The sequence below is a fragment of the Giraffa tippelskirchi genome, chromosome 10, assembly GCF_054371585.1.
Source record: "Giraffa tippelskirchi isolate mGirTip1 chromosome 10, T2T-mGirTip1v1.2.pri, whole genome shotgun sequence".
In the NCBI taxonomy this organism is placed as follows: domain Eukaryota; kingdom Metazoa; phylum Chordata; class Mammalia; order Artiodactyla; family Giraffidae; genus Giraffa; species Giraffa tippelskirchi.
This window is the reverse complement of record NC_137284.1, coordinates 20066203-20629974: the sequence shown is the minus strand read 5'-3', so window position 1 is coordinate 20629974 and position 563772 is coordinate 20066203. Positions and strand designations below refer to the sequence as shown.

Genomic DNA, 563772 nt, shown 5'->3' with positions numbered 1-563772 from the left:
CCTCCTCCAGGGGATCTTCCCGACTCAGGGATCAAACCTGCATCTCTTGAGTCTCCTGCATTGGCGGGGGGGTTCTTTACCACCAGCAACACCTGATAAGCCCTGGAGAGGTGATATTTTAAACTTAAAAATCTTCTTCTTCTGTTTAATTCCTTTAGGGATTTTTATATCTTGGTGAGACCAAAGTTTACAACTCCTCCTCTTAGTTGTCTCTGACACTGGAACGCTGGTTGTAGTTTTGTAAGCGCAGAAGTTATCTTTCAAAGTATTCTTTTTACATACTAGAGAAAGCCTGTGTAAGCCAGGTTTCTATTTTTAAAAAATTTTTATTGGAGTATAGTTGCTTTACAATGTTGTGTTACTTTTTACTGTACATCAAAGAGAATCAGTGATATGTATATATATATATATATATATATATATATATATATATATCTCCTCTTTTTTGGATTTCCTTCCATCTAGGTCACTACAGGGCATTGAGTAGGGTTCCTTGTGCTATACAGTAGGTTTTCATTAGTTATATATTTCATACACAGTATCAAGTCAGGTTTCTAGAACTGAAGATTTAGTGCATGGTCCATCTGAGCCAAAGGATGGGGGAAAAGATGTGGACAGCATTGGTTTTGAAAATCACAGAGGAACTCCAGAAAATATTCTGAAATGCATAAATCAGATTTTTTTTCCTTTTGCATCTCTATGATTGCGACATCTTCCTAGACAGCTTATGGTACTTCTCTGCCTCTGGTAGAGTTAGTGGAGTTTCAGCAGGAATACAATGAAAAAGAGAAAGGCAATATTCAGCTTCTGACAATTAAAATAGTATTTTAGAATGAGTAGCTTGAAAGCCAGTCTTTGTAAGGAACTAAAGGATATTTTAATTTCTTTTATCTGCTCCTTTGATGTATCATGGAGAGCAGGCTGTGGACCGGATCACAGTGTTCTTCTATAGTGTAGAAATGGCCTCTTTTGCTTGTGATGATTAGACCTGGAGGCTTATTGTCTGAGGTAAAAGGATATGAGGGGCTCCCAGGTGGCTCAGTGGTAAAGAACTCTCCTGCCAATGCAGGAGACATAAGAGATGCAGGCTCCATCCCTGGGTTGAGAAGTTTCCCTGGAGGAAGGCATGGCAACTCACTCCGGTATTCTTGCCTGAAGAATCTCATGGACAAAGAAGCCTGGCAAACTACAGTTCTTGAGGTTGCAAACAGTCGGACACGATTGCAGCAACTTAGCACAAAAGGATATGATGTTCAGGAAACAGAAAGCCTGAAGTCTGCCGTTTTCACCCTGAAGGATTATGGAAAAAGAACTGTGACAGAAGACAGAAGCAGGAAATAAGTTCTCCCCCCAACCCCTACCCTAGGGATGAACCTCAGGCTCCTTACCCCCCACACAGAATACATGAGTGCCCCCAAATAGCCACACGCTTCCTGAGGGGACCCAGAGGTGCTGGAGAGAAAGAACCAGCAGGAGGCAGAACAGGGAGGGAAGGGGCTGCACTGGGTAGGTGAGGCCAGGCCACCAACTGCCCCTCAGACCAGGGAGCAACCGAGACTCGAGCAGAGACCAGTGGGAGTCCTGAAGGCCACACAGGCCCCCAGGCACCGTCTTCTCTGTTGTCACAAGGACTCCGAGGCCACACCAGCTGCTGTGGGAGACAGATGGGCTCCAGGGTAGACATTGCCAACTGGCCTTCTACTTGCATTTCACGGGGCACAAGGAAGTGGGCTTCAGGCTGGATACTTACAGCTCTTTAGCATTTCTTGAGACAAGAGATAGGTGGGCTCCAGTTCAGGTATTTACAGTCAGCCTCCTGTTTGCCCTCCAAAATGGAAGCAACAAAAGAAACAGAGTAAATAGCCAACGTTTGTCTCTTGTAAACATCTTAAGGTAATAGTCACAGCAATAGTCAAGGTAATAGTCATGGCAAGGACAAAGAGAGGCAAAGAAGACCACTGAAGACCTGTTTTAATAAATGATTAAGGGATCTCCGCATCCCCCTCTTTTGGGACAAGGGAGACACTACACATGCACTGATAAGGCTCCTTGTGGGTCAAAAGTCAAGGGACAATGCCAGGCCATAATGAGTCTTGCTTCTCCCAGAAGCCTTCACTTGGAGATCCATCTTGGCTGAGGGGAGTGTGCACACCCAGGGGAGTGTCCCAAGGTAGGTCAGCTGTAGAAAAAGAAGCCAGATAATTGGTCTGAAAGAAGACAAAGACCCAGAAGAACTGCCGGATATAAATGACTTAACCGCCTCTTTACTTCACTCCTCCTCACTAGCGGGGACGCCCCACACCCTTTCTCTCTGGGTGTGCATCTCTGTCTTGTTTCTGTCTTAACTAATCAAACCATTTCTCTGTGTGCTCTCCAACTTGTTGTTGCGCTGTGTCTCTAATAATAAACTTTGTACCTGCCTCTGTGATAAATACACTTTTCACTGCGGGCAAAGATCCAGGAAAAAATAGCTTCTAGCCTGTAGCCCTTGCTGGTCTGGTGGCTAGGATTCCTGGTTCTCATCCAGGCTACCTAGGTATAATTCCTGGGCAAGGAATTAAGATCTCACTTCACAAAACCACTCACTGCTGCTTCGCCAAGATCACAGCTACGCTCACCCTAAACCTTCTCAGAGAAGAGCTAGATTGGGGGTGGAAACTGAAAAGACTGATTGATCCAAGCAGAAGCTAAGCTACAGAGACACAGGTTCGATCACTGGGTCGGGAAGATACTTGGAGGAAAAAATGGCAACCCACTCCAGTATTCTTGCCTGGGAAATCCCATGGACAGAGGAGCCTGGCAGGCTACGGTCTATAGGGTCACAAAGAGCCACACATGACTGAACAACTGACACACACACACACACACACACACACACACACACACACACAGCCCTACAGAACCTCATATCATCTGCTTCTGGGCTCTTCTCTCCTCAAGAACAGAGAAGGACAGTGTCTTATTGGCCTCTGAAGACCTACTGTGTTATACAGGGCGGGGCACATAGTAGGCACTCAGCAGACAGTTGCTGAACACTGAATGGGAGAGAGCTTGTAGGAGTTCTCAAGCAGCTGGGTGGAGTAAGGGGGAGCTGTGTGTGTTGGGGCTGGACCAGAGGAATGACAGTGAGGAGGGCACAAAATAGCAACTGCAGAGAACAGAGCGGGGTGTGAACACACAGGAGGCATTCCTTGGTGAATTCCCAGAAATAACTGGAATGCACTTTGAGGGTGGCCACTGATCCACTAGGCAACTGGGACACAAAGACATAGGTAACAGCCTAGTCAACTTGGTCTCGCACGACACGTGATGGCGATCTCACCTGCCCTGCCTGACCCTGTTCTAACCTCCCGGGCCATCCACTGGGTTTTTCCCTGTGGGTGTGTCTGTTCCAGCTAATTATTGATGATTCAGGCTGAGGTTTTGTGTTTTATTGGTAGGGATATCCTGATTATAAATACTACGTGTCTTTAACTTTGAAAGTATATTTCTACTGGTCAATCAGCATGTCCCTCTTTGGGATCAGAAAATATGGTTACTGTGGCCATCTCTTCATTAGCCTGGGAGACTCTTCAGGGCCCGGGCTGTAGCTCTTCATTCTTACGGGTCTCCTTCTGGGACCCAGTTCTGAGAGCTGCATAATGTGGCTGTTAAACAACGGTGGAGACACACCTCTTGACCGATGGCAGCCAAGGCCCATGCCCCTTCCTCCTCTGAGTACTTGAGCAGATGCATTTCCATGGGTATCTTCCTCTTCTGAGCTGCTCAACCCAGTCCTCTGGCCGCGGTGGCTTCAGGCCACTCTCATTCGGCACCCACTCTGGGATCCTGACACCCCCCACCCCCCACCCCACACTCGTGGCGGCCCTGGCCTGCTGTTCTCAGGCCCTGTCCTGAGCAACCAGTGGTCCCGCAGCTTGGAATGGAAACCCTCCCCCAACACACGCGCGCACACACACACACACCTCTCCCTGCTGGCTTAAACTCAGAAGTGTTCCATTCTCCAGAATGGGAGGCACTGTTTTCGACTGAGTCACCACCTTATACAAACCTCTGTGAACTTCGGGGGAAAAAAATCAAGCTGACTGGGGAATTTATAAAATGATCTCTGTCCTTGAAGAACTGAAGGTCTAGTAGGAGTGGCAGAACAATCACAGAGTGACAGACTCACCACACTGCAAGAGACATTTAGGATGACCTTGTCTCACTTCTTCAATTCTCAGATGAGGAATTAAGGGACAGAGACGTTAAGGAATTTTCCCAGAGTTAAACTGCTATTTAACAACAGATCTGGGACTCCGAAAGTTACTTAACAGTACAGGCAAGAAGAGGTAAAACACACACACATACACACAAATCATGTGTAAATAAGTACCAATTTTAATAACCCTATCACTAGATTTAGGAATGTCCCCACCTACTTGGCCTGTTTTATTTTTTGTTTTTTTGTCGCCGGGCACCAGGAAGAATGCTCTGGCATTGTTACTGCTAGTGGGTTTGGTCCTCACTAATACCGTACCATCAGTGGTGATTTTATAGTTAGTGTCTTCCCCCTCCTTCCTTCATTCACCTCCTGCTATTAATTGAGTCATTTCTGTCTCCTCCACTAAATTGTAATTAATCTTTGGTAGCAGAATGAAAAAAAAAACTTTGACAAATGGCACCTAAATTCTTCTTGCAGAGAAGACACTTCTTCTTGTCTTTGGCAAGAAAAATATCTGGATATGCCACATGGAATGGAATGCAAGGTCTTAAGCCTAGGGAGTCAAGGCATAAAAAAGATAAACTGCTGTGTAACAGAAACAGACAGGAATTTGGGGAAAGAGCAGAGAGAGAGAATCAAGGAATGAGGTGGGGGGAGGGAGCAACAAGGGGTGGGAAGCTGAAGAAAATTGAAGAACAGTGTGGGGACTTTCCTGGTGGCCCTGTGGCTAAGATTTCATGCTCCTAATGAAAGGGGCCCATGTTCGATCTCTGGTCAGGGAACTAGATCCCACATGCTGCAACTACGAGTTTGCATGCTGCAACTAAATATCCTACATGAGACAACTAAGATCCAGCATAGCCAAATAAATTAATAAAATAACAAAATAAAATACATTTAAATAAGAGAAGCTTACATTGTTATACTATAAAACTCTTTCTCCTGTGTCTTCATCGAAACTCTCAGAAAATTTTACTATACACGATTGGAGTATGTGAGTGTGTGCTTCTAGCTAATAAATATGGCAAAGGTGATAGAATAGTCACTCCCTTGATTAGGTTATGTTATCTAAGACTCTGACTTAGCACATTAGAGACAGATGGTTCTGCTGACTTTGAAGAAGTCAACGTTCCTGTTGTGAAACAGCCTGATGGCAAGGGAATGCTAGGGGCCTCTAGGAGCCAAGAGCTACCCTCAGCTCATAGTTGGCAAGAAAATAGGAACCTCAGTCCCACAGCTGCAAGTAACCAAATTATTCCAATGACTACATGAGCTTGGGAGAGGACCTTGAGCTTCAGAAGGGAATGCAGACCAGCCAACATCTTAATCGAAGTCTCATGAAACCTTGAGCAGAAAACCCAGCTAAGCTGTACCTGACCCACAGAAACTAAAAAAATTAACGTATGTTATTTTAAGCTGCAAAATTTGTGGCAATTTGTTATGCAGCATAGAAAACTAATACAGGTGTGTGTGTGTGCTTATATACTGAGACCAAGGACTGAGTTCCTGGTCCGGATCACCACTGTGGGTAGGAAGGCGGCCCATTCAGAACAGTGAAATGATCTGTGAACTGATTAAATCAGCTGAAGCAGGAGTCCTGAGTCAGCGATGGTCCTGAGAACGTAGCCTTCAGAAATGTGGAGAAATATTGGTATCTTAGCCTCCTCCAGAGGCAAACACTGAGTCAAGAAGTTAAATTTCAAGGGCCTTCCTTGGTGGTCCAGTGGCTAAGACTCTGCACGCCCAATGCAAGGGGCCCAGATTTGATCTCTGGTCAGGGAACTAGATCCCACTTGCCACAACTAAGACCCAGCGCATCCAAGTTAATTTTTTTTTAAAGTTAAGTATGGATATTTTATTTGAAAATTGATCCCAGAAAACCAGGGAGGATGTTGGGGGAATGAGACAGGCAAAGTGAAGGAAGCCAGGGAAGGCTGTACATCAAGCAGATTACTCCTGCGGGCAGCTAGAGCTTAATCCTGTGGGAAATAATGAAGAACAAGCCCGAGTTATCACACCCAAGGGGCATTTATCCACTGTAATGTTTATCCACCAACTGCCATCAGATCTGGGCTGAGGGCTGCTTCTGATGGGTAAGGGGAAATTAATTCCCCAGACTTCTGGGTGACCCTCTCAAAGAGGCATGCTGTCCAAGCCTTCTCCCTTTCTCTAACTGTGTGTGCGAGTGTGTGTGTGTGTGTGTGTGTGTAGGCTACTCCTTCTGTCAGGCACTTTATATCTATTTGTTCACTTAATCCTCTCAGTATCTTCTTCTCAGTAGATATCATCACCCCATTTTACAGACAAGAAAGACTAAAACTTCAAGAAGTCAGCAACTTGCCAAGGTCATATAGTGGCAGTTGTCACTAAGTGGCAGTTGTTTTTAGTTGCTAAGTCCCTTTTGCCACCCCCCACCCTACCCGCCAACCCAGGCTCCTCTGTCCATGCGATTTCCCAGGCAAGAATACTGGAGTGGGTTGCCAATTCCTTAGGGTAGGACAAATTGAGAAAGTAGCATTGCCATATATACACTGTCATGTGTAAAATAGAAAGCTAGTGGGAAGCTGCTGTATAACACAGGGAACCTAGCCTGGCACTCTGTGATGACCTAGAAGGGTGGAATGTTGCTAGGAGGCTCAAGAGGAAGGAGATATGTATATAATTATGACTGATACATATTGATGTATGGCAGAGACCATAGCATTGTAAAGCAATAATCATCCAATTAAAAAAAAAAAAAACTTGGATTAGAAACGTAAGTTGGTCACCAACAAAGTTCAGGCTTCTGACCACCTCTCTGAGTCATCAGTCGGAAGTCCACCTCCTGGTCTAACCTTTGCTCCCAGGACCTACTCTCTGACTAAGCTCCAGGATGTAAGGTGGATCTCTCTGCCCACTCCTGGTGCCCTCTCTTGTGGCTGAAGCTCTTTTTGATTCTTGCTTCCATAAACCTGTATGTGAATGGTGCCAGGGTTGTCCCTACCATCAGTTCAATTTGCTAGAGTGGAGGGAGCGGGAGGACCGGAGAGTCTGTGGAGCCAAGGCACGTTGCCTGGGAAACAAAGAATTTGTGTGAGGCTTTGTGTGGGGAGGAGGCAGCGCCTCGCTGCTCCAGCAACCGCAGAACAAGAGACAGATTAGCTGGCCAGCTCTCTCTGGAACAAAACAAGCTTTCTGTGGGCCTGGACACTGAGGAATGGCCCTCCCCAAGGACATTTTTTTCTTCTCCTTTTTCTTTTTAAAACTCTCCAACTCTGGCTCGCTTCTGAGAAACATCAAAAAGGAATGGAGATGGGGTGGGTGGGTGTCAAAAAGCTCCCTTGCCCTTCCTGGGGCCTGCATCCTGCAGGTTGGTTTTGCTGCCTGTAGATGTCTATAACTGTGAGGATTAACCCGGAAGAAAAGCATCATGTAGAGATGTGTGTGTATGTGAGTCACTCAGTTGTGCTTGACTCTTTGTGACTCCATGGACTATAGCCCGCCAGGCTTCTCTGTCCACGGGATTCTCCAGGCAAGAATACTGGAGTGAGGGTTGCCATTTCTTTCTCCAGGGGATCTTCCCGACCCAGGGACTGAACCCAGTTCTCCCACATTGTGGCCAGATTCTTTACCGTCTGCGCCTCCAGGGGAGCCCTCTGTGGAGATGAGGTGTCTCAAAAACAGGTGGGGCTTATTAGGAGAAATGTGTGATTCTGGGAGAGCATGGGGTCCTGGGGTAGATTTCCATAAGGCTGGGAGGAGGAGCTCCCAGTTCCAAACTGGAATACTGAAAAGCATCCAAATGTTTTATGCTGACAGTCAATATCTGATTTCTGAATAGAATTCCTGCCCCCTCAGAAGCTGAGAGGAGCTCAGGCTTGTGTCCACAGCTGATGAACGTGCCCTATTCAGCAACTCTCCAGAGGAACAAAGAGGAGCAATTCACTGGCATTACAGCATGGAGAGATCCAGCTTTCGCTGACCTATTTAAGACGCGGCGAGGATGTTCTAGAAAACATCTCTGGATTTCTGTTCATGTAAAGCTTCAGGAAGAGCCCCTGGAGAAGAAAACGGCAATACACTCCAGCATTTTTGCCTAGGAAATCCCATGGACAGAGGAGCCTGGTGGGCTGCAGTCCACGGGGTCATAAGAGTCAGATATGACTGAGTGGACTAATCAACAACAACAAAGTTTCAGTGCTCAAACAAAAGGAGGCTGAAAAATCATGGGGAAGCCACAGATCACCCTCAATTCATCAAAGGCTTCATTGTGTCTCTTCTAGATGCTCAGATGGTGTCCACCCACCAATGGTATCCGGGAAAGTGTTTGCTCCCATCCTCCCTCCCCAGCCCTCCTCCCAAAGAGGGAGGCTCGGAAATGGAAGTCAACTGCCTACTGTGTGAAAGGCACTCCGTGTTCCCGACTTTAGTAAGAGGAGTGGGATGTGGGGCAGGTGACCCGTTCGAAAGTAACAGAAAACACAATCCTTGCGGAGGTATTTAACCCTACCTGGGAAAGCCGCATCTATTAATAAATCTACAATGCCGTTGCTAATATGGCTCTACTGCCCTTATAGTTTGTCTTTTATTATTTTTTTAAGGTTATTTTTGTTTACACGTTTGGAAAAAGGTATATTTTTTACATGGGTTACTTGCGCAAAATTAGAAGAGCGATAAAGGCACATAGATTGACGATGGGACAAAGGGACATTTGCAAGCCTTGTCCTGCACTGCTACTTAAATGTACTGTTTATCTGAAAGTATAAATATCCACAGGAAGATTGCAGTGACTTTAAGGTTCTTTACTACGGAAAGGGACGAAAAAACTGAAGCATGCAGCATAAACTGAGGATTTGAGGGGAAAATAGTTTGCCACAGATATGTTCCTTTCCTTGGGCTAATTACAACTTAAAAAAAAAAAAAAACCAAACAAAGGGGGATTACACATTTATCTAGCATAGCACTGCTTCTTTAAAAAGATTAAAGGATCCCCAACTTTCCCTAGCTTAAAAACTAATGATTGTTTCCATTCCTCTGCCAAATTGTCTTTTAGAATATTGTCTTATTCTAACAACTCTGTGTGGCAAGAATTTTTTTCCCAAGGAGGGACATGAAGCTCAGAGAAGTTAAGAAACCGGCTCAAAGTCACACAGGTTATGTCAACATAGTGTATACTCAGCCCATGCTTCTTGTTCTAGGGTTCACACCCTACACTCCTGAAAGAGGTCGCTTTCAGTCAGGCCCAGAAGTAAAAAGTGGTTAGAAAAGAGGATGTCTCTAAGACAAGGTATGAGACAAGGAAGAATAAAGGCAACCAACAGGAACTTAAAAAAAAAAAAAAAGATTTAGCAAGAGAATGATTGAGTCCCCAGTGGTGACTCTGGGGACACTAAGACAATGAATTTATGTTACATGGGATTCAATGTAGGGAGAGACGAGGTTTCTTTTCTTTGTGTGTGTTAGTTGCTTAGTCGTGTCCGACTCTTTGCAACCCCACAGACTGCAGCCCACCAGGCCCCTCCATCCATGGGATTCTCCAGGCAAGAATACTGGAGTGGGTTGCCATTTCCTTCTCCAAAAGGAGCTATAGAAAGAAAGAAAGTGAAGTCACTCAGTCGTGTCCGACTCATTGCGACCCCATGGACTGTATGTAGCCTACCAGGCTCCTCCATCCATGGAATTTTCCAGGCAAGAGTACTGGAGTGGGTTGCCATTTCCTTCTCCATTCTTTACATATGTATATTTATTTACTTGACTGTGCTTGATCTTAGTTGTGGCACTCAAGATCTTCGATCTCTGTTGCAGTATGCAGAATTTTTTAGTTTAGTTGTAGGATCTAGCTCCCTGACCAGGGATAGAACCCAGCCCCCCTGCATTGGAAGCTTGGCGTCTTAATCACTCGACAGCCAGGGAAGTTCCCTATAAAACATTCTTGAAATTCCTCTTTTGAAATTGTTTTTAGACCCTTCAATATACTTTTTAAAGTATCTTTTAAGACTGCAATTTTTGTATTTTGGTGCTAAGTCACTTCAGTCATGTCCGACTCTTTGCAACTCTGTGGGCTGTAGCCTGCCAGGCTCCTCTGTCCATGGGATTTTCCAGACAAGAATACTAGAGTGGATTGCCAAGCCCTCCTCCAGGGGATCTTCCCGACCTGGAGATCAAACCTGCATCTCTTATGTCTCCTGCATTGCCAGGTGGGTTCTTTACCACCAGTATTTAGGAGTACATTTTCTAAAAAAGTCAAAATATGATGAATAATATAGGCAACAATTTATTGACAGATAAAATCATTTTGGCCCAAACTGGCTTTGTGTTAAGGCAAAGTCTCTCATCTTAGTGAAGCTTCTTTGACTACAAAGAATAGCCATCCCAGGGAAGTTACCATCAGAGGTGAAACATGCCACATGGGTCTAGAATTGCAGTGCTGATACACTGGAACCAATTTTTGTAGGCAGCTCTGAAACTTTCTGCTTATCCACTCCATTCTCTTACCTTTACCAATAGCCTCCCTCTATTTTGCTCACCTAGGGGCTGTCTATGTTATAAACAACATAAAACCTAATGCAAATTGGCATTCATGATAAGGAACTTTACTGGCTCACATTCGCTCACAGTCTAGAGGTGGGGTATAAACTTGAGAGTTAGCTTAATCCACAGGCTCAAAAGTGACAACAGCGAAGAGGAAGGAATTTAAATTGTGGTTAGATCATCTCTTTGAAACGTTGCCAGTCTCTTTGATGAATAAGAAAAGAATAATGATGATGCTAGTGGTAAAGAACATGCCTGCTAATGCAGGAGGCATAAGAGATGGGGATTCAATCCCTGGGTTGGGAAGATCCCCTGGAGGAGGGCACGGCAACCCACTCTAGTATTCTAGCCTGGAGAATCCCATGGACAGAAGAGCCTGGCAGGGCTACAGTTCACAGGGTTGCAAAGAGTTGGACAAGACTGAAGCAAATTAGCACATACACAAGGACTATCTATGGATTTTACACTGGGAGTTACATGGCCTGAAAGCTGATCGTGCCTTGGTCCCTGAGGCGTAACAACACTCAGAGGGGGGTTGTAGTTGGGTTCTCCAGGAAGCAGACTCTGAAATGAAGTTTCAAGTTCAGGATTTTATCAGGGACTGTGCTGGAGATTGACACCTGTTGAAGGGAGGAGGAGGAAATAAGAGGCAGAGGGATCGATTGAGCTGTGATTCAGACTGGACAGCCTCAGCCAAGTCCATGGGGAGCTCTGAAGCTGAAATGATGGCTCATCAGAATTGCTCCAAGTTAGGCAGAAACACCCACGCCTTATATATCCGGAGAAAAACATGATCAAAAAGGATACATGTGCGCCAATATTCATTGCAGTAGTGTTTACAATAGCCAAGATGTGGAAGAAATCTCAATGTCCATCGACAGAGGAATGGATAAAGAAGACATGGTACAATGGCAGATTACTCAGCCTTAAAAAGAATGAAATTAATGCCATTTGCAGCAACATGGGTGGACCTGCTGCTGCTGCTGCTGCTGCTAAGTCGCTTCAGTCGTGTCCAACTCTGTGCGACCCCACAGATGGCAGCCCACCAGGCTCCCCCATCCCTGGGATTCTCCAGGCAAGAACACTGGAGTGGGTTGCCATTTTCCTTCTCCAGTGCATGAAAGTGAAAAGTGAAAGTGAAGTTGCTCAGTCGTGTCCGACTCTTAGCGACCCCATGGACCGCAGCCCACCAGGCTCCTCCATCCATGGGGTTTTCTAGGAAAGAGTACTGGAGTGGGATGCCATTGCCTTCTCCATGGATGGACCTAGAGATTGTCATACTGAGTGAAATAAGTCAGACAGAAGAGGAAAATATCTTATGACATAACTTGTATGTGAAATCAAAATAGAAATGATACAAATGAACTTACAAAACAAAAAGAGACTCACAGACTTAGAAAACAAATTTATGGTTGCTGTGGGGAAGGGATAGTTAGGAAGTCTGGGATGGACATGTACACACTGCTATATTTAAAATGGACAACCAATATGGACCTACTGTACAGCACAGGGAACTCTGCTCAATGTTATGTGGCAGCCTGGATGGGAGGCGAGTTTTGGGGAGAGTGTATACATGTATATGTATGGCTGAGTCCCTTCACTGTTCACCTGAAACCATCACAACATTGGTAATCAGCTATTTCTCAATACAAAATAAAACGTTAAAAACTAATAATAATAAACAAAAAACACCTTGTCTTTACATTCCCAGACCCATCAATCTTGGGATGAGGCTCCTCCTCAGAGAAAGAGCAAGGCTGCTCTCTGAAGCTGATGTCCCTTAAGGAGCCAACAGCTCAAGGGTCTACAATGCTCTCAGAAGCTGGGCCCTCAAGTCCTTCCTCAATTTGGGATCTGGGAAGTGCACCTCTATGTCCATGTGAGATGAGTATTTGGTAATATGAAGCACAATGAAATTCTTGTGTTAATATTTTTTTTAATTACCCACCGAGAGAAAGGGGAAAATGCTTCTTCATCTTTGATAAATTTAGAGAATTTTTTTGTAAAGATGAGTACAGCAGATGCTCTTGAGACAAGAGGGCTTAATTGGAACAATCTGTTATTGATGCCGTTTACAAGGAAATGCTGCTTGTAAAAAACTTGGTTGGCACAAACAAGCAGAAGGACCCTTGCCAATGATTTCAGTTAGAAAGGTTATTTTGAGACTGATACCAAGCAGGGCCCTGTGGGGCTCCGGGCACAGAGCCTTTCTGTGTCTCCCATTTCCTTGATCACAGGAAACAGCCTTCATTCAACCTTCACGACCTTCTCTGAGTTCCAACGGGCAGATTCAAACAGTTGTTAATTAGGGAAGGGAGGGGATTCAAGACCATGTAGAAACAGTCAAGAGCAGCCTTGGGGCAAGGTCCTGTTTCCCCATCAAAGGATATACACAACAATATCTTTGAGGTATTTTGTAGACACGGAAACCCCTTCCAGGTGGGAAAAGTTATGGTATGCTCCCCGTAAGCATGTCAACCCCAGACCAGTTGGAAGTGAAGGCTGATGATGTTGACACCTACTTACCTCCCCACCAACCCATCAGAAGAATGTCAGGAGCTGACATTTACTATTAAACTTGTCACTGTCTTCCCCAAGTGGGGACACACAGTTTTGAGGGCATTAGCCCACTGTGGCCCCCTTTACCTGGCAAAGCAATAAAGCTACTCTTTTCTGCTTCACCCAAAACTCTGTCCAAGATTTAATTTGGCACCAGTGTACAGAGGAGTTGAGTTTTCGGCATCAAGAGGTAGACAAAGAGGAGGAGGAACAGAGAAGACTTGGAGGAAACAGCCCACAACATTGGATGCTAACGCTGGGGAATCCTGCTTAAATGTGGGGAAGAGAGTGGAAGTGGGTGAAGACTCAGCAGTCCAGCATCCAGGTCCCTAGAGGGGGGAACAGGCCATTTTCCCACTTAAGGGAAGGTTCTCCTTAGGACAGACCCTTGGGATGAACAGGTGACCACGTTTTCCAGTGTGTTACAGGTGGGGGGAGGGTCAGTAAGCCACAAACAGATTAGTGATGACCAAGCAGCACATTTCGGAGTTCTGTGTGGGGTGCACCACTGCCAAGGACCCAGTGACTCAGGGCTCTGTGCGCTGATGGCTAGGGATCCCCCAGCCACACACATCAGAGAGCCTCCCCGCGAGGAGGAGTGATTGAAGCAGGGCCGCAAGACTCTGGTGCCAGCAACACCCATTCTTTTAAGTTTCTAAAGAAGACAGACACTTCTAAGCAAATATTTCCCTTGCCGAGAAACCAACTCTGGCCATGGAGCATGCTGCTGCTGCTGCTAAGTCGCTTCAGTTGTGTCCGACTCTGTGTGACCCCATAGATGGCAGCCCACCAGGCTCCGTCGTCCCTGGGATTCTCCAGGCAAGAAAACTGGAGTGGGTTGCCATTTCCTTCTCCAACACATGAAAGTGAGAAGTGAAAGTGAAGTCGCTCAGTCGTGTCTGACTCTTAGCGATCCCATGGACTACAGCCCACCAGGCTCCTCCGTCCATGGGATTTTCCGGGCAAGAGTACTGGAGTGGGGTGCCATCGCCTTCTCCGGCCATGGAACATAAGCCTTGTGAAAACGTCAGCAAATGGGAGCTGGGCTCAAGATGAGATCTCTCTGGAAATGCAAGAATATAGATTTATATGAAGCCACTGGCACAGCAGCTAGTGGGAGGCACAGACCTGAGTGAGCAGGTTAGAGGAGCTACCTGATAACACTTCTTCCTAGTGTTGGTGTGTGTGTGTGTGTGTGTGTGTGTGTGTGTGTGTGTGTGTGTGTGTGTGTGTGTGTGTGTGTGTGTGTGTGTGTGTGTGTGTGTGTGTGTGTGTGTGTGTGTGTGTGTGTGTGTGTGTGTGTGTGTGTGTGTGTGTGTGTGTGTGTGTGTGGGTGCACAAATCCATCTCCCTCTGGCCCTCTCCAGCAGTAGCTGTTTTCTGTTTCTCACCACTTTGGGTGGATGTGGGGTGGGTTTTCTTCTTTTTTCCCCTTACTTTCTCTTTTTAAAATTAATTATAAAAAAATTACACTACTTTTTAAAATTGGAGGATTATTGCCCTACAATGTTGGGTTTCCTTCTTGTTACTTGATTACTCAGTGCTATCTAGAAACCATTTGTTTTTTAATTCTATTTATTTATAAAAAGGGAGCTCCTTTTTCTCTGCTTCGCCCTTCGCTTTGACTCAATGTTAGGCTATGCCATGCACTACTTTGCCAGCTACCCTCATCCACCAACCTCCAGGTCTTTTCCTGGAATTCCTTGAACACTGTTGCTCCTGGCTCTCACCAACACTATTCTGGTCATGGATCTTGGTGATTTCAATAACCTCAGGAATAATCCATTCAGTGCTGTTACCTTCATTTCTATGACCACTTCTTCTGCAGCAATTTTGTTCTACCTCAGCACTCTCTCCCTTGGTCATACCATAGACTTTGACAGTACCAATATTGTGGTTTCAAGTATCTTGAGATCACCACCTATTTTAAAAAACAGGTATTTATTTATTCATTTGGCTGCATTAGGTCTTTGTTGTGGCATGTGAGATCTTTAGTTGAGACCCACGAACTCTTAGTTGTGGCATGTGGGACCTAGTTCCCTGACCAGGGTTGGAACCTGGGCCCCCTACACTGGGAGCTGGGAATCTTAGCCATTAGACCACCAGGGAAGTCCCTCAACTACCTCTTATTTTTTCAGTGCATCTCGCTCTAACAAACCTTAGACCCACCACTGGAACCTACAAGGTCTTGATCTCGCTAACTTTACCAGGTCCCTTATCTACTTAGTAACTTCCCTGGTGGCTCATATGGTAAAGAATCTGCCTGCAATGCAGGAGACCCGAGTTCAGTCCCTGGATTGGTAAATTCCCCTGGAGAAGGGAATGGCAATCCACTCCAGTATTCTCGCTGGGAGAATTCCATGGATAGAGGAGCCTGACGGGTTACATCCAATGGGATCTCAAAGAGTCGGACATGACTGAGAGACTAAGCACACAAAACAAATATGGGAAAGGGTGACAAGTAGGTAAGATGATTTTTAATCACTCAGTCATGTCCGACTCTTTGCGATCCCACGGACTGTAGCCTTCTAGGCTCCTCTGTCCATGGCGATTCTCAGACAAGAATACGGAAGCGGGTTGCCCTGCCCTTCTTCAGGGGATTTTCCCTACCCAGGGATCGATCCTACGTCTCCCACATTGCAAGCAGATTCTTTATCATCTGAGCCACCAGGCAAGTTTCAATTCCATGGTCAGTCATTTAATTACTCCCTTGCACTCATCTTTAACTCTCTTCCGCCTTTCTTGCTTGTGAGTAATAGTTTGGTAAAACCTCAACCCTGGTTAAAATTAAAACTTATGATTATGCCTGTAGCCACACAGCTGAAGGAAAACCCTCAAACATGTTGACTAGTCTCACTCTAAATTCATAATGATGAACCTCACATGGGTCCTTAAGGCCATCTGGCAACTTGACATGTTTCTGCTTCATACTTCTACTCTTCCGGACAACTATTTTATACCTTTTTCAAATGTCCAGCATCTCTTTTTTTCTATTTTATTCATTGATGAACTTGGTTTCTATTTGTAATAGTTATGTCTTTCTGTGTAACCAGTTACCTCAGAATCTAGCACCTTGAAAAAACAAATATTATCTCACAAAATTTCTGGCTGGATAGTCTGGCTCAGGGTCTCTTATGAGATTGCAGTCAAGTTGTTGGCCAAGACTCTAGTCTCTGAAGACTTGACTGGGGCTGGAGGATCCACTTCCAAGATCATTCACCAGGCTGTTGGCAAGAGCCTTCAGTTCACTGCCACGTGGTTCTTTTTATATAACTTCCCATGACATAAATGGCTTCCCCCAGAGAAAGTGTTGGGAAAGAGAGAATCACAGCAAGAGTGAGAGATGGAGAGAATGAGAGTACCTGGTGGAGAGAGAGAAACACAGCATTTTTTTATAACCTAATTTCTAGTGACATGTCATATACTATTGGTCACACACAACAATTCTACACCATGTGTACAGTGTGAAAGGGGACTACACAAGGTGTGAATACCAGGAGGTGGGGATCATTAGAGTCACCCTGCAGGCTAACAAAAATACTATTTTATAGAGAAAACAGAGCAATCAGAAAAGAACTTTCGCAAGTTCCCACTGCCATATTAGCCAATTACCAGTAAATATTCTACTTCACTGCTAGTGTTATAATGAACTCTCTCTCCTGCTATCTAAGGCCAATCCCTCCAACTGTTCACTAGATCCCATTCCCTCTTGTTCATTACATCCTGTTCCCTCTTACCCACTTAAGGACACAGATTCAAAAATTCCCCCATCTCTCCCCGGCATTGTCAGTTTTCTTTTGTTTACTGGATAGTTAGCATCAACAGAACACCTGGACTGCAATATTAAAGAATAGAATCCTATGATCCTATCTCTTTCAGATACACATTTTCTCTGTGTCACTTTACAATTCAATTCATTGAAAGAGTTGTCTAAAATGGCTGTCTCCAATTCTTCCTTCCTCTCTAGGTCTACCCAACCGCCTTTTGATCTCAAACTACCCCCAAAACACTGCACTTATAAAAGTTATCTATGACCTCCATATTGTTCAATCCAATAGTTAAATTTCAGTCATCATCTTATTTGACCTATCAGAACTTAACACAGGTTAAATTCCTCTTCAATAAAACATTTTCTTCAAGGTATTACACACTCCTGGTTTTCTTCCTAGGCTTACTGGCTGATCCTTGCAATCTCTTTGCATTCCCCTCTTCTTCCCAGCCTGTTTAATGCGAGGAAGCCCCAGGGCTCAGGTTCTCGCCAGGCAGGCACCCACTCTGGAGCCATTGTACTTGTTGTTCACTTTGCTTGGAACTTTTAGAAAGCTCTCCAGTGAAAATTAGCTTGTTCCACTATTCCATGGAAATTTGCATTGGAGTCTTTGCTCAAAATTACCTCAGTGAAGCCTTCTCTGGTCATCCTATCTAAAATTTCATCTTCCCTACCCTCCAACACACTTTTTATCCTCATCCTCAGCTTTTTATCTACAATGCTCAACTCCCAGACACATTTACTTATTCATGAGTCTATTTTGTTATTTCTCATCGTCACTTTCATGAACAAGGGATATTTATCTGTTTTGTTCACTACTATACATTTCCAGTGCCTAAAACAGTACTGGTATATAAAAATCTCTCAATTACAAGTTACACGAATGAACGAACAGGTATCTCACAGGCATAATGAAGTGTCCCTGGGTTATACTAAAGCTTGGAGCAGACAGGGAGACCACTCAGGAGGCTATCATATTTATGTATAAGAACATGTATGAAATAGCACTACTAATGTAAGGACGTGTACAAAGGATCAGCATGATTTACAAATGGCTTGAAAAGTATTAGTTGCTGAGTAGTGTCCAACTCTTTGGGACCCCAGGGACTGTAGGCCGCCAGGCTCCTCTGTCCATGGCACTTTCCAGGCAAGAATACTGGAGTGGGTGCCATTTCCTTCTCCAGGGGATCTTCCCGACCCAAGGATCGAACCTTGGTCTCTTGCACTATAGGCAGATTCTTTATGGTCTGAGCTGCTGGCTTAAGTTCGTTTTTGAAGGAAGCCCTGCCAGGCCCGCCTTTGCCCATCCTTTTCCTGTGCTTCCTTCAATTAGGCCCCTGGCCCGCTCAGTTATGGGCTTCTCTGATGGCTCGGTGGTAAAGAAGCCGCCTGCCAAGGAGGACATCCGGTCCGATCCCCTGGAGAAGGAAATATCAACTCACTCCAGTACTCTTGCCTAGGAAATCCCACGGACAGAGGAGCCTAGCGGACTACAGTCCATGGGATCGCAAAAGAGTCAGACACGACTTAGCAACAACAACCCGCTCAGTCAACCAGCTTTTCAGCCCAACGTATTCCTTTTCCTGAAGATGCCGGACGTCCCAGGCGCTGGGATATTCGAGGCACCGCCGGCAGACCCACATTTCTGCTGGCCGGTTTCCCAGCCGCCGGGTGGACCCACCCAGGCCGCTCCCATTCCACTAGCAGTCGCAAGTCCCGCCCCCTCAGCGAGACTAAGCGGAGGTGACGCACATCTTGAGCGTTAAGCTCCGCCCCTCACGCTTTCCCAGTCCCTGGGAGATGACGCAAGCCCGGTAGAGGCGGATACGAGGCCGCCGAGGGGCGGGGCGGGGCAGCGCGGAGCGGCTTTCCCCAAAGTGGCGGTTTACTGGCGGTAGTTACCTTAGTATCCATGTTAGCTTGAGTTGTGCCCAGCTGCGATCGATACTACAAGGCCGGTGCAGTCTCAGCCAGAGTGTGACCCCGAGGCCCGAGAAACAGGCTTTTCTCTGGTCCGGGCCTCCCCGGCGTTCAGCGCTGCCCCCATAACCGGATACCAATTATTTGAACTTTCGGCTTCAGACCCAGGTTCCCACCCCTCACCCTCCCAGTCCCATCGCCTTCCCGCTGCTACGCTTTTTCCTCCCTTTCCCATGTTGCTGTGCCATCAATGGCACAGTTTCCTTCTCTCAGTCAGATTCTTATTCTCCCCTGCTCTCCTCCGTGTTGCTTTTCGAGGGCAATCTTGAAACATTTCCTTCCTTTATAACACTTCCTTTGTATCTTCCCTCTTCCCTTCTTTTCCCCCTTCCTTCCTTCGCCAGAATCTTTGTCAGACTACTGCCTCCTGCAAGGCTTCACTCCTTTTCAGGAGTCTGTGGCACAGGTGTTAGGGAATTGAGTTTTTAAGGCGGTCGTTTGAAGATTTTGAGCTTTTCCTCTCTCCTAACCAGGAGTCATAGATGCCAAGAAGTATGGCCCCCCTCAAGAAGCCTCGAAATACCACCAAGTTGCCCCTGGCTTTAAACCCCTTGAAGAGCAAGGACGTGTTGGCAGTGCTGGCTGAGAGGAACCAGCCTATAGTACCCGTTGGGGCCTGGGTGGAGCCTGCCCCGCCAGATAGCTCAGAAGTCCCGGCAGCTGTGAGTGTCCGTTTGATGCCAATGTGGTGGGGTTTCTTCTCCCATCTTTCTTTTTATTAGCCTTGTCTAATTCCTTGTGCTCGGATAAGCAGTCTGGGGATGCTTTGTATTCCATCATAAATAGTTATGTTTTTGCTTTAGGGTTATTGAACAAATATGTGTTGTTAATTAAATTATCATACAAACATGTTTGGTTGTTTCGAAAATGTGGTACACTCTTATCTTTCGTTTACACTTGAGAGGCACAATTTGGAACCAGTCATGCACTTAAGGAAAGTGTTTGGTAATCTCAAGGTGAGGGCAAAAGAAGGCAGACAGACGATGGGAGTTAAGGAAAGAGGCGCCGGTGGCTTCAGTTTGTCTGGTCTTGAGTTAACTTGAGTCACTTGTCCAGACTTGATATATATATCTCTCATTTGGAATTGTGTCACCTAATTATTCATTGATACTTGTACATTCTACTCTCTGGTAGGTATGTTCTAGAATAGTTTATGGGACAGATTTCTTGGAACTCATAATTTTAATTGGAATTTAAATTCACTTGACTTTGAGAATTTAAAGACTGTGAAATAATTTGAGGCACCCCTCAGAATTAGAATTTGGTATCACTGTGTTAGAAGAAGGGATAGACAGGAGGTATGATGGGTTTATTTAATTTGGAGATTCCTTATGGAAGAGAGACATAGTCAAGAGAAAAGCAATACAGTATAGGGCATAAGTGTTGGAGTCAGAGAACGTTCTAGCGTTGCTACTTGCCAGCTGTAGGATCTTTGGCTGCTACTAAAGATGAATGTTTCTAGGCCGTTTCCTCATCTTTCATGTAAGAGATAAGAATACCTAGTATTGGAGCTGGTTTTGAGGATTCAGTGATAGAAGTTAAAGTGTTTATGCTAATAGATCTTTAATCATGGTAACTACTATTATTTTCATTCTTTGCTATTCAGAGCACTTAGAGGAAGTAAACAGTGATCAAGGACTCAAATGTAATCAAATGTTCCAGATTGTTTTGGAATTAAGCATTATATAAATATTGAGTACCTTTGTATTCTAGGCTCCATTACAGTAGGGGAAACAAAGGAGAATGAAATACATTTCTTGCCCTCAGTGGATTCATAATCTAATAGGAAGTTAAGAATTATTGTACTCAATGTTAGTAAGAATGAGAGGTGGTGGGTGGTGGTGGTGGTGTAGTCGCTAAGTCATGTGCAACTCTTGGGACCCCATGGACTGTAGCCTGCCAGGCTCCTCTGTCCATGGGATTTTCCAGGCAAGAATATTGGAGTGGGTTGCCATTTCCTTCTCCAAGAATGAGAGGTACCAGATGAGTATTAGATGTTCTTGAAGACTGAATAGGCCTTTTCTAGGTGGAGATGACAGGAAAGGCATGCTTGGTTAAAAATGCAGCATAATTCTCATTTTATAATAGCACATAGTGGGTGAGTGGTGAGCCATCTGATATGTTAGTGTTAGTTTCTCAGTTGTGCCAGACTCTTTGCGACCCCATGGACTGTTAGCCCACCAGGCTCCTCTGTCCATGGAATTCTCCAGGCAAGAATGTTGGAGTGGGTAGCCCCTCCCTTCTTCAGGGAATCTTCCCGATCCAGGGATCGAACCCAGGTCTCCTGCATTGCAGGCGGATTCTTTACCATCTGAGCCGCCAGGGAAGTCGAGCAATCTGGTGTATGTGGCCCGTTTTACTCACTTTAGAAACTGAAACATAAGGTAGGTTTGAATTGGTTCATTAAGAATTAATGAAGATACTTTTAGTTCTCAGTACATGAAAAATTAAGATTTGGTTTTTATGCTTACAGATTCAGAGTTTTAGTTTGTGATTTGGTTTAAGTTCTTGGTACTCACTTGAGGTTCCGTGGTGGCTCAGATGGTAAAGAATTCGCCTGCAATGCAGGAGACCTGGGTTCAATCCCTGGGTTGGGAAGATCCCCTGGAGGAGGGCATGGCAGCCCACTCCAGTGTTCTTGCCTGAAGAATCCCCATGGATAAGGGACCCTGGTGGGCTATCGTCCATGGGGTAGCAAAGAGTCAGACATGACATAGCGACTAAGCACAGCACAGCTATGTCTAGATTATCAGCTCTGAACTACTGTGACTTCGTTACTGTACGGGGAATTTTGGATTATAGAACTGAATTATTTTTTCGGGATTGTATCCTGACCACTTTGTGTTTACAGTAGGCAAAACTTGTGGGACATTAAATTTATTTTCTATCTTTCATCTTTAAAGACTTCAGCATATATAATTGAAGAAGAACTGAAGGAGCAGCTAAGAAAGAAACAAGAAGCTCTGAAGCGTTTTCAGAGACAAGTCAAAAGCCGAGTAAATCAGCAAATTAGGCTGAGAAAAAAGCAACAACTTCAGCGGTCTTATGAAGCTGTAAGTTCAAAAGTGAGCCTGAGTAAAGATTGGATGGAATATGTGTTTGTTATGGGACATGCTATTAGGCGATAGCAGAATCACCTTTTTTGATCCCAGGCTTTGTATAATCTGATTAACTAGTGAGGGCAGTAGATTTGTAGGCAGAGAAGCTGTTGTTTCTGTTTTCCTATGTTGTTCTGACTACCTCTTTTGCTTTCACCAAATAGTTATAAATAATGTCAGAGTTTGGGTTGGGGTTTGAATTCCGGCTTTGCTCCCTACTAGCTATGTGACCTTGGGCCAAGTGCTTAAATTCTCTCAGCTATGGTTTCTTTATCTGTGAAATGGGGATATAATACATGTCTCACAGTGTTGTTTTGAGAATTAGATAATGTAGATTATTAGCACCTAGTCAGTGCCTGGTAAATGTTAGTTTCTTTGCCAACTAAAATTTCCCATCCCTCTCCCCAACCCCAGTTTTAAGGCTTTTGGGCTGCTTGTAGATATTTGTTGATTATACTGGGCTGGGAGAAATCACTCTCACTAGAGGAATCTCACTCTTTCTTCCTTCGTGTAGGCAGAGAAAGAAGGCTCTCTAGCCATGCACTCTTCAGATACGGCACACTTAACTCCTAAAAGAACGAGTGTTTTTCCAAGCAATTTGAATGCTGCTATTGGAAGTGCCAGATTGCCTCCTCCCCAGGTGCTTGAGGGTGGGATAGAAGACAGAGAGAATCAGAATGAACTGTTCCAACAACAAGCCCAGGCTGTAAGTACACATTCATTTTATTTATGTCTCTGTTTTTTTTCTTTTTTTTAGATATATGACATACCTGGTCTTTGATGTAGAGATTAGGAGGTGTCACATCAACTTCGATTTTTATCACCTCCCCCCCTTTTTTACCTTTGTAAAGTGAAGATTAATGGGATGATGTTTGTTTTTAATATATATTTTAAATTTATATTTAAAATTATATGAGAGTCCCTTGGACGGCAAGGGGATCAAACCAGACAATGCTAAAGGAAATCAACCCTGAAAATTCAGTGGAAGGACTGATGCTGAAGCTGAAGCTCCTCTACTTTGGCCACCTGATGTGAAGAGCCAACTCATTGGAAAAGACCCTGATGGCTGGGAAAGGTTGAGGGCAGGAAGAGAAAGGGGAGACAAAGGATGAGATGATTGGATAGCATCACTGAGTCAATGGACATGAGTTTGAGCAAACTCCAGGAGCTGGTGAAGGACAGGGAAGCCTGTGTGCTGTAGTCCATGGGGTTGCAAAGAGCTGGACATGACTTAGTGACTGAACAACAGCAACAAAAATTTCTATTTATTGATTGGACACTTATGATACCAAAGTATTAGAATTCAAAACTTATGAGAAAGAGCTTTAAGTCAAAGAATGTAGATTTTCCAATTATACTTAAGTTGTTATGGGTAAGTGACTCTCAGTTTGTAGCACATGGACAAAAGTGATTCCTAACCTCTGTTGCACAAAGGTTCAATACATATATGGGACTTTCAATGATTGTTTTTGTTTCTTTTTTCTGTCCCTCAATCTGATTGTCACAATAACTTGATCTATAAGTCAAGTAATAATAAGTAAAATCTAAATTGACATACTCACAAGTTTTTAATATAACTTTTCAGTGATTCACTTTGTATACCTAATATTTAAAAATTAACCACCATGAGTAGCTCCATCCACTCAAGTCACTTGACGCCATCTAATCAGCACCCCCACCCTGCTTAGTGTACCTTGGCTTTTGTTCAGTTGATCACATTCTTCAACTTGGTTGTGGAAATAATCCTCCATCTTATCATTTAATTTAATTTTATTTTTTTTAGTTCTACCAGTTTATTGCTACCAACCCATCTCCCTCCACCCTCCTCATGCATACGTGCTCAGTCATGTAACCCCATAGACTGCAGCTTGCCAGACTCCTCTGTCCATGAACTTTTCCAGGCAAGAATACTGGAGTAGGTTGACATTTCTTTCTCCTATCTTATCCTTTTAAAATGTAATCCAAAGGGTTAGTAAGAGGAGGGAAAAAAAGTGGGAAATTATGATTATGTGAAAATAAAAGTTGTGTGATGCTAACATGCTTGGTCATAAATACGAAGCAAATCTTTTTGTGCTGTTAGGATAAATAGAGAAAGCTTTATAAGTACATGTTGTGTTGAAATACTTTTTAAAAAGATTTCTCTCTCTTTCCCAGACTATGACTTTTTCTTGTTAGTGTTTGACTTGTAGTGATCATTTTTTATTTTCTTTTAAATATTATGAACAATTTACCGACCCAGTATTTATTGAGCCAGGCACTGCATAAAGTACAAAGGATAAAACATTGACCGAGACAGACACAGCCCTTGCTTTCATGGTGCTTGTAGCTATAAATCCCATTGTAGTGAGGATTGTACTTCATCTGTATAATACTTAAATAGGACACATCAGTCCACAGATATTTGAATATACTGTATTTGTTAAGCATTGTAGGGATACTAATGATATGTGAAATAGGACCTTGCATGGGTTTACATTTCCAAGTAGAGATACAAAGCTAACAGACTCCTAATCTGTTGGTTAATAATATGAAAATATTTGCTGCATTTGGTGATAAATTTGTACAGTGGAAGTTCAAAAATGTTTTAATTCTAAAGAAATAGTTAGGGAAGAATTCTTGGAGGAGGTGGAATTGAGCTGTATATTTTGAACTGGTAAACTGAGTTGAATTAGTAAATTCAAAAGACTTTTAAGATAGGACAGTAAAAAGTCTAGAATATAAAAGTTTTTATACCCTTTTATTTTTCCTCCTTTGTGGGCTGGGGCTTGGGGCTTGGGGGATCTTCTTGTTCCCCGACCAGGGATCAAATCCATGCTGCTTGCTGTAGAAGCGAGGAGTCCTAACCATTAGACCACCAGGGAAGTCCTGACCCTGTTTTTTTCTTAAAAGAAGATGAGCTACTGAGGAATATCCAGTGACTTAAACTGCTCTAAGCCTATAAACTTTTGCTTATGCAATCCGTGACAATAGGAGCTTAATTTTTTTTTTTAATCTTACTGTTTGTGTTGCACTTTCTATCCACTAGATGTCACTACGATCTAGACAGTGAGACAGTGTCCAAAGCACTAACTCCTTTGGGACAGTTCCAGGCAAACTGGGACAGTTGTTCACCCTGTCTCTGCATGTGTTCTCTCTTCTTTACTTACTTTTCTACTACTAACTGATATTCTCATCATCATAGCTCCAAAACTTTGGCATACTTAAAACTCCTTTAGCCTCTTTATATGCCTGTTCATTTTACATAATTTGTAAAATGAACATTTAACAAATAGGGGGATTTGTAAGCCCCCAAACTTAGTGGCTTAAAATGACAAAAACTTTTTCTCTCACAGTTGTAGAGACCAGAAGTCCAAAATCAGTTTCACTGAGCCAAAATCAAGGTGACTGCAGGGATATGCTCCTTCCACAGATTCTAGGGAAAATTTGTTCTTTGACTCTTCAGGCTTTTGGTGTCTGCTGGCATTCCTTTGCTTGTGGCCACATCAATCTTTGGCTCCATCTTCATATCACCTTTTCTGTATATCTGGTTTTCCTCTGTTTTATAAAAACCACATGTGATGGCTTTTAGTGCTGGTCTAGATAATCCAAGATTATCTCATCTCAAGATCCTTAACTTAATCACATGTGCAAAGGCCCTTTCTCCTTATAAAGTAACAATTAAAAGTCTCAGGAATTAAGACCTGATACCTTTGTGTGCGTGCTAAGTCGCTTCAGTTGTGTCTGACTCTTTGGGACCCCATGGACTATAGCCTGCCAGGCTCCTCTGTCCGTGGGATTCTCCAGGCAAAAATACTGGGTGGGTTGCCGCGCTTTTCTCCAGGGGGTCTTCGTGATCCAGGAATTGAACCCACGTCTCTTGTACATCCTGCATTAGCAGGTGGTTCTTTACCATTGATGCCACCTGGGAAGCCCCTTGATATCTTTGGGTGACTGTTACTCAGCTTACTACATCCTCATAGCAGGTCATTGAAAGGGCTTTTGGGTTGATTTAATGACAGAGAAACTGAATGCTAGGTATAGTCCAGTTGCTGGACCAGTTGAAATATCCTGCTTAAGGGACTAAAATCAATCTGCGATTCTGATAGAGGTTGGACATGATGGAAAATGAAGAATACGTAACTCTTATTTTAAATCTGTCACACCAAGTATTTTGCATCCTTGGTCCCATTACACAGGGCAGTGATGTCTGCCACACCTGACAATGAGTTAAAGCAGGCATGTTCGTGGCTCTATATTTTTTCATAACTTCAACTGCAAATATACTGTGTCTTTTTGCATTGTGATTAACTCTATCTTGACCCCTTTAGCTACTCTACTAACTAAATTTAGCTACTCTACTCTAACTAAATTTAAAAGTCCTCCTTTTAATAGAATAAAGTATAATGCTTCAAGCTGGTTTCTCTGGCTAGAGGTAGAGACCTTCTTAGAAGCAAGGTCAAAACAGAGGTAATATGCTGTAAGGAAACTGGACTGGTAACAGGAGAGAATTTTAATTTCTAGTCACTAGGAGTAAATATCTATAAAATATTTGTTATTTATATCTGTAAACCATAATCATTATTTCCCTTTAAGGGAGAAATGATGTCATTAAACTTTTACTGGATGGGCTGAAATTGGTCCTGGCTTTGCCATAATTTCACTGAATAGTATAGGGATACGCTTTTCTGGGTTTTCCTCAAAGGAACATTCTGTGCAAATATGTGAAGTGTAAAATAGGCAGTGCTTCTCTGAAAAAGAAAGCAAAGTAGGTACTTACTGAAATTGCTAGGTAGAAATAAGAAATAAACACAAAATTAACATATTTAATATTAATATTTATCACTAATTGTTGTCTAGAGTACTTGAAACAGTTGGTTCTGTTGAGATGTTTGAATTTGTGTTCTAAATTAATGTAAGAAGACTTCCTGGAAGAAGAGACATTTGAGAAAAGACAAAGTATAGTCTTCAAATGTTACAGGTGAAGAAGTAGCACACATAAATAAGAAAAAACAATTTTAGGGGACTAGGAGTGATAAAAGTGATCAGGCATGCAAGGACCAGTTGAAGAAATAACTCTTTATTAAGAAGATAGATAGAAGGTAAAGAATATATATGCTGAATCATTTCCAAATTCAGATCTTTAGGTTCTAATATTTTTGTGTACTTACTTAATATAAAGCATACATTATTAAAAAATGATTTGAGTAACAGCACTTAAATCAAGTTATGAAATGCAGTCTCTTAGAATAATAAAAACAGTGTTGTAAAAGCTTATCAGCACATCAGAAAGTCTTTGCAGGTAATCCTCTGGTCTCAGGTCTGGCATTTTTTAATAATAGGGGCCTGTTTTCCTGTTGGAACACTTAGTGAATTTGGTATTAAGACTTTAGCCTGTTTTTGTTTTCTTTTTTCCTTTTTCCTTGGCAGCTTAGTCAAAGCATGAAACAAGCACGTCACCGGCTGGCATCATTTAAAACTGTGAATCAGAAAGATGCACCAGAGTTTCCAGATGATAGAAAGAAAAGCTTTCCCACCCAGGAGGTAAATTAAGTTCTCATGAGTTGTTTGTAAAAATACAGGTAAAAAATAGGATAAAGATTAATTTATACCTCAGCATTATTTAGAACTGAAAAGTAATTGGAAATGACCTTAATTTTCCAATAGTAGGGAGTGGTCTACAAACATGATATATCCGTATATAGCTGTTATCAAAAATATCATGCTTTCAAAGGATATTTGAAGCCTAGGGAAACTGTTTGTGATATAAAGGTAAGTGGAAAAAGTAGGATATAAAATTAGATATAGTATAAGCTCAATTTAAAAAATTCATTCAATAAATATTTATGGAAAATCTGTAGCTGCCAGGCATTGTTCTAGAAGCAGAACTTAACAGTGGTGAAAAGACCCCTCAAGGAGCTCCTGTGCTAGTAGGGAAGCATATTCTTAAACCAGCACATAAATACAGAATATTATTTCCAATGATAAATGTCATGAAAAAAATAAAGCAAAATATCAAGATGGGGAGAGAATGCTATGTGCATAGACAAAGGCCTGAAAAGAAATGGACCAAGAGGTTCATACTGATTATTTCTGGGTAGTGTTATTACAAGTGATTTTTTTTTTTAATCATAGAAATTTTCCATAATGTATATATTTTAAATTTTAATCAGGAAGAGGTCAATGGCATTTTTTAAAAAGAAAGAAATTCTCTTGGTTGTTTTGGATTTTTTTTTTTTTTCCCACCATACCAAACAGCATGAGGAACTTCCCTGACCAGAAATTGAACCTGTGTCCCCTGCAGTAGAAGCATGGAATCTTAACCACTAGACCACCAGGGAAGTCCAGAGAGAAATTCTTTTGTTTCAAAATATAGAATAACTTTCTGGATGTCCCTGGTATATATTTTTCCTGGTATATATTTTACCACAGTGAAAATAAAGACTGTGATTGCAGTGAGAAAAGCTATAGAATAAGGTTAGATCAAATTGGAACCTAAATATTAAGTTAGATTTAAAAGAATATTTAAAGCTATGATTGTAAAATTATATTGTTTTGGTGTCTCCCTATTTCCATGTTCACAAATTTGGATCCTAAACTCATATATTTCCCTGTGTTTACTTAATTTTGGCATTAGTTTCAAGTTTTGATAGGCAGCATCGATAAAATGGATCATTAATCAGTCTTTTTTTACTCTTTTTTTTGATACCTTTATCAGCTGTCTCTTGTTTAGTTCTCTCTCAGTTTTGCTACCTAATTGGTATTTTCTTTTTTACATTTTCCTAGATTACGTATATGTTTATATTTTATTTTTGTATTTTTCCTTAAGTATCTCAGTGCAACCAGCAACCATCAAAGACATGCCTCTATGTTTGTAGTTAGTAGAATACTTCCTCTACAGTAATAATTAATAAACTTATAGTTAAATATGGACATCCCTGTATCTCAGATGGTAAAGAATCTGCCTGCAGTGCAAGAGACCGAGATTTGATCCCTGGGTCAGGAAGATCCCTTGGAGAAGGAAATGGTAGTCCACTCCAGTATTCTTGCCTGGAGAATCCCATGGACAGAGGAGCCTGGCAGGCTACAGTCCATGTGGACACAAACAGTTGGACACAGCTAAGTGACTGACATACATAGTTAAATATAAAAAGCAAGTAGGCATGGGTGTGCCTAATATTGCGTTCCATCTTAGATGCATTAAGTGTGGTTACCTCTAGGATTGCATGTTGTAACTCAAGACAGAGTTTCTTTTGTAACTAAATTCTTGACTTGGTTTCTTGACAGTTTTCATACTTCTTCCACAGATTTGGCAGTAATGTAGTTTTGGTCCATAAGACTGACTTCTTGGTACTGCTAAAAGGAGATTGTTGGACCCAGTTTATTTAAACCAGAAAAAGAAGGAGGACCAGATCCTAGAGACTAATACTTTATATTGTGCAGAACATATTCAAACCTTTTAATTGATATTTTTCCAGAAAGAGTACTGTTCCTAGGTCTGACTGAAATAATTATCTAGTAGAAGGGAGGAGGTTAAGTCTGATATAACATCCTTGTATAAACCAGTTTTATACGTCAAAGGTGCCATTTAAGTGTAGTTCATTATGATAATGATGATGACTCTGGGCTAGCTGCTTGCTTTCAAAGAATGCATGTGCTATTTCAGGTAAATGCCATATAATTGACAGTGAAATTTTTCTTATCGAGTATGTAGTCTTTGCTTTAAATCTGAACAGTTTTCTGCCCACTCAGTTGTGAGCAGGAGGAATCTGCCAGTCAGAAAGGAGAACAACCTGTAACCCAGTTGAACTCAGGTTTCATTTGCTTGTTAGACTCATTTTTACTAACATTAGAATCTGTCTGGTTGTTACTGTTGTTCTAGATTTAGAGATACACGTAGAAGATAGGTTTGTTTGCCCACTGTTGGATCACCAAGACAAAATTATAAGCCTTCTGAAGTTGTTACTGGCTAGGATAGGGGCAGATTGTAAAGTAAGTTAAAATATTCTTCTACCATCTTATTTCACTCCTTATGTTTATTATGTAAATGATTTGTTTGTGTACTTGAAATAGAACTCACTATTCTGTATTAGACTACCATAAACTCAATTTAGTGTTATAAGCATATTGCTTTCTCTAGACCGTTTGTATTTCTATTAATTTTTCTTTTATGCAGAAAGAACTTTGTAGGAAGCCATCATTTACCAAGATAGATATAGGCGTAAGAGGAGAACTGCCATTGGAGGTCCATCAGGGTCTTTTAACTCCTGCAGATTACCAGAAATTTAAGGATGATCAGGTAGGTAAATATGAAGAGTAGAGGGGGAAAAAGATGCCTTGTTAGATCTAACCATAGCTAATTAAGGATGGGCTTAAGTATTGGGATTATAATATCCAATAATTTTTTTAATGGTTTTATTGAGCTCTAATTCACATACCACACAATTCAACCACTTTAACGTGTACCTTTCAGAGGTTTTTGGTATATTCACAGGATTGTGCAACCATCATGTGAAGTCGCTCAGTCATGTCTGACTCTTTGTGATCCCATGGACTGTAACCTACCAGGCTTCTCTGTCCATGGGATTTTACAGGCTAGAGTACTGGAGTGGGTTGCCATGTGCAACCATTACCACAATCTAATTTAGAAGATTCTCATTATCCCTAAAAGAAATACTGTGCCCATTAACTGTCACTCCCTAGTCCCTTCCTGTTTCTATCCCCAGTACTAAACAGCCACAAAACTACTTTCTGTTTCTGTAGATTTGCTTATTCTGGGCATTTCATGTAAATGTGTGTGTCATAAAATGGGGCTTTTGTGACTGGCTTCTGTTACTTTGCTGAATGTATTCAGAGTTCATCCACCTTGTAGCATGTATCAGTACATCAGTATATTACACTTGGTATATCCATTCATCAGTTAATAGACATTTGGATTGTTTCCACTTAGCTTTTATGCATAATTGTGCTATAAGCAGTTACATGTATTTGTATGAACATTCACTTTTCTAGTTATGGAATTTCTGGGTCACATGGTAACTCTATGCCTAATATTTTGAGGAACTTTCAAGCTGTTTTCCATTAGCAATATGTGAGGTTTCCAGTTTCTCCACATCCTCTTCAATCCTTGTTGTTGCCCATCTTTTTATAGCCTCCTAAGTAGGTTTGGAGTGGTATCTCACCATACTTTCAATTTGTGTTTTCCTGATGACTAATGATCTTGAGTATCTTTTCATGTGCTTATTGCCCATTTATTTATCTCCCGTGAAGAAAAATCTGTTCAAATGCAGTGCCATTTTTAAGTTGGGTTGTCTTTTTATTACCAAGTTGTAAGAATTCTTTGGGCTTCCCTGTGGCTCGGCAATAAGGGATCCACCTGCAGTGCTGGAGACATGGCTTTGGTCTCTGAGTTGGGAGGATCCCCTGGAGATCCCACTGCAGTATTCTTGCCTGGGAAATCCCATGGACAGAGGAGCCTGGCGGGCTACAGTCCAGGGGGTTGCAAAAAGAGTCGGACTCTAGTTAGTGAATAAACAATAACAAGAATTCTTTATATATTCTGAATGCAAATCCCTTATCAGTTACATGATTTACAAGTATTTCCTCCCATTCTCTGGGTTGTTATTTCATTTTTTTGTGTGTATGTGTGCGAGAAGCCTCTTTATTGGGGTTCTTTCCTTTATTGGTATTAGAACAAAAGTTCCAAATTAACCATGTCACTGCTTTATTCTCATAATAGATTTTTTCCTCCAATTCTTTTGAAATTTTAGACTCATTTGTAAATACATCTTTCTACATTAAAACTACTCCTCAACTCACAAAGACCCCATTTACCTTTGATTTCTATGCACACATTTTCTATTACTCATTTTATCCACTGTACAAAAATCCCACCTTTTTGTAAGCAGTTTAAAGGCCCTCAAATGACTCTCCACCAATTCGTCAAAAGAAAATTACCAAAATACAAATCTTTTTAAAACAATAAAAAATTTGTTTCCAAAACCGTATTTACAAGACTGAAATTTTATCAATGTAACAATGAAATTCCATCAACATTGCCATCAATGTAAATATTCATTTCACTTTCTTAATGCTATCATTTTTTAGCACAAAATTTTTAGTTTTGGTGTAGTCTAATTTATCTGTTTTTCTTTTGCTGCTTGTGCTATGGTGTAGTATCTATTAAACCATCGCTTAATTCTACGTGTTCTAAGAATTTTATAATTTTAGCTCTTATAATCCATTTGGAGTTATTTTTTATATATAGCGTGAGGAAGAATTCTAACTTAATTCTTTTACATGCATTCTTGTTTCTACCTGTAATAGATACATTTGTTTGTTTGTTTTTCCATTTTTGTTTGTATGCTCTTTAGGAACCTGAGGAATCTTCATCTGTTATGATAGATAAGAAAGGAAAAAAGCATTTGTCTTGCGGGGACCAGGAGGATCTCTTTGCTGAAGACAAAGATAGACCTTTCAGCAGAGTTCAGGTAAAGCAGAGGGAATGGAGATGGTATAATAGAAATGAAAGTAATTATGATTTGGACTTGAGCTGTTGGTATTCTTGTGCCTGGTTTGGGATTGTAGGTTCAGGTTCTGTTGAGCAAAGACTGTGATTTTGCATTTTATCATTGTAATTTGTTTGACTACCATATCCTTTTAAGATTATTTCAGGAATCTCACAGAAAACCCAAGTGTTACTGCAGCTTGGCATTCTATATTCCATGTTTCTGTTCACTTTTAGAAAGTACAGTTCAAAACCCCACTGTTTGCTGTGGTGGAAGAGGGAGAAGTAAAGCAGTTGCATCAGGATGTTTTGCCAGAAGCCCAGGATTATCTTCCAGAAGCCCAGGGGGATTTGACAAGTGTCCTCGATGTTGAGCGGGAAGCCCAGCGCTGTGAGCCGAGGCTCAGTACCCAGCATATTGAGCTGGAAGGCCACACTGTTGAGCCCAAAGCCCAGGCTGTTAAGACAAAAACTAAGAGTGTTATGCTGAAAGACCAGACTGTTGGACCAGAAGATGGGGATATTGTCTTGGAAGTGCAAGATTTTCCGCTCCGAAACCAGACTTTTCTACCCACCGATCAGCACATTCTCCCCAAAGACCAGAATGTTCTACCCAAATGTCAGGACCAGGATTTTCTACCCAAAGACCAAGATTTTCTACCCAAAGACCAGTGTGTTTTACGCAGAGACCAGCGTATTCTCCCCAAAGACCAGAATATTCAACCCAAATGTCAGGACCAGGATTTTCTACCCAGCGATCAGGTAAAATAAAGTGGAAAGAAGATACAACAAAAAGAAATAAGCATGTTAGGGCTTGTAGTGGGATTTGCAAGAACTATTGCAGCTGATTTAGAGAGTCATAGTTGGGAAAAAAATAACTTGCCTGATTGATTTCTCACATGTCCAGCATTCTTACTAAGTGTTAAAATTCTTAACAGCAGCATATTACCCCTGTCTGGACAGTTTACTTTTTAAAAAAACCTTCTTCATTAGGTAAAGTATTTCTCGCAGCTCTCGTCTGTTTTGAGAGCTGAAAGATGGGAAAAAAGAGTAGACCACAAGTGTCCAACAGTATTTTTAACCCAGGTCCCAAGGCCAGCCCTCCAGCAACGATTGATTAGACTAAGAGGAAAAGAAAGGGATCAACAGGAAGTAAATTACGTAGGGCTGTGGCTAGGCTTATGTGGCATAGAGTATAGTGTATTAACTTATTCTCTAAGATTATGGCCTTAGTTAACTTCTGAATTCTCACTGCAACCTAAAGTAGTATTGATTACCTTGTGTATCTTAACTGGACAACTGCTATTTTATATTTGTTCTTTTTTAGAAAGCAGGTTTGAAGCCAGCAGTATCAATGTTGATAGGTAGGAGTCAGGGAGAGGTGTTTCCTGTGGATATCTGTCAGGATCTTTTACACAGGCATGAAGATGAGGCCTTCATCAGTGGCAAGGTAGAGCAGAAAAAGGAGAGAACGTGAAGAATTGCACTGTCTGGGCTTAGTTTGGAACTTAACAAGATTGTTCTCAGATTTCAAGAAGTGTGGTTTGTGTTTTATTCCATATTGTTTCACATTATCTGGAGTTGAAAAAATTACTGTAAGGCTCCTAATAAAGCCTGGAATATTATTTCCGTTATGTTACTCCCATTGAACAATTGACAGTTTATGTTTTTTTTTTTTTGTCTTTTAGAAGGTATGCTTCAAGGAGACATATTGTGATATGATGAATGAGGAAGGAAGAAAAGACTTTTCTCTGGCAAGTTATCAGTATCTGCCTCCTAAGCTTCAGGACCAGGCCTCTATCAGAGATCAGGTAGAGCTCAGTCAAAAAGATACAGATGGGGGACTTCCCTGGCGGGAATCCCAGGGACGGGGGAGCCTGGTGGGCTGCCGTCTATGGGGTTGCACAGAGTCAGACACGACTGAAGTGACTTAGCAGCAGCAGCAGCAGCAACCAATGGGCTTCCCTTGTGGCTCAGACCGTAAAGAGTCTGCCTGCAATGTGAGAGATCTGGGTTCTTTCCCTGGGTTGGGAAGATCCCTTGGCGGAGGAAATAGCAACCCACTCCAGTATTCTTGCCTGGAGAAACCCATGGACAGAGGAGCCTGTCAGGCTACAGTCCATGAGGTCACAGAGTCGGACACGACTGAGTGACAACACTATTCCAGTGGTTAAGACTCTGCCCTTCCACTGCAGGGGGTGCAGTTCAGTCTTTGATTGGGGAACTAAGATCTCACATGCTCTGAGGTGTGCCCCTCCTACCCACTCTGCAAAAAAAAAGAGAGATGGAAAATAAAGTAACTGGATTTTATACATTTCCAACAACTGGTAACGTGAAATATAGAATCAGACCCTTGTTTAGTGAACTGTATCAAAGCAGTTCTGTCATTCTGAAGGCTGATAAATCACACTTGTATTCTTATTGTGGAATCAGACTATGTTAATTTACTAAGATTATGCTATAACTTTTGGTGAGGCATTGTTCCCACAGGTATACTGCTCTTACATGAACAATGTAGGGGAATTAGCAGATTCTAAATTACTTAAATTTTGAGGGGGTTGTCAGACTGTTCTGTGAATGTTTCGGGATTAAAAATTAAGATCGATAGAGTTGGGTTAAAAGGTTAACATCCCTGTTCAAACTAAAATGTATCAGAATACCCTCATGTACCATTTCCCTGGCTTTCTCACTGAAGCCCAGAGTGTTAAGGTTAGCATGTTGCCCTGGTTAGACAATTTGTTTTCTGTTTTTGTTGTTTCTTTTAAACGTATTTCTGAAGCAACTGTCATCTCTAATGCGAGAAGAAAGATGAATTGACTCTGGGGTGTCATCAGTATATTAAACCTAAAATGTAAGACCACCCCCCTCCCCCCGGTGCGCACGTAGAGCAGAAGACAGTGGGAACGCTGTCCACTTTCTAAAAAAGTAGCTGCAGATGGTGACTGCAGCCATGAAATTAAAAGACACTTGCTCCTTGGAAGCAAAGTTATGACCAACCTAGACAGCATATTAAAGAGCAGATATATTACTTTACCAACAAAGGTCCATCTAGTCAAAGCTATGGTTTTTCCAGTAGTCATGTATGGATGTGAGAGTTGGACTATAAAGAAAGCTGAGCACTGAAGAATTGATGCTTTTGAACTGGGTTGTTGGAGAAGGCTCTTGAGAGTCCCTTGGAGTGCAAGGAGATCCAACCAGTCCATCCTAAAGGAAATCAGTCCTGAATATTCATTGGAAGGACTACTGCTGAAGCTGAAACTCCAATACTTTGGCCACCTGATGCAAAGAACTGACTCATTGGAAAAGACTCTGATACTGGGCAAGATTGAAGGCAGGAGAAGGGGATGACAGAGGGTGAGATGGTGGGATGGCATCACCGACTCAATGGACATGAGTATGAGTAAACTCCAGGAGTTGGTGATGGACAGGGAGACCTGGTGTGCTGCAGTCCATGGGGTCGCAAAGAGTTGGACACGACTGAGCGACTGAACTGAACTGAACTGAGATTACTTAAGATTTGGGCTAGAGCTTGTCAAGCTAGCTTGTATGTAGGCTGCATAGAATTAAAGCTTCTGTCATTAGGCTGAGAGTATGATGCCTTCATTTATTTCAGAATGTGCAGATCTAAAGAGAGTCCAGGTGACAAAGCATATGTCTGTCATTTGGGCCAAATAAGAGATAAATTTTACTTATATAATTGATTGATTGTCAGTAAATAGTTCTTGGTAAACTCAAGTCCTTTAGTAAATTTGGCTTTGGACATTTAGTCTTCTGTACATTGAAGGAATTCTACTCTTGGGCAGCTGAAGCACTACACCAAAGCCAGACATTCAGTTTGCGGACCAGTGATGATGAAGAACAAAACAAGCTGTTTGCCACTCAAAACTTCCCAGACTTCACTACTTCTAGTGTTTGTGCATGGAATTACTAGGGACATTGAGTAGGCATCCTTAAGGGAGATGACACAAGCTTGTTTCCTGGCTTTACCTGAGAAAATGTTGGCAACTTTATAAGGATATTTTCTTGTTGCCTTATCTTATTCTAAACGTGTTGTTGAATAAAGAGTTACCCTATGCAAAAAAAGAAAAAGAAAAAACCAGAATAATCTAGGATTTGCTTTCAAATACTCTAGGAAAAATGTGGAAGAAAACATGTATGAAAAAACATGGTGTTGCTAATTGCTGACACTGGGTGATGGGTATCTTTGGATTCCTTATACTATTTTTTTTCTACTTTGATGTATGTTTGGAAATTTTATATTGAATACACACATACACACACCTGTTAAATTATCCTCCCCCAGTATCATTGTTTTGGCTTGTCACTGAAGTGTACAGTACTAACCTATTATTTTTGCTCAATTAGTTTTGTATTTTGTTGTTCCTTTAGAGCAAGTCTATTAAGCAACCCTCATGTTTCAAGAAATGGGAGCTTGGAAGAGGAATTGCTTCTGGAGTGTGGTTGGTATGTCTCACCCAGTGTTCAAGACCTAGCCTTTCCCAGAGAGTAAGTAGAACAGAATATAGTGGGGAGTAAGTGACAGTAGATTCCTTAGGTTTGAATTCCAGATTGGCAGGGCAAAGTCATAACTGCTTCAGGGATTTACTGTTAAGGTCAATAACAATGGGCAAAGGTATAATGTCCTCTTGTTCTGTGACTGTTCTGCCCTGTTGAGACTGGTTCTGGCCTCTTCATTAAGCTTTTGCTAGGGCCCTGGCCTGATTGCTACTTCTTGGACAGTTGTTCAAGGTTTCTATTCTTTTAGCACAGGAACTACGGGCAGGCCTCGCATAATATGACAGATGAGAGATAGAGAAAGGAGCTATTTCTGGAGCACTGTGAATGTGTCGTTCATGAAATCCAGGATCCAGTCTCTGCCAGAGAACAGGTAGAGCTTGGTATAGTGAAGAGTAAGGAGCAGAAAGCCAATTAGTGAGAGTTGATACGGGCTTGCCAGAGCTACGCTGCTAGCAAGCAATGATGATAGTGTTATCTCTTATTAATAGTATTAGTAATGTTTTTAGTATCATTATGAATAACAGCTTAAATTCATTAAACATTTACCATAGCCACAATGGTTCTAGAACTTTGTATCCATTGTCTCATTAAACTCTCAAAATAACCCTGGGAGATCGATGCCACTATTATCCTTGTTTTACCCATAGAGAAACGTAGGATTGCTTCACAGATACAGTTAAGATCCATAGTAGTGGCAAGAAGTGTAGAGTCTACTTTCATGCCCTAATGCATCAGACTCTTTTGACATGTTTAGATTACATCAAGGCTATCACTGCAGCCTAAAGTATTTTCACCACCATCATGTCACTGCTTATGCAATTTGGTGAACGCTTTTGTATCTTTTAGAGCTTATGCTCCGTGCAACAACCATCTGTTGGAACAGCTGAAAGATGGAAGGAAGATTTGCTTCTGGATGGCCGTCATCATCTTGCACCCAAGCAGCAGAGAGAGGCTTCCAGCAGAAGACAGGTAGAGCAGACTAGAGTGTGAGCAGTGGATTTAGATAGGGTCATACTGGGGTCATACTAGTAGGGTCATAGGTACCTGCTGAGCTGGGAACGGTAAGGCTGAGCAAAGAGCAGATTCTTAGTTTATTTTATGGTGTGTGAAACCTATCCTGACCTAAGATCGCTCCCTGAAGACTAGACTATTATCAGAAACACTTGTGGCCTATTGGAAAAATTGTATTTTTTATGTGTGTGTTCTCTTATAAAAGGTGTATTTTTGGTGTCTCTTCTTTTATGAGAAGGAAAGAAGGAGGTGGTTTCTGAAGGGTCGGGATCAGGAGGATCTTACACCCAACAGCCAGCACTAGATCCTCATCAGGAACTTGGTAGAGCATAAGGCAGGATCACTGGGACATTTAGGCTGGAACTTGTTAGGGTTATGTTTTCCAAGAAAATGTCATGGTACTCTGGCCTACTGAGATTTCCCTATAACTGAAGTCTAATTTATTCCCATCAGAATTTTACACTCTGTATAATTTCTAACTCCTGGTTTTTTGTTATTTTAGAAACAGAGCCTTCAAGCAACTAGCATTGTTAGAATATATGAAAGAGATAAAGAGAAATTTTCCCTTGGTCCTTTTAAGAGAGCAGAAAGAAAAGGAGGAAGAAAGGCAGAAAGAAGGACTTGGGCTGAGCTTTTCAGACTAAACTGCAGCTTCTTTGTTATTTTTGGTTTGGGTCTTTAAGGTTGGCCTAAGGGAAGGCTGTTGTGTTTTATTCTGCATCGCCATTTCTGTATTCTGCAAGCCCTTTCTGCTTCTGGTCCTTTGCATGTTTTTTTCCTCTTTTTGAGAGTCTTTTTTTCTTTGCGAAGCTTGTCCCTTCTCATCCTTTAGGTTTCAACTTCAACTTCTACTCTGATCATCTTATCAAGATTAGGCCTCCTCCCCTTTTGTGTTTTATCTCTGTCCCTGCATTCTGTTTGTTTCCTTCTGCATACACAAGACAGTTGGTAATTACTTATTTCCATGTTTTCCAGTAGTCTGTAAGCTTTATGAAGAGAGATAGCCCACCTGTTTTGTTTATTGGAGTGTGGACAGCCTTTAGCATGGTGCCTAGTACCTGCTTGTCTCTTGCTAAATTTGTTTAGAAAGAATTGGTCAGTCAGTCAAATGTTTATTGAGCACCAGTTTGGTGTTAGCCATTGTTTAGGTTTTAAATATTAAAGATATAGCTGTGAATAAGACTTAGCACTCAAATTTCAGATCGTCTGAAGAAGAGAGACTGACAAATAAGCAATAATTATGAAGCAGTGTAATTAGTGGTAGAGAATGGATAGGCCATTAACTGAGCAAGAAGAGGGTTACCTAATCCTGACTGTTTGATTCAGGATGCTGCTTTAATAGTCAGAACCTCTTCTTCTTGTCCTTCTGTCACACCAGCCCTGAAAATCCTAGATCAGTCCTTTCACCTTTCAGACTCATGAATAATCCAGGTTTATTGTAAAAAACAGCCCTTTAATGGTGTAGATTTATACACATTCATACTTAGGGTTTTACAGTCACAACTGGATCCCCAGTGCTGCTTGGTGTTTTTCTCAGTTGCCACTTGTAAGCTCCCTCACCCATGGCCCACACTGATAATTCCAAACCTTAAATATTCCATAAAGTTCTTTCTGCACCCCTATACTCTCTGATTTTCATTAAAAAAGAGGCCATCATTTAGTAACTCCCTTGACTGTTTACTCTTTTGCCATTCTTACCTGTTTCTACCAATCTCATAGGAAGAGTTGTCTTTTTTATTTTTTTTTATTTTTTTGACTGTGTGGCACACAAGATCTTAGTTCTCTGACCAGGTATCGAACCTAGGCCCCCTGCATTGGGAGTGGGGAGTCTTAACCACTGCACCACCAGGAATGTCCCATCCCAGAGTTGTCTTTCTTTGGATCCATATTCTGGATTCACTTTCCATGTTTTCTTCTGGGTCCAGTTTTGAAAATTATATTGTGAGACTGACTTCTAGTTAAAATTCTCTGAAGAATGTTACATTTTTTGTTCCAGCAGGTAGTTGACCTGGTTAAGTTCAGACTCCAAGTTCTCTCTCATCTTCTGTGAATAGCAGCTCCAATGTTAGTTCAGTTCTCAAAGCCTTCCTTATACTCCATTAAGTCCATCCCAGGCAGCACAGCTCAGGGGTGATTAAGGAATGCACTTTTCTAACTCACTCCTCTTTTTTTTAAATTAATTTTTATTGGATTATAGTTGATTTACAATGTTGTATTAGTTTCAGGTAAAGTGACTCAGTCATGCATATACATATCTGCATTCTCTTTTAGATTCTTTTTCCCATTGAGGTTATTACGGAGTATTGAGTAACGTTCCAAACTCACCCCTCTTCAGGGTACTCCACCCATCTACTCTCCAGATTCTTGGAGCCACATTTCCTACAATTTTTACTTAGAATCAGTGAGAGAGAGCTAGAGCCTCAGAATGGGCTTACTCCTTGGCCAGTGCTGGAAGTCTGATTTTTCTTACTTTAAAAAAATGTTTTTTCCTATATTTATTTATTTTTGGCCACACGGGTCTTCATTGCTGCATGCAGGCTCTCTGGAGCTGTGGTGTGCTGGCATCTCTTTGCGGTGGCTGCTCTTGTTGCGGCACACAGGCTCTAGGGCCATGGGCTTCAGTGGTTGAGACGCACGGGCTTGGCTGCTCCACAGCATGTGGAATCTTCTGGACCAGGGATCAAACCTGTGTCTCCTCCATTGGCAGGCAGATTCTTAACCACTGGACTACTGGGGCAGTCCTTTCTTACTTTTATGAAAGCAGAAAAAATAATTTCATTTTTATTACAGCAAAAAGGAAATACAAATAAAAAGGAAAAAAGACCCCAAATTACAGAGATAGCCACCATTAACCTTTTGCTACATATTGTTTTTAGATTTTATCTGTAACAAACAAACCTTATTGAGATATATAGTCAATTCTCTTTATTCATAATAGTTATGTTCTATAAACTTGCCATAAATACTGCAACTGAATTTTAGTCACTACTGAACCATTGTTTAACTGTTTTGTGTGAATTTCTATTTAGACACCTTATTAATATGTATTGTTGATTCATTAACATTGGACTCAGGGCCAACGGCACTATAGCTCATCCCTGAATGAAGCTTATCTAATAGATGTATTTTCTCCATAAGGCACATCACAACCTTCTTATGCTAAAAACACCAGGTAATACTTGAGCACTGTGCTTGAGGGGTGTTTTAAACAGCACAATCAACAAAAAAAGCACAAAAATGCAAAAAGCTTTGCACTCAATGTACATTTGAAAGGATACTTGTTTACAGTATGAAGGCTGAAACAAGAAGGCAGAGCTTCACCGTGTTTGACCTTAGCTGGCAACATGTCCATCTGATGACTCAGATTTTTCACAGTACTGTTCATGTCTGGAGGTGACCACAAGCACTGTGAGCATTAATTCTATGATAACAAATACATTTTGATGAATAGGCAAATTCACAAATAGTTCAGTTCAGTCGCTCAGTCGTGTCCGACTCTTTGCGACCCCATGAATCGCAGCACGCCAGGCCTCCCTGTCCATTACCAACTCCCGGAATTTACCCAAACCCATGTCCATCGAGTCGGTGATGCCATCCAACCATCTCATCCTCTGTCATCCCCTTCTCCTCCTGCCCCCAATCCTACCCAGCATTAGGGTCTTTTCCAATGAGTCAACTCTTCGCATGAGGTGGCCAAAGTATTGGAGTTTCAGCTTCAACATCAGTCCTTCCAGTGAACACTCAGGACTGATCTCCTTTAGGATGGACTGGTTGGATCTCCTTGCAGTCCAAGGGACTCTCAAGAGTCTTCTCCAACACCACAGTTCAAAAGCATCAATTCTTCGGCACTCATCTTTCTTCACCGTCCAACTCTCACATCTATACATGACCACTGGAAAAACCATAGCCTTGAATAGATGGACCTTTGTTGACAAAGTAGTGTCTCTGCTTTTTAATATGCTATCTAGGTTGGTCATAACCTTCTTTCCAAGGAATAAGCGTCTTTTAATTTCATGGCTGCAATCACCATCAGCAGTGATTTTGGAGCCCCAAAAAATAAAGTCTGACACTGTTTCCACTGTTTCCTCATCTATTTGCCATGAAATGATGGGACCAGATGCCATCATCTTAAGTTTTCTGAACGTTGAGCTTTAAGCCAACTTTTTCACTCTCCTCTTTCACTTTCATCAAGAGGCTCTAGTTCTTCTTCGCTTTCTGCCGTAAGGGTGGTGTCATCTGCATATCTGAGGTTATTGATATTTCTCCCAACAAACTTGATTCCAGCTTGTGTTTCTTCCAGCCCAGCGTTTCTCATGATGTGCTCTGCATATAAGTTAAATAAGCAGGGTGACAATATACAGCCTTGGCATACTCCTTTTCCTATTTGGAACCAGTCTGTTGTTCCATGTCCAGTTCTAACTGTTGCTTCCTGACCTGAATACAGGTTTCTTAAGAGACAGGTCAGATGGTCTGGTATTCCCATCTCTTTCAGAATTTTCCACAGTTTATTGTGATCCACACAGTCAAAGGCTTTGGCATAGTCAATAAAGCAGAAATAGATGTTTTTCTGGAACTCTCTTGCTTTTTCGATGATCCAGCGGATATTGGCAATTTGATCTCTAGTTCCTCTGCCTTTTCTAAAACCAGCTTGAACATCTGGAAGTTCACGGTTCACGTATTGCTGAAGCCTGGCTTGGAGAATTTTGAGCATTACTTTACTAGCATGTGAGATGAGTGCAATTGTGCAGTAGTTTGAGCATTCTTTGGCATTGCCTTTCTTTGGGATTGGAATGAAAACTGACCTTTTCCAGTCCTGTGGCCACTGCTGAGTTTTCCAGATTTGCTGGCATATTGAGTGCAGCACTTTCACAGCGTCATCTTTCAGAATTTGAAATAGCTCAACTGGAATTCCATCACCTCCACTAGCTTTGTTTGTAGTGATGCTTTCTAAGGCCCACTTGACTTCACATTCCAAGATGTCTGGCTCTAGGTGAGTGATCAAACCATCGTGATTATCTGGGTCGTGAAGGATCTTTTTTGTACAGTTCTTCTGTGTATTCTTGCCACCTCTTCTTAATATCTTCTGCTTCTGTTAGGTCCATACCATTTCTGTCCTTTATCGAGCCCATCTTTGCATGAAGTGTTCCCTTGGTATCTCTAATTTTCTTGAAGAGATCTCTAGTCTTTCCCATTCTGTTGTTTTCCTCTATTTCTTTGCATTGATCGCTGAGGAAGGCTTTCTTATCTCTCCTTGCTATTCTTTGGAACTCTGCATTCTGATGGGAATATCTTTACTTTTCTCTTTTGCTGTTAGCTTCTCTTCTTTCCCCAGCTATTTGTAAGACCTCCTCAGACAGCCATTTTGCTTTTTTGCCTTTCTTTTCCATGGTGATGGTCTTGATCCCTGTCTCCTGTACAATGTCATGAACCTCTGTCCATAGTTCCTCAGGCACTCTGTCTATCAGATCTAGTCCCTTAAATCTATTTGTCACTTCCACTGTATAATCATAAGGGATTTGATTTAGGTCATACCTGAATGGTCTAGTGGTTTTCCCTACTTTCTTCAATTTAAGTCTGAATTTGGCAATAAGGAGTTAATGATCTGAGCCACAGTCTGCTCCTGGTCTTGTTTTTGCTGACTGTATAGAGCTTCTCCCTCTTTGGCTGCAAAGAATGTAATCAGTTTGATTTTGGTGTTGACCATCTGGTGATGTCCATGTGTAGAGTCTTCTCTTGTGTTGTTGGAAGAGGGTGTTTGCTATGACCAGTGCGTTCTCTTGGCAAAACTCTATTAGCCTTTGCCCTTCTTCATTCTGTACTCCAAGGCCAAATTTACCTGTTACGCCAGGTGTTTCCTGACTTCCTACTTTTGCATTCCAGTCCCCTATAATGAAAAGGACATCTCTTTTGGGTGTTAGTTCTAAAATGTCTTAATAGAACCATTCAAGTTCAGCTTATTCAGCGTTACTGGTCGGGGCATAGAGTTGGATTACCATGATATTGAATGGTTTGCCTTGGAAACAAACAGAGATCATTCTGTCATTTTTGAGATTGCATCCAAGTACTGCATTTCGGACTCTTGTTGACCATGATGGCTACTCCATTACTTCTAAGGGATTCCTGCCCACAGTAGTAGATATAACGGTCATCTGAGTTAAATTCACCCATTCCAGTCCATCTTAATTCACTGATTCCTAGAATGTCGACATTCACTCTTGCCATCTCCTGTTTGACCACTTCCAATTTGCCTTGATTCATGGACCTAACATTCCAGGTTCCTATGCAATATTGCTCTTCACAGCATCGGACTTTGCTTCTATCACCAGTCACATCCACAGCTGGGTATTGTTTTTGCTTTGGCTCCATCCCATCATTCTTTCTGGAGTTATTTCTCCACTGATCTCCAGTAGTATATTGGGCACCTACCGACCTGGGGAGTTCATCTTTCAGTGTCCTATCTTTTTGCCTTTTCATACTATTCATGGGGTTCTCAAGGCAAGAATACTGAAGTGGTTTGCCATGCCCTTCTCCAGTGGACCACATTCTGTCAGACCTCTCCACCATGACCTATCCGTCTTTGGTGGCCCCACATGGCATGGCTTAGTTTCATTGAGATAGACAGGGCTGTGGTCCGTGTGATCAGATTAGCTAGTTTTCTGTGATTATAGTTTCAGTGTGTCTCCCTCTGATGCCCTCTCACAACACCTACCGTCTTACTTGGGTTTCTCTTACCTTGGACGTGGGGTATCTCTTCACGGCTGCTCCAGCAAAGTGCAGCTGTTGCTCCTTTCCTTGGACAAGGGGTATCTACTCACGACGGCGCCTATTGACCTTGAATGTGGAGTAACTCCTCTCAGCCCTCCTGTGCCCACGCAGCCGCCGCTCCTTGGACCTGGGGTAACTCTTCTCGGCCGCCCCTGGCCTCGAGCGTGGGCTAGCTCCTTTCGGCTGCCACCCCCGGCCTCTGGCCCGGGGTAGCTCCTTATTCATAAATAAGGAGTAGTCAAATAATGAAGAGTGGCTGCTTTGTATACCATACAGGTAACCCGCTGAAAATGTACAATTCAGTGTTTTTACTAAATTCAGAATGTTGCGCAAACTTTGCCATAGTCACTTCTAGAATATTTCATCACTACCCAGAAGTCACATACACTTTAGCAACCACTCAGTCCCTTTTGCCCCTTACCCCTAACCCCAGTCCTAGGCAACCACTAGTCTACTTTTTATCTCTCTAGATTTGCCTATTCTGGACATTTTATATAAATGGGATCATAGAATGGCCTTTTATCACTGAGTTCTTTCACTTAGCATAATGTTTTCCAAGTTCATAGACCTTGTGGCATGTAGCAATGCTTCATTCCTATTTGTTGGACAATATTCCCTTGTATACATGTAGCACATTTTTTTATCCATTCATCAGTTGGTAGGCATTTGGATTGTTTCTACTTCTTGACTATTAACAGTGAATAGTGCTGCTGTGAGCATTGTTTATAAGTGTTTCTGTGATACGTGTTTCCATTTTCCTTGGGTGTGTTAAGTAGGAGGGAAATTGCTGAGACTTATGGTATCCATATGCTTAACCTTTGGGGAGGAACTGCCAGACTGGTTTCCAAAGTGGCACAGTGCCGTTCCTTCTTACCAACAGTATTATGAGGTTTCTGTTTCTCCACATCCTCACCAACACTTGTTATTATCTTTTGTCTTTTTAATTATAGCTCTCTCAATGGGTGTGCAGTGATATCTCATTGTGGTTTTGGTTTACATTTTCTTGATGATTAATGATGAGCATCTTTTTCATGTGCTTATTGGCCATATGTGTATTTTCTTTAGAAAACTATTAAATCCTCTGCCCAATTTCTAATTGGATTATTTGTCTTTTGATTATTAAGTTGTGTGAGTTCTTAATATATTCTACACATAGTACCCTTATTTATTTTGTGATTTGCAAATTTTTTCTCCTATCCTGTGGGTTGTCTTTTCACTTTGTCACTGGTTTCTTTTGCAGCACAGAAATTTTTAATTTTGATGAAATCCATATTATTTACTTTTTTGTGGTTTGTGCTTTTGATGTCATGTCTAAGAAACCATTACCTAATCCAAGGTCATGAAGATTTACTCCTTTGTATTTCTCTAAGAATCTTACATCTCTTGCATTCAGATCTGTGATCCACTTTGCATTAATCTTCATATATGGTGTTGGATAGGGGTCCAGTTTCATTCTTTTCTGCATGTGGGTATCCAGGGTGACCCAACATCATTTGTTGAAAAGACTCTTCTTACCCACTGAATTCTCATCACTCTTGTCAAAAATCAGTTGATTGTAAATATGAGTTAACTTCTGAACTACCAGTTCCGTTCCACTGATCTGTGTGTCTGTCCTTATGCTAGAACCACACTGTGTTGATTAGTGTAGCTTTGTAATAAGTTTTGAATTGAAAAGAGTGAGTTCTCCAACTTTGTTCTCTGTTTCAAGATCATCTCAGCTATTCTGGGTCCCTCATATGAATTTAAGGATTTTACCTTGTCAACTTCTACAGAGAAGTAAACTGAATTTTTTTGTAAGATTTTTTTTAATGTGGACCATTTTTGAAGTCTTTATTGAGTTGTTTTTTTTTCAATATTGCTTCTGTCTTATGCTTTGGTTTTTGTGCTGCAAGGCCGTTGAGATCTTAGCTCCCTGAACAGGGGTCAAACGCCCGTCTCCTGCATTGGAAGGTGAGTCTTCAATGCTGCCGGAAGGCTTTGTCTAGCTGTGCTGTGCAGGCTTTTCATTGCCATGGCTTCTCGTGTTGAAGAGCCCAGGCTCGAGGGTGTGCAGGCTTCAGTAGTTGTGGCACACAGGCTCTAGAGCATGGGCTGAGTAGTTGTGGCGCATGGGCTTCGTTGCCTGCAGCATGTGGAATATTCCTAGACCAAGGATCAAACTCACATCCCCTGCATTGGCAGGTGGATTCTTAACCACTGGACCAGCAGGGAAGTCTAGAAGGTGAAATATTAACCATTGGACTGCCAGGGAAGTCCTGTCAGCTTAAATGTTGATGCAGACTGCATTAAATCTGTTGATTCATTTGCCATCTCAACAGTATTAAGTCTTCTGATTGATGAACGAGAGATGTCTTTCCACTCAATTAGATCTTTTATTTCTTTTAACATGGTTTTGTAGGTTTCAGTGTATACAATTTATATTTCCTTTGTTAAATTTATTCCTAAGGTCTGTTTTGATGTATATTATATGGATTTTACCTTTAATTTCATTTTCAAATTGTTCATTGCAAGTACATAAAAATGTAATTTATTTTTGCATACTGATCTTGTATCTTGCAACTTTGCTGACAGATAAACAACTTTTTTTTTGATAAATAACTTTTAAGCTAAAAAGATCAAAGTAATTTTAAACTTGTATTTCTAAAAGTTAGAGAACAAATTTGAGCCATATAATGTCAAAGTAAGTATACTAAGTTATGTCAACAGGCTTTCCTAGTACTTGGGGGAAAATAAGCTCTAGTTTCTTCCCTGCCATGACAGCTGATTGCTCTAATGTTTTCTTTCAAGGTTTTATTCTCTAAATTCACACCATCAAGAATGTGTACAAATTGAAAATTATTATAGATATGAGATATTAAGGGATCTAATTTTATATCCTAGTTTCGACCCCAAGCACACAGTCATAATAGAATGATTTCGAGTGACCATTTTAGAAGGCTTCTGAACATTTTGATTTGCCATGAATTCATCCATGTCTTTGACCTGAGTCTTTTGTTTTTGTTTGATTAATTCCTTTTATTTTTAAAAGGAATTTTATATACATATATATTTTTAAACTTTTTAAATCTAGTTGAGCACAAGATTGCAGGAGGAAAGAATTAGTAGATAAAATTATCAAAAGCATGCATAGGGCTAGCTTTCGGCAGTTTTGTCACTTTGTGTGACTGGACTTCCTAACAGGTTGGTGATGAGTATCAATCAAGATTGCACACTGAATTTCAAACTCCCCTGGCACTTCAGTCTGGAGTAAGTCAAGAGGAAGACAGGAAAGAGGTATGTAGTGGTAATGGCTTTTGGACATCAGTATATGTGAGATTGGAAGCAACTTGTTGTGTCCTAACACGTGAGCTAGTAGTATAAGGATATTTTCCTTTCCTGGAAAGTCTGAGAGCAGAGTCTTAAAAATTTTTACTTCTCTTCTTTAGCGTCAAAAGCAATACCTGAGGTATAGACGACTTTTCATGGATATTGAAAGAGAACAAGTGAAAGAACAACAAAGGCAAAAAGAACATAAGAAGAAAAGTGAAAAGTAAGTTCTTTGATCTTCATTGTGAGCTGTAAATTACCAGTTAAGATCATTTTGGAAGCTAGATTTTAGAAAGAGTCAGGCAGTGGTTTTGCCTTCTTATCCATAGTGGAAACAACTATTTTTGATCTGGGTTGCAATATTAAAAGATGGTTAAGATTTATATTTTTTTAATAGATTTAATTTTTTGAAATAGTTTTAGATTCATAGCACAATTAAACAGAAAGTCCAGAAAGTTCCTGTTTACTTCCTACCCCTACACATGGACTACTTCCTCCACTGTCACTATCCTTTACCATAGTGATAAATTTGTTACAACTTAAAAACCTATACTGACACATCATTATCCTATTTTACCCATGGACAGATAGTACTCTAATATCTGGATGTACCACAGTTTATTTGTCCATTCACTTCCTGAAGGATATCTTGGTTTTTTTCCAAGATTTGGCAGTTATAATAAAGCTGCTTTAAACATCCATGTGTAGGTTTTGTGTGGGCATAAATTTTCACCTCCTTCGGGTAAATAATGAGGAGTACATTTGCTAGATTATATGGTAAGAGGATGTTCATTTTTCTAAGAAACTACTGCACACCAGGATCAAGTGGAATTTATTCTAGAGATGCAAGGGTGGTTCAGATCCACAAATCAATCAACGTGATACACCATATTAACATAATGAATGATTAAGATCATGTGATTGTCTCAACAGACGCAGAAAAAGCACTTGGCAAAATTCAACATTCATTCATGATAAAAACTCTCAACAAAGCGAATATAGAGGACATGTACCTTGACATAATAAAGGCCATATGGGACAGGTCCATAGCTGACATCATACTCCATGGTGAAAAGCTGAAAGCTTTTCCTTTAGAATCAGAAACAAGACAAGAATGCCTATTCTTGCCATTTCTATTCAGCATAGTATAGGAAGTCCTAGCCTGAGCAGTTAGGCAAGAGAAATAAGTAAAAGACATTAAATTGGAAGGGAAGAATTAAAACTGTTACTTGAAAAGAAAGAAGGCATCATTTACCAATATTAGGAATGGAAAAGAAGCCATTACTACAGAGCCTAGAAACATTAAATGTTAACAAGAAGACATTAGAAAATTTGATCACTTTGATGAAATAGACTCTTAAAAAGAACAAAATGAATGCAAGAAGAAATAGAAATCTGACTAACCCCACACAAAAAAATCACTTATGGAATGTAAACAAATTAAATCACTTTTTGAAAAAAATCTTATCTAAAAGAAAAACTCAAGTTTAGATCCAGGCTCAGATATCTGCATTAGGGGATCCCAAATATTTAAGGGAAAAAATAACACCAGGGTTTATATAAGCTATTCTAGAGGATGGAAAATAGGGAATACTTCCCAAATAATTGTAGAGGCCAGCATAATCTTAGTACCAACCTGACAAGGACTTTATAAGAAAGCAACATTTATAGACTTAATTTCTCTCATGAACATAAATTTTACTTGAAATTAAAATCAGAAGACCTAGTGGCCTATTAGGGGCACTGCTTCACCTATTAGCCCCTGACCTTAGAGGGGCTAATAGGGGCTTCTCCCCAAGCCTCTGCCGTCTTCCCCAGGACAGCTTCTTAACTACCCCTGAACTTCTCCCAAGCCATGGACCCAACGGAAGCAAAGCTTTCTGCAAACACAGTGATGATGAACACAATGATTAAATGAAACGTTCCAAGATGTTTAAGAATTGTCTTTCACTGGGGGAAATAATTTTTTTCTATTCTTTCTGCATTTCAATTTTTTATTATTTAAATATTTGACCCTGGGAGCCTAAGCAGTAAGGGCCCCCTTGATTGATGTCTTGTTTTTTTTGCTATAAAGACTACAAAGACTTCTGAAATTTTTATGTGGCAGTCCACTGGTGAGAATGGTTTTCCTGTGAGGTGTTTAGTAGTTCCTTTGGTATGTTTTTATTCTCACATTTTCTTCCCCCTTTGAGACATGTTATAATACTGTTGTCCTAAAAGCGACTTGGCAAAAACTGCTGCAGTAAAAAAGTGTATGTGTATGTGTGTTTTGGATTGGGATTAGAAGAGAGAGGCTTGGAAAAATCCTTGTGAAGTTATCTAGGGTAGCCTTTAGGCAGAATTCTGTTTAAATAGTTCAAAGATCTTTTCTATTCTTAATGTTCTTTGGGACTGTAATTATATAATTCCCCGGATAATTGTTTCAGAATCTAAGGACATTGGCTCTCAGGAAGTCCATTCTTATATCTAGGTCAGATTTGTCATACTATAATTTACTCATTTTGCCATAATTATGATCTGATCTACATCAAAAAGAAAAAAGTCTGAATTCTGTGGTGCCTATATATAAGCATTTTTACAGACTCATCAGGCGAAACAGAATGGAAATTTTAGTTCATCTAATTGAAGCCAGGACATCTCTGCTGTGGATATTTTATGCCTATCTTAAATCTTCTTATGACATGCCTACCACATGGTGTAGTCAGTGGGGAATTCTTCTTCAGCTATTCTGCTGACCTTCTTTGAAAGCTTTTCTGCTTAAGGCTTTTGTTTTATTGCCATTTTCTCACTGGATAATCTTTTTCTTGTTGGATTTATACTCTTGACCCCAAAAGAAATATGAAGGTCTCTGTCTTACAGATGGTTTCAGAACATTAAATCTGTTGTCAATGACAGTTTGCAAATAATATAAAATTATTTTTTGCTCTTTACTTGTTGAAGAAATGAAATCATGTATGCCCTTCTTTTCATGGGGGTTATTTGTTTTAAAGACAAAAACCACTTTAGCAGCATTCTGAAATAAACATATACCTGCTTTCTACATAGAAATTGATAGTAACCACTTTACCTTACCCAGCTGTTACAAGAATCAAATGATATGTCTTAATTTATTCATTTAGCAGCTATTTATTGATAGACATGAAGCTAGATTTAAAGCATACAAAATATGGAAGATATGATCCCATGCTTCAAGGATCTTAGTAGGTAGATTCCACTGACTAATGGAGAGGCAAATAAATGAATAATTCTAGTACGATATGTTAAGTATTACAAGACAATATAGCATGTGATTAAGAACCTGGGGAGATATGTGTTCAAGTCCTAGCTCTGCTGTCCACCAGCTTTGTGACTTTGGGAAAGTTACTTTCTATTAGCCCTCTTCCCTATAAAACAGGTATAAGAGGAATATAAACCTCAGAAAGTTGCTGTGAGGATTAAATGAGGTAACATGGCAAATGAACTTAGTGTAGAATCTGGCATGTAGTACATGCTCAATAAATGTTAGTTGCCAAATATTTAAAGGAAAAAATAGCACTAAGTTTCATGTAAAATATTACAGAGAATGGAAAACAGGAATACTTCCCAAATAATTATAGAAGCCAGTATAACCTTAAAATCAACCGGTCTTGGATATTAAAGAAAGCAACGTTACAGACTAATTTCTTTGATCAACATAAATGTAAAAATATCAAGTAAAATATTAGTAAAATGAAATCTTTCTTCTAATGTCAATAGAAGGAAGAAATTACAAGAAGGTATGAGAGCACAGAGAATGTTTTGAACTCAAAATTGGGGTCCTGGTGTAGCAGTACAGGGAAGACTTCCTGGGCTGAGCCGCGAAGGGTCAGAAGTGTACGAGACACAACTGGAGCCGAGTGGGCCAAGAGTGGGTAGGAATTCCAGGCAGAAAGACTAGCACTGTAGAGGCAGTGACACGAGAGAATGTGACACTTCTGAGTTGGATGTGATTGGAGCTAATAGAATGGCAAGAGGTAAGCCTTATAAAAGGAGGAAAGATTATAAAGAACTTCGTATGTTATAAGAAGGAATTTGGATTTTATCCTGGAAACAGGAGCCACTTAAACACATTGTGAGGCATAGATAAAATGGCTAAGACTAGATGTTAGGAGATTATTATTCTTTTTATTTTACGGATGAGAAAATGAGCCCCAGAGAGGTTAAGTAAGTTGCCTAAGATAAAGATCATACTTAACAGTGGCAGAACTGGGATTCAATCCCAGATTTAGTCAATTCCATCACCTACCTGCTTTGAAGTCTGTAACTTCAATAAGTTATAAGCCAGGACCAGGGAGGCAGTGAGGAGGAGACAGTTCTAAGAGCAAAAGACATAGAATTGATAAGATACTGCTAGAGGAGAATTCATGGAGAAGGCAATGGCATCCCACTCTAGTACTCTTGCCTGGAAAATCCCATGGATGGAGGAGCCTGATAGGCTGCAGCCCGATAGGCTGCAGCCCATGGGGTCGCTAAGAGTCGGATACGACTGAGCGACTTCACTTTCACTTTTCCCTTTCATGCACTGGAGAAGGAAATGGCAACCCACTCCAGTGTTCTTGCCTGGAGAATCCCAGGGACGGCGAAGCCTGGTGGGCTGCCGTCTATGGGGTCGCACAGAGTCGGACACGACTGAAGCGACTTAGCAGCAGCAGCAGAGGAGAATTCAAAGATAAGTTCCAGGTTTATGGCTTAGGCCACCCTTAGCCCATTTACCTAATGAGCTGCTTTGAAACAGATTTTTCCAGCAAGGAGGTAGAGGTGGAGAAGAGAAGTTTAGTTTGGGGCAAATTGGATTTGAAGTGCCTAAAGGAAATGCAAGTAGAGCATCCAGTAGGAAATATTAAGTTATTTTTAGTAATAATTTCAGAAATTGCTAAGGAAGAATACTATCAGAATCAAAAAAGAGAGAAGGTTGAACAGGAAAACAGGATTAGCAGGCAGAGATTTAGACTGCTAGATTAGACCTTAATCCTGTTGTACCAAAGAGGAAGATTTCTTTCATCTCCTTAAGTTATTTTTCTAGCAGACACCTCTCTTAACCCCTGAAATAAAGCTACTTCTTATTCTTGAATGCAGAGTTCCCTTTATTTGACAGTGTTAGTGTTGGTAGATTTCTGTGATTGCTCAAGAAGTATGAATTCATAGAGCCAAAAAGTCTTCAATTTTAGTTCTAGATCTCTATCTATTACAAAGTTTAACTTTGTAAAGGATTAGTGGTGTGATCTTATATGAAAGATGACTAGCAAGAGTTTTTGAGTTGTTGTAATTATAAGAATGTATTTTTAGTGTACTTTGCCTATGATAACGCTTTCTCTTCAGGATTATTTTCAAAATGTAAATATTGCCATCTACTTGTTGTGCATACACTCAGTGTAGCAAGTTGACAAATCAATTTGCAGAGTTTTATATTCTTACTCTCTTTTACTGAAAGTCTGACTTTAGGTTTAGCATAACCCGAGAACCACTGTAATTGCATTCACGTCAGTGCCCTGGGAAAAACCCATTATGTCGACATCTTGATTTCCAACCTAATTAAGTTTCTGTTGTGTATCAACTAAAAGGTATATTTATGCAAGAAGCTTTAAAGACATTCGAGAGGTTTATAAAGTAATTGTTTTTATCAACTTTTTAGGTTGGTTTTGCCATTTTTTATTGTTATGATCCTTTCTGAAACTACTGTGTGGCAGTAGTTCTTAACTTGAGAATCTAACCAAAGCTGTGGATCCTTTTCCCAGATAAATACCTTTGAGACACTCAAGTGGAATGTCAAACTGGCAGGCAGTTAAATAGGTTTATATCTCAGAGGAATGGTCTATGCTGGAGCTGGAGCTTAATGAGTTACAGATGATAGAGGTGGTCACAGAAGCAGATGGTATGCAAAAAGTCACCTAGGGAGAAGGCATAGAATAAGAAACGGAGAATGCCTTCTTCTAGAGTAAGAAATAGACATGGTATATTTCTGCTTATGTACTATGACCTTTTTGAGGGCTACAAACTATTTTAACATCTAAGATATTTTGCTCCCTCGAATCAATTTTTGCTGCCTTGGGTATAATGTCACCCCTGTTGAGAATGTAAATGCTAGATGGATTAACCAGTAGGCCACCAATGACCTTAGAGAGAGTTGTTTTGTGGAGTGACTGATGGGTCTTAAAAGCCATATTCAAACAGGAGAGATCAGAGAGGAAAAGGCTAGACTCTTAAGATGTTTGACTATGAGGAGAGGGCTGACTAGTGGGGAGAAGGGGAAAGGGCTGATTCCATCACTGCTAGTAATTGTCCTGTTACCAACAATTTCGAGTAATCTTCCTGTTACCCACATTTGAGAAACAGTGCTGACATGTTTCCTGAGCTCTTACTTTATAGGTATAGAGAGTAAATGGTATAGAGAATTATGTGTGTGTGTGCTAAGTCACTTCAGTCGTGTCCAATTCTTTGTGACCCTATGGACTATAATCCTCCAGGCTCCTCTGTCCACGGGATTCTCCAGGCAAGAATGCTGGAGTGGGTTGCCATGCCCTCTTCCAGGGGATCTTCCTGACCCAGGGATCGAACCTGCGTCTCATGTCTCCTGCATTGGCAGGCAGATTCTTTACCACTACTGCCACCTGGGAAGCCTATAGAGAATTATACCAGTAACTAAACCATTCTGTTGTTATTCACCTGGCTCCATTTAAATTTCACTCTTGAAAACCTGAGGCTTCCCTCGTGGCTCAGTGCTAAAGAATTTGCCTGCCAATGCAGGAAACGAGGATTTGATCCCTGGGTGGGGAAGATGCCCTGGAGAAGGAGATGGCAACCCACTCCAGTATTCTTGCCTGAGAAATCTCATGGACAGAGGAACCTGGTGGGCTACAGTCCATGGGGTTGCAAAATAGTTGGACACAACTAAACAACAGCAACAACTGAAAACTTCGGTTCGATTCTCATCTTTAGAAAAATCTTTTCACATTTGCATTTTTCACCAGCTCAGGAGTTATTGAACTAATCAAATATGAATGTCCTCAAAACATTTACTTTTTTAAACTAGCTCTCTTTGAGAAAAGATCTTTATGTGAATAGATCCTTAGCGAAGGGCACCTATGATCCTAGGCTTATGTTTAAACTTTTATACTTTTTTAACCTCTTCCTTTTATTCTCTTACTTATATCATGCATTATATTTTAAAAAAGCAAATTGGTGTATATTTTGAAGTCAATTGTGGGGAATTCCCTGGTGGTCCAGTGGTTAGGACTTTGCACATCTACTGTAGTGAGCATGGGTTCAATCCCTGGTCAGGGAAGTAAGATCTTGCATGCTGTGCAGCATGGCCAAAAAAAGAAGATTCAGGTGTGAATAAGTATGTGTGCTGTGGCTCTTCTCCACATTACCTTTCTCGTGTTTCTGGTACACTGCCTGATATGCCCATATCTTGATTCTTACTAGGAATAAAACATCTCTCTGTACAAGTTGGAGTATTGAGATTTCTTCTGTCTTGTTCCAACTTTATATTGCATTTGAGTTTGATTGTGATCCCCTTCATGGATCACAGCCTTGTCATGGTGAAGGGGCTTATGTAACACAGTGAAGCTATGAGCCATGCTGTACAGGGCCACCCAAGACAGGTGGGTCATAGTGAAGAGTTCTGACAAAATGTGGTCCACTGGAGAGGGAATGTCAAATATTCTTGCCAATTCTCCTGTATTCTTGCTGCGAGAACCCCATGAACAATATGAAAAGACAAAAAGATATGACACTGGAAGATGAGCCCCCCAAGGCCAGAAGGTGTACATTATGCTACTGAAGAAGAGCCGAGGACAATTACTAATAACTTCGGAAAGAATGGAGCAACTGGGCCAAAGCAGAAACAATGCTCAGTTGCAGATGTGTTTGGTGGTGGCAGTAAAACCCAGTGTTGTAAAGAACAGTATTGCATAAGAACCTGGAATGTTAGGACCATGAATCAGGGTAAAGTGGACGTAGTCAAGCAGGAGATGGCAAGAGTAAACATCGACATCTTGGGAATCAGTTAACTAAAATGGAGAGGAAAGGGCAAATTTAGTTCATATGACCATTTTATCTACTACTGTGGGCAAGAATCCATTAGAAGAAATGGAGTAGCCCTCATAGTCAACAAAAGAGTACAACATGCAGGACTTGAGTGTAGTCTCAAAAACACCAGAATGATCTTGGTTCATTTACAAAGTAAACCATTCAGTATCACAGTAATCCAAGTCTATGCCCCAACCACTAATGCCAAAGAAGCTGAAGTTGACTGGTTCTGTGAAGACCTACAACACCTTCTAGAACTAACACCAAAAAAAGACATCCTTTTCATCATAGGAGATTGGAATGTGAAGGTAGGAAGTCAAGAGATACCTGGAGTAACAGGCAAGTTTGGAGTACAAAATGAAGCAGGACAAAGCCTAACAGAGTTTTGTCAAGAGAACACACAGGTTATAGCAAACACCCTTTTCCAACAACACGAGAGATGACTCTGCACATAGATATCACCAGATGGTCTCCGCGCATGCTCAGTTGTGTCTGACTCTGTGCGACCCCATGGACTGTATCCTGCCAGGCTCCTCTGTCCATGGAATTCTCCAGGCAAGAGTACTGGAGTGGGTTGCCATGCTCTTCTCCAGGGAATCTTCCCAACCTAGGAATTGTACCTGGGCCTCCTGCATTGTAGGCAGATTCTTTACCGTCTGAGCCACCAGGGGTTGCTATCCCAGATCATCAATATTAAAATCAAATTGATTATATTTTTTGCAGCCAAAGATGGAGATGCTCTATACAGTCAGCAAAAAGAAGCCCTGGGGCAGACTGTGGCTCAGATCATCAGTTTCTTATTGCAAAATTCAGGCTTAAATTGAAGAAAGTAGGAAAAACCACAAGGCCATTCAGGTTATGACCTAAACCAATCCCTTATGATTTTACAGTGGAGGGTCGAATAGATTCAAGGGATAAGATCTGGTAGACAGTGCCTGAAGAACTATGGATGGAGATTCATAACACTGTACAGGAGACAGTGACCAAAACCATTACCAAAAAGAAGAAATGCATGAAGACAAAGCAGTTGTCTGAAGAGGCTTTACAAATAGCTGGGGAAAGAAGAAACACAAAAGGCAAGGGAGGAAGGAAAAGATCTATCCACCTGAATGTAGAGTTCCAGAGAATAGCAAGGAGAGATAAGAAGTCCTTCTTAAACGAACAATGCAAAGAAATAGAAGAAAACAACAGAATGGGAAAAACTAGAGATCTCTTCAAGAAAATTGGAGGTATTAGGAGAAAACTTTATACAAAGATGGGTACGATAGCGAGGACAGAAGCAACCTAACAGAAGCAGAAGAAATTAAGAAGCAGTGGCAAGAATACACAGAAAAACTATACGAAAAAGGTCTTAATGACCTGGAAACCATGATGGTGTGGTCACTCACCTAGAGCCAGACATCCTGTAGTGTGAAGTCAAGTGGGCCTTAGGAAGCATTACTATGAACAAAGCTAGCAGAGGTGATAGAATTCCAGCTGAGCTATGTAAAATCCTAGAAGATGATGCTGTTAAAGTGCTGTACTCAATATGTCAGCAACTTTGGAAAACACAGCAGTGGCCACAGGACTGGAAGAGATCAGTTTTCATTCCAATCCCAAAGAAGGGCAGTACCAAAGAATGTTCAAATTACTGTACAGTTGTGCTTATGTTACATGCTAGCAAGGTTATGGTCAAAATCCTTCAAGCTAGGCTTCAGCGGTAGGTGAACTGAGAACTTCCAGAAGTATAAGCTGGATTTAGAAAAGGCAGAGGGACCAGAGATCAAATTGCCAACATTCGTTGGAGAAGGCAAGGGAATTCCAGAGAAATTTGTACTGTTGCTTCCCTGACTATGCTAAAGCCTTTAACTGTTTGGATCACAACATACTGTGGAAAATTCTTCAAGAGATGGGAATACCGGACCACCTTACCTGTCTCCTGAGAAACCTGTATGTGGGTCAAGAAGCAGCAGTTAGAACTGGACATGAAACAACTGACTGGTTCAAAACTGGGAAAGGAATACAACAAGATTATATATCATCACCCTGCTTATTTAACTTCTATGTGGAGTACATCATGTGAAATGCCAGGCTGGATGAATCACAAGCTGGAATCAAGATTGCCAGGAGAAATATCAACAATCAGATATGGAGATGATACCACTCTAATGGCAGAAAGTGAAGAGGAGCTAAAGAGCTTCTTGATGAGGGTGAAAGAGGAAAGTCAAAAAGCTGGCTTAACATGCAACATTGGAAAACCTAACATGACATTCGGTCCCATCACTTTATGGCAAATAGATGGGGAAAAAGTGAAAGCAGTGACAGATTTTATTTTCTTGGGCTCCAAAATCACTGTAGACAGTGACTGAAGCCATGAAATTAAAAGACACTTGCTCTTTGAAAAGGAGAAGGCAATGGCAACCCACTCCAGTACTCTTGCCTGGAAAATCCCATGGATGGAGGAGCCTGGTAGGCTGCAGTCCATGGGGTCGCAAAGAGTAGGACATGACTGAGCACCTTCACTTTCACTTTTCACTCTCATGCACTGGAAAAGGAAATGGCAACCCACTCCAGTATTCTTGCCTGGAGAATCCCAGGGACAGAGGAGCCTGGTGGGCTGCCGTCTATGGGGTCGCACAGAGTTGGACATGACTGAAGCGACTTAGCAGCAGCAGCAGCAGCAGCTCTTTGAAAGGAAAGCTATGACAAACCTAGGCAGTGCATTAAAAAGCAGAGATATCAACAAACCTAGGCAGTGCATTAAAAAGCAGAGATATCACGTTGCCAACAAAAGGCCCATATAGTCAAAACTGCTTTTTCTAGTAGTCATGTACAGATGTGAGAGTTGGACCATAAAGAAGGCTGAGCGCTGAAGACTTGATGCTTTTGAACTCGGGTGCTGGAGAAAACTCTTGAGTAGTGTCCATTGGACATGAAGGAGCTCAAACCAGTCCATCCTAAAGGAAATCAACCCTGAATATTCTTGGAAGGACTGATACTGAAGCTGAAGCTCCAAAACTTTGGCCACCTTATGCAAAAAGCTGACTCACTGGTAAAGACCCTGATGCTGGGAAATATTGAGGGCAGGAGGAGAAGGGGACGGCAGAGGATGAGGTGGTCAGATAGCATCACTGACTCAGTGGGAGACAGTGAAGGACAGGGGAGCCTGGCATGCTGCAGTTCATGGGGTCCCAAAGAGTCAGAATGACTTAGTAACTAAACAACAACAACATACGATAAAAGCTATTTTTACGTTCTAGACTGTTTGAGGAATACTCCTAGTAGACTTATAGCTCAAGAAAGAACGGCAAGTGTGCCGAACAGTTATAAGAAAATCCTTGTTTAGAGTGGACTTGTCACCTCTACTGGAGGTGACAGAATCTGGATGAACTTAGTCGCACATACAAGTTTCTTGTACTTTTCCAGTGCCTCATGTTTGGGCCTTTGTAGGACAACTTCCTGGTTTTTAAAATATACCTGTATTAATCTAACAAAGGAAGCCCAGAATTCCCCTGGAGTAAACGGGCTGCTACAAATGGATGGAAGCCCAGAATTTTCAGCCAACCATGCTTTAGTGAAGAGATGTGTGAATTGACCTCAGACTACTGTTCAGAAAATAGCAGCTCACTTGTTTCAAAGTCATTTTTAGCAACTGACATTATCAGCATACATCTGTAAGTTCTAGTCTTGAATTATATTGCTTTTTTAAAATATTTACTTATTTGGCTATGTCAGATCATAGTTGTGGCATGCAGGGTCTTTCGTCGAGGTGCATGGGTTCTCGTTGTGGCACAGGCTTAGTAGTTGCAGGGCACAGGCTCAGTTGCTTGGTGGCATGTGGGATCTTAGTTTGCCAACCAGGAGTTGAATCTGTGTTCCTTGCATTGCAAGGTGGATTCTTTACCACTGAACCATGAGGGAAGTCCCAAATTAGTTATATTTCTTAACAAAAGCTCTTAAATTAGGTTTTCTGACAATTTTCTCATTGTGCCACTAGAAGGTGGTTTTTGCTCTCTGCTAGAAGGTGTTTTTTTAAAATAAGTATAATTGATGTTCAGTAGAGTCGGACACGACTGAGCGACTGGACTGAACTGAACTGAACTGAAACTACATGTATAAAATTTCACACATATACAGACACACATATGAAATGACTATCATATTCAAGACAATGAACATATCTATCATCCTCAAAAGTTTCCTCGTGCCCTTGGTAGTACCTCTTACCTGCACAGCCCCCTCTTCCCCAGGCAACTACTTGTTTGCTTGGTGTCACTGTAGATTACTTTGCTCCTTTTTAAAAAAATTAATTAATTTTATTTTGCGGGGGTTGCGCTGGATCATCATTGCTGTGTGTGGGCTTTCTCTAGTTGCAGAGAGTGGGGACTACTCTCTAGTTGCAGTGTGCAGACTTCTCATTGTAGTGGCTTCTCTTGTTGTGGAGCACAGGCTGTTAGCACAAGGGCTTCAGTAGTTGCAGCACACGGGCTCAGTAGTTGCATCTCACCAGGCTCTAGATCGTAGGCTCAGTAGTTGTGGCTCATGGGTTTAGTTGCTCTGCTGCAGTTGGAATCTTCCTGGACCAGGGATTGAACCCCTGCCCCCTGCATTGGCAGTCAGACTCCTATCCACTGTACCACCAGGGAAGTCCTGGCCTAACTCCGTTTATTCAGAGTAATTATTTTGAAGATTTGTCTTTGTTGTGGTGGTATCAAGAGTTTATTCCTTTTTCTTATAGATTGTATTGCATTGTTTGGGTATACCACAATTTGTTTATACATTCAAAGGTTGATGGACATTTGGGTTGTTTCTAGTTTTGGGCTAATACAAATAAAGCTGCAGTGAACATTCATGTGCAAGTCTTTGGAAATATGTTACCTTTTCTCTTGGGTGAATACCTGAGAGTGAACTGGATCATCATGGTAGGTATATATTTCAGTTTTTAAAGAAACTGTCCAATGGTTTTCTAAAGTAGTTGTACCACTTTATGTTACCACCAGCAGTGTAAGACAGTTCAAGTTCCCTTACATCATTACCAACACTTAGTATGATCAGTCTTTTTGATTTTAGCCATTTGAATAGGTATGTAGTGATACCTCATTGTGGTTTTAGTTTACATTTCCTAAATGACTAAAGAGATTGTACTTTCGGTGTCATAGTTAAGAAATCATTGCCTAACCCAAGGTCACAAAAATTTGTTGTTGTTTTCTTCTAGAAAGATTATCATTGTAGGTTTTACATTTAAGTCTGTGATCCAGTTTGAGTTCATTTCACATGTAGTGTGAAGTGGCTTTTTTGTATATATCCTTTTGCTGAGGTTATTCTTTCTCCACTGCATACTTTAGTACATTTGTCAAAAATCAATTATCCAATGAACAGTAAAATAGAAGATTGATAAGTTGGACTTCATCAAAATTAAAAACTATAAAGAAGGTGAAAAAAACAACTAAAGATGGGAGAAATTATTTGCAAATCATTTATCTGATGAGAGACTTGTAGTCAGAATATATAAAAGGACTCTTACAACTCAATAATAAAAAGATAACCCAATTAAAAAGTGGACAAAGGATTTAAATAGACATTTCTCCTAAGGAAATAATATATAAATGGCTAATAAGCACTTGAAAATATACTCAACAGCATCAGTGCTTCCAGTGAATATTCAGGGTTGATTTCCTTTAGGATTGATTGATTTGATCTCCTTGCTGTCCAAGGGACTGTCAAGAGTCTTCTCTAGCACACAGTTCGAAGGCATCAGTTCTTCAGTGCTGAGCCTTTTTTATTGTCTAGCTCTTACATCCATACATGACTACTGGAAAAACCATAGTTTTGACTATATGGATCTTTGTAGGCAAAGTAATGTCTCTGCTTTTTAATAGACTGTCTAGGTTTGTCATTGCTTTTCTTACAAGGAGCAAGCATCTTTTAATTTCATGAGGATGTTGATCAAGTCTATAGCTTTGCCATGTTTATGCCTGGTTTTTCTATCAATAATTGAGAGAGGGTATTAAAAATTGCCTTAACTGTGGGTTTATTTTATCTCTTTGCAGTTCCATAAGCCTTTGCTTCATGTGTTTTGAAGCTCTTTTATTAGATACATAAATGTTTGGGATTGTTATATCTTCTCAGTTAATTGACTCTGTAATTATGAAATGACCTTTATCTCTGATAGTTTATTTGCTCTGAAATCTACATTGTCTGATATTAATACAGCTATTCCAACCTTCTTGTAACTAGTGCTAGACTCCAGTACTCTTGCCTGGAGAATCCCATGGACTGAGGAGCCTGGTAGGCTGCAGTCCATGGGGTTGCTACGAGTCGGACATGACTGAGCGATTTCACTTTCACGCATTGGAGAAGGAAATGGCAACCCACTCCAGTGTTCTTGCCTGGAGAATCCCAGGGATGGGGTAGCCTGGTGGGCTGCCATCTATGGGGTCACACAGAGTCGGACACGACTGAAGCGACTTAGCAGCAGCAGCAGCAGCATATATTTTGCATTTCTTGTGTTTTAAATCTGTTTCTTTGTATTTAAAGTGCATTTTTTGTCAGCAGTGTGTAGTTGGATCAAATCCTACAATTTTTATCAAATCTGACAATCTCTTCCTTTTAATTGGGTGTTTAGACTATTTACTTTTAACATGATTATTGGTAGGGTTTGATATATTATCTTGCTATTTGTCCCATTTCTTCTTAGTTCTCTTTTTTCTCTTTTTATACCTTTTTTGAATTACTTTTATATTTTTGTGATTCTATTGCATTTCCTTTGTTGGCCTGTAAGCTATGACATTTTTGTTATTTTATTGGTTGTTCTAGAATTTATAGGGCTTCCCATGTGGCTCAGTGGTAAAGAATCCACCTGCTAGTGCATGAGACTCAGATTTCCTACTCCCATGGAGTAGGAAATGGCAACTCACTCCAGTAGTCTTGCCTGGGAAATCCCATGGATGGAGGAACCTGGCAGGCTATAACCCATGGGGTTGCAAAGAGCAGGACACAAGTGAGAGATTGAGCATGCACACACTAGGGTTTATAATTGTGTATCTCTTAACTTTTCACACTCTACCTTTAAATGATATTATACCACTTCACATATAATATAAAAATTTTAATATAAGAATCTTAGAGTAGTGTACTTCCATTTCTCTCATCCAACCTTTATACTATTGTTATACATTTTACTTTTACATATAAAATACGTTGTTATTTTTGTTAAAGAAGTCTGTTATTATTTAAAAGAGATTTAACTAATGAGAATCTTATATGTATTACCTAAAGTATCATTTTGCTCTTGTCTGAAAGATAACCTTTAACATTTCCTGCAATTGTGGGTATACAGGCATACCTTGTTTTACTGTGCTACGCTTTATTGTACTTTGTAGATACTGCATTTTTTTTTTACAAATTGAAGGTGTGTGGCAACCTTGTGTTGAGCTCGTCTGCTGGTGCCAATTAGTTTTAAATTAAGGCATGTACATTGTGTTATTGCACACTTAAAAGACTACAGTGTAAACAGAATTTTATATGCACTGGGAAGCCAAAAACTTAATATGACTTGCTTTATCTCAATCTTCCCTTTATTACTGTGATCTAGAACCAAGCCTGTACTGTCTCTGGGTTATGCCCGTTCTGGGGATGAATTCTTTCAGGTTTTTTACGTCTAAAAACAAATTGATTTCATTTTTTTCCCTTCATTTATTCATTTATTTATGTGACGTGATTTTTCTATTTTGATGGTAAAAAAACATATAATGTATAATTTACCATTGTAACCATGTTTAAGTGTACAGTTCAGTAGTGTTAATAAACAAATAAACATATCTATATTGTGAATATAGTATGAAGTGATAATCTCATTGAGATTTTGATTTGCATTTGAATGAAGATTCATGATGTTGAGCAGCTTTTCTTATGTTTGTTGGTCATTTATAGATCATCTTTGAAGAAATATCTATTCCAGTCCTTTACCCATTTTCAATTGGATTCATTGCTTTTTTGTGTTCCTTTAAAATTTTTGGATTTTCTCCCTGTGGTTTATTTTGGATAATTTCTATCATTATGCTTTCAGATTTAGTTCTGCAATGTTTAACCTGCTAGTAATCGCACCCAGTGTATATTTTTTAATAAAGAATTTATTTTTGTAGAGCAGTTTAGGTTCATGGCAAAATTGAGAGGAAGATAGAGCAATTGTTCATATGTACTATCCCCTGACGTTCAGAGCCTCCTCCATTATCAACAGCCCCCACCAGTGTGGTACAACTGTTAACACGTGATAAGCCTGCATTGATACATCATTATCAACCAAAGTTTATAATTTACATTAGGGTTCACTCTTGATATTGCACATTTACGGGTTTGGGCAAATGTATTAATGACTTGTATCCATCATTAAGTATTATATAAAATAGTTTTACTACTCTAAAACTCCTTTATGCTCTGCCTGTTCACCTTCTTTCCTTCTCTCCAACCCCAGCTTCTGGAAACCACTGATCTTTCACTGTCTCCATTGTTTTACTCTTTCCAGAATTTCATTTGGTTGAAATCATACAGTATGTAGCCTTTTGAGACTGGCTTCTTTCACTTAGGAATAGGCATTTACGTTGAATGTCTCTTCATGGCTTGATAGCTCATTTCTTTTTAGTGCTGAATAAGATTTTGTTATTTGAAAGTACAACAGTTTATTTATCCATTCATCTACTGAAGGACATCTTGGTTTCTTCCAGCATTTGGCAAATAAGCTATTTCAAACATCCATGTGCAGGTTTTGTGTGGGTGTAAGTTGTGTAAATACCAATGGGCACTGCTGGATTGTGTGGTGTTTGATTTCGTCAAATGCTTTCTCTGTATCTTTTTATAGGATCGTGATTTTTCTTATTTAGCTTTTGATATGATCTATTACGTTAGTTGATTTTTTTCATGTTGAACCAGCCTTTCATTCTTGGCCTAAATTCCTTTTGATCGTGATATATGTGTGCATTGTTAGACTTGATTTGCTGATATTTTTGAGGATTTTTGCCTCTTGTTCATGAGAGATACTGGTAATACTTTCTAATATCTTTATCTGGTTTGTATTTTAGAGTAATTCTGACCTCATAGAATGAGTTAAGAAGCATGCTTTCTGTTTCTGTCCACTGAAAGAGATCGAAGAGATTTGGTGTAATTTCTTCCTTAATTGTTTGGTGAGCCCATCTGGGCCTGGTGCTTTCTGTTTTGGAAGATTACTAATTATTAATTCTATTTCTTTTAATATATAGACTTATTCTCCAATGTATTTTTTATTTCAGAAATTGTAGTTTTCATCTTGATAAGTTGATTTCAGTCTTCTTTATGTCTAAACTTTTGGAACATATAGGATATATTAATAGTTGTACTATCTTGTTTTAATGTCCTTCTATGCTAATTCTAATCACTGTCTACTCTAGGTTGATTTTGAGTGGTTGATTACTCTCTTCATTATGAATTGTATTTGCCTGCCTCTTTGCATGCCTGGTAATCTTTGATTAGACGTCCAACATTGAATTTACCTCATTGGTTACTGGGTATCTTTGTATTCTTATGAAATTTTTTTGACCTTTGTTTAGGGATGCAGAAGGAAATGGCAACCCACTTCCCAGGATTCTTGCCTGGAAAATTCCATGGACAGAATAGCTTTGTGGGCTATATATAGTCCTTGGGGTCGCAAAGAGTTGGATGCAACTGAACAACTAGCACTTTTATTTAAGTTATTTTGAGGCTTTGCTCTTACAGTGTTGGTTGTGTCTGGAACAATCGTTATTCCCCACTACTGAGGTAAAGTCTTCCTGAAAACTCTACCCAGTGCCTGTACATTATGAGTTTTTCAAGGCTTAAGTGGTGGGAACAGTCTCCATCCTGTGCTGTGGGAGCACAGGGCACTTCCCTGTTACTCTTTTGGATGACGCTGTCCTTGGTCTCAGAGCTTGTCCTCATGTGCATGCTCAGGGCTCTGCTGTGTATTAGAAGGAGACCCCCTAGATCTCTGGGGTTCTCTCTCTGAGCAGCTCTCTCCCCTGGGTTTTCTGTCTTAAATACTCTAGTTGCTTTTGTGTCCCTGTACTTTCAGCATCATCTCCCCAACTCAGAAAGTCTATCAGGCTCCACCTCAACTCTCCTGCCCCCTGCCGCTGCTGCCTGAAGGCAGTAAGCTTGGGCACTGGTAGGACTCACTTCATTTGTTTTCCACCTGTCAAGGATCACTGTCTTTCATTGCTGAATATCCAGTGTCTAGAAAACCATTGTTTTGTTTGTTTGTTTGTTTTTGGTCTGGTTGGTTTCTGGGTTGTTCTTCTATTTATTTGGTTGTTTAAGGTGGTAGGGCAAATCCAGTCCCTGTTAATCCATTTTAGCTAAAAGCAGAAGTCCTGTCTACTTGTAATTTTAACCTGAGAAAGTTCTTGTGTTAGAATTCTTACAGGAACACTTTTTTAGTAGTAACTGTTGGTCATTTCCATTCAAGAGACTATGTGTATACATGAGCAATGAGATAAACTCAAATCAGTCAGCAGGGAGTTTTGAGGTTTTTCTAGGGTTGTTAAACTGATTTCCTGACTCCCCTCTTTCTGGGAATTTCTTGAGGTATTTGGATCTAAAAGCTAATTCTAAATAATGACTTGAAAAAAAAATAATGACTTGATGAAATTCTTAACCATGTTATGATTTTATTTTTAGAATTAAGAAAAAGAAAGAGCAGCAACGTTATGCTGAAGAACAGAGGATATTAAGAATGAACTCCCATGAAGAGCCATGTTCAGGGGAGAAGATGAGTGAGATATTAGCCCAACTACAACTTGAGGAAATAAAAGGAGCCAGAGAAAAACAACAGCAGAGAGAAAAAGAATACCAAAGGTACTTTGGAAAGTTCTGCATGAAATTTTGGCCCTGGAGGAGACTTGTTAGGAAGTCGGTATTCTCATTTTCCTTAAAATGAATTGACTGTGTCTTCTTCTGCTTTAGGAGGTACAGAACTTCATCACATTTCTTTTTTGTTTTAAGGTTTTTTTTTTTTTGATGTGGACTGTTTTATAAAGTCATTATTGAATTTGTTACACTATTGTTTCTGTTTTATGTTCTTTGGCTGTTTTTGGCCATGAGGCATGAGGGATCCTAGCTCCCCAACCAGGGATCGAACCCTCACCCTGTGCACCAGAAGGTGAACAGATTTCTTGATTGCCTAATACCTTTCTGGAATAGCACATTTTTCCTTGTACTGCTTCCTAGTACACAAAGGAAGGGTTGAGGCACAGTGATATGAAATAGTTTAATAGTTCGAGCTAGGAGTAAAATAAGGACTCATGCTCATTCTCTTCCTAGTGGTTCGCTTTGCTTGGTCATACTGTATTTTTATAGATATGTAGAAGCTTTAAGAGCCCAGATCCAGGAGAAATTGCAGCTATATAATATTACTTTACCTCCACTCTGCTGCTGTGGTCCTGATTTTTGGGATGCTCATCCTGATACCTGTGCCAACAATTGTATTTTCTATAAAAACCACAAAGGTAAGTGTCTTCAAGGAATGGTTGGGACCTGGTGGCAGATAAAAAATAACAAGAGTAAAAATAGTGATTGTAGTAGAAATTTAGCATTTATTGACTAAGTGCTTACTATATATCAAAGACTGTTATACCCCCTTTACAAAATAACTCTGAGGCAATAAAAATAATTATAGTGAGTTATATTTCTCTTTGAGATATGTTATCTTCTTGTCTTCATTTATGCTGAGGAAATAGTTCTAGCTCATTGTACAGTAATGAGACTAGGGTTGCAGGTCCTCCTGTAAATGAAGAAGATTAGAGGTTTATAGCTATCTAAGTTAGGCCTCTGTCCAGTTGAATACCCTGTTATCCAAATTCTTGAATGTTATCTAACGTAGACTTATCATCTGTATATTATTTATAATGTGTGTATATCCACATTAGACTGCCAGTTCTGCTGGTCACTGAGAAACATGAGGACCAATGTAAACTCTGTTAGGAATACCAGCTAGAAGAAATGGAGTCATTTCCTGTTGTCACTAATATTTCTGTTTCCTGTCCATTCTTAAATGTATTGATTTACATAGTGTAGAGATTATAGAGGCTTCATACACACACCGAAAATGTTGGTGGTGTTTATATTCCTAATGTTCCATCTGCGATATGAGTTTCTTATCAGTCCTGTGAATTATGTTTTAAAAACACATATCTGATTGTGCCATTCCCCTATCATTAGATCTGTAGGACTTACCACTGAAGTACAAAATACAGTGCATAACCAGCATATTTTCTCTCTGGCTCCAGGCAACACTCCAGCCATATCAAACCTGCTATTATCAGTACACAGCACATTTTTTTTTAATATATCCTTGTACCCCCACACACTCATTTCTTTGCCTAGAAGGCCTTCTTTCCTTTACTTCTATTAATCCTTCAAGACCGTCTTAAATGTTACCAATTCTTTTTTTTGGAATGTTGCCACTTCTGGAAATCATTTTCATCCTCTCCCAGTTTCTTTTTCATTTTGAACTTCATGCTGTGAGGACATTTTATATATGCCTCTGGTTTGGAAATAGTACACTGCAATTTAAATTTTTGCGTCCATCCTCTCATGATCTTTTCTGTAATCATAGAGTACTTGGCATGTGGTAAATACTTGATACTTATTCAATGGATTGTTAAAGTTAATGCCTATGAGACTGGGCAGAGAAGCAGTACTAATAGGAAGAGGTTGGGAGAACTGTTTAGAATCCCACTTCATTCATCACTATGTTAATCTTTATTTGCAGCATATACCCGGGCACTACGTTCAGTCATCAATTCCTGTGACATCCCTGAGGGGAACTCAGATCTTCGAGTTGCCATTCATAATTTTGCTTCTGCACATAGACGGACTTTGAAAAACCTGTAATAAGAATCTGAAATCAACTGTTAGTATTTCAACTTTCACTTAAAATCTACCCCAAGAGATTATTTTAGGAAAAACTGTCAAAGTGTATAAGATGTGTAATCTGGAAAGAAAGACTGTCCCACACTATTGGTATCTTTTTAATCAGATCATGACCATTATTTCACTCTGTGCTTGGGACTAAGATTGAAAATTGGCTTCCAGACTTGTCTCATTACTGTAAACCATCTGGTACATATTGTTTTAAAAAGGATCACTCAGGCTGGTGAAGTTTCTCTCACTTGCTCTGCTCAGAAGAGATTATTAGAAATCTTTGAGATTATCTCATTTATTATCTTTACATAATTGTACTTTGAATCTTGACAGAATTGAAAATGTTTGGATGAAGGAGAAGAGAAGATGAAGAAATGAATTTCTGAGCACCAGTGGCCATCTGTATTGCTATTAGCTTTTCTAGTTGTGTACAGCAGTTAGAGATGAGAACAGTCTGAGTTTAATGTACGTTTTTTTCCTCAAAATTTTTTCTCTTATGTTTTTAAATTTATTACCTCTTTCCCCATTCAGTGACAATGAACACAGGACTTTTTAATTTTATAATCTTTATAGCAAAAAAGGCAAATAAACCCTCTGCCATTTGAGCATCTTTTATGCGAAATAATTGTGAGTGACATTTCAAAAAGTGAATCTGAAGTCAAAGAGAGTAAAGTTCTACTGTATTTTCCTATCTCTAAAAAATCTGGTGAATGCCATACCTACAGAGCAGGTGAAATAAAAATTGCTATAGTTAGTATGAATTTTTTATTTCTTTATGGTGTTTCTTGACACAAAATATGAAAAGTTTTAATATTGTGAATTAAGGAGAGGTACTGACATTTTCTTTTTCCTACTTCTAATGGTCAGTGTTGAAAAAGAACTTAAGTTATGTCTCAGAAAACACCTAAACATCTAGCCAGGTCATTGAAAATAAGTGTCAGAATTACTCGTGTGACAAGATTGACTGGTTGTTTAATCAGATTAGTTATCCAGTTCAGTCAAAATCCTTATGCAACTAAATCCTTGCTTTAGCCTTTCTGAGTTGTATTTTTTAACACCTTCGTTGAGATATAATTCATGTATCATTTGATTCACCGACTTGAAATGTACAATTCAGTGGTTTTTATTATACTCTATGGTTGTACAACCACTACCACTATCAAATTTTAGAACACTTGTCACTCTAAGGAGATGCCTGTGTGATCCAGCAATCCCACTGTGGGTATATATCCTAAATAATCAAAAGCAAAATCTTCAACAGATATGTTCATAGTGGCAAGAGGTGGAAGCAACCTAAATTTCCATCAACAGATGGGTAGATAAACAAAATGTGGTATACACATACAATGGAATACTATTCAGCCCTAAAAAGGAAAGAAATCCTGTCATGTAGTGTAACCTGTATTAGCCATTGTGCGAGGTGAAGTAAGCTAGGAACAAAAAGACAAATACTGTGTGATTCCACTCATACCAGGAACCTAAAGTAATCAAATTCATGTGGACAGAAAGTAGAGTGATGGAGACTTCCCTGGTGGTCCAGTGACTGGGAATCCACCTTCCAGTGCTTGAAACACGGCTTTGATCCCTGGTTGGGAAACTAAGATCCCACGTGCTGTCGGGCAGCTAAGCTCGTGGGCTACACCTACTGCTCCCTCACACTCCAGGGCCCGTGCTCCGCAACAAAGAGAGGTGTGCATGCCGCAACTAGAGAAAAAGCCCACGTGCTGCTATAAAGACCCAGCACGGCCAAAATTAAAAAAAAGGAAAGTAGAGTAATGGTTGCCAGGATCTGGGGTCAGGAGGAAATGGGAGGTTATTAATGAGTAGAGTTTCAGTTTTGCAAGATGAAGAAGTTCCAGAGGTCTCTTTCACAACAGTGTGAATATAAAGACACTTAAGATACACTACTGAAAAGTATACTTAAAATTGGTTGCAACTGTAAATTTTACAGTTTTTTTTTAACAATAATCAAATTTTTTTAGTATAGAAAAGAAAAATTCCATACCCACTACCAGTTGTTTCCCATTCTCTCAGCCAATCACCAGCCCGCTTTCTGTCTCTATATATCTGCCTATTTTGGACTTGCCATATAAATGGAGTCATGTAAAAAATAGTCTTTTGTGACTAAAGTCTTTCATTTAGTATCATGTTTTAAAGATTTCTCTGTGTTGTAGCTTGTATCAGTAATTCATTGCTTTTTATTGCTGAATAATATTCCACTCTGGATATACTCTATTTTATTTACCCAGTTGATGAACATTTGGGCTGTTTCTACTAATTAGCTACTGTGAATAATGCTGCTATGAACATTTGTTTACAAGTTTTGCTGTGTTTTTACTTCTCTTGGCTATATACCCAAGAGGGGATTTGCTGGGTCATATGGTAGCTTAATGTTGAACATTTTGAGGAACTGAAAACTTTTACAAAGTGACTGCATCATTTTACATTCACACCAATTGTGTATAAGGGTTCAGATTTTCTTCACATCCTCCAACTCTTATTCTTATCTATCTCTCTGATTATAGTCATCCTAAAGGGTATGAAGTGGTATCTCATTGTGATTTTGATTTTCCTGATGGCTACAATGGTGAGCATCTTTTTTTTCTGATGGCTAATGATGGTGAGCATCTTTTCACATGCTTATTAGCCCGTTGTATATCTTTTTTGGAGAACTGTCTCTTCAAATCCTTTGCCATTTTGTAATTGGGTTATTTATCTTTTGATTATTGAGTTCTGAGAGTTGTTAATATATTCTGCATAAGGTTCCTTATTAGACTTATGGTTTGCAAATATTTCCTGTTCTGAGGATTGTTTTTTCACTTTCTTGATAGTTTCCTTTGCAGGACAAAATGTTTTAATTTTGAGGAAGTCCAATTCATCTATTTTTTTCTCTTGTTGCTTTGGTCATTACCTAATCCAAGTTCAGGGCTTCCCCGGTAGCTCAGTGCGTAAAAAGCTGCCTGCAGTGCTGGAGATGCAGGAGATATGAATTCAATCCCTGGGCCGGGAAGATCTCCTGGAGGAGAGAATGGCAACCCCCTCCAGTATTCTTGCCTGGAGTATCCCATGGACAGGAGCCTGGCGAGCTACAGTCCATATGGCTGCAAAATTGGACACGAGGAAGTGACTGAGCACATGTGCACACAATACAAGTTCACAAAGATTTACTCCTGTGTGTTGTAGTTTTAGCTGTTACACTGAGGTCTGTGATCTGAGTTAATATTTATGTATAGCATTAGATAGGCATCCAACCTCATTCTTTTGTATGAGGATATCTAGTTGTCCCAGCATCGTTTGTTCAAAAAACTATTATTCACCCCACTGAATTGATATGACACTGTTGTCAAAAATCAATGGACCATTAATATTAGGGTTTATTTCTGAAATCTCATTTCTGTTCCATTAATCTATATTTATACTGAAACCAAAGTATTCTGTTTTGATTACTGTAGCAAGTTATGAAATTGAGAAGCATGAGGCTTCTATCTTTGTTCTTCTTTTTAAAGATTGTTTTGCTATACTGAGTCCCTTGCATTTTTATACGAAATTTTAAGATCACCTTCCTGCAAAAAAAGTTACTTGAGATTTTGATAAGGGTCGCATTGAATCTATAAATCAGTTTGGGAGTTGTCATCTGATTTCATGAACGTGGGATGTCTTTCCATTCATTTCTTCTAACAATGTTTTGTAATTTTTAGAGCATATAATGTGTACTTTTATGTTAAATTTATTTCAAAGTATTTTGTTCTTTTTGATACTATTTTAAATGGAATTATCTCCTTAATTTTATTTTCTGATTGTGCATCGTAAGTGTATAGAAATACAGTTGAATTTTGTATATTATGATAGCTCAGTTGGTAAAGAATCCACCTGCAGTGCAGGAGACACTGTTTTAATTCCTGGTCAGGAAGATCTGCTGGAGAAGGGATAGGCTACCCACTCCAGTATTCTTGGGCTTCCCTTGTGGCTCAGCTGGTAAAGAATCCGCCTGCAATGTCGAAGACCTGGGTTTGATCCCTGGGTTGGGAAGATCCCCTGGAGAAGGGAAAGGCTACCCACTCCAGTATTCTGGCCTAGAGAATTCCATGGACTCTATGGTTCATGTGGTCACAAAGAGTCAGACACGACTGAGAGACTTTCACTTTCATTTCTCGGTCTTGTATCTTGTAACCCTTCTGAACTAATTTTTAATGTCTGTTGTTTCTGTTCTCATCACATTATCTCTTGAATACATTGTAGTAAGACTTATCTGCCTTTACCTCTCCGGTGAAGAGGTTTTTCAAAGCCATCAGTGACTTCCACATAGCTAAATTTGATGGTCATTCTCAAACTATCTTGACCTGCCATCAGAATTAAACACAATTGATCACTCCATTTTTTATTGAAATATCTTACACCTGGCTTCCACAACCCCAAAGCTTTTAAGAGTATCCCAGGGCTCAGTCACTGGACACCTTTACTATCTACACTTGCTCTTCTGGTGATCTGTTTTAGTCTCATGGGTCTCTTATCTATATACTGATAACACCTACATTTATATATCTGGCATAGACCTCTCTCTGAAAATCCAAACTTTTAACCTTAACTGCCTACTTAACATTTCCTCATCATTGGTTCCCCTCAATTTGCTCTTCCTATAGTCTTCCCCATATTGGTTAATTAGCAATTCCATATGTCTAGTTATTGAGGCCAAGAACCTTGAAGAAATCATTGATTTTCCCCGCTCTGTCTCTTTCATCCTTCACTTCATCAGGAAATTGTGTCAGCTCTACCTGCAAAATACATTTCCAGTTCACCTTACTTCTGCTGTGAGATGCCTGGTCCCTACCACCATCGTCTCTCTCATAGATTATCTTAAAGAGTTCCTAAGTAATCTTTTCCCAGGTGGGTCAGTGGTAAAGAATCTGCCTACAATGAAAGAGATGCGGGTTCAGTCTCTGGCTGTTAAGACCCTCTGGAGAAGGAAATGGCAACCTACTCCAGTATACTTGCCTGAGAAATCCTATGGACAGAGGAGCCTGGTGGGTTATAGTCCAAAGGGTCACAAAAGAGTCAAACATGACTTAGCAACTAAACAACAAAATAATCTCTATTTGTACCTGTGTACTTTCTCAATGCAGCAGCCAAACTTAACACATCCAAAACCAGACCTCATGATCCCGACTCTCTACACGCAACACACACATGCGCGCGCGCACACACACACACACACACACACACACACACACACAATCTGGTCCCACTACTCAAACTTTATCTCCCACTGCTTTCTTCCTTGCTTGTTCTACTGAGCTTCCTTGCTTGTCCATTTGGATGGACATTCCAGGCACTCTTGCTTCAAGTCTTCTTTATTAGCTCTTTCTCTGTCTGGAGACACTTCTCCCTAAGATAATTTTGGATCACTTTATTACCTTATCAAGTATATCTTAATTAGCGGACATTTTGTGTGTGTGTGTGTGTGCTCAGTTGTGTCTGACTCTTGTGGCTCCATGGACTGTAGCCTGCCGAGCTCCTCTATCCATGGAATTTTCTAGGCAAGAATATTGGAGTGGGTTGTCATTTTCTTCTCCAGAGGATCATCCTGACCCAGGGATCAAACCTGTGTCTCTTGCATCTCCTGCATTGGCAGGCAGATTCTTTACCACAGTGCCACCTGAAAAGCCCCTGACCACCTATTTTAAAATGTGACCCTCCTATCCACCTGCTCCCCTTAGGTCCCCCCTCCCCTTCCCCTGCTTTATTTTTCTTCATGATATTTACAGCTGTATGGTTTAGTCACTAAGTTGTATCCAACTCTTGCGACCCCATGGACTGAAGCTAGCCAGGCTCCTCTGCCCATGTGATTCTCCAGGCAAGAATACTGGAGTGGGCTGCCATTTCCTTCTCCACAGCAGTGTGGCATACTGTATAGTTTACTTAATGTTTAGTTTCTGTACTAGATGGTATACTCCACGGACACAGGGATTTTTGTCTATTTTTGTTCAATGCTATATCTGGCATGTAACAAGCTCTCAGTAAATGTTAAATAAATACACAGACTTGAATTTTTAAAATTCCAAATGCTTCTACATGATTAGTAGTCTTACCTAATGTTTTTGATGTCCTTACAGACATCATTTAAGTTTGTTTTTCATTCTGTAATTATGACTGTAATTCAGGGCAAGTAATTTAATTTCTCTGAGCTACAGTTTTCTGTAAAGAGGGTTATACTAAGTGAACTTCAATCTCCCCTGTAGCTCTAACATTCTACAAATTCATTAATTATGTTTTACACCTTTGACCTCACTAATTCTCCATTTCATTTGCTCTTCATGACGAGTTGTGGACTCGTGATACATTTTACTTATAGATAGCACGATAGTGTTAAACAAGTTCATTCTCTTCAACTCTGACTCCAATATTAATCTTGTCAGAATAAATACATGTTCAGTAAGGTCATAGTGGACTAAGACAGGTGGGTGTAGGACACTATAGGTTGTATGTCCGGCAAGAGGGGTTCAGTACGCCAGAGCTCAGCTGTGCTGTTCCCCAGAGAGACCTTTATCAACTTAGAGAATTCAGGCCAAGAGACAGAATATGTATGTGATAGAGGCAATTCCAGGATTATGGTAGTTGCAAAGGATATTCATGTACTCGTTTTCATGCAATAATGATCAAAAAGCTGATGCGTGATATATTTTCCTAGGCAGTTCAACCTAAAACAGCTTCCTCAAATTGCTCTGATTTAATGAACTCGGTGTCCTCTCCCTGGCATTGCTCCAGCTTATTACTGGAAGTTGTCCAGTATCACTTACCCTTACTTTCTTAGCCCTTTTATGATGGGCAGGAATAAGATTGTCAACAACTTTATTGACTACCCACTCAGTGCAGAGGCTAGAAACTGCTGCTTTCTTTCATATCTTCCAACAATTTACGGTATGATAGGTAGCAAGAACGCCTTTTCTGTGTTTACTTACTTAGATTCTGGTTTCTGGAAGCAAAATATTTCCTTTAGTGTCCCTTTAAGTGTAGTGATCATAGTTTGCTATGTGTCCCATCTTGAGCATTCTCTCCTGCTTCTCAGGAAAGCACACGTGTGTGTGTGTGTGTGTGTGTGTGTGTGTGTGTGTGTGTGTGTGTGTGTGTGTGTGTGTGTGTGTGTGTGTGTGTGTGTTAGTCGCTCCATCAGGTCCGACTCTGCATGCCAGACTCCCCTGTCCATGGAATTCTCCAGGCAAGAGTACTGGAGTGGGTTGCCATTTCCTTCTCCAGGGGATCTTCACCACCCAGGGATCAAATCTGGGTCTTCTACATTGCAAGTGGATTCTTTACCGTCTGAGCCACCAGGGAAATACTGTGCTGAGCTTAGTCGCTCAGTCATGACCGACTCTTTGCAACCCCATAGACTGTAGCCCGCCAGGCTCCTCTGTCCATGGAATTCTCCAGGCAAGAATGCTGTAGTGGGTTGCCATGCCTTCCTCCAGGGGATCTCCCCGACACAGGGATAGAACCTAGTTCTCCCACATTGCAGGCAGATTCTTTACCATCTGAGCCACCAGGGAAGCCCAAGAATACCGGAGTGGTAGCCTATCGCTTCTCCAGGGGAACTTCCTGACCCAGGAATCGAACCAGGGTCTCCTGCACTGCAGGCAGATTCTTTACCAGCTGAGCTACCAGGGAAGCCCGGGAAATACTATAGAGGAAGATAAAAGCAAATGTTCTGCTGGGTAAAAGACTTTGAATATGTTGATTTTGATTTTTAAAGCTCTCTTAGGGTATAAATGAATGGTTTGTGTCTAGTCTTGCTCTCAGTATTACCACTATTAGAGGGGTGTGCTGATGGGGAGAAGTCAAATTGATTTCTTTTGATTAAGATTGATGAAGACAGTTTGGTGTTGTATGTGCTGCATGAGTCATCATCCTGTCCAGGCCCTAAGATGAGATCACCTTTGGTAAATGTTTCACTCAATTCTTGTCTTAGGTTCCTCCCCCTCCTCAAAATATCTATGGCAATCATTAGTAGATGAAACTATTAGTCGCTGTCATCATCTGAACCCATTAATTCATCTTCCTGTCACTAAAAGTGAGAATAGACATTGTACCTCCTGATAACCTGCAATATGAAGCATTCAGTGCCTTCAATGAAGTATTTCTGCCCCAAAAAAACCAAAGTTGAAACAATATAATCAAGACTTTAAACCTTTTGCATTTGGGTTCTGAAATTTAAGTTCTACTGCCCAAAGGAATCCACTATGTATAATAAATTAACTTCTCTTCATTCTGTCCATGGAATTCTCCAGGCAAGAAGACTGGAGTGGGCAGCCATTCCCTTCTCTAGGAAAAGTGAGATCGCTCAGTCGTGTCTGACTCTTTGCGACCCCATGGACTGTAGCCTACAAGGCTCCTCTGTCCATGGGATTCTCCAGGCAGGGATACTGGGGTGGGTTGCCATTTCCTTCTCCAGGGGAATCTTCCCAACCCAGGGATCGAACCCAGGTCTCCCACATTGCAGGCAGATGCTTTACTGTCTGAGCCACCAGTGTGGGTGTAAGTTGCTCAGTGGTGTCCAACTCTTTGTGACCCTATGGACTATACAGTCCATGGAATTCTCTAGGCTGGAATACTAGAGTGGGTAGCCTTTCCCTTCTCCAGGGGATCTTCCCAACCCAGGGATCGAACCCAGGTCTTCTGCACTGCAGACGGATTCTTTACCAGCTGAGCCACCAGGGAATCCTTCAATTGAAACAAAGTCCCCCTAAAACTGAGTTCTCTGGCCGAGTTTATGATTAACCTCTTTATCTAAAACCTTATTCCGTTTCTTGTCCTGCCTCTAGTCCCCTAGGAGAACTGGATACAACTGAAGAGAATCAAAGAAAAGGGGATTGAAACTGTGGATGGTGGGGCCCTCCCGGGCACAAAAGTCCCTCTGTGTCCCCCGTTTCTTGTAGAAAAAGGTTTTCATCTACTAAAACTTCCCTGAGTTCTAATGAGCAGACTCAACAGTTGCTAATTAGGGAAGTGAGGGAGTGCAGAAACAAAGAAAAAGCAGTCAACCAGGAGTTCGGCAATAAAACAAGAGTCCTAATTCCTCCTCCAGGAATGTACATTATATCCTGACATGTATTTTTGAGTTGTTCTGCTGGGGCTTAGAACCCCGCACCCACCCAGGTGAAGGATGGTAACTAAATACTAAACATGAGCACACAGACCCCAGACTGGTTGGAACCAGAAGATTGATGGTAAAGATTCCTGAAACATCACCCTGTTACCTCATCACCAACCAATCAGAAGAAAGTCCATGAGCTGATCACGCTCCCTGCAACCTCCGCCCCTAAGGTTGTCTTGAAAATCATTCCCTGAAATCCACTGGGGAGTTCAGGTCTTTTGAGCACCAGCTACCCTGCACTCCTTGCTTGGCATCTCACAAATAAATGCTGTCATTCCCTTCATGACATCTCGGTGTTAGTGAATGGGCTCCACTCCCCGGCAGGCAGATAAGACCCAAGTTCACTTTAGTTACACGCTTAGAATGGCACGAGCTGTGTACCCTCCTTGTGAGAATTGAGAAAACAGTCTCAAATCATTTTCTGTGTTTTCTAGTTTAGATGAATATGTAAAGAGGAAAACCATGAGAATTCCCTTTATAGGAGATAGGGAGAGAGAGGGAAATGGATTCTACCATGAGAAAGCAGATATCCAGAGGAGAGACCACTCCATAGGAAAAATGACCAAATTTCTTCAACAAGTTAATGGCTTGAATTTGAAAAATGGGAAGGTAGCTCTAGATTAAGACAGATTCATACAGATTACAACCCTCAAATATAATGTATGGACCTTGCTTAGATCCTGATGTAAAACAAAACAAAAGAGTCTGAAAAGGTGTGTGTGAAGCAATTTTGAATAATAAGTTATTCATTTTGTTAAGATAACAGTATTATAGTTATATAAGAAAATACCTATACAGGAATGGATACTGAAGTATACAGGGATGAAACAAAATTATGTTTGAAATTTGCTTTGAAATAATTCAGCAAAATGGGACAAAAGAGATAGATGAAGTGAAGCAAAAGTTTGATAATAGTGAATCTAAGGGACAGATATGTCAAGGTTTTATTATGCTATTCACTCTATTTTTGTATAATTTTTAAAAAGTAATTAAAAAAAAAAAACTTGGGACTAAAATAAACTTGTTGGCCTTATAAAATGTCCTTCCCTTTCCTCTTCCCCTTCGACTGCGCTGCCCAATGATCGGAAGTTTAGGTAGGGAGTTGCGTGACTTTTTAAAAATTAATTTTTACAGTTGTGTGACTTCTGACATGATGATTATTTTCAGGTAGTGATTAGAACCTAGAGGCTGCAGCATTTTGTGGTCTTTTTTTTTCTTAAAGATTTTTTGATATAGACCATTTTTAAGTCTTTATTGAATTTGTTACAATATTGCTTCTATTTTGTGTTTTGGTTTCTTGGCTGCAAGGCATGTGGGATCTTAGCTTCCTGACCAGGGATTGAACCCCCTGCATTGGAAGGCAAAGTCTTAACCACAGGACTGCCAAGGAATTCCCATTTTGTGGTCTTTCTATAAGAAAGACTGGGCACTCAGTCACTTGGTTTTATTATTTGGTAAATTCCCAGGCATAAAAAAGTTGGGAAAATCAGGGATGAAAGGCAGTGGAAAATAGAGTGGTTGTTGTTCAGTCAATAAGTCGTGTCTCACTCCTTGTGACTCTGTGGACTGTAGCACGCCAGGCTCCTCTGTCTTCCACCATCTCCCAGAATTTGCTCAAATTCATGTCTATTGAGTCGGTGATGCTATCTAACCATCTCATCCTCTGAGGCCCCCTTCTCTTCCTGCCCTCAATCTTTCCCCAGCATCAGTGTCTTTTTCCAGTGAGTCAGCTCTTCACATCAAGTGGCCAAAGTATTGGAGTTTCAGCTTCAGCATCAATTCTTCCAGTGAATATTCAGGACTGATTTCCTTTAGGATTGACTGGTTTGATCTCCTTGCAGTCCAAGTGACTCTCAAGAGTCTTCTCCAACACCACAGTTCAAAAGCATCAATTTTTCAGCGCTCAGTCTTCTTTATGGTCCAGCTGTCATGTCTGTACATGACTACTGGGAAAACCATGGCTTTGACTAGATGGACCTTTGTCAGCACAGTGAAAATAGGGTAGAAATTACAAAAATTACAAAAGGAAATAGGGTAGAAATTACAAAAAGAACAAAATGGTAATCTAGTAAAAAAAGATTTGAAATCTTAGGGTAAAATGGGACTAAGAATATTTATGTGCTGTAAATCAGAGATGGGAAAAGTCATTTGGATTTCTATCCTGCCTCTGAATAGGATCTGCTAGAGATTGTAACACCGTTTTTTGTTGTCAGATCTCTTTCTTGCTCTTTCTGGCTCAAAGGCCCTACTTCTATGGGAGAGTTTGGGCTGTGGTTAAGGTCACAGTCACAGGTTCAATTCTTGTTGTACCACATATCAGCTGTGTGACCTTAAGCAAGTTACTTGAGTTCTCTGGGCCTCCATTTCATCATCTGCAAAATGGGAATAATAATAGTACTTACTTCATAGAGTTGTGAGAATTCAATGAGACAGTTCAGACGTTTCATTTGACTTTTCATATTAATGCCTAAGGGAAAAAGTTTTGTAAGCCCCAGGATTATGATGACACTTACCTTTATTTGAAGTGAAGTGAAAGTCAGTCAGTCATGTCCAACTCTTGGCGACCCCATGGATATACAATCCATGGAATTCTCCAGGCCAGAATACTGCCATGGGCAGCTGTTCCCTTTTCCAAGGGATATTCCCACCCCAGGAACTGAACTCAAGTCTCCCGCATTGCAGGTGGATTCTTTGCCAGCTGAGCCACCAGGGAAGCTTTTGGGTATTTGACTGTATTCATTGTTCCATCCTCCTGTGAGCCTTCTTACCACTAAAGCCATTTTTTTTTTTTTTTTGAGGTGAAGAATCAAGGAAAAAAGAGTTTACCCAGTTGCCAAATGGATGGGTGTGCCATTTAAGTTGTAAATTTGCATGCCTTGTTTATTGCTCAATCCTAGGATGAGATGATGCCTACCTACCTTGAAATCCTTCCTAGCTTAGAACTGCAGGTACCCTCCTCTCACAGGATTTGGCCACCTTATCACACTGGCAAGACTGAGTTGCAGTTCACCTGGAGGAGGAACATGTCTTACCCTGTTTCCCTAGATGGACTGTGTGTTTTCTCTAAGGAGTTCAAAGAAATTGCCATTGAGCTGACCAACACATCTCTTCCTGTCACTATTGAGACTTTATAGCCTACACATAAAACCTGACTGTCACACAGCTCAGTCTTTAATAAGCATTCAGCCTCATGAGTCTTTTTTCACATAAGTTAACTCCTTGTTCTTCTCTTACCAGTAATTTTGGTCAGGGATGGTAGACAAGGGCCTTTCTGTCTGTGACCCCTGCTCTGTAAAAAGACAAAAAACATGGGAAGGGAGTTTGGGGGAGAATGGATACGTGTATATGTATGGCTGAGACCCTTTGCTGTCCACCTGAAACTATCACAACATTGTTAATCGGGTATACTCCAATATAAAATAAAAAAAAATTTTAAAGGAAGAAAACAAAGGCAATACAACTAGAAAAGTTTTCTAAAACAAAAGAAATTTAAAGGACAGATGTCCTCTATTTAGGGACTTCCCAGGTGGTGCTAGTGGTAAAGAACCCACCTGCTAATGCAAGAGACATTTGATCCCTGGATTGGGAAGATCTCTTGAAGGAGGAAATGGCAACCCAAACCAGTATTCTTGCCTGGAGAATCCCATGGACAGAGGAGCCTGGTGGGCTACAGGTCGTAGGGTCGCAAAGAGTTGGACACGACTAAAGCGATTTAGTATGCACACATGCAGACTGTATTTAAAATAGATAACCAACAAGGACTTACTGTATTTCACAATACAGTTTTACAGAACTCTGATCAATGTTCTGTAAAAACCTAAGTGGGAAAAGAATTAGAAAAAGAATAAATATATGTATATGTTTAACTGAATCACTTTTCTGTACACCTGAAAGTAACACAACATTGTAAATCAACTACATGCTTAGTCACTCAGTCGTATCCGACTCTTTGCTGTAGTCCAATATAAAATAAAAATTAATAAAAAATAATTTAAGAAACAACAACAGAAAAAACAACACCAACAAACAAACAGAGCTGAGACTGGGAAGGGGTACCACATAGACAGAAGGCAAGAAACAGGTTGGGACTGAGATAGGAGATGAAGGGGAAAGACAGTTTGGAGTAGAATGCAATTGGAGTTTGAGCCAACACAATTGAAAGTATGGTTTAGCTAGACAGGGGTTTCTGAAAACTGTGGAGGTATTTGTTGTTAGTCTAGGAGACTAATATAGTCTAAGTGGCTTATACTGTAGCATTTGCAGTAAGTAATGGTAAGTCTGTAGTAAGTCTAGACTTATAGTGACTCGCCTGAAAATCTATTTATGAAGAATACAGATAAACAATAATAGCTGGAGACTTAATGCTCTGCTAACCCTACCTTAAGTCCTATTACATTTTCTGAACTCCTCACCTACCTCTTCCTCTTTACCATTGTCAAAATGGAAGTGTATGGGTTAAAAGTCATTAATGAAACTAATTTGACTCCAGGAGTAACATGCAATTAGATCCATCCATACAACTACACCCCTGGCCTATAGAGGCAGCATGGTGTAGGGAATTTGTTAAGCTGTGGTGTAGTTCTGTCTGACATACAGAAAATAGGCTCTGATATTCAGTTCAAGACACACTGCTTTGAACTGATAAGCCACTTATCCTTGTTACATCATGCCTCACACTTCTCGTCTTGCCAGGAGTCTTTCATCAGCTGAGCAGTGAGACTGTAAGCCTTGCCAGGTCAGATATACAGGGAGATTCCCTGCTATTGTTTCCAAATTGGGTATTGCTCCTATGTGAATCTCACAGGATTGAGTCTGGCCTTTCCTTGGGACCCAAGGGTGCTGGGTGCTGACTCATAACATTTGAGTCAGGAGAGCCCTTTAGGATTACTAGGCATTTTGTTTATTCTTCCAGTTCTCAGTCTTAAAATTTTACTCACACTTAAAGCCAAGTATTACTACCATCAGTTCAGTTCAGTCGCTCAGTTGTGTCCGACTCTTTGCAACCCCATGAATTGCAGCACGCCAGGCCTCTCTGTCCATCACCAACTCCTGGAGTCTACCCAAACCTATGTCCATCGAGTCAGTGATGCCATTCAACCATCTCATCCTCTGTCGTCCCCTTCTCCTCCTGCCCCCAATCCTAGCCAGCATTAGGGTCTTTTCCAATGAATCAACTCTTCGCATGAGGTGGCCAAAGTATTGGAGTTTCAGCTTCAACATCAGTCCTTCCAATGAACACCCAGGATTGATCTCCTTTAGGATGGGTTGATTGGATCTCCTTGCAGTCCAAGGGACGGACTCTCAAGAGTCTTCTCCAACACCACAGTTCAAAAGCATCAATTCTGCGGTGCTCAGCTTTCTTCACCATCCAACTCTCACATCCATACATGACCACTGGAAAAACCATAGCCTTAACTAGACAGACTTTTGTTGGCAAAGTAACGTCTCTGCTTTTAAATATGCTATCTAGGTTGGCCATAACTTTCCTTCCAAGGAGTAAGCGTCTTTGAATTTCATGGCTGTAATCACCATCAGCAGTGATTTTGGAGCCCCCCAAAATAAAGTCTGACACTATTTCCACTGTTTCCCCATCTATTTGCCATGAAGTGATGGGACCAGATGCCATGATCTTAGTTTTCTGAACGTTGAGCTTTAAGCCAACTTTTTCACTCTCCTCTTTCACTTTCATCAAGAGGCTCTTTAGTTCTTCTTCACTTTCTGCCATAAGGGTGGTGTCATCTGCATATCTGAGGTTATTGATATTTCTCCCAGCAATCTTGATTCCAGCTTGTGTTTCTTCCAGCCCAGTGTTTCTCATGATGTACTCTGCATTTAAGTTAAATAAGCAGGGTGACAATATACAGCCTTGACGGACTCCTTTTCCTATCTGGAACCAGTCTGTTGTTCCATGTCCAGTTCTAACTGTTGCTTCCTGACCTGCATACAGGTCTCTCAAAAGACAGGTCAAATTGTCTGGTATTCCCATCTCTTTCAGAGTTTTCCACAGTTTATTTTGATCCACACAGTCAACGGCTTTGGCTGGGCGTGCTTAATTCCGTAAGACTTTTTGAGACCCGATGGACTATAGCCTGCCAGGCTCCTCTTTCCATGGGATAGTTCAGGTAAGAATACTGAAGTGGGTTGCCATTTCTTTCTCCAGGGGATCTTCCTGACCCAGAGATTGAACCCCTGTCTCCTGCATTGCCGGTGGATTCTTTACCACCTGCTCTATGAAAACGTATCTGTTTTCTCTCAGTTCAGTTCAGTTCAGTTCAGTCGCTCAGTTATGTCTGACTCTTTGCGACTCCATGGACTTCAGCACACCAGGCTTCCCTGGCCATCACCAACTCCTGGAGCTTGATCAAACTCATGTCCATTGAGTCAGTGATGCCATGCAACCATCTCATCCTCTGTCACCCCCTTCTCCTCCTGCCCTCAATCTTTCCCAGCATCAGGGTCTTTTCCAATGAGTCAGTTCTTTGCATCAGGTGGCCAAAGTATTGGAGCTTCAGCTTCAGCGTCAGTCCTTCCAATGAACACTCAGGATTGATTTCCTTTAGGATGGACTGGTTGACTCCTCTCAAGAGTCTTCTCCAACACCACAGTTCAAAAGCATCAATTCTTCAGTGCTCAGCTTTCTTTATAGCCCAACTCGCACATCCACACATGACTACTGGAAAAATCTTAGCTTTAACTAGATGGACCTTTGTTGGCAAAGTGATATCTCTACTTTTTAATACGCTGTCTAGGTTGGTCATAACTTTTCCTCCAAGGAGCAAGCGTCTTTTAATTTCATGCCTGCAGTCACCATCTTCAGTGATTTTGGAGCCCCCAAAAATAGTCTGTCACTGTTTCCATTGTTTTCCCATCTATTTGCCATGAAGTGATGGGACCAGATGCCATGATCTTAGTTTTCCGAATATTTAAGCCAACTTTTTCACTCTCCTCTTTCACTTTCATCAAGAGGCTCTTCAGTTCTTCTTCGCTTTCTCCCATAACGGTGGTGTCATCTGCATATCTGAGGTTATTGATATTTCTCCTGGAAATCTTGATTCCAGCTTGTGCTTCATCTAGTTCAGCATTTCTCGTGATATACTCTGCATGTAAGTTAAATAAGCAGGGTGACAATATACAGCTTTGACATACTCCTTTCCCGATTTGGAACCAGTCTGTTGTTCCATGTCTAGTTTTAACTGTTGCTTCTTGACCTGCATACAGATTTCTCAGGAGGCAGGTCAGGTGGTCTGGTATTCTCATCTCTTTAAGAATTTTCCACAGTTTATTGTGATCCACACAGTCAAAGGCTTTGGCATAGTCAATAAAGCAGAAGTAGATGTTTTTTTGGAACTCTCTCGCTTTTTTGATGATCCAGTGGATGTTGGCAATTAGATCTCTGGTTCCTCTGCCTTTTCTAAATCCAACTTGAACATCTGGAAGTTCACAGTCCACATACTGTTGAACCCTGGCTTGGAGAATTTTGAGCATTACTTTGCTAGTGTATCAGATAAGTGCAATTATGTGGTAGTTTGAGCATTCTTTGGCATTGCCTTTCTTAGGGATTGGAATGAAAACTGACCTTTTCCAGTCCCGTGGCCACTGCTAAGTTTTCCAAATTTGCTGGCATATTGAGTGCAGCACTTTCACAGCATCATCTTTTAGGATTTGAAATAGCTCAACTGGAATTTCCATCACCTCCACTAGCTTTGTTTGTAGTGATGCTTCCTAAGGCCCACTTGACTTCACTTTCCAGGATGTCTGGGTCTAGGTGAGTGATCATACCATCATGATTATCTGTGTCATGAAGATCTTTTTTGTATAGTTCTTCTGTATATTCTTGCCACTTCTTCTTAATATCTTCTGTTTCTGTTAGGTCCTTTATTTCTGTCCTTTATTGTGCCCATCGTTACATGAAATGTTCCCTTGGTGTCTCTAATTTTCTTGACGAGATCTCTAGTCTTTCCCATTCTATTGTTTTCCTCTATAATCAGAAACAAATATTCCTCTTGTCCAATTATGGATGTGTGCCTGCTAAGTCACTTCAGTCGTATCCTACTCTTTTTGACCCTATGGACTGTAGCCTTCCAGTCTCCTCTGTCCATGGGTTTCTCCAGGCAAGAATATTGGAGTGGGTTGCCATGCCCTCCTCCAGGGGATCTTCCCAACCCAGTGATTGAACCCACATCACTTATGTCCCCTGCATAGGAGGCGTGTTCTTAACCACTAGTACCACCTGGGAAGCCCAGTCATAGTATAGTACTTGTAATTTTATGTAGTACATATTGTTCTGCCTTACATGGTAATTGTTTATATACATTAATAGACAATTTTCAGGAAAAAGTAAACTTATACCTCTTATACAGATAATAAAATGAGCATGTTGATATTAAAATGAGCTTGTGTTAAAGACTGAAAATCCAAGGAAAATAAGCAGATATTATAGCTAGCTCCAAGAAAAAGTAAATGAAAAAAAAAATACTCATATTTATATGAATAAAAGAATGTTGCGAAATTTCAAATGGAGACAAAGCTGATTTCTAAATAGTTATTTAAAATTTGCAGAACTGTAAATTAACTATAGGCTAAAATCAGGTAACTTGGAAGGGAGTCCTCTAAACAATATATAATTTTCCACTGAAGCATAACATTTTTTTTCTACAGCCTCCTATGCTTTGATCAAAAATAGCCCTAAAGAAAGACTATTCTTGATGATAACCTAAAGCTGGTCTCATTAGATTGTGTCTAAGTATTTATATAGGTACAGTAAGAGTGTTAATTCATGATCCAGGTATCCTTAAGATTGCTTTGTTGGAAGTTTTTATAAGGACTTTCATATTTGACTTTTAAAATATTTGTTAATTAACCAGACTGAATATTCATTCATAGTTCATCTGTTTTCAACCTGATTGTATTTTTTAATTTTGAGGCTTGTGTGTCTGTGTGTCTTTTGGGCTTCCCTTGTGACACAGTGGTAAAGAACCCGCCTGCCGATGCAGGAGACTCAGGAGACTCGAATTCGATCCCTGGGTTGGGAAGATCCCCTGGAGGAAGACATGGCAACCCACTTCAGTATTCTTACCTGGGAAATCCTGTGGATAGAAGGAGTCTGTCAGGCTACAGTCCTTGGGGTTGCAAAGAGTTGGACATGACTGAGAAACTGAGCATTGCACGCACATTCGTGTGTCTTAAATTTCATTCTGTGCAATACATAGATGAAAGAATACTGGAATGGATACAGAATACTGGAGTAGGTAGCCTTTTCCTTCTTCAGGGGATCTTCCCAACCCAGGGATTGAACCCAGGTCTCCCACATTGCAGGCAGATTCTTTACCAGCTAAGCCACCAGAGAAGCCTAAGACTTGAAGGACTTGACAAGCTAACACAAAGACTTTGAAAGAAACTGATGAATTGTCTGTTTTACTTTTTTTTTCTTTTTCCCAGAGATGCCTGGGCATATCCGCCCTCCACAACCAGCTGAAGCTCTGTCATTCTAAACTAGAAAGACCTACACAAAGTCATTAGTAAGAAAGCAGGGGAAAAGGTTTAGAAACAGGGCTCAATCAATAGAAGTTGCTAGAGCACATTTTAGCATATAGTGAGCATTTAGATGATACTTGATTCTGAAGAGGGGAAGACTTGGGTTTAAAATAAGAGTTTCTCTGGGATTTCCCTGGTGGTCCAGTGCTTAAGACTTCGAGATTCCAGTACACGGGCTGTGGGTTCAAACCCTGGTTGGGGCAAAAAGATTCCACATGCCGCAAGGTGCAGCCAAAAGATGAAAATAACGTTAAGAGCTTCTCAGAAGCACTAGGATTAGGACTGTCCCAGGAATTTCAATCTCGAACACAATTCCTGCCTGTCCTTTACATATTTTACAAGGAATGCCAGCAGTATGCTAGGAACTAGGGATCTGACACCCGTAGGAAAGAATTTTGTGGGGAAACTGTAGGGTGAAGGTATTTCTGGGCCAAAGGATATATAAGAGAGTTTGTCCAGATGTGGAGCCTGCCTTTGCTGCCATGGGCATCTAAGGGTAGCAAGAACATCTCCAGTTTTTATTGTATGAGACTAGTTTGTTTATCCAGGCTTCCTTTAATCTTACTAGTAAACTTTTCCCTAAAAGACCTTCCAATTCTTGTCTGCAAAAAGCATCATAGTTCTTTGAAGTCACATGCTTCTGATTTCTAAATCCAACTTCCAATTTTCCTTTGTCCAACCTGTTCTCCCTGTTTCATTCCTCTTGTTTCACAATGGTGCAGTAAAACTGTATTCCCAAGTACAGATTTAAAAGAGCAGCGGTGGAAGGCAGGAAGGCATCCCACAGTCACCCCAGGGCTGAGAACGAAGGAATCTGATCTCCATATATTTGGAGTGGCCCTGGGGAACAGTTGATATCTTCTTTTTCCACCACCATCATTATGTGATTCAGTACATGCCTTTTTTTTCCTACAAGATTAAAATTTCTCATCTTTGGAATGGGGAGAAGTATAATCTCCTAGCTGTGAAGTGGTACAGACAAAAGTGTTAGATAAAAACAGAGCTGGAACCATTTGGAATCAAAGGAATAATGCTGAAATCGTGAATAAGGCAAGTTAGATGTTAACTTGAATTAGCATGGACAGCTGACCTTGACACTCCACAGCATATTCTCAAAAGAAAAGATTTATATTAAAAGGTAGATTCATGGGACTTCCCTGGTAGTCCAGAGGCTAAGACTCCATGCTCCCAGTGCAGGGAGCCCAGGTTCAACCCCTGCCCAGGGAACGGAGATCCCCCATGCTACAACTAAAGATCCTGTGTGCTCGCGACTAAGACCTAACATAGCCAAATAAATATATAAATATATATATAGTTTTTAAAAAAGGTAGTCATACCACCCCATTTCCAGAATTAGCAAACTGAGAACTACTAGAAAGAACTTAAAAGTTGACAGAGTTGCTTTTTTTTCATGTTTTACAAAACTTTCTATAAAGTAATTATATATGGACTTCCCTTGTGGTTCAGCTGGTAAAGAATCCACTTGCAGTACTGGAGACCTGGGTTCAATTCCTGGGTTGGGAAGATCCCCTGGACAAGGGAAAGGCTACCCACTCCAGTATTCTGGCCTGGAGAATTCCAAGGACTTTATTATAGTCCAAGGGGTCGCAAAGAGTCGGACACGACTAAGCAACTTTCACTTTCATGTATATACAGGAAATTGCAAAAATTGTTCAGAGAGGAAATTTACGCAGTTTCCCCCAGTGGTTCCTTTTAATATAACTATAGCTCAATATAAAAATCAGAAACCTGGCATTAGTACAGTATGTTGTGTAAGATGGTACAGATAAACCCAAACAAACTTTTGGGCCAATCCCGTATGTATGGTTCTATGTTGCTGTTTCCATGTGTGCTGATTCATGTAAACACTACCATCGTCAAGACACAAAACTCTTCCATCACCACAGAGACCTCCCTCTCATGTTACTCCTAGAGAGTCACCTTCCTACCCCCGCCCCCCACGATTCCTAACCCCTGGTCACTATTCATTTCCTCACCACCTCTATAATTTTGTCATTTTGAGAATGTTATTTAAATGGAACCATACAGTATGTGGGGGCTTTCCTGGTGGCTCAGACAGTAAAGAATCCACCTTTAATACAGGAGACCTGGGTTCAGTCTCTGGGTGGGGAAGTTCCCTTGGAGAAGGGAATGGCAACCCACTCCAGTATGCTTGCCCTGAGAATTTCATGGACAGAGGAGCCTGGTGGGCTACAGTCCATGGGGTCCTGAAGAATCAGACATGACTGAGCAACTACCACTTTCACTTGGTTGGCATAGGCCACCCTTTTCTTGATCCTTTACTTAAGTAGCCAGCTTTTCTTGGTGTTTTTTTTTTTCCTTTCCTTTTCTTTTCTGTCTGTGCTGTTGTGCTTCTGGACTGCAGGCTTCTCCAGTACCCAGTCCAGAATAAAAGGAAACCCGGACGAATCACTGCTCTGTCTTTTCCCAGATCTCGAGGTTCCTAGCTAATCTTCCTTCTTCTCTCTACTTTTTCAGAGTTTTCTTATGGTGCTGTGTGTTTAATGCCCAGGGTTTTTAGCACTTAGCAATAGGCATGGCTTCCTCCTGGTAGCTCAGTCGGTAAAGAATCTGCCTGCAGTGCAAGAGACACGAGTTTGATTCCTAGGTTGGGAAGATCCCCTGGAGAAGGAAATGGCAACCCACTCAAGTATTCTTGCCTGGAGAATCTCATGGACAGAGGAGCCTGGCAGGCTATAGTCCATGGGGTCGCAAGAATCGGACACGACTTAGTTACTAAACCACCACCACCACCAAGTATAATAGGGAGAAGTGGGTCTATTCTATCTGATCCCAAAATCAAATGTCCACCAGGCCTTTAAAATGGCCATTTCTCCTCTAAGAACATACATCTGATCACCTCTCAACCCTTTTTGAAAACCTTTTCTTTTCACCCATCTGTCCAAAGAACAAGATCCCAACCCCTTAACGCTGATGTTTAAGGTTATTTCACCACAAGAGACTGTGGTCGTATCTTCTGGAACACCTCACTGTGCAGGCGTGCTCTCCAGCTAACAGAATTGTTTACGCACCATTTCTTGAACAAACCACGTTTTTTCCTTCTTCGTCATTTTGCACACACTGGTGTCCAGGCACTCTGCAGGTCTCAGTTTTTTGTTCTTCTCCACTTGGCCCATACCAGCTATAGTTCACATCTGCTTCTCATATGATGTAGCTGGACAGGGAGGCCTGGCGTCCTGCAATTCACGGGGTCGCAAAGAGTCGAACACGACTGAGCGACTGAACTGAACTGAACTGAACGATCTCAGCTCTTCCAGAGTTATTTGATCCTTTGTCAGTGCCACCTTAGGAGTATGTTCATACTTAGGAGTATGAACATACCTGTAAAAGCTGTATTCCTTCTCCTAGAGCTTCCCTCATGGCTCAGTGGCAAGGAATCTGCCTGCCATCTCAGGAGACCTGGCTTCGATCCCTGGATGGGGCAGATTTCCTAGAGGAGGAAATGGCAACCCACTCTAGTATTCTTGCCTGGAGATTTCCATGAACAGAGGAACCTGGCAGGTCACAGTCCATGGGTCGCAAACAAGTTGGACATAACTTAGCAACTAAACAATAACAACTTCTCCTAGGATTCTTTGAGGTGGAATTATATCTGTACACATCTCTGTCCCATTCAACTGTGACTTCTTTGAGATTAGGGCCATGCATCTCTTGCTCATCAGTATATCCTCAGCACAGAGCTCCATGCCTGGCATAGCTGCCATTCAAAAAGTGGTGATTAAATGAATAAAGGAATGAATTGTTACTTTCAGATACTGGAGCAACCAAAAGTTGTCCTCAGCTTGTATGACCAGACTATCTGAGGCTGCCTTTTATATATTCCTTTTTTATTTTCTTCTTTGAACAAAGTGACTTTGGGAAACCATAATACTTTTTAAATTATTTATTTAGTTAGTTATTTTTTGCTGTGCCGGCTCTTCATTGCTGCACACAGGCTTTCTCTAGTTGCGTCAAACGGAAGCTACTTTTCGTCATGGTGCATGGGCTTCTCATTGTGTTGGATTCTCTCGTTGCAGAGCACAGGCTCCAGAGCATGGGCTTAGTAATCGTGGTACACAGGCTGAGTTGCCTCACAGCATGTGGAATCTTCCTGGACTAGGGATCAAACCCGTGTTCCCTGAGTTGGCAGGCAGATTCTTATCTACTGGACCACCAGGGAAGTCCTGGGAGACCGTAATAATTTAACCACTTCCCCAATCTGCTCCCTCCCTGCAGTCTGTCTCCTTATATATATCTGCTGCCACTGGTTGATGGTTTGAGAGCAGGGCTTCCCCCTTGTTTTACTGTTAGTGGTCTCAAAACCCCATTCTTAAGGCCATTGAGTCTTGAGTAGACTGAAGCCCCTCCCTTTGACCAGTCTTATCAATACTGGGGCTTTCTTTGCCAAGAGCTTCCAAACTATTGTCTTTTATTTGTTTATGTTTTGGATTTATTTCTTTTAAAATTTTTAATGTAAATTTATTTTTAATTAGAGAATAATTGCTTTACAATATTGCATTGGTTTCTGCCGTATATCAACATGAATCAGCCATAGGTATGCGTATGTCCCCTCCCTCTTGAACTTCCCTCCCATCCCTCTAGGTTGTCACAGAGCACCAGATTTGAGCTCCCTGTGTCATACAGCAAATTTCCACTGGCTGTCTAATTTTATATATGGTAATCTGTATGTTTCAGTGCTACTCTCTCAGTTTGTCTCACTTCCCCACCGTGTCTGCGAGTCTGTTCTCTATGTCTGTGTCTCCATTGCTGCCCTGCAGATAGTTTCATCCGTACCATCTTTCTAGATTCCACGTGTGCTAAGTCCACTTCATTCGTGTCTGACTCTTTGTGACCCTATGGACTCTAGCCCGCTAGGCTCCTCTGTCCCTGGGATTCTCCAGGCAAGAATATTGGAGTGGGTTGCCATGCCCTTCTCTAGGGGATCTTCCTGACCCAGGGATCAAACCTATCTCTTGCAATTGGCAGGCGGGTTCTTCACCACTAGTGCCACCTGGAAGCCCATGTATGCCTTAATATATGATATTTTTCTCTTTCTGACTTACTTCACCCTGTATGATAGGTTCTAGATTCATCTACCCCATTAGAACTGACTCAAATGTGTTCCTTTTTATGGCTGAGTAATATTCCATTGTGTATATGTACCACAGTTTCTTTATCCATTCATCTGTCAGTGGACATCTAGGTTGCTTCCATGTCCTAGCAATATAGTGCTTCAGTGAACATCGGGGTACATGTGTCTTTTTCAGTTGTGGTTTCCTCAGAGCATATACCCAGTAGTGGGACTGTTAGCTCATATGTTAGTTTTATTCCTAGGTTTTTTATTTTTTATTTTTTTAGGAATCTCCATAGTGTTATCCATAGTAGCTGTATCAGTTTGCATTCCCACCAACAGTGCAAGAAAGTTCCCAAAACATTGTCTTTTATTGAGAAACAAAATCTTTTTGGATATACAGCCACCTTGTTTCTCTATTTTTTGATTGTATTGGCTGGAATAAGTTTAAAAGCAACTCTTCTTAAGATTTCAGCACCTTTCATTTTCATGACACTTTACTCAACCCATAAATCCATTCTTGTTACCCCCCAATTATTCTACGTATGTTATCATAATGCTTACAATAACTCAGTGAGTGAAGTTGTATACACTCACAGAGATACGCACATACCTATCCATTCATACCTATACACACACACACACAGGATATTAAAGACTTTTCAGGTGAATCTATTCTGTTATATCCACCAACACTTTTTTTTCATTGGAGGCTAATTACTTTACAATATTGTGGTGTTTTTTGCCATACATTCACATGAATCAGCCATGGGTATACATGTGTTCCCCACCCAGACCCTCTCTCCCACCTCCCTCCCCGTCCCATCCCTCAGGGTCATCCCAGTGCACCAGCCCTGAGCACCCTGCCTCATGCATTGAACCTGGACTGGCGATCTATTTCACATATGGTAATATACATGTTTCAGTGCTATTCTCTCAAATCATCCCACCCTTGCCTTCTCCCACAGAGTCCAACAGTCTGTTCTTTACATCTGTGTCTCTTTTGCTGTCTCACATATAGGGTCATCGTTGCCATCTTTCTAAGTTTCATATATATGCATTAATATACTATATTGGTGTTTTTCTTTCTGACTTACTTCGCTCTGTATAATAGGCTCCAGTTTTATCTACCTCATTAGAACTGATTCAAATGCATTCTTTTTAATAGCGGAGTAATATTCCATTGTGTGTATGTACCACAGCTTTCTTATCCATTCGTCTGCCGATGGACATCTAGGTTGCTTCCACTTCCTGGCTATTGTAAACAGTGCTGTGATGAACATTGGGGTACATGTGTCTCTTTCAATTCTGGTTTCCTCAGTGTGTATGCCCAGCACTGGGATTGCTGGGTCATATAGCAGTTCTATTTCCAGTTTTTTAAGGAATCTCCACACTGTTCTCCATAGTGGCTGTACTGGTTTGCATTTCCACCAACAGTGTAAGAGGGTTCCTTTTTCTCTGCACCCTATCCAGCATTTATTGTTTGTAGACTTTTTGATAGCAGCTATTCTGACCGGTGTGAGATGGTACCTCATTTTCCACCAACACTTTTTAAGGACGCTGATCCTCTGGTGCCTGTATTTTTTCCACATGTATAATGGCCATTGGTTTCTATCAGTTGTAGTCAGTATCTGTTCCTAATGCTATATATAAGCTCATGCACATATAATAATTTTTCCACCAAACTTATTTAATATGGCCATACACTTTTTATATGCCTAATTTTAAATTCTTACAGCTCCCTTGCAATACAGATGTTATTATCCGCATTTTACAGAGGAGAGAACTGAGGTTCAGAGAAGCAGCTGAGACAGAGGTGGCCCTGCTGCAAAGCCCATGTTCTTTTCCCTACACTTGGCCTTTCAATAAAAATGCCTAAGTGGAATAGAATCTTTAGGGACTTCCCTTGTGGTCCATGGTTAAGAATATGTGTTTCCACTGCAGGGGGTGTGGGTTTGATCCCTGGTGGGGAAACCAAGATCCCACATGGGCATGGCCAAAGGAAAAAGAAAACGAATTTTTAAAATGTTGAATAATCTCTATTTCTCCTAATATCTCAACTCCTACCCCATTAATCAAGGGCCTGGGCTTTGATTCTATCACAAAAATTGTGCTATTCGCTGTTTAGTGAAACAGGAGTGGGAGGGGGAAAATGTATTTGAATAACGATGCCTGTGTGTGTTCAGGGAAACGTGAAGGTTCTGCCACCTGATGCTTTTCCTGATGGTATGTTCTCACAGACTTTCTCAAGAATTCAGGTCCCTGGGTCCCTCTGAAAGACCAGAAAGGACGCTCATTGCCCTACCTGGAAGGATCCAAACAAATAACTGACCACCCAAAAAACTCTGTGGATGGCCAAAGAAACTTGCTAGCAATAGGAACTGGTGATTGATGGACAAAAAGGCCATGAACTGCCAGCACCAGGGGAATGGCTACCCACTCCAGTATTCTTGCCTGGAGAATCCCATGGACAGAGGAGCCTGGTGGACTACAGTCCATGGGCTTGCAAAGAGACACAACTGAGCATCTTTCACTCACTCAATACTAAACTATAGTGAACATTTTTTAAAAAATTCTTATTTTGTATTGGGGTATAGCTGATTAACAATGTTGTGATAGTTTCAGGTGAACATCAAAGGGACTCAGCCATAACATATAGCTGTATTCATTCTCCCGCAAACTCCCTCCCATCCCAGGCTGCCACATAACATTGAGCAGAGTTCCCTGTGCTATATAGTAGGTCCTTGTTGGTTATCCATTTTAAATATAACAGAGTGTCATGGTGAGCATTTTTGACCAATTATAGGTCTATCCATGGGACCTCCTGATGTTCCAGTGGTTAAAACTCATGGTCCCACTGCAGGGGGCATGGGTTTGATCCCTGGTCAAGGGTCTAAGACCTCATATGCCAGAAATTAAAAAATAAGTAAATAAAAATTTTAAAAAATTATTTAAATTTTTAAATAATTTAATTTAATTTAATCACTACCCACAGTGAGAACTAAGGCTCTTTTCCTTTAGTGTGTGATTCTATAGCTCATCCCTTCTCTCCTGATTTCCTTTAGATACTACTATTCACATCCTGCCGGGTTTGAGCAGGTAGCGTGTGAGGGGGACCAGATAACAGGAAGGTGAACCAAGGGTAGGGAGCTTGTGTAGGTGAGTGAAAGGAATATCCTCTTTTATCATTCCCTAAGCAAGGTAGCAAGGAGATGACTGTCAGCTCCCCCACGTGAACACTGGTCGGAGTGTCCCCACTGCCATCCTGGCCCCTTGAACAGGGATCTAAGGTTGAATTCACAGGAAGGAACTAGGACAAGGCAAAGACTGTCTCAGGACTGGCCCTGACCCCCGACAGCTCGGGAACCATGCCACCGACAGGGGATAGTCTCTGTGCCTCTCGGAGGGTTCCAGCCACAGACGAATGTGATCTCCTGAGGGACAAAAACACATCTTCTCCAGAGGGGCATGTAAAATGAGTGGTAATGAGTCCTACTCCTTGGCTTCTCTCTGTCTGCAATGGAAAGCTAGCGATTCCACACTGCTGAGGTCTGGATAGCACCCCGGAGGCCTCTGTGTGTGCTAAGCCACTTCAGTCACATCTAACCCTTTGCGACACCACAGACTGTAGCCCGCCAAGGTCCTCTGTCCATGGGATTCTCCAGGCATGAATACTGGAATGGGTTGCCAAGCCCTCCTCCAGGGGATTTTCCCGACCCAGGGATTAAACCCGGGTCTCTAATGTCTCCTGCATTGGCAGGCAGTTTCTTTACCACTAGCGCCACCTGGGAAGCCCCCTGGAGGCCTGGTGGTCAACTCTTTCCTTCCTCCCGTGTAGCATCATGTGAGCTCAGCTGCTTCCTTGGCTCCTTTGTATCCAAATTTATCCTTTTCTCTAGTTCCTGGCACTCAAGCAGCTGTCTTCCTGGTGATATCAGCTCATTATTCCAGTTTCTTTTCTACCCTTAATCTGCCTTCTCTCAGGCCCAATGTCTTTTGGGTGTTACTGACCTCAGAGCTGTCCATTATGCATTCTGGGGCGGCAGGTGTCTCCTGGGGTTGTCCCAGGCAAACCAGCATATGTGGTCAGCCTTCCCAGATGGATCATGCCCGCCTTACACACTTGTAAGAATGAATGGAATGAATGTACATCTGGGCACCGTGTATGGTATAATTTAAGGGCTGAGTTAGCTGCTGGTAGCTGAGCTCTTCCTCAGGTGTCTCAGCTCCATACCTTACACACCCTAGCCGGCTCCTTCTTCCTGTTCGCTCTCTCCTTTCATTTCTAGTCCCCCACCTCCTGTGCTCTGCTTGTTGGCATCTCCATCTCTGCCGCTAGATCCCGGCTCCCAGACTTCCTGTTAAGGGAGGGTTTTACAACTCTGTTTACCTCTTTTTGCCTGATTCCGGGACTGCTAGGGGCCAAGCCCACTCTCCTGGGTCCGATCCTGTTTGGTATAGCCCTTACGGCAAGTCTCTGACCTTGAACTTCGGACCTGGGCACTCCTAAGAGTGAGGGGCAGGGTGGGGTTAGGGCTGAAATCTATTTGCACAGGGACGTTCCTAGTTTACGTCCTAATAACACTTTTATTCTCCAGGCCACGTTTCCCTCTCCACCCCGCTATAGTTCACCCTTGGGTTCACAGCCAACGATCTCACAATAACTCCTTTTTTATAGGTGGAAACATGCCCTGGACCTCTTCGGGCTAGAGGTGTGCAGAATTCTGTGCCTCCGAGGGGCCCTTCACTGTTGCATGGCTGCGGGCCTGCAGACGGGAGAGCAGGGGTGGCCGCGATCCTGTCCCCGTGGGGAGTAGGGTGGTGGCGGGGAGGATCGGAGGGTCCCGTCTGGCTCAGCGCACAGGCTGGAATCTGAATGGGACAGCAAGTTCCTGCTGGGACCTGGGAAGTATGTTTGGGGCCAGGGGGCGCTCGCACTCAGATCGCGGTCCTGTGCGGGGGGCCGCGGGATGTCAGTCCTGGCCCTCCAGCCGGCCTCAGTTTCCCCGGCCGTGTCGGGGTCACTAGTAACCAGGGTAGGAAGGCGCGGCAGGAGCCACTGCCGGCAGACGGAAGGTCGCTCAGAGCCGGCTGCATGTGTGATCGCAGCTTTCGGTTCCCCCAGGGAAGTGAGCCGGCAAGTTCGGGCTGAAGGAGGAGCCCACAGAGGCGCGGAGGGCCGCGGGTCCACGGCCCGAGGCGAAGCACGGGAAACTCGCGTGCGAGAGGACGGACCAGAGGATGGGCAGGCCGCGTGCGCTCTGCACAGCGCCAGCCGGCCCCGAGGGCGGTCAGGTGCAAGGGGGCGGGGGCTAAAGGCCACGGGTTGCGGGGTCGGGGCGGGCCGGCCGGCGGGGCATTTAAACCCCGGGGACTGTCAGCTCGGGACGCGTGCCCAGCTCCGCGTCCTCCTCCGCTCCGACTTCGCTTTGGGTACCGCCGTGCAAGATGCGGTCCTCTCTGGCGCCCGGCATCTGGTTCCTCCGCGCCTTCTCCAGGGACAGCAAGTGAGCGGGGCTGGGGGGTAGTGGCACGGGGAGCGCCAGGCCCGGCGGCCTCGCTACGAGACCCGACTCCGGGAGTCCCAGGGCGCTTGTGGGGTGAGGGTAGGGGATTTTGGTAGGATCTAGCCGGCGGTCGGCTGGGAGGTGAGGTGGCACGTGCTCACTCCGCCTCTCCCGAACCCCTCCCTGGAACGCTGCCCAGGAGCGTCTCCGCCTTGTCCTTTTGCATCCTCACCTCCGCGCACACACACTCCCCCCTGGGGAAGGCCCGATTCAGAGCGCCTCCTTCATCACCCGGGGGACCCCTGGTTTGTAGACTAGGGAACCGAGGTCAGGGCGTGGCAGCTGCTGCTGCGAGAAAGTGGCCATTGGAGTTGCCGAGTGTCCCATATGGTCTCTTTTAGCCCTCGGATAGCTCCAAGACCAGGACCTAGTAGTCCTGGGAGCTTGCCTTGAGCGGCTCCCGGCTCCGAGGGACACCCCCGGGGGAGGGCACACCTCTCAGATCAGGGGGCAGCTGCTCCTCAACTGGCTGGTCACCCCAGCAGCCGGCCAGCGACTTCCTCCTGAGCAAGGAGGCTTGAGGAAGCCACTGGACCATAGGGTGTGTGGTGGGCTGGAGAGTTTTCAACCCGCTCCTCATCAGCGGCGATACAATGGAACACTTTGCTTAGTCTGCAGCGTGTCTTGGTTTCATTTTGTTCACTTTGTGTTAGTTGCCACCACTTGCAAATGATAAAACTTAACCTTAATAGCCAGATTCCTCCTTCCTCTGATCTAGCAATATCAGGCCTAAATTCTCAGATTTTATCATTAAGAGTAGGAGCACCTCTCTTATATATTCAGAGCACTGAACGCTATAATGTCACTGACATTCCAAATGTCAGTGACAATCATCCTCATCAGTTCATTCAGTTCTAAGTGATTAATTCTTGTTCTGCTGAATCTTGGGTCAGCAACTTCATAAACCTGTCAGCTTCTTTACCTAAGTTTTGGAAATCCTGACTCAGTCCACAGGTATGTTCTTAACGATATCTGAATGATATCACCAGGAGTCTGTACCCACGAGTGTGTACCTGGTCCACTGATTTCGTGAGACAGTGCTTGGTTGTTAAAGATAAAACCTTTGGCTTAGAGATGATTGCAGAGCCTTTAGGGAGCATCCAGAATAGAACAGAAACTGTCTGTAAGGGTCAGAGATCTGAAAAGGTATGGATTAATTTATTAATGATAATTTTCAAAAGTGAGTGATTTGATGAGAAATCATGACAAGAAAAATGCAGCTAACAGTGAAGTCTGGTTGTTCTTGAGGTATGTGACACACACAAAGCCAATCCAGAAAATATTAGACAGTGTCTAAAAACACACTTAAGGTTAATTTCAAAGAAGATGGTGAACATAATATCCAATTTTTAAGAATGGATAATTTTTATAGGGGAAAACTATCTCAAGATTTTTTATATTTCAGTGTATATATTTTTATGTATTTAGAGATATATAGAAGTCCCAAGACATAATTTACATAATATACCAAGGGAATACCAAGAATGTCAACTTAGATTTAGTAAGTCCAGGTGACTCAGTGGTAAAGAATCTGCCTGCTAATGCAGGAGACATGGGTTTGATTCCTGGGTCGGGAAGATCCCCTGGAGGAGGAAATGGCAATGCACTCCAATATTCTTGCTTGGAGAATTCCATGTACAGAGAAGCCTGGCTGGCTACAGTCCATGTGGTTGCAAAGAGTCGGACACAACTGTGCATGAACATATACCAGCAAGTCCTAAACATCTATGTTTTAATAAAGCTCCGTAGGAAAGTCTGATGTACCTCCCCAGTTGAAAACCACTGACCTAGAAGATGCTAGACTCAAAATAAAGAAGTAAAGTTGCAGCTTGGTTAAGATTAGCTGAAGTCATGACCGGTAACAATACTGTCATCATCAGGCAAAGCACACCTGGATACTGATCCATAGAGACAGATCATGGACCAAGAGGGTGTTGAGAAGTCTCTAGAAATTTCTCATGCAGCAAACCGTTTCTGAGATTCTTATATAAATAATCATATTCTACTTATCTTTTTTCTCTTAATAAACAAAAATACATCTCATTACTGTGTATACAAAGTTGTACCTCTCTGCCACTTATTGTTCCTAGTAGAATCTTATTCATATATATTAACTATACCTTTTAACCAAAGGAGCTTGTATTTCAGAGAAAATGAAGGGGCACAGAGACTGGGTCATTGGAAGTAACCTGTCCCACACTAGCATTTTAGAAGAGCTCAGAAACACACATAACTTTCTACAGCTGCACATGTCATTGAGACACTTCTTAAAGTGTGAATCCAACCACATCTCCCAGGTTTAAGACAGATGTGGATTGAAATCCTCTCGCCACTGTGTGCTTTTGTATAGTTAACTTCTCTGAGCACCACTGCCCCCCCCCCGCCCCCACATCAGTAAAAGTCAGGTGGGTTCTTGGGGGCAAAAGTGATCCATGAACGTTCTTGACCTCTCGTGGCTGATGGAGAGCCCATGGCAAGTGTTCCTTCACTTCTTTCTTGATGTGTGTAGGTTCGGACTCCTAACAAACGTCACTGTAGTTCTTACTGTAGGCACATGATTGTTTTGAACTTTCAGGCTTACAAAGATGATTAAGACACAGTCCTACTTTCTCAGAATTAAGGATTAAGCTGGAGGGAGGGCGTGTCCTCTCATTATCAAACTGGCTGCTTCCACACGTTCCCAGGGAGGACTTTTAAACAGAAGAGAAGAAAGCAGGCATTCTGGAGTGGGACCCTGGCGGGTGGGATCCCCCCGAGCTTTGGCTTCACTGTCTGTACAGCAAGGATATTTGTAACACCCACCTCATTCCGTAGTTGTGAGGATTAAAGATTGTTGCAAGGTGAAGCAGGTAAAATACTTAGATGAGTGCCAGGCTCACACTAAGCACTGACTAAATATTAATTATTGACTATTATTCTACTTGCTCTTCCTACCACTCTGTACCAGGCATTGTGTTTGTGGTTCAGTGCATGATCTTTGTTTGTTTCCCAGCCTAAGCCCCCATTATAAGGATATAATGAGGCACAGAGAAGTTATGTAACTTGTTCAGTGCCACATAGCTAGTCAATGATTGAGCTGAATTTGAATCCAGGTTAGCTGGACTCCCAAGTCCCTGGTCTTTTCCTTCTGATTAGAGTGTGGGAGGGGAAAAGAAAACAGAGGCGTTTTGCTTGAGACAGATCACTAAATTTCTAAGGCTCCAGGTCCTCGTCTTTAAAATGGAAATGACAGTGTACCTCTAGCCCAGGGCTTTGGTGAAATTAAGTGAGAAGACATTGAAAGCACTTGGCCTGGTGTCTGGAGCACTCTTAGTACTTGGGAATGGCTTGGTGCTTGTCAGTTTCTGGAGGTGGGATTCATCTTCGTTAGAAAGGAAAGGTAGCATTTGACTTGCTGGATCTGGAGGTATTCTGAACAGAGGCCATGGAGTGGCAAAGTCAGGGCAGGGAGGTCACAACCTGTCCCTTCAGCACTGGTCACCTTCTGGCGGGAGCCTGGGGATCTGAAGGTGTGGCCCCCGGACAGGAAGCTGAGAGGCAGGTGGCATGAGCTGCGCCAGCAGAAGGCAGAGACTCTGAGGAGTTTCTGCCCAGGAAGATGGTACCTCTCCTCCTCCTCCAGTCAGACCCGTGCTGTGTCTGGCGGCCCCTCCAAGTCCTCCCCAGCACTGGGCCTGCCCTAGCCAGTGCCCTGCCCCTGTGCCAGCCTCTGAGTGGGCCTGTCTGGGGGCAGATGGCAATGTGGGCATCTTGCCAGAGAGATGACTATGGCTGCTGCACACGGGGCTGGGACCATTTTCCTGGGACCTGTGGTGGGGAGAGGAGCCCGTGGGAGGAGGAGCAGGAGCCGGATGAGCAGGAATGGGATGAGGCACCAGACGGGCAGGAAAGCAGGAGTCCTCCCCCACATCCTAGTCCTCCCGTGGGAGCTGGAAAGGTGAGGCAGATGGTGGTTGCAGCGGGGACCAGTGGATCTGTCTGCCAGAGTTTGCTGAGGGCCTGCTGCCAGGTCCATCACAGCTCCTAGTACTTATGGACATCTCCTGTGATGTTGTTATTCAGTCCCTCAGTCGTGTCCAGCTCTTTGCAAGCCCATGGACTGCAGCACGCCAGGCTTCCCTGTCCTTCACTATCTCCCCGGAGTTTGTTCAAACTCAAGTCCATTGAGTTGATGATGCCATCCAACCATCTTATTCTCTGCCGCACCCTCTCTGATAGGAATTAACTATCTTATTTATTTATTTGGCTGTGCCCAGTCTTAGTTGTGGCATGTGGGATCTTTAGCTGTGGCATGCGAACTCTTAGCCGTGGCCTGTAGGATTGAACCCGGGGCCCCTGCGTTGGGAACGCAGAGTCTTAGCCACTGGACCACCAGGAAGTCCCTTAGTATCTCATTTAAAGGAAGATCGAAGTGAGACTGAGAGGTGAGATGTTCTCTGCGTTAATCCCCAGGGCCACCTCGATGACAGTTTACTGTCTCGTTTAAAAGAAGCTCAAGCAGAGGCTGAGAGGTAAGACAGCTGGCCCAGGGTCGCAGTCACAGAACCAGAAGTTAAGACTCAGCCTCTGTTGGTCTAATGAACTTTTCCCTGTTCTGCTGTGGCTTCAGACCAGGGGTCCCAGATGCTGCCAAAGCAGCTTTTTCTAGTCTTATTTTCCTGGTACCTAGTAAAGATGAGCTGTGATGGTGAGAGGCAGCTCTGAGAAGGAATGAGAGATCCTGGTAGAGGACCTGGAGGGCTGAACCTGTCCCCTGTCCCCACCCCTGCACCCCCCACCCCCATCCTCAGGCTGATCCCCGGAGAGCATGTGACTCTGCATCGCTCCCCTCCCCCACCCACCCATGATTGCTGTCTTCTCCCCCAGCTGTTCTGCTTCCTCTTGCTCTCTGCTGTTTCCCCTTTACGGGGCAGACTGATGAGCACTTCCTTGGCTTTGGGTGAGGCAGTCTGCCCCAGGGACTGCCAGCTAATCTAGAAGGCAGCAAGGGTTTGGTCTGTATGGATGGCCAAGTCCTTATGTCTTCCAGTCCGGCAGTACCACCTGAGCACTGAAGTTGACATTGAGCAGTTCCCGAGTGACACCAAACTGGGGCCAGACACCAAGGGTGGAGTCGGTGAAGCCCACAACCCCCACCCCCTATCTCATTGTCTTCGAGTTGGTGTGTAGGGTAGAGGCGAGGTGGACAGCTTTGCTGCTCCCGTTTCGGCCTCTGGCTCATGCCTCACCCCCTGGACCCTTCATGCTGGGGAGAAGGCATAGAGGTGGGTGAGCCAGGGGCCAGGCCTCCAGAGACTCCCCAGAGGAGGGCCCTCATCCTGATGCCCTGGCAGGACCACAGCCCTGCCGCCATCAGTGCATTGCGCTGGTGCTGTTTGCACAGCCTCTCTGCAGAAGAGAGACCAGCTTCCTGCCCATTGCCCACTTCTCCCAAACCCTGCCGGCTCTCACACGCTCCCAGAGGTTTCCCAGGTACCCACACGACACCTCATGCTATAGCTGAAAGCCGGATCTTTTCATTCTGGCTGAACACTCGGGGTTCCCCTGCTTAGGTTCCTTCTCAAAACAAAGCAGTCTAGCAATCTAGCCTATAGTTTCCACTCTCCTAAAAAAGATGATGATGTACTCGTTCCTTCTAGAAAGTCCTGGGCTGCTTGTGCTACTAGCCAATGACTTCCTTCTCTGGAAAGACCTTGGGACCGAGCCCAGAGTCCCCTCGATCGCTCTGAGCAAGTGCCTGAGTCCCAGCTGGAGGAAAGGGCAGCACGTGGAGGATCTGTTGGTCAGGCTGTGCTCAGCTCCAGGAGGGCTTTGTTCCTCAGAGACTGTCACGGACCTGGCCTGTCACGTATGGCCTGTCTCCATCCCCTCCTATCAGTGGAAAGCCCAGCTCGGGGGCTCTGCCCTGTGCGGTCTGTTCCAGCCTGGCCTTTCCCTACCAGGCTGTGTCCCAGTGGTAGTGGAGGACTTGGCAGGAAGCGCAGTGATGGCATCGTCACCATTGCCCTGGTTCTTACCATCCCCAGTCCTCTCTCCCTTTCAGATCTACTGAGTCCCAGAACTGGCACATCCAAGGACAGGCCACCAAGTTCATTTCCTCAGGGCAAGTGCCAAGGTCACCAGCAGCCACAGCCAGCCCAGTGTCTCACGTGGCAAACCCAAATGGCCCTATACATCTGCTAGCTGCCCCAGGCTCCATTGAAGGGCTGGGCTGAGGCGGGAAGTGATAGGAGTGGGTCAATGAGGGAGCTTAAGTCCCCCTTGACCTGGAGCCTGAAATGGGAATGGGAACCATCCACAATGCAGTTGCAAAGCCAGGAGGGGGATACAAGGACCGGGGGATGACCTGGTAGACGCTGGACGAAAGGGACCTCCCGCCACTGTCTCCTAAGGTCCCTCTCCTGGGCTCTTTCTTATTTTCTATTGTTGCGCTGGTGGTGGTAGCAGGTCCTTGGGGTTTTGTATGTTATCGGTCACTGCTTTGGCAGACATTGTTCTTTGTCCCTACCTCAGAAGCATTTCTAGTGCAAAGTCTTAACGAGGTCCATAAAGCTATTAGCGTGCTCATTTGAGAGAGTAAGTTGGACTGTCAGCTAATAGTTAAGAGATAGCCAGTCCACCTCTCTATCTGACTTGGTTACTCAGTAACCAGTGCTGGGCAAGGGGAGGTGAGACTCTCGGAAGTGACGTTTCTCACTAACACAGACTTGGAGGGTCCTGGGGTAGGCACCCCGCCTGGAACAGTCTGTGGGCCTTACTGTGCAGGTTCCAGGGTCCCTGGCTGGCTTGTCCAGCCTGCCCAGCCCCTGGGCTGCCTTCCCTCCCCTCTGCAGCCGCCCTGGGGCCAGCTGGGTAAGGCCAGGCTCTGTGTATGTTTTCCCCCTGCCCCCTTTTCTGGGGCCCCTTGGTTCTGAAAGAAGGGCTCGTGAGAGCAGAAGTGAAACTTGCGGCTTCCACAGGCATCAGGAGCCCGTCAGTTATCTTCCAGTGAGCTACTGTGAGGTCGCTGGCCTCAGCCCAGCCCTTCACTCCACCCATGTCCCCAGTCCCCTTTGAACTATGGCACCTTGGCCTTTTTCTTGAAGAGATGTCAAAGTGGAATGGAGAGCAAACTGGACCAAGGAGAGGCCCAGCTCCAAGTACGCTCTGCCCAGCTAGCCGGGCCCCTCTGGGCTCCTCCTGCCATCGTGCTGGGGTCCAGGCAAGGAGTCCCAGAGGAGGCCAATGCCCAGCCTGGCATCACACAGCACTCTGAGGATCTTCTGCCCCACAGCCTCCCTCCCTCTGACTCTCCTGCTCTCTTGGCTGTCAGGTTTTCTACGGAGGGATGAGGGTCAGAGCTGGGAGAAAGGTCAGCCAGGCCTCTGGGCAGGGCTGGAATCTGGCCGATCAGCATGTCTATGGACCTCTGCTAAGCCTCCCCATCTACTCCCAAGGGAGCGCAAGGGCGGGCCCAGCAGACCAGCCTGTGCTCTGTCCCCTTGCAGGCTCCCCCGTGGGCACTAGTAGCCTCGGGCGTCTTTATGTTCCTCCAGCCCAGGTCTGCATACTGGGCCGGTGGGGAGGAATGGACTAGCCAGCCTCCAGACCCCTACCTTACAGGTACATCCAGGGCCTGGAGCCCCCACTACTCAGAGCAGCTTAGTGCCCACCCCACCCCCTCCCCGCTCACCTCCCTTAACAGAGCAGCACAAGCTGCCTCCGCCCACTCCAGTTTTCCTTCCTCAAAACCTGAAATCATCGTAGCTGTCATTTTTAAGTGTGGACTTTGTGTCAGAAACCTGTAAGAGGTATGTATGCATCATCTCATCAACCTATCAACAGCCTGTGAGAGAGGTGATAAACTCTACTTCCAGATGACACACAGGTGTAAGGAATGAAAGCAGGTTTCACCTGATTCCTGAGTCCAGGGCACCACCAAGGGTCTCCCCGGGGGTGGCTGTGTACCTGGGGAGTGGCTGGCAGGATGGACGAGGCAGAGGAAGCCGGCCCTGGCTTCTGCGAGGAGGCCCGTCTGGAGTTTTCCCAAGTCATCAGCAGGGCAGAGCCCTGGGTCCCCACCTGGCTGGTGCCCAGAACTCTGTGACCTAGAAAATCCCATCCCTCTTCAGTGACGTCCCGTCACCCCAAGAGACAATCCAATCTCGCCCAAGGCCCTCCGTGACCCGTCCCTTTCCTCCTTCCCAGCGCCCTCACCTGCCGTGCTTGGCTCAGCCCCACCTTCCAGACACCCTGAACTACACCCTGAACTACACAGAGTTCCCCAAACAGGTAGTGATATTCACGCCTCCACGCTTCTGCACACGTACTTCCCCTCTCCCTGGCCCTGCTCCCGCCCCAGCCCTGGTGGACCTGGCCGCCTCCTGCTAGTTTGTGAAGACTCTGCTGAGACCTCACCTCCAGGATTCTTTCTTTCTTTTTTTTAAAAAATTTTATTGGAGTATAGCTGCTTTACAATGTTGTATCAGTTTCTGCTGTATGACGAAGTGTATCAGCTACATATATATATATATCCTCTCTTTTTTGGCATTTCCTTTCCATTTAGGTCACCATAGAGCACTGAGTAGATTCCCCTGTGCTGTACACTAGGTTCTCTTTAGTTATCTATTTTATACTTTGGGCTTCCCAGGTAGTACTGGTGGTAAAGAACCCACTTGCCAGTGCAGGAGATGCAAGAGACCTGGGTTTGATCCCTGTGTCCGGAAGATCCCCTGGGGGAGGGCATGGCAACCCACTCCAGTATTCTTGCCTGGAGAATCCCCATGGACAGAGGAGCCTGGCGGGCTACAGTGCATAGGGTCACAAAAGAGTTGAACACGAGTGATGCGAATTAGCACACCCATCGATAGTGTATACACATCAATCCCAATCTCCCGATTCATCCCACCCTCCGCTTTATCCATACGTTTGCTCTCTAAGTCTGTGTCTCTTGCAAATACCCTTTTTCTAGGTTCTACATATACAGGTTAATATACGATGTTTGTTTTTCTCTTTCTGACTTCCTTTACCCTGTATGCCAGTCTCAGGTCCATTCACCGATTCCTCTCCTGACCCTGCCCCACCCCAGCCGGTCTCGGTGTCTCTGCTCCGGAGTCACGCAGGGCTGGCCGCCCTCTCTTGTAGTACTGTCTCACTGGTCCTGTTGTCCCCCTGCTGCCCCGGGAGCCCCGCCGGGCAGAGGTCTCTCTTACGGTTTCCCCAGGTCCCTAGCTCAGGGCCGGGCACTTGGTGGGATGCGTGTAGGGGTGGGGCAGTCCTGGCTCCATCTCAGGGAGACCAAGATGTCAGCAGCGGGGCCCGGATGTGCTTGCTGTTCTGTCACAGCTTCTCCCACCCGAGGGAGAGGACTCCAGGTGGGGGCAGATAAGGAAGAGCATCAGGGGCCACAGGCTGGAGAAAGTCCAGGGCGGTGCTCTGAGGTGCCTCCCAGGTGGGCGGGTGCTGGCCCCTGGGGCCGAAGCCGTGTGGTGGGGAGCGGAGGCGGGTAGGGGTGGGGAGGCGAAGGGTGGCTGCCTGCGGGGCTGTGCCTTTTGACCCCTCACTGACTCCAACCGGCTCCTGAGGGCTCAGCATGGCTGAGGAGCACCCTGGGCCTCACGGCCAGGCCTGTCAAGGGAGGACGTTCAGTGCCGGGGCCTCAGTGGGGCCCACGGGATCTTTGAGGCCCAGCGGGCGTGCTCACTCAGTCTTGTCTGACTCTTTATGACTCTATGGACTGTACCTGCCAGGCTCCTCTGTCCATGGGATTTCCCAGGCAAGAATACTGGAGCAGGTTGCCGTTTGCTTCCCTAGGGTGTCTTCCCAACCCGGGGATCAAACGTACATCTCCTGAGTCTCCGGCATTGTCAGGCAGATTCTTTACCATGGCACCATCTGGGAAGCCAAGGAGATCTGATTTGTCAGCAGGGTCATTGCATCCATGTAGCAGCAAAAAGAGACTTGGCTGAGCTCAGAGGTGGAAGTCTTAAGGGGAGCAGAGCAGTGGTTGGTGCTGTTCTCCATGTACATCTGATGAGGAAATCAGAGGCCAAAAGTTAAAGAAGTTGCATTTGGTTACACAATTAATTAGAGGCTTCCCAGGTGGCTCAGTGGTAAAGAATCCACCTGCCAGTACAAGAGACCCAGGAGACATGGGTTCGATCCCTGGGTTGGGAAGATCCCCTGGAGCAGGAAATGGCAACCCACTCCAGTATTCTTGCCTGGAAAATTCCATGGACAGAGGAGTCATGGGGTTGCAAAGAGTTGGACACGACTGAGCGCACACTCACACACACACACACAATCTTCAAAACTGGAAGCTTTTTTCCAGACAGGACACTGGTGACTGTTAATCTGCAGGGCTGTGGTTTTCTTCCATCCTTTGGTTTTTGAAGAAGCCCAGCTGGGCACAGTCTCCAAATCCTTCCCTGCTTACCCCCACCCACTGCCAGATTCTGAAAGTTCCTGATCCGGGAGTCATGAACCATTTACCAGTTGGAAAACATTGCTGCCGCCAAGCTTGTCTGTGTGGGTCACCGTGACAGTCCCTGGGAATAACCCCAGATTCCCTGGAGGATCCCTTGTGACTCCCTGCCCCCATGCTCCCTCAGGAAGTAGGAGCCAGACAGACTAGGCAGTAGAGGAGCCTGAAAGCCAGGCTAAAGAGTTGGAGCTTCATTCTTTTCTCCCCCCAAACTTAGAGCTTTTTATTTTGTACGGAGCCTTGTACTTAATGGAATGGAGAGCCACTGAGAAATGTTCAGCCTGGTGATGGCAGGGTACATGTACTTTCATTCTCTTCAGAAGATGAGGCAGTGGAGAGATGGAGTCAGACCAGGCATCCAGGGACAAAGTGAGAAGGGGTCTGGCAGCCCTGATTTCAGCCTCTGATGTAACACCCTTCATTTCACAAACCCAAGCCTTCATGACATGCTTGAGGGGAAGTGATTTGGGGTTTGGAGGCAGATTGCTAGAAAGGGCAGACCAAACTTCCAGTGTCCTGGCTCTTTGATTCGAGGAGCCCAGGGGTAGAAAGGGTTTCCAGGCGCCCCTCCCCTTCTTCTCCACCTTCTTCAAGGGATCTTTAAGAAACCAAGGCTCTGGCCTTTCTCCTGGGCTGGAGTCCACGCTGAGCTCTCTTTTCCATGTACTTCCTGGCTCCTGGATGCTGAGTCGGCTCAGCTGATGCTCTACTGGGGAAGCAGTGACTCAGAAGGACATGGGGCCCCTCCCCCAGATCCTCAGGAAAAGGGGGAGAGTGGAGCGGGCAGTGGAAACTTCGATGGTGCCTGGCTGACCTGTTCTTTCCACCCCAGATCAGTGCATGGGATGAGAAGCGGGGGTGGGAGAGGGCTGTGTGATGCATGAGCCACAATGGAAAGAGTGACCCTTCTGTCTGGAGGAATGGACTAGAATGGAGCCAGGCAGGGGACCTGGATCCTGTCAACCAGCTTTTCCTCTGCTGCCACATTCTCCTCTATGTTTTGGATTCTGCTCCTACTGGGCTGTAGCAGGTGCTATTTCTGCAGTGTTCTAGGCTTCTTTGGTGGCTCAAATGGTAAAAAATCTGCCTGCAATGCAAGGGACCTGAGTTCGGTCCCTGGGTGGGGAAGATCCCCTGGTGAAGGGAATGGCTGCCCATTCCAGTATTCATACCTGGAGAATCTCACAGACAGAAGAGCCTAGTGGGCTACGGTCCATGGGGTGGCAAAGAGTCAGACAAGACTGAGCAACCAACTAGGCTTACGAGGAGTAGTTGACCTCACTTTAAAGATAGACCCCTTCTGGAAGCTTGGAATCAACATGTGCACACTGATATATTTAAAATGGATGATGTATATGTATGGCTCAGTCCCTTCGCTGTTCGCCTGAAACTATCACAACATCGTTCATCAGCTCTACCGCAATACAAAACAGAAAGTTTTTTAAAAAAAAGAGACACTTGGCATGCATCATCCTCCTACCGGCTTCCACCATTTCCGGTATTTAAACACAGTTCTGTCTCCCTGCGCCCCCATCTCTCTCCACATACACACAGAGGCACCCTGATCTTAGGGAGGACAAGGAGAAGTAGAGGCGATGGGCAGTGGCAAGAGCCAGAGAGGGCACTTTGGTGTCGTCTAGGACGCCGCTACTGGCCCAGCTCTGTTGGGAGGCCTCTGCCCTCGGGACCAGGAACTCTGAGCACTCTGGGCTCTGGACACCTGTCCCTCCCCTCCCCTTGGCCTCTGCCCCGAGCAGCTTGTGTCTGGAGGGGAGCGTTGGCGGTGCTGCCAGAACGGGCACAGGTGGACTGCTTCCTGGACACAGTGGAGACGGTAGGCCTGGACTCCCTGCTAACCCAGATGCCCACCTTCCCCTGCAGGTACCGAGCCTTCATCCTGCTCATCACCTTCTTAATCTACACCTGCTATCACATGTCCAGGAAGCCCATCAGTGTCGTCAAGGTGAGTCTGGCCTGGGGGTAAGGAAGAATGCAGGACTGCTGGCCCCAGCAGAAATACGGAAATACTTGAGTAGAACAGCCCGGAGCTCAGTGAAACACCGTCCTTGTCCCTTATCTTGGTCACCAAGTCTGTCTCTTCCTCCCTGGCTGACTCCCACTTTTAGCAGTTCTTTTTCCCAGGAGAGTTTCCTGGGTTTCTTCACCAAGAGAGCAGCGTCGGGGAACTGGGGGTGGAACCAGAGAGCAGGAACCTTGGGTCCCCTGGGTGCTGCTCATAGGCACCCCTTGCCCTTCACCGAGGCTCTGCCGCAGCCCCTTGTCCCCAGAGCCAGTACCTGCCAGATCGGGTGTCAGAGGAAAATGCAGGGAGTCCAGTGGGGAGGGGCAGTGGGCTGGTGTGAGGGGGAAGAAGGTCACTGGCTCCCTTGTGGGCTGGGTTGACTCTGGGGCCACCAGCTAACCCCTGACCTGCACACCCATTGCCTCTCCAGAGCCGTCTGCACCACAATTGCTCAGAGGTGATCCAGCCCCTCAACAGCACCCACAGTCTCAACGACACCACGTGGTGCAACTGGGCCCCCTTTGGTAAGAGCGGGGCGAGCCACCCCTCCCCACGCCCTGCTTCCCATCCAGGCCCAAAAAGGGCTTCTTGCAGGGGGTATCCAGACAGCCAGCTTTCTGTCTCCCTCGTCTGCCTTCAGATAAGAGCAACTACAAGGAGTTACTGGGGGCCGTGGACAACGCCTTCCTCGTGGCCTATGCCATCGGCATGTTTATCAGGTAAGAGGCAGAGCCTGTGTTGTCCTGTAGGATGGTTCAGAGCTGCTGTCTCCTCTGGACCAACCTGGGGCAGCGGGGTCAAAGAGAGAAAGTTGATGGAAATGAGCAAGCCTTCAACACATCCCATCAGCCCATACCTGGCGTGTTGCCACTATCACCCAGCCTGCTCCTTCACCTGGCTGACTCCCTCTTTTAGTAACTCTCCTGCAAAGGTCTTCCTGGATCTTCTTTTGAGATGGAAGTGTCAGCGGTGTGGCTGGAATATAGTCTGTCCTGGACAGGGGTCCTTCGAGGATAACCTGAGAGCTGAAAGCCCAGCACGGCTTTTATGTAGCAAGCAAAATGTTTGTTCCCAGGAGTCCAGGATGACTGAGGCTGGGTACCACCTCTAGAGAGCTCACAGCCTAATGGAGTGACCGATACTTCAGCAGCTATGTTATAAAGCAGTGTGGTGGCTCTGAGACAGAGGTGGCTACATACAGAGCTCCGAGGAGTCACTTAGTCTGAACTAGGATTGGAGAAGAGGGATCAGGAAAGGCTTCTTGGAGGAGATGACATTTGGACTGATGAAGAGAAATTAGACTGGACTCATTTGAAAAGACCCTGATGCTGGGAAGGATTGAAGGCAGGAGGAAAAGGGGATGACAGAGGATGAGATGGTTGCATGATATCACCGACTCAATGGACATGAGTTTGAGTAAACTCCAGGAGTTGGTGATGGAGAGGGAGGCCTGGCATGTTGCAGTCCATGGGGTCGCAGAGAGTCGGACACAAGTGAGCGACTGAACTGAACTGAATAGAGACAGAGTCTTCCCCAGTGGCTCAGTGGGTAAAGAATCTGCCTGCAAGACAAGAGACACAGGAGACTCAGGTTTGATCCCTGGGTGGGGCAGATCTTCTCGAAGAGGAAATGGCAACCCTCTTCCATATTCTTATCTAAAAAATTCCTTGGACAGAGGAGCCTGGCGGGCCACAGTCCACAGGGTGGCAGAAAGTTAGACACGACTGAGCACACTCGCACAATGGAGGCATGGCTTGGTGAAATAAGGCAGGTGTAATTTAAAGCAGCATGACTGCACAGACGGCAGGGGGTGGACTGGGGGACTCATAACAGGTTTACCAACATGTAAAATGCAGGAGATGGGGCTGAAGAACGAGGTCATTGTGTACTAGGCTGTGGGCACAGGAGAGCCACTGAGTGGGTGGCTCAGTGGGTGTCATGTTCAGATTTACATGTCAGACAGATACCGAGAGGCTGATGGAGGTAGACTCGAGGGAGAGAAGGGCTGATCAGTTTCTTTGATAACTCAGGCGGTAAAGAATCTGCAGGCAATGCAGGAGACACAGGAGATGCGAGTTCAATCCCTGGGTTGGGAAGATCCCCTGGAGAAGTGAAGGGCAACCCACTCTAGTATTCTTGCCTGGAGAATCCCATGGACAGAGGAGCCCAACTGGCTATAGTCCATGGGGTCACAAAGAGCTGGACACGACTGAGTGACTAACACTTCACTTCAGGGCTGACTAGCAGGTCACACTAAGGAACAGATTTGATAGTAGCCCAGCTGCGCTTGGAGGAAAGCTTGAGTTAGAACAGTATTATTAATAATAGAGATGGAGAGAAATGACGTGCTGGAGAGAAATAAGAGGAACAGCGGGCAGGTCTTGGAGGTCGCTTATGGAGGGTGAGCTTCAGGGACAGGAGACTGAGGTAGCTCGTTTCTGGCTCAAGTGGCCAAACGTGGGGGTGCCGTCCAGTCCACTGAGGGGCGCAGACACGGGTCAGGGTCTGGGAGAGAGGCAGAGGAGTCCAGTCTTTGGAGTTATTGATTGGCAGCTGTTTGGGAGGCACTGCCGTCAGGATGTCCAGAAGGATGTGGATATGATCCTGGGAGAGAGTTCAGGGCTGTAGACACACAGTTGGGCTGTGTCCGTGTACATAGGTAGCAGGTAAAACCATAAAGGTGATGCAAGAGAAAATGCATGAGATGGACTGGTCGGCCAAGGGGGAAGAAGAGGGTCACAGGGATGTCACAGAGGCCGCATTGCCAGGCATGTCATGAGGTGCGTGGTCAAATAAAGCAGAGGAGCCTAGTGGCAACACAGAGGCCCCTGGTGGTCACCTTGGGGATGTTTCAGTAGCTGTGGGTGGGGCCCCGGGGAAGATAGGAGGCGGAGGGCAGGGGTGCGAGGTAGGGGAGATTAACCATGGATCCTTCTCTCTCTACAGTGGCATTTTTGGGGAGCGGCTCCCCCTCCGATACTACCTCACAGCCGGAATGCTGCTCAGCGGCCTTTTCACCTCGCTCTTTGGCCTGGGGTATTTCTGGAACATCCACGTGCTCTGGTACTTTGTGCTGGTGCAGGTACGAGCCTCCTCCGTCTTGCACTCGGGCCTCTGTTCCTGCATGGAAAGATCGTAGAGGCTGCGAGTCCTTCCCAGCCGCCCTAGATCACGGCAGATCCCACCCCAGGCTCCTTTATCACAGTGCAGGGTCCCCTGCCCACAGCCACGGTGGCCTCGCCAGCTCAGGGAGTCTGTGCTGAACATCAGCCTGAGGTCCCTCAAGGCACCTGTGAGGCCTGATTTCTGCCATGGGGACCCGGGGTCAGAGGGGCATCAGCTGGTGGGTGTGTGCACGCGTGTGAAGGAAGGGGGGCGCATAGCACGGGCTCTGGAGGGCCCCCGCTATCCCAGAGGCTGCACCGCTCAGTCCAGGGCCCTCTGTCCCCCTACTTGCCCTGCAGATCTTCAACGGACTTGTGCAGACCACGGGCTGGCCCGCCGTGGTGAGCTGCGTGGGCAACTGGTTCGGGAAGGGCAAGTGAGTGTGACCAGGGAGGAGGGCAGGCATTGCCCAGGGGTGCTGGGCTGGTGTGGGGGCGGGAGGTCCCTTGTGGCCTCTGATACGATTTCAGGATCAAAGATTAGAAACAAGCCTCTGTCCTGCTGACTTTCACAGGCTGGGATACAAACGTTCTAGTGACTAAAAGCAGCGATTTTTTTCATTGCTGAGGTTTTAATCCTTAAAACCTGCCATCTTCGTTATGCCTTTTCCTCATAATAGATGAATTTCCATTTTGCATGAAGACAAAAATGAAGCCTATAAAACTCTGTGTGTGTGTGTGTGTATATATATATATAATACACATACCCATATATTTTTTATGCATATATGTATATGTTTTATATATTTATTTATTTTTTCCTTGAAATGGCTTTTGTGCAAAAAAAAAAAAAAGTTTCTTTCGGGCAGAGTTTCTCAACCCTGGCACTGTTAACATTGTGGGCTACATTTGGGGCTGTGTAATTCTTTGTTGGGGGGCCGTCCTGCGCATTGTAGCATGTTCAACAGCCTCTACCTGCTAGACACCACCAGCACACTCTGGGCTGGATCACCAGAACTCTCCAGACAGTGTCCATGTCCCCTGGGGGCAGTCACCCTTAGCTGAGGCCTTCAGAGTCACAGCTTCAGGGCAAGAGAAGAAAGGGCTGGGCTTCGGCCTGGGACGGAGGGGAGGCAGGGCTTGCTCAGGGAGCTGGCTGGGAAGCAGGACACCCCAGGCCTGGCTGTCACTCACTCGATGCCAGCCAGCCCTGCCCCTCCTCCCTGACTGGGGTCTTTGGGCCTGGAGGCTGCAGGAAGCCAGCTTTTCGCACTTGGCCGGGGCAGTCTCCATGAGTCCCGGGCTTCTATTCTTACCTTTCCTGCTCTTGCCTCCCTGCCTCCCTCCAGGCGGGGGCTCATCATGGGCATCTGGAACTCCCACACATCTGTGGGCAACATCCTGGGCTCCCTGCTGGCTGGTGTGTGGGTGGATCAGCAGTGGGGCCTGTCCTTCGTGGTGCCCGGCGTCATCACTGCCATCATGGGCCTCATCACCTTCTTCTTCCTCATCGAATGTGAGTGGACCCCTCTCCCTGCCTCCCCACAGGGCGGGAGCAGAGCCTCCCAGTTAGGTTCCGGGAGAAGGAGGCTGGTCCCGTGGGGGTCACAGGATTGGAGGCCCAGACATGTGACTCAGGATGGACAACCTCTCTGAGCCTCAATTTCTCACGTGGGACACCTGCTTTCCTGGGCTGTGTAGAGTGTCTGTGAGACGTATGTCAGGATGCCCGGCAAAGGCTGGCTCCTCTGAGCCTGAGGCTGGAGAAATGGGTCGGACGGCACCCTTTCCCTGCTTGCTGCTTTTTTTCTGGCTCCCTGACAGATGGCCCCTGGAGTCATGGCCATGGTCACTTGTAAGCAAGAAAACAAAAGTCCACGAGGCTCCTGTGGTTAGCAGACCCAGGCCTCAAAGGTGGTCTCTGGAGCCCTGGCTCCCTCGTGCTGGAAAGTCCACGGGCCCCCTTGGGGGTGTGGGGGTCACATGCCGTGCAGGGGGAGGGCCTGGTCTGCTGGCAAGCTTCTTAGAAGGTTTTTCTTTCAGACCCAGAAGACGTGGACTGCTCCCCGCCTCAGCACCACGTGAGTGTGGCCCCCAGCCCCGCTTCACTGGGGGCTGGACCCAGAGAGGCCTGGGGAGTTGAGGAGGGGCCTGTGTGCCCAAAGTTGGGCCCGTGGGTGGCTCCCTGGCAGGTGGTGAGTCCGGTCCAGAAGGGGGGCGCAAAGCTCATGCAGCTCGTCTCACATGGGTTGTCCCCCCAGCTGGTGGGGGTGGTATGTGGATGTGACCCCAGTAAGGGCTCTTCTCTGCTCAGGGTAATCCGGAAGAGAGCCAAGACCACCCCGAGGATCCAGCGAACGGACCCCACTGTAACAAAGAGCACAGCCTGGAGTCAGCTGTCACCTGCTCCAAGGAAGCAAGCGCTCAGCCTACCGCCATCAGCTTCTTCGGGGCCCTGCGCATCCCGGTGAGTCGTCTGTGGACCGGAAGGAAGAGAGAGACTCTTTAGATTTTTCTGTTGGGTCTCAGGAGTTGGGGACACTCAGGGTGATCCACGGTTTGCGGAGTTTCTTTACCTGCAGTGCCTAGGGAGGGGGCCCTCTTGGGGAGGATAATGTGGCCGGACATTACACTGGCATTCAGGCAGCAGGCACATTGCTATACCTGAAACTGGAGGTGTTCTAGAGGCTGCTCCACGTGGTGGGCGCTGGAAAGTGCTGGCACAGGGCTCAGTGGCCGCAGGCCCCAAGCTGTCCTGCCCACCTTCCCAACCTGCCCTCTGCTGTGCTCCCAGGGCGTGGTCGAGTTCTCCTTGTGTCTGCTCTTCGCCAAGCTGGTCAGTTACACATTCCTCTACTGGCTGCCCCTGTACATTTCCAATGTGGGTGAGTACATGGGGAAGAAGAGGGGAGAGAGGAAGGGGGGGCCTCCAAGGAAGAAACCCACCACATGATGCTTATGACTCCACAAATAGGCAAGATTTCTGCTGAACCTCTCCTAGTGCAGAAGGAAATTTTTTTCTTTAATGGGAAGCTAAATTTTGCAGAAACCCTCCTAGTCCCCGATTCCAGCCACTTTTCCTCCCTTGGCACTCAGTCGGGGTTCAGAACTCAAATCCTCTCTAACTTCTACTCTGGCCTCAAGTGTAGGCGAAACCCGACTCCAGGCCCATTGGCTTATAGATGGGTGGGATTGGAGGGTCCTGGAGGAATGGTCTGCCTTCTGAATGCCTCTAGGAGTCTCTCAAGCCTCCCCCAGCCCAAGGAAGAGGGCCTGGCGAGCTGCCCCTGCTGCTGGTAGCCTGGTGCGAAACACCAATCTCTGCCAAGATACTTGGGTCACTGATGCCCAGTGCCCAGGTCTGCTGGGCTGCCCGCCTTGTGGACTTCCTGTCCCCTGCCTCTGTCCCTGCCCAAGGATGGACAGATGAGGAGAGGTCACTTCTGCGGTTAGAAAAGGATGTTTATGTCCTCCTGTCCCAGGTCTCTGGTTGTCCCCAGGTGGGGCTGCTCTGCCCCCAGAGCCCAGAACTCCAGAGCCCCGCCAGGGTCAAGGACCTCTCAGCAGGGCCACCAGGCTCCCTCCAGGGCCCTGGGGGGACAAGCTGCTGTCCACATGGTACACTTGGGTCACAGGATGCCGTTTGGATGAGTCAGGGCCAAATCTCAAGCTGTAACCTGCCCCCTCCTGCCCTCACCCTGTCTCCATCTGAGGGGCCTCCCCCAAAGACAGGGCTAGAGCCCAGGGCGGCCCTGCAGACACTGATTCTTTGTTCTGTGGCCTTGATGCTGGCTACAGAGCATGAGTCAACCTTGAGGGCTGGGCTGCCAGTCACGCTGCTGGGCGTCCCTCTTTCTAATCCCAGGGCAAGGTCAGAGGTCTGAGGTGCCCATTTTCCCTGTGAGCCACCTTCCTGGTGCTGTTTATCAGCAGGGACCTCAGAAGGAGGTGACAAGCTCCTGTGGGGGCGTGCTGCTCCGTCAGGGGCGAGCAGGCATGTGGCTGGACTGGCTGAGGCTCAGACAGCGACGGGGTGCCCCCTGGTGGGACAGGGTCCTTGGGGGCCAGATCCCAGTGCTCTCGGAGGTCAAGGCCATCCGACAGGGGAAGAAGGCAGTACAGGCCTGGGGGCCAGAAAGGGCGTCCCATCCCAAACTGCTGCACTCACCTGTGACCTTGGCCAGTCACTCCCCCCCGGCCCCCCACTCCCTCCTCTGAAGAAGCGAGCAGTGATCCCAGATCTGGTGTCTGCCGGGACGCTTCAGCAGTGGCCCTCCACAATGTCTGCCCTGAGTCCCCAGGTCTGAGCACGTGCTTCGTTTTCCACAGTTCACTTCACTGCCAAGGAGGCTGGGGACCTGTCCACGCTCTTCGATGTTGGTGGCATCATAGGTAAGGCCACGCCCTGCTGTGCCTCTCAGCTGCATCCACCTCTTCTCTTGTCGAGTTGCAGAGAGAAGGGACAGGTTCCAGCGGGACATGACCTAGGCAGGTGGCCTCAGAAGGAAAACGTGGCATCCTGCCCAGGTGGCCCTCCTGTGAGCCATGGGTACAGGGATAGTTGCAGAGGAAGACACTCTGCTGGCCCGGGGTGCCCCGGTCAGGCTCGTGCTGGGTGGACTGCTGGGGCAGTGCTCGGGGTCCCCGGTGCCTGGGGCGGCAGTGTGCACGTTGTGTTCCAGGTGGCATCTTGGCGGGGCTCGTCTCTGACTACATCAATGGCAGGGCCACCACCTGCTGTGTCATGCTGATCTTGGCTGCCCCTATGGTGCGTAGAACCTCAAGGTCGAGGGCCGGGAACTGTGTGCACTTCCAGGCATCACACACACACACCCGTCTCTTTGCGTGTGTGCAGCCCTGTGCACGGTCAGGGGAGGAGAAGCCAGGATCAGCACAGGGAAAGGGATCCAGACTGAGAATTTTGGAAAAGGACTAAAGGCTTTTTGACCTCAGTGAGAGTGGGGGAAGTTTAGGAGCTCCTAAACTTCCTGACCAAGAAAAGAATAAGTGGCTGAGGTTCGATAGGAGAGGAGACTTCTGGGGCGAAGGGAAACGATGGATTACTGCACGTTAGATCCTGCCTCCCTGGGACACTTGAGGACCAAGAGGCCAGGGTATGAAAGGGAAGAGGGGAAAGGGGGCTTTTGGGGTTTCCAGCTTTTTTCTGGGCTCCAGGCTAATGGAGGCAGCCTGTGGGGAAGCCAGCTTATGACCCTGCCTCCCTGCTTCTCCTCTCTCAGATGTTCCTGTACAACCACATTGGCCAGAGAGGAATCGGCATCTCCATAGGTGGGGAGCGGGCGCTGCCCTGGGGACCACATGAGGCTGGCTTGGGGGCACGGTGGGCGGCCTGGGGAAGTGGAGGTTCTCGGACTGGAGCCTGGGGGATTCACCCGCTTTGGCATGGGGGATGATGGTGACCTCTCCTCTCTAACTGGCTGTCTCCGTCACCACCTCAGTCATGCTTCTTATCTGTGGAGCCCTGGTCAACGGCCCTTATGCGCTCATCACCACCGCTGTCTCAGCTGACCTGGTAAGCAGGGCCACCTCGGGGACTGGTCAGGGCCTTCTGTCTCCAGGCTCATCTTCCCCACATCTTTGCCCTTCCCCCAGCATGCAGAGACGAGATCCTCAATGTCCTTCAGAATCTGCCGTGGGTCCCCATTTCTTCCCAACTCCAAGCCCTCATTGCTCCCTTTCCCAGAGCCAGCCCCTTTCCCAGTCCCGGTCCTGCTCTGGGCGCTGCCTCTTAGTTCAGCCCCCACCCCCACCCCAACTCTGCTGTCTCTCTCCAGGGGACGCACAAGAGCCTGAAGGGCAATGCCAAGGCGCTGTCCACTGTCACGGCCATCATCGACGGCACTGGATCCATAGGTCTGTAACTTTCACCCTGGGCTCTCCCAACAGATCCCTGAGCCTGGTCTTGGGCAGAGTTTCAGGATGGAGGGCAGGGCCCCTGCTCTGGGCCCTTCTCTGACACAGTGCTCCGCACAGGGGCGGCTCTGGGGCCTCTGTTGGCCGGGCTCATTTCCCCCACGGGCTGGAACAACGTCTTCTACATGCTCATCGCTGCCGATGTCCTGGCCTGCTTGGTAAAAGTTGGGGGGCACACAGATGGGTAGGGGGAGGGGTCCCATCCTGCAGGCCTAGAACCTGGGGATCTGAAGTGTCAGGATGATGAGGACCACTTCCTTTGTGCGAATCACTCTGCCTCCCATGGGTGACCCCCTGTGGAATGGCACTGTGAACAGCCAGCCCAGCAGTCACCTAGCACTGGGGACTGGCCACGTGCTACGTGCTCATGTCTCCCTCCCCTCCTCCCCCCAGCTTCTTTGCCGGCTGGTGTACAAGGAGATCCTGGCCTGGAAGTCATCCCTGGGCAAAGACAGAGGGTAAGTCCCGCGGAGGGAGCGCTGGAGCCCTGTCCACTGCCTCCCTCCTCCTGGAAGTGAAATCCGTCGCTCAGGGACTCTGCACAGAGTCTGAGCCCCGCTCCAGCCCAGACCTCAGGGACGCGGCCCGCGGACCGTGAACGTGCTCCGTGAGCCCCAGCCCGCCCCCAGCTCCACTAACCTGTCGTCTGTTGTCCCATGTGTCTCCATAGCTCTAATGTGGCCCTAACCCACGCGTGATAGTCTTTTCCTCAAGTCCCATGACTTTTGTGAGTATTTCCTTCAAGTCTGTGACTACTGTTCTCTTAAGAGTGCATGCAAAGCCTCTCTCTCCTCCAGAGTGATTTTTCTGATTTTCTTGACTTTTTTGACTTTCGCTTTTTCTTTGGGGGCCAATTCCAAAGATTTGGACTCTGGGCGGAATATGGTGCTTGGGAAGTATTTCCTCAGAGGCTGGAGCCGCTGGGAAGGTTGGCAGCCTCTCCTTACGGAAAGTGACAGGGTTTGGGATGGACCCCCACAGGACAGAGGAGGTAGCGTCTGGGGAAATAGTTTTCCCTCTGAACTCGGACACTGCACTGTCTGCACCTCCCAGAGTTCAGAAACCGAGGGTGTCTGGCCCGTCTGCCTGGGATGTGCAGAAAAAAGCAAGTGCCAAGCGAAGCCTCTGGAACAAAACCCCAAGCTGCCTGTCGGTCTGCCTGTCGGTCTGCCTGTTGCTCAGCGGTGGTGGGTGCGGAAGCGGCTCAGGCAGGCTCACGGCTGAGGCTGGGCGCTAGAGGCTGGGCCGTGCAGCTGGTGCGGAGGCTGGGAATGTTCTCTTGCGGCCTTTCTGGCTCTCCTTAGGAAGCTCTTGCTCATGAGAAGTGGCCCGAGTGATGGACCCAGTCTGGATGGTAAATGTGAGGAAGAACCCTCTGGGGGCTTGGGAACCAGCGCCATATCTGGGGAGGCACTTCCCTTTAAGGAAGGCGTCATCCCGGCTCAGGGAGAGCAACCCGCAGGGCAGGAGGGGTTAGTGGGGTCTCTGTCCTGCCCTGCCCTGGATGGAGAGCAGAGGATGGCACCTCAAGACAAGTTCTGCTTCCACCTGCTGCCCCCCGCCCCCCAGGCCAGGCTTCGGGGACCTGAGGAGGAGAGGGAGTGAGGCAGGAGAGGAGGAGAATGATGCATAGTGAGCGTCTAATCTGGGCGTTGACTTGAGTCTGTCTAGCTGTACTGGCATCCCTCTCAGCAGCCCTGAGAGGTAGCTGTTCTCACTTAGAGGCAAGAGAATGGAGGCTCGGAGCTCACAGGACTCACATCAGGTCTTTAGCTCATCCCAGCAGAGCCCGCCTTGGGACCTGGGTATGCAGGTTTGCTTCCATCTGCATCATCAGCGGGTCTTTCTCTGAGGAAGACCTGTGTCAGGGGCGCGGAGGCACCTGCTTGGGCACAGAGCTGGGGCTCGGCACCAGGAACCCTGGACAATCCTGCCTTCTCTGCTCGCCTGCTCTGTCAAACCCTGGCACCTTCTCTGAATGTCCGCGTCCTTGTGTGTCCAATGGGGGTGCTCATTCCTAAATACCTGATTGGATTGGTCTCAGGCAGAGACACGCTGGGATAAAATGTGACCTGGCTTTGCAAAGCCGTCAGACGTGGTACAGACACTGTAAAGTTTTTTGAAACATGATTCTGGCTTGGTGTTCCCTGCTGAAGAGGTGACGGGAAGCCCTAATGACAATGAACGGGATGAAAAGCAATTATTGGGTTGGCCAAAAAGTTCATTTGGGTTTTTCCGTATGATGTTATCAGTTCAGTTCAGTCACTCAGTCGTGTCCGACTCTTTGCGACCCCACGGACTGCAGCACGCCAAGCTTCCCTGTCCATCACCAACTCCCGGAGTTTGCTCCAGCTCATGTCCATTGAGTCGGTGATGCCATCCAATCATCTCATCCTCTGTTGTCCCCTCCTCCTCCTGCCTTCAATCTTTCCCAGCATCAGGGTCATTTCCAATGAGTCAGTTCTTTGCATCAGGTGGCCAAAGTATTGGAGCTTCAGCATCAGTCCTTCCAATGAATATTCAGGACTGATTTCCTTTAGGATTATTGACCAGTTTGATCTCCTTCATATGATGTTATGGGGAAACCTAAACGAACTTTTTGGCCAGGCCAGTATTAAGGGACCCAGTATTAAGGCAAGGGGACTTGCCTTCCCTGTTCCCACGGTTGGGGCGGGAGCCAACACTTGTTAACCAGCGTCTCACCTTCTCTTCCACTGCCTCTGTCCTCCTCATGCAGGTATAGAGAAATGTGAGGCCCCTGATGAGAGCAGAAACACAGAGGGACCTTGCTGGGTCCCAAAGTGCCCCCCCACACAGATGGCTGAGGCAAAAAGCCCCTTGACCCAGCACCAGCCAGCCCAGCCCACGAGGCTTCCAAGGGCTAGGAGATGCTCCACGGGAAGGGACCGCCAAGCTCGAGGACATAGAAGACTCAAGGGCCTTGTTGGAGAATGGAGGGAACGCAGAGTGCCCACCACACTGAGAAGGCATCTTGAGACCAAAACAAAACGCTCAGGAAGCTCCGCGCGATCAGTGGATCAGTTTATTACAGGGTCACTTACCAGGATGGGGTAGGGTGGACAGCAATCGGGGAGCACCCCCACGCTGCCCAGGGGCCATGGGGACAATTCTATGGCTATCCTGGGGGACGGGGAGGCAGGACATGCATTCCTAAGTGAAAATGTATGAACGCGTAACCAGTCTTGTGGGTGCTGGGAACACGTCAGAGGTTTCCATCATTGTTTGGGGACTAACAGAGCATAGAGGCTACCTGGTCCTAATGGTTATTAAACATTATCTATTAACTTCCACAGCCCTTGATAACAGGGCAATGATTCAGCATACCGCACAGTCCTGAGTAGGCCCAGCGGCAGGAGAGGAGAGACTGGGAGGACCCCTGATGGCATCAGTTCCGCTGACAGTGATCCAGGCCTGAACTCTGGAGACTGAAAGCCAGAGGGATTGGGGCTGAGGGCTGTCAGCATTTTGGTACAAGGAGGGGGTCTGCTCAGACTCTTTCTTGTTCAGATTCCAAGATGGATAGCTGAGGTTCAGTGAGGCCAAGGCCTGGAAAGAGTGTGTCTCTCCTTCTCATGTTAAACTTGAACCTCTGTAATCAGCCTCTACTTGAAAGTGTATTTCAGGATCACCAGACCTCTCTTTGTCCCTTATGTCCACAAGCCTTTCTCCATGTGTTTCCCCACGTTGGCACCCCTGCTTCTACCCTCCATTTGATCCTGTTTCTAACTCCTGACCCATTTTGATTAAAACACTGTTGCTGTATCCTCCAGGGCGGGACCAGGGAGAGGCAGGATGGGGTTGGGGGGGTGTCAATCCCAGGTATGGCCAGCCCCTGACTGTGAGGGCTCCTTGCCTCGCTCTTGTCCCAGCCCTCTGTGTCCCCAGGGCAGATGGCTTATCAGGGCAGTGCTGTGGGGGAAGTGTGTAGGGCAGTGGTGGGGGAGGGGCCATGACCCAAAGTCCCAGTATGTTATTAAATATTTTGATAATGAAATGCCAGTGGTTACTGAGTGTTCACTGATGGCCACCCTGAACCCTTGGATCTGCCAGGCAAGCTCTTGGCATCTCTGTCTGCCCTCTGACACTGCCCATTAGCCCCTGTGCTGATGTCTGGTGCCAGCTGCTCTTGTGCTCATTGAGGCTCACATGGGCTGTTGGAACAGCAACCCAGGACCTCGGGGTGGTGTGCTGGGTGCTCACAACTGGGGTGCTCATGGCAGGCGTGCTTAGAAGAAGCAGTTCAGTGAGTTCAGTTGCGCAGTCATGTCCGACTCTTTGCAACCGCGTGGACTGGAGCACACCAGGCTTCCCTGTCCATCACTAACTCCCAGAGCTTACTCAAACTCATGTCCATTGAGCCAGTGATGCCATCCAACTATCTCATCCTCTGTCATCCCCTTCTCTTCCCACCTTCAATCTTTTCCAGCATCAGTGTCTTTTCCAATGAGTCAGTTCTTCACATCAGTTGGTCATAGTATTGTAACTTCAACTTCAGCATCAGTCCCTCCATTGAATATTCAGGACTGATTTCCTTTAGGATGGACTGGTTTGATCTCCTTGCAGTCCAAGGGACTCTCAAGAGTCTTCTCCAACACCACAGGTCAAAAGCATCAATTCTTTGGCACTCAGTTTTCTTTATGGTCCAACTCTCACATCCATACATGATTACTGGAAAAACCATAGCTTTGACTAGATGGACCTTTGTCGGCAAAGTAATGTCTCTGCTTTTTAATATGCTGTCTAGGTTTCTCCAATACTTTGGCCACCTGATGCGAAGAGTAGACTCATTGGAAAATACCCTAATGCTGGGAAGGATTGGGGGTGGGAGGAGAAGGGGACGACAGAGGATGAGATGGTTGGATGGCATCACCGACTCGATGAACGTGGGTTTGGGTAAACTCCGGGAGTTGGTGATGGACAAGGAGTCCTGGCGTGCTGCAATTCATGGGGTCGCAAAGAGTCGGACATGACTGAGCGACTGAACTGAACTGAACTAGGTTTCTCACAGCTCTTCTTCCAAGGAGTAAGCGTCTTTTAATTTCATGACTGCAGTCACCGCCTGCAGTGATTTTGGACCCCAAGAAAATAAAGTCTCTCACTGTTTCCATATCTATTTGCCATGAAGTAATGGGACTGGATGCCATGATCTTAGTTTTTTGAATGTTAAGTTTCAAGCCATTTTTTTCACTCTCCTCTTTCACTTTCATCAAGAGGCTCTTTAATTCCTCTTTGCTTTCTGCCATAAGGGTGGTGTCATATGCATATCTGAGATTATTGATACTTCTCCCAACAATCTTGATTCCAGCTTGTGCTTCATCCAGCCTGGCATTTCGCATGATGTGCTCTGCAAGTAAGTTAAAAAAGCAGGGTGACAATATACAGCCTTCCTGTACTTCTTTCCCCACCAGTGAGAATACTGATGACCCAAGGGTATGCCTGGAGGCTAGTTCATTCTTTGGATACAAATCCCTCCACACTGAGACAGGTTGTACACACACCAGTAGTGACAAATAGTAAGTCTCAAACTACTAAGACTCACTCTGGCTTGAAAAGCAGGAGTCAGTTGAGATGCCTTTTCTTGGGGACGGTCTTGCTCCCTCAAGACCATCCCTAAGAAAAAGAAATGCAACAAAGCAAAATGGCTGTCTGAGGAGGCCTTACAAATAGCTGTGAAAAGAAGGGAAGCAAAAAGCAAAGGAGAAAAGGAAAGATATACCCATTTGAATGCAGTGTTCCAAAGAATAGCAAGGAAAGATAAGAAAGCCTTCCTCAGTGATCAGTGCAAAGAAATAGAGGAAAACAATAGAATGGGAAAGACTAGAGATCTCTTCAAGAAAACTAGAGATACTAAGGGAATATTTCATGCAAAGATGGGCTCAATAAAGGACAGAAATGGTATGGACCTAACAGAAGCAGAAGATGTTAAGAAGAGGTGGCAAGAATACACAGAAGAACTGTATAAAAAAGATCTTCATGACTCAGATAATCACGATGGTGTGATCACTCACCTAGACCCAGACATCCTGGAATGTGAAGTCAAGTGGGCCTTAGGAAGCATCACTACAAACAAAGCTAGTGGAGGTGATGGAATTCAAGTTGAACTATTTCAAATCCTGAAAGATGATGCTGTGAAAGTGCTGCACTCAGTATGCCAGCAAATTTGGAAAACTCAGCAGTGGCCACAGGACTGGAAAAGGTCAGTTTTCATTCCAATCCCTAAGAAAGGCAATGCCAAAGAATGCTCAAACTACCGCACAATTGCACTCATCTCACATGCTAGTAAAATAATGCTCAAAGTTCTCCAAGCCAGGCTTCAACAGTACGTGAACTGTGAACTTCCAGATGGTCAAGCTGGTTTTAGAAAAGGCAGAGGAACCAGAGATCAAATTGCCAACATCTGCTAGATCATCGAAAAAACAAAGAGTTTCAGAAAAACATCTACTTCTGCTTTATTGACTATGCCAAAGCCTTTGACTGTGTAGATCACAATAAACTGTGGAAAATTCTGAAACAGATGGGAATACCAGACCACCCGACCTGCCTCTTGAGATACCTGTATGCAGGTCAGGAAGCAACAGTTAGAACTGGACATGGAACAACAGACTGGTTCCAGATAGGAAAAGGAGTACGTCAAGGCTGTATATTGTCACCCTGCTTATTTAACTTACATGCAGAGTACATCATGAGAAACACTGGGCTGGAAGAAGCACAAGCTGGAATCAAGATTGCTGGGAAAAATATCAATAACCACAGATATGCAGATGATACCACCCTTATGGCAGAAAGTGAAGAAGAACTAAAGAGCCTCTTGATGAATGTGAAAGAGGAGAGTTGAAAAGTTGGCTTAAAGCTCAACATTCAGAAAAATAAGATCATGGCATCCGGTCCCATCACTTCATGGCAAATAGATGGAGAAACAGTGGAAACGGTGGCTGACTTTATTTTTTTGGGCTCCAAAAATCACTGCAGATGGTGATTACAGCCATGAAACAAAAAGACGCTTACTCCTTGGAAGGAAAGTTATGACCAACCTAGACAGCATATTAAAAAGCAGAGACATTACTTTTCCAACAAAGGTCCGTCTAGTCAAGGCTATGGTTTTTCCAGTAGTCGTGTATGGATGTGAGAGTAGGACTATAAAGAAAGCTGAGTGCCGAAGAACTGATGCTTTTGAACTGTGGTGTTGGAGAAGACTCTTGAGAGTCCCTAGGACTTCAAGGAGATCCAACCAGTCCATCTTAAAGGAGATCAGTCCTGGGTGTTGATTGGAAGGACTGATGTTGAAGCTGAAACTCCAATACTTTGGCTACCTGATGTGAAGAGCTGACTCATTTGAAAAGACCCTGATGCTGGGAAAGATTGAAGGCAGGAGAAGGGGACAACAGAGGATGAGATGGTTTGACGGCATTACTGACTCAATGGACATGAGTTTGGGTAAACTCCGGGAGTTGGTGATGGACAGGGAGGCCTAGTGTGCTGCAGTCCATGGGGTCACAAAGAGTAACTCGGAGACGACTGAGCGACTGAACTAAACTGAACTGAGTTGAGATGTCTTGATCCTCAGGCCCCCAGGGCGGAGCTGCAATTCAGGTTCTAGAAGGCATCTTTAAACACGAGGTTTAGGAACTTCCCTGGTGGCCCAGTGGTTAAGAACCCACCTTGCAGTGCTGCATGGAATCTGCAAGTTCGATTCCTGATCAGGGGACTAGGATCCCACATACAATGGAGCAACTAAGCCCTGTGTTGGAGCCCTGTGTGCCACAAGTAGAGAGTCGGTGTGCAGCAATGAAAATCTGATGTGGCACAACTAAGACCCAACACAGCCAAATAATAAAAAATAAAAATAAATAAACCGGCTTCCCCATCACTGTCTTTAAAAAAAAAACCACACACACAACAAAGCAGCAGCACTCAGGGAAGCCACTAGATGGCGCCTTCACTCCATGGTAGCCAGTGGCCAGCGCTCCCTTTAGGTTTCCAGAGGCTCCCTCATCTGCTTGCTTTTCCTCCAGAGGTCTCCTCTTTTCCAGCCTCACTGCTAAGGGCTTTGAACCTTCTCCTTATTAGAAAACTAATAACGTCACCTCCTTCAGAGGATCCCTGTGAGTGAAGGAGACAAGTTAGTGTTAAACACATGCCCTGCTCTCAGGGGATGAGACAGGAATAGGGAAATGTTTAAACAATGCAAGAAAAAAACACCAGGGTGGGTGACTCAAGGCTTTGCCAACCACCTATCCAGCCCTGAAGGGGTGGGGCCGGTGAGGGTGACCCCCGTGGCAGAGGACGAACAAATGTGCCCGTCCAGAAGGAAGAATGAACAGATCGGAAGTTAAAATGAACACGCATGAAGCCCCTAAGATGTGAGCACAGGGACTGGAAAACACACAGGACGCTCATTCGGGCCGTCATCGGCTCAGTGTGGTGCTGTGGAGATGCTAAGGGCGTGTGGGTGCTCGGGGCCAGACTCAGAAATGAGGGCTAGGGTGAAGGTGGGAGTTTGGGGCCCCCTCACCTTGAGATCTGCCCTGGCACACCTGGCTCCCTGGCCCAGGGTCCTTGCTCCCCCACAGCCCTGGGCACTGGTTGTCTGTCCCTGGAGGCCTGGGACCTACCTGGCTCCTCTCTGGGCCTCCGCACTCACTTGGGGCTAATGTGGGAGCATCACGTTAATTAGTTATTCATTTAATTTAACTTCACATTTGGTCTCAATTAAGCTTAAAGTGTTCTTCCTTATAGATGTTACAATAGCACTTGTAATTAAAAAGCAGTAACTCTTCGCATTCCTCCTTCGGAGATCCATGGGGAGGCTGGGCTAATGAGGGGGAGTGGGGATAAGGCCAAGAAAAGGAAAGCTGCTCTCGTGGACTTCCATGCTCTGAGGGGGCCCACCAAGAGTGAGGTCGGGGAAGGAATGGACACGTTGTGGGGTTGGTGGGCACCCTGAGAACTGGAGAGTGGACCTGGACCTAAGGGGCAGGCCTCGGCTATGCCGGCGTGGGGTATAAGGAGAATGGGGGAGGAATGGTAGAAGCAGGTGGTCCTTAGGGGTGGAGGATGGGGCTGTACATTCCAGGCGGGGAGTGAGGGTCGCAGAATAATGCCCCCTCCTCCAGAGAGGTCTGCATCCTGAATACCAGGATCAGTGAATGTTATCTTTCACAGTAAATGAGACTCTGCAGATGCAGTTAAGGACCATGAGGTGGGGAGACTTTTCTGGATTGAGGTGGGCCCAATGTAATCACAGCTGCTCCTGATAAATCGGAGAGGGAGGCAGGAGTGTCGGGTGTCAGATTAGATGACGCTGGCCTTTTTAAACATTTAATTAGTTACTTGATTTATTATTGGCGGCATTGGGCCTTACTTGCGGCACACAGGGTCTTTTCCTTGTGGCACGAGGGCTTCTCTCTCTAGTTGTGGTGTGCAGGCTCAGTTGTCCCGATGTGGGATCTTAGTTTTCTGACCAGGAATTGAACCCATTTCTTCTGTGTTGGAAGGCAGATTCCTAACCACTGGACCACCAGGGAAGTCTCTGATGCTGGCTTTTTAAACAATATTTTTAAAATTGTTAATTTTTGGCCTCCACCTTGCTACTTGCATGCAAGATCTTAGTTCCCTGACCGGGGATTGAACCTGCATCCTCAGCAGTGAAAGTGCCCAGTCCTAACCACTGGGTCACCAGGGAATTCCCAGAAGATGCTGGCTTTGAAGATGGAGGCAAGGCCAAGGAATATGGGCAGCCTCCAGAGGCTGGAAAAGGCAAGGAAACAGGATTCTTCTCTGGAGCCTCCAAAACCTTGATTTTAGCCTTGTGAATTCATTTCAGATATCTGACCTCAAAAGGACTATAAGTTAATAAATTGGTATTGTTCTAAATTACTAGTGAAAAAAAGTGAAAGTGTTAGTTGCTCAGTCGTGTCCGACTCTTTGCTGTTCCATGGACTGTAGCCCACCAGGATCCTCTGTCCATGGGATTCTCCAGGCAAGAATACTGGAGTGGGTTGCCATTTTCTTCTCCAGGGGATCTTCCCAACCGAGGATCACACCTGGGTTTTCTGCATTGCAGGAAGTTTCTTTACCGTCTGAGCCACCAAGGAAGCCCTCTTAACTACCAAGTTTGTAGTAATTTGTTACAGCAGCAGTAGGAAAGTATTACATGTCCCCAAGGTAAAAAGGGGCCAATATCAATCTGAAGATAGCAAAACCAGAGAAATTCTCAAAGATTAAAAAAAAAAAAGTGGAGAGGATGGCCATGGAGTATTTAAGTACCAAATAAATGCCATCAAATACCAAATAAACGTGTAAATACCCTGAGTTCCCCGAGAGCAGGACCTGGGCTAAATGCACATCTTTTACATCAGTGGTCCTCAACCTTTTCGGCTCCAGGGACCGGTTTTGTGGAAGACAATTTTTCCACGGACCAAGGGGCAGAGTGGATGGTTTCAGGATGATTCAAGTACATTACCTTTATTGTGCACTTTATTTCTTGGATTACTACATTAGCTCCACCTCAGATTGTCAGGCATTAGATCACAGAGGTCAGGGACCCCTGCTTTACAGTATCCAATGTGTGTGAGGAAAACTGGAAGATGAACTTTCTGTCTGTGGTGCTGGGCCCTGGTTTTGATCCCTGCTGTCATTTCTTAGGCCCCAGGAAACTGAGGCAGGAGGGTGTGTGTTGAGTCAGGGGGCCTTGGAAATATTTTCCTTGCATAAACAGCAAGTGATGTGACTTGCTAGAGACAGAGGTCGAGAAACGCAAGTACATTCTTGCCTTGCAGCTTTGGTTCTTCCATTGGCACCTCTGAAAACCAACCCAAGTATCCATCTTTCCAGGTAGGCAGTGCTGAAGACAGGTGGTCGTGTGTGTCCTTGACAGTCAATCCACCAGTGGCTCCATCAGTGAGGAGCTCTACTTGAGGGGGAAGCTGAAGTCTTATAGTGCAGGGCCCCCCAAACCAGAGCTGATCAGTGAAGCTGTCCCTGAGTCCACGTGGCTTCTAACTGCTTTGCCCTGGATTCCTGCAATTCCAGATTTTGCAGTAGACTCAACTGCATTTCCTGGCTACTTCCTGCCTCCCCCCTTTTCTTTTTTCACCTTACAGGGCAACGTGGTAAAAGACAGTGAAGAGCTCAGACTGCCTGACTTTGGTTTAACCCCTGTTTAACTCCTAGCTGAGTGACCTCAAGCAAACCACCTTGCCCCTCTGTTCCCTGTCTGTGAAATGGGGGTATTAAGAATATTTAAGAGTTGCTATAAAGATAACATTAGTTAATACTTATGGGGTGCTTAGAAAAGTGCCTCGTATGTGTTTGCTAAATACAATAAAAATTGTGACTTCAGCAATAAAGTAAAGAAGAGAATATTCCCAAGTATCTGGGCTGGAAATAGAGATGAAAGGTTGAACTCTGTGGGTGATAAAATCTCTTCCAATCCTGAGTTTTTATGCTCCTGTGAGGATAATCAGCTCTTCTTCAGATTCATACCCATGGCGGTTCCCATTCCCATGGCTGGAAAGTTGCTCCTATGTGGTAAGAACCAAATATTTAAAGCTTCATGCCAAGAAGTCCTGACAAAATGTTTTTTATTTGTACTATAAATGTTAACTGGTTGAGCTTCCCTGGCAGCTCAGATGGTAAAAAATCTGCCTGCAACGCAGGAGACCCAGGTTCGATCCCTGGGTCAGGAAGATCCCCTGGAGAAGGAAATGGCAATCCACTCCAGTATTCTTGCCTGGAGAATCCCATGGACAGAGGAGCCTGGCAGGCTACAGTCCACGGGTTGCACAGAGTCAGACACGACTGGGTGGCTAACACCTAAGTGTTAATTAGGAATTTTTTAATGAAACTTTTACCTGTTTTGGATATGGGTCAGGGGAATGGTGAATATAAGTAGTTCGGAAATAATATTAGCCAATGGAAAAATAAGGAGTTGCCTGAAAGCCAAAACTGATCATTAAACTGTTTGAGAAATGAGATACCAGGACCCCAGTGTTAAGCGGAAGCCTCGTTACTAACTACCTGTGCAACTTTTTACAATTCTCTTATCTCTCTGCTTGTCTCTCATCTGTGAAATAATTGCAGCAGGTTTCTTTTGTATTTTTATTTGTTTTTGGCTGTGCCGAGTCTTTGTTGCTGAGTGGGGGCTACTCTTTGTTGGGGTGCCAGGACTTCTCGTTGCAATGGCTTCAGTAGTGGCACACGGGCTCAGTGCTCCACGGCACGTGGGATCGTCCTGGATCAGGGATTGAACCTGTGTCCCCTGCATTGGCAGTCGGATTCTTTAACCACTGGACCACCAGGGACGTCCCCACACCACGTTTCTTGACCCATCGATGCAAATCAAGGCAAAACAAAATTGTTCAACTGCAGCAGCGACAGGACAGAGTTGATAGAAAAGTTTGTCTTAGAGAACAGAACAAGAAATGGCTTACTTTATGAGAGAATAAAAACATTTAGAAATGATTTGATGTCTTCATCCCAGGATGGAGTCAGGAAGGCAGCCAGGAAGCCTCAGAGCCTCATTCTCGAATAGATTTATTCCACAAGGACCATGCTTCACATCCTGTGGGCACACAATGAGCTGTGTGCAACATGGGTGAATGATAGTGTATTTCCTAGCAACTCAACAGCGTACAATAACTCTGATGAATTTTTAGATTAAATATCTGATACTATACATCAGTAAAGAATGTTAGCTTTACCTCTTTTATGAGACACAGAAAGAACTTGTCAAAAAATTACCTAGTGTGTTCTGCAGCTTGAGACAGCGCCACCGATAGATCAGACAGCTGGGTGGAGGGTAATGTCCTGATGTGGTCTTTGTCAGGATACAATTTTAAGAGGCTAGGCTGCAGTCCATGGGGTCACAAAGAGTCAGACATGACTGAGTGACTGAACTGAACTGAACTGAAATAACCTGTTTTCCTACATACAAGCCCGGACTTGCTCTCCTCCCACATCCCAAACAGTGGGATCACCAGTTTGCCACAGGATTCCTTCCGGGTAGCAAAACCTATGCTGAGGCCATTGATCAAAGAACAACGAATGGGGACTCTGAGATGATTTCTGTTTGTATTTAAGGCACCTTCTCTAAGCTCTGTCTCCAGGAAGGCTCTGAGCACAAGGGATGCCATATTAACCATCGATTATTGGGGGTCCCCCCCTTAGAACTTAGCGAAATTCATTTTGCGATTTTGTACCCTCTCAGCCTTCTATTTCTTATCCCAATCTTATGGGTTTGTTTTTTTTTTTTCGTTAAGGGTTGGACATGACTGCTTTGAGCATAAAGATATAAAGTGATTCATCATCACTTCACCGCTGCCGGTAGTTATGGGATCTACAGAAGGCAGGCCGAGTTAAAATACCCTTTGTACAAAAGTGTATTTTTGCCCTTAACACACAGGCTTGTCATTTACATTTGTGGAGGGGGAAAAAAAAAAGACTTGTGCACTGCTGGCATATAGCATGTACTCTATCAAAGTTCTTTTTCCAACTTGTTTTCTGGTTCTTAATTTTCAGCCAGAAGGTCCTTCAAATAGTTCTCGGGTGCCAGGTTGAGACTCCCTAAGTGGAAAGAGCCTAGAGCTGCTCACCCCCACATCCCATTTAATGACAGATTTCACTTGGTCTGGGAACTTAGGTATAAAGTTATATCTAAGCCTGGGGATAGACATTCCTCATCAGTTTTGGAGAAAGAGCTACAAAGATGAAAGAGATGACAATAACCCAACATAGACACTTACAGTAACTAAATAAAGGAACAAAGACCACCAAATACTGGAAGAAGAAGAATCTAAAGAGAGCCGCAGGACACACAACTGAGGTTTCCAAACTCTGCCTCTAATCCCCCCATGAACCTGAACTATAGAAATGCTAGATTCAGGAAGCTGTGCCCAGGAGATCGAGGTGAAAGTCAGTCCTCTGGCTGCTGTTTACTGCTTTCTCAAGGCAGCGGGAATTGACACCAGGGCCTTTGTGGAGCCCCATGGTGTGACATGCAGAGTGCTGCATAGCTGGCATCTGATATATGTCTCCAAGTCACCATATTAAAACAATCTTTTGAACTTTGAGGGTCTTTCTTTCCCAAATGATCTTGACCTTGAAATTTAGTATTTCACATATTATCAAAAAGGACCAAGTTCTTCCATCTGTTGGACAGCAGAAGCTAAAGTACCCCTTTTCTCAAAATTCACTTGCTGATGTCTTGATCGAAAACCTAAGCAGATCACTGTTACTATTTCCTTTTCAAAAGAGGTGGAAAACCTCAGGTACAGGTGCCGAGAAGACAGCAATATCCCCCTTAAGCTGGTGAGAATCTCTCCTCAGGGGCAATTCTGCAATCCTGTTTCTGGAAGCCAGGACTCAACGGATTTGTCTTCGTGATGAAGAGATGATCCTCTGATCTTAAGGCAGGAAGGCTGTCAACACAAAGCTCTGAACAGTACCTTGCTGCTCACCAGTGACATCAAAGCGAGGGGGAGAACAAGGTCTTGGTTTTCTCGAAGGCGGCTCAGTAAGACCGCAGTGGTTTGGCATAGATTGGCTCCAGGATGTGATGGATTAGAACCAAGAAAAGACTTCCAAGGAAGATGGCAGTGAGGAAAGCCAGCAGGACATAGCGGCCAATGAAAAAGGCATCTAAAATCTGGAGAAAGAAACATTAAAAGTGAAATTACTGTCACATCTGCACCTTGGCTGTGCTCAACTGGAATCTCTGATGAGTGGGCCCAGGGTGTGTCCATATTCATAACTTCCAGTAACATCCTGAAAATAGATAAGAAAGAACCTTTTTCTCAACATACTGAGCCAGAAATACAAGATAAAGAGAAGCTTAATGAAGAGGCTTAATAAAGTACAGGGAGCAAACATAGGCATGATGTAGGAGATTCATAAACACTCTGAAGGCAAGTTCTTTTCTGTTCTGAAATGAGTTATCTGAAAGAATGAATGAGAACCTTGCTTACTTGGTCTCAGAAAGGCTTATTTTATGGCTGTTAACTTTTCATTATGGAGAACTTGAAACATGTATAAAAATACAATAGTATAATAATCCCCCACATACTCAAGATTCAAACCCCCAAGCCATCAACCCATGGCCAACTCAGGAGGGGTCATTTTCAAAATGAAAAAGGGACTCTAAAACTTTCACCAGAGGAGTTCTGAACCCTAACATTCATAACCCAGCATTCCAAGGGCTGGGGATATGGCCACTTACCTGTGGTCCTGAAACACTAAGAGGAAAGAAAACTTGTCTCAGTTTGTACAGTTGGCTGCCTGGCAGCCAGTCGTACTTGAGACCCCAGGGCTGCTGGTCTTTGCTGACGGAAGCCTGTCATTTGTATTGGCTCTAGCCATTTGTCTATTGTTCACTGCCGGAACTCTGTTTTCCACAGATTCAAAGGGCGCTGCCTAAGTTTGGGCAGGAAAAAGCAGTTTAATCTACAGACTTAATAGAGCAGGAACACAAACCAAGTGACCAGGGACATTGCAACTTCCTGAAGCTTTCAGAACCTAGTACCTGAAGAGATCCCCAAATACCTGCAGGGTTGTGATTGATAGGATAATAGCTCTACAATGTCCACATCCTGATCTCCAGAAACTCTGAATGTGTTAAATTGCATGACAAAGGAGAATTAAGGTTGTAGATGGAATTACTGTTGCTAATCCATTGACCTTAAATAGGGAGACTGTCCATTCTGTATGTCCATATCTCTGTGCCTCTATTCCTGCTCTGCAAATAGGTTCATCTGTACCATTTTTCTAGATTTCACATGTACGCATTAATATACGATATTTGTTTTTCTCTTTCTGACTTAGTTCACTCTGTATGACAGACTCTAGGTCCATCCATGTCTCTACAAATGCCTCAACTTTGTTCCGTTTTAGGGGTAATAATATTCCATTGTATTTATGTTCTTGGGGGAAGTGGAGAGTAGGACAAATTGAGAGATTGGGATTGACATATATACACCACCATGTGTAAAACAGCTAGTGGGAAGCTGCTCCATAGCACAGGGAGTTCAGCTGGTGCTCTGTGATCACCTAGAGGGGTGGGATGGGAGGGAGGTCCAAGAGGGAGGGTCATGTGTACATATGGCTGCTTCACTTCATTGCAGAGCAGAATCTAACACATCATAAAGTAATTATACTCCAATAAAAAAATAAGGAGGGTGGCCTGAACTGTTTAATACAGGTGGCCCAGTGTAATCACAGGGCTCCTCAGAAGAGGTCGAGGGAGGCAGGAGAGAAGATCAGAGACACAGAGATGTGAGGATGGAGGCAGAGACAGAGAGATGCTATTTTGCTGTCTCTGAAGAGGGAGCAAGGGGGCCACAAGCCCAAGGGTGGCCCCAGGAAGCAGAAAAGGCAAGGAAATATTTCTCCCCAGATCCTCCAGAAAGGAAGACAGCCTCGCCAACCCCTTGATTTTAGCCCAAGGAGGCTAATTTTGGGATTCTAGCCTGTGGAACTATAAGATAGTAAATGTGTGTTGTAAGCCACTGATCTTGTGGTAATTTGTTACAGCAGCAGTGGGTAACTAATACAGCGGAGAAGCACAAAGCACCTGTCAAGTCCAAGCTCCGCTGTGATCACTGAGATCCAAGGACACCAGGGGAGAGGGCTGTTCTGGAGATTACCCCACCGGCCAGCTTACAACAAAGGTCAGTTGGAATAAACGACCCAATCAAAAAATGGGCCAAAGAACTAAACAGACATTTCTCCAAAGAAGACATACAGATGGCTAACAAACACATGAAAAGATGCTCAACATCACTCATTATTGAGAAATGCAAATCAAAACCACAATGAGGTACCATTTCACACCAGTCAGAATCGCTGCTATCCAAAAGTCTACAAGCAATAAATGCTGGAGAGGGTGTGGAGAAAAGGGAACCCTCTTACACTGTTGGTGGGAATGCAAACTAGTACAGCCACTATGGAGAACAGTGTGGAGATTCCTTAAAAAACTGGGAATAGAACTGCCATATGACCCAGCAATCCCACTGCTCAGCATACACACCGAGGAAACCAGAACTGAAAGAGACACGTGTACCCCAATGTTCATCGCAGCACTGTTTACAATAGCCAGGACATGGAAGCAACCTAGATGTCCATCAGCAGACGAATGGATAAGGAAGCTGTGGTACATATACAAAATGGAATATTACTCAGCCATTAAAAAAATACATTCGAATCGGTTCTATTGAGATGGATGAAACTGGAGCCCATTATACAGAGAGAAGTAAGCCAGAAAGAAAAACACCAATACAGTATACTAATGCATATATATGGAATTTGAAAAATGGTAACGATAACCCTATATGCGAGACAGAATAAGAGACACAGATGCATAGAACAGTCTTATGGACTCTGAGGGAGAAGGTGAGGGTGGGACGTTCTGGGACAATAGCACTGAAACACGTATATTATCATATGTGAAACAGAACACCATTCCATGTTCGATGCATGAGACAAATGCTCAGGGCTGGGGCAATGGGATGACCCAGAGGGATGAGATGGGGAGGGAGGTGGGAGGGGGGTTCAGGATGGGAAACACATGTAAACCCATGGCTGATTCATGTCAATGTATGGCAAAAACCACTACAATATTGTAAAGTAATTAGCCCCCAACTAAAATAAATTTATTAAAAAAAAAAAACCACAAAGGTCAGTTGGATGAAACGGCTCTGACATGACTTTGACCTTGGCTCCGGGACTGAACAAGTCTCTCGCGGGCTACATGTTTGCTTGTTCGACACGGTTCACTTTTTAATTAGCCAATTAGCAGGCCTTGGGTGCAGAAGGCCCAGGCCATGTATTATTGATACAGTATTGAGCTGGGCCACTACCGGGGCTGAGGCTCCAAACCTGAAAATGAGAACTCCGATCTCGGCTGGCCGCGCTGACAAACAGAATTTGCTCAAAAGCCCAATCTGCTCTCCTGGTCTGAAACTCACATGACAGAGGAAAGAGGGAAGTGGGAGTGATTTCAAGACAGGGTTTACTCTGTGCTCTTCTTCCAGTGTTCACATCCGCAGTGATTCAGAAATACCCAGACTTCATCGCTTTCCCCATTTAAGACAGGAAAACTGGTCACCGTCCTGCCATGGTCAGACTGGTTGTCAGATGCTGACCAAAAAACCCAGCATGTATGAAAATAATGCCTTAGTTTTGTGTGGTTAAGTATTATTTCCCTTGGAATTTTCAGAATGAATTTCCTCCCTTTTGCCACGGTCAGTCATGTATATAGTACTGGAAAGCGGTGCCGAGTCTAGTTCAGAAGTTATATAGTTTTGTGTACTGTTGTCTGGTGTCAAAACAGTTGCCTCTAAACTCTCGGTGATGACCCCTGATATTCTGTTGAGGCCCTAACATGAAGATTTTGAAGACAGACCTCAGCTTGAATCCTTGCTCGGCCTCTTCCTGTGTATGTGTGACCTTGGGTAAGTTATCCTAGTCCCTCCCAGCTTCAGCATCCTGACCTATGAAACGGGACACTAAGGTACCTGTGTCCTGCTACTTAGGGTTGTCCTGAGGTTTGAACGAGAGCATGTAAATAAATGCACACAGTGATCCCTTAAACAGTGTTAGCTGTTATCACCGTTACTTCTTTTTTGTTTAGTTTTTTTTCTTTTCGGTGATGTGGAGCGTTTTTAAAGTCTTCATTGAATTTGTTGCAACATTGTTTTGATTTTTTGGCCACGAGGCATGTGGGATCTTAGTTACCTGACCAGGGATTGGACACATATCTCTTGCATTGGAAGGTGAAGTCTTAACCATTGGACCTCCAAGGAAATGCCACCATTACATCTTAAAAAATTGAAATAGCAGAAAGAAGTTGCTAGAAAGAGTAATGGGCCACAGGATGTCAAGATTGTAGAGACTATCAAGACTGTAGAGATCTGAGACCAGCCATGCATGGTAAAGCCATAGCCCCAGTCAGGAGGGAACCAGGATGGGTGGGGTCTATGAGAGAGATGATAAAACTTCATTTAGACAGGTAGGTGCTGGGAGATCTGGTTCTGGAAACGAGGACGGAAGGAACTCCCCCAAGGCTGTTAGTGTGAAGTGCATCTACGGCTACATTGTCCACCCTCCCCAGCAGGTGTTCCTCCTTCCCCTCGGCTCTTCTCTATGGAGAATACTCCCTCCACACCACCAGTGGGAAAATCCAAACACGTGATGAAAAAGCGTGTCGATTAGCACCTGAGGGCACTGCCTAATGTCGCCTGGGATCCGAGTTTCCGAGTTGCTGAGCCAAGGCGACCAGGAGTGGGAGCCTGCCTGCTCGTCTCTGGCCCCACGGCGAGGTGGCTTCCTGACACACGCTCGCTCAGAAGCCAAATCCAGGCAAACAGCTGCCTTGAGGTGTTGCCGGTGGGCACTGGAAGACGCGGGAGGGAGTTTAAAACCCACCCTGAGTCGCCCCCACACCCCATCCTGGTTTCAACTTTGTAATTTTTTGAACACACTTCAGCCCTCCTCGCACTGGGGACCACGCGGGGCAGGGTGGAGGTCTAGACCAGGAGGAAGAGGACTGACAACTCAGGAGGCAAAACAAAACCCAGGTTTTTACCTTCATCTCTGCCTCGGGGGCTGGGACGTCACTGGCTCGAGGGAAGAGCAACAGAACGGCGGTGATGATCAGAGCGCCAAGGAACACGAAAACGACGGAGAACCTGTGGCCCAAAGACAGGGGGTTAAAAGCACGGTTTAGTGTTCTCTCCAGTCTGTTAGGCTGGGCCTGGCTTTTCCCTGGGGCCCATCTTCTGTCTCAGTCCATCAACAGGGTCCAGCGTGCTGCCCCAGCGCCACGGGAATTCAGAAACGTTTTCCCCTTCCTTCCCAAAGCCCTTCTTCCCAGACAGGTACCAGCGGGATGCGTTCCTGTTATTCCTGGGAATTCCAAGTTCCTAAGAATGGGAATTGGTGGGATTTTTAAAAATTATCTTTAATTGGAGGATAATTGCTTTACAATGCTGTGTTGGTTTCTAACCTACAACAACGTGAATCAACTATAGGTACACATATATCCCCTCCCTCTTGAGCCTCCCACCCACGCCCATCTCACCCCTGTAGGTCATCACAGAGCACCCAGCTGGGCTCCCTATGTTATACAGCAGGTTCCCACTAGTCAGTTTTACACATAGTAATGTATATATGTCAATCGTACTCTGTTAAGAATAGGTAGTTTTTATTTTGACATCTGTGTGGTCATAGGAAAACCCAAAGTGGCCCCTCCCTGATCCCCTACTGCTGTGTTTGAAACCAGAAAACTTTGGTAAATGATGTAACTTGTTTTGTACCTACACAATCTGGCCAGGGAGTATGACTCTACAGTGTCCCTAGAGTCAGTTTATGCCCTGATTCTTTAAGTCAACACCAGCCCAAGTCATCCACGACCCTTCAGCTTCCCGGGGCCCTGGTCTGGAGCCTCAGGGGCTGGATCCAGCACCTGCCATGAGTCTCAACAATTAAGAAACATGTACATGCGTGACCCCAAGAAACTCAAGCAGCAGCGAAAGCAGATTCTCTTTTCATCTCCTATGTCCTCATCTCCTGTATGCTGAGAGCTGACATGTACCCCCTCCCTTCTCCTCCCACCTCTGCTTCCAAGTATAAATAACACAGTCAGTGGTTATGATAAAGAGGTTAAAATGCAACTCCTTCCAACTGCCGGTAATGACAATGAGCTTCTGAATTCTAAATGTTTCATGAGCGTCAGCAATTTCACATCTAATTGCTTTTACCTTGGACTCCCGGCTGGAGGGAAAGCCTTACCTAGCTACCCCCGAGGCTCTGGACAGCAGGACACACAGCAGCAGCACCGACACCCACAGCAGAGCGAGGATGAACACGCCGGCCCCCACGCCGAGCACTGTGCCAGCCATGTGGGGGGTGCAGCGCAGCCCTGGGCACAGTGCGATGAGCTGGTCCTGGTGTGATGGGTACTGCTGGGCTTCTGGATGGTCCTGGGTTTCCTAGGGGGTCAGACACAGAAAGTCTGAATTCATTCTGGGAAACTTCTGATGATTGGTGTGGCAGGAGGATTCATCAATACAGATCTTAATAGGTCTCTCTCACGAACTGACAGATCAAGCAGCTAAGAACAAACCCTTGACAGAGGATATACAAATGGCCAATATATATGTTAAAAGTGCTCAACTTCATTAGTCATTCAGTTCAGTTCAGTTCAGTAGCTCAGTCGTGTCCGACTCTGCGACCCCATGAACTGCAGCACACCAGGCCTCCCTGTCCATCACCAACTCCCGGAGCCTACCCAAACTCATGTCCATTGAGTCAGTGATGCCATCCAACCATCTCATCCTCTGTCATCCCCTTCTCCTCCTGCCTTCAATCTTTCCCAGCATCAGGGTCTTTTGAGTAAGCTCCTGGCATCAGGTGACCAAAGTGTTGGAGTTTCAGCATCAGCAGCAGTCCTTCCAGTGAACACCCAGGACTGATCTCTTTTAGAATGGACTGGTTGGATCTCCTTGCAGTCCAAGGGACTCTCAAGAGTCTTCTCCAACATCACAGTTCAAAAGCATCAATTCTTCAGCACTCAGCTTTCTTCATAGTCCAACTCTCACATCCATACATGACTATTGGAAAAGCCATAGCCTTGACTAGATGGACCTTTGTTGGCAAAGTAATGTCTCTGCTTTTTAATATGCTGTCTAGGTTGGTCATAACTTTCCTTCCAAGGAGTAAGCGTCTTTTAATTTCATGGCTACAGTCACCATCTGCAGTCATTTTGGAGCCCAGAAAAATAAAGTCAGCTACCGTTTCCATCTATTTGCCATGAAGTGATGGGACCAGATGCCATGATCTTTGTTTTCTGAATGTTGAGCTTTAATCCAACTTTTTCACTCTCCTCTTTCACTTTCATCAAGAGGTTCTTTAGTTCTTTTCCACTTTCTGCCATAAGGGTGGTGTCATCTGCATATCTGAGATTATTGATATTTGTCCTGGCAATCTTGATTCCAGCTTGTGCTTCCTCCAGCCCAGCGTTTCTCATGATGTACTCTGCATGTAAGTTAAATAAGCAGGGTGACAAAATACAGCCTTGACGTACTCCTTTTCCTATTTGGAACCAATCTGTTGTTCCATGTCCAGTTCTAACTATTGCTTCCTGACTTGCATACAGGTTTCTCAAGAGGTAGGTCAGGTGGTCTGGTATTCCCATCTCCTTCATTAGGAAATTGCAAATAAAATACAGTACCTCTAGATACCTACCAGAATGGCTAAAATGAAAATGATGGACAACTCCAAGTGTTGACAAAAATGTGGAGTAACTGGAAGCCTTGTATTCTGCTGGTGAGAGTGTAAGTTGTTATTAGCACTTTGGAGACTCTTGGCTATATCTAAAAGTTCACTAAAAGATGCACAAAAGTTCAGGGCAGACCTATTAGAAATAGTTACAAACTGAAATGACCTAAATATACATCAATTGAATAGATAAGGTGAGCTTTCGCAGGTGGCACTAGTGTTAAAGAATCTTCCTGCTAATGCAGGAGATGCAGAAGACTCAGGTTCGATCCCTAGGTCAGGAAGATCCCCTGGAGGAGCAAATTGTAACCCACTCCAGTATTCTTGCCTGGAAAATTCCATGGACAGAGGAGACTTGTGGGCTACAGTCCATAGGGTTGCAAAGAGTTGGTATTATAGGTACAACTTATCCATTCATACAATGGAAGAGTAAAAAGTAGCAAGAATGAATAGACTACAACTATACCCAGCAATGTGGGTAAGTTTTGCAAATATTAAGTATAAAAAACTAGAGGCAAAAGAGTTCACACTGTGTAATAACATGTATACAATGTTCAGAAACAGTTCAAACTAATTTGGGGGTTAGAAGTCAGGAGTGTGGTTGCCTTGTAGAAAGAAGTGACTAAAGGGGCCTTTGGGGTGCTTATGAAATTTTGTTTCTTCAGCTGGGTGTGGGTTACACAGCTTTGTTAATTCTGTTAAACTGTATCTAGCTGTACACTTCTGATTTGCATATTTTTCACTATGTGTCTTATACTTTCATTTTTCAAAAAAAGTTCACTTCAAAGAAAGTCTGAAGAGACATACCAGACAAATGTAATATATGGGCCTTGTTTGGTTCCTGACTCAAACAAACCTGCTATACAAAACCTTTTATGAGATGACTGAGGAAATTTGAACAGTATCTGGGTATTTGACGATGTTAGGGAATCACTGTTTATTTTTTAAGTGAAAAATAATGTTTTTTCTTTTAATGTGATGATGTGGTTATATCACTAAAAGATTACTTCTAATATACAAATACACAAACACACACAACACAAATAACAGAAAATGATGTCGAGGAATTTTATAATCATCTAGGACAGAGGAGAAAGGGGTCAATATAAAACAAGGCTGGTCATGAATTCACTGTTGAAGCTGGAGTGGTGAATATATTAATTTTCCTATACTATTTTCTATACTTTTGAATATATTTGAAACTTTTGCAATAAAAGGGTTGTATGTATGAATAAGTATATATGGGCAAGTGGGAATAAATCCAACAAAAGATGTGAAGATTTTTATGGCAAAAAATATAAAACTTTATTCAAAGATATATATATTTTTTAAAGGCCTGAATAGAGAAATAACCCATGTTCCTGAATGGACGGGATGGTTTTCATATTCAAAGAACTCAATTTTCCTTAAATTATCAGCTCAATGCAATTCTAACCAAAATCTCAAAATAGTTTTTTGTGGAACTTGAAAATCAATCCTAAATTCACATGCAAGAGCAAAAGCCCAAGAATAGCGAAAACAATTTTGGAAACTAGGATGGAAAACTTGCCTTTCATGTTACCAACTGCTGCAAGACACATTACAGAACCACGGTAATTAAAACAGTGTGATAGTGGCATAAAGACACATGGGCCAGTGGAACAAAACAGAAAGCCCAGAAGCAGAGCCACGCATTTAGGAGAACTTTGCACAGGACAGAGTTGGCTTTATTATAGTCAATGGGTAGAGGATTTCACAGACAGTGTTGGGATAAGTGATTATCCAATCAGAAAATAATAAAACCAGATCTCTGCTTTATATCATATGCAGAAGCCAATTTTAAATGGAAAGTTATTCGTAATAAAACAGCATATGTTTAAATATACAAGCGTTCAGGCTGACTACACTAGAATACATAATGAAGGACCGCACTCAGATGCTCGCACCTAAACTTAGAATCGGCATGAACGCAAAAGCTACAAATGCAGGCTGATGCAGGTGTGTTTTACGGCAACTCAAATACCACGGGCTGGGCTGCCTTCAGTTGCGGGGTTTTCTATAGTGATGAACGACTCTGTTAAGAGTTCCAAACTACAAATAAGTATAATTTCCCCCTGATTTACATTAGAGTTGCATTCCTGGAAATTTTACTATGTTCAACTGTGCCAAAAGACACATTATGCTTATACAAAAAATGGAGTTAGATTCTGGGTTCATATTAGAAATGAGTATCCTGTGAGATACTTGGGATGTTGTACAGGATGAAGGACAATTCTTCATGGTGATGGGCTGTCCAGGGTATCACAGGACTTCCACCAGCCCCAGTCCTGCTCTGTAAACCCCAGGAATGCCTCCAAAATCACACTACTAACCAGAAGTGCCCTCATAAACTCCAAAATGACCAAAGGGGCAGCGCCACCCCCTTAAAGAACCATGTGAAGGTTTAGTTGCTAAGTCAAATTTGACTCTTGCAACCCCATGGACTGTAGCCTGCCAGGCTCCTCCGTCCATGGGATTCTCCAGGCAAGAACTGGAGTGGGTTGCCATTTCCTTCTTCAGGGGATCTTTTCGACCCAGGGATTGAACCCGAGTCTCCTGCATTGCAGGCAAAGTCTTTCCCAGCTGAGCTATGAGGGAAGTCCAAGCCTAGATAAATAAACTCTGGCATAAAGAGATGTGAACAAGGGTGTTCATGATAGCAAAACATCTGAGAAAATCTAAATGTCCATCAGTAAGGGGATTGGGTATTATATACTCATGACAACTTAAAATGAATGAACTTGAGCTAGTTGCACTGACATGAATGCATCTACTGGGTTGGCCAAAAAGTGTGTTTCAAAACATCTTACAGAAAAACCCAAATGATCTTTTTGGTCAACCCAATAAAAAACAATATTGAGTCTAAAAGCAAGTTGCAGAATGAAGCCCACAGTACTATACTATTTGTATCTTTAAAATTAAAAAAATACCTAAATCATTATATATTTATGAGATACACATATACAGTAAACATAAAACCATGGGCATAAATGGCACAAAACAATTTCAGGAGATTGTATGTCTCTCGGGAGGGAGGAAGGAAGGAGAATGGGCCAGGAAAGAGAACCAAGGGATCTGAACTAAATCTGTGATGGTTTATTTCTTGAAAATAAAAAACTTAAGCAGATGAGTGAAAAAACTTAATGTTTATTAATCTAGTTGTTTGTGCATAGGTCTTTGTTATAATTTCCAGGGCAATATTCACTATTTTTGAAAATTTTGAGATAAATATTAATTTTTAAAAAGGTAATTGGTAGCAGGGTACATATGAGCTGAGATCAGAGAACAGAGACTAGTGACCAGTTAGGAGACTATTGCAATTCTCCAGATAAGAGATGAGGCAGGTCTGTGCTTCATCTTAGCTATGGAAATGGGAAGGGGCTTAGGAAGGTGGCATTAGAGGTAACTCAGGTTTCCTGCTTGGTTGACTGAACTGATGGTACTGCCCTTAGCAAGATAACTAGTTAAGTGTAGTTGCTGCTGTTTTGGATATTACACAAATTACCTGTAAGACTTGTACCAACTCTAACACCTAGAATACAGGGCAAATGGCAGTTGAAGCTGGTATCATTAGAAATATTGCCCTTCACTCCTCCAGAGAAACATGAAAGTTCGTGAGACATTGGGTTCTGTTCATGGTACAGCTTTAAAGTATTGAGATGAATATCCCCAACCTCTTATAAGAATGAAGTTTGTTACGTTATAACCAAACCATACATTTTCTTACTAAGCATAGAAAGGAAAGGCTGGATAAAGTACAGAATGTTTTTGTGGGGAAAGAGTGAACATCTACTCATTTTATCTTGTTAACTGAGTGTGGCCATAACGCTTGTGATTATTTCCCTTATTGGAATTATTTCCCTTATTAGCTAAAGTATTGAGTAAAGCTTGATAAAAAAATATACATATAAAATGAATTCTCCAGGCAAGAATACTGGAGTGGGTTGCCATTTCCTTCTCCAAGGGATCTTCCCAACCCACTGATCGAACTGGTATCTCCTGTGTCTCCTGCATTGGCAGGTGGATTCTTTACCACTGTGACACCTAGGAAGCCTTTTATTTAATATACAAGGCTTTTTCAACCCTCTTTTGAGAACTGGGCTTCCCTGGTGGTTAGCCATCTTCCTCAGATGGTAAAAAATCTGCCTGCAATGCAGAAGACCCGGGTTCGATCCCTGGATCAGGAAGATCCCCTGGGGAAGGGAATGGCTACCCACTCCAGTGCCTGGAGAATTCCATGGACAGAGGAGCCTGAGAGCTACAGTCCATGAGGTCGCAAAGAGTTAGCTATGACTTAGTGACGGAACACGCAGGCACTATGGAAGACAGTATGGAGATTCCTCAAAAAATTAAGAATACAACTATCAAAAAACCTAGCTGTCCCACTTCTGGGCATTTATCCAAAGAACATGAAAACACCAATTTGAAAAGATATATGTAACTCTGTGTTCACCACAGCATTATTTATAATATCTAAAATGTGGAAACAACCTCAGTGCCCATCAACAGGTGAATGGATAAAGAAGTTGGGTGTGTGTGTGTATATATATATATATATATATATACACATATATATATGAAATTTCATCTATATATATATATATATATATATAGATGAAGCGAAAGTGTTAGTTGCTCAATCGTGTCTAACTCTTTGGGACCCTGTGTACTGTAGCCCTACAGGTTCTTCTGTCCATGGACTTCTCCAGGCAAGAATATTGGAGTGGGTAGCCATTCCTTTCTCCAGGGGATCTTCCCAACCCAGAGATCAAACCCAGGTCTCCCGCATTGCTGGCAGATTCTCTACCATTTGAGCCACCAATATATATACATATATAAAATGGAACATATATACATATATACATATATAAAATGGAACATATATACATATATACATATATAAAATGGAACATATATACATATATAAAATGGAACATATATACATATATAAAATGGAACCATTAAAAATGATGAAATCCTGCCATGCCAACATGGATAGCTCTTAAGGTTATTATGCTAAGTGAAGGAAGTGGAAAAAGATAAATAACACATAATTTCACTCATACTAGGAATAAACAAACAAAAATGAAGAAAGTAAACCAAAACAAGAAGGAGATCCAGAGAACAGAGCAGCGGTTATCAGAGGAGAATGTGGGGGAGGGTACAAAATGACTAAAGGGGATCAACCGTAGGGTGATTGATAGAAACTAAATTTTTGGTGGTGGGCACACTGTAGAGCATGTAGAGGTGGAAACACAATGTTGTACACATGAAACATTCAATGTTATAAACCAATGTTACCTCAATAAAAAGTAAGTCTTAAAGAAAAACGAAAAGAACGGGTTACAGGAGTGAACTGTTTTTCTGGAGGGTTCCTTTTCATTTACCTTTATAGCTGTTCCAAGTCTACAAAAATAATTGGGTGGGAGAGGGTGAATTTTCACACTTTTTTCTACTCTAAACGCTTCAATATGGTTTGACTTTTAAAATATTAGGATAATGCCTCTACTCTTGTAATGAAATCAAATGCAAGTCTGGGAAAAATCAACTGGCATACTACCAAAATGCCACCGATGTGGCATCATCTCTTCACGCGATGATAGAAAAGGAAGATCAGTGGATCCAGATTACATCTTTCCACCCTTTTTTCCTGGGTGCTGTTGCTATTTGAAAGTGCGCAACCACAGCCTGTCTGTCATCCACACCACCCGGGCCCCCCAGAAGGCAGCCCTACAGTACTGGAGAGGGAACACTTTCGCAGCCCAGTCGCTGATTCAAACTGGCAACAGGAAAACAGTGCCCCCCAGGTCTCATCTTCAGAATGTTCGCCCGGCCACTTCCCAGTAGTTGGGAGAGAAATTAAGGTTTTGATCACAGGGTGCAGATCAGCGGTGATGGTAGTCTGAGAGGTCCCTGCCCGGCATCGTCCCCAGCCTTTTTCCAGCCCCTCGTAAGCCACAATCCCTGCCATTCTCTGTCCTCTCTTCAGCCGCCCCTATTTTCCTCACCTCCACCCCGCTCACCTGGCTTCCCATCTCCCAGGTCCCATACTCACGCCTCTCAGCCCAGCCAGTTTCAGCCCACAGGGTCTTTGGTCTACTCATGACAAATCACAAGTGGGCTTTCATCTAGGAGATTCTGGATTGGCTAGTCAGCGCCACTCTTTTAACTCCCCAATTTCCGCTTATTTGCTTACGTCGCCGCGGCTCCAGGCAACACGGAGCGTGGTGGGTGGGCACGTCGCCCTCCGTTACGCACTCTGATTGGTCGATGCCTGCGTGTCCTGGGACAGGCCTCAAGTTCGATTGAATAGAAGCCTTCTGGCTCCAGGCGCTCGCCCCACCCCGTTGTCAATCACACCATCCCTTAGGTAACCCAAGGGACCATTGGTCAGTCTCGCCGGAGGGCGGGTTGTTGGGCGGAAGAGAGCTGCTTTTAACGCCTTCCGCGCTGTTACCATGGAGACAGCACAGCCGGTGTGAGGCCCAGAGTCCAGGCAACCCCTTGGCGCCTGTTTCGGAGTCTAGTGGGTATCACAGTTCAAGTCCTACTGGCTCCGTGGACCAAAGGACTTGGGATCAAGTCAAATTAGGCCTCAGAGAGTGGGTCAGACCCAGTCATTAAGGATCCCTGAGAACCATCTTGGAGAAAACCAAGTCCTTTAAGCACTGATTCTATAATAACGTCACGTTTTCATTTGTCCTCACCTCGCTTTATTATATTTGGCATTATTCTAATGTTAGCCTTAGGACTTACACTATGGCAAGGATCATCCTACTCACGGGGCAGACTGGGAAAGAGGAGTCCGGGTCAAATCAAGTAAATCTGTAGCTACGCCTCCGGGCATTTGGGAATGGAGATGGTCCATGCTTTAAGCAAACTGCTCTTGCCTAACTGCGAGCTAAACCTTTTCATGATTTTGTCCTGAGGTTATAGTCTGTAGGCTAAAAGATCCGTAAATCAGGCCAACCAAAGGAAAAAGACAAAGAATGCATGTTCCACTGCTGAATCAGGAAGGGTCAGTTCAGTTCAGTCCCTCAGTCGTGTCCGACTCTTTGCGACCCCATGAACTGCAGCACACCAGGCCTCCCTGTCCATCACCAACTCCCTGAGTCCACCCAAACCCATGTCCATCGAGTCACTGATGCCATCCAACCATCTCCCCTCTGTCGTCCCCTTCTCCTGCCCTCAATCTTTCCCAGCATCAGGGCCTTTTCCAATGAGTCAGCTCTTCGCATCAGATGGCCAAAGTATTGGAGTTTCAGCTTCAATATCAGTCCTTCCAATGAACACCCAGGATGGATCTCCTTTAGGATGGACTGGTTGGATCTCCTTGCAGTCCAAGGGACTCTCAAGAGTCTTCTCCAACACCACAGTTCAAAAGCATCAATTCTTCGGCGCTCAGCTTTCTTTATAGTCCTACTCTCACATCCATACATGACCACTGGAAAAACCATAGCCTTGACTAGACGGACCTTTGTTGGCAAAGTAATGTCTCTGCTTTTTAATATGCTGTCTAGGTTGGTCACAACTTTCCTTCCAAGGAGTAAGCATCTTTTAATTTCATGGCTACAGTCACCATCTGCAGTCATTTTGGAGCCCAGAAAAATAAAGTCAGCCACTGTTTCCACTGTTTCCCCATCTATCTGCCATGAAGTGATGGGACCGGATGCCATGATCTTAGTTTTCTGAATGTTGAGCTTTAAGCCAACTTTTTCACTCTCCTCTTGGTGGACAGACAAAAAAAACATACCAAATAGGACAGCTGCACTATTTGAACCTTTGACCTTACACAAAATTCTGAAGCATCTCGAAGCAAACTATTCAATCCTGGAACACTCGATCTCTGATTTAGGCGGTTGAGCTCCCCAACCACAATTTATGAGTAAAATAGAAGAAGATAGTTGAATTCCATTGAAAGTACATCTCACATTTATTCTGCTCTCAAGGTTTCATTTGCAGTCATGTGTATTGATTGATGATTTCTTTTGTGTTTAACAACTTATGTTTACTTGGCCCAGTGAAGAGTTCTGTGGTTAAGAAAGCCGTTACTTTGATAATTCATTTTGTTGGAATTGTTTGTTAACTGTAGCTAAGCACTGGTAGAGACTTTGAGGATACAAAATAAATACCATGAGTGACTCCTGCCTTAATAGCTTGTGGTTTGTTAATGTCAACTGTGTATGAAACAATTAGGCAACACTCTAAAGCAAGATATGAGAAAGTGCCAAACTTTATTTATAGTTAATTTCTCCAAAAGATAGTAATACTACTATGCTATTACATATCTGCAGGAGCTTTGCAGTTTTTAGAGCACTCCTTTGGTTGTTTCAGCGGTCCTCAACCTTTTTGGTACCAGGGACAGGTTTCGTGGAAGACAATATTTCCATGGACTGGGGAGGGCAGTGGCTGGGGATGGTTTCGAGATGATTCAAGCACATTACATTTATTGTGCGCTTTATTTCTATTACTATTGCATCAGCTCAACCTCAGATCATCAGGCATTAAATCCTGGAGGCTGTGGACTCCTGACTTATATTATTTGGGGGAAATATTGCTTTGGCTGGAGCTCGTGTGGGTCTTCACAGTACAGTTAGAACTAATGCTGGGCCCTGGCATATAGGTAGGAATGGGAAACACGGAACAAAGATGGAAGGGGATCCAAGGAGGGAAGATAGTTTCAACAAAGAGGCCAAGACAAGATTGAGGGCAGAGTATCCGGGAAATAAGGTAGAGACTGGCCTCAGCCAGAGTGGAGACAAATAATGGACAATAACATCGTGAAGACCAGCTGTTGAGGACAGGTCTGGGCTTTTAATATTTTGGGGGAAAGTGTTCAAAAGCTTGAGACTGGGAACGTTAACCTCCTTACACTTCTAGTGACCAACTGACTTTAGTTAAATTGTAAATTAAGAATAGGGCATGAGTGATGAGGCACTCCCAACTTCTTACATCTTCCCAGATGGAGATAACCTTTTAGGTTTTCTCTCTCATAAGAAGGGGCTCTCCCCCCAAACCCATCTCTATCTCCCGTCTTCGCTGGGAGCACGTAGTAGTTGTTTTATTAATTGTTCGTATCCTACCCTCTCACTGAAATTGAGAGAGGTGTTATCACCATAAGGTTCCATCTTTTGCCATCTCTTAATTGAAGTGCACTCTAAACAAGAATGATTACTTGACCATCAATCTTTCTCTTTTTAAAAATCGTCTTCTGTATATCAGGTGTTGTATAGTACTCCACAGCTCTGCTGTGTATCTGTCACTCACCTTGTACTTGTAGAGGATACATAGATGCCATATATGTATGCATATAATTTGTTTAATTACAATGTTCTTTTCTCTTGAACAAAAAAGTCCAAGCAAGAACAATAATCAGTGTCTAATTTCCTCTCTCTCAAATGTGTAAAATCACTCATTATGCTACCTGATAGAGAAATAGGGTAGCAAAAAGGGTTCTTTAGGGTTACTGAGTATAATGAATGATTTCAAGAGAAGACATAAAATTTTCTTATTCTTATTATGGTTATCAAAACTTTTACTGCCAGATAGCCTTAAATTTCTTGTATATATTTTCTCATGTGTTGTGATAATTTTAGCATTTCCATAGGTCTGAAAATGTACCCAAAACTTCAATAATTGTTGATTATTCACTGAGATTCAAAAGTTACCATTATTCTATTCTGCTAGTTGGGACACTGGGTTAGAAAAAAAAAAAAAAAGCTCTCCAGTACTACTGTCAGTAGTTGAACCTGAGTTACTGGCCTTATAATGTTACCCTGAATCACCAGTGTGATTTTTCAGATCATAATATTTACCTGTTGCCATAGATCAGGAGTCAGCAAACTATGGTCTGTAGGTCTAAACTTTCCTGCCATCTATTTCTTGTATGACCTGCAAGCTAAGAAAGATTTTTGCATTTTTAAATGTTTGGGAAAAAAATCAAAAGAACAAAAATGTGAAAATTTTTAGATTCAAATCTCAGTGTCTGTTAGTAAAGTATTATTGGAGCACAGACATGCTCTTACATTTACATGTTGTCCATAGCTGTTTTCATTTACAACAACGGAGTTGAGTAGTTAATGCAGAGGCTGTTAAGCCCACAAGACTAAAATATTTACTATTGGGCCCTAGGAAAAGTTTTGATTCTTACTATCTTAAAGATCTCTAATGAATCCCTTTCCATGGAATGTTGGAGCTGAAAGAAACTTTCAAAGTCTTACATTGATAAAGATAAGCTGCTTCTTCCTAAAAATGCACGGTCAGTGGACAGAACCAGTATTATTAATAGAACTGTGGTTTCATTGGTCTAAGTTTTTGTTTTTTTCATTTGTGTTGTGTCTTTTCTCATATGATACTTATCTTAGGATGGGAGTGATGTTCTATAATCTGGAGACAAGGAGCATTCAAAAACTTTCCTAATTTTGTTCTCTTGTCTCCTCAAAGAAATATAGTGCACCACAATCAATTTATGGATAACTGGACTTTCACTATTTCAGCCAATATGAGCTGTCTTCTGCCTTCCATGTTTCTCATTTCTCAAAAAGTGTATGGCCATCATGAAAAACTTTCTCACTTTTATGTTTAAAAAAAAGCACACTTTCTCTTTCAACAAGGGAATTCAGAGATGGCTGACTTTCTATTCCAGTCTAGGTTCTTAAGGGAGATGAAGACAGCTAGAAAGGCATAGGACACACTTTTTGCCCTGGAGTCCATGGATGGACCATATGTGTGGAGAGGGGCAGTGGGTGTCCACAAACCCATCAAAGGGTGAGGTTTCGTGTATATGTGCATATGTGGGCTTTTCTAGGGAGTACAATCCTTAGCTTTCATAAGATGTTAAGAGTTCGTAACCCCAAGAAGATTTGGAATTTTAGATATATATAAGGGGATGTGTTCTAGGAAGAAAGCTGCTCAGATGTGTGATTGGGGAGACTTGATCTAGGTTCTCAGGTTTGTAAGTCCTTAGATGGTATAAGGGAAGAGCTCTTTGTTCACTTACATCAGCCCACCCAAGTTTTGTGTGTGTGTGTGTGTGCACGTGTGTTTTATCTGTTCTGTCACTTATAAAGATGATAAAAGTTCATCAGATTCACATAACGGTTGAACTCAGAGGGTGATGAAATCCCAGTATAATTCTCTCCAAAGAGCATTCTTATTAATAGAAACTGCAGAGGAACTAATTTTATGAAAATAGCAAACGGGATTTTTTCAGCTGAAGCAAACCGGGAGAGCGGGTGCTGATGCCCAGCGGAAGATGCAAACAGCCCCATTGTGTGGAGCTGACAGCTCCAATCTGGCCATTTATTTATTAAATGTCTTTCCGCTGTAAATTATTAAGCCTGGATTCTGGGAGATGAGGGAGCTGACAGGATAAGACAATAGAACGGAAAGCAAACCTGGACGGCTTGCTTCAGAATTATTGCAGCATTGTGTCTTGTAAAAGCCCCTGTCTTCCTGGGTTTGGAGAAAGGGGAAGAAATCCTCTTTGATGGGACTCAGACATAGACGAGACAGGCAACGTGCTGTTGATTTCTGATTTTTTTTGCCAGTTCTTACAAGCCAGAATGTTCTTCAGAGAAATTTCAACCTGTTGGCTCAATACCTGGGAGTCAGGCATTTTGTCTATTCTCTGCAAGAAGCTGTTTCGCCCAAATAAGGAAGAACTTGGTCAGCTTTACCATTAAGTATCAAATGAAATGTTTTAGGATCCTCAACCGTGAGAAGACTGGATTCACTTGGCTTATTTGATAGTTGGAAAGATTTCCCATGCTGGGAAGATGTTCTAGGGTCTAATTCTGAAAAAGAAGAAAAGACTGGTGATATAGAGGGAATTGAACGTTGATTATGCTCATCATTGCTTGAAAAACTAGAGTTCTGGTCAATGAGGAGTGGCTGGTTTATGTGACCTTAGGCTTTATTTTTACACCTCTGTTTTCTGAATAGTGTAACAGAGGGTGTGTGTGCGTGCCTGCTAAGTCTCTTCAATCATGTCTGACTCTTTGTGACCCCACGGACTGTAGCTTGCCAGTCTCCTCTGTCAATGGGATTCTCTAGGCAAGAATATTAGAGTGGATTACCGTGCCCTCCTCCAGGGGATCTACCCAACCCAGGGATCAAACTTGCATCTCCTGCATTGGCAGGTGGATTCTTTACCACTGAGCCACCTGTGCATATGTGTGTGTGTGTGTGTGTGTGTGTGTGTGTGTGTATACTCTTTCATAAATCTCTTACAGGTATTTATCTGGTTCTCTGGTTTCTGCTTGAATATATTCAAGATCAAGAAGCTCTCAACCTCCCAAAGCTGCCCACTTCATTGGTGGATGGCTGTAAACCTGAGAAAGTTCTTAAATTGGGTCAAACTGCATCCTCATATTTCCTACTCATTCTGTTTAAGCTTTGCCGTTTGTAGCAACACATAAAAGGCCACTTGAAAAACATTTGAAGATACAATGAAACCTTCCTTCCCTTTTCAATTTTCCAAGTTAAGTACACACAGAGCTCCCTCATTCTTTGTTTATTTCATCGATTCTGTATTCCCTTATCCTCCCCATCACACCTATCTGGATGAACTGTGGTTTATTAAAGCACCTTTCAGAATCTAGCACTAGAATTGCTCATAATACTTCAAATAAACCCTAAAGGCGTGGAGTATGGATGGCAATGAGATTGCTGCTTCTTTTGATCTGGACGCACTGTGACCATCAGGGACTCTCGTGGCCTTAGTTTGTTACTGGCCACTGTTTGCTTTTAAAGCTTCTGATTAATAAAGCTTCTAACTCTTCTGCACCTTAATTACTGCCAAGTAAATTCTCCACCATACTTAGTATGTGTGATTTATTTCTGATATCTAAATATAGGACTTTACATTTATTTAAATGACTACTAGATTCCAGCCTATTGACTACTAGATTCCAGCCTGTTAGATTCATTTTTAAAATATGTTGTTTATTTATCACTGTGCGCAGGCTTTCTCTAGTTGCAGTGAATGGAGACTACTCTCTAGTTGCTGTGCGCAGGCTTCTCATTGCAGAGACCTCGCTTGTAGCAGAGCATGGGCTTCAGCGGGTTCGGCTTCAGTAGTTGTGGTACAGGGGCTTAGTTGCCCTGAGGCATGTGGGATCTTAGTTTCCAGACCAGGGATTGAACCTGTGCTTCCTGCATTGGCAGGCAGATTCTCGACCACAGGACCACCAGGAGAGTCCCTAGATTCATTTTTTAAGCCTTCGATTTTTTTTCCTATGATATTAGTTGGCCTCTCTGCACATTTGGTAAACATTTGTTATATGTTTTAATCCAGGTCACTAATAAAAATGCTGTCTAGGATAGAATTTAGTATCATTGGAGACCTCCTTCCAGTCTGGATCTGTGCTCAGACAGCTTCAGTTTTGCCCAGTGACCCATTTTACAACATTATTCTGTGATAACTTGATACATTGTTTTTGGCATTTCCTCCCATTCAAATCAATGAATTTTTATTGTTGACCTCCTATCTACTAGGTTCTGTGGTAGGAACTGAGAACACAAAAATGATCATGACATCATTCTTGTCTTAAAAAGCTCATAGAAGTTATGTTCATCCAAATCAATATGTGTATAATTAAACATTTGTTGTTTTTTAGTTGCTAAGTCATTTCCAACTCTTTTGCGACCCCATGAACTGTAGTCCACCAGGATCCTCTGTCCATGGGATTTCCCAGGCAAGAATACAAGAGTGGATCACCATTTCCTTCTCCAGGGAATCTTCCCGAACTAGGGATCGAACCTGTGTCTCCTGCTTGGCAGACAGACTCTTTACCACTGAGCCACTAGGGAAGCCCTGTAATTAAATATGTGTTACCTCAAATTTGTATTAGAGATATATATTTTTTATATTTTTTCTATAATATATAATATGCCATGTACATCATATGTGTGTGTGCTAAGTTGCCTCAGTCATATATGACTCTGTGACCCCATGGACTGTAGCTTGCCAGGCTCCTCTGTCCATGGAATTTCCCAGGCAAGAATACTAGAGTAGGTTGCCATTTCCTCCTCCAGGTGATCTTCCCGACCCAGGGATCGAACCCCAAGTCTCTTACATCTCCTGCATTGGCAGGCAGGTTCTTTATCACTGGTGCCACCTGGGAAGTCCCATGTACATCATATCATTTTATATATTAGCAGGATAAAATATATAGAGAACCCAGAGAAAAAGTAGACTACTTCTTCATAGAGGGAAAAGGAAAAAGATCTTCACACTAGAAATGACATTTTAACATAAGTGGAGAATGAATATGGAAAGATATTCCAGACTGGAGAAACAGAATATGGAAGAGTGAATGTCTTTGGTTCAGAAACAGCATACATTCTAATATAGGTGGCGTGCAGGTTCAGGGAAATAAGTGGCAGGAAATGAGACAGAGTGAAGGGTCTTGAATGCCATATTAAGGAATTCGGGGTTTATCTTGTAGGTGAAGAGTTTTCGCTAAAGCAGAATTCTCTGAGCAACATGATCTGATGTATCAAGGTCATTAACTTTACTGTATAGGAAATGAGTTCAGTTTGGCAACACTTATTCTTAGTGAACCCATGTTGGCTCTGGTATTAACCAATCATTAAGGATCTGTTTAATGAGCACCTCAAAATGTGTGTGTTTAATTTTAATTTTTTTATTGAAGTATAGTTGACTTACAATGGTATGCCGATCTCTGCTGTACAGCAAAGTGACTCGGTTATATACATATGTACATTCTTTTTAATTTTTTTTTCCATTACGGTCCATCACAGGCTTTTGAGAATAGTTTCTTGTGGCTCAGATGGTAAAGCATCTGCCTGCAGCGAAGGAGACCCAGGTTCCATCTCTGGATCGAGAAGATCTCCTGGAGAAGAGAATGGCTATTCACTCCAGTGTTCTTGCCTGGAAAATTCCATGGACAGAGGAGCCTGGCAAGGCTATAGTCCATGGATCCCAAAGATTTGGGCATGACTGAACAACTAACTACAGTAGGACCTTGTTGTTGATCCATTCGTAACAGTTTGTATCTACCAAGCCCAAACTCCCAGTCCATCCCCTCTCCCTTCCCTCCTTTTTGTGTGCATTTGCTCCTACTTCTTCAGCTTCTCCTCATTTCCTCATTGTTGCTTTGACCTTTGGGCCTCTTGCCCCCCGCTCCTGTTTTCCTTAGGCATTCGTGTTCTGCATTCTTCTGCTCTGTTTGTTCACACACAACTTACTCTGACCTTTACTGTTTCATGTATCCTCTGGCTCTGGTCTCTGAGCCACAGCAATTCCTTGACCCTCAGAACTGGCCCGGCCTCCACTCCCGTTGCTCACGTGCTTTCACTTCCCCAGAGCAGCCGTGACCTCTGCGTTTTCTGTTCTGCCTTGGTCTGACCTGGTCTCACCCTCTGCATTACCATCTTTGTCTCAGTTCTTCTTTTCTAGCTCCCTAACCTCGGACACGACTGAAGTGACTTAGCAGCAGCAGCAGCAGCAACCTGCAGGTTGGACCCATTTGTGCACTTTGGTTCCAATTCTGCCTGTAGAATGTGATCCTTCCTTTCTCGGCGCTGTCTGGTACAGTTGAAGTGACAAGAATGACACACCAGAAACTCTGTTAAGTTACAACTCAGTGACAACTGGATGTACTAACTAAAAATGTTCTGTGAGTTTAGAGACAAGGTTGGGGTGGAGAATACAAGAACCTTAGGAGGAATGGTCCTTTTGTTACCGAGTCCAAGCTCACTCTGCTCACCGCATGACAGGCCAAGGAATCCAAGAGATGAGGTGTTGAGGCAAGAAAAACGACTTTATTCACAAAGCAACTGACAGAGAAGACGGCAGGCTAGTGCCTCAAAGTAACCATCTTATGGGGTCTGGATACCAGATTCTTTTCTAGATCAGAGATGGTGGGAGGTGAGGAACCAAAGTAAAAAGGCCATTAATCTTGCAAACATCTCCAAGAATGGTAAGCCTTAGGCAGGGGATGTGTTAATTTCTTCCTTCCTGCCATCCATGGCGGAGAAGGCAATGGCACCCCACTCCAGTACTCTTGCCTGGAAAAGCCCATGGATGGAGGAGCCTGGTAGGCTGCAGTCCATGGGGTCGCGAAGAGTCGGACACGACTGAGCGACTTCACTTTCACTTTTCACTTTGGTGCATTGGAGAAGGAAATGGCAACCCACTCCAGTGTTCTTGCCTGGAGAATCCCAGGGACGGGGGAGCCTGGTGGGCTGCCGTCTATGGGGTCACACAGAGTCGGACACAACTGAAGCGACTTAGCAGCAGCAGCAGCCATCCATGGCAGGGACAGGGTTCTGAACAAAAGCATTTCAGTTTAACAGTCAGGCAGAGGGGCAGGATTCTCTGAGATAAGCTATTAGGTATGATTATAATAACAAAAGCAACGAAAAGCAAGTCAAAGGAACAGTTCCAACATGGAGTCAGAATTGGCTTCCTCCCTGCAACACTTTCTAGACAACTTCCTTTTTAAAAGTTTTGGCTATTTGAGACACAAACGTTTCTTGGGAAGGAGACATGTAGGGAGGAACTTCCTGTGGACTCCCCTGTGATTGGCTCCAATGCTGCCTGTCTTAGAGGAGCGACCTGGTCTGTGCCATCTAGCGGTTGTTGCCACCAGAAGCCTTACCCGCCTCAAGGAGAGAGCAATTTAACGCCATTTCCAACTTAAGCACCATATCTACAGGGCGTGAAATTAGTTCCAGCAAGCAGCAAATTTGCTGCTAATAAAAATATTTAGCGATTCACTTGTCTTTAAATCAGCAGCAGAATATTCTTTTACTTGCATCAATGCTCGTTTCTCCCAATTCTAATATTTGATAATCAAGCTGGTGTTGTTTAGCTAAAGCTGTGAAACAGCACGTTTTTCAGTTCTGCAAAAATTTGGGTTGCCTGAGAGGGAATTTTGGTCTCTTTCCTTTGGTCAAAAATAGGCCTAGATATCTGGATCATGAAGATGGAACACTTACGGTGGTTTGGAGGATCTTGGAAATAAGTTTTCATTCTCTTCCGTCTGCCAATGTTATCTCCCAAGTCGTTGCACGTGGAGAATCTGGGGCATTAAGAAAGGATGCGATTTCTATCTCATGTTTAGACACAGCTTTCCTCTGTCTCAGTGCCAAACTCTTTTTAATTTCTTTCCTCTTTTAACCTCTAGTCCAGTGTTTGTGTGTGTGCGCACGCGCTCAGTCCTGTCTGACTCACTGCAACTCTACGGACTGTAGCCCACCAGGCTCCTCCCTGTTCATGGTATTTCCCAGGCAAGAATACTAGAGTGGGTTGCCATTTCCTCCTCTAGGGGATCTTCCTGACCCAGGGATTGAACCTGTGTCTCTTGCTTCTCTTGCATTGGCAGGTGGATTCTTTACTACTAGGGCCACCTGGGAAGTCCAGAGTGAGGGTAATCTAAATACTGAAAAGGCACTGTAGGACATTAAAACTTCTTTTTCATTCATCCAACAAATATTTATTGGGCACCTCCCATGTGCATTCTTAGTTCCAGGTCCTTTGGATCAGAGTGTTCCAAGAAGCCTAGAGTGATAGTCGGGTGAGCAACTCACCTGGCAGATGACACCTCTTCTCCGGGTCATGGGAATAGTGGGTCACATAGACGCCTACTTCCTTTTCTTTTCCTTGTGGAGCTCATCAAAGAAACAAAGAGCTGCCGATACTCTCGTTCTCATTGCTTAATTGGTCCAAGGGTCTAAACAGATCACTCATTTCGAAGTCCATATAATTTAAAGAAGGAATGTAGAGGCACTCGGGAGACTGTCTTCCACCCTAGAGGAGCCCTGGCTGGATCACCTTTCTTCAGCTCCCAGTAGAAATCAGTTTTGATCATCCTGACAGGAAGTCAAGATACAAACTGCTTCTGACTTAGAAAATGAACTTATGGTTGTTGGGGTGGGGAAGGGATAGTTAGGGAGTTTGGGAAGGTCGTGTACACACTGCTATATTCAAAATGGATAACCAACAAGGACTTAACGTAGCACACAGGGAACTCTGCTCAGAGTTATGTGGCAGCCTGGATGGGAGGGGAGTTTGGGGAAGAATGGATACATGTATATGTATGGCTGAGTCCCTTCTCTGTGCAGCTGAAACTATCACAGCATTGTTAATCAGCTAAACCCAGCACAAGATAAAAAGTTAAAAGTTTGAAAAAGAAGATATAAGCTGCTAATGACACATACAACTCTATCCTTCTCAGAAATCAGCCAATACGAGATGCTGATGAAAGCAGGCCTCTTGGTTAAAAGAGAGCCCCTGGCAGGGCTGATGATTAGAATCAAAGACAAACGGAGTCACCTAACACTAAACCTCACTGCTGGAGATCCCAGGGGGAGTAGATTATAGACATGCCATCAAGAATGACATGGCCCAGGGGTCAGCGTGGAAGCTCAGGAAGGGGATGGCGAGCAGCACAGAGGATTGGGGGTCAGGGTTCTAGGCTCTGTGCTTGTCCTTTTCCCTCAGGTACACAACTCTGATGAAGTGCTGTCTCCCCCTTGATGTCAGGGTCCTCATCCATCAGAACAGATGGATGCTCCCTCCCTCTCCCAGATCTTCCCCCTGCAGCTTGAGAAGATCGGATGGTGGCTGTTTTGAAGGGCTGTGAGAGACTCCCCAGAGGGGTAGGTGCTGTGATGAAATTTCTCATGGGAAAGCAAGCACAACAACATGATACATTTCAGTTAGACAAAGCAAGGCTGTTCTAATTGTAAGGGACATAGGGCTGGATTCAGTGGAACAGCTGCACTGAAGGAGATACCCAACCCTCTCCCCCATGCTGTAATCTCCAAACCCCAAATATTTGTGGCTAGTGAGAGTCGACAGAAGTTCTTCATGTTTAGAACCTTGATTCTATCCTAGCTCTAGCATGATGGGAATCATCAGATGTGAATTGCTAGGGAGATATAAAAAGTGATTTGAAGAATGTGTGTGCATGCTTAGTCATGTCTGACTCTTTGCGAACCCATGGACTGCCACCTGCCAGGCTCCTCTGTCCATGGGGATTCTCCAGGCAAGAATACGGGAGTGGGTTGTCATGCCTTCCTCCAGGTGATCTTCCCAACCCAGGGATCGAACTCAGGTCTCCCGCACTATGGGCAGATTCTTTACTGTCTGAACCAGCAGGGAAGCCCAAGAATTCTGGAGTGGGTAACCTATCCCTTCTCCAGGGGATCTTCCCCGCCCAGGAATCGAACTGGGGTCTCCTGCATTGCAGACGGATTCTTTACCAGCTGAGCTACCAGGGAAGCCCCAATTTGAAGAACAAGCATTACCAATTAATACTTAAGCAAGAACCAGATTCAGGATCAAGAAAACAAAAACCTAAATAATTTAGTAATTAAATAGAAATAAAGACATTCTCCAATCTTCCTGGAGACTGGAGTCTTTCTTCTATGTCAGTATGTAATCAAGACTTTCTGGCAACAAGGAAAACATGTGACTTGGAGAATGTAGACTGAATGTTGCTGAGGGCAGCTGAGATAGGGCACAGCATAAGGCCACTGGGAGAGCAGGGGACAGAAGGAGACAGAGAAAGGAACCAGGAGAGGAACTGGAGGAGAAGGGAGGGAGCTGGACCATATGAGCCCCTGGACCCTAGAGGCAGAGCTGGCAGAGGCCGGGAGAGGAATGATGGAATTGGGGCAAGGATGCAGTTCTTCTCTGCCAGGTATCCTGGTCCCTTGGACCCTCCTAGCTGCTTCTCATCTCATTGTCCTTCAGGGAAGCTGTCTGCTTCTTTGTTTCCCATAGCAGCCTCCTTGCCTCTGTCAGCTCCCACCCAGGTGGGAGGGAGGGGGGTGTCTCATGCCAATGGCCCTCTTGCAATCAGGTGTCAGAGCTGGGTCAAAAGTTAAACAGGTTGAGGATGGGTTAATGATGCTTCAAAATGTCTAATCTCTTCAAATGCCCATCTGTTGCTTGGGCATTTCTCATAACAGCATTCATCATAAGCCTGTGATCAGGTTTCCCTGAGTTCTCCTCGAGCTAATGCAAATAGAAGGTAGAAACTTAGTACTACTTCCACAAAGCCCTCATAAACACAACCCTAGGAGGTTGATAATCCACACCTAGGCTGTACAGAGCTTATAATCAAGGACCAATAGTCAAAAAGGGCTTTGCAGATAGAAAGAATAATGCTCAGGGGTGTTAAGTCTCTCTGTAATCACAGAAAGAGGAGCATGGCTAACACATTGGTTCATAAAACAGACTGGCCTTTCGCAGAATTTCTAACGGGTTAGGTGGCTGATCTCATTTAAAGTTGTTATTCTCAGAGGTCATATATAAAATACTTGATTTCTTTCTGAGGAAAACGTATCCACTTTCCTAGCTCTTAGCATCAAGGATTTGGATTGTTGAAATCAAGACTGCATCCTGTGTATTTAGGAAAGAAGACACATTGGTGCAGAGCTGTCAAAAGAAATTCCTTGCTAGGACACCCACATCCCAGAATTGGGAGGTCATTCAAATAGAATGAGAAATGGAAACAATTAAAAAAAATTGAGGGGGAGGCATGCTGCATGGCATATGGGATTTTAGTTCCCCGATCAGGGATTAAACCTACATGCCCTGCCTTGGAAATGCAGAGTCTTAACCTCTGAATTGGCAGGGAAGTCTCTATTTACCGTCATTTTAGTTGGATTTTTTTGAGGCAGAATAGATAAACAAAGATGTCTAATTCACCAAGTTTAACCAGAGTCCTGATTGCTTTTGACTGAGCTGTTCCCTCAGCCTTATGCTCATGTTTTAGGGTTGTTTCTTCTTTGACCCAGTCTGTAGGTTTCTGCCAGATGAGGTTTTCTATAGCGCAGCTCTAATTATTTAACCCCTTCCTTGAACATTCTTAAAATGCCTCCCCATGTCACTATAGAATCTTAACACTAGAAAAGTCTCTATAGGTTTTTCATACCAGCTGTATGCTTGACGCTTGAGTCTTCTGTCTGCAGTCACGGGGCCTCTGCTGGAGTGAGCATCTCTGTGGCGAGGAACTTACTCCTCACTGGGCCATCCATTCCCTCACTGCACAGGTCTGCTTGTTAGAAAGTATTTTCCTACACAGAACTGAAATCTTGCTCCTGTAACCGTAATTTGGGTCCAGTTTTTGACCCAAATTTTGACCTCTGGATTCTCACATTAAAAGCCTGGTCTGTCTTCCACATGAGAGCACTTTATATAATTGAATTATTGCTGCCATGAGCCTCCTAAGATCTTCTCTTCTAGTTAAAAATCCCTAATTCCTTTTTCATACTGTTCATACTGTTCATGGGGTTCTCAAGGCAAGAATACTGAAGTGGTTTGCCATGCCCTTCTCCAGTGGACCACATTCTGTCAGACCTCTCCACCATGACCCATCCGTCTTGGGTGGCCCCACACGGCATGGCTTAGTTTCATTGAGATAGACAAGGCTGTGGTCCGTGTGATCAGATTAGCTAGTTTTCTGTAATTTTAGTTTCAGTGTGTCTGCCCTCTGATGCCCTCTCGCAACACCTACCATCTTACTTGGGTTTCTCTAACCTTGGATGTGGGGTATTTCTTCACGGCTGCTCCAGCAAAGTGCAGCCGTGGCTCCTTACCTTGGACAAGGGGTATCTACTCACGACGGCCCCTCCTGACCTTAAATGTGGAGTAACTCCTCTCGGCCCTCCTGTGCCCACGCATCCGCTGCTCCTTGGGCCTGGGGTAATTCCTCTCGCCGCTGCCCCCAGCGCCCGGCCCGGCCTAGCCCCTCTAGGCTGCCGCCCCCGGCCCCTGCGACAGCTCCGCGCAGAAGTGAGGCGATCAATGCAAACAAGCGATGCAATGCAAAGAAGCGATCAATGCAAAGAAACAGAGGAAAACAACAGATTGGGAAAGACTAGAGATCTCTTCAAGAAAACTAGAGATACCAAAGGAACATTTCATGCAAAGATAGGCTCAATAAAGGACAGAAATGGTATGGACCTAACAGAAGCAGAAGATATTAAGAAGAGGTGGCAAGAATACACAGAAGAACTGTACAAAAAGGATCTTCATGACCCAGATAATCACGATGGTGTGATCACTCACCTAGAGCCAGATATCCTGGAATGTGAAGTCAAGTGGGCCTTAGAAAGCATCACTACAAACAAAGCTAGTGGAGGTGATGGATTTCCAGTTGAGCTATTTCAAATCCTGAAAGATGATGCTGTGAAAGTGCTGCACTCAATATGCCAGCAAATTTGGAAAACTCAGCAGTGGCCACAGGACTGGAAAAGGTCAGTTTTCATTCCAATCCCAAAGAAAGGCAATGCCAAAGAATGCTCAAACTACCGCACAATTGCACTCATCTCACATGCTAGTAAAGTAATGCTCAAAATTCTCCAAGCCAGGCTTCAGCAATACGTGAACCGTGAACTTCCAGATGTTCAAGCTGGTTTTAGAAAAGGCAGAGGAAACAGAGATCAAATTGCCAATATCCGCTGGATCATCGAAAAAGCAAGAGAGTTCCAGAAAAACATCTATTTCTGCTTTATTGACTATGCCAAAGCCTTTGACTGTGTAGATCACAATAAACTGTGGAAAATTCTGAAAGAGATGGGAATACCAGACCATCTGACCTGTCTCTTGAGAAACCTGTATGCAGGTCAGGCAGGAAGCAACAGTTAGAACTGGACATGGAACAACAGACTGGTTCCAGATAGGAAAAGGAGTACGTCAAGGCTGTATATTGTCACCCTGCTTATTTAACTTATATGCAGAGTACATCATGAGAAACGCTGGGCTGGAAGAAACACAGGCTGGAATCAAGATTGCCAGGAGAAATATCAATAACCTCAAATATGCAGATGACACCACCCTTATGGCAGAAAGTGAAGAAGAACTAAAGAGCCTCTTGATGAAAGTGAGAGAGGAGAGTGAAAAAGTTGGCTTAGAGCTCAACGTTCAGAAAACTAAGATCATGGCATCTGGTCCCATCACTTCATGGGAAATAGATGGGGAAACAGTGGAAACAGTGTCAGATTTTATTTCTGGGGGCTCCAAAATCACTGCTGATGGTGATTGCAGCCATGAAATTAAAAGACGCTTACTCCTTGAAGGAAGGTTATGGCCAACCTGGATAGCATATTTAAAAGCAAAGACATTACTTTGCCAACAAAGGTCCGTCTAGTCAAGGCTATGGTTTTTCCATTGGTCATGTATGGATGTGAGAGTTGGACGGTGAAGAAAGCTGAGCACCGCAGAATTGATGCTTTTGAACTGTGGTGTTGGAGAAGACTCTTGAGAGTCCCTTGGACTGCAAGGAGATCCAACCAGTCCATCCTAAAGGAGATCAGTCCTGGGTGTTCATTGGAAGGACTGATGTTGAAGCTGAAACTCCAATACTTTGGCCACCTCATGCAAAGAGTTGACTCATTGGAAAAGACCCTAATGCTGGGTAGGATAGGGGGCAGGAGGAGAAGGGGACGACAGAGGATGAGATGGTTGGATGGCATCACTGACTCGATGGACATGGATTTGGGCAGACTCCAGGAGTTGGTGATGGACAGAGAGGCCTGGCGTGCTGCGATTCATGGGGTCACGAAGAGTCGGACACGACTGAGCGACTGAACTGAACTGAATTCCTTTTTACCATTTCTTATCTAACATTCCCTACTGAATAATGTCCAGAATTCCAAACAGGGGAAGCCAGTCTGTAGCAAGACTCCAGCTCCTCTCACCCGGTCCTCTCTCATCTTCTGCTTTTGCTGAGCACTCCAGGCACATGACTTGCCTTTTCTCTTACTCCCATTCTTTACCTGTGACACCCTTTTCCTAGTCTTTCTGTGAAAATCATTTCCACCTAAAGATGAGGGCTGATATACACCAAATTGTTAAAATAGTTAATCTGGGGCGATGGAATGGGGTGGATGAAAAGGGAATATTGATTTCTTACCCTCTATAATTCTTAAAAAACAAGTAGAATTGTTGTTGATCATCTTTTAAACAATGTATTCACGGGACTTCCATGGTGGTCCTGTGGCTAAGACTCCACGCTCCCAATGCAGGGGCCCCAGCTTCATTCCCTGGTCAGGGAACTAGATCCCACATGCTGCAGTTAAGGGTTTGCATACTGCAACTCAGAGTATGTTACCTCAGCTAAGACCCAGCACAGTCAAATAATAAATAAATTAAAAAATGTTATTTAATGTATTTTGCAAATGCATCTAAATTAATTTGAAAATTATTTTAACAACAAATTCTCTCCATCAATTGGAATTCATCTCAAAAAGTTATATGGCTCAGGAAACCTTGGCTTCTTGTTTCTAATGTGAGGTTCCCCACTCTGAACACTTGGAACATTTGGGGGTAACTTCCTCAGTGACCTTACCTCGTTGCACTTTACATCATAGATATTCATGGGCAAGCCTTACCTTTTAATCATATTGTAAGCTCCCAGACACAAAGGATGGTATCTTACTCCTTCAGGAAGCCCCTGCCTTCCAAACATATGCTATACGTACTGCAGGAGTGCAATGCATTTTATTAAAAGAGTGGGTTGGTGAATTCATATTATAATTTACTCATACTCCTTCTAACATGGTCTTCTGTTGTTGCTGTTGTTGTTTAATGAGGGGTGAGAACTCAGCCTCTGGTCAGCCACTGGGTGGCTTAACTAAACATCACCCTTTCCAAGGTGCAGACGGGTGCTTTGGCTTTTTCAAAGAGTTTTTCTCTCTCCTTAGCCTCATCTGTTTCCATGTCTGAGCGCATGAAGTTAACCCAGAGACCTTGAAGAGGGCAAAAGACTCTGGAGATCTAGCCGGGGCAGGGTGGGGGGAGATGGCAGGTGGAGAGGAGACTGGGTCAGAGCCCAAGGAAGTGAACTCGTTCTTGTCACAGAGAAGCATCAAGCAGGAGAGCCAGAGGAGGAGGGAGGCCAGCAGGAGGGGGAATAGAAAGCAGAGCAGGAGCCCAGTTAGTGTGGCACCTTCGCAGAGGCAGCCGGGGTCGCTCCCCCAGAGGTGAGGAGCGCCCCCCAACCCTCCCCACCTCACAAGTGCCATGAAGAGATCTTGCTCCATCTGGTGACGGAGTGAATGGAAAAAAACAGGCTCTTTATCTCTGTTGAATCTTGGGCTGTACCAGGCCCGAGGTGAAAACACAGTCTCTGACTCTCACGCAGGCACCACGCTGATTCCCACGTTCGCCTGTGGGCAGGATGCAGCTCTCTCATAGCTCCTTGCAGCAAGGATAGGCTTAGGCCAAGGTGAGGGTAGGGAGGCGGGGTGATCCCTGGCTTCCTCGTTCTCAAGGATGCCCCCAGTGACATGAATAAGAAAACATAAGACCTCGCTGAGTTACCTGCCTGGCTTTTTGAGTCCACTGGCCCACAGGCAGGTGTTCAGTTACAGAGAAAAGCGAACAGGGAAGGGGCAGCGTGTGAACTGCCCACAGGCAGATGGTTTTGATCTTGTGGGTTTTGCACCTGACGGCGTCGGTCACATTCTTGATTCCAAGTTCTGCCGTCAGTGCTGGTCCGCTGGGACGTCTCGTGGACTTCCCGGATCCTCACTGCCTCCTCTGTTCCCCTGTCTCCATGCCTGCTCTCTTCTCCACACCGAGGGCTCCCACTCTTGATTATTGAATGTGTTCCTTGATGAGGGCTTTCCAGAGAAAGTTCTGGGATGAGAGCTGTGCACAGGTTTGTTAAGGAGATACACATATGAGGGAGCAAGAACAGCTAGGTTAGGACTGCAGGCAAAGCTGATTCCTGTCATGGTTGAGGCTGAGGAGTCAACTGAGGCCACGCAAGCTCGAGAGCTGACGGGACCCTTGAGAGCGTTCCCAAGGGTCTTTTGTGAGCCCTGCCTCTGCCAACCACGGATCGCTTCCCTTAGAAGGGTCCTAACCTTGCTGAAGCAGTTCCCTTGCCAGGCGCAGCCTTAGTCTCAGCACTAACATCCCAGCAGCTGGGGGTGGGTGCACTGGCTCTGAAGAGGGGTATGGCCAGAGCACCCCAGTGTCCACCGTCATGTGTTATGTCCTTCTAATTCACCTTCCCGAAGTTTATTCACCCACACATGTATCCTTGAAACATAAGTAGGATTCCTCTGTGTCTTTTAAAAATTTATGTAAATGGTATTGTGCTATGAATCTAGCCTCTCCCCCACAAGACACCCCAACTCCAGTTTGGAAGCCTATCCCTGTTGCTTTGTCCTTTGCTAAGTTGGTTCAGTCGTGTTCGACTCTTTGCGACCCTGTGGACTGTAGCCGCCAGGCTCCTCTGTCCATGGGATTCTCCAGGCAAGAATACTGGAGTGGGTTGCCATTTCCTTCTCCAGGGGATCTTCCCAACCCAGGGATCGAATCCAGGTCTTCCGCATTGCAGGCAGACACTTCACCATCTGAGCCACCAGGGAAACCCTCATTTCAAGAAGTCCTACCAAACTGCCTTCTAAAACAGTTGTGCTACTTTTCACGTTCATCAGCTTTGTTGTTTCTCCACATTCTTGCCAGCACTTAGTATAATGAGACTTCAGAGTTTTTCCTAATTTATTAGTTGTATAGTAGTGGGCCCCAACCTTTTTACCACCAGGGACCTGTTTCATGGAAGACAATTTTTCCACAGGTGGGAGCAGGATGGTTTGGGGATGATTCAAGTGTGTTACATTTATTGTGCAATTTATTTCTATTATTATTACATCAGCCCCACCTCAGATTAGCAGGCATTAAATCCTGGAAGTTGGGGGCTCCTGCTGGAAAGTGAGACCTTATTTTTTTTCTGTGTTCTCCATTAGGATGTCCCTTACTATGAACTACCTATTTATAGACCTATTCTTTGCTCATTTTTCTGTTGTCTCCTTTTTTTTTCCTTACTAATTTTTTGGGATTCCCTGAACATTTGTTAGTGCAAATGTCTTCTTCTAGGCATTACTGATCTGCTAACTTGGTCAATGGTGTACTTCACTGAACAGCAATCTTTAATGGCAATGTAAAGTCCAGCCATTTTTCTCCTTATGATATCTCTTCCCACCTCAAGGTCACAGCATATTATCATATATTTTCTTCTGTTAGTTTATGTTTTCACCTTTCCCATTGAGGTGTTGACTCCATATAGAGTTCATTTTCTTATTCAGTAATGAAATAGATTCAAATTTTATTTTACCATATATGAAATAATTCTTTTTACCGTGATTCATGATGCCAGATTTATCATATGTCAAGTTTTCTGCTCATAAGCCTGTTTTTGGACTTGCTCTCCCATTGCACTGGCCTGTTTCACTCTTTCGAACAGGGGCACGTGCCAAGTCGCTTCAGTCGTGTCCGACTCTGCAACTGCATAGATTGTAGCCCGCCAGGCTACAATGGTATCTGTCCATGGGATTCTCCAGGCAATGGTATCTTATTATAAACTGAATTTGTTTTCACTTATAAAAAGGAATTGTGTTTTATTCTCTGTTGGCAAGACAATGCCTAATTCATGCTCTGGGGGTAAAAATACAGGGAAAAAAAAGCAATATTTGAGCAGCCTCTTCCCTTTTGGTGTCAAATAATGACCAAAAATGCTGCTGTAGTCTGGGAACTACTAATGTCTAAATTCTCTACTAAGATGTCACTAATTTTTGTTTGCTTCCATTTTCCAAAAATGTCGACACTGGGTAGGTGCTAACCCTCCCTTCCACCCCCCACCCCCCCCCCACTCCAGCCTTCTCTACTTCTGTTTTCTCTCCATCAGAGATTTCAGTGACTGGAATTTCCAACTGAACTGAGATTGGTGGGTCCAACGTGGTGTGCAGTACTGCTGATTGGAAAGTTGGGCGAGGGCCAGAGCAGGAAAAATTGACAAGTCTTCCTCAGACACCATTAAGTAATACCTCTTCTGTCTCATTTCCCAGACTGACTCAGAAGGGGGTCTTGGAAGGCAGGAGAAAGAAAGCAGAACTGGGAATGAAGAGGACAGCAGGGTCTACCAACCCCGTCCGTGAGCAAGGCTGGAGGGGCAGCCCTGCAGCGTCTCTGAGCTGAGCAAGGTAAACCAGCAGGCTCAGCTCACGCTCCCTCTTCTACATCCTTCCTTCTCTCCCCCGCAGTCTTCTTAGGTTAACCACAATAGAAGCAACACTTTCTTTTTTTTTAAATCTTTATTGAATATGTTACAATATTGCTTCTATTGTTTATGTTTGGTATGTTTGGCCACTAAGGATGTGGGACCAGGGAATGAACCTGCATCCCCTGCATTGCAAGGCAGAGTCTTAACCCCTGGACCACCAGGGAAGTTCCCCCAGAAGCAATACTCCTCATCTCACTGAGTTCATGCAGGCAAATCCAGGGACTATCCATCTCAAAATTAGACTGTTCACCTTTTATTACAATACCATGGAAAATACTTTTCACATGCTTTGAGCAACACTTTTAAAAATGTTTTCCCTTGTGGCTCAGCTGGTAAAGAATCTGTCTGCAATGCAGGAGACCTGGGTTCAATCCTTGGGTCGGGAAGATCCCCTGGAGGAGGGAAAGGCTACCCACTCCAGTATTCTGGCCTGGAGAATTCTATGGACTATATCCATGGGCTCGCAAAGAGTCGGACACCACTGAGCGACTTTTACTTTCACTTTTAAAATGGTTACTCCACATCCGTTATCTCATGTGGTCCTCATAGCACCCCCAAGCAAGTGAAAAGGCACAGACTCGTCCCTGAGTGTGTTCAGTCACTTTGGGCATATTCGACTCCATGACCCCATGGACTGTAGCCCACCAGGCTCCTCTGTCCATGGGATTCTCCAGGTAAGAATACTGGAGTGGGTTGCCATGCCCTCCTCCAGGGAATGTTCCTGACCCAGGGGTTGAAACCACATCTCATGTCTCCTGCTTGGGCAGGTGGGTTCTTTACCACTGAGCCACCAGAAAAGCCCTGACCTGCCCCTAATGCCCAGTGAATGATGTTAGACTCAGGCCCCAGGCCTAAGTCCTTCTACTCTACCATTGTTACTGGTATTTGATTAGTATTCAGAGTTTTCTTAAAGAGGACAAATGGTCTCTCAGACATCTAACACGGACCTGGGTTTTTTTGTATCATAATATGACTTAAAAGGTGCAGACAAAAGAATAGGTATGACTTCCCAACATTTGTAGCTTTTCACAGCTAAGAATTAGTTAAATGCTAACAAAATTTTAAAATAAAAAAAAAGTTAACAATGTTAGTCCAGTTTGAGCCATCATGTCGTTTTCCTGCAGCTGAATCACCCTGTGGAGGAGCATGTAGCCCTGACTGCTCAGCTGTGGGTTCTTTTCATGTGGCTCCCCTAGTGCGTGGGTCCCACTGTTCTCCCGGATTCAAATTTTCTAAGATTGTTGAAAGCACCATGGTACCACTGGGCCTTCCCTTGGCCCAGATGCATCCTTTAAATACTGGGTCTGCCTCTGTCTTATGCTTTTTCAAAGTCGATTCCTTCCTAAGGAAAGACAATTAGTGATTTGTATTAAACCCAGCTTCCCAGCATGAACCATAGTGAAATTAACTCTTTGCATGATGCAATTGGGTGATCCTCAGAGACAGAAGGAATCATTTCTAGATTTTGGATCTTTTAAAGAATGATCAGCTTTTCCTCTTTGGGGAGGAGGTATGAAGAAGAAAATAAACACTGGAGAATGCCATTTTGCTCTGTGGAAGGTCTCATCTCTGACAAGTAGTTCATCTCTTTGTTGAGACTGTGAGAGGCGAATCTCCAGCAGGGAGAAAATTAAAAAACGCTCAGCACCAGTTGCTACCCTGATGAATCCCATCCAGTTACTTAACAGGACACTGCTGTTATGTTCCTTTATTATTTTGGTTTTAATATTATTATATTCTCTATTGTTTGTCTTACTCTTGTGAAACTTTTGGGGATTAAAAATTGTTTTACTGAGTCCATCCTTTTTTGTTTGGCATCCATTGATTTCTTTTGCTTCTGTTTTCATAACTGAGTTCAAAATTCATGTAGGATTATTATTGATTCATGTATTTCTTTATTTACTTTCTTCTTGGAATGTAGCATCTAAGAGGTTAGATTCTGAAAACAAGAGCATCAGTTGCAGTAGGAGAGTTTTAGTGTAAAAAATAGCATAGAGTTGTGTCAACTTTTGCAAAAAGTGTGATTTACACTTCTCCTTTGCTGGCAGAGACCCCCTTTTCAACATGAAGCACTGAGGCAAGATGCTTTCAGTGAAGGAAATTCTTTCTTATCAGTTTGAACCTCATTAGCCTCTGGAATTCCAGCAGGTGCAAAAAGAGGTTTTTTTTTCTCCCCCCTTGGGGGTCTCATTTGTCTACTGCTTGAATTTTGGCTCCATCTCAGTCATTGACAGATAAAGGGCCATACTCTCCACACAGCCCAGGGCCTTTGAAAATAACGGGGTCTTTCATAATCCATCATAGTTGGAAGAATTGGCCTGACCCACTGACACTGTATGGTTAGGGCTCTCTGGCATGCTTTAGCTTTAGGAAGATTTTCTATCTCTTAGATCTATGAAGATACTCCTGTTCTCACCCAACTCGTGACACAGCCTCCTGGCCACCATTCCAACTCCTCCAGCCTCAGGGAGAGGGTGCCAGATAAAATACAGGACAGCCAGTCAAATTCCAACTGCAGATAAACAGTGAATGGGTTTGGTATGAGCGTGTACCAAACCTCACAGGAGATGCCCTTACAGCTCTCTTTTTCTCCACTGTCCTCTGCCACACATGCTCAGAGTTCAATTGTCCTTCCTCTGGCTCCTTTTTCTCTTTCAGCTTCTGACCTCTGACAGTCTTGGATTCCTGGCTTTTTTTCAATCTCCTCACCTCCATCTCTGCAGCCAGGTGTTCCCCCGCTCAGGGCAGCTGCTGACATTCTCGGGCCAAGGCGAGGGGGTGCAGGGAGGCCTACCCCCAGCGTCTCCCCTCCCCACCTTTCCCATCACCAGCACAGCTCTGGTCTGCGAGGAGCCTGGTGTCCCTTGATCCCTGTCCCAAGATGTGTCTGTATCATAACTCCCCACTCCCCCGCCAGTGCTCGCCCTGCAGCTGCCCGGTCCCTGGAACACGACCCAGAAAGGGGAGCTAGGTTTCTGCTCCCTGCCCCAGGGGAGGGATGCCCATATGAGAGGGGGCACGGGCCCTTCTAAAGTGTGGGGTCCGGCAGAGTCCCCGTGGTGGGTCTGAGGGTGGTACTGCCTGGGCACAAACTAGAAAGCAGAGTGATCAGCCTCTGGGCTTATGGGCTGTGCTAGCTGGACTTCTTCATCTTCCATCGGGAGGTTCTATGAAGAGTGAGGTATCTGGTTACCCTCATTTCCACCATCATCCTTTCCCCCTCCCCATCCCTTCCTGGCCTCACCCTCATCTTCCTTCTTCTGTCGCTGCCACAGGATTTAGGGCTTCCTTCCCTCACTTGTCTGGTGGCTTCCCTGGTAACTCAGATGGTAAAGCATCTGCCTACAGTGTGGGAGGCCCAGTTAGAGCCCTGAGTTGGGAAGATTCCCTGAAGAAGGGGTAGGCTACCCACTCAAGTATTCTTGGGCTTCCCTTGTAGCTCAGCTGGTAAAGAATCCGCCTGCCATGTGGGGGACCTGGATTTGATCCCTGGGTTAGGAAGATACCCTGAAGAAGGGAACGGCTACCCACTCCAGTATTCTTGCCTAGATAATTCCATGGACAGAGGAGCCTAGTGAATCCCAGTCCATGGGGTCGAAAAGAGTCAGACATGACTGAGCGACTAACACATTTTCTTTTCTTTGCCATACAGATCACTGGAGGACGGGTGGGAGGGAGTGTGTGTGTGTGGTGGGGAGGGTCAGCAAATTCAAGAAAATCCTGACAACTAACAGTTTTAATTTACTGTGTTCTTGAGGCCAGAGGAACAGGTAGAATGTCGAAGTGACAGTGGAAAAGGATTATTGTTTTGGGGAGAATTCAACCATTCAACTGGTGGTCTTTACCCTCCCCCACTCCCCTCCACCCCCTGCTTGGGGCTGAATTAGCTGGCTATTTTCCAACCCCGTGGTGTGTAGAGACACACCCACAGCAGCTTTCATCCCCTCCTTTCCTCCTAATAGACTAACTGCTGCCAAAGCTTCCAGCTTCTTTCTCCATGGTGACCAAGCCCCTCATTTCCATTTAATCTCAGCCTCCACCTCCCACAGCCGCCCTCCCCCTGTGAAGCCTGGCCCTTTCCTTCTCTGGTCCCCTTTGCACGCTTCTCACTTCTTGGCTTGTCTTCTGGCGATCTTCCCCCCACCAGCAAGGAACACACATCAACACGTCCTGTGTTCTTCCCTTCTTCCTTTATCTGCCCTCTTCCTTCTCTTTGTCCCTTTGCCTCAATGACTCTTTGTAGCTCCCTTCCCGGCCCAGCCTCTGCGAAAGGATGCAAACATGCAGAGAAAGGGCCCTTCCTCCTGCCCTGTGGCTGGCTCTGCCTGGACTCTGGGATTTCCCAGGGAAGATGAAGCTGTGGCCCCACCCTTCTGCCCAGTTCAGGCTGGGGGTCCAGGCCCCCAGAGTCCCCCAGAACAGTGCCCGGAGTCTGCTGCTGCTAGAAACCACACCAATGCCCCAGCTAGGCCTCTGCTCATATACAGGTTCTGTGTGCAGGTGAGCAGAAGGATCAAGTCCGAGAGCTGGCCTCTGCACCTGTCTGGACTGTGGAGCCCGACTCTCAGTCTCACAACAAGTTTGCAAAATTCCCTTCATACCTCCCCTCTGCCCCAGGCCTTCTCATTCTAATCAGTAATTCTTTCGTAATGGAGAAAATGGCCTGATCACTCAGAGACAGTTTCTGTTCCAGTCTTTTCCAACACACATGCATTCTTACCCAAGTTATCCTACTTGGGCCTTGTGACAATCATGTGATTCTGATTTTGCAGATAGAGAAACTGAGGCTCCATGAAACAGAACCATTACCCAACTTTGCAACAAACATCTGGAGGAGCTGGGGCTAGAACCTGGCTTGTCCTACTCCTGGTTCATTGCATCATCTTTCCTTTGGTGGTCTAAGAGGGAGCAGGGAGGGGAGAGGGCTGCCCCTTGGCACACAGACCAGGTGCCAGTGGGAGGGATGAGCTGCAGTTCCCCTGCTTCTGCCGCGTCCCCTCATGCCCAGTTTACATTGTTATACAATGCTTTGTGTGCATTTCATGTTCATATCTCTTTATAGACATTTTAGTTTTGTCTGCCCCATATGCAAGCCTGATTCTTCCCTGGACGCTGAGCTTCTTGTGGACACTTTCCACTGCACAACTCCACCTCCTCCCTCCCCCTGGGTCAGCACAGGCTTCAACCCATGGTCCCTGGGGTGTCTAACTTAAGGCCCTGCAAAGGGTGAGAGAAAACAGTACAGATACCATGTGCACCGGGGCAGGCAGCAACCCAGCCTAACTTTCTCCTTTTCCCTTCTTTCTATTACACATCAGCCAGGCTTCTCAGCCTCCTTGTTAGCCTCTGTGAGAAATTAAAGTCCCCATAATCAAATCAGCCCTTGTAAATTCTCTAGAAGCGGCTCCAGAGCACCACGAAGCCAGCAAACCCCAGACCCAAATCCATGTCAAATTTCATAGATATAATTTAAACAGGGATCAAAACCCACACCAACCCAGTAACTAAGGCTGCTCAAAATGCAGAGTTTATAGTCCATCTGCCTCTCTGCTTCAGGCAATCTGTATTAAATTTATTGCAAAGTAAAACAAACAAACCCAGGCAAAGGCAGGCTGGAAATCTGCATACTCTTGAGAGAATTAGCAGCCCTCTCGGGTTAGGAAGGCTGCCTCTCAATTTGCATCTCTAAGGAGTTGTGACCGGCCTGGGGGGTTGGGAGGTTCGGGCCGGGATGGAGACCGGCTGCAGGACTGCCCCCTGCTGGCAGATTGCTGAATGGCAACCCTTTGACCTTCCTGATGGACCACAGCGCAGAGGGTCACCGGTAGTAGCTGGGTTCCCTGGGAACAGTTGAAAAGAGAACCTGCAACTGAAGGTGGAATTGGAAGAGCAGAGAGAAGCGAGGGACCGAGAAAGAGATCCATACTTGGAAACCTAAGAAGGGGTGAAGTGCGGGGGGGGGAGGGGGAGTGGGGTGTGGAAGCCAGAAGCCTGGAACCTGGGAGGCCCTGGGGGAGCGGGAGGTCCAGAGCTGTCTCTTTAGGGAAGTGGAGGGCGGTGGAGACTTTCTTGACTCCTCCCCCTCTTCTGTCTCCCTTACCCTCCGCAACCGATGGATCCCAAGGCCCAGAACGCAGGTGCTGTCCTGTTGATTGTTGACGTCTGCCTGTGTGCTCCCCAAGGGAGCTGTGCTTGGGTTCTGGACTGGAACTAGGGCTGGGCTGACTCTCTGATGGGGCTGTGCCTGCAGGGCCAGACACAGGGCTGAAACGAGATGACCTCTGCGGTTCCTCTCACTGCTCATATGCTCTGATTCTATGCCTCTTATGTCCAGGGATTCAGGGATCTCTCATATAATCTCCAGGGAAGCTCCAAGGAGCCCAGCTACTCTCCTAGGATATTCGCATCATCCTTCACAACAGGCTTAAATGGCACCTTCCTCAAGGTGATACCTCCCCTGACCCCTTCAGGCAGAGATGGGCTGTCCTCCTTTCAATGCTTTATGGATAGAAAGACATATACTGATGGACATATATAATCACACTGTAATAATTTTTGCATTTATTCATATATCAACCCTCTCGTAGAATGTAAAGTCCTTGAGCTCCTGGATGAGGGCAAGGGGAAGGAGCAGATGAGTGTCATGGTCATTAGTATGTAGCTGATCCTCTTTTCTCAGCCCAGTGCCGAATCATAGTAGATTCTGGCTAAGTATTTGTCATTTGTTAAACAAATAAATGAATTAAGAAGGTGTCACAAGATGATGAAGGTTTGGCTGTGCGATTTACCAGAGACCTGGCTGTCACCCCAACCTCCTCTTTCTCTCTCCCCCTCTCCCTTATTTTTCAACTGTTTCATGATGGTTCTAATTAGTTTCCTTCCTGAGTGATTCCCAAAGCCGCCTACCTCTTCTCCATTACTTAAGAGATCAAGAGCATAAACTCTGGAGTAAGAAAGACTCTTGCACTTAAAACTAGCTATGGGAACCCGAGTCTCGAGTCTCGGTTTCTCTGTCCCTTTCCCCTCCAAAGACAATATGGACTTGTGGTTAGGAGTAAGGACACCCAAGCTAGACTGCAAGTTTTAATCCTGGCTGCTCCATTTTAGCTGAGTGGCCCAAGGCAAGCGTCTTAATCCCTCTGTGCTCAGCCTCCTCATCCATAAACTAGAGTTAATAGAATCTACTTTATGTGGTGGTTTTGAGGATTAAAAGAGCTAATACACATAAAGCTCTCAAAATAGTGTCTGGTACACAGTTAGCCTTAGCTGACTCAATTTTGTTGTTGTTTAGTTGCTAAATTATGTCTTACTCTTTGCCACCCCATGGATGCCGGGCTCCTCTGTCCATGGGGTTTCGCAGGCAAGAATACTGGAGTGGGTTGCCGTTTCCTACTCCAGAGGATCTTCCCGACCGGGGATTGAACTCGCATCTCCTGCATTGCAGGCAGATTCTTTATAGCTGAGCCACTGGGGGCTAATGTTAGCAATTATTAACAAAAAGCAAGGGAATTTTGCAGAATTGAAAGCAAGCACCTGAAGAGGGAACCATCCCAGCAGATGCTCTGAAAGGCTAGGGGGAAGCTTATAGACAGAAAAGCAAAGTATTTCCATGGGGAATGTATGCAGACATGCTGAAGGGAGATTCCACTGCATAGCGTGGCAAGGAAAGTCAACTACTTCTTTGTTCCTGCAGAACCCAAGCTGGCATTTTTTTTTTCCCCCAGCAGAATCAGAATCATCAATGGGTGGGTCCAAAGTTTTACAAGGTAGAGCAGTGTCTCGGTGTTCAAGATCTTCAAGGGTACGTTTATTCACGAGACCTCCGCCAGAGGACCCCCCCCCCCTCACTTCCTCAGCCTTGTTCTTCCCACTCCTCCTCTGACACTACAGGCTCCATCCACAGAGATGCCCTGCCCTGGTTTCTCTTCCCCTGCCAGTCCTTCTGGGAGCCTTCCCTTATCCTTAGAATTGGGCAAGGTGCACCTGATCTGGCCCCCTCCCATCCTGAAACATGTTAGGCTGCCCCAGCTGCTATAATAAAATGTCATTGAGTAGGTGGCCTAAACAACACAGCTTTATTTTGTCTTGGGTCTGGAGGCTGCCTGGCCCAGACAAGGTGGCAGCAGGGTTGGTTTCTGGTGAGGATTCTCCTTCTGGCCGCCAGATGGACCCTCCTCCCAGTGTTCTCACATGGCCTCTTCTCTGTGCGTACGTGGTGAGAGAGAAGGCTCTGACATCCCTTCCTCTTCTTATAGGGAAACCAGTCCTATTGGATCAGGGCCCCACTCTCATGACTTCCTTTAATCTTAATTACTTCCCTAAAGAGGGGCTTCCCAGGTGGCTCAGTGGCTCCGACCAATGCAGGAGACGTGGGAGATCCCCTGGAGAAGGAAATGGCAACCCACTCCAGTACTCTTGCCTGGAAAATCCCATGGACAGAGGAGCCTTGTGGGCTACAGTCCATAGGGTCATGAAGAGTCAGACGCCACTGAACATGTATGCACGCATTTCCCTCAAGACTCTGTCTCCAGACACAGCCACACTGGGGATTAAGGCTTCAGCATGTGAATTTAGGGAGGATACAGTCCAGTTCATAACGCTCCATCAGACCCTAAGTTCCATGAGAGCAGGGCCTTTTCTCCAGCTTATCTGCATGTCCTCCAGCTTGGTCCTTGGCCAACCTCCTTGTGAGTCTCTGTAATTTCTACAGTACCTGCTCATAGCAAGGGCTCAGTAAATATTTTTTGAATGAATGAATCACTTTATTAGTTACCTGTGTTGATAGCAGGAGCTTGAGACACACAGACATTCAGATAGGATCTGTTGAGGTTCCCAGTAGGAGGCTCCTTGCTAGCTCGTGACAGAATAAGGACTGGAAGTCAGGGCTCCATACTCCCTTCTGTGTGTGTGCTAAGTTGCTTCAGTCACGTCTGATTTTCTGCAACCCTATGGACTGTAGCCCACCAGGCTGCTCTGTCCATCAGATTCTTTAAGCGAGAAGACTGGAGAAGATTATTCTGAGTCTAATGGTCTTTTCAGAAACCTGGAATAAGAGTTGTCAAAGATCTGTGTACATTCTAGATTCTTTAAAAATCCTTGCCCGTGTTTCCTTGCACAGAAAGTCTCTGGTCTTTGAGGGGCCAGAAAAAATTCTTCCTCACTTTGTGTCTTCTGCGCACGGGCTGGTTTCCTCCCAGGCTGAGCATCGGGAAAGCACTTGAAATGCTTCTTTTTCTTCCCCTCTGTCTGCTTAGGGGCCACAGGACTGGGCTGGGGCGGGCACTCCCTCACCACAGGTTTGATTCCAAGCCCAGGTGTGTGGCTCATTGGATGCCTCCTTCTCTGCTAATAGATTTTGTTAACTGTTTGTCATTTGCTTATGCAAATCTACCACTTTCTGTATTAAAATGAACCCAATTATAAAGTGAAATTCCACAATTAAACCACTTAGTGAAGGACATTAAGCGACCAGAAGGAATTGATTTGTAAAAAATTCAGCGATAATTACCAAGTGTTTCTGAAATGTGACTAAGTTCTAGGTTTTCCTTTAAACCAACTGGGGTACGTGCACGTTTCCATATACGTACTACACACAGACACATGCGTGTTTTTTCACACACCTGGTTTCCATCTTCTCACCACGGGACTTGTTCTTGCTCCTTCTGAGGGTCTAAATTTTCCCCAAATAGAGGAAATTCCACCAGCCATCAGATCATGTCTGCAAAGTTCTTGGAAACCTTCCAAGAGAAATGGCCACTGGGCGGAGGAAGCTGGGGTGGGCAGGAAAACAGAGGAAGGTGTAATGGTTTTAATAAAGTTTCTCTGCCATCTTGGTGATTGATTGATATATTTTGGCATTTGCTTCCCAGCTCTGCTGTAATCAATAGCAGTTATAGAGCGAGGAGCAGGAAAGGGTGGGGACGTGGGGTGGAGCAGTATTGATTGGCCTTTACAGGAAGGAGCCTTGCCTCACGATTGCAGTGCTGTGGCCACAAGGAATGAGACCCTGCTGTCCCAGAGAGACAGCATCTTTCCTTACACTCATCCAGGCAAGAGGGCATAGAGTCTCGAGGCTTGGAGGTGGATGAGGATAGATGAGCATCCTCATCCTAAAAAAAAAGGACTTTTTCTGGCATCTGAGGGAGCCAGACGCACTCACTTTCCTCACAGTGCCCACAGTTTGAGGGTGGAAACCGCAGTCTCCTGGGCTGGGCAGGGTAGGTTTGTTGTTGCTGTTGTTTAATCGCTCAATCATGTCCTACTCTTTCGTGACCCCGTGGACTGTAGCCCACCAGGCTCCTCTGACAATGGGATTTCCCAGGCAGGAATACTGGAGTGAGTCGCCATTTCCTTCTCCAGGAGATCTTCCCAACCTAGTGATGGAACTCATGTCTCCTGCATTGGCAGATGGATTTTTTTTTACCACTGAGCCACCAGGGAAGCCTTATGGCAAGGGTCTTTAAAAGGGAGAGAGATTGTATGCTGATGGCTTCAGGCTACACCTATATCCAGGGATGGAACCAGCTCACTTGACAGCATGCCACATGCTCAGGCAGAATAAAGAAGAGCTGCCCTTAGTTCAGACTGGAACCTGAGTGCTCAGTTTTAAAACCCAGCCCTGCTTCTTAATGTGTGACCTCAGATGGGTTATTTAAACTTTCTGTACCTTGATTCCCCATCAGTAACATGGAGATGATAATAAGACCTATTTCCTAGAGCGGCTATGATCAGTATGAGAGTTCATATATGTAAAGAATCTGGAACAGTCCTGGTATATAGTAAATACCATGTACATGTTGTTTTTATGATCTGACAGTGGTGGATACCTGGGTTGGCACCCATGATTAATACACGGAAACTTAAGGGTACATATTTCTCTAATCAAACAGGGTCATCACAGCTTTCGCCTTCTGCTGAGGAGAACACAGGGTTCAGGACTCAGCCTCTGTTAAATAATTCTCTTAGTACATCAGCCCATTAGCTTCAGGATTTCTCAACCCTTTTTCATTTTTTTTTCTAAAAGCTTTAAAAAAAGACCAAGTAGAGATATACAGAAATAAGGATTGGGAATGATAGCTTCAGAGCCTAACAAATCAAACCTAGATGGGTATGTATTTATTCAACAAACAAAGAGTTTCTGCTATGTGTGAGACAGTTTTAACTGATGTGACAATTTCCATGTGTGAACCCGAACTCCATGTTGATCCATTCAGATGTGTAATCACCCCTCTGCAATGCCAGGCTAGCTTTCCTGTAACTGGAAATCTTGTGGCTTAGAACAATGTGCTCAAAACAGAAAATAGTTTATTAAAGAAAAACACAGTTGCCACAATATTTTTGTTGAAAATATATTCATTTTTGAAGTATAGTTTTGTTTTCTTTTACAGACGTGGGTGAATTTTCAGTTTTGGCACGTGAACTGATTTAGGGGTTTATTTTTATTTTCCAGTTTTAGGCCTGGACACATAACTAATAGAAGTTGGCAGATTGGCAAGTAGTTACTAAGGAACACATTACAAACTGTTTTAAAGGTTAGAATCGGAAGGGACCCTAGAGATCCTCTAGTTCATCTCCTTCAGTTAAAGATAAGCCCAGAAAGGTGTCTTTGCTTTTGGAGCTTAGCCTTTTGATTCCAAGCCCAGTGCTATTTCACATACCATGAGTTTGTACATCAGCCCTTCCCCTTTTTCAATTCTCCTTCTGTTCTCAGATTTGTATATTTGATAATTCAGTTCAAGTTGGTGAAAATGCACTGGAAGCCTACTTGGTACCAAACAATGTGTCAGGTCCCTGATGAAAAAATGAGCTGTGGACCCCACCAAGGAGACTGTAGTAGATGGTGTTATTGTATCCAGTTCTTTACTTCCTTTCACCGTGAGAGGATTGTACTTAACCTGGGTCACTGACGTCAGATGTGGTCATGTGAGTAGCTTTGACCAATGAGGCTTGGGCAGAAGTGATGTAAGTCACTTCTGAGCAGAGGCTTTTGGGGGCACTTTATGGTCCTGCCACATTTTCTCTTTTCTATCTGCCAGGAGAGTGGCATGTCCAGAAGAGGGCTGCACCTTTAGCTGGGTGCCACCTGGAGAGAAGACGTGGAGTAGATCCAGAGCCGCAGCTGCCATGTAACGTGATGAGAGATAAACCTTCGTGCAGTGAGTGCCTGAGACTCTGTGGTCGCTCATCCTGCAGCGTAACTAGCACAAGCTGATGACTGCGGAGAGGGTCGCAGGTTAGTTAGGGAGTAAGCTTATTACCAGCTGAAACATCGGGTGACGGATGCTTTGCTAGAGGGATACACAGAAGAGTCAGATGTAGGCCAAAAGAGGGAAAAAGAACTGTGGGGAAGAGGTATCAGGAAAGACTCTCTAAAAGATGCAGTAACTCTGAAGGGTTTTAAAGGTTGGAGAGAAATTCATCCTCTTAGGGGCTTGGGAGGTTTGTTTTTTGAGGCATTCTAATCAGAAAGATTATTGACTATGTCTGATGTTGAAGCTGAAACTCCAATACTTTGGCCACCTCATGCGAAGGGTTGACTCATTGGAAAAGACCCTAATGCTGGGTAGGATTGGGGGCGGAAGGAGAAGGGGACGACAGAGGATGAGATGGTTGGATGGCATAACCGACTTGATGGACATGGGTTTGGGTGGACTCCGGGAGTTGGTGATGGACAGAGAGGCCTGGCGTGCTGCAATTCATGGGGTCGCAGAGAGTTGGACACTACTAAGCGACTGAACTGAATTGAATCAGAAAGACCAGCACGCACAGACATGAAATAGCACGGTATGTTTGAGAATTGCCTGTAATGTCCACGACTGGGGGCCAGGATCAGATCTCTTCATCTTTGAAGCCTATTGGGTATATGCAGACACTCAGATAAAAAATGTATCATTTATTTTGTTTTAATTTTTATTTAATTTTGCATCATTTATTTTGATCAGAGCTTTGGCTAAAAATTTTCATCTGATCTCACACCCTGGGAATGTAAGCTGGACTATGTGTGAGCCGTAGAGGCCCTTTTTCAAATGTTTAATTTTTATTTTAATTGCATAATATGTATACATAGTTTGCCTTGCTTCTCTCCTTCACACTCCCATTCTCCAGAGCAGTCACTCTCAGTTTTAATAGCTCATTTCTCTTTTTTTATACGTGGCTGTGTTTTAAAATAATATCCTTTGTTGCTATGTCTTGATTTGCTAATTTTAGAACTTGTATATTGACTTTCTACCATGGTAGATGAGAACTTAGTTCTCCCACACAATTCTCCCTCAATTTCATTCCTATGCTTCTCCTTCTATCTTTCCAACGTAAACTTATTTTTTGTTAAATCGATATTTGTGTTTATATATTAATGAATGTGCAAATAATATTTCTTCCAGAGTCAAGTAGTGTACTGTGACCCTGTGTCCTCTTTTGTACAGTTCTTTGTTTCTTCCTAGAGTTAATAATTGCCTCCTTTTATATTGACCTGATATCCAAAGGTACTTATAATAAATTTTTTTCAGATGGTTTAACAATTCTGCTAATACCTGTCAATTTTTCCCACAGTTCCACTTTGTCCTACAGTTATTCCTCCCAGAACTTTCAGTTTTTCTGCTCCAATCTGGATTGGCTGCTCTTGGAATTGAAATGGTGGATAGTTGTCATCTTGAGACTTTCCTTTATCATCATTATGAATTATTTCCTTTACTGCCTTCCCACATTGGATCATCTATTTACTGAATCCCTCATCTCTTTAGTGGACTATCACTGAACCCCACTAAACTCCAACTTCTAATAACTTCTAAAGAATTCGTGCTTGGGAGGTAATTTTCTGGAGTCATTGGCTACCTGAAAATATTCTATACTATTCTGGCATGTGACTGATAATTTATTTAAGATAGAATTCTAGATTTAAAAATATTTTATTTCAGAATTTAGAAGGTATTTTTAACATCTGATGTTGTTTGATGTTTTCTTTTTCTTGTTTCTTTTACTTTTTTTTTCTCTTTAGAAGACTTTAGAAACTTTCATTTATTCCTCATGATTTAAAATGTCATAATGATTATGGTGGCAGGCATATATATATATATATATATGGTATATATCTTTTTCTCATTTTTTTTGTGCAGGGCTAATCAGGAGACTAATATCCTTTGTTTTTCTCCTGGTCTTCTCTTTTTCCTTTTGCATTTTCACTCTTTGGAAGATTTCTTCGGTTTTTTTCTTCTGAATCATGTGAGTTTTTGAAAATTTTTTTAATTATATTTTTAAGTTAAAAGAGGCTTCTTTCATTTAATTTTTTCCTTTTTCATTGTAGCCTCTTTTTGTTTTGTGAATACAATCTTTCCTTTTATCTTTGTGGACTGGTGTTATTGCTCTTTCTGAACTTTTGTTTCTTGCAAAATTTCTATCGTTAGATCCCGTTTTTTCCTGTTTACTTGCTCCTTTTTTCCTGTTTAAAGCTTTAAAAAAAAAACAACCCTGATGATTCTCAACTGTTTATTCACATATAAGAAAGAGGCACTAAATGTTGATTTTGGAGGCTTGATATGTAAGTGCCAGAATTTGCTGACCTATGGGCTTTATCAGGGTGATTGGGTGGAAAATAAATCTTTTTATTGAGGGAAATTCAGATATCAGTAACTGGAGTTCTCTCTGGGGCTCTTCAATTCTTCAGAGTAGAACGTTTTAATCTACTGGTTGGTGGTGTTTCAGAGTTGCTAGGTGGGTCAGAGAAAGGACTAAATTTCACCTCTCCTCCTTACTCTTCACCTTCCGCCATACTTGGTGTTCTCAAGTCTGATATTGTGCTTATTTAGTTTCTCCAAAGAAAAAATTTCTCATTTCCTGAAGGATAAAGGGCATGACTGACTGGCTGTGTTGGGAGAGGAGGGACCCCTTCCACAGACAGGCTTTCCACCCCTGCCCCCTGTCCAACCAGGCATCTGAGCCCAGTACCACAGTGCTTGGTGCCTCCAAAGGCTGAACTTCCCAGGGCTCTGTAGGGTGAGTCTGCCCGCTCCATAGATCCTTGGCTTGTGATTCCTCTCTCTGTTGACCCAGTTACCACTCTTCTTCCTTAATTCTCTTAAAAAAAATAAATGTGAAACTCTAATCCTCAGTTTTTCCCTCTCACATTCTTGTCCTTGGTTTGTGCCTTTGTAGTTTATTTCTAAAGGGTAGGCTGTTGACCCACAGGCTCACAGGCTTCCCTGGGGTGATGCCTGTGTCCTGGAGAAGAAGGGGACGGGTGACTGGATGTCCGTCTGGGTCTCACAGCTTCTGAATTCCTCTTGCTGTCTCCTCTTCTTTGTATTGTCCCTTGAATGTTGATGTTCCTCAGGCTTCTGCCTCACAAGGACTCTTGTGGGCCCTGTGCGTGCTAAGTCGCCTCAGTCGTGTCTGACTCTTTGTGACCCTATGGACTGTAGCCCACCAGGCTCCTCTGTCCATGGGATTCTCCAGGCAAGCATACTGGAGTGGATTGCCACTCCAGGGAAGACTCCAAGGAATCTTCCCGACCCAGGGATCGAATCTGCGTCTCTTATGTCTCCTGCATTGACAGGCAGGTTCTTTACTACTATCACCACCTGCTGAGCTAAAGACAAGGGGCCAGGACCACTCTCTGCTCTGCAGCCCCTTTCTCTCAGCTCACAGCCTGGTTATGGCTCCAGAACTGGAGAAAGAAGCAGAGAAGATGGAGGAGCAGGGCTGCTCTTTGCCAACTGCTCGAGGCCCCTGGCTCTCTCTTCCTTCGGTCTGACCTTGCTGCTTCTCTGGCCTTAAAATGGTTTTTCGTGATCCCAAACAGGAGGGGCTCCCAGACTGGCCCAATTATACTGGCCTCATGGGAAGGCAGGCTTGTAAGGAAAACCTCTTTTTTCCTGGTCCAGCTCTGTCACTCATTCCAAAATGAGTCAGGCACCACACTAGGTGTTAGAATTACACTTGGGAGAAAAGCACACTGGATCCTCCCTGGATCTTATCATCTGGTCCCAGGAAATTTACCAACAATAACAACAAAACGAAAGCCCGCCACTCCATAGTACAGGAGCCCCTTGTGTGTCACTGCCGAGCTCCTGTTTCTCGGGCCTGGGGTGGGAGGCGGGTGGGGGGACTCATGGGGAACAGGGAGGCTTTTGAGTAGGGGGCTGCTTCATGTCTCCCTGTCATTTGCACGTTGGCTTTCCTTCCCTTGTCATTTTGGCAAATTCCGTCTGTTCTTTAAAACTGTGCAGTAGGCTCTTCTGCAAAGTCCTCCCTGACCCGCTCCCCAGCCTTAACCACACTCCTCCTAACCCCTCCCTCCTGATATAATCAATAATGTCCTGGGTTAGGCACTGCTGCAGGGGCTGAGGGGCCTCATGAGGGGAGACCCTGAGCAGTGTGTGGGGACATGCCGTGTTGGGTTGAGTCCTAGTTAGGGGTCCCAGCTCTCCCACACACTGCTTTGGCTTCGGGCAAGTGAATTAACCTCTCTGAGCCTCAATCTTCTTATCTGTAAAATGAAGATAATAAAATCCACTGCAAAGCATTAGGGTGGAGATGGAATAACTATGGTACATAATGGAAACATATAACTGGCCCTCAGATATTGTCTCCCTCCCCTTTCTCCTTTGAAGGAGCTTCCAGTCTTCTGAGGGGAGAACGACAAGCAAATCAACAAATGTCAGAAGTGCTGTGATTAAGGACGATGATGTACATGCTGTTGATGGATGATTCTACTTCCTTGTCCCTCCACTTGACTGTGAGCTCCCATGCTAACAGGCTTTTCCCCAGCACAGAGCACAGTGCCTGGCACTCAGGGTTGCTCAGTAGACCTTTGAGTAAACAAAATGTGAAGGACTCCTGATCACAGTTTTATTGATTGATTTAATTTTTGGCTGTGCTGAGTCTTCATTGCTGCATGGGCTTTTCTCTAGTTGCGTCGAGCCGGGGCTCCTCTCTCTCTACTTGTGGTGTGCAAGCTTCTCAGTGCGGTGGCTTCTCTTGTTGTGGAGCACGGGCTCAGTACTTGTGGCACATGGGTACCGTTGCTCCACTGCCTGTGGGATCTTCCTGGACCAGGGATCGAACCTGTGAACCGTGTTTTGACAGGCAGATTCTTAACCATTGGACCCCCAGAGAAGTCCCTGATCACAGTTTGATAGAGCCATGGCCAGTGGTACCTTCTCCTCAACATTGCCCACCTCCCACCTCAAGTTGTTCCTACCTTAGAGAAGGGAAAAGTGTGGTTTATCAGCCATCTGGGTGAGACTCTCCCGTCCTCACTAGAGGCTAATTTTTCCAAACATTATCCAAGTTTGGGACACGAGTATCTCCCACCCCTCTAGGATGGTGGGAGTGAGTGGACACAGATGAGGGACGACTCATCTGAAGTCCTCCGGGTGGACCAGCGCCTCTCTGCCTCCTTCCCTCTGAGCATCCAGACGTGCAGATCTCCCTCTGTCAGCTTATCCATCCTCTTCAAATAAGTCTTGTCTCCCAAGAACCAAACATTTTCTCTCCCTGGCCCTGACTTGGAATGAAACGACTTAGCCCATCGACAGTTTTACGGTCCCTCGCCTTCCATTCCTCTTGTCGAGTCATCACGCTGGTGAGAGCCCAGCCCGGGCTGATTTATGCAGCTCTCCCCAGCCCTGGTGGATTCGGAGTCTGGAACAATGAGACAGGGCTATCCATCACCCCTCTGCTCAGATCTCCCTGGACTCATTGGGAAGGAAGGAGGGGTGGGTGGCAGAGAAGACAGCCTCAGGGGTTCTGCCCAGAGAGCATTTGTCACATTGATTGAAGGCACAGGGCGGGAGCGGGGGGCGCTTTTTAGCTCACTCCCAGCCTGCCCTGTGACAACAGAGATTGAGTGGAGGGGGACAAGGGTGAGAGAACACACGGGGAGGGCAGGAAGGGAATTAGAACTCAGAAGGCTGCCGGGAACCACCAGTGCTACCCTCATGTGCTCCAACTCAGAGTACAGCAGCCCCAGGTCCAGGCATGGTGGACTACCACCAGCTTTTCCATCCTATTGGTACCATCCTATAGCATCCTGTAGCACTGTGCCCGCTGCGTGGTAGGCATGCTGCAGAGACACGTATTTGATTGACCAAGCCTCCCTTCCTCCTTCCTCCCTTACCTGATCTCAGACTGAGAGACCATTCTGAGAAGTCCTGGCACACAGATGCATGCTGCCTCTGTGCTTCTGTGGATGTGTGGGTGTGGGTCCTACGTATTCATCTGTGATGAGTGTGTGTGCGCGCGCGCAGGTGCGTGTGTTCTGCACACACGTCCACACAAGCCCACACACGAGAAAGAACTTTCCGAGAGTCAAGCTTCTTACATTCTAGAGTGGACGACTCAAGGGAAACCATGGCGTTGCTTCTGTGAAGAATTTAATGATTGAAGCCTGGGGCTGGAGGGGGTGGGGTAGCCTCTAAATTAGCAGTCCCCAACCTTTTGGGGGCAATTTTTCCACGGACGGAAGTGGGATCATGGTTTTGGGTTGATTCAAGGGCTTCCCTGGTGGCTCAGACAGTAAAGATTCTGCCTGGAATGTGGGAGACCTGGGTTCAATTCCTGGGTTGGGAAAATCCCCTGGAGGAGGGCATGGCTACTCACTCCAGTATTCTTGCCTGGAGAATTCCATGGACAGAGGAGCCTGGCGGGCTACAGTCTATGGGGTTGCAAAGAGTCGGACACGACTGAACAACTAGCACAGCACACACATATTACATTTATTGTGCACTTTATATTTCTATTATTATTACATCAGCTCCACCTCAGGTCATCAGACATTAGATCCTGAAGGTTGGGGACCCCTGCTCTAAATGACTTCCTCTACTTTTGACCGCTGTTCAGCCAACACAGGAGGAGACTGTTATGTGGTTATCACCCACAAACAACTCGAAATCATAATTGCTCCCAAGAACCCCACCCTCTGGTCTTGGGGATCACTTCCCAGGAAACACACTGTGGCTGGAAAAGTGACAGCCCCCACTACTCCCCAAGCAGAGGGCTGGCTGCAGCGCCGAGCGTGCCACTTCTGGCCGTGAGCAGACTCTGGGGAGAGCATGTGGTTGTCAGGAAATTAGAGGCTTTGTTCAAAGCCAGGAAAAGAAAATCGAGGCCCAAATCTGGGAGCTGAAGAAAAGAGAATTCAAGAGCCGCGGGGCGGTTGCGGCTTTGTCGTGTCTTTTTTGTTTTAGTGCTGCTGAAGCAATAACACGTAATGGCCCGAACGTCACTGCCTCCCAGCGCCTGGGAAGTTGGCTGACCTGAGGAGAAGCCAAGGGTGGCTAATGAGTCATTAAGAGTCTTTATCAAATTAGGATTATAATCCATCTCAACATGCAGAGGAGAATGTTTCAAATTATCTGCTTTCTTAATTGCAACTCAAAGATTTGGCAGGAAATTATCATGAGAGATAACGTCTGGAAATTGACGGATTGTGCTGATGTGTGTCTAAGTTTCCGTAACCGTAATAGCTGGAGAATTCATCCACACACGTGCATCGTGCTGACACTGATCCTTGGATGCACAGACACCCCTGCTGTGCATACTGATTCAGCGTACCACCCAGACAGACAGAGAGACAGACAGACAGACACAAACACAGTAAGTCTGCCCACGGCACATCAAGCCATCGGCATTTATTAGGCAATTCAGATAGGCTGAGGTTGCTAACAAATGCTGAGAGACTGGGAAGGACAAGATACAAAAGAAACACTTCTTGGTTTTGAAAAGTTCAAAATCTGCTTGGAGATATAATGCATACTTGAAATTTTTTATTTTTACTTTAAAAAAATTTTTTTAGCCCATGCTGTTTGCTGTGTGGGAGCTTAGTTCCCCCACCAGGGACCAAACCCGAGTTCCTGGCATTGGAAGTGTGGAGTCTGGATTTCCACTGGACTGCCAGAAAAGTCTCCATACTTGAAATTATAGAACACGTTCAAAGCAGCCTTCCACAGCACACTGCTAGAGTGGAAATGTGAGCATAAGAATGCTGAAGGATCCAGGACACGGGTATCTGAATTAAGTAGAGTTTCTGGAGAGGCTGAGTTTTGATGTGAGTGTGGTCTTTCCCACTGCAAGTTGTAATAGAGGCCAGTGGGGAGGAAAGGAGAAGAAGCCAAGCCAAGTCTGTCCAGAGGTCCTGGAAAGGGTGGGGCTGGATGACAAACCCCGGTTTGGTTGGAGAATCCAAGCTGAGATTAAGCCAGGATAGCTTTAAGCTCACTCCTTCCTTGCCCCTCCGACCCGGCCTCACTTTCTCTGCCTGTAGAATGGGAGAGGGATCTGAAGGCAAACACCTGTAAGACCCCTGTGCATTCAGGGAGGGTGATCTGTTCATCCTTAGAGTCCAAGGGCTTAGGATGTGCCTGGTCAGCCGGGATGCTGAATGGGAACCAATACTCTCGCACGTTGCTTAGCGGCTCTCAGTTACACACATGCTGAAGGAGGATGAATGAGTGAATGAGGGAGTGAGGGAGTGGAAGTGTATGCTTTTGAGGAAGCAGTGCAGGACAGTGGCTTGGAGTGTGGGTTCTGGAGGCAAGCTGCCTGAGTACCCCCCTGGTGACAAGCTACTCTCCTTACCTAAGCTTTCACGGGAATGCTGTGGGGAGTTCATGAGACATGGCATGCTGAGCACTTTACATGGAGTCTGGCACTGAACAAATAAATCCATATGTATTGGCTATTATTATTGCTGGTGTCACTCAATTTTGTTCCTTTCTGCTAAGCAAGCTCTGTTCCCCGTGCTGCGTAAGTTGGATATCTTGCTTTCTCATTAGATCACTCTTCTTCACCCTCCTCCTATGAAGGGATAAGACATGACCAGCTTCTGCCGGGGTGTGGCCCTCTCTCCTTCCCAGAGTTGTTGCTTGGTTCTCAGAGCCCTGCTGTCAGGCTGCTGTAGGTCCCAGCCACCAGAATAAAGTTGGGCATCCAGCCGTGCGAAATCTTCAGCTCAGGAGGGCTTAGAGGGTGGCTGCAACATCAAGGGGAACAAATACAGATAGAGTTCATCCCTGGAGATGGGGAGGACATGGTCCATTGGATGGGTGGAAGGATGCAGGGCAGTTCTGTGAGAGGTGGTGATGATGACTGCTGCTGAGGATGGGGATGGAACTGAGGGAGAGAATGGTGAGAGTGGGTGACAGTTGTGATGCTGATAAGGTGGTTGAGAAGGATATGGGGGCTGGGTCCCTCAGTTCAGATAGGAGAAGAGGTCTTTGTTTTGGAGGGGGATGTTTCAAATACTCCATGTAACCCTGGGGGCAGAGGAGGGGGGATCTTAGCAACCTCTGCAGTCTGAGGGAGGAGGCACTGGATGTCCTGCTGGCCTCCCCTCATCCCATTACCCCTCGGCTGCCAGAGTGATGCATGATCAATGATAAAAGTTTCAGCATCCGTACACAGTTTATACCAGGGCAAAACTGAAGCCCAGACAAGAGGCTTTAATAAATATCGAATGCAAGTCACATAATAATTTTAAATTTTCCAATTACCACATTAAAAAGGTAAAAGAAACAGGTGAAAATAGTTTTAGTAACCTATTCTGTTTAATTCAATGTATTTAGAAGATTATCATCTCAGTATCTCATTGTTGTTTTTGTTTAGCTGCTAAGTCGTGTCCGACTCTTGTGACCCCATGGACTGTAGCCCACGGGGCTCCTCTGTTCATGGAATTTCCCAGGCAAGACTACTGGAGTGGGTTGCCATTTCCTTCTCCAGGGGATCCTCCCAACCCAGGGATGGAACCTGGGTCTCCGGCATTGGCAGGTGGATTCTTTACTGCTGAGCCACCAGGGAAGCCCGCATTACGTCATACATATGAGCTATTGATAAACACTCTGCACTCTTTTGTATACTGTCTTCTAAATCCATTATGGACATTATGCTTACAGCACATCCCAATTTGCACACCAGTGCTCAGCAGCTTCTGGTGGTCAGTGGCTGCCGGGTGGGACAGCACAGCTTTGCATTTTCCTTCCTCAAATTTTGGCGGCCAAATTCTTGGGATGCCATTTCCCACAGGTGATTCATTTTTTAATCCGTTAAATATTAATTTTTTAAATTGGAAGATACTTGCTTTACAATGTTGTGTTAGTTTCTGCTGTACAACCACATGAATCAGCCATATGTATACATATATCCCCTCCCACAAGTGGCTCTTTCTGGCAATCATCTTAGCATGTTATAGTCTCAATATCCCCTCTCCAAATAGTCCTCTTCCTCAGTTCTCTCAGACCGGCTGCGACACTGTCTCCTCCTTGCTAGCACCTGGAACAAAGTGCAGAATCACTCCAAACTCTTTCCTGTTTCCTGCAGAGTCCCTCATCTGGCGCTAAGGCCTGGCAGCTCCCTTGAGAGCTTATATATTCTTGTGTGTATGTGTGTGTGTGTGTGTGTGTGTGTGTGTGTTGGGAGTGGGGGTTGGCAGAAATAAGGCATGGGCGGGAGACAGTGCTTGAAGAATCCCCCCAGATGAATGTCGGCACCATAAGAAGGATGGGTTTTCTGAGAGGCTTTGGGGACCATATTGCTCCTCTATTAGAGAAGCCGGTTAGAGACATGACCCAATTAGCTGCTTGTCTGTGCCCAGAGGACAGGCTGCAGCCCCCATGCTTCAGAGGGCGGGAGTGGAACGGAATGGAATACCCAGAGAGGCTTTCTCAGGGCAAAAAAAAAAAAGAATCAGAGTACAAGGGGCTTCGACGTCCCCTCTTGCAGCTCAGAGCACAGTCCTGGAGCTCTGCCTTTCAGAGGATTTATAGAGTCTGAATTTTCACTGCTCTGGTCCCCAGCCCCAGTCTCCGAGGGAACGTGCCCTCAGGCATTTAATCAGGAGCAGAATCTTCTCACTTGGCCCTGACTGCGGGAGCACCACTGTCCCACCTGGTTCCAGCGTTAGGAAAGGGCCTTAGGTAAAGAGTAAGCACCATCTTCTGCTTTCCCTTGCTCCCATTATCTGTGTTTTCAGCCCTCAGAGCCTGTTGCAGCATTCTCAATAAACACTATCTCCCATCCTCAGGCCAATTAAAGAAGCTCTATAATAAAGGCGCAGGCAAGTGCCATGGAAACCCTGGGAAAGGGCCATTAAATCTAATGGCTCTGCTTATTAGGGAGCCTCCCATGTGCCAGGGACTGTGCTGAGCTCCTCGCCTTCAGTATGTCCTCTCATCTCCATGGGCTCACTAGTTGGATATTATCATCATCCTCATTTCATGAGCGGAGAAGGCAATGGCAACCCACTCCAGTACTGTTGCCAGGAAAATCCCATGGACAGAGACTTGGTAGGCTGCAGTCCATGGGGTCGCTACGAGTCGGACACGATTGAGCAACTTCACTTTCACTTTTCACTTTCACGCATTGGAGAAGGAAATGGCAACCCACTCCAGTGTTCTTGCCTGGAGAATCCCAGGGACAGTGGAGCCTGATGGGCTGCCGTCTATGGGGTCGCACAGAGTCGGACACGACTGAAGGGACTTAGCAGCAGCAGCAGCAGCATTTCACGAGGGCAGAAACGGAGACTTGGAGAGCATTAGGAGCCTCCCAGACACCTGGCTATTTAGTGACAGGAGGGAGATTTGAGTCAGGTCCCTGCGATTCCAAAGTGAGTGCTCTCTGCCGGAAGAACCAAGGAAGTTTTGAAAAGAGGTGATATTTCAGTGAAGTCCCAACAGCAGATAGAATTTTGGAAGGTAAACAAAGAACAAAAAGTCAAGGTTGAAGGCACAGCGTGAGCAAGTATGGAAAGTGTTGGGTGCACGCGGAGTGTTTTCACATCCTTGAGTGCCCAGGGTGGCTAGGATGGAAGTGCCCAAACCTCTCCATCACAGTGGCTTTTTAAGAAAGAAACTTTATATTTTAGAGCGGTTTGGGGTTCACAGCAAAATAGAACAGAAAGGATGGGGATTTCTCCCACAGTCTCTGCTTTCTGCCCCCACATGAACTGCTTGTCTCATTATCAACATCTCCCATCAGAGTGCAACATTTGTTGTAACTGATGAACCTACACTGCCACATCATCACTTGGAGTCTGTAGTCAGCAACAGGGTTCACTCTTGTCGCTGTACATTCTGTGGGTTTGGATAAATGTGTAATGGGCAAGCAGTCATCAGTCATCACTATCAGTTCAGTTCAGTCACTCAGTTGTGTCTGACTATTTGAGACCCCATGGACTATAGCACACCAGGCTTCCCTGTCCATCACCAACTCCTGGAGCTTTTTCAAACTCATGTCCATCAAGTTGGTGATGCCATCCAACCATCTTATCCTCTGTCATCCCCTTCTCCTCCTGCCTTCAATCTTTCCAAGCATCAGGGTTTTTTCCAATGACTCAGTTATTCACATCAGGTGGCCAAAATATTGGAGCTTCAGCTTCAGCATCAGTCCTTCCAATGAATATTCAGGACTGATTTCCTTTAGGATTGACTGGTTTGATCTCCTTTCAGTCCAGCAGACTCTCAAGAGTCTTCTCCAACACCACAGTTCAAAAGCATCAATTCTTTAGCACTCAGTTTTCTTTATGGTACAACTCTCACATCCATACATGACTACTGGAAAAACCCTAGCTTTGACTAGACAGACCTTTGTCGGCAGAGTAATGTCTCTGCATTTTAATATGCTGCCTAGGTTGGTCATAGCTTTTCTTCCAAGGAGCTGTTTCATTATAGTATTATACAAATAGGATCATATATCATACATATATCATCATTATAATACCATACAAAGTATTTGGCTGCCCTAAAAATCCTCTGTTCTCTACCTATTCATATCCCATCCCCCTCTCTAAGCCCTAGCAACCACTGATCCTTTTACTGTCTCCACAGTTTTGCCCTTTCCAGAAAATCATACAGTTGGAATCATTCAGTGTGTAAAATTTTCAGGTCAGTTTCTTTCATTTAGCAATATGCATTTAAGTTTCCTCCATGTTTTCTCAAGGCTTGAAGATTTATTTCTTTTCTAGTGCTGAATATTATTCCACTGTCTGGATGTACCACAGTTTATCTATTCACCTATTCACCTACTGAAAGACATCGTGGTTGTGTCTGAGGCTTGCTAACTATGAATAAACTGCTGTAAACAAACATCTGTGAGCAGATTTTTGTGGGAATGTAAGTTTTCAGTTCATTTGGGTAAACACCAAGGAGCGTAGTTGCTGGATCTTACAGTAAGATCCATGGGTAATTTTGTAAGAAACTATCAAACCATCTTCCAAAGTGCCTGCACCATTTTGCATCTTCATCAGCAATGAATGAGAGTTCTTGTTTCTCTGCATCCTCACCAGGATTTGATGTTGTCATGTTCCAGATTCCGGCCATTCTAATAACTATTCAGTGATACCTTGTTTTAATTTGCATGTGCCTGATAATATATGATGTTGAACATCTTTTCATATGCTTACTTGCTATCTGTGTATCTTCTTTAGTGAGGTGTCTGTTCGGGTCTTTTGCCATTTTCTAATCAGGTTGTTTGTTTTCTTAATGTTGAATTTTAAGAGTTTTTAATGTATTTTCGATAACAGTCCATTATCATGTCTTTGCAAATATTTTCTCTCAGAATGTGGCTTGTTTTAACAATGCGGTAGTTTTAACAATATGGATTCCCAGGCCCTTCTCCCAACCAGCTTTCTCCAGGGCTGAAACCAGGAACCCTGAATTATAAAGAGGTTTCCCAGGGGATTGTCATGCAGGAAGTCCAAGGGAAGCACTTGGAACCACTGAAGCTGGAGTTGGGAGGTATATGCAAGAATATAGATGAACTGAAAGGTGACAGGCCAGACGCCAGACGAGGAGGAGGAGGTAAGGAATATGGCACTGAAAGCCATCCTTTTTATTATGAGGCCCAATAAACATTTTAGGCTAAATATTATAAGCAGTGAAAAATGGTTGAGGATTTTGAGGGGAAGTCAACGTGCGAGCCAACCTTTGTTTTAGGAAGAACATTTTGGTGATAGTATATGGGAAGTATTGGGCATGTTGGAGGAATGAGACCAGTTAGAAAATCATCAAAATACTCGAGGTGACTGGTGATAAGTCCCTAAACTGGACTGGGGCAATGATGGAGAAGGAAATTCCATTCCATTCAATTCAACAAGTATTTCTACAATGTTTTTTTCTGGACTGAGCACCGTACCAGGTTCTAAGGATTCAAAGATGAAATAAGATACTGTCCCCATGCTCAAAGATCTCACAGTCTTTATGTTGAAAATAAAGGAAACAAGCTTGTGGACAGTTGTTCCTGACTGAATTGTGTCCCTCCTAAATCCATCTGTTGAAGCTCTAACTCCCACTGTAACTGTATTTGAAGATGGGCTTTAAGGTGATTAGAGTTAAATGAGGTCATAAGGGTGGGCCCCTGATCCAATACAACTGGTGCCCTTAGAAGAAGAGGAAGAGACACCAGAGGGCATTCTGCTCTCTGGTGCACACAAAGGAAAGGCCGTGAGAGGACACAGCAAGAAGGTGCCATCTTCTAGCCAGGAAGAGAGGTCTCATCAGGAACTAATCCTCGTTGGCACCTTAATCTTGGACTTCCAGTCTCCAGAACCGTGAGAAAATAATTGTCTGTTGTTTAGGCCTCTTAGTCTGTGGTATTTTGCTATGGTGCCCCAAGCAGACTAATACAGAGAAGTCTTTAATTTACAAGGTGATATAGACAGGAGAAGGCAATGGCACCCCACTCCAGTACTCTTGCCTGGGAAACCCCATGGACGGAGGAGCCTGGTAGGCTGCAGCCCATGGGGTCGCTAAGAGTCGGACACGACTGAGCGACTTCACTTTCACTTTTCACTTTCATGCATTGGAGAAGGAAATGGCAACCCACTCCAGTATTCTTGCCTGGAGAATACCAGAGACAGGGGAGCCTGGTGGGCTGCCATCTATGGGGTCACACAGAGTCCGACACGACTGACGCAACTTAGCATAGACAGGATTCAGTTAGGCCATTGATTAGACATGTCTAGGACTCAGAAGAGGGCTTCCCAGGTGGCTCAGTGGTAAAGAATCCGCCTGCCACTGCAGGAGACAGAGGTTTGATTCCTGGATTGGGAAGATGCCCTGGAGAAGGAAATGATAACCCACTCCAGGATTCTTGCCTGGGAAATCCCTTGGACAGAGGAACCTGGTGGGCTACAGTCCATGGGGTCGCAAAGAGTCGGACATGGCTGAAGCGACTTAGCATGAGCACAAGGGCTCAGAAGGGACGACTTAGGTTGCTGTTAGCTTCTGATACTAAAGACAAATCAAGTGTAGATACATTGAGAACATGGCCCAGAACCACGCCAGATGAACTCCAGCATTTAAGAGAGATGACAGAGTGGCAGGAACTCCTGTTGGTTCTAATGTTGATGTGTTGGTGACTTAAGTGACATATGTGCCCCTCTCCACCCTCTTCTTCATCCTCAGAAAGATGATGGGGGAGAGATGGTGGATATCTGAAATGAATTCTACAGACTTCATTTCTACTCTATTCATTCTCTACTCACTGACAAAGCCGACATTTAGAAATGGAGCTTATGGAATTTGACATATTGTCGATTCACTTGTTCATTAATTTTGGGTGAGCTGTGTCATCTTTTGGATTCTTGCATTATTATTTTTTAATGTTTTCTATGTTGGGGCTTTGCCTTCTTCAACAAGAATGGAAGCTTCTTGAGGACAGGAGCTGTTACTTGAATTTCTTTGCTTCTGCCCTCTATCCTTAGCTCTAGCACACAGCTGAGCTTGGGTACAGGACAAACATTTGCTTTAAATGATTATAAGAATGGTCACATTAAAAAAAATTTTTTTTTGGCTGTGCTGGGTCTTTGTTGCTGTGCATAGGCTTTCTCTACGTGCAGTCAGTGGGGGCTACTCTCTAGTTGCAGTGCACAGGCTTCTCATTGCATTGGCTTCTCTTGTTGTGAGCATGGGTGCATGGGCTTCAGTAGTTACGGCTCTCAGGCTCTAGAGCTTGGGCTCAATAGTTATGGCAAATGGGCTTACTTGCCCTATGGCATGTGGGATCCTAGTTCCTGGACCAGGGATCGAATCTGTGTCCCCTGCACTGGCAGGTGGATTCTTAACCACTGGACTGCCAGGGAAGTCCCAGAACAGTTACATTTAGATAATCATTTTAAAACTTCTGCAAATTACAAAAATAGTCAAAGTAAGATATCTTTATTTAAAATTACAATGTGCATTTTAAAGCCTCAAAAGGGTATTAGTGTAGAAATCACAGTATTTAAGTAGACTCCAAAATAGCTCATGGCAATGGATCTCCTGTACCAAGAGAGATGGGCAAGGAACTAGATTTCAGAAAATGAGGGGTGTGACAAGTGTGACTCAGTGATGCATGGCTGTTGCCTGCAGTACTATTTACGGCTCAGTGACACCTCTCTGATGGGGTTAAGTATTTACATGCAGCCTGATTCTTCCCTCTGACTCTGCAAGCTACAGCAGCTCACTGGGAGCCCTGGGAGAGAGAGAAAACCCTCCCTCCAGGGGTCCAGGGGCAAGTGGATCTTCCCTCCCCTTCCTGGATCTGAACTGGGCTTCCCTCTGAGAGTTTATGGCAGCCTGACCTCCAGCCTCTGAGTTGGGAGAATCTGGCTGCTTCTGTACTACATAAAAAGGGCAAGTGCGTTCATTATTATTATATTATTATCAGTGTATAATATATAATAGTGATTATACTGTCAGCAGCCAGAGTTTCTGACCACAGATCAAGCTGGGGTGAAGTCTTTGGAGGTTCTATGAGAAGGTGAGAGGATTCAGCTCCATCTGTGATGGGTGCTCCAGTGAAATTTCTTCCACAAGCGGCTTTGGAAGTGGAATGTGGTGGGAGGTGGGGGGGGGCAGGTGCTGAGAGGATCTGGATAAACAGTATTTGCTACATCTGGGCTGTGATGTAAAAATAAAAGATTCAATCGCCTCCTCTGAGCGGTAGCTAATGGCTCTCATTCTTGACCAGGAAGGAGGCAGACAAGGAATGACCCAGAGGCCTGGAAAGAGTGGAGGGGCAGCCTTCAGCTTCTTGGGTCAGATTCTTTACCCGAAAACCTGGGCTGCTTGGGTTTCACTTTCTGCTTTCCTCGCTTACATCCGTGCCTTTTGTCTAGGCTTTATCCAGGCCCCCTGCCTGGTCTGGGGTCAGAGGATCAATCGCTGCCTGACAGTGGCTGAAATGGCTCCTCTACAGAGAGCAAGGAGCAAATTTCCTAGGGGAAGTGGGGTTCTCTTGTCCCTCACTCAGAGAGCCATGAGCTAAGTTGTAGAAGCAAGCAAGCCTCATTTAGTAGGACTGTAATCTTGGTGGAATGAAAGAAGGCACATGTCTGACCATACATGCTTGTGTTGGTCCTCCTCCTGGTGAATTTCCTCCCAGAAGCAGAGGAAGTCACCCCAACAGTCTCAGGCTGCAACAGTCCAGCTGGCCTCTCCTTTTACACCACCCCACAGATCCCCAGAACTCTGCCACTTTTTAGAATGAAAATAGGAAGAGGTTTAAGTTTTAAAACAGGCCTGCCTGGTATTTGCAAAGAGGTGATTTACTGACAAAGCCCCCACACCTTTTCATCTCTCCCTCTGTCCCACGCTGTTAACAGTCTTCCCCTGGAAGAACCAACCGCCCCAGGAAGCCCAGAGCAGAAGGAGCTCTTGAGAACGGGAATAACTAACCAGAGTGTCATCAGAGCACCTTTTCTGGGGCCAGGGTAATGAGAATTATTCAAATGCAATCATAAAAATGAGGCCAGCCAGGCAGGAATGGGGTGGAGGTAGGAGAGGAGTGGGGGTAGGGGGGAGGATTTCTTGCCACTTTTAAGTTTCATAATTTCTGGGGAGTGCTCTCAGGGTCCACAGAAGAAAATTTCCCCGCATCTCCACCCCCTTGAACTCAAGATGTCTGGAAGCCCCGCCTCCGTTGTCTGCCGAGGGGGACTTAGCCTGGGTCGGGGTAGTGTTCCCCAATTCCTGGGCGGGGGTGGGGGGTCGGCTGCGTTCTTCCTTCGGAGGCCACCTCTCACTCTGAGGTTTTCTCCCCAGCAGCCGGAGCCGGCTTAGACGTCTTAGACAAGCCTCCAGCAGAGGGAGACACTCCGGCGGCTGCTCCGACTTGGAAGCGGCCGGGGCCGGGAGTGGGTGGGGGTGATGGGGGGGTGGGGAGAAAGGGGGAGTGGGGAGAGGGGAGGTGTGTGGAGGGGGGGGTGCTCCGGGGGGCGGGTCCCTGTGCCGCTGACGTCCCGAGCAGTGCTGGGAAGTATAGGCTGTGTTGTCACGCCGGTGTCAGTCTGATGAAGATTGGCATCAGGTAAGCTGTCATTCATTTCCATGTCAGAGACGCTTTTGCAGGCGGCGGCGGCGCGGCGGCGGCGGGTGCTGCTGCTGCGGGCGGCTGCCTCAGAGCGCGTGTGTTTTATTCCAGTCCCCAAGCCAGAGTATTATTCATTGCGACAGGGCAAGGAGGAGAGAGGGAGAGAGGGAGGCAGCAGGGAGGAGAGAGAGGGAGGCAGCAGGGAGGAGGGAAGCAGGGAGCAGCGAGGGACGGCGGGAGCGTGCAGAGGAGCTGGGGAAGCGCCGGGAGAGCGCGGAGCGAAGCAGCGCGAGCGGCGTTGAGGCCCGGGAAGGAGGCGGCCCGCCCGCGCCTGGGCCCGGCCAGCGCGCGCAGCCCCGCCGCCCCGCCGCCTCGCCCCGCTCGGGCCCGTGGCGGGGCGTGCATTGTCCACGGGTGCGAGGAGCGGGGCTGCGGACTCGGACCGCCGCGGGCCCAAGACACCGTAGCGGGCGGGCGGGAAGCTGCGCGCCGGGTGCGCCGGGGACCCGAGTAGGGACTCCCGCGCGGGCCGGCGGAGCCCCGGTGCCGGCAGCTCCGGGCTGGGCGCTCCGCGGGCGAGGCTGAGATCGGCGGGCCGGCTCAAGGTTCGCTTTCTTTCTCCCAGCTTCGGGCGCCCTTTGGGCCGGCGCTTGCTTGGCGCCAGCAGCTTGGAGCTGCCTTCGAGCGGCTGGAAGCCGGAGCAGCCCCAGACTCGGGCCGGGTGGCTGGAGTCTGGGAGCCGCGGCCGCGTCCTGCCCGGCCTGGGGAGCCGGGACGAGTGAGGATTTGCAGGCGGATCCATGGGGACAGCGGAGCACGAGCTGTGGATCAGGGAAGCTGGGATCGCAGGGGCCAGGCTCGGGGACCCTAACGCGGGAGGAGCCGTAATTTGTAGCGTTACTAGCTTTCCGAGGATTGTTGAGAGTCTTTGGCGAGGTGTGGGGAGGCGTAGGGGCCCTCGGCGAGGTTCGGGAATAGGGAGCCCTCCTGGCTCAAGAACTAGGGCACGAGTTCGTAACGGTGGGGGGTGGGGGGTCGGAAAGCGCTCAGAGAGAGAGCCGAGGGGTATGGGGCAGGGTCCCGAGTCTGCCTCGCAAAGTTTGCATTTCTTTTCGGGTGAGGCGCGCGGGGCTCTCCCGACTCCAGACCCAGAGGAAGAAACGAGCCACGCCGGCCGCCTTTTCCTGGGTCTCTCAGGGGAGAACCCGAGGTTCCGGCGCGGTGGGGAGGAGAGGGGTTAGGACTGGGAGTAGGGAGAGGGTGGGTGGTAGTTGTGCATCAGCCCTGAATTAGGGCTGGGCTTCGGGGCGAGGCTAGAGTTCGGGTTTTTAGGATCCAAGCTGTTTTCAGAAGCCGGATCGAAGGGCCGCCGATCGAATCTGCACCCTGGTCAAAGCAGGGAGACGGAAGGCTGGAGTTAGGGGCCTGGGCTTACATCTGAGGCTGGAATCGGAGGAACTGGTGGCGTCTTTTAGGATTTAGCTACGGGTTCACGGCTTTTCTTGTCGGGGGGTGGGGGTGGGGAGTTGAAACTATTGGAATTTGGGGAGGGTCGCGCCCGGGAGTCCCCACGCTCAGTGGGTTGAAAAACGATTAGATAGGTAGACGATGAAAGTAGTTGATGGGAGCCATGGCCGGCGAGCCCCACATTCCCGCCGCTTATCCCCGAAAGAGGATCTGGAGGAGAGGACTTGAGGCGCGCAGGACCGGGTCCTTGGAGAAAGATTACGGGAAGCGGACAAATCGAAGGGGTGTTCTGGGCGAAGCGGCACGGTAGCCTCGCAGGGCCGGGGATGGATAGGAACCCTGGCGGCTCGGTGGGCTCCGGAAGCCACTTGGGCTCTGCGGGTGCAGCGCGGCGGGGTGGGTGCGGTGGCCCGCAGGGGCCGCGGCCTGCGCTGGAGGCGCTAGCAGCGAGGCCTCGCTCCAGGCCCGGGGAGTCCGGGCTGCGGCGGAGGGCAGGGCAGGCTCGAACTCAAGGGCCCGGACCGGAGCCGCCAGCTGTTGACCCGCAGGTTCTGTCTGCACTTCCCCCCAGCCTCGCCCGGAAGCCCACACGCCGGGCCGCCCGTGTGACTATCCGCTTGAGAAAGGGGGAGAACTTGGGGTCCTCTGCCCTTACCCCTTTGCCCCAGGACTCCTCCAGCGTGTTGAAATGTTTTCCAACTAGTGGAAACCGAAAGCTTCGCATTTGAAGCAGATTTAGACTATCTCCTCCTCCCCAAATTTGAGAAAATGATGGTGTCCAAACACAAGCTCTATTACGCAGAGTCCTGGTCCCTAGCCCGCCCGCGTGCCTTGCATTCTGGCCTTCCTGAGGCTTCAGGACCTTGGTGGGGGGAAGGTAGGGAGGGTCTCCTGTCTCTGATCGCCCACTCAAGCTGCACCCAGCTTGGCTCTGGCCTAGCTTGGGGGGGCCGGGGAGGGGAAAAAGAAGTCCCGACTAGGGACGGAGATTACCCCTTGGGCCACTAGAGAAGCAGAGTTGGGGAGTGAACAGGAGGAATATTTGAAATTTCTCCTTTGCTATCTCAAACCCACTGTCCCAGCACTCTGCACCCCCCGCGCCCCTCGCCGGGGCAGCCGGAAGGCGCTTCCGGGACGCAGAAGGCGCGCGACCCACGAGTGGCCGCGGCGGCCCCGGGGCGCGGCGGCCGCCCGACAGCAGAGCTCTGAGGCAGTTGTTTTGCAGGCTTGGAATTCAGGCGCCCTCTCTCCCACCGAGAGCCAGAGGGCGGGAGGGAGCCGTGACCCCACGGAGACTCCCCGGTCACCGCCTCCCCCTTTGTGAGCGCGAAAAGCATGAAAGCCGAGAGAAAGGGATGCTGTTGAGAATAAGGGGCAGGGGGTTACCGGAGGGAGATGGGCCCGGCCACCGCTCACAGTAAAATGCCTCGTGCAAATTGCACTGAAGTGTACCCAACTTGAGACTGGCTGTTTTATGATCCTTTCTGCGAGTTTACAGCTCTCTGCTTTTAAGTCCATAGATTGCTTTAGGTTAATGAAAGTGCTGCTTTCAAAAAGGGCTTTTATTGTGCAGCCCTGGCAAGTCCAGCACCTCCCCTTTACTTTTCCAAACTGGGCCTGTTTAGAAAGAGGGAGCCTCCTGGAGTTTTCACATGGATGGAGCTTGGGGGGAGGACACCGTATGACAATGAGGATTAATAAAAATCAATGTCCAAGTCATTCGGAAAGAGGAGTTCACTTCTTTTCCAGGCCAGCGCCATCTGTACATTCCTGTCTTGCCTTTTGGACTTGCACTGAGTCTGACTTCAAATGTGGCGGGGTGCCTCCCCCTGACACCTCCCTCTCCGCATTGCTTTATGTAGGCCTGACCCGGTTCAATTAAACTCAAACTGGATTTCAGGATTTCAACTGGCTGCCCATTCATACTGCAACTAAAATATTTACTCGGGACTGGGGGAGGGGCTTTGCCTGGCATTTGAGGAGATAGATGTGTTAAAATGTCAGGGAGAAAGGCTGGGAACCTTGAGAAGATGCATGGAAGGCTGTTTTCCAGGGCTTTTCCTCTTTTCTCAATCTATTTGGCACAAAAGGTGAGATGACAAGGTTTTTGACTAGGTCCTAACACAGAAACTACAGTGGGGCTGGCCTGCGGCTTTGACCGCATGTCATAACCATTTAAACTGTGGTTAGTTGTTCAAAGCCCAAAGCTTCTCCAAGCTGGGTTTCATTAACTCTACACCAGTTGCCTGGAAGTTCGGTAGCAATAAATTGTATAAACACATTTGAAGTAAGTTAGTGATGAAATAAGGAGAATTACTGTCTTGTGAGTGGAGAATCCTGAATTCATGGTGTTCTAGCTTAACTGGAAACATACCTCCTCTTCCTTGGCCTTGATGTTTATGGGTGTACCAGAATGTGTGTTAAATTTCTTTCTGCTATGTCCATCTTCAACCTGGGGCTGTAACTCATTAGGGACCAAGACATGCCTAGAAAGCAAAAAAGCTGGGTTTTAAAGGGCTCTCTATTAGCCTGGTTTAGAAACCAAACCAAACCCATCAACCTGACTTCCTTACCCTGGGTGAATGCAACGTGCAACAGAAACAGCAGCAGAGCAGACCAAATTAGATTTTTAAATGTTAGCAGCTTAATAATACTGTGTTGTTAGCAATTGAATTTGTTTTTATTAAAGAAACAACCTATAAAATTTATAGGCTTCCAACATGTTGCAAGATTTCCTTGCTATTTATTTAGCCTCCTCCCCTCTCTTCTGAAATTCTATCTCCAATTTCAAACTTTTTGTTCCCGATTTATTTAATTCGGAGCACATTTTCTAAATTAGTTCAAGGAAGGTGAGAAATGCAGTTATAAGTTTTTCTTTTTCCTGTGCCATGCGGCACCAGGACAGAGATGCTGTAAGATATATATATAAATGTGTGATGCAATTGCCCGAGGTGCCGGCATGTGAAGCAGAGTGTCTGGATCAAACAAAATGCAGATCAGTGTAGGGAGAGGATGAAAATGATGCCACGGAGGAAGTTACGTGGGGAATGAAATCATCATGAGCCACCGTTAGCCTTGATTCTAGCCAACACACCATGCTTTGTATGACACTTCAGATGAGATCTGTGACTTACTGAAGATTGAATTAGGCTGAAAAGCCGAATTTTGGAGGAGGAGCTGCACTGGCTGGGCTCTGTCCAGGCTGCATGGCCAGGCTTGTTGCGATGAGGATCTGCTAATTTAATTAAATCTAACACCTGGTGGGACTTCCCTGGTGGCTCAGTGGAAAAGAACCTGTCTGCCAATGCAGGAGACGGGGGTTTGATCCCTGGGTCTGGAAGATCCCCTGGAAGAGGAAATGGCAACCCACTTCAGTATTCTTGCCTGGAAAATTCCATGGACAGAGGAGCCTGGCGGACTACAGTCCATGGGGTCGCAAGAGAGTTGGTCACAACTGTGCGACTGAACAGCACCAACAATACCTTGTGGGAAAGGGAGGAAGGAGATGATAGAGGCTGGCAGGTCAGTGTGCCGGGTGGTGTTTAGGCTGAAGTTTGGGGACCTGGCAGTTTTATACCCTGTGACTGTCTGGCTTCATGACTAAAGTGGGTCAGCTAGCTAAGCTTCCAGATCTTGGTTTCTTCATCTGCAAAGTGGAATGTCTCACACGAATTCCTCATTAGGCCCTGAGAATGACTGCTGCCTAATCCCGTACTCTAAATAATAAAGGAAATTGGAGGGAGGAGACTTCTGAGAAGTAAAGTTGCTTTCTTCATTGTGTTTTCTTGCCCTGCTGGGCCCCAGAGCCCGTCCCCACAACTCTCAGGAGTTCTTAGACTTGGGTGAAGGGACTGAACTCCTGCCTTTCTTATATCCTAGAATTTGAAATCCCTGCTGTGATTCCAAAATCCACCTGGACTTTTCCCGGAAAGGCAATTAACCCCGAACTGGGGGAACCAGGGTACTTATTCCCAACAGTGCCACCTGGAGTAGCTTTCACCCATCAGATGAACACAGAATCTGACTGATCAGAAATGTTGCTTTTTTTCTTTATGTCATTGGGATGAAGAGGCCAGAGCCTGGGCTGGTGTGTGACATCTGGTTGGGCTGGGGTTGGGGGTGGGAGTGTGGGGGTGGGGAGCGGGGTGGGTGCTGGTCTGGAGCTAACCGCAGCTTGAACCTCGCTCAGCAGCCTCCACGCTGGCAGATCAAAGCAGATTCTGGGCCAGAAAGCCTGAGAAGTTACACCCGGCCCTTATACAAAAGTGCATATGCACTTGGAACCTCCTTCCGTTCCGGCGCCTGATTTTTCAAAGCTAGCCAGTGATACTGGAGACAGGCTACAGTGGAATGCTTTGCCTTTAATTCTCCCTCATCCGGGGGTGAGGGGAGACTTCTTGGGGCGATTTTTTCCTCCACATATCCTTCTCCAGCGGTCACAGGCAGCATCTTAGTTTCCAGTCTGATGGGGGAAGAGTTGGGACACACCGAAAGAGGGTGGAGGGAGATGGAAGCCACTCCTTCTACCAGAGCTCCACATTTCCTCGGTCCAGATCCCCCAGGAGGGAGGAAGAACCAGGCCCCCGGGCAGCTGGGGAAGAGCTTGCTGCCAGAGTGTTGTCTTGAGGGAGATCTGCTGTTTGGCTTGGATGTCTCACCCCTTGGCCCTGCCCGCCTGGGTTTCTAATTACAAGAAGAACGGTTCTGCTAAGACCTATCTCACTAAAAACACATCCTAGTGTGTAATAAGAAACCCTAAACCAGGCAGGATATTTTAAAACTGAAGCAATGAAGATTAGATTAAGTTCTCCACCAAACAGCTCCGCTCTCATATTATTTTTGGCTGGAATGTGGAGAAAAGCCGCTAGCCCTAGGGCCCAGGGCAGACTCCAGAGGGATCGGATGGGGCTGGGGAGGGTGGCGTAACTGTTACTTTCTCCGTTCAGTAGGAACGTGGCCAGTTTCAGTACAGCTCAGGCCAGGCAGCGGGGTGCCTGGTGCGGGGAGGAGGGAGCCTGAGGACAGGGAGGAGACCCTACCCAAAGGGGCCAGAGAGTGGCCCTGAGTCAGCAGGTCACAGGGCACTGAGAACCTTTTAACTCCCTCACATCATCCAGTCTTTTGTGTTCAGCTTATGCTCCTACCCGCCCCCCACCGCCCCCCACCGCCCCCCACTGCCCCATCCCATGCCTAGTTAACCCAGCCATCTGCCACATGGCCTTTGCAGGATCCTTAGTTTGTACAGACTTTCCTGACTCAGAAGGTAAAGAATCTGCCTGCAATGCAGGAGACCTGGGTTTGATCACTGGATGGGGAAGATCCCCCAGAGAAGGGCATGGCAACCCACTCTAGTATTCTTGCCTGGAGAATTCCATGGACAGAGGAGCCTGGCGGGCTACAGTCCATGGGGTCCCAAAGAGTGGAACGTGACTTTCACTTTCACTTCAGTTTATTGGTTATTTTTCTGGGTGGAGAGAGGAACAAGCAGTTGTCCAGGCTTTCTGGAAATAGAGTAACCAGTAATGCGGCATAAGAAGCCCTTACTCTGTCCTGCTCAGGATGGGCAGCAGGGGGTCCATTCAATCCTTTGTTCCTTCGTTTAGCAAATACAAAGAGTGTCTCCTCTGTGCCTGGCACGGTCCACGGCACTGAGGACGCAGCAGCAAAAACAAATGGAACGAACACATGTAACCATCAGGTCCCTGCCTTTGAGTAGTTTGCCGCAACAAGTTCAGAGTATGGGTTAGCATTAGAAAAAACCACGTCAAAAGTCTAACTCTACTAGTTACTAATCGGGTGAATTTAGACAATTTGCGATGGGCTTACCCAGGTGGCACTAGTGGTAAAGAACCTGCCTGGCAATGCGGGAGACATAAGAGGGTTGGATCCCTGGGTCGGGAAGATCCCCTGGAGGAGGGCATGGCAACCCCCTCCAGTATTCTTTCCTGGAGAATCCCATGGACAGAGGAGCCTGGAGAGCTATAGTTCATAGGGTTGCAAAGAGTTGGACACAACTGAAGTGACTTAGCATGCACATGCAGACAAGTTGCTTAACATCTCTGATTCAGTTTCCCCATCTGTAAAGAAGGAAATAGAACGACATAGCTCATAGGACTGTGGAGGGAGGGTCTGTAAAGTGCGAGCACAGTGTCTGCCCCCCAGGATGGGCTCAGTTGGGTTTTTTGTCCAGCTTGTGGCTTATCCAGCCTTCCCTTTCCCTTGACTTTCCTTCCCCAGGACATGGCCTGGGCCTCCCACAGGTCACTGGCACAGCAACAAGTGTTGAAAAAACAGCTGTGTGCTCCCGTCTGCACACAGACTTCAGCAGGGGCTGTGGTAGAAATGGGGACACAGAGCATGTCCCCAGGGACTGTGCAGTTCCAGGAATGACAAAGTTGACCCACAAAGGACTGAGAGATGCGTGTGCATGCACTGAAGCAAAAAGAAAAAAAAAAAAAGGTAGAAATCAATTGTTAACAACAGAGGCAAGAGGAAGATGGGAGGCTGCCAAGTGATGGGGGCTGAGTGGAGGTGAGCTCTCAGTTGGTCTGGAGCTGGAGGGGCGAAACGTGCGACTGTCCAGGTCAAGGTGCTCCAGTACTGTCCTGGTGATGGCTGGCGGTGGGGACACAGCCTGTACTAGGTTGGAAAGTCCAGCCTCCTCTGACCATGGCCAGGGGGCCAGAAGAGGCCACCACTGCCTCAGGAGAGCCTCCCAGGCCTCCCTGTTGGGGAATAGGCTGCTTTCATGCCTTGAACTTTCAATGCATAGAACTTAGGCTTATGATTTAGTGCAGGGGGCCAACCAGCTAATTTCACTCCTGGCTGTGATTGACTCTCTTACCTAACATCCCCACACTCCCTAAGCCAGGCTAGTCTCACACCCGGCCCTCTCGGGGGCCATGAAGCTGCTGATGCCAGAGCAGCTGGGATGTGGAGAGCAAGGATTTTGCTCCAGACTGGCCACTGGCTTGCTGTTGACCTACAACACATGACTGACCTTTGGATGTCAGTTTCTTTGGCCATCTAACCAGGAGCTGGAACTTGCTCTCAGAGGCCCCCTTCAGCCCAGAGCTCTGTGATTCTGTGTTTCCTTCCACTGACTTGGTTCACACAGAGATGGTCATCGGAACCACTACTGAAACACCAAACCAGCAAGTAACATGATGCATAGCGGCCAAGGCACGGAGTGTGAGGGCTTGGCCCTGGGGTGTCCTTCTGTTGGAGGGTCTCCCAAGGCCATGGGGAGTTGGCTTTGACTTGATCAATGGCCTTCCCAGGGTGAATGGGCAAGTCTAGCCATAAGTGCGGGCTTCCCAGGTGGTGCAGTGGTAAAGAACCCACCGGCCAGTGCAGGAGACACAAGAGACATGGGTTCGATCCTAGGTTGGGAAGATCCCCTGAGGGAAAAAATAGCAACCCACTCCAGTATTCTTGCCTGGAAAATCCCATGGACAGAGGAGCCTGGCGGGTTACAGTCCATGGGTCGCAAGAGTTGGGCATGACTGAGCAGCTGAACACATAACACACACAAAACGGTAGGGACGGCTTATGAGGTTGCATTTTGTCTGAAGACTCACCTGCCTCTTTTTAAAAAGCGCCATTTGCTTCTTTTGTTGAGATGGGTGGTGTTGGGGAAAGGGTCACTGGCCTTGGAGTCATTCTGAGTTCTGACCCTGGATCTACTACATCTAAGCTGTGTGTCCTTTGGCACATCACTGAACCTCCCTGAACCTCAGTTTTCTTAGCTAGATAGGCAGGATAGTAATAATATGGAGCACACAGGAGTGTTGTGTGAAGAAGGGAATGGCAACCCAGTCCAGCATTCTTGCCTGGAAAATCCCATGGACAGAGGAGCCTGGAGGGCTGCAGGCTTTGGGGTCGCAAAGAGTCAGACAGGATTGAGTGACTAACACAACAGCAACAAGAGGAGTGTTGTGACTATTCTAGAAGAACGTATCCGTAAGCGTTCTCAGTGAATATTAGTTTTGGGTTTTTTTTTTTCCCAATGAACGAATTTTCTCATGCACTCTTTTGTTTGAGCCTCGCAACTTTGTGACGCTGTCTCACTTTACGAGGGAGAAGAACCGGGAGAAGAACCGGGGCTCAGAGAGTGGCTGAAGTGACAGGCCCAGGAAGGGACAGCAGATGCCTCCATCTGTCCAGGGGGACGCACGGTAATTAGGGTGGCCTGCGTCCACCCATGATGACGCCTTCCGGAGACAGAACAAGCGCCCGCTGAGCTCTGAGAGCCTCCGTGCCCTGAGCTCCACCTCGTCCTCTCCTGAGAGTCTCTTCACAGGAGCCACCTGAACCCAGCTCCCCGCTTCCCAAACCTTTGTTTGGCAAACGCTGCAGGGACCTCCTGGCTGTTATGGAAACCCAGACTATCTGGGTTGACAGATTTAAGGACCGCCGGGGAGGGCTTGGGACTGAGAACGAGCTCCTGTCACCCTGAGGCCCTGGGCTCACACCTGGAGTCTCTCTGGGCCGCTGTTTTTTCACTTGCACAAGGCCTTCAGCAGGGCTGGGGTGTCCAGCACGGAGAGGAGGAGGTGGATTTCGGGCAGGGAGGCAGGGTGGTGGCAGTGGCGGTGGGTGGCAGAGCTGCAATGCCGTCACCCTGCCTCCATCGGCCGCCCAGGCTGGGAGGTGGCTCAGAGTGAGTGGGCTGATGAGATGTCCTGGGGCTGCACCTGTGGTCCTCTGGCTCTCTGTCCTGACAGACACCGGGGACACTGAGGCTCTATGTGGCAGGGCCTCTGTCTAGGCTGAGTCCAGGGAGGTTAAGGGAGTCTAGATGGAGCAGAGGGAGTGAGCCCACCCCCAGAGGTCCCTCATGTGGTCCTCACTCCGCGGTCCCTTGTCTCTGAGTAGTCTCCATTCCCAGGCCTGTGCTGAGCCGGCGGTCCAGGGCCGACCCCACCCTTTCTCAGGTGAGGCCCTGCTCTGTGTGGGTTGTGAGTTCAACTCCAGGTCAGGGGCTGAGAGAAGCAACCCAGAGAGATTCCATGTGTGCGCCCATGGCCTCGTGGTGGCAGGAGCTCGTTCTCAGTCCAGAGCCCTCTCTGGTGGTCCTGAAATCCTCTTAGCTTCTCTGGATCTTAGCGTCCTCATTTTACACAAGGAGGAGGTTAGATAAGATTGTCTTCGAGGCCCCTTCTGGATCTGCTATTCTGTGACTCTGGGGGCTCTCCACGCTGGAGTGTGCTCCAGACGCCCAGGCGCCCTGGGTCCGGAGGAGGTGGTGGGCCCCAGGGGACATTCAGCCCAGTGGTGGTAGGACTGCCTGGCTCTGACTAAGTGAGGGTGGTGGGGAGAAGGAGATTTAAGGGCAGCCGGGTCACACTTATTTGGGTGCTGGGGCTGCCGAGCTCCCAACGAGGGGCCCTTTCTGAGTCCTCCAGGCTCCAGGAGGACCAGGGGGACATTCATCAAGCAGGAGAGACCAGCTGTTAGGGAGCTCAAGTCCGCTGCTCTCCTGTGGCCTGAGCCGAAGTGGTGGTTTTGCACTGTTGCCTTGATGGGAGGAGCTGGCTAGATGCACAGTGGGGCAGCAGTCCCCCGGGGGCTCCTCATTCGTTGTTAGTATGACCCAGAGGACGGCCAGAGAGCTTGGCGGGACTCCCCAGCCTTCCCTGGAGGCCGAAGGAAGGCATCCAGTTAGCGCCAACGAGATGGGGTGTACTACCTCCTGCAGACACCCAGATTGTTGGGAAAAGCCCTTCCCAAGCTGGACGTCTGGTCTCCTGGAATACTCTTCAGAGTCATTTCCACTGGCTTTGGAAGGGAGAGAAGATGGAACCCACTCGCGGGCTGTGCTCTGGGTGGTGCAGTTAGCTGCTGGCAGGGGACTAGAGGACTAGGGGAACATCCCCCGCTTTCTTTCTGCACAGAGTCCAGGTGCCGCCCGTCCACAGTGGGGCTGGATTCCGCCGGGAGGGAGGAGACCAGGTGCCATAGTGAGCATGCAGACCACAGGAAGAAAAGGGCTCTTCTGAGTCCTGTGATTTTTGAGTAGCTGCGCAAGTCCGCAGGAGAGTGGAGACCCTTTCACTATGCGCTGGAAGCACTAACTCTTTATTTTATCTGGCCATCATCATAGACCCAGGAAAGAAAGTGAGGCTCAGCGTGGGTAAGAGAATTTGCCCAAGGTTACCCATCTGGTTCGGTGTCCCTCTGGATCAGTGGTCTTTCCAGCCCAGCTTGCTGCCTGCTCTAGGGAGACACGTGTTTGGGGGAAAGTTGCTATGGATGGCTTGCTGCCTTTTTCCTCCTTCTCCCTCCCAGCCAAGACCCTGTGCTCCAGCTCATAGCAAGCTCAGTGTAAGATACAGGGCTGTGACTGGGTAGGTCACGGATGATGAGATTGGGGTGTGACAAGGAGCACGACTGAGGCAGACCAGTGCCACATGAGCCAGAGCCTTGGGTGTGAGCTGAGACTCAGCCATATGCTCACCGCGTGGCCTTAAAAGCTGGCCCCACCATCCTCCTCAGTAAAATGGTGGTGATAACGTCTACTGGCCAGGACCACATGAGCTAGCGGATTAGGATGTGTTGTGAACATTACATAAACATAAACAACAGTGCCTGCACTGTGCTTTGCACATAACACGTGGGGGAGAAAATCGGTTGGCACAGACTCTCTGTTTCTTAATAGTTTAGGAATGAGCACACATACACGCACACACACACATACCTACACACACCCCTCGTGCTCACTCAGAGAGTGATGACAACCTTGTTTAAGTGATTGAAAGCTGGCAGCGTGGCCTGTCACAATGGCCCCACAGCTGGGGTGTGAATGGGTTGGTTTTCTAGATTCCCGCACAGAGTCAGCAAACTGGAATTGCAAGCCTACTGTGTGCCAGTGGTTGTCGCCACTTAGGTTTTCTCATTTGGTCCAGTGAGGGGCTATCTCGGGCCTGGTATGGGGAGGGTTGGCCTCTGCTGGGTCCCGTCAGTCTGCACCAGGCCATAGGCTCCTCCCTGTAGGTAACATTCATTCTATAGATTTTTACTGAGCACCTTGTACATGTCAGACCTGGCGAAGGTGCTGGGGAAACCGTGAACTAGGCAGACAGGCATGCTGCCTATGGAACTCACAGTCTTCGGGGGAGATGAGCATCTGAGTTCTGTGAGTAATTAGTGAAACCACGGTAAGAGGCATGGAGGAGAAGTCCAGAAAGTGATGAGCACATAGCTGGGGGATGTGCGCTTCTCTGGGGGTCTGGAGGGCATCCTGGGGACATGAGGTTCAGGCTGAGGTTTTAGGGGACCCCGTGAGGATTCTAGTCACCTTGGGCTGGCTTTGCCTGACCTCATGGTCACTTGAGGCCCTTCCTGAAGAGAGTTGGCCAACCCCTTCATCCCAGGGGGCTCCTTTTCCATCCCAGGCAAGGGCAGATCAAGGTGAAAGCCAGTGAGCGCCAGAAACAGCCCACCAGGGATTTGCTCTCACCTGAGTTACCTGTCAGTGTGGATTCACAGAGCAGAGCTGATGCTGTTCCCACAGAAGCCCTCTCCCTAACCCATCCTTCCACACTCCTCCAGGGCACAGCCTCCAGGGGAGCCTTTAAGCAATGCAGGCCTCCGTTGCCCATTCTTTCCCAGCTGGGGCCCTGCTCGTATCCGGGGGTGCCTGGTGATGTTGCCTGGTGATGTTCACGTTCATGTCTCACCTGAGTCTGATTTCTGGAAAGCCCTCAAGGGCAGCAGCTGTGAGCTGGGGAGGAAGGCTCACCCTTCTTCCTTGGTACCATTGGGAGGACTGTATTCATCACAGATCTGGCCCTTCCCCCTAGACGGGATGAAGTCAACCTCTTGAGTTGTTTCCTTGGTGAAGTTGGAAACACTGGAAACAATAGATGAATATTTTGTAGTCTGGTCCTTTGGAGGGGGCAATGGAGAGGCAGGAGTGGGTAGCCAGTGAGAGACTGATGGGTTTAAGTCACTAGGGCTGTAAATGCAAAGTTAAACAGATGTTAAAAAAAAAAAAAAAAGGATGCTTGCTAGGGAATAGCTGGTGGTACAGAATGGACCTTTGCCCGAGGCTTCAGCATCCCCTGGGGTTGGCAAAGTGTATCTGCCTTGGGGTTGGAGAGGTAGGGCCCCACTAATGCCACAGGCTGGATGTGTGATCTTGGGCAATTTCCTACACCTTTCTGCCTGAGTTTCTTCTCTTTTGTGAAATGGGGAAAAGAAAGACTCTTTGCAGAGGTTCGATGAGCCTGGTCTAGTCCCTGGTTGGTTGCTTGCTTGCTTAGTTGCTTCAGTTGTGTCCAACTCTTTGAGACCCTATGGACCATAGCCCACCAGGCTCCTCTGTCCATGGGATTTTCCAGACAAGAAAGCTGGAGTGGGTTGCCATGCCCTCCTCCAAGGGATCTTCCCGACCCAGGTATCGAACTCAAGTCTCCTGCGTCTCCTGCATTGCAAGTGAATTCTTTACTAGGGAAGCCCCTAGTCCCTGGCACTGGGTACTAAAGATGTGTGGGCTCCTTTCCCGCATGTCCTTCTCTCTCTCCACAGTGCTGGGCACAAAGTTCCCTTCAGGAGTCAGGAAGGAGTGGGTACAGGGAGGTGTGGGCCTCTCTGGGGAGCCCAGCTGGAATGGCTTTCTGAGGACCGCAGGCTGGAGGCATGGATATCAGAGCTGGTGAGTCTTCCCCAAAGGCCGGGTGCAGTGTTCTGGGGCTCCTGCAATAATCAGGACAGCGTAAGTGGCCTTGGGAGGGCTGCAGAGCAGAGATTCTTTGAAACAGGGAATTGGGAGGCTAGGAGGGAGGAAATGAACACTTATGAAGAGTCTGCTCCGTGCTTGCCCTTGAGCTAGGTGCTTTAGCACCCATTGTGTGAGTGTATAAATTTAGAAGCATAGAACTTTAAAGTCATCTCAGAACTGGAAAGGACATAAAAACATCTATTTCAGCCTCTGTATTTTATATATGGAGAAATGAGGCTCAGAGAGGGCAGTAATTTGCCTAAGGTCACACAGGAAACTAGTGGCAGAGCTAGGTTAGAAACTGCCCAGGCCAGGACAGTTGGGGCAGAGCAGAAAGAGCACAGACTTTGGAATTAGTCTAAGTCTGATTACAAACTTGCTTACAGTATGACCTAGAGAAACTTACTTCCTGAGCCTCAGTTTGCTCAGCTGTAAGATGGGATAGCAATACTCGACTCAAGTGGTGGCCATGAAATAGAAATGAGATTACCTGGGTAAAGTGCCTGATATGATGATGGGGCTCTGTGGGCTTGAATCCTTTCCCCTCTCAGCCCTGCCCCCTCCCCACTTGGCTCAGGGCTCTGACCACACCCACAGGGACTCCAAAGAGCCCTGAGCTGGTCCAGCCTTGTGTCCCCCAGGGTGCCAATAAACAGGAGGCCTGGGGCACTCATTCATTTTCTCATTCAGTTATTCTTCAAGTGCTTACTAGGAATCTCGAGTGTGTGCTAGGCATTGTCTGGGTGCCTGGGCTTTGTTGTTGCCGTTGTTCAGTTGCGACGTTGTTCAGTTGCTAAGTCGCGTCCAACAATTTGTGACCCCATGGACTGCAGTGCACCAGGCTCCCCTGTCCTTCACTATCTCCCAGAATTTCCTCAGATTCATGTCCATTGAATCGGTGATGCCATCTAACCATCTTATCCTCTGCCGCTCCCTTCTCTTCCTGCCCTCCATCTTCCCCAGCATCAGGGTCTTTTCCAGTGAGTCAGCTCTTCACATCAAGTGGCTAAAGTATGGGAGCTTAAGCATCAGTCCTTCCAGTGAATGTTCAGGGTTGATTTCCTTTAGGATTGACTGGTTTGATCTGCTTGCCGTCCGAGGGCTAGAAAGGAGCAAAAACAGATGTAGCCTCTAGCCTGACAGAGTTTTCAGTTAGATGGAGAGGAGAAGCATTAATTAAAAAAAAAAAAAAATCATACAAATAAATTCAAAACAATACGTGTAATAGGAGCTTTGAAGGGAAAAATGTGGAACTATGAGAGCGTTTAAACAGGAGATTTTGTTTAGAGGAAGCAGGGAAGAGTCTCCAAGGAAGAGAAGTTTGAGCTGAGACCTGAAGGGAGAGTAGGACATAAGTGAATAAAGATAAAAGCAAAGAGTAGGTTTTAATCTCTTGGCTGGGAAGTTCCCCTGGAGGAGGGCATGGAAACCCACTGCAGTATTCTTGCCTGGAAAATCCTACGGACAGAGGAGCCTAGTGGGCTATGGTCCATGGTGTCCCGATGAGTCGGATACAACTGAAGCACCTGTGCACACATTCAAAGAGTATTCCAGGGTTTTGTGTGTGTGGGAAACAGTACGTGTGAAGGCCCTGGGGAGAGAGGAAGGGACTGATAGATGGCCAGGGGGCCTGGATGGAGGACCAGGTCAGGAGGGACAACTTGAGAGCTTGGAAGTACTCACAAGGAGTCTGATTTGGACCAGGCAGCACATTCGGATGAGGCAGGAAGACCAAGGCTGTGATTCTAAAGTGGAGACCAGGCTAAAGCTTGGCTAAAGGGACTTCCCTGCTGGTCCAGTGGTGAAGAATCCACCTGCCAATGCAGGGGATAGGAGCTAGATCCCTGGTCCAGGAAGATTCCACATGCACAGGGGCAGCTAAGCACATGCACTACAGCTACTGAAGCCTGCGTGCCTAGACCCTGTGCTCTGAAACAGGAGGAGCCACCACCCCGAGAAGCCGGCACACCACAACTAGAGAGTAGCCCCTGCTCGCCACAGCTAGAGAAAAGTCCAAGTGCAGCAAGCAACACCTCGCAAAGCCAGAAACAATAAATAAAGAAATAAAAAATTTTAAAAATGCTGGCTATAGGTCCAGAGAGAGAGACAGAAATGAAAGTAATAATAAAAATCATAAATAGATTGCTAGTCCTTGGTGGAGAGGAGGGAGGTAGAAGTGAAAAATGAGCAAATTCATCATATAAGTGAACAGTGTCAAATTCATTTATGTCAAAGCCTTAATGATTTGGATTCATCGTTGAATAAAAGCCAAAGCCCTCACACTGGCTGATTCCCCACCTCCCCAGTCCAGCTCCTCTCACTGTCTGCCTTTTTTACTGCTCCTCCAGCCAGCCAGACCATCCCCACCCAGATTTCCTTGTGGAACCCAGAGGGGTCAGGCGTGCTCCTCCTGTGGGGGTTTTTACACTGGCTGTTCTCTCTGCCTGGAGCCCTCTTTCCCTGACCTTTTTCTGACTTGATTCTTTGATCTAGGCAGAGCTGAGAGCGAGACCCTCAGGATTCAAGATTCTTAAATGTTTGGGGAACTTCTGAGAAGATCCTGTAAGTCAGGAGTCCCCAACCTCTGGGATCTAATGGCTGGTGATCTGAGCTGGAGCTGATGTAATAATAATAGAAAGAAAGTGCACCATAAATGTAATGAACTTAAATCATCCTGAAACCACCCCGTCCGACCCCTGGTTCGTGGAAAAATTGTTTTCCATGAAACTGATCCCTGGTGCCAAAAAGGTTGGGGACTGCTGCTCTAAATGGTCTATGAGGTTGTGGCTGTTCTGTGTGTGAAGTGGGCAAATAATCTCCCAGCGATTATGAGCATTTGTTTCTCAAGACCTGGGTCCAGTCAGCTTCAGGTATTGAGCACTCTGCTCTTCTGCCCGCACCCTCAAGCCCCAGCTCCACCCAGACTGGCCACTCTTGGTCTTAGGCTGGTGCCTGAGCCTTTGGGGGGGGAGGTGCAAGCCTTAAGCTGTCCTCCTACTCAGAGTGGGAGCCATCAGCGTTATCCTTCAGCTGTTGTTTGCATTCTGAAAATGCATTTGTTCTGTTTTGGAGCCACAGAGCACAGGAAAGCCTCAGTCACCGGGGGCGAACTATTTCAGTTTGCTGGGGACCATACTGGTTTAGTGCTTTGTTGCTGAAAGCCCCAGTTTCAGGTGGAGCCCTGGGTCCTGGGCGCTGGAGTGGTTGGTCACCCTGTGAGTCAGTTCAGACAGACTCATGCAGCCTCTAAAAGCTGTCCCCTTGTTCCCTCCATCCAGCTTCTGAATCTCTCAGCAATAACAGAAGTCCCTGGAGGGCTTAACAGAAAGATAAAAGCTTTTGGCTAGAGACAGTGGTTTAGTTGCTAAGTTATGTCCAACTCTTGAGACCCCATGGACAGAGGAGCCTGGCAGGACACAGTCCATGGGGTCACAAAGAGTCAGATACGACTAAGCACATGGCACATAGATCTTCACTGCAGCATATGGGATCTAGTTCTCTGACCTGGGATCGAACCCAGGCCCCCGGCACTGGGAGCACAGAGTCTTAACCACCAGACCACCAGGGAAGTCCCTACATTGCTTATTTCAATGGCCAAAATGAAACAAAGGAGATAAACACGATTTCCAAGACATTCTAAAAGTCACAAAAGAGAGGTGATTGTCTTCAGATCAACTCTTTTCCTGGATTTCCACTCTAGCATTGACTTTGATGAGCCGGGGGCATCATCAGATTGCACTCACTCGATGAACGGAGTATTCTTGAAGGGCTGGTCTGGGCAGGGGATGGACTCATGCAGAGGAGAGAAGACCAATGGGCTATTACTCAGAGCTGAACATGCTCTATTTCCTGTGAGGTTTTCCTCTGTTGCCTGTGGCCCCTCCATTTGGCTCAAATCCATTTTCAATTCGTTTAGCACCCACCGTGCGCCAGCCACCAGGGAGGAAAACAAAGATGATGAGCTTTGGCCTCTACGTGAAGGAGATTACAGTTTGAGTGGAACATGGAAAATTAAATTATTTTGGAGGAGTTACATAGCAATACACGAGGGTGGATCATCAGAAGAGACGTTCCAGGACAAAGAGGGTTCGTTACCGATCAAGAGACATAGAGAAGAGCATCCCAGAGGAAGGAGACATAGAGGGCTGCAGGACCCAGAGACCTGATGGAAGAGGGGAGTGGGGTGACAAACCCCTGATATGTATGATCTTGGAGCAGGCTTGGGATGCAGGTGTGACTGCCTCGATTTTTTGTTTATTTGTTTATTTTTTTCCAGTGTTTAAACTCTTTATTTTGTACTGGAGTATAGCTGATTAACAATGTTGTAATAGTTTCAGGTGCACAGCAAAGGAACCCAGCCATACATATACATGTAGCCGCTCTCCCCCAAACTCCCCTCCCATCCAGGCTGCCACATAACAATGAGCAGAGTTCCATGTGTTCTACAGTAGATCCCTGTTGGTTATCCATTTTAAATATAGTAGTGTGTACATGTCCATCCCAAATTCCCTAACTACCCCTTGCCTCTATTCATTCTCTAAGTCTGTGAGTGACTGATTCTATCTATACATATGGCAAAGGCCAAGATGCCCAGCTGATAACTTTGGTGCAGAACCCAGGCCTATCTTCATCTCAACTTTTTCCGAGAGCAAGGTCTCCCATGAGCTAGGCCCTGAAATTTGGGAAGGATTGACTAGTCAGGGAAAGGAGAGCCGTAAGCAAGGGTGTGAGTGAAGAAAGACCCTACTGCATGTTGGGGCATTAGCCAGCTGGCCTGGAGGGGGAAAAGCCAGCCTTCTCCTGGGCAGTAGCATCTCCAGTCTACCATGGGGTAGACACTTGAGCCTCCAGAATTTTGCACATGCTGACTGCTGTTCTCCTCAGAACCTCTCCTCCCCACACTCAGGAGCACCCAATGGCTTTCCCTTGGCCTTGAGTCAGAGGCTAGCATCCTCCAAGAAGACCCAGTAAATCCCTAGTGGTAACAGTAATGATAACAACACCATCTCACCTGTACAATGCGTTTCTATCTACACAGTCCTTTCATTTGAGACCTGAAACAAACCATGAAGAAACACATCCTGATGATTGAGCACAGGCCAGGGCTCCAGGCAGGTTACTCACTGTTTATTGCTGTGTATGCAGCACATAAGAGGTGCTAACAAACATTTATTGGGTCTCACTCCATTTGTGTGTACCAGATTCCAGCCCCTCTGTGTAAAGCAAGCAGCATTTCTGTCCTTCTCTCCTGGAGTTTGTTTGGTGTTCTCTGTGCCCAGTGGCCCCATGTCTCAGCGAAGCGGAAGCTGTTGCAAAGCCCATGTGCATTTATAACTATTGAGTTCCAGGTTGAAAGAAATCTGAGTTTTTCTCTATGCTTAGATTCTCTGTGTTCAACTTAGTTTCATGTGAGAAATTGAATAATGACACTTTATCCTTGTCCTTTTTTTTTTTTGAGTAAAATATAAAAATTTGCCATTTTAACTATTTTAAGTGTATAATCCAGTGATGTTAACCACATTCACAATGTTGTACAAACGTCATCTTATCTATTGTCAAAACTTTTTCACCACTCCAGACAGAAACTCTGTACTCATTAAGCAATAACTCCTATTCCAGCCTCCATTCTGCCCTTGGTAAACTCTAATTTATTTTCTGTCTCTATGAATTTATCTATTCTAGCTATTTTATATAAGTGGATGATAGTATATTTGTCCTTTTGTGACTGGCCCTTTCAATGTTCATCTGTGTTGTAGCATATAGAAGAATTTAATTCCTTTTCACGACTGAATAATGTTCCACTGTATATATATGTACCATATTTTGTTTAATCCGTTCATTTTTTAATGGACACTTGGGTTGTTTCTGCTTTTTAGCTATTGTGAATAATGCTGCAACTATCTGAGCCTCTATTTTGAGTTCTTTTGGGTATGTACCTAGGAATGGAATTTCTGGGTCATATAGTAATTTGGGCTTCCCTGGTGGCTCAGACGGTAAAGAATTTGCCTGCAGTGCAAGAGACCCAGGTTCAATCCTTGGTTTGGGAAGATCCCCTGAAGAAAGGAATGGCTACCCACTCTAACATTCTTGCCTAGAGAATCCCCTGGACAGAGGAGCCTGGTGGGCTACAGTCCGTGGGGTCACAGAGTCAGACATGACTGAGTGACTGACACACACATAGTAATTCTACATTTAGCTTTTTGAGGAACTGCCAAACTGTTTTTCACAGTGGCTGCACCATCCCACTAGCAAAACTCCAGGGTCCCGATTTCTCTAAATCCTCACTAACACTTGTTATTTTCTGTTCTTATTGTTGTTGTTTATAGCCATTCTATTAGCTTTGAAGTGGTATCTCATTGTGGTTTTGATTTGCATTTCCCTAATGACTAATGGTGAGGCATATTTTCATGTACTTATTGGCCATTTTTTTAAATTAACCCCCTTTTTTTTTCTTATTGGCTGTTTGTATCTCTCCTTTGGAGAAATTTCTATTCAAATGCTTTACTCATTTTAAAAATGGATTTTCCTCTTGTTGTTGAGTTGTAGGAGTTCTTTATATATTCTGAATATCAAACTCACCTGATACACACCTTGCAAAGATTTTGTAGGTTGTCTTTTCTCTTCCTTAATATTGTCCTTTGATGAACAAGCTTTTATTTTAATGAAGTTCAATTTATATACTTTTATTTTGTTGCTTATACTTTGGGTGATGTATTCTAATCATTGCCAAATCCGAGATCATATAGAATTATCCCCATTTTTTTTTTTAAAAAGAGTTTTATGGTTTTAGCTCTAATTTTAAGTTTTTGATCCATTTTGAGTTAGTGGTTTATATGGCATGAGGTAAGGTCTAAAGCTTCATTCTTTTGCATGTGGAAATCTAGTTGTCCCAGCACTATTTTTTGAAGAGACTATTCTTTCCCCCAGTTGAGTGGCCTTGGCAGCCTGTGTGTACTCAGTAGCTCAGTTGTGTCTGACTCTTTTGCGACCCCATGGACTGTAGCCCACCAGGCTCCTCTGTCCATGGAATTTTCCAGGCAAGAATACTGGAGTGAGTTGCCAGAATCAATTAGCCATTAATGTATAGGGTTATTTCTGGGCTCTTGATTCAACTCTGTTTAGATTACTGTAGCTTTGTGGTAAAATCTGAAGTTGGGAAGTGTGAGTTTTCCAACTTTGTTCTTTTTTTTCCCAGGACTGTTTTTTATATTCAGGGCTTCTTGTGATTCCATGTGAATTTGAGAATCAGTATTTCTCTTTCCATGGAAAAACCTGCTGGAATTTTGATAGAGACTGTTGAATCTGTAGATTTCTTTGAGTGGCATTGACATCTTAGCAATTGTAAGTCTTCCTACCATAAATGTGGAATGTCTTTCCATTTATTTAGGCCTTCTTTAGTTTCTTTCAGAAATGTTTTTTCAGGTTTCGGGGTAAAAGTGTTTCACTTTCTTCGCTACATATGTTCCAGGGTATTTTATTCTTTTAGATGTTGTTATAAATAGAATTGCTTTCTTAATGTCCTTTTCAGATTGCTCATTGTTGGTATATAGCAACACAACTGATCTCTGCATGTGGTCTTGTACCCTACAACTTTGCTGAATCTATTAGTTCCAGTAGCTTTCCTGTGGATTCTTCATGATTGTCTATATATAGGTTTATGTCATCTAAGTATAAAAATTGTTTTATTTCTTTCTTTTGAATGCCCATCCCTGGTGGTTCAGATGGTAAAGAATCTGCCTGCAATGCAGGAGACCTGAGTTCGATCCCTGGGATGGGAAAATCCCCTGAAAAAGGGAATGGCTCCTCACTCCAGGATTCTTGCCTGGGAAATCCCATGGACAGAGGAGCCTGGCAGGCTATAGTCCATGGGATCACAAAGAGTTGGATACGGCTGAGCGACTAACACTTTCGCTAGCTTTTTTTTTTTTTTTACCTAATTTATCTGGCTAAACTTCTAATAAATGTTGAATAGTAGTGGTAAAAGGGGGCATCTTGTCTTATTCCTGATCTCAGGGGGAAAGTCTTTCATCATCGAGTATGATGTTAGCTGTCCACTGCCCTTCTGATGATGGACCACTCCTAGGGCCCTGAGTCAGGTGGGAATGGGGGATATTATCTGCTTTATTACTGAATAAATATATTTCTCCTGAAAGAGAATGTGTTAGTCTTTTGGGGCTGCTATAGCAAATTACTGTACACTCAATAGCTCATAAACAATATAAATTTATTTCTCACAGTTATGGAGCTGGGAGAACCAAGATCAAGGCACTGGCGGATTTGGTGTGTATGGAGGGCTTGCTTCCTGATTCATAGATGTCCATCTTCATGCTGTGACCTTACATTCGGAATGGGCAGGGAAACTCCCTGGGGTCTCTTTTATAAGGACGCTATTTCCATTCATGAGGGCCTCACCTTCACAACCTAATCACTTCCCAAAGGCCCCACTTCCTAATGCCATCATATTAAGGAATTGGGATTTCCTCATGTGAATTTTGGGAGTACATTTTCAGTGTATAGCAGAGAATCCTATCTGGAACCTATTCAAAGAAAGTACCCACTAATTCAAAAATATTAACTTCATGGCAACACCAATCACACTAATAAAATGTTAGTTGAACTAACAACCTCCCCCTACAAACCACCCCCCTGCCGCGTCCCCCACCCCCCACTAATTGTTAAGTTCCTGCTATGTTGCGGGTGCTTTCATTACATCATTTGATCCTATGATAGCCCATGGAAGCAGGTTTTTTATTATTACCTCCCCCATTTTAGAGGTGAGGAAAGGAAGGTTACCGGGCAAGGTGATTTATACAGCAGGCAGGTATTTGAAAGAAGTTAGGTGTGTATGATGACTTTCCTGATTTGTAAATTGACTTCTTGTTTTCTGTCCAGTAGTTTTCAAGGAGAGAGAGTGATAACTGCCCTTCTTTGCAGGGTGTTTCAGAACCTCCCTGGGGGTGGAGGGAAGGAAGACTTTCTTAAAGACACTGCCACCCCTCAGCCCATCCTGACTGATCACTCATTCAGGTGTGATCTGACCCCAGTAGGGAATCATTGCTGCAAGGGTTCACCATGACTACGGAGCTTGCTGCAAACTGCAGTGGTAAGCAGTGGAAAAAATGTCGAGGGCCACTGCAAACCACAGCATCCTCTTTCTTTCACATTGTTGATGTCACCAGATCAGCTAGAGAGACTTGGGGACTTGATTCCATCAGAAGATTCCAAGGGGGAACACTTTCTGAGGATTAGGAGCACCATCCTTGGAACTCAAGGAGAAGTGCTGGGCCAGGCAACTTTGTCCTACCCCAAACCCTGCATTGTTAACTCAGGAGTAATCAACACTCTTAGGGAGATTAGCTTTATCGTGAAACTGCAGCCACAGGTACTTGGATAATTCATAGCCAATGGTTAGTTTCTGCCTCAAATTTCCAGGTCACTGGAGCTCTGTAAGATCCTATTCTGGACAATGATACAAGACCCAGTTGGTGGACTTGTGTGTCTTCCATGGAAAAAGGGCGGACATGATCCTGGAATAGAGAATCCTGACTGCGGGGAGAGGGTGGTGGGGGGCAGCTTGTAGAAAAGTCTTAGGTTTTCTGAGTCCAGAAAACCCAGGACAGGGGAAGACTACATGTTTGCTCTCTTGATCTTGAGGGGGTTAAATTTCCTTTCCTTTTCTTTCTTTCTTTTTTTTTTGCCTCATTTTCTGCATTTTAGTTGGAAGGGGGACCTGGTGAATTTACTTCCCTGCTCCCTCTGTCCTGCTTGGAGCAGGATTTACTGAGTCTCCTTGCAGCGCTGGCCATTTTGATGCCCCGTTTATGTTTTCAGCACACATTAGAATCATCAGTTCATGATGAGACTTCCCTGGCCTGTAGATGGCCACGAGGACAAGCTCACCAAGAGGCACATCTATTGAAATTCTAAAAACATACATATAAACAAACAAAGCCGAAGGGAGAGGGGTAACCCTGCCTCCTATTTCCCCAACAATTGGTCCTCTTTAGAATAAATTCAGAAGGTCTTTATTGTCTCGATTCAATTTAGCAAATACCTGTGTGATAACGCAGGTTAGAGGCAGTTCTTGTCTTTATAGAATTCAAAATCTGCTTGGATACTCAATTTCGACAAACTACTCTCATCACTCATTTCTCTGTTGCCCCATCCTCCCACCTGTCCCTGTCAGCTCCATGCTGTTCCTTGCTTGCAGGCTTGAAACCTTGGAGTCCATCTCTTCTCCACCCCCCGCTTCATTCTCTGGTTTGTCCAGGACAGTCCTGGCTTAAGTCTGTTGTCCCGGTGTAATTGCAATGGCTCTCCTATCATCATCTAAAGTGTCCAATTTCAGGTGATAAGTAACTGATCAGCCAGTCTGTAACTTTGAGAGGCCAAGGCTGTCCTCCCATCCCTCTCCATGCCCGGCACATGTACCCCAGTGTTCACTGCGGCACTATTTACAATAGCCAGGATATGGAAGAAACCTAAATGCCTGTTGACAGAGGAATGGATAAGGAAGATGTGGTACATATATTCAATGGAATATTGCTCAGCCATAACAAGGAACGAAATTGGGTCATTTGTAGAGATGTGAATGGACCTAGAGTCTGTCATACAAAGTGAAGTAAGGAGAAAGAGAAAATCAGATGTGTATATTAACTCATATATATGGAATTGAGAAAAATAGTACTGATGAACCTATTTACAGGACAGGAATAGAGACGCAGACATAGAGAATGGACTTGTGGACACAGTGCAGGAAGAAGAGGGTGGAACGGATTGAGAGAGTACCACTGACATATATACAATACCATATGTAAAATAGATGGCTAGTGGGAAGCTGCTGTATAGCACAGGGAGCTCAGCTTGGTGCTCTGTGATGACCTAGATGGGTGGGAGGGAGGCTCAAGAGGGAGGGTATATATGTGATTACTGTTGTACAACAGAAACTAATACAACATTGTAAAGCAATTATACTCTAATAATAAAATTTTTAAAAAGGCATGTTGCTGCATCTTCCCTGCCACCATCCTGGCTCAGACGCTGTCACCTCCTGCCTGGACTGCTCCAGTTCCCTTCTGTGTGGTCTCCTTACTTCCAGTCCACTCGGCAAACTGTTGCCTGATTCGTCCTTTCAAAAGACAGTGTTCTGTGCTCACTCCATTGGCCCCTTGCTGGATACAGCACGTAAGTCAGGCTCCTGAGTCTGGCACTTAAAATCCTTTGTAGCTCAGCCTCTGCTTTTGTCTTCTCCCTTTTGGCTTCTCTAAAATTTATACTGTCATTAGTCAATGCCCTGTTCCCTGACCTGCCCTTTAGGAACCACTGTTGCTCACGAAGGACTTTCCTGGTGGCTCAGTGGTAAAGAACATGCCTGCCAATTCAGGAGACTTGAGTTTGATCCCTGGATTGGGAAGATCCCCTGGAGAAGGAAATAGCAACCCACTCCAGTATTCTTGCCTGGAAAATCCCATGGACAGAGGAGTCTGGTGAGCTTCAGTCCATGGGGTCGCAAGAGTTGGACACGACTTAGCAAGTGAGTACACATGCATGTTGCTCACGAAGAGTTCATGCTTGGCAGTTCCCACAGAAGCAATCCCTGCACGTGTGTCCTTCAGCCCAGCGTGGGCGCCCACCTCTCCATACAGTATTCTGTGACCAGCTGTCCCTCGGTGCTCCCTTCTCCTCTGAACTCCTTGGCCTCAAGCAATTATTGCTGCACAACTCTTTTAGCATCTAATCACGTACTGCCTCATGACTTTCCCTATATTGCTCTCTTGCACGAGGGCTGCAAGTATTTGCGGTAATTTCACTTTGGTTCTCATAAACCTTTCTCCTCAATGAAATTGCAGGTTCCTTGAGGCCAGGAGCTGAGCCTTATTCATGCTTATATTCCTCATGGCACCAAGTGCCTGGTTGTTGTTTTTCAGTTGCTAAGTTGTGTCTGACTCTGCGAGACCCCATGGACTGTAGCATGCCAGGCTTCCCTGTCCTGCACCATCTCCTGAGGTTTGCTTAAACTCATGCACATTGATTTGGTGATGCCATCCAACCATCTCATTCTCTGTCGCCCCCTTCTCCTCTTGCTCTCAATCTTTCCCAGCATCAGGGACTTTTCCAATTGGCATTTCACATCAAGTGGCCTAAGTATTGGAGTTTCAGCTTCAGCATCAGTCCTTCCAATGACTATTCAGGAATGATTTCCTCTAGGATTGACTGATTTGATCTCCTTGCTGTCCAAGGGACTCTCAAGAGTCTTCACCAGCACCACAGTTCAAAAGTGTCAGTTTTTTGGTTCTCTACCTTCTTTATGGTCCAGCTCTCATATCCATAAGTGACTAGTGGAAAAACCATAACTTTGACTATATGGACCTTTGTAGCAAGGTGATGCCTCTGCTTTTTAATGTGGTGTCTAGGTTTGTCACAGCTTTTCTTCCAAGGAGCAAGCATCTTTTAATTTCATGGCTGCAGTCATCATCTACAGTGATTTTGGAGCCCAAGAAAATAAAATCTGCCACTGTTTCTATTTTTTCCCCATCTATTTGCTATGAAGTGATGGGACCGGATGCCTGGTAGGTATAAAGAAATTCTTCCCATAAACCCCGAATTGGTGCTCAGCTAGGAATCCTGGGATTGGAAGGACCCTTATAATCAGGTAGTTCAGACTCTCATTTTGTAGCTGAACAGAAAAGTGAACACAAAAGACATCAACAGACTTGCTCAAGGTGACCCAGCTCTGCAAATGGCATAGACAGGATTCTAATGCAGGCCTTCTCTGTCTGCGGGTTCCATATCCATGGATTCAACCAACCATGGATCAAAAAGTATTTTTTAAAAAATCCAGAAAGTTCCAAAAAGCCAAACTTGAATTTGCCACATGCCAGCAACTATTTACATAGCATTTACATTGTATTTACAACTATTTACATATCATTTACATTCTATTAGGTATTATAAGCCATTTAGAGATGATTTAAAGTACACTATGAGGAGGGAATGGCAACCCACTCCAATATTCTTGCCTGGAGAATACCATGAACAGAGGAGCCTGGCAGGCTATAGTCCATGGGGTCACAAAGAGTCGGACACTACTGAAGCGACTTAGCATCCACGCATACACAAAGCGCAGCATACAGGAGGATGTGCTAGGTTATCTACAAACACGACACCATTTTATATATGGGACTTGAGCATCCACAGATTTTGGTACCCACGGGGTCCTGGCACTGATCCCCCGTGTGTATCAGGGGGTGGCTGTACTTTCCCCAATACCAGGCTCCCACCTGTGTGTTGATTTTATTTTGTGAGTGGATTACAACACTTTAGAAGCATGAGTAGGCATTTAGAAGGCGCAGGCAAAGAAAGTGAGCAAACCAGGAGGACGAAATGGCCTTAGCAGAGTCCCAGAGATGAAACTTGCTTGGCATAATTATGTGGGGAGAGCAGTCAGGTCTAAATTGTTCCTATGTGAGAGTTTTGGGGGAGGGGTGGGTTCAGGAAGACCTCCAAGCTCCTGATTTGGGTTGTAAGATGTCTATCACAGAAAGCCACCTGCAAGAGGTTTAGAAGAACGTCTCTTCTCTAAGACACACACCTTTTTCAGAAGGGGCATGGGGAGTGGAGGAGAGCTCAGGAGGGGCAATGGAGGTCACGGGAGGTGCCCGCTTGGAGGCAGCTGCGTTACATTTACTTTGGGTGGTAAGGAAGCCCGACTTGAGCGGTGTTGAGAAGTGCCACTGGTAACGCCGTTATATATAGCTTTCAACTTTAATAAGGTGTTGCAGAAACTATGAACATACACATAACTAAAAACACATTTCGCTGGAAGCCTGATCTCGAATCCCTCTCTACTGCTCCTGTGCGGTGCTTCACGCTGGCAGTAGAGCTGTTAAAACACAATGGAAAGTGGGTAATTGTGCATTATATGGCTTTTGTTTTCCGATTTGAAATATTGACATCCGAAAAGAGAGTGGGATTATCATGGTGGAGGGCACTGTGGGAGAGACTGTGAGAGGGAGGCCGAGGGGGGCAGTGAGCACAGAGGATGGGAGGGCAGGCGTCTGGCTGCTTCTAGTCCTTCAGGTCTTGGCTTTTCCAGCCATAAACCTGGGGAAATTCACACGTCTCAGGGCGTGAAGAGGCTCTGAGCTGACAGAGGATTAGAAAAGGACTCTGGGGTCCTGGCAGAGCTTCGAGGTGAGGGCAGGGGCTGGGAGAAAGAATGTGTCTGCAGGCATCTGGGGGAGATAAGGGCAAATTAAGTCAGGAAACAGGCTGGAATGGTTTCCCAGGAAGCCAGCAGCATCTATGCCTGGGGCCTCTTCAATGACGACCAGTGACCTGAACTGAGAGCCTGAGGGAGCCTCTACCCAGAGCACACGCTCCTCCCCTAAGTAACAGCAACCATAAAGTAATAATAGCTATGCTTTATTGAGTGCCATGTGGCAGGTGCTTTATGTCCATTTCCTAACTTAATTCTTTCAAAGCCCCTCTTTCTGGGTGGAACCGAGGCCAAGTTGGAGGACTCCCTGCCATGTCTCTGGGGTCTCCAGCCCCTCCCTGGTTCTGAGGGCCACAGGAAGTGGAACACTTGGTCAGCACATAAGAAGCAGGCCCAGCTGGTCCTGTTTGTGTGTGTGGAGCAGGGGTGGGGGATGTGGGGGGGGTGGGGGATGCGCAGGGGGCGGGTGGTGGTGGTGAAGGAAAAAGCAATGGCTGGCAGAGAAAGTAGCTGAGTGGGGTTTCAGATGGGAAGCTGATCCTGAGGTACCCTGCGGGGAGCCTGCCCCAGGGGAGACTTAGAAGCACCCGGGTCATCTGGGACAGTCCCCTGTCTCTGTACAGGTGACCCACTTGCTTCGGTGGGGCCTGCAGGGTAATCCACCCTCCCCACCCCCCCGCCGTGCAGCCCTGCAGGGTCTGCCATTGGGTTTGAGGGACGACCTGTCTCCCCAGACAGATTATGTTTGGTTTGCTCGGAAGGCATTTACGGCTTTATAAAGCTCTTAAATTGGCTCTTTCCCCACCCTCAAAACATTTCTTCAAGCTTACAAGGCCAGTTTTAGAATAGCAATTACCAGCTCCAATATCCCCCAGCAAACTCACGCTGTGCTGTTGTATATAAACTGCTCGGGACATTTGTAATGCTGCCACGCCGCCTATCTGCACGGCGGAAAGCCCCGTCTGTCCCAAGGAGTCTGCAGAGCCCCTTTCTCAGCTCTAATTTATGGGCCACATAAAACTCTGTGAAGTTGCCCTGCATCTTTCTGAGGCAAAGTTGAGGTTTTTTTTACTGTTTCAAGCTGCTAATTTTTACCATTTAAAGCCAGCCTTCTGCCCGTGCCAGTGTGCATGTGTGCATACAAGTTGGCCACTTTAATTTATGTGCCTCTTTCTCTCTCCGGGATGCTCATAACTTACAAATGTGTGCATAATGTACAGTCAGTTCTTCCTGGTTACGAGAGAGGTTTGGCAGCTTTGTCCTGTGCCCGAGTTAACCCGGACTCCCTCTCGCTCCCTCCTCAAACCTAGGGAGGGGGCCCCGGGGTGGAGACGGAGAGGGACACTGGCCTGGGAATAGGAACTGGTGAATAGCAGGAATTCACCATGCGAACCTGGTCCAGGGTCGTTTCTGGTGCTGTGGGATGCAGCGAGCTGGAAAGTCAGAGCCGCTAGAGACCAGGATTTCATGCTGGAAAGAAGCATGTTCCAGGTGGAACCTTCTAAGCCTCAGTTTCTTCATCTGCAGGATGGGGGTACAATTAGAGATTTCTCATTGGGGTGTTGTATCAAGGAGAATGATGGCTGTGAGAGCCCATCCCAAGCTTAGGCAACAAACATCCCAGGGCTGGTTGGTAGCTGTTTCAAGCTCAGAACTGTGGGCAGGGCCCCAGAGGAGGGGGCACGGACAGGCTCAACATAATGCCTCAGGGTTTCCCAAAGTCCAGTCGCGGTGCCTCTGGCTGGACCTCACCAAGCTCTGCTCTGTCATGCGGGGCAGGCCGTGGGAACCCTGGGAACTCGGCTCCTCTTTCCCACCAGGATCCTCTGATCCCTGGGTAAGAGCTCCTTGGCACCCCCTTCCCCATCTCCAGACCTGCTCCCACCCCTAACCTTTCTTGGGAGCAGTAATCCTCTCCTGACCTTTGCTGACCCTTCTCATCAGGAGATGACACAGGAGGCTTTTCTAGCAGTCTCCCAGGGAGGCTGCTGTCCAGTAGTCTTGAGGTCCAGAGGAAGGAGGTTTGTACCCCGGTCCCCCGTGTCCCTACAGGAGGGCCCTCACGCCCCTCCCACCCTGAGGTGGTATCGCACTATTACACTGGCTGACAGAGGGGGATGTTCAGCCATTCCTTGGGGGTGTGGGTGAGTGCCCCGAATCCCACCCTTCCTTCAGCGTCCCTCTAAGCCTCATTCCTCCTCTAACTGCTTCTGCTGGAATGGTTGCGCTTGGATATTTTGCCACTAACGTGAACTGCACGAGTTTAAAACGGACTCATTCAGCACATTTTAGTGAAGGGAAAGACGCTGTCGCCTATTGAGCATCGACGATTTGGCTGGCAGTGGGCAAAGTGCATTGCATGCTCCTAATTTCATTATCACCACAAATCCTACCAGTAATGATAACTAAAAGGGATGCAGCACTTGCTATGTGCCAGGCCCTGTTCTGAGCTCTTCACATGAACTCAGTCCTCACAACACTTCTATGAAGTAGGTACTATTATTATCCTCTGATATTATAGATAATTCAACCGAGGCACAGAGAGGTTGAGGAACTTGCCCAAGGTCACAGAGCTAGGCATTTGAGAAGACAGGGTTGGCACCTAAGGAGTCTAGTTTCTGAGTTCTTTACTACACAAGAAATATTGCTTCTTTAAGGAAGGTATTTATTATTATTCCATTTTATAAGTGTAAAAGGGCTTCCCAGGTGGTGCTAGTGGTAAAGAACTGGCCTGCCAAAGCAAGAGACATAACAGATGCAGGGTTAATCCCTGGGTCAGGAAGATCCCCTGGAGAAGAGCACGGCAACCCACTCCAGTATTCTTGCCTGGAGAATCCCATGGACAGAGAAGCCTGAGGGTCCATGGAGTCGAAAGACTCGGACACGACTGAAGTGACTTAGAACGCATATAGGTGTAAAAACTGATATTCAGAGAGGTCGAATAACTTGTTCAGTAACAGGTAACTTGGAGGAGGCAGAACCATAATTTGAACAAAGATTGGTCTGACTCCCAAGCCAAAGGTCTTTCTGTCACACCCTCTATCTTTTTGCTAACTGGCTTAAGGTACGGGTTCAAGACACATGGTTTTCCCACCCCCAATTCTTAACATTGTGAGCAGATGAGTAATATCGTAGAACTGAAGTTTTTAAGAAAATATGGATAGTTTGCACTGGGAGACCTGAGAGGCAGGAGCAAGGGGATGAACTTGGCAGGAGTTGGGCAGTGATGGGAGAGGGGGTGTGGTCCAGGGTAGGGTGGGAGGAATGGGCGAGAGGATGCACTTGAGAGCTCTGTTGAAGAATCAGTAGAACCTGGTGATTGACCAGGTACTGGGAGACTGCCCTGGGATGGAATCTCTAGCCTGAAGAGTTGAGGGAGTGACATCCTAGTCATGAAAAGAGCGAGGTTCTTGTGGGACAAGGGTCTCTTTATACGGATGCTGACTCTGAGGCCCCGTGCAAACATCCGGGGGAGGAGTTCTGTGAGCAATGCCTGATCATTTCTCCAACTTCCAAATTTGATTTTGGTGTCATGGCCTCTTGAAGAGTGTGATAGAATGATGGATTCTAGCCCAAGAAAAACGTACACACACACATGTGCACACACATGCAAAGTATGTTGACAATATCCCAGGGAGGATCGCTAGGATTCAGGATCTCCAGGTTACCAGCAGTCGGTTTAGGGCCTCTGTCCCGGCTGAGGGCATCTGCGCTCTGCCACCACTGGGTCTGCTTGGGAAGCTGGAGACAGATGTCCTGAGAGGCTCTGTCTCTGCGTGTTGGACGTGTGGATCGGGCCAGAATTCCTCGAAGAGGACACTTGCCCATTTCGAAGCTTATACCTGGAAACAGCATGGGTGGGGTTTCCTCTCAGACTCTGAGCCAGTGGGAGGGTCATAGGTCATTTCCCCTGGGCTTGTGCATCCCTGGGTGTGCCCCAAACTTGGCCCTGAGTTTGTTCATTTTTTTCCTCTCATCCACTCATGTTGCTGAGTGCTAACTGCGTGTCAGGGGCTGGGCTAGGCATCCCCTGAGGAATGGTGACTCAGGACAGAGCCTGAGCAGGGTCCGAGCCCAGGAGACACTTCCATCAAGTCTGTCTTCTGAGCCTATCGCCAGACCCAGGGGATCTCCCCGGCACCTTCACAGAGTGTTGTGTATTTCTCTCACTGAGAAGTTCCAGTCTGTACGGGGGTGGAAGTGTGGCAGTCAGGGAGGGTACCCTGGGGGTCAGAGGCGGTCCAGGAAGGGAGGGGGTCGTAGAACAGTGATGTCAAGCCTGGCTTCTGATGGCCCCTGCTACAGTTTCCTCTGTGACCTTGGCCAGCTGCCTCACCTCTCTGGGCTTGGATTCCCACATCAATAGAGCAGAGGAGTTGGATCTGGTCATGGCCAAGGTCTCATCCAAGTTAATTTTCCATGATTCTAAGTATAGAGCTGCTGCTTGCTTTCAAAGGCTCCCGGAAGGAAGTAGCCCTGAGACTATGAGGATAAAGCATGCCTCCTCCCCCGGACTAGCGGTAAAGAACCAGCCTGCCAACACAGGAGATGCAAGAGACGTGGGATCCATCCCTGGGTGGGGAGGATTGCCTGGAGAAGGGAATGGCTACCCACTCCAGGATTCTTGCCTGGAGAATCCCATGGACAGAGGAGCCTGGTGGGCTGTGGTCCATAGGGTTGCACAGAGACGGACACAACTGAAGCGACTTAGCATGCTTCCCCCAGGCAGGGCTCCTGTGCTTCATCACTTAGAGAGAAGGCCTTGTGTCAGTGCTGGGAAGGCATGGAGAAGGTTCTTCCCTGAGACCATTGGCTTTTACCCTGTGTGGTAAGAATATGGTAGCCACCATGGTGTGGCTGTTTAAATTTAAACTAATTAAGGGAATTCCCTGGCAGTCAGTGGTTAGAACTCAGCACTTTCACTGCGATGGGCCTGGGTTCAATCCCTGGTAGGAGAACTAAGATCCCACAAACCAAAAATAAATAAATAAAAATCTTAAAACATTTCAGCGAATTAAAATGAGATCACGTGAAAAACTCAGTTTCTCGGTCTCACTGGCCACGTTTCAAGAGTTCAGTCGCCTCATGCCCATCACTGCAGGAAGCTCTGCTGTGTGGAGCTACTGGAGAAGCCAGCCCCAGCCAGGGCCCTGTGTCTCTGAGGAGGCAGAGGCCTTGTGTGGTTGGAGAGGGCGGGTGTTAACTGAAGGCGCTTGGGGAGACCCCAGTCCTTGTGTAATTCGTTGTATCTGGGATGAGAGGAAGATGCAATTTCTCAGGCACAGCCACTCTGACCTTCAGACTCATTTATTTCCTGCCCAGTCTCAGGGGCGGGCAGTGAGCACAGCCAAGAGGTTGCTCCTGGTGTCCTGTGACTGCCTCCGCCCCAGGGTCTCTCTTTCTGAACCCCTATTTGACTGGGGCTCCAGAGAAACCTCTTCTGCTCCACACCCACCTGAGAAAGAGGCCCTGCCCAGGCCTTCACGGGGGGTCTTTGGCTTCCCTCCAGTCTCCACTGAGGCCTCATATGGGGAGCGTTCTGCCACTGGGGACTTGCTAGTAATAAGTAACTGTGCCTCAGAGCCCTGCCTGCCCCTGGCAGGGAAGAAAGAGACCCAGGCCGAGGTTCCGACACAGCAGCTGCAGTGGGGGTGAACTGAGAGTCATCAAGGAGGAGTGTACATCCCCAGAGGGCCCCCCGGGTTGCTGTAGAGTTGGGGTCAGTAGGGGAGTTGGGGTTGTGCTCGCAGCAGTTCTCTGTGCACAGAGCTGGTGGGATTCCTGGAAAAGGGTCACGGTGACCTCTGGTTGAGTCACCTCCACCCCTGCTTATGCTGCCCTGCACACAGACGCCTGCAGCCATCTCTGGGGGCCGCACCACAGCTGTGGGTTGCAGCTTGGAGGACCCCAGGAAATCTGGCTGTTACCTCCCCACGTGAAATGTTAGCAGCATAATCCTGGCTTGCAGGCCAGTGGAGGGCCCTCTGGGAGACAGTTGATTCTTTGTCTGGACCTCAAGGTGGTTTTTCCAGTAGTCACGTACAGATGTGAGAGCTGGACCATAAAGAAGGCTTGACGCTTTCGAACTGTGGCTGTTGGAGAAGACTCTTAAGAGTCCCTTGGCCAGCAAGGAGATTAAACCAGTCAATCCTAAAGGAAATCAAGCCTGAATATTCGTTGGAAGGACTGATGTTGAAGCTGAAGCTCCAATACTTTGGCCACTTGATGCAAAGAGCTGACTCACTGGGAAAGACCTGAAGCTGGGAAAGATTGAGGGCAGGAGGAGAAGGGGACGACAGAGGATGAGTGGTTGGATGGCATCACTGACTCGATGGACATGAGTTTGAACAGACTCCAGGAGTTGGTAATGGATAGGGAGGCCTGGTGTGCTGCAGTCCATGGGGTTGCAAGTTGAATCAGACCCGACTGAGTGACTGAACAATAAGAAACTTGAGAGGATTGGGTATCCTGGCTGTGTCTGCCAGCCTGTGTTCAGGCTGAAGCCTGGAGGGCCATCTTCCTGGGACTTGCTGGGGACTCTCAAGGAGTTGTGTTGGGATTCAGAGTGGAGGTCTCATTCAGAGGAGGTCAGCTGTTCCCCCATCATTTCTATAACAGACTTCCCTCCCAAGGGGACAAAGAATTCTGTCTGGAGTCCTTCTTGCTCCCATCAGCTTTTTGGATGGAAGGGGCAGAAAGGCAAAGGGGTGGTGGGGAACAGGTAATACATGCCATGGACCAGCCTTTCCACCTTGGGTTCCCTATTGGCACCTTCCCCGAGGGATAAGAAGGGTGGGGGGTAGCAGGCGAGGGGGCCAGTCCTCCCTTCAAAACTTGCTTTGGGTTCTACTTCAACACACTCATTCCTGCTCATTGTTGCCTGGTGATATGAGTGCCAAGGTCAATTTGACTTAAGCACAGGTGAACTTGGGCACATTCACCAGGGTAGGTTTGTTTCTGTCTCTGCTTCCTTTGAGTCCCTTTGACCTGTGACAGCCAGCAGCCTTGCTTCCTAACCCTGCAGATCTTACCTCCAGACTCTTCAGACAAGATATTCCCCCCCACCCCACCCACCCAGCCACCCACCTCCCCTCTCTGCTCCTTGGCTGGCCCTGCTCCCCACCCGTCTCTTCCTCATCCTCCATCTTGTTTCCTGTCTTTCTCCTTCTTGTTGGTGGTTGTCAGAGTCCCCACACCCCTGCAATCAGCCCACCTCCAGGTGGTACCTGACTGATGTTTCAGCTGACCAGCCTCTGCTCCCCTGGCCCTGGTCTCCCACCCAGGCCCCTTTCTACTCTGAAGAGGCAGAGGAACTTGGCTGGAGTGGGGTGCAGGCTGCTCCCTCCTTGTCTGGGTACCTGCTTCTCCTCGCTGCAAAGCCCTCTTTTGTTCTCACTGTCACTCAGGTCCAGGTGCCCCTGCCACTCTCTCACATTCATTCAGTACAAATTAAATTTATTATCCATCCGAGAAAAACCAAACCAAGAGGTGAAGTCAGTCGGTGGAAAAGAAAGCAATGTGATGCAACTCACTGTCCCAGATGAAGCCATTCGGGCCTCCTGGGTCTCTCCGTGCTGCTCTGTAGACTGGCTAAGACGCAGGCCGTGTCCACTCACAGAGGGAACCCAGGCCCCTGGTTCCCATGGCAGGTGGCTCAGGCTCCCCGTCTACACAGCAGCGGCATTAACATCCTCTGAGAGCAGTACCCGAGGCGTGCACCTGGTGTTCCGTTCAAGACACAGAGCCGGGTCCTGGCCACCGGCCTCCCTGCCTCACAAGTATAACTGAAGTGAGGCCAAAGTTGCCCGCTGTCAAGGCATTTTGCTCTCCCGGTTGCAGTCACTAGTCACAGGAGGAAATAAGACAAAGTGATGAGCGGAGATTCTCTTCCAAGAGCTGGAGTCAGTGTGGGGTAGGGACAGAGAGGTCACCCCCCAACTTGCTCTCCTCCCCCTCAACTTAGTCTGCGCCTCCCCAGCCTGCCCCACCCCAGGGAACAGCAGGAGGACTCACCAGGTTGCTTGAACTGAAAACCAGGGCTCACCCTTGACTTTGTGCCTTCCCCCATTTCCACATGGCCAATCCTGTCCATTTGACTTAGGGTCTAAGGTGAGTCTTGGCCCAACCATGGCTCTGCACTCCCCATGCCATGCCCTCGGCCAGATCTCAGCTTTCAGCCTGGCCGCTGCAGTGCCTCCAACCGGCTTCCTGTTCATCCTCGTGCCCCATCTCTCCTCTACACGGCAGCCAGAGCCATCTTCCCTACCTGAGCCTCTTCTTCATCAAGGCCATTTGCAGTCGAGTCTTTATTTGTGTGGTCTGGGGTTTAGTATCTGACTTGCCCATTAGACAGGCTCCAGGAGGTCAAGGAGAGTGTCTGGGTTGATCACCACAGGCATCCCAGCTCCCTGGAAAGCATCTGTTGAGCAAATGAGTGAACGGAGGGCCAGGTGGGGCACTTGCTTTCTTGCTCTCTCTTCTAAAGGGATATGCGCTCCACGTGAGCGGGGGTCTGTCTCTTTCAGCACTGTTGTCCTCCTAGAGCCTAGAACACCGGCACATCCAAGAACTCTGTAAAGGTCATAGAGCTGAGTGATTTGAGAGGCTCTAAAGTAGAAGACTCGACCAGGCTCCTGAGCTCAGACCACTGGCCGAGATTCAGACCACCACGACATCATCCCTCATTCTCTTTCCTTCTCCCAGGTCTCCCAGGCCTTTGGTTCCAGAATTGCTTTCTGAGCTGGGAGCTTAGGTTGGGGCTGAATTGCTGTCGACTGTGTCCTGCAACCCCCTCGAGGAGGAAGTGGTATCTTCTTTGTCATTTCTGGGTTAGGGCTGAGAGATGGGGCGGTGTGCTGGGGCCATGCCCATTGGTCCCATGAACTTTTGAGAACAAGCCTCTGGAGCCCTTTGGAACTACAGTGTGTCTGCTCGGTTGTTTCCTGTCCGACTCTTTGCGATGTCATGGAATGTAGTCCCCCAGGCTCCTCTGTCCAGGGGATTGTCCAGGCAAGAATACTGGAGTGGGTTGCCATGCCCTTCTCCAGGGGACCTTCCCGTCCCAGGGATCGAACCTATGATTCTTATGTCTCCTGCACTGGCAGGTGGATTCTTTACCACTAGTGCCACCTGGGAAGCTGGACCGACAGCAGTGCAGCTCTGATCCTTCCCAAATATTGCTTTCTTCGTTTGAAGGTGAAAAGCAGCCTACCTCCTCCCCATTCAAAGTTCTGGTGACTTCCAGAAAACACGGGAAGTGTCTGCAAGGCCTGGCTGCAGAAGAGAGGGCAAAGCCTTGGGGAGAGGGCCGCTCCAGGAGGCGTGCTGTGCTGGGACTACCCACCTTGGTCCCTCTCTGAGCTGCGGTTTCCACTTGTGGGAGGGAGGCCGGGACACTTGTGTGCGGCCAAGCTGAAGACTGTTTGAGAGGCTCCAGAATAGGAAGTAAGACAGCTAGGAAATGGTCATTTCTCATCTCACTTGTCAGGAAAGCCCCAGCTTCAGCACACCCTCCCGCTCTCCCATTGTGAATGACCCCGTGGATCCAAGTCCTCCACTCCCTTGAAGGTTTTCTTCCAGAGCCTTCTTTTGGGCACTCCCAGCTCCCTTTTTAGTTTCTCTCCTGTGTGCAGTCATTTCCCTCTAGAGCTGGGCTAGCCTGGCATCAGCTCCAGTTTGGGGAAAAGAGGTGTCTGAGGGGCGTTGGGCTCATCTGGGGGACTGGGGGTTGCGAGCTGCCTTGTGGCTGCTCCGCAGGGTCTGGCAGAGCCCCAGCCTCTGGCTGTGACATACAGCCCCCTTCATGAAACCAGACAGAATTAAGCCTTTTGTTTCCTGTTTGCTAGGCCGGCTTAAAGAAAACACAGAGGGTCCGTGCGGCTGGGGCTCCCAACAAGACGGCCTTTGTATTCATTTAATTAATCAGTTAGCTGAGGGGAAGGAGTGGAGGGAAGTTCATGTTATAAATACATGTTTTTCTTTGGCTTTTTTCCCCCAAAAGACAGGGCTTGAATGGCATCCCCAAGAGAGCCCCCCATCTCACCCCAGACATGCTGGGGGCCTGCGGGGCTGCAGCTGTGACTCCCCCTCCCCCATCCCTCCAGGGGCATTAGCCCTGGTCTCTCTGGGTCCTGGGGAAATGTCAAATGCTGGTGGGGGGGAAGGGGAGGGAGTGGATGTGCCCAGTTGTCTCTGGACTCCATTTCCCGATCCTTGCCTCTCCCCTCAAACCCTACCTCTTCCTACACCCTCCACAGGTGAGGAATCTGCACTACCAGATGGAGAAATGCCCGTCCCCAGAGGCAGGGGTACTCGGCAGGTGCACAGAGGGGAGAGGTCCTGGTTTAGGAGTAGAGTGGTCTTTTTTTAAATGTATTTGTTTGGCTGTATCAGGTCTTAGTGGTAGCACTCACTATTCTCTCACGGCCTGCCCCCGGCTGCCAAGTGAATTTTTTTTTTCTTTTTTTAGAATTCAAAAAAACCTTTTCCGAAGAGGTAAAACATTTGCAGTCCCCAAATATATGACCCTCGTGATGAAATTTCACTCTTGTAAAGTTTCCTTCCTGTTTCCTTCATCTCAAGTCTTAGAGGAAAGACTCCAGTTTTGGGAACTGGATGAGTCTAGGCCTTGTGGACATACCGTCCACAAAATCCCCAAAACAGAGGGTCCAGGGGTGGGACCCCACATCTGACCTCTAATTATCAATATTTGTCTTGTCTCATCAGGCCTGATAGCCAGCCAGGGTGCTGCCACCTCAGTGGGGGCCAAGCCCCTGCTTCCTTCCCATGCCTCCCCACTTCCTTGGACCTTCAGGGAAATAGGGAGACAGCAAAGGCCAGGAGGGAAGAGAGCATCTAAAATGTTCATGGAGACAGGACTGCAAGGCTTTGATTTTCTCTCCTGTCCACCCCCATCCCCTGATGAGGGCATTCTTTACCCCAGCCACTCGAGTCTACAGTTTCAAGCCACAAACCCTAATATCCTCCCTCTCAGCCTTTCTGGGAGCAGAGTCAGGCTAGTGGAACCTTGGGTGGGGTGGTCTTTCGTTAGCACATCAGCAAGATGCTTGAAGCCACGCATGACCTGCATCAGCAAAGTGATCCACTTAATGCATTGTGTGGCTGATGGGAGTGTGTGTCCATTTGCCCGGCCCCTGAAGCAGGGACTAAAACTCAGAACTCCAGAATTTCTATGTCATTTCTGGGGCAATCTGGCATCAGCCCTTTTTATCCCAAGCTTCATGTCCTCTGACCAATGCTTCACCTTCCCCTCCGCTTCCCTTGTAGGGAGAAGTACAAGCCTCTGTCTGGAGGGCGGGTCGTAGGTTCAGCGGAAAAAATCAGAGCTGCTCTTTGTGGCTCCTGGAACTGCTTTTTACCAGAGATCCATACATTGGGGGTTGGCAGGGAGTGAGGTCAGACCCTGGAGAGTAAATCTCATTTTCAAAATTGCTTGAATCTTAGAGACTCTGAAGCTGGAGAGGATCCCCATGATGAGCTGCATGGGGAAAAAGCCACAGCCTCCTGCTTTCTAAGCAGAGGAGGTTTAGTCCATGGCAGGATCGTGGGTGAGGCTGGCAAGGCTCTGGTTTTTGTTCTCAGGATGCAGCCAAGGTGGCTAGGAGTTGGATGTCCAGGGGAGAAAGAGCCACTAGGAACACGTTTTTCAAGCATTATTGTACAAATGAGTCACGTGGGTGTCTTGTTAAAATGCAGATTCTCAGTTGTGTCCTTCTCATTGTGACCCCACGAACTCTAGTCCCCCAGACTCCTCTGTCTGTGGAATTTCCCAAGCAAGAATACTGGAGTGGGTTGCCATTTCCTTCTTCAGGGGACCTTCCCAACTCAGGGATCAAACTCGTGCCTCCTGCATTGGCAGGCGGATTCTTTACCACTGAGCCACCAAGGAAGCCAAACGCAGATTCTGAGTCAGTAGGTCTGGGTTGGGCCGAGATCCTGCATTTTGAACCTGCTCCCAGGCGATGCTGATGCTGCTGGTCTGTGGGCCACACTCACACTGAGGGTGAATAGTGAATAGTTAGGGGCTGGTGGATTTGGAAGTGCTGTGCTCACTAAGTGAAAAGTTGTTGGCCTGTGGCTTGAACGACTGCTCTCTTCCTGTCAAAGCATGACCGCTTATCCGTTCCCTGAGAATTTCCCAGTTTTGTCAATGAAAGTTCCCTAAATGGTTGACCACCCAGTTCCAAACCTCCCCTCCAAGTGACTATGTCTTCAAGGCCGTCACCTTTCTTTCCCGGGCCTCACCCTGTCACATGGTTTCCATTTAGCATGTCAATTGACCCCAGTCCAAACCCCACTCCTGGCCTTACTTTGCAGTCCCTAGAGGTTTGCCTTAAAGGTGGGATGAGATTTTATGGGGCTCCCCTGGTGACTCAGATGGTAAAGAATCTGCTTGCAATTTGGGAGACCCGGTTTTGATCGTTGGGTCAGGAAGATCCCCTGGAGAAGAGAATGGCTACCACTCCAGTATTCTTGCCTGGGAAATGCCATGGACAGAAGAGCCTGGTGTGCTGCAGTTCACAGGTTCTAAAAGAGTTGGACATGACTTAGTGACTAACACTTTCAAACCCCCTTTCAGGCTCGCATTGTCTTTCTCCCAGCTCTGCTAATGCCTTTTCTATAACACATCGGGACACTCTTCCCCAGGCCACAAGCCTGGCCGAGGCTGCCTCTTCAGGTCATCCTCCCCCTCTCTGAGCTCCAGGACCACTGTGCTTGGCACAGGCTCTCTGGTGCCACCGGCTGTCATGTGGACTAATGGCAGCCGTGAGAATACTCCACACCCATACACAAAGGGCCTGACTCCAGAGCTAGACTGCTCACTCCTGGAGGACAGGGACCATGTCTCCTCTTTCTTTGTGTCCTTGCAGTGCCTTGTACACAGCAGTTGTTTATTTTTGGAAGGATGGGGCTTGTCCTGCGGGCGACTCTATTCCCAAGACTCAGAGGGCAGGGCCTGGCAAAGAGTTTGTGCCCATTATGTGTTCATTACATGTTGCTCCTAGAAAGGAGTGAGTTAGAAGATATTCAGTACATATTGTAATCATGGATGGTTTTTGATGCCTGAGTTCTTGGCATTTATTTTTGTATCCATTCTGCCTGGCAGTGGTGGGCTGGATAATTTTTATTTTTAATGAAACTGTGTTGCTGGGACCGGAGTTGCTTCCGGAGAGGAAGGGGAGGGGTGAGCCCTTGTTGAAGGCCTGGAACCACGAGGCTCCAGGTGGGCTCTCCCCACTGGCCCACAGGAGCTGCGAATGCTTCTTAGCTCAACTGAGGGAACTAGGATTTGGGGTCCAGCAGGCCAGGATGGCCACTTCTTGATGGATGGCAGAAAGTGATATTTTTGGCTTTTATGCATACACTGTGACTCCTAATGCTCAATCTAAAATTTTAATTCAATGTTTTATTACATTCAATTAAAAATCGACTTCAAAGCCGGCAGCTGACTCTCTTGCTTGGGATGAGGATGAGCAGAGGTTATGCCCCTTGGAGCCCCGATTTTTGGACCCTCGAAGCAGCAGGGTCTCTCTCTTCTCCTCTTATTGCCCTACAGCCCAGCCTCGGCTTCCTCAGGCTACATTTAGTTACATCACCACGCATTTACTGAGCACTGAAGATGTACAAGGCATTTGTTGTTTGTTGTTTAGTCCCTCAGTCATATCCGAGTCTTGGTGACCCCCATGGACTCTTAACCCACCAGGCTCCCCAGTCCATGGGATTCTCCAGGCAAGAATACTGGAGTGGGTTGCCGTTTCCTTCTTCAGGGGATATTTCCAACCCAGCGCTCGAGCCTGGGTCTCCTGAATTGCAGGTGGATTCTTTACTGGTGAGCCACCAGGAAGCATTTAGGAAGTGAAATCTAGTCCCTAACTTCCATCTCAAGTTTATCCTCTAACTGGGGAGGCGGTTCATGAGAAGAAAAGTAACAATGTAGGAGTTAAATAATAATGAAGATGACAGTGCAGGAGGTGTCACGAGATGGGACAGGATGGATTAATTACTGAATGAGTGGCACAGATTCTCTGAGCTGAGGGAATTCTGGAATAAGAAAACGGTTGTGAGCCAGGGTGATCTGGAATGACGGGCATGGGATGGGGTAAGCTGAGGAAGGCAGAGTAGAGTTCATCTCAGCAAATACTTACGGGGCATCTGCTACTACGTTCCAGGCACCATGCTATGCCCTGCAGAGACAAGGGGAATAAGACCTAGTCCTCACCCCTGAGGAGTCTACAGTCCACGGGAGAACTGTGGAGGGAAGTTCAAGGGCGAGGTAGGGGCTGTGGAGCACCAAGGAGGGACACCTGGCTCAGACTGATGGCCGTCAGGGGGGCTGGAGGGATCCATCCCTTGTGACATCTAAACTGACCCGAGGAGAAGTTTGTCCAAATGTGACCAAATGCGAGAGGGGGAGAGTCAAGCCAAGATGTGTGCACGGAGGCTCAGATACCAAACCAAACAACTGAGGATGCACCAAGCAAGCATATCAAGTTTCTGGGGCAGGAGGAAGTCTCCATTGTCCTGGAGAGCCTCAAATGTCAGCTAAGGAGTTTGGCGTTTTCATCTAGCCTGTGGGGAACCCTTGAGGGAGCAACATGAAATAGCATTGGAGAAACAGGCCCAGCTCTGTCTCATCATCTGTGTGACCCTGGCCAAACCATCATCTCTTTGTGCCTCAATTTCCTAATCTGTAAAAAGGGTGTAAAAATAGTACTGACTGCCTTGAGCTCTCATGAGGACTGAGTGGGTCAGTCACCACAGAGTGCTAAGAGAACAGTCTTGGAACAGAGTTCAGTTCAGTTCAGTTCAGTTCAGTCTCTCAGTCGTGTCCGATTCTTTGCGACCCCATGAATCGCAGCACGCCAGGGCTCCCTGTCCATCACCAACTCCCGGAGTTCACCCAAACCCATGTCCATCGAGTCGGTGATGCCATCCAACCATCTCATCCTCTGTCGTCCCCTTCTCCTCCTGCCCTCAATTCTTCCCAGCATTAGGGTCCTTTCCAATGAGTCAACTCTTCGCATGAGGTGGCCAAAGTATTGGAGTTTCAGCTTCAACATCAGTCCTTCCAATGAACACCCAGGACTGATCTCCTTTAGGATGGATTGACTGGATCTCCTTGCAGTCCAAGGGGCTCTCAAGAGTCTTCTCCAACACCACAGTTCAAAAGCATCAATTCTGCGGTGCTCAGCTTTCTTCACCGTCCAACTCTCACATCCATACATGACCACTGGAAAAACCATAGCCTTGACTAGACGGACTTTTGTTGGCAAAATAATGTCTCTGCTTTTAAATATGCTGTCTAGGTTGGCCATAACCTTCCTTCCAAGGAGTAAGCGTCTTTTAATTTCATGGCTGCAATCACCATCAGCAGTGATTTTGGAGCCCCCCAAAATAAAATCTGACACTGTTTCCACTGTTTCCCCATCTATTTGCCATGAAGTGATGGGACCAGATGCCATGATCTTAGTTTTCTGAATGTTGAGCTTTAAGCCAACTTTTTCCCTCTCCTCTTTCACATTCATCAAGAGGCTCTTTAGTTCTTCTTCACTTTCTGCCATAAGGGTGGTGTCATCTGCATATCTGAGGTTATTGATATTTCTTCCAGCAATCTTGATTCCAGCTTGTGTTTCTTCCAGCCCAGCGTTTCTCATGCTGGAACAAAGAGAATACTCAGTAAGTTGTAGCCATCATTGGTATTAAGGGATTTTAGGCTGGCAAGTGCCTCGGGCAGATTAGTGTTTTAGAAAGATCATGTTGGCCGTCCTGAGAAGACTGGATCAATGTGGGAAGACTAAATGTAAGGAAGCCAGTTAGAAACTCAGCGCAGCACTCCAGGCATGCAGTGATGAGGGCTGGATGGAAACAGGGGCGCTGTGGCTAGAGGGTGGGGACCAGACCCCAGAGCTTTGTGAGAATAAGGGGAAGGGAGGGCTCCAAGGAGACTTCTGAGTTTTCACTTTACGTTCTGGGTGGATAAGATGGTTAGATAGCATCACTAAGTCAATGGACATGAATTTGAGCAAACTCTGGGAGATAGTGAAGGACAGGGAAGCCTGGAGTGCTGCAGTCCCTGGGGTCGCAAAGAGTCAGACATGACTGAATGGCTGAACAGCAACAATAACAACACCGGGTGGACGGTGTTTCCAGCAACTGTGCCAGGAAATCCAGAAGGAGCAAAGGGTCTTCTGGGCTGGGAGTCTTCCCTCCCTTCATCTTTCCCTCCCTTTTTTCCTACATCCCTCCCTTCCTTCCTCCTTCCTTCTGCAGATTCTTCCCTCCCTTCTTCCTTCATTCTTTTTTCAAAAAAGGAAACATTTTGAGTTCCAGCATCTGTTGGACACTTAGTTGGAGATGTTGTCTATCAGGAAGTTGAATGCACACTAGAGGATGTGACTGCAATAGAGGTGTGGAAACCATGAGCCATGCATGGTGGTCAAAATCATGAAAGCGAATGAGATCACCAGGGAAGAGGGTGCAGACAGAGGGAGGAGAGCCGTGAATGGGAGTGAGGAAGCAGGGGGGAGCCAGTGTGTTCAGGGCATGGCCAGCTGTCAGCCTGGCTTTGCCAGAGGACCTTGGATGGGGAGTCAGACAGGGACATTGCACCCACGTTGCAGATGAAGACATGGAATCTCTGGGGACACAGGGGCCAGTATATGTCTTGGGTGGTGTCCTGCCTTCTGAGCTAGTATTTTTCCCACTATGCTTTCATATCTGTGATGGTGATGGGTCTGCGGGGCTGTCATGCCTGTAATGAGGCTTCCCTGGTGGCTCAGACAGTAAAGAATTTGCCTGAAATGCAGGAGACTCAGGTTCAGTCCCTGAGTTGGAAGTATCCCCTGGAGAAGGGAATGGCAACCCACTCCAGTACTCTTTCCTGGAGAATCCCCTGGAAAGAGGAGCCTGGAGGCCTACAGTCCATGGGGCCACAAAGAGTCAGACAGGACCGAGCGACTAACACACACATGCCTGTCACATGATAGCTGGGTCTGGGAGACTCTGTATGCACATAGGTCCAGGGGCATAGCCTGAGCAGAGGGAGAGACTGTAGACACAGGAATACACACACACTCACAAGAGATGGGCACTGTGGGACGGAGGGTCAGAGCCCAGGTGAGGTCGGCCTTAGGAAGGAGGAAGAGGGGTTTGCTTTTGAGAGGGGACGAAAGGAAAGGGAGATTAAAGATATATGCTGAGAAGAAAGGGACGCTGTTAGGCAAACTCAGAGACCCAGAGCTGGTGGACACTGAAAATGCCCTGCTTTAAAACTCAGGCATTTGTGAAGTAAGGTGCCCATGATCACAGGGATGAGCTGGACTGGCTGGAGAATGGGTGAGGCTATGAGTAGGTTTTGGGCCCTACTTTTGGCCTAGAAGATGCAGGTCAGAGCCACCTTTGTTGTGAAAGAACAAATGAATACAGGGGTGGAGGGCCCCTCTCCTGAGGCCCTGAACAGATTAACCTCGAAGGAGTGTGTCCTATGCAACCCTACATGCCCCTACTACGGATGGAGGGGAAGCCAGGTGGAGGAGGGAGGCCGGGGGATGGACCCCACTGGAGGCAGGAGAATGAAAACACGCAGTCAAGTTTCCACCAAAGCCTGGCCGGGGAGAAGAGGGGTGGTCTCTTGTACTGAAAGAGCGTCTCACAGAAGTGACCTCACGCTCGAGTTCATGCCTGTGGTCTGGGAAGCCAGGACGCTCCACCCCGTGGGCCCTGTCGTGCTTCTTGCTAACTTCTGGGCTGTCCTAACTTCTGCTCTTACTGCCCAGCTCCTTGGCTGGAATTCCAGGAATCTGCCCTCCTTGCCTTCAGAAGGTCATCTTGTCCCGGCAGTTGCAATCTTTTAGGGAAGGAGCCCAGGCTGTTCTTGTTCTGAGGCCAAAGTCTGCATTTGGGGCAATGAGGGGAGGGGTAGGACCCCTCACAGTTTCCTGTTCTCCCCCTGTGCCAACATGGGCTAGGACCTGCGTGTGGAGAATCAGTTGCAGGCGTGGTGTTGGAGGACACGCAGCCAGGTGGACCAGACACAGCTGGGCCCTCCCATCGCTACAGTGGGAGCACATGGGGGCCGTGGTCCTTCCCAGGAAGCCCCCTGCTGTTGGATTCAGAGTTTTCAGGGTCTCTAGCTGTGGCTGCTTCCCACCAGGGGAGGCTGGCTGTTCCTATTGGCTTGAAACTGAGGCCCTGGAACTGGGATAGGAGTCCTTCATGTGGAAACCTGGAAAGTCTCAGGGAAACTGGGACAAGTTGGTCACCTAAGTTCCCACGTTGACTTCTAGAAAAGGGCAAAGTTCAGGATCTCCAAATTCCACCAGGCACAGCCTGGATTTTCCTCTGGGTGGATGCACCCTCCACATGGGTCATGGATAAACTCTGCAGTGTGTGATGTAGACTTGGCTTGGGGATCGGCAGGCCTGGGTTGGAATCCCCTTTCTGTCACTTCCTAAGTGTGCAAGTTTGGGTGAGTTACTTTATATTTATGACAGTTCCTTAACTGGGATCAGGTGATCATAGTATCAATCGCACAGGTGGTTGTGAGGATTAAATGGGGTGACTTTTGTCAGTCAGGTGCCTAGCACAGGGCACTGGCAAGAGACCAGCAGTAAGCATTGTGTGTGTGTGTGTGTGCATGTTTAGTTGCTAAGTCATGTCCGACTCTTTGCAACCCCATGGACTATAGCCTGCCAGGCTCCTCTGTCCATGGAATTCTCCAGGCAAGAATACTGGAGTGGGTTGCCATTTCCTTCTCCGGGGGATATCCCCTTTGATCCAGGTATCAAACCCATGTCTCCTGCATTGGCAGGCAGATTCTTTACCATTGAGCCCCCAGGGAAGCTCCAGTAAGCGTTATTTCTCTTTAATTTCTCACTCTTCTTCCTCACATTGGAGGGATACCTATTCTGCAGATGGAGAAAGTGAGGCTGATGAGCAGGTTTATTTTATTCTAGATCAAAATGACAGTCAGAATTAGAAATCAACAGCAGACTCGCAGCTTTTGACTACCATCTTCCTACTTTGGAGTAAATAAGAGTTTCTCTATATGGAATATTCCCTGGATGAGGGAAAGGAACTATTTTTTTATCTATCTACTTACTTATCTATTCATCCACCCCCCATCTACCCATCCATCCATCCATCCATTCATCAAATATACATTGAGTACTTACCATGTGCCAAGTAGTGTTCTAGGTGCTAGAGTTCAACTGTCAACAAAACACATTAATTTTCTACCCTCTTCAGGCTTAAATCCTGCTGGGGGAGACACACAGTAAACATCTATTTTGGGACTTCTTTGCTGGTCCAGTGGTTAGGACTCCACACTCCCACTGCAGGCGGCACAGTTTGGATCCCCAGTTGGGGAACTAAGATCCTGCATGGTACATGGCATGGCCAAAATAAAATTTTAAGAAATCTATCTAATATAATGTAAATCAGTAATATTTGGTCAGCAGGGGAAACAAAGCAGGTCTGGGGGTGGAGTGGCTGGGACGCAGGCGTTGCTCTATGCCAGAGGCGGGATGGCCCCTCTGAGGAGGTGACACTTGAGTTGAGGCATGAAGAATGCTGCCTGGGTCCCATGGGCCTGCTCCCTTCCTCCCAGAGCTCCCACCGCAGGCCCAGCTGCCCAGGGTGGAGTCAGCTGGTGAGGAGAGACAGTCAGTGCCCAATTTGGCCTGCAGGGGAGGTGGGGTGCAGCTGTTTATATCAGCTGTCTCTCTGCCATGTTGACCCCTTGGCTGGTTTCAGCCTCCAGGATGGGGGAGGGACTCAGGCTGGGAAAAGAGTATTGAGGGTCAGATCACAGATGAAAATAAAATAAACCCCACCTGAGGACACTCTATATTTGGGACAAGTTACAGTGGTTTTGTTTTCCTATACAGCTCCACTTTTTTGACATGGCCTTTTACTTTAAGAAAAAAATACACACCCTTGTTTGGATTGCATGCTAAATGATTTATGAACCTTATTCTTCTCTGTTCATTCTACCTGTAGGAGCTCCAGCCCTCACAATACTTTTCATGTTGATTAAGTACATTTGAAAGCAAAAGGAGACAGTTTGAAATTGCTTCACAATAAGACTGGTGGCCTCCCCAGACCCAGGAGGGACTTCTAGTCTTCCCTCTGAAAAAGTTCCTTTGCAGCTAGTTAAGCAGATCAGTCTAGAAGAGTGTAGGCAGTCTTGTGTGTTCTAGAGGAGGCAGTCTTGTATATTCCAGAGCTGGTAATTATTGATCTGAGACCCCAGAATCCTTGGCTGGACCATCCGCCAGGAGTCATCCTGCTAGTCCAAGTGTGGCTCCACCTGGCCTGGCCCTGGGGGTGGGTCAAAACCGGTCAGGAGGTTAAGGTTCGTAAAGGACCAGTCAGAGCTTAGTGCTGTCAGGGGACCCCATTGAACAGAATGGGAAGAGAGGGGGAAGAGAAGGAACGTCATACCCATCTTTGATGTCCCTAGCCTCCTGGAAGGCATGTGTGGAGAGGAAATAGGAGCCAGGGAGCCAGCCCCGAGGCTGCAGGTCCTCTTGGTGGGTCTGAAGTTAGACCGGGACCCACAGCTTTCTCTGGTTCCTTCCCCATCGCTGTTGAGTACCGTATGGTGGAGATCTCGGACACATGTTCTATAGTGTGTGCGTGCATGTGTGCTAAGCCACTCAGTTGTGTCCGGCTCTTTGTGACCCTATGGACTATAGCCCACCAGGCTCCTCTGTCCAATGGGCAGGTGGGTAATTATGGGTCCACACTTAGTACTCTCTTAGCCTTGGGAACCGGACTTTAACTGATTTGGGTTCTACCACCTAGTCAGTCTCCTGCACCCCAGTCTGGCCCAGGGCCCCCTCCCATGGGTCTTCATGTTCCAGACGTAGTGGACTGCTTTCCCTGGGCTCCCACCCAGGCCATGGAAATGGTGTGAAGCTGCTCTCTCCTGTCTCCTTGTCCAACAGATGTCCCTCCGCGTTGCTCGCAGATCCTGGTTTTTCCAGTCCAGGCTTTAAAGGTTTGCTTAGAATCCTCCATCTTCCAAAAGTTGTCATCCTTTGTGGTTTCTCTTCGGGCAGAAGCCCCAAGTTCCCTCCCCTCAGTCCCCTCTCCCTGCCCTGTGCAGGGTGGCATTTCTTAGTTGTGTCTGCCTTGGACACCACCTAGGCTTGGCATCATTTTACCGGTGCTGCTGACCTACTGTGTGACTTTGGAAAAGTCACTTCATATCTCTGACTCCCAGTTATCTCTCATTTATTAAATGAGAATAAGATCATTTGAGGAACAAATGAGATACTAGTTTTGGAAAAGAAAAGGAATTGCTGTTGTTGTTTAGTCGCTCAGTCATAATCGTACTCTTTGTGACCCCAGGGACTGTAGCCCACTAAGCTCCTCTGTCCATGGGATTCTCCAGGCAAAAATACTGGAGTGGGTTGCCATTTCCTTCTCCAGGGGATCTTCCCAACCCGGGGATTGAACCTGTGTCTCCTGCTTGGCAGGCGGATTCTTTAACACTGAGCCACCAGGGAGGCCCATAGTTTTGAAAAGTGCTCTGTAAATTCTCTTCACTGTGCCCTTATGACAAAAGCTAATATAGACACTTAAACATTTAAAATTCTGCAGTCTGAGGATTTCCCTGGTGGTCCAGTGGTTAAGACACTGCACTTCCAGTGCAAGGGATGTGGGTTTGATCCCTGGTCAGGGAACTAAGATCCCACTTGCTGCTTGGCATGGTCAAAAAAAACCAAACACATAAAAGAACAAAATAAAATTCTGCTGCTGAGTGCAGGTAATCTGGGACAAGGGTGAGGTGGTGCACAGAGGAGACTTGAAGAGAAGGATGGATTGTCCAGCTCGACCCCAGTCCTCACAGTGCAGGCGGAGCTTTGTGCTGGGGTTCCCTGCTTGGCTTTAGGGGTCTGCTGTCTGTCCTCCCTTGATATGCCATTATCCGCATTTGAGCACATGATGGAGATGAGACCCAAAGAGATGAAATGAGTTGTCCATGATCACAAAATGAGCAAGTCATAAGCAGAGAATCAGACTCAGCTCCTGCTGGCCCTCCATTCCATGCCCGTGACATCACCCCCTCCCGGAGGACGCCCTTGAGAATGGCTGGCCTCCATCAGTGGCCGCAGCTCACTGCTGCCTCTGGATCCCACCCACATCTTGAACCTGTAACTCTGCCTTTAGCAATGCGGTCCCCAGAGCTAAGTGTTTACCCTCCTGGTTCTCTCTTTCTCCTGCTCTCACTGACTCTCTCTTGACCACACACACCGGGAGGGTTGCCCATGAAGTGTGGATTCATGTTGTCAGCCCCTTTCTTCTTGGCTCAGAGATGGCCAGAGCAGAATCTCTAAATTGTGTGCCCTGGAAGGTGGCTGATCCCCAAAAGGGCAAATAAGAAAGGCTTGCCCAACTAGGACAAATGTCATCCCCTTCCGAGTTCCACTGGAGCTGTCGCTGCCTTGGCGCAAGTTGAGTCAAGGCCTGTGGACAGTCTGGGAGACCTGCATCCTCCGCCATCGGGGAGCCCAGCCACTGCCTGAAAGATACAGGGCTGTTGTTAGTTGCTGACAATCTGAGACACACAGCGCCCCTGCCTCTACCTCCCCACTCCACTTTTCCCCTTCTCTCCCTCCTCTCTCCTTCTTCCCCCTCCTCTTCTCCCTCTCTATCTCCTGACTCCCCCATCCTTGACATGCAGGACTCAGTCCCACTGAAGCTTCGGTCCATTTGAAGAGCCCCTCTCTCTCCAGAGGGGCTCAAAGGGTCTTTTGAGTAGGGAGCAGGCAGCCTATGGGCCTGGGAGGAGAGATACAGGCGTGAGATCCCCTGAGGGCTTGAAGGGTCAGGGGGCTGTGTATCTGGTGACTTCTGAATGCAAACTCCAACAAAGAGAAATCTGTGAAGGGAGAGCCTCCGCGAAGGAAATAAAATCTCCATGAAAACAAACTTTTGTTGGAAGCTCTCTCTGCCTGTTTTGGCAGCAAGGACGCTAAGTCCTGGATGGGGAAGGCTGGGTCTTCCAGAGCAGTTGGGAGGCTCTCAGATTGTCCAAATATCAGCTTGCTACTAGGGGACTATATTCCTCCCGCCAGGAAAACAGAGTTTGGGAGCTGGTGTGGTGATAATTGGTTTTCTGATCAAGGTTACAAAGAGTCAGAAAAAAGCTGGGGGCCATGCAAAGAGCCCTGGACTGTGGGTTAGGATCTCTGCAGACATAGCACTGCATGTGGTCCAGTTGGGCAGACCCCGCATCCTCCAGGTCTTACTTTTCTTGCCTGTAAAATGGGCAGAATTTTCCCTGTAGAAAAGCAGGGTCCGAGATAGGAAGTAAGCTTCTGTTGTCCCTGAGCCTGTAATTCGGGGACCCAGAGGACAGAGGTGAAAGATATCTGAAGACATCACACTAGAGGGACTCTAGAGGGTTGTTATCCTTCCTCCTCAGGCCTAGGTAGTCACACTCCGGGCTTAGTTGTTTAATTTCTGCATCTTGTTTTCCAAAGAAGTTGGGGGGAATGGCTAAAGAAGGGCCTTTTGACTTAAATCAACTGTGTTGGCTCTCTCTGGATTGGTTTGGGGGCACTGGGTCCTCGCAGGGTTTGGAGATGCAGTCAGTGAGGCACTCTGCCTCATTTGCTGGGATGGTTTGTTTTTTTTTTCCTTTTCTCTCCCTGGAGTCTAGAGAAAGGGTAAGGATTGGCGTTGGGTCCAGGCCCCATCGAACTGTCTTCTTTCGCCCTTCTCAGAGAGAAAATCCTTGATTGTGACTGTCATCAGACAGAGCTCAGAGGACTCGGACAGCGGTGGCCAGTGATGGGGCAGAGCTGGGATTCCGAGTCTGTCTGCTCCCAACAGGCTGGATGACCTCGGGCATGTTTCTCCCCCACAGACAGTGTCAGATGGAATGACGGGCAGAAGGGAAGGGAAACTTGGGGGCAGTGCTGGTGGGTGCCAAGGGGTCCTGAGAGAGCTGGCAGGGAACCAAGGCTGCCTCCTCTCCTGGGACCCCTCCCCACCACTCCTTTCCCAGCTGGAGGCCAGGCTGCTAACTGATGGATCGGAAAGATGAGTATGTCTCATTCTGTGCTCTGAACGTCTTTGAAGACTGAGAGACCCGTGGTCAGAAGGGCTTCCCCAGAGTCCTCTCTGACCAGAAGGACCGTGATGCGTCCAGGTTGGGGACGGTCCATCCAGAGAAGCCTGTCTAGACCAGAGAAGGTGCTTTCTTCCCTCCCCTCTGTCCCTTCGGCAGCCTGGCCGGGTCACCCCTGGGCTAATAACAGAGCCAGTCCTGCTGATGTCACGTGGCTGGTTGCCACTGCCGGTGACATGGGGACATTGTGAAGAGGTGAGTTAATAAGTGAAGTCTCCCACTGCTGCCCCCATGCAGAGTTCACGGGGGTCGGGGGCAAGTTTGGGCTCACCGTGGCCTGAATGTGAATTTACATGGAAGGAAGTGGGGGGCCAGTTTGTGCGGGCTCCCCTCAGCCCTCCTCAATACACACACAGGCATGCACATGCACATACACATTTACAGAGTCACACTCATGTGTAACACAGTCATATACACATGTGCATGTATGCTCACACAGAATCTTACACATGGTCTCACATAGACACACACAAAGGCACACACAGAGTCTTACATACACACATAGGCATGCACACACATGCATATGCACATGTGCAGAGTCATATTCACATATAACACACAGTCTTATACACATGGGCATGTATGCACACATAGAATCATACTCATGGTGTCACATAGACACACAAAGGCACACATGGAGTCTTACATACACAGATACACACACAGGCATGCACACACGTGCAGAGTCATACTCATGTTTAACACAGTCATATACATGTGTGTATGTATGCTCATACAGAATCATACACGTGGTCTCACATAGACACACACAAAGGTACACATGGGGTCTTACATACACACATGAGCAGAGGCATGCTGGTGACGAGGGAGAAATCTTTTCTAAGAGCTTCTCCTTCACCCTCGCATCTCCCCTCTGTCACCCCTGGACCCCTCTCTCCTCCCCTCTCCCTGGTCACCACTTCTGATTTCATCACAAGTCCTGGATCTGTCAGGCCGGCCTCATTCCATGTGGTGTGGAGACAGCACGAGGCAGTGAGAACTTGGGCGTGAGAGCCGGACAGTGCTGTGCTGAGCCCCTGAGCCCCGCTGCAGCGGGTTCCTGCCGGGGACACTCTGGCAAGCCGTCTGGCTCTCGTGAGCTTCGCCTCTCTCTAGATCAGACAGAAAGCACCGCCTCGCAGGGTGGCTGTGATGTGCGTGTGGGGACACACAGGCATCACGAGCCACAAGCCACACACAGAAGTGCCCAGTGGCCGCTTGCGTGCTCCTCTCCCTCTTGTTCCCATAAATATAGTCCTGCTCTGTGGTCACCAGGATGGTGTTTGAGCTAGAAAAGAGGCCTCTTAGTGAGGGGTTGGGGTCTGCTTCACTCTCTGGGGGCTGCTTTCAGCTCTAAGGGGGAGCCATCATGGCTCTTGTTGCCTAGCAGTTTCTGTGAGCTGACTGATGACAGCCAGGTCATCTTCATCTCATCCCTCCTTCCTAAATAAGGAGGCGGAGGCACAGAGGGCTTAGGTGACTTCTCTGTGCTCACAAAGCTGGTTAAGTGGCTGGAGCCCAGCCCCTGGCCCCAACCTCCTGGTGTGGTGGGAGTGATGCGCTGCAATCCTGGGTCCCCAGGTGTGGTGCCCACACCCAGGGCAAATGGCCTGGCTTACTCTGGTGGTTTAATAGGTCATCTGCTTCCCTTTCTGATGGGACCTTTCTTTTAGCTTCCCTCTACAGTGACGTGGACTTGGGTAGGAAGGAGGTGGGAGGTGGCATCTGGGGGACAGATGAGATGAAATTGGGGCGCTCCATTCAGATCCACAGACACTGCTCAGATGCCTGCAACGTGTGGAGTCCTGAGCTAGGGATGCAGAAAAAACACAATATCTCCCTGCCTTCAAGGAGCTCACAGGGCATGAGCAGGGTAGGGGCTTGGGCACATAGAAAGAAGTATAGACCAGGAGGTGAGTGCAGCCTTAGGGGAAAGCTCTGGCTGCTCATGCTGGTGATGGGGTGGGGACAGGGACTTTGTGTGCAGTTTGCTTGGAGGAGGTAATGTCAGAACAGACTCTCCTGGGGATCAGGAGAAGGAGGGATGGTCTCTCCATGGAGGAAGAAGGTGTGAAGCAGCAGGAGCAGGAAGGGAGGAGGGGCCGGTGACAGACAAAGTGCTCCAGCACTTGGATCGCATCTTGCAGGTGGGAGCCTTGGGATGCATTAGGATAAGGCAGGGGCATTGCCAGGTTAATATTCTAGAACACAGGCCTCAGCAGCAGTGGGTGTGGGTTGGAAGGGATGAGACTTCTGCTAGAACATTCAAGGTGTATATCGGTCAGAAGGCCTTTGGCTGCTAATAGCGGCAAATCCAACCCGAAGTGGGTTAAACAGGAAGGGATCTGGGCCCCCTGCATTGGGAGCACAGAGTCTTAGCCACTGGATCACCAAGGAAATCCCTTTAAAAAAAAAAATGTATGTATTTATTTATTCTTTGCAACATCATTTGTAAGAAAGATTGGAAAAGACCCAAGTGTCCATTAACTGGGGACGAATTAGCTACATTATAGACTATACTGACAGTGGAATAGTATGTCTTTAAAAAGGAATAAGGAAGCTCTCTTTGTACTGATATGGAAAGACCTCCAAAAATACATTGTGTAAAAATAAAAAATCCACCAAGATGCAAAAAAGTGTGCACAAAAGGGGAAAACAAGAATCTACATTTGTGTTTGCTTGAGCAAGTGGGAGACAGGGATGAGAGGAAAACATGTCAGTGTAAACTTTTATGTGCTTTTTGATTTTTGAACCAGGCTACATATTACCTGTTAAAAAATAGAACAAAAACTCTGGGGATATCCCTCAAAACTTGGGTAAGAGCTGCTGATTTTTACCCCTAAGCTCTGAATTATGCACTGGTAGTGGAGATGGGAAGAGATAGATCTGAGAAATGTGCTTGGGGAGTGAAGTCCCCTGGACTGGGTGTGGGAGTGAGAGGGAGGACAGAAGCAGAATGGAAGGTGCTTCTCAGATTTTGGTACCTGGTGGAAGATGGCAGATTCTGAGATGGGAATATTGGAGAGAAGCATGTTGGGGGCAGGCTTCGCAGGTGGCTCAGTGGTAAAGAATCCACCTGCCAATGCATAAGATGCAAGTTCAATCCCTGGGTTGGGAAGATCCTCTGGAGAAGGAAATGGCAACCACTCCAGTATTCTTGTCTGGGAAATCCTATGGCTAGAGGAGCCTGGTGGACTACAGTCCATGGGATCACAAAGAGTTAGACACGACTTAGTGACTAAACAAAAAGAACAACACAATGTTGGGGGAGGCGAGGTGGCCTGGAGAATCATTTCACCCCTTGAACTCAATCTCTGCGATTCTCTAGTCACTCAGTTCTGGGACCCTCCCTTGGCCTAGCTGTCCATCCACCCGCAGGCAGTGTATCTGGCTATAGACTTCTAGCTTCCTGGTGATGTTCCTCCTGCCAGACACACGGTCAGTGCAGCCACGTGGGTGTGAATCCCAAGAGAGAATTGGGGCCACAGATGTTTCTGGGCAACTGTCTGAGCACAGAGTTTTCCAGGAAGCAGAGGCTAATGTCTGGAGCACTAGGGGTAGGGAGGAGGCCTGATAAGTGGACCTGACAACAGAAATCCACATTCCCCACTGGGTCAGCCTGTTCTCGAGAAAGGGCAGGTCTTGGTGTTCTATTTCCCATCTTGGTTCTGATCTCTTTGGCTCACCATCTGCTGCTGGAGAGGACTCAGGGCTACGAGCCTGGGGCTGGGCATCCCAGGAGATAATGCCTGTGTTCTCCAGGACTAATATATACCCAGGGGCACCACGTTCTGATGGACAGGAAGCGGACCCCAAGGAGAACTCCAGGCAAAGTGAACATCCATGGGAGATGTCAGTGGGCTGGGATGTCTTTGGGGTGCATCTACCCCTTTGCTGACAGTAACAGTCCCTCCTCCAGGCGCATCTGCAGAGTCAGGGACCAGAGTGAAAAATGGATGAGATAGCTAACGGCAGCCTTGTTGTTTGGCGTCAGAAGCATTATGAACTGGTATGTGAAGTATGGCCACACTCCTGGTTTTCATTGTAGCTGGAAAGGATTAGGAGACAATTAATAAATCATTTAGTGCCCTGAGTTTAAGTAACTTATTGTTATGAGCTAGCTGCATATATTTATTATGCTTCACTGAGCAACATTGGCAAATTTCCTTCAAATGTCACACAATTTGTATGTAATTTGTTTCAGAAGAGATTTTTTTTTTTAAAGAAACGCATATATAAATGATTAACCGGAATTCTTCAGAACACATTGCCCGAATTCCAACCTCTCCCAACCATTCCTTATGAGTGTCATAAAGATTTCCTGTCTCCCAAATGATGACAGCACCATGTCCCCTGGCCTGCCGTCTGAGGGACTGGGGAGAGGATGAAGAGTCACTTGCTGCCCCCTCTGGTCAGTCACCTGGGGCAGAGATTTAAAGGGACTCTGAAGAAAACACACATGTTTTTGGATGATTGGCTGGAGACCGTAACTGTTGATCAAAATCCTTCCTTCCAAAGCTTTGGTGAAAATAAAAGAAATCAAGCAGGGAGGGTCAGTCCTTGCATAAAACTCAGATCCTGTTGACTAGGGAGCTGGAAACATTTCAGACATTGATGGCTCCAAACTGTTTGTTTTATTGATGGGGAAGCCATCAATAAAAGGGGCAACAGCTTTCTCTAAGATGAACTGGAAAATCTGTTCCGTGTTTTTCCAGACCTGATGCTATATTGTCTTTTTGTTTTTCTTGGTGGAGCAGTTTAAAGTTTTGGTCAGATGACATTTTTAGTTGACTCCTGAAATATTACAGCCCCTCCCCACAAAGATTCTCATTTGAGTAGCTAGGGACTGGGTCAAAGGATGGTCTGACTGGCTTGCCTGTCCTCTTTACAGATGTGTTTTCTACATCTGTACATGTGTCTGTTGAGCATCTAAAGCGTAATAAGTGCCCCTGGTGTGCATGCGTGTGTGTATAATGTATCAAAGCCACCCTTGCCTTCATCTTGTTTTATGCATTGTTGGACCACTCTAGCATGCAGAGAGTCAATGCCTATTGACTGAATGAATAAGCCAACCAGGAATGAATACAAGCAGCTTCTGAACAAGCTCAAGATGACCTGTAGGTCTGTGGTTTATAGCAAATGAAGCCACTGACAAGGGATTACTCTCCAAAACAGGCAAACAGGTCATGTAGCCCAATATCAAAAAAACAAACAGTCATCAAAAAATGGTCAGAAGACCTAAGTAGACATTCCTCCAAAGACATACAGGTGGCCAACAAACACATGAAAAGATGCTCAATATCACTAATTATTAGAGAAATGCAAACAAAATTACAATGAGGTATCACCTCACATTGTTCAGAATGGCCATCATAAAAAAAAAATCTACAAACAATAAATGCTGGAGAGGATGTGAAGAAAAGGGGCCTATACTGTTAGTGAGAGTATAAATTGGTACATCCACTATGGAGAACAGTATGGAAGTTCCTTAAGAAAGTAAAAATAGAACTACCATATGACCCAGAAATCCCACTCTTGGGCATATACCAGAGAAAACCATAATTCAAAAAGATACATGCAATGTTCGTTGCAGCACTGTTTACAATAGCTAGGACATGGAAGCAACCTAAATGCCCATCAACAGAGGAATGGATAAAGATGTGGTACATAATGTAGTAGAATATTACTCAGCCATAAAAAGGAATGAAATTGTGCTGTTTGCAGAAACGTGGGTAAACCTAGAGACTGTCATACAGAATGAAGTAAATTAGAAAGAGAAAAATTAATATTGTATATTAATGCACATATGTGGAATCTAGTATAATGGTACAGGTGAACTTGTGTGCAAAGCAGAAGCAGAGTCATAGACGTAGAGAACAAATGAATGGATACCAAGGGGGTAAAGGCTAGAGTGGGATGAATTGGGAGATGGGAACTGACATATATACACTATTGATACTATGTATAAGACAGATAACTAATAAGAACTTATTGGATAGCACAGGGAAATCCACTCGATGCTCTGTGGTGACCTAAATGGGAAGGAAATCCAAAAAACAGCGGATCTATAAAGAATCCGCCTGCAAAGCAGGAGACCCTGGTTCAATTCCTGGGTCAGAATTTCCCCTGCAGAAGGGTCAGGCTACCCACTCCAGTATTCTTGGGCTTCCCTGGTGGCTCAGATGGTAAAGAATCCGCCTGCAATGCAGGATACCTGGGTTCGATCCCTGGGTTGGGCAGATCCTCTGGAGGAGGGCATAGCAACCCACTCCGGTATTCTTGCCTGGAGAATCCCCATGGACAGAAGCACCTGGCCGGCTACAGTCCATGGGGTCACAAAGAGTCGGACACCACTGAGCAACTAAGCACAGCACACATGTATATGTATAGCTGATTCATTTTGCTGTACAGCAGAAAATAACACAACATTGTAAAGCACCTATACTCACATAAAATTAGTAAAAAGATTTTAAAAAATACATGAGCAAGATCAAGAGTAGTCCATCTCAAATAGAAGTAAAGCTTTCCTTTGGTTAAAAAAAAAAAAGACAACCTACAGGAAGAACCCAGCAACCTGGAAGCATCTAGAAGGAGACTCATTTGGGATTTTCTGAATGGCTAAAGGTTTACTCCTGAAAGTCCTCCAAAGATGTTTTAAACATCATCAGTGGACCCCTTCCTAACTTCCTGAGTAAATGATCCTGAACATGACTGAAACTTGTGTGGTAATTCACAAGGTTCCCCTTAGCTTTCTCCTTGGTCAACCCTCCATCCCCTCAACCTGTCTTCTGGCAAAGCCCAAGCTCCCTCTTCTTTTTTTGCTTCTAATCAGCTGTGGCCCAAGGGTTCAGATAACTGAGCGTATAAGAAATGCATATGAAGAATTAATGCTTTTGAACTGGGTGCTGGAGAAGACTCTTGAGAGTCCCCTGGACAACAAGGATATCAAACCAGTCAATCCTAAAGGAAATCAAGCCTGAATACTCATTGGAAGGACTGATGCCAAAGTTCCAATACTTTGGCCACCTGATAAGAAGAGCTGACTCACTGGAAAAGACCCTGATGCTGGGAAAGATTGAGGGCAGGAGGAAAAGAGGGGACCACAGAGGATGAGATGGTTGGATGGCATCACTAACTCAATGGACATGAGTTTGAGCAAACTCTGGTAGATAGTGAAGGACAGGGAAGCCTGGAGTGCTGCAGTCCCTCAGGTTGCAAAGAATCAGACATGACTTGGCGACTGAACAAAAACAACAACAAATAAAATCACTGAAGAAGCTCCAGGGAGTTTTCTTATGACTCAGGTTCATAGACTTTAGTGCAAAGATTTTGTAACATGTCCTTTGACTGCTCAGAGAGTTTTTTAAACATTGTTTACTTTCCAGTGTTTTCAAACTATGTTGAATTTATGAGGTTACCGACGAGCTAAGCCACATGCTGGTGAAGAAGGTATCTTTGTCATAGAAATTCTGGCTTGTCTGCTGCAGGGGTTGGTAAAGGTATTTTATCTACTAGTTTGCTTTCAAGAGCGTCTCAGGGAATGTTCTCCGATTCAGTTATTTTAAGCCACGAGGAGGCAATTTCATGACAAGCAGGGCCTCTTGTTTCCAGGGGATTTTGCCCATCGGTCTTGAGAAAGCATCTGCTGCCCGGGCCTTGCTCACTAGCTCTTCCTTTCCCTTTGCCCCTTGAGGGTGCTTGCTCTTCACTCGGCCAGAAACAGAGCTGCTTTTGTGTCTCTCGGGAGGGACATCCCAAGCCGACCTTGCTGCAGCCCGGCAGAGGGCCTTCTGAGCAAGTCCTGCCTGGAGAGGGCCTCGGTGGTCCTCTTGGCACCCGAGGAGGGTGGCCTGAGCTAGCCTATGATGCTCGCCAGTTCTTTTGCTGGCAGGTGGCAGGTGGAGACTGTAAGCGGCTCAGAAGAGAGATTGTTCTGGCTAGACACTGCTAGCAAGGAATCTCATTTTATCTACCTGCCCTCAGAATAATCTGCTGGAGGCACCTTGGAGGGGCCCTGAGCAAGTGAGCCATGGCAGATGGCAGGGCAGCCGGGAGACTCCTGGCGGGAGAGGGAAGTGGCCAGGCCTGCTCAGGAGGCCGAGGGTGAGTGAGACAAACTTGGGAAATCTCCCGGCCCCTCCCCTGTTGATGGTGAATTGGGCCTCCTTCAGGAAAGGCGCAGTTTTCCTACTCCGTTTGTTCTCAGATTGGTGTTATCCCCTGGAGCCAAATTAGTGGCTAAGAACAATTGGGAACAAATGCTTGTTCAGCATCCTGCTGCGATCTGAGGATCCAGGTGGGGACACTAGCCGAGTAGCTGGCTTCTCTTCCATGGAGCCACCGCTCTGAAGAGAATCAGCACCCCAGATCCATTCAGCATCGTCAGCTATGCCGAGCGCATCTGCCTACCCTCAGCTGAACAAGCTGGAGCCCTCTCATGTTACTGACGAAACAATATCCAAGACCAGGCCCCATGGCGAGGTAGGAAGTGATGGACTGGAAGCGCTGTTTAGAGAGGTCTGGTCCCTGGGACCTGTGACTGGCCGGCCAAGCATGGCCTCTAACAGCAGGGCTGGACCCTCGAGGCTCCTTTCCATGGCTGCCATGGTGGGTACCCTTCTCTGAGATGCATGGGGCTGTTGGCTTGGCTTGATCTCAGAGGGTATATTCCCACTCCCTCCAGAACTGACTGGTTTGAGAGGGAGTGGCTGAGTCCCCACCTTACCCCATCTGGATGCACCTATCTGAGGTGGAGGACCTTTGACCCTTCACCCTTTAGTCTGTCTCTCTCATTACACTGGGCTCTTTGGGGGCAGGGAGCTGATTCACCATTTATCATTATCATTATTTTTAAAACTGCCACCCTTTAAAAAAAATTAGTTAATTTCAGTTATGTATGGCTGTGCTGGGTCTTCTTTGCTTTGTGGGCTTTTCTCTAGTTCGGAGAGCGGGTGCTGCTCCTTGCTGGTGTGGGCAGACTTCTCATTGCGGCGGCTTCTTCTGTTGCAGAGCACAGGCTCTAGGGAATACCCTTCAGTACTTGTGGCATGCGGGCTCTAGAGCACAGGCTCAATAGTTGTGACGCACAGGTTTTGTTGCTCCAAGGCTTGTGGACCTTCTCCGACCAGACCAGGGATCGAACCTGAGTCTCCTGCAGTGGCAGGCGAATTCTCTACCACTGAGCCACCCTTTATGATTGATTTCCGACATAGGAAAGCCTCTGATATGCAAAACACATCTTATAAATGAATGAAGGGAGCTATTGGCCTGACTTCCCTGCTAAGTCTCCACCCCTCTCTCAACCCGTTTCTGCACATGTGAAAAGAAGAATCAGAATAGAAGTCTCTAAGGTCCCATCCAGGTCCAAGCACATGCAGTTCTGACACTGCCTCTGGGCTGCTCTTCCTGGCTGATGCTGCCTTTATGCCCAGGTTCCCATGCCCGTGCTTTTGTCATGACCCAGGTTTCCAAGCCGGGTCCTGCTCTCCAGTGGTAGATGCCGTCCTCCACCTGGGCTCTTGTCCCAGTCGCATCCTTAGCCTGCCACTTGCCCAGTCGCACAGCTGAAAATTTCCTCCCAAGTGTAAAGCCAGATGCAAGAAGAGGGCTTGTTGGCACAAAGAACACCTTTGCTGTGTCCGGAGCTGCACCTCCTGGGGAAGCTGTGTTTACTTTTCTCTTTCCACAAGGAGGATCGAGGCCCTTCATTTCCCATCAAAGGAGAGTTGCCCTGCAGCCCAGCCCATCCAGTCACTGTGTATCCTTTGTTGAGGATTCAGGGCCCAGATGAGCTGGCCTCCCTCTTCCACCTGTGTGCCTGGCCCAGAACTGCCCCTGCTTTCTGTGAAACAGCAGCAATAACCATCTTTATTTGCACAAAGGAAATAATTTTAACTTTTCAAAGTATATCATCATTTTGCTCCATTTTTACAACATCTCTGTTGCAGGCAAGGCAGGAATAAGCATCTTAACTTCTTTGAGGCCCAAAGCTTTGTTGGTATTTAGTCCAAGATTTCTCAGAATCTCTGAATTTTCTAGTTGAATATGAGCCTAGTGATTACCCCCTCCAGTGATTCTTAACCTCTCTGGAGACACGTGCTCAGTCACTCAGTCGTGTCTGACTTTTTGCGACCCCATGGACTGTAGTCCTCCAGGCTCCTCCCATGAGGATTTTCCAGGCTAGAATACTGCAGTGGGTTTCTATGTCCTTCTCCAGAGGATCTTCCCGACCCAGGGATTGATCCCGGGTCTCCTGCATTACAGGTGGATTCTTTACTATCTAAGCCACTAGGGAAGCCCAGGCCACTACAAAGCCTCCCAACAGTTCCTTTTCTTTTTCACCCTAAGCTGTTTCATCTGTCTAGCCTCAGCACCCTCGAATCAGATGTTCCCATAGGAAGGTTGCCTCCTCTGTTGGCCCACTGGCCTGGGACCCCCAGTCCCTCTGTGTTCCCCCACTGTGGCTGCACAGACTTGGGGCTCCCTGATTTCTCTTACTGCCCTGCACTCCCTTATCCTCTTTTTCAAAATTGTAGTAAAGTACACAGAGCGTCCGTTTCACCATTTTAACCATTTTAAGCTTACAATTCAGTGGCATTAACCACATGCCTATTTTACAGTCATTACCATCAGTTCATTTCAGTTGAGTCGATCAGTCATGTCTGACTCTTTGTGACCCTATGGACTGCAGCACGCCAGGCCTCCCTGTCCATCGCCAACTCCTGGAGCTTGCTCAAAAACTCATGCCCATCGAGTCAGCGATGCCATCCAACCATCTCATCCTCTGTTGTCCCCTTCTCCTCCCTGCCTTCCATCTTTCCCAGCATCAGGGTCTTTTCAAATGAGTCAGTTCTTCACATCAGATGGCCAAAGTATTGGAGTTTCAGCTTCAGCATCAGTCCTTGCAATGAATATTCAGGACTGATTTTCTTTAGGATTGACTGGTTGGATCTCCCTGCAGTCCAAGGGACTCTCAAGAGTCTTCTCAAGAGTTAAAAGCATCAATTCTTCAGCACTCAGCTTTCTTTATAGTCCAACTCTCACATCCATACATGACTACTGGAAAAACCATGGCTTTGACTAGACAGACGTTTGTTGGCAAAGTAATGACTCTGCTTTTTAATATGCTGTCTAGTTTGGTCCTAGCTTTTCTTCCAAGGAGCAAGCATCTTTTAATTCCATGGCTGCAGTCACCATGCAGTGATTCTAGAGCCCAAGAAAACAAAGTCTGTCACTGTTTCCATTGTTTCCCCATCTATTTGCCATGAAGTGATGGGACCGGATGCCATGATCTTCGTTTTTTTAATTTTGAGTTTTAAGCCAGATTTTCATTCTCCTTTTTCTTTCATCAAGAGGCTCTTCAGTTCCTCCTTGCTTTCTGCCATAAGGGTGGTGTCATCTGCATATCTGAGGTTATTGATATTTCTCCCTGCAATCTTGATTCCAGTGTGCTTCATCCAGTCTGGCATTTTGCATGATGTACTCTACCTATAAGTTAAATAAGCGGGGTGACAGTATACAGCCTTGACATACTCCTTTCCCAATTTGGAACAAGTCTGTTGTTCCAAGTCTGGTTTTAACTGTTGCTTCTTGACCAGCATACAGATTTCTCAGGAGGCAGGTAAGGTGGTCTGGTATTCCCATCTCTTGAAGAATTTTCCACAGCTTATTGTGATCTACACAGGCAAAGGCTTTAGTGTGGTCAATAAAGCAGAAGTAGAACTCTCTTGCTTTTTTGATGGTCCAATGGATGTTGGCCATTTGATCTCTGGTTCCTCTCCCTTTTCTAAATCCAGCTTGAACATTTGGAAGTTCGTGGCCAACATACTGTTGAACCATCACCATCATCCATTTACAAAATCCTTTTATCTTGCAGCACTAAAACTCTGTATTTTTTAAAAAAAATATTTATTTCTTTATTTATTGATTGCACTGGGTCTTAGTTGCAGCACACAGGTTCTTAAATTTTGATTATGACATGCGGGGTCTTTAGTTGCAGCATGCGGAATCTCTTTAGTTGTGGTGTGTGAACTCTTTTAATTGTGGCATGTAGGATCTAGTTCCCTGACCAGGGATCGAACCCAGGCCCCCTGCATGGGGAGCATAGGGTGTTAGCCAGTGGACCACCAGGAAAGTCCCTGAAACTCTGTATCTATTAACCAAAACCCCTCATCTCTCTCCCCCAGTCCCTGATAGCCCCCGTTCTATTTTCCCTCTGTAAGTGTGAGTACTCTGGGTACCTCATGTGAGTGGAACCATGTAGCACTTGTCACTTTGTGATTGGATTATCTCACAAAGCATAATGTTCTCCAGGTTTATCCACATTGTAGCACTTGTCCTTCCTTTTGTCAGGTTATCCACGTTGTAGCACTTGTCCTTCCTTTTGTCAGCTTGAACCATACTCCATAGTACCTAGAGACCACCTTTTGTTTATCCATCATCCAGCCGTGGATGCTTCTGTTGCTTTCACTTTCCAGCTCCTATGAATGATGCTGCTATGAACATGGGAATACAAATTGGCTTTTGGGGTCCCTGCTTTCAATTCTTTGGGGTATAAACTTAGAAGCGGAGGGATATTTTTTAGGGAGTCTTAATTATTCTCTGTTCTCCATCAAATCTATTTTTATTTTGTTCTTCAACTAACATCATTTGCATAACTACTAACCTCACTGGGTCTGTGGAATATGCCCGAAGAGTACTTTCTTCGGGAACTCTGAGGCTCTTTCTTGTCCTTCCTCTAGAAAATGCCCTCCCCAGTTACTTCTGCTCCCTAGCCTGTTGCTTTTTTTTTCCTTGAAAAACACAAAAACTTTTTATCTTGTATTGGGGTATAGTCTATTTTCAGTGTTGTGATAGTTTCAGGTGGACAGAAAAGGGACTCAGCCATGCATATGTTAATACATGTATCCATTCTCCCCCAAACTCCCCTTCCATCCAGCCTGGAACATAACATTGAGCAGAGTTCCCTGTGCTGTACAGGAAGTCCTTGCCTTGGGCATCTTTTTTCTTCAGTGCTTATCATTTCAACATTATATAATTGTGAATTATATAATGTGAACTATTAGACTGTGAGCTCCATGAAAGCAGGAACTTTTCTGTTCTATTGATTGTTGCATCTCTGATGTCAGGCACAGTGTTGGTGCAAGTGTCTAAGACACAATTATTCACTTATTAATAGTTCAGTCCAGTTCAGTCACTCAGTCATGTCCAACTCTTCACTACCCCACAGACTGCAGCACGCCAGGCCTCCCTGTCCATCACCAACTCCCGGAGTTTACTCAACTCATGTACATTGAAGCAGTGATGCCATCCAACCATCTCATCCCCTGTCATCCCCTTCCCCTCCTGCCTTCAATCTTTCCCAGCATCAGGGTCTTTTCAAATGAGTCAGCTCTTTGCACCAGGTGGCCAAAGTATTGGAGTTTCATCTTCAGCATCAGTCCTTCCAATGAACACCCAGGACTGATTTCCTTTAGGATGGACTGGTTGGATCTTCTTGCAGTCCAAGGGACTCTCAAGAGTCTTCTCCAACACCACAGTTCAAAAGCATCAATTCTTCGGGCTCAGCTTTCTTTATAGTCCAACTCTCACATCCATTCATGACTACTGGAAAAACCATAGCCTTGACTATGACTATACAAACTTTTGTTGGCAAAGTAATGTCTCTGCTTTTTAATATGCTGTCTAGGTTGGTCATAACTTTCCTTCCAAGAAGTAAGCGTCTTTTAATTTCATGGCTGCAGTCACCATCTGCAGTGACTTTGGAGGCCCCCAAAATAAAGTCTGCCACTGTTTCCACTGTTTCTCCATCTATTTGCCATGAAGTGATGGGACCGGAGGCCATGATCTTAGTTTTCTGAATGTTGAGCTTTAAGTCAACTTTTTTACTCTCTTTTTTCACTTTCATCAAGAGGCTCTTTAGTTCTTCACTTTCTGCCATAAGGGTGGTGTCTTCTGCATATCTGAGGTTATTGATATTTCTCCCGGCAATCTGGATTCCAGCTTGTGCTTCATCCAGCCCACCGTTCCTCATGATGTGCTCTGCACATTGTACTCTGCATGATGTACTCAGTTATTATTAACTTAATAATAAATGGAATAAATGGATGACTGGATGAATGAATAAATAAGCAAGGTACTGTTCCTGCCCACAAGGAACTTATTATGGTCTGGGAAGGAGACAGACGTAATAGAACTATAATATAAGACAAAATACAGGGGCCCTGAGAAGCACGTGATTAATTCCTACATTAGTGCCCAGCAGCGTCGATTCAGAAAGTACCTCTGTGTATTGGGCAGACCAGTCCCTCAACATTGATTAAAAAGGTCCAGGCTATTGAGTAGCTTTAAGTTCATTTTCTTACCAATTTCCACCTCCCCACCCACCACCAACCATGCTATGATATTATTATCATTAGTTTCCAGATAAGGAAACAAACAAAGATGTACAGAGGTTAAGTAACTTCCCCAACACAACGCAGCTAGTAAGGCAGGGTTTTTTTTTTTGTTTTTTTGTTGTTTTCTATAATTTATTTATTTGGCTGCTCTGGGTCTGAGTTGCAGAATGTGGGATCTAGTTCCCTGACCAGGAATCAAACCTGGGCCCCCTGCATTGGGAGCTTGGAGTCTTAGTCACTGCACCACCAGGGAAGTCCTAGTAAGGCAGGTTTGAAGTCGGACTTGGCTGCCTCCCAAGTCCAGCCAGTTTTTCTTTCTTTCATCAGTTATTTTCTTTTCCTTATTGATAGCTCAGTTGGTAAAGAATCCGCCTGCAATGCAGGAGACCCTGGTTTGATTCCTGGGTTGGGAAGATTCCCTGGAGAAGGGATAGGCTACCCACTCCAGTATTCTGGCCTGGAGAATTCCATGGACTGTATATTCCATGGGGGTCGCAAAGAGTAGGACACGACTGAGCAGTTTTCAAAAAAATTTGAGTTTCTTTTCAAAAATTACAAAAGTGGCAGTGCGCACTGCAACCTGAAACCAGGCAAAGGTGTCCAAACAGCGGTGGTCCTTCACCCCTCTGATCCTTGTCCCACATTAGCACCGGTGTGAACACACGGGCTGTTCCTTCCATCTCTGTGCTCACACAGACTCAGGCACATGGATGCACTCAATCTGGAGTTTTTCTCTATTTTAACAGAAATGGAATCACACCGCACGCATCATTCTGCTACTCAGTTTTCTTACTTGGAACTTTATGGCCATCTCTTGTGGCAAAAGATGTATATCTAACTTGCTCTTTTGAATGCACTGTGCTGTGCTCAGTCATATTCCACTCTTTGGGACCCCATGTACTGTAGTCTGCCAGGCTCCTCTGTCCATGGAATTCTCCAGGCAAGAATACTGGAGTGGGTTGCCATGCCTTCCTCCATGGATCTTCCCAACCCAGGGATCAAACCCAGGCCTCCCTCATTGCAGGCGGATTCTTTACCAGCTGAGCTACCAGGGAAGCCCTGCCCTTTTGAGTAGCAGCATTTAATGATAGTATAGTTGTACTGCAGGTTATTTCAAACTTTCCCCACCTGGTGGATATCTAGCTTCTTTTTCACTTCTTCCCACTACAAATTGCTGCTGCATTATCCTCATGCATGGGTACTTTCCTTTTTTAAAAAATTGTATTTATTTATTTTTATTTCTTGGCCGTGCCATTTGGCATGTGGGATCTTAGTTCCCCGACCAGATATCAAGCCCACACTCTGTGCCCTGGAAGCTTGGAGTCTTAACCACTAGACCTCTAGGGAAGTCTCTGGTACTTTTCTTTCTATAGGATACATTCTCAGACTGGGGCTGCTAAGGAGCAGTGTCTGTGTATTTTTAATTGCAATAGATCTTGACATACTATTTTTTCCAAAGTTAGTGGCCATGCAGTGTCCCGCTTTGAATCACTGCAATGTCTAGGCCCATGGCTGCCCCTCTTTCTTCCTCTGCTGCTTCTCCTCGGAGCCCAGTGCCCTCACGTGCATCCCAGCCTCTTCTGACCTGGCCAGGACTCCCCAGGAAGGCTGGAAGTACACTGCCTCCTTCTCTCCCCTTCTCTCGGGGCCTGGCTCTGTCCTCTTCCTCAGCCAGTGAGGCTTGGTTGTCAGGAAATCTGAATTATAGTCCTAACTCTGTCACTAATCAGCTGTCTGACTTCAGACAAGCCACTTAACTTTTCTATGCATCGGTTTCTTCAACCACAAATTGAGGGGGGTTGGGCTGGATGAAGTATGAAGCCCTCCTTCTCCAGATGACCTTCCGGGGTTTGAGACCCCATAGTGCTGGCCCCCAAGTGGAGTCCTGGGGTCTGTCTGCTCTCTGGGGGTCCGGGGGCCTGTGGCGGACAGAAGAGTCTTTCTACAGCTAACCATCAAAGGGTCTCCTAGCCACCTCGACCACTCATTCTATCAAGAAATTGTGTGGAGGGTGGGGATTCCGCAGCCAGGCTGAATGAGACCTGGGCTCAAACCCAGCTCTGCCATGACCTTGGGCTGCTTGCCTCATCTCTCTGTGCCTTGATTTCAGAATCAATTCAATGAGCAAGACAATTGACTTTCATACACTAGAGCGGCGCTGTCTGCCTGTGATGATGGGAGCGTGGTCTATCTGGGCCTGCCAGTACAACAGCCACATATGGCTGTCGAGCACTTGAATTGTGGCCAGTGAGGCTGAAGACTAGATTTTAGATTTTATTTAATTTTCATGAATTAGGATTTGTATTTTGAAAGCCAGATGTGAGGACTCCCTTGGCAGATGGTCCTGTGGTTAAGACTCCATGCTCCCAATACAGGAGGCACGGGTTCATCCATGGTTGGGGAAATAAGATCCCACATTCCTCGTGGTACAGCCAAACAAAAAAAAAGCTTACCTTAAAAAAAATAGAAATAGGGCTTTCCCTGGTGGCTCAGTGCTAAAGAATCTATCTGCCAATGCAGGAGACACTGGTTTTATCCCTGATCCGGGAAGATCCCACATGCGGCAGAGCAAATAAGCCCGTATGCCATAACTACTGAGCCTGTGCTCTAGATCCCAGGAACTGAGACTAATAAGCCCACGGGCCCTAAAGCCCTGCTCTGCAACAAGAGTAGTAGTGTTAGTCACTCAGTCGTGTCCGACTCTTTGCAACCCCATGGACTGTGGCCCGCCAGGCTCCTCTGTCCATGGGATTCTCCAGGCAAGAGTACTGGAGTGGGTTGCCATTTCCTTCTCCAGAGGATCTTTCCAACCCAGAGATCGAACCCAGGTCTCCTGCATTGCAGGCAGACTCTTAACTGTCTGAGCTACAGGGAAGATTCTGCAACAAGAGAAGCCATCACAATGAGAAGCCCAAGCACCATAATAGAGAGTAGCCGCTGCTCACCACAACTAGAGAAAGCTCGCACATAGCGATAAAGATCCAGCACAGCCAAAAATAATTTTTTTTAAAGAAAACATAAAAAATAAATAAAAAGCCAGAGGTAGCTAATGGCTATCTTGCTGTCCTCTGTAGCTACAGAAGATGAAGATATAATACAGTACATGGAAAGTGCTCAGCCGGCCCAGTGTCTGGCGCATAGTAAGCACTCAATAAAGGTCTGCTTTTGTAGGTGTCCTGTGTCTCGCTTTCCAGCCCACCACACCTGATGGCTCTCAACGACACCCCCACTTGCTGTCCCAGAGTCACCTGGGGAGGTGGGGAAGGGGGGAAGGTGTTGCTGCTGTTGGGGCATGTCAGTAATGAGCCTGGCACTAAATGTTTCTGGTCTGCTACTTTCCCTGGAGGGTCATGTGAGCCGGAGTGGTATGTGGCCTGCTTTGCAAGTGATTAACATGGTGTAAGCAATCTGCATGGAGAGAAAAACCCCTCCGCTGGTATTCCATTATTCTATTAGAGTTTCAGAGCCGGGATTAAGTGGACATGATTTCTTCCTATGGGCCGTTAATTTTGTTTTATTGCTGGTCTGATGGCCATTACCCTTTTTTGCCAATGCATTCCCCCATTAGGTTTGTACAATTAACAAAATATGTGCTGTTAGGGCTTTGATAGGAACAGTGGGATGGAAATACAGGGAGGGGGTGCAGCCTCCACTGAGTTGGGGGTGGGGAGAGGCTGGACTCAAGGGTGGGGCCCGGTAGTCCTGGCATTCCTAGAAACTTCCCGAGGACCTTCTCCGGCTGTCTCCTGGCCAGAGGTGGAGCAGCGATCCAGGGGAGAGAGAAGGAGGAACGCTTGTGGGCCTGGCTGGGAACAGCACGGCTGAGAACGCAATGAGCCACCTCTACACTGTCACCTTGAGCCCTCAGCTGGCAGCATGAGTCAGCCTCCAGGTGCCTGGCCCTGTGGGCTTCTTGCAAGCGACACCTGCCTCCTCTCTGTGAGACAAACAGGGGGACACACGCCTGAAAAGGGGGCCTCTGACATTTGGCGACTGCCACGTGAAGATGCAAGTTTGACGTTCATGCTGAATTTGGAAGAAAAGCTAGGATCCGGATTTTCAAATGTGAAATTTTCAGCGTTTTAGATGTCATCAGTGTTTACGAAAACACCAAGCAGGCAAGAGGCTGGCTCAGGGCTGCCGGTGGGTGACCTCTGCCAGATGCTGAGCTGTCCTTGGAGGGTTTGGAGGCGGAACGGACATGACAGAATTTGTGTTTCAGAGAGATCCCGGGCTTGGGGGAAGTGGTGGACGGGCCTAAAGGGGATGAGGCTGGAGGCCCAGAGATGGATTAGGGGCCCAGGGGAGAGAAGGAAGCCTAAGGCAGGTGATGATGGGCCAGGAAGAAGAGCAGTGATGTTCCTGATGGAGAATAAGTACGTCTTGTGTCTTGGTGTTTTCTCATCCCTGAGGGTACCCTCTTTACAGGTATAGGACCTGGCTTAGAGTCTTAGGCTGAGGCCAGGGGGCATGACTAAGGGAGTTTCCCTGGTCCTCTGCAGCTGGGTGCCCCATCCTGCCTGCAGCCCAGGGTGCTGAGGACGGTGGGAAATGAGCCTGTTCTCACCCAATTTTGAGGAGACCTGTGCAGCAGCTTCAGGGCTGGGCGGATACATTTCTCAGAATCAAGCACTCAGTGCCAGCTGCGTCTCTCGTTCATTTCCTCAGGTGTTGTGTCATTGAGAGACGATGCTGTGAATGACTGACAGCCTCACTCTAACATAAACTAACATAAACCACGGCGAGCTGTCATGGGGGGTGTGTGATGGGAGCGGAGGTGGAGTAGAGAGGGTTCTCGGGGCGATGAGGCGGGAGAGGCAGGACCCACTGTGACCCTGCAGGTGAGTCTGTCTCGGAGTGTCTTATTTATTTATTTTTGGCTGCAATGGGTCTTCGTTGCTGTGTGGGCTTTCTCTAATTGTGCCGATCAGGGGCTACTCTTTAGTGCTGGTATGTGGGCTTCTCATTGCAGTGGCTTCTCTTGTTGCAGAACATGGGCTCTAGAGTGAGGGCATCAGCAGTTGCGGCTCCCAGGCTCTAGAGCACAGGCTCATTAGTTGAAGCTCCTGGGATCTAGAGCACAGGCTCGGTAGCTGGGGCTCCCGGGATCTAGAGCACAGGCTCGGTAGCTGGGGCTCCCGGGATCTAGAGCACAGGCTCGGTAGTTGTGGTGCACAGGCTTAATTGCTCCACAGCATGTGGGATTTTCCCGGACCAGGGATCGAACCTGAGTCTCCTGCATTAGCAGGTGGACTCCTTACCACTGAGCCATTAGGGAAGCCCTGGGAGCATCTTTTTTAAGTTTTATTTCTCTTTGGGGAGTTTTATTTATATGCCTATAGAGGTTTCTCAGAGATGGGGACTATCCAGAGAGACTCTGGGTGCTCGAGGACAGGTTGTCATGATATGTCCTCGTCCTAAGGGCCTGTTTGAGGGAAGAGCAGAGCGGCTTGCCATGGGTGGTGGGATGAAGGCAGAGGCCCTCATGAGACTTCTTGATTTGCCTACCTTTTCCCATCGAGCTGCTGCCAGCCTTTACCCCCTCATGCTGAAGAGCAGCAACAGCAGCCCCATTCATTGTTATGACTGTGTTCCAGGCATTGCACAAAACGCCCTTGGGGCATCACCTTATTTAAAGGCGCTGCTCTTATTCTCCTTTTAAGGTTGCAAACATTGATGTCTGTAGAGATTAAGGTTAGGGAGGTGATGGACTCATGCTAAACCCAGAACTGTTTGCCTCCTGCATCTCTATTCTTAACCACAATCACAAACTGAGCTACTTCAGGGCCTCCATGGGGTGGTGGGCGGAGTGGGGGAAGGGGTGAGTCTGGGCAGCATCAGAGATGTGTAGATGTCACATGCTTCCAGAATCATCTAGTCAATCACTGTCATTTTGCAGCTGGGGAAACTGAATCAGGCAGCGGTTAAAGTTCCATGTTCAAGACCACACAGTAAGTTAACGATGGAGTCAGGGCGTGAACCCATGATGCCCTTGGTCTAGTGCCCTCTGTGTTAGACCACCCCCAGCCCCGCCTTGCTAAGTTCCAAGCTCATCTCCCTCCAGCCTTCTCTCTTACCCAGGATGCTTCATGGGAGCTGGCTCAACTCTCCTTGGACATTGCAGAATCAAGTTCTAGGGTGCCCCTCCTGTGGGAAGCTTTCTTCTGTCCTCCCCAACCTCTTAATGATGAATGTTCTTCAGCTCCCTCCTCATTTACCATTTCATGAATGTCCACATATTTATGAATGCGAATGGTCAATCCCATTTATGATTCAAATCTATCTTTGTTAGTAATGCAGGCCTGAGTTTAGATTCTGGTTGTGTTATGGAAGGGCTGCTTGTCGCAAGGCGTTTGATGTGTCATTCCAGGACGAGAGGCTGCTGGCCTTGGAAGGCCCTAAAATTACATGCACGTGGCTCCCCAGCAGGCATCCCTGGGTCAATGCCAGACAGGAAGGCTTTTCTGCTAGTGCAGAGTGAGGAGTGGCAAACAAGGACAATGTGGAGAGGTTGCGTGTGCACATATGTGTGTATGTGTGTTGTGTGTGTGAGAGAGAGAGAGATGGACACATAGAGACTGAAAGAGACAGAGACAGAAAGAGGAGACAGACATGACGGTGGCAGGGCAGGGGTGATGCTGTTTATGATGCCCCATTCATTTCAGAGAGTTCAATGAGTGGCCCTTTGTGCTCACCTTACTTTGAAGGGTTGATTTACTTTCTAAAACAATGATAAAAGAAGACACTTTCAATATTTTATCGATATTCATGTTTGTCACCCCTCCCAGTCTCCCAATGTTTTCTTTTTAATGTTTTATGGGTGAGGGGAGCCACATCTAGGAGACCATGCTCAGGGGCATCTTCTTACCCAACACAGGATCCTCTTTCCTGTGTTGGAAGCTCACTTTCCAAGGAAGCCTAACTCACTATTGGATGGTTCTTTGGACTACAGAAGTCCTTATATATTGAACTGCAGATTGGCTTCCTCTAATATCTGTCAATTAGCCCTCAGTCTACCCTGTGGAGCAACACCAGCCCCTCTTCAAATATATGGAGGACTCCATGTGGGAGAGAGACTGTTGTCAATAAAACTAGGACCAATGGATCATGTTAGAGAGGGGAAAATGGAGGTCCATCTCTAGTTTCTTCTCCCATATCTTCTACCTCATGGCCCCTGATAATTAAAAGAACAATAATGACAGGTAATATGCAATGCATGCTTATTTTGTGCAAGGCAGTGTTCTAGGCACTTTACAGTATATGGATTCATTCAACCCTTACAGCCAACCTCAAAGGCAGAACAGAACCCTCATTAGCCCCATTTTACAGATGGGAACTGAGAACTATGGACAAAAGTTCATTAACATTGTACAGAAGGTAGTAAACAATGAAAACCGTACCAATGAAAAAGAAATGCAAGAAGGCAAAGCGGTTGTCTGAGGATGCCTTACAAACAGCAAGGAAAAGAAGAGAAGCAAAAGGCCAGGGAGAAAGGGAAAGATAAACCCAACTGAATGCAGAGTTCCAGAGAATAGCAAGGAGAGATAAGAAAGCCTTTTTAAATGAACAATGCAAAGAAATAAAGGAAAACAGTAGAATGGGAAAGACTAGAGATCTCTTCAAGAAAATTGGAGCTACCAAGGGAACATTTCATGCAAGAATGGGCACAATAGTGAGGACAGAAGCAACCTAACAGAAGCAGAAGAGATTAAGAAGAGCAAGAATACACAGAAAAACTATACAAAAAAGGTCTTAAAGACCTGAATAACCATGATGGTGTGGCCACTCACCTAGAACCAGACATCCTGGAATGTGAAGTCAAGTGGGCCTTAGGAAGCGTTACTACAAATAAAGCTACTGAAGGTGATGGAATTCTAACTGAGCTATTTAAAACTCCTAAAAGATGATGCTGTTACAGTGCTGTACTCAATATGCCAGCACATTTGAAAAACTCAGCTGTAGCCACAGGACTGGAAAAGGTCAGTTTTCATTCCAGTCCCAAAGAAGGGCAATCCAAAAGAATGTTCAAGTTATCATATAATTGTGCTCATTTCAAGTGCTAGCTAGATTATGCTCAAAATTCTTCAAGCTAGGCTACAATAGTATGTGAACTGAGAACTTCTAGACATACAAGCTGGGTTTAGGAAAGGCAGAGGGAACAGACCAAATTGCCAAAATTCATGGAGAAAGCATGGGAATTCCAGAAAAACATCTACTTCTGCTTCATTAACTATGATAAAGCCTTTGACTGTGTGGATCACAACACCTGGAAAATTCTTAAAGAGATGGGAATACCAGACCACCTTATCTGCCTCCTGAGAAACCTGTATGTGGGTCAAGAAGCAACAGTTAGAACTGGACATGGCACAGTGGACTGGTTCAAAATTGGGAAAAGAGTACGCCAAGGCTGTACACTGTCACCCTGCTTATATATCTTATATGCAGAGTACATCATGGAAAATGCTGGACTGATGAATCACAGGCTGGAATCAAGATTGCTGGGAGAAATATCAGCAACCTCAGACATGCAGATGATACCACTCTAATGGCAGAAAGTGAAGAGGAGCTAAAGAACCTCTTGATGAAGGTGAAAGAGGACAGTGAAAAAACACGAAAGTCAACATTAAAAAACTAAGATCATGGCCTCTGGTCCCATCACTTCATGGCAAATAGAAGGGGGCGGGGGGGAAATGGAAGCAGTGACAGATTTTCTTGCACTCCAAAATCACTGCAAACGGTGACTGCAACCATGAAATTAAAAGATGTTTGCTCCTTGGAAGGAAAGCTATGACAAACTTGTGCTGTGCTGCGCTTAGATGCTCTGCCATGTCCAACTCTTTGCAACCCCATGGACTGTAGCCTGCCAGGCTCCTCTGTCCGTGGGGATTCTCCAGGCAAGAATACTGGAGTGGGTTGCCATTCCCTCCTCCAGATGATCTTCTCAACCCAGGGATCAAATCCAGGTCTCCTGCATTGCAGGTGGATTCTTTACCTTCTGAGCCACCAGGGAAGCCCAACAATCCTGGAGTGGGTAGCCTATCCCTTCTCCAGGGGATCTTCCTGACCCAGGAGTTGAACTGGGGTCTCCTGCATTGCAGGCAGATTCTTTACCAGCTGAGTTACCAGGGAAGCCCATGACAAACCTAGACAGCATGTTAGAAAGCAGAGACATCACTTTACCAACAAAAGTCTGTATAATCAAAGCTATGGTTTTTCCAGTAGTCATTGGTGTGTGTAAGAGTTGGACCATAAAGTAAGCTGACTGCCAAAGAATTGATGCTTCTGAACTGTGGTACTGGAGAAGACTCTTGAGAATCCCTTTGGACTACAAAGAGATCAAACCAGTCAATCCCGAAGGAAATCAGCTGTGAACATTCATTGGAAAATCTGATGCTGAAGCTCCAATACTTGACTACTTGATGCAAAGAGCTGACTCATTGAAAATGACCCTGATGCTGTGAAAAATTGAAGGCAAAAGGAAAAGGATGTGGTGAGGATGAGATAGTTAGATAGCATCACTGACTTAATGGACATGAATCTGAGCAAACTCTGGGAAACAGTGAAGGACAGAGGAGCCTGGTGTGCTACAGTTCATGAGGCTGCAAAGAGTCAAACATGACTTAGCAACTGAACAACAACATATGAAAAACTGAGACATAGAGAAGTTAAGTAACTTACCCATGGGCCCACTGCCAGGAAGCGGTGGGGCTGTGATGGACACCTGTACCGTCTGATTCCAGAGGTTGTGCTTTGAATTACTAAACTGTTAGCCAGTACTTTGACCACTAGACGTCTTTGCTCACCTCTCTCTTCTACTCATCACTGTCAAAGTTATTAAAATATGATGTCAAAACTGCATCTAAAAGTAATGTAGATCGATCAGTCTAAAGTGAGAAGACCATTCTCTTGGTTGCCTATCCTACAGCTATTAAGGCAACCGAGATCAATGTAATGGGTTTGGCAGCAACATCACACCCTGGGGTCTAACTCAACTTGCATTTAACTCAAATAACACTTGCCCTTTTTTAAAAAACCAGGTCACCCCAATCTGTGATTTCTCTTTTTTGGCTGTGCTGAGTTTTTGTTGCTATGCATGAGTTCTCTCTAGTTGAGGCAAGCAGGGGCTACTCTCTAGTTTCTGTGCAAGGGCTTCTCTTGTTGTGGAATGTGGGCTCTAGGTGCTTGGACTTCAGTGGTTGTGGTGCACAAGCTTCGTTGTCCCTCGGCATGTGCAATCTTCCCAGATCAGAAATCGACCCCATGTCCCCTGCATATTCTTAACCGCTGGACCACCGGGGAAGTTCCTAATGTGTGACTTTTGCAATTGACTTTTGAATGTTAAGAGTAGGATTTGGGATATTTATTCTTGTCAAATATTTTTCTATAACTCAGTAAAAAACTAAAATGGATTTGCATGTGGACATAGTATAGAGTAATTTGATGGTTTAGATGATAGGATCGTAATAAGAGTTTTTCTATTTTCAAATTTATTTCATTTATGGTTGTCATGATGTTACTGTGCGAGAGGTAAAAACTGGTCGAGGGAAAAATGGACTTTTTAGTTTTGGCCCATCCTTTCAACTTGTTCAAAGCTTTGTGACACATGCCCATCAGAATCCATCTGCCTAACAGAGTGGCTGTTCTGTCCAGCTGAGCAGCATGTGCACATGGCAAGTCCAACCTATTTTCTTCCAAGTCGCTGGTGTCTCAACAGTCAGTCCCAGAGGGCAGGGATAACAGTTCAACCAAGAAACTTCGTGTCCTGAGTTCATATATGCTCAGTAGCAATGTGTCACTAGTGTAGAAGATTACAAGTTGGAGCCCATTGCCAGCTAGGAGTTGGTTGTCAGGTTCTGGTTAGAATGAGCAGAGTCCACCATTGAACATTTCAGCAGACACTTGGTGAGAACCTGTCACATTGTGGGCTAAACAGATGCATAAATTCAGTCCTCGTCCTCAGCCACATGCCATCAGTGGTCTGGTCTTGTCTCTGAGGCACCACCATGACTCACCAGTCTTGGTCCTGGAGATGTTAGTAGACAGCCCCAGGAAGTGCCTCATCTTGAGTGACATCATCATGAACAAGAGGGACATCTTTCCAGGAGCACGTTGTATCACACCCCATTCCTGAATGTCCTGTCTGAAACTCCACATTTTTCCAGGAAGCCTCTCATCTTAATTAAAAGGAAAATACTACAGAGTGGTAGGGGTAGGGAGGGTCCTCTCCTTCATGACGTTTCTTTGCTGGAAAACCTTCAGTGGCTCCAGGAGCTCCCAGCCCAAGCCTGACCTCTCCACCTGGCACTCGAGCTGGGATGCTCTGGCCCCAGCAGGCTGACTCAGCGTTAATTCCTCCTCCAGTGCCTCAGCCGGGCAGCCTCTGCCTGGTCCCTGGACACTCCGTGCTTTCCCTCACCATTCTTGCTCAGATTGCTCCCTTTCTTGGAATGCCCCTGTCTTCTTCCACCAGCTGAATCTTGCCTGACCACTCCTCCAAGACCCTGGTTAAGTTCTCCCTCTCCCTGAAAACGTCCCTGAAGGCTCTAGCTCTCACAGACCCCATTTCTGTGGAGAGAGAGGGAGTTATAGTCTCTACCACACAGTTCAACACTGCTTTATGTATGTTCTCATCTTATCTGATGGATATTCTTGTTTCACCAATGACGTGGCAGCACTTTTATTATGGGACCCGTGGATTTTATCCCTGCTGGGCTGGGTGAGTGTAGATGGTATAAATATGTGCTGGCCTTTTTTCCCCTCTTTTTAAAATGTATTTATTTGACTGTATTGGGTCTTAGTTGCAGCATGCAGGATCTTCGCTGTGTCGTGTGGGATTTTTCGTTGCAGTGCACAGACTCTCTAGTTGTGGTACTTGGGCTCAGTAGTTGGGGCACTAGGGCTTAGTGGCTCCAAGGCATATGGGATCTTAGTTCCTTGACTAGGGATCAAACCTAAGTCCCCTGAATTACAAGGTGGATTCTTAACCACTGGGCCACCAAGGAAGTCCCTGTGCTGGGTTTTTCTTCTTTTTATTGTTGTTGTTGCTTTATCCTAGGATAAAGCAGTCATGTTTTCTGATCTTATCAGTCATGCCCCCATCTCCATGCACATCTCCCTTATTGCCCAATGAATGGGACCCTTCACTTTCCGTAATCCTGCCATAAACCACAGCGTCGGTGGTGGTGTTTGCTTGTCTCAAAATCCCCATATGGATTTTGAGCTTTCCCAGGGGCTCCTCCATTCTGTCCCCCTCTGCCCAAGGTCTTTGGTCAGACAGGAAGCATTGGTAAATGATCATTGCCATGCTCAGCTCAGGGCGCCCCACAGCCATGAGCCTCTTTTTCTCCGGGACTCCTAGAGGGGAGGTGTTGAATCACACGCAGCCTATAAAGATGTCTTTTCTCACTATCAGGTTGAAACTGGAGTGGGACTCTGAGGCCGACCTCCATGCCGATCACCAGCAAAGGGACTGTGAACTGTGAGTAACTTTGATTGGCGTTTTCGGAGCCAACTCAATAAGGTTATGGGTTAAAGACAAGCCCTGAACCTGATCTTCCACAGCCATGCCTTGTGCAAGGGACGCGCTCGACAATGAGCCGATCAGGACATGAAATACGGTGGACCTGTGATTAGATGAGGCCTGAATGTGACGAAGAAGCCCTGTAACAGGACATCCTATTTAATTAGATTGTATTGATTGTGCCTTATGGTGGGTCTGATGTGTTCTGTGTGTCATGAGTGTTGGAGAGGGAAATTCTTGAGTTTACAAGGCCAGGCCAGACCCCAGCCACTATGGTCTGGGAGCTAAGCATGGGAGGCTGTGAGAGGAGGAACTGGGCCAAGTTCAGAGCTCACACTTGCTTTTATGTCTGATTGTTTCTAGAGAGACACGAGGGAGGAAAAAGGAAATACTGCTGGTCGCTTCCCTCTGGTCAGCACAGGAACCACTGCACCTTATATGTGTGTGTATTTGCTCATCAAGACTTGGCAGAAGTCTTGTAATCTGTAGACCCTGGCCTCTGTCCAGTCTGCTCAGTGGAACTTTCTTTGGTAATCCAGCTAGAGGTGGTTTCTCCATCTTCTGGGTTTCTTTGCCTCATCTGTCTGCTGGGCATCTCTCTGCCCGCACAGTGCTGCATGCCCTCATGAGGCTGAGCTCCTGGAGACTGGTCTGGGGTCCCCTGGTCCTTGTTTCCAGTTGTGCCCTACACCCTGCCCCTGCTCTGGCAGCGTCAGCTGAAAAGGGCCCGCGGCTGGGCAACCTCCGCGCTCCGCTTCGGGGGCTCCCAGGGCCCCACCGGCTGCGACTTTGATAGTACATTGGCTCCCAACCAGTCCATGGAATTATAAATGATTAACCGTTATCAGCACACATCTTCACCTCTGTGTAAAAATAGATTGACTGTAATGAGTATTTGAATAAATCATAAGAATGGCCGCCCCGCGATCGTCTAACATCCTGCCGATGGCTGCCCGGTGAGTGAGCAGGGCGCCGGCCCTCCACCTAATGGCCTGCGAGGCTGTGCTGGTGCCTCTGTGATTGACTGGTGCGGCTCCCAGGGCACCCCCTCTCAAGCCCCGCTCAGAGGGGTTGATCCCCAGGCCCGGGGGTGGGAAAGGGTGCCTCCTTCCCTCCTGTTCCAGGAAAACCTACCTCAGAGATGGAGCCGAGGGGGCGGGAGGGGGGAGCCAGGGTAGGAAGATAATGACCTTTGTGAGAATCGATGTCTGCTTGCGGCGGAGGTTAGAGGGACCCCATAAGTCAAGTCAAGTGTGAGAGGAGCAAGCCGAGCGTGAACTTCGTGAGAGCCGGCGAGTAGGGGAACTAGATCTGCACACATTCTGCCTGGGTCCGTGAGGTCAGCTGGTGCCTGGCCTGGGACCACCCAGCTTCGGGGAGCGCCCTCTCGGGGACACTCTGGGACCCGCCCGCCCAGAGGACAGAGGCAAGAGTGGGGATCTGCAGGTCCCTGGATGCTGAAATGGGATGATTCAAAGGATTTTTCAGGGAGCAGGGTTTTTGCTCATGCTGCCCCAGGCAGGGGAGCCTGCAGAGAAGGGAACAGTCTCAAAGTCTGAAGTGAGGGCTGGATTTGAGAAGGAAAAGACAAACATTCTAATTTAATTTGGGTGGTGTTCCAGTTCCTAGGGCTAGGTAACAAACCACCCCAAGACTTAGTGACTTAAGAACATTTATTGAGCTCATTTATTCTGTGAGTCAGGAGTCCAAACAGGGCACGGGGGTGGAGGCTACTGTTTCTGGTCCACGGGCCTGGGGTCTCCCCGGGGGCAGAAGCTGAGTGCTGGAATCATCGGAAGGCTTGTTCGATTGTCACTCTGAGGGTGGATACCAACGGTCATTCAAGGTGTTAGCTGACACCAGACCCACATGCCCTCTCCACGTGGCCTGGACATCCTCATAACATGGGTGCCCTGAGGGAGCATCCCTCGAGAGGAGCCAGGAGCTGGGCAGGGCTGCCTGCCCAAGTCCAGCAGCATTGCTATCACTTCCACACGTTCCTCTGTTTGGGGCAGATACAAAGGCTCACCTGGGTTTAAAGAAGGGAACATGGACACCCCCTAATCCCGTCTCAAAGGAGAAATAGCCACAGCATGTTCAATGAAGAATGTGGGGGGGTAATATGTCATAGTGGCTGTCTTTGGCGAGGACACACCCACAGCTAGTGTTCATCAGGTGTGGCAAAGCACAGCCTCCTGAGGCAGGCTAAGGAAACTCCTGCTTTCAAGAATCAAACTGTCTCTTAACTCACACAATGCCTGTGTTTGAAGCCTCCCCTGGAAGGCTAGGCTCCTCCCCCTGGCAGGATTCCCCGAGGACATGCTGGTGTTGAGGCTCTGCAGCTGGTAGAAACCTCTACCCAATAGTCCTTCTCAGCAAGAGGGGCTCCCGTTTGCAGCCCACAGCTTGAAGCGCCAGGTCTGGAGAGGGACTTAGACCTGCGACACAGACTCCACACGCCTTGAGCCCTTCATTCCCTGGTGTGTAGCTCCTACCCCCGCCCCCCTACTCCATGGCTTTCCAAGCTGGGAGACTCGGCTTTGGCCAAAGATTGGATGAAGAGGCCTATCCCTGGATGCGGCCCAGGGCAGGCCACAGTCTGCTTTGTCCCCACACCTTCATACACTCACTCATCACACACACAACACTCTCACACACATTCACTCACACACTCGCTCACACACACACAATACACACACACACACTCACACTCACACACGTAACACTCTCACACACATTCACTCACACACTCGCTCACACACACACAATACTCACACACACACTCACACTCACTCACACACTCGCTCACACACACAATACTCACACACAGTCACTCACTCACACATGTAACACTCTCACACACATTCACTCACACATACTCACTCATACACACACACACACACACACACACACACACACACACACACAGACTATACCCTGTGGGAGGCGGAACCCTTGAGGCCCAGACTCCCTGTCCTTTGCTGTTTTCCTGAGCCAGTTGCAGCCAAGCTTTGAAAGAGGATCTGAGTCCTCTGGATGCCCTGTCCTGACTTAAGGGGTTACAAACAGAACTCAAGCAGCTGAAGGGTTGAAAGAGAACCAGTTTGTTTTTCCAAAGATATGAGAATGACTAGTGACAAAAGGGAGGGAGTAGGGAAGAGAGGGGCAAAGGGGCATGGTTTTGATGAAAAGGTTTGAAGGGAGTGTCTGGAGTCTTCCACAAGTTGGCATAATATTAATATTAATAACCATGTTAGTTGAGCACTTACTGTATGCTAGGAGCTTCCCTGGTGGCTCAGATGGTAAAGCGTCTGCCTACAGTGCAGGAGACTCTGGTTCAATCCCTGGGTCAGGAAGATCTCCTGGAGAAAGAAATGGCAACACACTCCAATATTCTTGCCTGAAAAATCCCATGGATGGAGGAACCTGGTAGGCTACAGTCCATGGGGTCACAAAGAATCGGACACGACTGAGTGACTCCACTTTCTGCTTACTATATGCTAGACACTCTGATCAACATGTGATGGGCATGTTCTCCTTAAAACCCTCACACTGCTTTATGAGACACTGTTATTATCACAGTAGTACCTACAGAAAGGAAGCAGAGGTTCAGAGACCGGATAGGAACCTAGTCAGGGATACAGTAAGTTAGTCACAGACCTGAAATCAAACTTAAGACTCTATTCTAGAGCCTTAATCACTTTATCCTGTGGCTCCAATAAACCCAGTTTACCTTCCTGTAAAAGGGGGAAGTCTGATGATCTCACCTCCCTCAGTCCTTCCTTACATTCCAAATGTGCAGAAAAGATTCTGGAAACTGGCTTTGTTGTTGTTCAGTCACTAAGTTGTGTCCAACTGTTTGTGACCCCATGGACTGGAGCACACCAGGCTTCCCTGTCCTTCACCATCTCCTCAATGAGTTTGCTCGAACTCATGTCCATTGAGTTGATGATGCCATCCAACCATCTCATCCTCTGTCACCCCCTTCTCCCCCTGCCCTCAATCTTCCCCAGCATCAGGGTCTTTTCCAATGAGTTGGCTCTTTCCATTAGGTAGCCAAAATTTTGCAGCTTCAGCGTCACCATCAGTCCTTTCAATGACTATTCAGGATTGATTTCCTTTAAGACTGACTTGTTTGATCTCATTGCAGTCCAGGGAACTCTCAAGAGTCTTCTCCAGCACCACAATTTGAAAGCATCAATTCTTTGGTGCTCAGCCTTCTTTATGGTCCAGTTCTCACATCTGTACATAACTACTGGAAAAACCATAGCTTTGACTATAGGGACCTTTGTTGGCAAAGCAATGTCTCTTTTTTTTTAATATGCTGTCTATGTTTGTCATAGCTTTCCTTCCAAGGAGCAAGTGTCTTTTAATTTCATGGAAACTGGCTTCAGTTCAGTTCAGGTGCTCAGTTGTGTCCGACTGTTTGTGTCTCCATGGACTGCAGCACGCCAGGCTTCCCTGTCCATCACCACCTCCCAGAGCTTGCTTAAACTCATGTTGATCGAGTTGGTGATGCCATCCAGCCATCTCATCCTCTGTCGTCCCCTTCTTCTCCTGCCTTCAATCTTTCCCAGCATCAGGGTCTTTTCCAATGAGTCAGTTCTTTGCATCAGGTGGCCAAAGTATTGGAGCTTCAGCTTCAGCTTCAGCATCTATCCTTCCAATGAATATTCAGGATTGATTTCCTTTAGGATGGACTGGTTGGATCTCCTTGCAGTCCAAGGGACTCTCAGGAGTTTTCTCCAACACCACAGTTCAAAAGCATCAGTTCTTCAGTGCTCAGCTTTCTTTATAGTCCAACTTTCATATCCATACATGACTACTAAGCCATAGCTTTGACTAGACAGACCTTTGTTGGCAAAGTAATGTCTCTGCTTTTTAATATGCTGTCTAGGTCATAGCTTTTCTTCCAAGGAGCAAGCATCTTTTAATTTCATGGCTGCAGTCATCATCTGCAGTGATTTTGGAGCCCCCCAAAATAAAGTTTGTCACTGTTTCCATTGTTTCCCCATCTATTTGCCATGAAGTGATGGGACCGGATGCCATGATCTTAGTTTTTTGGAATGTTGAGTTTTAAGCCAGCTTTTTCACTCTCCTCCTTCACCTTCATCAAGAGGCTCTTTAGTTCTTCACTTTCTGCCATAAGGGTGGTGTCATCTGCATATCTGAGGTTATTGATATTTCTCCTGGCAATCTGGATTCCAGCTTGTGCTTCATCCAGCCCAGCGTTTCTCATGATGTACTCTGCACATTGTACTCTGCATGAGGTACTCAGTTATTATTAACTTAATAATAAGTGGAATAAATGGATGACTGGATGAATGAATAAATAAACAAGGTAATGTTCCTGCCCACAAGGAACTTATGGTCTGGGATGGAGACAGACGTAATAGAACTATAATATAAGACAAAATACAGGGGCCCTGAGAAGCATATGATTAATTCCTACATCAGTGCCCAGCAGGGTCGATTCAGAAAGCACCTCTGTGTATTGCGCAGACCAGTCCCTCAACGTTGATTAAAAAGGTCTTGATTCCAGCTTGTGCTTCATCCAGTCCAGCATTTTGCATGATGTACTCTGCATATAAGTTAAATAAGCAGGTGACAATATACAGCTTTGAAGTACTCCTTTTCCGATTTGGAACTGGTCTCTTGTTCCATGTACAGTTCTAACTGTTGCTTCTTGACCTGTGTACAGATTTCTCAGGAGGCTGGTCAGGTGGTCTGGTATTCCCATCACAGTTTGTTGTGATCCGCACAGTCAAAGGCTTTAGCATAGTCAATAAAGCAGAAGTAGATGTTTTTTCTGGAACTCTCTTGCTTTTTTGATGATCCAGCAGATGTTGGCAGTTTGATCTCTGGTTCCTCTGCCTTTTCTAAATCCAGCTTGAACATCTGGAAGCTCTCGGTTCACTTGGAGAAGTGAGGCTTGTTGAAGCCTCACTTGGAGAATTTTGAGCATTACTTTGCTAGTGTGTGAGATGAGCGCAACTGTGCGCTAGTTTGAACATTCTTTGGCGTTGCTTTTCTTTGGGATTGGAATGAAAACTGAACTGGCTTAGACATCTCTAAAGCAGAGACTGACTCTGTGGACGTGGATCTGTGTGAAAGCATAGAATGATTTCCCCTCCTCTCCTTTCCCCTTTCATGAAACTTGAGTCAGGAAACCGGTGTTTAATTTGAGCAGGTGAAGGAAACAGGTAAGAGTCTAAAAGACCATTTGTATTTTCAAGGCTTCAACTTGGGGGTGGAGCATTGGGTTGAAGCCCAAGGCTGGGGTTCAAGTTTAAGCCCTGTGAGTTAGAACCTCTCTGATTCTGGACACTTCTCTTTGGTCTTTAGATTCCTCATCTCTGGAATGGAGATGGGATTGTACATGCGTCCCAGGGCGGCTTGGGGACTAAATGAAATTCAGCATGTATGAGCTTTAGGGCCATTCCTGGCACACATTAGATACACTGTAATGGTTCAGCCATCTCCTACCCCCAGTGCATAAGGAAAAAAGTGGAGTTGGAAAGATTGTTCCTTTCCATTGCTTCTGACGGAAATGGTCAAGCATCTTTCCTTTAACTGTACTCTCCATAAAAGTTCACTCATAAACTATTGATATTTTAATAATACACATTAGCATCTTGCCCTTTGACAGATGAATATTGAATGAGCAATAAAGAGGCAAAAGAGTAACCAGGTATGTGGCTACGGGGAAGCGGTTCTCAGGGGAAAGGCTCCTCTCTGGGGACCTTGTGACTGGCCTCTCTCTCTCTAGTGACCCCTAGGAAATAGCTCTTAGAAGGAGCTCAGAATCTGGCCCAGCCCAGCCCAGTCTGAGCAGAATTTGCCCTAGGTTTTCTTTCACTTGGCTGGAGGGAACTTGGGAAAAGACAGAAAGAGGTCATTAAAGAGATGCTGAAGGTCTGGACTTTCCACCCTCGTGTGAAATTCCTAGAATCTCTCCTCTCCCTTTGAGGAAGGTGCTGGCTTCTTCCCCACCTACAATGTCCTTCTCTATAAATGAAGAGACCTCAAACAATGTGCCCACAAGAAATCAGGCTATGAGCTTAGAAACAACTTAGCCAGCTTCCATCCCCTCTCTGTCCTGTGCCCACGAAGTCTTGATGGGCACCTGTGCTTGGGGCGTGTGTGTGAAGGTTTACAAGATAGAACATCCTGCCTTTGCAGCTTGGCTCCAGCCCCGCCACCAAGAGCCTCCGGTTTTCCGTGGCCTCCATCTGGGCTGGGAGTCCTTGAGTGTGCAGAGAACAGTGACATGGGGGTCTTGGTTGGTCCGGCTTAATTGGTGTGATTTAATGGCGTCAGTGGCTGATTCAGATTTATACAGCTTTCTGAGCTGCAAATCTGCTTTCTAAATGTAGAATTTTTGTGGAGTGGTAAAAAATAATGGCTGTTCTGTGATTCCTGCCTCCCGAGCTAGGAGATTGCAATTTACATTATGCAAATAGACATTATGCAATCAAGGCACTTTAGCAGGAATCTGGCGACAGAGAGGCCGCTGATGAGCTACGAGGTCTGCAGCCCCAACTGGAAGGGTCCTGGAAGAGCAGAGATGCAGTGCGGAGGGGGTGTGGCAGGTAGAGGGGGCCGGGTCTGTTGTTCCGCTGGCCCGAGGAGGCACTGTGGAGCCGGGCCCAGAGATGAACGCTTCCGGGGGGGCTGCCAAAGCGACTCTCTCAATTAATGGCTTTGTTTAATCATACCCCCTGTCCAGAGGAGTATTGTCTTACGGATAATTTCGTTTGCCTAACGAGATTTTGCTAATTAAATCTCCTTTCAGTTGGTGTGACTCTGCCTGCAGGAGACAGGGCTATCTGGAGTCTTCTCCATAAACCTTTCTGGAGAGGAGCTGGGAAGAGGGACAGAGGGAGGGGAGAAGAGGAAGGGAAGGAGGTGAAACTTCCCTACTGCGAGCAGGCCTGGAGAAGCTTCCGGCAGGGTTTGGAAGTACAAAGTGGCTGCCACCACCCACCTGGCCTTTCTCTCCTATTCTCTGGAAATATGGGTACTTAGAAATTTTTGTCCAGCCTGAGAGATTTCCCCGCTCTCTGCTTCCTCTGTGGCTCCTGTCACCTCCACGCTTATCTCTTCTCAAGTTCTTCCTGATCCTCAGGAGCTTCTGAGCCTTCCAGGCACTGCTTCTAGCAGCTCTAGCTGTGGTTGGTAATGGTGGCGATGTGGGAACCCTCCCCTGGCCTCCACTGTTAGCTAGCCAGCCTGGCTCTTCAGAGAGGAAGATTGGCCAAATTGGCCATTTCTCCAGGGATAATTGAATGAGTCAAAGAGGAGAAAACCTTGTCAAATTCATGTTTGACAGAGCCAGCCAGGGGTAGCCCCCAGAATGTGAAGGAGCCTAGCTCTGGGCCTGCAACAGCTGGAACTTAATAAATGCTGTTGTGAGTGTGTGCCCGTGTCACACCTGTGCTCCTGCATCCCCAGGGGTTCTTTACTGTCTGCGGCTTCCGGGGCCTGGCTGGCCAGGGGCCTCACAACTCAGCTCTGTCTACCTGCCAGCTTCATCTCCTGCCCACCTTGCAGCTCCCTCCTCCCCATTACTTACAGACACTCCTACTCCTGGTACCCAGAAAGCCAGGTTGTTCAGTTTCTCCCCAATACTCTGTGTAACTTCGCACCTCAGTGCCTCTGCACTTGCTGCTCCCTCCGTCTGGAATCTCCTCAGCCTGGATAGACCTGCTCCTCCTGCAATACCCAGCTTACACACCTCCTCTCTGACTACCATTGACGGGGCTTCCTGCCTTTCTGAAAGGGTGCTGTCTTCCCTCATCCTGTATGTTGTCACAGGACCTCAAACATAGGTATCTGTTTGTCTAGCCAAGTTAAGAACTGAATCTTATCCTTCTCCTGATCCCAGTACCTAGAATCATGCCTGGCCACAGTAAGCCCCTACAGGTTTGGTTGAATGGAAAAACAAACAAATGAACCAAGAGGAAGAGGGTAGAGTGATGGAGAAGTTTTTTCCATTAAGTCCTCCAAACTTCAGGATGAGTGATGGTGGTGCGGCAACAGGAGACTGACTTCTGTAGGGGCTTTGCAGAGTTACTTGCTCATCCATTACCTTTAGTTCCTGAGTGGGAAGGTCCTAATTCCCTCTGTGTGCCAGACCCTGCAGTAGGTATGTCAGCATCTCTTGTCGTACAATCTGACATGGACCCTGTGAGGTGGATATTGTTTTTGCAGAGGGCATTGAGGCTTGTCTGTCCTCATCAGAGTGTAAGGCAGTGCTTGCCTGTAACTGGGCCCAGTGGCGGGGCCCCAGCAGGCTCTAGGTGGCTGAAAGCTCCTATGCTTTCCAGCCTTCCCTCCCCATCTATCCAGCCAGCCATCCAGCCAACCAGCCCATGTATCTACCCATCCAATCAATCCATCCATTCATTCATCCATCCATTCATCCATTCATCCACCCATACATTCCTCTATCCATCCATCCATCTATCCATTCATCCATCCATCCATCTATCTCTCCATCCATTCATCCATCCCATCTTATCCCATCCCATCCTGTCTATCCATCCTGACTAGAACCTAAGCTGCCCTGGATGTGTATCACACCCTGGGCACTCCCCATGCTGGAATGCCTGGGTTGCTGCACTGGGAGAACCTGTGTGTGTGTGCTGGGAGATGGGTGAAGCTGAGGCCCCACAGGCACTCTCCAGCTGCTGGCTCTGGTCTGTTGCCCAGCTAGGAGTGGGGCTGTGAGGATAAAGGAGTCTGCAGTCCATGCTGGGAAGCATGAGGGCAGTTGAGGAGAAATGGCTTGTATCCTCCTATGTGATAAGGGTATATGTCTCTTGCTTGTGTGTGTGCAGGCTGTAGGGGGGGTGTGTGGGGAGGGGGGGCAGTGTTTGAAGATAGTGCTTTGTGTTTTTGTCTGTTCCTGAGTTTCAGTGCTTTGGTTTTTGCCCTGATGTTTTTCCCTTGGTGCCAATGTTCTGTCTCTTCACTGAGGCTTCCAGTCATCTTAACATCCTACCATGCTATCTATGCTTTGAGTCTGAAGGGTTTCTTGGTACATAATAGGTGCTCAACAAATACTCCGTGGTGCACTGAATGAGTGAATGAGTCAGCAAGCATGCCCTTTGCTATCAGAAAGTCTTGAACTTGAGCCCTAGTTCTGTTCTTTAGGTAGCTGGGATCTTGGATTTAATTTTCTCATCCAGAAAGCAAAAATACTAATATTGCCTATTCCATCTTTCTCGAAGGGTCATTGGTGGAAGATTATAAGAGATACATGAAAGTGTTTTATAAACTATAAAGCACTATGCAAGTATAAGAGGTTATTATTATAATGGTTATTACACTTGAAGTGATCATTGTGTTTGAAAATTAAGGATTCTGTTTTCAGGAATATAAAATCACCCAGACCTTGTTGGAACTCTTGAGACGTATGGAGCAAGCATCACAGGAACTGATTCCACATTGGCCCAACTATGGGAATTTTCAGGGGCTGGGGTGGGAGAAGGGGTCTGGTGAAAACGGCGCAGGCAGATCTTCATTTGTGCTACCTGTCCCCTGTGTGGACCCACACACATGGTCTCTCTTGAGTCTCAGCTGCTGCCAGGCTTTCTACACTCATTATTTTTGCGTATGCTGTTCCCTCTGCTAGGTAAACTCTTCTTTTCTCCTCTGCTCTTTTGACACTGTCATGCCAAGTTGCTGCCCTGTCCCTGGGCTCCCAGGTTACCAAGTTTACCTCTCTGAAGGCATTTATCATGTGGACCCGGGACTGTGAAGTCTGCCTCCTGGGACACAACACTCACCTCCAGGGTAGGTGTCAGGTGTCACTCATGTCTGTAGTTCCAGAGGTAGGGGATGGATGGATGGATGAGTGGACGGATGGATAGATGGGTGGGTGGGTGGATAGATGGGTGGGTGGGTGGGTGGGAGGATGGATGGATGGATGAGTGGATGGATGGATGGGTGGGTGGGTGGGTGGGTGGGAGGATGGATGGATGGATGAGTGGATGGATGGATGGGTGGGTGGGAGGGTGGGCAGGTGAAAGGATGGATGGGTGGTTGGATGGATGGATGGGTGGATGGATGGATTGATGGGTGGGTGGGAAGGTGGATGGATGGATTGATGGGTGGGTGGGCAGGTGGATGGATGGATTGATGGATGGGTGGGCAGGTGGATGGATGGATTGATGGGTGGGTGGGCGGTTGGATGGATGGTTGAGTGGGTGGATGGATGGGTGAAAGGTGAATGGGGCTTGGGGATTGGTAGATGCACAGAATTTGAACTTTTGAAGCACTCTTAGCTGTAGGGGAAGGTAAGGAAGAAGCAGCTTCAGAGAAATTAGCACTGCTGTGTAAATAACCCCCAAATCTCTGAGAGTTCCCACCCACTCTCAGGTCCAAAGGGTCAAGTAGGCTGATCTTCCCTGGGGTCCCTGGAGTCCTCAATCCCATGCAGGTTGGTGACTGGCCATCAGCCAGGCGAGCAGTGAGGCATCAGTATTGGGGCTGAGTCCCGAGGAGGGAGGTGCCTGCCTGTCATGGTTCCCCAGGGGTGAGCCGCTACCCACATTGACGAGGCAGGTGCTGCCTACTGCCATTCCCAGCACCCCCAGATCCTGTCTGTTGGTGAAGTCAGTCCCAGCTGGTGAAGAATCTGCTGGAAGCCCTCCCGGGACCCTGGCTCCGGCGCCTTCTCCCTGTGTTTGGAGGCATCTTGTCTGCACCTTGCTCTGGACTCTCCCCCACGCCCTCCCACTCCCAGCACTGCTTCTCCCGGAGCCCCCAGGCAGCCGCAGCCAAGTGCCGGGGGGCTGGGAGGCTTTTCATTACCGAATGCACTGAACCTATTTGTGAGTGTTTTGCAAAGTGTTTAATCCAAGGTGTTCCCTCAATTAAATTAGTGCAAACATCTGTGTCCCACATCCACCTCCATTTGCATTCTGTGCCATTTATTACAGCGGGAAATGGGAAGGCACCTTAGGAATACTTAGGACTGAATTAGGCTAGGTTGGGGTGGGTGTCAGGCTGGGCATCTCAGGGTGCCTGTGAGGTTGGTCCACAAGGTGGATCCATCTCCAGGCTGGAACTGGTGGAGGAGCCACTCGCTGGGGCAGGGGGCCACGCAGGGGATATGACTGGTTTTGGGACCACCTGGTCTTATGGGGGAGTTTAATTAATGCTCCTGATCCAGGTGGCGCTAGTGGTAAAGAACCCGTCCGCCAATGAAAGAGACATAAAAGACAGGGTTTCGATCCCTGGGTCGGGAAGATCCCCTATAGGAGGAAATAGCAACCCACTCCAGTATTCTTGCCTGGAGAATTCCATGGACAGAGGAGCTTCACAGGCTACAATCCATGGGGTCCCAAGGAGTAGGACACGACTGAAGTGAATTAGCACGATCCCCAACTGCCCAAGTATCAACACCTGCAGAAGCAGGAGGAATTCACTGTTTTAATTGTTAGTTGTTTTATAACTAAACTCATTAAAAAAAAACAAAACTGTATCACATTCAAGTGACCCACGTGGGTTTCTCCCTGGAGGAGACATTTCCTGCTGGAAGGTGGGTTTTTTTCATCATGAAACTGCTCAGCCTTGGTGACTTGGCTGAGTGTGGGTGGCAGCACTGTTCCCCATTCCGCGTGATTCCCAGGACTGTCGAGGACTTTGGGAGTCCTACTGCTATCCTAATCCAGGAGGCACTGAAGAAGCACAGCTTCTGTTCAGTGTGTTTATCTGTCGTAACCCTCCCCCCAGCCCTCTGAGACAGGGCCTCTAAAAACAGGACAGGTCAGAGAGCCGGCTTAATCAGACAGAGTGAGCAGCACACTCAGTATTGGTCCATAGCTAGAAAGAGGAGCGGAGGGGAGGTGAACTCAGGTCTACACGACCCCGGAGAGGATGTATGTACTTCCTGCCACACTAAGACATCTCTCGGGAATGAAGCAGCTGACTTTGGGTCAGGGACCTTTCCCCCTCCCCAGATGTCGTGGCCAGTACACCCTGGCTGGGCTGTGCAGAGGCCCCTGCCCTAGCCTGCCTTCCCCTATTTGTTGTTCAGTCACTAAGTCATGTCTGACTCTTTGTGACCCCATGAACTGCAGCACACCAGGCTTCCCTGTCCTTCACCATTTCCAAGAGTTTGCTCAAACTCACTCAGTTATAACTGATGAACCTACATTGCCACATCATCACTCAGAGTCTGTAGTCAGCGACAGGGCTCACTCTTGTCACTGGACATACTGTGGGTTTGGATAAATGTGTAAGCACATGGACAAGCAGTCATCACTATCAGTTCAGTTCAGTCGCTCAGTCATGTCTGACTCTTTGTGACCCCATGGACTGCAACACGCCAGGCTTTCCTGTCCATCACCGACTTCCAGCCAGAACTTGCTCAAACTCACGTCCATTGAGTCAGTGATGCCATCCAACCATCTCATCCTCTGTTGTCCCCTTCTCCTCCTGTCTTCAATCTTTCCCAGCAGCAAGGTCTTTTCCAAGGAGTCGGGGCTTCACATCAGATGGCCAAAGTATTGGAGCTTCAGCTTCAGCATGAGTCATTCCAATGACTAGTCAGTGTTGATTTCCTTTCAGATTGACTGGTTTGATCTCCTTGTTGTCCAAGAGCCTTCAGATGGCATAAACTGGGATGCCCAGGGGCTTCAGTGGCGACTTATCTGAGAGAAGGGATTCCTGGTTTTTGTGGTGTGGGGCAGGGAGGAAAAGGAGAGGGAGTGAGGAAGAGGCTCATGGGATGCTCAAGGACTTAGAGATCGCTGAAGTCGTTGATACTAAATGGAAAAACTGAGACTCAAAGGAGGGAACCCCTTGCCTAAGGCCACTGAGGGTTTAGTGGTAGAGGTTGGACTGGAACCTAGGGCTCCTACCTCCTGGCAGGGGAGTGATGTCAGGGCCTGGGGAGGCCGCAGGGGTTCTGTAGGATGTGCTGGCATTCTAGATACAAACTGTGTAAGTCAAAGCTGGAGAAGGAACCAGGATGAGAAGGGGATGGAAGGTTTCTGTGGACTCATCTACTAAGGATGCTTCTGGACACTTGTAATGAAGAACCTCCTGGGTCCTAGAGGGCTGCTGGCCAAGTCTGACCTAGAGCAGGTCTGCACCAGCACCAGGTTCTACCCAGGGATGTCCAGGGGCTGTAGAACCTGGGGAGACTGGAGGGGTCCCGAGACCTTAGACTGTGCACCTGTGGGTGTCCAGCTCACCTCCCCCTTCCCCATCTGCCCAGGGAAGCGGCTGGAGGAACACGGTGCAATGGACTCAAACTCCAGTCCCTTCTCCCTCTTCCTCCCCAACGAGACAGGACCAGGTCTTAGCCTTAGTTTCCCCATCTGTTAAAGAATAATGAAACCTCATCTTACAAGACCTTTGGGAAAATCAAAGGAAATAGTAGGCATGCTTGACCCTACTTCTGGAAGCAGAGCACTGTTATTTTCCGTTCTTCTCCATGACTCAGGTCTACTTTCCCCTCTAGACTCTGAACTGGATACAAGGGGCCAGGGGCTCTACTGAGCGAAGGGTGGGCAGCCCCATTTCAGCTCCGCCCCTTCCCTCTTCTCTCCCCTCCCTCCCTCATTAGAAGACTTTAATAAATGCATCTCAGCATGTGGCCCTGCCTGGGGCTTTATAAGAATGAATTGCTTATTCTGGCCATGGTACTTCCTAGAAATGACAATCTACAATCAACACACATTTATTAAGCACCACTGTGTGTGGTACCCAGTTCTAGTCCTGGCAGAGTCAGCCTGGGAGTGATCCCTGGGCTTCCTGTCTCCTCCCAAGGGCCCTGATGACCGTTGCTTTCTTTGGCTTTGCCAGATCCCAAGACCATCTGCCATTGCCAGCAGGACTGGGGATTTCGGTACACTTACGTGCCTCTCGGCTTCCACACAAGGTCATCTCTGCCTTGAAGTGCCCTCCATCCCCCTCATTTACCTGGTTAGAGCTCAGGTTCTTGATGCTCAGTAGGTCTGTGACCACATCTCAGCTAGGGTTTATTCTCCGTGAGCTCCTGGTGCACACTGGGCATCTTTCTGTGACTACTGTTGTTGTTGTTTAGTTGCTCAGTCATGCCCAAATCTTTTTGACCCCATGGACTGTAGCCTGCCAGGCTCCTATGTTCATGGGATTTTCCAGGCAAGAATACTAGAGTGGGTTGCCATTTCCTTCTCCGGGGGATCTTCCCGAACCAGGCATCCAACTTGCATCTCCTGCTTTACAGGAAGATTCTCTACCACTGAGCCACCTGGAAAGTCTTCTGTGACTATTAATCACATCATATTTTCATTATGCTTCTACTAGGGATGCTGGGCTCTTTAAGAGTTAGGCTACTGTATGCAGCATTCTAGAACTAGCAGAGACCCTAGGACTCATTTGTTCTACCTCACCATAGGCCAGGTCCTGCTCAGTTCATCCCTCATAGAGGAGAATGCCCGTTATTAGAATGCCTTCCCCTCCCGTTAGCCTCTGGTTCTCAATAAATGCTTATTTTGTTGGATGAACCACTGGCATGTTTAAAGGGAGGCTGTCATGGCAGCATGCCTGGCTCTCTAGTTTCCAGGGTGTTTGGTCTGAGAGCACGTTCCTGTCCCTTTTATATGCAATTCTATAAGTATTCTCTCCCTTTCACCGGCCTCAGGATATGGGATCTCCAGATGGAGCTGAGAATGGCAGAGAAGAATGTGCCCATTGATTTATTGCCCCTGTGTCTTTGCCACGGGCATTTCCTCTTCCTGAAAAGTCCTCCCTGCTCAGCCAAAGCCTGCCCTTCCTACCCAGTCCCACACAACCTCTTCCAGAACCCTCAGGGGAACACAAGCAGTGTCTCCCTTCCAAAGAACCTGGTGACACTGACCGGAGCCTGCCTGCATCCTGCGTATACCTGTCTGTCTTTTTGCATGGAGATGTGTCAGAACAGGGCACGTGGCTGATGCTGCTGTAGCCCTCACTCCACGTGGCATGGCGCCTGGCACATTCTGAATTTACTGCACATGTTTGCCAAATGAACAGGATTACTCCTGGTCTCTCTCAGAGGGGGGGTGTCTGGGTTCTCCCCCCAATCCTCTGCTTTGACTTCTCTGCCCCACGATTCTAAAGGAGCTGGAGGCTCATTTGTCACCAAGTACTGGAAACTGGAGACTACAGCCAACAAAAGTAAAACAGGTGTTAAATTCTGCTTGGTGTACTGAGCAGACTGGAATTACTTCTCTGTGGCAGGACTGTCAAGTCCCAGACACTGGTACTCTACACGCAGAGTCTCCAAACCAGAGTGAGCAAGATGGGCCATTGGAATAAGAGAAGAAAATAGTACAACTTTGTTTCTGTGCTACGTGTGTGCTAAGTTGCTTCACTCCTGTCGGACTCTTTGCAACACTGTGGTCTGTAGCCCACCAAGCTCCTCTGTCCATGGGATTCTCCAAGCAAGAATATGGAGTGGGTTGCCATGCTCTCCTCCAGGGGAATCTTCCCAATCCAGGGATCGAACTAGAGGTTCTTATGTCACCTGCATTGGTTCTTTACCACTAGCACCACCTGGGAAGCCCTTTGTTTATATGGATATTTTATCTTATCCTGTTCAGATTTCTATTTTTGAATATGCTCCATAAGACATTTCATGTATTGGCAGAGCAGTAGGCTTTATATATACTCTCCCACACATGCATGTTCATATATGTAGGTACTGAGGTATGTTAAACATTTTTTACTGATAGAGTTGTAATCATGTCTGAAGACCTTGGACTTGGGCCCCTGGCCCACTGTCCAGGACATGAGTTCAGTGCATACATACCAGTGTCTCCGGACAAATGTCCTGTCCCCTAGCATGGCCCCATATCATGCCTAAAGCTTTACAGCCTGAATCTCACTGGAGGGCAAACTCCTTGGGGACAGTAATTTGGGGACCCTCTTCAGCGGTGATGCGTGGCAGTGACTCCACAGGGCCTGGAGCGTGGCAGACACTCAGTAAATTACATGGGACTTGAATACTATTTATTTGAATTGAGATATCTGAGAGTCTTTTAAAGTTTTAAAATTTGACTTCAGTTTAATCTTCAAATGTCTGCTCTCAGAGAGTATGCTTGATATATTTACTTGAGATCCATTATATAACAACAAAAAATAGGTATATAGGCCGGCAGAGGATGAGATGGTTAGGTGGCATCTCTGACTCAGTGGACATGAATATGAGAAAACTCCAGAAGATAGTGGAGGAAAGGGAAGTCTGGCAGTGCTGCAGTCCACGGGGTTGCAAAGAGTTTGACACGACATAGCGACTGAACAGCAATGCCTACTGGGTACCAGGTTGTGAGTTAGGTCCTGGGTGACAAATCTGAGATCTCTGATCTCAAGTTATTTATATTCCTTTCTTTTTTTTAATGTTTATTTTATGTATTTATTGATTTATTTTTTGGTCATGGGTCCTGTGGGATCTTACCATTTCCTCAGCAGATGACAGTTGGTCTGTTGGTATTTTAGGGAGGGCAGAACCCATCAACCAATGCGGTTGTGTTCTATGGGCCCTGCTACCCCCCATGGGTGTGGTCAGAGTCCGGTGCAAGCTGGGAGTGATAGTTCTCCCAGTGAGGGTGGGATGGGGAGATAGAATGGGACCAGGAATGATTTTTGTATAGAAGATGCTTAGGCTGTCTCTCAGCTTAACTTCCAGGATTCTATGTTGAAATTTAAGAAGCCAAGCAGAGGCCTATCAGATAAGGAGTGAGTTTGAAGGGAAGACCCATCAGTAGAGGGAGATGGCCTTCGAGAAGACAGATGCTGATAGATCTGACAGCTGGCCTCCCTCATCTTAGGACCAGAAGCCGGGGGCCTCTTGCCCAGGGTTGCAGAATGGGAGATAGTCAGCGGCTGAATCAGGGCTCTCGGCTCCTCCCTGGGATCCACACACAGAAGACCCTGGGGAGCAGGCTGGGCCTGCTTCCTCCACCCCAGGTGGCTGTTCAGCCAGGACCAGAATCCTCGAAGCCCCCAATGCTTCTGGGCTTCGGGTGCAACCCCCTCCCTCCAGCAGCTTCCGGAGGGGCCAGTGGCCCACAACCCCGGAATGATCACGGGCTGTGTGTGACTTCTTTCTTCCTGTACGAGTTGAGCACTTGCCACCCTGCTGTCTGTTTTTCCTTGCTAAGGTTCAGTTCTAATTATGTTGATTTTCTTCATCCCACCCCCTCCTGGAAGCTTATTAGGTTGAATATTTTTATTTATTATCATTTCGCCCAACTCCTGCCAGCATTTCCAATTACTCTCCCCGCTTCCTTGTAATTGTCTTTCTGTAATGGCTCTGAAACAATTGCGCTAAATGAGGTGTCTCCTGGAAGATGAGAGTCTCACTTCATTAAAGGCTAATGTATTCTCAGCTCCAGCTCTGTGGGGCTAGCTTGGAAGGAAGACATTTAAACAGCTTCTTTTATTTTATGGGGAGCAACTTTTCAGCGACGAAGATGTCTGTGGGGTATATGTGTATGTGTGTGTGTTGCCTGATTTTAATTTAAAGAAAGTTTATGAAATAGTACAAGTCTCCCTGTTGGTGAAACTCTCTGTTCCCGGGTAGCTGAGGTCGACGCAGGTGGGGTCCAGGATTCCGGGGCGCAGAAAGACAGGGGCATTCTATTTGGATGTCCTCCCTGCCTTTCTGCCAGGTCCCCTCCCTTCCTGTTGGCCCCTGACCTCTTGATGCCTCCATCCTGTGCTGACTCCCACTGGATGATGTACAACCTCCTGCTGTATATTATTTTTTTCAGTTTATACATTCTCATTCATTCATTCATTTGTTGTTTATTTGTTTACTTGTTCATTCATTTACTTGTTCACTTGTTATTCATTGAGCACATTTTTTGTTTTTTTAAAAAATGGAGATGGACTCTTTTTTAATTCTTTGATTATTAATTCTTAGTCGCGCTAGTCTGTCACTGCGAGTGGGCTTTTCTCTAGTTGCGGCGAGCAGGGGCTACTCTAGTTGTGGTGTGCAGGCTTCTCTTGGCGATGGCTCCTCTCAGGGCAGAGCACAGGCTCTAGGCCCTCGGGCTTCAGTAGATGTGGCGCATGGGCTTAGCTGCTCTGCGGCACGTGGGATCTTCCTGAACCAGGAATCGAATCCATGGTGGATTCCTATTCACTGTACCACCAGGAAAGTCCCAACGCATGTTTATTGCCTGCTGTGTTCAGGCATGATTCAGGATGGGGATATGACATTTTGGAGCTTACAGATCAGTGAGAGAACAGAGGTGGATGACAGGCAAGCAGGCACTTCTAGTACAATGTGTTAAGTGCGGTCATCAGGCAACAGAGGACCACCGGAAAGCTCTCAGAAGGGCACCTAATAAAATCTTGTGGGGTCGAGGATGACTTCTAGAGGGCAGGTGGTGGGGTCTGGGTTGACACTGGGAGGATGACTAGTTTGCGAAGCGACAAGGGTGTGGGTGGAAGTCCTCGAGGCCGAGGGAACTTCTGTGGCTAGAGAGGGCCTGGCAGGTGAGTGAGATGCAAGATTTTCCGTCTGACAGGAGCCCCTTGTGGGGCAGGGGCTGTGATGGGAGGAGGGGCTGGAGATCAGGAAGCGTCCCAAAGGCTCGGCTACTGAGAGATCTAGTGACATGGAAGAATTTTAAGCTGAGGATTGATTTGGCCAGATCTGCCTTGGAAAGATTTCTCCTACTTGAGTGTGTAGAGTGGATTGTGGTGTGGTGGCTTAGACGCTAAGTCATGTCCGACTCTTGCAACCCCATGGACTGTAGCCCACCAGGCTCCTCTGTCCGTGGGATTCTCCAGGACAGGACAAATTCAGGTAGGAGTGGGTTGCCATTTGCTTCTCTGGGGGAATCTTCCTGATCTAGGGATCCAACCCGGGTTTCCTGTATTGCGGGCAGATTCTTTACCACTGAGCCATCAGGGAAGCCCTTAGAGTGGAATGAAGGAAGGCCAAAAAAAAAAAAAAAAAGCAAAGAGACCCCTGAGGAAGCTGCTGAGGATGATAATAGTGCCCTGTCTAGAGGAGGCGGAGGAGAATGAGAAGGTTGTGTACATTTGTGAGGTGTTACAGGCGGAGAAACGATGGACTCCAAGTGGGGGTGGTGATGGTGAGCGAGAGGGAGTGTTAAGGATGAGAGCCACTTTCTTTCTCCCGCAGTCAGGTCAATGTGTGCGGTGGGGTCCCCATTTCAGGACAAGGACCATGAGAGGTCCGGGGAGCTCCCTAGGATGTGGGGCTACCAGGTTCAAATCCCAGCAGAGGTGGGGTCCCTGTACCCAGTGACAGCTGTGGAGCCCCAGTTTCTTTACCAACGGGGCCCATGGGTTGCAAGTGGGCATCAGCTCACTCTGTTAAGGGGTGATAAGCAGCTTCGTGGTCAAGCTCCGTACTCCAGGCTGAGCAGGTCCCCTCTGGGCTCTGAGTTCTGACCCAGGCAACACAACCTGTACCAAGGCCTTTGAGCATTGCCCAGGCATCTCCCATGGTTAAGGGCTGTCTCTTTTTTTTTTTCGGCTGTGCCACGTGGCATATGGGATTTTAGTTCCCCCACCAGGGATTGAACCCCTGACCCCTGCATTGGAAGCATGGAGTCTTAACCACTGGACTGCCAGGGAAGTCCCCAGGGTGGTCTCTCTTTTAAAGGGTTTTTTGTTTCATAGTCAAGAAGGAGCAGGAAGGTCCTTCCTGATATGTTTGGGTTAGGAGCGAAGAATGTAAGCTTACACCAAGTGGTGAATCAGGTTCATCCAGAAGTGTTTTATACCTCAGAGCACTTTTTTTTGGATCCCTGGAAGCTTGTGAGTACAGCAGTGGTGGTGATAGTGATAAAAGGAATAATGATGGTTTCCCCGTTTATCTAGGCTGCTGTGTCCAGGACACTATTAGGCATTGCCTGAAGTATCTCATTTAGTCCTTGCAACAATCTCATCATGTTGGTATTGTTATCATCACTAACAGGTTATGTAAGCAGTTCCCTGGACTCCCAGCCTGTGTATTCTTTCTCAGGGCAAGGAAGGAGGACATGGGCTATGCCAAAGCTGGTTTGGGGGCAGCTAAGGGGCTAAGAGAAGTGGCTTATCCTATCCTCTGCTTGGTGTTTTTCTGTACTCTTCATGCCCTTGTTATGAATTATTTTTCCTGCCTATGTATCCTAACTCACTCATTCATTCATTCATTCATGTGTGTCCTCCAAGGCCTTGTGCGAATGCCACTAATTCCTGAACAGAGCCGGAACTCGCCCCTGCCCTGGTTCCCAGAATACATTCCTCTCTCTCTGTTATAGCTGCTGATCTGTAGTGAGTTCTTAGCATGTCTGTCACCTCAGCTCTACTTTGGATTTTCCCTGGGAGGGGGTTTTGGCTCACTCCTCTATATCCTTGGTACCCAGCACCAGGCCTGGTGCACAGGTGTTCTATGGATATACTATTAGTGATGCTAGGATGCTCGAGGGAGCTGGGAGGTCAGCGAACAGGAACTCCCTGCCCCCGTCCATTACAGGAGGAGCAGATGAGCTGCCCAGATACGCGTCATACTGGGCTTGGCTCCCTGGGTCAGCTGCCTGGTGATAAGGGGCAGCCAGCCGCCAGGAACAGAATTCTCTGTGGGCTCTGGGAAAACATGGGGATTGAGGTAAGCGCTCCTCCAGGGCAAGGACTGAAGGAAGCAGCATGGAACTGGATGTTTATGCCGATGAGGTGCTTATGTAACACCAGGCTTCCTCGGGCTCCTGGGCTCCCGGGGAATGAAAGGAGCTCACACCAGAGAAACAAACAAACGGAGGTGGTGAACCACTCACGCTATTAGACAACCGAAGTGAAGAGGTGCTCGCATCTGCTCTCTTCTGCAAGAATTTAGTGCCTGGGCAATTGCCAGGCAGTTTTTTGTTACAAAGAGTAAAATGTGTCTAAATACTCAAGTGCAAAAGTCAATGATAGTTTTCCATCTCCTCAGATATTGCTCTGATCGCCATTCCTCCCAGGCCGTGATAGGGTGCCGGGAGATGCGGTACTCAGGAGAATTGGGGCCATCCCTTGAGCAGCTCCCTCCTCAACCTCCAGAATCAGGGCTCCGATCACAGCTGGAGGGCAACAAGGGGAGAAGGAGGAGGAAGGAAGCACTAGGGTTCCTGATCACTAAACAGCTGTGTGACCTGGAGCAAGTGCCTTGCCCCTTCTGAGTCTCAGTTTCTAAATCTGTGGATGAAGAGAACCATTAACTTTGCCCTAACCTGCAGCCTTGTTGTTTTGAGTCTCTACCCCATGGCAATGCATAGGATTGTGACCCCTCAGTGATGTGGCCTCTCATTCAAGTTGGGTAGTACAGAATCCTCTGCCTACTCTCTCTCCCACCATCTCCAAAGCTGAGTCAGGGCTCCCCGCCTCACTCTCCATGGAGGATGAGGATCCAGGTGAGTTCTAAGTCTGAGGCCTCCTGGGGCTCTTGGAAACAACAGGCCAGGACTCCTGAGCCCAAGGGAAATGGGGAACCGAACTTTGTGCTGCAGAACAGTGGATAAGAAGTCTTCAGATCCCAGAATGGAGCTGGACAAAACATCACTGTTCATTTAGTAAACATTTACCTAGGACCTACCACAGGCCAGGCATTGTGCCAGCAGCCCCTGGCCTTTCAGAACTCCCCGGCTAACAGGGATTCTAGGTTAGCACCCAATCCTCTCCATTCCATGAGAGGACGGACGGCCAGGGGATGAAGTGACTATCACAGAGTCACATAGCCAGTCAGCGGACTTGGAGGGATCAAAAACCTACTTTGTGAAGCTGAAATGAGCTGATACACACCAAGGGCTCAGAGCCATGCCAGGCACCTGTCCAGTGAGTTCGCTGTACCTGTGTCCGCTGGGGCTCCAGCTCCTTTGTCTCACATGGCACCTCGTTGGCCTTGAGCTCCAGCCTCACTTGTGTTCCGAGTCCAAGTGTTTGAAATGAGACTGGGCTTCATCTCTAAGGTGACACTGACAAAGGGAGGATGGGAAGGACAGGGGGTCTGAGGCTTCTGGCTCTTGGCATTTTATTCTTCTATTCAAACAAGGCTTATAGAGAGTATGCCTTATGCCAGGCACTGGGACTGAACAACCCCGCAAGCCCCATACCCTTGAAGGATTTGTTTGTCAATGGGGAAGGAGGTTGGACCATAAGTAAACCAGGTATTTGCCAAATGATAAGTGTTACGAGAGTGTTGTGAGAGTCCTGCACAGTAAAATTTGTTGTTGTTGTTATTGTTCAGTCGCTCAGTTGTGTCTGACTCTTTGCGACCCCATGGACTGTAGCATGCCAGGCTTCCCTGCCCTTCACTGTCTCCTGGAGTTTGCTCAAACTAATGTCCATTGAGTCGGTGATGCCATCCAACCATCTCATCCTCTGCCGCCCTGTTGTCCTGCCTTCAGGGGGCACTGCACTCCTTTGCAGTGTGTTTTAGTAGAGCTTACCCAGATAGTGGGTTAGGGGGCAGTGAAGGTGGGGTGTGGAGCAGGGGGTTGAGGCAGGTTTTCTTTGCTTTTAAAAGTCGCCCTGCCAGGCGTGAGGGGTGTGGCATATGGAGAACTTCTGCTCAGCTCTATCCCCTAACCTCTAAAGCTCAGGCTCCCAAATGACGTAGCAATACTGCGATTACCTTTTCCCTGCCCAGCCTCCAACCCACAACAGGAAGTAGCAAATCCAGAATAAGACCCCTCTGATTTCACCACTATCCCCTTGAGGGTCTCAGGGACTTCCCTCCGCTACAATTTGGACATCCATCAGAAGCATTCTTAAAAGAAACATTTGACTCAGAATCAAGTGTCTTCCTTCTTCTGGGTCTCTTCCACGTTGCATCCCACCCTAACTGGGCATCTCAGGTACAGAACCAGGAACAACAGAGACATTCTTGGCCAGATATCACTCACTGTGTCTGTATTTGGGGTAGGTGCAGAGGGGCAGGCCAGATTTCATCCAGCAAGTACCCAGGTGCTCACTAAGCCGGTCCTGGGCTGACAGATCCTGGAATCCCCAAGGGGGCCTATTCACCTAGCCCTAAGGTGTTAATGGTCAGCCGGGCCTCCCTTCCTAGTGTTCTGATTCTTGTGCCCCAATCCTTAGAGCTCCCTTTTTGTCCACCAGTCCCCTGACTCTGTAGCCCCTGGAGAGAGGCTTTCTTCCCAGGTCACTGGCCATTCCGGGTCTCTCGGCGAATGAACCCCACTGCTCTTCCCTCACCCAGCTCCTGAGGTGGGTGCAGATTTCTTAGTAATGATCTTCCTCCAGGAGCCAGGGAGAGAGAGGAGCTGCTGCCGCTGCCTCCGCTGCTGCCAACATCAAAGCTTTCTGCGTGGCTTTGGTAGAATGTTAAGAATTGCGAGATAATTAAGTTGCATTTCTGTGCATTGTTTACTGTTGCTCTCAACCAATCACTATTCCATAGGGGGTAATCTGTGCCGGGGTTTTTTTTTTTTTTTTCCCTCTTTGCATTGCCTGTTTGTACCACATTCTTCATTATGCTTCAGTTACAATTTTAATTTTACTATTATTAAATCTTCCCCAAAGCTGTATTATTCTGCGCCTCTGAGCTGGAATTCCTGATTTGGGGACTGTTTGCATCTGGGCCTGTTCACAAATGATTGTTCTTGTTTACAAAAGAACATACATTACAACTCAGCACTGGAGGAATCCTGGCTCCCTTCTCCCCTCCCAGCCCCCGGCTCACCTGGTTGTAGGAGGTGGGGGAGAGAAGACAACAGATAGGATCTGACAATTTTTAAGATTTTCCTGTTAGAGCACCTTCATAGCCTCTAATGGCCAAAGAAGAGGATAAGAAATTGAGTTCGGGGTTGGGAGTGGGGTGGTAAAATGAGCTTCTTTTTTTTTTTTTTAAATATTTATTTATTTGACTGTGTCGGGTCTTTGTTGCATCATGTGGGATCTTTCCTTACAGTGCTCAACTCTAGTTGTGGCTCGTGGGCTCAGTAGTCGCAATGAATGGGTTTAGTTGCCCCGCAGCATGTGGGATCTTAGCTCCCCAACCGGGGGTCGAACCCACGTCCTGTGCATTGCAAGGCGGATTCTTAACCACTGGACCACCAGGGAAGTCCTGAGGCTTCTTTTTTATACCCTGCAAATTACCAGCTTCTTTACTTCCTTAGGCCTGTGACATTGGGCTGTTGGATAACATTGCTCAGCCTCTGTTGCTGCTTGAAAAATCAGGAAAATTCTGGTGATGCTATGATACTGCCCCACTGGTAAAAATGAAAAGGGATAACGTTTTAGAATGGTGCCCACCAGATGGGGAGGACTTAGTGAGGGGTAGGTAGAGTTACATTGGGGTAGGATGAGTTACATCCTTATCATCAGGATCTTCTCATTCTATCTCCTGTCCGTTTTGCTTCTTCCATCGCCTGTCCCAAAGTTTACCCACTTGGCTCCCATTAAGCCTGCCTCTGCTCTCTGTCATCGCTAAGCCAGTGGAGTGGAATCACAAGTGCTTTGCATATGCTCCCCATCACTGGGGGCTGATAGGAGTGACTTATCTGCCTTCTCAAGAAGAAGACAGGGCAGATTTGCAGGGGCCTGAGCTTGCGGAGGGAATGGGGCTCTGCCTCCATGAAGGTGGCCCACCCTGGGGTTTTGAGAGCCCAGAGCCATCTGCCAGAATCCCCTGCCCCAGCTGGACTGGACAGGAGCAAGGTAGCCCAGGTCTGGAGCTCTCCTCCCTGCACCCAGCCCGAGGTCCCTGCCTTCTCCGTCTCCTCCTGGGGTCCCCTAAGCTTCCTTCTTCCCTGTCACCCGGTCCCCCATGCCTCCACACACACTAAAACCATAACTTTTTCCCCCCTTTCCCATTATCTCTAACCCATATACTCTGGGAAGTTTAATTTGTTCTCGGTAGTAATCACCATTAACTAGAAATTGTCTTTCTCTGTGTAAACACGTCATTAGTGAAGCTGGTTTTCTGCAGGGTCCAGATTTCATTTTTATTAAAATGAAACACTTTCAGGCGCCTCACTGTGTCCAAGGAGAGAGAGTATAATTTTAACCCATTGGGTTGGCCACAGATAATTGGGCTGGCATTTGATTGGACGATTAGGGAAATATCTTCTTCACATGCAGTATAATTTGCATTTTTTTCCCACTTATATGAAGCTAAGTCATGCTTTCGTACACAGGCAGTTTTAATGAGCATTATAAATCCTAATGAATATATTTTCATGTTCATTTTATTGGCTTGTTTTTATTACAAGAGGTCTGAAAAACAGGGCCAGTGAGGGAGCCGCAGAGGAAATGGCAAGGGAGAGAGGCAGCCTTACCGCCCCTCCCTTGGCCTCCCCAGGCTGCTGGGGAGGGCGGAGGAGCGGGGGGGACTCTGTTGATGTGGGAGGGCTGAGCAGGAGAGGGTCAGCTAGGTCTCCATTAACCCAAACCAGAAGCTGAGCCGGACCCAAGGGGATGCACAAAACATGCCTCTGGCCCTGGGGTCCTCAGAGCTCCTGCTGCAGCCCGGCCCCCTCTGCAGCCTCAGCCGCTGCAGCAGTGAACAGTCTGGAACCAAAGGGGCACAGGCGACTTCTGCACAGGATCTGGCATGTGCTAGGAACCCCATACAGGCTGATCGGATGGAGTTGAATTGAATTCTGATTCACAAGGAGTTGCTGTAACCAGAGCTTTGTTGTTGTTGTTTTTCAGTGGCTCAGTCATGTCCAACCCTTTGCCACTCCAGGGACTGCAGCACGCCAGGCTTCCCTGTCCTTCACCATCTCCCAGAGTTTGCTCAGACTCATGTCCATTGAGTCGGTGATGCTATCTAACCATCTCATCCTCTGCCACCTCTTTCTTCGTTTGCCTTCTTTCTTTCCCGGTATCAGAAGCAGGGCACTGGTTTTCAAACCCAACCCTGAAAGGCCGTTAGCGAGTGTACAGCATACACTTTTCTCCTGGATGCTTCAGAAGCTTTGTCAATGTCTTAGGGTCTCAGCACATCACGATGAGGATTAGCTACAGGGTCAGAGCTCTGCTTCTCTCTCCATTCATTCATTCGTTCAACAAACATTTGGGGGGCACCTACTGTGTTCTAGGGCTTCCCTGGTGGCTCAGATGGTAAAGAATCCACCTGCAATGCAGGAGAACTGGGTTCGAGCTCTGGGTCAGGAAGATGCCCTGAAGAAAGGAATGGCAACCCACTCCAGTATTCTTGCCAGGGGAGTTCCATGGACGGAGAAGCCTGGAGGGCTACAGTCCATGGGGTTTCACAGAGTCAGACATGACTGAGCGACTGAAACACATACTGTGTTCTAGGGCACATGTACAAAGTGGTCCCTAAAATCCCCACCAGCTCCAGCATCTTAAAGATATCTGTAATAAGTGACCAATAAAATATAAATAAATAAAGTGGCCTTTCTGTTCCAGCTTGGGGTTCTGGTTCTAGATCAATTCACGTGCACGCAGGGTTTGGTCTCTTTCTGTCACGCACCCTGCATGCCTCTCTGTGTCTCAGCCATCCTGCCCCAGCGCCCAGTGCTCCCCAGGTATCTGCTCAGATGGATGAGGCGTTGTGGTCCGGCTCCTGGTCACTCAGCCTGGCCTCCCGGATTCTCCTTCTCAATGCTTTTCTCCAGCCAAAGGGCACCCTCAGCATCTCCGCCTCTCAGGACCCGGGGGAGAGCCCACCTTCCCTTGCTGACACGTGCTTGGCCGTGGGCCTCGCTGTGGGAAGCCTGACTGAGGGCCTGCCTAGCTTCCTATGTCGTCTTCCTGCTGAACTTCTGCTCCTCCTCACAGAGCTTGCTGTCTGCTGATCATCCCACCTCGCTCCTCATCTCCCACCTGCCCTTCCCCTCCAATTTTTGTTTCTTTGAAACTATAGTTTTATTTATTTATTTATTTATTTATTTATTTATTTATGGCTGTGCTGGGTCTTCATTGCATGTGTACTGTGTTCAGTTGCTCAGTTGTGTCCGACTCTTTGTGACCCCATGGACTTTAGCCCTCCAGGCTCTTCTGTCCATGGAATTTTCTAGGCAAAAATACTGGAGTGGGTTGCCATTTCCTTCTCCACAATTTTTGGTTTTTTAATCAGAAAGATGTTTGCTGCTCATTTGGGTTGGGAGTTTGGAGACGTTTTAGAAGCAAATTTGACTTAAAACGAATTCCATTTCCTTTGCCGCCATCCCTTCAAAAAGGCAAGGCAGCTCGGCAGCTGGGGGGACCCTCCTGGGAGGCTGACCACGACCACAGGGTGGGCTGCATCCTCTACCAGAACCCCCCACCCCAGGCACATGGATGCAGCAGGACACACTTTGCTGCAACCTTCAGGGCAACTTGGTGCTTTCCTGCTATGCAAGAGAGGCTTACTGACCAGCTGTCCTGTGCTAGACTCTGTAAGAGACAGAAAACTATCAGAGAGGCCCCATGGTCATGGAAAGTAGACTGGCCCATGTGGGAAGGATGCAAAGGATGCAGTTGAATTCTGGCTCTGCTGTGTGCAGCCCCTCAGTTCCCTAGGCCTCTTTGCCCTCATCTGTTACATGGATGTGATAATGCCACCCACCTCACAGGAGATGGTAAAGATTTAAATGAGACAGTGATGATGGAAACTGTAAATGCTGCTCATTATTCAGGTGCAATGTGACCAAGTCCTAAAGTGAGTCACACCACGGGTCCTGCCCCACTTCTTGTCTTGGATGGGCTTGGTGAGAAGGTAAAGAGATGCTCGCTATTAGGCTGGGATGTTGCTGCTTCCTGGAGTCCACTGCTTATGTCTTATGTCCAGCTCTGGCCAGAGCTGCACCACTGGGAGGGTTTGGTGGGTCTGTTTCACCCTCACCACCACACTTTGTGCAAAGATCCATCGATGCTGAGTGAGTGTCTGCATTTGGCGTTGGGCAGTGGGCAGGGACCTCCCCATGGGCAGCGGGCAGGGACCCTCCCCATGGGCAGCTCTTCTCCCAAGAGTGGGGACTCAGCACTTGTGGCATCATATGCAAGGTGCTGATGATCGCTGATTTGTCTGCTTCCTGTGATAGGTCCATCTTGTCTGTTTATTAAAACTGCGAACTTCTGAACAGGGTCCTTGCCCGTCTGGACAGGGGTCCTTGCCCGAGATTTCTTCCACACCTCACCACCACACCCACAGTGCCTGGTGCTGGGTCATTGTTCAATAAACGCTCTCCTATGGCCTCGCTGGCCAGAGGCAGGCTCCAGTGCTGCTCACCCCCAAGTCAAGGCCAAGGGCCCAAATGTACACAGCTGGTCTTGCTCTGTAGGCAGAGGGTTGGGCCAGTGGACATGACACTGGCTCTGATGCTATACTTGTCGGAGCTGCAAACACAGTGGGAATCACTCATCGGAGAGACTGGAGTTTTCAAGGTGGTCAGTGCAAAAGCAAGCCGCTGCCCCAGGGCCTGGTCTTCATGAAGGAGCTCAGAAGGGAGAAGGGGTGCAGAGTGGCCCCCCAGTCGTCTGAAACCAATGATTTTAGGGTGGCTGGAGGGGAGGATTATTGAAGAAGGTGTAAACTCATCAGGGAGCGGTGAGACTGGGGTACTGGAGGGGAGGAGGGGGTTGCCTGCTCGCAACCCAGTTCTAGAGGAAGGGAAGCGGGGGAGAGAGCGGGCCTGAGTGACCTTCGAGGTTGGGGATGAGGGTCAGAGCAAGCCGGGCATGAGGCAGACGTCAGAATGAAAGGACTTGTGTTCTGGCTGCCACAGGAGGATGGAGAGCTAACGGATGGAGGAGAGGGGTGGGCAGAGAGAGCCATCTCACTTCTCCGACAGGGGGTGTTTGTCTAGCGTGCAGCCTGAGTCTTAGGGAGGCAGGTTGGCGTGTTTGCTCGGGGCCACTTGGGGAGCTCCGGGCATTGTGGGATGGCCGGAGGTGCTGCCCTGAAACCAGATTTTTTGCCCTCCACCACTACCCTTCCCCTGAAGTGAAGTGTAGTCACTCAGTCGTGTCCAACTCTTTGCGACCCCATGGACTGTAGCCCGTCAGGCTCCTCTGTCCCTGGGATTTTCCAGGCAAGAATACTGGAATGGATTGCTATGCCCTCCTCCAAGGGATTTTCCCAACCCAGGGATTGAACCCAGGTCTCCTGCATTGCAGGCAGATTCTTTACTGTCTGAGCCACCACCCGTCCTCAAAGTCCACATGCTTGGGGTAGGGGCTCAGAACTAGCCGAGACCTAGGCTCTCCTCTGGGCACCTCATCACCCCTCTCTTCCCTCCGTCTCTGACTCTGCCCCTCGGACCTGTCTGCCTCTCCCATGGCTCCCCAGCTCACTCTTTCTATTTCTATGATCACTGGTTGGTGCTTCTTTTGTTGTCAGAGATGTCCTCTCGGCCCCAGACTTGTGTCCAGGAGTGATGCTGGGTTAAGTGTCTGCGGGAGCGGACGACCTACGATGCATGCCCATTTGTACTGAGAGGGGCATAAGCGAAGATCCACGGCACCTGTGTGCCAACCCCCATTTTCTATGGGCCTCAGTTTCCCCAGAAACGCAATAGGAGGATGTGGCACTACTCTTCAAGAATGCTTCCCTGGTATGTGCTCCCCACCCCGCTCCCCCTCCTCCTGCCTGGGCTGCAGGAGTGGGAGGCTGTGTGAGAACTGGGAGGTGGGGGGAGCACATGGAGGGGATCTGCTGCCCGGACCAGTTTAGGCAAACAGCAGGGACTGCTGGCGGAGGCTCCAGCCCCCACTTACGCGGTAACAGCTGCAGTCCAGCTGCTGGCATCCCTGCTGGGGGAGCGTGCTAAACCTCTCCAGGGTCAGCGCTGTGGTATGTCGGTTTCCATAGCAACCAGCCAACGGGCCACTTTCTCAGAACAATTCCCCTACTCAGCCGGGTTCTGGACTTAGCTCAGCCCAAGGGCATGTGGCTGAGGAGCAAAGCAGGAGGGGGGAAGGCTGCCCGAGGGCCAGATGGCCCCCCCACCCCCTGCAGAAAGTGGCTATCTCCTCTCCTCTGAGCACAAAGGGCGTGGACCAGGAGGACAGGGCAGGCGGACTCTCTTCCGGTTCTGGCTGTCCCTCACCCCCTGCTCTTTGCCACCCTCCCACGCCCACTCATCCACAGACCGCCCAGCTCGGCCTGGCTGGACATATCAGGTCTTTGTCTGGATCACAGCTGCCTTGGCTGGGCTCAGAGCTGGGAGGAGAAAGTTCCGGAATGGTGTAGGATGGGCGGGGGAGGGGGCTTGTTGGCCTCCATCTACGCACCCTTCCATCCCACTCCTCCAGGACCATTGGAATTCCACCCGCCTGCCCTCAGCAACCTCTGGGGAAGACAGGGTCAGAGTCTGTCCCCTCCACAGGGGATGGGAAAGGTCAGAGGATGGAAAAGGTCACCTTTCTGAAGCCCCTTAAGAATAAACTCCGTTAACCTGAGCAGGTTGGTGCCATGCCAGACACTTTCGGAAAGGGAAACTCAGTAGAGAACAGACAGATTAGAAGCTCACAGGAACCTTGATCCATTTTCTGAGTGAGGAATCGGGATGGGGGTGGAGGTGCTTTGTGTGAGGATGGGGTGGCATGGGGGCACCAGGCCTCCATTCCTGGGCAGAGGGCATCACTCCTCCCCTCCTTCCTCTTCCTGGTTTGACTCACTGTTCAGCTCCAGAAATGGTAAGAGTGGCCAGAGCTTCTTCCCCAGGCCCCTTGGAACACAGCTCAGGCTACTGGGAACTTGGGGGCCATAGGGCCCTTGTCACTGGGCTTAAGTTTATTTCCAGAAGGGAGCCATTAGCAAATGGGGAAACTGGGGTCAAGGCTAGTGTCTCTGATCAGGCCTAATAACCTCAGGGTTGGGCACAGGGCTAGGACTTGATGTCCTGACAAGTGACCGGGGTGGTGCCTGCTACGGCCTGGGGAGGCATAGTGTTCCCAGAGTGACCTATCCGGCTGTCTTGCTCATCTTTTCTGATCAACGATTATGCACTTTCAAAGGGCCTAGTTCTTCCTTCTCCTCCTCTCATTCCATCTACCATCTCACCCCCTTAAAAGGAGGGGACAGATGTCCTTTCTTCCACACACCACAGCTGCAGCCGGACACATTCCCCTAGCCCCCGGAAACAGGTGTGGAGTAATTCTCAGCCCCTGGGGATGAGGGGCATTCAGGAAGACAACCAGTTTTAGAAGCTGCATGAGTTCCCGTCCCCCTCTGGCCCCATCTGTGAAATGGGCGTGCTGCCTTGGATTAGCACTTCCCAAAGTGGGCTCTGCGGCACAGTGGGCTCCTTGGGGCGCGGGGGGCATGGAGGGGAGAGCCCTGAAACCCAGCAAACTTGGGAAATGCCGCCTAAACAATTCCTTTTGAATAGTTACAGGGCTCCCTACCATTTTAAAGATTTTAACAAGTTCAGGATTCAAGACAACCCAGTTTAACCTAGAGCTTCCTAAACATTTATGACCATGGAACCCTTAGTACACATCCTATGAACAAACCCACCTGGCAGTCATCAGCCTGTACCAGACGTTTCAAGGCCTTCCAAGTTGCTCATCAACATCTGAGGTACTTCCCCCACATCTGAACATCTGAGATGTTCCCGGCACCGCCGATGGTCCTGTGTCCACACCCCAAGCCTGGGCTCAGCCCTCCTGCCTTCCCTCCCCCACCACCTCTTGCTTGCTGGCTGCTCAGCTTTGTTCAGATTATCTCCATTCCAGATGGAGACACTGGTGTCTGGTACGAAGAGAGGTCTCACCCTGGACCCTCAAGAGCCAGAGCAGGAGTGGAGAAGCGGTGTGCTGGGATGTCTCAGGTTTCTCGAGGGAGGAAAGCCCTCCTGGCTCCACCCCAACCCCCAACTCCCTCCACTAAGGCTCGTGGGTCATCTGTGGTTTTACTGCTTTAAAAAGTGAGCCAGTGCTTCTAGAACAAAGGAAGGAGAAAGTTCTGGCTCCCAAGTGTCTAGAAGGAGGACCATGAGTGGTGAAGCTTAAAAAAGGGAAAGTGCAGGGGCTTCTCTAGTGACTCAGTGATAAAGAATCTGCCTGCCAATGCAGGAGACATGGGTTCGATCCTTGATCTAGGAAGATCCCACATACTGCAGAGTAACTAAGCCCATGGGCCACAACTACTGAGCCTGTGGCTCTGGAGCCCAGGAACTGCAGCAAAAGCCACCACAATGAGAGGAGCATGCACCGCAGCTGGAGAGTAGCCCCTGCTTGCCGCAACTAGAGAAAAGCCTGAGCAGCAGCAGAGACCCGGAGCAGGCAAAAATAAATAAATTAAACCAAAAAAGGAAAAGTGCCCTTCTCTTCTCTTTACTGTCCAAACTCTCAGAAATAACACCTCACATTCTCCAGTCTTTAAATTTTCCAAAGACCTTGTGTGGACGTGACCACATCTGCCCGTCAGGGGACAGCCGTGATGGACTGGTGACCTGGCTGTGAAGCAGAACACCTGGACTCCCTCCGTCAGCCCTCAGTTCAGTTGTCCCGTCTCTCAGAAGGAAGAAATAGTTTCATTCTCACAGGATTCTTCAAAGAACTAAATGACACGATAAACATAACAGTGTCAACACTTAAGAACTCAGTAAGCCTTCGCTTAGGAGAATTAAACCCCCAAGAGGTAAGAGTTCTTTATTTTTACCAGGAAGAAAATTGAAGCTCAGACAAGTTAAGCAACTTATCCAAGGTCACACAGTTTTCAGCCTCCTGACCCCAATCCTTTGCTTTCCCATTTTACATCATTTCCAGGAAAATGCCTCTGAGTGGGTACATGTCTCACTGTTTCTGGAGGACATTTAGCTATTGTGGTTTCCTTTACTTTTGAACTTTTTACTCTCCCTGAGCAAGTAAAATGCTTACTAGAGACAGACTACAGGACAGGCCTGCTTTTTTTGGAGGGGTTTGGCTGGGGGTATGGAGGTGGAAAGCGGGCGTTTGTTCTTCAGAAAGCAGTAGGTAGCTCTTCACATCACCTGCAGAATTTCTTACCCAGTTTCTGCCCCTTTTTCTTATAGCAGCAAAACCCATCTACATACAAGATCTGGGTGGGGGGAGGGGTTGGGAGTAGGAGAGGCCTCAGTGCTTTCTTCCGACTCTTGACTCAGGCTTTAAATCATTTTAGTTAGCGCACAGAAATGAGGACGGAATAGAGAGAAATGAGAAAAACAAGAATGCCTTAATGTGCTCCTCGCTGTGCTAGGATCTTAGGAGTGCGCTTTCTTAGGAGTGCGCTTTCTTAGGAGTGCGCTTTCTGCAAACATCATCTCTCCCTTTTGATTTTTATGTCGGTCAGAGGGAGGCTGTTCAGAGCCTTGGGTGAAACGGGTTCTCTTCCTGCAAGTTGTCAGCTCTGTGATTGCTACACTGTCACTGGGTCTGATACTGACATGTGAGTGCAGCATAGACCCTGGTCAGCAGGTTCATTTGGCTAAATAATTGTGTTGGCCAAAAAGCTCATTTGGGTTTTTCTGTAAGATGTTATGAAGAAACCTGGATGAACTTTTTGGCCAACCCAATACCTTCTTTTCTGCCACCTCCATTCCCCCGTCATCATCTGAAAAGTTCACAACCAGTGAAGTTGGGAAGGGTGGGTAGAATCGTTGGTGAAGTTCGAGTAGCTGGTCTACCAGACATGTCTCCACGTGCTCACATGCACGCTCCTGTGCCCACGCAGGCCTCGCTCCTGCCCTGGAGTGAACCAAAGGATGTGTTTGGAGAGGAATGTCCCTGAAGCCAGCCTTCCTCAGCTCCTCTGGTCCTACCCTCTACCTGCTGGGGCCTCTCTCCCCCTGCCCTTTCAGAAGCAGGCTTTCTGAGAAAGAGGAAAAAGGAAGATTCTGTCCCCCGGATGACTCTAACTCTGTTCATCTCATGTAAAGGGCTGGCCCTACTCCACTGGGTATCTGGAGTGAAAACAACAAACAACCCCAAACATCTTCCAGCACCAGATCGATAAGCTCCGATCCCACAACAGGCGGTTTCCTGCTCAGCTTTCTGATGGAGGAGCCTGTGTGTGTGTGCGTGTGTGTGTATGTTTTCTCTGCTGATTTACAGGCACTTTGTGGATCGGTCGACACAAGAAGAGGAGGGTGGCTGGGGGCAGGGTATTGTCTTTGAGCAGAGGCCTGATTAGAACAAGGAGCTAATCAGCACTATTTATGAAGGTGTTTTGTACAGGAGTTTGTGTTGAGTGATGGGAGGAGGCAGAGAGCTGCGAGAGAGAAAAAGAGAAAATGCCACATGGGTATCTAACAGCTTACAGCCCAGAGGGTCAGAGACATGTTGAGACAGCTCTGTCGGCAGCTCTCCTCTGAGGGTCTCTGGCCTCAGGGTCACAGGAGCCTCAGGAGGAACATGGGAGCCAGGACCCAGTGGCCCCTGGAGTGAGCAGAGAGCAGTCATTCCCTTCATATTGTCCCCATCTCTGCAAATGTCACCAGGCCGACTGCTGCTCCGAAGTCAGGGCATGGGCTCAGAAAGCGTCTCTCGGTCTGTTTTCCCCTTTCCCTCTGTACCTAGTGCCTGGGAACCACGTGCTGGTGAAGCTGCTTCCTATAACAGTGGGAGCAATTTTGATTTGGAGTAGACAACCTTGGACCTGTCATGTGGGCTTTCCAAACCCGGGTTTCCTGTGTCTAAAGTGAAGGCTCCCAATAACCCTTTGACCACTTTATGACACTGTGGGGCCGAATGTGATGTGTTGTTGTTGTTGTGCAGTCACTCAGTCGTGTCCGCCTCTTTCCAACCCCATGAACTGCAGCACGCCAGGCTTCCCTGTCCTTCACCATCTCCCGGAGCTTGCCCAAATTCATGTCCATTGAGTTGGTGATGCCATCCAACCTCCAACTGTTGTCTCCTTCTCCTCCTGCCTTCAGTCTTTCCCAGCATCAGGGTCTTTTCCAATGAGTCGGCTCTTTGCATCAGGTGGCCAAAGTATTGGAGCTTCAGCTTCAGCGTCAGTCCTTCCAATGAATATTCCAGATTGATTTTCTTTAGGACTGACTGGTTTGATCTCCTTGCAGTCCAAGGGACTCTCAAGAGTCTTCTCCAAATCACAGTTCAAAAGCATCAATTATTTGGCACTCAGCCTTCTTTGTGGTCCAACTCTCGCATCCATATATGACTGGATGAAAACCATAGTTTTGATTTTTATCTGGAGAACCGGAAAAACCATAGCTTTGACTATATGGACCTTTGGCAGCAAAGTAATGACTCTGCCTTTTAATATGCTGTCTAGCGTATTAAAATGTGATGTGGGAAAGTTCCTTTTCAAAGCTTACCGATGTATGTTTTATTATTCTTATGAGCAGACTTTGCTCACCAGCTTAATGTTGGGCTGGAGGGGGCCTGAAGCTGGGAGCTGGAACGGATGCAGAATTTTACTCTCTCAACTGCAACCTTCAGATCTTCAGGAAGTTATTCCTCCCTAGCATCCAAATTAACTCTGGCTTGCGGCAACATGATTTAAAGCATATAGAACTTGGAAGGCCTTAAAACAAAAGCTCCTGGAGGGCAGGGGTTCTCGGCTCTATGTGACAGAAATCTCTTGCTTCAAGGAGGAATCAGTTCAGTGGTGGTGTTTCTTCTCTACTCTCAAGGTTTGGACTCGGGTGAGCACTTTAAACCCACAAGGTGGCTGCGTCATCTCTGAGAATTCCGTGGCCGTCTCTGGGATGAGTTGAGGAAGCCAGGAAGTGGCTTTGGTTCCATCAGTCCTTCTGGCGCCAGAGGCCAATAACTGTAGCCTCCTGGGGTGGCGTTGGGGAAAATGCCAGTGGGGGAGTGTGCCATGTGGTGGGGTAATGGAGGTGCTACCATCTCATGCCCTTTTCTACCAGGGTGCTGCTAAATGTGGTCCCTGAAACTGTGACCGAGAAGTGTCTCACGAGAGGAGAAGGATGAAAGAGATGGGAATTCTTGTAAATTTTTAATCTGAAAAATAAAGAAAGTGTGAATTAGAATTAATGCAGATATTAAATATTTAAACTTTCTGTACTCACTTTCATTTCTAACGTATTCCTCCCTCAAAAGCCTCGATAACTGTTTGTCAGATTTGTTCTCAAGGCGTCCCTCCCTCTCTACCCTCCCCCCAGCTCCAACCCAAAGTTACCCCCAAAGAACCCTGCAGGTATTCATCATCCTGATGGAAATTTTCATTTTATTTCTCCTACAGGAACTGTCTGATCTCTCTCTCTCTTTATATTTATGCTTTCTCTATATGGCAGCATAAATAATTAATGCCGTTATAAACACATCCTATGCAAAATATTTATTAGAAAAAATAACTCTTTAATTTGGCGTGTCATTTAATTCCACTTTGTAATCATAGCACATGGGCTACAATTAATGCCAGGGCTGGAGAATCCAGCCTGTCTACTCACACTCGCAGAGATGTGACAAATCTCCGAGGGGAAGACCCCTTGGCCATTGGTTACATGAGTGTTTAGTTGATGGAGGTAGATGGTGTCCACTAACCAGCGTGGGACTGAGAGTGAGGCTAGAAGGAGGTGGGATGGCCAAGGTCTCTTCAAGTGCATTTGGTAGCCTACGTCCTTCAGGATGCTGGGACTTTGAGATGTAGGCATTCTTAGATCTTGGGGTGGAGGCAGGGGGTGGTGGCAGTCCTTGGGTTGGGTTTTGTTTTGGTGAGTTCCCACGAAGAACTGGCTAACAAATAGTTTCCTAGAGATCAGGGTTCTTGCTTGTATTCATATAATTTTTTTTAGTTTACTGAGTGCTTCATCTGTGCTGGGCATTATCGTTGGCACTAGAGATGCAACAGCAAACAAGACAGGCAATGGAGAGGAGAACATCCCGGGGTCCTGACTGTTCCCCCATTGCCTCTGCGCATCCCCTCTCCCCATTAATAGTCTTTCTGGCCCTCAAGGAACCTGCAGGAGAGCAGCTCCACCCCCAGGCTTCAAGGTCTAATATTTAAATAGCTCTGTGTTTCTGGATTTCTTGATGCCTCTGGATGTAACACAACCTTGCTAAATCCCGAGAAGGGATCCTGAGAACCAGGTGAGTGACATCCGCATCCTTTGCTCCTGAACCCCAGTGTGGTCCTCCCTCTGCAGGAGGCGAGTGGCTGAGTCTGATCCTGCCATAACGCGCCCCGCCACACGTCATCCTAAGGCCCAGACTCTGGGCTGAAGTCCTGGGGGATTCAATTTTGGTTTTAATGTAGCATTTGTCAGTCTCTCCCCCATTGGGTGGCTTTTCAAATTGTCCCCAGGCCTGGCATCATATCTTCATTCAACGTACATTCCCAAGCTTAAAATCTCCCATTCACTTGTGGTCCAGATTCTCATGAACTGGCTGGTGGGGTAGAAGATAATGAGAGGATAACAAATGCCTTGGAAAAATCTTTATTTTGTACTCAGCCATGTGTTACTTGTGGTCTGGAAGGCCAGGGCGGCCTCCCCAGCCTGGAATTTCATTGAGGAGAAAACTGGAACAAGTGGTGCCTAGCTCCCTGCCCACCTTCCTAGATGCTCTTGCATTTTCTATGTCCCAAAATAGGACGATAGGAAGAAACATGGAAACCAGAACTGATGCCCACTCTCCTCCTACGCTCAGGCGCCTGGCTCTGGGTCTGTGACAGGCGTGGGCTATTTGGGGCGGGTGACGTCTGATCCAGGGGAAGGGTTTTCCAGGCCTGTCAGGGGCTCTCACTTGGCTGGGATCAAAGAGATTGAGCCTCCACTGGCTTGATGATGAAACAGGAGGTTCTAGACAATGACGCCCAGTAGCATGATTTCTGTGTCCTTCACAGGGGACCGATGTTGCTTCTAGGGGTTGAGGGACAGGAAGATGTGAATAACTTTGCTGCTCTATGCCATATCACCTTCTCCCCCCTACGGCAGTGGTCACAGGATGCTACCCTCATACTGGGCCCTAGTCAGGCTCTGGGCTATATACACACCTTCTTTATCAGCCTTTTGCCTTGCTTCTGCCTTTATAAGAACACATTCCCATTCATCCACTGTGTCCTATGTGTAAAAAGATTCATAACCTCTTTCTGGACTTCTCTGATGTTGAACGCTACCTGGATATGTGTTTAGTGTTCAAATTTTCTGAGTGGACTTTCTCTCCCAGGATTTGCACCCAGAGTGCATGCCTGGCTCAGCTTTCAGCCCTTCCCCTGTCTCATTCATTTCATTCACTCAATACTCACTGAGCAGACTCTGTGTCTTAGACACTCTGCAGGGAGCTTGGTTTTCAGAGGAGACTTGGTTCCTGACCCCTGAGGCTCTGGTTTCAGTTCTACTCAGTCCATCAATGTCTGTGCTATCACAAAACTAGCAGAGTTAGGGGAAAGGTAGCAGTAACTTGATGACTTCCTCAAGGAAAAAAAAAAAACCCACCAGTTCTTTAAGGAGTCATCTCCTCTGCAGGCTCTGCTCCAGCTCACGGGCCTGTTCCTGGCTCCACTCACTCAGCCCATGGAGCCCAAAAGTGAGGTAACTGCAGTGGAGGGGCCTGGCATGCAGATGGGGAGGCTGCCGCTGCCCGTCCCCCCGGGACAGATGCACCACTCATCCCTTGGCCTGTTGATAAAACCTGCTCTTGCTTTCTTGATGTCTAGCGCCTGGAGTTTCAGGGCCAGGGCCACCAGTGCTACGGTGACAAAGCCAGAGAGCATGACAAGCCCAGAGCCGCCCAGGGCCTTTTATTAAACCTGACATCCAATAACCCAGGCCTCTCGCCTAGTCTCCTGGAACATTTGGAACAAATTGCACAGAGGCCTGGAGGAGGGGCGGAGATGAGAGCTGGCAGCTGCGGTGCCTCTGGATCTCTGACAGCGGGGCCGTGAGGACGGCACGGCAGGTGTTTTTCTGTGCATCTGTCTCAATGGGGCTGATTCTCGATCCTGGGTGATTGATCCGCTGATGGAATGTCTGACTCTGGATGAGTAATCTATGACATTTCCGAAGCCCTTCACCACTTACTGATGCTCCCATTAACCCTGAGACGGGTCCTCGTCCCAGGTTTTTAACTGAGATGACTGAGATGTGGGACGTTCGACTTGCCGAGGTCATATGACTAATCCATGGACCGGCCAAGACTCAGTCAAGATCTGATCTTATACCCCAGGTTCCTCTGATTGCTTGTGTCCTTTGGTGCTCCCCTCCTTAATGTGAGGGATTCGGGTCCCTTTCCACCTGGGACCAGGCTGAAGATTAAGGAGCTCTTCCTCAGGCTTTGATCTTGTCAAGTAAATAGAGTCCAAGGGGCAAAGCTTCAGCGATCCCCAGAGGAGCAACCTTCTCCCTGGTGTTCCCTTCCTTTGTCGTTCCCACCTGTTCCCTGGGCCTCCAGCACTGGGCCAGGTGTACAAAGGAGCAGCAGTGAACAGCGCCTTCTGGAAGCTGCTGCCTGGAGGAGGGAGGGATCTCCTTGGTGGAGGGGGCATTCTCTGGGTGCCTCACTGTTCCCCTGTTTGAGAGGTGATGAAAGCACTTCTGAGATGCACTATGGCCATCCTGCAAGGGGAGGAAGGGCCAAAGGCCTTGCACGTCCTTGACCCAAGCCAGTCCGCTGCCTCAGTCTCAGATTTATGAGATCTTGCAGCCTGTCTCACTGAAAGCGTGCCCTGCTCCCCAGAAGCCCAGGGCGAGGGGCTGAGGGTCAGGCCAGGAGACAGTGGCTGTGCTGGTCAGGAAGGCAGCTGATAAGATGCACAAACTCCCCGGCGAGGCTCAGAGGTCATGGATGTGTGTTTGCCTTTGCAGCCCACGTTGCTTCTTGCCGCTTGAAATTCTCCTAAAAACCCAGAGGAGCAGCTGAAAATATCCCAGGTAATATGAAAATGAATAACGGCTCAGCAAACAGAGCCCAGCTCTGAGCAAACAGCCGAAAAGGCAGGCAGCCCAGGCGAAACGAGAAAAGAGAAGAATGAAAAAGGAGGGGTGGGTGGATGGAAAAAGAGAGACCAGGGATGCAGAGGCCAGCAGGAAGCTGCCCAAGGTCTCTGCTGCCAGCCCTCTTGGCACGGTGCTGTTCTCTCTCCTGGAAAATCCCCTTCCACCACTTTCTTCCTCAAGGGGTGAGGAAAAACAGAGCAGAGAAAGAGTTTCTCAGCTTTGGCTTGGGTGGAGCCACTTAAGAGTGAAGTTCCTCGTGGTTTGGTGCCTTACACATGGTTTTCTACAGCGGGAGGGAATTTGGGAGCAAGCCTAGGTGGACAGGGTGTTGTCCTGAGTTAGAAGGCTCCAGCTCTCGCTGTGTGATCTTGTGGGGGCCTGTGGGCTCCAGTTTCCGTTTTTAAAAAATGAAAAAAAAAATATATATATATATATTTATTTATTTATTTGGCCTCACCTGGTCTTGTTGCAGCATGCGGGATCGTTGGTTGTGGCATGTGGGACCTTAGTTCCCCGACCAGGAATGGAACCTGTGCCCCTTGCATTGGGAGCGTGGAGTCTTAACCACTGGACCGCCAGGGAAATCCTTCCAGTTTCCTAATTAGCAAAATGAGAAGGCAGGACTAGATGATTTCTGGGAGCACAGGGAGGATCCTTTTAGCTCTAACATATTGCAATTTTGTTTTGTTTTTTTCCCACAATCAACAAAGACTTGGATAAGTTCTAACTCCTTGTTAAGCTGTGAGATTCAAGAAAGTGTGGGCGTGATTAACCCGGATCCTCTGGGAACGTACTCTCTGAGTGAGACTCCTGTGACATGGTCGGTCCCCTCCCAGGAGCAGTACCAGCAGAAGAAGAATCTTCTCTCTTCCCAGTCAGACCAGGGTGAGGCCCGATGAGAAGTTCCTTCCTCCCAACCATGGGGAAGGGGGTGTTACCAGGCTCTGGAGCCAGAGGGTAGAACTGGAGGACCTAATACCCATGATCACTCTCATTTCTCGAGGGCTTTCAGTATGTCCATAGCTGTGCTCAATGCTTTGAATCCACAACCTTATTTACTTTCTTACTGATCCCTCGAGCTCAGTGTTATTAATATCCCTGCTTCATGGCTGAGACTTAGGGACTCAGGTAACTTGCCCATGGTCACATGAGCTGAGTCTTACCCAGGTCTGAATGATCCACATCCCTAACCACATGGTCTTCATGACCTTAGGGTCCCAGGAAAGGGAGCTCATGACCCCAGAAGGGTGAGGGATGTTCAACAGTCAATGAGGCACCCCAGTTCCCGGGGCGGGGGGGGGGGGTTTCCTCAGGAGAGCTCGGATGGAGGGTGTGCTTCATGCGGCTCCGTCACCACTGTGGTTCTAGCCCAGTGTGCAGCGGAGGGTTCTTTCCCCAACTGTGGCTGTTTTTTATTCTTTCACCGTTTGATAAACTACAGAACCGAGTAGACAACAGGAACACAGGCAAGGATGTGCAACAAGGAGCACAGGGGGCTGGGAGGTGGGGCACAGAACACAGTACTGACCCAGGACTGGAGACGGCGCTGCCCTGGCCAGGCTCTGTGGGCAGTGGCCCCAGGCTACCCTCTCAGTTGCTGGGCTTCCTCACTGAACATGCAAGGATCTCAGAAGGCTCAGTGACCACCTGGCATCAGAGGGATGTCTGAATACAGGGAAAATCCTTCTTTAGGTGGATGGTTAACCAGAGCTTCCCAGATGGTTAAGCATCTCCCTACAATGCGGGAGTCCCGGGTTCAATCCCTGGGTCAGGAAGATTCCCTGAAGAAGGAAATGGCAACCCACTCCAGTACTCTTGCCCGGAAAATCCCATGGATGGAGGAGCCTGGTAGACTACAGTCCATGGGGTCACAAAGAGTCGGACATGACTAAGAGATTTCACTTTCTTTCTTTCTCTTTTAACTAGGGCTGCTCAGAGAGCACCCAACTCCAAGATGTAATAATGCGTCCCACATATTCCCCATGCACAGGCTGTGCACCAGGCGCCGTGCAGGGCCAGTCCTGGCACAGAGTGAGTGAGATGGCAGAGCTTTCCCTCACCACCTCTGCCCCCACACCTAGCCACAGACTGCTCCCTTCAGGCAGGCAGTCAACAAATGCAAAGTTCCTCCTGTGTGCAAGGCCTGTGGTAGGCTCAGGGGTACTGCTAAACAAGACAGGGTCCCTGCCTTGAGGGAGTCCCTGTTCTAAGTGGGAGGGAAAGAGTCAGTAACGAGAGACAAGCATGGCAGTAAGAAAATGTTAGGTGCATACTCAGTCGTGGTGACCCCATGGACTGTAGCCTGCCAGGCTCCTCTGTCCATGGGATTCCCCAGACAAGAATACTGGAATGGGTTGCCATTCTCCTTGCCATTCTCTTCTCCAGGGGATCTTCCTGACCCAGGGCTGGAACCTGAGTCTCTTGCGAAGATCTCATATACCATATAGCAGATCCCATATAGCAGATTCTATGGCAACTAAGCCTGACTGAGTGTGGCAACTACTGAGCTCATGTGTTCTGGAGTTCCCAAAGCCACAATAGACCACTGCAAGCTCTGCAATGAAACATTCCAAGTGCTGCAATTAAGACCCCACATGGCCAAAAATAAATAAAGTAAATATTAAAAAAAAGAAAGAAAGAAAATGAGGACAAAGTGGGGTCCAGGGAAGAGTGAGGTCCAGGGAGCATTTATTTAAAGGAGGTATGTTAGCATGCTGGTGGAAATGACTCAGAAAAGAGGGCGAAATGATAACGCAATAGAGAAGTTGCCAAAAAAAAAAAAAAAAGTTATCGAAAAGGCACAGAAGAATGGGTTCAGAGCCCAGTGAAGGTGTTGACCTCGGATAGGAGCCAGGATTCTTTTTCAACTGAACTTGGGGGAGGGGCCAGCAGTGCATTTGGGTTCGAGTGCAGATACAGTGAAGGACTTGTCCATGGGAAGATGAGGTAGTTCTCATCTTACAGAAATCTATTTTCTCTGCGAAATATATGACAAGGTCATCAGCTGGAGAGCAGGACAGGGAAGGGTGTGTTGGAGACTCGAGCAGAGAGAAGAAAGTGTGATGGTTTCCTCAGAGATTGGGAAATTGAATTTTCTAGGGAAGTGTAGTAGGTTTTTCTGACAGTGTTGAGTGAGATTTGTGGTCATGTTTGTAGCAAGTCTAGTCAGCAAATTTGGGTCATTTTTCTCCAACAACGTTCAGCTGCTCTGGTGCGGGCCCCGCATAAGTGGCTAGGACACCAGGCTGGAGGCCTAATGGATCTGCACAGCACAAGGAAAGAAGCCAGAGTTTTGGGCTACTTGCCAGGGGGTGGCTAGAGTGTGGATTTTGGAATCAAGAGCTGGGCAAGGAAGAAAGTGGGCGTGTGTGGGGAGTGGCAACAACAGATGACAAAAAGAAAAAGTGTTGTTTTCTTTTTTTGATGAAATGAGATCTTGGTAAGGTTGGAGAATGACTGGAGTGGGAGTGTTGGAGTAAGATAGCCCCAAGAAGGGTGGTGATGGTCAGAAAGTGGGAGTTGGAAATCTTCACTTAGAGGGTGATTCAGTGATTAGTGTGACCAAGCCTAGGGAAAAGCCCTGTGAGTGGAGCAAAAGCTCAATGGAGCAAGGAAAGTCTAGGAACTAAGAGGTCAGGATGTGGAATGGACCATCTTTGTGGATGTTGGAGTCTCCAACGATGATGGCAGGAACAGTAGAGAGAAAGCCTCATGATACGAGTGCTGCTCATTCAGCACGATGCTCATTCATCATCCAGGAAGGGGGGATGACTAGGAACTTGGTAGAATGATGGTGTTATGTATGTAGGGGGAGGGTCACGAAGTCTGATGATAAACTCTTCAAATGAGCTTGGGATTTTGCAAGCAAAAAGAGACAGCTGAGACAGCTTCCTTGCTTAGAGGAGCAAGGAAGATATGTACCCACCTTCCCATTCTGAAGTATGTCGGATGTGGGAGACAAAACTTCCACCAGGAAGAAGGGCTTCCAAGAAAATATATCCTGGGGTGGGAGGGGGGACACCAGGATTCACATTTATAGCAAGAAAGTGAAGGAGATAGTCAGAGTGGACCAGAATTCCTAGAGGGCACAGGAAAAGGATGTGGTGAGAGAAGGGGGAGGAGGAGATTAGGAGGTTAGGGGGACATGCATAGCATGGACTTGAGTGTCCACACAGTGATGCCAAATCTGGGAGGTCTGGGATACTGATGGCGACTCGGGGGGAGTGAGAAGCTGAGGCACTATGGGATTTGTCCTGAAAGTCATCACAGTCTGTGGTTGAGGACAGTGGCAGCGCCGTGCTTGGCTTGTGATGGGGAAGTGGCAGCCTCAGCAGGAGACCTCAGTGGAAGGGCTGACTGGCTGGAGTTAGCACCACGTGGTGACTGAAGATCTGGGTGGCTAATCCCGTCCACCACTGGACATGTGTCAGCTGTTGGCATATGGGAATGGAAGATTAGATTTGTATCACAGAGAATATAATTTTAGATATCCCCAGTCAATGCCTTTATTTTTCAGGTGAGAAAATTTAGGCCCGATAATGTTAAATGATTTGTCCATAGTCATCAAGATAAAAAGTAGAGTTAGAATTTACTCAGCACAGAGGTATGGGACTTCCCTGGTGGTCCGATGGTTGAGAATCTCCCTGCCAATGCAGGGGACACGGGTTCGATCCCTGGTCTTGGGAGATCTCACATGCCACAGAGCAACTCCTGAAGCCTGGGCTCTCTAGAGCTCGTGCTCCACAACAAGAGAAGCCACCACAATGTGAAGCCGGCTACAGAGTAGCCCCTGCTCACCGCAACTAGAGAAAGCCCATGCACAGCAACAAAGACTCAGAGCAGCCATAAATAAATAGATGAATAAATGAAAAATTTAAAAAAACAGGGGTACATGTATAGTTTCTGGGTGCTGCTCGTCTGAGGCTGAGGCAGAAGGAGCCGAGGCATAGAGGCTGTGGGTGGGAGGGCGCTTGGTCTCACCTCGTGGTTTGCTCCAAACAGCAAAGGTGCCATTGCAAACCAGAAAGCTTGGACTAGGGCTTCCAGCCCTGTCACCTTTGGGGGGGCGCCTTAATCGAGTGCCCTCGCTTGTCTGCTCTAGGACCCTGTCTGTGACTGTGGGCTCACCTGGGTGGTGAGAAGTAGGTGCAGAGCCTGTGACCTGTGGTGGGTGAGGCTGCACCCAGCCCTCTCAGGACCAGGCTGTGGTGTGCCCCGGAGTGGGCTCCTGTCTGATGATATCAATCATTTACTGTGTGTCTACCCGGAGCCCTTTGCTCCTTCCGTGAAGCTCAGAGTTGGCTTGAGGAGACGAGTCTTGCACATGGGACTCAGGCTCAGTGCTAAAAGATACCTGGGAGGTGGTCGGATTCAGTGCCCTCATGTTTCAGGTGAGGACACGCACAGGGAGCAATAGAACAAAGACCCCACCCAGGCCCCTTAACTCTTGGTCCAAAGCTTTGCCACCCACATGTCCTACATTTTTATTCCAATTCCAATGGCTGCTGGGTGGCCCACCATTGGAGCGGCTGCCCCGTGGGCCCTGTCCTTCTTTTTCCCTGCAGAACTTGGAGTTCTCTCCCTCAGCCCTGAGCCAGGAGCCCATACTGAGAACATTATGGGGTCTGGGGGGCCCTCAGGACCACAGAATAGGATGCCCATGAATGTGGCCCTAAGAGCCAACTTCTGCCTTTCAGCCCCTCTCTCCTTTCAGCCTGCGCAAGTGTTAAATACAGCATCAAATTAAGCAAAATTAAATACATTTCCATGAAGCATTTTTCTCTTGACTGAATCAAACAATGCGGTTGCTATAGGAACAGCCTCTTCTGAAAAGGTCACCTGCAAGAAACTGTGTTTTAGGTACAACTCAAGGAGATTAAGGGGGATTAACTCATTTTATACATATATATTAAATATATATATTTTTTTCTTTAAAGTGGCTGTTATGAAGGAATAATATCCAACTGAGCTGGAAGATACCCACGGAAAAAAATTTTAAGTCCCTGATAAAGGGTTTTTTTTTCCTTTCCTCTTTTTTTTTTTTTTAACCAGCATGCAATGGGGGTGATAACTGAAATGGCGACTCTGTGTTTTTACTTGGCTTTAATTAAACCTCAGTCGGGGCTGAGAAATGTGGTGAAGCGAGATAATTGCACTATTCCCAGTACAGTTTTTAAACTCCGGCTTTGATATGCACCTCGTGACAGTCTGAACCTGCACCCAGACTCCTGGGGCTGCTTGAAGCTCAGCTTATAACCACCCCTCTTAACCTGCCGGCATCTGGGGAGCGACACTGGGGATCTTGAATGGGAAATTAGGGCCGGGGGAGGAGGGGGCCAGGCCATCTGCACAGAGGCAAACAGAGGCCGTGTCTCCCCTAAAAAAGTTCCTCTCTGGAATCCGGGAGTTCTCTTAGCATCAAAAATTTGGGGAAAGGACCAGCCCAGGTCAGTCTGAGTCAGGGAGAGAAGGGAATGGGTCTTCTCTAGCTTTCCCCCCATAATTCAGAGAATACCAGGAATCACTTCAGTATTCTTGCCTGGGAAATGCTATGGACAGAGGAGCCTGGCGGGCTACAGTCCTTGGGGTCGCAAAGAGTCAGACACGACTGAGGGACTAAACAACAACCTCAGCCCCTGCATCTGTACAATGAGGATAGTAGTAAACTCTATTTCATAAAGATGCTGTGTGGATAAAGATAGTGTGTGAAGAAAAAAAACCCGTTACAGAGAACCTACTGTATAGCTTAGGGAACTCTACTCAATGCTCTATGGTGACCTAAATGGGAAGGAAATCCAAAAAAGAGGGGATATATGTGTATATATAGCTGATTCGCTTTGCTGTATAGCAGAGATTAACACAACATTGTAAAACAACTATACTCCAATAGAAACTGATCAAAAAAAAAAAAAAAAAATAGAGAATACCTGGACTATCTGGAGGAAATCCTTATTGGATCTGAGTTCTAATGGGATGCCCTGGTGTAGGCTCCTTTGTGAGTGTCACAGGCAGTATTGGGGAGGAGGGGTTGATACATGTTTCTACTTGGCACTCCATGGAAAGGACCTGGCTGGAGTCCTCCCACAGATGAGGCTCCAAGTTTCATGTGCTCACCCCTTACATGTCCTCCTGGGCTCCCCACGCCCCACCCAGCCTAGCCAGTGATAGCACAGGCATGGCAAGGCCTGGCTGTCTGCGGTGCCAGGGCAACTGGACATCCGCGGCTGAGTTGTGCAAGGATTATTCCTGGCCCCTTCCCTCCTCCAGTCCTGCTTGCTTTCCAGGAAGCAGGGGGTTCGGGGGTGTGTGTGAGGCCAGGAGGCAGAGGGTTTCCAAGCAGAGAATTAAGAGAGATGGGGAGCCAGAGGGACCTGGGATCTGAGTGATCCCACTGGCTTCCTGGACACTGGCTAGACAGCTTTCCTGGAACCTGGGGTTGCTCACAATTTAAAGATTATTCAGAACTTGCTGGTCGGGGCTGATAAACCCAGCTGTCACATCAGGGTTGCCCAGAGGTCAGTATCCTCTGAAGCCCAGGCCACTTGCTTGGACCAAGCCTCCCCCTGGGGCTGTAGGAGTTGATGGCCAGAATCAGCCCAGACCTGCCTCAGGAGGAAAGGAATTGAGAGCCTGGGATATAGACATGGGATTCAGTCAAGTGTGATTCCAGGAATATGTCAAACAGGCCCAATTTATACAAATCTGTTTAGAAATATTCCTTCGAAGTCTTCCCAGAGATTGACCTGCCGTCACATAGAACGAACGTCTTTCCTTTTCTGTGTCTATCAGGCTGGTGTGCCTGAGATTTTCTTGTATTTGTCCCCAGATCCCCAGAGTCCAGCCCCTTCCTTCATTTACCCCAGTGCCAGACAGAGTAAGCTTGTGTATGTTGTAAACAGTGAGAAATTGCAAAATGAGCCGACCTGGGTTTGAATTCTGACTGGCCACTTACCCAGTGAATAGCCTTCTTTCCTCATCTGCTAAATGGAGGTAATAATAATAGCCATTGTCTTAAATAACAGGTCCTGAGAGAGTTGTTCTGAAGATTAAATGAGATGACCTGAGGGAAAGTATCTGGATAACATAGGTGCTCAGCGGATGTTTGTTGAATGTTTCAGGAACATCACTTTTGTACAAAACAAATCATGTGTTTCCTTTGCTGTGAAATCCAACTTGCCAGCCTAGGGACCACCGCAGAGATTAAAGAAGGAAACAGCAATTTCGAGCTCTAATCCCCTATAACAATCACGGGAGGTTTTCTTGAACTCTTAAGAAAAACAAATCCACAGTTTTCCAGGGAAGAACTTTATTTTTAGAGCAATTCATTTCTCTGAACTCACATGTACCCTTAAAACAAGATGCCTGAGTTTGGGCTGGCTAAACTAGAGAGACCCAGAAAAAGACCTGGGTCTTTTTGTCCTGAATGGTGGAGGCTTGGTCTTTGAATTACCCAAATTCAACTCATTTCCCCACTTGGGGCATTTCCCCACTTGGGGCATTTCCCCATTCGGAACTGTTGTTGCTGGGGAACTGCAGTTGTCATGGCTGCTCTGTGGGAAATTTGGCCTCATCCCTTTTCCCGTCTCAGGTCCCACTGTTCAGCTTGTCAAATGAGAGAATCTCCAAGTACCTTCAGTTGGCAGGAGGAGCTCTCTGCTAGCTTCAAACAAGGGGCTGTTACGGCACAGGCTTTGGGAGTCGTACCAAACTGGGTTTGAAAACTGCCTCTGCCAACTGTTAAGCTGTGTGACCTTGGGCTGCATGCGTGCCTACTCAGTTGCTATGTCATGTCCAACTCTTTGCAACCCCATGGACTATAGCCCTCCGGGGTTCTCTGTCCATGGGATTCTCCAGGCAAGAATAGTGGAGTGGGTTGCCATGCTCTCCAGGGGATCTTCCAGACCTAGGGATGGAACCATGTCTCCTGTATTCCAGGCGGGTTCTTTACCACCCTGCCACTGGGGAGTGATCTTGGGCTAGATGCTTCCTATTCAGCGCCTCAGTTCCTTATCTGTGAAATGGGACTATGATGTTTATCTCACAGCATCGTTGCCAGGTTAAGGGGGGATAATACTTGTAGGAGCTCACTGCCATTGCAATCTCTGAACACGTGGCATCAACATTTATCTACACAGTCAGCCCTCAGAAAGCGTGGGTTCCTCATATGTGGATTCAACCAACCTCTGATCAAAAATATTCCCTCCCCCAAATACAGAAGCTTACAAAGAGCAAACCTGAATTTGCTGCAATCCAGCAGCTATTTAGATGGCATTTACATTGTATTAGATATCGTAAGTCATCTAGAGACAATTTAAGGTATATAGGCACATGTGCCTAGGCTATATACGACTATGATTCCATGATATATAAAAGACTTGAGCAACCACGGGTTTGAGTGTCCTTGGAGGCCCTGGATTCAATCACCAGGGGATACCAAGGGATGTACTAGTGCTTGGTGAGCATTCAGAATCCCTGGAGCGTTAAAGCGCAGATTGCCCGAGCTGCAGAGTCCCTGACTCAGGTCTGAGATGGGGCCTGAGGAGTCCTGTTTCTCATCAATTCCCAGATGACAGGATCACACTTTGAAAAGTGCAGGCTTTACCATCCAAGGGCTTCCCTGTTGGCTTGGTGGTAAAGAACCTGCCTGCTAATGTAGGAGATGTGGGTTCAGTCCCTGCATCAGGAAGATCCCCTGGAGAAGGGAATGGCAATCCACTCCAGTATTCTTGCCTGGGAAATTCAATAGAGTAAGGAACCTGGTCTGGGCTACAGTCCATAGGGTCAAAGAAGAGTCGGACACAAGTTAGCGACTAAACAACAACAAATGCTATCCAAAGTAAGGAAAATATTTAACCGTAATCCATTAAATTTGTACCTTATAGATATCCAACCTAGTTTACAAAAGCTTCCAAGTAGGTTTAGAGGTCTGAATTATCTAGACACATGCTGTCCAGTAGAACCTTCTGCAGTGATGGTTATATTCTATATCTGTGCTGGCCAATTTGGTAGCCACCAGCCACATCCAGTGACTGAAAACTTGAAACGCAGCTGGTACAACCAAGGAACTGAATTTTATATTTACATTTGAATAACCGTGTGTGGCCAATGACCGCCATATTGGACTGAGCAGACTAGTCTCGTAGAGCTTGTGCTGTGTACTGTGTGTGCTTAGTCACCCAGTCATATCCAATTCTTTATGAACCCATGGACTGTAGCCCACCAGGCCCCTCTGTCCATGGACTTCTCCAGGCAAGAATGCTGGAGTGGGTTGTCATTCCCTTCTCCAGGGGATCTTCCTGACCCAGGGATAGAACCTGTGTCTCCTACCTCTTCTGCATTGCAAGTAGATTCTTTAGTCGCTGAGCCGTCAGGGAAGCCAGACAGAACTTAGTGAGGGCAAATTTCCTGTTACCCAGGAAAATACGTAGTTAAGTGGATGGCACCTCAAGAACCAAGGCTAGGTTAAGACACAATATTACAGCCACCTCCTTCTTCAGTGAGTTCCCTCTACCTAAGGACCTTCTCTGGAGTCAAGTAATGAAACCTCTGCCTTCCTTTATGTACATGAATATCTAGGTATATTGCTCTCTGGGGGAGACAGGGATAGTTGGAATATACAAAGTGTAGGGTTTGGACATCCAAGTAGAATGAATGTGATGGATCTCTTAGGGACAATGTCAGCAGCAATACACCAGGGTCGTAACCTACATGTTACGGGGAGAGAAAACAATAAAGGCATTTTCTAGAAGGAAATAGGAATCAGAAGGCAGTATGATTTGTTCATGGTTAAGTTGGGAAAATGAAAGGGTCAGGTTGAAAGGAAAAGGTTCTTGTTCAAAACTAGCTCTGCCACTTCCGAGTCATAGTGTCCTACACGAATTATGTAACCTCTCTAAGCCTGGGTCTCTCCATCTGTAAATGGAAATAATCGTGATACACAAGTACAGGGTTGTTTTGAGAATTAAATGAAATCATGGGGCTCGTGTGCTTTACATGATATGCTTTTGAGATGGGAACTATTATTTTGTTCCATACACCACTGACCTCAGTCATAGTTTCAGCAGCCAGTGGCCCCATGGGCTGTCCCATAAGGGCAGCATGAGGGTCAGACTCTGGGAGTCCTTCCCTGGGTGAGTGGATCAGGGAGGGTGACCCTTCCTTGGGTGGAGGTGACCCCTAAGCCTGTAGCCCCCCTCCCCAGGAGTGAGTCTTTATAACAACCATGATGGATAGTGGTGTGTGTTAGCGCAAAGACACAAGAAATAGCATCACCAGAGAACCAACTTAAGCCTGGCCTGATTTAGTACAGAGAAAATGACAGCTGCTGTGCTCGGCTGGCTTCCACCCAGCAGAAGGCTATTTTTTGCAAATAAAATGGTAAGTTGCTAATCAGAAAGATAAATTAAGAAGCATTAAGATAATGATGGTCTAATCACCGTCCACACAGAGAATTGCTAGAGTGAATATCCAGGCTACCGAGTGCTTGAGCGCATTTGGTGATTATTTGTGTTATGAAGGGAATGATGGATTCCAGGCCTGTAATCCATCTATCTCAGGAAACCCGCAAGACCAGCCTCCTCAGGGAGAGGACACCAGAGACTTCTGGAGGTCATTTGAGCCTCTGCCCATCCCCACCCCCAGATCTGAGCAGCCTCCCCCAGACCATTCCTCACTCATGGCTGTTTCACTACAGAGGTCCCCCATCTTCTGTGAGGGCACATACTGATCCAGCTTTTTAGGTAACCAGTACTCTTCTTCTTGAAGACTGACCGCAGGGGGAGCTGCTCTAGTTTGAGAGAAGTAGAAGGAGCCTCATCTGGGAGTGAGCCAGCCACACACCGGAGAATGGAAGCCAGGCTTGCCCCCGTGCTTTCTGTAGGCTACTAGGCAGACATTCTGTCCCTTGAGCCTACAGTCTGGAGGGGGATCAAGATCATGGAGACTGTTGTCCCCCCTCTTCTTCAGCTGTGGACTCCAAGGCCTCAGGAGGGTAATAGGTCCAATAAATCAGAGACAGAGCCAAAGCTAGAACCCAGGATAGTGCTCCTACACATCTCTCCTACCTTGAAAGAGGCTCTCACACTAGGCAGAGAAAACCTTCCCCAGATTCCCAGTTCTCTCCTGAAATCCACTTGAGATAAGGTGTTGAGAAATAAAACTGAAAAAATGAAGACCCAACTGTCTGGTCCATAGCCTTGACAGTGAGACTGAGGAGCTTGGATTTGATCTAATGTTGTTTGGTTGCTAAGTTGTGTCTGACTCTTTATGACCCCATGGACTGCAGCACACCAGGCTCCTCTGTCCTCCACTATCTCCTGGAGTTTGCTCAAGCTCATGTCCATTGGGTTGGTGATGCTATCTGACCATCTCATCCTCTATTGCCCCCTTCTCCTTTGCCTTCAATCTTGCCCACCATCAGGGTCTTTTCCAATGAGTTGGCTCTTCCCATCAGGTGGCCAAAGTATTGGAGCCTCAGCTTTAGCAACAGTCCTTCCAATGAATGTTTAAAGTTGATTTCCTTTAGGATAATCTGGTTTGATCTCTTTGCAGTCCAGGGGACTTTTCAAGAGTCTTCTCCAGCACCGCAATTGGAAGGCATCAATTTTCCAGTGCTCAGCTTTCTTTATGGTCCAACTCTCACATCTGTACATGACTACTAGAAAAACCATAGCTTTGACTATACGGACCTTTGTTGGCAAAGTGAAGTCTCTGCTTTTTAATATGCTGCCTAGGTTTGTCAGAGGGGCTATCAATCACTGAACTTCTCTGAAGCTTCCGGGTAGCCTCACTCGGATCCTCATCTGTAAAATGGGGATAATAAATGACTTAGCCCATAGGTTTGCAATGAGACGCCGATGAAAGGTTGCGTTTAATGTGCTGTGCTTGACCTGGGAGTTAATGCAGCAGTGGCAGTAGCAGTGGAGGCAGCAGCCTCACCGTAGCAGTAGAGACGCCGATGAAAGGTTGCGCCGATGAAAGCAGTAGCAATGAGACGCCGATGAAAGGTTGCGTTTAATGTGCTGTGCTTCTTCCTGGGAGTTAATGCAGCAGTGGCAGTAGCAGTGGAGGCAGCAGCCTCACCGTAGCAGTAGTTCGGTCCTAGGCAGTGGGATACCAGGGCCAGCTTGCAAGAGCTGACTGTTAAATTTTTAGGAATTTGGCAAGCCAATGGTTAAGCATAGCCATAATTAAAATTATGTAGGCTTAAATTAAATTATATTGAACACAAAGGTAATAAACACTCAAAACTCACGGGTTCCTGGGCATTCTACTACATTTTACTGTTATCTATGCCCTTGAGGTTATTGACACCTACTGTGTCTGAGTGGCGGAAATACTATTATATATGATGGCATACTACTTACTCTGCATCTCTGCCCTTATTGGTATGTTTAAATGGGCTACGTAGGAGTATTATTCCAGAGAGCAGTTTGTTGATGAATATTTACCAGGACTCCACGGGTCCTGAGTGGGCCATGAGTGACCAATGGGGCGTTCGTTGTGAGGGTCTGGTCATGAGGATTAACGAGGGACCAATAGACAAGCCCCCATCTCAGTGTTGGGCACACAGAGTACACTCAGGTTTTTTTAATTAATTAGTTAATTTATTTATTTTGTGCTGGATCTTCACTGAGGCACGCTGGCTTTCTCTACTACTCTCTAGTTGTGGTGTATGGGGTTCTCGTTGCAGTGGCTTCTCTTATTACAGAGCACAGTCTCAAGCTTGGTAGCTGTAGCTCTCAGGCTTATTTGCCCTGCAGCATGTGGGACCTTCCTGGAGCAGAGATCGAACCCGTGTCCCCTGCATTGGCAGGCAGGTTCTTGTCCACTGGACCACCAGGGAAACCCTGCATACTCAGTAAATGATGGGTGGAATTGGAGACACGTGGAAGGAAGAAAGGAAGTGGGAAGAGCAGAACCTGGGACAGGACACTGATGCTGACAGGTGGGTTAACATGCAGAGTCAGCACCTGAAAGGGATTTTAATGTTTCACCAATTTGAATTCCCAAACACTTCGTGTGTCAACCGGGTTTTTTAAAATCAAGTAATATCCTAAAGTTATTAGGAAGCTGTCATTGAAACATCTCCTGGTAAACAATTTTGTAGAGGAAAGAATTCTTCTGAAATAAAAATTTCTTCCCCTCAAACTGAAATTTTGTGTAAAAATGGATTTGGACTCAATTCCTTCAAAGTAAAGTTCATCAGACTTCACAAAAGGATTGAGTCCAAGGTCCTGGTGTGTGCTGACTGACTGTGCCATCTCTTGCTGCCGCTGAGGTTCTGGGAGCCCTTTCCTCCACGGCTCCCAGCCAGCCCCTGGGGCTGGGGGCGCCCTGGCCTGAGGGCGCTGCTGGGCCTCCCGTCCGGGTAACTACCCGGCTGGCCGTGTAAGGGCCAGGGCAGCGCTTTGTAGGGTGTTTTCCTTCCCCTGGTGGCTCAGACAGTGAAGAATCCGCCTGCAATGCGGGAGACCTGGGTTCAATTTGTGGGTTGGGAAGATGCCCTGGAGGAGGGCATGACAACCCACTCCTGTATTCTTGGAAATATCCCTGGACAGAGGCATATGCCTGGAAATATGCCTGGAAAATCCCATGGACAGAGGAGCCTGGAGGGCTACCAGTCCGTAGGGTTGCAAAGAGTCAGACATGACTGAGCGACTAAGCACTCCTTCCTCTCTCCCCTCCAAGTTCTGTGTGAGCCTGGCCTCAGGCTCCCTCTGGGAGGGACATCTGCAGCTGGAACCCTTGGCCGTTTCCCACTCAGGGGGCTGGCATGGCTGTTTGGCCAGAGTTCCCAGGGGTGGCTTGGCCAGAATGCGTGGGGAAGGACAGTGCGTGTCGTAAGCGTCAGGCAGAGTACAGCTGGAGGTTCTTCTTGTTCCTTCCTGAAAGGAGCGGTGTCACCGATGCTTTCATCCTGGATGTGGGTCCCCTCATGAGACCAGGCTCATGAGAGCTCATGAGAGCAAGCCCTTCTGAATCCCTTGCTGCCCAGCTGTTTGCCAGCCGGGGATGCAGAGACCCTTTGTCTTGGGCCTTTCTCTCCCTTGGCCTCTTACCATTAACCATCTTACTGCATTAATCCTCACCATCACCGTATGAAATGTAGATTTTATCATCCCATTTTATAGATGAGAAAACAGAGGCACAAGATCATGTAGCTACTACGCAGTGGCATGGGGACTCTGTTCAGGTCTGTCTGACCCCAGTGTCCAGGCCAGTGTGGACACTGTAGCATTTAGGGGGTGATCCGTGGGAAGAGAAGAAGCAGCATCTCTTTGAGGGAGGATTCAAGTGGAGGCTCAGCCGAGGCACCCTGCATGCAGGCTACTAACCCACTCCCATCTCCACCAAGCTGACTGAGTATCTCTTGTGGGGTGGCTTGGCAAAGACTACTCCCCAACCCTGCACAGAGCCACTAGGGCTGCAGCCTGGGGAGAGGATGTGTTAGCAGCCAAATACTCTGGGGTCCTTCTGGAATCAGAGCCCAGATCCCCCACCCGTGTTGGCATGAAGGAAGGAGTCCTCAGGGTCTCACCAGATGGGGTAGTCACTCCCTCTCCGCTCTGTCCAAAGCCTTGGAATCTACAGGCAGAGAGCAACACGTGGCTTTGGGCTAGTTCCCAGCTAAGGAGGTGGGGCGGTGGGGAGGAGGAATGGGGCTGGAAATTCCTGAAGACTTAGTCTTCTGGGGAACAAACAATCTTCCTCCTCCCGGGTCTTCTCAGCAGCTGCCGCCGAGCTGCAGAATTTATCGAAGGCCTTCACGCGCTATGACAGACTGCTAATGAGGGCAGCCAGGGCTTCTGCTTTCTTTGGTTTCTAATTTGCCTGGGATTCTACCCCCGAGAGGGGGCAAGTGACTTGGAAGCCAGGAGGGCCCCCCAGAGCCCTGCAGCCTGTCAGCAGGGCTTGGCTTGAAAGGCCCCTGCCGAGGGCCACCCAGGGGGCTGCTCCCAGCTCCAAGTACCTGCCAGGGATGTGAAACATGCCCTGGGATTAATGGGAACCAGATGGGCAGGGCGGCCCCTCCACCTGGCCTCCACCGGAGAATGCTCAGATTTCTGGAATTGTGGTGAAGCTTTTCTGAGGATTTCTATAATACTGGTTGGGGTTTTTTTTTTTTTTTTTTTTTGCTTCAGTCCACATGCCCAGGAATGGAAGCTGGGCATTCTGGAGCTTTTTTGTCCAAAATGTAAAGATGAGGTGGGTGAGGAAGGACCTTTGAGATCGCCCAACGTCATGGTCTCCACCCAGGTCTCCCCTTAGAATCACTGGGGAGCTTTTAAAAACGACCTGGGCTTGAGCCCTACCCCAGATCACTGTGTTAAACCCTCCAGGGAAGGATTCCAGGTGTTTTATTTTAAAAGCTCCCCAGATGTTTCAACTAGCTGCCCAGGTTGGGAACCAGTGAACTCTCCCTTTATAGAGGAGGAAAATGAGGCCCAGGTTGAGGAAGCGATCAACTCACAGTCCCAAGATCAGGACCAGTTACTCAGCCTCCAGTTCCAGCTGAAAATGTGTTCCACTGGGCCGCAATGGGCCCTCTTCTGTGGCCCCATAATCTCTTGCTCCTTCCCTGATGGCTCTGCAGATAAAGAATCTCTCCTGCAATGCAGGAGACACAGGAGATGCAGATTCGATCCCTGGCTTGGGAAGATCCCCTGGAGGAAGAAATGGCAACCCACTCCAGTATTCTTGCCTGGGAAATCCCATGGACAGAGGAGCATGGCCAGCTACAGTCCCCGGGGTTGCGAAGAGTCAGACATGACTGAGCAACTAAGCAAGGCAGGCAACTCCTCGCTCCAGAGCCTGTACTGAAGATGCCTGTGTCCCTCCCCTCCTCAGAACTGTGCATCAGCGCACCTCCTGCAGGACCTGTCCACCCAAGCTCCTCTGACTTGTCATAAGGGACCATACAAAGCCTTGCTGCTCAAAGTGTGGCCTGAGGACAAGCAGCACCAGGGCCACCTGGGAGGTTGTTAGAAATGCCTCTGCCAGTCTCAGCTCCCAACCCAGACCCACTGAACCTGCATTTGAGCAAGATCCCCGGGTGATTCATAAGCACTGGGAAGGTGGAGAAGCACTGGTGTTTGTTCTTTAACGCCCACCCTCTGTCAGAGTCATGCGTGTCGAGATTTTGTGTCTCAACAGTAGAGTTGCCTTCTTCTTGAGAAAGGGGACCGTGGCTGTTGGGTCTCACACAGAGCACAGAACTCAGAGCACAGTCCTAGGCGCACAGTAGGTGCTTTTTTCCTGACCTGGAGCAGTCACGTGTGGACATCTCAGGAGAATGGACATCTCAGGAGAATGGACACAGAGTCTGGAGTCCATAGCAGCCAGGGGCCCTATCACCCAGGGAAGACCTCTCAGCTGCCGGCTGGGAGCACCCCCCAACCAGTGGAGTAAGCCCACTTCCCGGCCAGGGCAGCAAGGGAGGATGGAGCATCTCCTCCTCGCCCACCTCGGCCACTGGCCACTGTGTGACCTGGGTGGATACTGCAGGTTGGTCCTCCAGGTTCCTTTTCTCTGAAATAGAGGGGATAGATCTGTTCCACAGACCTGCTGAGGTCACCTTGACTTTGGGGCACCTGCTGAAAGTGTGAAAGTATTAGTCGTTCACTCACGCCTTTGTGTGACCCCATGGATTGTAGCCCACCAGGCTCCTCTGTCCATGGGATTCTCCAGGTGAGAATACCGGAGTGGGTAGCCATTCCCTTCTCAGGGTATCTTCCCAACCCAGGGATTAAACCCAGGTCTTCTGCATTGCAGGCAGATTCTTTACCAGCTGAGCCACCAGGGAAACCAGGGGGTACCTGGTAGGCAGCCAGTAAATGCTTAGAATAAGAATTCATTGAGATAATCAGCGTGAAAGCCCTTTGCCACCTCCAGCCTGATTTATTTATAAGGCCATTTTCTCTTTCAGTCCATGGGGTCGCAAAGAGTCAGACACAATTGAGCTACTTCACTTTCACTGTCTCTTTTTAAAAATTTGTATGTATTTATTTTTAATTTATTTATTTATTTTTGGTTGTGCTGAATCTTCGCTGAGGCTCATGGGCTTTCTCTAGTTGCAACGAGCGGGGTCTACTCTCTAGGTGCTTGGGCTTCTCATTGCAGTGGCTCCTCTTGTTGTGCAGCACAGGCTCTATGGTGCAAGGGCTTCAGTAGTTGTGGCTCTCAGGCTCTAGAGCACAGGCTCAGTAGTTGTGGTGCACGGACTTAGCTGCCCCGAGGCATGTGGGATCTTCCTGGATCAGGGATGGAACCCATGTCTCCTGCATGGTGGGAGGATTCTTTACCACTGAACCAAGGAAGTTCTAAGGCCATTTTCGTATTCTTTTCTTTCCCCTTTTCTGGATGAGCAAACTGAGGCCCGGTTCTCAGCTCCAAGCTTTGGGTTCTGGGTCAGATTCGAGCAGAAGAATTTGCCCCTGGTACTGCAGTTGGAGGCTGCGTGGGAGGAGGGGGTGCTCACAGAGGAATGAAACAAGAGTCACCCTGGCCAGAGCACAGAGTTCATCCAACCAGGTCCTAATGGCAGAGGAGATGAAGGTGTGGGTCGGAAGACTAGGACCTTAAATCACTTAAAAAAATTGCTGCTTACCACCAGTGTGCCACCCGGTGCTCATTAAATGTGTAAGCACCTTCACCGGAGGCCTGCGCCGTCTGGATGCTTCATCCTTTGCCCAATAACCGTTAATCAGCCCGCAGCAGCAGCACCAGCCCTGCGAGGGCTGGGTCTTGCCTGGCAACCACAATCTGTTCCTATTTCATCTAAAAATAAAATGGATCGGATGTTGTGTTTCTCCCCCACCCCCAGCATGAAAGAGTGAAGGATCAGAGCGTTCTCCCAATCCCCACCCCCACCCTTGATGAAAAATTAACCAGCTGTGCAGAGCGAATGAATCCCTAAAGGGGAATGAGGGCTCTGATGTGAGCGGGGCTGGGTTCCGGGAACTCCAAAAAATCCTCTTGGTTGTTAATTCTCTGGCTCCTGGATCTGCGGAGCAGCGCGGACAGGTGTATGTAGCATGCTAATCGCCCCTCTGCCCGCAGCCAGCTGTGCCAGCAACTGGTGGAGCCAAGGAGGCCTGGCCGGGGTTTTGATGTGATGCGAGTCCCAGGGTGCTTTAGGGGGAGATGGAGTCGCCTGAAGCTCACTGCTTGTTTATCTCAGTCTCCTTCTCTTCTTCAGTGGGCTTCCTGATGGCTGAAGCTGAGCGTTACTTGCATCTGAACCCCAGTACCTAATGGAGACTGACACTTAGCCATGATTGGAATAAATGAATGAATACATGAGTGAGGGCTGAGAGTCTGCTCCACAGGCTCGTTCAGTCCTGGGGATACCATTCATTCATTCACTCACTCATTAGGTCAGTCAACAAACATTCATCATGGTTACAGAGAGTGTGCAGTTCATTCATTCATTTACTTTCATTCATTCGTTCATTCAATAAACACTAGGCTCCAGGCCTTGTTCATCCTGGGAATGCACAGATAAAATGCTCACTCTCTGTGGGGGAGTCACATCAGTAAGCTGAAAGCATCAGTGAGTGTCTGATGACAGCCTTGAGACTGGATTCCTGAGGTGCTGAGGAGCCCAGAGAGGGGTAGCCAGCTCCACTGAGGAGATGGGGGCTTCCCCAGGGGCGGTAACACCTGAGCTGAGTCTGGAAGGGCACACAGGAGTTAACCAGGCAGCACTGCTGGGAGAAGCGGTCTCTGAGAGGGAGCAGAGCCAGGCCCAGGACTATGACCACACACGGGTGTCATGACGACGCCCCAGCCCAGAGCTGGCAGCTGGTACAGCGGGGAGAACAAGGGGGCCCAGGACAAGTGTTGGTGGAGTGGGGTGGGAGGGGGTCACTGTCTCAAACATTGAGCAGCAGGCAGTGGGACACTGATTCGCTGTCTCCCACCCTGAGAATTTATAGTAGGCTCCCTCCCCAGGGCCGGGTGGGTACCTGGGGAGGGGCTTGGGGGGCCAGGCCCACCAGGCCCTACTCTGAAGCCTCTAAGCTCTGGACTCTTCTCGCCCTGGGCCTCACTGGCCAGGCGAGAGGACTGTGCGGTCTCCAAGGCTGGGGTGTCCAGAACACCCCGTCTAGAGCCGGACCTAGTCATCCCCTCAAGTCTTTGGCTAGGCACTGTGAAAAACAGTACGGCAGTTCCTCAAAAAGCTTGACATAGAGTCGCCACATACATAGCCCAGCAATCCCAGTCCTATGGCTACCCTCCAGAGAACTGACCACTGAGACTCTAACAGACGTTTGTGTACCCACATTCACAGCAGTGTTATTCACAATGGCCGAAAGGTGGAAGCAGACGAATGGCCAAAGGTGGAAAAGTGGCCATCAACAGATGAATGGATCAACAAGATGTAGTATATACATACAGGTACAGGGGATGAGGGTCCAGCCATAAAAGCGAACTGATTCTGCTACAACTTGCATAAGCCTTGACATCATTAGGCTAAGTGAAAAAAAATACATAAACAAACCAGACACAAAAGGACAAATGTTATGTGAACCCACTTTTTTTAAAAAAAAATTACTTATTTATTTGTTTTTGGCGGTACTGGGTCCTCCTTCCTCTGCGGGCTTTCTCTAGTTGCAGTGCACGGGCTTCTCACTGCAGTGGCTTCTCTTGTTGCAGAGCACCAGCTCCAGGGCACGCGGGCTTCGGGAGTTTCAGCTCCCGGGCTCTAGAGCACAGGCTCCATAGTTGTGGCACACGTGCTGAGTTGCTCCACGGCATGTGGGATCTTCCCGGCTCAGGAATCGAACCTGCATCTCCTGTACTGGCAGGCGGATTCTTTGCCACTGGGTCACCTGGGAAATCCCTGTATCCACTTCTATGAACTGTCTAGAGCAGGCAAATTCATAAAGACATAAAGTAGATTAGAGGTTATCAGGGGCTGGGAGCATCACCGGGGTGGGGAGTTATTATTTGAAAAAGAATACAGCAATCCCGTTTGGGATGATAGAGAAGTTTTGGAAATGGGTAGTGATCATGGTTGCATAGTGGTGGGAATATAATTAATGTCACTGAATTGTGCACTTCAAAATAGTTAGAATGGCATATTTATGTTATATATGTGACCACCATTAAAAAAAAAATAAAAAAAAGAGTCCTAGGCTGGCTTTTGCAGAAGATGAACGAACCAATCAATACTTGATCTCATGGACCCTCTCTGGCCCGCCTCCCCGGCAGGCTTTTCTCCCCCCTAGGATTTCTCTCAGCATTGAGTTCTGCCAGGCTGGAGTGTTTCATTTTTGTTTTTATTTCCTGCATCTGCATCTGCTACCACCAGAATCTATTACTGCTCTCCAGGGCTCGTGCCCCTGACAGTGATTATTTGTACATGTAAATCAGAGCGCCCGGGACAAAGCTTTAATGACAGTCTCTGATGGAGGCGGTGGCGGTTGCAGGATTGGAGTGAGTGCCAGCCCCCACCAGGTCCCCTTTGGTGCGTCATGTTCAAGAACTGGGTAGGGGGTGAGGGGCTGAGCCCAGCTGGTTCAGGTTCAAGGAACCCTTGCCGGTGGTAACGTTGATTTTGGATCCTGGGGGCACTGCCATGGTGTCCTCGCAAGGCAGGCATCATGTCTGAATCCTCAGGTCCTACTACACGGCCATGCATGTTTAGGATCCTCGGGACTTAGCGGGTCCAGTCATGTGCGGAAGATGGCTTCCATCCATGAGGCTGGCTGCGGTCACCCCTTCCTTTCCTCCTTCCCTTCTATCTATCAGTGACTTTGCAGCCCTAGAAGGCAGGCAGGGGGTCCTTTCAGACCCGAGACCAGGCTACTTTATACCTAGAAGTGTTTGCCCTGAGAGAGAGGAAGTACAGCAGGTCAAGACTGGAGACAGTTACCCACTCTCGATGTGTGTGTGAAATGTGGAAGCCAGGGAGGAGGTGCGGGGTAAACAAGAACCCAGAGGGTGGGGCAGACTGAGGGTGTTACAGACTTGCTTTGGGGAAAGGAGGGCAGTCACCATGGACCCGCTAAGCTATTTACAGGCCGATCAGGGACCCCCCTGCGCTATTTACAGGCCAACACCAAAGGGACTAAACAAAGTGCAAAGCAGCATCCTAGAGCATCCTGCTCTTTGCGTCAAAACAGACCTGTCTGGGTGTGCACAGAACATCCCTGGGAGGGAGATCTAGAAATTGTGACAGTAATCGCCTCTGGCTGTGAGGTGGAAGAATGGGGAGTCAAGGTCAGAGGTAGGAGAAATGCTTAGGTTTTCATGCTTCAAGTTTTGTGCTCCTTAAATTCTTTACCTTCTTTGCTGCCTGTTTTTAAAATTTAATTAAGAATTAATTAATTTTTGGTTGCACTGGGTTTTCCTTGCCGCTCAGACTTTTCTCTAGTTGCGCCAAACAGGGGCTACTCTCTGGTTGCAGCGCGAGGGCTTCTCACTGAAGTGGCTTCTCTTGTTGCGGAGCACAGGCTCTAGGCTCTTAGGCCTCAGTAGTTGTGGCCCGTGGGCTTACTTGCTCTGCAGCATGTGGGATCCTCCCAGACCAGGGATGGAACCCGTGTCCCCTGCATTGGCAGGTGGGTTCTTATCCACTGAACCACCAGGGAAGTCCTGCCGTATGCTTTTAATCGCCTAATTACAGAAACAAATTTTAATCGTTTTTTTTAGCCAAACCGTGTGTTGTAAGTAGGCAGGTGGCTAATGGGCAAGTGATGGAGAGGTCGCTATCCACCCACCCCTCTGTGTCCTTGCAGCCAGTGCTCTTCCAGGGATGGTGGACATGTGGGCAGAGAGGGGCCCTTATTCCCCAGGGAACTCATCCAGGTGTTGGGTGTCCCTGGCATCTCTTTTTTAGGAAGAGAAATTTCTTCTTCAAAATTCATTTGCTTGTTCTTTGTCCAGCCTCCTGGAGGAATACCTCTGCCCTTGTGTCTGAAAGACTCCTGCTCTCTCTTTCGGGGTTCTTTTGCAAATCTTTTCTCTTTAAATTTTGGAGTGAATTAGGTCTTATCAATGAGCAGCCTCATGTTGAAGTTTTTGTTGAATAGTTGTAACACACACATCCCTGGGGAAATACAACGTCTCCCTTCTCACTATAACCCTCTTACTCAAATGTCTTCAAAATGGCTGAGGATATTACCGTTAATCTCATTTCCCCAGACATTGATGGAGGGAGAAAAACATTCAGAGTGTTACAGAATATTCTGAGCAATGGAAAACTGTGTGCTAAGGAAGGAAGTTGTCTCCTGAGCTGAACTCTGTAGTTCACTGCCGTTAATGTTGTCATAATATTTTTCTTAAATAACAAAGCTCCCTAACATGACTATCCCACTTAACTTGTAATTTCAGACAGTTATTTCCATGTTAACTGGAGGAAATTAAGACATTAAACTGAAACACAAATGATTCTTGCTTGAAGTTGTTTTGAATGTCCCTATGAAGGAACTAGTTGTTATTGTATTTTCATTATTTTCGTTTCAACAAGTATTTATGGGCCCTGACAGAACTGTGGGATATTCAGGAGCCTGAGATAAGCACCCCCTCCCCGAACTTAGGAGCTGCCAGTCACCTTGGAGACATTCTCTGCCTAGGCGGCCAGCAGAGAAGTCCAGAAAAGAACCGAAGTATGCACGAAAAGGAAGGAGAAAATCGAGCTGGGTAGACAGTCTAGGAGAAATGGAATTGGATGGAGAAAGAGCCTTGGGAATTGGCCATGGAGGATGAAAGATAGAGGGGAGAGGAAAGGGTGGGTGGAGAGGTGGTGTGGTCGGCACTTGCTGCTGCTGCTAAGTCGCTTCAGTCGCGTCCGACTCTGTGCGACCCCATAGACGGGAGCCCACCAGGCTCTGCCATCCCTGGGATTCTCCAGGCAAGAACACTGGAGTGGGTTGCCGTTTCCTTCTTCAATGCATGAAAGTGAAAAGTGAAAGTGAAGTCGTTCAGTCATGTCTGACTCTTAGCGACCCCATGGACTGCAGCCCACCAGGCTCCTGCGTCCATGGGATTTTCCCGGCAAGAATACTGGAGTGGGGTGCCATTGCCTTCTCCGGGTCGGCACTTGAGTGAGCTGGGAAACAAGATCCAGCTCTCCTGCGAAAAGATTAATGCGTGTTTAGGACCCCATGTGATTCTGATGGGAAGTGCGTGGGCTTTAAAGTAAAAACACCTGAGCATCAATCCTGCATCTGCTATTCATCAGCTCCATGGCATCCAGGATGTCACCCTACCAAGAATCCTTTTCTTCATCTGCAAGTGAATACGGTGCTGGCATGTCATACAAGGCTGTCTTGAGATTCCATAAGCACATGCATGGTGCTACTAGGTACCTGACAATTGCTAGCTCTCTCACCACCTGCCTCTTGTAGAGTATTGGGGTCCAGTAAGAGGTAGGAAGGGGCTTCCCTCGTGGCTCAGCGGTAAAGAGTCCACCTGCAATGCAGAAGATGCAGGAGACCTGGGTGGAGAAGATCCTCTGGAGGAGGGCACAGCAACCCACTCCAGTATTCTGGCCTGGAGAATCCCATGGACAGAGGATCCTGGCAGTCTACAATCTATAGGGTCGCAAAGAATCAGACACGGCTGAAGCAACTGAGCACTCTTGCATACATGCAAAAGGTAGGAGAGAGATGTGGTTACAGGGAGAAGTAAACATCAGGCTGAGGAATTGGAGCTCTGTCTTGCCAGGCACAAAGACCCAGAGAAGTGGACTAGTAAGGGTCATGCTTTAGTTGGATCCATCTCGTGGTGGCCTCTGTCCGGGAGGACTGGCCAGCCAGGGGAACTAGAAGCAGGGCCACAGTATTGCAGGAATTCTGTCATGGGACATAAGGAGCATCTCCTAGAACATAGGAATTGGGCTTATAGACTTCATGGATAAGAAGATGGAGACCTCCATGATGCTATGGACAGAAAGGAGCCAGGCGCCCTGAAAAACTGATGGGGGGTTGGTACTGAGCACAGCTTGACTTCAGGTGACAGCCGGACATCCAGAGCAAATGTCAGGTTCAGAGGAAAGTCCTAGGGGGAGTGGTCATCTCCAGAGGAATTTGTGAGAGTCAAGCCCTCCCGTGGATCGAACCTACAGGTGTGCATAGTTGTGCACGTGCATTTGTGTATGGTGCACATGTGTGCATGTGTCTGTGTGATCTGCATGTGTGTGTCACTCGCAGAGCCAGAGAGCATCATGAGGGCTTGAGGTGGCCTTTGGTGGACGCTTGTGTTCACAGTGACCAGTGGGGGTGGGGCCACACCGAATAGGGTGGACCCCGGGGTCATATGGGACACGGAGTTAAAGGGAAATGAGGTCAAGACAAGGCCACTGGATTTCATGAGAAGGTGGCTTTCAAAGAGAGGGCGGTTTCAGAGCCTGAGCCGACACAACTGCCCCCTTCCTGCCCAGCCATAACCTTTCTTGTCTGGACCGTGTTTGCATTCGGCTTCAGTTGTTTATTCTTTCCTAGATTGCTGGGTCCCCCTCTTCCCTCATCTGTACCCCGTGTGAGTCTCCCCTGCCTGAAGTGTGCACAGGCATTTTGAGAATGTCCTTTTGCTCTCTCTACCTCCACACACCTCGCCCTTGGGAGGCACCTTCTCCAAACAGTGAAGGATAAAGCCATGCTCCCAGGTGCTCAGGAAAAATCCCTCAGGGTCATCCCAGCCCCTCTCTTTCTCTCCCAGTTGACACCCATGAATTCAGAAACCTGGTCGGACCAAACCCATCACCACTGATGTTCCCACCTTGATTCGCGTCTCCGTTGCCTCGCACTTGGGTAGTTGTAAAAGCTCCCGACCCCTTGTCCTGCTTCAACCCTCCCCTCTCTGGTCTGTTGTCAAGCCCGCAGCCAGAAACTCCAACATGATAAGCTGATCCCACCACTCCACTGCCCAAAAGCCACCAATGGCTTCCCATTTCGTCCAGAATGAAAATGCAAGCCCAGCCCGGCCCTGCCTGACCGGGTGCTTGCCAGCTCAGCCACATCTCCCAGAGCGGCCACACTGGCCTCCTCTCTGTCCCTCCAACATCCCCTCCCGTCTGGAACACTGTCCAGTCTCTGCTCTGCTGTCGTCTAACCAGCGAGACACCTATAGGTTGTCACCAATATGATCACCTCATAGAAAGAGCCGGAGAAGGCAATGGCACCCCACTCCAGTACTCTTGCCTGGAAAATCCCATGGACGGAGGAGCCTGGTAGGCTGCAGTCCATGGGGTCGCTAAGAGTCGGACACGACTGAGCGACTTCACTTTCACTTTTCCCTTTCATGCACTGGAGAAGGAAATGGCAACCCACTCCAGTATTCTTGCCTGGAGAATCCCAGGGACGGCGGAGCCTGGTGGGCTGCCGTCTATGGGGTCGCACAGAGTCGGACACGACTGAAGCGACTTAGCAGCAGCAGCAGCATAGAAAGAGCAACCCCCGCCTGACTCCTGATACCCCATCCCTTTTGTTCTGGCTTATTTTTGTCTGTCTTGAATACTGTGCATTTGCTTGTCTATTTATTATCTAACCCAATTATATTCTTTTTTTTTAGTTTTTTTTATGTGGAGCATTTTTAAAGTCTTTATTGGATTTGTTAACAAAATTTTTCTTTTTTTTTATATTTTGGTTTCTTGGCCTCAAGGCATGTGGGATCTTAGCTTCTGAACCAGGGATTGAACCCATACCCCCTGTGTTGGAAGGCAAAGTCTTAACCACTGGACCATCAGGGGAGTCCCTAAAAGTGTATTCTATGAAGACGGAGAGTTTGTTTTCTTTATTGCTGTGAACTCAGTGCCTAGAACAGTGCCTGGCACATAGTGAGTGGTTAATAAACAGGAGTTGAATGAAGGAAAACTAACATTCGCAGGGTACTTAAGATGTACTGAGCTGTGTCTTGAACACTGACTAATATCAAGTTATTACTCTAAAGTGTGTCAAATAATACTCTATAGATTCCTCAAAGCAATCTGCAGAGTATTATTATTCCTATTATATAGATGAGGAAACAGATAAATACAGATATAAATCAATATTTATTATTCAAGCTGAGGATTCAGAATAGAGGCAGAGAGCAGGGTAGAGGGGATGAGGAGATCATTCAACTTCCATTTGCTCTCATTCATTCACCCATAAAATATTCAGGAAGCACTTGAGTATGTCATGTCCTCTGCTAGTTTCTGGGGATCTGAAATTGAATAGAAAACTGTTCTCAGTGTCCATCCTGGTGGTGGAAACAGCTGTTTAAACAAAACTTAGAGCAATATGGTAGGTGCTAAAAGAGATAGAAACTCATCATTCAGAAAGCATGGGCAAGAAAGTGTTTCATCTAGAGAAGTCAGAGAGGGCTCCCTGGAGGAGGTGACATTGGAAGTGAATATCTGAATGAGTGTTATGTGTTCAAGAAAATCGGCTCTTCCTGGAAGGATACAGGCCAAGCTCTTTTTTTTTTTTTTTTTGGAATGGGACTGTCTTTAAAGTCTTTATTGAATTTGTTAAAACATTGCTTCTCTTTTATGTTTTTGGAGGGTTTTAGCTCCGAGGCATGTAGGATCTCACCTCCCTCACCAGGGATCAAACCCTCATTCGCTGCACTGGAAGGCGAAGTCTTAACCACTGGACCATCAGGGATTTCCCTAGGCCAAACTCTTGAGCCTGGCATGTGGGTCCACAGCCAGGTCTGCACTCAAGTCACAACCTCGTCTCCTCCATAAACTTCTCATTGGTTCCTGGATCACGCTGCTATTTCCTACTCTTGCAAATGCCACTTCCTCTGTCTGGACCACCTTCCTCACTACCCCTCAGTGTCCCCTCCACCCCAGGATGGCCCTGTGGCCTCTTTTGAGCCCCATATTACTCTCCTGACAGACTAGCTCACTGTCACAGTTGTGTGACCCTCTCTGAACCAGGATGTCTCTGAGGACAAACAGTCTAAATCACATTGTTCTTGCTGCTGTGTGACATCAGGAGACCTCTCACAGGGTGGACATTCAATGTATTTTTTTTTTTTTGGTCAAGCTGCACAACTTTTGAGATCTTAGTTCCCCGACTAGAGCTTGAACCCGTGCCTCCTGCAGGGGAAGCGCGGAGTCCTAACCACTGGAAGGAAAGTCCCTGAACATACTACTGTTAGACTGAGCTAAGCCTGGGCTGGAGGGGAGAAGAGGGCTTTTGTGTCTTGGGAAGGCCCACCAGTGTGAGAGTGGCTGGCAACAGCAGCTGAGCAGGCCTGGTGGAATGAGCTGCAGACTGAAGTCAGGTCCCTCAGGAGGCGACGTCAAGGAAACAGGAGCTCCTGAGCTGTGGAGTGTGGGTGCGGCACACAAGGGGCCCTGCACAGGGCACCCTTACAATGGGCTGTGAAGAAAAGCTGAGCCTGCTGAGGGACATAAACCCTGGGGGCCATCTGTGCACGTGAGGGTCCTGGCCAGAGACCCACGTGGGGCGCCTTGGAGCAGGAACTGGTCACAGGGTTGCAGGAACATCACTGCCTGCCCACTGCACACCTGGCCTGCCTGATTACCCAGCCTGGCCACCTGGTTGGAGGGCTCTTCCTAAACCTGGAATGAAGCACTCCCTACCAGATTGATAATAACAAAAATAAAATAATAATAATAGCAGCAAGCGATTTTTGAATACTTGTACTAGACACTATGCTAAACACTTTGCATGTGTATCCTGTTGAGTCCTCTCTGGGGGGGGGGGGGGTTTGTTAGTATTATCCCTATTTTACAGATACAGTCAGTGAGGCACAGAGGGTCCCCCAGCTGACAAGTAGCAGAACCAAGATTCAAACCCTGGCATTGAGAATTACATGGGAAGGAGGGGTTTGTTTTTTGTGCTCATTCACTTCAGACAGGTCCAACTCTCATAGCCCCATGGACTGTAGCCCACCAGGCTCTTCTGCCCATGGAATTTTCCAGGCAAGAATACTGGAGTGGGTTGCCATTTCCTCCTCCAGGGGATCTTCCTGACCCAGGGATCGAACCCTCATCTCTTGTGTCTCCTGCATTGGTAGGTGGGTTCTTCACTGGGAAGCCCAGAAAGGGAGGGATAGCCCATTAATGTAGGAGAGTCACCTCGGGGTGCTCAGTATGCTTGAGGGTGTCTGCAGTGCAGGGGAGTGAGTGTGTGTCAGTGTGTATTTGTGTGCATGGTTGAAAGAAAGAGAGAGGTGGGCGCAGAGAGAGGGGTTTTAGTGACTGCTGATGTCAGGTATTATTTGTCCTGACAGGACATACCCAGATCCAAACAGTCAGAGCCCCAGATTTCACCTCTGCAGGGAAACCTGAAAACAAAGGCTCTAGACCCAGGGAAAGCTTCCTGGGACCTGGACACATGCCTGGCACAAGGCGGGCATCTAATATGTGTTAGATGACTCACAAAGATAGACACATTTCTGACCTAGGGGTGGGAAGATGAAATTTTGAGCTCTAGCAGATTGCAGCGTGTGGCCCTGGGCGAGTCTTGTCCTCACTGTAGTCCCCAGCTCCCTCCTCCCGGAAATGAAGGTGATGGTAATAGATGCTTATTTCAGCCCCAGGCTGAAACTTGGCTGCACAAGTTGAGAGCCTGAGCTCAAAGATAGCAGCCTGCTCAGGCTTCCTCCAGTGCCCTGGCCTGGCTCTGGCCCATGTAGCTTTTGTTTGGAGTCAGATCAGATGCTGCCAGTCCACTGAGGGAGGTGGGAGGACTGGGAAAAGATCACAGTGAGGACAGAGGGCAGAGAGAAAAATGTCTCAGCTCATACTGAATACCTCAGGGATGCAAGATCCTCCAGCCCATATCCCCTAGGGAAAGCGGGGCAGCCAGGCCATCCTTCCCCTTGGGTCCATCAGACAAAAGGTCCTAAACCCTCACTGCCCAGGACCCTGGCATAGGGACAGGGCCTCCAGAGTGGGACTGACTTCTCCTGCGTACAGGAAGGAACGTGGCATCTGATTTCACTTCCCACAGCTGCTAGCATAAAGTCGATATTTTTTTGTGGTTGCAGACAGAGTAAAGAGAGAATAAAGTGTTGAATTGTTTGGCATTATCAAGGATTTCAGCTCCCCAGGACTCCTGCATAAAGAGATGGAAATAGAACCGCCGGAGCCAAGAAACACATAGAAGTATATGAATTTATTACATATTATTTTTCCTCCTTCCAAACAGCCTTGGAAATGTCAAAAGATCATCTATTGTTTCATTGCTGGGTTTGGGTTTGAGGGGCTCTGGGCTGGGGCGTGAGACAGGCACTAGGAGAAGAAGATATACATGTTTTCCCAGGACCAGTTTTCTCATTCTTTCCTTTCTGGGTGTGAGTTTCACAGATGGATTGGCCGATATTTAGGGAGGGCAAGCACAAGATCGCACATTTGCACGCTTGTAAATGTGTGAGTGCCTACTGTGTGCAAGGCTCTGAGTGTGGCGCTACTGGAGATCCCAGGGCTGGTGCGAGGGGCTCTGGGCCCAGTGCTGACGGTCCACTATGTGGTCATGGCATCTTGGACACAGCTAACTCTGCCTGCCTGCAGAATTCAGAGAGGGGCTGGCCGTGATGCCTGAAGGAGATCCAGGAAGGCTTCCCAGGGAAGGTGACATCCGAGCTGGACCTTGAAGAAGGAGTAGGCTTTCTGCTGGCCCAGGAGGGGAGCAACAGCATCACAGGCACAGAGAAGATAGTATGATGGCAGGAACTGAAAGGCCACACTCAGGCATCAGACCTAGAAGCTGGGCCCAGAGGGCAGAGTCTACCTGAGCCCAGAGCTGCCCCAGCCCCTGGCCATCCACTGAGTAACTGAGGCCTTGTCTGATAGGAGATCTGCTTTGTTCTCTCCCTGATGCTGCTGTTGTTCAATCTCTCAGTCATGTCTGACTCTGCGGCCCCATGGACTGCAGCACTCCAGGCTTCCCTGTCCTTCACCATCTCCAGGAGTTTGCTCAAACTCATGTTCACTGAGTCAGTGATGCCATCCAACCATCTCATCCTCTGTCATGCCCTTCTCCTGCCCTTGATCTTTCCCAGCATCAGGGTCTTTTCTAATGAGGCAGCTCTTCTCATCCAGTGGCCAAAGTATTAGAGCTTCAGCTTCAGCATCAGTCCTTCCAATTCATATTCAGAACTGATCTCCTTTAGGATGGATTGGTTTGATCTCCTTGCTGTCCAAGGGACTCTCAAGAGTCTTCTCCAGCACCACAGCTCGAAAGCATCAATTCTTCAGCACTCAACCTTCTTTACAGTCCATCTCTCACATCTGTACATGTCTACTGGGAAAACCATGGCTTTGACCTTATGTACCTTTGTCAGCAAAGCGATGTCTCTGCTTTTCAGAGACTAGACACTGTCTAGCCTCTGATGCTGATACGGGTATGGTTCTCCACCTGTGGTGCTCCCACTGACCACCTGGCCCCACTGCCTTTAGCAGGCTGGCCTTGCAGCTGGGCTCAGAGACCTCCAGGAGGAAGCTGGCCTCTAACTTGCTCCCCAGCTGCCCTCCTCAGGCTGGAGAGATGCCTACTGTTGGGAAACTCTTGGCTACCCCATGAACAGGATCGCCACAGGGCAGAGGAGATTGGGTCAACCCTCCAGGGTCAAGGCCCTCAAGGCTCCCACTGCCAGGAACTGTCAGTCTCGTGTACACATGATGCCTGACAAGGAAGCGGGGCAGGCAGGTGGGCCAGGAGCAGCTCCCCCAGCTTTTCCTCTTTGTCTGACTGGACACCCCCTCAATGGGAGCCTCAGTATCCCCTCCTCGTGGCCCTCCCCACCTCTCTTTCCCCAGGAGGTCACAGAAGTCAGGGGATGTCTGAGTTTTGAGAGACCTTGAGGGCCGCAGAAGCCTTTGGTAGGGGGTGGTTGTCCAGCTTCAACCTGAACCCCCAGCACTAACCCCGCTCCTCAACCCACAAGGCGCCCTTTTCAGGGCTGGTGGGCTCTTCCTTTCATCCACCTGAAGCCTTCCACCCATGGCTTCCTCCTGAACAGGGAGGTTTGCAAGTGGCCAGTAGCCCAGAGATCAGGCCTTGTCATCTCCAGGCTCTAGAAGGGACAGGCTAAGGGGGCCCAAGTGTCTACCTGGTTTCCGGAGTAGCTAACTTATTGCCACTGTGCTGGGTGCAGAGAGCCGGGCAGAAGACTCCTTCCACCTAGATGGCTGTGTCTCCCATCTTCCAAAACCTTAATCCCCATGGAGGTACGAAGGCCCCAAGCCCTGGAAATAAGCATAACCTTAGTCCCTTACCTTTGGAGTCTGCTTTTCAGTTTTCATCTTCTGTTTGGAGTTTTTCTCTTGTGAGCCTCAGACTCCCCTGAGGGGTAAGGAGAACAAGCATTGCCTCACCACCACTTTTATAGATGAGCACACGGCGGTCCAGCCCGGGTGCCGTGTCTGAGTGCATAGAGCCCGTTTGTGGAGAGCTGGCACTGGGCCCCAGCCTCTCTACTGCGTCCCCAGGGAGGCCCCAGGCCCCGGGAAAGAGGCCGGTGCAGCGGTGGGTCTTTCCCCACCCAGAGCCAGTGCCAGTCTGGAGACTCCGCACCTGGCCTTGGCCTCCCCCGCCCTGACTCAGGAAGTCCAGCGCCCGGGCCTCCGAGATGCCTCCCATCCTCAAGACTCCTGCTTTATCAGAAAACTGCTGCTTAAACATTTCTCCTTCTGCTTTGGGGAAACGTTGACAGAAATGGAGGACAGAGCTGAATCAGCATCGCAAACTGTGGGAGGAACTGGGCCTCCATGTAGGAACAGGCGTTAGGAAGGTGACACAGAGAAAAACCCCATCTCTGCCTCTTACCACTGGGGGACGCGGAGGCCGGTGGGTGAGAGCAGGTGCAGGGGTCCTCACCTGCATGATAACACGGTAACGTGTTCACTGCCTAACTCTCTACCCGCCCTCCATCCACACTCCCTTCTTGCTGCCTCAAGATGGCAGCCTGTCTGAATTAGGGGCTTTGTTGTTGCTGTTCAGTTGCTCAGTCATGTCCAGCTCTTTGAAACCCCATGGACTGCAGCACACCAGGCTTCCCTGTCCTTCACCATCTTCTGGAGCTGGCTCAAACTCATGTCCATTGAGTCGGTGATGCCATCCAACCATCTCATCCTCTGTCGCCCCCTTCTCCCCCTGCCTTCAATCTTTCCCAGCGTTAGGGTCTTTTCCAATGAGTCAGCTCTTCGGATCAGGTGGCCAAAGTATTGTAGCTTCAGCTTCAGCATCAGTCTTTCCAGTGAATATTCAGGGTTGATTTCCTTTAGGATTGACTGGCCCCTTGCTGTCCAAGGGACTCTCAAGAATCTTCTCCAACACCACAGTTCAAAAGCATCAATTCTTCAGTGCTCAGCCTTCTTTAGGAGCTTAATGCAAGCCAATCCCAACAGGCTTCCTGAAGAAAGGAGGTTGCTAGATTCTGGGAATGGCAAGGGAAATGGATGGAGGGGACCCTTATCACCCGTGGAGAGCTAGTGTATGTATGGGAGCTTGGCAGCCTGATGGAGCCAGCGAATGGTTCTGAATCTCCAGAGGGAGGGCTACTCAATTGGGGCCGCTCAGAAACGGGTTCGCTTGGGTAGAGGCCAGAAGAGCCGGTGCCCTGGACTGTGGCCCCAGCCCCAGGGACCCGTCTCGCTCAGCTCTGGCCCCGAAAGAAAGACTTTCCATTCCCCTTCCCAGGAAACCCCCTCGCTTACGGGAAACTGAGTGTTATCTTAAGGTCTGTAAACGGCCTGCCTGCTTTTCCAGCTGGAGCTGTTCATTCAGGACAATTAGCACGCAGTTTAGAGCTCGAATGGAACATATGGCGGGGGGTCCCCAGGAATGAGAATGTGTCAGCCTGAGAAGGAGGGGAGCAGCCTGGCGAGGGGCCAAGGGGTTTGGAAAGGGGGTGCTCTAAGCAGGTACCCCTGCTCTCTGTGTTGGAAGGAGCAGAAGTGTGGACTTGCACACACGCCTTCTGCATCCCAGATCGTAACTGCATCCAATGTCCTTTAAGCCAGCACTTTGTTAGGAGACTGGAACAGCCCCATGAGCCTAGGGGATGTCCTCCTCTGGGCAGCTTCAGGGTAGGTGCCCAGGGTCTCTCTTGGGTAAAGGTGGGGATCCTGAGGAACTCCTATGTATCCAGACATCCCTGGATGTTCATTCATTCCCTAAATACTGAAAATACTGATGGCAGGGGCTACTCTGTGCCAAGAACCATCCCAGGTGTTAGAGAGTCATTGTGGAGGTGACAAACCAAGACTCCTGCCGTCATGGAGTTTTCACTCTAGCGTGGACCCTCAGACATGGCACAGCGGTCAATTGCAGGTTTGCCTTCCCAAGGCAAGGTCGGCACTATGATTGCCTTTTTACATGCAAGTGAATGGAAACTCAGAGTTTGTAAAAACCTGTTCAAGTTCTCTGACCTAGGAGTGGCAAGGTCTGGATCAAGACCCATCGGCCCCATGCCCGTGGCACTCGCCTGGCCTCAGGGGTAGACAAGATGCCCCAGCCCACACAGCCGGCCTCCAGGTGGTCTGTGTGGCTGTAGGATCACTGACTCTCATGCAAGGAGGTGTACGGATTGCTCTGGCTTCACTTTCCCAGAGGAAAAATGGCTCCTGGAGATTTAGTGACCTGCCTAAGGTCACATCCGGTCACACTGTCCTCCAACAGAAGCCTGGCAGTTTTTTCTAGGGAACCATGCTAGCTGGTCAGTTCTTCTCAGCACACCCACAGCTGTGTTCCCATTAAGATCCAGTCCCCTGCTAGCTCCAGAGGCCAGGCACCCCGCTCTCCGGGTCCCCTTGCCCTTCCTGTCCTGGGTCAAAGGGACCCATGGGCTGGACAGGGACTGACTCCCCTGGGACGGAATCTGGCGACTCCAGGGAGGGAGCTGCCAAGCAGTGTGGCTGTGCCACCCCTAGCCCGAATTTGTGCTCGAAGGAACGATTGTAAACAGGTGTCAGGTGTCTTGCAGGGTCAGGAGCTAAACAGTACTCTGTCTAGAAGAAAAATTGCAAGAACAGCATCGGGGCAACTGCAGAGGTGAAGACGGGGGTGCGGGTGTGCGGGGGGAGAGGAGAGGCAAACTGACCATTGTGCAGCAGTTATGAGACTTAAATTGAAGCCCAGGGCAGGTAAAGAACAGAGCTATAAATCCAGCCTCCTGAAGGAAGATTCTGGAGATAGGAGACACAAGTTCACTTAAAATATGTCTGAGATGAGAACCAAAGATCGTTATTTTTGAGTAAGGATATAAAATGCTAAACACTCCCTTTATTAGTCCTTCCTAAAAGCCAGGTGTAAAGTACTGCCATTCCCAAGATGTTTTTCCTTTTTTTGTCTTTTAATGGCAGAAATTAAAATCTCCTTAAGCCATTAGCCATCAGTCCTCAAGGTGAGCCCGCAAAGTGGTTGTGCCAGGGACCCTTCCCCTCACCCAGGGGGCAAGCTGGCCGCCCCCCTAAGCCTCACACACCTTTCCCCAGCCCTCCCTTGGCCCCCACTGGCACCGACTGCCCGCCTGGCAGCAGGTGGCTGAAAAGACTGAGAAGTTTTATGGGTCTGCCCCAGTAGACCCTGTCTCCCACCAGTCGCCAATTTGGCCGGTTGCTTCCTGCTCACAAATACCTAATGCTGAAGATATTTGGCCCCTGGAGCGCGGCCAGGCGGGCCTTCTTGGGGGTGAGCAGCTCACTGGCTCAGTCCGAGATACTCTCAGATGGCACTTCTGCTCCCCATGCCGGCTCTCTTTCTTTCTTCCCTCCTTGTCTTTCTTCCTTTTCTTTTTTCTTTTCTTTCCATCAAAGGCTGATGCTACCAGAGAAAAAGTTCATAAAAATGTTATGTCCACCATAAAACCCCTAATGTGGCATTCTGCATGATCCATGCATTAACATTAACATTTCCCAGACAGTTATTGTGAGATAATGGTCCCAGCCATAATTCAGCGGCAGCGTTCCTTCGAGCAAATGTTATGGAGGAATAAATGACTTGCCGAGTATGCTGCTGCATTGGGGGTGGAAGGAGGTGAGCGGCTGGAAAATGCAGACTCTGGACCTTAGAGACCCCAGCATGGCTGCAGAGGGATCTGGGGCTCATTCTAAGTCTGACCACGGACTCTCTATGGACCACAAGGCCAAGCCCTTTACATTCTGTCCCTGTTCCCCACAGTCTCCATGCTTCTTCTCGGGGCTATATTAGGAGGATTAGCCAGGGAAAAGGATGCCAGGAACCAGGCTCACATGCAGGGCTGAGAGGGTGATGAGCAGTTTCAGTACCTTGACCACCAGCATCCTTCTTTCTATCACTCCCCCTGTGGCCGCAGCACACCACCCTCACCTCTGGGTTTTCATTATCAGTTTACATGGCTGTGTCCCCTGCTGTAACCGTGCCCTCCATATAAGAAGCAAACACATCTTAGTCTCTTTGGTGACCTAGCCCAAAGCAGATGTTCATTATGCATTGGTGAAAAGTGGGGAAGCACGGATGGATGGATGGATGGATGGATAGGTAGATGGATGGATAGTTGGATGAGTGAGAGCAACAGAAAAAGATCCAGAAATGAAAGCAGGCCATAAGATGAACAGGATTTGACGTATGTGATAAAGGAGGAAATACCTAAAAAAACATTTATGGAACAAAATCATAAGCATGTGGGCTCGAATGGGCCTTCAGGGTCTGCCACTGTGCTCCTTTTACTCTTCCTGAACAAGATACCTGGAGGGTTGGGCACCAGGCCAGGACTAGGACCATAGGTTCAGCACTCTACCACCTGTCATCTTGCCACTGACACGCGGCTAATCATATGCAAGAGAACCTTTCTCTATTCTCAGGGAGCTTGCTTCCTAGTGCAGGGGACACATGAGGCACAGAATCGACTTAGCAGGTGAGCCCACAAAGTGGTTATGCCAGGGACCCCTCCCCTCACTCAGGGGGCAAGCTCACAGCTAGTGCTGCAGTGGGAAGTGTCCTCAACTGGGAGACTAAAGGGCGGGACAAAGGATCCGGGCCTTGGAGGATGAACAAAACCAGAAAAGGCAGACCTAGAGGCCAGGGAGAACATTCAAGAAGAGGGAGCCATGTGGGCAAAGGCACAGAGATGGCTGCAAATAAGGATCCCTCACAGATGCTTAATTCATATCCCTGGGTATTGAGCGCACGATCCCAGGAGACCATTTGGCTCTTAGGTTGGCCTTCCTTAGAATCTCCCCTTTTCTGCTCCTCACTGTGCCCTCCTGACCAGTTAGCAACTTGTGGTCACGCTCTCAGCCACATGGCTGGCTCTCTGGCTTGTGCCCAGGCTGGGCCCTGCAGGCTCCACTGGCCCTCCTAGCTCCATGGATGGCAGCTGCATCCTGGTCTTCTCTGCTTCCTCTGCCCAGTCCCGCTCAGGCTCCGGGGGAAGGTCCAGTAGGAGGAGCTCACCTTCCTTCCTGAAGTGCTGGGAGTAGGGGATCTCTGTGAGGAGCACAAAGGAACATGAGGGCTCTCTTCCAAATGCCACACGTCCTGACGACTATGATCTTTCCCAAGAGCAGTGCCCAGAATGCAGGACCAGATTTATTATGCTGGCGAAGGAGATGGCAACCTCTGCAACACATTCAAGGGACCCAGGAGAGGCTTGGCCCCAATCAGAAACACCTTCCTCACTCAGGGGTCTTGTCATGTCCTAGAGCCGGTGGGGGCCTCGAAGGTCGATGGGTTTAACCTGCCGTGCCGTGAAGGCACCCCCAGCAGCAGGCTTTTGTCCCCTTCCTAACAACTCCTGGGGAGGGCGGCTCGTCCTGCTGGGGCAGCTCTCGCTGGTAGAACACCCTCACGTGATGGAGAAATTTGTCTCTGTCACCTCCACCTCTCTGTCTCAGTTCTGTTCTCCAGGCAGCCCAGTGTAAAACCAACATGTCCTCGGCATATGCGGCTGCCGTGTTGTGTGTGTATGCTCAGTCGTGTCTGACTCTTTGCAACCCCTTGGACTGTAGCCCACCAGGCTCCTCTGTCCATGGGATTCTCCAGGCAAGAATACTGGAGTGGATGCCATTTTCTCCTCCAGGGGATCTTCTCGACCCAGGGATGGAATTCCTGCACTTTTGCATTGCAGGCGGGTTCTTTGCCACTGGGCCCCTTTACCACCTGGGAAGCCCCTCCTCTGCATAATGGTTCTTTTAATATTGAAGATAATATGCACGCCTCTCCCCACATCTTCTGTTCTGCAGGTCTCTACCTTTCTCTGGCATCCTAGCCTCTCTCCCCAGATGCACTGCTGATGATCAGTGCTCCCCTTCGGACATAAACACAACCCTCCAAAGTGGTCTGAGCCATTACTCCCTTCACCTGGACTCATAGGAGTGCAGCCTCAGATTGCAATTACCTTTTTATTGTTTTTGGCAAACACATCATAACACTGGTACCTATTGAATTTTCAATAGGGAAGTCAACCTTCCCTATTTTTTTTCATATGTGATGCTTTTAAGCTCCATCTCCCTCACTTACACTGTCTGCATTTTACTCTCCCAGTGTAACTTTATATTTCTCTCTATTTGACATCATCACCTTGCTTTCAGCCTGTGTTTCCTGCCTCACAAGCTTTCAATCTTAATTCTGTCTTTAAACACATTAAGTGTCCCTTCAGTGTGTGGATAATAGACACACTTTCTACAGTAGTATGCAAATTGTTGGTAACGATGCTCAACAACCCAAGCTGGTTATTTCAACATGAAAGATCTCCCTTCATGCTGAAATCTACTAATTAATACTGATTGGGGACAATCAAAATCTAGCTAAAAGTTCACCTACCACATTCCCCATCCAACTTACTCCTTTTTCTTGAAACATAGTAGACATGCAATATTATGTTAGTTTCAGGTGCACTGCCTAGTGATTTGATATTTGCATGTATTACAAAATGATTCCCATGGTAGGTCTAGTAACTATTTATTTGTCCCCATGCATCCAACTTACTCTTCCATCTTATCCCATCTTATCATAGCCAGACAAATACTGTGGAAGATGTCACAGAGCTTGCTAAAATCAAGATAGGTCTTGGAATCTTCCTTATCCACCAGCCTAGGAATTCTAGGTGTTTTTTAAGGGCAATAAAATTAGTTTGATGTGATTGTTTTTCAGTGAAACTATTCTGGTTTTGGATCATCACTTATTTCTTTCATAAATATTCCAATTTGGAATTTTTGTTAGCAATGAATATCAGACTTGCTCTCATGTAGCTTCCAGAATCTAATGTTTACCACTTTAAGAAAATACTACTTTTGGGACTTCCCTGGTAGTTCAGTGGTTAAGATTTCACCTTACAGTGCAGGGGCTGTTGGTTCAATCCCTGAAACTAAGATCTCACATACCTTGTGGCCAAAAAAAAAAAAAAAAAAAAAAAAACCACCATAAAACAGAAGTAATATTGTAACAAATTCAATTCAGCCTTTAAAAAATGATATACATCAAAAAGATCTTTTTTAAAAAAAGAAAGACAACACAACTTTTGCATCTTTCCATCTCTAAAAATGATTTCTTTCCATCAGTTCACAAATAGATAGCAGTGGTTCTACAGTCTGAAGTTCTTTCCTTACTCTAAGATGTGATTTGCTGGTGTCTGTAGCCTTGATTTTATTTAAAGCTATAAGATGCTCGTTTACCATCTCCTCACCTATCTCAAACTTGAAACCTTTATAAATCATTTTTCTGGTTTGATTATCACTGTCCTTGAAGAAAACAAAGCAAAGTGGGAGTTAAATCATTTGCTTTCCTTCTGTCATCTGTAACCTCCTCCGTCTGCCCCAGGCTGTAGCCGCCTTCATCCCTTATTTTTGTCTCTTTCCGTTTGCTTCAAGTATTGCTTTTTTTAAGAGAGAGAAAAGAGGGAGCATGTGAGGGAGGGGGTGTAGGGAGGAGAGTGTTTTCAGTCTCCACTTCATTCTGGTTTTTGGCCTTCTCAGCGCACTTCTAACGGGTTCAGGCTGTTCTTGTGTCTTGTTTTTTGTTGATAAACCCCTCCTTTCATCTTCTGCACACATGTTTCTAAGCCATCATGGAGCTCATATTTGAAAATGCAGGCAAAAGGTGTGATGTCCATTACATTTCTTATTCCCCATTAGGAAGACATAGGTCAAACCCTCCTCTCTTAAAAACATAATTAGCAATGAAATTCAGCCCAACCAATATTTCCTCTTTTGCCCAAGGCATAGTTCTAAATATAGTGGGTGATACAGAGGTGAGCAAGAATGTCCCCACGATGGACGAGGCAGACATGCAAATTACCGTAGCCCTAGACAGGCCGAGATGAGGATGACAGTGCTGGCTTACACAAAGTGTTGCGGGAGTCCCAAAGGAAGAGGGACCATTTCTACCTGAGATCAGGGAAAGATTCATGTAGGAGGTAGCATCTGAAGTGGTCATGGAAGGCTGGGGAGTGTATCCGAAATCAGAGATGCAGAGAAGGCTGTAAATTCCTTAGGGAGGCACAAAGGTGAAGAAACAAGATGGTGTTTGGATAACAGCAGATGACTTTATGTGGCTGGACCACAGGGTGGACTGGGGTGGGCTACAACCCCAGACATGCATTCCAAGCTTTGTCCTCTACCATGGTGCCCCATCAAAACACTGGGAGGGGAGTTTGGGGGAGAGTGGATACATGTATATGTATGGCTGAATCCCTTCCCTGTTCATCTGAAACTATCACAACATTGTTTCTTAATCAGCTATACCTCAATAAAAAACAAAAAGTTAAAAAACAAAACACTGAGCACAACAAACTCACAAATAAACTCATCAACACCTCCTCTAAACCTATTCTTCCCCTATTATCACTTCCCTCACCCACCTTTTTTGGTGACATCACCATCCTCCCAGTAAGTTGAACTCTGAACTTAGAATCAAAAGATCTGCACATGAATCTTGGATCCAGCTCTTCATTTCTCTGAATCTTTATTTCTTCTCTTTCTTTTTTTGTTCATTTTGGCCGTGCTAGGTCTTCCTTGCAGCATGCAGGAGGTGCATCAGGTGTGTCAGCTTCTCAAGCGGGGGCGTGTGGGCTCGAGAGCACACAGGCTCAGTAGGTGTGGCACACGTGTTCTCTAGTTGGGGCACTCAGACTCAGTTGAGGCATGCAGGACCTTGGTTTCCTGACCAGGGATCGAACCTGGGCCCCCTGCATTGGGAGCACAGAGTCTTATCCAACGGACCACCAGGGAAGTCCCTGAGCCTCTATTTCTTCACCTGTAAAGTGGGAGAACAGGGCCTAACTTGCCTCCTCACATAGGAGGGTCGTGAGGATGAGACAAGAAAACGTGGAAGGAATTGCTTTGTGAGTGGTGGTGCTGTGGGCAAGCAAGGGCACCATCACTCTGATGATACTGGTCCCTCCCCGGGCAGAAGCCCAGGGCGGTAAGTTGTTGCGAATGAATCTGTGATTTCCTGTGGGTGGTGCCCAGTGCTCCTGTCAATGTAAAGACTCACTAAGGGAACTGGGATGGTGAGTGCGGCTGGGTAGGGAAGCCAAAGACAAAGGTAGAGATGTGGGCAAGGCCATTCGAAAGTCGCAGACACAAGCCCATTTCGATTGGGGCTGTTTTTGAGACTCTTCTGATCTGCGGGAGCTCACGCTGAGTGCCAGGCTCTGTGGGAAGTCACCCTTCCATGCCTCTGGAAAGCAGGCTGTGAGGTGAATCGGGAATATTCTCGGCTCCTTGCTGCAAGACTCCTAATGTGGAAAGTCAAGGTGTGGGAGGTGCGAAGGCAGGGCCTGAAGGTGCTTCGGGCCTCAGATAACTGCTGGTGCAGATACACAGTGCCCTGCCTGTCCACCTCCCACCACACACAGCACGCTGTGGGCCTTCTGGACACGGGGATGACAAAGCCACTGTCTCTGACCTCAGAAGGCCAGGGGAGATGCCAGAACTCTTAACCCAAGGTGGTTAAGTGCGTAACAAAGGAGTGCTCAGGATCTCAGGAGCCACCAGCTGCCAGAGAGAAAGGATGCTCAGCAAAGCCTCTAGCGGGAGAGAGTCCAGAGACATAGCGTGTGTGTTCAAGTAAATGAGGCCAGCATGGGTGTTCCAGGAAGAGTGGACAGCAGACTCAGAAGCACAGGTCACAAGGAAGTGTGTTGAGCGCCTAGAAATGCCTGTTTACACCGTGCGGTTGGATCATGGAATGATGTGAGAGAAGGAGGAGACAGCAGAGCTGGGAGCATAGACAGTGCAGGTGGCAAGGAGAGAGTCAAGTACCTTAACAGTGAAATATCAGATGTGATGAAAAGGAGGTGAGAGAAGGGGGAGGAAGAAAGAAGAGGAGGTGAGGGTGTCTCCAGGTTTTCTTCTTTTCAAAAAATGTCTTATTTATTTATTTCGTTGCACCGGGTCTTAGTTGCGGCATGTAGACTCTTAGTTGCGGCATGTGGGACCTTTGTTCCCTGACCAGGAATGGAAGCTGGGCCCCCTGTGTTGGGAGTGTGGAGTCTCAGCCACCGGACCACCTCTTGAGTGGTGGTTTCCCTCTTGAGTGACTGCAGTGACAATGATGCCATTCATCCAGAATGAGGAACAAATGTGGGGAGCATGGGCAGAGTGGAGGTGGTGGGGCTCACAGCTGGGCGTGGTTGAGTTTGGGGTAGGGGGTGGCATGGAGTATCTGGACCACATCCTACCTCCTTCAGTTGTGCACCTAAGTCCTGCTGTCCCGAGTAGAATCAGCTGCACTAGAGCCCTTGAGAGCAGGCACTGGATCCCACTCACCTCTGTACCCAATGCTGGGATGTAGCATGAGCCCTCTACAGTTACACACCATCTCTTTTCCTTCTCTGCCTGAGTTTCTTCATGCACTTGAGAATTATGCCTCAAAAGGCAGCACAGCAAAGCAGACATACCCAGTGATTCCAGGCTGTGCCCCTACCAGGCTTGGGGTATGGAGTGTGCTGCTCGACCCTGGAGTCTGTGCTGTCTCGTTTGGTAGCCACCAGACACATGTGTCTATTAAAATTAAAATGAAATTAAATTACAAATTCAGTTACTCAGTTGCAACAACCACAAGACAAGTGCTTACTAGCCATGTGGTGTCTACGGTATTTACTATGAGCAGAGGAGATCTCGCTGCAGAGAGTTCTGCGGGGCGGTGCACATGAGCATCACTTCACAGGGTCCCTGAAGGTCAACAAGGTCATGTGTGTAAAGCTGGGTAAAACGGCTGGCTCATGGGAAGCTTCAATAAACTTCGGCTGTTAATATTCACAGTGAACGGGGAGACAGTCCAAGATGAAAAGCCACAGGTGCCTGTGAGTGCCAATATGACAATCCCTGGCTTTGGGAACAGTAAATATTCACGTCAGGGAGAGCTGACAGGACCTTAACACGCACTTTGAGAATTTTGGGGGTGATGCGAGAGGCGGCTCCTCAGGAACCCTCCGTAAAGAGGCACTTGGGGGACCTCAGATGATCTCGGGAAAACTGCGGGGCGGTGCCTACGGTGACATCATTTCCTTGTGGATCTGAGTGTGGGTCGGCTCTGGGTCCCGGACTGTAGCAGATGGGCTGGGATCTGGGGGTGGGGGGAGTGGGGCCCCTGGCTCCAAAGTCCATCTGCGGTGTAATAGCGGGAAAGGCATGGAGCACACGTCCAGATGGCCCGGTGATGTCTCTTCCTGAGCGCGTGCTGCGTCTCTGCAGGTTCCTGCCCCTCTTTTGTGCCCTGCGTGTCTGGGGCCAAATGAGCAGGATCTGTCACTGACCTGGGAGTCAGCAGGAAGGGTCGAGGGGTTGTGGCCGGAGGCCCCCTGGGCAGCTGGGACAGAGGAGAAGTCAGTGATGCTGTGAGGCTCCCGTTCTCAGGGGCCATCACAGCAAGCCTCATCTTCCATCCCTGAGCTGAGCACCAGCCTGGGCCAGAAGGCAGAGATTTCCCAACGAGGAGGTCCCAAGGTCCCCCAGCCCAGCAGACAGCCCTGGCTGAGGGCCTCTTGATAGACAGACACTGGCTTATCCCTGACCTGCTGCTTCCCTGAAGGCAAAAGCAGAATATTCGCCTTGGCTGGGCAGGAGAAGTTGGGGAGGGCAGTCTGGTGCAGTGGGAAAGCCCCAGGCCGCTGGACTCCGGCCTGGACATGCGCTCTCATGTGGCTGCGAAGTCAAGCCCCTCTGATCCAGGGGCTGAACAGGTCATCTGGAAGTCCGTCTAGCTCCCTGTTCTACCACGGTGTGTGGAGGTGGCAAGGAGGGGGTGGGAGTGGGCTGCGGTTTTCCTTGGGCTGAGACCTGTTCACAGACCGAGATTGTCTTCTCGTCCGAGGGGCCCTGTGCAGCTCTCCACCCCGCCGCCTCCCTCCTCTGCTTCCTAGCAGGATGGATTGAGGCAGTGTGGAGAAATCCGAATAACTAATCAGAGTCCTCATTAACCCCCTGCCGGGATGCTCAAACATTCACTTTGCTGTTTGTGAAGCAGAAAAAAAAAACCCTCTCCCTACATTAAAATTGATACGTTATTAATCCCCGAGCTCCCGACCTGGGGGCCGCTCGCCCCATCCTGCCTGAGGCCCAGCGGCTTGGTCGCTACCTCGGGCCACTTCCACTTTCTATTATTTATCGGCCCTGCGCAGAGAGGCCTCTCTTCACAGCAGCGGGCTTGGTGCCAGCTTGGAGGCAGCCGCTTTGTCTTCTCCCTGGTGGGCTGGGCCCCACCCCAGGGTGCAGCTGCCAGGCTGCTGCGAGGCTGCTGGGGTGGGTGGGTGGGTGAACGGAGGTGTGGACGTGTCTTTCTCTGACCCGAGAGGGTGCGGTGAGCTGCCCTGTATTTCAAGTGAGCCAGCCCAGGGAGCAGGCAGCCTCTTAGTCTAGCACTGGGCTGTGAAGGCCTGAGGGTTGGTCTGTACCTTTCTGCACATCTCAGCCCACAGTGCCCCGTGGGCTCCCTGGTACCACCCACACCAGGCCTGAATGCCATCCTCTGGCTCTGCATCTAGGGAGACAGCCCGCATACCCTGTTCATCAGAACAAGAATCTACAAATATGAGTCCTGTGCTGCACCTTGAACCAGGAGCTATGGGGAACCAAAACCATTAAGAGCCCAGTTCCTGCCCTCAGAGAGATTGCCCTGCAGTGGGATCAACATATACCCTCCACCTCCCACCCCCTGGGCACAAAAGATCCTGGGGCAGGGCAGGAGGCAGGAAAGAGGAAACCTGACTGCTCTGGCTTCTCTGAGCCCAAGATGCTGTGGAGGCGACAAGACCTGCTGGGAGGCCCTCATTCCATCTGCTTGGTGCTGGCTCAGCCCTCCTACTACTGGCTGGCTGTCTGTCCTGTTAGGGTCTGTCCACATCCCTTGCCAGTCTTGACCTGTGAACTCACAGTCAGCATCTAGCCCCAAGTAAGCTCCATTTTGTGGTCCTCTGTGTAATAGGTCCCTAAAAACAGCTTTGTCAGGAGAAGGAGTAAGAGCTGAAAGTGGAGGATGAGAAGAGAGAGGACTTTAACCCCCATCTCTCACTTCCAACCACTTTAATTTACAACATGTGCGGTGGCCAGAGGTCACCTTCCTGATCTTTGGCTCGGCTTGGCGTGGATGATCATTCAACCAATGTCTGTGAGTGCCACTGTGTGCTAGGAGTCAAGGTGAGCTGAGCAAACCTGAATCCATGCCCACAGGGAGCCTAGTGGAGAAAACAGGCATTGCCCATATCATTGCAGTTGAGTATGTAATTATAAACAGCAGTAAGTGGGGCTGAAGCCTGAAATGCAATATACAAAGGAGGCCTCCCTGGTCTGAGAGGTCGGTGTTGCTCCCCTGGAGGAAGCAGGTCCAGCTGAGATGTGAAGATGAAGCAGACTTGCTAGTGCCAGGTGGGTGAGGGAAGAGCATCTTGCAGGAAGATGGGGTAGCTGTGCAAAGGCCCTGTGGGAAGAAGCATGTCCTTTTGAGGACCAGAGGCCTGGGTGGCTGGAGGGCCAAGAGCCAATAGATGAAGCAGGAGATGTGGGCAGGGCCAGACCACACCTGACCTTCTGAGCCAAGGTAAGGATTTTGGTCTTGCAACTGAACCAGCGAGAAGAAGGAGAGGGGTTAGAATGGAATTTTCACTTCAAAGAGGTCTCCCAGCTGTTCAGCAGAGAACAGATGGCAAGCATTTATGTATTCAGTGGGTCATCTTAGTCCCTAGCTATTTGTTTCCTAGCTCCCACTTTGGTGACCTGAAGTCTGTAGAATGTGCTGGAGCTTTTTTTTTTTTCTTTAATATTTATTTATTTGGCTGCACCAGTTCTTAGTTGCAGCATTTGGGATCTTCGGTCTTCATTGCAGCATGTGGGATCTTTAGCTGCAGCATGTGAACTCTTAGTTGTGGCCTGTGGGATCTAGTTCCCTGACCAGGGATTGAACCCGGGGCCCCTGCATTGGAAGCTCTGAATCTTAGCCATTGGACCACGAGGAAAGTCCCCTGTGCTGGAACTTTATGAAGGGAGATGTATATATACCTAAATTCTGATTACCTAGCTCAGAATTAGCAAAAATAAACTCACCCTTGAAGTAGCATGCCCCTTTTTCTAACTTTGAAGAGACTCATGTAGTTGTGGCCACCTCCCTGGGAAGTGCCAGGAGGGGCAGCAGCTGAGTGGGTGGATGGGGAGGGCAGGGAGGAAGAGGGTGGCTGCTGCAGAGGAGGAGGGAAGCAGAGCCGGGACTTCCAGAGGATCAGGCACTATCCTGGCTCTTTAAAAAAATAAATATATAAACTTATTTATTTATTTTGGCTGTGCCAGGTCTTAGTTGTGGCACATGAGATCTAGTTCCCTCACCAGGGATTGAACCCAGGCTCCCTTGCCCGGGAGCGTGGAGTCTTAGCCACTGGACCACCAGGGAAGTCTTGTGCTGGGTATGCAAGTACAATGACACGGACACAAGCGGGCAACCTCCGTGGAATGCAGGTGCCTCTTCCCCGTTCCAGCCAATGGCTCCTCTGCCTCTGTTTTTTCAGCTGTTGCTCCTACAGAAACTGCTCTTGTTTAGGATGGAGCTCTTTCTCTTTCATTTCAATGAACATTCATTGATCTTAGCCTCTAGATAAGGATGTTTTAAGGGCCAAAACCCCCACAGTGTCCTTGCCCTGGAGCAGCCTGCTTTCTGGGGGAGCCAGGTATATAAACGATTGACCCATAGGAAGCAAAATGAATCAAGCACCAAGTGTAGGACCAGTGTGCCTGGGACTGTTTCAGCTGAAGCCTTGGAGTGTCAGTCATTCAGTCATGTCCGACTCTTTGCGACCCCATGAACTGTAGCCTGCCAGGCTCCTTTGTCCTTGGAATTCTCCAGGCAAGAATACTAGAGTGGGTTGCTGTTCCCTTCTTCAGGGGATTCTCCCAACCCAGGGATCAAACCTGGGTTTCCTACATTGCAGGCTGATTCTTTACCATCGGAGCCACCAGGGAAGCCTTGAAGCCTGTAGTGTCTGTGTAATTATTAATCGTGCTCTCCTCCCCTATCAAAAATGTTCAGGTTTGGTAGTACTTTGTACATGGTCACCCTAACAATGGGCCACGGCTGTGTAGAAGTGTGAGCCACTCTTTGCAGCAATCCAGGGGACATCACATGATGAATAATGTCTCACCTGGGCCCTTGAAGAAGGAGCCGTGTCCCAGCGAATAGAGCAGGGAAATGGAGCATCTTCGTCCTGGAAAACAGAGCCAGCGCAGGCCTCGCAGAGGCTATGAGAAGATGAGCACAGCTTACTTGCAACCTAGACCAGCTCAGCAAACATTTTATGGAACGTTTCAGACAGTAAATATTTCAGGTTTTACGTTGTGTCGCAGCTGCTCAACTGCCGCTGGTGTGGAAAGTAGACCTAGGCCAGAGTGAATGAATAGCGGGGCCGTGTGCCAATAAAACTTTATTTACAAAAAAACAGGCAGCCTCAGGATTTGGCCTGGGTGTAGTTTGCCAGTCCCGGCCTAGAGGTTGTGAGGGAGAGTTATGAGACAAAGGCCTAGAAAGTTCAGCAGGACGTGAGAGGTCTCAAATAGCTGACTTATTTATATCAATAATACAAGTGTTTCTGAACACAAGAGTGACTCATCAAAGGCCCTAGGGTTTGGAGGGTACTGGGGAGAAGCAGGGAGCAGTGAGGAAAGCAGACTGGCTGGGCCCACCCAACAGCCCCCTGCGGCAGGTCTATGGATGTGATCCTGGAGGTGTCCACCCACCCTGTGGGAGGCCCAGCTTCTCTGGAGTCCCCCAGAGAAGGGTCGTTAGGTTCTCCTGGTCTGGTCTTGCTTCAGGGTCTTGTTGAGGAGAAAGCCCTGCTCACCTTCCTCCCTTGGTCCTGGGGTCCTAGGCATGTGGCCTCCTTGGCCCCCCAGCACAGCTCTCTCCACTGTGGGCAGGGCCCCTTCTCTTTCTTTCCTGTAACAAAGCTGCCGTCTGGGTACATTTTTACTGGTGCCAGGCTCGCTCACCCCAAGTGGCAGATGGCTAACTGCAACCCCTTCCAGCTCTGCAGCTAGGATTTAACCTCAGGCATAACTTTAAGTTGTTGTTGTTTAGTTGTTAAATCGTGTCTGACTCTTTTACGACCCCATGGACTTCTGCGACCCGCCAGGCTCCTCTGCGCATGGGATTCTCCAGGCAAGAATACTGGAGTGGGTCACCATTTTCTTCTCCAGGGGATCTTCCCGAACCAGGGATCGAACCCAAGTCTCTTGCACTGGCAAGCAGATTCTTTACCACTGAGCCACCTGGGAAACCTATAACTTTAAGGGGGCTCCCCTAAACTCAGCAATCAAGAGAAATCATATTTTAATGCAATATTTTTAGACCTCCAAATTAATGACAAAAATACATGATAAACTAAGCATCAACATTTTCAATACTGGCAGAATCGGTATTACTGATTCTTCCTTTCGAGTTAAACTCAAATGTGTCTAAGCATGCTTACGGGTCCTGATTTCATCCCCATTACTGAGGTTCTGGGAGCACCCTTAAACTTTATGGCCAAGGCAAGTACCAGTGGTCCCAGCCCCAGGAGATGCCAGAGGAGGGGGTATGGCTCTAGGGCAGGGGGCAGAACAAGTTAAACTTGATATAGGAGATAACAAGGTCTTTAAATCCCTCTCCTATCCTCACAGAAGAAATTCCTCCTCACTGTCCATTTTCTCCTTCACAGCCTGGTTTGCCACCTTTTTACCTGTTCTCCCAACCAACACCTTCCTGCTCCTCCCTTCTGCTCTCAGTTTTATGTTCCTCTATCTTTATAAGACTCTGGCCTAGATTCACCCAGAAGTGAGTGGGGAACTTTCAGTTCCCCATACTCCCTTTCATTTACCTTTTCTCCTTTGCCCTCCTTATCCGACCCTGTGTATTTTATTTACTGTCTTGTTATCACATGTCCACCCCTCCCATCTCAACCAGACCAGAAAGTAAACCCCATGAATCCTGAGATTTTTATCTGTTTTGTTAACAGTTGTGAACAGTTCCTGGCATGTAGCAGACACTCAATAAACATTTGTTGAATGAGTGAATAACAATTGAGTTCCCTTTTGTTTTCATCTTTCCCCTCATGGGATAGGCCTGGCTTCCCCTTTAACAGCCAGAAGACCTTAAACCTTTTTCCTAAATGAAAGAACATCAGCCCTGGACCTCCACCCTAAGCTGTGCAGAAAGGCAGCAGAAGCTTTGAAATCAGTTTTTACTTAACAAGTCCAAGCTGGCCAAAAGAAACAAATATTTTCCAGAGCAAATTTCAGGGTTTCCAAGGTATGGTGTACATTTTTTTCCTTTTTAATAGAGAGTAATGTCCAAGGGAAGATTTAAACTTCTTGTAAGTTGAATGAATACTGATTCTTTTTATGACCTTGGCCAAGATACTCTAAGTCTCAGTTTTGATTATTCCATCTGTAAAATGGGTGTATTGATTCCAGTACTACCAACTTCACCAAGTCACTGTCTCAGTTCAGTTCAGTTCAGTCGCTCAGTCGTGTCCAACTATTTGCGACCCAATGAACCGCAGCACGCCAGGCCTCCCTGTCCATCACCAACTCCCTGAGTCCACCCAAATCCATGTCCATCGAGTCGGTGATGCCATCCAGCCATCCCATCCTCTGTTGGCCCCTTCTCCTCCTGCCCTCAATCTTTCCCAGCATCAGGGTCTTTTCCAATGAGTCAGCTCTTCGCATCAGTGTAGCTCAAGCAAAATGTTAAAAGCTAGCTGGGCATGCTTTGGGATATACAGTCATCGTGCGTACATAGAGGTGTGTGAGGTCTCATTAGCAGCTAGCCAAGCTTCCCAGGTGGCACAGCGGTAGAGTACACCAGGCAGTGCAGGAGATGCAAGACACTCGGGTTCAATCCCTGGGTGGGGAAGATGCCCTGGAGTAGCAAATGGCAACCCACGCCAGTATTCTTGGAAACCCCATGGACAGAGGAGCCTGGCGGGCTGTAGTCCATGGGATTGCAAAGAGTTGGACACGACTAACCACACAGGCAAAAGGCAGAGCCACAATTCACCTGATGAGACCGCAGCAGAAGTGACCATCCAGTCCTATCTTTCTTTCTTTACTTTTGGCTGTGCTGGGTCGTCACTGCTGCGCTTGGGCTTTCTTTGGTTGTGGCGAGCAGGGGCTACTCTCTAGTTTGGTGCTTGGGCTCCTCGTTGTTGCAGACCATGGGCTCCAGGACACGCAGGGTTCAGTAGTCGTGGCACATGGGCTTAGGTGCCCCACAGCACATGGGATCTTCCCAGACCAGGGATCGAACCCATGTCCCCTGCATTGGCAGGCTGATTCTTAACCACTGGATCACCAGGGAAGTCCCCAGTCCTCAACTTCTTTACAGATGGAGAAACTGAAGACCAGGCGGTGATGTACCCAGGGACACATCCCGAGCTCAACCAGGAGGGTGATGGATAGAAGCCAGGTATCCTGACTTCTGGTGCAGTTCTTGGCCTCTCTGAGTTCCTCAGCTGCTGATTCCACAAAAACAGGGATGCTGGGTGCTGCTCTCAGCCCAGGTCAAAATTGCCATGGCTGGAGGGGAATTCTTGACTTTCAGCTTTCCTTTCAAATCCCAGCCCTTCCCAAGCAGCCTAAGGAGGGAGACATTTTAAATAAACTCCTTTCCCATCCCTTCCATATCTGAGATTCATTTCTGAGAGACAACTGAACGAGAATTTTACCTTTCTCAGCCTTTTCTCAGGTTTCATTTCTCAGACTTTTCCTGGTTCCTTTGTGGTCCTCCAGGCACTGGTTATGGCCGAAGCCTTGGAGACGTGGGCAGTGTGAATCCAGAGTGGGGACTTGGTGCCTGGGGTGCAGGTCATCTGGTCGGCAGCCTCTCCAGATGCTGTGTGATCATCACAGGAGGGAACAGGGCCCTGCGAAGGGCAGGGAGGCTCGGAGAAATTAATTTCTTCAATGTCAAGCTTCCTGTGCGTCCCTTAATGACTGAAATTTACATGTGTGGGGAAAATCGCAATTTCCCCTGGAAGGCACGGAGGGGAAGTCACAGCTATCAGACTGTTTTGCAAGTGGGTGTGTCCACAGGGCTCTGAATTGACCACACTTGCAATTTTTTGGTGTTTTACAGGGTGTGTGGCCACCGTCATGACGGAGAACTGTAATTTATGCCTTTGCATGTCTGTGTCTCTGGGATTATTTGTGTGTGTGTGTGTGCTGCCATCACTTCTATCTTTATGACCATGTGTAGATCAATGTGTGTTTCTTTTTAAAAAAATTATTTCTCATTTCCTGCATAAATTATTCCAAGTAAAAGGCCATCCGGAGCTCAGTTCCTAGCATCCTTTTTCAATAAAGCAATATTATCACAGCCTAGTCCCAAAACTGGTCCCAGGAGAGGCTTTTCCTAGATTCTTTGTCAAACGAAATGTCACTGACTCACCAAATGATGAGAAAAAGAATTCTTCTTGTTTATTTCCCAAGTGAGGCAGAGCAGCAGCAGCTCAGCCTCTGTGCATCCTCACCCTGGCTGGGCAGGCAGGGGGACAGGTGGGCAGGGGGGCAGAGGAGGCCAGCCTTGGACTCTGTCCTTTCCCTTCACCCCTTAACCAGCTTTGTGACTTTGCAAGTCACTGTTCTAACCTCAGTTCCCTCTTTTAAAAATAGGGACTAATAATACCTCCTTTACAGGGTTGTTGCAAGGATTAAATAATAAACTGGGCATTGTAGTTCTTTGTAAGGGACATAGCGTGTTGTGTGCCATACATTCTACATATCCTCTGCTGAATGTGTGTGTGTGCTCAGTCTTTTCCGACTCTGTGACCGCATGGACTGTGGCCCACCAGGCTCCTCTGTCCATGGGATTTCCCAGGCAAGAATACTGGACTGGGTTGCCATTTCCTACTCCAGGGGATCTTCTTGACCCAAGAATTGAACCTGAGGGTCTTGCATCTCCTGCATTGTCAGGTGGGTTCTTTACCACTGCAACACCTGGGAAAGCCCCTCTGCTGAATAGATATATGTATTTACTTCTTTATTCCACCAAAATTTATTGAATACCTAATATGAACAAAACACACATTAGACTTTAAACACATTCAGTTTAGGATGATATGATCTAGTGGTAGGCAAAGAGAGAATCGCAATTTTGCAGGGTAGGCGCTAAGAGAATTGTGCACAGGGTGCTCTAAGCTGCTAGAAATATCCTGTGGCAGCCAACTGGAGGAGGGGATCATTTCAGTTCAGTTCAGTCACTCAGTCCTGTTCAACTCTTTGCGAACCCACGAACTGCAGCACTCCAGGCTTCCCTGTCCATAACCAGCTCCTGGAGCTTGCTCAAACTCATGTCCATTGAGTCGGTGATGCCATCCAACCATCTCATCCTCTGTCGGCCCCTTCTCTCCCTGCCTTAAATTGTTCCCAGCATCAGGGTCTTTTCCAGTGAGTCAGTTCTTCACATCAGTTGGCCAAAGTGTTGGAGTTTCAGCTTCAGCATCAGTCCTTCCAATGAATATTCAGGACTGATTTCCTTTAGGATTGACTGGTTGGATCTCCTTGCAGTCCAAGGGACTCTCAAGACTCCTCTCCAACACCACAGTTCAAAAGCATCAATTCTTCGGCACTCAGCTTTCTTTATGGTCCAGCTCTCACATCTATACATGACTACTGGAAAAACCGTAGCTTTGACTAGATGGACCTTTGTCAGCAAAGTAATGTCTCTCCTTTTTAATATGCTGTCTAAATTGGTCATAGCTTTTCTTCCAAGGAGCAAGCATCTTTTAATTTCATGGCTGCAGTTACCATCTGCAGTGATTTTAGAGTCCAAGAAAACAAAGTCTGTCACTGTTTCCATTGTTTCCCCATCTATTTGCCATGAAGTGATGGGACCGGATGCCATGATCTTCATTTTTTGAATGTTGAGTTTTAAGCCAGCTTTTTCCACTCTCCTCTTTCACTTATCAAGAGGCTCTTTAGTTCCTCTTCATTTTCTGCCATAAATAGGTGGTGTCATCTGCATATCTGAGGTTATTGATATTTCTCCCGGCAATCTTGATTCCAGCTTGTGCTTCATCCAGCCTGGCATTTCACATGATGTACTCTGCATATAAGTTAAATAAGCAGGGTGACAATATACAGCCTTGATGTACTCCTTTCCCACTTTGGAACCAGTCCATCGTTCCATGTTTGGTTCTAACTATTGCTTCTTGACCTGCATACAGATTTCTCAGGAGGCAGGTAAGGTGGTCTGGTATTCCCATCTCTTAAGAACTTTCCACAGTTTGTTGTTATCTTCACAGTCAAAGGCTTTGGCATAATCAATAAAGCAGAAGTTGATGTTTTTCTGGAAGTCTCTTGCTTTTTCGATGATCCATTGAATGTTGGCAATTTGATCTCTGGTTCCTCTGCCTTTTCTAAATCCAGCTTGAGCATCTGGAAGTTCACGGTTCACAACCTGGTTTGGAGAATTTAGAGCATTAGTTTGCTAGCATGTGAGATGAGTGCAATTGTGCCGTATTTTGAACATTCTTTGGCATTGCCCTTCTTTAAGATTGGAATGAAATCTGACATTTTCCTGTCCTGTGGCCACTGCTGATTTTTCCAAATTTGCTGGCATATTGAGTGCAACACTTTCACAGCATCATCTTTTAGGATTTGAAATAGTTCAGCTGGAATTCCATCACCTCCACTAGCTTTGTTCATAGTGATGCTTCCTAAGGCCCACTTGACTTCATATTCCAGGATGTCTGGCTCTGGCCCTAGGTGAGTGATCACACCAATGTGGTTATCTGGGTCTTGAAGACCTTTTCTGTATAGTTCGTCTGTGTATTCCTGCTGCCTCGTCTTAATATCTTCTGCTTCTGTTAGGTCCACACTGTTTCTGTCCTTTATTGTGCCCATCTTTGCATGAAATATTCCCTTTGTACATCTAATTTTCTTGAAGAGATCTCTAGTCTTTCCCATTCTATTATTTTCCTCTATTTCTTTGCACTGATCACTGAGGAAGTCTTTCTTATCTCTCCTTGCTATTCTTTGAAACTCTGTATTCAAATGGGGAGGAGGGGGGAGGCCTCAGGTAAACTGATTAGGAGGCTGTTGCTGAGCCAGGTGTGGCAGAGGTGATGGAGAGGAGGCAAATGCAGCTTGCTCTACCTGGGGGCAAAAGACAACGATTAGCTTGTGTCAGGACACACTGACCTTCTCGAAGGCGGTCCTAGAATCCAGGGTCATTCAGCAGCCTGGGCGGGTGAGGGAGCAGGGGCTTCAAGGCTGGAGGTCTGACCATTGGGGAGAGGAATGGTGGGGAGCAGCAGGAGGATTGAGCCCAGCTAAGGAAAAGGAAGTTGCAAACAGGAAGGGTTTGCAGAGGCGGTCAAAGGGCTTGTGATAGGGCTGCCGGCTTCCCCAGGAAAGTTATCCTGCTGGAAAAGTTGAGCAACTTCTTTAAATTTGGGGCTGATCTCAGGTGAGTTTAAAGGGACACCTGCTAGGGACTTCCCTGGTGGCCTAGTGGTTAAGACTTTGCCTTCCAGTGCAGAGGGTGTGGGTTCAATCCCTGGTCAGGAAACCAAGATCCCACATGTCTCATGGCCAAAAAACCAAAACATGAAACAGAAGCAATGTTGTAACAAATTCAATGAAGACTAAAAATGGTCCACATCAGTACCATCTTTCCAGATTCCATACACATGCATTAATATGTAATATTTGTCTTTCTCTTTCTGACTTACTTCACTCTGTACCATAGGCTCTAGGTTCATCCATTTCAAATGCCTTCTTATTTTTATAGCTGAGTAATAGTCCATGTACATATGTGCCACAGTTTCTGTATCTATTCATCTGTCGATGGGCATCTAGGTTGCTTCCATGTCCTAGCTATTGTAAATAGTGCTGCAGTGAAGACGGGTACGTGTGTCTCTTTCAATTATGGTCTCCTGCATTGCAGACAGATTCTTTATTCTCTGAGCCACCAGGAAAGCCCCCTTCAATTATGGTTTTCTCAGGGTACATGCTCAGCCGTGGGATTGTTGGTTCATATGGTAGTTCTACTTCATGTTGATATATTGCAGAAACCAACACAATATTGTACAGAAGTTACCCTCCAATTAAAATGGTACACATAAAAAAAAAATCTTAAAAAAATAAAATAAAGGGACACTTGCTTTCCACGCTGTATTCCCTATCACCAGCCTCACCTTTGTACCTGGTCAATTTCTACCTGGGTCTCTTGACTGCTCTTGGCCCTCCTGCTCATCTGTTCATCCCCTCATTTAACAAACACCCATTGAGCCTGATGCTAGGCCAGAGCTGGAAGCATAAAAGGTGAGGATGTCCTTGTTCAGCTCAGAGCTGAATGAGAGGGACCCCTCTAGTGACACATAATAATAATTTGGTGAGATTCAGCCTGGAGTTCATAGCTAAGAACTTTGGACTTTATCTTATAGGAGTAACAGTCCCACTTATCAGGGGAGTGGGAAGGAGGGAATGAGTTGCCTTGTGGGGGGTAGAGGAGCATTGAGAGATAACGTCACAGAGCTGAATCTTGAAGGATGAGTGTGATTTTGCCAAACAAGATCTAAACCACCCTACTGTCATTGTCTTAACAACGATAGTCACCGTTTATTACAGGCTTTGTCTATGTCAACGCGGAGTCCTTTATTATCCACTGAGCACATCGTGTGTCTGATGTAAAACCACTCAGTTCAGTCCGAGTAAACACCTTGTTGTTGAGTTGGGTGGTCACAGAGCTAGGAAGGGCATTCCTCAGTGGCTCAGGGGTAAAGAATCCGCCTGCAGTACAGGAGACGTGGATTCGATCCCTGGGTCAGGGAGATCCCCTGGAAAAGGAAACAGCAACTCACTCCAGTATTCTTACTGGGAAAATCCCACAGACAGAGGAGCCTGGCAAGCTATGTTCCATGGGGTTGCAAAGAGTTGGACACAACTGAAATGACTGAGGACACCACACACAACTAGAGGAGGGGGATCTAGGATTTGAATCCAGTTTTTCCCACTGAACTATGTCTCCCACATTAACTTATTAATATTAAGAGGCATGTGTCAGAAGCACGTGAAACAACCCATTGTTTTCGTCAAATCTTTCAATTCAGCGACACACTGAGGCACAGAGAATTGTGATGCCTTTGACAATGAGTAATAATGACAAAACAGTCAAAGTCTAGCTGAACTGGTTAAGCACCGATCTGATTTAGTATTTTCCAGTAGTGGTTGCCCTTCCTATGATAAGAATGAACCTGTCGATGATCTACATAGGCACTCCACTAACCTAGTTATACATGGGAGGCATAAGAGAAATGGAAGACCCTAGCCTCTTTTTTTTTTTTAATATTTATTTCTTTAACTGCACTGGGTCTTAGTTGTGACACTCAGGATCTTCAATCTTTGTTGCCGCATGTGGGATCTAGTTTCCTGACCAGGGATTGAACGTGGGCCCCCTGCATTGGGAGCTCAGAGTCATAACCACTGGACCACCAGGGAAGTCCCAAAGACACCAGTCTTGTCCTCAAGCATCTATGATGCCATTGAGATTTAGACAAACATGGAAAGCAAAAGTTCACAAAACAAGGGCCAAAATAAAGTAAGATTCGGGGTCAATCATAGGATGGAGGAGCAAGAATTTGACTTCATTCAGCTGCAGAAATTCAGAGAAAGGTAAGACTTGAGGGTTGGCTAGGACCTGGGTATCGGAGAGGAAGGAGGGCCACTAGGCCCTCCAGGCAGCCCTGGTGGGCCAAGAAAGTGGAGAAGAGGGCCCAGACATGGCATGTGCTCAGTTGTGAGATAGGGCAGGCTGGCATGGCTGGAGCAAAGGCTCAGGCTTGAAAAACCAAGGAATTAAGTAAGATAAGTAGGTTGGGGTTGATGATGAAAGATAAGAAAAGAGGCTATGAAATTTGAATTTTGTCTTCATAGACCTTGGCAAGTCATTGCAGACTTCTGAGTGGGGGAGAAGCAGTATAAACAAGCCTGTAAACTATCTTAGCCTCCAAGGAGGCCCTCTCTTCCTAGAGGATTGGAATCCGGTCTCTTTGAGATGGTCCTCACAGCTCTGGTGAACTCTGAGTGTTTTGCTGGGATGTTTGAGTTTGATAGCTGCTCAAGAGCAGTCAGAGAATGGGGTCATGTGAGAACGGGGTCACGGTGTCAGGTCCCACCTCCTTAATGCAGACAGCAGTGATGAAGAGTGATGATGATGGAGATGGACCGGAATTCAGAGGTGGAGGGTTTTGTGCCACATCACAGAGCAACCTTCTGGCAGAGCTGGAACCAGCCACCCTAGCGGGGAAGTGGGAGGAACCTCTATCTTTGGGGAAATGCCCGAGGGTCCTAGTAGACAAACCGCATCTCTGCACTATGCAAAAACGGGCCCTGGGAGGGTCTCCAGAGAGAATGGATTCTCTCAAGACTCTTGGGCCAATAAGGACAAAGACTCCAGTGTTTTTGCTCATGGGACAGATACCAGGGTGGGGCAGCTCCCTAAAGTGGACAGGGGGCAGGCCTTTGGTTTGGGTGTCTGGCCAGAATTCCAGAGGCTCAGTCCTCAGCGCTGCCCTGTTCATCTGCAAAGTGTAAATCAGACCCGCTGAACAGGCAAAGGTGTTCTCCAGGGAAGCCTGCCATCCATCAGAGGTCAGAGGGCGCCCTGGTTAAATACCTCAGGGAGGCAGGGAGGGGCCTGATCAGAGCTAAAAATCGGGGGTAGGGCCACTGCTTTCCTTGGGGATATTGTGGGGACAGAGGGACTTTTTCTTCAAGATGAAGGTCCTGGTTCCTCCTGTCCCTTAAGCATCTGGGCCATTGGGTCATATGGGCTCATGTCTCCCCATCTGTCTCACTGTCTGTCTCTCTTTCCACCTCCATGCCTGTCCAGCTGCCTGTTAATTGGACTCCAGCCCAGCCCTGGGGTCAGGGCAGCGGTATTACACACTGCCTGCAAGCCTCTAGAGGAGAAGGACTTTGTATGGTGACCAAACAAAGGGGACTGGGTTTTCTCTGGAAAGATCTGAAAAGGCACACGCAGGACCCTCCTCAGGGCAAGGTGGGCATGAGCATGGAGGAGGATGGCCGTGACCGTGGGCAGTCTCCTTGCCCCCTGGCCCAGACTGTCTTTCATTCTCCTCGGGCCCTTCTGCCCTGTGAGTTGCCCTGTTATGCTCAGAGGAAGAGATGGCAGTGACAGAAAAAGATGACAGGCTCTCTTTCTGCCTTGAAGCTTTCTCCAGGCTGATGGGAACCAGGCAGTTATCAGTTCTGGGAAAGGGGAAATCTGTGTGTATTGTAGCCCTGAAGCAGTGCCCTGTGTGGGACACACGGGTGTCATGGGGGACCGTCCTTCCCCGCTCGGCTGTGTATTTATTAGTCCCTGAGTCGGGCAGAGTTGGCATCTCTTTCCTAAACTGGGGTGATTCCCCTCTGAGGGGTCCACTCCTCGGTGCTGTGTTAGGGGTGAGGGCAGGGGCAGAGGTACAGCTGGAGGAGAAAGACAGAGAAGCAAGGGGCCAGAAAGGATTGCAAGTAGAAGGAGGGGCTGCCCGACACATTGGGCAGGCAGGTCAGCCTCCTTCTGCAACCCTCCTCAGGCCCTGTCCTCACCCCTGGCAATGAGGGCTTTGGCAGAGGACGGGCAGTGGGGCCAGTGGCCAGCAGCAGCAGCATCCACGCTCGACAGGTTATGCCCTCTGAGATATGGACAGCTTCGGGGTGTGTGTGTGTTTCATCTTTGCATGCTCAGGCCCTAGCACATGGTAGGTTCTCAATACGTGGAGTCTACACTGAAGCAGTTTGCATCTGCCCAGAAGAAGGGAGGAGGCATTAGTTAAAAGTCTACCTAAGAACAGAGCTGTCCTCTGCCAAAATAGGTCTCAGACCCCTGGGACACAAGGCAGGGGAGGCTGACGCGAGCCGAGCCCCCAGGAATGGCCCAGCCCACTACTCAGGACATATCACCTTGCCTCGTCCTTCAGGAAGCCCAGCGTTTACTTAGCACTTGCGCTGCAGGCTTTCCCTCTGTGCTGGTAAGAAATACAAGAACAAAGAGAAGTGGGGAGTTTGGAAGAGCGAAATATCTGGAGCCAGAAGACATGCTGTTTGCCGGCTTGTCTTCTTAGGCAACTCTGATGTTTGACTTTCCTTAGCCTCGATATCCACCTTGATAAGATGAGATCAACTACCCAACAGGCAAAAAGGAATCTTGCATAAATTGCAGATGTGATGTAAATACATGTGACCTTCTGCAAGTCATTAGTTGAAATTCTTTCAAATGAGTATGCCTTTAGATTTGGCAACTCCACATCTAGAAACTTCTCCTAAGACAATGATCAAGTCTGGAGCAAAACTCAGCCATAAGAATGGGCTTTATGGGACTTCCCTAGCGGTTCAGTGGTTAAGACAACACCTTCCAATGCAGGGGTTGTGAGTTTGATCCCTGTCACAGAGCTGAGATCCCACACGCCTCCTGGGCAAAAAAAACCAAAACATAAAACAGGAACAATATTGTAACAAATTCAGTGAAGGTTTTAAAAAATGGTCCACATTATTAAGAAAGGAATGGGCGTTATTTGTTTATAGTAGCAAAAACTGGAAATAGTAGACAATTGGTTGGGTAATTGTAGTACATCTGTAAATGGAACACCACATCGTCACTAAGATCATATGCAAAGGTATTTATGGTATGCTGCTAAATATAAACAACTGCTTCCGGAACAAACAGTATGTATGATACTGTTTTGAAGAAAGAAAGGTTTTACCCTTCATATTAACTGTGGTTATCTTTGTATGATAGGATCACAACTCACCTTAAAATTTCTGGGAATTCCCTGGAGGGCCAGAGGTCAGGACTTAGTACTTTCACTGCCAGCTCCAGGGTACAATCCCTGGCTGAGTAACTAGATCCCACAAGCTGTGACACACCACCAAAAAGAAAATAATTTCTCTGTCTTCTTTGTCTATTTTGTGTAATAAACATATATTTTGTAAAGGTAATAAAAATTGTTATTATATTGAAATGCATGCATGCTCAGTCACTCAGTTGTGTCTGACTCTTTGCAAGTCCATGGACTATAACCCGCCGGGCTCATCTGTCCATGGGATTTTCCAGGCAAGAAATACTGGAGTGGGTTAACATTTCTTTCTCCAGGGGATCTTCCCGACCAAGGGATCCAATGTGAGTTCCTACATTGGCAGGTGGATTCTTTGCCACTGCCCCACATGGGAAGCCATTATATTGAAATATTGCCCTCTAAAGATTGTTTTAAGAGTTAAAGAAGATATTACATGTGAAAGTACTTTGTAAACTGAACAATTACATGGATGTAAGACAAGGTCTCTGCCCATGAGGAGCCTCCAGTTTGGAAAGAGATGAGAGACATGTAAGACAACTAGAGCATGATAGGGAATGTGGCGAGAGCTTTCAGAAGATGACAAGCAGCGTGTTCCTAGGAATCACAGAAGAGATACAATGACAGCTGGCTGTAGAGGAAAAAGCCAGAATGTTCATGTTGAACACTGAAGAATGGTGAGGGTCTTTTCAGGTAGAAATATAGAACTGGAGCATTGAGAACAGTGGGTGGTTGTGGAGCAGATTGGGGAATGGAAGGTGTTGTGAGTGGATGGAGGGTAGATAGTCTACGGGTAAAGGGTAGAAGCTGAGCCCAGAAGGCAGAGTGGTTCGCAGCCAGACTGAACACCTGTAGGTGCCTGTGAGGAGGGAGTCACTGAGGATTCTGGAGTGGGAGGTGACGCAGTAGTGCACCCATCCCGGGCGGGGTCTGGATGGATGCAGGATGCAACTGGCTGCCTGGGAAGCGTAGCTTGGAGGTGGCTCACAAGTTGGAGGGACTTGGCCCGCATGACCAGGAAGGAGGGCCCTTTCTAGGAACGTCCTTGAGAGTGGAAAGGCTGGAGATCATCTTCCACCTGGACTGGAAAGGGATGGGAAATGGGGAAGTGAGAGGAGGGGAACATGAGGTGAGGCTTAGGGAGGGAGGAAGTGGGATTGTCCCCCAGGTTTGTTGCCTAAAGGTGGGGGCAGAGAACTGGGAGTCACTCACAGAAGTCACAGTCAAGGCCAGTGGAGAAGTGGGCTGGGGTGTGAGTACCTTGATGCTCACGGCATCCTCTCTGGGCAGTGGCCAGGGGGCCTGAGCCGCCTGCCGCTCTGAATATCTCATAGCCACCATCTCTTCTCCGGAGAAATCTGAGTCCAGGGTGGAGAAGGGGGTTGTTTCAACCCAGATTTTGCTCACGGATATTCATTAACCAGCCTGCCTGTTCTTGGAGCTCTTCTCAGCTCATCCCATCTCCCAGCTTCCCTGTTTCCTCAGGCCTGCAGCTAGGAATTCATGCACCCCTCAGGATCCAGGATGCTGCATTCTTGCCATCCTCACCTCCCAGCAGTGCGCACACGCGTGCACAAACACACACACACACACACACAAACGCACACAACTCCCAGGAAGGAAGTGAGGAAGTCTTGTTCAGGCAAATGCCTGAATTTCCATTTCCCCCTTCAGCTCCCAGCCCGGCCACTGTTTAGCTCCTCCTGTTGTCATGTCACTAGTTAATTACATTCTTTACTGAGGTGCAAATGTGTTTTTACAGGGAGACTAAGATGGTGTTAACTAGGAAGGAATTATCAATGTTAAAGACACACTTACCTCTGGTTGCAGGGCTAGGGCTCTTGACTGGAGGTGGTCCCTGAGGCTGCCCTGAAAAAAAAGCTCAGGTATAGCAGCCCCCCCCAAACACCCTCATTCCATTACCCCCTGTCATCCTTGCCCCAAGCACAGCCTCATTTAGAGTCAGATTAGCAATTCGATCCACAAGGAGAAATTGATGTGTTTGGGAAGTGTCGGGCCAGGCCTTATACCAGTGCTGACCACCAAACTCATTTTTGGACATTTGGGTACATTTCAAATGTTGAGAAACAAAATTAATCCACTTTAATCTAATTATTTAGAAAAGGCAGAGGAAGCAGAGATCAATTTGCCAACATCCGTTGGATCACAGAAAAAGCAAGAGAGTTCCAGAAAAATATTTACTTCTGCTTTATTGACTATGCCAAAGTCTTTAACTGAGTGGATCACAACAAACTGGAAAATTCTTAAAGAGATGGGAATACCAGACCATCTTACCTGCCTCCTGAGAAATCTGTATGCAGGTCAAAAAACCACAGTTAGAACCGGACATGGAAAAACAGACTGGTTCCAAATTGGGAAAGGAGTACATCAAGGCTGTATATTGTCACCCTGCTTATTTAACTTATATGCAGAATACATCATGTGAAATGCCAGGCTGGATGAAGTACAAGCTGGAATCAAGATTGCCGGGAGAAATATCAGTAACCTCAGATATGCAGATGACACCACCCTTATGGCAGAAAATGAAGAGGAACTAAAGAACCTTTTGATGAAAGTAAAGAGGAGAGTGAAAAAGCTGGCTTATAACTCAACATTCAAAAAAACTAGTATCATGGCATCCAGTCCCATCACTTCATGGAAAATAGATGGAGAAACAATGAAAACAGTGACAGATTTTATTTTCTTGGGCTCCAAAATCACTGCAGATGGTGACTGCAGCCATGAAATCAAAAGACGCTTGCACCTTGGAAGAAAAGCTATGACCAACCTAGACAGCATATTAAAAAACAGAGACGTTGCTTTGTTAACAAAGGTCCATCCAGTCAAAGCTATGGTTTTTCCAGTAGTCATGTATGGATGTGAGAGTTGGACCATAAAGAAAGCTGAGTGCCGAAGAATTGATGTTTTTGAACTGTGGTGTTGGAGAAGACTTTTGAGAGTCCCTTGGACTGCAAGGAAATCAAGCTAGTCAATCCTAAAGGAAATAAGTGCTGAATATTCATTGGAAGGACTGATGCTGAAGGTGAGACTCCAATACTTTGGCCACCTGATGCGAAGAACTGACTCATCTGAAAAGACCCTGATGCTGGGAAAGATTGAAGGCAGGAGGAGAAGGGGCCGACAGAGGATGAGATGATTGGATGGCATCACCGACTCAATGGACATAAGTCTGAGTAAGCTCTGGGAGTTGGTGATGGACAGGGAAGCCTGGCCTGCTGCAGTCCATGGGGTCACAAAGAGTCGGACATGACTGAGCAATTGAACTGAACTGAATCTAAAGGTCTTCCCTGGTGGCTCAGATGGTAAAGAGTCCTTCTGCAATGCAGGAGACCCAGGTTCGATCCCTGGGTTGGGAAGATCCCCTGGAGGAGGGCATGGCAACCCACTCCAGTATCCTTGCCTGGAGAATTCCATGGACAGAGAAGCCTGGTGGGCTACAGTCCATAGGGTCACATGGAAAAGACCCTGATGCTGGGAAAGATTGAGGGCAGGAAGAGAAGAGGGCAGCACAGGATGAGATGGTTGGATGGCATCACTGACTCGACAGACATGAGTTTGAGCAAACTGTGGGAGATGGTGAAGGACAGGGAAGTCTGGCATTGCTGTAGTCCATGGGGTCGCAAAGAGTTGGACACGACTGAATGACTAAACACCAACAAATCTAATAATAAATAAATTAAGTCATGCAGCTGAAGCCTCCTTTGGGTCAAGGCTGTTCTTCACTGCTTCGGGTCCTTTGCCCTCTGACTCTTCCTTCCTGCTGCCCACCAGTGCCTTCCTCCCATCCATCAGTGTTCAGACCCCCAGATGAAGCCTGTCCGCTGGGGAAGCATCTGAAACTCCTCCACACATCTGAGCAGGTGGCAACTGCCACTCTTTCTCTGAGTTTACAGTTTAAAGCAAGAAGCCAGCTGTGGTTCCCCAGGCTTCACAAATCACTCAGTGACCTGACCACACTTGGAACAGAGGGGCTGTCTGGTGCCAGGAGACCAGACGGGCAACCACAGGCCATTTCCCGCCGAGACAAGGGCTGGGCTCTAACACTCCTCGGTGGGTCTAAACACCCAGCGAGGAGAGGGGCTTGAATGACCGTGTAGTAGGAGGTCTGCCAAGTACATGGAGTGTATCTTCACCACCAGCCTGGGAGGAGGGGGCACAGAGTGGGGTCCCCCTTTATCCCTGCACCTCTAGCCTTCCCTTCTGAGTGCTGCTCTGCCTTTTCTCACAGGTGCGCTGGTTCTGGTCAACAGGAAGGATTGCTGGCCCAGCTGGAAGTGAGGAGAGGACTGAGTGCCCTGAGGGCCATCCTAGAGGCCACTGGGATCACCGAACAGTAAGAAACCTTCTCCATCCTTTGACACGTGGTTAAACCCTCCAGGCTTCCCTGGTGACTCAGATGGTAAAGAATCCACCTGCATTGCAGGACACCTAGGTTTGATTCCTGGGTTGGGAAGATCCCTTGGAGAAGGGAATGGCTACCCACTCCAGTATTCTTGCCTGGAGAATCCCATGGATGGAGGAGCCTGATGGGCTATGGACCATGGACTCGCGAAGAATCGGACACAACTGAGTGACTAATACTTAGCAAACCGTCCAGGCAGATTGTCTTTTCTTCTGAAAACCTTGAGAACCGGCCCATAACGTTAGCTGACACTTAGTGCACATGACCTCAGAACACACAACTCTGTACTGTTTCTCCTTGGCTCCTGGAGGATGGGGCGAGAACTATGCCTTGTCCCTGTGTACCTCTCTTTTACTGTACATATTCCATGAACAATAAACTCTTGTTGCTATGGAGGGATGGGCTGTTGCTCACACCCATGATGGTAATACTTGTCCAGCCCTCTGGAGCAAGCCTTGTCTCCAGGGGTGTTTGTGAAAAACTCAGTTCCTGGACCTCACACCAGAGATCCCAAATTGTGAGTCTAGGTTTAGACTGAGAATCTGCACCCTGCCCGCAGTGTTTCTGATGAACACAGAGGAAACTGCATCCAAGATGTGTGTGATGAACTATGAGAACTAGTTCCTTAGAGAGTATAAAGCAGAGAATCTCACTTAATCCTCTTATCAGATAGGGTTTTTAAAATCCCCTTAAGTAACCTGATGATCTCACAGACCTAAGTAACAGTATAGGCAGGGGTTTAGAAATCCAGTTATCCAAAACAAGTCTTTTCTTTCCAGTATGCCATGATAAGGGCTGGATCTGTTATGGTGAGATGGGCTCCACCCGCCCCCCCCAACCCAAAATCCACAGGACGCTGCTCAGGTGTTTGTAAGTTTCCCTGATGTGTTAGGGCCACCATGATCTTCTAGTTTCCCAGTCTTTGTGATCCAATATGTGCTCAGTACTCAGTCATGTCAGACTCTTTGCAACCCCATGGACTGTGGCCCGCCAGGCTCCTCTGTCCATAGGATTTTTCAGGCAAGAATACTGGAGTGGGTTGCCATTTCCTTCTTCAGCAGATCTTCCTGACCCAGGGATCGAATCCGCATCTCTCGAGTCTCCTGCATTGGCAGGCAGATTCTTTCCTAGTTCCACCTGGGATCCAGTCTTTGTTTGGGGAGCAGTAATCATTGCCAGATTCCTCAGAAAAGCTTGTTTCCCTCAAGAGAAGAGGGAGAGAGGCAGGTAATTAGAAATGTCATGTATATTGAAGAGGACCACACACACACACTCACACTCACACTGACCACTGAACCATCTTGCCAAGTGAGTGCCGGTCTGTTCTGTTCTGGGACTCAATACAGTTGACACCATTGCTTGGGTGGGTGCAGTCGGCAAGGACAATTTTTGCAGCTAATGCTGGAAGTGTGGCAATCAGGGAGCCGCCAGCTGTCTCACTTAAATTCTTAGCTCTCTCGCTCTCTTTTTTTAAAATCATTTTGCTTACATAATCCACCCCCTTTTTATTTTCTAATTCTCTCCTTGCAAAGCTGGCACCAGAGGGGAAGAGCTGGGGTGGAGGGGGTAGCAATTACACATCAGTTTGGGGAGCATTTACATTTTGCAATTACAATTTAAAAATAAGCCTTGTTAATGATCTCCACGTGTCAACGACAACCCCTAACTGACATACATACTCTCGTGGGCCTGCCTGCCTGCCTCCTGCTGAAGTCAGAGGCTCCGTGGGGGCGGAGGTGCCTAGGGAGACGTGGGGGAGCAGAACAGCATCTGAGGGTGGGGGCAAGGGCAATGAGGTGCCCTGGGGGTTGGGGAGGGCGGGTATGGAGCTGAGCACCAAAAACCAAGGGTCCAGGCTTCCAGCTTCTCTCCTCCACTCTGTGTTCATGCTCCATCCCAGTGCATCTCCTTCCACAGCCAGCCGACACAGCAGGCTCTGTCAGGGCAGACATCTCAGAAGCAATGTCAGGGCTTGGGGCTGGGAGAAAGGGAACCCCAACTCCTGTTCTCCTCCCAGATGGGAATTTTCAGGGCCCTACTGGGCCGGTGAATCCTAGTTCTCCAGAGCCAGCTGTTGTGCCTGGGTGTTTATGGATTGGGCAGAGGGCCTGAGTCCATACACAGGGTTCAGGAAGTGAGAAGGGTTAGTTTATCCCAGTTTGGGAAAGACACTCCTCCTAGCAATGAGTGGCCACACGTTGATTGATGCCCTCTGATTCCTTGAGCAGGGACTTTGGAACAAAGCAGCCCAGCTTCAGATTCCAGCTCTGCCATTTGCTGGCTGCAGGATGCGGGGCAAGTTACATGACTTAGGTTTTCTAACCATCACTGTCTTGATGGACTGGGACAACTGCACTTACCTTGCAGGGCTTGTGTGAGGGTGAAATGCCGGAACTACCGGAGGGCACCTCACGCGCGTCTGGCACACGGTGGATGCTCCCAGCCCCTCCCCAACGAGTCCCCTCCCGCCCACATCGAAGCTGCTTCTTTCCAGCTTCTGTGGACACTAAGGAAGGGTGATCCTGTCTGATTTCCCCTGGTCTTCTCCAAAGTCAAGCCACCTGCTCCATGAGCAGCTCCTGAAGTGGACCCCAGCCCCGCATACCGCACCCCCCCACCGTCTCCCTATGGGCTCCTCTGCAGGGCCCTGGCATCAGGCCCCCGCTCCAGCTTCAGCATCTCTTGGCTTCTTTCCTGCCTCTGGCTGGTAACAAGCCCAGCTCCCCCTCTTCTGGGCATTAATTCAATACAGTGACCTTCCATCATGCCCCAAGTATGTTCTTTATCTGTGAATGTGAAGCGCGGATGGGAGCTCTGTGAGATGCCTTTTAGCCTTGGCATCTGTAATCCTCAGATTTCCCTTCCCCACTTGGTTTCCCCCTGGCCAGTTACTCGTGTGTGAAGCTTTCATCTTCTGGGCGGCTTCATCTAGGTCCATCTTTGAACTTACGACCTGTAGTCAAGAACTTGCATTTGTCACTTGAAACATACATAAAACAGCTCTCCCCTAGGATAGAAAGAGATCTGCGTCTTGGAAAATTCTGAGCGAGGGAGATGTTCCAGAAGCAGAAGCCGGTGGGGTAGAGCAGAGGAACAGAGAGGGCCTGCAGAGGGGGGTTCCTTGAGGACACGGACTGCATCTTATCGGTTTGGGTGTTTAATAGAACACAGTGAGATTTAAATTTCAAATGCTGTTCTAAAAACTTGCTTTGTTAAACTAGGCTATATAATGGAGAGTTTTCCAGGTCAAGATAAATCGATCTAGTCTACTGTTTTTCACTGCTGCATAGTATTCTAAAAAGCCTCCCTTCTTTCCCCCACCTCTACCCACTAGTTCACCATCCAGTCAACCCCAAGAAACAGTTTCTGATTTAGCTGATTTTGTGGCCACTTATTGGGCTTCCCAAGTGGCTCCGTGGTAAAGAATCCACCTGCAATGCAGGAGACACAGGTTTGATCCCTGGTTTGGGAAGATCCCCTGGAGGAAGAAATGACAACCCACTCCAGTTATTCTTGCTTGGAGAATCCCATGGACAGAGGAGCCTGGCAGGCTACAGTCATAAGATCACAAAGAGTCACATAACTAAGCATGTACGCACGTGGCTGCTTATTATGTCATACAATATGTGTCAATCTCTCTCTCTTTTTTAAGATGTTTTATTTATTTATGAATTTTTTTGGCCACTCTGTGCAGCATGGGAATCTTAGTTCCCCAACCAGGAATTGAACACGTGCCTCCTACAGCGGAAACTCGGAGTCTTATCCACTGGACCACCAGGAAATTCCCTCAGTCCCTCTTTTTAATGTATGTGCTTATTTATGAGCTATCTGCTGTGGAAGCTGGGAAAATGAGCACACATTCTTCTCCTTCCAGTTTATATTAGTTTGATCAAACTATATTTGATATTATCTATTTTTAGTTGATAGTATTATATATAATACAGTACATATATATTACAGAGTGCATAGTGTTATACTATTTAGTATAGTTTATGTGCTATCTTTACATTAAGATTTAGAAGATTTATATTCTGTTAAATAACTGTGGTTACCTCTGCATGCTGACTATAGGTTGACAGTGAAGTGAAAGTCGCTCAGTCGTGTCTGACTCTTTGTGATGCTACGGACTATACAGTCCATGGAATTCTCCAGGCAAGAATACTGGAGTGGGTAGCCTTTCCCTTCTCCAGAGGATCTTCCCAACTCAGAGATCGAACCCAGGTCTCCCGAATTGCGGGCGGATTCTTTACCAGCTGAGCTACAAGGGAAGCCTAAGAATACTGGAGTAGATAGCCTATCTCTTCTCCAGGGGATCTGCCCAACCCAGGAATAGAACTGGGGCCTCCTGCATTGAAGGCAGATTCTTTACCAACTGAGCTATCAGGGAAGCCCCAAAGTGAAAGTGAAAGTCACTTAGTTGTGTCGTCTCTTTGCAACCCCATGGACTATACAGTCCATGGAATTCTCTAGGCCTTGTCTATAGGTTGATAACAAGGTGGAAATGTTATTCAGCCACAGAACTTAGTCTTGGGATTTGACCCCAGTAAAAGAAATGGAATCCTGTCCTCACCACTTGGCCACTGCCTAGAATCGCCCGGGCCCCAGGTTGACGGCCACCCCTCAGTCCTTCCAGCTGCCTTCCTCCCTTCGGCTGCAGCTCTATCTTGTTTTCCATTGTCGTCTTCCTCCAGCCTCCTTGTTTTTTGAAATATCACCTCTAGTTTTATATTGATGGGAGGGGAGTAAATTGAGCCCTCATGCATCCAAAACGGACTTTATCTTCTCTTTGAACCTGACTGACAGAACTCAGAGCAGGTTCCACGTTCCACACCATTTTCTCATAGATCCTGAAGGTGCTGCTTCACTATCTTATTTCCAGTCTGGCACTGAGAATCCACTTTTAGTTTTCTTTTCTTTTTAAATTTCTGAATTTCTACCACTGTGTGCTGAGGCTTGAGATTTGGTTTGCTCCTTTTTTATTTCTCTTACTCAGCCCCTGGGATCCCTTGAAATCTGAAGTCATCTATCTTGCTTCATTTCATATCTTTATTTATTTCACTCGTCTCTGTTTTCTCCTTCTGGGACATCCAAGGCCCTTTGCAGAGCCTGGCATATAGCAGGTGTTCAGTAAATGACTTGGTTTCCGGGTAGCACCCGTGCTCAACTTGCTCTGAGTCCTCGGACGGGATCTCTCTCTCCTTCGTACCTCTCCTCTAGGCAGCAGTCAGACCCACCACAGCTCTGCCAGCCCTCGGGCAAACTGCTCTGAACAGTCTGCTTTGGAGCCTTGCGTCCAACACTGCTCCTGGGCTTGAGGAAGAAGCTAAGAGCAAGGAGTGAGGACAAAGCTCAGCTCAAGCTTGGGCAGCCAGAGTGGCCAGCCTCCAGCAACAGACACGTCTCTGAAAACTCAGATCTCACCAGCATCCCCTGAACATTGATCCTGTTGGGGACCTCTCTCCTTGACCTTCCTGATCATTCTTACATGGGCCTCCTTCTCTCTTCATCTCCCTCTGCCCAATCCCCTACTCCCCAGACTGTCTCAGCTCACATACATACACAGCTCCTGTTCGTGAAATAATTCCTGACCACAGCAAGGGCCTCATTAGGTGAGATCCTTTTTTACACTTTTATGAATTCCAGAACAAAGAAACAGCAGACTTCTCTTTCCAGGGCTACAGAGCAGATTCTCTGACCTGAGACAGCCAGGCCCTAAAAAGGAGATCAGAGAGGCTTGTGGATAGCGGGGATCTTCCCCAGCCTGAGGCCACTTGTCCCCTTCGGGAGGCATCTTGGCTGAGAATTCCCACTTTTTCCTCCTCCCGTCCCCACTCCTCTCTCCTGCCCTGCCTAGGCCACTCTGCTCTGGACAGAATCTCTACACTGGGAATTGACATGCTCCACTCCTTCTCCCTGAATGGGCCAGACCCTAGAACACCCAGATCAACAAGTGCTCAGATCCCAGAAGGTCATTCTCTGTTCTGATTGAAGTATCCTAATTGGTCCCCCAGGTCCAGAGTCCACTGTGTGAATTTGTCTCCACCTCCCACCCTGACCTTGCCCTCCGTGGGGTCTTTCTTAAACTGGCACAAGTAGAAGCACAACTTGAACTTCGAGTCCACAAAGTTTCTCTATTAAAGGCAGGATTTCTTTCCACCGAGACCACAAAGATAGGGAATGAGTCGTCACTGCAAAGGGCAGCATTTGAGGCAAGTTATAATTTTCAGACAAGCAGCTAGCATTCAAAGACACCCGCTGCTAATATGGAACACTTCTTGGTTGAGTGCAGTAGACAGGGCCAGCATATGACTCAAGTTTTCCCTGTTAGAAACCCGAGAACTATTGACCCCTTTCCAAAGCTGGAGGTTGAAGGGATGGAGCTTGGCAGGGGCCAGGGGGACGAAGAACAGAGCTCTAGCCCCCTGCACTTTTGTTTAATTGCTTCCTGCTTTGGAGGCTGTGGGTAATAATCCCCTTTGCTGGCCAGCAAAGATGTCTTTGCTGGTCACCCCTTCAGAAGCTGCTTGAAACCTCTCTGGGCTGAGAGAGGAAGGAGGCAGGTCTGAAAGGAAGGTTTGCGGGAAGGGGCTTTTGCAAGGAGATGAAGTTAGGACTCAGGGAGCTATGTCAAGGGATGCTCCCTGAGGATGGGGTGCCCCTATCCTGAATAAAAGCCAGTCCTGTTCCATCAGACAGGCTTTCCGCAGATAGAGCCAGGTGCCTCTTAGCCTGTGAGTCACAGCATATTTCCCTCCAGAACAGGGACTTCTTTGCAGCTGTGGGTGGTCCTTGGAAAACCACGGGTGGGGCGGAGAAAGAAGGCCAAGCAGAGACACTTCATAGGCAGTGAGCAGACTACAGGCCCCCTCCCTCCCCACCCCACCTGGGCTGCCGCAGCACAGAAGGGAGACATTGCCGGCATCCCAGCTGACGTGAGTCGGAACCCAGCCCCGAGTTGCCTGTGTGGTGAGGGGTCAGGGCACAGGCAGCCCCCGCCCCCGCCTGGCACCAGTTCCCAGGGTTCTGAGCCCATGGCTGAGACACTTGATCAGATTCCCCATTACACAACGCCTGTTACAAGGAGTCTTCAACCATGTATTTCGTCATTTCATAGTCGTTCTCAAATCTTGTTCTTTCCCTTCATAATAACCCACAGTCCAGTGAGTCCCCGACAGAGGCTCAGACCTGCCTCTCTCAGCGCTCACGGAAGCATCTCTGTCTTGGTTGCTTCGTGTTTGTGAGGCCCCGACTTCTCATGGCTATTAGCAGCATTTTGTTTCCCGTCTTCCACTCATTTTTATACAATAATAAGAGCAAATGCAATACAGTATTTAAATGAATTTGCACACACCCTGCTGTCTGGAGAAGACAGGACTGACAGAAATGAGCAATTGCTGTTTAAGAGGCCTCACCATCCACAGGCATGAAGTATGTGCCCATTAGTGAGGTGCAAAAGCCCAAATTTGGCAGACAGGTGACATTTAGGTGTGTCGATACGATGTGACCCTTTGAAATTCAGGGCATGTGGAAGTGAGGGACCACCTGTGTTGGGTGTCCTGACTCCAGATGGTAGTTTCTGCACAGTCAGCTTTGTCTTTCTCCTGTTCCATTTCCAGGGCTCCGCTGGTGTTCCCTGCCTCCACCTCAGACTTCTAGGTTAAACGTTCAGACTCTGAAATCAGGCCTTGTGTCACATTTGAAAACTCTCTCCACCACTCCAAACCTCAGTGTTCACATCCTTGAAAGGGGACAACTATCACGCCTCTACCTTATGGTTGCTGGGAAAAATAAATAGGGTTGTCTGTGACAGTAGCTTAGCATAATGCCTGGTGCATGGTGAGGGCTCAGTGAGTTGAAGTTGTTAATAATTCTGGATTATCATCTCACCGCAGGGAAAAACTGGCTCCAGGGAAACAAACTCGTTCTCACTAAGGTGTAAATGACTGCTGGGACTTAAAGATTTATCCTTTCTTTAAGTCCTAGTATCTAATATACTTAGATTTATTGGTCCATTTGACATTTCCACAATAAACCAAAAGAAGTTGTATGTCTATCCAGGCTCTGTAAAGAGGTTGTTGTTGTTGTTGTTTAGTCACTCAGTTGTGTCCAATTCTTTTTCGACCCCATGAACTGTAGCCCACCAGGCTTCTCTGTCCTTGGCATTTCCCAGGCAGGAATTCTGGAGTTGTTGCCATTGCCTTCTCCAAGGGATATATTCCTGACCCAGGGATCGAACCCACATCTCCTGCTTTGGCAGGCGTATTCTTTACCACTGACCTGGGAAGCCCTCCATAAGAAGGTAGACCTTGTAAAATCACATTGCACAGAACTTTTTCCCCAGAAGGAAAAGCAAGGCAAGGCCATGATCTTGTCTGCTGGGGACATAGAGGTCAATGGGCAAGATGAGACCTAACTGGGAAGTAGGCTTTCCAGGACATAGAAACACATGTAGCGCTAAATCATGCTACATGCCCTCCCTCTGCCCGACTGCAGAGCTCCCACTGAGAGGATGGTCCTGGAGTAGAAAGTGAAGAAAGGCTTCATGGAAGGGAAGGCTTTGAGCAAAGTTCTGATGCAGGCAGAGGTGTGGCAGTGTAACATAGAGGACCTTGCCAACAGAGGAGCACAGCAGAGGAACCATTTCTCAGGAGGAAGACGGGGCTTGTCTGCTAGCTGGGGCTTAGATGGCGATACCCAGGGATGACTGCCCGGCATCACCCCCTTTCACATGGAAGATGCCATCCTCCCTTGCTTTACCCCCCAGGGCTGCCTTTCTGACAGATCAGGAACACAGAGCCAGTGTACCTGCTCTAGTTCAAACAGCCATGAGGACAAGCTGACCACATTGCTGTGGACTCTACCTGGTCCCCCCATCTTTTCTCATGGGCTCACCTGAGGGCCCAGAGTGAGGACAGCTATGGGCTGAGTCAGGAAGTATCAGGGATGACTGGCTTTTCAATGATAAACTGAGCCCAAAGGACTACTTGCTTTCATAGCCCTGATTCCTGACCCCTTTTTTTTTCCCTCTGGAGGCAGTTTTTAAAAATGAAACTAGATATCATCCAGCCAGATAACGTGGTGCAGTCCTTCTCAGAGAGAAAGGGGGGCCTTGCTGACTCCTTTAGCATCCTCTGCTTCCAGGAGAATATGAGAGCATCTCAGGGGCCATGCCCGATAGGTGCCTGGGTCCCTTAGTTCTGGGAACTCCTCCAACCAGACCCCTCCCTGCACCCCCATCCCGGCCCCTCGCTTCTATTCTCCTTCTTCTTCCTGGCTCCCAGGGAAGGCCGGCCTCCCAGGTGACTGCCTCCAAGAAGGCAGTTGACTGATAGGAGGAAGCAGGCAGGTAGGACAGCAGAAACTCTCCTTCCATCTGGGGTCCCCAGTGTCTGAGCTGTTTGTCTGTCTCTGCTGAGTTTGCAAGCCTCAGGGGCCCAGCCCGTGTTGTTTTCTCAGCTCAGTTCCTGAGCAGCGGCTGCTGTCAGCTCTCGACAAATAATAATAAACCTGGGATTCGGGTTTGTCGAGGGGGATTTCAGTCCCTGTGTTCATTTTTAGATTTGTGTCTCTGTGTGTATGTGTGCAGACAAGGAGCACATGATGGGGTCCCGGGGGAGCTGGCCAGGGCTCCCAGCTGCCCTGGCAATCCACCCGGGCTGCTCCCACGGAAGAGCTGCAGGGCCCTCCTCTGCCCCAGACCCCTAGGACTGCCTGCGCATTTGAGAGAGAAGAAAAATAATTGAATGAAAGGCCTCAAGCTCTCTCCTGTCTCCGTTCCTCCCCACCTCTCCCACTCATGCTGTTTGGATAGAGATGAAGAGGGCTGGAGATGAAAAAAAGAGGGCAGACTCCCATCTCTAGGCTCGAGAGTTGCCCAAGGGATGGGCGGGAACCTAGTCACGGGCCTGGGGAGAGGCTTCCATGCCTGGAACAAGCGATGGCCTCCTCCGACCCCCTTTCCTGGGATGCAGAGACAGGGCAGGAGAGAAAGAGAAACTATGTTCTAAGTTGAGCATCACTGGCAAAAGCAGGACCCAGCTGTGGGTGAAATTTAGGACCAGTCCAATGGGGCCTCCGGGGCAGAGCAACACTTGCTTGAAGGCAGATTGGAGGTGACCCTTAGAGGTCATTGCTGCCAACCCCCTGCCTTCCAGCAGGAGAAAGTACATACCACTTCTTTGTAAGAAGAATGCAGGGCTGCTTACCCTTATAGTTAGCATGCTTCCTCCCCGCCTTTCTGCTTTTTTGTTTTATTTTGTTTAAAGGAACCAAAGGGGGAAAAAATCACCAAGTTGTAAAGTGCTTAAAGAGGGGATGAGAATCTTCATCAAAATGCTAAAAGCTGGAGGGAGAGAGTAATGTGAAGACTCTCGCCTGCTATTTATGGGATTGATTCTCAGATCAAGAAGAAGCAAGCAGTTGGATGAAAGGAATTATTGTTAAGCTCCTCGGTAGGAAGATCTAATGGACAATTGCCGCTATCAGGGGGAATTAAATTGCTGTTTCAGTTTGTAAAATATATCAGCGGCTTTTTGAAGCCAGAAAAGGTGTGACAGCCAAGGCAGGGAGGAAAGCGGGGGACTGTCACTTCCTGGTCCCTGTGTGCGAAGCAGGAGCAGACAGGAGAGATGCTGGGGCCACAGTAAAGGCTGCTCTCCTAACTCTGACCCTGGTCCATTTTTTTTTTGAAACCAAGTTGAACAGTAAAGGAAACTGGGTGCATAAAGGAGAGAAAGCTACAGCCCTGACTCTGGGCACTGAGGTGCCAGGAGCCCCCGTGAGTCAGAGGCAGTGGAGCAGAATGGGTCTCCTCCCCTGGAAACCCAATCAGGGGTGAGGAGAGCCACTGACCTGGGTTAGAGATTCCTAGCAGCCCTGCAACACCCAGGGAATGTCACAAGCCCTGTCAACGCCCCCCACACCCCAGCACACACACACTACACTGTGGGCACAGAGGGGTCCAGAGTGGATTATAAGCCCTTTCCTCCCAGAACTGGGTCTCCCAGCAAGCTGTAGCCCATCCCCAGACTGGGGTCCCTGAGCACAGAAATGACTCCTAGACCCAGCCCCAGAGAGGGACATATTGTTATTCCAGCACAAAGAATGAAATAGCCTTGGAGTAGGGAAAGGGGAGGAGGGGGAGGCCCCTGGAGGGTGGACCACAGGCCATGGAGGGGGCCTCGCTGCTGGGACGGTCCATAGATGGTTCCTACCTCTTCCAGAGACCAAAGGGAGGGTACGGGCTGAAGGAGGAGAGAGAGGTAGAGAGAGGGAGATTTCCCATCTCCCAGGGAGACTGAAGCTGGCCAGGCTGGTCAAACTCAGGCTGGACCCACTGGCTCCTCTGTTTCTTGGAGACCAGGACGGTCACAAGAGGTCATGACCTGGCTCCATCTCCCACGTGGGCTGCCCAGGTGGCAAAGGGCAGTCAGAGCAGAGGGCTGTGGGTGGCCACGGGGGCCGGAGCTGACTGCTGTCTTGGTGGTCACCTCTGCTGCGTCTCACGTCAGCAGAGAGTCATTCTCCACCGAGAGCTCCAAGCAGGAACCAGAGGGGCGCCAGGGAGGTGGCCCTTCTGGCTGAGACGTTCTGACAGGACTTGGGCTCTGTGCCAGGGGCAGTGACCCCCTGGGACCCAGGTGATGGGGGAGGTGTGACCTCTCGGCCAGCCTTCAGCTCAGTGAGTGAGCCCGGGGAGTCTGATCCTGAATGCAAATCAGGATCCTTCCTCCAGTGTAGACACGATTACCCTCCCGGCTCCCACTCTGATCCTGGCCTCATCATATTGAGAGGATTCTATCTGCCCCTAGGGCCCCAAAGTCAGAGAGATGGTTGGGGGGGTGGAGAGCAACAGTCACTACGCCACAGCATTCCTGTCACCTCAGGCCCTGAGGTTCCGCCTGGCTCCCAAGCACCTGGATTGAACAGGCAAGCCTAGATCCAGCGCTTTCTATGCTGGTCGGGGGTGGCTCCTGGGGGCTGGCCCTTTCCCATGATTCTACAGGGACCCTTCACCTCTTCCTCACTCTGAAACACCTCCACCAGACCTGCTTGCACTTCGAAGCCTCCCACCCATGGGTGGGTCCTCTCTCTCACCTCCATCCTTCCCACCATCTATCTCCAAGCATCAAGAATCGGGGACCATCCAGTTCCTCTAGCCACTCAGCTTTCCGCTTGCGGTTTCTAACCCTTACTAGGTTTTGCGAAAGAGACCTGGTGTGTGTGTGTGTGTGTGTGTGTGTGTGTGTGTGTGTGTGTGTGTGTGTGTGTGTGTGTGTGTGTGTGTGTGTGTGTGTGTGTGTGTGTGTACGATGCTTGCGTTTCTTTAGATAAATCCACAGAGTCACATGAAATCAGTGACAGGTTGACACCGTTATTTCAAGATTCATCGCTCCGAGTTGCCAGCATAGGAGATGTAGCCAACTCCTTCCCACCACCAACACATTTTTTTTTCCCTAGGCATAATTTATAGCAGCGGGGTGAATTTGTTTCCAAAAGATGAATATCACACTATCAGCAACAGCTGCCTCTCATTTTTATTTGTTTTTAAATTTGACTCAAAGTCCAATTCTCTATACACATCCGAAGCTGTAAATCCTAAACCGACTGATTACATGATTTAGTAAACAGGTTATATTATATAATGCAATTAAAGCGGGGGTTCCGCGGCGCCACCTACAGGCCGCTTCTGGGAAGGGAGCTGGGCCGGAGACTTTGGACCAGTCTCTCCGCGCAAGGAAAATAAAGGGAACTGCCTAGGGTTGAGACAGCCAGGTTACTAATGCAGCCTTTCGGGCCCTCCTGCTGAGTTCACTGTGTTATTTCAGCCTCCTGCAAATCTGTCTAGACGTCAGAACCCTGGCCTGGGCAGCTGCTCAGAGGGGCGGGCCTGGGGTTGGGGGAGGGGCGGGAGCCACCTGGGGGCCCCTGGGCTGGGGGCGTGGAGGAGGCTTCCTGCCTCTCTTGGACTCTGGGGCCCCCTTACTTCACTCTCAAATGAGGGAGGCTTTAGAACGAAGCTACCAGCTTCAACTGTTTCCATTCTATTCAGCAGAGCTTGTGTGGTGTGCTAACTCTGGGCAGAGGCTTTGGGAATATTCTAGTGAATTCCCTCGTTTTGCAGACCGATAGGGAAAGGGATTCTTGCAGTCACAGAGAGGTGGCAGAGCTGGGTGTGGAACCCAGACTTTTCTGACCCTAAGCTCAGCCTCCATCTGATCATTGGGGATTTACAGATGAGGAAATGGAGGCTCAGACTTCCACAGCCTCTTCTTGGAGCGGAGAAAGGAAAATGATAAAATACTACCAGTGTGTGGGGGAACAGAAGAGGAGGGCTCCTGGGCCAGGGGGTGCCTCAGTGCTGCCTCTTTGATGCCCTGATGTGGAGGGAGGGAGGGAGGATGGGGGGTGGGGGTGGGGAAGGAAAGGGGGGGAGGGGGAGGAAAGGGGGCAGGCCCAAGGCCAGAGCCCCCTCCCACCCCTCCCCACCCCTCTTTAGGCCCTAGGCTCTCAAGGATCCTAGCTTCTCCAAAGAGATTCTGTAAGAGAGGGCAACATTACTAAAAAGCTCTCCAAAAGAGACTTACTTCCTAGGGCTAATAGAGAACCCTTCCCCTGGTCCAGGGGTTCAGGGGAAGGGAGGGAAGAAGGGTAGTTGTCCCAGAGGGTGGAAACGTCTCCCCACCCTGTCCTGTGCCAGCCACCTACCCAGCCTCCAGTCAGTGGGGCGAGGGGGGGGGGTGGACAGTGGGGAGCCACAGGGAAGCCAGTCCTTTCGTCCCCTCTCCCACCTCAGGCCCTCCAGGGGAGGGTCAGCCAGGGTCAGGGAGCTTGCTCCTGATGCTGTGGGGCCGCCTGGCCAGAGAGTTCCCAATTAGACTTAGTTTCTCATCCTTAAGGCCCTGAGCCCCCAACCCAGGCACCCCAGCCCAATTACTGCTGGACAGCGTTAACCCCTTGGTGCCCCAGGCCGTTAATGGAATGTTAATTGGTCTAATGGGTTTCTTGTCAACAAGTCCTAATGAGCTCCTTCCTAACAAGCTTGGGTCTTTTTTCTCAGTCTGTTTGTCAACATGCCGGAGTTTGGGCTCCAGACAAGCCTCACCTTGTGGGGCTGGGGAGCTGGAGCTGAGGAGGCAGAGGGAGTGAGTTCTCCCGGGCTGCTCCTCCCTAATTCCTAAGGGGTGTCCTTCACATCCCTCGGCCACCCTCGACCTGTGCACACAGCCTCCCTCGGCCCCTGAGCTCTATAAAATGGCAGTTTTAGCTCCTTCAGATGATAATATCAGTGACAAATGATTTCTACCTGGATATCACTGTAGGATTGAGTGTTGCATTAGGGTTTTTTTTTTTCCTTCCTAGCTGCCCCTTAATAAAGGTGCTCAGCGTTGAAAACAGTCCTATGACGTGGGAAATTTCTCGGTGGTAAACTGTTTCTCGTGTGTCCTCTATTTGCAGTCTTGGCTGTGTCCCTACAGAGCCCTGGTGTCCGGTGACAGAGGGCTGGGGCCTCTGGACAGGGCGGAGCAGCCTCCCGGCGGCTGGCCACAAACAAATACTCCGAGGCCCCTGCGCCCTCCAGCCTCCTAAACAAAGCGCCAGAAAGGCAGGGTTCCCCAAAGGGCTTGGCGCCCAGTGATGGCTCAAGGAGTTCCCCCACACCCCTGCTGTGGAGCCTCAGCCAAGAGAAGTCAGACCCCCCACATTCCTCTCCAGGATGCTCCCTCGTGGACCCTCTGCACCCCAAGTCCAGTTGGTGGGAGGAAGGGGCACCTGTGAGGGTGGAGGTGTGTGAAGAAAAGCAAGAGCTTCCGGATGTGGTGATGGGCTCCCGGTCTCCCCCAGAGTCAGGTTACCAGAGGCTCTGTGCTTGAGCACGTAGGGAAGGAAACTTAAGCCCTGTGATGAAAAGGCCTCCTGTTTTTTGCAGGAGAAGCCCCCAGAGGGCAGTAGGGCAGTGGCCTAGTGGCCTGTGGTGACCCTAGAGAGGAGGAAAGGAGGGGCAGAGGCCATCTGGGTCCTCAGAAAATTGTTCCCGTGGCCTCTAGACCCTGTTCCATAACCCAGCAGCCTCCAGACGGAAATATCTCCTCTCAGCCTGGATGGTGCTGGTTTCTGGGTGCAGACTACTAGTGTGTGTGTGTGTCGCTCAGTTATGTCCAACTCTGTGCAATCCCATGGACTGTAGCTCGCCAGGCTCCTCTGTCCATGGAATTCTCCAGGCAAGAATACTGGAATGAATTGCCATTCCCTTCTCCAGGAGATCTTCCTGACCCAGGGATTGAAACCAGGTCTCCCACATTGCAGGCAGATTCTTTACCATCTGAGCCACCAGGGAAGCCCTAGACTACTCTTGTCATCTCTCTTTAACCCCCAGGTAGGGCAGTTCACCAGCTGTTGCAAACATTTCTAAAGTGACCCTACTTCCTATCCATTGGATAGTGAACAAAAGAATGCAGACTGAAGAGTCCTCTTTTTAGCCTCAGTCTTCCTCCTTTTGAGCTTCTTGTGCTTTGCCTTCACGATGACTTTCTCATCTGTGGAATAAGGTGTGTGTGTGTGTATATATATCTAAATATGTATATATATACCCAAACCCAAGGTGGAAGAGAACTGTGAGTGTGCTCAGTCAAATGCAGCCCACCAGGCTCCTCTGTCCATACTAGAGTGGGTTAACCATTTCCTCCTCCAGGGTATCTTCCTGACCCAGGGATCAAACCCATGTCTCTTGCATTGGCAGGCAGTTTCTTTACCACTGAGTCACGTGGGAAGCCCAGGAGGGAACTAGTTACCCCCAAAAGGGGAGAAAAATCTGCCGCCAAACTCTGCCCCCAGGCTCCCCCTTCTGGAGGCTGCTGGCCCTACAGCCCCACAGAAGTTGGCTTTTTCTGGGCAAGGAGCATTTAAGATTGGTGCTCCCTGGAAGGAATCCTGCCTTCAGGACCCGTATGACCTATCTGCCAAAATTACCCCATCTGCCAGAGTCCCAGAAAAGCTGAACCTAGCACACCCCTGAAATGCCGTATTTCCTTTATTCCGTCCAGGTTTTCCAAAAGGGAGATTCCATTCCCCTTTTAGTATCTCAGAAGTCTTCATTCTTCGGGTTCTTTCTGATGTCTCAAGGAGTGTATATCCTATTCCCTGCCCCCCAACACTCTTCACTCCGCTCTCACCTTTCTGGGATGTTTTCACTTCTTGGACAAGATCCAGCCATGAAACAAGGCATTGGTTTTCCCGCCTGCAGAGTTAGGCTCCACTCGGGGCTTCCTTCCAAGCCTCTTTGCAGAAGTAGAGCCTGGGTCTCAGTGTCTAGTGCGTGTGAGATGGGGTGATCCTGGGTGCTTTGGGTGCAAAGACAACTTGGTGGTCCGTCTCAGAAGTGAGGCCAGGGTGGGTGGGGTACAAGTTCAGTGAGGCCAAGAGGCGTTCCCTGCAGTCTCAGGTTTTCAGCACGAGAAGTCATCCTTCCCTCTGCCTTCTCCACAGGAACCTTGATTCACTGCACCATCACCTCCCTCCCTGGGGAGAAGGCTTTGCCTCTTTTCATCTGTCCCCTCACCCCCAGCACAGGTCTTTGCATGTAGTTGATTCTTGATAAACCTCTGCTGAGTGAATGCCTGAATTTCCAGGGCTTTCACATGTGAACTTCAGGTCAAAGCACACCTGGTAGTTTGGACTTGGGTCAGCCAAAGCTTATCTTTTCTCCTCTTCCTGAAAAAGAACTAACACAACAAGACACACACACATACACACACACACACACACACACACACACACTTACTCCATATGGGGCCCTGGAGACCCTCCCTTTGACTCCCTTAAATTCCCACAGAATTCAGGGATGTGAACATTTTGGAAGGCCTTGCAGAAGGGGTGTTGGGAGGACATCAGGGAGGAAGAGGATGGAGCCCTGAGGTCCCCAGGGAGAGGGAGGACGAGGAGGGAGGGTCTGACTGTCAAGCTCTCCAAGATCGCCTGCTCCTGAGCGCCCTCCACCGAGGAGGAGGCCAGGCCCTGCACTCAGGAACGTTCTCAGGAGCCCCCACGTCCCTCGATGGACAGGCCTGTATCGGGCAATGAGCCGTGGTTTCCAGCTCTAAATATTTCAGGGCCTCTCCTACAACTGAACAGCTCTCTCAGCATTCTGTTTCCTTGGGTGGTACAGCCAGGCTGTCTCCTCTTACGGCACCACTTAGTGATTCAAGAAGAGACTTTGAGGCCAACAGGGGCAGCTAGCTTTTGGGGGGTGAGATGCGGGGGTGGTAGAGGAGAGCAGTCCTCACCGGGGGAAATCTAGAGATCTTGGATCCACCCTGCTTCCCAAGCACCACCCCCTCCCCGAAACACACACACACACACACACACTCTCACGTCGGAAATCTAGAGATCTTGGATCCACCCTGCTTCCCAAGCACCACCCCCTCCCCGAAACACACACACACACACACACACACACACACACACTCTCACGTCTCTCCTGTCTGCCTCTGCTTCCTCCTCTGTAAGAGGACCCTTGCCTCTGCGGCTCTTCTGGCCCCACTTATGGTTGAACTCAGAGTTGAACACAGGCTGAGGAAAGTCTTCCTAGTAGAGTGTGCAGGCACATTCATGCGGCTGGGGCCCCTGTTCCCCTGCCTCTGTCCCTTCCTGGAACGCCTCCAAGTGGTCACCTGGGGCTACCTGCTCCACCCTCCAGCTGGGGAGGGGCCAGCGCCCCAGGTCCCTTTCCATCACTAGGGGGTGTGGTGAGCACACCCCCGGGGTTACTGTGGTGCTGGGAGACTCCTGGGGCGGGGAGGGGGGATCTGGAAATCTGGAACTGTGAGGGCTGAGGCTTCTTCTTTTATGTTTTACGGAAGAGAAAAAGTTAAGAGTGGCTTTATTACTTTGCCAGGCAAAGGGGGAACACAGTAAGCGAGCGCCTCAAGAACTGGGCCCCCCTCCGAGGTGAACAGGGAGAGGTCACACAGTCAGGCAAGTGTATGTGATGAGGACCAGCGCTGAGCTTTTGCCCCGAGGGTACAGGGCGGCTCCAGGAGGCCTGGGAAGGGAAAACACCCTTGACCGTGGCGTGCCCACCTGGCCTCCAATTCCCCGTCCCCCGCCCCCCCCCCCAGTGCTGCCACGGACCAGGCCCCCTCCCGACTCCCTGCCTCTCCCCGGGGGCCCCCACCTCGCCGGAGCTGGTGCTGAACAAAAGCAAGGCTCCCCGCTGCCCAGGTTGTTTTACATGTGATTTGAATATTGTTTCTTCCAAGTCCGAATAGCATGGCAAGCCCCTCCCTCCCCAGGCTTCTCCCCTTAACTCTCATGCACTCCCCCCAAGGGCTTCCAGCCCTCGCTGTATCTGGTCAGTCCCCGGGGGGCCCGGCCTGGGCAAACACCCAGTGGCTGGTCCCTGGGGCTCCCTGCACGCTCTCGGCTATTAACGGTGCGGCCCCCTCTCTCCTGCCACAGGTCCCCCATGTGAATCCATCCCATGATGCAACATGCCTCCCCAGCCCCCGCTCTGACGATGATGGCCACGCAGAATGTCCCGCCCCCACCCTACCAGGACAGCCCACAGGTGAGTGTGACTGACAGGCGGGGGTGGGCGGTGGGGCGGAGGCCTTCCCGAGGGGGAGGGCAGGGCCAGGCCTCCCTCAGCTCTCCCCTTACCCGGCCTGGGAGCCTCTCGTCCCAGACTCCCTGAGAGGAGTCGGGCACTTGGCAAAGCACCGGGTTCAGATCCTGCATCAAGGGCAGCCGTCGTCTGCATCGAGGACCTGGCACCCCAGGGTGCAGCACCTACTCATGGTCCGGTGCCCCTCCCTACCCCGATTCCCGCTCAGAGCGCAGATCAGACAAATGCACCCCACCCCTCACTCGGGGAGACCCAGCTCCAGGTACATCGAGCCTGTCTTTGGGTGTTTAGGGAAACCCTTGAATAGAGGGTCCCTCTACCAGATCCCTCATTCACTGGTCTCTGCCTGCCTACGGGAGGAATCTCCTTTCTCTTCAGGACGCCACTCAGTTTTTATCCAGAAAAGGGCCAGAACTATTTCTCTACACCCTCCCATCCTTTCCTCTGGTTCCCAGTCTCCATAACTGCAGCTTGGACACAGCAGCCCTAAGTCCTTCTGAGACGCCCAGCCCAGTTGCACCTCCTGCAGGGGACTCCAGCCTCGCCCTGCATTCCTGTTCTCTCCTTCCCATCCTCTGGATACCTGGCCCAGCTTCTGTGGGTCAGGCTCCCCAAGTCCTCGAGACCAATCACTTCTGATCTTTGGTCCCCTGTGTGTGCCTCCCTTCCACGCTGGGTTCTTTGAGACTCAGAGTTCCTGAGGTTATGTGTTCACAAGAGGCTCCACCTTCCCACGCTCCTGTTTTCTCAATTATTACTGATCGAGTCCCTGTAATGTGAAATGCAGCCAGCTAGAACTGAACTGAATTCCTTCTTTCATTTCACGAAAGTGCAGCGAGCCCCTACTGTGTGCCAGGCTGTCATTGCCATTCTGTCTTTTTTTTTTTTTTTTTTTGCCGTTCTGTCTTGATCGCTGGTCTTTGCCTTGCACTGCTGTTCCTCACTCATTAGCATTTCAGACACAGCCCTTCTCCTGACCACAGGGGACATCTGTGCCGCGTGGACACAATGAAGAGATGCAGGTGCAGGGGGCATTGCCTTATGTCCCATGGCCCTGCCACCCCAGCCTAGTGTGAGCCTGTAGGGCTGCCCTGTCCACCATGTCATCCCCCCACAAAATGACCACTTGGTCCAGCATATGGCTCACCCCTGACTCCTCCCCTTTAAATCTGGAAGCACTGACCTCAAAGTGCACGTCCTTTCGTCCCCACCCCTGCTCCTGCTCGTCAACTCTGTGCTCCTTCCCAGGCTCACCCTGCCCTGACCTCGGCTTCAGCAGACCCTCTGCTCATGTCAGTAGCTTCCCATGAACGACTGTGGCCTGGGCTTGGCATTTGCACGGTCCCTCTGTTTGAAAGCCTCCAGGTGTGCAGCTGTGTCAGGGCCTTTCTCTCTGTGGTCAGAACCAAGCATGGAAGGAGGCCTGAACCAGTGGAGACCTGGGAACGTAAGGGCCTTACGGGGGAGAGGCACCATCCTTCCTCTTTAGACCAGACCCATCCCCCGTATGCGCAGGCCGTGTCGGGTACTAATGGGTACTTATACCTGAGGGTATTAATGAAGAGGCAGGAACATCAGCTCCATTTCTTTTGTATCTGGATAATGCTCTCTAAGCTCCACAGTGGGATCTGGAAATGACAATCAGGACACTACTTGTGTTTAGTGGGTGGTGGGCGCCAGGGCTCCCATCCCCATATCCAAGGCTCAGGGACAGACCAGAGTTGGGCCGAGAGATCAGAGAGCACCAGATTGGCACAGCTGCCTCCCTGCCTCTGGCCCCACCCCCTATTTTGCCTTCCCAGGCAGCTGGGAGAAGTTTGGGTTTGGTGGGGGAATAGCAGGAGAGCTGTAGCAAAAGGGTCTGTGTTGTTCAGGAATGCTGATCCGGGTGGAGTGAGGTAGAGGGTACAGCTGAGAAGTCATCCATCCCAGGTGCTGGGGAAGTGGGGGAGGTGGGGCTGCAGCCCTATGGTGCTCAGCCCCCCACCTCCAGAAGCCACCACCAAGCTGCTGTAGCCTTTTAGTGGGGGAAGGGAGGCTCCAGCCCCTCTCTGAGGCCTCAGAGCAGAAACCCAACGAGGGGGCTGTCCCAAGGCTCTCTTCACCAGGACCCACTGGAACCTCGCCATCAAAAATACTCACATTTACAGCAGAGGAATAATTTTCCCCAGCAAAGCCACATATCTCCTTGTAACCACAGAAATCCAGGAATGAAGTCTCAGTGTCCATGGTAAAGTGACCAGGCCAAGGCCTGGGGTCTTTATGGCCTCGGCTAGGCCACTAGGCTGTGGCTAGATTCCCATGGGTCCTCCCTGAGCCAGACTGGTTCCCAAGGAAACTGACCAGGATGAGCGATCACAGGGAGAACGTAGGGCATGGAATGGGTGGGATAGAGGAGGTGGGTGAAGACTGCAGGGCAGAGTCTCTGACTCACAAGGAGGGGCTGCTCTCCCCAGAGTGCTAGATTTTGAGGCCAGTTGGCTTCTGGGGGGCCCTTCTCCCCACTCTTCAGGGCTTCTCAGAGTGGCTGCCATGTGAGCATGTCTTCCATGTTCGGTTTTCAAGCACGGGGACCTTGCTCTGGTCTTCCTGCCTTCTTCCCTTTGTGCGATCAGGGGCTGAGCCCTGCTTCCCAGGAGAAGCCTGCTCCATTGCCCTCATCACCCTCATCATCCTGGCAAACCAGCTGCTTTCTGACACTTCGTGTCCTCAGGAAAGCCCAGCCTAATAGTGTGGGCCAGGCCCACAGGGTATCACTTCCGGAACATGGCTCTCTGGAAAGGGTCCCTCACATCTCCATTCCTTCACATCTAATCTCATTACCTTTGGACCCAATATGACTTGTCTCCTCAAGGCCTAGACGGCTGAGTGCATCTCTTTATCACCTCTTTAGAAACCCAGTTTCTTCCATGGGCAGAAATGGACAGTCTTTGCTACAAAGTCCCCAAAATGAAAAAGGAAGCAAGAAAGCAGGGCCCGTCTTCTGAGACCCATGCAGTCGTTTTAATAATGTTCCCGTTGTGCTAAGGGCTAGCAATACCGAGCATAATCTATTCAAATGCACAGGAGAATCTCGCTTTGGAAAATTAGGAATCTGCATTAAAAAATTCCCAAGCCCCGGACCTTCTTTATAATAAATTAGGAAAAAAAAATTTTTCAAGGCAAATTCTTAACTTGGCAATTTCGTTTTGAAGTTTGGGGAATAAAGTTATTAAAAATGAAGGAGGCTTTTTTTTCTTCTTCTTCCCATTTTAGTCCAGAAATGTTCGTGGTTATGGCTCTGTGCTATTTGGGCGCAAGCCAAGTGGTATAACAGTTAAGCCACTTCTGGTCCCCTCAGTTCTGTTCCCGTCCATCTTGGAAAACTCCGTGATTACTTGTAAGAATGTCCCTCTGTGTTCAATGTGCACTGAAGACAGATCCTAAGTTTAGAGAGTACAAAAGCAACAACCCACTGGGACCCTTCCTGTGGCCTGCTTCCTCCTTCCTGTGGCTCCCTGTTGAATTCTGTCAGAGCCACAGTGCCCTCTGCTGTTCACCTCCAGTACCTCCGTTCTGGCGTGATAGCACCTGAGTCCTGGATTCAGATTCTCACTTTATGCCCTGAGAGGTAGGGCAAGTCACAGGACTGTGGAATTCTCCGATAATTATTTAATGAGGACATTGTCTCCAGAGAGACCTGGATGCGAGCAAGGCGTGTGGTGCCTCCATTTGGCGCCTATATCATTCTTCATCCTTTCGCATCTCTGCCTCTGCCTGCTCATCTGTCACCTGGACTTTCCCAGCCCCTCCTCCCACTGCCCCAGCACCCCCACTGATCTCTAAGGGATCCTCAAAGTCGAGTTCTCTGCTGTTACTCCCCTCTCCCGGCAAGCGCCACTCCAGTCTCCCTCCCAGAATTTTCCTGGTACCACAACCTCCTTCTCACCCATCCAGGCACGTATCCTCCATCCATGCACTCTTTCCACCTCTGGAATGTCATTCAAGTTCTCCCATTTCCTGTAACACCCCGTGGGCAACACCACCCACCCACCAGGGTTCTCGCTCTGTGGCTCCATCAGCAATTTTAGGAAACTGACAGCTTTACTGGAGAGGCAGCGGCTTCCCCACCCTCCACCTTAACCCCCTCCTCCCAAACCCCTGCTGTCAATAACCTCCCCCCACCCTTCCTCAAACACAGACACATACCTACCGTTCCACAAATACCTTTGCCCTTGGCTTATAGGCAAGACAAATATTTTATCTGGTCTATTTGTGTGTGTGTATTCAGTGTTTAGTACTCCTCTGCATGTCCCCAGCATGTCGGCTGCATGAGCATTTGAGCAGAAAGCAGAAATCCCGGTGGCCAGTCTGACCCACTAGGCACAGCGGCAGTGGACGGGGGCACTCTTGCAGTTTGGATTAGAAGCCAATTGCTCTAGGTGCTTACATAGTGTGACGTCATGATAGGAGGTATTGAAAAGATTCTGGCAATTCACCAAGGATACAGCCTTGTTATTGACCAGAGGCAGGCAAGACAAAGTCAGAACTCTCAGCTCAGGACCCGGATGGGAAGCTCACTTTAGAAGGGAGTCAAACCCTTGCTTGGGACTCCTTCCCCCACCCCTCTCCCTGCCACCCTCAGAGGCAGGAGAACAGTGTTCAGGATGCTGTGCTGGGAGATGAGGGGTCCAGATGATGCTACCCCCACCCACATGCTGCACCAGAAAGGCTAAGGCTGGGCCAGCCATGTCGGGGGAGACCAGACCTGTCTCTCTTGCCCTCTGAGTAACTTCTTTCCCTCCTTGTCCAGGCATCGTGCCCCCTCTGGGCAGGGGCCAGGGGAGCAGATATCTAGGGGAGCGGGAAGGGCTTTGACCAGTCCTTAGCATCCTCACGCTGGTTTCATTAGGTGGAGGGGGATGGGAAGTCGTCAGGGCCCCTGGCTGTGAATGCCCTCCTCCATCCAGGCCATGCAGCTGGGCCGGGCAGAAGCAGGTTCAGTTGTTTTCACACTTTACATTCCTCTCATCCCTTTATGGGTGGGAGCCCCCTGCCATGCAGGGCCTTCTGCTCAGCTGCCGGTAAGGCACTCTGCAGCTTTAGAGTTAATTCCACAGCTTTGAAAGCCTCTTCTGTGGCTGTGATTGATGGCTCCCTCTGCCCCTGGGGCCAGCACCAGAGGGACCATATGGGTGACCTGCCTTCCCTCGCTTTGACTCATCAAAATGGACTCTTCTCTTTCTTTTTCATTTTTTGCTGGGCCTTTCTTCTCACTGTATACAGTGACCTCTCTCCGTGGCCTGCTTAGGCCACCCATGTCTTTCAACAGGACATGTTCCTGAACTCCAGCTCACTCCAGGCCTGGATTCTTCACTGTGGCAAAGGCGAAAACAGCCTTCAGGTCTGACCGTGGGACCTTAAGCCTCGCTTAGGAGACAGTGGCCTAGCAACAGGATTTTGCTAGAAGACACCCGTGCTCTCGTGGCCTTGTCTAGGGTTTTTATTTGACGAACTTCCTACCTGAATTCTTATATTTATCAAAAAAAGAAACAACTCAGATATTTTATTGTCTGTCCTCTTGCCTGCAAGCAGGATGAGCTTTCTAAACAGTGACAAAAATAGTTGATGGCCGAAGTACACAAAGCTTAAAATAAATCAGGGAACAGGTGATCCGTCAGCAGCGGGCCTAGGGAGCTGGAACCTGCCTCCCCCTACCCCCTCCTTTTCCAGTTGATCTTCTAGGAGCTCGGGTATCTGTGGAGCTAGGTGGGATGGGGGTGGGTGAGCACAGCTCTGAGGTGTGTGTTGTCCTTGAAGTTTGTGGTCTGGAGGAAGAAGAGTGAGCTGACTCAAGTCAACGTGGTAAAATAGGAATTCAGAATCCTAGGCCTGTCCCACTCCACTGCTGCTGAATTATACAAAGTTGGACAAGAAGTTTCAATATTATTTCTTTCATTCACTCAACCATTTGATAAATACCAGGTGCTTTCCATGGCTCTTGTAGACCTTGTGCCATGTGCCAGGGACACATGTCCGTGCCCTAATGGAGCTTATGGTTTATTGGGGGCCTTTCTGCGTCAGTAAAATGGGAATCACTCCTGCCCTCCCTGCCTCACAGGGCGGCTGAGAGTGTGGGTGTGAAGTGTACCATGGTGTTTTCCAGCTTTCTTTCAGCCATGACCCTTACATTGATTTTTTTTACTTGATCCTCTGTACGTCTCCAGTAGACAAGATGGGATTGAACTTTAATTACTCTCCTTTTTATTGGGAACACAGTAGGGATATCAAGTACGTGTCTCTAGATGTAAACACGCTCCCTCACACTCACACACACATACACATATACCCTCAAGGGCCTAATTGAATTCACTGTTGTGGGACTATTATACAAGCAAAGGGTCCTCCAGGGATGGAGGGAAAGATGGGGAGAAGACAGTGCCCCCTGGGAAGTGAAAGACTTGGATTCCAGTCCATGGTCTTCCTCCTTTTAGCCACATGTCCAGTCACCCCAGCAGTGCAGGCAGGTTTCAAGTTTCATTTTGTAAACAACTGCCTACAAACCCTTTTAAAATTAATTAATTGCTGAAGACCTCCATTTTACACCACAAAGTAACTTCTTTCCGTGGCTTGTTCTCTCTGGTCGGTCCTGGGATCAGAAGGCAGGTACCCCAGGCCTGTTATTGCAGGAGCCTCTTTGAGCCAAATGGGCTACTCTCCTGTCCTCAAGCCCTTCCTCTCCTTGAGCTGACTGGGTTGGGGCATATTTGGAGGAACCATGCTTGACTCCTCCTGGTTTTGGATCCCTAAGCCTTTTAACACACCACTCTCTCATTTCCTGGGCTTCCCTGGTGGCTCAGTGGTAAAGAATCTGCCTGCAATGCTGGAGATGCAGGTTCGATCCCTGGGTCAGGAAGATCCCTGGGAGGATCCTTCAAGAATCTACAAGAACACTCCAGTATTCTCGCCTGGGAAATTCCATGGACAGGGGAGCCTGGTGGGCTACAGTCCATGGGGTCACAAAAGAGTGGGATATGAGTGAGCATGCACGCTCTCATATCCTCATTCAGTCCGTCATTCAGTCATTTCACAAACACGCTGGGAGCCCATGGGAGCCAGGGCTGGTGATGGGAGCTGGACTCCAGTCCACTCGGGGAGACAGATAGAAGAGGGAAAGTGTTACAGAGTTTAAGATCCAACACCGCACGTGCAGAGGAGGCAGGGGGCGGGGCTACCTGGTCAGGGCTTAGCTGCTCAGTCATGTCCGACTCTTTTCGACCCCATGGACTGTAGTCCACCAGGCTCCTCTGTCCATGGGATTTTCCAGGCGAGAATACTGGAGTGGGCTGCCATTTCCTTCTCCACCTGGACAGAGGTGTGGAGAATTGGGACAGGCTTCCCGGGAGGGCTGACGCTCCCTCCAGCTGAGTCTTGAAAGAGAGGTGTGTTCACACGTGGTCAGGGGGGGATCCTGGAGGGCAGCGAACACGTCTGTTCTGTTCACTGTTGTAGCCCCAGTGTCTCAGACAGAGTGTCCATAGCATCGATGGCATGCAGGGCTGACCGTGGTGGGGCGGGTGACATCAGGCAGGGAAGTGTGGACCCTTTCTGCTGAGGCAGCCGTGGGGGCGGGGGCGTGAAGATGTCAATAATGGGGCATGTCTGGGCACCCCCACCTGGAAGGGTCTGCTGGAGGGCAGCGTGGGGGAGGGGTGCCGTACCTGAGATGAGGCTGGGTCAGCGAGCAGGTCCAGAACTGAGCACCCTGTGGGCTGTGCCCTCCCCCCAAAACCATCCATTGTACCCCCTCTGCCTCCCCACTGCTCAGGCCAAACCCATTATTTACTAAATGGCTTCAAGCCCTGACCTCCTAGGTCCTTGGACTCCATCTAGGTTACCAGGAAACCAGATCTGGCCTTTTGTTTTTAGTCACTCAGTCGTGTCTGACCCTTTTTGACCCCATTTCTGTAGCCTGCCAAGCTCCTCTGTCCATGGGGATTTCCAGGTAATAATACTGGAGTGGGTTGCCATTTCCTTCTCCAAGGGATCTTCCCGACCCAGGGATCAAACCCTGGTCTCCTGCAAGTCTCCTGCATTGCAGGAGGGTTCTTTACTGATGAGCCACTTGAGAAGCCAGATCTGGCCCTACTGCCCCCCAGCCCAGCACAGCCCAGCTGGAGCCTCAGCGGCCCCTAGTGACCGGGCCTGTGCAGGCCCCCATGTTCTCAGGACCCAAGGCTTCCCTGACCTGGTGAGCAGGCCCTGGGGATGGGCAGTCCCACCTTGCAGGTCAGACGAGGGGGCATCCCCTCAGGAGTGAGTCTGGGCTGAGTCATGGTGGGGAGGTGCAGACCTTGGTGGCCCAGGGTTTGCAGAAAGCACCTGTGGGAGGTACCCGGGTGTACCTGTCTACTCCGGTGTCAGCGAGCACCTCTGGGTTGGGCAGGGGAGCACCTCGTAAGCCATGCCAGCATCCTCTGCTCATTTTCGTGGCAGACTAGACTATTGAGGGGCTGGATCTCTAAGCCCCTCCAGATTCTGCCTTCCTGCCTTCCTACACACACAGCGTACATCCCCAACTCTTCCCTTGGTGTTTTAGGATTGGGGCCGGGGCATCAGGAACTTTCATCTCACCGTGTCACAAACGGAGAATCTGGGCAGGCACCTTTAGGTCAGTTCAGTTCAGTCGCTCAGTTCAGTCGTGTCCGACTCTTTGCGACCCCATGAATCGCACCACGCCAGGACTCCCTGTCCATCACCAACTCCCGGAGTTTACCCAAACCTATGTCCATCGAGTCGGTGATGCCATCCAACCATCTCATCCTCTGTTGTCCCCTTCTCTTCCTGCCCTCAATCCTTCCCAGCATTAGGGTCTTTTCCAATGAGTCAACTCTTCGCATGAGGTGGCCAAAGTATTGGAGTTTCAGCTTCAACATCAGTCCTTCCAATGAACACCCAGAGCTGATCTCCTTTAGGATGGACTGGTTGGATCTCCTTGCAGTCCAAGGGACTCTCAAGAGTCTTCTCCAACACCACTGTTCAAAAGCATCAATTCTGCGGTGCTCAGCGTTCTTCACCGTCCAACTCTCACATCCATACATGACCACTGGAAAAACCATAGCCTTGACTAGACGGACCTTTGTTGGCAGAGTAATGTCTCTGCTTTTAAATATGCTATCTAGGTTGGTCATAACCTTCCTTCCAAGGAGTAAGCGTCTTTTAATTTCATGGCTGCAATCACCATGAGCAGTGATTTTGGAGCCCAAAAAAATAAAGTCTGACACTGTTTCCACTGTTTCCCCATCTATTTCCTATAAAGTGATGGGACCAGGTGCCATGATCTTAGTTTTCTGAACGTTGAGCTTTAAGCCAACTTTTTCACTCTCCTCTTTCACTTTCATCAAGAGGCTCTTTAGTTCTTCTTCACTTTCTGCCATAAGGGTGGTGTCATCTGCATATCTGAGATTATTGATATTTCTCCCAGCAATCTTGATTCCAGCTTGTGTTTCTTCCAGCCCAGCATTTCTCATGATGTACTCTGCATAGAAGTTAAATAAGCAGGGTGACAATATACAGCCTTGACGGACTCCTTTTCCTATTTGGAACCAGTCTGTTGTTCCATGTCCAGTTCTAACTGTTGCTTCCTGACCTGCATACAGGTTTCTCAAGAGACAGGTTGGATGGTCTGGTATTCCCATCTCTTTCAGAATTTTCCACAGTTTATTGTGATCCACACAGTCAAAGGCTTTGGCATAGTCAATAAAGCAGAAATAGATGTTTTTCTGGAACTCTCTTGCTTTTTCGATGATCCATCGGATGTTGGCAATTTGATCTCTGGTTCCTCTGCCTTTTCTAAAACCAACTTGAACATCTGGAAGTTCACGGTTCACATATTGCTGAAGCCTGGCTTGGAGAATTTTGAGCATTACTTTACTAGCTCCAGGCTTAATGCAGGGCTTGATCGGAGCTGGTTGATAGAGGAGAGTCTAGTGAGTCAGAGCATCTGTGGGATGCAAGGACCCCATGCTAGGAGAAGCGATGGGGACTGTAGAAGCCTGTGTGTAGGTTCTGGACCTGGCAGTGCAGCTCACCGCAGGCAGGCCTCTGAGGAATGCTGTCACTCTTCCACATCCACTGTTTGTATCCAGTTTTCTTCTTCTTTTTTAAAAATATTTATTTGGCTGTGTTGCATCTTAGTTGCAGCGTGTGGGGTCTTTCATTGCGGCTTGTAGGCTCAGTAGTTGTGGCTCATGGGCTTAGTTGTCCCTCAGCATGTGGGAATCTCAGTTCCCCAACCAGGGATGGAACCCACGTCCCCTACAATGGAAGGCGGATTCTTAACTCCTGAACCACCAGGGAAGTCCCCTGCTTTCTTAATCAAGCCTCACAGCCTGTCTGGGTAGGATGTCTGGGGCAGTCCTTGGAAGAGGACTCCTAGTTTGGAACGGCCAGTTCTGATACCAGCTGGGGAGACACCAAGTGGCCTCAGAGAGTGTAGTCTCTTCTCTACAGATGAGGAGAACAAGAGAAACTTACCTGGAGAGAAACTCTGTTGTTAAGGATGTGCTGGTGAATGTTTAACAACCGGCTCTCAGGGTGGGGTTTGGGGAAAGGATTTGATTTGCAACATTTGTCAGTTTCCATGGTGTGATTGCTCCCACCATGGCCACTCTCAAGCTGTTAATGTGATTATCAACCAACTTGCAAAATTCCCAAAAAATTATCATTTGGCCTTCATTGACCAGAGCAAGGGATCTCTACCCTCCATCTGTGCAGTCTCTCCCAACAGCTTCTCTTTTTCAGGGCCAGAACCTCTTGCCAAAATCTCACCACCCAACACCCTCTTCCCCCTGCTCCCGGGCCCTGGGACAGCTGCGGGCCTCTCCCTCTGTGCTCTGGTTCTTGAGAAATGGGTGTCTCTAGCTAGAAAAAGAAATCTATTTGGAGATAAACACTCATTCTCCAAACCTGGAGGAAATGCCGAGTTTGCTGAATTGACCCCCAGGAGCTAAATAATCTGAATCATCGTCCTCCTCAGGCCAGCTCCCTGGCTCTCTGAACCCCAATAACAGCCTCTCAACTACAGCCTCTTGGAATGCTGGCAATGACTGCTTTTGATTTACGCTTTCCTCTAGACCCCAGCAGGCCTTTCTGCCCCATCTTTCCCTGAAGTCTTGCCTAGAAATGGGAGGTCAGAGGAAAAGGAGCCCCTCCTCTCAGCCCTCCCGCTCCTAGAAGCTCATCTGCATAGAAGCCCCTTGTGGATTCCTTCAAGGACACAAGGAAATTCACCCTTAGAGGACTGAGCAGAGCAGAGCACACCAGCCCACGTGTATTTTACTCTTGAACGAGCCATGCACGTAGCTGTGCCTTGTGTTTTGAAAGATACATGTTCTGGAAATCTTATATTTAATAACTACAACCACCCTCCATGTGGGAAAAACTTTAGAGTTTCCAAAGCACTTTTACACACTGTACGTCATCTAATGGGAGCCGCGTGCCATCGCTGGGGGTGGGTAGTGATGGTATAAGCATCCTCATGGCATCCAAGCCTGTCATTGCTATTAATAGAAGGGGCTTCCGGACTTCCCTGATGGTCCAGTGGTTTAGAATCCGCCTGCCGATGCAGGGGATATGGGTTCAGTCCCTGGTCCGGGAAGATCCCATGTGCCATGGGGCAACTAAGCCCATGTGCTGTAACTACTGAAAGCCCATGCACCGCAACTAGTGAGTCTGCACCCTAGAGCCCGTGCTCCACAACAAGAAAAGCCACCGCAATGAGAAATCTTTGCCCAACTAGAGAGTAGCCCCTGCTAGCCAGGACTAGAGAAAGCCCTCGCACAGCAAGACCCAGTGCAGCCAAAAATAAATACATAAATTTTTTAAAAATAAGGTGCTTTTTCAGTTAGCACCTTAGCCAGCCTACCCAGGTAGGGAGCTTCCACCATCTCCTGGTGAGTCTCTGCTTGGCCCCTGCGCCAGTGGAAACAACTTCCTGGAGGCAGTGCATCCCAGCCTTGGAGAGCTCAGGGGCTTGGAAACTTACTATTTGGGTCGAGCCTAAATGTGCTTTATGTTTTGCAGGTTTGATGCATCGGTTGTAGTTTGATACTTTGGAGTACACAGTAGAGAACTTACACAATCTAACCCCTGGTTCAGGGGTTTAAAGGGGTCTCACATGTCCCTCTATCTCCCACCCATCCCCCAGATCTTTCTTAGCATTGCAGATCCCTGCAAATATTCCTCAGAATCCCTTTAGCAGCCTGGTCCACTCTCCTCTGAGTGTACCTTCATGCACCCTCTCAGCTTAGTGCGTGCAGTTGGGAGCTCTGCATGAGCTGGGCCTCTGCTCATGGGTCCTCACAGGACATCAGTATAGTGGTTTGATTGTTTGACAGACACGTTACACTTTGGACAGACTGAGCCTACTGTCAGCTGAAACATGCTGCTAAACCACATCTCCCCTGTTCTGTACTTCTATTATCGATCTTTTTTTTGGCCAAAGTGTTAAAAGTTTAAATTCCAACTTATTAGAAGAGAATTAATCTTATTAGAATTAGCACGTTGCCAAAGTCTGTAAAAATTGTTTGGATCCAGGTTTCATGTTACCCATAAATTTGTCAAGCGTTTTTTCAGACCTCTTCTAAGTCACTGATTAAAATATTGAGGAAAAGGGTCGAGGAGAAAGAATGTAGCATCTCTCAGAAGCCTTTCTCCTACTGACATCTCTCCTTTCATTGCCATCCTTTGGGTGTAGCTTCCTAATCACACAGTTGTCCACGGGGCCATGTCTCCATGTTTTCCATGAGGAAATCAGGGAAGGTCATTTACTGCATCTCTGTCTACTACATTCTCCTGCTCTTTAGCATGTTAAACCCAGAAAGTGGGCACTGTTGTAGCAGGCATTCATCCTAGTCTCCCCAGTGCTTAGTACCCAGTGGGGACTCAAAAAGTATTGGGAAAATAATCAGTTGCATTAGTGAGTGAAAAAACACTGGTCCAAGTCAATGTGACGTTTAGAAGTATTTGGCTTTTCTGATTCCACCTTATTTCTGTATTTTGAAGGTTAGAACAGCGTCTGTTTCTACTTTCTCCCTTATTGTGCTTGCTCAGTCACCCAGTTGTGTCTGACTGTTTGCAGCCCCATAGACTGCAGCCCTGATACCCGTGAATCCTCAAAGGACACCAGTTTGCTTACAGATGAGAAAGTAGGAGCTTAGGAAAGCTGAGGGATTTGCTCTAAGTCAAAAAACTATTAACAGGAGACAGTAGGAGTCAAGTGTGGTACCTTGCTGGCCTCAAGGTATCTTGATGCTCTGTCTAGCCCGTTAGCACTGAGTTTGAGAAAGTTCCCCCAGCTCAGCCAACAGAGACAAGAATATCTCTACCTAACAAAAAATGATGATGAGACAGTATATTTCTTTTATAGTCTCCATTTTATTTACCATCAGTCACTCGTTCATTCAATAAATATTTGTTGGACATCAATTTGTGCCAGGCTATTCTAGGCCCTGCAAACGCAACTGTTAATCAGTCCTCTTTGAGCTTAAATTTGAGTTGGAGGTCGGAGAGAAAATAGCAAGTAGTGTAGTGTCTAGTACAAGGGTTGTGAAATACATGGTCATGATAAGGGCTGTGAGATGAGGCAGAGCGAGGGAAGAGCAAGGGGCAGGGTGACTCTTACTCTGCAGATGTGGCATCTGACAGATCTAATGAAGGAACTGAGACAGCAAGTGTTTGGGGGCCACTGGCACCACCAATAACATGTTCGTGGAAATACCGTACTCTCTCTTCTAGAAAGCAGGGGCCTAGATCATATGATGAACTTTCCAGCTGTAAAACATCTGATTCTTTCAAGGTGTGTTCACTCTATTCCTTCATTCATCTTCTCAACACATACCAAGCATTCACTCTGTGCCAACTGTGTGCTGGGGATGAAGGGGTGAATGAGGTGTTATCTCGAGAGGCAGACAAGGATATCAAGTCCCAAGAGCAGAGGGGATGAGAGCTGTGAGGCACTGTGGACGGGCTGGAGGAAGGGAACAGTTGAAGCTTATCACCACACATGATGTTTCAGGGATCCATTTAATCAAAGAAAATAAAAGCATTAAGTTCTGTAATGATGGTTGCCAAAAATTTTAAAGCCATTTAATCATTTCTTCAAATGAGATCTTATACAGAAAGTCCAATATATTTTTAAAAAGTGCTCTGATTGACATAAACTTGGGACACCTTCCAAGGCGTGTAACATAGGAGGAAAACTACTACTCTAAATATTCGTTAGAGTTGAGAACAGAAATCTGCTCATTGTCCACTAAAACCTGCTTATCTTCAAGTGCCCAGGTAAACCAAAATTTGCAGAACACTCAGTTATCAATCAAAACCATTAAAACAGTTACCTCTGGCTTATGTTAAATGGAATAAATCTTTGCCCAATTGAGAACTGACTCAGCTATTTTTTTCCTGCCCTCCAAAGTCACAGAATCAAACGCAGCACTGCTGGGTACAGCCCAGGTGACTTGTAAGCGAAATTTACAGGGCTCATCATTCGGGTTTTTTTAAAAATTTTTTTCCCCAGCTTCTGGGCAGAGGCCACCACCTTAATTTGCATTAAGAACTATGGCTTTCAAAGTGAGCTCACTTCAGCATCACTTGGTTTTGGATGGTCCTAAATGGTTCTCCAGAACTTTCTGCTTTGAAGAAACGTCTGCTCTCTGCCCACTGTAGCACATGTACACATGGGTGCTCATTATACACTCATATTTCTCTGTATACTTTCTCTTATCCACACACACAACACAGGACGAGGTAGACCTCACGGTTCCGGTCAGGGAACCAGTGGTCCTGGCCCACTAACCCACACCTCCTCTCTCTTGTCTCTGCAGATGACGGCAACTGCTCAAGCCCCCTCTAAGGCCCAGGCTGTCCACATCTCCACGCCCTCGGCTGCTGCCAGCACGCCCGTGCCCACCGCCCCCATTGACCCCCAGGCCCAGCTGGAGGCTGACAAGCGCGCTGTGTACAGGTAGGAGATGCTCCGGCCGGGCCGGGCTCAGAAGCCCCCAGGTGGCCTCCGGCCCAGCTCAGCCGTGAGAGATGAGAGTGCAGGCCCGAGGGTGGGCTCATGGAATCCAGTAGCCAGGGCTGTTCTCTCCCCGCTTCTCTCTGAAATCACCCCAGAGAGCCCTCAGCTGGCCACGCAGGGTGGGCTCCAGCTTCCTGGAATCATCCAGGGAGGGAAATGTGGCCTGGGCTATGTCTCCCAGGAGGGGCCCTGGGAGTCCCGATGATCATCAGAACACCCCCACCCCCACCACGGTTCAGAGCTGCTTCAGGACTGTCCTGGCCCCAGGGCCCATTGTCTCCTTCACTCCAACACGCACCATCCAGGACTCGGTCGTGAGCAAACTTGAGTCCACCTGAAAGCCGCTGGGAGGCTTGTTAGAACACGCATAGCTGGACTCCGTGCTCGGAAATGCTGAATCAGTAGGTCAAGCTGTAGGAAGAAGACATGAATTTTTAACAAGCATTCCAGGTGAATCTAATGCAGCTGCTGCTTGGCCCATGCTGTGATTCACGGTCGACTTTGGTTTTTAGCAGTAGAGGTTGTACATGACGGTGGAGGTTCTGACACCCTCCCCAAGGGGGGCCGTTTGCAGGGAGCAGGCCGCTTGTCTTGTTTTAGTCTGCATTAGCCCCTGGCACTCAGGGCTGGGCCCTGATTGTTGCAGAGGGTGGGAGGGGCTCAGAGACTTTCCGGTCTGTCTTGTGTACATGGGTGAAGTGAAGATGTGGTCCTCGGAAGGCAGATCTGATGAGGCCCTGGCAGGGATTTCAGTCATCATTTATCTATAGGGAGCCCACATCACTAAGAAAAGATGCCCAAATATGGAGTCATTGGTACTGAGGTCAAACCCTTGTTCATATCCACTAGTGTGGGCACATACAACCATGAGTATCAGCATCATTGACCTCCAGTGGGCGCTAAGGCCACTCACATGCAGACCGGCTTCCCCGGGGTGAATTGGAGGACTGAGTCCTTCCTCACTCACCCCCACTCCCTGCCCCCAGTCCTGACAGTGGCTTTATGGTAATGGTTGTAATTTTTGCTGTTATCATAATTATCCTTGGCACTACCTGTAGTCCCTCAGATGGGCTGAATGCCCTTAATACCAACAGTTGGGAGTCCAGAGCAATGGGCCCTGATCCCTCCTGACTCGAGGTTCTTCCCAGGCCTGGATAACACAGTGCCTGCCCCCCAAGGACCACCCCCCACCCCCACCCTGAGACACACATAGGCCAGGCCTGCGCATAGAGACCTCTGCCTTGGGCTCTGAAGAATGCCTGGATCTGGTGTCACAGGGCCAGTCAGAGACCCTGAGAAGGACCCCAGCTCCCCCTCCCCCAACACAGACCAGTAAGTACTCCTGTCCTCCCATCACCTTGGCATTGAATCCTTGCTGTTACTAGTGCTGTGCTGGGCACAGGGGAAAGAGGGTGAATTATAAAGGTAACGTGTGGGCTCTTGCCAGACTCTCTGAAAACGAGAACAAGAAACCAACACAAGAGTGGTCAGAGCTTTAACAGAGACAGCTTCAAGGAGGAGGCAGTATTCAAGCTTGATCTTGAAACCCGAGTGAGCAGGAGGAGAAATGGGAGGGGTGGGGGCTTCCAGGCAGAGGAAAGCCTGGTGAGTTCCCAGCATGGCCGCTGGCCAGAGCAGCTGGGTACGGGGACACCAGGCTGCACAGGGTCGATAAGTTCACCCGTGTGGTGGGCTTGTGCCTTGTGGGGCACAGAAGCAGGGACAGGAGAGTGACGTGGCCTCTGAAATGCGATGGGGTACAGCCATCACACCTCATTTAGATAGTGATCGACATGCTCCAAGTGTGGTCCGGACTGGCAGCATTGCATCCCCTGGGAGCTGCTTGGAGACACTGAATCTCAGGCCTCACTCGACCTCGGGATTCCCGTTCTGCTTTTTGACGAGATCCCGGATGAGTCATGTGCCCACTGCAGATGGGTCCCCGTCCCCTTCCCAGACTCCAGGGGGCAAGGGCACGTAGCGAGCACCGATCTTAGTCTAGAAAGACCCCCAATTAGTGGTGTGACAAAAAGCTTCTGGAAACCTAGACTCGAGTCCTCCCTCCTCCTGGTACTCATCTCAGCATTGGTTTCACGATAGAATCTAATCACTGGTTCGGCAAGAATTATGAGACAACCCATATCAGCACCCAGCTCCATGTCTGGCACAAAGCAGACGGTTCTCTATTTCCCATCAATGGGACCCATGTGCTCCATAGCCCTTCCCAAGACCCCAGGGTCATGCCCCACCCAGGCCCAGCCAGGAAGTGGGCTGCCTCCCACTGTCCATCACGGCGTCACTTGATGTATGGAGGCCCAGATGGTCCTTCAACCAACACATCTCTTTGAGGGGTGGGTCCCCTCACAGCCCGTGGCATTAGCACAATAATCTCTTCAACTGTCTGAAGGTGAAGAAGAAACCCCGAGCTGATGCCACCAAAGAACCAGCCAAACAAGGCCGCCCAGCCTCTCAGGATGACCGAGCAGACGGACATCAGCATCCTTGCCCTGTTCTTTCCTCTGCAGCCCTTCCTGCTCCGGGGCCCCAGGGTGTCTGTCTCCCACAACCACACCTCTCCCATTAGTGCCAGTCGCCCTCTCCACAGCCCTTGTTGGTGGCGGGGCAGGGAGGAGGGGGCCCCGCCTCCTTCAGGGTCGGGTAATTCTAATTAGATTTGCCTGCCTGGGGCAGCCGGCCGCTCCAGAGCACATCAGGGAGTCGGCATTTCATGTCAATAAATGTAACCAGACCCTTTCCACGGAGATTAGTGCCCAGCTCTGACTTTTGGGAGCACCCACCGAGGCCCCTCCCAGATCCACAGAAGAACGGAGGTGTGGGGGAGGCCCCTCCCTGGCCAGGTCTTCAGGGCCGCAGGAGACAGTGCCACAAGAGGGAGGGAGCCCGTCAGTGCCCTGACGCTTTATTTGTGTATGAGGACGTGTTAATGAAATGTACTGGTTCCTTCTGATGTGGAAGCTGCGTGTGTGTGTGTGTGTGTGTGTGTGTGTGTGTGTGTGTGTGTGTGTGTGGCGGGGGAAAGGGGAGGCAGAGCCTGTCTTTAATTGGATCATACCAGAGCATCATCTGGGCTAATCAGCAAGGCAACCAGGAGCTCGGGCTCAGATTAATGATTGCAGTCTAATCCAAGCAGATCCCATGATTAGATGCACATCGTGGGTAATTGTGTTTGTGGCCCGTGAGCGATGCAGAGCCTGGGTCTGTGGAGGCGAGGCCCCATGGAGTGGGGACCACAGATTTGGACCCAGCTCAAGAATCTCTCTCCCCAGGCCCACCTCACCCCTGGGGTTTTCGCCTCACAAGAAGTTAAAATTTAGCTTGGACCACACCTCCCTGTCTCCTCCTCCAGTGTGGGCTGTGGGCTGGATGGTGTTAGGTGGCTGGGAACCTGGGGCTTGGCTTGCCAGCAGCCACAGAGAAGGGCCAAGAGGGTGAGGTTAATCCGGCCTTCACTCTCCCTCCTCCCCTGCAGTCTCCTTGGTTCCCCTTTGAAGTGAGTGGGTTCCCATGGAAACCATGATGTCCTGGGGAGCAGAAGAGTGGCAGGAGCTGGGCCTGGCCAGGTGCAGTGGGGAGGAGGGCGGACTCCGCTAAGACCATTCTGCTAAGGCTGGGTTCCTGCCGCTTAGGCTGAAATCCTGTCTGAGGACCCGGGAAGAGGCCCACCAGGCACAGCAGAAGTTACCTGCTAGTGACAGGAAGTGCTGGTCTAGAGGTGGGAACAGTGAGAGAAGGGTGGGGGCAATTCCACCACGAAAAATGCCAGGGAACTGAGTTGCAAATCAGATGGGCAGGGTGAGGGGGCTGCAGGGCCCTGTATTTCTCCTTTGTGGCGTTACTCGCAACTGAATGGATTGTGTTAATATTAGTTCTGTTTCCACTGCTAGATCGTTACCTCCGTGAAGGCAGGGTCTATGTGTTTTCATCGATTTATCCCCAGCGCCTTGCACAGCACCTTAGAGCCTGCAGCCTGGACGAGTGTGTACTAAATCAGAGCTGGTTGAGTGGATTCTTTAAACAGGCGAGGAAGGACTGGACATATTTCAGGGTTCTAGGTTGGAATGCTGGCAAACTGGTCCTGGGGGTAGAGGGACTGGGAGAGCCCTCACTGTAACGTCCGTCAATCCCCATGGTGTGACTGCATCCACCATGGCCCTTTTCAAACTACGGTGTGATGCTGCATGACATAGCTGGGAAGAGAAGTGTACAGATGGCTCCCACCAGCCTCAAGTACGAACCCCACACAGGAGCCAAGTTACAGGTACCCAGTTTTACCAGCACCTTTATAACTGATTGTATGGGATGGGTTAGCCACAATTCTGCACTCCTTGGTCCTATCTGGTCCACTCCTCAATTTCAAATCTGAAATGGTCTCTCTTAACAAATTAATTCTTAGAACAAGACCTAGCATAGAATGGATGCTTTCTCTGTGTGTGTGTTAAGTCACTTCAATTGTGTCCAACTCTTTGCAATCATATGGACTTTAGCCCACCAGGCTCCTCTGTCCATGGGATTCTCCAGGCAAGAATACTGGAGTGGGTTGCCATTTCCTCCTCCTGGGGATCTGCCATACCCAGGGATTGAACCCGTATCTCTAATGTCTCCTACATTGGCAGGCAGGTTCTTTACCACTGGCGCCACCTGGGAAGTCCTGGAATGCCTTCTAAGTGTCTGCAATTGTGATCTTTCACCTGAATCCCAAAGCAGTGAATTTTCTCCTTCCCAGATTCTATCTAGCTCCATCCAGCTCTCAGCATCTGCTTGAGCAAAGCCCCGACTTTCCCACTTTCGCCAAGGAGATTCCAAACGTTTCCTGGTTTCTCCGTTAATGAGCTCCTTTGCTGCAGCTCCAGAAACCCGTCATCAAACCCGTCTTCTGCCTCCTCTTTAGTTTCTCAGCCGTCAGAGTCTTGGCCTCTCCACGTAGTGTTTGCCATCCTTCCCGTCGGTCTCATCTCTCTGTAAACCATGCTCAGAGCTTCTGCCCACATGGGACCTTACCCTAGACAGTTCATGCTGAAGTCCACTTCTAGTGCAGTGAAAGCAATACTCATTCCTAAAGGCTTGTTTGTAATCCATTTGTCCTGTCACATGCAGACTGGATCACTCTAGACTCCACTCTTGTTTAGGGAAAGATCAGAACAGGGCAGTGGGCAGGTCACTCCCTCGAGACTGTCCCTCGAAAGGTCACTGCAGTTCAGGCTCGGTCCTGATGGTCCTGTAGCTAGAGGGGCAAAGGTCATAGAACAACCATGCTGGGTGGCAGGACGAGCTCTAGAAATGGATGTAGTGGTAATTAATTTGGTCAGCTTGCGCAAGTTAGTCTCTCTGAGCCTTTCTCAACCGTATAAAAGGAAATAATCATAGCTAGACTAAAATGAGATGATGTTATATCTAAGACACAGAAAAGTGTTGGCTGCATGGGATGAAATGAAGGTGGGCTTTTTTTTTTTTTTTAATGGTGAAGCTACATCTTTTTTAACAAATTTTTGTTATTTATTTTTGGCTGTGCTGGGTCTTTGTTGCTGGGCATGGACTTTCTCTAGTAGCAGCGAGTGGGGGCTATAGTTGTGACACTTGGGCTTCTCATCATGGTGGTTCCTCCTGTTGCAGAGCATGGGCTCTAGGCACACAGGCTCAATAGTTGTGGCACACAGGCTTAGTTGCTCCTCGGCATGTGGGATCTTCCAGGACCAGGGATTGAACTTGTGTACCCTGCATTGGCAGGCAGACTCTTAACTGCTGGACCGCCAGGGAAGTCCCGAGATGGAGGTGTTTTAAACAGGGGGTCCCACTCTGTCCCCTTGGCCTTTTCAGTATGTGAGGCACCTTGCGTGTTTAGGGAGGTGAAATTCAGGCTTCAGAACAGGGCCCAGGGACCTCGATTGCCTGGGTTTCCATTCTGTCTCCACCACTGGCCTCTAAACCTTTCTGAGCCTTTCCTCGTGTGTAAAATGGGACTGAAAATAGTGCCCTCTCCTCATTAGGCTGGTCATGAGGATTAGGTAAGATAATACCATAAAGTGCTGGAGGAAGAATCTGGTACTTAGAGAGTGCACTGCAGGCATTAGCTGCTATTAGATGTTTGAGGAAATGAAGCAGGGGTTGGTAGGGCTAGAAGGTGACTGCTGAGAGGCAAGACAGCAAGAGGCAAGACAGGAAAGGGCTCCCAGTTGAGTGCTGTTCGCACTGCAATTTGGTTAAACATTTATTGAGCTCTGCCATGTGTAAGCATCGCGTCAAGTTCCAAGAGGGATTCTGAATTAGAATGGATCGGTCCAGGGAGTGGGAGGAAAATAGGCGTAGGAAGTAGCTAGAGTATAAACTTGGCACATGGTATGGGCTCAAAAAAGTATATGTGGAATTGACTGCAAGGCCCCTGGCCCATGGTGCAGTGTGGGAGTGTTGGACTGCTTTCCCAAGGGAGATGAAGCCCAAGGGAAATGGTAGCCAAGAGGCCTCTCCTGGGACCGGGACCATGATGGGATGAGAGGAGCCCCCTGGGGCTGGAGGCTGGGCAGGTGGGGCTGGCTGCCCTGTGACCATCCTCTTCAGCAGCTGCCTGGCCAGGACCCTGGGAACTGGCACTTCCCACTGAAGTGTCTTTGAGGGAACTCTTCCACCTTGTGACCAAAGGGTGTTTCATCTCCAGGGAGTTGACCCTGGGGCTTAACCCTGTGCCTTCCCTGGCAGAGGGCTGGGTCATTCCCTGAACGTGCTGGGCGAGGTGGCCTGAGGATGGAGGAGGGTAGAAGTTCATCCATTCCAAATGGAAGAGTCAGGACCAGATGCTTCCGGACGAGTTGCTGGGAGCAGATGTTCCAGGCAGGGTTTTATGGGCTGGGGCTCTAGCAGACACTCCTTGCTTTTGGAAGCAGTTGGATTCACTGGCATCCGAGAAAACATCTCAGCTGTTGACTACAGTCAGGGGAGTGATCCTGCCGGAGCAGTAAGCTGAAAGTCAAACCGTGCTCAGTTCTCCCCCAGGCGCCAGGCATCGCCTGCTCCCTGCCCTCCCTACCAGCATCTTGAAGGCCCCCGCCCTGAGCCCAGCCTCTGCACACACTGCTGGCAGGCACAGGGACGCCGGCTGCCTGGCCCCGGGAGCAGGTGTGTTCAGAGGCAGCAGCTCTGGCTGCTTCCACGGCTCACCACCTGGCCTAGGTAGAGCTGAGAAGTCCAGGTACTCCCCGAGACCAGGCACATGGATGAGAGATCCAGGAGCTCCAAATCCCAGTGACTTATTCTCACAAGGTTATGTTAGGATTAAAGGAGATAACTAATGCTCACAGCTGACAGTGCTTGGCACAGGCAAGGCTCCCAATGAATGGTGGCCACAGTTGTGAGTAGTGACAGTGGATCAGGCCCCCTTCCTAGCGGGAGGATGACAGTCATTGGGCCTCCTCCTGGTGCGAATTGGGTGGGATGGGAGCCAGCAAGCTGGGGCTTTGAGGGCTCATGTGGCCCATGGCTTCTCACCAGAGATGGACTAAGCTAGTGTAACCCTTCCTTTTTTTAAAAAAATTATTTGTTCATTTATTTTTGGCTGCTCTGGGTATAAGTTCCTGTGTGTGAGCTTTTCTCTAGTTTCGGTGATCAGGGGCTACTCTCTAGTTGTGGTGCAAAGGCTTCTCTTATTGCAGAGCACGGGTTCTAGGCATGCAGGCTTAATTGCTGTGCAGCATGTGGGATCTTCCTGGACCAGGGCTCGAACCCTTGTCCCCTGCACTGGCAGACAGTTTCTTAACTTCTGGATTGCCAGGGAAGTCCCTAGCCCTTCTTTTAACTAAGCCCCACTTTCTGATTTTCCCAAGCCACTGGACCATTTTATGGTCAAGTGAAAAGAACATAAGACTGAGACTTCAGACTAAGTTCTGACTCTGCCACTGAGCAACCCATTTAACCTCTTCAGATAAGCTTTCCTACTCCATAGAGTAGGCATCAAATGAGAAAATGAAAGATCTATAAAAATGTCAAAGCCTTCTTCAACACACAAAAGTATTACTATGGGAAAAGGTTCTTTGGGGAACTCATTTGATGAGGCACCCTTGTGCTGCAACAGTCCTAATGCTCAAAGGGTAAGTCTGGCAGTTCAGTTCTGTGACCCCAGAACACACAAGACTCAAGGACAGTAGAGAAAAAAGGGGAGGACGATGAAATGATTCTAATGATGGTTCAAAAATGGTACCTGGGAGAGGGGAGAAAGCACGAAGTTTAGGGTTTGGATACCCAGATTTAAATCTCAACTCAATCACTTATTAGTCTGATGATGTAATTATTTAACCACATGGCACCTCAGTTTGCGAATCAGTAAAGTGGGAATAATAAAAAAATTTTGGGTGTTTTGGTGCAATGAGCACATGAAATGTGACTTACCAATTGCCACTAAATGTGCATGGGTGTGTCACTACCAGTGACCAAAGCAAGGGATAGAGTTCCCCTTCCCACAGCATCTCTTTCCCCAGGCTTTCTCACTGAGGACTGGTTGAATCTCTGGGGACTTGGATAGAAGTTGCCTCTTAGTAGATGTCTAACTGTGGGAAAAATACTTCTATTTTTCTCCTCCTGAGTTACCTCCCCTTAAAATGAAGGGGCTGAACATGAAAAAGACAGGCGATAACAAGGATTAATAATAGTAAGGATTGGAGAAAAGGGAATCCTTGTGAACTGTTGTTGGGATTGTAAATTGGCATAGCCACTATAGAAAATAGTATGGAGGATCCTCAAAAAAATTAAAACTAGAATGACCATAAGATCCAGTAATCCCACTTTGGGGCTCCAAAGGAAATGAAAACACTAACTGGAGAAGATATCTGCACCCCCCCACCACCACATTCAGAGCAGCATTATTTATAATAGACAAGGCACAGAAACAACCAAAGTGTCCATTGATGGATGAGTGGGTAAAGCAGCTGTGGCATATATACACACAATGGGGTATTATTCAGTCATTTTAAAAAGAACAACAACAACAAGGAAATCCTGCCATTTGTGATAACAGGGAGGGACCTTGAAGGCATTATGCTAAATAAAATACATCACCAAGGAGGACAAATTCTGTGTGATCTCACTTATATGTGAAAACCAAAAAATAAATAAAAAATAGCTTAGAGCAAAAGAGATCAGATTAGTGGTTACCAGAGGCAGAAAGTAGAGGTGGGGGGAATCCTGGAGGGTAGTTGAAAGGCACAAACTTCCAAAGAAAAGGCACAGACTTCCATTTAAAAAATAAATAAGTATTAAGGAGGTAACATGGGACTTCCCAGGTGGTGCAGTGGTAAAGAATCCACCTGCCAATGCAGGAGACACAAGAGACGTGGGTTCAATCCCTGGGTCAGGAAAATCCTCTGGAGGAGGAAATGGCAGCCCACTCTAGTATTCTTGCCTGGGAAATCCCATGGACAGAGGAGCCTGGCAGGCTACAGTCCATGAGGTCGCAAAGAGTCCGACACGACTGAGCACACACACAGCAACTATAAGGGATGTAATGTACAACATGATGACTGTAGTTAACACTGCTGTATCACATACAGCAAAGTTAGGAGAGTAAATTCTAAGAGTTCTCATCACAAGGAGAAATGTTTTCCCTTTTCTCTTTTTATCTATCTGAGAAGATGTGTGTGAGCTGAACCTATTGTGATGATCATTTCACAATCTATGTAAATCAAACCATCATGCTGTACAGCTTAAGTTTATACAGTGATACAGCCGGTTATTTCTCAATAAAACTGGGGGGTGGGGGGTGGCTGCCGGGAATGAAGGGACTGTGATATAAGATCCTAACAGGTTTCAAGTTTTAGGTTCTTTGTATTCTTGCCCTTGTAGACTAGCCTTAACAATCAATTTGTGGAGATTTCACATTTCTTTTCTTTTTTTTTTTAATGTGTCAGGAGGGAGGAGTGTGTGTGTGTGTAAAGGGATGGAGACAAAGCAGACTCTGGCCTGCCCCGGGCCCCACCCTCGCCAGGGACGGACCTGTCCGCCCACCTGCGGGGAGGAGAGCTGGTTGGAGCCCAGGAACCCAGCAGATGCAGTTCCAATTTAGCAACACGAAGAAGTCCTCTCCAAGGCAACCCAGGCGAACACACCGCCCACTGGGCAGGACTAAAAATACACCCGCATGGTTTCCACGTCACACCTGAAGTAAAAATACATCCAACCGGGAGCTGCTGGCTTGGTCTCCCCCACCCCACTCTGCTCTCTCCATCTGGTCCTTCGAGGGGAAGAGAGGGGAGCAGAGGAGGCCGGCTGGCTAAGCTCTTCCTTCACACTGGCTCCTCTGCCTCCGGGACCCTGGCAGCACCCCCTCACCCCCACCCCCACCCCCCGGCAGAGCCCAGAGGAGGCGGATGGATCCCTTTGTAGCAGCTAGAAACTTCCAGATGGCCGTAGCTGGTCTGGGTACCTCACAGGAATGAGTGGATTCTGAGCCCAAAGAGCACTTTGGGCTTGTGTCTCAGAACCCCCACTTGCTGCCGGTGGTCACTTCATTCATTCATTCGTCCCTATACATTGATTCATCAAAGATTTATCCACCTTCTGCTGTGTGCCAGGCAGTGTGCTTGACCCTGGGGGAATTCAGAGAGAAGACTAGATTGTGAATCAGAGGAGCTCCCCATGGAGTGAGGAAGACGGCGGAGCACAAACAACTATAGTCAGCAGAGTTTAACAATCATCCTAAGGGAAAGAAAAATAAATGCTTACCGGCAGTGTTTTTTGGTTTAAAAAGAGGGTTTCGAGTTCTGATGAGTTATACTTTGCCTCTCCTCCTCCTCTTTCTCTGCCTCTATTTGAATTGACACGTGGGCTTGTTTCCCTGCCAAATGAGTCAGTAGAGATGGAATTATACATTTATTGGAGCGGATAGCATCGACGTTGCCCTGAATTAAAAAAAAAGGTGCCCCCACGCCATTCCAGGGAAGTGGAACAAGCGTTAATTGACAGCTTCCTAAGTGCCAGCCACTCTGCACTATCCTTCCTTTTCTCCTTTTCTCCTTGCGATAACGTCTGTGGTAGGTGGTATCATCCCCCTCCCATAAAAGGGGAAACTGAGGCTCAGAGACAGTCACCTGCCCCAGAGTCATACAGTTAATTATCCGTCTCCAGAGACTGTGCTGGTTTCAGACAACCCAGCCCACTGAATTTGTGAGGTCAAAGTAGAACCCCCACCCCCAAGCACATCTTGGTGGTGACTCAGAGGAGGCAATGACTTCTTTTGCATGAGACCAGTCGGGGAGCCTTGTACTAGGGCTGGCACTCTGAGCTAGGCTATTAGGAGAGACCTAGGCACAGGCATTTCAGGTGGAAGGAACAGCAGGGGCACGAACAGCCTGGTTTGCCTGAGCTGGTGAAGGGCGTGATACAGGTACAGGGGGCCGGGGCCACCTGCTATCTGTCCAGCCACCACGGATTCCTCTGAGTCTGTCAATTAATGCTGAAAAGAAACCTCAGGCCACGCTGTGAAGCGCCTCATCTGATGATGCGGACCCTATTTCATCAACATCCAGGAGCAATCTCTTTATACTTCTCAGAATGACTGCTGATTATGGACCTTCTGGCTGTGAAAGGGAAAGGGGTGGGGCCCAGGAAAGGGGCGGGGCCACCTGGCAAAGTGGCTCCAGGCTGTTGACTGATTCTGTGGTCCCAGCGACCTCTGACATGGGGCACTAGAATAAAAGGTCACAACGCCAGCCCCTGGATAGAGTTTCCAGGGTGGTGGGCCTTCGGCAACTTGAGACCCCCACTGTGTGCAAGACTAGGTTGGGTGGCTGGTGAGCTGGTCATGTCACTCCTTGCCCTTCTTCACCCCACCTCTCTGGCCAATGACTCATGTCCTCTGCAGAGGTCTGACCCTGACCAGGCTCTAGTCCCACTGCCTCATCACTATAAGGTTCCACGTTTTGGGACTCCCCCAGCTGTCCAGTAGCTAAGGCTCTGAGCTCCCAATGCAGAGGGTCAAGGTTCAATCCCTGGTTGGGGAATTAGATCCCATGTGCCATAACTAAAGATCCCGCATGCTGCAACGAAGACCCAGTGCAGCCAAATAAGTAAATAAATATTAAAAAAATAATAATACAAATAAAAACCTCCACCTGGAAATTTTCCTCTCCCGCTCTACATTGCCTCCTCTGGGACGGTCCATTCTTAGGAAGTGCCTGGGGGCTCTGACATCCCACCCCATCCCCATCAGAGGCTACTAGCCGAGGCTCAGGGAGGGGTGAGCACTGACGCTGGGCTGTGAAGGGAGCTGCAGGACAGGCCTGGTGGCTCCAAGGTCAGTGACAGGGAGTGGACAGCCAGGCAGGCTGCCACACACATGGCTGGACCCATAATTGAGGTCTGCAATTCTGGCCAAGGTCACAAGGGGAGGGATGGCTGAGAGGCTCAGAAGTGACGGAGTGGCATGACTGTGAATCACAAGGTTTATCACCCAGAAAGGGAGCTCTATGCTAATGTCTGCTCCTGCATGTGACCATCATCTCTCCTCCCCCAGCCTATGGGGCTCTGTTTCTCTCTACCTATCTGTTCTCTGTCTCCTGTGCTCTTTGCACTGTAGCCTCTCTGAAGCGCTATTCAAAACACCTTTTTAAACTGAAGCATAGTTGACTTATAATGTTGTGTTAGTTTCAGGTGTACAGCATAATGATTAAGTTTTATATATATATTCTTTTTCAGATTCTTTTCTCTTATAGGTTATTACAGAATATTGAGTATAGTTCCCTATGCTGTCCTGTAGGTCCTTGTTGGTTATCTATTGAAGCTCTATATTTTTGCATTCTTTCTTTTTCCTAGCTCTGCTTCTCTGTTTATGGTCCTCTGAGTAGAAAGAAATGTTAAAAAAAAAAAAACTTTTTAACATCCAGGTTGTCCAAGGAGGAAGGAAGGGAAGCAGAAAAAGGTCTATTTGTCTTTCCTTGAGTCCTTTAGCAAACAGCAATGAACTTCAGCCTTAGAAGGGAATTTTCAGTTAGATGTGAGTGTAAAAATTACCAAGGAGGTTGGGGTCTCCATCCCAAAAGGTCTTTGAAAATGTTAGGGAGACCTATCGAGCCATCTACGTTATGAACATCTGTCTTGAGACAGGAAGGAATAAAATGCAAGGTGTGGAATCACAGCTGCCCAAGGATGCGCTTAGAAGCTTCATCAGAAATGTGTGTCCGGTGCAGGGGATGGAGGGGGGAGGACCTGGATTACTTTGCTCTCAAGAAAATCTGGAGGGGGGTCTCGGCCTCTCTGCTGCTGGAGGGAGGGTCACATTCAACTCTGCAAAGGACTCAGCCAAGATCCTGCCCAGTTTATGGCAGGTGGGGTATCCCCCAGGGGCAACTCCACACATCCTGGCCCCAAACTGGGCATTCTAGGCTGCCAAATTTGGGCAATGTAGAAAAAACAAGAAGGCAGAAATGTCAGAAGTAATTAAACCAAATGATGGCTTAAACCCCTGTAGAAATCAACACATCCGGTTTAATCACCTTCTTAAGCTAGCACAAGACTGCGGGTCTGTGGAGAGGGGTTCTTTATTTCTTTGGATCGTTAACAAGAAGTGCGTATCTTGAGCTTGCTTTTGGTTCAGACCCTCCTAGGGAGAGGTCTGATGTGGGTGGAGGTGGGGTGGGGGGTGGGGGTGAGGACTCAGAAAAGAGAAAAGAAATAATAAAATCTTATTTAAGATCATCTCTCGTCCCCCATGCCCAGCTCTGTCGGCACTCGGGGTGTCCCGCCCTCCCGGCACCCAGGCAGAGGCACAGTGCTGAATGTGCTAAATCAGGCCATTAGAGAAATTCATTTCTCTTTATTAGTCTGTGTCAAATCCTTTTTATTAGTGGCTGGAAACGACCTCTCTTCTGCAGTAAAATGTCATGCCGGTTCACTCCTTTTATTTGTTCTGCACCGACGAGGCTCACACTCTCCCTGAATTAGTGCAGTGAGATTTATTTCCTCCAAATTTTGAACGGCTTAAGAGAGATTGGGGTGGAGGGGGCGGCCAGGCGGGAGGCAGTGCGGGGAGAAGAGTGGAGAGGGATCGGGGAGGGAGAAGGTGAGCTCTTCTGGAGGTCAGGTGTCCTCGGCTCTTTGGAAAGAAAACCTGATGGCCATCTTGCACATCCCGATCGTCAGCATATGGGCACTGGGCACCAAGTCTCCACGTTTCTGTTTCCGGCCTCTCAAGGGTACTGATCCACAGTGGGCGAGATCTGGACAGTGGGAAGTGGACTCCTTAAAACTCATTTTCTAGTTGGAGAGGGTGAAGCTCAGGGAATGTCAAGAATGGCAGCATCACTATCCCACCCATAACTGGAAATCCCCCTTCCCCATCCCATGCCTGGCCATTCGTGTCCTGTGTGGCTAACGTGTCCAGCTCCCATGGTCCCTGCCCTAGCCACTGTGTCCTCCATGCCAGGGCCAAAATAGGGCTACTGGAAAGGACTCTTTGAGGGTGGCTTCTAGCCTCTTCCCTAGCTTTATGGGGTGACATTGGAGGGTAACTTAGAGATAGAAGTCAACGCTTAGGCAGGTGTAGGATGGGCCACTGGGGAAGAGGCTGTGGAGTGGGCTGGGGACAGCCTTCAAGATGCCCATAGCATCAACGCAGCCATGAACAAACAGCTGAGTCATTGGGAAACTGAGTTTGCTGCTCGGGGCTGACCCAGAGTGTCTCAGCAGCCCCCACATTTGGGGTTAGCAGGTAGCCGTCTGTGTGATGGAAAGATCCAGATGGATAAGCAGAGGAGCCACAGGCAGCCCCACCAACCCCGCCCGGGGGTCATGTGAGAAGCTTTGGGTTAGCACAGGTGTCATCCGAGCTCCTAGGCTCAGGGATCCTGGCATCAGAGTGGGTGTTCCACCCAGAGGTGGGAGAGTGGGATATGAAGGGAGGATTTGGGAACTGGAAGTGCAGCTCAGGCCAGGAGGGGCTGGGGAGAGGGGCCATGGCAGCCACCAGGAAGCCACTCTGGGCTCCTCGGGTGCTTGCTTCCCTTGCAGGACCAGGATGGAAAGCAGGTTTTCTTCTACTGAGACTTTACAGAAGTCATAGAAAACACTTCCGGTTATGCCTTCCTCTGTCTGTCTCTCTCTCTCTCTCTTTCTCTCTCTCCTTCTCCCTCTCTCTCTCTCTCTCACACACACACACACCCCACAGCAGGGAGATCTGACCCCTCCTGCTAAGAGGTTTATAAGATGGAGCAGTGCTAGAGCTCTGCCTTGAAGGTGCACGCTGTCCCCCAGTGGAGGGGACAGTGCCTCCACCCCAGTTCCTGAAAGCCCGCTTCACTGCGAGCCCTGTGATCTGCAAGTTCACCTCTTGGACTTCATCTCCCTCTATTCGCTTACCTTACTCCAGCCACACACGCCTGGACTTTGTTCCAGACACGCGCAACACTCATTTCTATCCCAAGTGCTTTGGTCCTCTCTTGCTTGGAACTCCCCTCCCTCAGACCTTTGCCTGAGTGCCTCTTCACTGAGGCTTCACTCAAATGCCACCTCCTCAGAGAGGCCCTCCCTGACCACTCCCCTCTTCAAAGTGGCCAGGACTGCAGCCGAGGAGCCCGCCTCCTGCCGCCACCCCAGCCCCAAGGCTGGTGGCTGGGAGATGTAGCCACCAGCAGCTCCCTCTTCCCTGCCCCACATGCCACACTCACTGTGTACACAGAACGCACGATGCTCGCACACACACTGCATACAAATAACATGTAGCGTGCACACAAACACACACACACTGCATATAATACAGGGCACATGCACAGTGTATTCACAGCACACAATCCCTGCACCCCAGCTCCGTGCACACAACCCATATGTGCATAGTCCCACAGAGACATAACACCATGTGTGCACACAAATAAAAACACCCAGGACAGTCCACTGACATGCCACTCACACTTGCTGTCATTGACAGCCTCCATTCAACCCAGGTGCACATGCATACACGGACACCCACACCCACATACACACACACACACACACACACACACACAGACCATCCCCTCTCCTTCCAGCAGCTTGCCCACCCTCCTTCCAACCCGTGAGAAAGGAATGTGCAGTGACCAGTGGCTGCCGTGGGGATGGGGGGGCGGGCTGCACCCCGCCACCTGGCACGATGCTGCAGATTATTAGTTCCTGGTAATTTAGTGCCCTTGTACAGAGTCGATTTGTGCCTTTCATTCCTAATTGATCTAGTGGCTGTTTAAATGGCAGCAGGCATCTGTTGAGAGTAGGAAGGTTCATAAGGCGCAATAATTCATAACACCGTCTGGAATTTGCCTTTCATGTCCCTCAGCTAAACCACTGCAGGGCTCTGCTTAAATCACAGCCGTGGAGGCTTTCTTTGGTATTCCACTCAGGGCCAGGAGAATCTTGCATTAAACTGGGATCAGGTTAGATTAGACTATAATATGCTGTGGTATTAGTGGCTGCAAATGAAGACTTAGACTGGAGTTTAACCCCTTCACCTGGTTTTCTCTTTGTCTTCAGCGGCTGGCTGAGCAAACCCATTGTCTTCCCACCAGCTTCCTGAGGGGGCTGAATAGATATCCTAGCAATTTGGGGGCTGCAGATAGGCTAGCCTCAGATATTGACCCTTTTTCTCTCCATGCTATCACCCAGCCTGCAGCCTTGGAGCCCAGCTGTTTATGCATCAGCTCCCAAACCAAGGGTCAGGGTGGCAGTGTCCAGGTGCAGCTCTGCCAAGCCAGGCAGCTTGTCGGAGACAGGAGTTCACCTCCCCTCCTGGCCCCCTGCCCCTGAGCTTGGGTAGAATGACCAGCAGGTATAGGTTTGGGTGTGGTTGGGTCTCAGCACTTTCTGCCTTCCTGTCCAGAATTATTAGAATCCCAGGATGGGACGGGCGCATAGGGGTTCCCCATCTGCCTACAAACACTCTGTAGGCTGGCTGTTCATTCCTTCTTGGCATGGTTAATCACAATGTTCCTGCAGGAAGAAGCATGGTGGGTTTTCCTCTTCAAGATTTCTTGTGCTTTCCAATATGGTAGCCACTAGTCAATTGTTGCTATTTAAATTAAGATTAGTTAAAATTAGACAGAATTAAAAATTCAAGGTCCTAGGCAAAACAGCCATTTTTTTAAACTTTTTGTTTTATATTTGAGTATTATAGCCAATGTAACAAGTTGTGATAGTTTCAAGTGGTCAGCAAAGGGACTCAGCCATCCATATACATGTATCCATTCTCCCCCAAACTCCCCTCCCATTCAGACTGCCACATAACATTGAGCAGAGTTCCCAGTGTTCTACATTAGGTCCTTGTTGGTTATCCATTTTCAGTACAGCAGTGTGTACACGTCCATCCCAAACTCCTCAACTATCCTTCCTCCCATTCTGCACCCCCGGCAGTCAGAAGTTCATTCTCTGTGAGTCTGTTTGTGCTTTGTAAGTCAGTTTATTCATATCATCACAGCAGCCATATTTTACATGTCTGCTGGCGTTGGTTAGTTAGTGGAGATTGTAGAACATTTTCATCATTGCAGGAAACTCTGCTGGGCCGTGCTGGCTACAGCAGCCTCGTTGGCAGGAGCCTGGGGACCAGGCCCGACACATGCTTTCTCCTCTCCCAGCAAACAGATTTTCATCAAAAAGAAAGGAACCAGATTTTGTGGTCCCAGGGGACTTCAGTGAGAAGCCAGAAAGGGATGTGAATATGCTTTTGGGAACCACAGTGGGGGGAATGGGGCTCCAGAGTCCAGTGTCAACACCCACGTAAACACACGCACAGGTGCTGGGTGTGAAGACAGAGCTGTTCACTCAGGCTGCAGAGAAATGAGAATGAGATGCCCTTACATGTGCAAATGACGCCTCACACATAACATACATATATATTCAACAAATGTTTGTTCGGATCACGTACCAGTGCTAGACTCGGGGCAGAGAGTGAAGAATATGATGGGCTTGCTTCCTGCCCTCACGTAGCTGACAGTCTAGTGAGGAAGGCAGGTGGTAAGGCAAACAAGCCAGGTCTGCGTAGGTTGCAGGGTGGGACAGTCAGGGCAGCTTCCCAGAGGTGGTAATGTGGAAGCCAAGACCCAGACAGTGGCCAGGTCACCACTTCAGCTTACATCCATCCATCACAGAACCACCCATGTCACCAGACATGCGCACGCTCACATACTCTTCATTCATCAGTTCATTGTCAGTCACCGAATATGTATTAAGTGCCTGCTGTGAGCGTCAGGGCAAGATCCTAAGGATACAATGATCATGGAGACAGGGGCAGTCTTGGGGAAAAACAGTGGCCAAGTAATGATGTGCATTATTATTTAATTGCAGTTATGCTAAGTGGGTGTTGATGGAAATGTGTAGGGAGGTGTCACATGTAAGTGGGGTGTCTGACCTAAACTGAGTCAGCCAGCAGAGGCAGGACAGGTGGGGACATCTGCCCACCACGTGTGACGAGTAGCCAGGTCCACACCACACACACACATCTTCCTCCCCACCCCTCCCTCCACCCCCTCACCACTCCCATCCCCACCCCCCCCCCCCCGTCGACACTTGCAAACACACAGGTGCTGCCCTCGGCTGACTCTACACAGCCAAGTGTGAATCTGTGACCAACAACGAATGTTTACGTCCAGGACTTTTCTGGACACTTCCTATATTTCCTTCCCGGGTTGACCTGGAGCCCAAAATGGACACCTACCTCTTTGAAGGGTTATACCCAGCATCCCTCATCAAATATCCACACAATTTATCTAGACAAAGAGGACAGTTAGGCTCCCAGTAGGGGAGGAACAGAAGCCACTGAGACCCCTGGAATGAAGAGGTTGGATCCTCCGTGCCAGGGTATGAAATGTTGCTGTTCCAGCAGACCGTGGAGACTGGGGCCTTCCTCCAGGAGTGGGACCCTGGGAGAAGAGGTAATGGGAAGGTGGGATGGGCCCCTGAAGGATTCTGAGCCCTGATGGCAGCAGGTCCCTGAGTGCGCATGTGTGAGCTCTTGCTGTCCCCGCAGGCATCCTCTTTTCCCGCTCCTGACGCTGCTGTTTGAGAAATGTGAACAGGCCACCCAGGGCTCTGAGTGCATCACGTCTGCCAGCTTCGATGTGGATATCGAGAACTTTGTCCACCAGCAGGAGCAGGAACACAAACCCTTCTTCAGCGATGACCCGGAACTGGACAATCTGGTAAAGATCCTCCAACCCCCACCCTGGCTAGGGTCGTCCCGCCCTCTGATCCCCTCCAAATGCCCCCAAAGCAATCCTTTCATTTATTCACTATCAAAGAAATGTGCCTTCCCGCTGTGGGCAGGCCTTGGTGTTCCAGCAGCTGAGAACCTTTAACCAAGAGTTGTAGACACTGGTGATGCTGCCAAAGCTCTCCCTTCCTCCTCCCCCGCAGCACCAGCGTCACCTCCCACCCTCTTGCAGTGCAGACGGGAGGAGGGTAGGGCCATGGCATCCAGAATGTTCTGAGGGCTGGAGTCCTGGCATGTTGGGAAATCTGTCTTGGGCTGCCCAGAGAGGAGTTGATGGCTGTGTGCTACATTGTGAAGGAGGAGGGTGACATGCATATTCAAGCACATCAGTGGATAGGAAGACTGGAAGCAACAGATGAGAAGACCAGCTTCTCTGCTGAGAAGACCAGCAGGTGTTCTGCCCATTTAGGACACAGTAGATCAGGCTCCCAAGCCTAACGTCATCCAGATCATCACTACAGCTTTAAAAAGTACATGCTCCTGGGCCCCTCCACCTGGAAACCAGGATTCAATAAGTTTGTGGGACTTGCACATGTACATTTTTTAAAGGTTTCCCAGACAACTGCAATCTTCAATAAGGCTTGGGAGCCACTAGATTAGATGATACTCTAACTCTTCATCTAGCCCTGGGAATCCTGCTGAGAAAAGAGCTGTGGAGAGACTGCTCTGTTTGTTCATCGTGACAACAGTTATCCTGGGATTATTAACCATGATTCTTGATTTTGCTGTGGGTGGATTATCCAGATCGTGCACGGTGAATTTGGAAACTCTGAAAATATGTCTCCCACAAGTTGATTGATTATAGCGCTGACCTCCATCCGGTATTTAGTTAGTACCTACTCCCCAAAGGGAAACAGATTTAGAAAAGCAAATGTGGCTCCAGGAAGGAAGAAGAAACACACACACACACACACACATACACATACACTCAGTGCATCTGCAGAGCAGACTTAAGTGACTTGGGTATTATTCTGTGTTGTGAATGACCCACCCCACTGCTTCTCTCAGGAGTTGAATATGATACTTTATGGAGTCCAGGAGAGCTACCAGGAGAGCCCCGCTCCTTGGCCTGGAAATCTATGAAGTGTTACGGTGCATTATGATTCAGGACAGAGGATACGCGCTTGGCCGAGGTCAGGAGCGTTAGTGCAGGTTTCTGGGAGCCCCAGATGCAGCTCTGCTCGACCCCTGGCTGTGACTGAGCTAACATCCTTCCCGGTAACACAGTCCCCTCTCTGCCTGGGAGAGCCGTCCCCATGCAGGTTCTCCATTGGTTGGATAGTTAGTGCAGACAGACTTGCCCCTGCCCTGCTGTTCATCTGATCAGAATCTCAGAACCGCAGTTGTGCCTCAGGTCTTTAGAAGCTACCCCTCCAGCAGTCATGGGGCCAGGAAGTGAGGCAGCTGTTTGTGTGGGAGCTGGAATGAACACTCCCTTCACTCGACCCCCAAAAGAAGCTGAGGCCTCAATTGGCGGGAAATACCTAAAATAGGCTGAGTAATATGAAAGAATGTAACTCTTCTTCAGAAGTAGGAGTCCTGGCAAAACAAACCTCTCAAACTTGCCCACTGCCGCCTGCCAGGTGAGCTCTGGAAGACACCTCCTCCTCCCAGCCCCAGGACAGCCTCTTATTCTATTGAGTTGGCCAGAAAGTTCATTTGGATTTTTCCATAAGATGTAGCGGGAAAACTTGAACAAACTTTTTGGCCAACCCAAGAGTACAGCCTGGAAATACCAAAAAGTGACCATCTCCATGCTCTCCCCTGGCCCACACTACCTGGGTCTCTCAGGGGTCTGTTCACTCAAAGACTCAGATTTCTTCATCTAATCCAGCAAAACATGGTAGTGTTCACAATGTGCCATGCCTGATCTGAGGGTGGGGTTGCTGTAGGAGCTGCCCCAGTGGCCCCAGACCCCTGGTGCTCCCTGGGCTTCTATCCCAAGTGATGGCCTGGGAGTGGTCCCCTGGTGGAGCAGGCTTTGCACAGCCCACCCCCTAACGGGGACCCGGAGGAGTTTACCCTGGGGGAGTTGGCCACAGTCAATAACTGATGGATGGATCGATTATTTAAATGGAAGTGGTTTAAGGAGCCAAGGATTGAGGCCAAGCTCACCCTCTGGGTGACTTTGACGACAGCTCCTTTGAAGCTCGGTTTCCCCATCTGTAGAGCCAGTACACCTGTCTCCTGTGACTGTCATAAAAAATTAACACCATGACTACTGGAACCAAATGGCCTTTGGAAATGCGTGGCATCCAAAAGGTTAAGGTCAAATGCAGTATCACTAAGGCCAGGCATTCCAGCCGCCTCAGCTCACCTCCAGGCCATCAGAGAGATGATGTGGCCGAGAGCCTGAAACTTTCTGGGGGTTGGGGGTGAGGGTGGGGTGCTGGGATCAGGCAGTGCCCTTTGCCATCCCACGTGTGGTCCTGTGTCGGGAGGAGGGAGGTGAGGAGGCCGACCACAGGAGCCATCATTAGAACAAGAGTCGTGCAGCCGGCACTGCCGAGATGCACATAATTAGAAATTAGAAAAAGGTCAGATCACGTCATTATCAGCTCAATCAGCTGCCGAGTGCCACAGCCAGTTAATTTGGCATCTGTATTTTTTACAACCCCGCACACGTAGCCCAGCGGACTGTAACTCTTTATCCGGACAGATATACTGCGCAGCGGAGCAGGGACATAAAATGAGACCCCAAGCAAATGAGCTGAGATAATTGAGAGATTTATTTTTTATATATATGTGTGTCAGGGCGGCTTTCCTTTGCCCTTGAATGTTGACTTTCACAGATGGGCTTGTAACGAGGACACTGGGATCCCCCTGAACTGTCCCACCCTGGATCCTGGAGCGGAGCTCAGATCCTGCCTCCTCCCCAGCCCCACCAGGCCTACCACCCCCCAGGACTCGGGTCCTCCCCCCTCCTGCTGGTCCCTCTCCTCCCATCCAAGCACATCGCTGTGTCCACCTCCCTAGCTCTCACGGTCTCCCAGACAGGTTCCCATGGGAACCACGGCTGACGAAGCCCTCCCAGAGCTGCTCAGAGACCAGAGAGGTTCCCAGAGAGTGGGTTTCTGAGTGAATCTCCCTTCCCAGTTAGCCAGCTGCCAGAATAGAAACTTAGAATCATGAAACACTGGGGGAAAACCCCAAGCATAGAGAGCAGCGTGTCCATTTTACAGATGGGGACTCTGGAGTCCGGAGAAAGGCAGTGACTTGTCAGCACCCAGGTCTGCTGACTCCTTCTCCTCCATCATCTACCTCTCTGCTTCACCGGGGGCAGCAGAGCCCTCATTTATAAATAACCGTCTCACAAAAAATAACCCTGATAAGAAAGGTGAAGAGGAGTGCAAGTCTGAATAATAAAAACATATGACATTAATTATAAAAAAATAAAATAAAAAAATAAATAAGCGTCTCTCCCCCTGGTACACACACTCCCTGACCCTCTCCACCTCCCCATTTCAGTACCATGGGGGTGGCTTTCCCCTGGTCAGCTCCCCCAGGGACCACCTGCCTGGCTGCAGTCCCCACACACACAAACCCCATTGCTCACCAGCCCTCTGTCACCTGGCCCATTGATCCCCTATTTGGGCCCAGCAGCCTCTGACTGGCAGTTGGTACAGTTTGTAAAATTTGCAAGTTTCCCAAACCCCTTTGAAAGGCAAAAGCTTTTTGTTTTATAAAATCTGATTTATGGGCCCCCAGTGCAGGGCCGAGGTTTTATATATTATGCAAGATTTCAAACCGAGGCTGTAAAACGTACGGTTTCAGTTTCATGCATGGAATTTTTTTATGTGTAAATTTTTTAACATTTATGGGGCACGTTTTAATGAGACTCTGGTGGGGCTCACGGGACAGATTAGAGCTGCCTGATCGCAAAGCCAGCTCTAACATGGGGGCCCCCAGGCCCCTGGGCCCTCTCTGAAGGGGGGTGGGGTGCAAAGGCCAGAGGTTGTGAATATGGAGACACGTGAAGGAGGCAGGCTGGAGCCGTGGGTCCACAGGGATCCCAGGCAGCACCCCTTCAGAGAGTCATTCCCTCCTGCCGTCTATCCAGATCCTCTTCACCTCAACGGGAGCAGAAAATCCCACAAGACCCCAGAACAGGGAAAGGAAATAATAATCAAAGCCAGTAATAAATAACATTTATAGCATACTTACTGGGTGCCAGGTGCCATCGTCCTAAACACTACACCTGTATTATCTTATTTAATCCTCTTTTCAGACCCACAAGGCACAGATTATTACTATCCCTATTTTAAGATGAGGGGGCTTAAAGATGAGAGGAGCCTGGTGGCTCAGATGGTAAAGAATCTGCCCTCAACACAGGAGAATCAAGTTCAGTCCCTGGGTCAGAAAGATTCTCTGGAGAAGGAAATGGCTACCCACTTCAGTATTCTTGCCTGGAGAATTCCATGGACAGGGGAGCCTGGCGGGCTGCAGTCCATGGGGTCGCAAATAGTTGGGCAGGACTGAGCGACTTTCACTAAGATGAGGATCTTGCGACATGAGGTGAAATCATAGCTCAAGACCACACAGTTCGTACGTGAGTCAAACACAGGAATGGAGCTGTGGCCCACGCTCAGCAATTATGCAGCCTTAGTCTCCGTCTTTTCTTAGTACTTCCTCTGCACTCATCTTTAGTTCTTTTCTGGCCAAATCTCATTCCATCCTCAGTATGATGCTGAGGGAGTTGCTGTTGTTATCCCATTTTACAGATGAGAAAAAGGAAGTGCAGAGATCATGTGAATCCTGCAGAGCATCCCAGAAGGTGGAGGGCCCCAGATTCAGCCTCCAAAATCCACGATTTCCTAGCACCCAGCTCTGCTATTTAATTCTCGAGATAGCCCTGGGAGGGGTTATCATTATACCCATTTTACAGAAGGGAGAATCCACGACTGAGAACCCTGTAGTCACTAAGTTACAGAACTGGGATTTGTCTAGCTCCTGAAGCCCACCCCTTTTCCCTGAACCACAAGGCCTCTCCAAAGTCTGAGGATGAGGCAGGGGAAGTGCCACATTGTGACTTAAAAGTATTTAACTTGTCCTGCGGGGCAGCCTCCCTAAGTGCTCATCCTGTCCCCCAGTCATCTGGCAGTCTCCAGCCCCTGGTCTTCAGCTTTCTCCCATGTTCCAGGCCTTGTTCCAGGGATCCCACCCTTCCAACTGCTCAGGCTGGGCTGGGCTGGGCTGGAAAAATTCCCAATTAGATTTTAGCTTTGGCTGCCCTAGTGACACACAGGAAGCACTTCAAAGCACTTCAAGGAATGCATGTTTACCAATTCCTTCATCTGTAAATGAAACAGACTATTCCAGCTTCCCAAAGTGCAGAAGAAGGAGAGGGAAAAAGGAGTCTGCCCTCCAGGGCAGAGCTGCTCCCTAATTGCTGCCTGGAATTTCGCAGGTTACCTAATCCCTGAGTCTTGATCTCCCGTTCTCCAGGAGAATGATAACCGTGCCTGTGGGTCCCCAGGTTTATGCGACTCAAATGAGCTAATGGAGAGAGAAGCGTTTTGCATATTGTAAAGTGGTATGTATATAAATGCTTTGAAAGGTGAGGCTTTATTATTAGCAAATTAAGAGGTCGAAATCTTACAAGAGAGGCCACTTTTCAGAAAAGTGCTTGATGGAAGATGGAGGGGCATGTTGGTGTGAATAATCGACATACAGCAGAGTTACTGTGTGCCCAGGACACTTGTGTACATGGTCTCATTCAATGTTCACAACAGCTCTTCAGTGTAAGTATTATTGATCAGCTTACATGTTACAGATGAAGTTAAAGGTCTGGTTCAAAATATTCAGACAGGAAATAATAGATTCAGGACATCACACCATGGGACTTTCCAGAAAAAGAGAGGCCCCAGTCCTGTGGACTTTCCTGAGACTTGTGAGGCCCTGCGGGCTTCCCAGGTGGCCCTTGTGGTAAAGAATGCACCTGCCAATGCAGAAGACTTAAGTGACGCAGGTTTGATCCCTGGTTCAGGAAGATCCCTTAGAGGAGGAGATGGCCACCCACTCTAGTATTCTTGCCTGGAGAATCCCATGGAGAGAGGAGCCTGGCAGGCTACAGTCCATGGGGTCACAAAGAGTCAGACACGACTGAAGCAACTTAGCATGCACACATGTTGTGGGACCCATGTGCTGTGATATGAAACTAAAATATAAGATTGCATCTTGTTTTGCTTTGGTGAAGGATGCTACTTAGAAGAAGAGGGCTGTTTTTTTAATTAGTATTTTGAAAGAGAAGGGTGGGGAGAGAAGCTAAAAGATGAAACCAAACTGGGAGAAAAGGAATTAAGGATACATTCATCATAGTTGATGATGATATTAAATTAAATGGAACTGTTCGTTGCACTAGATGATTTGGAATAACCTTTTACATGACATCGATCACTTAGGGAAATAGTTTAATACGTCAGAGTTTTATTCCGATTTAGAGGCAAAAACCCAAAATTGCATTAGAAATAAGCTAGAGGATGGTTCATGAAACATAAATATAGAAGAAAAATCTGGGGATGATTATTTTTCCACTCTCTGAAAATGGAATAGCAATAGAAAAGCCAACAGGATATTAGAAATCATTAAAAGAGGTTGCAAAAATGTATATGCCTTTGGTTCCCTGTGGTTTATAAAGCACTTTCACATTATTATCTCTTTTAGCCCTTATCAAATCCTGTGAGTCAGGGATGAGGAAGACTGAGGCTAAGGGAAGTCATGGAATTAGCCCAATGTCACTCAATCTGTAAACATTAGGCCTGGACTCAAATCTGAGCTGATGGTAAATCCCACAGGCTTTGTGCTATGCCAGGCAGCTGCCCCATATTAACGGCATTGCCCACTTTTTTCTCTAACACTGAATAGATCCTACATATTCATTGCCTTGGAATACCATTGTGATTTACTCTATGTTCTTAAATCTTTAAACCAGTCTGTTATCTCATAAAAAAGTAATCCTTCACCTGTGCTTTATTAAACCAAAAGATAGGTCCACTTTCAGCCACTGTGCATCAGATCTGATTTAAACACATTGCACGTGTATTTCATCTGAGCAAAGCTATTTTGGATAGATTTTACTTTTTTATTTTGTTCTATTTAATTGTATTTTCTGATTCTTTTTACATAAGAAGTATTTATTGACTATAGGTATGTGTACTGTATGTGTGTGTATTCATGGAAAGATTTTAAAGTGAGTAAATGTTGATTGAAAAGGAAAAACAGTCCAGTTAAGGAAAGCTCAGAGAAAGAGGAAAGAAGAAATGAAAGGATGGAAGGAAGAAGGAACAGAGGGAGGAAAAAAGAAGAAAGGTTTAAGGAATTAGGATTATTTTGGCTGGAGGAGACAAAGCTGACTGGCATCTTATTCAAGTGAGAGGTCTTGTACAGTGTTTGGCATTTAATGAGACTCACTATTTGTCAAAATAATAATGTTAAATTAAGGGAGGTTGTAGGGACTTCCCTGCTGGTCCAGCGGCTAAGACTCCACCCTCCCGATGCAGGGGACCTGGGTATGATCTCTGGTCAGGGGACCAGATCTTACATGGTGCAACTAAGACCTGGCTCAGACAAATTTCATAAATATTTTTAAAAATTAAGAGAGATTGTACTGATGGAAGCACTAGATGTTCTTGGTGCCTATAGAAGGCTGTTGTTCAGTCGCTCAGTCATGTCCAACTCTTTGTGACCCTATGGACGGCAGCACACCAGGCTTCCTTGTCCTTCACCATCTCCTGGAGCTTGCTCAAACTCTTGTCCACTGAATCAGTGATACCATCCAACCATCTCATCTTCTGTCGTCCCATTCTCCTCCTGCTTTCAATCTTTCCCAGCATCAGGATCTTTTCTAATGAGTCAGCTCTTTGCATCAGGTGGCCAAAGTATTGGAGCTTCAGCTTCAGCATCAGTCCTTCCAAAATATTCAGGACTGATTTCGTTTAGGATGGACTGGTTGGATCTCCTTGCAGTCCAAGGGACTCTCGAGAGTCTTCTCCAGCACTACAGTTCAAAAGCATTAATTCTTCGGCCCTCAGCTTTCTTTATAGTCCAACTCTCACATCCATACATGACTACTGGAAAAACTAAAGCTTTGACTAGATGGACCTTTGTCGGCAAAATAATGTCTCTGCTTTTTAATATGCTAAGTTGGTCATAGCTTTTCTTCCAAGGAGCAAGTGTCTTTTCATTTCATGGCTGCAGTTACCATCTGCAGTGATTTTAGCGCCCAAGAAAATGAAGTCTGTCACTGTTTCCATTGTTTCCCCATCTGTTTGCCGTGAAGTGATAGGATCAGATGCCATGATCTTCGTTTTTCGAATGTTGAATTTTAAGCCACCCTTTTCACTCTCCTCTTTCACTTTCATCAAGAGGCTCTTTAGTTCCTCTTCACGTTCTGCAATAAGGGTGATGTCATCTGTATATCTGAAGTTATTGATATTTCTCCTAACAATGTTGATTCCAGCTTGTGTTTCATCCAGTCTGGCATTTCACATAATGTACCCTCCATATAAGCTAAATAAGCAGGGTGGCAATATACAGCCTTGACATACTCCTTTCCCAATTTGGGACCAGTCCATTGTTCCATGTTCAGTTCTAACTGTTGCTTCTTGATCTGCATACAGGTTTCTCAGGAGGCAGGTAAGGTGGTCTGGTATTCTCATCTCTTAAAGAATTTTCCGTAGTTTGTTGTGATCCACACAGTTAAAGGCTTTAACATAGTCAATGAAGCAGAAGTAGATGTTTTTCTGAAACTCTCTTGCTTTTTCTATGATCCAACAGATGTTGGCAATTTGATCTCTGGTTCCTCTGCCTTTTCTAAATCCAGCTTGAAAATTTTGGTTCATGTACTGTTGAAGCCATGCTTGGAGAATTCTGAGCATTATTTTACCCACTTAGGAAATGAGTACAGTTGTGCAGTAGTTTGAGCATTCTTTGGCATTGCCTTTCTTTGGGATTGGAATGAAAACTGACTTTTTCCAGTCCTGTGGCCACTGCTGAGTTTTCCAAATTTGCTAGCATATTGAGTGCAGCACTTTCACAGCATCATCTTTTAGGATTTGAAATATTCAGCTGGAATTTTATCACCTCCACTACCTTTGTTTGTAGTGATGCTTCCCAAGGCCCACTTAACTTCACACTCCAAGATGTCTGGCTCTAGGTGAGTGATCACACCATCATTGTTATCTGGTTATTAAGATCTTTTTTGTTTAGCTCTTCTGTGTATCCTTGAGACCTCTTCTTAATATCTTCTGCTTCTGTTAGGTCCATACCATTTCTGTCTTTTATTATGCCCATCTGTGCACGTAATGTTCCCTTGGTATCTCTAATTTTCTTGAAGAGGTCTCTAGTCTTTACCATTCAATGTTTTCCTTTATTTCTTTACATTGATCACCAAGGAAGATACACAGTTGTCAGTTTCTGCCTCTGAGTGACACTTCATCTAATTCTCCAAGAGCCTTTAATTAGCCAAGCACAATCCCTGCCCCAAGCTGAGCGCTGACGAATTGATGCTTTTCAACTGGGTTTTGGAGAAGACTCTTCAGAGTCCCTTGGACAGCAAGGAGATCCAACCAGTCCATCCTAAAGGAAGTCAGTCCTGAATATTCACTGGAAGGACTGATGCTGAAACTGAAACTCCAATACTTTGGCCACCTGATGCAAAGAGCTGACTCATTAGAAAAGATCCTGATGCTGGGAAAGATTGAAAGCAGGAGGAGAATGGGACGACAGAAGATGAGATGGTTGGATGGCATCACTGACTCAATGCACATGAGTTTGAGTAAACTCCGGGAGTTGGTGATGGACAGGGTGGCCTGGCGTGCTGCAGTCCATGGGGTCGCAAAGTCAGACACGACTGAGTGGCTGAACTGATCTGAACTGAATCCCTACCCTTCAGACAATCCAGATGAGAGCCTGAGGGCTCCTCTATCACTCTCCACTTGAAATGCTGATGAAGCTCAGAGAGGGTGTGGCCATGGCTTTTAGTCACACAGCTTACAGCTCAACACATCTGACAGTGGGATTCTCTGGGAGTGATGCCCTTGCTAGTCTTCCTAGGCATCATCAAAATGTTGTCCAAAAGCTAGGAGGGTGGGATTAAAGAAAGACGTCTCTACATGGCTTATGTCAGCATAAATCGTCTTGGAAGGCAAGCACCCACTCTTTTCTTTTTACTTTTTATTTTGATGTAATTGTAGAGTTACTTTGGTAACTCTACTCTATTGGTGACATTTTACTGTGGTTTTAAGTTGCATTTCCCTGATGATGCATGCATGCGTGCTAAATCACTTTTTATTTTGATGTAACTGCATGTACACATGCAACAGTAAGAATTAGTATAGAGAAGTCCTGATTCCCTTTCTGCATGGCTAGAGGACAGTTTCACAGCCAGGAAATGACAATGGTATGACCACCAAACTCATTCAGATTTCACTAGTTTTACATATAGTCATAGAGATATGTGCGTGTGTATGTTTAGTTTCTGCCACTTTATCACATGTGTATTCATGGAGACACTATGATTGTCAAGATACAGAGCAGTCCCTCTCTCCCTCCCCCACCATATCCCCTGGCAATCACTGATCTGTTCTCTATCTCTAAAATTTAGTCATTTGAAGAATGTTCTATATATAAAAAAAGGAGAAAAGAATGTTATATAAATGGCATAATGTATGTAGCCTTCTGAGACTGGCTTTTTTTCCCAGAATCATTCCCTTTAAATCCATGCAAGCAGTTGAGTATATCAGTAGTTTGTTTTTGTTGCTAAGTATGATTTCGTGATACAGGTGTACCATACTTTCTTTATCCATTCACCTGCTGAAGTGTATTTTGGTTGTTCCAGCTTGGGGTTATTAAAAATAAGATTTTTTTGAATACACAAGTTTTGGGGTGAACACATATGTTTATTTCTCCGGGATAAATGCCCAAGAGTGCAATTACTGAGCTGGGTGGTATATATTCAGTTTTGTAAGAAACTATTCTGCTGTCGTCCAGAGTGGCTGGACCATTTTTTATATCCGGCAGTTACACATGAGTGATCCAGTTTCTAATTCCTTGCCAACATTTAGTGTTATCTCTATTTTTAATGTTAACCACTCTGATAGGTGTGTGGTAACATCTTACTGTGTTTTTAAGTTGCGTTTCCCTGACGACGCATGCACGTGTGCTAAGTCACTTCAGTCATATCTAACTCTTTGTGACCCCGTGGACTGTAGCCCACCAGGTTTCTCTGTCCGTGGGATTCACCAGGCAAGAATACTGGAGTGGGTTGCCATGCCCTCCTCCAGGGGATCTTCCCGACTCAGGGATAGAACCTGGGTCTCCTGCTTTGCAGGAAGATTCTTTACCGTTTGAGCCACTAGAGAAGACCTTTCCCTGATAATTCTGAACATCTTTTCGTGTGGCTGTTTGCCATCTATGTGTCCTCCTCAGTGAAATGTCTGATGTTGTCTTTTGCCCATGTTCTAATTGGGTTGCTTGTTATTTTACTGGTTAGTCTTGAGAGTTCTTTATATATTCTAGATATAAGTCCTTTGTCAGATACATGGTTTTCAGACATTTTTTCCTGTTCTGTAGTTTGTCTTTTCATCTTCTTCACAGGGTCTTTTGAAGAGCAAACATTTTACACTTTGATAAGGTTCAATTCATCAAGTTTCCATTTTCTGGGTCATGTTTTTGGTGTCAAATCTAAGACTTCTTTGCCAAGCCCTCTGTCCTGATTATTTTCTCTTGTGTTTTTTTTTTTCTTAAAAATTTTACAGTTTTATGCCTTACATTTTGGTCTTTGAGTTAATTTTTGTGTAAGATGTGAAAATCCACCGTTTTGCTTGTGGATGTCCAATTGCTCCAACATCTTTATTTGAAAAGTGATTTGGCCATATCTACCATGAACCAAAAGAATGTCCATAGATTTTTTTTTTTCTGATCACTTTTGGGATCTTGTCCTAAGGAAATAATGAAGAAGCATTAATAAGCTGTAAAGTGGGAAAACAGTCACTTAACATTTTTTATAAAGTTGAAAAATTGGAATTAACCTAAATGCCCAACAATAAGGAAGTGGCTAAGTAGGGCACACACATGGAATGATATGTTATTGCTGTGTTAGTCGCTCAGTCGTGTCTGACTCTTTGCGACCCCATGGACTGAAGCCCACCAGGCTCCTCTGTCCATGGAATTGTCCAGGCAAGAATACTGGAGTGGGTTGCCCTTCCCTTATCCAGAGGATCTTTCTGACCTAGAGGTTGAACCCAGGTCTCCTGAATTGCAGGCAGATTCTTTACTGTCTGAGTCATGGAGAAGCCCCATGGAATTTTTATTATTTTTTTCATTATTTTATTATATTATTATCTTTATCATTGCATGGAATGGTATGGAATAATTTAAAATATATTTACTCAGTAACTGTTACCCATTTGAGAACTATATACTCAGTATCCACATGTGTTAATAACCACGATAACAGGATGAGCATATTAGACGCCACTTCTGCCTTCTAGAAGCCCATAGGCTAGAAGCAAGAATAGAGGAAACAATACTGCCACTTAGAAAAATACATCCGGTAAACTAAGGGGAAAAATAGGAAACAAAATTGCATATACAAAGTGACTGAAACTATGTTGACATATGTGCATTTGAAACCCCCCCAAAGAAACCATCATTTTTTAGGGTGATTGGATCAAGGGCAGCCTTTTTCATCCTCTATTTTCCTTACCTCCCACAGTGCTTTCTTTTTATAATAATAGCAACAATAAAAAGAAAAGCTTCAATTGAGAAATAGCCTCTTGCCTTGAAAGGTTAGGAAGGTCCATTTGAAGAGACGGCAGGCTCACGTACAACCTCCTGAAGGGCATGGAAAAAGCCACCGCAGACAGTTGAGTATCCCAGCGCCCAGCTCAGTCACGCTGGATGATGCGGTCAGTCAACAAGCATTGATGGGGTGTCTGCACAGTGACTGGCATCACATGAGGCACTCGGGCCACACATTTAAGAATAGCCGGTTCCTGACCTCTTGGGGCTCTTACAAGGAGCGCTGATCTCTGTCTTCCTCTTGCCTGTTCAGGGCCACACCCTTTGCATCTTGTGCCTTCCCTCAGATGCTCCTTTCTGCAAACCTGCACAGCTGTCAGGAAGGATGTCATTTTTCCCCAGCTGTCAGACAGTGAGGTGCAGAACTTACGCACTTGACCAAGGCCACACAGACAGGCAGGCCCAGAGCTGGAGACCTGGCCTGCCATCTCTCAGGCTGTTCTCAGAATAGCACACCTGCCCCCAGGACAGCTATGATAACGGGAGGCTCAAAAAAGCAAACAGGGGCTTCCCTGGTGGTCCAGTGGATAAGACTCTGCTGGCCGATGCAGGGCATATGGGTTCAATTCCGGGCCTAGGAAGATTCCACATGCCTCAGGGCAACTAAGCCCATACACCACAACTACTGAAGCCCAAGTGCCTAGAGCCTACGCTCTGCAACAAGAGAAGCCACTGCAATGAGAAGCCCGTGCACCACAACTAGAAAGTAGCCCCCTCTCACCGCAACTAGAGAAAGCCTGTGTGCAGCAACAAAGACTCAGGGTAGCTGTGTATAGATTGTTTTTTAAGTAAAAAAAAAAAAAATCTGTGCATTTAAAAATAAAAGCTAACAATCTGCATGTACCCGCAGAGAGAATTTAAATCCTATATCTCTATAGCAGGAATGGGCTTCTCTCTCCTGGTGTGTTTGGGGTTCGAGGGTCAAGGCAGTGAGGGGACTGGAATCCGGACACACCTGGGCTCACCTGTCTTCCCTCTCCACAGATGGTGAAGGCGATCCAGGTGCTGAGAATCCACCTGCTGGAGCTGGAGAAAGTCAATGAACTCTGCAAGGACTTTTGTAACCGGTACATCACCTGCCTCAAAACCAAGATGCACAGTGATAATCTGCTCAGGAACGACCTCGGGGGACCCTACTCCCCCAACCAGCCCTCCATAAACCTTCACTCACAGGTAACACAGAGCACTGGGTCCTCTCTCCTAGCCAGGCTCCAAAGCCAGGTATCAGAAGGTCCCGTGGAGACCTAGGAAAATGATTTAGATTCACTGGATCCTTTCATCATGAGATCCATCCTCTGGTCCATTCCTCCTGCTATTTTCAGGCAGCCAGACCCTCTAAAGCCCAGCGCTCACCATGCCAGGGCATCAGTATTCCCTAGAAAATGACTAGATCTGAGAGAGACAATGTTCAAAGTGATTCCTGGCTTCCAGGTCCAAGAGATCCCAGGAAATGAGCACACGAGTTAAGGAGATGGAGAGTTTTGCTGGAGGATGAGGCAGGACAGAGCTGGGAATGGAATCAGACACGCCAGCACCACCCCTTGGCTTCTCCAGGGCCATCGGTTTGATGAGTTCTTGTGTTCTGGGCAGGAAGGTTTTGGGGAAATGGTCCTTTCCTGAATTCCACTCACTTAATAGAAGAAGACAGAAGCTTCCCAAGGGACAGCTTTTCCCCGATTGTTCTCTAGTTGCTCACCCCACCCTGGAACATCTGTCTCCTTGTGGTTCAGGGCCACTGTATAAGTTACCTAAAGTCACCCCCTCCTCTCAAGATTCACCTGCCACCTTCATCCTGGGGACGGGGAACTGTGGAAACAGTAACTGTGCTCTAGGAGAGAATGGGTTCTCTCCAGGGCAGAATATTTCCCCCAAACCTACAAACTGTAAAAGCTTCCTGGCGATACCTTTCCAACTCCCTGGTGGCTGTGTAAGCCCTAGGCTCACCACCTTCTTCTCCCACTGAGCTCTAAGTGCAGGACAGGCAGATGGAGATCCCACAGGAGGTTTGCAGTAGCCTTCTACCCATGAAACAATCAGGCTTGGGGATACAAGTGAACTTTCTAAGAATGCTTGGTGAGATGTGCTGGAAAGAGTGCCAAAGAAAGGTGATGCCATGTTTAACCCGTAAATTTTAAGCACCAACACATATAATCTATTTCTCTAGGTTGGCGGAGGCAGGGGAAAGAACAGGCATGCCTTGTACATATTGACCACAAAAGTCACATTGAACCCACCCCCAGGGGGTCTCTGGGGGGACTCAATAGTGAGTACTGCAGGAGACGTGAGGCAGGAAGTTTATTTCCCCTTCCCTTTGCTTGAAATCACCAAATCACTTTATTACAGATCTAAACTCCACCGCCCAGGCTTCTGCTTGCTAATATTCTCTTGAAATAGACTCATTCCTTCAGAGTCTTATTGTACTTTCCCTTATGATCAAAATTAGCAAGAAACTTGCATAAAAGAGGACAATAATTGCTCAACGAGCATCTCGTTTGTAATTTATTAGTTTCTATTATTGTGGGTTACCATGGCGACGCTGCGCAGCCCCGGTGACGGGAGAGATGCAAGATAGGAGCCGAGGAGGCTGTGAGGCCTCACCAAATGGAGATGCACATTTTTATCAGTAATTTTCATGAAAATAATAAGTGAGGAGTTAATGAGATGGAAAGCCATCCTGTGGCTATTGTGAATTTGTTTTAAGTGTTGATCTAATTAGAATGCATCGGTCAGGAAAAGTAATGAGGATTTAGTGCCTCACAGAGATGTGAGGATCATATCAGAAAATTAGCACAAGTCTTTGGAAATAATCAGGTCCTTGGAGAGGCACCGGGTTTCCCCTTCTGGGCCCTCCAACCCCAACTCGAGCTCTGGCATTGGGGGTGTGCCAGGATAGAGGGGAAAGAAAGCAGGGCCAGGGGGCTTAGTAGCCACAGCATCCCCTGAAAGGTTGGAGTCCCGGGGCCGACAGGTTCGTCCTACAGGAAGCAGGGTCACTGGAGCCACTAGTAGAGAAGGATAATGTTGTGCTGGGTGAGCCAGGCATGGGAGATGCTGTCTGTAGAAGTCAGTCCTCCTGGAGGATCCCAGCATTCAGTGCCTCTGAGCTTAGAGAGAAGAGGAAGGAACTTTGATCTCTATCACTGCAAGCATCACATTGGTGCCTGACAGTGAAGCTGGCCCTAGGGTGACCGCTGCAGAAAGTCCTCTGATCCGCTTACAAAAGAGGAGCTCAGACAATCCGACAAAAACAAAGACACTGAAAAAGAGAGAAGACACTTAGTGAGGTGGTCCTGTTTGCCGCTTCTCAGACTGGCCCCTTCATTTCCTCTCTCTGCCCCCACCTCCTTGGTTCAGGCTTCAGTGAGTAAATACAGTAATTACACACAAGCTACTGTCATAGCTTCCTAGCCTGCTCTTCTGTGGCTACCTCAAGGCCCTCCTACACACACACACTCACACACACACACTTTCACACCTGCATACCTCTTAGGCTTCTGCAGCTGGCTTTATCATCTAAAGCATTGTTCAAGCCCTTCTCCTGCTCAAAAACTCTGATTACCACCCCCCAGGGTTTTCACATCCTTTCACCTAACATTCAAGGCCCTCCTCAGTCACTGTTCTTCCACGTCCGTGTGTTTGGGTGATGTCCCCGCACCTTTGTAGGACCGAACTCAGCCTCTTCGCCAAGGGCAGTAAGAAAGCTGCTCTCCCCATAGAGGCCTCCTGGATGCCCCACCCCGAAGCTGGACTTTCCTTTCTCTCGGCTAACTCCTGGGCATGGTGGGCCATTTAAGTGGTAAATATCACACGTGACTTTGCATCATCATCACTTGTGTAAGCCTTGTTTTCCTCTCCTGGATAACAAACATTTTTTAAGCAGAGACAGGATTTCGTATATTATTATACCTATACCTGATGGTAACCACACAGAGTCTGGTGCATGGTAGTTAACCAATAATTTTCTGTTGAAAGACGTAATATGATGAGAAAGATGGAGAGAGAAAAATCAGTGAGGCAAGAAGAAGGCTGAGGAGGGGAGGAGAAATAGGAAGAAAGAGGGAAAGAAAGGCAAATATCAAGGGTCATGCTTTGCTTTTCTGTCTATATTCTTTTTTCAAACTTTTAATTTTTATATTGGAGTATAGTTGATTAGCAATGTTGTGATAGGTTCAGGTGAACAGCGAAGGGACTCAGCCCTACATATACATGTATCCATTCTTCCCAAAACTCCCCTCCGATCCGAGGCTGCCACATAACATTAAGCAGAGTTCCCTGTGCTGCACAGCAGGTCTCAAGGGTCATGTTTGAGAGGGAGGTGAGGAGAGGATGAAGAACTGGAGGAAAAGAGCAACAAAGACAAAGAGACACCGACAAGGAAGAGGAAAGTGAGGCTGGAGACAGAGGCAGAAAAGAGATGGAAAGCGAGATGGTGACAGCAGTCAGGGACAGGCGCTGGACTGGGGTCAGTGCAGTGTCCTGGGGTGTGCAGAGGAGAAGGTGGGCAGGATGCCTTGTGTGCGTTGCCCCGTCCTCATTCCCAGACTCCCCTCTCTGCCTCACTGAAGTGGGTGCAGGCTGGCACCGGGCCTTCCCAGGAAGGAGAGCCCCATGGGGCTGAGAGTCTCAGTGCAGGAGGCAGGCCTGGGGTCTGGGCATGGGAGTCAGCACTGGAAAGGAGAGAGGAGGAGCATGTGTGTGTTTGTGTGTGTGTGTGTGAGTGTGTATCTGCACACACATTCGTCATGGTTCGACCTTAATCCCCCTCAGCCTGAAATAGCTGCAGTGAGCGCCAGCCTGGCCTGGGGAGGGGTGTCTCCCCTCTAGAATATGATCCACAGGATCAACATTCCGGCCGCCCGCCAGCTTTGTTGCAAACTGCTGGCTCATGCTTTTGCCTGTGTGCTGATCATCCAGTCTTGTGTTGCAAAGTGAGAGATATTTTTTTTAATTCACATTGGTCCCCCTCTCTCAGATGCCATACCGTGTCGCCATCCAGCACTATGGGGCCTGGGCATACTCCCCGCTTGGCCTTCCATTTCAATGTGTGAAATGCACTAGGGGGTAGAATGGGGGTGCTGAGTGGAGGAGACTGCTTCTCCCAAACAGGAGAGCTAAACCGGGGTTTCCAAGGACTTGGGCCACAGCCTGGTCTTCCCCCTCCCCAGGAAGCCACCCTGCCCTGCCTGTGTCTAATGACATCCTGGCTTCTTACTCAGCAGAGCCCAGGCTTCCTGTGTGGGCAGATCCTTAGCAAGGAAGCTCTTCCTTGATTCCAGGGGCTTCCTTGGTAGTTCAGACTGTAAAGAATCTGCCTGCAATGAGGGAGACCTGGGTTCGATCCCTGGGTTGGGAAGATCCCCTAGAGGAGGACATGGCAACCCACTCCAGTATTCTTGCCTAGAAAATCCCATGGACAGAGGAGTCTGGCGGGGTACAGTTCATGGGGTCTCAAAGAGTCAGACACAACTGAGTGACTAACAGTTTCACTTTTCTTGATTCCACTGAAGAAACTCTCACGCCAGCCTTGCTCAAGCTTGCATTTAACCTAAAACCGTCTTTCCCCTTAGAGATTAAACCTCAGCTCTCTTCCAGGGCAGATTGGGCTGAGCCACAGTTCTCACTCAGTTGCCAAGCACTGGGGAGATGCGTACTGTATGTGCTGCACCAGGTCCTGAGAGAACACCGTGAATTTTCCAGGATGAGCATTCAACCTCGGTGGGAGGGAGCTTGTGTCTCGCCTGAAGATCTGGAGAAGTTCTATGAGCATACAGTGTTCAGGGGCAAGAGGACCCTGAGGAAGGGCAGAAAAGCAGCCGCTGGAAAGGGTCTGGATTGAGCAAAGCATGTGCGGCCTGAGGTTGCCCAGTCACCTCTCAGCATCCTTCTTCTTCCTGCTGGGAAAGCCCAGGCCCCACCTGTACACCCTCATGGCCAGGGTCTGTTCCTGCCCAGAGATAGATTGAGCCAACCTCAAGAGGGATCAGATAGGTCGGCAGGAGAATTTTCAAAGCTAATGTGATTGGAGAAGCTGTAGCTTCACTGGCTTTGGGAGGACTTCTTGGGGAAGGGAGCATTTCAGGCAGGCTTGGATCAGTGGGGGCTTGGGGTAGTTAGGCTCAGGGCTTCCCTGGTGGCTCAGACAGTAAAGAATCTGTCTGCGGTGCAGGAGACCCCAGGTTCAATTCCTGGGTCAGGAAGATCCCCTGGAGAAGGGAATGGCAACCCATGCCAGTATTCTTGCCTGGAAAATCTGTGGACAGAGAAGCCTGGTGGGTTACAGTCCATGGAGTTGCAAAGAGTCGGACACGACTGAGCGACTAACGCTTTTATTTTCACTTTTTCTTTTTACTCAGGTGAGTGGAGGGCAATTAGTAGATGATTTGGGAGCTCTCGGTGTGAGTGTTCCCAGTGTAAAGAGATGTCTGGAGAAGGGGAGGAACGGAGAACAGTCCCTGGAGTAAAGAGGCCAGGGTTTAGGGGGAAACTCATGCCTCAAGCATCTGTTCAGGTATCTACCGAGCCTGCTCGGTTCCAAGGGCATAAAAGCCACTGCAACACAATCTCTAACTGCAAAAGGAGTATCTTGCAGCCAGATTTGTGGGGGCTATGCTTTGAGTCTGATCATCATAATTGCCAAACACTTCCATTCTTCAGTGGAGAATGTGGGCAATGGGGTAAGGCTTGAAGATGCATTGGAGATAAATGAACTAAGTTGCTACCTCTTGAGCCACTCAAGGGAGAACTGGCAGGGAAAAGGGAGAAAACGTCCATGTTTATTGAGCTCCCTGGTCTCAAACACTGTGTGTACTGGGTGTTTGTGTGTACTGGGTGTTTGACATAGATTCTCTCACTTACTCCTCACAACCAGCCTGCAAAGGGCACCTTCTTTTCTCCATTTTGTACTCAAGGAAAGGGAAACTCAGGGCAGTTAAGGCTCAAGGCCCCATGCCTAATAAGCAGCAGGGTCAGGAATGGAGTCCTCCAGGGCCCATTTTCATTTCCTAGGTCCTTTTACTTTTTCAGTGACGTGTAGGAAGGAGAACCAGGGTTCCTGGGCCCCGAGTGGGGAGCCATGACCCTGTCTAGCTGTCGATCAGGGATTCAGAAATGAGAGAGCACATGAGAAACCAATTGCAGAGAAGAAAGAATTTGGATTCGCTAATTGACTGAGAGTAGGGAAGGCGAGAGGCCACAAAGAGAGCAGAGTTCTGAGATACCGGGCTTGGCCCACCAGATGTCACTCTGCAGGGGGGCTGCTCTCTAAAAATACAGTACACCCCGCCTGGGGAAGGGGACTTGCCCATTGACCCACAGGGAGTCTGCATTTTCAGGATTAGCAGGAAGCCAAGGGGGTGGAGGGCCAGCACCTCAGGCCAGCTCCTGGAAGTTCTGCATTGTGGCCAACTGTAGGAGCTGTGGTCCACCCTGCAGGGTCACCACTGAGATGGAAAGGGGACACCCCCGACCCAAGTGACAGGAAACTGAGTTCCACTGCCTTCCTTCTCCATGGGTGTTAAGGCTGTCCCTTCTGGGTCCCTAGCCCCACCCCATGACCCCACCCACCCTCCAGCTCAGGGGCCAGGACCCGCAGAGGGTGGCACGCCAGGCTGGGAAACTGGAGCGGCTCCCTCCTTCCGAGGGAGTGTTTCCTTAAGAGCAGCAGCTGCTGCGTGTCCCTGCAGGCCAGAACTGCCTTTCCCTTGAGACAACAGCTCCCACCAGGAGAGGAACAGGAACAGGGTTAGGTGGCTTGTTTACATGTGACTGGTTTCCCGGGTTTGGGAACCCAACTCTTCCCAGTCCGAGACAGGACAGGATGCTGGCTTTGCCAGAAATGGAGGGATGCTGCCAGGAACAGGGTGCTTGGGGACAACGGTAACCTCCTCACCAGGTCCAGACCTCAGCTCAGGCAGGCCACCTACCCACCGAGCATCTATCAGGCACCCAATGCTGTGCTGGGTAGTTTGGGGGAATTTAAAGACCCCTGTTTCCCTAAAGGAAAAAAAGAAGAAAAGAAAGAAAAACCCTGCAGCCAAGCAGGCGGAAAAGACGCTTGTATAAGAAAGATCCCTTGTGCTGTGTGCCCAGTGTACCAAGCCAACAGGAAGCATTAAAAAGGAGATGAGGGGATGGGCCAAGGGCATGCCCGAGTGGGTCAAGACAAGCTCCCCAGCAGAACCCAGGCGCTCAGAACTGGCTCCCCACCCCCAACCCAGGCAAGTTAGGCACAAACCAGTCCTCCTAGGAGGCTGGGGAGGCTTTGGGGAGTAAGGTCTGGGCTGGTGGATCAGCAGAGACCCCTAGTGGCCTGGGGGTGGATGGCAGTCAGTTGGGGCCGCCCGCTCGGGCTGTACCCCCCTCCCCGCCCCGCATTGCCCCCGTAGCCTCCACCCACTCACAGTACGTCTCAGGGAGGGAGTGGTGGTGTTTTTTTCTAAAATCCCCTACTGGAAGGGCCTTTGTAAGTTCATCCAATTCACTCCCCTGTTTCGCAGGCATCCTAATACGATAAAAAAAATTCCAGCTATTGCAAAACAACTTAAAGGAAAGCTTTTCTAATCAGTCCTTTGCTTCACTTTTCATTTCTTCCTCCCATCACAGTTTGTTCCAGGAATTTCTTCCTTGAGTGGAAATTAAGTCTTCCCAGGCAGCACAAGCCCTCCCCCTAATAACAGTGAAGACAGTCAGAGGAGCTGACACACCCCCTCCTGGGCTGACATCAGACCAAAGTGTCAGAGTTCACAGTCAATGCCAGCTCATTTCCAACCCCCAACCCCACCCTCTGCTTTTAAAAGTAATCACGGAACCTTTCACTTTTTCATAGTTCAAAAGGGCTTCCTTTTGAACAAGTCATCTTTTCTTGTTCCAGAAATGAAATGTGGAGTAGAACTCACCCCGTGACCACTTTCTGACCCACTGTGGGTCAGAAAGAATGACCGATGGCCCCAGGGACCGAGGGCCTGGCAGCTGGCCCATGGGCGGTGTAGAGGAGTACAAGTTCTCAGCTGTCCTAAAGCTGCTCTCCTGCCTCTCTCTGCCCCTCTCCCCACCTCCCCGAGGGGCTTGCAGCCTGTGTCTCTGAGAAACAGCACATGAGGAGCAGGAGAGGGGTGAGGCCTGTGGAGGCCAGCTCACTGGTTTCCATCTGACCTCTTGGTCATCTGGTCCGCACCCTAAAGGCTGTCCTTCCTGGGAAGCTCTAAGCTTTCAGCTTTTTGGCCCATTTCCTACTAGAAAGTAAGAGACCCAATGGAACAGCTCCAGCAGAGAAGCCAGGAAGAATGCCTGTGATTCCTAGGCTTCTGGCAGTTTCCAGAGGCTTGGGGACACCCCGGCCATGCTCCTAAACATGGCAAAGAACTCCTGGGCTGAATAACCAGCTTTCAGCCCCTGGTTCGTTGGGCAACTCAAGGGATGTGAGACACCGGATGTTGGATGTCACTGAAACTACCAAATGTGCTTCTCACCTCTTCACGGGGCCAAGGAACCTGGCAGGAAACAGCTCTGTCTGGGTCTAGAAGGAGTAGCATCCACCTGGTTTGGAGTGTGATGAGCCCCAGGAGGAAGCTGTCAAGAAGATAATAACACTGTGTGCTTAGCCAACATCTTCTCCCCAGGGGGGCTCCCGCTGCTGCCATAGTAGCTCCTCCTTCAGAAAAGACCAGGAGATGGTCCCCAGAGACCCAGTCCCTTTGTCTCCATAGAGACAAGGCTCTAGCAGGCTGGAGACTAAGGTGGGACCAGAAATAGCTGCAAAGTCAAGTCACGGGGCTTGTCTGGGACAGAGACTGCAGCTTCGACTTCTGCGGCTTGGCCTTGGCCCAGGAACACCATTTGGGCAGGGAGGCTGGCACAGGGCATGTGGCACTGACCACCATGGCTAGGTGTGCAACCCTGGGTGACCCTCTGCTGTTGCTAAGTAAGGAACCCACAAGGCTCTACGACTTCTAGGATAGGTTTTAAACCCTGGCGGTGCCATTCCCTGGTGGAGTGACCTGAGCCAGAGGAAGTGGGAAATGATTTACTAGGTGCCTAAATGTGCCAGACGCATGCTTACCTTGGAGGCCGGCTGTCTGACTCCAAAGCTCATCTCCCCACCGCAGCATCCGTGCCACACTTGGGATTGGAAGACCTGGGTTCGAGAGCTATGTGACTCAAGAATGTCACTTCCATTCTCAGGATCTCGATTCCTCCTCAGGCAAACAGAATCGACGATATTTGGAAATTCTTTCCTCTGCTGACCCCATAGGTAGTGGTGAGGTTAAAATGAAATAGCGCAGTGAGAGAATGTTCTCTGATACTCAATGTGTATAATAAAAATGTAGTGTTCAAACCCAGCTGATCTTTGGGACCATCTGAGAGGAGTTTTTTAAAAACACAGATTGCTAGGACTTCCCCTGTGGTCCAGTAGCTAAGACTGTGCTCCCAAGGCAGGGAGCCTTGGTTCAATCCCTGGTCAGGGAACTAGATCCCACATGCCAACAACTCAAAAAAGAAACGAAAACACAAGATGGCTGATGGTCTCATTCAATGGCCCTGAGAATCTGTGTCTTTAAAAACACCCCAGGGCTCAGGCAGGTTTGTGAAACAGCTCATATTTACAAATGTAAGAGACTGACAGCAAAAGGAGAAGGGGGCAGCAGAGGATGAGATGGTTAGATAGCATCACCTACTTAATGGACACGATTCTGAGCTGACTCCGGGAGATAGTGGAAGACAGAGGAGCCTGCCAGGCTACACTCCATGGGGTCGCAAAGAGTTGGACACAACTGAGCGACTGAACAACGACACCAATGAAGAGATGAATATCACTTCCCCAGACCCCAGAGATGCCAAGATTTTGCTTCTTCTCTTTGTCCCAGCTAAGATGTGGTCAGCACAGGCCCCTGACCACAGTCTCCACCCATGAGGTTCTCTGTTCCATTCCTTTACTGATGTAACTCAGCTGCCTCTTAGCACCTCCCAGCAAAGACCCAGAGTAGGAGGAGAGGGTGGGAAAGTGAAGGGTCTGATCCAAAGAATAAATTGCCTTTAGTTACCCAAACCAGGGAAGCTGGCGTGGAAGCTAACCAAGCTGCAAAGCTGAGAACCAGTCAGAGTGTGAATAAGCCAGGGAAGATCCAAGTGATAACTCACTCTCTTGCCTCTGGCTGGTAAAGATGTGCTGGTTGAATCCCAAGTCATACATCTTGTATTTATTTTACTGGCTGTGCTTGTATTTTCCTAACCTTGCTGGATTTATTTTTGGGATGGAAGAAGGTCTGGAACAACTTTTTATGTTGGAAAGTCCCAAATAGCCTTCTTCAATGATGAGCACCGTGGCATGGATGGTTCCAAACCAGAGGTCATTGAAAAGTCATTTGCCATGAGTTTTATGGTGAGTGTCAATGGAGTGGCTGTCCCCAACTATTAAATTTACCTTCCAGAGACTTCCTTGGTGATCCAGTGGCTAAGACTCCATGTTCCCAATGCAAGGGGCCTCGGTTCGATCCCTGGTCAGGGAATTATATCCCACATGACTCAACTGAAGATCCTCCATGCCACAACTAACACCTGGCACAGTCAAATAAAATAAATAAGTAGTTTTTTTTTTTTTTAATTTTCAAGTTTGTCCCCGCTTTTCATAATCTCAATAGTGGTTTACACCCTGGGAGAAAGGTTGGCTGGGAGGCTGGATCGAGGGGAGCTCAAGTTCGGAGCAGACTCAAGCTGAAGAGTCAGGCTTTGAGGACTCCTGGGTGTGAACACAGGGCCAGACACATCTTATAAATAAGGAAGCCCACTGAAGGGCCATGCGTACATGCTAAGTCGCTTCAGTCGTGTCTGACTCTTTGCAACCCTATGGACTGTAGCCTGCCAGGCTCCTCTCTGTCCACGGGATTCTCCGGGCAAGAATACTGGGGTGGGTTGCCATGGGACCAAAGAGCCACGACGTGCTAATTCCTAATCTACCATCCTTTCCTCGGGTGTCCAGGCCGCCTCAGTGTGTCCGGGTTTGGGTTGTTTGTATCTGCTCACCTGCTCATATTCCTTGAACCCCTGTGGTTCCAGGAGCACCTTGCCTCCCAGTTCTTGGCCCCGGGGTGGGGGTGCAGTGTTTGTGGGTGAAGGAGGGCTGTGGCCTAACCTTGTTGTTGCTACCCACCTGGGGGACCTTGAGCAAGTGGCTTGGGTTTTTAAGCCTCAGTCCTTCGTTTGTAACCCAGGGAGCTGGAATACTCAGGCTCTAGGGGCCCTTCCAGTTTCTAGGTTTCTGCAGGTCAGATGGTGTTATACATGAGCTGTACAAATGGAAAGGCTGAGAGTCCTGCTCAAAGAATAAACCTCACTGGCGGGGAGGCCCTCACAGATCCCAGAAAGGAAAAAGTGAGGCAGGAGCTGGCCCCTCCTCCCTCCCCAAGGTCATAGCCGCAGAGGGGAGCCCAGTGGGGAAGCAAGTCCTCCTCCCCCACCCCACCCCGGGTGTGGAGGAGGGGGAACCAGACTCCAGTCCTGTGGCTGCTTATTTATAGCCTGATCTCCTCAGCCCTGGGTTGGACAGTCCAGAGGGGTAAAAAAGGCAGTTCTGGAGAAGATGCCAAGGGCGGGTAAGCAGCTGAATCGAGTGAGACTGTCTGAACCGACTGCCTCCACCCGCAAGGCTCAGCCAGCTCCTGGGAGCCAGGGTCTGGGAAGTGACGTGCCACAGCTGTCCCCTGGCCCCTGATGTGTCTTCTTGGTCTGTGACTCCAGGTTTGCAGTCACTGGCTCCAGGTTTTGCTCCAGGCACACACTTCTTGCTCCACTCTCGATCTTCCTGCAGCTGATGTTCTAAGCTTGTCCGGTCCTAAAACCAAAGCTAGGGAGCTGAGGGCCTTCTTTTCCCCCGATTTTCTTAACCACGGTCATATTCAGTCATGTCCAACTCTTTGCGACTCCATGGACTGCATGCAGCATGCCAGCTTCCCTGTCCTTCACTGTCTCCCGGAATTTGCTCACACTCCTGTCCACTGAGTCGATGATGCCATCCAACCATCTCATCCTCTGTCACCCTCGTCTCCTTCTGCCTTTAATCTTTCCCAGCATCAGGGTCTTTTCTAACGAGTCGGCTCTTCGAATCAGATGGCCAAACTATTGGAGCTTCAGCTTCAACATCAGTCCTTCCAATGAATATTCAGGGTTGATTTTCTTTAGGATGGACTGGTTTGATCACCTTGCTGTCCATTTTCTTAACCGTTTTCCTATCTAAATCCTAAAAGCTTCAGGCCTGTGACTCCAGGCCTTGGGAGTGGGAATGCCCATCCTAGCTAGCAGGTTACCCGACGTAAGTCTTGTTTTCACAGGAAGAACTGTGGTTGGGGGTGCTCAGTGGCCCCAGTGGGTCTTCTCAAGCTCACTCACTTTCCCCCATTCATGCCTGCCTTGCTTTCTCTAAATGAAACCTAGAGACCCCAACCTTCACACCCAGTTCCTTCCTCACAAACCCTCGCTAGCAGAGCAGAGAGCCCGGTGACCAAGGAGGGAGGCCTCACTGCCCCTTCCTGGAGGCCCTCAGCTGAGCCTGCTTCCTGTCCATCTATGTTAGAGTCCAAGCACTCTTTGCCCAGCTCTTAGGTGGCAATGATGAGGGTGCCAGAAAAAAAAAAAAAGGCCCCCTTAGCTGCTTTGGATTGTCTGCAGGAAAGCGATCAGCAGGTGACAGTGTGGGGAGTGAGCCTCCTCAGGGGGCTCTGTGTTGGGGGCCTAAGGAAGGGAGAGGAGCCAATGAAATGTGCCCCCAGCTGAGAGGGTGCTCCTATGGGGTGCCCTGGAAGACGGGTGATGAAGAGGACAGTGGCTATTTTTATTAGTATTTAGTAAATATTTCAGTAGCCATGATACGGCAGATCTGAACTAAGTACAGACAGTACATTGGAGGCTGCTTTGTGTGGAACTTTGTGTCATAAACGCCATGACACAGGTGCTGAGAAGCAAGGTCCTTGGTGGCAGGAGGCTTCTGGAGATAGTTGAGGGTGAAGGATGAGTATGTGCTAAGCAGGTAAAGCCCGGTTCCCAGCCCATCCGAGTCACCCAGAGCTTTCAACACACAATTTGCAGAGCCCTGGCCGCACCCTTGACCAATTAAGTTAGAATGTCTGGGGATGGAACCCAGGCATCAATACTGGAGCTTCCACAGTGAAGCCAAGGTGGGCACCACTGGTGTGTGGGATAATCTCTGTCTCAAGTTCACAGGAAAATGGAATAGGTCAGCGGATGACTCTTGTCGGTTGGTTGTTTGTAAGGTTGAGCCTCCTTATTCACACTTTCTAGGGAGAATCGCCTTTTGGATTTGGGTCTGGGAGGAGCCGGAGGCGGGAAGGCAGGAAGCGGGAGGGGAGAGGAGGAATTTGGGGCTGTGCCAGCTAAGCTCTTAGTGACACTGTCACAAACCACGCCTCCCTTGCTGCTAGGACCTCCTGCAGAATTCCCCCAATTCCATGTCTGGAGTCTCCAATAACCCCCAGGGGATTGTGGTCCCAGCCTCAGCGCTCCAGCAGGGCAACATCGCCATGACAACCGTCAACTCACAAGTGGTGTCAGGTCTGTGCAGGGGATTCTGGGGAACACCCCTGGGAGGAGAGCGGGTGGCCCTGAGGGAATTCCAGGGTTGGTGGGGGGCAAGACACTGAGCAAAGTGTCCTAGGATGTGGGAGGGAGTGCCCCCTGCCAAGGGAAGGGCTCCCAGCTGAGTTTCTTGCCTAAAGTGTTCCGTAAGCTTATAGATCATTAGCAAGACCTGATGATGGTGGTTTGGAACAAATTTGGGCTGGAGTCTCATGAGCCCCACCCATAGACCCCTCCCCCCCAAACACACACAGAGACTCTGTTCTCTGCACCCCACCCCCTCCCACTCCTCCCCAACAGGGGCTGAAGGCCTCCAGAGTAGACAGTGTTTACATGTGAGTGCCAAGTGGATTGGGAGCCCTGCTTGCCCTCACTCCTACCCATCCCTATGGCAGGGGACCCCAAAACTGGTTGTCTCCTCAGGTGGAGCCTTATACCAGCCGGTTACCATGGTAACCTCCCAGGGTCAGGTGGTCACCCAGGCAATCCCCCAGGGAGCCATCCAGATCCAGAACACACAGGTGAGTGTGTGTGTGCAGTGCAGGTGTGTGCACATATGCATGGTGTGGGGGAGGGCTCCGTGCCCGGTCACTGTCTGCTAGGTGCTTTCAGCCACTAGCTGCCTCGCCTCCTGTCATTTCCTGGAGAGATATCATCACCCTCATCTGATGGACAAGAAGGGGGGCATTGGAAAGGTTCTACCAGCTCCTGAGATCTCTCTGCCTCCCGGGGGTCATGTGGAGGGATCCTACACTTCCTCCTCCTGCTCTGCACTCTGAGCCAGTCTGTAGCTCAGTGGGGTAGAGGGCACACACAGAGGCCAGGCTGGGATGAGAAGATCTGAAGGCAGAGGCTGGAGAGCTGACGTTGGCTCCGCCATCTTGGATAGGTCAGCTGAGCCCTCTGAGCCTCTGAGTTCCTCTCCATAGAAGAGGGACTCACATCAGCTGCCCACGGCCCCACCAGCCTACAGAGCTGATGTGAGGGCTGACCGTGATAATGGATAGGAAAGCCCTCTGAAAAAACTCACATACCCCAGAAAAGCTAATGACTATTGGATGGTTTATGGTGAACCTCTCTCTCCTATGCCCTCTGCATGAGCCTGTTTCCTCTGTCTCCTCTCTCATCCCTTACCCCTCCTCCCCTCTTCCTCCTTCTCCTCTTTCTCTCTCCTTCTTCCCTTCTCCCATTCTCTGAGGGGTTGGTGCCAGATGACAGGAAAGGTGACCTCCTCTGGACCCTCAGAATGAGTTGGCATAGGGGATTGGCAGCAAGAGCCTGCCGTCTCTATGGCAACAGGTCCCTAGCTGCTGGCCCGCCAGGCTGCTGATGCTGATTTTTTCTCCACGTGCCCTGAAGGTTAACCTTGACCTCACCTCCCTCCTGGACAATGAGGATAAGAAGTCCAAGAACAAACGAGGAGTCTTGCCCAAGCATGCCACCAATATAATGCGTTCTTGGCTCTTCCAGCATCTCATGGTGAGTGTGTGTGTGTTGGGGTGTGGAGTTGCAGTGTGGGGTATGAATAAGCCCTGGAACACCAGCCTGTGATTCCCACATCTGCGGAGGGCATGGCCTCAGAGAGAGGCTCTCTTGTAGGGATACCATCTTCCAGAGGCCAGGGTAAAGGGAGGCTTGAATGGGACCTAAAGCTGGAGATTCCCCCAGTGCTTGTGGCTACTGCCTCAAAAGAATATGATGTCCATGAGGGAATGGGGACGGACATGTTCTAAAGAGAGTAAAGTTGTGGGCAAGTGGATAATGTTGTTTCATGAACAGAGTGGGATTCTGTGGGGACAGGGCTGTGGTTACTGCTCCTGCGGCAGCCACGCTCACCCCTGTCCTCTCCCGTGGAAGAAAATGTTGATTCTCCACCAGAACCCTTCTGTTTCCTGAGTCCTTGGTGCTGGGGGCGAGCAGAGGGTGTGCATCCCTTTCCTTCTGATCAGGGCAGCCAGAGGAAGCATGGACTGGCGAGCCATGGTTAAGCCCACCCCTACCCCAGGGTGGGCAGCCCAGGCTGAAATCCTAGCATCAGATAGCCAGCTCAGCTCAGAGATGCAGAGCAGTTGTTTTCTTGGGTCTCTTTCATGAGATGATGATGCAGCCTGAGGTTTAATAGTAGCATTTATGGGGGACTTCTCTGATGGCCCAGTGATTAAGGCACTGTGCTTCCAAGGCAGGTGGCTTGAGTTCAATTTTTGGTCAGGGAACTAATCCCACAGTCCATGGGACGGAGCCAAAAACTTTTTTCACTAAAAAAAAAAAAAAAAGGTAATGTTTATAAGGGCTTCCCCAGTGGCCCAGTGGTTAAGACTCTGAGCTTCCACTGCAGGGGGCATGGGTTTATAAAGCACCTGCCGTGTGCACCTAGCATGAGGGTGGTTGTGTTTCTGTGCATGGTAAGTTGCAACAGATAAGCCTTGGGCTGAGTATCAGGAGTGACTTCAAAATTGTGACCTTCTTGCATCGTTCAAGGGTTGGAGCAATAAAGCTGGTGACTCTGTCTGGGCTGAGTATGTGTGTGTGTGTGTGCGTGTGTCTGGGATGGGGAGGCAGAATCTTCAAGCACAGGCAGGCTCCCAGTGGTCTGCAAGCTCTTGGCCTGCCATGGCTGTAATAGACACACAGACAGAAGACAAATACCAGGCTTAGGGCCGTAGACATATTGGCCGGCAAAGTATGGAGAAGAACCAGGAGTTAGGGAGGCTCTTTATTCAGAGAGGAGAGAAAGTCAGTGGATCTTGGGAACTAATTAATTAATCTTCAGCCCTTTATTTGAAATGGGAGAACCTCCAAAAGCCATGGAGCCCAGGCCCAGGATTTGGGGATCTTTGGCCACCTGATGCGAAGAGCTAACTCATTTGAACCGACTCAATGGACATGAGTTTGGGTAAACTCCGGGAGTTGGTGATGGACAGGGAGGCCTGGCGTGCTGCAGTTCATGGGGTCGCAAAGAGTCAGACACGACTGAGTGACTGAACTGAACTGAACTGAGGATCTCTGCCCCGGAAGCGGGGGGCCTGCCCACCCAGCAGATGGCCAGCATCGCTCTGTGGTGCTGGATGTGGCCGGAGCTCTGCGTCTGCCACCAGTATCCACACCCTCCACCAGACTCTGGGGACCTGGGGAGTTGGGGCCGGCTCAGCGCTTTGCTGAGGAAGCCCATTTTGAAAGCACCGCCTTGGGCAGAGATGATAACCAAATTTGGAGAGAAGGAGCTGGAAGGCTCAAGGTTAAGGAGAGGAGAGGAGGTTGGAGAGACGCCCGGACCCTAGTGAAGAAGCTAGGGAGCCAGGGCCAGGCCCAGCCTCTTCCTCTGATTCAGGATCTGGAGCTCGTGGTGGGGGTGCCCAGGTCCCCTGCCTGCTCTCTCTTCCAGGTGGGCAGAGAGCAGAGGGCTCAGGTGGGCTTGGAGGCCCTGAGAGCCGGGTGTCTGTGCTGAGCTCCAGCTCCCCCAACCCACCCCGGGAAGAGGACTTCGGTAGGGGAGGTTTTGTGTCCGTGTGCTGACATGTCACCCCCGGGTTTGCGGCACCCAGACCACCTCCCCGGCCATAGCAGGAGGCCCCTGTGTCATGCTGTGGGAATGTGTAACGGTAGGGCAGTGGGAATGGTGGGAACGCATGGGCTTTTGAGACAACCAAACCTGGCTTTGTATCTAGGCTTTCCCTCAAATCCTCTGCAGTCTGGCCACACTCATCTCTTGTGGAGATCATGACGAAGGAATGAAATGAGTGCGGAGGCCCTGGCGTCCTGGGTCTTAAAAAGTGTTAGCTGACTTCTGTCCCCTGTCCCCACCCCTCAATACATTTTTGAAGACTGTGGACACATCTACAACCTCACTTCTGAAGGGAGAAAACACAAGTGTAGTAGGGAGAGGAGGCTGCAAGACAAGTCCCCACCCCACTGCCCAGGAGCCCAGCATCCAGGCCAGCACCCCCACTGCCTCCCATCACCTCAGCTGCCTCCCACCCCCAAATGGCAGCTCCCCCACCCTCCAAGTTAAGCCTTCAGCCTGAGACAGAAGGTCACAGTATCCATCCCTCCTGGCTGTGCCTGCCCTTGGACTTCAGGTCAATGTCTCCCCTCTCACCCCGCCTCTCACCCATTCCTGCCCAGCCCCTTCCATAGCTCAGGGTCCTTGCCTTCCACTCCACTGCCACCTCCAGCCAGACCGGGGAGAGAGAGCAGAGTAGCTGAGCGCAAAGCAGAGGGGAAGGAAGGACCCATGTTAGAGCTGCAGAAGGACCTGGAACGATGGGGGGAAACTGCTGAGCTGTGGGACTGAGGTTGTCACCCACCCTAGACCCTCTGCAGCTCAGAGTGCACTCAGAGTGGACACTGTTGATAGAGCACTTGACATTGGCAAGTCCTCCCCCAGAGGTCATGGAGAGAGGACAAGGGAGTGACCCTTCTGCCTTTAAAGTCAGAACTCAGAACTTCTGGATGAGGGGGAGGAAGAGGGTGGGAGAAGTCTGGGCTCTAGTAACTCAGCATGACAAGCTGTCCTCTTCAGGCCCAAGGCTGGCTCTGCAGATACAGGCAGACAAACAGCCCCCGCTAAGCACCAGCTCAGAAAAGGCACTGTGAAAGCTCTTGGTCACAGTGAAAAACAGACAGGCTTTGAAGCCAGACAGAGGTGTGAATTGAGGCCCTTCCACTAGCTGTGTAATCATTCTGTTTCTTTGAAAAAGGAGATAGTAACTCATTTCCCACAGTTGTGAAGATTAAATGAAATAACATATATGAAGAGCCATGCCTGACACACAATCGCACTTAAGAAATGTGAGTTCTCTTTGAACTTTCTAGAAGCGTAGACCATGAGCAGGGTTTTTAGGCTAAGACTCAACGTTTGTGAAAGTTGTTTAGAGGTAGCTGACTGATCTGTTCTCATCTGTGATACCTACCGATTCTCACTTGATGCTGAGACTGCATTGATTAACTCTGTTACTTATCTGTTCTGTGTGTGTATGTGTGTGTCCAGTCCACATGTTTTATGTCTGACTCAGTTGTAAATTCCTCAAGAACAGGGATCATATATGATACCTCTTCTATGGGCCCCAAAGCATTGATCGACCCCAAAGTGTGTATCTTACAGGATATTATAGGTGTTGCTCCCAAGAAAGGGTACGGTGATGAAATAGGTTTAGGAAAACTGGGTTATACAAAGGTTAGCTTATTTCTTTACCCTTAGTGTACTAGAGGGCTTCGTCAATTTGCAAGAGGGGACATGGCTTGAAGCTTTCCCCAGACATTTGATCACTCTGAGTCATACTCTTAATTTCATTGTTGCTTTGAGAAACAACTCTATCCAGTTGTTGGGGAATATGGCTCTGTGGCAGTGTTGTGCTAGGCTCATAGTAGCTGCTCAGTTTTAGGAAGGAAGGATAGAAAAGATATAAATAAGGGCAGATCTCAATATTGGTAGATGTTCTCATATCCAGTGCAAGACAACTAATTTGTTGATTGGTTATTTGGAAAAGTTTGTTGAAGAAAGGAATAACCATTAAAAAGATACATTTAATTTCCATTTTATTTTATTGAAGTTTGGTTGATTTACAGTGTTGTTAATTTCTGCTGTACAACAATACAGCAGTGATTCAGTTATACATATATATATTCTTTTTCATATTCTTTTCCACTGTGGTTTACAGGATATTGAATATAGTTCCCTGTGCCATACAGTGGGAGCTTGCTGTTTATCCATTCTATTTATAATAGTTTGCCTCTGCTGATTCCAAACTCCCAACCCCCACTTCCCCTTGGCCACCACAAGTCTGTCCTCTAGGTCTGTGAGTCTATTTCTGTTTTGTAGATAAGTTCATTTGTGTCATATTTTAGATTCCGTGTGTAAATGATATCACATGGTATTTGTCTCTCTCTGACTTACTTTACTCAGTATGATAATCTCTAGGTCCAACCATGCTGCTACTAATGGCATTATTTCATTTTCATGGCTAAGTAGTATTCCACTGTGGGCTTCCCGGGTGACTCACTGGTAAAGAATTCGCCTGTCAATGTAGGGGATGCAGGAGATGTGGGTTCAATCCCTGGATTGGGAAGATCCCCTGGAGTAGGAAATGGCAACCTGCTCTAGTATTCTTGCCTGGGAAATCCCATGGACACAGGACCTGGTGAGGTACAGTCCATGGGGTCACCAAGAGTCTGGCATGACTGAGCATGCTTGCAAGCAAGACAAGGAAAGATGTATTTTATTTTGATTTAAAAGACATTTATTTGTTTGCTAATGTTTTGATACAAGAACAAGGTCATTTTCTGATTGAAGTGTGTCATTTTTACTTGCACTTATTTCTCCTATAATATAGCATCTATAAATTTCATTTTTATTTAAAATGGCATAAGAACATTGGCTTTGGGGAAGTAATCCGGCTGTAGGATCTTTTTAGATTTTTACTGTATATCCTAGTCTCTTTCACTTGTCTCACCTGATCTCACTTTTAAGCAAATTTGACTCTGGAGTCTTTCCAAAGCGCTCCACTTAGTTTTCTTAGCAACAACTCTTGCTTTTTGCACTCATATTTCATAGTTTACAGAATAGTTAATTAAGTTCCATAATTACAGTAACACACAGTAGTAGCATAAACTAGTCAATGCAAAACTGCTGTCTTCCTGATAAGCAGAGAAATTGGCTAATGAACATTCTACAAAGTAAGCTATTCATCATAAGCTTTCAGGATGTAGACAGCAGTTCTAATGGTTGACAGCAGGAAAGGAGAGCGTGGTATAATATGCAGCCTTGTTTAATAGATATCAATTATTAGAACTTCTTCTGTAGGTGCTGGTTTTCTGTTTTCTTCTTTCCTTCAGGCAGAAGTTAGTATTCTTTCATTCCTTTCACCCTGTGTCCGAGACTTCTTGTCCTTTCCACTGTCCCGTGGCACTTGCAGCTCCGGAAATATGTTCAGATGACAGTGTGCTCCTGAAATAGAGGCTCAACCCCTGAGCCTTTTTGCTGTTAGGCTGCTGTGAGATTGGGATGGTTTCATCCATTAGTTCCTTGCTTCTGGGTCCCCAAAGAATCCAGTGAGATTTTCTTGCTATTGCATTTTGGCTGAAAGCAGCTGAATTCCTACTGGAAGCTATCATTCCATTGCAAATCCAGATTGGGTGGGAATCCCTGGCAGAGGGTCCCCTCTGTGGGGGAGGGAGGGCAGGGTGCTGCTCTTCCCAGCCTCCCCAGTCCCTACATCTGCCCTCATCCCCTCTGGTCCAGATCACAGCTTCCCCCCACCATCCTGCCTGCATGATTCTGCTCACTTCCATCAAAAATATGACTGCTCTCTGCTGCTGCCACCCAGGCACAGGAGCCACTTTACAGAATGTTTTCACTATGGGAGGATCCTGGAGAGGAAACCAGGCCCTAGGGACCCACCACTACCAAAGGAGCCCCCCTACTCCAGTAGCCTCTGCAGCTTGCCGGGTGCGGGCTGAGCTTCTTTCTGCATCGTCTCATTTCACCTGCCCAGTCAGCCTAGGAGGTAGTACTGCTACCATCCTCATTTTACCAATTACAAAACTAGGCTCCAAAAAGGTAACCTGACTTGAAACCAGGTCTGTGTGGCTCTAATTTCTCCCCACTAGGATGTACCGCCTCTCCACTGGCTCAAGAAACAGCAGCACCTCTTGGCTCCCACACAAAGTCTAGGTAAAGCAAAAGGGGACCCAAACTCTCGGTCGAGGCACAGAGCCCCATCCTGGAACAGGTGTGGGGTTTGATAGCCCGGCCCTAGTTTTCAGACACAGTGAGGCTGCCTGACTATCTCATCCGTTTCTCTTCCTTCGGTCTCCATCCCATTCACCAGCCAGGCGTACATCTTGCCAGGGTTGCACTCTGATTGCTGCTGCCTTGCCCCCACCCCATGGAGCTGACGACCTTGCTCTAGGGCCCTCAGATACACTTGGCTGCAATCACAAAACTGAGTGCACAAAAGCACCAAGGGCCTTCTCTGACTGATTCTTTAGGTATTGAAATGTAATTCACATACCATAAAATCCACTCTTTTTAGCTGTACAGTTCAGAGGCCTTAGGTATATTTACAAAATTGTGTAATCATCACCACTGTCTAAGTCCAGAACATTTCATCACCCTGGAAAGAAACCCTGCACCCGTTAGCCATCACTCACCCACTCCTAGAAGCCAGTGTTCTACTTTCTGTCTTGAGGGGTTTGCTGATTTCAGATATTTCACATGAATGGAATTGTATGATATGGAATCTTTTGTGACTGGCTTCTTTCACTTAGCGTGATGTTTTCAGGGTTCACCCTCTTGTAATACATATAATCATTTCTGTATATGACTGAACAATATCCCATTGTGTAGAGAGACCACATTTTGTTTATCCATTCATCACTTTATGAACATTTGGGTTTCACCTTCTTGGCTTTGAGTGATGCTGCTACACACATTTGTGTATACCTCATGATTCTTGTCTCTGAGACTCTTTGTCCGGTTCCCAGCTGTTCTCACCCACAGGGCTGGAGCTTCACATGCTGGGCTCATCCCTGCTGGAAGTCACCCAGGTGACCCAGGACAGCATGTGCCCTGCATGCAGGCTCCCAGCCAAGGAGGGCTTGTGAAGGAGAGAGTCAGTCAGTTGCCTCTGCACCTCAATGTTGCCTTCAATCACTCAGCAAATATCCTTGCCTGCTTCCCTGTGCCTACCATTGCATTAAGTCTAAAGGAAGAGGGCATCTACCCCTGTTAGACACCCACCTACAGGCTCCGTCAACAGCTGACTTAGAATGGTGGCGCCTCTTACAGCAGATAGAAACCATTTATGCAAAAGGCATGGTACTTGGAGACAAGATCTGAATTTAAGTCTCACTAACCCCTCAGTCTGGAGAAGGAAACGGCAACCCACTCCAGTACTCTTGCCTGGAAAGTTCCATGGATGGAGGAGCCTGGTAGGCTACAGTCCATGGGGTCGCAAAGAGTCAGACACGACTGAGCAACTTCACTCACTGGACCCCTCAGCGGTAAAGAATTTTACCAGGTGGCTCAGTGGTAAAGAATCGGCCTGTCAAGCAGGAGACCCGGGTTCGATCCCTGGGTCAGGGAAGATCTCCTGGAGGAGGAAATGGCAACCCATTCCAGCATTCTTGCCTGGGAAACCCCATGGACAGAGGAGCCTGGCCAGCTTTGGTCCATGGGGTCACAGAGAGTCGGACACGACTGAGCATGCACGCGTGCACAGATGCCCCCTCTACCTAGCCAGCAGAACTGCAGTGAATTGCTTGACCTCATCAAGCCTCAGTTTCCTCTGCTGTAAAATGGGGGCCACACTATCCACCTCATAGTACTGTTGAGAGGATGGAATAAGATGATGGATGCAGATGTCCTTTGTCCTGAAACAGATGTCCTTTGTCCTGCTACAAATACCTGCAGTCTACCTCTGAAAGTCCCTGTAATCTGCTCTGTCCTGGAAAACTCAGAGAGAAACCTTGACACTTCTAAGGAAACTGTGGAGTAAAAAAAACATCACAAAGTCAGCAAATAGCTTAGGGAGACTGAACCATTCTTGCTCCAGCATATATTATCTACTACCATTTCCTTTAATTTCATCACCTTCTCTGAAATCTCACTCATCAGCGATGCATTTAAAATTATCCTATCCCTGTCAGAATGCCCACGGTGAGGCCATCACTCCTTCATAGCTTAGGTATGAATTAGTCCAAAAGCTTGGTTTTCTACACCCACTCTACTAGGATCAGTTTCAGGGAAAGAGTGCCAGTGTTTATTAGTGGTGGAAGATGAAGATCAGAGCATCTGTAAGCACAGCATTTTGAGGAGGTAGGCCAGAATGGGGTGCCAGAGGAAAGGCTCCTAGCAATTATCTTCAACCTCTCCCAACCCTTTTGAGAATCTGATGAAAGCTTTATCTTCATCATCATGAACATCGTTGCAGGGAATTTGACCATGAAGTCCTAAAGGCTGGAAGCCTCCGATTCAGGAAGCAGATGGGAGGATAACATAAGGATCCAGGGATTTGTCACAGGGGGGACTGGGAAGAGTCAATGGAGCCCAAAAAGGGAAAAGCTGAGGAAGGCTATGCTCACCAGTCTCAGCGTTTACCTGGGTCCAGTTGTGTTCCCTGAAAGTAGAGGAAGATCTCTCGTTTTTTTTTCCTGAATCCTCAGGGCTTCTCTCCACCAGAACACAGATCTAGATCTTCAACCAAATTGGTCTTTAAGGCTGGCCCAAAAAGCTACCTATTTAAAAAAACTTGTTTTCTATGGAGAAAGGTGATCTAAGTTCCAAATAACACATCTGTCCACTAATACCTGAGCTTCAGGTGAGAGAGGTGATTTCAGCACTCCTAGGACTGGTCATTTAATTGAGGGAATAAATCATACGCGTCCTACGAGTGGTCAGCCCATGACGTAACCAAGTGCTCTCGCACCAACGTACTTGCAGGGGGTTGGGGAATTGGCAACTCAATAGAGGGGAGGGGGTTTGCCCATGTTGCTGGTTAGATGTGTCCAGTATAGTGTGTCTGGTACTGGGCATCAGATTCCGAAAGGTCCTTTGATAAGTCATGTCCAGAGAAGGGCAGCCAGGACGGGGACATATCTGTTCGGATAACTCCTACAGGAAACACGTCACATGATGAGAGCTGAGGGCTGGAGATTGTTGGTCTATGGGACCTTTGGGCAGCCTGTGCAGTAGAAAGAAAGACTGTGGAGGCAGACAGACCTGAGCTTGAGCCCTGCTCCATTTTTCACTTACTGTATGACCTTGAATGGGTCAATTAATTTCTCTGATGTCAATTTCCTTTTCATAAAGTGAAGGCAATAATACATGTGTATGGTGAAGATCAATAATATGTTAAAAAGCACAGTGGCTGACGGAGGTGAAGTGGACATGGTTAAAGATACAGGAGAAAAAAAAAAGATACAGGGGGTTGGACGTCCCTGGTGGTCCAGAGGTTAAGTATCCGCCTGCCAATGCAGGAAATATGGACTCAGTCCTTGCTCCGGGAAGATTCCACATGCTGCAGGGCAACTGAGCCCAACAGCCACAACTGCTGAGCCTGTGTGCTGCAATTAGTGAAGCCCGCACACCTAGACCTTGTGCTCGGCAACAAGAGAAGCCACCGCAATGAGAAGCCCTTGCATGGCAACTGGAGAGTAGCCCCTGCTCACTGCAACTAGAGAAAGCCCGCACTCATCAATGATGACCCAAGGCAGCAGGAAAAAAAAAAATACAGGAAGTGTGGGTCCTGACTCTGCCACATACCCCTTGTGTGAACTGGAGCCAGTTTTTAACCCTCTGGGCTGAGTTTTCTCATGTGTAAAATGGGAATAATGATGCCTACTTCATAGATGCCTTGAGAATTCAGTCAGAATACATGACAAGTACTCTCACAGGGTGCTCTGTGCTCTGGAAGTGCTCAGAGTTCTCCTAAAAGCTGTCCGCTTCCAGGAAGTGGCGGTGAGCCCTGTTAGGAGGCGAGGGCAGGTGCTTCGGACCCTGCATGGCTCCATAAGACAGTCTCTGCTCTCTGGCTGGACAATAGCGGGGCAGATGAGTTCAACAGAGAAATCCCTGGTTGGGGAACTAAGATCACACATGCCATGTGGTGCTGCCAAACACTAAAAAATAAAAATAAAGATGCCACCTGAAAATGGCCAGGGGAGATTTACACCTCCACAGCATCCCCCAAGGAGCCTGAAGGCAGGTTAGCAGAAAATGCCCCATCATATACACCCAGGGGCTGGTGCAGTTCCAGCGTCAGGGAAATAAACCTATTTGAAAAGAAAGCACATTTGTACATGCGCACAGGGGCTACTGGAGGTCTTGCCCTCAGAAAAACAAGCTGTGGCTTTCCCGGAGAGAGAGCTGCTTGCGCTGAGCAGCAGGTTTATTTTATGTTACTGATTTACTTAACAAACACTCATGGAGTGTGCTAGGCTTCCCAGGTGGCTCAGTGGTAAAGAATCCACCTGTCAAACAGGAGACGTGGGTTCGATCCTTGGGTCAGGAAGGTCCCCTGGAGGGAAGAATGGCAACCCGCTCCAGCATCTTTGCCTGGGGAAATCCCATGGACAGAAGATCTTGGCGGGCTACAGTTCAAGGGGTCGCAAAGCGTCGGACGTGACTTAGAGACTAAACAACAGCAACATGGAGTGTTCCAGACACCCTCCTAAGCACCTTTCAAATATTAACACATTGATTGTTATTAAATAACCTTTGGAAGGTGTATTTGCTCTCCCCGCTTTACAGAAGAGGAAGCTGGCATGAGAGCCCAGGGTCTCAAGCTGGTGAGAGACCAGGGTTCAAAGCCGGGCAGTCTGATTCTAGAGCCCCTGTTCTTTTTCTCCTTTTGGGTGCACCAGGTCTTAGTTTCGGCATGCAGGATCTTTAGTTGCGGCACACAGACTCTTGGGGCTTGCGGGATCTAGTTCCCTGACTAGGGATCCCACCCGGGCCCCCTGCACTGCGCCTCCAGGCAGGTCCCCAGGGGCCCTTTCTTTGTCCTTGCCTACTGCTACAGGGCTGCCTCTGAGACCCTTCTAGAGAAGCAGCAGCCAGTGTACTCAGTGGAGTCCTAAGGATCCCCTTCTCCTTCTCACCCCCCCACAAATATGTTTGAAACCATCAGTTGTGAGAACAGCACTGTTAATAAGCAGGTGGTCCGGGGAGCCTGAATCACCGACGCCCCCCACCCCCATCCTACTCATCTTCACACCCACAGACACACACACAGGGAGTGGTGCCAAGTACCACTTACCCCCAGGATCCTATGATCATTCACCGAAGACGTACTGAACACTTGGCACAAACCTGGCATTTTCCTCAGCACTGATGAGGTGGGGGTGAGAAGAACGGTGTGGACCCTTTTCTCAAAAATTGCACCCTGTCTGGTTGGGGTGGAAAACAGATCATCCTTGTAGTGTGTGGAATTCTGGATAGGGTGAGGGCTCGAACCTCATGGCAGTGGAGGGGGTTCCAAATGGACTTAAGGGGTTGGGGGCAGGTTAAGGACCAAAATTTTACTATTCTGTGGAGGATTGATTGAAATAGAAACCAGGGGGGAGGGTGAAGCACAGGAAGGGCTTCCCAGGTGGCTCAGTGGTAAAGAATCCGCCTGCCAATGCAGGAGACGAGGGTTCGATCCCTGGATCAGGAAGAGCCCCTGAAGAAGGAAATGGCAACTCACTCCAGTATTGTTGCCTGGAGAATTCCATGGACAGAGGAGCCTGGCGGGCTATAGTCCATGGGGCCACAAAGAGTTGGACACAACTTGGTGACTGGAGGAACAAATGAAGAGCAGGAAGGCAGTAGATTATTACCATGAAAAACTACGTAGCAATGAACAGGAAGGTGATTGTTACATAGAACAACCGTGGATGGATCGCACAACTATACTATGGAGTGAAATACTATGGAGTGCAATATATGATTGCATTTATATAGGGTCCAAAAACCAAGCAAAACTAAACCATATTGATTAAGAATGTAACATAGATTGTAAAAGTATAAAGAAAAGCAAAAAAAGGAATTACAAGGAGGATATCTTTGGAAGTGGTGATTGGCAGCGGACAGAAAAGGAGCTTCTGGGTTACCAGTAGAACTCTATTTTGTTGACCTGGGTGGTGGTCACATGGGTGTTGGTGACGCTACACCAAGCTATGCATTCTAGTTCTCTGTGATTTTCTCTGCGTTCAGTCGCTCAGTCATGTCTGACTCTTTGCAATCCCATGAGCTGTAACCCACCAGGCTCCTCTGTCCATGGAATTTTTCAGAGAAGAATACTGGAGCGGGTTGCCATTTCCTCCTCCAGGGGATCTTCCCGATCCAAGGATCGAACCCGCATCTCTTGTCTCCTGCATTGGCAGGCGGGTTCTTCACCACTGAGCCACCTGGGAAGCCCCCGTGCTTTTCTGTGTGTGCATAATTGTAAGTGGGGAGGTGAGTGGAAAAGAGAAAGGAATGGAAAAGTGGGACGTCCGAGCCAGGACAGCTCTAGCAGGAGAGGGAGGGCTCCTGGGTACCTTCTGTAACCCCTCTCCATTCTAAACCACTCGTCTCTCCCACTTGAGCATCTCTGACGTCAGGGTGTGCCTTGCCGTCAATCGCATCTTCTGTGTGATGCAATGTGGCTGTTTCAGGGCCCCTCACCATCCCAGCTGCCCCTCTCTGGCTGGTTTCTGGCCCTGCTAGAGCAGTGGCCACATTAAGAAGTTTTGTGGCCACAGCAGGCTACATGCACACAGCTGGTCAGGAGCGAGAAGGGAAGGAGGGTGTGGCTGACCCCAGTGTGGGAAAGCGGGCCAGGAGAGCAGCTTCAAGCTCTGCTCCAGCGGCAGCTCCATCTCACACCTGCAGGCTGCTGCTTTCAATGCGCCATGTCCCTCGGGGACCTGGCCAGCCTCCTACTTGTCTGCCTGGGTTAGGAGGTGGGTGCTCCCTAGGAGGTGGGCTTTGAGTGAAAGAAGTGGCCAAGGGCCCATGTCCCAGCCTGGTTGAGCTGCTTTCAGACCCAGGACCCTAGGGGGAAACCCACAGTTCAAACTGAAAGATGCCTTTAGCTTCACTTTAGCCCAGATGAGACTTGAGTCATGGGGCCCAAAGGGAGGTGTCAGCAAAGAGCTGGGTTAGATGTCAGAGGAGCATCCTGATGGCAACTGTGGTATCGTGAAATGCCTCTTCAGCTTAAATCCAGCAGTTCCCTTCCCCAGAGACTGAATATTCAACTGAACGGTGAAGTCTGGCAGGTGTCACCATGTGGTCCAGAGTTAGCACAGCATGTTCTCATTCAATCATCCTCAAAGTCCAAGGAGTAGGCCCCGTCTTGTTATTTCCATCTTAAGCCCAGAAACTGAGGATGGCAGACATGAAACAATACATTGCCAAGGTCCTGTGTCTGGTTAAGTGGTGGTTGCAGAACTTGACCTCTGCAAAGATGGTACAGGTGGTGGTATAGTCACTAAACCATGTCCAAATCTTTGTGACCCCGTGGACTATAGCCCACCAGGCTCCTCTGTCCATAGGGTTTCCAGGGCAAGAATACTGGAGTGAGTGACCTCTGCAGAGGCCATGCCTGCTCTTAACCAGCAGATAGCACTGCCCAGTCACATGGGGCTCCCTGCTGGCCTGAGAAGGTGCTGTCATTTTCTGGTCCATCCATTCTCTTCTAGAGGGCCTCTGTCTTCGCCCTTCCCTCCTGGCTGTGGAGGAGAAAGTTCATCCAAATAGTGAGCTGAGGCCCGAGGGCTCACCGCCATCACACTGGATTCCTCTCTCTGCCCCTGGCCCCCAGCCTTTCCGATGGTGCTAAAAGTAGTGCTGACCAAATCAAGGGCTGTCCAGGGGCCAGGGCTGTTTTGACTCTGTCCTCAGGAATCATCTGGTCTCAGGCGTGGACAAGCTGGACTGCTCCCACGAGCACTCAGATGGGATGCCAGGAATGTTCTGGCAACACACCTGTCCCCAAGGCCATGCCAAACCCTGCACTCACCACCACCCCACCCCTCCAGCCTCCCTCGCCTTCACCGCATGCCTCCTGAGATACCCATCCCAGGAGCGATGGGAGTGGGTGGGGTGACTGGCACTGAAGGAGGATCCTGGCTTTGTGTCGGTATTTGTAAGAGAATAACCAGCCAGTTTGGGGGACCCCGCCTCTCATCCCTTCCCATTAACTTAATCTGTGGACTTATGACATCCACTCAGAATGGAGGCCTGCACTGGAAGGCTGCTTAGAGACAGCAAACTATCTGCGGGAGGCTGAAGGATTTCCTTCTCTGGATATCTTAATAGTGGAAGAAATTGCCTCTGACAATAAGTTCTAGTGCAAAGCTCCTGCTTGGAAAGCCTGTGCCCTCCATTACTAAGAGGGCTTGGCCATTCTTCAAAGTCCAGCTGAAGCCCACCTCCCTAGAGAAGGCTCCTCTGACTGCTCTGATCACCCAGTGTGTACTGAAACACACTACTTATTTTTTTCTTTTTGGTTGCCCTGGGTCTTCATTGCTGCGGTGGGCTTTCTCTAGCTGCAGCGAGTGGGGGCTGCTCTTCGTTGCAGTGCACGGGCTTCTCATTGTGGTGGCTTCTCTTGTTGTGGAGCACGGATTCTAGGGCACTGGCTTAAGGAGCTGCAGCACTTGGGCTCTAGAGCTCGGGCTCAATAGTTGTGGCACCTGGGCTTAGCTGCTCTGTGGCATGTGGGATCTTCCCGGGCTAGGGATAGAACCCGTGCCCCATGTGTTAACAGGCAGATTCTTATCCACTGCACTACCAGGGAAGTCCCCTACACACTACTCTTTAATAGAGGCTTTCTTCTTTGGTTGAAGCCTTTCCATGTAAGCTGTGAGCTCCATGGGCGGGTGTCTGTCACTTGGGCCGTAGCGGCTTCCCTGAGTTTGTGGTTGATGCACCGGCATGGTTGGCAAGGCTCGGGGAACAAGTCAACCAGCTCCTTCCTGTGCTAGTCCACTCATCTGTCTCATACACAAACACTAAATATCCACTACACCTGCTACCAGTCTGGACACTGGAGATGCAGTGTCTGATAAGACAGGGTCCCTGCCTGAGCAACTCCCAGGATAGGGGAGAGATCTGTCACCGTAGAGTGGGCTGAAGGCAGTTATTCAAAGGCCACAGCAACTGACTTTCCCTGGGGAGCTGGGAGAGACCTCACAACGGACTTGACCCGGGAGAGGTCTTTTGCAGAAGCTCAGAAACGCACGCAGTAGAAAGGGGGGAGATGGAGTATTCCAGCAGGGGGACAGCATGTGCGAAGGCGTGAAGATGTGGAGGAGCTAGTAGGACCCAGAAAGGCCAAAACGTTGCTCTGTTTTTTGCTGTATCCTCAGACCAGCTGCCATGGATGACACGGAGGCTGCTCGGCTTCTAATCAGGGCCACGGAGATTGACACTCCACGGGGCAGGGGAGGAGGGCTCAGCCACCACCCCTCCACGGAGGGGGTCAGAAGACACAGAGCCCCTCCTCCCCTGCCGCTGAGGGCTGCAGTCATCCCCACCTCCCTCTGCTCCTCCCCTTTTAGATGGAATTGGCTCCTGCGACACTGCTGCGCTTTCCTTCTTGTTAGACTCTTAATATTACGTGGCTCACAAGCCCCAGCTGCCCTGACATGGCAGCCAGGGTCACAGGTGTGAATTAAAACAACACATGATCCCGATTGCTTCAGCTGAGGCCACCGAAGAGGTTGCTTTCCTTTGTCACTGATAATGAGCGTTCCACCGAGGCTGTTGATCTCAAGCTCATCCCTCAGACAGCTTTAAGCACCTTGCCAGCATCATCCAATGATAGTATGAAGAGCCATCTCTTGTTGAGCACTTTACAAGTACAATTTCCTTTAATCATGACATGACTTTTCGATGTACGGTAAAGCGATGGTCCAGAGATCTCACCGGTTGTCATGATAGAGCAAAAATCTGAGTCCCGGTCTTCGGGACTTTGGAAGGCCCAAGCTCCAGTATCTCATACCACCTCAATAAGGGGATGTTTCCAACCTGAGGACAGCTGGGCCCTCTACCCTAAGAGCCTCCAAACTTCCCCTAGCTGCCCAGGCAAGGCTCCAACCCATTCAGACTCTCATCACACCTATTGCCAGCCTGCCAGTTACCAGGTGGCATACAGAAGCCTGAGAAAGACAAAGACACACAGAACTGATATCATGGGGCTCACCAACCTAACCCACTGCCACCCCAAAATTTCCCAGTCTTTAATGTGACCTGTTCAGCCTTCCCAGTGCTCTGGCCAACACCACACTTCTCTGTCTAAGCTTCTCTGGTGCTCATCACCCAAATCCCAGCATCTACTGCCTTATATCTGCTTCCTTTCACTGGGTGTTACTGTACGTCATTGACATCACGATGTCATTTGTATGTTATGTGCATGTGGAGGGCACTGGGAACACATTAATAAGATGCATTAATAAGGGCTGGTCTTTGCCCTCATGAAGCGCAAGTCGAGAGACAGACAAGCATGGAATCGGTGCAGGGACTGAAGGCCCTGGCCCACGTCCTCACTCACCCCCCTCCAAAGACACTGAGTCCATGTCACAAAGTTGCAGCGTGCAGTGACGGGGGGAGCCGGGGCCACCGTCAGGAGAACTGAGTTGCAAGCTGATGCCACCACCTGGGGGACAATGGAGATTGTTCTTCAGTTTCCTCATCTGTAAAGTGGGGAGAACAACCCCTAACCTGCTACTTCCTGAGTTTTAGTGATATGCTTTTATTAAGTGAAATTAGTGCGTGAAAGCATTTCACAGGCTGTAAAATATTATACAAGTTGTAGTTGTCTTTATATTTATCTCTGTCTCCTAGGACGCCTACGTGAATCTGCCCACAGAGCAGATATTCAGTAAATGTCAGTTAGTGTAAATTAAATGGATTCGTTCACCCGGTTTACCACCTTCTGAGAGTCCCCTGGGCTTTTGAGGCCACTGTAAATCCTAATACTGATAATGCTTGACCTGCCTGCTTAGGGGTGGTGTGGAGGATGTAACGGTGCTGTGGAAGTGACCACTATTGAACTGTACCGGCTCCTGGGAAACCACTTGGTCCCCCACCAAAGGGGGGCTGGGCTGAGGGTGCGTGGCCCTTCTCAGGCAGACAGCAGCCTCCCTCCAAGCTGGCAGTCCCATTTTTTGTGGGATACAAACGTTACACTTTCCCCTGTTTGGGCTTCCAAACCACTGAGGCTGCCTGCCCAGGACGCTGCCTGTGTTGTGGGCATGATCTCTAGGGGGACCAGGTCACCATGTGCCCACCCCTCACTAGCTCTTTGCCTCTCATTTCAGCACCCCTACCCTACGGAGGATGAGAAGAGGCAGATCGCAGCCCAGACAAACCTCACCCTTTTGCAAGTGAATAACTGGTGAGTTAGCATCACCTGCCCAGAGGCTCTCAGACCCAGGGTCCACGTGCTCAGCAAGGGGATGCGCAACAGGGAAAAGGTGGGAGTGCCCAGCTCATCTCAGTGGCCCAGCCACCGCGCCAGCCCTCCCATGCTGGCTGGAAACAGAAAGCTGAAATCCACACCTATAGCTTCATCTGCAGCTTCTCAGCGCCCTCTGCTGGGAAACTGTGTCAAGAACATCACGGAAAACTTGAGACAGACGTGGCTGCATCCCAGGACCCCAGGGGTTATCTGGTCTCCTCACCACCTGTGTAAGCAGAGCTCAAGCTAAAACATTCTGCAGATCTGGGAGCAGGAAGGAGGGAGGAGTCAACAGTCCTGACCCACAGGGCTCCCCGTGCTCCCTCTGTGGCTGGCCGGGGCGTCACGGGAATCTCAGAGGGCAAGGTCTGGTGGGCGGGAGTGGACCCTTGGTCCCCCGGAGAGAGGTCAAAAGTTAGTGGTTTTGAGTAAGGAGCTCTTCCTTCGCTGTTCAGTCCTGATGGGTCTGGAGCAGATTCCCGGGCCTTCTCACACGTTCATCCCAACTTGTGGTCCCCAAGCCCCTGGCGAACTCACAAGCTCCTCGGTGCCCAGGGCTTATCACTGCCGTGCTTTCACACCCTGGACCAGACCCCCAGTCTGCTCCATTCGAGGACCAGCTGGTGGGAGTCCAGAAGCAGCTTAGTGCTCTCTGCGCATGTGTGCACACACGTGTGTGCACCTGCACACATGCTCACATGTGCATACATACCCATGAGCACACGCAAGCTCACATGTACACATCCATGGGTGTGCACACATGGACACAAGCATGCATGTGCATACCCATATGTGCCCATGCATGCACAGACCTGCACGTGCACACATATGCTTATACCTGCACACATGTGCATACACGTGTGTGCCCATGCACACTCGCACACATGTGTGTGCACACATGCACACATATGCACGCACCACATGTGCATACAATACACATGTGTGCTCATGTGTACACATATATGCTCACACCTGCGCGCACACATTCCCGCCCCCCCGTGGTGGCTAACCTGTCTCCATCTGACCCTCGGGGTAGGTTCATCAATGCCCGAAGACGCATCCTGCAGCCTATGCTTGATGCCAGCAACCCCGACCCTGCCCCCAAAGCCAAGAAAATCAAGTCGCAGCACCGGCCCACCCAAAGATTTTGGCCCAACTCCATCGCTGCAGGGGTGTTGCAGCAGCAGGGCGGTGGTCCAGGGACAAACCCTGATGGTAAGAACTGGGGCTGAGGGTATTCTAGACGCTGGGGTGGGGGGATGGAAGAGGGGTTTCTGAAGCTCCTACGGGTGCAGCTGTGCAGAGTCAAGGGTTGAATGAACATCTACTCACTTGGGTGGCAGTGTCAGCTCTGTCACAATAGTTAACCCTCCTGATCCCCGCCAAAGGATGTATGTAAGCCTGAAAGAAGGGGATTTTTTGGTATATATTTTAACAAGTCAAAAGTAATCTCACCAGGATGAGTGGGAGTCCACTGGTGGGCATCTGAGTCAATGGCTGCTCAGCAGAGCCCCCCTCCTCACTTCCACACCCACCCGAAGTCTCTTAGCACCAATCAGTGTCTTCACAGTCCCCCAGGAACCAGGGCCATCTATAAATACCGAGGCAGGCAGCTGGCTTGTGAACGGAGGCCAGGAAGAGTTTTGTTTTCCCAGCTTCTGCATCACACCCTCCGTATACACTTTTCTAATTGCCGGTCGCCCGGTGCACAATGAATAATTCAATGAGCCATGAGCCAGGAATTTTATAGCTTGGCATGTGAAGCTAGCTCTGTGTGGGGAGTGGAGTGGAGGTGTACATGTGTGCGTGCATACCTTCATGTATACATGCATGTATATGGCTGTGAACCAGCTTCTATGTGGTGGGCAACAATCTTATGAGGTAGAGTGGAAATCAACAGATTTTGAGCCAAACCCACCAGAGAGAGAAGCTCAGCAATATCATGCCTGACTGTGTTGCTTTGAGCTAATGATTCAACTGTCTATTTCCTTCCTCCTCGTTAGAGTGGGGATGACAATACCTGCTTACAGAATTCTTCAAAAGGCAACCATGTCTGCCACATTTACACAGAAGATGGCAGGAAGTGGTATCCAGGAGTGCTGCTGCCTGGGATGGGGCAAGGGGTGACTGACAGGTGAATGGATGGGACTTCACACCAGGGAACTGTCCAGAATAGGTGCTCACCACCCCATCCACAGGGGCTCCTGGGCCTGACCCTGGCCTTCTTCTCTCCTGTAGGGTCCATCAACCTGGACAACCTGCAGTCTTTGTCCTCAGACAATGCCACCATGGCCATGCAGCAGGCTATGATGGCAGCACACGACGATTCACTGGATGGGACGGAAGAAGAGGAGGAGGATGAGATGGAAGAGGAGGAGGAAGAGGAGCTGGAGGAGGAGGCGGATGAGCTGCAGACAACGAATGTCAGCGACCTGGGCTTGGAACACAGTGACTCCCTGGAGTAGTCGAGCCACCCAGGTGGCGCTGGTCACCGAGCGGGAGAGGAGCGTTGTCAAGAGGGCTTCGGGGTGGGGGGGAAGGGGACGGGGCAGGCAGCACAGAGGAAGTTGGGCCCTGGCTTCCCGGAATCAGTAGCTGGAGGAAATGCACAGGAAACACCTGCTCCTTCCCAACCACCAAGCTTCACCGAGAACCCCGGCCCCACTTCCCTAGTACTGTAGAGGACTCGGCGTGGTGGGGCCGGTCGAGCAGCCTGGATGGAGAGGCAGGAGTGAGATCTGGACTCACCGCATCCCTGAGGACAGAGGGCACCCCCGGCGCACCCCCCCACCGAAGGACTTGAGTTGTTTACAAGCCCCGCACTGGGACACGGATCAGTGCTGCTCATGGAGTGAGCCTCTGCCAGGGAACCGAGTCAGGAGGAAAGAGACAAAAGAGGGTCTGCGCTCCACCTCCACAGGGTCCTCAGCTCTTTGAGAGACATTCAAGGGCAGGAGGGAACCGGAATACATGACCCATGGCTGGAGGGAGAGGGGGGCCAAGGCGTTACATCCTGTAGAATAAGATGGGACCTGGATTCTCTAGGGCTCCCCTTGGTCCTCCAAGGCCCATGGACTTGGTAGAGGGGGATGAGAGCCATTAGAGCCACCTTCTCTCTGTCTCTCTCTCCTGGAAATCAATGGTAAGCTGGTGGGCTCAAATTATAGGAGGTTAAGTGGAGGCCCTTCACCTGGGTTGGCTCCAGGACACAAGATGGCAAGACCTGGGCTAGGAGCCATATCAAGGCGACTTTGGGGACCACAGCTGTCCCCAGGTGGTCAGTGGAGTCTTAGCCCAGATGTCCCAGCCCTGGGATGGAGCTCTCCAGATGTTCCACGCCTTCCATGGGCTGTTGGAGAGGGTGGAGCCAAAGTTAGCTTGGCAGCTGTCCACCCCTCCCATCCCTTGCCGCTGTCCCTCTGCCCCCCAGGCTGGCTCCACCAGCTTTCACATCCTCTCTTCATCGCTCTATCCTTCCAAGAAGGCAGAAGAAACTTTGGAAAGAAGCATCCGGCCCAGTGGGAAGCCAGGGGTTGGAGAAGGTGCTAGCTACATCCCCCTTCCCATCAATATCCAAAGTGTGGGGGAGGTGTCCACCCACCCACCTCACTGTGCCACACACCATCCCTACCACAGCCCTGGAGGAACCTGGGCTCTGCAAGGAGGAGGAGTCTTCCCACCATCTGCCCTGACACACACACCCCCACCCCAACCCCAAGGCCCCCAGGATTGGCACCCTGCCCTCCTGTTCCCTCCCACCTCTACGGCTATGAACCACAGGACTGATCACACGTGTGTTTTCCATTGAATTTAATTTAATGGACTTGCAGCTTCATTTGTCAGTTGTGCGTTGGCCATCTCTGTCAGCGGCAGGATGTGAGTTGGCTGCTGGGCTCAACTCGAGGGCCCCCTGCAGGGCCCTGTAAGGTGGAGCAAAAGGATGGTGGCTTTCCTGAGGTCTCCCTGAAATGAATGTATTTCTTCCCCCAAAAGAGCTGATATTTAATGTTTTAATAGGGATTTTTGAGAAACAAATAACCTTATTTATAATCTGGGTGATCCAATCATTTTTTTACTCCCTTTTGATGCCATAGGTAGAGGAAAGTCCAGCTTTTTTTGGCGTGAGACTTTTGCAACGTGCAGTGGGATAAAATACATTTCCTGTTCTGCTTCATTTGTCTTGTTCATACACACACACACATACATACACCCTTCCACTTATCACTTTGGACAGGCATCCCACCCCACACACTTGCATACACGTGCCCACACATCCTCCTCCCAGCCCCCCTCCACCTGCCTAATGTTATGCAACCTCTTCTGATGTATCCACCAAACCAGTACTGAATGTGGCCGAGTTTTCAGTAAACCTTATTACCTACCATAATTCTGGTGCGTGATTCTCTTTGCATGTGGTTAAGGGTTAGGGGGACCCTGGACCAGAGGAAATTTGGAGGCCTCAGCATAACCCTTGTTCATTCGACTACCCATGAAAGGGACCAAGGAAGAGGGCTTTCTGGGTGTACTCAGTTTGCCAGTCTAGGGAGGAAGATGGCCAAGTTTAGCACAATCACTGCAGAGGTATCTGCGCTAAGAGAGACAAGCAAAAGACAGGCAGAGGCTCTGCACTGCCCTCTCCTGGCAGTCTGCTGTCATAGCAGGGGAGCTCAGAACTCCGTCCCCTCTTCCAACTTGCCCAACCCTTAAAGACCCTTGCTTATTCCCACCTCCATCCAGGCTGGTGCCACCACTGCCCATCCCCCATCCTCACATGCGCCCCTCGCCCTATCTCTCGTGTGAAAGGTCCCAGGAATCAGGAAGGATGGGCAGTCTTGACTGCCACATTGAATCCAGGAGCTGTGTTTGGAGGGGAGCCTGCCCTTTGAACCCCAGAGTTCAGTGCTGTATTCCCTGGGGCAGGAAGAATTTGAAAGGCAGCTAATTTCCCCAACTAAGTAAGAAGCAACCTTGTTATTTTCATCCTAGAGGCTTCTTTACCTGGGCCCTGTGCTGAGATGTCCCGGCATGGGTTTAGAATTCTTCATTTCCATTGGCAAAGGCTGGCAAGTTTATGCTTACCTGTGGACACCCTCTGGCCAGGATGAAGATGGGAAAGGGAGGGATTCCAGAGGTGAAAGGGTGGGTAGCAGTCCCCTGGGTCCCTGCCCTCCCAGAACCCAAACCCTGGCTACATCTGGAAAGTTCTGCAGAGACCCCACCTCTCGGCAGTGGAAAAAGCCTCCAAAGCCACGAGAAGATGACAGCTGGAACCTCACCCCCAAGAGCCAGGAAGATGACTTTCAAAGCAGTGATTTCCAAGGAACAAACTTTTTTCCCTCTTTCTTGTTAATTTTTTAAATTATGAAAGTACGATACATTTACAGGAGACTTGGAAAATACAGAGCAAAGTTACATATAGTTCCACTATATATGACAATTATTTTTTGAAGGAGATAAATTAAGATTTTTTAGTTGGAGTTAAGGAACACACTCTTAAGAGATAGCCGGCTTAGTCTAGGTTGAACTGCGTATTATACTTTGTTAAAGGGGTTTCATAATGTGAATTAGTATATAAAAGCCTCTGAAAGGCCTTACAGGAAAGAAACCTGTTTAACATGTTCCCCAAATGTATTTATCTTTTGTTTTTCAAGTAATAGCTAATCAATCATACTAGCATTGCACAAAACGAATTTTAGGAAACACACCTCTGAGAAATTATGTGATAGCCTGAGCCCAGCCTCTCCCACCGCTTCCTAAGTTTTTCTCTCAAGTTCTGCCATCTTTTATACAAAGTGGCTAACTAAAAAGCGGTCTCCTAAATCATCTGAGACGTGGGTGGTTGTGTTGTGAGAAGGCAGCAACCTCTGTCTGCGTGAGACCCCAAACCTATACAACCCACGAAGATGTCTCAAAGTCCATGTGGAAAGAAGAGGGATAGGACAATGTGGGGTGGAGATGAGGGAGATCTCCTTTATCCTCAAGATGGAGTTGTGGTGTCCAAACCCTGGGAATGTTCAGACTGACTTCTGGCCCCACCCCCCGAAACCCATCAGGGATGACCTGATTGGAGATTCCTGCCCAAGGAAGTTTGTGACCTGAGCTCAACTTCCTGGACCATGTGACCACTCTGCTGCCTTGCACGTGACCAGAGGAGGGCGGTGACTGTCACAACACAGCCAGCACAGACTCATTCATTGAAGTATTAATTGAGCACCACTGTGTCCCAGGCAGTTTTAGATACTGAGACTACAACTGTGATCAACAAAGACACAGTTCTTGCCTTCAAGGAATTCACACTCTAGGGGAAGACTGAGACTGAAACAGAACTCACCATATCCTCAACCATTATGAGGATGATGGCAAACTTCTGACTTAAATGTTGGCCTCCAAATTTTCATAATGCTATGACCATATTCTAGACATAACCTCCAATGTGATCATTCAGAGTTGCAAACAGGAGACACTTAGGTCAAATCAAGCTTACAGTCATGTTTTGTTTGGACCATACTTTGACCTGGAAAATTTGGGGGCCAACATTTAAGTCAGAAGTTTGCACATAAAATGCAGATTCCTGATCTCTCTTGAAAAATCAAGCAAACAGGCAACCTAGGACCTAGATTCCCACCCAGCCACAGCTGAGAGTAGTTGAGTCACTGCAGCCCCTGACAATGTGGCCTTGAGGCTGTCGTGACATTGGCCACTCACATGTTCTCACAACACAGAGCTTGTGGGTCAGCTGCCATTTGTTACTGGGCTGCTATTCTTTGGTTGGCTCATTGGCTAATTATGTTTTCTCCTCTCTTTTTTCCTTTTCCTTTTTTTTGCCTTTCCCTCCAATATTTGAGCAGTTGTCTTTAACAAGGAAAATCGGGGCTTCCCTGGTGGTCCAGTGGTTAAGACTCTGAGCTTCCAATGCAGGGGGTATATGTTCCATCCCTGCTCAGGGAACTAAGATCCCACATGACATGCAGCCAGAAAAGTAACAATAATAAATTTTTTAATTAAAAAATAAATAAAAAGGAAAACATATCTCTATACCCATTGCTCCATCCAGAGTGAGAAAACAAGATAATCCAAGAGGGTTCTGCATCAAAAAAAAAAAAAAATGGGGAGAATATATTTGCCTGTGGAAGAGAAGAATCTCCTACTTTTAATTGCAGAGGTACCTGTGTCTTATAACCAGACGCCTTCAGTCCTGTGTTACCTGCCTGCCTGACCTCCAGAGGAGGTCATGAGCCTTGGGGCATAAAAGCCACCAGGGTTGCTTATGCTATATGCAGAGCAGGTCCCACGAGGACTAGATCGTTCCCAGATTCTGATCAAGATGCTGAAGACTTTGAGAAACACCGCTCTCAGAAAATCGCTCTCAGCTGCCTTTTGGAAGTTCCTTGCTTTACAGCTGCTCCCATGAACTTCCTTCTGCTAAACACACTACAACCCCCTGAGCCTGTTCATCATTCAGTGAGCATCCACGGATGCCTACTATGTGCCTGGCATCGAATGAGGGACAGAGGATGATTGAACTTTGCAGAGCATCCCAGGGCAAGGGTCACAGAGGACTGGCAGAAAGAATGCCAACAGCATCATACTCCACATGCTTTTATGTGCTCATGTGCTCCATCGCTCAGTTGCATCCGATTCTTTGCAACCCCATGGACTGTAGCCCACTAGGCTCCTCTGTCCATGGGATGTCCCAAGCAAGAATATTGGAGTGGGATGCCATTTCCTTCTCCAGGGCATCTTCCCAACCCAGGGATTGAACCTGCATCTCTTGTGTCTTCTGCATTGGCAGGCGGATTCTTAACCACTGCGCCACCTGGGAAGCCTCATATGTTTCCATATTTCTATGGTGGTGTCTTATTTTTATCCCTCAGACCAGGCAGATTTTTTTTTTTTGACTGCACCATGAAGCTTGGAAATCTTGGTTCCCCCTTCAGGGATCAGAACCCCGAGTCCCCTGCAGGGGAAGCATGAAGTCTTAAACACTGGATGGCCAGGGAAGTCCCCAGGCAGATTTTATTATACCACTGTCAAGTGTACCTTACACTTTTATATTTCTCAGCCTCTCTCTGGGCCAATCTCATTTAGCCCCTTCGCAAATTAAACGCATCTCATTAAACCAACCCATTTAGGACAATGCCCTTCAGGTGTGTGCATCTTAGTACATCTTTCATTTTAAGACTAGTGTTTGATTTATTTTTCATCTCATTACACTCTTTAAAATTATGTGCATCTCATTACTCAGTGCACTGAGACGACTTATTTCAGGTGTAGACATTACACCCAGTATTATCAGGCAAGAATTTTTTTTCGTTTCATTACAAGCCTGACAATTTATGTACATCTCATTACAATCAGCCATTTAAGACAATTCCCTTCAGTTGTGTACATCTCATTATACCTTTCCATTTTCAGATTTTTTTTCATCTTATTACACCCAAGCACTATCCAGAGCACTCACTTCACGTGTGTAGCTCTCTCATCCACCTGTTCTTCTGTGAATTTCTGGGTGGTTGTTCCCCCAGCGGCACTGCGACATTTTTATGATATCAGACTCATGGAAGGCCAGCTCTGCCCACCGGCGGGCCTCCCATGGCTCCTCTGCAGCGAAAGGAAGAACACTGGACTCCCCTGGATTTGGGGGAGACTCTGGCAATACCCCCCCCTCACACACAGGGACCATCTAAATTCACTTCCTCGCTTGTACAGAGAGAAAGCGAGAAGGGATGGTCGCTAAGTCCGCCTTCGGTGGGTCTTCTATATTGTCTTACAGATGACAGTACCTCGGGTCCCCAGCGTCTCCTGGGAGTGCTGCTCCTCTGTCGGGAGCCCCCACCCTGCGGGAGAAGCTGAGACCACATCACTGCCCAGGCCCCCAGCAGCCAGGCCTCTCCACACTTCCTGCTTCCCCTTTGACTGGTGCTCAGCATCCATGTGGGCTCAACATTTTGGAAGGAGATGAAATAACCCAGCACTCTTGTGATGAAATCCCCCAGCACCTCCCTGTCCAAGGCCTTCTTCATCTCTGCCCCCCCCGCCCAACTCCCACTCTTGGAGTACTCTGCTGGGGGCACCTTAGAATTGCTGAGCAGGCTTTTGGAGGTGCAGGCACCCACGTTCTATTCTCGATCTGCTAAAGCAGACCCTACAATGGTGGGGCCGAGGTCAGTGCATTTTGAATAGCACCCCAGAGATGCCCAATCACTTTCTCACCCAAGCCTGATTTCAGAAAAAGCTCTGCGGCCAGTCGCTCTGAGCTGAAAGAGCCTTGTGGCCCTCAGTACCGCCCCCTCCAGGAGCCTTTGCAGGTGACAAGGATCCAAGCCTAGGGTGAAAACAATCGTTTCTCAGTCCCCGAAAGGGAGCTAAAGGTCATTAAACCCAACTTTCTCACCCTCTGTGGGAACCCCTTCTGCAGTGCATTGTAAATTGTCTTTTTCCTTTACCATCCACGTCCAGCGTGGGAACCCAGTGTCTCCCAGTGATCCCGCCAGCCTCCACCCTGCGAGGTGAGAGCTACCCTCTGGAGGTGGGGGGAGGAAGCGGCGGTCTTCCTGGCTTACAGCCTATGCGAGAGATTGTAACACCTTTCCCCAACCTCTAGAGTGCAAGTCGTGTCCGACTCTTTGCGACCCCATGGACTTATACAGTCCTTGGAATTCTCCAGGCAAGAATACTGGAGTAGGTTGCCATTCCGTTCTCCAGGGGATCTTCCCCACCCAGGGATCGAACCAGTGTCCCCTGCATTGCAGGCAGATTCTTTACCAGCTGAGCTACCAGGAAGTTCCAAAGTCCCCACCTGTGTGGCCTAATCACAAAGCATGTGAGCCTTCTTGGAGAGTGTCTGGGGTGGTCTGTGTGACTCCTGTGCTGTCACTCCACCTGTCTCCTTGCCAGTGAAAACAGAATCTCTTCTCTAAGTGGAAAAATAAATGTGACTTTGCACCGTCCCTCCTCCACCGCCTGCCTTGAGTGAAATTGCTGAGAAATCAGAACATGATCCAGCTCTTTGCTTGTCTCCTTATGCCAGAGAGCCTGGAGGCCACAGGTTCTAGAATCAGATGGGCCACCACTAAGCAGGATTTAGGGAGCATAAAGCATGGAGTGGGGCCGATTTTAGGGGAACAGGTGACACCCTGTCTTGTTTTGGTCTTGTTTTCAGGTCTTCCGTGACCACTGGATTGAAAAAATGATGAGGCTCAAGAGGCCCTAGGGCTCAGTTCTTTCTCTTATGTTCCTTGAAGTTTACCAGCAAAAATAAAAGTCACAATTTATCGAGCACTTTGCCTATATGCTAGATGCTGTAAATGATTCAAAGCAACCCTGAGAGAATTACTGGTATTATTGCTAGTATTAATATTCCCATTTCTAAAATAAGGAGATGTGTGCATGCTAAATCACTTTAGTCGTGTCCGACTCATTGCTACTTCATGGACTGTAGACTGCCAGGCTCCTCTGTCCATGGGATTCTCCAGGCAAGAATACTGGAGTGGGTTGCCATGCCCTCCTCCAGGGGATCTTCCTGACCCAGGGATCGAACCCGTGTCTCTTATGTCTCCTGCATTGGCAGTCGGGTTCTTTACCACTAGCACCACCTGGGAAGCCCCAAAATAAGGAGATAGAGAAATTAAATTTCTCAAAAATTATTCAGTGAATATGTAGTAGAGCTGGGATTTGACCCCAAGCCTCAAACCCACACTCCTTGATTGAGATAATTTGCCTCTTGAGCTTTGGCCTGACCAGGGCTGAGCTTCAAGGCCAGGGGAAGAGACTCCTCTGGTCCCTGAATTCCTCGGAGGTCCATTTATCCCTGCATCTGCCTTTGCTTTCCTCCTCTTAGTTTCCGAGATGAAACAGCCTTCAAAGACGTGGGGTCCAGAACTTCCCTGGTGGTCCAGTGGTTAAGACTCTGTGCTTCCAAAGCAGGAGGCGCTGGTTCAATCCCTAATTGGGGAACTAAGATTTCACATGGTGCATAGTACGGCCAAAAAAGTCTAAAGAAGTAGGATCCAAACCTTAGCTGCTTCTCCCGCAAGAGATCATCTGCCCAGTAGTCCACTGGCTCCCACTGGAACCATTTACATTTGGGAGGAGGAGCAGGATATAAGCCCTTAAGAAATTTCTCTGCATACTTTTCTAAAAGAGATGGATGCACGAGGTCAGTGATCTGACAGTGATGACAGCAGGCCTCCCTCCCTCACTTCCGGCCTCTGTAGATGATGCCCTCCCTCCTGTTTACAGGGCAAGGCCAGGTTCCTGGGTTTTTTAGGCTGGAATCCTGAGGGCTTCCCTGCTGGCTCAGCAGTGAAGAATCCACCTGCAATGCAAGAGGCCCAGGTGTGATCCCTGACTCTAGAAGATCCCCTGAAGGAGGAAATGGCAACCCACTCCATTATTCTTGCCTGGGAAATCCCACGGACAGAGGAGCCTGGTGGGCTACAGTCCTTGGCGTTGCAAAGAGTCAGATACAACCGAGGGACTGAGCATGCACGTGCTGAGAGTAAAACCAGGTTGAAAGATGGAAGAAGGACAAAGAGAAGGGAGCTCGTCTCTGGGAGAGAGAATGGAACATGGAGCCTAGACGAAGTGGGGGAGGCTGCTGAGAGCAGAGGGCAGGCCTGGGGACCCCAACATGGTCAGGTCGGGAGCACTTTAATGGGAAAAACAAAATGGTTCTGTTCAAGGAGGAGGAGAGGAGAGAGAAGTGGAAATATATGGGACTGGAGGACAGGCCCTTGGCCTTTCACTGACTCCCCTCTCTGGTTCTGTAATTCATTTTCCTGTTCTCTGGCAGTTGGAGAGTGAAGAGAGAACCAAGACGGGGACTTAGGATAGAAGAAGGGGGTGGGGGGAAGGGGAGAGAGAGAGGGACTAGATGTGCTTGTGTCTCTGGGGTTTTTCAGACAAAGCTATTATCAAAATGCCAACCAGCTCCTGCCTGGCCGATTTGCATATTCCATGCTGTGCTCTTTGAAGCAGGATGAATATGCATGAGGGCCTGGGTGGGGGTGTGGAGCTGCAGGGCTGTGGGCTAAGGTGGCTCATTGTTCTTTTTAAAGAAAGGCATTAATATGAAGACAAGCACCTTCCTGGTCAGCAGAGTGGCCTCTGTGTCCACCTCTCTGGTGAAGAGAGGAAGAGAGCAAAGCTGAGGCTCAGACAGAAAGCCTAAGGACTCTCCTCTCATCCTCCCAAGAAAATAAATAATCAGGCCCCAACAAGAATGCGAGTGTCTCTTCTCCAAGAGCAGCATCTAATTACTCTCCCCTCCACGCATACTAATCGTGGAGGCTGGCCCTGGTGAGAGTCACCTCTCCTGGCTCCCTTGGAGATGAGGCCCCCCCCATCTCCCGATTCAGGCTTCTGCTGAAGAGGGGTGGGCCCCCGGTGCCCCCTGCTCTTGGCCTTTGGTGAGACGAAGTGCTCTGCATAACAAGGCCATGGGAGGAGTCCCTAGGACACAGTGGTGTTCGAAGCCCACAGAACGGACTCATCATATCCATTAGGACTTGGCTCATCATTCATCCTAAGACATCCAGAGGAGTGCACCTTCTTGGATTTTTCACATATCTTGCCTGACCTCCAAGTGAAGACAGTTCTAGTCCAGATAATACTCCAGTGCATATGCAAAAGGTTTATTTCATTTAAAAAATCCAATTTATCCCATAAAACATATTGCCCCAACACCCTTCCCTTTGGATTTTCTTTCTGAGATACACCATCTGTCTCCCACGCTGAAGCAGAGAAACAAGATTAGGGAGTGTGTGGACATTCCATGTGGACAAAGCCTGTCCCCACAGGTCATTGTGGCTTAGCTGGTAAAGAATCCGCCTGCAATGCGGGAGACCTAGGTTTGATCCCTGGGTTAGGAAGATCCTCTGGAGAAGGGAAAGGCTACCCACTCCAGTATTCTGGCCTGGAGAATTCCATGGACTATATAGTCCATGGGGTCGCAAAAAGTCAGACACGACTGAGCAACTTTCGCTTTCACTTTCACAGGGTCATTTGTTTCAACTCTACACAACTGAAGGCTGGCGTCAGGCCCTACAGGGACATTTCCTCACCAAGGCTGGATCAGATTAGGTTTTGCAAACCCACATGGAGTCCTTTAGTTGATGGAGACAAGCCTCGGTAAAGGAGCCCGCTGGCCAGACCAAGTCCTACCTGCCCAGGAGGGCGCCCTGAAGGACTTGGCTCCCCAGTGCCCTGGCTGAGTGTGGACACCCTAGGTGGACTTGAGTTTTGTCGTCCAAATTGTCTGGGGCCTGAAGAATCATCTGCCCTGGGACTCCTCCTGAAAGATGAGGAGAGGAGAAGTGCAGTGACCTGTGCAGTCACGTGTTAATCACACCATCCATGCTTTCCAGGTTCAGTCTTCGAGAGTCAGGGCTCCAGCAACTCTGAAAGTTGTCTCTGAACTTAACACAAACACCAACTGCCTGGAGATCGCATTAAAATGCAACTTCCAGGGACTTTCCTGGCTGTCCAGGGGTTAAGACTCCAGGCTTCCATGGCCAAGGGGAACAGGTTTGATCCCTAGTCAGGGAAACTAAGACCCCCACAAGCAGCATGGCATGGCAAAAAGGAAAAAACCTGCAGCTTCTGACTGGGGTAGAGAATGGGTGGGTGGGGGATTGGGATCTGAGTTCTTTACATTTGTAATAAATTCTTAGACATTTTGTCTCTGCTGCTGGGCTGGGCCCCACATGTTGAGGAGCAAGGATGAAGGAAAGGGCGATGCAAAACCATAGGCCATGGATCTACCTTCTCGCTCGGCTCCTGATGTGGACCACAGGCGAGAAACGGCAGTCACTGCTCCTACCCCTCCTCCTAGACTCACCTCCTCGGAGATGGAGCATCTCCTTGACACTTGAGATTTATTTTTAACTGCCAGCAGCTTTGATTACTTTGTCACTGCTGCCTCAGACACCTGCTGGCAGGATAGATTGGGGGAAAGGAGTGGCTGACCCAGATATGACAAATCCTAGGCAGGAAGGCAGGTTCCTGGGGAATTCACTGCTCCCCCAGAGCTGGCAAAGCTTGAACTGTGCTAAGGACCTCACCCTGCCAGCGGCCCTTTGCTCCACGACTGTGGCACCAGGGAATGCAGAGCTGCAGGTGTCCCTTTTGTCAAAGCTCCGGTTACTTAGGTCCACGTGCTGAGCCTGAGCATCTGTACAACTACCTCATGCTGTTTCCATTTTCCTGTAGGGGCCAGGTTGCTGTCCACATGGAAGCCCTGCTCTGTGTGGATGCCTGAGTTGGAGAGATGCCGGCAGTGGGGCAGTTTCCCTGATGGGTCCCCCCTCACCCCCAGGGAAGATTGCTACTACTCTGTAGCAGAGCTCCTAGAAAAGCAGAGGCCCAGAGAGTGAGAGACAGAGTACCAAGGATGCCTTCTACTGTCACCTGCGTCATCTGTGACCTCATCACATGGAGATGCCCATGTAATGAAGCACAGCTTTCCGTGTGGCACAAAAATGCCAAACTCCTAAGGAGGGGTGGAGATCTAGGTGCATAAGAGGCCGAAGTGCCAAGCTGACTCCACCACTTTGAGCGTCTCTGCTTCTTGGTCTCCTTATCTGTCTATCAGGGCAATGCTGAGATGCAAGATAATTTGTCGAGGTGATTATGCCAGTGGCAGGTGCATAGCAAGTACTTGAGAAAAGTTTTTAAGACAGAAACAAAACTGTGCAATTTGCAGAGAGGTGGATGGACCTAGAGACTGTCATACAGAGAGAAGTAAGTCAGAAAGAGAAAAACAAGTATCTTACATTAATGCATATATGTGGAATTCAGAAAAAAACGGTGCAGATGAACCTATTCATTGCAAAGCAGAAATAGAGACACAGATGTAGAGAACAAATGTATGGAACACCAACGGGGGAGAAGGGTTGGGATGGACTGGGATATTGGGATTGACCTATATTCACTGCTATGTATGAAGTGGATGGCTGGTAAGGACCTACTATATAGCACGGGGGGTAAAAGTCCTGTTTGTAGGGCATATATTAAGTTAACCTCCAAAATGCATTCCAATATATTTTAGGTGCAAATCCTGTTTGATTCCACTCGTATGGGGTACCTTGAATAGTCAAATTCATGGAGTCAGAAAATACACCAGTAGAAGCCAGGGGGCAGGGGTTGGGAAGAAGGAGGGGAATGAGGAGTTCGTGTTTAATGGGGACAATTTCAGTTTAGGAAGGCGAAAAAACTGGGCAGTTGGATGATGGTGGTGAGGGTCGCACAACAAGGTGAATGTACTTAGTGCCACTGAACTGTATAGTTCAATATGGTTAAAATAGTAGGTTTTATATGACACGACTTTAACCACAATAAAATCTTTTTTTTTTAAAGACGGGACTAGGGGAATCCACGGAATTAGTTATCATTCAAACCAGAAGATGGAAGCCGAGACAGTTCAGGTTGTGCCAAAGTGGAGCCCCTTCCAGACACAAGGACAGCTTTCACCTGCTGGCTGGTCGTGGTGCTGGCTGGTCGCGGCTGGCAGCTGCCCGTCACCGATGCCGGGGCAGCACGTGGGAGGCAAGGGCCATGAGGAGGTGGGGAGGGCACAGACGGCCAGAGGATACCAGGGGTCGGAAGGGGTGGTCAGGAAAGCAGCCGCAGCCCCCCACACCGAGAGAGCCCAGCAGAGCTCACGCCCTCCAGCCCTCAGACCTCAGGGTGTCGACCCGGTCATCCCAACAGGAGGTACTCGAGCCGCCCTGCTTCCCCCTAAGCCTCACTTTCCATCTGCCAACTTTCCAGTCTCCTCCCCAACCAGTACTCCCAGCAACACCTTGTGTGGCTCCCTCTGGAGCCGTCAAGCAACAAGATCTTAGGAGTCTGTGGGCGGCCTCCTCCCTGTCTGGACAATGGCAGCCCCACCATGACCCACCACAGGACACAACAGGTACCACCCCACCCCCTAACTCCCCGCCGCTGCCATGGGCCAGGAGCCTCGTGTGGAGGCAGCGACGTGTCCTTTCTCTGGAGGCTTGTACCAGGGCGCCGAGGGACACCACACGCCAAAGCACATGAAGCATACTAATTAAATGAAGGTTTATTTCAAAATTAGTCTTAGGGTGGAAGCTGTTTTTGAGGGCTGGAGCCAGACTACATCACGAGCGGTGACGGCATCTGCCTCCCTCCGACACGGGTGGAGAAGAGGCGACATCACCAGCCCTGCCCGACGGTCATGCATCCGATGGTTACTAGGACTAGAAGCCAACAGCAAAGGACCCCGCGCGTTTGCTCATGTTTAATCCAGGTTAAGCTATACACGTTTAAATACACGGCGGAGGCTACGTGGTGTCATGCAGTCCCTGCGGTGGGATGACTCTTGCTCAGTGACCTCCGCAGCAAGGCTGCTCCCAAGGGCAAGGTTAGGTGGGACAGAGCACTGGAAAGAGAAGAGAGAGGGCATGTCAGAGCAAGTGTGGGGCCGGATCTGCTGGCCCAGGGTGGCCCTGACCTCTTGCCAGTGTCCTGAGCAGAGAACCACCCTCCCCCTTAGAACCAGGGAAGGATGGCAATCACGTGTCTTCCTTCCAGAAGGAGAACGAGCCACTGATAGGTGGTGGTTCAGTGTGGTGATGAAGTGGGTCTTCTCTGCTGTCCAACTGCCTTGATTCAAATCCTGGGTCTGGCTGTTATTAACTACGACCTTTGGGAAATAACTTCTAGCGCCTGTGCCTGTGTTTCTTCATGTATACAGTAGCCTGTGCCTCTGCCCAGCCCACAGGGTTGCTCAGAGGCAAACAGAAAGTGCTCAGTAAATGTTAAATAGTTTTATACATTCACTGACATTTCAGCAGATCGTGAGTAGTAAAGTCTAGCCCTTGGGCTCCCAGACTTGTAGAACCCATTTCTACAAACCTCCTTTGAGAAACGGGATACTCTTTTAAAACCTTTAAGAGTCAGAAGTTCTTCCTAATGTTGAGCCTAAATTCATCCTGCAGAAATTTAAGATTCATCTTTCTCATCCTTACAGAACAGTACAGCTCAGAGGTTCTAAACTGAGGTCCACAAGCCTTCAGAAACTGCACCCAACGTTGCCTGTGCCTGTGGAGCAAAATCTAATGAGAAAAAGGATCTGGACCATGAATGACCATCAGTGGAGAGTGTTACAGAGTTGATGTTTGTGTCCTCCACCCAAGAATTCATGGTGAAGCCCTAATCCCCAGCTGTACTTGGAGATGGAGCCTCTGAGAAAGAAGGGTTAAAATGGGGTCATGTGGGTGGGGTGCTGATCTGCTAGGATTAGTGTCCTTGTAAGAAGCAAAGAGGCTCTGGCACTCTCTCATCAACAGAAGAAAGGCCACGTGAGGACACAGCAAGAAGGTAGCTGCTTGCAAGCTGAGAAGAGAGCCCTCACTAGAAACCCAATTTACTGGCCCCCTAATCATGGACTTCTACTCTCCAGAACTGTGAGAAAATTAATTTCTGATGTTTAAGCCACCCAGTGCTATTCTGTTTTATCAGCCTGAGCACGTTAATATATATATTAACATCCCTCAAAAGAAAGAGAACCAGATGGTAGGTGTCTCTTAATGGAAGTTCCCAACCACTGATAAACTAATGCTTTCCAAAAAACTGTGGATGCTAGTGTATTGAGCCCTCTGGCTCTGCCCGGTCTGATCTGGTGTGGATGCTCTAAATGTGTTCAGCTCTCTGGCTCCACTAGACAACAGGGAATGCAAAAGGTGGAAGAACGTATTAAATGAAACCATGAGGACGAAACTACCAAGTAAAAGCCGGAATAAGGAAATTCGATGGATCAAATCACTTGGTTTCTTTATGAAATAAAATTCAAAGAACGTGAGAGGTGAAGGAACGGGGAAACTGTACATATATTAATAGAGATTTAAAAGACATCCTTGGTGGTCCAGTGGCTAAGGCTCTGCACTCCCAATGCAGGGGGCCCAGGTTCCATCCCTGGTCAAGGAACTAGATCCCACATGCAGGAACGAAAGATCCCACATTCTGCAACTAAAACACGGTGCAGTCAAATAAATAAAATGAAGAGATTTAAGAGATATATTTTGCAATTGTAACGTATGGAACTTCTTTGGATGCTAATTCAAAGAAATAAACTGAAAAAATTTTACGGGGAAATCTGAACACTGATTGAAGAGTCAAAGATACTTTGGGATGGCGGGGTGGGGATGGGGGCAACGCACATGGCATGAAGGATCTTAGTTCCCCAACCAGAGACCGAACGCTTGCCCTCTGCAGTGGAAGTGTGGAGTCTTAACCACTGAACCACCAGGGAAGTCCCACAAAGATACTTTAAAATGTTTTATTTTTCTAGTTGTGATCATGATCTCGTGATTATGTTTTAGAAATGAATATTGAAATACTTATGGATGAAAAAAGACATAATGGTTGGTATTTGCTTCAAAATAATATAGAGGGGAGAAGCTGGGTATGGTTATAAATGAAACTAGATCAGCCAGGAGTTAACAATTGTTAAAGCCAAATGCTAAGCAAGTGACGGTTCACTATCCAGGTGTCTCCAACCTCCAGGATCTAATGCCTGATGATCTGAGATGGAGTTGATGTAATAATAATACAGATAATGTGCACAATAAATGTAATGCGCCTGAATTATCCCCAAACCATCCCCTTACCCTCTCCCTGGAAAAACTATCTTCCACAAAACTGGTCCCTGGTGCCAAAAACACTGGGTACTGCTGCATTATACCATTCACTCTACTTTTACATGTGTTAAATGAAAGATGAAACAAAAAATTATGATCCATAATGAAAGATAAAACAAAAAATAGCTGTAAAAGGATGTAGCTAATCATGTCCCTAGTTTGCTGCCTTTCAAGTAGTCGAAATTGTTAAAGGTATCCTGAGGCTTTGTTTTTGCCAACTAAACAGCCCAAGCTCCACAGAATTTTAACAATAAGCCTTTTGTACTGGTTTGGCTGCTCTTCCTGTGGAGTCGCTCTGGTGACTTGGGGGTGACGGAATCTCCTCCTCAGGCGTCCTAGCAACATCCAAAGTCAAGGGCCCCCTCACAGTTGTCCACGGAGCTCCCCGGCCCTGCCTGGTCTGGCCCAGTGTGGAGGCTCTGGGAGGCCCACAGTGTGGGGTCTGTGCGTCCGGCCGGCCGACGAGAGCCCTGGGGGAGGGGAGCCCCAGAGGACACTTCTGTTCCCAGAGACCTGGGCTGCTCTTACCTTTTAAAATGTAGTCCGTCAGCAAAGTGGGAACCTTCTCATTATCCTCTTTCATGGCAAAGAGAACTGGAGGGAGAGGAGAGAGAAGAGTCAAGACGAATCAGGGCACATAGCTCACTTCTGGGCCAGACAATCCACCAACCCAAAGACAAGGAAAGAGGAGCCAAGGAAATCAGACCCTTGCTGAGTGTTGAGCAAAGTCTAGAAGCCTCTGTCAAGAGCCAGCATTCACCTGCTGGTGCAGGAGAAGCCATCAAAAGAATCAGGGTAGCCCTACTGATGAGGTGACGTCCTCTTTTCTCTTTTTTCTCTTTTTCTTTTAGTCTTTCCTTTTTGTATGCGTGTGCTCATCTGTAATTTCCCCATCATCTATGAAGTATGTGTCTTTAATGATCATAAAAATAAATAAAGCAATTTAAAAAAGGAATCAACTTTCAGATGCAGTCCAAATGTTAAGAATAACAGCTGTCACACTGCTGAAACTCATAAATCTGTCTTTAAAGATGTCCTATTCATACAGATATTATTAGAAAAGTTCTCCTCTCCAGTTTATTAAGAGCAAATGAATTTAATTCAACAAATATCTTCTACTTTATGCCCAGTACAGTGCTAGAATTTGTAGAAATGCAAAAGTACTGATGACCTTTAAGGAGTTTACAGACTTTTTGCTGAAAAGGGATATGAACTACATATGAAGCAAACAATAGGAAAGTGATTAAAACGTAAGGTTTTTCTTGGAACAGATTTTTCTGTTATTACACTAAGAAGTACCTTCTCATATTCATTATTTATGATGCAGAAGTCATCTCTGTAAGAAAATCCTTCAAAAAATATTAATATCTGGATCTTGTTTATACTATCAAAAAACAAGGGAAGGGATGGGAGTATCCAACAAGAGATCTCATCATCGATAGATGCCTTAAGTAAACTCTGGTATGTGCTATCTATGCCGTCTCAAACAGCTTCATAAAAAAAGAGAAATGAGTATGTATACAAGACATACTTATCAATGAAGAAAGGAGACTGTGGAACTTAATATATTAATTTTGAAAGAGTAAATAATAAATGTTAATATTCATAGAAAAAAATCTGGAAGAATGTGCATGAAACTAAAAAGCAGTTACCTCTGAGGATGAGGCCCCAGGTGATGTTCTCTTTGGCATCATATCTCTATAATGTCCAGATTTTTTCCCTGAGCATGCATTACTGTTTTTTTTTTTTACTGGATACAATAATCTTTACACTTAATTTCATTTTTTTAACTTTTTAATTTTATATTGGAGTATAGCCAGTTACCAATGTAGTGATAGTTTCAGGTGGATAGAGAAGGGACTCAGCCATATATATACATGTATCCATTCTCCCCCAAACTCCCCTCCCACCCAGGCTGCCACAAAACCTTGAGCAGAGTTCCTTGGGCTGTACAGTAGGTCCTTGTCAGTTACCCATTTTAAATACAGCAGTGTGCACATGTATTGCTTTTTGCAAGTGAAAAAAACACTGAAGATCAACTGGCCCTGATGATTGAGGTCAGGAGGCAACTTGACAATGGAGGGACTCCCCAGTCCTTTCCCAGGTCCTGTTCTTCATTGATTACTTTAACAAGTTGCAAATCAGGGTCATGGAAAGTGAAAGTCGCTCAGTCATGTCTGACTCTTTGCGACCCCATGGACTGAAGCCTGCCAGGTTCCTCTGTCCATGGAATTCTCTAGGCCAGAATACTAGAGTGGGTAGCTGCTCTCTCTTCCAGGGGATCTTCCCAACCCCGGGATTGAACCCAGATTTCCCGCACTGAAGTCGGATTCTTTACCATCTGAGCCACCAGGGAAGCCCACTTGACTCCAAAACTCAGGAGGGAGTAAGGAACAGAGCCTGACGATGGCATGAGTCCATGGCCAGGTCTAGAAAAAGACTGGACCTCAGGCCATTCAGGCAATGGTTTGTTTCATTTCTTCTGTATTTTTAGACATGGATTCATTTCAACATAACAGGCTGAAAATACATTGCAGCTGGGCATGGGAAGACTAAAATAAATGCTGCCCACCAAGAAGATAGCAATAAAAATAGAATAATTGCACTCAGCCCAGCCAACATGTGACTACGGTGGTCTCCAAAATCCAAAATTTACAAGAATTGTCCAGTCCCCAGAGCCAGTCTTGGGCCTATGTTCTTGACTCAGGAGTTGGGAAAAGAGGAATTACTATTCACAAACCCATACACAGATGTGCCAAAAAAGAGAACTCTCATAACATACAGGAAAGTTGGTATTCAGGGAAGTTGGCAGTTTTTTTTAAAGGAATAAAATATTGGAATGTGGTATGTCTATATGACAGAAGAGAGAGCCATAAAAAGAATGTTAACCAAATGTTAACTGATGTGACTAAAATCACGATATGAAATTTAATAGCCTGTGTAATCCCAACTATATGGGAAAGACATAAAATACTATGCCTGAAAAACACCATATAGTAACCACAGTGAAGGGGGAAAGAAGCTATTTATTTTCCTTTATTCACATTTCTATGTTTCCAAAGTATTCTAAACGATGGATATACTCTAGCCCTAATTTTTTAAATGAACTTGAAAAGTGTACACAAACCACTGTTTCTTGATTAAAATGAAAGGATTTCACACTGAATTCCTGAATGGGTATCTGTAATAAACTTATAGCTCTTTCATTTTTAAAAAACAGCATGATAGAGTGCTCTACATATATCAACCTTCGTAATTTGTCCAAATTATCTTCCAAACGCTTGCTGCTTGTGAAAACACAAACACCTATAAATGTCAGCTCATTTCTATCTGCTCCCATTAAAAAAAAATCTTAGTGCATATTTATGCAAATAAAAGAGCTTCAAATGAGTTAAGAGGAAGCTGATGCACTTTGAATTTAAACTTCCAGGGTCTCAAGGACGTGGTATCTATTGATGGAGGCAAGATTTCCATTTATCAGAAACTTCTTTCGTTCTCCAAAATGATAAAAATGAAATCTTTGGACACTTTAAGCAATGGGCCCAGGAGGTATCTATCTTCTTCAGCCAAACAGATGAAGTTCCCCTTCCCTCCCCTTAGGCATCAAACAGCCCTACCGCAGCTCATTCCCTTTGAGGAAGCGCATCCAACAGCAGGCATCCTGGTCAGTGTGTTACTCAATGCAGAGCACGGTTGCCAGGGTGATGGATGGCCTTGTGATTTACCGAGCCCTTCCTCACATCTCAGCCTAGGATTTTTCTCTTCCTAAAAAATCAAGCTGACACTGATGGCTAACACCCTGTGCCCCCAGCCCTTTGCGGGTTGTAGTGTCTGATGGATATCGAGAGATTTTGCCTTCAGAAAGCTCTCTATCACAGGCTGTTTGCTCCCACAGCTCTGAATGTTTGTTTATATTACTTGACAATGGAGTCATGGCCTGGGAGGAAAACCAGAATCTATTCTCCCCCATCAGCCTTACCCCATCCAAGAAACCTTGCTTCTCATTAAATACAGTCAGTCCCTTAGAAGGAGCTCCCTGCTTTGGGAACACAAGGCAACCTCAAACTGCAGGCAAGGCGGACAGTGCACGGCCTTGAGACCTGTGCGCGAACCACAGAAAGTCCCCCGCTCAACCTCCTCTATCGGCTCGTTTTTTTCTGGCAAGTCTCTTCCCTTCCAGGAACCAGGAAAAGACAAAGCAGCTCCTGGTATCACTGAAGAGCTCTTTAATTCTGCCCCATGTAGGGGACATGATGCAATGGTGTGGAGCACATTTTGATCCATTGAAACTGCACTGTTATATTTAAAATAGATAACCAACAAGGTCCTGCTGTATAGCACAGGGAACTCTGCTCAATATTCTGTAACAACTTAATTGGGAAAAGAATTTGAAAAAGAACAGATGCATGTATATGAATAACTGAATCACTCTGTTGTATATCTGAAATTAACACAATATGGTTAATCAACTGTATTCCAATATAAAATAAAAAGTTAAAGGTGGGGTGGGAAGGAAACTCAGGAAGGAGGGGATATATGTGTATATAGAGAGAGTTATGAGTTATGCACAGATTTGGCAGAAACCAATACATTTTAAAGCAATTATCCTCCAATTAAAAATAATAATAGTAACAAAAATAGAAAAGAAACTGCCCTGAGGAAACCTCAGGCCTGAGATACCAAAGGTATAACTCACAGGGCAAGAGGGACAGAAATGAGCAGTTGATCTGGCTGAGAACGGGAGGAACTCACTGTTAGTCAGCATCTGGAGGTCTTCCACTGATGGAGGCGAGGCCTTTTTCTCGTAAGGGATGACTGTGTTCAGGTACTAGGAGACAAACAGGGAGTGCTGCCCGTGAGACAGAAGCCCCATTCCCAGGGCCGAGATATGGGTTGACAACTTGCATGGGGCCTGGGTTTTTCTCTAAAAAAACACGCACTCCATCAAATTTGATGCTCTCAACAACACCCATGACAATGTGCACACCATTGTTTCAGGATTTCCCCCCATCTTTGGAAAATGTCTCTTTTAAAGGAAGACTTTATCATAATTAAGATTTATACAATTCTCACAAAACAGTAGGATATAAATTGTCTTTGAGTTCCCATAGACTATGAACCAGGAGACACTGGAACAAATCTAGGGACATTAAGCAAAGGGCAAAAACGCCGTGGTCTAACGGTACTGAAATCAACAGAGTCTGCTCTATCATCATGGAATTATGTTAGAAATCAGCATCAAAAGATATTTGAAAATAGCCCCCATATTTTGGTTCATAGTGCTTATCAGGTCTACTATATCCTTCTACTTTTCTATTTATTCTATTAATTTTTGAGAGTTTGATATTTAAATTCCAACTAAAAATCTTAATTTATCTACTTCAAAAATTATTATAATATATAGTGGAATTATATGTAACTTTGTTCTGTATTTTCCAGGTCGCCTGTAAATATGTTATCATACTTTCATAATTTAAAAAAATAAAAAAGAAAGTAAAATTCCCTCCCACCAAAAGTAAGACTTTATCATATTAGCCAGGAAAAGGGTCCTTCCACTCCAACTAATAAAGTCTTCTGACACTAGAAACTTTTTGATTATTTAGGAATACTGGTGAGCTTTTGATCCTCCAGGCTAAAAGCAGAGAACATTCTACGGGCGTATGATATTTTCTTCTCCTCTGCAGTGCAACTAGAGAATGAATGCTTTCTCTTTTGTCAAAATGACCAGTGAGAAAAACCTCAACCCCGCCCAGGGTCTGGGATGTTGGTTTTGCTCCCTCTGGTGGAGATGAGGTGCTCCTACAACAAAATCATCTTACGTGTCCAGTGGGCTATCCAAAAACACTGGCCAGAGGGACCTGGAAGGTTCTGAGGGAGCCTAACGTCACGACTGAGAAAAGCTCTCAACCACGAGGCTTATGTTTTAGATGTGGCCTTGCCACTAGCAGTGTGGCCTGGGGGAAAACTGCCTAATCTCTCTGGGCCCTCTTTCTATCTCTGTGAACTCAGGGGACCAAGTTGCATGTTCCTAAAATCTCTTCCTGGGAGAGATCCAGGAGATGGTGAAGCACAGGGAAGCCTGGTATGCTGCAGTGCGTGGGGCTGCAAAAAGTCAGACATGACTGAGCAACTGAACAACAATAACAAAAATCTCTTCTCAGTCTGTAGTTCCAGAATTCTAACACTTAGGATTCGGCCACGAACATGTCTAAAACATACACAGTTTTTGTGCACGATCTCAAAGGTGTCTTTGGACACACCGACTTTCTCTGTTAGACTATGCACTCCATGAGCCGCAGGACCAGGATTCACTCATCTATGTACTGCCTGGGGGCCTAGCAACAGAGCTCAGCACATGGCAGGCACCGGACTGCCAGAAACGCAAACCATTTCTCAGGGAAGTAATTGATTAAGTGAAGCCAAACTGGAGACCTTGCAGTGTGGGTTACAGTCAGCAAGGCAGCTGAAGAGGCAGTCCTGGTGGGACTGGCTCTGCTAGGAGCCCAGTGTGCTTGCTAAGTCGCTTCGGTCGTGTCTAATTCTGTGCACCTCTACAGACTGTAGTCCGCCAGGCTCCTCTGTCCATGGGATTTCCCAAGCATACTGGAGTAGGTTGCCATTTCCTCCTCCAGGGGATCTTCCCAACACAGGGATCGAACCTGCATCTCTTGATCTCTTGTGACTCCTGCATTGCAGGTAGATTCTTTACCGCTGAGCCACCAGGGAAGCCCAGTATGATAGAGGTAATTAATCAGCTCTTGGATGGCATCTTTCATGAAGCGGGTTCTCTTTAATGCATTTTGTTTTGAAAGCAACTGAACTCACAGGTCTACAAGGAGTGTTGAGTTTTCACCATGCCCTCTAATACTAAAGTTCAAAAAACCATTTGCCTTTAAAAAGACACATTCTGCTGCTCCTTCAAATGGAAGAAATTGTTAGGACATCCTCCCACCCACCCAATCTGCCCCCATGCTGGGATAATTCTAGTGTTTCCCCACCTCCCACTCTGTTGAAGAGACCAAGTGGCAAGAGTTTGAGAAGGAACTGGGAGCAGAGAGACAGGTCGTACCTGCTTGTCACTTCCCGAGGGGCCGAAAGTCTGGCGGATGCCACTCTGCAGGATGTTGGAGATACCTTCCATGCTGAAGCGCTGGGGGAGGGGAGTGAGACTCAGAAGGGCAAGTGCTTCCTGCTCGTATCCATCACTCCAGGACGCCCATGTCCTCCCTAAGCTACCCAGGCCTGTCAGCGTCCACACCATCCCAGATCAGGGCCCCAGGGTTTTATAACTAGAAAGTAAAGGACAAGACCTGGGCTACGAGACAGGCCAAAATTTCAACCTGCGCTTTGCAAGAAGAAATAGCAGCATCTCAAAGACTTATCTGAGTAAGTCCCTCCAGTGGTAAGACCCAACCCCCCCACCTCACCCAGGCACTCCTGAGTTTCCTCATTTCAGCCTCTGTTATGTAAAGAGAAAAATAAAGCAGCACAGAGAAACTTGGACAGAAGACGATGAAAGTGTCTCAGGGAAGAAAACAAAATGCCCAGCCATTGGGAAGGATGGATGTGAAGCACCTGTCCTCATCTAGGAAGTTTTTCCCAAAACGCCCAGGCCCAGAGCCCCATTCAGTAGGCCTCGGAGAGAACTCAGAAATAGGTATTTTGAGAAATCTCCTTAGATGATTCTGCTGAGCCTCCCTGATTGAGAATCACTGGTTGGAAGAATCCGGTCACTATAACAAGGTGTCATAATTTTCGATCTTGAAACACTCTAACGACCTCCTAAAGAGATGAGTCAGGACTATCAACTGTGGTGGTAACAGGGACTCTGAACCCAGAGTCCCAGGGCACAACTCCACTCAATCCTAAATACCTTCACCCCACTTCCTAGGGTCTTGCCTATTAAAGCACATAGCCGTACTCATTTCTTTTCTAGAGTTATATCCTGTCTCCTTCAATTAGACCGGGTGTCCTCTGGGGGCCCAGAGGAGATGGGTGGGCTCTTCTCACTCTTGTGGCCCCACTGTCTGCCAGGGTGTCCTGGCTGACATGGCTCAGTACAGGTCTGTCTGGGGCCACAGCTGGGCTGGTCCCAGGACCCACAGTGGGGAGCCCAGAAGCTGGGCACCCCTGGACCTCGTGCCGGGCCGTCCTCTTACCTTGAGAGGCATCTGGCTTCCCTTGTCTATCCGGCTGCTCTGCAGGCTCAGCCCTTTCTCTTTCCGTCTCTTCTTCATCAGTTCTCGCTGCTCCTTCTGCTTGTTCTGCACCTCAATGAGCACTGTGATGAAGGAGTTCTTCACTTCCTTCTCAAACTCCAGCTCGTCCCGGCGGGCCAGCTGCTGCACCAGCTCCTCCGAGAAGTCTCGGATGGCTCCCTCTACTTGGTCCAGGAGCTCCATCAGCTCAGACCCAGACATGTGCCTCAGGCCTGCAGGGGAAGACCGTCCTGCAAGGTCACTGCCTCCAGCCCATGGGAGAGGCTCCCGGGGCCTAGAAGGACCTGCACAATTCAGCCACACGCCAGAAGGGAGGGCCAGTTATGGACTGTGAAAGAAAACATCATCTTGGGGAAACAAAGAGGAGAGAAAAACCAACCTCCAGGGAGGCCTGTGGACTCTGTCCACAAAAATGCAGGTGGACAGACATGTGGTTTTTGATCCCTTCTTCTGTCTCCCTAGTTTTCCTCTGTCTCTATAATATTTCTCAGGCTTCCTAGATGGTGCCAGTGGTAAAGAATCCACCTGCCAATGCAGGAGACACAAAAGAGGCTGGTTTGACCCCTGGCTGAGGAAGATCCCCTGGAGTAGGAAATGGCAACCCACTCTCGTATTCTTGCCTGGAAAATTCCATGGACAGAGGAGTCTGCCGGGCTACTGTCTATGGGGCCACAGAAAGTCAGACATGACTGAGCAACTGAGCACATATAATATTTCTCTTGTGAAATGGGTCAAGAATTGGGGGAGGGGGACATGAAGAAGATTTTTGACATCTATGTTGAAGACCAACAGAGAGGTGGTGTCTATTCCCAAGACCCGATCAAGACAGAACTGACAGCAAAACAGGCAGAGTGATCTGAGGCCTCTCTATACCAACTGTCCTGTGTCACAGCGTACGTGTCCAAAAATACGTGAGACATGTAAAGACAGGCAACACGCATGGAAAAACGAAGCCTGGCCTGTTGGTACTGAGTCTTCTGCTACTGTCAGAGAAAAGAAAAGGGAACCTGGGATAACAGGACACAGATCACTTTATTTTAAATTCTTATCCCCTCAGACTTCTTCATTTAAAGTAGATTCAGGAACATCTTTTCGAATGTGCTCCTTTCTAACGGTATCTTTTGTTTCTTCATCAGAATCAGAATCTCTTTCCGTTCCCTGCTCTGCCCGGGATATTTGCTGACTTACTTCAACCTTCTCCTTTAATTCACTCTTTGGAGTTGTCCTCCTCCTTCTGTTTTTGCCATTTCACTCTGCGTTTCAGCTGTTTTCCCCAGTCTTTCACTGAGCAGTTCTGTGTATGGGACCTTTGTGTGGCAGAGAATGGCTTGATTGGAGCAGCTGTGAATGCAGCGCTGGGGCCAAATCCGTGGCTCCCAACAGATTCTTTCTGCTAACATCACCCTGCCTCCACTCTCTGGAGCCACAGTTTTACTTACAGGATTCGGCCCCTCAGGACACGCCTCTGTTTTGGCCACTATTCTAATCAGAGTTTGGACTTTTATACCCTGACCATCCTGCCTTCCCTCTCTGTTGTCTGTTAAGTCCTGCTGCTTAACAGCAGCATGGTTACGTGGCCCTTCCAGCAGCATGGTTACCATTATCCCTACAGATTGATAAGTTTATACCCGTTTTTGCCACTGGTGTTACATCTTTTAATTTCACGCTTCATCCGTCTCTTTGTTTGCAGGATCATAATTACTACAAACCTGTGTCAGAGAGTTAATACGATATGCAAATTAAGAGTGTGGACTCTGCAGCTAACCTGCCTGCCTTCAAATTTTGGCTCCACCCCTTATGACCTGAAGGTGGTGTAGGGGCAAATATGCATCAAAAATAAGAGGCTTGGGGCTTCCTTGTTGGTTCAGTGGTTAAAACTCCATGTTTCCATTGTTGGGGGTGTGATTCAATCCCTGGTTGGGGAACTAAGATCCCACATGCCACATGATGGGAAAAAAAAAAGAGGCTTGATTCTCCCTGTTGAAAATAAGGGAAGAGACTTCTCCTCTCCCTTCCCTCCCTTTTCTTCCAGAATCTCTTTCTCTGTCCTTTTCATATGTGTGTCATTCATTTTCACAGCTAAATATACCTCCTGCCAGTCTCAGGACTCAGGAATGTTTCCTCAAGGACCTGGGAGCCACTGCTTTGAAAAGTCATCACCAAGAAACAAAACGGGGGCCTCACTTGTCACCTGAGTCCAAATTGCACAACTTCCTCAATGTAATGGGTTGTGTCCAGTCGCCTGTAGGTAAAGGTGAGATTTCTTTCTGGTTTTTTAAGCCCTTTAGTGGATGACTGTGATAAGGAGATCAAACCAGTCGATCCTAAAGGAAATCAGTCCTGAATATTCATTGGAAGGACGATGCTGAAGCTGAAGCTCTAATACTTTGGCCACCTGATGCGAAGAACTGATTCACTAAAAAAGACCCTGATGCTGGGAAAGATTGAAAGCGGGAGGAGAAGGGGACGACAGAGGATGACATGGTTGGGTGGCATCACCGACTCGATGGACATGAGTCTGAGCAAGCTCCAGGAGTTAGTGATGGACAGGGAAGCCTGGCGTGCTGCAGTTCATGGGGTCACAAAGAGTTGGACTCGACTGAGTGACTGAACTGAACTGATTGAACTGTGATACGCACCATATTCTGGCTTAATGGTTGTTTGATAACCAAATTGTTTCCTTTCTCCTCTACTTCTGTGAAAAGGTTTCCCTGGTGGGGAGGAGATATTGTTTTTAAATCATATTTCCCCAACAACGGCCTCGAACAAGTCACTTACTCGTCCAGAAACTCGGTTAGCTCAGTCCTAATGGGGTTGCTACAGGGATGAAATGAGATTATGTGTACAAAGTTTCAGAACAGGCTTTGGCACTCCAAAGCTCTCTAAGTATATGAGCTATCATTATCACTACTGTTTGTAGATTTTTTTCATTGACTTTATGGTAGCATTATGTGGGTTTTTTTGGGGGGTGCACTGTGCAGCACGTGGGAACTTAGTCCCCAACCAGGAATGAACCCGCACCCCCTGTATTGGAAGTGCAGAGTCTTAACCACTGGACTGCCAGGGAAGCCCACCAGGGAAACATCATTTTGAATAGTGAGTTCAGATCTCCTATACTTATTCTTGCTCTCTGGTTCATTTTACCATTTTAATTTTGCTCGATTGCCTCCTCCCCACCCTCTGTGATGCGAACTTCTCTACTGATACACAGTAAGAACAGTGATGTCAACTCCCTAAGTGCAAGGCTCCGTTAGTGGCATGTAAAGCACATGTCCTACCCGGCAGAGCTGAGTTCATCCTTCGCAAGTCCACCCCCAGGACCCTCACCTTCATAGGACCAGTTGTTATTGAAGGTCTGGGTCAAGGCCTGCATCTCCTGCAGGAGGACCGAGTCTGCCTGGGAGGAGGTTTCTCCCCCATCCTCCTCTTCCAAGACCTCCTCTTCCTCTTCAGGGTCAGGGGAATTCTGCATCATTTCCTCAATCTCTTCAATCACCTGAAGAGGGTACACAAGAGACCTCTCACTCTTCTCTGCTGCAGGGACATCTCAGCATGAACGATGATCACTGAAGGATGTGTCTAATTTGCTGTCTTTGTAAAATTCCTAAAGCAATATTGTTACTTAATAAATATTGAATAATAATAAAAATAGATCTGACCGAAGGCTTGCAAACACTCTCCCTTTAATGCAAAGTCCTCTTTTAACGTCAAACCTCTTCCAAGAACACCATTTAGATGAGTGCTTTATTGGAAATAAACTGCTCTTTCAGGAAACAAAGCAGAGCTGCCTGGAAGGGAACATTTACTTCAATTTGCTGAGCACTTTCTTCCTAAGTGGGAGAATATTTCATCCAACTCGAACACAAAATCCAGTCCATTCATTGTGATGATGCTTATGACCGGAAATGGCAGTGTTCCTAGGACAGCTCAAACTCATGTACTGCTTTTCACATAGAGGAAAAGAGCTCTACCTCCAGAATTCACCAAGACAAGAACTAAAGCTGGCCAACAAGTGCAAATAAAGGCAATTAAATAATAATAGAATAAGTAGGGTCTGGACAGCAGAAAATAGGTAAGAAACTTAGCTATAATCTACACTCTTGCAGGGGACTGCTTCTGGAAGAAGAGAGTAAAATTAGGTAACTGCCAAAAGGGAAAAGGGTGAACTACTGAACAATGCACAAGACTTTGGACACTAATTGTTCACACAGGAAGAAAAGGGAATGAGCAAAGACTACTTCTTTGGAAGGAGCCATTGATGAGTCTGGTCAGAACAGAACATCTATATATTTGTCTGTGTTCGATGCTGTGATGGGATCCGGCTCCAAGGCCACTGGTCGTTGAAGAGGGTTCCTTAATGTTAGGCTGGACCAAAGATAAAGGCACTTAGAGTTTCCCCCTTTGGAATAATTTCCACTTTATTCCGAAGCTTTCCCATCTCCACTCACAAATTTAGGGGATACTTAAGCCATTCATGGAATACAAGCAAATGACACGACCCCGCTTTGGAATTTTATGGCTGAGTTTCTCTTTCCCTCAGAGTCGTTATCATTGAACTTGGATTACTGAACTGTATTTCCTTCTGAAATTCACAAGAATAACTGCTCACGCCTCTTCTTTTCAATCCAGTTCCCTTTAATCTCTTGATCCTTATCTGTTTATATCCCACCCTTCTCCACAAATATGAAAGAGTTCCTTTTACTGAAAAGCACTTTCTGGCACCAAAGGCTCCTGGTAGAGCTTTTTCAGAATCTCTCTGTGAAAATGCTTGGAAGGTGCCTGCTCAAAGCAAGTGCCCATAAATAATTGTTGACTGAAGGGTTGAATGAGGAATCCAGAGACCCAGGAGTATTCTCCCTAAGTAACAAATTATTACAACCAAAATGTAAGTAAGTCAATAAAATGTGAAGCACTAGATCTGTTTTTTTTTTTTTTTTTTTTTTTTTACCAAATGAGTGTTTCTAAGACTCTTTTGGGAAGGTTCAACATTTTCAATGTTTTATGAAATATGAGAAAATATCCATCACTTGAAAGCCTCATCTGTCATTTCTATTCTCGTGAGAACAAGGATTTGGGACCCTTGTTTAAGTGTCTTGACACCAAGTACAATGAGTTGCAATAAAAAGGCTTAGCAGGAAATGAAGGCAGTAAACACTGGGCCCCTCTCTGGCTGTTACCAAACACGGACCCCAGCTGACGCACATGTCAGGAGTTACATTCCCATTTACTGCAGGTGGGTAAACTGAGTCTTAGAGAGACATGCAATCCCTTATCAAACACACTCTCAGTCATGACACAGCCACCACAAGACCATACATTTTTCTGTCACCATAAAGGGATGTGGCAAGTGCGTACTCAAACTTTTTCTCTATCAAAAGAACTAAAAGTCCCAAGAACCAAGACATAATCATACCTGATCTGCTGTGATTAGAGGCTCCTCATTGATTCCAGAATCACGTTCAATCTTCTCATTGAACTCTTCCTCTTCTTTCTCATGGATCTGAAAGGGGTAATAGGGGGGATGGAATTCTGATTGACCATCAGCAGAACTAGGAATCTCTCCAGTCTCTAGAACAGATGGCACTGACAGAGGCCACCCTGGCCACCTACTGTGTAAAGAGAGAATCTGAGAGGTGTGCAAAGTTTCATTCAATTCCAAGAATACTCTGTCCGTACAGCATACATCACTGGGTCCAACATGGTCAGAAAAAGACAGTAAGGCATGTGTGGCCAGCACCATTCTCACCCAAGGGGAGCAGCATAGTTGTTTAACCCATAGACAGGTCATCTTCAGGTGAACAAGGAACCTTCTCAAGGTGAATAATAATGGCAACCTACTCCTGCAGCAAAGGCACATTTGTTTATATAAGGAGTTTCAACTGAGACTCTGTTTCCAGATTTTACTTTAGATGGTGCTAGTAGTAAAGAGCCTGCCTGCCAATGCAGGAGACACGGGTTTGATCCCTGGGTCGGGAAGATTCCCTGGAGGAGGGCATGGCAATCCACTCTAGTATTCTTGCCTGGAGAATCCCATGGACAGAGGAGCCTGGTGGGCTACAGTCCATAGTGTCACACAGAGTCAGATACAACTGAAGCCACTTAGAATACAGACATTATAAAGGGTGAGTTGTTCCAGCCCAAATAGTCATGCTTTTAAAATCTGACAAAAAGTCATCATGTTGTTGGAATCTAGGCACGGTGTCATAGCTGATGAAGGATGTGTCAGAGCTCCACGGGACACGCCATGGAACAACCTGACCACACAGACCAAGGAACAAACTCCAACAGCAACAGCAAATACTGAAATATTTGCACTGCCTCCAAAATTCTATCCCAAGCAAGACTGATAGTCAACAACCATTGAGGTTCTAGATGTTGAAGCCCAGCAAGGTATTCTCAATGTGTTTAACTTTACTACCCATGTCCCAAGAGGCCATAGCCTGGTACTGATGGTCAAATCCTGCACAAAATAAGCACAAAGCTGGGAAAGATTGCAGGCAGGAGGAGAAGGGGGGAGACAGAGGATGAGATGATTGGATGGCATCACAAGTTCGATGGACATTAGTTTGAACAAACTCCAGGAGACAGTGATGGACAGGGAAGCCTGGAGTGCTGCAGTCTGTGGAGTCGCAAAGAGTAGGACCCGACTGAGTGACTGAACAACAAGTCGCTAAACAAACTAACAAGTTGTCTGTGTCCAGGAGTCTCATTTGAAAGTCATCTCCAGCCTGGCAAGAAGTGCCTCCAGGAAATCTTTCTGCAGACACCTCTCATCCAGGAATCAATTTCACCTGCACACCAACAGCTGGCACGCTGGTCTGTCTGACTGCTAGGGATTACATGTTTCCTGTTCTAATTAGCACCCCCAGGAAACACCCTGGTTCCCGCCCAAGCAGTCATGTCAGAGGGAATCCATCCTCAGAAACATCTCCCCAGTTTCCTTAAACCCTACCTTGGCAGGCACCCCCAACAACAACCTATCGCCTTCTATTTACATTTGCTTAAAACCAGGACTAAGTCATTAAAAAAAAAAAAAACCTCACATACATCTCAAAGGCCATCTGCTCTCAACCTGGGTAAGGGGTAGGACAGCGAGGTAATGGGATTATTTGAGGGGCCTTTGTGCCAGATGGTGACATCTATTTCTGCTGTCGAACCCATATGTTCCTCTCTCTGCCAAGTCCACCACCTGTGGTACATGCCTGTTTCCCACAGCTTCCAGCTGTGCAGAAGGAAACTCCTGTAGCCATGGCTTCTTCACAACTACTCTCTCATGGTAGAACTTTCTTTAGGGCTAGGAAGTCCTGTGGTAGGAGTTAGGCTCCTGCTCAGAAAGTTTTATTTTCTTGTTTGAAAATTATTTTTTATAATAATTATAATAATTTTTATAATAATTATAACAATTATATATATTTATAATATAATAATATATTAATATATCAATAATATATGTATTAATAATATATGTTATTATATATTAATAATATATTAATATATAATAACTGTTTTATAATATAATTTTATAACTTTATAATTATATAATAATTATTTTTATAATATATTTTATAATATATTAATATTTTATATAATAATATATAATATAATATTTTATATAATATATTTTATAATAATTATTTTTTATAATAATATATAAGCATCTGACAGCCAGTGTTAGTCAGTCTCTAAGCAGAATTTTTGTCATAGTAAACCTGTTTTTTAAATTGAATATTTACATTTCCTGAGATACGGCCAATTTTAGCCAGTTTACCTCACTGGCTGTTAACACTGCATCTTTCAACTACCCCAGCCCCCTTCCCAAAGTCCTCCCCCTGGGCTCCTGGTGAAGGTGGGGAGGGAGTTTTTAGGCATTGACCCTTCTTGCCATTCAGACATTATGGAAGCATGGAAGCTGGGCAGTAGCATGGACGACTTCTAATTAGAGCCTTCTCTCTTCTCTCTGATGCACAGCATACTAGTCTGATTTGTCAGGTGTGGGCAAAACAAGATTTGAAATGAACTGTTAGTTTGTGAGGGCTACCTTGATGACTCAGATAGTAAAAGAATCCATCTGCAATGCAGGAAACCCAGGTTTGATCCCTGGATCAGGAAGATCTCCTGGAGGAGAGAACAGCAACCCACTCTAGTATTCTTGCCTGGATAATCCCATGGACAGAGGATGCTAGCGGGCTACAGTCCACGGGGTCACAAAGAGTCAGACACGTGTGAAAGCTACTGTGAGTTCCTGGTAACATGGGAGCAATGCCTAACTCATACATCCTCAGATCCCATGAAATTTTTGCAGCTTGTTTTATGTCCCTGGATATGTTCCAGTGTCTCCTAGTTTACACTGTATGGAACTTGAATAGAATTTGTATCCTTATTGTGTGAAAATTGAATAAATCTTACTTGCGTTGAATTGGTTCACAGTGCTTTTCAGGTCTACTGTATTCTTCTACTTCTCTTATATTCATTTTATTAGTTTTTGAGAGTTTGATATTGAAATTCCAATTAAAAATCTTAAATTATTTACTTAAAAAAATAATTTAAGATATAGTGGGACTATATGTAACCTTGTTCTGTATTTTTCAAGTTTCCTGTAAACTTTCATAGTATACTTTCATACGATATGATATGATAATATGAAAGTGTTATCATATTTTCATAATTTAAAAAATATTTTAAAATTAATAAAAGAGGTATAGTGAAGTATAACTAAAAATCCAATGGTAGAAATAAAATGGAAGACCAGAAAGTATTAGATTAACCCAAAAGAAGGCAGAGAAGGTGAAACAGGAATAAAAACAATAAAAGAAAAACCCAGATGGAACAAATGGAAATGCGAGATGGTATGCCTAAACACAAACTATTACTGTTAAAAGTTAATGAATTAAACACTATGCAAATGAACTAAACACAATAGATTAAAAAGCATAAATCATCGTTGTTAGACTAAATATAAAAGAGCCAACTACATACAATCTATAAAAGATATATTTTTAAAGACATGGATAGGTGAAAAGTAAAAGGATTGAAAAAATGTTTACCTAACAGCAAAAGAAAGTTGTTGCGGTTAAATTCATATCAGACAAAGTAGATTTCAAAACAAGGAGTATTACCAGAGATGAAGGATATTTCAGGGCTTCCCTAGGGGCTCGGGGGTAACAAATCTACCTGCCAATGCAGGAGACACGGGGAGGTTTGATCCTTGGTCCGGGAGGATCCCACACACCATAGAGCAACTGAGTCCGTGCACCACAACCATTGATCCTGTGCTCTAGAGCCCATGCTCCATAACAAGAGAAGCCACTGCAGTGAGAAGCCCATGCACCACATACAGAGAATAGCCCCTGCTCTCTGCAATTAAAGAAAAGCCTGCACAGCAACGAAGACCCAGCACAGCCAAAAATAAATAAATAAACAAAATTGAAAGATATATCATAATGATAAAAGGGTCAATCAGGAAGACATAACAATAATAAAAGTGTGTGCAGTTAATAACAGATCTTCAAAATATGTAAAGCAAAAACTAACAGAACCAGAGAAAGAAACAGACAAATCCATGATTTAATATTAATAATTGGAGATTTTAACACTTCTTTCTTGATAATTGATAAGACAGAGAGACAAAAAAATCAGGATATAGGAGAATCCAACAATAGTATAAACCACCTTAATCTAGTTGACCTGTACAAAACATCACAACAAACAATCGCAAAATAAGCATTCTTCTCAATGGCGCATAGTACATTCATCAAGATACAACATATGCTTGGTCATAAATCAATCTCAATATATTTTAAAAGATTTATTTGTACAGATTTTGTTCTCTGACTAAATTAAATTAGAAATCAATGACAAAATGATATCTATAAACATTTTTCTAAATAACCCATGGGCCAAAGAAGAAAGCACAAGAGAAAAATGGAAAATATTCTGAACTGAATGATAATGAAAACATAGCATATTAAAATTGTGGATTAAGTTGAGGAAATGCTTAAAATTTTCCTGTTTTAAGATGCTTGTGTTATGACTATGTTCTGAATGTTTGTGTCCTCCCAACTGTATGTTGAAATCCTAGCCTCCAGTATGATGGCATTAGGAGGTAGGGCCTTGGGGAGGTGCTGGGGAGGGTGGGACCCTCATGAATGGGTCTGTATTCCTATAAAAGAGGCTCCCAGAGCTCCCTTGCACCATGTGTCCTGTGAGGACACAGCCAGAAGTTGTCAGTCTTCAAGTTGGAAGAGGCCCTTTAACAGAACCAACCATTCTGACACCCTGATTGTGGATATCCAGCCTCCCTAACTGTGAGAAGTAAATTTCTGTTGTTTATAAGCCACCCAGTCTGTGGTACTTTGTTATAGCAGCCCAAATGGAACAAGATCATTTTTTCTAAGTTTGAAATATGACCTAAGCTCCCACCTTTGTTGTTGCTTTTAGGCAGTAAGTCATGTCCGATTCTTTGCGACCCCATGGACTATAGTCTGCCAGGCTCCTCTGTCCATGGAATTTCCCAGGCAAGAACACTGGAGTGGGCTGCCATTTCCTTCTCAAGGTATTTTCCTGACTTAGGAATCAAACCCGAGTCCCTTGCATTGCCAGGCAGATTCTTTACTGCTGAGTCACCAAGGAATCCCCAAGCTCCCATCTTTAGAAGCTTAAAGAAATGAAGGATGAAGCAAAACCCTAGTTTAAGTACAAAGAAGGGTACAATAAAGTTAAGGGAAGAAATAAACAAACCAGAAAATGAAAAAACACCAAAGGAAAAAAAAAAAGAAGTGGTTCTCTGGAAAAATTAATAATACATAAACTGATGCAGTGGGGGTGAGGGGAATGGACAGAAGGAGAGAGAAAACACAAATCAACAATATCAGTAATAAAAAAGGGAACATCACTCTAGCTCTTATAACATTGAAAGAATAAGAGAACATCATAAACAACTTTGTGGTCAGCACATTCAATGACTTAGATTAAATGAATAAATTCCTTGAAAAACACAATTTACCAAAATTAAAGAAAATCAGCAAGAAATGGAAAAATCTGAATAGCCTTATATCTATTAAAGAAATTAAATCGGTAATCAAAAACTTTCACAGAGAAGGATGGTTTCACTGGTGTAGTCAATCAAACATTTAAGGAAGAAATAATACCAACATAACAGAAACTTTTTCAGAAAATAGAAGAAAAATTTCTAACTCATTTTATGACATTACAAGAGAAGAAAACTAGAAGAGTCCTATCAACATAGACGCAAAAATCCTTAATAAAATATTAACAAGGGGCTTCTCTGGTGGCACAGTGGATAAGAGTCTGCCTGCCCATGCAGGCGACACAGATTCGATCCCTGGTCCAGGAGAATCCCACATACCACAGAGCAACTAAGTCCCTGCACCGCAACTACTGAGCCTGAGCACCTTCAGCCTGTGCTCCACAACAAGAGAAGCCACCGCAATAAGAAGCCTGCTCACCACAACTAGAGAAAGCCCACGCACGCAGCAGTGGAGACCCAGTGCAGTAATTCATCACATTAACGTAAAACATTGATCTATATATATAAATTGTTCTATAGATGTAACACAATCACAGCTGAACTTCTGGCAAGTTTGTTTGTACAAATTTATCAGGTGACTCCAAAATTTATATGGAAATGCAAAGGACCTAAAATAGCCAAAGCAACTTTGAAAAAAAAGAACAAAGGGGAAAGACATATGCTTTCTATCAAGATATTACCATAAAGCTACAGTAACAAAGACAGTAGAGTATTGGTATTCAGGTAGATGCATAATAGAGAATTCAGAAATAGGTCCACACATGTAGGTCAGTTGATTTTCAACAAAGATGCCAAGACAATTAAATATGAAAAAGGTAATATTTCCAATGAATTGTATTGAAACAACTAGATAGCCATGCTGCTGCTGCCACTGCTAAGTCACTTCAGTCGTGTCGGACTCTGTGCGACCCCATAGACGGCAGCCCACCAGGCTCCCCCGTCCCTGGGATTCTCCAGGCAAGAACACTGGAGTGGGTTGCCATTTCCTTCTCCATTGCATGAAAGTGAAAAGTGAAAGTGAGGTCGCTCAGTCGTGTCCAACCCTTAGCAACCCCATGGCTTGCAGCCTACCAGGCTCCTCCATCCATGGGATTTTCCAGGCAAGAGTACTGCCATACCCATGCACAAAAAATGAACACTGACCTAGCCTAACACCCTATACAGAAACTAACTTGAAATGGATCACAAATCATATAAAAGCTAAAACTACACAACTTCTAGGAGATAAGAAAAAACCTTAGTGATGTTGGGCTTGGCAATTTCTTAAATACTACATGAGAAGCACAAGCTGTTTTTTAAAACTGAATAAATTGGATTTTATCTCATTTAAAAGAACGTTTGCTCTTCAAAAGATAATGTTAAGAAAGTTTTAACTTTCTTAGACAAGAAAACTAAATCCATGGACAAGAAAAGAACATTCACAAAACATACAACAAACAAAGGACCTATATCTAGAATGTATGTGTTAAATTAATTAAACAAAGAGACCATTAGGCTAAGCTGACTTCAATGCTTCAGGAGCTTCCTAAGCAGAGCAAAACCAAAACCTCTACTGCTTCAAGGTTAAGAATCAAACCAAACAACCACTCACAAACAGCCAATCAGATTTTCCCAAATAATACAACCACTCAAGCTAGAGCCAATCAACTTATTTCCTTCCTTTGCATCCACCTCTTCTCTGAAAAAGTCCTTCCTCTAATTCCTGTGGGTGGAGCACTGTTAACCACTTTGGGTTTGGCACTGTCAGATTTTAACAGATTTTTGCTCAAATAAACTGTCAAAAATTTAATATGCTTCATTTTCTCTTTTAACATGAGGAACTCTAACATCTCCATAATAACACAAATAGCCCACTAAGAAAATGGGCAAAAGATTTAAACAGGCACTTCACCAAAGAGGATACACATGAAAAGATGCTCAACATCATATATTATCAGGGAAATGCAAATTAAAATCAAAATAAGACACTGCTATATACCCACTCAAATGACTAAAATCAAAAAGACTGTGCATGCCAAGGGTTGGTGGGGTAATTTGAGTTCTAAACTGGAACACAGTTTGGCAGTTTCTTAAAAAGTGAAACATACACTTACAATATGACCCAGCCATTTCACTCATAGGTTTTTATCCAAGAAAAACAGAGACATATGTCCACAAAAAGACTTACACCAGAATGTTCATAATAGCTTTATTTGCAATATTCAAATGCTGGAAACAACCCAAATGCCCATTAACAGGTGAATGAATAAGAAAATTATGGTATATCCATATAATGGTATACTACTCAGCAATAGAAAGGAATGAATGTAGATACATGCAATAAAATGAATGAATATCTAGATAATTATACTGAATTTTAAAAAAAGACAAAAAGAGTGCATGCTTCACAATTATATTTATACAAAATTCTGAAAAATGCAAACTAATCTATAGTGACACAAGCAGGTTGCCTGAAGATAGGGGGTGAAAGGAACAGTGATGGACATGTAGACATGCTCGCTATCTTGCTTGATATCTTGTGATGGTCTCACAGACATAAACACAAGTCAAAACCTAGCAAAGTGCACAGTTTAACATGTGCCGTTCATTGCATGCCAATTATCCTTCAGTAAAGCTGTGAGTTTAATCTCAAGAGTGCAAGGTTGATTTAACATTTGAAAATCAATTCATGTAATTCATCACATTGACATAATAAAGGAGAAAACTATATAATCATCTCAATAGAGGCAGAAAACAGAAATAATTTGTCTTCAGAGAAATAACAAGAAAACATCCCACAATTTAAATTCATGAGCTTCCAGGTTGAAAGGGCCCACGGAGTATAAAGCAGAATGGATGAAAAAATACAGCTCACTCTAAGGCACATTACTGTAAAAGAAATGAGAAAGGAAAAAGAGAATATCCTCAAAGCTTCTAAAGAGAACCAAAAGAGAGTCACATATAAAAGACAAAGAATCAGAATGGATTTGGGGTTTCTCAATAGTAACTGAAAGCTGAAAGATAAGAGAATGGTACTATGCAATTCTGCATAAATATTCCTTTGCAACCTAAAATAACTCTATCAAGTCCAAGTCTCAGTCAAGTGTATGACAGGAAAATAAAAACACTCGCATCTATTCTAACAAATACATTCCTTCTACCCTTTCTTAAGAATATACTGAATTTTTTTTCACCAGAACAAGAGAATACACCCAGAAAGATAAAAATACAGCAGTCAGGACAGGAGAGAGAGGCAAGAATTCCCAAGACAAGAGCTGTGCACTAGATCTAGAATACAATCATATTAGTTTATAGAAGAAAGATAGAGGGTACTAGTTTTGATTTTTTAAAAATTGAATTAAAAGACTATCTGATTGAAAAAAATATATATGAGATTTAGAGTTCACTCAGAATTTGGAGGTGAACTAATGATAGATGTACAGGAAACTAAGCAAATGAAAACCAAGGCAATTTTTCACTCTGAGTTAAGAGAGGAAGTATTTTTTTTTAAACTCCATGATTCAGCAACAAAGAGTATTTACTCAGTTATACTCGTGTGTATATATCCTCCTCCTCTGCCTCGCTCAGTCCTGTCCGACTCTTTCTGACCCCATGGACTGCAGCCCACCAGGCTCCTCTGTCCTTGGGTTTCTCCAGGCAAGAATACTCGAGTGGGTAGCTATTCCCTTTTCCAGGGGATCTTCCCAACCCAGGGATCAAGCCCAGCACTCTCGCATTGCACACAGCTTCTTTACCATTTGAACCACCAGGAAGCCCAGTATATATACATAAGATTGATTTAACAACAAATTGGTGACAAGAGGGAAGGCCAAATGGGAGTATTTGAGGTGATGCAAAAGAATTAAATTTTCTCTTCCATAATAGATAACAAACAAAATTGCTTTTTTAAATAATCAAAGAAATAGCAATATGAAAGTGTTATTTAGGAAACTGTATATACCTGCCAAAAAATAACTAAAAACAGTAGATGTGGCTGCCTCTGTGGAACAGGGAAAGGTAAGTCAGGGGCTACTGTATGTATTTTTGTTAAGTCTCCTATTACTTTAAAAGTATGATTTGACTTTTAAAATTACGTACACGTGTTACTTCGATTTTATAAAAGCAAAGATGACTCTCTTTGCAGTCATAACCCTACAGCTTCTATTTCATTAAATTGTTTATAGTCACAAGGACAAGCATGAACAGGTTTGAAAGCAAATATAACTGATCCTTGGCAGTGAACTAAGTAGAAGTAGAAGTAAGAGGACTTGCTGGAGAGAGGCTGACCAGCCACGGGGACACTGCATGCCAAGGGTGTTTGGTCACCATGTTCTACAGAAGGAATACAGAGCATTGGTAACATAGCAAGTCATTTAAACTAAGGTCAGTGAAAAGAGCTTCTACGTAATAAACATAGATAATAAAGGAGGTGGAAATAAAACAGCTTTAATCCACCCATTATTGCTATCCCGTCCTTTACCGTGGGTTAGATGGAGAAAATTCTATGAGAAGATCAAGATCATCTTTCCCAGGGACATTCAGTTTTCCCTGAAATACTAACCCTCTTGAGGGAAATCTGCAAGTGAGGATAAATTAGAGTCCTTTTGAAGGGGAGGCTATCTTACATATTTTTTTGGCTTAATCCACAAAATGAGTTAGAAAGGTGACAAAGGAGATAATAAAGCAAAATCTGCCTTTTGCACCACGACAGGCCTGATTTCATTTCAGTAATGAGATTTACTCTATTACTGCTTATCTTCTCCTTTGCATTTTGGGTGAGGACTCAACACTATCCATATAAGCACTGCAAGAGAAAAAAAAGCACTCAGGAGTTCAAAACAGGACCTGAGACATCCTACATCCATGCTAAGTAGGGTTGTAGCAAATCTCTGAGATTCCAAGTCTATTTTGCCCAGTCAATGAAGCCTCAAGGTTCTGAGTATTTTGAATAGCTAATTATTAGAAGAGTTAGAAAGGCTCTATAGAGCCACCTTTCAACAAATCAACTGATTGCTGATCTCTCTGCTGTGCTATTTTGGGCAATGGTCTACAGAAATATCACGTGGTAAGGGAAATTTGGTTCTTGCCCTTCCCTGGACTCAATCCTGGAGCACCTAGAAAGATTAGATCCACCTCCCTCCCTCGTTTGCTGAGCCCACAGAATCGTGACAGCACTTCTTGATAGGGAATTGTCAGATCTGCTTTGCAGCTAAAACTAGAAAACTAAGCAGCGTAGAACAAGGCTTTGAGCAAGGACAGAGCCATTATATTATTTAATAATACTTTTCTACACATATATTCAGCTAGGAGGGGCATTTTGGAGCTCCTGTAACCTATGCAAATCAACTCAAAACAAGTATTCTCTTTACTGCTTTTTTCAGAAGCCTGTAGGCTACTTTCTTCTTTGGTGTCAGTAACCACAGACTATGACTCAGGTCCAGTCATATGCATGCCTAGTTGGTTGAGTTTCATAAAGAATCCCTCCTAGAGGGTGGGAGGGAGGCCCAAGAGGGAAGGGATATATATACATAAAGTCGATTCATTCTGCTGTACAGCAGAAACTAACACAACATTGTAAAGCGATTATATGCCAATAAAAAATACATGAAAAAAAAAGAATTGCTCTCTATTGCATGACAACTTCTTTATTATCTGGGCCCCAACTGTGGCCATTAGCCAGGCCCTGAGCTTGTTACAAGTCTGTCAATACTCCTTTTCTTAACTTTTTATTTTATATAGGAGTATAGCCAATTAACAACGTTGTGACAGTTTCAGGTGGACAGCAAAGGAATTCATCCATGCATGTTGTCAATACTGTTTTTTGATGGGACTGAACTGTTCGTTTTAGATGGAAAACCCTGATTTTTTTTTTTAACCATCATTTTCAACCAAAGAAGCCTGTGATACTCACCCTCCTGTCTTACTTCAGATCACCTAATTCTGCACGTTGTAGGACACAGATGAGCAACAGAAGTGACCTGCATTTACACTATTTTACAATCATTCCATTCACCTCATATGCCCTGGATGTCCTCCTTCATCTTACTTTTCACTTCCTCCACAATCCCTGCCTTCTCAGCTTCGTTACATAATGGGGAAGACTGCTGAGTTACTGGATGCTTTTTAAAAAAAAATTTTTTTAAACTGGAATCCACAGCTCCTCAAGCCCTGTTAACTTAGGGGCCCCAGAGGTACCTCGGTGTCAGAGTTGTTGCCATTCAGAGCTTCCATGTTTGGGTCCCTCCAGCCTTCTGCGAGTGAAGGGATGTAATTGTCTGTCAGAGCATCCCAAACCCTGTAAACAAAGAGAAGCTCTCATTAGCGCACATCTGTGGCCTGGCCCCGCCTGGAGGAAGGAAGAGCTAGGCCGGGGGAGGAGAGAGGCTTCTGTGTGTGCCAGGCTGAGATCATCTGCCTTCCAGCATGTAGGAGTGAAGCAGCTTAAAAACTGAATTTCAGGCACTACCAGGAGAGAAGGAGCCAAGAGAATGGACCCTAGCCAGGAACTTCAGGGCCAAAAAAAAAAAAGGAGGAATTTCTCACCATTGAGATACCAATGGTAGCGTCTACAATTAAAACACTGCTGACAATGAAGAAACTACTCCAAAACTAAATCTGCCCCTCAACCAAATGGCTCCTGTCCCGTGAACCTAAGAAACATCCATGTTTCCTTTCTTACGGGCAGAGAAGAATGAGAGGAAGAGGGAGGAAGGGAGAGACAGACTGATCTGGGCAGATTTTCTGGCTCAAACTCATTAAGAACAGGGTCATCGTCCGGTTTATAGACACAGCTGACCCTTGAACAACACGAGTTTAAACTGTGAGCATCCACTTACATGTGGATATTTTTCCAGGGAATATTGTAGTACCAATATTTTCATTTCACAGATCTTTATATTAACTAAAAGTACGGGGGAAAGTTTGTGTTAGTTTAGAGATCACAGTTTGTGATCAAAAGGACTAGGGTTTGAGTCCTGATTCTCTTCAAACGCTTTCAGCTTCCTGCCCTTGTCATTTATCAATTCCTTTGTTTCTGAGGCAGAAATAGCAAAAAAAATCCACTTTGCAAGGGGTGAGCGCCCCTAATCCCCCATATTGTTCAAGGGTTAATGATATTTCAGTTTCAGGTGCCTACAATCCAAAGAGTCAGGAGTTAACTCCTTGACACCTAATGGAGGTAAGGGGATGATGCCAATGTTATTAAGTTTCTTATTACCCAAAATGTTCCAGGGACCCCAGGGTGGCACAACCCTGTCCTCTAGGAATGCAGAGTTTAAGTGTGCCCTGTCTCCATCATAGAGACTCGAAGGAAAATATATGAAAGGAATCAATAAACACACCAGTGTCTACACAATTAGTTTTTAGTGGGGGGAGATGGGGTCCCCTTTATTATACTTTTTAAAAAATTTCTGATAGGTACATTATAAAAAAGGGTATTCTACAATTCTTTTTGCTTAACTCACTATTTCAGAAAGGTTTTCTTGGGGAAAAAAAGTGGGAAGGGGATTGGGGAAAACCCTAAAGTCACAAACTTTCACACACAGGAAAATAAATCAGTTAACAGCAAGAGTTAATGTAAATCAGTAAACCAAGCTCCTAAAACAATGCTATCCATGGAAGCCAGCAGCACTTGAGTTAATATGAAGTAATGAAATAAGAAGGGCTCGATGCAATCGCCTTCAGATGCCTGTGCACTTCAAATAGGACTGATACCTGTGAAACAAGTACAAGAAGGGATATTTTATTTAGATATACTAATATAAGGAAATAGCCATTTAAAAATAAGCAAATATGTACACATATGGATCAAATCCAAAACATGACAAAATATGGTTTAAGATGCTAAAAAGATAAGTGTACATTATATATATATAGCAAGTATATAGATATATATACAAGTAGATATGTGTGTGTGTATATATATATATATATATGTCAGAGCACAGACACTTGAAATCAGGTACATAAAATGAGGGAGGGGAGTGTTCTTAACATATATAAAATCTGGAATGATATAATCTACAAGTATATAAACAGGGAGATTTTCCTAGTGTACAATGCACACAATTTGGTGATGACACAAAAGCAATCAAGAAAACACAATTTATATAAAAAAATAATGCAAAAGAAAGCTTTTGGGCATTACAATTAAAATATTTCAGTTTTAAAAAAAAAGAAAACACTATTTAATGGCACTGCTTTGGCTCTCTGCTGATTCATTTTTTTCCCTACAGTTATAAGCAAGCACTTACACAGAGCTCATCAAGTGTTCATTAGACATTCATTCAGCAGGATTGAGAGTCTGCATCTTAAACATGGGTGATAGTCCAGCCTCCATCAAGCACTATTAGAGCGTCATTAATCCAGCCTAATTCTAAATCCAAGTCTTGTTAGCATTCTAATGCCAAGGAGCAAACATGATTTGCTATCTCCAAGACGAAAGTCCCAGCACCACACCCACCAGGAAGATCAAAGGACAAATCCTCCCTGCACCTCGGGGTTACACTCAGCCTCGGGAATCAATGGCATGCATGCAGGCACTGACCTTGAAGTCTGACCCTGCAGCAAGTGCCTGGAAAACTGATTCAGCAAAGCCCAAAACAGGCAGGAGCCTTCTGTGCCTCTCCTAGATAGGATGGAAGCTGGGACCTTGAACAGGGGACTACACACTTTCCAATGACCTTGAAACTGTTTACATATTTAAAGTGACACATGAAGATGCTCTAAAATCATTTAGGGCAGCAACTTTTCTCACCTGAGCCTTCACTGACAGACCCTGGATTTCACCTTCTAGTTTCAGATTTTTAGTGACAATTCCCTAAACCTTTATCTCCTTCGGATTTCAAGCCATCCTTGTCCTCTTTCAAGTTTTCTCCTTCCTTTCTCACAGACATATTTTTTATCCTTTGAGGTTCATAAGCAATCTTGAATAGAATGACTCATCTTTTTGTCATCATTTGCACCCGTTCCCATATTCATTCAATGCCCGTTTAACAATAATAACCATAGCAGCCAACCTTACTGAGGAATTACTAAACACAAGCCAGGTACTATCCTAAACTCTCTATGTGGATCAATTCACTGACTCCTCACAACAACACTGTAAAGCAGATGTGGAGATAAAGAAAACACTGAAACACAGAGAAGTTAATTAACTAATCTAAATTCACACAGTAGTAACAGAGGTAGGATATGAACCCAGGCAATACACCTATACAGCCTATATTCCTACCCACTTGACTATTCCAATTCTTTATAAATTTTATGATTCTTGTGAGCATCAGAACATATGCCAAGTTAAAAATCACAACCGAGAACAGCAGGGCAGCAGCCGCCTCTATGTGAAAGGTCTATAACTACATTATTCTGGACATGGTGCTTTCATCAATCTATGAAAGGAGAAATGGCAAGGTCAGCAGGGGTACACGCCTGCTTTCTGTTTAGATCTCCAGCCCGGGGAAGGTTAAATGGAAGGCAAAGGCAGGCACACTGGCGGGCATGCCTTCCCGGGAATGAAGAGAGGCCTGGAAGGGGAAAACACAAAGCTTTCTGGAGGGAGAGAATGGGTTAGACGTTTGTCCCCAGAGAGATTGTGCATCCTATCCTAAGCAGGGTCCTTGGGAAGAGATGTATTCCCCATCAGAAGTACCCTGGGTGGACTGTAAAATTCCACTTTCTGGGAGGCATCCTCCTATTTACTCTTATCTTAAGTAAAGGAGACTTTGAAAGCTATCCACTATTATCTTTCATCAAAAAACTAAGATTAAACAAGTTCCCTCAATTCTTGTTATTATGCTGTCATGACACCTGAAATGCAGTTTGTTCACTTGTGCTTGCTCAGTTGCTTCAGTCGTGTCCGACTCTTTGCAACCCATGGACTGCAGCCCATCAGGCTCCCATGTCTATGGATTTCTCCAGGCAAGAAGAATACGGGAGTGGATTGCCATTTCCTACTACAGGGGATCTTCCCGACCCAGGGACTGAACTCTACTTTCTTATGTCTCCTGAAATGGCAGGCAGGTTCTTTACCACTAGTGCTACCTTTCCTCAGTCCCTATAATAATAGAAATGCCTTTTCAAGTGCATGTTTTATACCTTGGGCTTATATGGTTGCAGGAGACTTGGGTTCGATCCCTGGGTAGGGAAGATTCCCTGGAGAAGGAAATGGTAACCTGCTCCAGTATGCTTGCCTGGGAATTTCCATGGACAGATAAGCCTGGAGGGCTACAGTCCATGGGGTGGCAAAAGAGTAGGACACAACTTAATGACTGAGCACACACATATACCTGTAGAAATGACAAAACTGTTTTTTACCGTGGAAGGCTAGGGATTTGGAAAAAGATGCTAGCAGAGGATGAGCAAACCGAACAGAATTCACTGGACAAGTGAAAGTGAAAGTGAAGGTCACTCAGTTGTGTCCAGCTCTTTGTGACCCCATGGACTATACAGTCCATGGAATTCTCCAGGCCAGAATACTGGAGTGGGTAGCCTTTTCTGACTCCAGGGTATCTTCCCAACCCAGGGATCGAACCCAGGTCTCCCACATTGCAGGTGGATTCTTTACCAGCTGAGCCACAAGGGAAGCTGGACAAGACATGTACACTAAAATCTGGGTCTGGAACTAGCAACATAGCCATCAAGGCTACATCAATCCTGCTACATACACACACACCTATACACATATTCCTGACACTATGGTAGACAGGGTAAAGTGCTCATTAGAATTCCAACTTGGTAACATCTCTTAGACTGGCTACTGCCTTCATCCAGTGTTTTATTGGTTTCAAGTCAGGCCAATATCCACACTTAGATGTGTGTTAACATGAGTATACTTTTGCTGTTAACACTTAGGAATTACGAATTATTAACACACCAATGACTTTGAACAACTTTTTAGATTCTTTCCAATGCTTCAATAGAATCCACACTATGTCTGCCTTCCATATGGGGAAACTGAACCTCTGAGAAGAGAATTAACTTTCCTAAAAACCACAGCTATCTGTCGACTTTCTCTATCTGATTATTCAGGATTTACTTGTCTTCAGCTTAAAGCATGGCTGACTACAATCTGTTTATTTATCATGGGAACTTGATTTTTAACATGACCTTTAACCCAGTAATTCTATCGGAGGAACAGGAAACTCATATATTTGGCCCCTCTGTCACCAGGGTCCTTGTAAGAGAACAGACAGGAAAACCCAGAAAGGTAGGAAGTGGGGTGAAGGCCGACCATTCCCCCTCGGTAGGCCTCCAGGATGGATCTCTTATGACAAGGAAAGGGTGAGTCTACATATGCAGAGAAGAGATTCTGGAATATTTTCTAAATTTAAAAAACTAAAAATACATTTTCATACATAGCGACTCTCTTTTAATAACTTCCATGCCCTGACAAGGCAGAGATAAGTTGATATCTCAGCCGATTCTCTTTGAGCCAAATAGTTACAAACGAAAACTTTGGGATTTCCCTGCCCATCCAATGGTTAAGGCTCTGTGCATCTAATGCAGGGGGTGCAGTTTTGATTCTTAGTCAAGGAAATAAAATCCTACCTGCCACATGGCAGGGCCAAGAACAAGAAAAGAAAAAAATCAAAACTTCAACGGAATCACTGCCCTTGCTTTCTGATTTGTGCTATCTTTCAGGAGATTACTTTGGCCAAGAATTTCATTGTTTTTGTTTGAAGCTTCCATTATGTAGTTCTAACCCATCCAAAACACTTGCAGTTCATTGGTGGATGAAACCTCTAACTACCAAATCCTAGCAAGTTTATTAGAACAAGAGAGCTGGGCTCAGGAGACTATTAACCAGGTTGGATATTAAATTATCTTTTTCCTTTACCCCATCATAATATTACAGTTGAAGTAGCTGGATGGGTGTCTATAAAACCAAGTGTGGAATTTGATTCAAATTTTTAAGCAGTAAAGCTTTAGATATGTATGAAACACACGCTGAATGCCCAGAAAGCACAGTATTAGGATTTCTCTCCCCAGATTCTTCCCACCACACTACCCCTACATCATATTTTACCTCTAGAGAATTATTCAGCTTTCAGTCATTTAGCTGAGCAGTCAATGAGGCAGGCAAGTCAGAGAAATCAGGATAAGACCAATAATCCCATGTAATGGTAATTAACATTGAGTGGACTCTGCTAATGCTAAAAGGGTAAGAACCTGGTTGTTGAACCTCTGTCCTTAATGAGGCAGAGGGTGGTTTAGACAAGGAGACATGATCTGTTGGAAGCAAAAGGGATTTTCAGAGCACAGCCTGGGTGAGGTGAGAAATGAGGTACTTAGCCAGTCCTTAGCCCTGCCTCATCGAAACTAAGCTCCAAAGGTTCCAAAGATGAGTACCATCACAGTCAACTAGAGTGAAGCGATGAGCCCAAGGTCACACAGTGAGTTAGTGAGAGTGTAAAAATGACAATTCATAGTGTTTCTAGTCCATTGCGTGCTGCAGTGAACTATGATCAAAGAAGCTCTGTATTATAATAAAGCCCCAGAACCATTCTTTTTTGACCTCGAGGAGTTGAGCAAATTGTAACAGGCTCAGAATCTAAAAAATCAGTTTGAAACTTAAAATTGAATGGAAACACATAGCCCACAGTCACAGTATTGGTCACCAGAGTGAAATGTCCTCTTTGATCGTACCTTCAGGCTAGTTAATTAAAAAGAAAAGGAGGAAATGCATTGCATGTACCTATGAGGCTAGCTATTATTGCTCATCCAGGTCATTCAATATTCATTCAAAAAACATGATTTGATCACTTACTACATACCATGCACTGTGTCAGATACTGGAGACAGAATAACAACTAAGACAGACAGACAGACTGCCCTAATATTCACAGAGATACAGTCTCAGTAGTTTTCAAATAAGCAACTATCTGCCAAATATAATCAGGTTCAATCTTGCAGTGCAGAGGTTCCCAGTCTTTTTGGCACCAGGGACCGATTTTGTACAAGACAATTTTTCCACAGACCAAGAATAGGCAAGATGGTTTGGGGATGAGAAACGCATTACATTTACTGTGTACTCTATTTCTAATCTAATGCCACCGCTGATCTGACAAGAGGTACCAGTCCACAGCCTGTAGGTTGGGGACCCCTGCTGTAGGAGGGGTCTTCTTCCCCCACTTACTTATGGGCAACTTTTCCCACCCAAGTACATAAAAAAGAGATATCAATAGTGCAGTTGCTCCAAACTTCCACTACCAACTACTTGACATTTCCTGTGTGATCTCTGAAGAATAATTGATGCATATTTTATCCCCATGGGGAATTTATGCCTATTTTTACTAAATACCCCAAACACCTTTAATTCATACAACAAACACCCTCTTCTCTTTCTAGTCCCTCCTTGAATAGCACTTGTCTCAAATCTCTGTTCCTGACTTCTGTTAAGACCCTGGAAGGTGACTATTAAGTCTCACAAGGAATACTCAAAAGCCACCTCACCTGCTTATCACCTTTATTTTGTCCAGGGTAATTCCCCATTCTCTTGGTTCAATATTCATGCTTTCTTATTTGGACCTATGCTAACTTTTGCAGATAATCTTTCCAGTCCTGAGGGGGTGTAAACAAATTGGAGATTTCCACAGTTCTGGTGTTTTGTAAAGTGAATTGTTTCAACAACACAGTTCCTCTTAGTTCATTTTTTTTTCTTGCCCTTTGGATTATCACGATGGATTATCACGATATAAAGAAAGCTGAAAATAGACAGACCCCCATATTTCCCATGCTCCTGAATTTTGATTTTGTATCTAGGGAAATCTCTTTCCTAAAAATACTTTATTCCCTTGTGGTTTCAACTTAAGAAAGCTCTACAGGTGACTGTAAAGGGATATAATGGAACAAGGTCAGCAGTTACCAGGGTGTGGTCTCACTGATACAAAAATATAAGTAATATGCCATAAACCCAAGGACAGAAACTCGTTCTATGTCAAGGAGCCCCAGACCCCAGGGCTCTAATCTGAGACAACAGAGAGCAACTGAGACGCCTTACTCCTCATCCTGCAGGGTCTCCTCCTCCTCTTGAATCTGGAACTGGTTCTTCACGGGAGCTAGGTTCTCGGTCTTGGCGTTGTAGTTCCGAAAGCAGACATTGAGCTTCTCATCAAATTCATTTACCAGGTCCTCCATGGACTTGAAGCTGATGATTTCAGAGGAAAAATTCTCCAGCTCAGATAGGGAGGGGTCCTCGAGATGGTGGGGAGACGAGCCATAGAAACACCGGGGCTTCTCCTCAGGGTCTTCTGAGCAGCAGGGCCGAAGGTCCTCAAATTCTTCATCCAAACTCACCAGTGGGGCCTCCATCCTTGCACAGCAATCAGAAAACTGCAAAGTTCAGGATTCGTTTATCTGGAAGAAATAGACACGGTAATGCGAGTTTGGACTGGGCTTTTATGTCAGCTCTGTTGAGGAGCCACAATCTCTTATTACATAATCACTCATTACTCTCAGCCCCTAAAAACAAAGATCCTGCTTTACTGGCTCCATTGTCTGTGCTTCCTCACCATTATATCCTTAAGGAGTTCGAATGTCATTATCAGTGTGAATAATGCTAACTTAATAAGCATGCATTTTGGAGACACACCTGCTTCCCATTCCCTGCCCCCCAAAACAAAGCCTAACCTTAACAAAGGTTAAGGATGCAGCGCCCCCAGACCAGACTGCCTAGGTGTGCATCTGCTCCACTCCTTAGCTCCTGCCCAGCTATGATCATAGCAGTAATGTAACTTCTCTGTGCTCCTCTTTTATCCTCCTTAAGACAGAAATAATAGCAGGACCTACCTCAAAGGGCTGTCCTAAAGGTTAAAGGGGTAAATACAGGTAAGTGCCTAGAACAGTGCCTGGGAGATAATAAATGTTGATGTTGTTCAATTTATGTTCTTTGTATTATGATGGTGATGATTACCATAGGTCTACATCCTTAACCATGTGCTCTCAAAACTGGGAGCTTTGTGGGACTTCCCTGATGGTCCAGTGGCTAAAACTGCACTCCCAAGGCAGGAGGCCGTGGTTTGATCCCTGGTCAGGGAACTAGATCCCACATGCCAGAACTAAGAGTCTGCGTGCTGCAACTAAAGATCCTGCATGCTGCAACTAAGACCCTGCACAGCCAAATAAATAATTTTTTTTAATTTTAATAAATATTAACAAGGAACTTCCCTGGTGGCCCAGTAGTTGAGACTCCACCCTTCCAACGCAGGGCGAATGGGTTTGATTCCTGGTCAGGGAACAAAGATCCCACACGTGGTACAACACAGCCAAAACAAATAAATAACCTGGAAGTTTTCCATTACTTATTTGGTGGCAAAACCTGCCATGACCTAAACTCACTTGGCAACTAAACCTGATCTATATGCTTATAGAGCTGTTAATGGTTTTAATGTATCCCATTCAGTATGTTTTGCTGCAGAAATTTTAATTTTTTTTTTTAAATTATAGAGATGGCTGCCTCAGCCTCCAGGGGATGATATGCAGAATATGCACTCTATTACTGCCTTCCAAAACCTGAGATCATCTAAATTCTGAAACATGCCTGGCCCCAGGGGTTTTGGACAGGGCTTCATGGACCTGGGTATTACTACTCTCATCAATAAGTGGTGGACTAATAGAGCACTAATACACACTTTCACACAAGCACCTGAGTTTTTTTCCAGACACACAGCTTACGTCTGGAACCAGAAGAGTGGATTAGTGACCTGTAAGAGAGAGAGACCCAACTACTCGTGTCCTCCAAAGCCAGACTCCACAGCCACCTGGGGCACTGCACCCCAGAAGGCTGTACATTCAGGCCTCCCTTCATTTCCCAACAGCTCCGGGCCTTCAGCTGTGATTTATCCATCTGTATGTATATAACCAAGCCCTTCCCCAATTTTAATTTAAATTCCTCGAGGACACGGACATCCTCTGGATACCCTCCACGGTTTCTAGCACACACGGCCTGCGGCGAGGTAATCAATCAATGTGTGTTCACTGACACATGATCTTCCTTCCCCCTCACATAGTTTTCATTTTCCACTGCAGGCAGCACAAGCTTATTGTCTATCATGCCCTTCTCTACCTACTCCATTTCCTTCCCTGGAACACAGCAAGGCAACCAAACTCCTATCTCTTATCTCTGTGATGACTGATCCAGTGAGATGCTTAAATTGGAACCACTACCCAAGGAGAAGCAAACAGAGAGCAAAAACCATCCTCCACCCCTACCTTTAAACTAAAGTCTACAAAAGCAAGGCAGATGGCATGCCAGGTAAGGACCTGGACAGTTCTTCCTGGGATTTTACTGGGCATGAGTCAGTTACCACCACATCTCATCAAAACACATTCTGAGTATTTATAGTTTGCAAGGGCAATGTGATAAGACCTCAAAATACAAAAAGATACAAAAGCAGTATGACATCTTAGAAAGAACACAGGGTCAAGAGTCAAAGACCTGCCAATGCCTGACTGAGTGAGAAGTACTGTGGGTCTTGATTTCCTCGACTGTTTAAAAGAAAGTGTTAAAAAAAAGTGTTGGTATAGAGCTAATACTTTTAGAAGTCACTTTTAATAACATTAATATAATCAATATAATCAATAATTGAACTGTATATTTTAACAATATAGTTTAATCCAATATATCCAAAATATTACCATTTCAATATGTAATCCAAATTTTTAAATATTAATGAGACATTTGACACTCTTTTTTCATACTAAGTCTTCAAAATATAGTGTGGATTTTACATTCACATTATGTCTCCATTTGGACCAGTCAAATTTCAAGTGTCCAACAGCCATGTATGGCTAGTGGCTACCATATTGGACACCCCAACTATTAAGCAATACACAACTAATTGCCAGTTAGGGGTTCCTCACCTATGGTCAACAGACTCCTGAGGGTTCTTTGAATACACCATATTTCATTTTTTGCATTTAAAAGGGAATTCTCTGGTGGTCCAGTGGTTAAGACTGTGAGTTTCCACTACTGGGGGCACAGGTTTGATCCCTGGTTGGGGCACTAAGATTCCACATGCTGCTCAATGTGGCCAAAAAAAAAAAAGAGAGAGAGAGATAAAATCATATTCAGAGAAAGATCCCAAAGGGCTCCTCTACATTGCTAAAGTGGCTCATTGCACAAAAAAGATTAGGAATCCCTCAGTGTCAAAAGAGTGAGCTTAGAAAAGATCACTCAGTGTGAAAGAAATTAAGGAAAGGTTTACAGACGAGAGATTTGTGTTGAGAGAAGAAGGACTCTGATGATTAAGTACCTGGACCCCAGGTTTCCATCCTGGTCCTGTCACTTCCCAGCTTTGAGACTCTGGGCAAATTATAAACCTCTTTGACTTCATTTCCTCATCTGTAAAATGGGGTTTAAAATAGTACTTATATTGGAGGTTGCTTTGTGCAGTAAATGAGACAATCTTTGAAGTGTTAAGCACAATGTATGGAATACATGAAGTGTCCAAAAATGTCAATAATATTAGGAAAGCAAAGATAACCTAGCTACATGAAAATGTGAGGTGGCAGTGCTTCAAGTAAAAGAAAAACTATCCTTGCCAAGATATTCCCTGTGTGATGCTTCAGAATGCTTATCAGAAGAGAGAACTATCGTTGAATGAACGTTATCATGCTTTTTACTAAGGCACTCCTGCTATCTTCAATTCATGTGGTCAAAGCCTCTCAGATCACTGGTTCCATTTCAGCAAGACATGAAAGCTAACCAGCTGGTACTCCAAATAGTTACACTTCCTTTAAATCTGTACTCTTCCTGGAGGGGACAAGGGAGCTGGCATGAGAAGGTGTACCAAGGAGGATGTTGATTGCAAACAACAGAATCTATCCCATCAACCAGTAATAAGAGGGCAATCCAATGGGAATCTGAGACTACGATTCAGTTTTGAGTGATGGCAACAAGGAAAATTATTCTGAAAGCACCTGTCCTCAGCACAGGCTCTAGAGAAAATCAATTCACCTAGACGATTATAAAAGAAGAAATGGATATCACCACTCTGGAGTTCAGAAACATGATCACTGGAAAACTCACAATATAGCCTGATTCCTTTTCTTCAACTCACCTGCTCCCCAAGTGCAGAGAAGGTCTGCGTGATTGACCAGCTGCAGATGAAGCTAAAACTGAAAGCACTTGACACCCAAACTGAGCCCAGATTTTGTAGAAGGAACCCAGGCTGTGGCAGAGGAGGTGAGAGGCAAGCATCTGGCCCACTTCAGCTTCAATGAGGGCTCCCTGAATTGGGGCTGGACGTCCTTCTTAAACGGTGCCCCTTCTCTCCTCCTTTTCCTCTTCTCTCTTAGTGGGGTGCCTCTGCCCCCAAATGAGATGTCCTACTCTTGTATCTTGGCAAGCTCATGCCTGTCTTCAGTCACAGCTCATTTCAGAAGCCTCCTTCCCTTAAAGCTGGGGTGAATTCAATTGAGAGTTTATCCTCCTTCTCTGTACTTCCAACATCAACTTAAGGAAAAATAAAAATGAAGAATGGCAGAAAAAAAGGAATCATAGGAGGGTGGTCTTGCCTTTTTCTCTTTATCATAGAAGGAGAGTGCAGGACTACAGTTTGCTTATGTCCTATTCCGTTTATTTTTGGCTCCCAAGAGATGGTGTAATTTGGAAAAGAAAGGACCGCGCCGAGCTTAACAGAGACCCAGTAGGAAACACACAAGCCTCTCGCGCAGCACAATGATACAGGGTTGCCGCAGCTCAGGCTGCGGGTACCGGCTTCCCAGTGCCTGCTCTGCTGAGCTGAGCGGCAAAGAATTCACCATGCCTCCCCCTGCCGGGCCTCTGCATCTCCACACAGGCCCCACTCCATCTCCCCTTCTTCCCACTACTTGCCCCAGAGATCAAATGATTCTATATGCCCGCCGCCCTCCAAACCATCCCCAAAGCGGACCGTCCACTGACCCACCTTCGGTTTCCCACTGCTCCTCAGTGCCAAGCCGCACCTTCGGACGGAGAGTATTTCACCATAGAAGTCAGCAACCTCTTTGTAGTTCTGCTTCCCCCCCTTATCCCTCCTGCTGCTCCATCCACCCTCATCCCACATCCCCTCCCCTAGGCTGCCGGGGTAAAGAAAGGCCCCTCCGAGCAGCACAAAGCCTGGTGCTCCGAGGAAGCCGGTTCACCCCGCGCAGGCCGCACACATACTCCACGGCCACGGCCCTTTCGGCCCAACCAGACCCGGACGCGGGGGACAGAGGGAGGGTCAGGAGGTGGTGTCGCGGCGAGGAAGGAAGGGACGGGCAAGACAGAAGAGAGGGCGGTGATAGGCCCCTGGGGGGCTCTGTCGGATGCGCCCCCAGCCCCCAGAGGCCCTGGGTCCAGAGGAGCGCAGTGCGCCCCCACCAGCATCACACCCGTCCTTTCTCCGACCTGTTCGTGGTGAAACAATCGCTCCGCCAGCGTCTGCGGCAGCTGCCAGTGGTTCTGACACTGCAGGAATGCACAGTCCCGGGGAAAGGCTCGGCATCCCAGGGAGGGGCGCGGGCGGGCTGAGGGCCAGGTTCTTAGAGGCATAGAAGATGCTGGGGCGTGTAAGGGAGCCGGACCAGATGACGCTCCTGGGAGGAGGTACCGACCCACTCCTCCAGCAACACCGGGCAGCGTCCCCTGCCTCCCCCAGCCCCCAAACCAGGCAGCCTCCGGCCACACACACACGCGCGCGCCTGGCTGGCGAGCTGCGGCTCTAAAGATGCTCAAAGCCCAGGTCTTCCCGAATCCCCCGGCCCCGGGCACGGCAGCCCACCCTGCTCTCCCGCGAAGGGCTGGGCAGGAGGGCGACGGCCCTCGGCCTCTCCCTTTCCGATTCCAGGATCGGACAGGATGGGGTGCGGAGACTCGGTGCCCCCAGCCCTGCCCACCGGAGCATCCCAAGTCGCGCGGGGCCTCCTTCACCAACCCGGTCCGCCCCCCACCCACGGCAGTGGGTCGGTCCGGATTAAAGGTCGCCCCCCGCGACGGCACCTGTGCGGGTCCTGGCAGAGGGAGGCGGATCACGGAGCTCAGCTGGACACCCCCATCCAAGGGCCGCGGCGAGCGGCCGGAGCGCAGCGGCAGCGGCAGCGGCAGCGGCGAGCCAGCGAGCGCTCCCAGCGCAGCTCCGCCGGCGCCCGGCTCTCGGCTCCCCTCCTCCACTCCGCCCCCTCCGCCCCCTCCCCGCGCTCGTGCCCGGGCTCCGGGTAGGGCGGGGGAAGGTGGCGCGCGCCGGGCACCCGCACAGCGGGCACGCGCAGGACCCGGACGTCATCTTCTCGTTAACATTCCTTGCTTTCCTTGGTGCATGTGGCTTGCCTTTATGAATATTTATGACTACTATTTCTCTTTCCTCCCCACTACCCTTTAGCGCTGGCCTTTCTGCTTCGCTCATGAATATTCAAAAGCTCAAGATGCGTACTTGCAGTAACTCCCAGGGTGGGTTTCTCACCAGGAGGGCCGGGCACTGTAGCTTCCTCATGAAAGCGTAGGCGGGTGGCCAAATGGATGGGCGGGGTGCGCAGGCGGATGCCCGCAGACACACTCAAAGACCTCCCTGGACTTTCTGGACTCCCCGTTTTATTCTGCTGCTGACTGGCGTGAGCAAGCTGAGGCATGCCTACAACCCACTCGAGATTTCAAAAGTAATAAACGCTTTTAGCACCCAAAGATGCAGGGTAGAGGTTGGCTTCAGGCCAAGAAAGCTGCAAACATTTCCACTATCCATCTGCAGGACTTTTTCGTGGGTCCCACACAGAAACTCTGTACCAGTTAAACATTAACTCCTCAGTCCTTCTCTGCAGCCCCTGGTAACCACCATTTCACTTTCTGTCTCAATGAATTTGGCTATTCTAAGTACCTGTTGTCAGTGGAATCATTTGTCCTTTTGTGTCTGTCTTATTTTCCTTAACATAAGGCTTTCAAGGTATATCCGTATTATAGCATGTGGAAGCATTCTATTTCCATTTAAGGCTGAGTGATATTCCATTGAATGTACATAAAACAAGCTCCCCAGGTGGCTCAAGTGTAAAGAATCCACCTGGCAACATAAAATACTCAGGCAGGGGACGCGGGTTCTATCCCTGGGTTGGGGAGATCCCCTGGAGGAGGAAATGACAACCCACTTCAGTATTCTTGCCTAGAGAATCCCATGGAGGGAGGAGCCTGCTGGGCTACAGTCTATGGGGTCATGAAAGAGTCAGACCCATCTATTCTTTCATCTATGGGCACCTGGGTTGTTTCTGCCTTTCAGCTGTTGAATATAGGGGTACACTTTTCAGGCAACATTTTAAAAATATTGTTCTATGACCTGTGCTAGACGTTGGGGAGGTAAAAATTCAGGCCTGTCTTCAAGAGGTGCAAAATTTAGCCATCAGTTTCCAAATTCTGCTACTTGGAACCAGTAGTGGTTGAAAAGTGTCTTTCCCCAAATTTATATCCACCTAGAACCTCAGAATGTGATCTTTTTGGAAACAGGATCTTTACAGATATAGTTAGTTTAAAAGAGGCTATAGTGGATTAGGGTGGTCCTCACGATGGTGTGATCACTCACCTAGAGCCAGACATCCGGGAATGTGAAGTCAAGTGGGCCTTAGAAAGCATCACTATGAACAAAGCTAGTGGAGGTGATGGAATTCCAGTTGAGCTATTTCAAATCCTCAAAGATGATGCTGTGAAAGTGCTGCACTCAATATCCTAGCAAATTTGGAAAACTCAGCAGTGGCCACAGGACTGGAAAAGGTCAGTTTTCATTCCAATCCCAAAGAAAGGCAATGCCAAAAAATGCTCAAATTACTGCACAATTGCACTCATCTCACATGCTAGTAAAGTAATGCTTAAAATTCTCCAAGCCAGGCTTCAGCAATACGTGAACCGTGAATTTCCAGATGTTCAAGCTGGTTTTAGAAAAGGCAGAGGAACCAGAGATCAAATTGCCAACATCCACTGGATCACCAAAAAAGCAAGAGAGTTCCAGAAAAACATCTATTTCTGCTTTATTGACTATGCCAAAGCCTTTGACTGTGTGGATCACAATAAACTGGAAAATTCTTCAAGAGATGGGAATACCAGACCCCCTGACCTGTCTCTTGAGAAACCTGTATGCAGGTCAGGAAGCAACAGTTAGAGCTGGACATGGAACAACAGACTGGTTCCAAATAGGAAAAGAAGTATGTCAAGGCTGTATATTGTCACCGTGCTTATTTAACTTATATGCAGAATACATCATGAGAAATGCTGGGCTGGAAGAAGCACAAGCTGGAATCAAGATTGCCGGGAGAAATATCAATAACCTCAGATATGCAGATGACACCACCCTTATGGCAGAAAGTGAAGAGGAACTAAAAAGCCTCTTGATGAAAGTGAAAGAGGAGAGTGAAAAAGTTGGCTTAAAGCTCAACATTCAGAAAACTAAGATCATGGCATCTGCCCATCACTTCATTGGAAACAGATGGGAAAACAGTGGAAACAGTGTCAGACTTTATTATTTGGGGCTCCAAAATCACTGCAGATGATGATTGCGGCCATGAAATTATAAGACGCTTACTCCTTGGAAGGAAAGTTATGACCAACCTAGATAGCATATTAAAAAGCAGAGACATTAGTTTGTCAACAAATGTCCATCTAGTTGAGGCTATGGTTTTTCCAGTAGTCATGTATGGATGTGATAGTTGGACTATAAGGAAAGCTGAGCGTAGAAGAATTGATGCTTTTCAACTGTGCTGTTGGAGAAGACTCTTGAGAGTCCCTTGGACTGCAAGGAGATCCAACCAGTCCATCCTAAGGGAGATCAGTCCTGGGTATTCATTGGAAGGACTGATGTTGAAACTGAAACTCCAATACTTTGGCCACCTCATGCGAAGAGTTGACTCATTGATGTTGGAAAGGATTGGGGGCAGGGGGAGAAAGGGACAACAGAGGATGAGATGGCTGGATGGCATCACCAACTCGATGGACATGAGTTTGGGTAAACTCTGGGAGTTGGTGATGGACAGGGAGGCCTGGCGTGCTGCCGTTCATGGGGTTGCAAAGAGTCAGACACGACTGAGCGACTGAACTGAACTGAAATGCAATGACTGGTATCCTCATAAGAAGAAAGGACACAGAGAAATAGGAAAGAAGCTACGTGATGATGGAGGCAGAGATGGAAGTGATACAACTACCAGCCAAGAGATGCCAAAGAATGCCAGGAGCCACGGGAAGCATTCTTTCCCAGAGCCTTCAGAGGGTGTGTGGCCCTGCTGACACTTTGATTTTGGACTTCTAGTCTGCAGCACCGTGAGACTGTAAATTTCTCCTATTTTAAGCCATCAGCTTGTGGTAATTTTTTACAGCAGTGCTAGGGAATTAATGCAGACTTTGGTGGTGGAGTGCTCCTGTGACAAATATTTAGGACTTCCCTGGTGATCTGGGCTTCCCCGGTGGCTCAGACGGTAAAGAATCTGCCTGCAATGCAGGACACCTGGGTTCAATCCCTCCGTTGGGAAGATCCCCTGGAGGAGGTCATGGCAATCCATTCCAGTATTCTTGCCTGGAGAATCCCATGGACAGAGGAGCCTAGAGGGTTACAGTCTATGGGGTCGCAAAGAGTTGGATACGACTGAGCGGCTAACACACACTGTCTCTGGTGGTCCAGTGGTGAAGACTCTGAGTTCCTAATGCCTGGGGGATGGGTTCCATCACTGGTGGGGAACTAATACCCCACATGCTGCACAGTGCAGCTAAAAAAAAAGAGTTTAATGCAGAAATGGCTTTGGAATTGGGGAAAAGATAGAAGCTAGAAGAACTGTGAGACGCATGACAGAAAAAGCCTAGGTTGCCTTGAAGACATTGTTGGTAGAAATGTGGGTTAAAGGGCAATTCTGGCAAATGCTCAGAAAAAAAAAAAATGAATTATAGAGAAAGCTTCTACCATCATAGAGAGTACCTGTATTGTCATGAGCAGAATGTTGCTAAAAATATGAATGTTAAAGTGCTTCTCATAATTATGGTCTCAGATGGAAATGAGGAACATGTTATTAGAAACTGGACAAAAGGCAATCTGGTTAGAAAGTGGCAGAAAGCGTGGCTGGAATGTCTTTTGCTGTTGAGTGGTGAATAGATTTGTAAGCAATGAACTTAGATATTTAGCTGAGGAGATGTTTAAAGTGTGGAGGATGTGGCCTGGTTTCTCCTTGCTGCTGATGTTAAAATGCAATGAGGATGATGGCCTGGACACCCTTTGCTCCTAAGCATCAAATTGCATGTAACATTTCTGAGAATGTTATACCAACAGAAACATTGCCAGCCTGAACTAAAAGGCACAGAGATGGAACACAGTAAAGGCAGACTGTTAAGACTTCTGAAATTTCATGTGCAAGAAATAGGCTGATAGAGGTGAACGTTATCCTTCGAGAAAAAGGAAGAATGACTCTGAGGGCAGAGCCAAAAGGTTGGAGCTTAGAGCCTCCAAGAATTATGCTCAGTCCTTGAAACCTCATGGAACTTGCCCTACTGGGTTTTGAGCTGGCTTTACACTAGTAATCTCTTATCTTCTTTCATTTTCTCCCTTTCTGAATGGGAAAGTCTATCCTTTGTCTTACCATCCTATTTTGGAAGCAGATCAGTTTCACGGGTCCAGAAATGGAGAGGAATTTTGCCCTAGGATATACAACACCCAGTGCGTGCTTAGTCATTCAGTCGTGTGTGACTCTGCAGCCCCATGGACTGTAGCTCCACCAGGCATCTCTGTCCATGGGATTTTCCAGGCAAGAATACTGGAGTGGGTTGCCATTTTCTTCTCCATTCTAGAGCTTTAAAAGTTTCTAAATATATGACACTCCCAATGGACAAAGGTATATGTGCTTTAAAGAAGATAAAAAGTGTTTTAAGCAAAGCTCTACGATTGCTATCGGAGTAGGAAGTGGTACCCCACTCCAGTATTCTTGCCTGGAGGGTTCCATGTGCAGGGACGCCTAGCAGGCTATAGTCCATGGGGTCAGGGACTCAGACATGACTGAGAGACATGCAAGATTGCTATGTGATAGTGGAGAATAGAGTAGGGAGTTTCCCAAAAGGTCCCCTAACTTAGACCAAGGGTTCTCAAACCCAGCACTGTTGTATTTTGAGCTGAGTGGCTGTCCTTGGGGGCTGTCCTGGACGCTGTAGGATGTTTTAACAGCATCCATGACCCATACATGCCAGTAGCAACCTCCTAGCTGTAACAACCAAAAATGTTTCCAGACTGGACTTGTAGGGCTGGAAAAAAAAAAAAAATTGCCCCAGCTGAGAACCACTACCTTTGATATAAATCTTTCAGGAGTAAACATTCTGCTAGGATGGTGCTGCTTTTCCTACATAGAGAATTAGCAGGACTAAAGCCTAGACACACACACCTTTTAAGTATGAAAAATTAAGACTGGGTTAGAGGTGAAAACCACTGATTGTTGACAATACAGGGTAAACAACCACCCCTGAAATTTCACCAAAAACATTCTATGGTCTTATTTTAGTTCCTGAACTGAACTTATTTTAGTTCTAAATTTACTTGATGGAATCAAAGAATCTTAGCATAAATAGAGCATTTAAAGGTCATTTGGTCTAATCACTCACCTGATGCAGAACCAATGTCCTTCTAGATTATGTTATACACAGCTTCTACTTAAATGCCTTTCATGATGAGAAACTTGACTTTACAGGGCTGCCCATTCCTTTTTTTTTAAAACGGTTTTCAAGGCTAGAAATGGCTTTTTAAATTTAGAAATTCAGTGATAATACGATATGTATTGTGCTCATTGTATTTGATCTTCCTTAAAAGGATCCTTCTTGAAGAAGCCAGTTTTCCATGACATTCTGGAAATGAGCTGCTAAATTTTTATTGAAAACTTATATCTATCACACCCCAGCAAATAAAGATGAGATCATCACACCTGCTAACACTGTAAGATTACTTGATATTTCTATCACTGGTAGTTCTTGAACAGCAACATTCAGTTTGAGCCTATATTCATCTCCATCCTCAAGCTCCAGGGTTAATTAAACTCCCTGATTTGTTTCCACAAGGGAAATGGAACATTCCCCAAGATTCAAATTCCATTCATAACCATCTAGTCAGCAAGTAATTACTCCCTACCACAAAGCACATGCACCAAGAACAAGACTATATTACTTTCAAAAAGAATAAGCAGTATTATAAAAACTGACAATAAATCACACCCAAGAACGATGATAAACTCCAGAATAGTCACTTCTGTTTTCTGATGAAAAAGGACAAAATACATGAGCTAGTTGGCAAATAAAGAATGAGATTCCTTAAGATCCTGAAGAATCTCATCCCTTAAAGAATGAGATTTCCCTTGGACATGCTGTAAGTGTAAATGTGATGACAGCTTTTTTATTCTAGAAATGAGTTAGATGTTTCAAGAAAGGAGAACTACAAATTTTAATAGGAAAACGTAAATGATGTCCCCAGTGTGAGGAAAGCTTTCATGTCTACAGTGGTCAAAAAGAAAGGTCCTGGATTTCCCTATTGGTACAGTGGATAAAAATATGCCTGCCAGTGAAAGGGACACAGGTTCAATCCCGGGTTGGTCCAGGAAGATTCCACATGCCTCCGAGCAACTAAGTCCGTGCGCCACAACTACTGAGCTCAATCTCCAAAGCCCACAAGCCACAACTACTGAGGTCCCTGCACCCTAGAGCCTGCATGCCACAACTACTGACGTTTATGTGCCTAGAGCTGATGCTCTGCAACAAGAGAAGCCACCACAACGAGAAATCCGTGCACCACAATGGAGAGTAGCCCTTCTCACTGCATCTAGAGAAAGCCCGCAGCAAAGCAGCAACAAAGACCCAGTGCGGCCAAAAATAAACAAAATAAAATAAAGGTCATTAATCTTCCTTTCTCAGTGGCTACTAAGTGATTCATTAGCGCAAATCAGCATGTGCTCTGGGTGAATGGGGACAGAATAGACTGGCCTATTGTTGCCACCTCCTCACAATAGGAAAGAGCCTAGAGGCAGTGTCATGTGGGAAAGCCACTCATGACATGGTTCAGCTCCACAGGCTCACTTTTAGGTTAGCATTTAATTCTGTATGAGCCCCTCTCTAGTCCACTCAGGAACATCATTTGTATAAATCCCTGAAGATTGAGTCCCACCCCCTCAATCTCAAGGAACTTCTCTATTTTCTGCTATCCCCAGGATGCCCTGGTATTCAGAGACGTATCAGAAATAAACTTGAGGGAATCAAAATGCTAAAAAAAATTTTGCCGTTTCACTGCACCAGTCTAGCCATATAAAAATCACTTCACCTGCAGACCTCTAGAGACCAGCACACTCTGCAAATCCTGCCCTGTGCCATAGCCATCCTCTCTAAGGCACGGGTGACAACAGCGTTTTCAACTCTGAAAATGACGAGCAAAGAAGCCATCTCTTCCCCAAAGCCTCAGTTTTAAGTTAGTCTTTTTGGCAAAGTCATTGTAGCCAGGATTCATATAAGCCACCCTCTTCTAGTTGTCACATCCTGCAAGGTGACAGTTTGACCATATTGAACACCAAGGTCGAAGAAGAATGCTGGATTGGTGATGGTCAAGATTTTTCCCAGGATTTTCCTGGTGGTCCAGTAGCTAAGATTCTGCACTCTCAATGCAGGGGGCCCAGTTGGATCCCTTGTCAGGGAACTAGATCCCACATGCTGCAACTAAGAATTCCAAAGTCGAAACCTAAAGATCCTGCATGCTGCAACTAAGGCCCAGTACAGCCAAGTAAATAAATAACATAAAATAATTTTTTTAGTAAAATACACGGACCGAAATAAATTTTTTAATAAATAAATAAATAAATAAATAAATAAAAATACCGATATGACCCCGTATTGGGACTGAGTTTTGGAGAGCTATGAAAGGAAAAATTTATTTTTTTTTGGATATTGATCAGATCCCTGGAATGTGTGAGAAGGTGATGAGGCCAAGTACTAAAACTGTTGTTTTAGTTCCACATAGAATGAGTGTAAAACCAGAAGATTTGAGAGGCTTGGCAATCTATAAGCATTCAAAAATCTGCTGACTTCTTTTTTTTCAGATTTGCATATTCAAACAAATCTAGCTTCTTTATGGAGTAAGAATTTGTCTGTTGGGTATAATGACTGGACACTGGAAATGCAAAATGTATAAATCAGAGGAATCTCACTCATTACCCAGCCGCCGGGCTCCTCTGCCCATGGAATTCTCCAGGGAAGAATACTGGAGTGGGTAACCATTCCCTTCTCCAGGGGATCTTCTCAACCCAGGTCTCCAGCATTGCAGGTGAATTCTTTACCAGCTGAGCTACCAGGAAAGCTCCCATTAGAAAAGAAAGATTATCCCCAAATTTGATCATGGCAACTCTTTGCAGCTAAAAGATATCAATAGAAATTAATCTCAAACCCTTCGAGAAATCTTGTTTAGAACAGGAAACTATTTGTTCAGTGTTAAGTAATCTAGCTCTCTACTATTAATACTTGGAAGATCTAAGAAGAATTCCCAGTTTCATGTTTCACATAATTGTGTGATTATGGCTGATCTGATTATCTAGACCACATTAATGGAGAGGAAAACTAAAGGGAGGGCTTCCCCGGTGGCTCAGCGGTAAAGAATCCTCCTGCAATTCAGGAGACACAGGTTCAATTCCTGGTTTGGGAAAATCTCTAGTGGCATGGCAACTCACTCCAGTATTCTTGCCCAGAGAATTTCATGGACAGAGGAGCCTGGCAGGGTACAGTCCATGGGGTAACAAAGAGTTGGACACAACTGAATTGAGCACACAAGCACACAAACTAAAGCGAAGGGGCACAATTTATTTTAAATTAGGAAAAACTCCATAGGCTAGGAGTCTGGTATTTGAGATTTCAGTGTCAACGTTACCATTAGTGAGATTTGTGACTTAGAGAAAATTATTTAGGTTTTCTGAATCTTAGTCTCCTCTTTCATAATATTAATGTAAAGGGCTTCCAGTAAAATCTTATGTTACTCTTAAGTTTAATGAATCTAAAATCTATATTTTAAATTTATTTTTAAATTCTTATTGGAGTATAGTTGATTTATAACGTTGTGTTAGTTTCAGGTGTACAGCAAAGTAAATCAGCTATACGTATATACATATCCACCCTTCCTTAGATTTCATTCCTGTATAGGCATTTACAGAGTACTGAGGAGAGTTCCCTGCGCCCGACAGTGGGTTCTTATTAGTTATCTATTTTACAGACTGTGGTGTACGTGTATGTGTCAATCCTAGTCTCCCCCCATTATCCATCCCCACACCTTTCTTCTTAAAATCTCTATTTTCTTTCAAACCCATTCATGACATTTTGTTTAAATTGACTCCAAACTCACTTGGAGTGTCTTTATATATATATATATATATATATATATATACATATATATACGTATTGGAGAAGGCAATGGCACCCCACTCCAGTACTCTTGCCTGGAAACTCCCATGGACGGAGGAGCCTCGTAGGCTGCAGTCCATGGGGTCGCAAAGAGTCAGACACGACTGAGCGACTTCACTTTCACCTTTCACTTTCATGCATTGGAGAAGGCAATGGCAACCCACTCCAGTGTTCTTGCCTGGAGAATCCCGGGGACGGGGGAGCCTGGTGGGCTGCCGTCTATGGGGTCGTACAGAGTCGGACACGACTGAAGTGACTTAGCAGCAGCATATATGTATACATATTTGGCTGTGCTGGGTCCTCCTTGTGGTGCTTGGGCTCTCTAGTTGTGATGCTCAGGCTCAATAATTGCAGCTCGTGGACTCAGTAGTTATGGTGTATGGGCTTAGTAGTTCCATGGCATGTGGGATCCTAGCTCCCTGACCAAGGATTGAACTGGCATCCCCTGCATTGGAAGCACAGTCTTAACCACTGGACCACCAGGGAAGTCCTTGGAGTGTCTTTAAATATCTCTGCTTTTGTTTCTCCATGTGTAGACTCCTAAGTATTTCATAGAGATATTGTGAGAAAGAAAGATGATACAATGCTTAGTCGTACAGAACCCTAGGGAGAGAGCAAAGTAAATTAAATCTACAAATTAGCTCTAAATTCCATTTTATTCTGAGATTTCCTACAACTAAACCTCAGTTGCTACCCAGTCATGAAAATTATTTATATTCATTGGATGTTCTCTAATTTCCCCTGGTAGGGATTTTCCAAGGAAAGATATGGGACATCCAGTTAAATTTGAATTTCAGATAAACAGTGGATTTTTCTTTCAATCCCTGTCTTTGACTGTTTAAGAAATTTATTTATTTATTTTTGGCTGCACTGGGTCTTCATTGCTGTGCACAGGCTTTCTGTAGTTGCGGAGAGGGGGGGCTACTCTTTAGTTTTGGTGCACTGGCTTCTCACTGCAGTGGCTTTTCCTGTTGCAGAGCACAGGCTTCAGTAGTTGGCGGTTTCTGGGCTCTGGAGTGCAGGCTCAGTAGTTGTGGCATATACTGGCTTAGCTGCTCCACGGCACATGGAATCTTCCCAGACCAGGGATTGAACCCACGTCCCCTGCATTGTCAGGCAGATTCTTATCCACTGAGCCACCAGGGAAGTCCTAAAAAATGGATTAAAAAAAAAAAACAAAACTATCACAAATATTGCCTAAAATAGACTTATACAAAAAAATTAATCATTGTTTATCTGAAATTCAAATGTGACTGGGCACTCTCTGTATTTTTTCTGGGGACCCTACATCTACCCTTATCTTGGTAAAGGTAGGCAATTCCTAAATGGTGGTGTGTGTGTGATAATTTATTGACTTGTACACTTTTTAGAGTGGATAGCCTATCTCAGTAAAGTTTAAAACAATGTTTCTAAGGGATATTTTGATTGTCACTGAATAATAAGCTTGGCCTACATTTCATTGTCCCTCTCTACCTCTTCCTTTTCCACACTTCAAGAATATCTTTGTGGGGGAAAATAATCTTTTGTGAGCATCTCAGATGCCATATCTGGAAATATGCATGAGATTGACTATATTGTTCTACAGAGAGAGATGAGAGTAAGACTAAGGAGGAGAATAGGAATAAAGGAAAGTAGTCTGAGGGAAATTTAAAAAGAAATAATCATGTCAACCTGTCTTTCATATTTGTATTCTCTTTATCTGGTCATATGTAGGCCATGGGGCATGATAAAACTTATGAACTAAAACTTGATAAGTGCATACACCAAAAACTTATACCTGAATTCATCAATTCAGTTCAGTCGCTCAGTCGTGTCTGACTCTTTGCGACCCCATGAACTGCAGCATGCCAGGCCTCCCTATCCATCACCAACTCCCGGATCTTACTCAAACTCATGTCCATTGAGTCGGTGATGCCATCCAACCATCTCATCCTCTGTTGTCCCCTTCTCCTCCTGCCTTCAATCTTTCCCGGCATGAGGGTCTTTTCAAATGAGTCACTTCTTCGCATCAGATGGCCGAAGTATTGGAGTTTCAGCTTCAACATCAGTCCTTTCAATGAATATTCAGGACTGATTTCCTTTAGGATGGACAGGTTGGATCTCCTTGCTGTCCAAGGGACTCTCAATAGTCTTGTCCAACACCACAGTTCAAAAGTATCAATTCTTTGGCGTTCACCTGAATTCATAGCAACTTTTTTTATTAAAAAAATTTTTTTTATTTTGGCTGCACTGGGTCTTTGATGTCAGACACAAACTTTCTCTAGCTGCAGTCTGTGAGCTTAACTGCCCAGTAGCAAGTGGGATCTTAGTACCCAGACCAGGAATCAATCTGGAGCCCCCTGCATTGGGAGTTCGGAGTCTTAACCACTGGTCCACTAGGGAAGGCCCTCTCTAGGTTCTTTTGAGGTGATCAAAATCACCTCAAAAATCAGACGTTGCATACAACTCTGCAACTATACTAAAATCCACAGAATTGTACAACTTGAAAAGTGTGAATTTAATGATACATAACTACGTCTCAATAAAGTTGCTTTTGTAAAAGTCAATGTATTAAAGCCATGTTTAAAAACAATTGAACTATATGAAGATCTTTTACTTTTATCTAGTTTGTTTCACTTTTTCTATTTCATATTCAGTGTTCCCATTTCATTTAGTTTATGTTCTCTAATTTCTCCATCTCATTTTTTTAAAAGTTCTTTCTCAAGCCTTTATCAAGTGTAGAAGAGCTCTTGTATACATATATGTAAATAATTTGTAATATATATATTTCAGAAATCTTATGAATTTTTCTAACTAAAAAATTAATGGCATAAAAAAAGTCAATGCATTAAAAAAAAAAAAAATTGGTCAAATCTCAGGTGATGCTACAGAACCAGACAAAGAGAGCCTGTTCTAAAGAGCCAGCAGTGTTAAGTAGCTGTTATTTGTGTGCCTGACACGCAAGGAGCTTCAATTACTATTACTATTTATTAAAGTTCTTAATCTCGTTTCATTTCCACAATGGCCTTATAGAGTGTTATTATCCTGTGTCTTAGGAAAGGGGGAAATGGACTCCGAGAGACTAATCTGCTTGAGGCACACACAGGAAAGTACCATGCAGGGCAGCATCTGACTCCACGGTGCAGGGTAGCCCCAGGTCACACCTATCGGCCAGAGAAACCCAGAAAGCCAGGGACTCTAGCTCAGCCAAGCAACAGAACCAACAGGGCACTGCCAGCTACTTACTTCTTCTTCTCCAGTCGAAGTACTTTCTCCCTAGTGGATCTTGTTTTGTTTTTACTACATTCTCAGCCATCCACCCGCCAAGCAGGAGACTCAGATTCGATTCTTGGGTCAGGAAGATCTCCTGGAGAATGGCAACCCACTCCAGTATTCTCACGTGGAGGATCCCATGGACAGAGGAGCCTGGTAGGCTAAAATCCAAAAGGTCGGGCATGACTTAGCGACTAAACAACAACAGCCTTCCTTAACCTTTTCTCTTTTTCTAAACTTTAAACATTTTATTTTGTATTGGAGTATAGCCGAATAAAAAATGTTATGGTAGTTTGAAGTGGAGAGCAAAGGAACTCAGCCATACATATACATGTATCTGTTCTCCCCAAACCCTCCTCCCATCAATAGCCTTCCTTAATCATATTGCACAGATTTGTTTCTTGCTTTAGAGGCTGCTTGGAAATTTCCTTGCCCCTAGACGTCTTTAACAAAAGATTCTTGGACTCTCAGAGCCTAACTACAGCTCCACATGGTATTTTGCCTGCAATCAGAATTTAGTGTTAGAATGTGCTCACATAAAATGCTTCACTCTTTGTCTCCCAGCCCCCCTGCCCCTGCTGAGCCATGCCATAGAATAAAAAAGCATCAGTAGGTCTAGGACCTGGTGTCCAGTTTGGCTTACAGCTGTGGCCCAAGCTCCTCCTGAACTGGACTATGAAGTGAGGTTTAAACTCTCATCAGGGGCTTCTCCTTGGGGCCATCTAGAGAGCTGGGCATTTTTTCTGCTCCTTTTCTCGCCTCAGCGGGAAGAAAGCCGGCTCACTCCCTCCCTTCTGCCATAGAACTACCTCCTACCACTCCCATCCTCCTCCCCTTGCTGCCTTTCCCTGGGGCTGCCAGGTTGCCATGCCAATAAGGTTCCCATGGTTACTAAGAAGTGCTGCTGCATTCCCATAGGCAGCACCTACCTAACAAAAGAGAAAAGGAGACCAGCATGGCCCCCAGGGCAAAAAAAAAGCGGGGGGAGGGGGACCAAAGGGGATCTCAGTCCAGGGGATGTTGAAGGACAGATTTGTTTATCTTTGATGTTTCCAGGCTGGACCTTGGACCAAGTCCTGCGGCTTCCACTCAAGTTCTCTCTTCCTTAAACCTAGGGAGAGAGGCACCCAGCAGTAGTTCAAGTCCATTGTTTACCTAGTGTGGGGTCCGAATAGACCTGAGACTGTGAAGACCTGTTGATATGTAAATTTACTAACATTTCTGGGCTCTTTGTCTGGCTCTGGCTAGGAAAATGGCAAAAGGCAAAACACACTCTGTGGTCTTGTCTGTTGGGTGTCTTCTCTGAGAATACGCTTTTCCCCTTACGGTGTTCCTCCCTGGGATGACTGTCTTAGGTGGAACAAGGATTGTTTGTCTGTTTGTTTTTTCAAACAAAGTTTGTTTTCTCTTAAATATAAAGAAGTGGATTAAAATATAAAATTCAAAAACAAAGAAAAAAATCATTCATGGTTCCAAAATGAAAATATTTACTTCTTCTCTTAAAAATAAACAGCTTTTTGTTGTTGCTGTTGCTGTTTGTTACCGGTTTGTGTAGGGTAATTGTGGAACATCATTTTTGGAATACAATTTAGTTTGTTCAGATTTTGCTCTGGTGTCTTTTCTCACTGCTTCTATCAGTTGTCAGATAAAAATGGCAGTTCCTCAGGAAAATATAGTTACCTTCTGTGCCTACAACCTGAGTAAACTTGCCTTTGAGAGAAAAGAGACTTTTATCTTTGAAGATGGGAAGTTGACATCAAGATGTGTTTTCATAAATAGACCTTACTAAAATAGTCCTTATGTCCCATCAGTTTCTCCTATGTTTCCTTATCACTTGCTCACAATTTATTGTCCCTTGAAGCCCAAATACTCTATCTTTTGTTAAAAGAGTAAATTAGCTCCAAGTGTAAACACTTCTTTGAGTTTTACTCTCTGTCACCTCCCATGCATATGAACATTATTAAAAATTAACTGTCTTTTCTCCTGTTCAATTGGTCTTTCGTCAGTTTAATTCACAGGCCCCAGGTACGTGTGTGCGTTAGTCACTTAGTCATGTTCAACTCTTTTTGACCCCATGGACTGGAGACCGCCAGGCTCCTCTGTCCATGGAATTCTCCAGGCAAGAATACTGGAGTGGATTGCCATTTCTTTCTCTAGGAGATCTTCCTGATCCAGGGATCAAACCCCCGGTCTCCTGCATTGCAGGTAGATTCTTTACCCTCTGAGCTATAGGGAAGTCAAAGAGTAGAGCAAATTAAAAGGGTAAAGTTTTTCCTCCCTGACACACCCATGTTCATAGCAGAATTACTCACAATAGACAAGAGCGAACAACCCAAGTGTCCAACAATAGATAGAATAGATTAGCAAAATGTAGTATATACAGACACGTACAATGGAATAGGAGTACCACTGACCCTTACAAAAAAAAAGAAAATTCTGACACATGCTCTAACAAAGATGAACCTTGAAGACATTATGTTAAGTGAAATAAATGAGTAACAGAAAGACAAATTCTGAGGTATCTAAATTTAGAGAAACAGAAAGCAGGATGGTGGTTGCTGGGGGGCTAGGGAAAGGGGGGAAATGAGGAATTGCTTAATGAGTGAAGAGCTTCAGCTTATGTGATAAAAAATTTCTGAAGATGGGTCATACTATGTGAGTATACTTAATACGAAGCTGTACACTAAAATGTGGTTAGGGTGGTACATTTTATGTGTGTTATACCACACTCTAAAAAACACAAACAAACATAGACTTACCATATGACCCACCAATTCCATGCCTTGGTACATACCCAGGAGAAAATTTAAAATACATATGTCCACATAAAAATATGTGCAGGAAGTTCATGCGGGCATGCATACTCAGTCACTCAGTCGTGTCTGACTCTTTGTGACCCCATGGACTGTAGCCCACCAGGCTCCTCTGTCCATTGGATTTCCCAGACAAGAAGTACTGGAGTGGGTTGCCATTTCCTTCTTCAGGGTATCTTCCCAACCCAGGGATTGAACCTGTCTCCTGTGTCTCCTGCATTGGCAGGCAGATTCTCTACCGCTGAGCCACCTGGGAAGTTCATAGTAGCATTATTCCTGAAAAGACAAAAAACAAAAGGAAACAAGCCACCAGCCCATTAACTGATGGATAGTCTATTTATACAATGGAATATTATTTCAGCTGTAAAAGGAATAAAGAACTGCTTCGTGTTACAACATGAATGAACCTGAAAACGTGGTGCTAAGAAGCCAGACACACAAGATACATACTGTAAGATTCCAAGTGTGTGAAATGTCCAAAATAGGCATCTACAGAGACAGAAAGATTAGTGTTCGCCTAGGGCTGGGAGAGAGAAGTGGGAATGGAAGTGACAGCTACTGGGAACAGTTCATTTTTGAGGACTATGTGATGGTTGTGTTACCGAGATCTCAGCCTCTCTGTACATGGACACTGAATTAAATCCTAGAGACAGAGTTTTGGGTAAACTAGAAAAGTGAAAGTCGTTCATTTGTGCCTGACTCTTTGCAACCCCATGGACTGTAGCCCGCCAGGCTCCTCTGTCCATGGGATTTCCCAGGCAAGAATATTGAAATGGATAGCCATTCCTTTCTCCAGGGGATCTTCCTAACTCAGGGATTGAACTCCTGTCTCCCGTATTGCAGGCAGATTTTTTACCATCTGAGCCACCAGGCTAGTGAAAAGGATAATTTTATTGCTTTGCCAGGCAAAGGGAGACACACCAGACTTCTGCCTAGAAAAACTATGCATCTCAACCCCAGAGAACTTGATGAAGGTTTTCATAACCGTGGGTCAAAGGTGGGGTCTCTGGCAGGATTAGGGTGTGTGCAGGATCTCAGGTGGTGAGTCTCCTCTTTAGCCCCCTTAATCTTGTGTCAGGTGATTTCTTGGCAGCTCCTCCCTCAATTAGCAACTGTTCAAATTTGACTTTTGGAACCCAGGAAAGGTCATAAAGGCCATAGTCTTGCCTTCCCCCATTATTTCTTAGGAGCAGTTTCTTAGAGCTATCTGAGGTGCTGTCTCCCGGGCTGCAGTCTTCATTTTGGCCCCAAATAAAACTTAATTTACAACTTTTACTTTGTGCATCTTTTTTTAGTCAACACCTACAAGAAATGGGAGACAAAGAGGCCTCCGTGCCTGGGAGCCCCAGAGGGCCCCACTCAGTTACATGTAATAATATAATAAAACATAGTAAGTGTGTGTGTGTGTGTGTGTTAGTCCCTCAGTCATGTTCGACTCTTTGCAACCCGGTCTCCCCAGTCCATAGAATTCTCCAGGCAAGAAAGCTGGAGTGGGTAGCCATTTCCTTCTCCAGGGGATCCTCCCAATCCAGGGATCAAACCCAGGACTCCTGCATTGCAGGCAGATTCTTTACCATATGAACCACCAGGGAATATGGCATTACACTCTTTAAATGTGTGAAATGTATGGTATGTGAATTATATCTCAGTAAAACTTTTCTTAAAAACTGAAAAATAAAAGCAAAACGAGTATTTAGATCTTAGTAAACTGTTGAGTTCCAATAGCTCTAGTAACTTAATGCAAAAAGACAAACAAAGCAGACCCTTTGGCCTGAATCTCTAGTTAACTATGGAGGGGATTGTTTTAAAGTTTGTCCTAATTCAACTCTGCCATAAATGTCTTGCTACTTTAACTCCTGGATGTTGTCATGGTGAAGGGAATAAAGGAGACTAACTTTCCTAAACATTCATTGAGGGGCAATCCCTAACATCATATTGTGTTGTCCCAGGCAGGACAGTATGATCCCTGGGCAGGGAACTAAGATCCCACATGCTGCAGGGCAACTAAGCTTATAAGTCACAACCAGAGAGAGAAGCCTGCACGAGGCAACTAAAACCCAATGCAGACAAAAGAAAGAAAAAAAGATTTTTTTTTCCCTGATGATTTTGTTTTGTCATGTTTTTGGTTGCACCATGCAGCATGTGGGATCCTAGTTCCCTGACCTGGGATTGAACCTGTTCTCTCCCTGGAAGTGTGGAGTCCTAACCTCTGGACCACCAAGGAAGTCTCACTAATGATTTTTTTTTTAACTGATGTACAGTTGATTAACCTGGGCTTCCCAGGTGGAACAGTGGTAAAGAATCCAACTGCCAATTCAGGAGACGCAGGAAAGTGTGTTCGCTCCCTGGGTTGGGAAGATCCCCTGGAGAAGGAAATGGCAACCCACTCCAGTATTCTTGCTTAAGAAATCCCTTAGACAGGGGATCTTGGTGGGCTACAGTCCATGAAGTCACAAAGAGTTGAACGTGACTGAGCACACACATACAGTTGATTTACAGTGTTGTGAACATAAAGATTCCTTTAAATGGAAGATGTTAGAGATATAGCAAATGCAGAAAGAAGCATTTCAAGAGCATCCGTATCTGATCAATAACAAGGGCTTGCAAGAGTAAAACTGCCATTAATCACCTGGGGGAGCTTCACTCCCAGGAAGATTGACCTTTCACAGCAGGAAGAGAAATTGCATAAACAAACTTTATCAAGAACTGTCATGCATTTGTTTCCTATAAAGCCTTTTGTCTTTCTTAAAACAAAACAAAATAAAAAACAGCAAGCCTTCTGTGCTTCCTTTGGAAGCTCTTTTTCTCCTTTCTCATTACCCTATTAAAATGATAAATAAACTCCTGTCCCCAGCAGTTTGGGACTTCCCTATAGTTCAGATGGTAAAAAAAAATCTGCCTGCAATGCAGGAGACCCGGGTTTGATCCCTGGGTCAGGAAGATGCACTGGAGAAGTAAATGGCAATCCACTCCAGTCTTCTTGCCTGGAGAATATCATGGACAGAGGAGCCTGGCGGGCTACAGTCCATGGGCTCACAAAGAATCGGACACATACCCCAGCAGTTCAGAGAGCCTCTTCATCTGAATGGTCCTGAAAGTGAAAGTGACGAATGGTTCCCTCTCCCTATAAATAAGACTTGCTTTCTTTTCTCCAGTTACTCAATTGTTAATTCAAACTATTGAATTTAATTTGGTAGGGGGAAAGATTTTCCTCCCAACAGAGGGGATGAGAAAGGTTGGAGGAAAATGAGGGTGACTGCTAATGGGTAGGGGGTTTAGTTGGAGGGTTAGTGAAAATATCTAAACATTGATTGTGATGATGGTTGCATAACTCTGTGAAGTTACTAAAACCCATCATATTGTACCCATTAAATGGTTGAATTTTATGGTATGGGAGTTATGTCTCAATAAAGTTGCTATTTTAAAAGATTCTTTAAATTCTTCCTCTCAAATCTTCAGCCCGCTTTTCCTACCATGCCTAGTCTGTTTATCATGATTCTTACTCATCTTATCCAATTAAGTCCCTAGTGTGGGGAGAATTGCCTTGAACCAAACTGCAATTTCTCAATAAATTTTAACTTAACCTCGACCTCTAAGACACCCTGGAAGTTCTCTCCAGGTGGTGTTCCCTTCTACTGCCCTAAGAAATAAACTCAGCTCTGTTCTGTTAACAGAAGAGGGCTGGTTTGGTAGTAAGCTTGTGTGTGATAAATATACACAACACAAAATTTACCATTTTAACTCTTAAGTGTATTGCTCAATTGTTAGGGGAAGCACACTGATTGAAACCGCCCACCCTGGCCAGGCACCATAGTAACCATTTGCATGAGTTGTTTTCCGACAGGATGTCTTGGTAAGGAACAGGGAACTAATAAGCCTCCACCAAACAGAAGAGTTCGGGAAAGGTCAAAAGGAGACACCACCTGTCCGACCACCTCCCAGAATCTTTCTCTCTGGCACCCATCTTGGTTAAACAAGGCATGCACCATCAGGAAGGACTCTGAGTCAGAATGATTGGCTAAGGACAACTCGGAAACTAATCCCATCACCATAAATCCCGAGACTGCGAGCCATGTGACAGAGCTGTTCTCCTGGGTTCCCTTACCCTACTGCTCTCCACCCGGGTGCCCTTTCCCAATAAAATCTCTTACTTTGTCAGCAATGTGTCTCCTCAGACAATTCATTGCCGAGTGTTAGACAAGAGCCCAGTTTCGGGCCCTGGAAGGGGTCCCCCTTCCTGCAACACAATGACATTAAATGCCTTTGTTACCCAGTCCAAACTCAGCCTGCTCACCAGATGGCAGGCCAATTAACTGAGAGACAAGGTGTTGAGCTGGCTGACCAAGATTCCAGGTTCTTTTATAGGACAGAGAAGGGTAGGAATTGAGGAAGTAAAGGCTATTGTCTTGCAGGTATCTCCTAGAATGACCAACCTCTGGGCAGGGATGTGTTAATCAGAGGGGGCAGGGTTCCCTGAGGCCGGTCATTACATATGCTGCTGCTGCTGCTGCTGCTAAGTTGCTTCAGTTGTGTCCGACTCAGTGGACCCCGTAGACGGTAGCCCACCAGGCTCCGCCGTCCCTGGGATTCTCCAGGCAAGAACACTGGAGTGGGTTGCTATTTCCTTCTCCAATGCATGAAAGTGAAAAGTGAAAGTGAAGTCGTTCTGTCATGTCCAACTCTTTGCGACCCCATGGACTGCAGCCTACCAGGCTCCTCTCTCTGTCCATGGAATTTTCCAGGCAAGAGTACTGGAGTGGGGTGCCATTGCCTTCTCCACATTACATATGATAAATCATTACATATGATTACATATATGTTTTTATAGTGATAAAAACAATGAGAAGCAAAGATTAAAGTCAAAGAAAAGTGCTTCTCTGCAACACATTCACATTACTGTTGCAACCATCACCACCATCCATCTTTACAATATTTTCATCATCTCAAACTGAAACTTCATAACCATTAAATAATAACTCCCCACCCTCTCCTGGCACCAGCCCCCAGAGCTACTATTGTACTTTCTTTCTCTCTTCTAGGTACTTCATGGAAGCAGAATTATACAATACGTGTCTTTCTATGTTTGGTTTTTTTCACTTAGCATAATGTTTTCAAGGTTCCTCCATGTAGCATGTGTTGGAATTTCAACCCATAAGCCCCTAGGTTCATTCACATTCAAGCTTCCATTCATAATCTTGGCTCTCCTACCGTCTACTCTATTTCATCCCCCTCTTAATTTCTGAAACAAATCTGATCTCATTCCTTCTCTGATTCAAATGTTTTAATGTAAAAGTCAGGCTGTGGCAATCCTTGGCTGAATCCAGGCTGCTGAATCCAGTATTTTGTTTGGTCTTCAGTTTTTCGAACATTTAAAAAGTCAGGAGATTTTACACAGAAAATCTTGATTCTGGCCTCTCGATGAGTGTGACCAGTCTGCGGCACTTCCTGCACTGCCAAATGGCAGCAACTACCGGGACCCAAGTGACAGCCTTCTCCACCAAGAGCATCCTATTCAGCCTGTTACAGGCCCTGCAGACATCTGACATTCAAAACCATGTCTGAATGTTCCTCTGGGTCTGCAGGAAACGTCAAAAAACAAAACTGTCTCCTCAGGCAGCAAGAAGAGGTAAACGGTTAGC

The 563772-nt window shown here is 47.1% G+C and overlaps 5 protein-coding genes, 4 long non-coding RNA genes and 1 other non-coding gene across 45 annotated transcripts; 5 read left to right on the top strand and 5 right to left on the bottom strand.

Moving 5' to 3' along the window:
• The first annotated feature begins 18864 nt into the window (after window positions 1–18864).
• On the top strand, window positions 18865–69922 carry CCDC15 (coiled-coil domain containing 15). Of its 9 annotated transcripts, XM_081535058.1 has the most exons (17): window positions 18865–18936; window positions 19496–19684; window positions 21318–21406; window positions 21926–22075; window positions 22635–22826; window positions 27527–27640; window positions 30273–30395; window positions 32470–32586; window positions 32841–33365; window positions 34292–34414; window positions 36993–37067; window positions 37968–38090; window positions 48078–48170; window positions 48323–48426; window positions 66918–67094; window positions 67596–67744; window positions 69010–69922. In XM_081535058.1, exons 5-17 carry the CDS (start codon window positions 22659–22661, stop codon window positions 69129–69131), a joined length of 2013 nt encoding a protein of 670 aa, XP_081391184.1. In that variant the 5' UTR covers window positions 18865–18936; window positions 19496–19684; window positions 21318–21406; window positions 21926–22075; window positions 22635–22658; the 3' UTR covers window positions 69132–69922. The 9 variants fall into 9 exon arrangements, with proteins under 9 accessions (XP_081391184.1, XP_081391176.1, XP_081391175.1 ...); XM_081535050.1 differs by lacking the exon at window positions 21318–21406; XM_081535049.1 differs by lacking the exon at window positions 21318–21406 and having other exon boundaries at window positions 18865–19130.
• Window positions 67122–124037, top strand: SLC37A2 (solute carrier family 37 member 2). Of its 3 annotated transcripts, XM_081535095.1 has the most exons (19): window positions 98253–98439; window positions 110843–110924; window positions 111415–111508; window positions 111625–111703; window positions 113931–114066; window positions 114449–114525; window positions 115438–115604; window positions 116132–116169; window positions 116403–116555; window positions 116883–116973; window positions 118418–118480; window positions 118771–118856; window positions 119329–119377; window positions 119548–119621; window positions 119884–119962; window positions 120083–120180; window positions 120416–120480; window positions 120693–120749; window positions 122760–124037. In XM_081535095.1, exons 1-18 carry the CDS (start codon window positions 98381–98383, stop codon window positions 120718–120720), a joined length of 1518 nt encoding a protein of 505 aa, XP_081391221.1. In that variant the 5' UTR covers window positions 98253–98380; the 3' UTR covers window positions 120721–120749; window positions 122760–124037. The 3 variants fall into 3 exon arrangements, with proteins under 3 accessions (XP_081391223.1, XP_081391222.1, XP_081391221.1); XM_081535097.1 differs by lacking the exons at window positions 98253–98439; window positions 120693–120749 and adding an exon at window positions 67122–67205; XM_081535096.1 differs by lacking the exon at window positions 120693–120749 and having other exon boundaries at window positions 98089–98439.
• Window positions 124038–130504: 6467 nt separating this feature from the next.
• On the bottom strand, window positions 130505–132657 carry LOC145523918 (uncharacterized). The gene is made up of 2 exons (XR_014066964.1): window positions 132475–132657; window positions 130505–131565 (listed from the first exon to the last, which is right to left on the bottom strand). It is a non-coding gene; the product is annotated as an uncharacterized LOC145523918 (long non-coding RNA).
• A 622-nt stretch (window positions 132658–133279) lies between these two features.
• On the bottom strand, window positions 133280–148420 carry TMEM218 (transmembrane protein 218). 5 transcript variants are annotated; one of them, XM_081535160.1, is made up of 5 exons: window positions 148354–148420; window positions 142280–142357; window positions 140825–141024; window positions 139620–139722; window positions 133280–134687 (listed from the first exon to the last, which is right to left on the bottom strand). In XM_081535160.1, exons 1-5 carry the CDS (start codon window positions 148363–148365, stop codon window positions 134553–134555), a joined length of 528 nt encoding a protein of 175 aa, XP_081391286.1. In that variant the 5' UTR covers window positions 148366–148420; the 3' UTR covers window positions 133280–134552. The 5 variants fall into 5 exon arrangements, with proteins under 5 accessions (XP_081391286.1, XP_081391287.1, XP_081391290.1 ...); XM_081535161.1 differs by having other exon boundaries at window positions 142280–142354; XM_081535164.1 differs by having other exon boundaries at window positions 142280–142354; window positions 148386–148420.
• A 27492-nt stretch (window positions 148421–175912) lies between these two features.
• LOC145522769 (uncharacterized) lies at window positions 175913–176539 on the bottom strand. Its single transcript, XR_014066159.1, has 2 exons — window positions 176486–176539; window positions 175913–176254 (listed from the first exon to the last, which is right to left on the bottom strand). It is a non-coding gene; the product is annotated as an uncharacterized LOC145522769 (long non-coding RNA).
• A 23998-nt stretch (window positions 176540–200537) lies between these two features.
• PKNOX2 (PBX/knotted 1 homeobox 2) lies at window positions 200538–489168 on the top strand. 12 transcript variants are annotated; one of them, XM_081535120.1, is made up of 14 exons: window positions 200547–200658; window positions 280042–280107; window positions 385387–385491; window positions 403454–403533; window positions 404017–404125; window positions 419047–419186; window positions 438226–438397; window positions 452254–452442; window positions 465699–465828; window positions 466276–466373; window positions 467212–467331; window positions 484642–484718; window positions 485818–485996; window positions 487020–489168. In XM_081535120.1, exons 5-14 carry the CDS (start codon window positions 404039–404041, stop codon window positions 487244–487246), a joined length of 1419 nt encoding a protein of 472 aa, XP_081391246.1. In that variant the 5' UTR covers window positions 200547–200658; window positions 280042–280107; window positions 385387–385491; window positions 403454–403533; window positions 404017–404038; the 3' UTR covers window positions 487247–489168. The 12 variants fall into 12 exon arrangements, with proteins under 12 accessions (XP_081391239.1, XP_081391246.1, XP_081391241.1 ...); XM_081535119.1 differs by lacking the exon at window positions 403454–403533 and adding an exon at window positions 214660–214786 and having other exon boundaries at window positions 200630–200658; XM_081535116.1 differs by lacking the exons at window positions 200547–200658; window positions 280042–280107 and adding exons at window positions 320796–320861; window positions 321638–321812.
• On the bottom strand, window positions 338909–340660 carry LOC145524860 (uncharacterized). Its single transcript, XR_014067895.1, has 2 exons — window positions 340441–340660; window positions 338909–340177 (listed from the first exon to the last, which is right to left on the bottom strand). It is a non-coding gene; the product is annotated as an uncharacterized LOC145524860 (long non-coding RNA).
• An 11661-nt stretch (window positions 489169–500829) lies between the features above and the next one.
• On the bottom strand, window positions 500830–556170 carry FEZ1 (fasciculation and elongation protein zeta 1). Of its 11 annotated transcripts, none has more exons than XM_081535135.1 (11): window positions 555943–556170; window positions 555294–555481; window positions 536691–537046; window positions 528887–528986; window positions 517079–517165; window positions 514993–515161; window positions 511606–511877; window positions 510516–510596; window positions 508199–508274; window positions 503975–504040; window positions 500830–501186 (listed from the first exon to the last, which is right to left on the bottom strand). In XM_081535135.1, the coding sequence occupies exons 3-11, from the start codon at window positions 536999–537001 to the stop codon at window positions 501170–501172; spliced, it is 1179 nt and encodes a 392-aa protein (XP_081391261.1). In that variant the 5' UTR covers window positions 537002–537046; window positions 555294–555481; window positions 555943–556170; the 3' UTR covers window positions 500830–501169. The 11 variants fall into 11 exon arrangements, with proteins under 11 accessions (XP_081391261.1, XP_081391260.1, XP_081391262.1 ...); XM_081535134.1 differs by having other exon boundaries at window positions 555964–556170; XM_081535136.1 differs by lacking the exons at window positions 555294–555481; window positions 555943–556170 and adding exons at window positions 540751–541091; window positions 541600–542021.
• Window positions 502661–502733, top strand: TRNAG-CCC (transfer RNA glycine (anticodon CCC)). Its single transcript has one exon. It is a non-coding gene; the product is annotated as a tRNA-Gly (tRNA).
• LOC145523917 (uncharacterized) lies at window positions 503824–516580 on the top strand. Its single transcript, XR_014066963.1, has 3 exons — window positions 503824–504258; window positions 513745–513919; window positions 514877–516580. It is a non-coding gene; the product is annotated as an uncharacterized LOC145523917 (long non-coding RNA).
• Window positions 556171–563772: the final 7602 nt, after the last annotated feature.

Excerpts from the sequence above, each read along its gene's own strand:
- CCDC15 (XM_081535050.1), top strand. The coding sequence starts at position 19,505 with ATGCCAAGAAGTATGGCCCCCCTCAAGAAGCCTCGAAATACCACCAAG. Across the intron at positions 22,076-22,634 it reads TTCAGCGGTCTTATGAAGCT|GCAGAGAAAGAAGGCTCTCT; the intron begins GTAAGTTCAAAA and ends TCCTTCGTGTAG. Across the intron at positions 48,427-66,917 it reads CATAAGAAGAAAAGTGAAAA|AATTAAGAAAAAGAAAGAGC; the intron begins GTAAGTTCTTTG and ends TTTTATTTTTAG.
- FEZ1 (XM_081535135.1), bottom strand. The coding sequence starts at position 537,001 with ATGGAGGCCCCACTGGTGAGTTTGGATGAAGAATTTGAGGACCTTCGG. Across the intron at positions 515,162-517,078 it reads CTCTAATCACAGCAGATCAG|GTGATTGAAGAGATTGAGGA; the intron begins GTATGATTATGT and ends TACCCTCTTCAG. Across the intron at positions 510,597-511,605 it reads GAAGCCAGATGCCTCTCAAG|CGCTTCAGCATGGAAGGTAT; the intron begins GTAAGAGGACGG and ends CCCCTCCCCCAG.
- TMEM218 (XM_081535160.1), bottom strand. Across the intron at positions 141,025-142,279 it reads TTTTCATTTTAGCCATTCTG|GAAACCCAGGACCATCCAGA; the intron begins GTAGGTATCTAG and ends CTGACCCCCTAG. Across the intron at positions 134,688-139,619 it reads CCCCCGAGGCAGAGATGAAG|ATTTTAGATGCCTTTTTCAT; the intron begins GTAAAAACCTGG and ends TTCTTTCTCCAG.
- PKNOX2 (XM_081535113.1), top strand. The coding sequence starts at position 404,039 with ATGATGCAACATGCCTCCCCAGCCCCCGCTCTGACGATGATGGCCACG. Across the intron at positions 466,374-467,211 it reads TCCAGATCCAGAACACACAG|GTTAACCTTGACCTCACCTC; the intron begins GTGAGTGTGTGT and ends CGTGCCCTGAAG. Across the intron at positions 484,719-485,817 it reads CTTTTGCAAGTGAATAACTG|GTTCATCAATGCCCGAAGAC; the intron begins GTGAGTTAGCAT and ends CCCTCGGGGTAG.
- SLC37A2 (XM_081535095.1), top strand. The coding sequence starts at position 98,381 with ATGCGGTCCTCTCTGGCGCCCGGCATCTGGTTCCTCCGCGCCTTCTCC. Across the intron at positions 111,704-113,930 it reads GCCATCGGCATGTTTATCAG|TGGCATTTTTGGGGAGCGGC; the intron begins GTAAGAGGCAGA and ends CTCTCTCTACAG. Across the intron at positions 119,622-119,883 it reads CCGCTGTCTCAGCTGACCTG|GGGACGCACAAGAGCCTGAA; the intron begins GTAAGCAGGGCC and ends GTCTCTCTCCAG.